Source organism: Cydia fagiglandana, chromosome 7 (assembly GCF_963556715.1).
Source record: "Cydia fagiglandana chromosome 7, ilCydFagi1.1, whole genome shotgun sequence".
Lineage (NCBI taxonomy): Eukaryota > Metazoa > Arthropoda > Insecta > Lepidoptera > Tortricidae > Cydia > Cydia fagiglandana.
In genome coordinates, this window is record NC_085938.1 from 4097012 (window position 1) to 4673727 (window position 576716).

General features: G+C 37.8%; 10 protein-coding genes and 3 long non-coding RNA genes across 18 annotated transcripts in view; 8 read left to right on the plus strand and 5 right to left on the minus strand.

Annotated features, from left to right (window-relative positions):
* Positions 1-11962: 11962 nt before the first annotated feature.
* Positions 11963-261167, minus strand: LOC134665749 (uncharacterized). The gene is made up of 2 exons (XR_010098412.1): positions 261083-261167; positions 11963-12318 (listed from the first exon to the last, which is right to left on the minus strand). It is a non-coding gene; the product is annotated as an uncharacterized LOC134665749 (long non-coding RNA).
* LOC134665734 (ionotropic receptor 40a) lies at positions 74814-104513 on the minus strand. Its single transcript, XM_063522708.1, has 15 exons — positions 103513-104513; positions 102836-102929; positions 102331-102426; positions 100827-100963; positions 95974-96133; positions 95663-95769; positions 94764-94857; positions 92525-92683; positions 89419-89572; positions 85181-85413; positions 82850-83009; positions 81607-81703; positions 78179-78329; positions 77560-77656; positions 74814-76619 (listed from the first exon to the last, which is right to left on the minus strand). The coding sequence occupies exons 1-15, from the start codon at positions 103695-103697 to the stop codon at positions 76429-76431; spliced, it is 2115 nt and encodes a 704-aa protein (XP_063378778.1). The 5' UTR covers positions 103698-104513; the 3' UTR covers positions 74814-76428.
* On the minus strand, positions 78936-81244 carry LOC134666282 (uncharacterized). The gene has a single exon (XM_063523437.1). The coding sequence runs from the start codon at positions 80148-80150 to the stop codon at positions 78936-78938; it is 1215 nt and encodes a 404-aa protein (XP_063379507.1). The 5' UTR covers positions 80151-81244.
* On the plus strand, positions 119049-120329 carry LOC134666283 (uncharacterized). Its single transcript, XR_010098468.1, has 2 exons — positions 119049-119510; positions 119685-120329. It is a non-coding gene; the product is annotated as an uncharacterized LOC134666283 (long non-coding RNA).
* On the minus strand, positions 140527-142499 carry LOC134665697 (uncharacterized). The gene is made up of 2 exons (XM_063522653.1): positions 141150-142499; positions 140527-140629 (listed from the first exon to the last, which is right to left on the minus strand). The coding sequence occupies exons 1-2, from the start codon at positions 142332-142334 to the stop codon at positions 140549-140551; spliced, it is 1266 nt and encodes a 421-aa protein (XP_063378723.1). The 5' UTR covers positions 142335-142499; the 3' UTR covers positions 140527-140548.
* LOC134665745 (uncharacterized) lies at positions 195257-481567 on the plus strand. The gene is made up of 9 exons (XM_063522719.1): positions 195257-195455; positions 245361-245569; positions 273169-273304; positions 389662-389795; positions 402796-402948; positions 407073-407189; positions 408347-408521; positions 480842-480911; positions 481456-481567. The coding sequence occupies exons 1-9, from the start codon at positions 195398-195400 to the stop codon at positions 481466-481468; spliced, it is 1065 nt and encodes a 354-aa protein (XP_063378789.1). The 5' UTR covers positions 195257-195397; the 3' UTR covers positions 481469-481567.
* LOC134666284 (uncharacterized) lies at positions 280590-282696 on the minus strand. Its single transcript, XR_010098469.1, has 3 exons — positions 282199-282696; positions 281573-281701; positions 280590-280690 (listed from the first exon to the last, which is right to left on the minus strand). It is a non-coding gene; the product is annotated as an uncharacterized LOC134666284 (long non-coding RNA).
* A 9963-nt stretch (positions 481568-491530) lies between the features above and the next one.
* Positions 491531-497633, plus strand: LOC134665712 (proton-coupled folate transporter-like). The gene is made up of 7 exons (XM_063522676.1): positions 491531-492406; positions 492826-492985; positions 493334-493435; positions 494619-494756; positions 495871-495954; positions 496629-496785; positions 497517-497633. The coding sequence occupies exons 1-7, from the start codon at positions 491624-491626 to the stop codon at positions 497611-497613; spliced, it is 1521 nt and encodes a 506-aa protein (XP_063378746.1). The 5' UTR covers positions 491531-491623; the 3' UTR covers positions 497614-497633.
* A 4661-nt stretch (positions 497634-502294) lies between these two features.
* On the plus strand, positions 502295-508342 carry LOC134665698 (probable peptidoglycan muropeptide transporter SLC46). Of its 2 annotated transcripts, none has more exons than XM_063522655.1 (7): positions 502295-503356; positions 503575-503713; positions 504866-504967; positions 505462-505599; positions 506136-506219; positions 506980-507136; positions 507958-508342. In XM_063522655.1, exons 1-7 carry the CDS (start codon positions 502571-502573, stop codon positions 508061-508063), a joined length of 1512 nt encoding a protein of 503 aa, XP_063378725.1. In that variant the 5' UTR covers positions 502295-502570; the 3' UTR covers positions 508064-508342. The 2 variants fall into 2 exon arrangements, with proteins under 2 accessions (XP_063378725.1, XP_063378724.1); XM_063522654.1 differs by having other exon boundaries at positions 502298-503356; positions 503572-503713.
* Positions 508343-517635: 9293 nt separating this feature from the next.
* LOC134665709 (proton-coupled folate transporter-like) lies at positions 517636-538516 on the plus strand. Of its 4 annotated transcripts, none has more exons than XM_063522668.1 (8): positions 517636-517745; positions 524841-526049; positions 527630-527783; positions 529563-529664; positions 531311-531448; positions 532321-532404; positions 533009-533165; positions 536045-538516. In XM_063522668.1, exons 2-8 carry the CDS (start codon positions 525243-525245, stop codon positions 536199-536201), a joined length of 1599 nt encoding a protein of 532 aa, XP_063378738.1. In that variant the 5' UTR covers positions 517636-517745; positions 524841-525242; the 3' UTR covers positions 536202-538516. The 4 variants fall into 4 exon arrangements, with proteins under 4 accessions (XP_063378738.1, XP_063378740.1, XP_063378741.1 ...); XM_063522670.1 differs by having other exon boundaries at positions 517644-517749; XM_063522671.1 differs by lacking the exon at positions 517636-517745 and adding an exon at positions 519464-519581.
* A 293-nt stretch (positions 538517-538809) lies between these two features.
* Positions 538810-554351, plus strand: LOC134665710 (lysosomal proton-coupled steroid conjugate and bile acid symporter SLC46A3-like). 2 transcript variants are annotated; one of them, XM_063522673.1, is made up of 7 exons: positions 538810-539817; positions 544518-544677; positions 545209-545310; positions 547449-547586; positions 549424-549507; positions 553289-553445; positions 554134-554351. In XM_063522673.1, the coding sequence occupies exons 1-7, from the start codon at positions 539029-539031 to the stop codon at positions 554255-554257; spliced, it is 1554 nt and encodes a 517-aa protein (XP_063378743.1). In that variant the 5' UTR covers positions 538810-539028; the 3' UTR covers positions 554258-554351. The 2 variants fall into 2 exon arrangements, with proteins under 2 accessions (XP_063378743.1, XP_063378744.1); XM_063522674.1 differs by lacking the exon at positions 538810-539817 and adding an exon at positions 543047-544063.
* Positions 554352-555088: 737 nt separating this feature from the next.
* On the plus strand, positions 555089-572955 carry LOC134666285 (lysosomal proton-coupled steroid conjugate and bile acid symporter SLC46A3-like). Its single transcript, XM_063523438.1, has 7 exons — positions 555089-555994; positions 556671-556830; positions 557877-557978; positions 558514-558651; positions 565210-565293; positions 571634-571790; positions 572655-572955. Exons 1-7 carry the CDS (start codon positions 555200-555202, stop codon positions 572773-572775), a joined length of 1557 nt encoding a protein of 518 aa, XP_063379508.1. The 5' UTR covers positions 555089-555199; the 3' UTR covers positions 572776-572955.
* Positions 572956-576265: 3310 nt separating this feature from the next.
* LOC134665699 (proton-coupled folate transporter-like) overlaps positions 576266-576716 on the plus strand; it is a 5023-nt gene continuing 4572 nt past the window's right edge. Inside the window, exon 1 of the mRNA XM_063522656.1 lies at positions 576266-576716. This exon is cut by the window's right edge and continues 592 nt beyond it. Within this exon, the coding sequence (XP_063378726.1) occupies positions 576460-576716 (257 nt within the window). The 5' untranslated portion in view covers positions 576266-576459.

Here is a 576716-nt window from a genome sequence, read left to right on the forward strand (position 1 = left end):
TCCAAACCTACCTACTTTTCATCTAATAATCTCAAGAATCAGTGCATGATTCAAACTTTACCGGTTGCCGTGGTAAGACCTAGGATTTACCATATCGGTGTTGGTAAAAGCCCGAAGTAAACTAGTAAGATTTAACATTTCGGGCTTTTACCGATCGGCATCGGTAAAACCTAGGTTTTACCGGTAAATCCTAGGTTTTGCCGTACTTCGGGCTTTTACAGTAACATATATATAATAATTGCTCGTTTAAAGGTAAGATAACACAAAGGAGAAACAAAAAGAAATTACCTACTCGCACCAGTCTTGAACCCCAATCCTCTTGCACGTAGTTATTTCCACGAACATACCGTTACGCTATTGCAATGCAACATACTTACGTTGTGTGAAATTGTCTACTACAAGGATCACGGAAACACTGTTTGCATGTGTGAGTAATACTAGGAAAAAGCGTGACAGCAACACTCCGTCGAATTAAAAAGGTGGTTTTTGCACAATGAAGTATTCAATGTTTACTTTAATTGTTCAATATTTATTTAAAGAGTGCGCGAAACATACTTTTAAGTATACAAATACCATGACCATTTCACAAAAAAATAAAACCTGAAATTTTGCAAAAGTGGTGCCATCTAGCGAGAGTTAAGTTTTGAGTAACCTAGGCGAACCACCTTAATAAATGGAGTCTAAGACAACTTTTTCGTAAAGTACAGTATTTTATCATTTACATTTTATTAATACATACAGAACATCTTAGGTCATAAAGACAACAGAACACATAGTTTAGGATTTTTGGTGGACATGACAAAAGCGTATAAAAAAGTATCACACGAAATCTTACTCTGTAAATTGTACGGGATGGGAATACGCGGCACTCTGTATATTTGGTTCAAATCAAATCGTACCTCTGAGACCGTAAACAATGCGTACAAGTAGAACACTTAGATAAGGACCGCGAGGAACTAAAGACCGTGACATCAAAATCGCGTCATATTGTTTATTCCATTATGTCAATATTTCAGGGAAGTGTTTGTGGATGCCTACTATTTCTTGACCTGCCAAAGATACTTAACACAGACACAACCTGCGTTATGTTTGCTGACGAAGCCTTTCTTCAAGATCATGGACTAACACTTTGTAATTCAGTGCAGACTGACATAAAGGAATCAAAAAGTGACACAACATTCAACAAAAACTGAAATCATTACTTCTAGAACACGCTTATTACTCAATTGACGAATCTATATTATCTATGCAAAACGATCGTTGATTCCAACACATCGTATTGAATAGGGTTCTAAGTCCTAACAGTTACCTCCCATTATTAATTACTTATTTACCTACTATAACATTTTCACTTATTATAGTTAATAATAATTTTATTTGTAAAAATCGAATGACATGAAAAATTTACCAATAAAAATCTGTATAACAAAGACATTAGGGTCTGACCCGTCTGACTATGATGGTACACCACCTACATGGTGACTACACTGTTAATGACAACGTGTCATTAACCTAATGGAGCCCTTTATTCATTTCAGAAACCAATCAAAGGCGTTATCATGTATGACTTTACTTATTAGATCATTTAGCTCATACTATTTATTAGAATAGATTAAGATCAGTATTCGAAACTCACGTATATATTTAATATGCATGATGTAAATACTTTCATTTTAACGACAGCAAGTATTTAAACAAAATCTGCATGACAACAGAGCACTTCACACTGTATGTTTCTTCACAATATGGGCTATTTAAATTTAAAACCACTCTGGTAAATGAAATTGTTCCTTTAATGACAATAAACTTACCTACTTGCCTATAACCGTACACGTACAATTATACATGTTTGTATCTTAATTGCTAATGGATTCATTAAATATTTATCCAAATCGTATCCAATTTCACTATAATCGCGATCACGTATCGTATATGCCTATGCTCGGCTAAACATCGATATTACACAAAAAAAAACATACTACTACACTGTACACACTAATCGTAAGTAAGTATTCAAATTCTAAGACAACTTGTAACCACGGTCTTATCTTAAACATGGCTCTTGTAAAAAAAAAAGGTTAACTCGCTCAATACCTGTACCGATTTTGATTACCAGCAGAATTCTAAATTATGTAATAAGTCTGCATTCGTTACTTAAACTTGACCATGATCGCGAATCTACATGTATTCTTAATCAGGTTTTGAGGTTACAAGCATTGCAACTTAAAACTTACTACCATAACGTCTGAGTATATAAAATATGTATATGTATACTAGGTACTCACACGTTCTAGTCCTTTTATGGGCGCCGTTGATCACCGCTTCTGACTTGTGATGAATCAAAGTCCTTCGTACAATCAATTACTTTTATTTTACTCCAACTTCTTACTTCAACACTCTTTGACAATATTTAGTTAACAAGCCGTAACCTTCGTGCTACATGTTACTGGTTCAAGCGCCAAGCGAGAATGATCCCTCCATCCCATGGTAAGTTACATTTTATACTTTTCCCTCATTAGAATTGGCGGGTAGGAGAGAAGGGTCATTTTCGCGACTACCCACAGATTATTAACAAATATTCGGGTAAACACAAATCACATTTTTAATCACTACCCACTGAATGCCATAAGTTTAACATAACTCACGCAAAATAATTATAATTTATTCTTGAAATCTTATGAAATATCACACACGTATCATCATGATACTAAATCAATAATGTGTTGTCACGAAAAAACAAGCTCAAAACATAAAACTAATTCGTATTCCTATCGCACCCCGCGAACTGTTTTATCTCAGACATTCTTTTCTTTAACAAAACAAAGGCGACCCCAAAAAAATGGGCACGTACCTTTTCTAACGAAGATTTAGTTAATTACATCTGTAAATTAAGTAATGAAAGAGCAAAGAACTCGTGATGGGACTGTTAAATAACTTTAATCTTAGATGAATTTAAAGTTTAGACGCGGACTGAATTAAATAGGTGTTAGCCTTTACTGCTGAATCCATTGCGGTCATGTTCGGAATGGTCCAGCACGTTTTAAGCCGTACATTAAGTGAATTGGTGTTCAAATGAAAATAGAATGGGTTTTATAGAGATCTGTAAGATGGTTCCTTATGTACGGGGCGTTATCATATACAGGGTGTTACTGACCATGGGGCTTTAAATCCAGGGCTCGATTCTACTCGCTAAACTGGGCTACTTTTATTATGGCACCAACCCCGAATCCCGAATTTTTTTTTACTTTTTCATACATTTTGGCTGATCAGTGTCGACGTTTTCTATGGAAAAGCCAAAAAAAATTCCCCGATTTTAGGGTTGGTCCCATAGTAAAAGTAGCTCAGTTTAGCGAGTAAAATCAAGCCCTGGAATTAAAGCCCCATGGTCAGACACATACTGTATTTGATATTTATTTATAGTTCGTTTTTTTTTAGCATTAGAAAGAACTTCGCAGAAGTAAGCTTGTGGTTCCAAATCCGGCACTTTTAACGGTAATAAATTGAAGTAAATTATATGTATTGACCGTGCTACATTAGATTATTCAATAATTATTAAGAATTAAAGAGGCTGATAGAAACTGTACGCTTACTTCTGCGGAGTTCTTTCTAATGCTAAAAAAAACGAACTATAGGGATAATTTTACAGCATTACAGCTAGGGGCGCCAATGCGCTGTAAAATTATATATTGTTGTAGAAAAGCTATAGTAATAAAATTATATTATGATGAATATGATAATAATTAACCTATAGTGACTATAATTATGTTGTTTCACAAAAACGTAAAAAATCTTTATAAAGTTTATGTATGTTGGGAAACAAGTCGCAGTCAGTCAATCTTAGAAATTGAAAAGTGTGAAATTTGAGAGTACCTACCGGTGTGCTGTTGTGTGAGAGGTTTCACACAACAGGTGTGGAGGAGGTAGGAGGCGATGGCTGTGACCACGTAAGTAGTTGTCGGGAACAAATAAGGTAGTTAAGTACTTAAATTAATTATAATATAAGATAAATTTTATTGATATTTGATTTAATTTTGTTAAAAGGCTGTAAATGTGTAAAGGGCTCGAATCGTCGGAATTTAAAGCCATAAAGGTCCAACGAGTTAGTAGTTAACATAAATTGTGACTTTCCACGGCAAAAGGTACCTTATGGCGGTTGGCGCTTACCTTGCGCGCCGCAATAATATTGGAGCGGCGTTAATAATAGCGTAAGCGTCAACCGCCATAAGGTACCTTTACCTTTACCCGTGGGACGGAATTATAATATTATTGTATTTCAGTTTATGTTTATCAGGGTGCGTAGCCAACAAGCCAATCGTTAAAGCTCCGCTCCGTAGCAAACGAAACACTGTCTGTTACTGTCGCACTAACATGGATGACTATGCACTCTACGGCCATGTAGCGTTAACTACTGGCACGTTGGCTAAGCACCCAGGACTGTTCATGTTTTATTCCTTATCTATAATTGAATAATTAGGTTGATCTAAGCTTTTAGTGTAAGTAGGCGGTCGTCAGTCGTCACCGACTCCTACATTTTCCGCGAATTATAAGACAAAAAACAAAATCAAACTAACAATATAAATTAAACCTGAGCTTGCGAAATACAGATATTTAAATATTCGTAAAGAACAAACTATTATATCTCTCGCGTCGAATGATAGTTAATTAGGGTTCCGTACCCAAAAGGTAAAACGGGACCCTATTACTAAGACTTCGCTGTCCGTCCGTCTGTCACCAGGCTGTATCTCACGAACCGTGATAGCTAGACAGTTGAAATTTTCACAGATGATGTATTTCTGTTGCCGCTATAACAACATAACAACAAATACTAAAAACAGAATAAAATAAAGATTTAAATGGGGCTCCCATACAACAAACGTGATTTTTGACCAAAGTTAAGCAACGTCGGGAGTGGTCAGTACTTGGATGGGTGACCGTTTTTTTTTTGTTTTTTTTTTGTTTTTTTTTTTGCATTATGGTACGGAACCCTTCGTGCGCGAGTCCGACTCGCACTTGCCCGGTTTTTTTTTATATGGAGTAGCTGTCACGTGTACTTAAACAAAATGTTTCTCTCTTCCGGTTCTAAACGCCATCTTGATAGTCATGCGTCGTGATTAATTCCTTTGTTTTTTGCTCATTAATATTGTTTAAAGGGGCCCACTGATTAACAGTCCGCCGGACGGTATCGGCCTGTTAGTTAGAACAAAATTTTGACAGTTCTGAACAACTGACAGGCCGATAGCGTCCGGCGGACTGTTAATCAGTGGGCCCCTTAAAGTGTAATATCGATAGCTTATTGTACAGTTAACTAATGTGACAGTATGTAGTGAATGGATAATTAATCTTGCTTTACAATAAGAGCTAATAAAATCGCCGTACACTGTCTTGTACTAACCGTACAATTTTAGTTGTCATATTTTAGCTCCTAATACCCTGATACTGTCGAAATAGTCCCACTGGATTGGATTGGATTTTAAAAGAATGAATGAAAATGTTTCTAAAAGCCATTATTTCGTAATAATACTGTTACGAGTAAATATAGAATAAAGGATACTATATTGAATATTTCCTCTCAAACATGTCGCATACTCTTGTAGGTATTATATTAGTTTCACATTTATGCATAGTTTTGTTTTGAATACAATACCCGGTATTGCAAACAACGGATAACAACCGTATAAGTGATATTGGAAAAACAGAGGGGTTACCGTGAAAACCGAAATTCGCAAATTGCGGGGATCTTTTTCCTTCACTCCAATGAAGGCGTAGTTAGAGTGACAGAGAAAAATTCCTGCAATTTGCGAACTTCGATTTTCGCGGTTATAGCCCAGTTTAGAAAGTTTATTCACTAGTGCAAGAATACGCTAAAATAATTAACTGTTATTCTGATTTTGATAAATTTTACCAAATTAATTTACTGTGTGTTTACATAGTTTCTTTAGAATTACCTATTCTTACTATGTACATAAAACATTTTAAATACAAAATAACTTATAAAATAAACTAAAACTACAAACAAATTAAAATTTACCTATTCTTACTAATATATGTATTTTATTTTATCTTTATTGGAATGCCTATTATATGGAATTATGTTCTTAGATAAATTAGATGTGTCAGTGTCAAAAGCGACGTTTTTGTTTGAAGAAATGTAACATTTGACACTGAGATTTATCTAATCCTTATCGTTTCTAGATCTAATCAATGCCTTATTTTAAATTTTGAATCGGGCATTTCCTGCTGCAATGCTGTGCTGCAATGCTGTCGCAATTGAAATGTCTGTTTGACTTTAGTATCCATGAATGCCTAAAAACTTTCAAAACTTAGTTTTTAGGGTGATTTATTGCATTTCATTTTATATAGGTAGGTTCAATAATTTAATAATTTAAAATAAATCGAATAACTCCGTGAGTAAATGAATAATGACATGTCAAGCCTTTCAGGCTCTAAAAGAATTAGACTTTAAATTAATTTGAATTAGAGCTTTGATCTCAATATTAATTCAATTTGCGATACATTTACTTACGTCCTAAATATTTCTTTGTACTCTAACGATTTCCGATACTCTTTGATTCAAATAACAATACGATATTAATTACAGATTGTATGTGGAAACTTCATTTAGCAAATTTAGAATAGATTCTATACTCCGGTTTAAAACTACAATGCATCATGTTGCAACATTAGCTCATCCTATAGTGAGCTTTAATTGGGAGTAATATAGTTTAAAATGGATTAACATGTGTGATCTAATAGGTTGCCATGTTGTGTACTACACGTGGCTCATTGTGGTTGCTTCTATTGACAACCTAAAAGGCTTTTGTATACTATAGTATATGCTGAAGGATAATAATATAGTTAATTAACAATTTACTGAAATTTATACAGCTAATTGCGTCTTAGTTAATAGTGTAATTGTGTTATAGTTGATAGGCTCTGGCTAAATTGGGAGACAAACAAAATGAAAATTGGAAAATTAAATATATAACCTCTTTATCACTCTTGGGTATTCGAGCGATAAAGAGGCAGATAACTGAATTTCGACTTTCGCGTTTCCCGGTAGGCCCTTGTTAACAAACCCCCTTGATGCATCAATGACATATTTTATTGTCTGTGAAAACTTGTCAAAAAACCTAATTACAGCAATGACACAAACTTAAGGTCGTATCAAATCAAGAAAAACTTGTCAAATTCTTAAAACAGAATCAGCCCCATGGTACCTTTGAAATCCCAAGTTGGAATCCTAATCCTTTGTAGAGGAAGCTATTACGTGTAATTGTATGAAGCAACCCCAGGGATATGGAGGGGTGGCGTTGTGTAATACTCTACCTGCTGCAACTAATCATAATTTAAATCGGAACTCATCTTGCGCGGCAAAAATCACAGAATACTCTCGTTAAGATAGTGCAGACCAACACGACAAAACGCTTCAATATCTGACACAACCTTAGACGGTGCAGATTTGTAGAGCCACGAGAGCGTTTTTTTCGGCGATTCATCATCATCATCATTTCAGCCTATATACGTCCCACTGCTGAGCACAGGCCTCCTCTCATGCGCGAGAGGGTTTGGGCTATAGTCCCCACGCTAGCCCAATGCGGATTGGGGACTTCACATACACCTTTGAATTTCTTCGCAGATGTATGCAGGTTTCCTCACGATGTTTTTCTTCACTGAAAAACTAGTGGTAAATATCAAATGATATTTCGTACATAAGTTCCGAAAAACTCATTGGTACGAGCCGGGATTTGAACCCGCGACCTCCGGATTGAAAGTTGGGGGTCATATCCACTCGGCCACCACCGCCTTTTCGGCGATTAGTAAGCTATGATTGAATTATCTATCTGTTCTGAAGACGGTTGCAAAGACTTTGAAGTAGTAGCTAAAACCCATTAAATACCTACTTACAGCTTTTTTCATAATATCTCTCTTGTCTAGCCGCGGCTTCGCCTAAAAAGCAAACGGTATGTCATTTTCCCTTTCAGAAACGTATTTCGTCGCGTCTCAATAGTAGGTATGTTTGAGCCTTGATGTGTGACCCTGAATACGATGCTGGAGGTCCTGGGGTCGAATCTCAGTAAGGGTAATATTTTGTTCTTGAGTTATGGATGTTTTCTATGTATATTATTGTTTTCTATGTATATTATGTAATAGATAATTACATACTTATCCCAGTATGTCATTATCTATTTAAGTACGTATTATTGTTGCCTAGCACACATGCTTAAGAGCCCTTCAACGTGCATACTAGCGCCACAGCTAAATAATCGTGATTATTTAAATTTAACGAAAGATATTGAAAAAAGGGGGCCGCTACGTACTGTATTGTGTATGTAAGTACCTTTTGAATACATCAGACTAGTTTTTATGTTGCTGGATTCGTCAATCTATGCGTCCAAAGTTAAAACGGCCGTTTTTGTTTTGAGTTCCTAGATCGACGAAACCAGCAACACAAAAACTAGTTTGATGTATTCAAAAGGTACTTAAATACACAATACAGTACGTAGCGGCCCCCATTTTTCAATATCTTTCGTTAAATTTAAATAACCACGATTATATAGCTGTGGTGCTAGTGTGCACGTTGAAGGGCTCTTAATTTCGGGCTAGGTTGATCTACGTAAGATTCTCCCTAAAAATATTTATAAATATTTATATTACTCGCAGTTTTTTAGTGAAGTGGTCCCTCTGTGTTCACCTCTGTATACATTGCAGCTAGTGATTACACGCGGGATGTATGAGCTGTCGCTGTGACGTATTGCGCCTGCAGCGTCAGGCGGGCTCTTCCGGGACACGTCAAACTAATAAATAATGACCCGTCTCAGGGGCTGCTAATGATATTTTTATTATAAATTCCGAAAGTGGTAGCCGATTTTTGACCCAATGATCCATAGTTTGGTATGGATTTTTACCAGTATCATACCAAAATTCTGCGTTTTGTATTCTCAGAAAAATACTAGTATAGATGGTCAAGCAAATCTTATCGAAAAAAAAAAATAAAAAAAAAAAAGAAAAAGGCGCGAAATTCAAATTTTCTATGAAACTCAATCCCTTCGCACCTACATTTTTCAAATTTGCCGCCTTTTTCTACTGACAAGATCTGCTTGACCAAGTATAGGTACCTACCAGACATAAATATTTCTGTCTGGTACGTGTGCGTGCTTGCGTGTGAGTGCGTGCGTAGTATGCGTGGTATGTGTGCATATATAATTATGCCACTTGAATATTATTAATTCATGATGTCGTTTTAAAATGAGAGCGTAATTTTAATTGTACGGCGGCGGCTAGGTTTGAGTGACTCTTAAACGACTCAAAAACAGTCAAATAGACATCGGCTCTCTTAGAAGTTGGTTAAAACTGTCTGTCGGCTCCGACTCTCGTCTGTCCTGCCAATTAAAAAGTTACGCCCGCCGACGAAACGTCACCTGATATTTTCCTTATCCTGTCCCAATTGGGGTCAATTTGTCACGCGTGACTCTCCTAATCTGAGATAGAGGATAATAGATAATTCAGATATTCCAGAAAATATTATTACACGATGTAAAGTAAATATTTATTTGTTATTAAATAAATAAAATGCTAGATAATATGATAATACCAAAAAACTTTTTTAATTATTTGGCTGAATGGAACTATCATTGCCATGTTGTCTGTCGTAACCAGAAAAAATGTAAAATTAATAAGTAAAACCGGCGCTTAGTGATTTTCACTCAGAATTTGCACGTATCTAAATAATTCATCTTAAATTGCAACCGTGTGAGAGTTTTTGTATAAAATGAGTTATTGTGATTAATGTTTGTAATGTATTTAGTTATCATTCCTAATCATGATATATGGTGCTGAATTTACAATGTCATTCGGATTCAAGGGAAAATTCGTAACTGTAAGTATGTAAACAATGTCTATCACCCTTCCACCAACTAATTAATGACGTAACAAATGGCTTGCGAGGCGTTTTCGCGCGAGGTTTAAACTAGCTATAAAAAAATCAATTATTTATGTTAAATCTTATGAGTCCAGCTGAAATATTGTGTTTTTCGCAACTAGTACAAGTGTACCGACAATAATAAAAGGGATTTCAAAATTTGTCATCAGGCCAATTGGCCGAATCAAGTTTCAGGCCCAGGAAACTAACGACAAGATTCAATAAAATTACGACGTATTAATAGCACTTGCACTGAGTATATGCTATCAAAATCGTTGCAGACTTTTCTTGAACTAACTCTATAAAAAAAAATGACGGTAACTTGTGAATGCTAAACTCCATTGTCTTAACAGCGCAGAAAGTGGAGTTAATCTTGAGCCAGATATCCCGCAGTTACCCTGATGGGAGTGCTAATGGACCAAGTTCCGGGACTATCTATAAGGTTATTCAGATGGCCAATCGTACGTGATACTAACTCGGAAAACTAGGTGACCAAGTTTAGCAACTTTTGAAGCTAGTGAATACCAAAATGTGCCATTTGGCAACTCTTTTATTATACAATTCATCGCAAAAAATTCTCATTTCCTCCTCTCATCTACTATAAAGATTAACTGGAAGAGATCCCTCAAAGGGATAAGTTTGCCTTTGTTAGCTTTTCCTCGGAACTTACCTTTTCCTTTAGTCCTTCTATTATGTATATACATACATAATTAATGTATTTTGTACTTAAAATTTAATATAGAGTTTACTACTACCTACTATCGGCCTGATTCAAACTTTAAGATACGACAAATATTTGCCCAAGATACGATATGGATTGGATATATCAGTGTATGAAGTTTTTGTATCTTTTTTGACGTATCTTAAAGTTTGAATCAGGCCGATAAATAGTAGTAGTAACCTCTATATCAACTGTTATTGATACAGTCTGTACCTACCAGTGGCGGCGCGTCAAACATATCCATAGGCAAGCCGGGGCTAATTTGGCTTAACTACATATTTCCTTTACAAATCTGCTCAAACGTCCAAAAACAGGCAAGCCGATGGGAATCGGCTTTTATGGACGCGCCGCCACTGCTACCTACTGTACTGTACTGTACTGTTCTATTTCCTAGTCTATTTATACCGCAGCATGTGGGAGGCAAACAAGGGTACTCATGCATATTTGTAACGGCCCGAAGTTTCTAGAAATCCCTCCCACGCAAGCCCTTTTCAAAAGAATTTACCTATAAATATGTACGACGAAAGTTGCCAGATTGTGGTTTCAGAATTATATGTTGTTTATACTAAGTCGGTGACAAACAAGCATACGGCCTGCCTGATGATAAGCAGTTTCCGTAGCATATACGCCTGCAACTCCAGAGGAGCCACATGCGCGTTGCCGACCCTAATTCTTCACAACCGCGTTGAGCTTCAGTTAGATTTTAGTAGGGTTCCGTACCAAAGGGCAGCAGTGGTGCCCGAGTGGATATGACGTCTGACTTTCAATCCGGAGGTCGCGGGTTCAAATCCTGGCTCGTACCAATGAGTTTTTCGGAACTTATGTACGAAATATCATTTGATATTTACCACTAGCTTTTCGGTGAAGGAAAAACATCGTGAGGAAACCTGCATACATCTGCGAAGAAATTCAAAGGTGTATGTCAAGTCCCCAATCCGCATTGGGCTAGCGTGGGGACTATAGCCCAAGCCCTCTCGCGCATGAGAGGAGGCCTGTGCTCAGCAGTGGGACGTATATAGGCTGAAATGATGATGATGATGATGATGACCCAAAGGGTAAAAACGGGACCCAATTACTAAGACTCCACTGTCCGTCTGTCCATCTGCCTGTCTGTTACCAGGCTGTATCTCATGAACCGTGATAGCTAGACAGTTGAAATTTTCACAGATAACCTTCCTTTGTGTTGTGCAGTCGGGTAATTATACACCGTGTTTTTATTGAATTCCGTTAACTTCGGGGTATAGTTAAGTACGTTTAAGAGAACTAAATGCCATAGTTAATTAAAAAAAAAAAAAAAAAAATTTTTTTACAAAAAGATAAGGTATAAAAAGTAATTAAATGTAGCATATAGCATTGTTGTAACACGGACATTACATTTAACTCAACCAAACAATTGAAATCTGTGACATATCAATGTCATTTCGAACATCGATCGACCGAGATTGTACTTAAGTTTAGTAGCAAATGTATGAACTCATTCTAAACACTAATCAATATGTAAACCGGGCCTAAGGCAAGTGTACACGCTTGTAGAGGCCTTATAAGAAAAAAATAAATTATTGATTATCTCCGAAATGGAGTTAATTAGAATATCGATGTCTTTGAGAAAGTTACTTGATTTAAGCTCAGGAATGCACCCTTGCAATTAACGGAAATAAAAAAAAACACGGTGTATAAGCTTTATTCGTTTGTCACTTTTTAAATTTGCCGCCAAATCGAAAATTGTGGGGCGGTCTGCGGAGGACCAAAATATTGTACTCATCGCAAAAAAACACTTGCAGAACTTGCACAGATCGACCTAGCCCCAAATTAAGCAAAGTACTATGGGCACTTTAGGCACCGATATACATTCTTATATTACTTAGGTACAATAAAAATATCCATAACTTTGGAATACAATTAAATGCCCTTACTGGGATTCTAATCCAGGACATCCTGATGGCTCGATTCGGGAAATGAATAAGAGATGCACTAGATATGAAATAGTAAAGATATGTGACGTTCCACGGCAAAGGAACCTTATGGCGGCTGGCGCCGCGATTCGGGAAATTAATTAGAGATTCACTAGATATAAAATAGTAAAGTTATGTGACGTTCCACGACAAAATGTACCTTATGGCGGCTGGCGCTTACGTCGCATAGCGCCGCAATAATATTGGAGCGACGTTAATAATCGTAAGCGCCAACCGCCATAAGGTACCTTTATCCGTGGGACGTCACATTTCTTTACTATATCGTATCTAGTTAATCTCTAATTCACTTTCCGAATGGCGCCGTGATGCTTCGTAGACAAGGCTAAGAGCTAGGCTGTAAAATAATGAAAAATATCCCAATAATCCTAAAAAATATCCAAATCCCTGACATCAGGTAACCCTAAGCCTGTGTCCCGAAGGTGTCGTGCGTTGACAAATCGCCCGCGAAGGCAGATTATTGAGGCGAGGTGCGATCCATCAATCCGGCTGATAAATGTACAGAAAAAACATGTATGTCAACAGGCGGCATCCATCTTGATTTCAACTTCGAACGAGTAATAGTTCGGTCATTGTTCGAGTGGTGTACCTAGCAATGTACAAATTGCAGAAATGTTCTCGGACATTTCAGAGAAATTATATGGAAGAAACTTAGAAAGTTCTCTGTGAGAATGTTCCCATGAGAACTTTAACGTTTTGTGTAATATATAATATTACACGCCACATAACAGTAAAGCGGGCAGGCGAAATATTTAAAATGGCATGTGTCTACGTCGGTCTTGACACGATTAGATTGTTTATTAAATTTAAGTTCCAGAGAATATACTTCATAGAAGTTTCGCAACTTAAGAAACTTCTCCTCGGTGCATTGCTAGGTGTACCGATCCGTTGTCATTAGCTTCGCCATGAATTTCCTGAAATTCATAGCCCATGAAATGATAAAGGAAGAAATATTATTTCATTCCACAAAGCACACACTACTTAAAACCATATACCTGAAACAACAACAGATACCTAATATTAGGTAGGTTACAATATGTCGTTTAGCAATTTGTTTGTTTCTAGATTAGTATATACATTCGGCATCAGATATATTGGAGCGGTCAAGGTGCAATATCTGAACTCGCACTTTAAAGACTTGACAATAGAGATATTCAAATTCAAAAATTCAATTCAAAATTCTTTATTTCATAATAATATATACATCTTTTGTGATACAGGGGATGGAGCCGCCCGGTAAGCTTATGCTTGTGTTGGGAGACACCGCTCGATATATACCGGGTGTCGCCTGTAATATGAGTAAAAAATTAAACTGTAGGGTGTACTCCTCATACTGACCAACATTTGTTCAGCGACTGTTAAAAATAACTTGTTGTTTGATTTTTAATACACTTTAAAGTTTCTTCTAAGACGCAATGTATTGTGAATTTTGTTATGTTTAAGGCATGACAAGCAATGTCATGCACAATGATATGGCGTGGCGATGACGTTCATTGAAGATAATATTTATTTTGTATGGAAAATAAGGAGTCTAAATACTTCATAATTTTTAAAAGTTGTTGAACTAAAGTGTCACCGTTTGAGGAGTACAATCTATATTTTAATTATTTGCTCGTGTTACAGGCCACACATTCGGCATCAGATACATCGGAGCGGCCAAGGTGCAATATCTGAACACGCACTTTAAAGACTTGACAATAGAGATATATAGAACTCTACTAGTAGTACTAGTCCATCAAATGGCGTAGTACATATTACATCGGTAAACCAGACCAAGCTTCATGAAATAAACTTGGGGGCCGTAGCCAAGTTTATTTTTAAAATGAGGCAAACAAGCATACGAATCGCCGGTCACAATTACCGTCGCCGTTTGAAACCTGCAACACCAAAGACCACAAGTGCGTTGCTGAAATTTAAGATGAGAGTACGCTCTTTTCTTGAAAGTTTGAAAATCGTATCGGTACGGAAATACCGCGGGTGACTGATCATTCAATAGTTTAATTTGAACTGAACATAACATAGGTACAACATAATACGAACTTTACAAACTAAATAAAAGCTTTTACAGTTGCTACATTATATAACGACACTCTGTGATATAATAAGCACATTACGTAACTATGTCGAAAATTCTTCGTCGTTTCGTTCGTCGGAATTTCTATAATAAACAAAATCAATTCCCGCCCGTCCTCATAAATACAATCGCAAAGGCAACTGTAAAACAAAAGGGCAAAGCTGTCAGCTGTCAATTGGCCAAATTGGGCGTGGCCCGACACGTACACTTTATTTCGGTAAAGTCGAAATAATACCGCCCGGGCCGTTATTAGGAACGACAGTTACAGGAAAATTTGAAAACCGGGAGCTGAAATGAAATATAAAACTTCCAAATGAAATATAATAGGTAAATCAACTATTTGATATCCTGTAGGTACCGTCAGCGTCAGTCAGGCAAAAAGTCAGGCATATGTTATCCCAACAAAAACATAAATGCGTAATCTGATGAGAGCAAAGTTCAATATTAATTTGTGTCGTTGTGGAATCGCTGACAAAAGTATTGAGATCTATATGAGTGCCAAGTTCGGTGGAACCGATGTTTTTACCTACAAATAACATTTTAGAAAAGTCTCATAGAAAATAATAGCATATAGGTAATAACTAGCCAAGACAATTACTTTATATAATATTTATATCTTTTTGGGTTTTATGGTTTTTCATCTATCAGTCAGTCAGTCAGTCACAAAAAATACAGTTTTAAAAGTTAATTGTCCAATAACTGTTTGAGCTACGTTCATGAAATATTGTAATCTAGACAAGCTATTTAAGGGGTTTGAATAAATATGCCAACTTGCATTTGTGTAGGCTTAAAGGTTTCAAATTGTGAAGAGGTCATAGTTTTATAAACATTTTTAGCAACTTTTCCATTTCAGCTCCCAGCCTACATCTCCCAGTTGGTTTTAGTTAACCATAAAATCCCGTGACTAAAGGTTATCTGTCTGGTAATATGCTTGTTTATAACATAAGGGGATCTGTGCGGCTTCCGAACTTTGTGAATTTATTTTATTCTGATATTTATTATTTGGTAAGTTTTTCTTGTTGTGTTCAGACTCAATTCTTTTTTGTTTAGAAGTACTTAGTTACTTATATCTAAGTAGAACTGTTTGCAACTTAAAGAATAGTTATTGATATTATTGTACGAGTTCAGATCGATCTATAACGTCCTGAATAACGTAATGTAGAAGCTTATACCTATAGAGCTAAATTAAGGGAGTGTGAGTGTACGCGTAGCGCACCCACTACAGTAGAAATCACATTGGTATTATTGTCACTGTGCAAATAATAGGTACCTTACCGACTATTTTTTTTGTGGAGTTCTCTCTAAATACAAGAACATTGCAAGCTAATCTTAAACCCTGCAGATTTCAAAACAAATCGACATCGAATCGCCTGTTGCAAGTTACACAAAGTGAAAAATCGACAAACAATCCCAGTAAGTTCATGGAATTTTAAATTCTCGAAGCAATTGAAAACCGGCGAGGGGTAGTTGCAAACCACAGATCATTTTTCGATTATATTTGAGGAGTGTCTTTTCTAAAGGGTTTATTTCTCTATGAACACCATAAGATAAGATAAGATACGATTTCTTTATTGTCCGTACAAAAGTAAGCCCTTCTTGTAAGGTGTTCATAGAGGCGACACTCCTAATTTAGTAACAAGTGAACCTAAAATGGCCGTTGGCCGCACTTTTATGGCCTACTAGCTTCTGCCCGCGACTTCATCTGCATGGAATATTGATGATGATTGAGAAATACCTACTATCTTAAGGTCAATGCTGGGAAGACCGTTTATCAGGTAAGACCATTTACAAGCTCTTTCTCACGCATACCTCCAGGTTGCAAGAATGTAAGTGTGAGATGCTAGGTACAGTCACCACACGGGATTGTTATGCCATTTAGGGTTCTTGCTAAATTGGAAATTCTGTAGCGTAAGTATTGAACAATCAATTTAGCTAGGACCCTGAGTGATGCAATAATCGCGGAGCGTGATGGTACGTGTGGCAACCACGATTAGGGTTCCGTACCCAAAGGTAAAACGGGACCCTATTACTAAGACTCTGCTGTCCGTCCGTCTGTCACCAGGCTGTATCTCATGAACCGTGATAGCTAGACAGTTGAAATTTTCACAGATGATGTATTTCTGTTGCCGCTATAACAAAAAATACTAAAAACAGAATAAAATAAATATTTAAGTGGGGCTCCCATACAACAAGCGTGATTTTTGACCGAAGTTAAGCAACGTCGGGCGGGGTCAGTACTTGGATGGGTGGCCGTTTTTTTTTTGCCTTTTTTTGCATTATGGTACGGAACCCTTCGTGCGCGAGTCCGACTCGCACTTGCCCGTTTTTTTGCTATAACGCGGAGTACATTATGATGTGGATCAATCCTGGGCTCTGAAACAGCAGATTAATGTCAATTTAAGAGTATGGAGTCTATTGGTGGCAGTCTACATCGAAAACTAATCTAAAGTCCCAGGGACTCGTTCACTTGCATAATCTCATATAATAACTGCCAGAGACATGGAAATAAGTAGACGGATTTGGATGAAATTTCAATTTTCACTAATAAGTTGATTTTTCGGTCTCTGCAAGTTTTGATAATGCTCTAATGATTTATTGGAAATTCTAGACATGTATTCAGCGAAAACGAATCTCGATTGATCATGAGTTATATTCAATCTGATTATAAAATTCAATCTCATTTCATCACATTCGGATTAAAAAAGGGTATGATATTGGTATATATGTTGGGGTAAAATCTAATTATTATTCAATAAATTGTGTAAGACATCTTATTTTTCGTATTTGTTTGGCAACAGATGAACTTTAGGCTTCGAATTTATTTCAATCATACACGAGCGAGATGTAGGTATGTAGATACATTCGCCATCAGATATATCGGAGCGGGCAAGGTGCTCACAAATATCTGAACACATCTGTATTGTCAAGGCGTTAGAATGCGTGTTCAGATATTTTTGAGCACCTTAACCGCTCCTATACATTATACATATCTGATGCCGATTGTATTAATGCCCAGATCGAATCAAATATCAAATCCAATAATATTATTTTTTTTATTTAAGTTAGTATTTTAGGTAGGTATGCCTCAAATATACATAACATTTCGTTCAATAGGGGATGATACTGCAATGTTCTGCCGCCAGAGTGCAGCACTACCGACTCTAGTAAATTCATAGACTAACTTATACATATACATACTGTGCCTTAAAATGTTTTTTGACAACTTTTCACAGACAATAAAATATGACATTCATGCATCAAGGCGGCCGGTAAACGCGAAAATCTAAATTTGGTTATCTGCCTCTTTATCGCTCGAATATGCAAGAGTTAGATAACGAAGAGAGAGGTTAGATAACGAAATTTGGATTTTCTTGTTTCGCGGTAGAACCCCAGATTGTGACAGATAGTGGTAGTGCTGCTACCTACGCAGAGTTTCGCGTAATATTCCCTATTGACAGATTGTTTTTAAGGAACCCGATTCTTTAACAACTTGTGACCTAACCAAGGTGAGACCGAGGTGAGTTGTGACAGAGGAGAGTTGGAACATCGTCGATTTTTTAGAATCTATTAACTAGAAATTAGGTCGCAATTTACGAGCTAACAAACGCACACTGTTGCGACCTAGTTTCTAGTTAATAGCTTCCAAAAAATCGACGATGTCACAACTCTCCTCTGTCACAACTCACCTTGGTCTCCCCTAGGCCCCAAAGTCATTGGCCTACTAAAGCAGACGCTAGCTTATACCTATTTACTTACTTACTTCGCTGGCTCAGCGACCCGAACTGGATCATGGCCTATAACACTAGATTTCGCCATTCGTTCTTATTATCCTGTGCGATCTGACGCCATCCAGCCGCATGGATGTCACACAGGACTTTCTGGACCTCATCGATCTATCGGTATCTAGGCCTCCCGCCCGGACGTCTCACAGAAATAATAGTACTACCGTACGGAAAGGACACTGCCTACAAACCCGAAGTTTGACAGCGGTTCAGGGTCGAATCATGCTATCCCTTTCTAATATAAGGCACTATCCCTTTCGGCTAGTTAGGGTTGTCAAAATTCAAGTGATTATCTTATCTGTGAAGTCAAGTGGTGCCAACCCTAATAATTGCTCGGAGCAATGCTGAGCCGAACGGAGCCGAGCTCGACCGAAGTCAGGAGTGTCTCCCCACTGCCAGTTGGTCGCCTCAGATAACCTCTCTGCTCATAGTTTAAAAATTTTCCCAACACCTACGCACTCAACCCCGACTTAAAATAACTCGATAAATCAGCCGTTCCGCGCATTCCGATAAACCGTCTTGCGCCGGCGAAGAATCCGGCTAATCGAGTGGATTCCTCAATCCGGAATGCGATACGCGCGTAATTAAAACCGACTAGCCGGGGCCGGATCCGGCACTTTTCACTATTTCCGACCGCACTGGCTTGCAGCTAATGAGATAAAAGAATCAAGTTCTTTCAACTAATTCTGAACTATTATAAATATTAAAATATTTAAACTTTAGAGATTTGTAGTAAGTATTGACTTAGGTAGAGATTGTATCAATATTTTTTTCATTTAATAATATATAAAGAAATAGATATATTTTATAAGGTGAAATATAAATAAAATTTATTTGCTATATCTATTGAGAAAAATGCGTAACAAGTCTCATATAAGTTAATCAATTTTGCTTCACTTATTGTTCCTTTACTACTAGGTAGATTAGGTAGGTACTTCGATAAAAATTCACAAATTGGTGGATTATGATTTAATTTTTTTGAATAAGTACTTCTTCGTTTTGTTAAATTTTGAATTATTCTTTCGCAATTGATATAACATTGTAAGTATGTTACGCGGGAGATTAAATTAATATTCGATTATATACATTTAATGTCTTAGAAATTTTAAATGCCAAGTACATCATGTTTGAGTAATTCCAGTTTGCTTTTATTAGGTGCAAATTAAAATGAACAATATTCACCTTTCAAATAAAGATAATTTATTTATTCAATTTTACATATTATGTATGTATGTATAAAACTTAACAAACTAAAACCCGTTCTGAGCCATGCCGGGTCCAAAGGTCCCCATCACACTAGCAGCGTTACCCCGCTGTATGGCGATGGAGACCTGTTGGACAAGCCATGACTCAGAACGGGGGTCATTCCCCTTTTCTCTGAGGCGCTTTCCAAGTTCCCTGAAAAGCTCTCGTGCCTCCCGTCCCCAGGGCCCAGCTGTCTCGACAGCGACGGGCACGAAGTCGTACGTGGCTCCCAGGGCAGAGTATTTCTGTCGCTTATTTTTGGCGGCAGTCTCTGCCGCCGAACCTGCCGACTTGGCGGTGTGTCCTACATGGGATGCAGCAAATGTACTCACACAAGTTGCATCCCATATAAGACACCGCCCTCTCTGCCAGGGAACCAGCGTCAGCCCGTCGGGTCGTTTGCCATCTGTTCGAGACAGCCCCGGTGGTTCGAGGAGGCACGGGACGCCCACCGACAGCATCGCTCGACGGACTATTTCATTCAAAGAATGGTGCCTGGGGAAACGACCGGCGCATCTCTGACAGCTGAGCCCATGGTGGCCGTTCTCTTCTACCATCACTCCACAGATGCAGCGGTGCGCGTTGCACACCTTGCACCCCAACCTTAAGGCCACTGCGATCCTTAGGGAATCGTTGTCTAGCAGTGTGCCTAATTGAGGGGATGGCAAGGCGTGCAACCATGCACCCGACTCAGATTTGGAGGCGGCTTTGAGACACGCCAGATCGGTTATCGAGGCACCAGCCTGTAAATTCGCGTGGCGAAGCCTACAAAGGATGTCATCCCAGCCCCTCTGAACGGCCGGGTTTTCTGGATGCTCATTAGATGGGCACAATGTGGCCCATTTTGATAAGGCATCCGATGCAAAGGGCAAGCAGATATTGGTGCTCTCTATTGTAAGTATGCGACCGACTAGATCAGCTGATCCGTGTATCGAGGCCAAAAACGCTACCAAGCCGATGTCTTGGACTCGACGGATGCCAAGACCGCCATAGCGAACAGGTAAGGACGCCTGACGCCACTGATCTCCGTTCAAACTTACGTTCAATACTGTTTCTAGGATGAGTTTTAATGTGTCGTCGAGGGTTTGTAGGTCCTGTTCGAAAAGCCAAGTCGGAGATGTTCGTAGGGTGTACACGGTACGGGGAAGTGCGAAACAGTTCCGCAAAAGAATGAGGGAAACATGTCCAGACAGATGAACCAGGTGCTCCCGTACACCCGAGAGTGCCTGCCTTTTGCTTTGTAATACAGAGCTGACACCCTCGGAGAATATGGGAGCACCTAGGAGTTGGAAGGAGGATTTATCGATCTGCCTCATTCCCGGCAAAACAGTTAATTTCGAACTTCTCAAGTTCAATTCGAATTCCCGAACACTGGAGCAGGAGTATTCTCGAATTAAAATTTCTCCAGTGCCTTCCTTTAGTCAGCGCCACGGCGAATACTTAGTTCTAGCCAACTAGTTCGGATAAAATTAGGTGCGATCCGATTGACGTCGCTTGTCGGGTGTGTTTAATTAGGACACGCTTTCGTAAGTCGGATGATTTATTTAGACTTCATTGTTGTTTGTAAAAAAAGTATGTTTACATAGTTACGTTTACTTTTTTTTGAAATGTAGTATTTTATTAAAATATAAGTAGGCACATTGACTTCACCAAACTTACAATAAAAAGTAACCTAAAATTAAAACTATCTACAAAACTAAAACTAAACCTAAAAAAAAAATACCTAAAAATCTATATCTAGAGAGGGCGCTGGGCCCCTGGGGCATAGTGCCAAGAATGCTGGCAGCATTTCCTCCCTGCGCTACGCTTATGCGTTGAGCGAGGAAGCTGCCAGCTCTTTTGTCCCCAGAGACCTCAACAAGCCGTTTGGACAAATCTGTGAAAATACTCTGAGCTCCCGGGCCCCACGGAATTTAATAACTAAACTACTGCATGACAAAATCACAAAGCATTCGACTTGGAAAGAATACTCATCATTGGCCTGTGACATCAATAAGATGATGGTTTAAACATCGTCCGGATATTAATTAAGAGTGCGGCACTTCCGCAAAAGAACACTGAGCACAGTGTTATAAGGTGTCTTTTCATTAGGTTTAGGTAATATTCGTCTTGTTAAAGGGTCTACCCGGTAAACACGCAAAAGCGCGTGATAGGTGGGTATCTATACATTTCCTTATCAGAATGTACTTTGAAGCGCGCTAACACCTGCGAAGGATGGGTTATTAAGGAGTATGAAACACATAAAGGAGTTTAAAAACCGAAACTATAACATCATTTATTCACCTGTAAAGCCTCACACGCAAATAGTTACTTATAAGTATATTAATAAATAATAAGATAACGAGTAATCATTAAAAGTTTTTACAGCACGTCTCCGAAACTTTGCAAAGCTGTCAATTTGCAGTAACTTTATATCCAGTTTGGAATACTGTCACAATTCAAACGTTAATTTTAAAACAAACTGAGAGTTTGAAACAGCCTTAAGTAGGTAGACGTTAAGACAAATAGCACTTCAATTGTGCACTCGCTGACTTGCGAAAAGTTGTCTTAAGTCCTGTTTATTGAAGGGTGGAATTTGCTTGTTTTAATTAACAAATTAATGATGTGATTTCAATGCTTATTTTTGTATAGAGCGAAGTTCAATGGAATCTTAAATTAGTACCTAATGTAATATAATAGGCACTAAAACTAGATTGAATCATAAAGTAAATTTTCGTCAAGTAATTATTTCACTACTTAAATATTATTCTATTGTGTTTGTTTTCAACTAATTAGTTGAAAAGATGACGTCTAACGTCTCCAACGATTTTAATGTGGTACCCGGTAAGTTTCAAGGTATACCCAAAATGACAATCGTTAACAGAAAACTTAACTTATAATGTACGGACATATTTTTCGTAGCGTCGTGCATCGGTCATACACATACAGCATTTCTTTTTTTTAGTTAGGCGTTTGTCGTTGTACAGTCGAAAGTTTTAATTTATCACCCATTTTGTACCTTGTCACAGTGTAGTATGAGGTGAGGTGTGGTGGAGGTAGGGTTGCCATATGAAAGAATTAAATGTCCTGATAAAAATGCGGACATCACCCTAAAAATCCGGACATTTCTTGTAGCAGAGATTTGGCGTAGTTTGAACGACGCCCCGGCTCTCTCTGCGGTGTACTGTATCGTGGATCTACTTTTCCCTTTCCCTTCGCCCGATCCCGTAGCGTCATTCCTAAAAATCCGGACACATGCCAAGTCCGGCCGCAATCCGGACAAAGGGTCAAAAATCCGGACATGTCCGGACAAATCCGGACGTATGGCAACCCTAAGTGGAGGCGACTTCATATTGATCATATTGATCGTCACTGTGACAAGGTATGAAATGGGTTATAAAATAAATTAATACTTTCTACCATACGATCGTCGTTTTGCCCCTTGTATCGCGAGGTTTCTGTATGGAGACTATTTTATCACTAACCAAAAAGTAATTGATTGGAAATTGCTGCTGCGTGTTATCGTGAAAACGAAGTATCGCAGGAATTAGGTCGTTAACGTCGTCAGTGCATGATGCACTAAAGTAATGTGATTGCTTTGAACCAACATCAGGTGAGTGTTCCAAACGCTGGCGTGAGTAGGATGATCGCTACGAAATATAAAGAGGCATTAAGTACTTATATTTCATCATTATGGCAGCCAAAAGAACCACTAGACATAGGGCTCTCTCAATGAACTTTAGAAAACCCGTCTTTTTTCTAGGCGGCTTGCTAAGTTCTTTGGTTCGCGGTCGCCATCGCTGGAGTGTGAATTTTCCAATTCATTATCATCATGGACTTGTAACGTCTATGGCAGGTGATTGGTTGCATTGTTCTTGTATACTGTACGCCTAATGTAAATTTCATTCGATAGCGTGACGTGACATAACGTTTTGTATATATATAACACGCTATTCAAAATCCTATACAGTTCAATAGGTAGGTACATTACATCGAAATGTTACAAAGAAGCCCGTCTACATTAGAGCTTCACTGGATCGTGCAAGAACTCGAACTCGCGCGAATAAGCAGAATACAGCCAGCTCTCAGTAAAGCCTGCGCAAGTATGCACTTAGTTTCTGAAAGGGGTTGTAATTCACTAGCTTTCTCCCGTGAGAATACCTTTCACATGAGGTCCCAAGTAGCATGGAAGTGTCGGCAACATCAAAATAGCAGCCAATTAAGAACTTAGAGTGATTTAAGGGACGTATAAGAGTGTCAGAAAAGATTTAAGCTGTATAAAAGGTACTTTACAGACATTATACAGCTCAAGCTGTATAAAATCATTATAAAGGATTCTGCGGAAGCATGGGGTGCTTTATCAGAATATAAAAAATCTACTATAAAACTAAAAGTGTTGTGAGAGACTACAAGCTAATTCTATCGTAAAAGCTGTATACAGGCTGTATTGTAGTAACACTTGGCACTTTTAGCTATACAAAAGTATCTGTCAACTCCGTTTTAAAACATTAAGTGTTGTGAAACACTACAAGCTAATTTTATCGTAAAAGCTGTATACAGGCTGTATTGTAGTATCACTTGGCACTTGTAGCTGTACAAATGTATCTGTCAACCCCGTTTTAAAACTATTTCTTATGGCGTAATCTTACTCTCCTATAAGAATAGTAGTTGTATAACTTCTGTCTGTAAGGGTATTATAAGACCAAATGAATAAATGGCAGCTATAGTACAGCTTTTTTCTGTATTACTGATAGAGTCGCCTATAACAATCTTTTGGCGTAATTTTACACTCGTATAAGTATAGTAGTGTAATGATTTCTGAAAATAAGTGTATTATAAAACTTAAGGAATATATGACAGTTACAGTACAGGTCTTTTATTTGTTATACGGATCTCTAAAGAGAATTATAACTTATGTACGGAGAACCGAAATACAGCCAAACGAATACAAATATTCTATTATAAAGCTGTTTTAATTACAAAAGCTGTAAAAGACACTCCATTTATTACACAGCACAGCTACTAAGATTATAATGCTCTCCAACTATCCTGTAGGCTGTTTAAAAATTGTCGCCATTTTACAATAAAAAAAAACGTATTTGTAAATATAATTAAAGAAATACTTGCAAATATTTAGCAGACTAACGCCGTGTTATAATTACCAGCTAAAATAAATTGTTTAGCCTTAGAATTAATATTTATAAATATTTTTGATACTCTAACCTTAAAAACAAACAGTAACTTTACCGATTTTTGATATTTTCCTTATGGTTTCTCTTTGTTATTTTGTAGGCGCGTAAATATTTTGCCAGAAAAGATACACAGGTTCACAATAAATAATAATCCGCACTTACTAATAATGGTAATATTCCATTCAAGTCCTGTATAATATTTACTTTTACTTTTACCATCCACTATAACACTTTATTGTCGCCATTACTATATTACGAATGAACAAGATTAAGACATTTTAGTTTCTTAAATGATTATTATTCTCTTGTAATTCTTTCTTATAACTCATTTAAAACTTATATTCTTATATCGTACTTATAAGAGATTATCTGTAGTGTTAAGGTTTCCTGTTACACCGAAATATAGCTGTAATGCAGCTATTATGCAGCTTATTTATTGCTTATACAGCTACTCTACAGCTCTAATAACGCCAAAGGCTGTATAATTTGGGCCCTTTTTTTACTTATAAGGGCTGTATAAGCGCTTATACAGCCTTTGTACAGCCTAATTGTACAGCTTATAGTATACAAATAAACTTTAATACAGCTTATATACAGCTTGCAATGCTACTTGGGGTTAGTCCAATGAAAATTTAACTTATTTTATGGATACTGCGCCTTGAGAGACGCCCACTAGATGTGAACCCATGAAAGTGTCAGCGCTGTTTTAAGAGAAAGCTGTGGAGATCCGGAATTTTACCCGTGTCACTTCCTCTTCATCCCCGAATAATGAATTTTCAATCAGCAACGGATATGGAAATATATACGAGGTTATCAATAGATAGGTACATTTTTGACTTCGAGTCGAGCGTTACCATGTTCGACGTTGTCAACATGATGCGTGCAGTGCAGATCGCACGCAGCACTATTTCCGTGGGGTCATTTTCAAGCTTTAATCAGACTTCTATAGTTATTTAAGTTTGTTGTTTTCAAAATAGCGAAGTTTATGTCCATTTACCGTTAAGTAATGTGATTATGACATGACATGATATAATAAAAGTCAAAAATTAGAGTCTTTTAAAAACCTCGGTTGTGTTTTTATTCTATACTAATTAGATTTTTTGTGGAATATGAGGGCCATGCGAGGCTAAGTTAAGAGTTTTAATATTTTATCATCTTAAAATGAGCTATACAAGGTAGGTAAGTACTTCAGGTTGAGTACTGCTTAAAAGTAGACGAATTACTAAACTCAAAACCTTACTTAGGTATACGTAAGCTTACACCCTTTAAGTAAGAGACCTATTCAGGAGCGGTTAAATTAAAATAGAGGCTTAAAACGATCGTTAATTAAGAACATACATCAAACCCCGTCACGCAATTTACTGAGAGTCTATGGAGGCTTTTATACTTTAGTGTGGACGGCACGTTTTACCGTCACGATAAAACAGTGGACATAAGTGTATAAGATTGAATGCAGTCGCTCTTAAATTGATTTTCCGTCACCGGCCACGGTAAGCTAAAAAGAGTAAAATATAATCTTCATTATATTTTACGAGTTTTTAGCTTACCGTGTAATTAATATCAAATTCATACATTTAGGTATCCTGAAAATGCATGTGATTGATTTTTGTAAAATTAATAGGCTTAAGGATAATAACCAACTTTAAAATAAAAGGATAATGCGATTAGGTACTACCCGGGATTTAGTAATAATAGGATGTCGATCCTAATTTTCAAAATTGTTATGCTTTTGATCTGGTTTTGATATGATCTTAAGGATCGAATCTTAACGAAAATAAGATCAAAACTTTAACAATTTGCTGATTTTGAATCGGGCCGGGAATAGGTGTATAAAACGAAATGACCTCCGGTTTAGGGGGAGAACTGTAAGTTTGTTGACTGTATTTTTTATGCTAGCGGTTAAGGTAGGCACAAACATAGTTACACAGATACATTGCAAGTTAATAAAAAGCTTGTAAAATATATGACTGCATACGTCGGACTCCAGCGGGCATTTTCGTGGCATGTCAGAATGATAGGTAAGGTTCGCAAATCAATCAATTCACTTTCGAGTATTTGTACTTAGTATTTGGCTAGATACCAAATATTTATAATGTGAAATTCGAAATATCATAGCAACTAACTGCGTTATTTATAAATGTACTTGAACTACACATAAGTCAAAATGCGAAAAAGTTCGTTTGGCTTTATCCGTCACTCAGACAATTTTATTGCAGCTGTGAGAAAGGAACAAAACAAATGAGTTAACTGGGCATGTCAAGTTCTACGAACACGGCTATGTTACAAATGTATTTGTGTACATTAGGATACTCGTAAGTTAAGATTTTTTTGTAAACCTTACCTTGCCCTCAAACTGCCCCCTATAGTCCGATGTATGTATATGAGTCTCACGGTAATTTTCTACTTAAAAAAGTTACTTTGTTTTAGTGTCCGTACAAATCCGCATTTGTTTGTAACCCGGTGCCCAATAGCGATGCTGTTATTCCTTCTTTCGCAAAAGTTTAACGATTAACCAGGGAGTCGCGTTAAAAACTTCCAGCATAACCGCCAATCTCTGGATAAATAAAATGATATTTATCGTAAACCAGTCACCTGGAACACGATTCAGATATAACAATTTGTTATGGGTTTAACTGGTTTTGATACGACCTTGAAGATCTCTCACATTGATTGATGAATGCGAAATTAAGTGGAAGTCGTGTGTGAGATCCCCACCTCACTCACTAATGGGGCCCTCTGATTAACAGTCCGCCGGACGGTATCGGCCTGTTCAGTTGTTAGGAACTGTCAAAATTTTGTTCTATCTGACAGGCCGGTACCGTCCGGCGGACTGTTAATCCCCTTAACTCGATCGTCAAGTTCATAATATCAAAACCAGTAAAAAAAAACAAATTCTGAAATCCGAATTGAGCTTTAAGTCGAAAAACTTCTGCAGTTCTGTACGTACGTTTTTATACAGCGATAGTGGTGAAAAAATATAACTGCATATTTAATTACACAAACACGTCTACCGCGATATAATTTCATTGTTTTTACCTTTAATTCCGACGTTTCAGCTGAGTTGCACCAGCTGTGGTCATGGAAAGACCACCGGTGTCTTTCCGTGGCCACAAAAATTATAACGCGAAAAAAAAATAAAAAAAAATGAAAATGAATGAGTGAAAATGAATGAATGAATGGTGATGAAATTATATCGCGGTAGACCCGTTTGTGTAATTAAATATGTGTACGAGACGCGAGAGTTTAAAGTGTTAAATATAACTGCAATCCTCCAGATGTTTAGTTTCCAAAATGTAGAGAATATTCCCGGAATTTTTCTCTAGTGAAATATGACAACAAATAACTAGTTATATGACTTTTCGTGCCCGGTACAAAAACGCGTGCCCCACGAAAGAAAATCGAAATTACGAAAACTTTCAGAATGCATGCTTGATTCGTGCAATATAATGACTAAATTTGCTGCGAACGGTGATAAGTCTTTTGGTATTACACCCACAATTCAGAGTTGTAACACTAGCACCCCACTATGACCACAGTTGATCAGTTTCATTACAGTTCATTTTTCCATCGTCATAGATACCTACTTGTATCCAATTTATAAAACCCTTTAAATTGAGCGATTAACCCTTTTTCCCTTTTCCAGGCCACGCCAATCTACATACAAGGTTTTCGTGAAAAATTCCAGTTAATCCAGCTTTGATGATTCATTTCAAGGCAAGGGGTTGTGCACAAATCACGCGAGGTGTTTTCGGCCATTTTTGGACCCCTCCATCCCCCCTGGTGATATTTGGTGAGGTTTTTCGCTACCCCCCCTCCCCCCAGACGACCTCACGTGTATTTTTTTGAAAAATTTTCATCGACCGAATTTTAAGAAAAAAATATAATATTATAGAAAATCTTGTTTATTTTTTTATTTTCGTTAAATAGACTCGCGATTTTGAAGTGCAGAGTGAAGATGTATGTTTAACGAAACCGAGAAAAAGTATCTACTCATATGGTAGGTGTTTTTTTCATAGTTTCGTTCACTGTAGAAAAATACACGTGTATTCATATATCAGGAATACCTCCCCTCCCCAACGTGATCTATCGTGATTTTTTCGTGATCCCCCACCCCCTATCGAAGCTCGCGTGATTTGTGCACAAGCCCCAAGAGACATTTTCCGAAAGTCGATCTAATTTAAATTTAAACCTTAATTCGGAATGCTTAAGTTGAAATTCTATTGGCGCGTATGTGGTCGATAATTCGTACTATGCCAGGAAAAGGGTTAAACGCCATGCCTATCGTATGCGGCGCGACATCGTGAACCTTGTCCACATGCACGAAGGTTGATATTAGACTGCAGCCACGCGCATCAGTTGACGTCGTCGACAGTCAAAGGGTTAACTTTGACTGGCGAAAGTGTAAGTATCTTACAACTTATAAGTCGCATAACCCAGTTAATGTAAGTCTAATGAAGACTGTTAAGTGTTTAATTGCGTCTGACGCTAGAACGCGAACTTCGGAGACTTAGTAAGTTGCATCTCATTATTGGAGCTTTCTTCTACAGTTAGTGTTACTTTCTTGAGGGGCTTGGAATGTTTATGTAGGGCGCTTGTAACACTGTATACAGTAACGAAATAAATATATACTTATAGATGAAGCTCTAAGTATATTTTTGACTTTGAAAAACGGACCACATGCCATTTTTCGTGGATCGCAACACACGTGATGTCTAGAGTAGTGTAGAGTAGCAGTACTAATAATTCCGCTACATGACGCTAGATGTCGACTGTGAAAATAATTGTCGTTTTGGTAACAACACTGATGTATGGAGTGAGCACTCTATGCTTACTTAATGGTAAAACTGAAAATATGCAACATAGTGAAGGCCAAATAAAAACTTGATCAAAAAAAGATAAGATGTAATGTTTTGAAAAGTTGTGTCTCGCCGAGTTTGTTGCCGTTCTCATATTGGGATACCCTCCTCCAATGAGGGGGAGACTTAAATCTTCTCGAGGCAGAGGTGTAGGGTTAGAGCCGGTGTAGCATAAGCGCGTTGCAATATGCCTACTTGTCAGGGTGTATGGCTGTTCAAAATCCGGAGTGAGCTTGCTTATACTGGTTAAACTGCTAATCCTACGCTCGGTGGGTATATAGTAATATAAACTAAGGGAATGTACACGCTATAAATCACCACGTTCTCATTTCAACTCATATTAGTTCCGCCACAATAACGCTTACAAAACCTGGCGCCGTTGAAAATCTCCCGAATACATTCGCGCGGAGCGACGCGCTTTATCAAAAATAATTTGAGCAAGTGCGAGTTGGGCGCGCAACGAGGGTTCCGCACCATCACAATAGGGTGTTTGACTGTGTTTACAATAAATAATTTTACATCATGCAAGAAATAAAGCACCAGAAGATTAATAGAGAAGCGTAGACAGCATTTTAGAAATAATATATAAAGAGTAGGTAATTTGATTGTGACGTCACATGCTAGAGATTCATGTAAATATCATCATAGTAGCAAAATCGTTTTGACAGTTCGAAAATTGGACACCTCGGCCCGAACCTGGTCCAATTTAGCGTGAGTGATCGCGCAGATGATGAGACGAATATATGCCCCAATTTCATCACGGCTACAATTGTCAGTGACATATGTCGAGCGACAATTGTCAAGCGACAGGTGACATATTACAATTTCATAAAAGATTTTCTATAGAAATACTTACAAACATGACAGGCATTTTGCTACAATTAGGATTGTTCATTTTTTTTCAAATGTTCTATTTCGAAAACCATTTCGAGATATAAGGTTTTTAAACAGTTTCCGACATTTGCTGCGATATAATAATTGAGGATTGAAGATATTTCAAGAAATATCCTTATGACCTTAGTTTGACCTTCTCCTGGGCTGAATGTAAAGTCATTGCATAATAAAAGTTATCGAACCATAGTAAATAAATCCGTCACTCACGTATTGTCAAAGTTATCATTGTCATCAATTGTCATAACAAAATTTTTCAGTTAAACCGCTGCGCTTGTTTGTTACAATTTGATTTATAATTAATACCTAAACAGTAGATTTCATTGCTTAATAATATATCAAAAACCTTGTTCCTACGTGTGGGAATGATTCACAAAAATAATAGTTCGAATCCACGAAGACCTACGACGTGAAAGATGGTGCCGTGAATTAAACTTGGAATACCTACCTACTTCACGTGTTACACACAGTATTGCTGTGAGAATCACGTCGATGTAAGTATAAAATAAATATTATTTACTACAATTAAGTATTTAAAAGCTCACTTTATTGGTAGGGTCGTGGTATCTATTTATTTTCTGTGGTAATGTAGCCAGAGTATCTAAAGGCAAATCGGTAAACAGAGATGGTGCCTACTAGAAAGAAGGAATATACAAGAATACATAGCCATACTCAAAATTCAGCCTGAAACTGCTTTAAAAAGATATAATTTCTAATTTCCAGGTACATGTTGCAGTTCAAGCTGCACCTCTAGCACAACTGGCCGCGACAGGCGTGAGAAGTGACAGATCGGCGCGACTTGGCGGCTTGTCGCGTGTTGGCAGCACAACTCACGCGCGAGAGCCGCGACAAACTCGCGATCAGGTGTCACTGTCAGAAAATGACAACGATCGCGACTTTGAACTAAAATCCGTAGCACAACTGCCTATTTTGAGACAAAATATTCTCTCGTCTTTATGTCAATCCGCGAGTCGAAATCTACGCGACTTTATAACGCGACTCGCTCTCGCGGGTAGTTTGCTTGTACTTTTTTAACTAAACTCATGATAATTATAACTGAAAAACAAGTTTCATATATTGTGTAATAATATAATTTGTATAATTACTTATTGCCCTAAGGAATAAGGAAGTATGGAACAATCACTAAACGCGCTTTACGCACTCTTACATCGGTTAGGTTATGCACGGTGATACCTACAAGTACCACAACACACCCATCATGTTTACAACTTTAATTTCAAACAGCTAGCTTGTAGGTACTCAATTAAGTAAATAGGTACATATGTAGGATTATTAAATTTCAATTTAGGTTCGTAAGTTTATAAAAGTAATCCTAAGACTTCCTTACACAAAACTTTCATCAACCTAACAACGGAGCCCGCTTGCTTGTACATAAACGAAGCCGATGAGGTGATGGGTAGGTACAAATGTTCAAAACAAACTATGCAACTTATTAAGTAAGCCATAGTCTTAGTAGTAATATTTAGGATCACGGTTAAATGTCTAATTTCAACAATCACTTACTATTTAGGTACCGTTTGGAACCTTCCTCGACTTCAACAAAACATACCTACATGTGGCCTGTGCCCGCTGCATCATACTGTAACAGAATGATGTAATACGAGGCTATAACAGGATCATGTCCGGCTCAAAATCATGCTTTGTATAAAATATTATCAGTCATCACCCACTAAACCATTCCATCCCATGCCAACACCATACCGTGACGTGACTGGACCGAGCCGACCAACAATATTTTGAAGGGCTCGTTACGCTCATGAGTCATGTCGTAGTCTGCGTAGCATAGGTACGGTTATCATATGGTCTACCATAAACTCATCTAGATCATACCCGTGTTCTAGATGTTTCACTTCATCTTTGACAGGGCCTGATACGATCATGCTATGATAAGTTGCTGTCAGCATTAGGTATGAAGTGGGCCTTGGGGAGCTAATTAAACATGGCTTCTAGGAGTTCTAGGTACCTACCTACTTTATTTTTGTTTCTTTTCAGGTAAAAATACACTGGGAGAAAAAAAAACAATATTTAAATTAATAGTATATTGCTTTGCCTTATATATTCTTGCAATATTCGACTTCTTATCATTAAACCTAATATATATTAACATCTAGAACCACAATAGAGAAATTGTAAGAATCTTCTTTATTACCCTTGAAAAGTATTTTCTCTCTTCCTTTTTCTTCGACATGCGGCGTAGGACAATTAAATATCACCCGAAAGAAAATTGGTTTGTAAACAAAACAATAAAATATGGTCGTGACTTCATCGAGGACTACGAAATAAGCTTTTCATATCAATTTGTCAAATCATAAACAGTTACACAGTACACACACATGCCATCCATTATTGGCACAAGAAAAACCTCATGAAACTTATTTCAGAGTTACTGCGGCAGCTTAGATAGGTACGCCATAACCATTAGGGTTATTATTAATAGTTCTCTTCCTCGGTGGTGTTCTTAAAGCTAAAGCGCTTCTCACATCTTAGTTAATTTAAAAAGGGGACAGCTCCGCGTTTGAAACCTACAAGCTTGCCTAGTGTTTCTTTTCCTGACTCTCCACTTCGGGTCTTGTTAGCACGTTCCTGTTAACAATATTTTCCTTTGGGTGCTGGGATATCAATCGTGTCTAGGATAATGCTGAACTTATTCTGAAAAAAAAAGAACACTATTTACAACAGGAATATGAGAACAAAACCAATAAAATAGCAATTCCATTAATTAATTTTTAAACAATATATATTTTAAGGAATATTATCAATATTAAGTATATAAGGCTCTATTACTTACATTTTTTTCATATTTTTTCCCGTAATTAAATGTTGACAAAATTTGAAAGTTCCTTGACTTTGACAGGAAAAACTTAACCATCGACAAAAAACTAGATTTTTTACCACCAAAGAACGAATGATTTAGCGCATCCCTGGTTTCCGATTCAGTGTTGCCACTTGCAAATATCGATTTGTTTAGACTTTGATTTCGCCGGGTAACACTGACGAGTCGCGCCGCAACTTTGAGTTCTCTACGCGGCTGTTGCAGTCGCGGGTACAAGTTGTGCTACGGAAATCGACAAATTTGACAGCCGCGGGAATGGCGACTCGAGTCGCGGTCTAAGTCGCGGATGCAAGATGTGCTAGAGGTGCTGCTGATATCATGGTGGACAAGACTTAATAAAGAGTTGTGAATAATAAAACATGTTTTTGTTTACCTACTTTTTTATTAATTTGGGAAATATGATATAATATATGTTTCCAAAAAAAATAGTAACTTTACATTAAATGTATGTTTATCATGTTCTGCACGAGCATCTGACAATGATGGCTTCTTGTTGACCATCCAGAAGAGAAGTGTTTGGTTTGTTATTTACTCTGTTCCCAGGCATTATTTACGGTCGTAAAGTATTACGACGATTAATAATTAATATGACGTTCGTTTTCAATACAAAATGCTCAACTTTGTTCTGGGCCCAAGTGCAGTTACATATCTCACAGCTGTATCTAAATAGGAATCACGATGACCTGAAATAATAGGATATAATTAGCAAAATTGGCATGTTCCTAATATAGTAGTATAAGTATGTAGTAGGTACAATATCCAAACAATGGTGACAAGCCGGTAGAAAGCACCCACTGGGTGCTAAGCTACCTTTAGCAATGGACGCTTGAAACGATTTTATGAATCCAATCTTCTTACAATATCGAATCAGTTAAAATATATATGATGCAGGTAACTTACATTTGTATTTTTGCTCCCTTGATTTCAGCCAAGTTATGGTTGGAGTTGGATGCTATATGGATACATACTCCAATAAAACTAAGTTATATTATATAACTTAGGCAGATTTCTGGAATCAGCTTCCTCAAATTTATAGCGTAGGTATTTTGAAATTAATGATTCAAAATAAACGAGTTTTCCATTCCAGACGATATTATTATTTATAGAAACACGTGACACTGACATTGTCGACAGGTGACATTACAATCAATTGACAATGACAACTATTTTTTTAATTCTTGTTGTTGCTTGTGCTTTATCAAACAGCCGACGACATGTAATTTACGAGAAGTCGTATCTCATATTTTCAATAAATTATAAATGTTCAACCGAGCCACGAATTACTAAATCATTCAAATTAGTATCTTAAAGTAACCTATATTTTCCGAAAATAAAATAAAAATGGGGGTCTAAAAAAAATGAACAATCCTAATTGTATGTATTATAATTATTTTGTGAAACAAGAATTATTTTTTCTAGTCGACATATTTGTAAAATTGTCGGTGAATCTTGACAGGAAATGAGTTATATGTCGGAATTTCGTGATAATTGTCGTGTTTATTGTGACAATTGTCATAAACCTAGCAAGACAAATATCTGTTTTTTCCGATATAATAATGTTTTTTTTAATAATACAATGATGGTGACAAACAGGAATACGGCCCGCCCGATGGTAAGCGGTAACCGTAGCCCATGGATGCCTGTGACGTCAGCAACAGTGATGTTTTACAATTGTCGCACCTGTCACCGTGGTGAAATTGTGGACTAGCTAATGAGGTTCCGCACCCCCGGATACGGAACCCCGATAACGCGATAAAATTCAATAAAAGCCCCGGCATAAAGCACGACGTAATGAAAAATATTAAATTCCGGAGACAAAAAATAAACACAATGCGCACAGACGTGGGTAAATAATTTAATTTAAGGCAACTGAAAACTCGCGGATGTTCATGTGATGTGTGTGTTTATTACATTTTTTCTTACAAAGATCTTGAGTTATGGAATTATGTTTCGTATGAGCTCGAGCATGGGCTTTTTTTGTTTAGTATATTAGTTAACCTTGCCTACAGATGTATTGCATAATTGTTTTCCATCAGATTTTCTCGAAAACGCTCGTGTTTGTCATGCTACTTCAGCCAACCTCAGTACTTTTTGTACCGAAACTGACTCACTAGAAAATCTACAGCAGAAAAAAAACTAAACATTATAAAAGTATTTTTTTTTACATGGCCTTTTTAAATCTTTCCAAAACTATTATTTGTAGTCAGTTGTTTTCTCTAGTTGCTACAGTATATGTATTACCACAGAATATATAAAGTACTTATGTACTTACAGAAGACTCCCTCTCTAACAAAACGCGTCTGTCACGATCAGCACAGATATGGCCGCTAGGTGGCGACAGCGCCACGCGCGGCTTATGGCAAACCCCAAAATTGGGGTCTAACGGATGGACTTTTAGCTACTTACCTGTAGCAAAGCGACGAAATCGCGGAGTGAGCCACGCCTGCGTATTACTTAGTTTAACTCCAACCGTAAGAACTATTATTATAATCTGTGCCCCAACGTCATGGTTACCCCAAAAAAAGCACGCCACACATCATACCACCCCAAATGTCCATAATTTGTATCACTCGTCGCTTTATCGCGGGCACGATAGCGCAGAAAGATTAGCCGCATATATCTGCACATATGAAACGGGTTATCGTATATTTCGTCCGTTCTTATTGTATATTTTTTGCGGCGACATCTGGTCGGCGGTCGTCGCATTTTAAACAATTACGGGACTGAACGGATTCGACTGTGCTGGATGGCTCTTGGTTTTGGCGGGAATCAATTTTATAATACAAGCAGTTATTTAATAATGTATGTACAATTGTACATACGCATGTATCTACGTTCTGGTCAAATCTTACAAGCTAAATTATACCCACTTACACATTATTCTTAACTTGAGCTTAAGCTGAGGGTGACAATGCAATATTCTGATACCATCGAGCTGATTTGATGACGGACAAAGGAGGTGGCCATAAAAACTCTGTGATTAAACAAAGCAACAATTGTGTTTGGATTTATTAGAATTGTCTCGACGAGTATCAGTTGCCTGTCAAAAGATAAGTAGTCAGCAGTTCTTTAGCTTCAAAAATTTATTTCTTGACATAAAACTTATTTCACTCAAATTGACCGCAGTTTCGTGTGTGCTAATATTTAAATATTTAAGTGCCTCTTTTCAAATAGGTACCTACTTCGCTCAAACTCAAAGCATATCTTGGCTTGGATATCCGCTTGTTTGCTTTTTCCATACCACTTACCGTAATCTGATGGTAAAATAGATCCTGAAATTACATGCACAGAAACCCGCGAAAACGTGATTGCAGATACTGTCCGTCACCAAAAACAAAACGGGGGCCTCGTTTTTAATAGTTCGGTACCCGAAAGACAAGTAAATAACAAAAACTGGGGGCTTGACTTGTGAGAGTAACAGAGGGCCTACCTCGAATCCTCTGTTGCCTCTCTGTCGCACTTGTAAGTACGTACGTAAGTGTGTCGGGGAGGTAACACGTCGAACGTAACGAACGTTGTTCGCGGTAGAACCTCAGACGACCCCTGCTCGCGACTTCTTTTGCGTGGAATGATGATGATGTCCTTTGACATAGGATAGTTTTTGTGGATTATCATCGCTCGGGGAAGGCCGGGCCTTTTAACTATTTCCATACTTACCAAATTCATCTAAATCGGTTCAGCAGTTTTAGCGTGAAGAGGTAACACGGCACGGTAAGACAGACAGTCTGTGTTAGGTACTTTTGCATTTGGAGCATTTAATAGGGATGGTATCACGCAAAATAGGCGCAGGACATCGAGTTGCGGAAAATTGCCCGTACTACAATACAATACAATACAATAGGGATGGTTGTTACAAGTCTTCATTTTTACTTTTCTGTGGTACCCAGCAAAAACTTTGTAGGCTAAAGAAACGCGTCACGTCTCTTCCAGCGTTGTTGCGCGACAGACAGACATGTTTTTTCAGATTTTCCTATTTCGCAGTCGGGCGGAAATTGCGCCGACCGTTGAAACGTACAAATTGTCCGGGGTTTATCGACGCTCTCATAATTGTTTGTATATTACCAGCGCCGAAGGACTCAATAAAATTGTGAGTGAATTTGATCCAATAAATTCAGGGGAAATAATCATGTTTTCTGTAACGATCGAGGTTTGCTAAGGGGATCGGGGATTTATGAATTGTGGGAATTCATGTGAATTGAAAAAATGCTGTGTTTTAAAAAGATGTATTGTGGCAAACGATTTATTTTTGTTTTCCTGTTTCATTTCTTTAAAAGAGGGCATGTGGGAAGTCCCGTTTGAGATGCACCGACCAATCTGTAATTGAACAAATAATTAGAATCAACGAATGATAACTATGAAAAACTGAGAACAATTGCTCAGAAATCTTCCCAATATATTTGCACACCTCGATCTCTTTTTGTGTACCAGTCACAACACTCACCGCGCTAGTTTTGTGCATGCTCAGTTGTGCATGAACTTCGGCAGAGGGGAAATAGTGCGAATGCAACTCCTTTCCCGGTGTTGCTCGAAAACCTTAGCAATAAGACTTACTTTTTCTTGGTCTGCGGTCTCTATCAGACTCCTGGAACAAAATAAAGGATAGCTTACATATAAACAGCCTATTCTATTGCTCTTAAGCAGGTAAACAACACCTCGACATCCACACCGAATCCCAAATGCGCGAAAGAAATATGATGCAAGAACTTATCTGTCAAACACGTATTAGATTGATGCGCGTCGGAACGTACCCCTCGGGACGTAACTTCAGAGTTTCGTTACCGCTGGAGACTGAACAGCGAAGAACTCCAATAAGAAATGTAGGGAATGTTTACTTTTTGTTTGTAACGCGTAGATGACAGGTTCGACGATTTATTTATGATAGGCCGCGATATAAGAGCGGTTTCACATTGTCTGATCGGATGTCGGAAGGAAGCAAAATGTAAGATATAGATGGTCAAGCAAATCTTGTCAGCAGGCAAAGCTGCGAAATTCATATTTTCTATGACACGATATCCCGTTGCGCCTATATATTTTTTAATTTGCCTTTTTCTACTGACAAGATCTGTTTGACCAGGCGGCGTAGCACGGTCGCGTTTTTATCGCTTGTCACCATGCCTGTCACGTTCTAACATGTATGTAAGTGCAAAAGGGACGCGCAATAGTGATAGGCGATAAAAATGGAACCGTGCTGCGCTCCAGCTTTATATGTGTTTCTCTGTATTTATTTAAGCATTTAATAAATCATTATTACTTAAAACGATAAACAACGCAAAAAAGGTGGACTTAATGCCAATGGCACTCTCCTGCAGCTGTTTTTTGTCATAGGCGCCTTCCGACATCCGATATCGAAAAGGCGCTTCCGATAAATTCCCCCATGTCGGAACCCCGCGTCAGCTGTCGGACCGATAACATTTGTTTGTGCGCGTATGTGTAAGCATAATGCTTGTTGTAGTGTGCGTGACCGCTAAAGACGGCGCCCGAGCGCGTCCCCGCGTGCAGCCTGACTACACAGATGTAGGATCCTATACAATTCCTACATTCTATATCGGATCGGACAATGTGAAAACGCTCTAAGGGGGAAAAGTGGGGGGCGATCTGTTTGGCGGAAGCGTGTATTTTTAGGCACTTAGATATCATCCCTCTTTGATTTCCTTAACAATCGAATAATGCTTATAAGAAGTCACAACGGCACAGAATAAATTGTACTACCGTACAGAAAGGACACTTCCTACAAAACCGGTTTGACAGCGATTCAGGGACCAATCATGCTGTCCTTTTCTAATCTATCTTTTTCGGCTATTTAGGGTTGTCAAAATTAAAGTCATTATCTTATCTGTGGTCGTGCACGCAAAGGGACGTCAAGTTGGGCCAACCCTAATTGCTCGGAGCAATGCTGAGCCGCACGGAGCCGAGGATACCCGAAAAGGGGAGTGTCTCCTTACTGACAGCGGTATCATACCGATTCTCCAGTGTCAGAAATTACGTTTTTTGGTTAAAGAAATGTCACTTCATACAGACAGATCGGTATCGTACCGCTCTGACTTCTTATAATCATTGTTCGGATCGAGCCTCTGATCACTTGATGAGAAATACCTAGGTTGAATTGATAAAACTGACTTCTTTTTCTTTAACAAGCAACATAACTTCAGAATAACATAGTAATACAACACAACTTCTTTGCACTGATACTTATTTTGTTTACGCTACAGCGCTGAATGAAACAGCGCAAAAATAAAAAAAAGGTGACTCGCAATTTGCAGCGCTCAAAAGTCACGATTTTACGATTTTTACGTCAGTCATTGCCAAAGTTTTTCCACGCGAAACAACCTTAAAAACGCAACACTGGAGTGAAATGCAACACAGTTGCTCTGGGAACGTGTAGGAAATGTCAGTGAATATCTTAGTTCCTCAATTGCTGCTAGCGTAACTTACATATACATACATGGTATTTACGTACATACTCGTATGAGACGCTACAGTGTTGCTAATGATTGGTCTATGTACAGTTTGTACAGTGTAAGTACCTTCCAGGAACTCGAAGGATTAAATGTAACATTCTATTTCCAACGACAGCTGCACTACTGTCAATTTTACTATGGAAATTGACAATGACAGCGACGCGTTCAGTAGCGTTGGTGCAGCTGCGGTTAGAAATGGAATGTTACCATAAGGTTAGATTCGGATGTCAACTACAGCTGCATTACTTTTGCGACATTACTGCGAAGGCGTTGATGTCGCCGCCATATTTCGTTCGACATTTGGCGCCGCATTCCTGCCGCGATTATGACGTTCAGACCGTCACTCATTTTATCAAGGAAATTGAAAGAAACAACGGCGACATTAATGCCATAGTATAGTCGAAGTTGATATCCGAATGTCACCTTTATAGTCTATTCCTGATTGATCGTATCTAGAGAATAAAATATCGTATACCCAAATTTTCCCAGCACTGGGTCAAGTTTTAGACTCTTTTCCGAACTTGATCTAAAGTCTTCTATATCTTTTAAACTGATATTCGGATGCCGACGGCATCGGCAGCAGAATTCCTGTTGCTTCGTTACGTTACTTCTCCTGTTGTTGCTTAGTTTTTTTTTTTATGTTTGTTAATTTGCTGTATTCAATCATTGTGCACAATAAAGAATATTATTATTATTATTATTTGTCTGTCTTTCCATATCTCGGGACCATGGGGTCCCGGACCTTTGGGAGGCGTGCGTGGGGCCGAAGCCAACAGCGCAGAGGCCCTTTAAGACAAATTAATCTAAAGGCAAGGGATACACGTGGCGGATACCATCCCCGAACGCACAATGTGATACATCCGGAGATGGTCCCCGCCAGGTGCAAAGACTATTGCAGTGCAGCACTTTTGTGCTGCGATGGGAACTAAGGTCATAGGCTATAGATTTGAAAGTTGGATGGACTAGATATCGGGCTATGGGAGGAGACTAGCGGACACCTGCCGTGACAATCAGTCTCAAAATTGTATAAGACAGGTGGTGACTCGCCAACTCATTTAGTGGGCCCTACAATGGCCGCACGCACAGTGCGACAATAGGGCAACACTTCCGAGCGGCTGTAAGGTTGTCGAGAGGTGAGTCTGCGGTAGCCAGATCCCGGTGATCCGTTCAGCAGGCCGCCGGCGTTATGACATTTTACACTTCCAACCTGGAGCATAGGTCCCGCTCTTGCGACTCCACTCTGGCCAGCCAATCAAGGCAAGCACAGAGGCGAGGGCCAGATGACAGGGCCCTCTGGAATAGGGGTCCGCGGTGTCGCCACTCACCGTCAGCTCGCCACAAGCTGCCCCCGCGGGGTTATTATTATTATTATTACTGTGGCGTTAACGAAGGTGATTGATTGACATAAATATAATGTCCTTGATAAAATGACGAATTGAACGTTATAATAGCTATTAATTTACCGGGTGTGGCCTGTAACACGAGCAAATAATTAAAATAAAACAGATTGTACTCCTCAAACGGTGACACTTTTGTTTAACAACGTTTAAAAATTGTGATGTATTTAGATTCCCTATTTTTCATTCAAAATAAATATTATCTTCAATGGACGCCATTGCCACGCCATATCATTGTGATTGACGTTGCTTGTCACGCCTTAAACATAACAAGATTCGCAATACATTGCGCCTTAGAATAAACTTTAACGTGTATTAAAAATCAAACCACAAGTTATTTTTAAAAGTCGCTGAACAAATGTTGGTCAGTACGAGTACAGCCTACAGTTTAATTTTTTGCTCATATTACAGGCCACACCCGGTATAATAACAAAGTTTTAGTTTCGAGATAATTTGATTAGTGTAGTGTAAGGTAGTGAGTAAATATGCAAGCGTTGTAATTGGCGAAACATGTTAGTTGTCAATTAGTGTCCCGGCCCCGGCGTTAAGGGCGCCTTCCAGAGACGGTCTTGTGTTGCGGGCCATGCAGGCAGCGGTCGGAGAATATATTACATTTCTTGAATATATAGTTACATGAATTTTAACCGCCTCCTAGCCTAGTCGGTGACCTTGCCTACGAAGCAGGAGGTCCCGGGTTCGAATCCTGGTAAGGGTATTTATTTGTGTGTTTATCACAAATATTTGTTCCTGAGTTATTGATGTTTTCTATGTATATAAGTATTTAGATATGTGTTTATATTATATATATCGTCGTCTACAATAGTAACACTGGCGCAGTAACATTTGGGCCCGTAGCCCAGTATTTAGCCCATCGCTTTCATCCAATAGCCAAGGCAGTACATTTTAGATTCTATCACCTCCTAATAGTCCTAACACCATGGCGGGTACTGCTTCTACGAGCGTGACACAGGCAAAGGCAGCATCCGCTCGGTGTACCCCTTACAAGTGTCAAAAGGGCATCTACGTGTTGGTTTCGGCTCCGCGCCTCCTAAATGTCTGGAACACCATTGTTACGTGATAGGTAAGGCAATAATCACTACACAGTATCTACTAAATCAGTAGGTAGGTTGATTATTTTGGTCTAATAAAGCTACGAGATAGAAGCGCTGGAAGCCTAACGGTGAGAGCGTGCGACTTGCAATCTGGAGGTCGCGGGTTCAAACTCCGGCTCGTACCAATGGGATTTTCGGAACTTATGTACGAAATATCATTTGATATTTACCAGTCGCTTTTCGGTGAAGGAAAAACATCGTGAGGAAATCGGACTAATCCTAATAAGGCCTAGTTTACCCTCTGGGTTGGAAGGTCAGATGGCAGTCGCTTTCGTAAAAACTAGTGCCTACGTCAAATCATGGGATTAGTTGTCAAGCGGACCCCAGGCTCTCTTGAGCCGTGGAGAAATGCCGGGATAACGCGAGGAAGAAAAAAAAAGCTACGAGATATAACGCTTGTTTCGTAGCCTTACTGGCCCCTCAGTGTACGCAGTACGCACTTGATTAATTCAGCATCCGTCCCAGCGATAGCGTCCACGACTCCTATGACGATGACGGCCGTTCTTCCCAACTACCGTACAATACAACCAACTTCTGACCTCTTGTATTATACAGGGTGTTTCACCCTGAACCAGAATCTCCCTGTATACATTTTGGGGCATCCCGGCTCAAGTAATATTGGACGATTTTGAGAATAAAGTGGGACCCGCCTGACACTAATTTGTACTTGAAAACTTTAATTTATGAGCTCACATGTAGGTACCAACGAGAATTGTTGTAGTTTGGGCCTTGAGTCTTTGTGTGGGTTAAGATGGGTGACCTTAGGCTTCTTAGAAAAGCTATAAATTTTAGTTTGTCGGTCGTAGGCTAGATAAGATCCTTAAGGGTCATTCAAGAGTCCTAAAATTTGGTTATTTTAATTTTAGCTATATATCTAACTGTTTCGGGCAGAAACGAGATTTCGTAAAAATAAAACATCGGCATAACTGTTTAGTTAGTTAGTTATTTATCCTGGGCATTTTCCGCAAATCGACAACCATTGTGCCTATTTTGCGTGAAAGCGGCATTGCGGCATAACTGTTATCAATCTTGGTAGAAAGCGAGATTATTGATATTATTTTAGCAATTAAACAAACGTGATATTATGTTAGCAATTTAATATAAATAGTGTGTAAGTGGCTTGAAAAACGAATTGTTTATTGAATAAAATAACATGTATCACGCCATTAATCAAATAACCATAATTTGGTTAAATAAAAATAATACAAAATTGTTTACTAACGGAGAACTTTCTTTACAGTTTTTACTGTGACTCTATCACTAAGCTGAGCCTGTCCTGCTGAGTTCACAAAAAAACAAGAAACATGCGCGAGAAAAACCTCGATTACTTATACATAATGTTAGAAAACATATTTAGAGCGGGCGATTAATGAATAAATATTTATATAAAGTACAAATCCGCAGACAGGGGTTTTGATTAATTTCAACCCTTAAACTGCCATTAATATTAGCCGTATCTGGACCTAGCCATCGCCCGTGGGAACGTCAGGACGTATCTAAATAGGCTACATTTTGTTTGAAGTAGTGATCAAAGCGTACGAGTATGTAAGTGTACCTACTTGTACGGGTAGACGAAGATCGAGCGCCGCTGCTAGGATATGAGGGATCGCGGTGCAAGGAGCTACGAAGGATAAATAATCATTAATATAAATATGTTGCTAATAGATTAAAGCAGCGGTCGGCAACCTTTTAGCAGCCAAGGGCCATATTGTAGTTAATTTGTGACTTTACCAGACATTGAGGTTTGTCAATATTACATACAAAATAGCCAGGGAGCCGCGGGCAACCGCGGGCCGCATGTTGCCGACCGCTGGATTAAAGCTTTAGATTTAGGCTTTTAAGCAGCGGTTTTTTTATAATAATAGCGACACGCCCCTGCTCCGCACCGGTTGCACCAAGCATTAACAAATAATACCTTCACCTAAACCGTACCTTAATATACCTACTCGTATATTATTATGTTATAAAAATAAAAAGATACGTTTTAATATCGCTAACTTTCAATGTGTAAAACGGAACTCAATTGCAATACAGTTTGACTCTACTCATCGAGCTATATTACTCATGAGCAAATAATTAAAACATAGATTGTACTCCTCAAACGGTGACACTTTTGTTCAACAACTTTTAAAAATTATGAAGTATTTAGACTCCCTATTTTTCATAAAAAATAAATATTATATTCAATGGACGCTATCGCCACGCCATATCATTGTGATTGACGTTGCTTGTCAAGCCTTAAACATAACAAAATTCGCAATACATTGCGTCTTTGAATAACCTTTAAAGTGTATTAAAAATCAAACTACAAGTTATTTTCAAAAGTATGAGGACTACAGCCTACAGTAAAATTTTGCTCATATTACACGCCACACCCGGTATAAACTGTACATAAGTAATTTTCGTGTATTTTTTCATCATTTGCCGTCCGATCTGCAATAAGGGGTAATAAGTAAGTTGCCAAACTATCAAATCCCACTACTCAAAATGCTGCCTAGTCTGCGGTTTCCAAAGGCTTCGTGGCGACTTCATCTCAAAAGTAGTGTATTCGTAGCTCAATGCTATACGTTCGGTTTGATCCATCGCGTCTCCCGTAGGCTCAATCTGTCCGGCTGACGAGGATCGCCTTAACGTTACAAATTGGACAACTTATACCACCAGAAAAACTGAGCATATGGAAATTTGTTTTGAGGCCGGCATCCTAATTATGTATACGGACCCTTAGGGAAGATGTATCAGTGTTTAGACACACTGTAATGTTACAATGTAATGTGTATGTGAGTATTATGATGGAATATACAGAGTGGACAAAAAAATAAGTGCATTCCCGTTGCCAGGAATGTTTTGGGACTATATTGAGCAACTTCTACTATGGAACCAACACCGAAATCGTGAAAAAACATTGGCTGTTGCTGCATTTTGGCTGGTCCTGTTTCTAAGGCCCACTTGTACCACCCCACTAACCCGCGGTTAAACGGTTAAACCGTTAATCTAGTGTCAAATTGTATGGGTAACTATGGCAACTCCAGGTTTAACCGGTTAACCGAGGGTTAGTGGAATGGTGCAAGTGGGCCTAAGTGAAGTTAATTTTTTACGCGATTTTGGTTTTACTGTGATAAAAAGTGCTCAGTATAATCCCAAAACCTCCCTGGCAACTGGAATGCACTTATTTTCTGGCCACCCAGTATTGTATATTCCAACATCGAACGGGTTTCATGTCCACTTTTTTCACTGTCCAGGCAATATTTTGGGACGTTCTCCCACTCTCTATCAGACAAGCGCAGACCAAATTAACATTCAGGTGCACGTTGCGCAAGTATTTCCTTGACAAACTTTTTTTCTCCGTCAACTTAATGATTCACAATAGACATATAAATATGTATGTATGTTTATTTGTATTAAGTATATGGGTAAGTTTATGAATATAGTTTATATTGTCTTGGTTACAAATTAATTTAGGTACTTACTTTAAAATATACTGCACCTAAACCCCCTTATTCATAAAACTTTACGGGCTTGATTTAGTTAAATTATGTTTTATCGCTTTCTTACAAATACATAAGTCAAAATGACAGATAAAGACAAACGATTCATAGCTAATCAGGCCAGTAACGCGTTTATGAATAACGCCATTAATCTATAAAGATTTCTTTTTCGGTCTAACTCTAATATTGTTGCTTGCGCTTGTCAATAAAAATAAAATAACATTACTTCAAATTGTACCTAACGGCCCGATTCTAACTTTAAGAGCGCTCTTACAAGAAAAGTCGAAAAAATGCAAAATTTATGATACTAGTCGACGAAATTCAGGACTTTGTGCTCATTATTAGAAACAATGAGTACGTGTTCCAGTAAAAGCGTCTTCTTATCTTTTTAAATATCGTTGTAAATATTAGAAAAAGGACTTATTAAATTAGTAATGAATTTTTTTCTGATGGTCGTTTCCGAATAACCCCGTGAAGCACTGAACGGCAAGTTCTTATTTGGAAATGTTGAGAAGTTTACTCTGCTAAACCTGGCTATTTTGTATTACTAATACCCTGTACTTTAGGCATATCAAACGATATTTTTCCTACATACCTTTGAGAAAGAGAAAATCTAAGTAAAACGAACTCAATTTTCTCTCCGAAACAAGTGTCAATTTCTACGAAAATCTACTTAATATCGAAGTCATTTTCATACTCAAGCAATCTGCAACGTTTGCTTATACTGTTGGTATACATTAGTGTTTATGAAATTCTACTATAATTTTTTGGCAATTTTTTGAAAACTACTCTATATTACCGATGACGCGCGCTCGCCAGCTCAGTGCCGCGGCAGAGCTTGTACAGGTAGGACGTGTGTCGGTCGGCTCCGCACATTTTCAACGGCGACGACGAGGTTTTTTATCATTGTGTGCGGCGGGCGCCGTGTAAAACGCTTTACTGTGTGCGTGTAAACCGCAACGAGAGACTTTGATCCTAGCACTGTTTTTATAGTATTATAATTTTTAATGGTACAGTTTAATAAACTACCGGACAGTATTAAAAATATTTGAAACGACCTGACATTCTATATGTATTTATTTGACTCAAGATAGTACTCGGGGTCTGATGATGGAGCCGGAAGGTGGTCACCGGTACCAATCAACCATGCAACTAAACCACTTTGTGTTTAGGCTCGTTTTATTCATCTCAACAAGATCTTTGACACAAGACTGTACTCAGGGTCTGATGATGGAGCCGGAAGGTGGTCACCGGTACCAATCAACCATGCAACTAAACCACTTCGTGTTTGGGCACGTTTGATTCGGCTCAACAAGATCTTTGACTTAAGATAGTACTCAGGGTCTGATGATGGAGCCGGAAGGTGGTCACCAGTACCAAGCAACCATGCAACTAAACCACTTCGTGTTTACGCTCGTTTTATTATTCTCAACAAGATCTTTGACACAAGATAGTACTCAGGGTCTGATGATGGAGCCGGAAGGTGGTCACCGGTACCAATCAACCATGCAACTAAACTACTTCGTGTTTGGGCTCGTTTGATTCGTCTCAACAAGATCTTTGACACAAGATAGTACTCAGGGTCTGATGATGGAGCCGGAAGGTGGTCACCGGTACCAATCAACCATGCAACTAAACCACTTCGTGTTTAGGCTCGTTTTATTCGTCTTAACAAGATCTTTGACACAAAATAGTACTCAGGGTCTGATGATGGAGCCGGAAGGTGGACACCGGTACCAATCAACCATGCAACTAAACCACTTCGTGTTTACGCTCGTTTTATTCGTCTCAACAAGATCTTTGACACAAGATAGTACTCAGGGTCTGATGATGGAGCCGGAAGGTGGTCACCGGTACCAATCAACCATGCAACTAAACTACTTCGTGTTTGGGCTCGTTTGATTCGTCTCAACAAGATCTTTGACACAAGATAGTACTCAGGGTCTGATGATGGAGCCGGAAGGTGGTCACCGGTACCAATCAACCATGCAACTAAACCACTTCGTGTTTAGGCTCGTTTTATTCGTCTTAACAAGATCTTTGACACAAAATAGTACTCAGGGTCTGATGATGGAGCCGGAAGGTGGACACCGGTACCAATCAACCATGCAACTAAACCACTTCGTGTTTACGCTCGTTTTATTCGTCTCAACAAGATCTTTGACACAAGATAGTACTCAGGGTCTGATGATGGAGCCGGAAGGTGGTCACCGGTACCAATCAACCATGCAACTAAACTACTTCGTGTTTGGGCTCGTTTGATTCGTCTCAACAAGATCTTTGACACAAGATAGTACTCAGGGTCTGATGATGGAGCCGGAAGGTGGTCACCGGTACCAATCAACCATGCAACTAAACCACTTCGTGTTTAGGCTCGTTTTATTCGTCTTAACAAGATCTTTGACACAAAATAGTACTCAGGGTCTGATGATGGAGCCGGAAGGTGGTCACCGGTACCAATCAACCACGCAACTAAAACACTTCGTGTTTGGGCTCGTTTGATTCGGCTCAACAAGATCTTTGACTTAAGATAGTACTCAGGGTCTGATGATGGAGCCGGAAGGTGGTCACCAGTACCAATCAACCATGCAACTAAACCACTTCGTGTTTAGGCTCGTTTTATTCGTCTCAACAAGATCTTTGACACAAGATAGTACTCAGGGTCTGATGATGGAGCCGGAATGTGGTCACCGGTACTAATCAACCATGCAACTAAACCATTTCGTGTTTGGGCTCGTTTGATTCGTCTCAACAAGATCTTTGACTTAAGATAGTACTCAGGGTCTGATGATGGAGCTGGAAGGTGGTCACCAGTACCAATCAACCATGCAACTAAACCACTTCGTGTTTAGGCTCGTTTTATTCGTCTCAACAAGATCTTTGACACAAGATAGTACTCAGGGTCTGATGATGGAGCTGGAAGGTGGTCACCGGTACCAATCAACCATGCAACTAAACCACTTCGTGTTTAGGCTCGTTTTATTCGTCTCAACAAGATCTTTGACACAAGATAGTACTCAGGGTCTGATGATGGAGCTGGACTGTGGCCACGGGTACCAGTCTACCATGTTACTGAACCACTTCGTGTTTGGGCTCGTTTGATTCGTCGCAACAAGATCTTTGACACAAGATAGTACTCAGGGTCTGATGATGGAGCTGGAAGGTGGTCACCGGTACCAATCAACCATGCAACTAAACCACTTCGTGTTTAGGCTCGTTTTATTCGTCTCAACAAGATCTTTGACACAAGATAGTACTCAGGGTCTGATGATGGAGCTCGAAGGTGGCGACGGGTACCAGTCTATCACATAACTGAACCACTTCGTGTTTGGGCTTCGTGTTTGGGCTTCGTGTTTGGTTTATCACCTAGTGTCAAAGATCTTGTTGAGACGAATCAAACGAGCCTAAACACGAAGTGGTTTAGTTGCATGGTTGATTGGTACCGGTGACCACCTTCCAGCTCCATCATCAGACTCTGAGTATCACCTAGTGTCAAAGATCTTGTTGGGACTAGTCAAACGAGCCTAAACATGAAGTGGTTTAGTTGCATGGTTGATTGGTACCGGTAACCAACTTTCAGCTCCATCATCAGATTCTGAGTATCACCTAGTGTCAAAGATCTTGTTGAGATGAATACAACGAGCCTAAACACGATGTGGTTTAGTTGTATGGTTGATTGGTAATGGTGACCACCTTCCAGCTCCATCATCAGACCCTGAGTACTATCTTGTGTCAAAGATCTTGTTGCGACGAATCAAACGAGCCCAAACACGAAATTGTTTAGTTACATGAGAGACTGGTACCCGTGGCCTCCTTCCAGCTCCATCATCAGACCCTGTGTATCTTCAGTGTCAAAGATCTTGTTGAGACGAATCAAACGAACCCAAACACGAAGTGGTTTAGTTACATGATAGACTGGTACCCGTGGCCACCTTCCAGCTCCATCATCAGACCCTGTGTATCTTCAGTTTCTTGTAACTTGTTTCTTGTAAATAAGCGAGTACCTATAATTTCTTTCGAGTAATATACGTTCATAAGTACGAGTATGGGGCCATTCATAAATTACGTCGTTTCAAATGGGAGGAGGGGGGGGGGGGGGGTCTGGACATCGGATGATGGTAGCATGACGTAGGAGGAAATAGAGTCATCCGAAGCATGATTTTTGGATGATTTGAGGGATGGGGGGGGGGGGTCAAAAATAGATGACGTAATTTATGAACAGCCCCTATGTACATTTGCACTGCATTTAGTATTTTCGTACTTACCAAATAACAGTTTTAGGACTTTATAAGTTAAGTACAGTTAGTGTTGTTATGGTTGATTTCAATATGCTTCGCGAAGGATCAAGAATGTTTAATCCATCATTGTAGTGCGAGTGTGGCAGAAGGGATCGGAATACTGAGCTCGCACGGCCTGCCGCAGCGCGTAAAATACCTAAACTCGCTCAACCCCGAAATGTAATAGCACTCTTAAGATACGTCAACTAATAGATCTATCAATCAATCAATCTTTGGGTAATATGGCTCCATCGATACTGTCGATGATTTCGCCAACGTCAAAGTGGATCCCACGTGGGATCGAATTAATATTATTTGTAATAAATAAACTTTAGCCAGTGTACGGTATAAAACTATCAAATTATGGCCTCTAGGGCTCTAGCCAGCCACGGTTAGAGGTAGAAATACCAAATGCTCGTAGAGCACGACGTTGTTCGGTATTAGGGTTATGAGCTCTTGTAAGGTGATAGCTGGACTTTACAAGGACCCTCGTGGGCTACCCGGCGTTGACGCCAGAATGGTGGTTAAACGCGTTTCATGATTAATTTTTCATTATCTGCACACTTCCACATTAATTTACTGCATAATACGCTATCAATATTACACTTTAAACAACATTAATGAGCAAAAACAAAGAAATGAATCACGAGGCGATGTTACCAATATGGCGGTCGACGAATAACCTAATAGATCTAGAAACGATATGGATTAGATATGTCAGTGTCAAATGTGACGTTTCTTCAAATAAATACGTCACTTTTGACACTGACTCATCTAATCCATATCGTTTCCAAATCTATTAAATTGACGTATCTTAAAGTTCGAATCTGGCAGTAAGCCTAAAAACCAAGCATCTTAAGAAAATATTAAAATTAGGGTCGGCTAGGTAGCCTCCCTGCAGAAGGTATTTCATGAGCAGAATCTAGCAATCCCTTGGGCAAGGAACAAATTAACCTTAGGCTGTATAACCTTTTGTTATATGTAAAAGCTTATTTTGTTACGCTGCTTGACTAGGTGGGCGTTTGGTAACTAAGGCGGCAGCGTATACTTACTGATTGTTAGCAAATTTTGATTGTTGGTAGGTTATGAATTCATCTGAATTCGCTGTTGTCTCAAAGTTTTAGACGAAGCTTTCAAGCGCCGTGTTCAAATATTTGTACCGTGTTTCGTTCACGAGATATTGTGTATTATGTATACTCACAGCCCCTCTTAATGAATACCTGTTATAATAATGTTTCAATATTCCTTTCGACAAGTTTGAGCGCGACTAGAGATGGGCGCCAGCGGGTAAATACCGGGAAAATACCCAAAACTACCCAATCTACCCGATATTTACCCGTATCTACCCAAATTGTTGGGTATTTAAAATTTGTTCGTATAATTGAAGAAATTCATTATATAACTAAGATATATCAATATTATTATCGTATAAATATGAAAATAAGTTAAAATAAAGTATACAAATCACAATCTCACAACTTTTTTGTACACAATTAATTTTTTTTCGTGAATTTTTTTTATACCTATATACCTATTATTTTTTTATTGTTGTCATATTTTGGTTTTGATATTTCTACATTTTATTTTATTTATCGTTTAATACAGTAATTTTTTCGTTAGGTATATGGCCAAATTTGATTTACTATAACCAGTTTGGATGAAATTTTGTGTGTATCTAAATTGTTTGATCTCAACCATATCCCGAAAATGAGGATTCGAGAGCCACATTAATCCGCCACTTTACCGAAAACATGCCAGAAATCAGCACTGAAGAAATCGAGATGCTCCTCAGGCAGCTTAAAAATGGAAGAGCCCCAGGCGAGGGCGGCGTTACGAGCTTCTGAAAGCGGGAGGTAAACCTGCACTGAAGGAGCTCCAGAACATCTTTAACGCCGTTCTTTTCGATGGGAGAACTCCAGAGGTGTGGAGTAGGAGTGTAGTCGTGCTGTTCTTCAAAAAGGCAAATAAGGCCCTATTGTAGAACTACCGACCCATTTCGCTCCTAAGCCACATCTACAAGCTGTTTTCGAGGGTCATCACGAACCGCCTTGCACGAAGACTCGGCGAATTTCAGCCACCGGAGCAGGCCGGATTTCAAGGAGGATACGGCACCATAGACCACATCTTCATAGTGCGGCAGATTATACAGAAGACTGAAGAGTATAATCGGCCCCTGTGCTTAGCATTTGTGGACTATGAGAAAGCCTTTGACTCCATTGAAGTCTGGGCTGTTCTGGATTCCCTGCAGCGATGCCAAGTCGACTGGTGATATATCCAAGTGTTGAGATGTCTGTACAACGCAGCTACCATGGCCGTCCAAGTCCAAAACCAGCAGACTAAGCCTATCCCCATGCATCGTGGTGTGAGACAAGGGGATGTGATTTCCCCCAAATTGTTCACAAATGCATTGGAGGATATGTTTAAAACGCTCGACTGGAAGGAACATGGTATTAACATTAATGGCGAATACATCTCACACTTGCGATTTGCGGACGACATCGTCACCATGGCTGAGACGTTGCAGGATTTAGAGCATATGCTGACCGGTCTAGCTGATTCTTCTCAACGCATAGGTCTCCGGATGAATTTGGACAAAACAAAAGTTATGTTCAACAAATGTGTTGCTCCGGGACCTATTTCAGTACAAGGGGCTGTTCTCGAGGTTGTTCAGGAATACGTCTACCTCGGGCAAATACTGCAGTTAGGAAGGAACAACTTCGAGAAAGAGTCGAATAGAAGGATACAGCTGGGCTGGGCAGCATATGGGAAGCTGCGTCGAGTCTTCACGTCGTCAATCCCACAGAGTCTGAAGACAAAAGTCTTCAATCAGTGCGTCCTACCCGTGATGACATACGGAGTCGAAACGTGGACACTCACGGTAGGGTCAGTCCATAAATTCAAAGTCGCTCAGCGAGCAATGGAAAGGGCTATGCTCAGAATCTCTCTGAGGGATCGTATTCGAAATGAAGTCATCCGTCAGAGAACTAAAGTCGTCGACATAGCCCACCGGATTAGCAAGCTGAAGTGGCAGTGGGCCGGTCATATTAGCCGTAGAACCGATAACCGTTGGGGTAGACGAGTTCTCGAGTGGAGACCGCGCATCGGCAAACGTAGAGTAGGACGCCCTCAGACTAGATGGAGCGATGACCTTCGCAAGGCGGCTGGCAAGAGCTGGATCAAAGTTGCCGCAAATCGTGCTCAATGGCGTGCAATAGGAGAGGCCTATGTCTAGCAGTGGACGAGAGTAGGCTGATGATGGTGAAAACACAATATGACCCAGTAGGTGGCACTGCTATCGGTATATATATAGCCAATAGTGTTTTCAAACAATCCAGGTACCGGTTGAAATATATACACAAAATTTCATCCAAATCGGTTTCAGTCAGTAATTTAATATTAGGTGATATACCGACAGCAACGCCACCTACCGGGTCCAATAGTTTTTCAAACCATCCAGATACCCGTTGAAATATACATATATAATAGTCATATACACAAAATTTCACCCAAATCGGTTTCAGTAAATCGAATTTGGCTATATACCGATAGCAGCGCCACCTACCGGGTTTAATTGTTTTTCCCAACCCTTCAGGAACCCATTGAAATATACACACAAAATTTTATCGTTATCGTTCCAGCCGTTTAGGAGGAGTAGAGTGACAAACACACGTATTGTAGAACGTATGTTTAAGATATTAAGCATTTGTCAATTTTCTTAGTCAATACAAATATTATACGTTTTATATAACTACATGAGTATCAAAAAAACTGTTATTTGCAATATCTCCATTCAATTTACTACTCCGTTTCCAACTTTTATTTATACCCACTCATTTGGGTAGAAAAGGTGTCCAGGCGGACAATAAGAACTCCAGCAATACTTTTATATATTTATTACTAAAAATTACGAAATTATAAAAATTATAAAAATTGACTCTGAGCGACGTGCGCGTGCTTCAGAGGTGACTCGCCGACTGGTTGGAGCGGCCGATCGGCCGCGCTCTTCTAGCCGTGTGCTGCGTCCCGCACCCCGCAACCCTTCGTGGCCATCAGGTGCTCGTACATCCTCCCGGCGTTGAAAGCCTGGCTTTCAACTAAACAGTTGCAATTCTTTAAGTTGCCTTTCACAGGTCTAGAATGGCGATCTAGTCAACCTTTCGACAACCTGCAACGCGTTTAGCTAGATCCAAAAAATTGCAGAAATTCTTTATGTTGCCTTTCGCGGGTCTAGAATGGAGGTCTAGTCAACCTTTCGACAACCTGCAACCCCATTCTTATAATGTGCATAATGTGCTTGATTGCTTTCGCTTGAAGATGAAAGGTGAAAACAGTAGTTTGTTCTTAAACTGTATCTTCTTTAGGTCGTTTTTGGTAGTGTGACAAAGTCCCTTCTACAGAATTCAGTTTTTGTTGCCCTTAATGGGTAGGTAAACCATTCTTCCCTTCGACAACGTCTGTAGTTGGGATAACACACATCTTGTTGATGGCTCTTCTTATTGTTCCTCGATTTGTGATTACATCAGCGACACGATTGACTCCGTCTACACCAGGATACAGACGACTTATCCGCGCAAGTCGCCATTGTAGAGGAGGTAGCTGATCTTCCTTTAGTATGACGAGGTCCCCGACTCGAAGCTCCTGCTGCCTGGTCTTCCATTTTGTGCGTTGCTGAAGCTCTGCGATGTACTCTCGCCGCCACCGGTCCCAGAAGTGCTGTCTCAGTTGCTCTATGCGCTCGTATCTGTTGGGGTACTTAGTAGTGACGGTTCGGGACGGCACTGAAGTGAGAGGCCGTCCGATTAGAAAGTGCCCAGGAGTGAGAGGAGATGGGTCTGTGGGATCCGACGAGAGAGGGGTTAAAGGACGAGAATTTAAAATTGCTTCAATTTGCGAGAACAGAGATCCTAATTCCTCAAACGTCAGGGAAGCCCTACCGGCAATACGTCGAAGATGATATTTAGCTGATTTAACTCCAGCTTCCCAAATGCCACCAAAGTTGGGAGAGTAGGCTGGACTGAACATGAATTTAATTCCTTCCTCATTAGCAAACTCAGTGACCGACTGACGACTAGACTTAATTAATTTACTCAGTTCATTGTTAGCACCCTTAAAATTTGACCCATTATCACAAAATATTACAGATGGCTTACCTCTGCGAGACACAAACCGTCGCAGGGCTAAAATAAATGCTTCCGTACTAAGGTCGCTTACCAGCTCAAGGTGCACCGCTTTAGACGCTAGGCATACAAATATGCATAAGTAACATTTGGAAGTGCGGCTTCCTTTCCCTTTCTTACTAGCAATCATAAACGGACCTGCCATATCGACACCACATGTATAAAAGGCGTACGGGGAGCTTACTCGTTCAAGTGGTACATTACCCATTATTGGTTGCACAGGGTTTCCTCTAAACCGGATACAGACTACGCACTTTTGCACTATGCTACGGGCCAAGTTCCTGCCTCCTACGGGCCAAAATAATTCCTTAATTGAAGCTAAGAGAAGTTGAGGACCGGCATGAAATAAGCGCAAGTGTTCGTGTCTCATTATCAGTCTGGTCAGTCGATGCTTAGCATCTAATATGATAGGATGTTTTTTATCGTATTCAAATTGCGAGTTTTGGAGTCGACCCCCTACTCGCAGGACTCCATCAGAGTCAATGAACGGATTTAATGACAGCAATTTTGACCTACGATTTACTGACTTATTTTGAGCAATATCTTTGATTTCACTATCAAAGCATTCAGACTGACATGCCTTTACGAGACATTGCAACGAATGGTCTAATTCGGTAATATCTAGCTGTCCAGATAATTTTGGCTTATGAACCTTACAATTATTTATGAAGCGTAAGACATATGCGTAAGTTCGCTTCATTTTGTTAAATTCGGAAAACCTATCAAACTGTATGACCCCATCACTCGTGACTCCTACATGGCACTTTATGTCACTGCTTTCCTTAGAAGGTTTTGTCTCTGGCAAATCGACAGTAAGTATACGTGCATGGGTTTGAATAGGCCAGTCACAAGGGTCGGACTTAAGAAATGGTGGCCCGAACCACCAAAGCGAACAAGAGATTAAGGATTTAGGATCAGTACCTCTGGACGCAATGTCTGCAGAGTTTTTGTCGGTAGGTATATGATTAAAAGTATAGCCTGGCGTCAACTCGTGTATTTCATTTACGCGGTTGCATACAAAGGCCTTTAAGTCTTGAGTATGAGCTTTAAGCCATCCTAACACGACAGTACTATCGGTCCAAATGAACTTCTTTTGTATGTCACAACGTAGTGACTTACAAACCTTGTCACATAGCCTCGCTCCTAAGAGCATTCCACATAATTCAAGCCTCGGGATAGTGACCTGTTTAATTGGGGCCAACCGCGTCTTTGCACACAATAAACTAACGTTAACTTCGTTATTATAATCCACTGAACGCAAATAGACACATGCGGCGTATGCATTCTGAGAAGCGTCAACACAGCAATGCAATTCGATATATTTTGGGTTATCACCTAACACACGCCTAGGTACTTTGATTTGTGACAGAAGAGCAAAATCTTTCACCAGCTTCGACCAACTCTTTGCAAACTCGTCAGAAACAGGCTGGTCCCAATCAAGTTTTTCGCTCCATAGGCGCTGAAGTAGAATCTTAGCAGTGACTATGCATGGACACATCAGTCCCAGCGGATCAAAGATTTTGCTTGTAGTGGAAATAACTGACCTTTTTGTACATACAGCCGCGGGTTCTTGATCCCTTGAAAATTGCAACGTATCCGATACTGGCGAATAGTTAAGACCTAGAACACTAGACTCTTTAGATAAGTCGAGAGACGTTGACGCGTTTTCGTTGCCTTCAAACAATTCTACGCAGTTCGTACGAAATTTACGCAAAGGCAAACAGGCAGAATCTAAGACTTTTACTACGCCGTAAGCAATATGTTTTAGTTCTTCTACAGAATCAGCTCCCGTATTTAGGTCGTCTACATAAAAATCGTTTTTTATCACGTTTGAGACCACGGCGTCTGGACACTCTAATGACAACTGCAAAAGACAGCGTGTACTTAAAAATGGGGCTGACGAAGTCCCATATGTTACTGTATTAAGTTGAAAAACTTGTATTGGTTGATTTTCACTGTCGCGCCATAAAATTAACTGCAAATAACGCTGCGATGGGTCTACTTCAATTTGGCGGTACATTTTCTCTATATCAGCAATTAAAACAAACTTGTGCTGTCGAAAACGCAATAAAAGAGACATCAAATCACTCTGTACGATGGGACCAACACGCTGGATGTCATTTAAAGACTTTCCAGATGACGTTTTGCATGACGCATTATAAACTACCCGCAATTTCGTAGTTTCGCGATTTTCGCGCACCACAGCATGATGTGGTAGGTACACACCGAATTTAGGACGCTCAATTTTAGTTAAATGACCTAAATCACTATATTCTTGCAAAAACTCTTTATATTTTTGTTTTAGGTTAGGCTGTCTAGCAAACTTTTTTTCTAAATTTTCTAAACACTTTTTTGCTGTGTTGAAATTATGCCCTAGCGCCTCCTCAGGCGCCTCCTTCAGAGGAATTTGAACAGAAAACCTCCCATTAGGTAATCGAGAAAAGGTTTCTACAAAATGCTGCTCACAGAGCTGCTCCTCCGGAGAATAGGTTTTTTCAGAAGGTAAATCATCAATTAACCAAAACCTTTCTAGTGAGTCACGAATCTCCTGACTAAAGTTGCAAACAACGTTTGATGTTGTATGATAATTGGGCGTAGATCCCGCAACTAACCACCCTAATTGAGTATTCTGCAAAACCGGTTTATCTTTGCCTAAGTTTATCATCTCAGGTATGACCATGGCCCAATACACTTTCGATCCCAACAGAATGTCTATCTCTGAAGGAGAATAAAATCTCGGGTCCGCAAGCTCAAGGTCACTCGGTATCTCAAATTCAGTTGTGTCTATTGGAAACTCAGGCAATACACTGGTAATATCTGGGATTACCAAACATTTGACATTTATGTCATACGTTCGAACCCGAGAGCTTATTTGAAGCCGACATTCTTCCGAAATACGAGTTACATTTTTGTTTATTCCAGTAATATTTACGAACTTTGTGTCTGTATCTATGCGTAACCGCTTTTTAAACGCATTCGTAATAAACGAAGACTGACTCCCGGGGTCCAAAAATGCACGCGCTGTATATGCTTTACCATTGCAAACTACCTTTACTAAAGCGGTACATAGCAAGGCCTGACCTTCAGATTCCTCAGATACCACCGCCGACAACACCACCGGCGCAGCAGAGGTACTAGGCGTCGATTTCTCTACTTCCACGTTTTGTTTATGTAACAACGTATTATGCTTCTTTTTACAAATGCGACAACAACCTCGCAAGTTACATTGGAATGCATTGTGACCTTTACGAAAACAATTTTTGCATACTCGAAGCTTAGAAACCTCATCAAATCGTTCTTCAATATTCATTTCTTTTAATTTGGGACAGTCATATAACCGATGAGCCTGGCTACACATATCACACGTGAGGTTTGATTTCTCGTCTACTGTAGTCGCAAAACTTTTATATTGAACAGGTTGCCCTTTAGGTTTTTGTTCCCGCGACCCAAATTTATGGTCACCCTTGTCAGAGTGATTATTGTATGATGTTTCTAAAACATCAGCACGGCTCCGCAAAAACGAATAGAATTCATTTAGAGTGGGCAAATCTTTAAGACTACATTTAAGTTCCTCCCATTTTTTACTTGTTGTTACATCCAATTTCACAGATACCATAAATATAATGAGCGCATCCCACTTGTCAGTAGGCTGCCCTAGTGTTTCGAGAGCTCGCAAGTGTTTAGAAAAATGGTCGACAACAAACCTGAGAGCTTTGTAAGACTCCTTTGACATACATTCAAAATTAAATAGTGCCTTTAAATGGTTATTAATTAAAATGTTTTTGTTGTTGTACCGTTCGCATAAAAGATCCCACGCAAGATTGTAGTTATTTGCACTGAACTCGATTGACTTAATAACTGTACTCGCACTCCCTTCCAAGGATGAGCGTAAATAATGAAATTTATTAATCAGCGGAATATTGTTGTTGTTATGTATCATCGACTCAAAACTGTCCTTGAACTCGAGCCACTGCAAATAACTTCCTCCGAAAACCGGTAATTTTATAGTAGGTAACTTAATGCCACCGAATGAATTTGAATGACAGCTGGCCATAGACTGATCATCGTGAACTGATTGCGCCTTGTTACAAAAAGACGAGTGATCCAATATATCCTGCCCGACAGCTAAACACGACATAAATTGATTTTCAATATCATCGCGCTCCTGCACTTGATCAGAAGAATCACTATGCAGTAACTCAATTTGACCTTGAACGTCATCAAATTCACTCAACACAGATTGCAACTTATTTAGCTTCAACTCTAACTCTTTATACTTTGCCGAAGTCGAAATGGCAGGCTTGGATTTCAGCAAATTATTTAAATAATCGTTAAACTTAGTAAGCCGGCCCTTAATACTTCCGCGTTGTTTAATTAATTTAGCTAACTCAACCTCAGGTTTCACTATTCCGTCCGTTGTTGACATATTTGTAAGAATAAATGTATGTAAATTTAAGAGTCAAATTCAAAAACACTGAACAATGAAATAAGCAACAATAAAAGTCTAACCAGTAAGTCCAGTCTCAGCAGTGACCGCCCGAAGAAGAAGGTTGCCCCGGCCGAACACACAGCAGGCCAGCAGGCACGCCGATGACAATGCTGCGCGCCAAGCACAGCAAGCGCTTCACTCGATCTGAGCCCGAGCGAACGCTGAAATAGTCGGCAAATCACTATGAGACACTGTTAATGACTAGGCAAATTCAAACCCTAACGGTTTTTTTTTATATGCGCAACTATGCCGGTATGTATGCAAATAAAAAATTTAAATGCGTAATTATAAATACGTACAGCCAAAATAATTATCAGCCGAATGTGCAATGCGTATTATATTTAACAATGCAAGCTTGATAAGGAAAACAGGCAATTATACCTAAATGATGCTTGAAAATAACTAACTTCGATATTCAAAGAAAAAGAACAATAGAAGTAGATAAGCACAGGTGCGTGCAGCAAATAGTCTTGTTTTTTTTTAGGCAAGCTAGATTAGGAATAAACCTAACGCTTAAGATGCAAGAAAGCCGTCACGCAAATTGAAACAATTTCTTTTTAAATAGGATTGAAACAAAGGAATGGAATTAATTAGGCGTACTTCCCCCGGAATAGACCTGCAGACGCCACGTAGACACCGTAGATAGTCCTTGCAGGCTCCAGCAACGCAACAGCAAACTCCTTTGTTCTCCGAGTCGGTGAGTCGGCGAGTCGTTAAACAACCGTTACATTTAACGGTTAAATGATAGTTTAAATTTGAACGTTCTTGCAAGTTTCTTCCAACGGTCGCCACTATTGTCCAGGCGGACAATAAGAACTCCAGCAATACTTTTATATATTTATTACTAAAAATTACGAAATTATAAAAATTATAAAAATTGACTCTGAGCGACGTGCGCGTGCTTCAGAGGTGACTCGCCGACTGGTTGGAGCGGCCGATCGGCCGCGCTCTTCTAGCCGTGTGCTGCGTCCCGCACCCCGCAACCCTTCGTGGCCATCAGGTGCTCGTACAAAGGTAAATACCGGGTAGATTGGGTAAATACCCGATAAATACCCGATATCTACCCCGGGTATTTACCCGCCGCCCATCTCTAAGCGCGACAGAATACATACAAACGCTATACGAGTACAGTCGACGTCAAAGTTATATTTACAATTTTTACCGTATTACAAAGGAGTAAGGTACAAAAGTGTAAACATTCTTCGACGTTGACTGTACACAGTTTACTACCAAATAAATTCCAGCATACATCCACACTCGAAACATAGCAATCCAACATGGACGTCACTCAGCGCAGTGCAATTCACAAGCAATTTAATTAAACAACCCAAATGAAAATAAAGTGAGAATTTTAGCGCGCGAATTCACTAATGAAAGTTTTAAATGACCGACAAAAGGCAAAAAAACCTCATGACCTCGTTATTTAGTATGGCAATCTCAATTCACACCTCGAATATCGTACACTGAAAGGTTTCGACTCTATAGTTAATGGTTTAAAGGCGATTTTCGCCGCTGTTTCGTTCGCGCGCGTTTTCGAGTGTGGTCAGCGCAAGGGAACTTTTTCAAACTTTTTTTTAAATCCGGATCAAAACAATGGTTTGCGAATTTCATAAAAGGGCCCGGCCGTCGACAACAAGTTTGACAATGGGGCGCGATCTGAACAATAAATCTTCGCGTATCGATCACCGAACTGGTGATTAAAATGTAAGCCCGAATTGTGGGGGATTACTTGGCCTTTTTAGCAACTTGTTTGTAACTTTGCTTGTGTTCTATGCGAGGCAATTGTGGTGTAAAAATCTTACTGTGGCCTTGACGATGTTTACGCTCGAATTCACAAACACCGGTTCTGAAATATATTAACATAAACGATGTTATTGTCAGAATCTTACTGCCGGATTCGAACTTTAAGATACGTCAATTAATAGATCTGCAAACGCGGGCCGTTAGACGCGTGTCAAATATTTTTGGAATGTTGGCTTGTAAAGATGTTTGTGAACTTTGTGACCTCGACTGTACCTTATTGTTTTATGTACTATATATATATATTTATATTGGTTGGTTCTTAAGTACAATTAGACAACTTGGTCTTGCCAAGTGGGTAGTGACTATGCCTGCGAAGCCGATGGTCCTGGGTTCGAATCCCAGTATAAGGGCATTTATTTGTGTGATGAACACAAATATTTGTTTCTGAGTCATGGGTATTTTCTATGTATACATATAAGTATGTATATCGTCGCCTAGCACCCATAGTACAAACTTCCTTTGCTTAGTTTGGGGCTAGGTTGATCTGTGTAAGATGTCCCCCTAATATTTATTTATTTATATTTATTGGTAATGAATGGTGTTCGTTGCCTTAATATCTTAAACCGTTAGCAAGATCCCTCCTATCCTATTCTATCTCCTCGGTGTAGATGTACCTAGCTTACACAATACTACACATACCAATATCAATTTCATTTCGTTTTCCTTGAGTTACGGAACCCTGCGGCCACCTTTTCCTGCTAAAGTGAGCAACTCAACAATAAGATAAAGTAAGAACTTGTAAGTGGTAGCTCCAGTGAGCACGCACGACTAGTGCTGTGCCGCGGGAATGTTCCCGTTCCTGAAATATTCTCCAAGGGAGAGAACGGTGTGTAAATGCCAAAAGATTGGTGTTTACTTACATCTTAAGGTGGTGGTACTGGTGCTCGACGCTGTCCCAGTACATGTCATCTTGAAACTAAAGTCATTGTCAATAGCGGTGACAGCAGGGTGTCATCTATTGGGCATTAGCATGTCGAGCACTAGTACCACCACCTTACGTCAACCGTCTTTCTTGTGAACATCAAAAATAAATGGTCTTTAAAGCTTAACATTCTTGCTGTAGACTAAACCCCTTATTCATAAACGTTTACTAAAGTTGACAAGCCTATAATAATCGTTTGTTCCTTTCCGACGTATTGGTATGATGGAAAGGGACAAACGATTATTATCGGCTTGTCAACTTTAGTAAACGTTTATGAATAAGGAGGTTAGGTATTTCCAAGCTTTGTACTTAAAAGCTGTATCATGGAAGCTTTAGTAGAATGTATAGCAGCATTACCTACTACAAAAAATACACAGCAATATTCATTAGACATATTTTTCACCAAACTGCATGACAGTTTGTTGACGAACGGTACGTAGCATTCAACATTCCTCCTCACCTTCACTCACATGTTGACATTTACGTCAGCAATGCGGTCGGCAGAAATGTCACGCTGTATTATTGCTGCAGTTATGCTGGTGTGAACCGAACCTCGATTATTAGAGCGAGACAGTGCTATGCACACGTACCCATACGGATGTAAGTGAGAACCGCATTTAGTTTGGGGTAGGTACGTTCCCGGGAGTTTTCCCGTCAACAGCACATCACTACGCCCCACGGTCAGCAACTTTTGCCGCAACTCGACTAGTTGCTAAACATGCTGTTGCAGCTTCTTAGTTCAGTTGTTCCCAATTCCAGAACTGGGGGCCTACCGCGAAAACTGAAATTCGGAAATTGCGGAGATTTTTCTCTTTTACTCCAATGAAGGCGTAATTAGAGTGACAGAGAAAGATGCCCGCAATTTGCGAATTTCGATTTCCACGGTTATAGCCCTGGCCAAGTCATCCGCCGATTGGATTCGACCGGGTCGCAGATTGCACGCGGAGGCAACATCCTTCTAACTTTACGCTTTCAAACACGCACAAGTATGCCAGAGTTTCAAAAGTAGGTACAAAGGGTGGGTATCACTGGGCGCAATTTAAGGTCTAAATTATTTTTGTTGTCTTGTTTCTGACCACTCTGTCACGCTTCTATTTTTGTATTTTAGCAAATATAAAAAGTTGAGAGCTATTGCATGTCTTTCTAGCTGTAAAAAAATGTCGAAAAATTAAAAGTGAATTAAACCACATAGCAATAAAAACTAATTTGGGATTAAAAACAAGACAACGAAAAGAACTTTGACCCATAAAATACCTATTATAATATTTAAAACATTCGCGTTTTGAACACGCATTTAAACATATTTTATACCGGGTTAATACCTTTATTTCTGACAAATTCTATAGACGCAGACGGTTAAAAACGATGATGTTGCAAGCTTTTATCAGAATAAAAAAAGGTTCCAAATCTTTCAGTATGCCCCACATCCCAAAAGCCCGAACACTGTTTGCGGGTCTCGGCCAAGTATCCAGGTCTACCTTTATTGTAACCGTCTGTCCGAGGTGCGCGAGATTAAACATTCCAGGGGACAATTACGTCACAAACTTGAGTTTGATTTTAATTCGCACCGGCGAGCGTCAGGCGTCGTGCAACAATGAGGGTTTCCGCGATCGAGTTTTTCACTAGATGGCAGCACCGTGGCGAGAGGTCTAGCTGTCATAATCCACCCATCATGTTTTGCTGTTTTTTTATTGGTGTATTTTGACAGCAGTTGTTAAAAAGACCTCTCGTGAAAATTTCGATCGCGAAAACCCTCATTCTAACGTACATTTTGACATCAAAAAGATATCGTTCGCACGTGCTATTCACTCGTACTTGTCCGTACATGTATTGGCGCGAGCGGGACACACGAGATAGCTAGTCGTAACAAAATGACACATCGTTTTGATGTAAAAATGTAAGTTTAAATTGACATCCGCGGTTCGGTTATAACACTTTATATTATGTTGTTGAAAACTCGCCTCTTCAACCAATGTGTCCTGCCCACCATAACCTACGGTACAGACATGGACGCTCACTATAGTTCGTTTTTTTAGCATTAGAAAGAACTTGAAAGAAGGTAGTCGATCTTGACATGTCTTTTAATTGAAAAATGCTATTTAAAAATCAATAACGATTACTTATGAAAGCAGAAGAATATAAATGATCGTATTAGATTCATAATTGTTACAATATATAATAATATTTGCCGTAACTTATTTTTAAAATGTGTTTTTCTATTAAAAAACACATCAAGATTGTTTACCTTATTTATAATCAAACATATTAGAGCGAGCGAGATGTAGGTATAGGTACAAACTCAAACAAAGTAAGTTACGCAGACGTTAGCGAATATAATTATGTCAGTTTAACACCGCTAAAGCAGTCGTGGTAAGTACGACTACTGAACCCACGGCGCGGCGTTTTAATACAAAATTAATTTAATATACCTACTATGTTTGTCTAATTTAAAGATTCATCTTCCAGCTTTTAGAGGTTACTCTCAAGGTAATATAATAAGGCAGCACATATTTCAGTTTCCTCCCCCTGACCTTGATTATTAGGGGTGCGGGTGTATAATGTTCAATCTTGCAGAGCGCGCCGATAGGCTCCGGCGTTACACCTGCTTTTACCTTAATCACTGAATATTTCACTGTAGCCACAGATTATAACAGCGGGATCAAGACGATAACTGGATTTTTAAATTGCTTATTGATGTAGACCAAGAAAAGCTTGCAGAGATTATGACAGCACACGCAGTGGTAGTGTTATTTAAACGGTATAACTAGAGGGATGGTGCGCGTTGGAGGGTCTGCCATCTTGTGGCTTGGGCTATTAAACCGCGAAAATCGAAGTTCGCAAATATATTAAGTATAATTATAAACATACATGACAAAAAACATACAACTAAGGCTTACAAATAAAAGTTCGCAAATTGCGGGGATTTTTCTGTCACTCTCATTAAGCCTTCTTTGGAGTAAAAGAGAAAGATCCCCGCAATTTGCGAATTTCGGTTTTCGCGGTAGCCGCTCTGAATCGGAAACATATGTGTACATGTACATTGCCAAACCATCTACCGTTCTCGTCGGTACGTTTGATTGTGCATAGTAAGTTCTGCCATCTTGTGGGCTACATCGGAAGCATAAAAACGACACATTTACGACTCGCGCCAAAAATCTGACAGCTCCTATGCTGCCCCCGCATATTCATGCACGGGGCCTATAATTTTATAAATGTTTGACGTTTAAAATCAAAATATTTGTCGGTTTCTCTTGGTTTAACTCTCATAACATTGTACGTAGGACCGATGCGCGATGGCCGATGGGACAGAAAAGTTCTTGAGTGGCGACGGCGAACCAGAAAACGCAGCAGGAAAAGACCCACATGATGGTCCGACGATCTGGTTAACGTCGCGGGGAGCCGATGGATGAGAGCGGCGCAAGATCAGTCGTTGTGGAGATCTCCGGGGGAGGAATAATGGACGTCTTTCGGCTGATATGATGATGAATAAGCAAATAAATGTTCGGGTTCGCATCCCGATAAGACCATTTATTTGTGTTTTTATCACGAATATTTGTTCCTTAGTTATGGATGTTATCATATTTCATATTTATTTATTTCGTAAATGCACGGATACATTACACGTCAAAACATTTTAAAGATAAGATTAGCACTTATTATTAATTACATTTCCATCATTGATAATGGGCAAAAGGAAAACATTCAAATCATACAATGTCAGAATAAATAGAATAATAAATAACAATTTTTTTTTTTACTAAAGTCTGTAAATTCAGATTAAATGTCACAGAATTCGCGAATATCATAAAATGCATTATTAATTAACCATTTCTTTAATTTCCTATAAAATGAGTTATTATTTTCTACGTTTTGTATCTCATTTGGGATGGCATTGTAGATTTTGGGACCGATTACATAGCTGGTTTTGGTGGACTTGGTTAGTCTGCATTTGGTTGTAGCCAGTATGCCCCTTTGTCTCTCTCTCAAACATCGCAGATTGTCGGGCCTTAATGGGAAGTGACCAATGTTAGTCCTTACGAATTTTGCGACATTGAATATATATTGTGACGGAACTGTCATTATGTTTAGAGATATAAACAGCTGTCGAGCCGGTGAGCGGGGAGGGGCGCGAGCTATTGTTCGTACCGCCCGCTTCTGGAGCACGAACGCGCGGCGCCAGTCAGCGGCAAGTCCCCACAACTCGAGACTATAGTTGAGTACCGAGTGGAATAGTGCAAAGTAGCTAAGGCCTGATTCGAATTCAATCTGCCAAATTGAAAACCCTATTAATGGTACTGAAGCTAGCTGAATCAAGATTTGTTTTTCCATAATTTATTGAAAATTTGTTTAAAAATTGTTATTTATAAGTAAATTCATCATTTTCCATTTCTTCCCGCTCCTGTCGTTAGTTTTGTTGTATGCCCTCCATCATACATCCGACAGTGTTTTTTGACAGTTTCTTAGTTTGAGTCCTATCAAGAACAATGTTTATTTTGAAATATTATATTGCATATAGTTTTTGTTGTTTTAACGAACTAATTCCTTGGACACTCCACTCCATACCGTTCAATAGGTCAATACTGTGGGACTTTGTTGAATCAAGTTTTTTGGTCCGATTTCGAGGGTACTGGCTTAAGCATGCTGATTGCCTCATAAACATCGTGGATCATCTCCAAATATTATCAAAGTAATATTGGAAATCCGCATTATTAAACTAAAGCTGCGAACCGTTTCTTTTAGTGATGTTGGTGTCGATTTCTCTGTCGAAAAGTAACCAATGCCCGGTAACTGACACCACATCGACGAAATTCCTGATACGCCAGATATTTGAAGATATGTCTAGATCCTCATTGTTTCATGGATATTGCAATGAAATTACCTTTCAGTATTGGTATAATATTAGGTAACAGGTTATGTTGGAAATTAGTTATGTGCAAGTTTCTTCCATACTTATCAAGTTTTTGACAGCAATTTGGCGCCTAATTAAAAAGACGGCGGCGTTTATTTGATTTTTTTGATCATCTTAGAATTGATAAAAAAAAAATTTTTTGGTATAATAATTTTGTGATTCTGATAATTATAATGTCGTAGTGTATATATAAAGTAAGCTAGAAAATATCCAAGAAAAATCACTCTGAATTTGTCAAATTTGTTTCTAATCAGGCCTTATTTCGTACCTGTGCCTGCGGAAGTATGAGAGACAGACGTTTTAAGGCGAAGCAGACTCCCGACAACTTACTACAAATATTTTCAATTTGTGCATCCCATTTTAAAGCCGAATCTATTGTTACGCCTAAAAACTTAGCGTGTTTTACTTGTGGGAGAACAGTTTCGTTAACTACGATGGCGAGGGGTCTCGGGGGTCGGCCACCTAAGTTAAAGTGGAGAACCTGAGTTTTTGTCATGTTTAAAACAAGCCCGTTGACAGAGAACCAACGAAGTAATTTGTGTACGTCACTAGTAATCAGTTGTTCTAATGTGTCAATATCTTTTGCAATTAGGACGTCACATGCGTCATCAGCAAAAATAAACATATTTCCTTCTACGGCATCAGGTAGGTCGTTGACCTGTAAGAGGAAGCACAGGTTTGCAAGGGACGACCCCTGCGGAACCCCTATATCCATTATACTTACTATATCAAGTATGTTATTATCTATATAAGTAGGTATGTATATTGCTGCTTAATACCTTTAATACACAGCAAGTACTAACTTAAGAACCCTCGTCGCCATACTAGATTTATAGTAAAGCAGGTACTTAAGTTAGGGCACCGACTTTACAAGCTTTGCTTAGTTTGGGGCTAGGTCGATCCGTATAAGATTGTCCTCAAATGTTCATATATAAAGCCTGATCAGTAATATATAGGCTAAGTATAATCATTGTCAAGAGGGTGCTGTTATTTTCATGTATAGGGTGACGGTTCAGTATAGTATGAAAAAATAGCTCCCGTGAAATTCCTCAACATGGCGCGTATTCCTTGTCAGGGTTTAGTAGTTAAGTTACAAGTACTAGTCACGTTCAGTTTACTTTTTTAAGTGTCGCCGCTGTATTTTCACTGCTGGGCCGCATCCTTAGTTGGAAAATCGGGTGATATTCGCATGATATTCACAGAGGTTCATAATTAATGATCCGCAGACAGAAACTACACAAAGTCGGCTTATAATTTATCTGAGTATACCTGTACGAGATTAATTTCACGACTATGAGTCCTCGTTCAAAACTGAACTGCATTCACGTGTTATTCGATTCGAAACGCATCTAAACTCATCTTTAATAATAGTTTTTAAGATCTATTTTGGAGCAAATGATATGGCAGTTTTGATCATTGGAGTTTGATGACATTTTGTTGGTATTTGGAAATATGTCGCACGCGGGTAAAGCGTCGTTTTCGTTGATTTTGCTTTTAATTCATTAATGCAAACGCGAAATATTCGAAATATTTTGAAATGAAATAGGTACCCAATTTAAAAATATGAATAAATATATTTTTGGGGATATTTTTACAAATTATTGCACCATTGTCCTTTTGTCGCATTCAAAGTTTGTAAACCGATTAATAATTATCATTAAAGCATACCTACATATAAATTAAGAACGCATTCTGTTCTATTTAAAAAATATTTGCGTTAACTTTACCATGTACATAATTACTAATCATCATGTGATAATTACGAATGATAACGTGAAATATTTGAGATTTGAGTGGAGCTTAAGAACTGGTCTCTTACACTCGTAGTATTTTGTGCAACAGGTATAATACCTCTCTCTCTGCACCAATTGTAGATGTCTGTTTGGCCCTATGGTTGACTGGTAGAGAATGCCATTTGGCATTAAGTCCGCCATTTGTACATTTTTGTATATACTTTGTGCAATAAAGTTTAAATAAATATATAATAAGGATTCTTAAAATTTAAAAATTCAATCGAGGAATTCGAGGAGCTACGTAGCAGTCCCTAATTTCACCACATACATGAATGTACCTACTGCAAATAATGAAATTAATTTTAAATAGGTATTAATGACGATTCGGTTCTTGGCCGTCAGACATCAAAATGTGGATCAGACTTGGCGACCTACGATTTGGCGTATTTTTTGCGCAAAACTCAGTCTCACTGTGCAGAGGGGGAAAGGCAAGTGTCCTGCAGGCTAATTTAGGTTTTGACTTATTATGATCATTTGTTTAATTTCTGTTTAAGAAATTAAACAAATGACACCTAATTTAATTCCTCATCATCCTCAGTCAATTTTTAGGGTTCCGTACCCAAAGGGTAAAACGGGACCCTATTACTAAGACTTCGCTGTCCGTCCGTCCGTCCGTCCGTCCGTCCGTCTGTCACCAGACTGTATCTCACGAACCGTGATAGCTAGACAGGTGAAATTTTCACAGGTGATGTATTTCTGTTGCCGCTATAACAACAAATACTAAAAACAGAATAAAATAAAGATTTAAATGGGGCTCCCATACAACAAACGTGATTTTTGACCAAAGTTAAGCAACGTCGGGCGGGGTCAATACTTGGATGGGTGACCGTTTCTTTTTTGCTTTTTTTTTGTTTTTTTTTTTTGCATTATGGTACGGAACCCTTCGTGCGCGAGTCCGACTCGCACTTGCCCGGTTTTTTAAATACTAACTCAGGATAATCCCTTTTTACGACTTGTGTTTGATGTAGTAGGTTTGATCCCTAGCGCGCTCTAGAAACAGCTATTATTGTGTTAAAAGACTTCGCTATGTCCCTTCCGATGACCCGAATCCTGAGAGCCTACTGCGAAAATCGAAACTATAATGTTGGTATCTGCCTCTCAATCACTCTTGTCCATTCGAGCGATAGAGAGGCAAATATAGACGAACGAATGTAATAAATGGTTCGCGGTAGCCCCTCTGGTATCACCGTTCTGCGTGAATAACCAAGTTATCCCAACTTTTGATGTATCCTTCAACTAACACAGAAACTCCCCGCGATTTGACGTCGGTAGGGTATTCGCAGATATTATTTTGCGGCCAACCGATAGTTTTTATCAACAAAGTTTCGGGTGTCAACCCTTTTCGTAGAAAGTCCCAATTTAGTATAATGTTACAGTGTCATAGTTCGTTCTGTACACAGCTTTAGGTATTTGAGCAGTTTTCCGAGTGATTCTAGACTTTGACTATTGGAAAACATTGAGTTTATTGTCCCTTTCGGTTGTTTGTAGATCTAATAGAGCTTTGTTAACACTTGCGGCCCGATTCTAACTTTACGATACGTCAGTTAATAGATCTAGAAATTATATGTATTAGATAATATGTCAGTATCAAATGTGACATTCTTCAAACAAAAACGTCAATTTTGACACTGACGTATCTAATCCATAATTGGGTACTTTCCTATAGTTAAAATAAATTATTTCACACCGTGCACCAAATAAACCACCAGATAATTATATAAAAACATAGATAGCAGTTATTTTTAAACATAATTTATAATTAATAAATCGGATGGAAGTATAAAAAGTAGGTGAGTTGACTGTGACGTCACTACACAAGTTTTCATATAAAGTTATTATTAGCAAATCATTTTGACGGTTCTAAAAAAGAAGCTGATTTGACTAGTAGGAAAGTCCAATTATCGTTTCTAGACTTATTAGCTGTCGTATCTTAAAATTCGAATCGGGCAGTTGTGCTAGTGGTGGAACTGAAAGCAAGTTATTTTTCCGTGGACACTGCCGAAGTAAAGTGATTAGCTTAGCTGGCGTAAACAAGTTAGGGATAATTACTATTATGGGTTTGTTTACACTTCGTTTCTTTCCATTAGGTTATTGTCACTATCTTTATCTTAGTCTAAATAACGTCACCTAAGAAATAATCTATGTGTTTTAAGAGAGTCAAGGCGTAGATATAATGTTATTTATCTTATGGAGAAACTATCTGGTTAACAAAGTAACTAAGTAATCCTCTTTATTGAATCAATTTATTAATTTAGTTAAGTATTGACGTAAGTTAGGAAGTTACGAAAATTTTCATTTATTTGAATAAAGTAGGTACCTACTTTAAAAGTGACAACAGAATCTCTACAATCAAATACCTACTGCAGTTTAAAGTCAGAATCTTTTAAATTGTTACTATACATATATGTTTATTATGTATGTACGTATTGTTAACCGGAAAATCAAAACTTGCAACAACACTAGCATCGGTGTCAATCCCTAGCGGTTGACAGCGTGGGAAAGATAGAGATCGCTTGCGCATGTAATGGCGTCGGTAGCGTAACTTGATCGGAATCTCTTAGAAATACGGTTAGTGCTTTCTATTTCTTAATAGTATGTATGTATGTATATATGTATGTATGTATGTAGTATGCCACTTTACTGCACATAAACAGATTTACATAAAACGGACAAAGACAACATAAAAATGTGATGTACAAAGTCGAACTTAACCCTAAAAGGGACCTCTTCCAGCTAACCTTTGAGAAAATGCGAAAGGATCAAACACTATCAGGTTCAGGTGTTTAGTTGTTCACTTTAATTCAATGCTTTCGTGTCATTATGCAATTTATAATATAAGAATTATTTACAAAAAAAAAATATTTAATAATGTCTGAGCGACTCCACAGTTCAGAACAAATGTCAGCATTTGCTGCAGGTTCGAAAAAAATGGCGGGTCGGTGCCCACTGGCGGGAAACTGGAAAGTTAAAAAAGAAAAAGTTAGCTTTGGCGGATTGGAATGCAAGGAGAATTGGATGGGTTTTAACGAAAGTTTGCTTTGATCAGATATTATTATTATGGCTATTATTGGTTAATAAACTCTACATTTTAAAATTAAAAGAAAAATTGCTTTTGCCAGGACTTGAACCTGTGACCTTTGCAACCCGTGCAATCCGTGCCTCACAAACGTGCAACTCTAGTAACTATATAATAACCCCCATACCTATACTCGCGAACCCCCAGGAATCTACGGGCCACAGGTTAAGAAACATTGCTCAAGTTATACGTGGACAAAATCGCGGGCACCTAGTTAGTCAATAAAACAAAAGTCAGATTTGTTTTCACAAGGCCAATTATTAATTTGCCAAACTAAATCGGATTTCGTTCATTAGGGAACTTCGTCTTTAGTAACAGTCGGGCCCTTAATTAAAGTGCTTAGTTCAAACCCGACATTTGACATCATAATTTAATAATTTAGGTATAAATCGTGGTCAAATTAACCTTTCTCTGAAGAAAATCTACAATTTACGTCATAGTTTGAAATTGTTTCCTAACGATTTCTGACATTAAAAATTCCTTTATTCGTTTATAGTCTTAAATTAGGTTATTTATTATATGAATAAGTACTTTTATACTTTTACATTGAAAATTTATTATTATAGTGTTGTTGTTGTTAATTTTCTTTTTTTTTATCGCTGGGGCTCATTTGTAGTCATTCATTATAGATAATGTTAGTCAAAGCCTTATTTAGACGATGCGAGAACTTGTATGCGAGTTTCATTACATTGCGGTTTTTGATTGGTCGGTTGAATCGGACGTAACCAACAGTCCGCAATGCAACTAAAATCAAATGCGAGTTCGCGCGCCGCCTAAATCAGCCATAAGATTACCATGTGAGTATACTGATTTATAAAATTTCGAATTGTAAAATTTATCAGTACGTGCTGACATTGAAATGTGGACAAAGCGTATCGACATACATCGAAATTAGGTTTATTATTTAAGAGCCAACAGGAGTGGTCATTTCTCCATACAAACGTACTCGACTGTTCCCTCCGTGGGTTTTGATGCTAGAGCAATGATTTTATCCCTTCGCTTAGCCTTAGCTCTAGGGATTCAAAATATTTTATAACGATAAGCTCTTTTGGTGAAATAATTGGGTCCCTCTAAAGTTTAATCTCGTTTCGGTAAAAATTTACAAAATCTTCCGTTGGGAGCTTTCCGATTGTGGGTACCTAAATGAAAATTGTTTTTCGACCAACGAACTTGCTGATCTTTCCTGGAATAGGCTGGAGTATTTATTTGTAGCGGAAGGACTTATCGTCATGGAAGTTCCTATGTAGTTATGTCATTTATTTTGCGCGTCTATTTTCAGCACAGATAACATGAATACAATAGAAGATATGTCACTTTCGAGTAGAGATTGAAATTGATGCATGCACACTGTCACGTTAGTTCACTGCATAATTAGCTATCAATATTACAACACTACACCTCCCGGTTTTTCGGGGGAAAATCTATTTTATCAACATTGATTTCTATGTATAGCAGTGGCGGCGCGTCAAACATATCTATAGGCAAGCCGGGGCTAATTTGGCTTACATATTCCCTTTACACAAACGTCTAAAAACAGGTAAGCCGGTGGGAATCGGCTTTTATGGACGCGCCGCCACTGATGTATAGCAAGTTTAACTTCCCTCGCACTTTCACGTCATACGAATTTGACAGTCACGAGCTTTAACTTGGGACCCACCTAAGGTTGAATATCGTGTAGCTGCTAGCTAGTATTCTTTCCTGCTATGTTAGGATTTTAGGTCCTTTGTTTTTCTTTGTGGTACTATTATTTCTTCTGTGCCAAAAGCTCGTGACTGTACCCGTCAAACTGGAGTATCGCAGTGACATATCTACAGTATAAAGTAATCTGCACTGTCAGTTTGTGCATCGCATTTGCATGCGGCTTAGTTTGCGCCCGCCAATTCGGCCGCACAATGTTGGAAAAATGCACGGCAAATATTACACGTGTAACGTTTGCCGGTCTTCTCGGTATTGCCGTTCTGCCTTTTGTGATGGCACATAGTACTCTCACTACTACTACTGCTCACTCATCCATATTTCCAATTCTAAAATTTGGAAAAAAATAGGTACACGAAATAGTTCTTTAAGTACCTTTTAGACGCCAGGAAAACCTATTAGAAATGTGCAGTCAAGCGTGAGTCGGACTTAATTACTTAGTTTTTGATCCGACCCCTGAGTTTTTTAAACAGTGAACGTAACCGTAAACGTGTCAGCGAACGGTCTCACAGCAAAGAGTCTCGACCAACACCTAGAGAGACTCTCGCTAGGTGGTTGGATCAAGGGTCAGATGCAGAACGCGGTAATTTTGGACGTACGTATAGTATGTCGGTTCCTCACTCTGCGGCCCTGACCACCCTAGGTTAGGTTTTTTATGTGTTTATAATGTACTTTTATATTCTTATTATAAATAGTCTAAAAAAGGATAGAATAACAAACACAGCGAGTCTTTATTGATAAAACTATTAAAAGCAGTGTGATAAATATTGAATACCAGCACGTACATAACTTTTTCCATGACGCGAAGGTCTGATCACTTTTAGTTGTGTTATAAACCAAGCGTCGACTTTCTAACTTTCTTATCTTGTTTCAGTTGACACGGGACTAACTTCTTGATACAATAATCTAGTCTCAGCTGTCGGTACTAACATAATAAAAGACGATTAAATAGTTTGTGACTTAACTTAGTAAAATAGATTTCAAAGAATATCTACCGGGTGTGGCCTGTAATATGAGCAAAACATTAAACTGAATACTGTACTCCTCATACTGACCAACATTTGTTCAGCGACTTTTAAAAATAACTTGTGCTTTGATTTTTAATACACTTTAAAGTTTATTTTAAGACGCAATGTATTGCGAATTTTGCTATGTTTAAATGCGTGACAAGCAACGTTAATCACAATGATATGGCGTGGCGATGGCGTCCATTGAAGATAAATAATATTTATTTTGTATGAAAAATTGGGAGTCTAAATACTTCATAATTTTTAAAAGTTGTTGAAGAAAAGTGTCATCGTTTGAGGAGTACAATCTATGTTTTAATTATTTGCTCGTGCTACAGGCCACACCCGGTATACGATAGGAATGCACAATTACTATTGAATAATTTTACGGTTTAGACTCACTTGTTTTTAGTCACTCGCAAACAAGTGAGTCTATTTAAACCGTAAAATTATTCAATGTTAGTATGTCTCACAACAGTTTAAATCCCACAATTGCTTTCATCACACTAAGATAGTTTTAGCTACAGTTGGTACAATATTAAAGTTACAATCTAAAGCAATTTTAAAGACCGTAATTAGTATAATAAGTCGACTTTATTGCTAACGAGATAAAAGCAGCTAACAGTTTTACATATATACGTATAGCTTAATTTAATTATAGTAATCTAGTCTGTGAATATATTTAAACATACAGGTTATTTCTATTTTAAATTAGACGTTTTCTGCTTAGTATAACACAATATATATATATGGTCTTAAACAGCAGGCCCTAAAGTGGTCTGACCCTCAAAATATGGTGTCAGATATTTGACTTTTAAGGTTAACAACACAGTGGCTAACGATGGGCCATGCCAAGCCACTGCAATGGACGTCTGTGTAAACACCACAGGGCACGCTACGCTACGATTCCCATACGATTCCTTTGAAATGTCATAAAAAACGTCAACTTCCCGATTGCGCACCATGATAGGCAACTGATGGCCAGTCGTCCGCCATTGTATACCACTGCCTCCTGTATACAATGGCGATGACTTGTTAGGTATGGCCCATTCTTGACCACTGTGTATAGTTCGTAGCTTTGTAATAGAGCCCGGCGGCTAACTTATTGTCTTTTGTTAAGTAGAACTGCACGTGCTAGGTACTTACCTGCAAAAAAGGGTCATAATTATTCTATATGGCACCTGAGCGCGGGCTAGTCCAACGCTCAAAAAACCAGTGTAGGTGCTCTCTCCGATAACGCGCCTTTATTACGCCTCGATGCCACATTTTAGACTGGTTCTGTAGTGTCCGACTCGCCGGCACTCAGTCGGGCTCTATTAGAAACCTACGAACTATACTAGACCCTTTAAACTGCAGGTCCCAAGGCTCTGTCGAGCTGCCGGTGAGCGGCTGCAGCCAGCCGCCTGAACAGTCTTCTCAGGTACTTGACAGCTTTACTGAGAACGCTCACTCGGATCACCGTTCTTGGTGAATGTTCTATGGTCTCCTTCTTTTTAGAACGACGGTGGAGTTGGATCTCGACGGTTAGGGCTATAGCTGGAAAATGATAGGATACTAAAAGAATTGGCTTAACAAATATTATTCTTTAGAATAAATTTAAAAGTGGAAAAATTACTGCACTGGGTGAGGCTTGAACTCACGGCCTCTGGGTCGGTACTCCAGTGCCCTGCCAACAGAGCCACCAAACGTTGCACAATGTACCTACTATAATTAAGTATTTAGTACTAATTTTGAAATTACTTTAGGTGCTGTAATCCAGTAACTAAACCTTTTTTTGCGTTCCTCTGAATTAGTCCATGAATACATTATAGTCTGATTTGTATGCCTTCGTTTTATAGATAGTATTTCGAAATGAAGCTGTTTGAGCATAGGTTCACATAATATGATCGTACGTTACAACAAATATATTTTCACTACACCAGCTCGGAAAGGCTTACTTTGCACTTCAAAAACTGATAGCAAAGTTGCATTTTATTCACATGTGAGGCAAAGTAATCAAATGCAAATTTAGAGTTGTTTTCTTATGTTTGCTGGTAGAATTGACCTTTAAATGACGATTTTGGATGATAAATATTTAATAACATTCATTTAGATTTGGTTAGATTTTGTTTGATATTTTGCATTTAATATTTGCTCCGGTGTGGGTCGGTTGGCTTTGGTGTGGTGAAAAATTACGTGGGGAAATTTTGTTTAACCCTCGTGCTTTGAAACCCTCGCATCGCTCAAGATTCCATTTTTCGAACCACTCGCTACGTTCGTGGTTCAATTTTGGAATCTTTCGCTTGCTCGGGTATCAATATTAGCACGAGCGGTTAAACAAACTTTGCCCCCTTGTCAAACAAATAACTATTTTCTATTTTGCTACTTTGTCTTATCACGATTGTCAGTACAGTACTGAATTGTAGAGGAGTGTTAAACAAGGACATAACAACAAAACAAAACAACAACAACAAAACATGTGGAATAAAAGTATTACCTGCCAGTAAATGGCCGATCCCCAGCAAACAGAACGCACCTTGAAGCATGCTCAGCGATACGGGGGTGAGGCCCTTCGTCGACTCGACCTGTTGCGCCTACAACCAAAATTACACTTACTACGCCGCGCGCCGCCCCTCTGTCTTACAATGTATAAAAGGCGTATCCAGAATTAAGGTTAAACTGAGAGCAGCTAGTAAAAACTCTCTTTATTCTCCGAAAACTGAGAACGTTTCAGTTTATCCACGAGAGTTGCCAAGTAAAGATGCAAATATTGAGTTGTTCCCATGGTTGGCTGGTAGAATGGACTTTTAAGTGATGATTTTGAATAAATATTTAATAGCGTTCAAGAGTGAGAGTCAATCTACGAAATTTTCGTGCTTAGCGTCCTTACGCTGCGTCTTATGTAAGCGAGCAAATCGCGAACGCGACGTGGCGCGGAGCGGCGGGCCCAAGGCTTTCGCGTTCGCAACGAGATCGCCCACGTCAGACACTTCTATAGGTATCAAAGGATTGATTTACCCCGCGCCGCATCGATTCGCTTTGCGTTCGCGTGTTGTTCGCCTACGTAGTACGCTTCGTTACTTTAGTAGCCGATGGTAGTAAAGCACTGACAATACCTGTGACGTAGTACCAGTGGAGTCCTTGAGTTCCGAACTGTCCTGATCAGTCTCGCTGACCGGGTCGGACCTTCGAGAGTGTTCCGGCAGGTTCTTGTACTCGTCCATGGTCATCTTGGCTATTATACCGGCTTCAAATAGAGACATTAAGCTGAAAGTATCCCTTGTTATTACATTTTGTGCAGCTGAAAATGCTTGGAGTGTTAGCAAGATCGAAATTAACCTATATAGCATTTTTCAAACTCCATGGTTAAGAATGACGCTAGATCGGGCCGAGGCCGGACCGAGACGTCCGACATTTCATTTTCTATGACGGTTGATCGGTTATCACGTGGTGCTGTCCACCTAAACTACAAAACTAAAATTCCAATTAAAGAAGATGGCAGGTAGGTATATACCATTAAAATGGTATCCTACCGAGCGCTAGTAGTATAAACGAACTTTTGAAGGGGACATTTTTTTGTATGGAGTTATCGTTCTTCTCCTAGTGAGTATTATATTCTTTGGTATATACACAGTAAAGCTGAATAAAAGTGTGTAAAAAGGTTATAAAGCGGGTAATAAATTATAACTAAGCAATTAATTTTCATAGTCTTGTTAATTTAATTTTCTGTTGCTTGATCAAAGGAACAAATAAAACTAGAAGAAAACATTATTCAACTTTAATTATAGTGTCTAATACACAACTGCGACGCTTCAAAGACGCGGTACATTATATCGAATTTGTGCAAATACTCAATCATCATTTGACTATCATTTAAACAAAATTTGATATCGGTATAATGATAATTAAATATGTAGTGGAAACGCTTATGAACTTGAGCATCAAAGTGATATCGACAGTGAACACATCGTAAACGTGAAAGCTCAGCGGGCGCGCGTCGATCAGCTGACTGAACGCCTTGGCCTGCGCGCGCGCGTTCGTCGGCAGTTCGTAGTCCATCACCAGCTCATTCACCAGCAATTTCGTGTCCTCCCGCACCGCCAACAAGCCGTCGCAAACCAGCGACAAAGCCAGCAAGTAAAACAACTTGATACCACTCCAACAAATCGACAATATCACGTCAACAATAATCATCTCTTTTTTAAACGAGTACAGGAGCACCCATATAGAAAGCAGTACGTAAACGAACGTACATATTAAAGCTATGAAGATTTGAAAGTTGTAGAGGCTGTTTATCAAGCGGCTCGTCTCTCCGATAACGTCATACACCTGTGAAAGTTCATGCAGTTTTGTTTCCATTTTAACCTGGCGAATCCTCGTAGCGAATACTTTATGCTTATTTTTATTTTCTCTGACAAGTCTATCGAGACTGTTATTGAGTATAACCAGTCGGACTTTAAGCATGTGAACCAAGACACATACAAGTAATATTTCAACGTCATGCAACGTGTATATGCAACCGATAAAATAAACATAAATCAAATCTGTGACGTTTCGACTCAAGGAATACCACACGAAGTATACCGAATTAATGGCAAGTGTTGCAATAATAATGGTGTAATTATAGTTCCTTGTCGTTCTGTAAATCCTTTCCATCACGGTGAGGTTTAATCTTGAGTCTATTTCCGCAAAATTTGAGATAATACGAACGTTGACAGTGTTTCTCAATAACAAATGAATAATTACAATTGCAATATACAATATGAAACATACGACCGAACTAAAATATTCTAATATTCCAATTAATGAAGTTATTGTTGTAATTTTTTCTTTTAATGAAGGCTTCCAGTAGAAAAGAAATGATCCATAAATGCCAGTAAAAATCGTCGCCAAAAATAATCCAATTCCTTTAAGTTTCCAGTCAGTAGAAATTAAATCTCTATTTTTGATTCGAAATCTAAACACTCCAAAAATGTGCTCGAAGATAAACAATGGTCTTAGAGAATAAATCACTTTATGTATTCCATTATTATCTTTTCTTTTATAATTTATCCGGTCTTTTGTATTCACAGTGATATTAGTACTCATATTATGCTTTCTGTTCGATTCCTGTTTTTTTACTATCAAGCCCGTGTAACGGTGTCAAAATATTTTTGAAGTCTGTAATGTATTAGACTTATAATCCAATAATATTTAATGGACTAAAGTGTTGTTATATAGTAATCAATTACTTAACTCCAATGAACTTCAATAACATTTGGAATAATACATCATTGTAATGAAAATGTCTCACTTCTTCATAAGTTTTAATGTATTAAGCATTAAGCATCGGTTAAATTAAATTATTTTTTTATTTTAATAATCAATCTTGTAGCGTACAAAGTTTTACATTAATTTTTACTATGACAGTGACACAGTATCACTTCGAGCAACACGGAAGGGAGGCGGCATTCGCACTATTTCCCTTCTGCCGAGGTACAAGATTAGCGCGTCAATTTAATCTAGCGCGGGTAATAAAACTAGTTGCACTTGGATTTTTCACTAGACCGAGTCCAGACGCGCGCGTGAACACTGCTGCCCAAAAATGCCTGTTTGCTCGGTTTTTTGTTATAAAAAGAGGTCGGGGACATCAAATTTACAAAAAGAAAGTGTTACATTTCACATGTAATATTTTTTTTTACATATCATACGTTAAATTACATTTAAATACAATTATTATATTTTAGTCTCAAGTAATTGTTGGATTTATCGATTTTGCTCGCTCAGTACAAATTGCGGATCGGTCGAGCGACAAATTCGACTTCTCATCTCTCAGAATACAATGACATACTTCAACGAAAATGTGTTAGTGTGCGTGTTGTGACACTAGTCACTCGTCCGTACACAAAAAGAGATCGAGGTTTGCAAGATTTGTCTTTCACGTGTGTCATTTTCTATGTATTTGTGTCGTCATTGGATTGGATTTTGTATGTAAGTGTGTGAGAAATGCGACTGTGTGCACCTTTCCCCCCGCGAGAAATGGCAGAAAGATTTGTACGGCGAGATATCGCTTGGGCCCCTCCCTTCCGACATGTCGGAAGCCGGTGTTGCTCGAAGCAGTATCAGAATTAGAACCAGAAATTTTATATTTGTAAAAACATAGAAACCTACAGTTAAGGTGTTAAATTATGAATTATGGTCAAGTTTTTCTATGTTTTACCTACAAATGCAGGTATACAAATTTTTGATCGCATGCAAAATTTAACTATTGTAGCTTGGTAGCTGTTTTAATAATAAAAACAGCTAAGTACCTCCAACACCTAGACTCTCCCTGGAAGGTTGGATCAAGGGTCAGATGCAGTACGTCGGTTTCAGCTTCAGCTTGTGCCATGCCCCGCTGCCGGTAGGTTTTTATAATGTGTTTATATGTATTTTTATTGTTTTGTAAGTGTTTTTATATTTTAAATTTATATTCATGTTATAAACAACCTAACTTGAGATGAAAAATAAATAAATAAAATATTAAAACAGCTACCAAGTCAAAGAGCAATAATATAATACTCACACATGGTTGAACGTGTCTAGATACGGGCACCCTATCTGCAGCGCGATCGCCGAGTAGCGCGTGTAAAGTTTCTCACTCAGGTGGAAATTGTGGGAGCCTGGAACAAAGTTGCGGCCAAGTTGCTGGCAAGTTGCGGGCAAGTTGCGCGCGAGTTTGGATTGCAGTTTTGACGTTTAGTTCATATTTATTACAACTTGCAATTTGTTGAGCATGTTAACCTATTCTATTTTGATAAGTAAATAAAAATACATACATGAATGAGAAAATACATTGGAATTCGTTCATTTCTAAAGCGGGCTTGAAGTGCTTTAAGAGTTTATCAAATGTTGACAGCAGCTAATGCGACATGCGCATATCAATCGTAAGTTACATTAAAATCACATTCATAAATTGTGTCGCCCCATAAAGTAGGTAGGTACATTTTCAAATTGGCATCATGGCTACACGCTACGCTACACGCTACGCTACACGCTACGCTACACGCTACGCTACACGCTACGCTACACGCTACGCTACACGCTACGCTACACGCTACGCTACACGCTACGCTACACGCTACGCTACACGCTACGCTACACGCTACGCTACACGCTACGCTACACGCTACGCTACACGCTACGCTACACGCTACGCTACACGCTACGCTACACGCTACGCTACACGCTACGCTACACGCTACGCTACACGCTACGCTACACGCTACGCTACACGCTACGCTACACGCTACGCTACACGCTACGCTACACGCTACGCTACACGCTACGCTACACGCTACGCTACACGCTACGCTACACGCTACGCTACACGCTACGCTACACGCTACGCTACACGCTACGCTACACGCTACGCTACACGCTACGCTACACGCTACGCTACACGCTACGCTACACGCTACGCTACACGCTACGCTACACGCTACGCTACACGCTACGCTACACGCTACGCTACAAGCTACGCTACACGCTACGCTACACGCTACGCTACACGCTACGCTACACGCTACGCTACACGCTACACGCGCTACTATAGACGCATCACATGAGCCGTTCGCATACGCCCGTACGTAGCTGCGCTGTCTAGTCAGCGCCATGGAAAACGGTGTCACTGCGCAGTTGCACTAACGTGTTGTCAAGCAGTAGCCATAGAGTTGACTAGACGCCGACTCTCGAAAGACGCCAGTGCGGAGTCTTTCTAGATATAATAATTGCGCCCTCATCTACCCCTGTCTGTAGTGTGTAGTTACCGAAGCGCTCTGTATCGTAGTAAAGCGTCTCTCGGCCACCGAGCACTGCGACGCGTCGGCGCGCCAGTACGAGTCGCACGCCGACCTCAACGCTGCGCACGCGTTGCACGCGCTGCCGACGCATCAGCCGCGCGAGCCGTCCGTATACGCCCGTACCATTCTGAAAAGTTGGAATGTTAATTTTTCGAGTTGAGTGTCTTCAAATAATAGGAGGTTCTCAACTCTTCATGCTTGTTACTCGATTTCGCTAACACGCCTAAATTTTTAGGGTTCCGTAGCCAATGCCTAAAAACGGAACCCTAAAATTTTCGCCGTGTCCGTATGTCACAGCCATTTTACTTGGAAACTATTTGATATAATTTGAAGAAATTTGGAACGTAGGTACGATAGGTACGTGTATTTTGTGAGCCGCTAAGTACTTAGTTAGAAGTTAAAATTTATAAGAATACTAGCTGTTGCCCGCGACTTCGTCCGCGTGGAATCTTATCTTCAACATTTTACATATTTAGTACCTATAATTTTCATATCCAAGCAATGTTGAAATTAAGTACTTTTCTTTTTTAGCAAGTTGTATGAAGTTTTAAGTCAAGTGGATTTTGATGTTGGTTGCTGAAATTACTTTTCTTGTATTCTCATAATAGGTACCTATGCCCTTATACAAAGATTCAAGTTCCGCATACCGCACTCACAAAATATCTGATCTCCATACAAACTTTCAACCCCTTTCTCACCACTTTGGGGGATGATTTTCAAAAATGCTTGAATTAGTTTTCATGTTTTTTAATTTATTACCTTTTTTTCCAAAAAGTTAAAGTTCATAGCTTAAAATTAAATTTACACCCCAAGACGAATTTTCATCCCCTTTTTAGTCCCCTTAGGGATTGAATTTCCAAAAACGTTGCAATTACTTTCTAAGAAGTTTCAAAGCATTTGTAATGGATTTAAACTTTGAAACCCATTTTAACCCTGTTAGGGGATGAATTTTACAAAACGCTGAAATTAATTTTATTGTTTTCTAATAGTATCCTCAAATACAAAGATCCAAGTCCTGCGCTCGAAAAAATGTTTGATATCCATACAAACTTTCAACCCCTTTTTCACCACCTTAGGGGATGAATTTTCAAAAACGCTGAAATGAGTTTTCTTGTATTTTAATTTAAAACGTTTTTACAAAGTTTCAAGTTCCTTGCTTAAAATAAAATTTTCACCCGCAGACGAACTTCCATCCCCTTTTTAACCCCCTTTGGGTTGAATTTCCAAAAACGTTGCAATCACTTTTTTTGCAATCGGCTATTATGCCTTTCTAAGACGTTTCAAAACCATTTGTAATGGATTCAAACTTTCAACCCCTTTTTAACCCTGTTAGGGGATGAATTTTACAAAACGCTGAAATTACTTTTCCTGTCTTCTAATAATATCCCTAAATACAAAGATTCAAGTCCCACACTCGAAAAAATGTTTGATATCCATACAAACTTTCAACCCCGTTTTCACCACCTTAGGGGTGAATTTTCAAAAACGCTGAAATTAGTTTTCTTGTATTTGAATTTGATACTTTTTTACAAAGTTTCAAGTTCCTAGCTTAAAATACAATTTGCACCCGAAGACGAACTTTCATCCCCTTTTTAACCCCCTTAGGGGTTGAATTTCCAAAAACGTTGCAATCACTTTTTTGTAATCGGCTATTATGCCTTTCTACGAAGTTTCAAAGCATTTGTAATGGATTAAAATTTTCAACCCCTTTTTAACCCTGTTAGGGGATGAATTTTACAAAACGCTGAAATTACTTTTCCTGTCTTCTAATAATATCCCTAAATACAAAGATTCAAGTCCACCACTTGAATTTTTTTTTGATATCCATACAAACTTTCAACCCCTTTTTCACCACCTTAGGGGTTGAATTTTCAAAAACGCGGAAATTAGTTTTCTTGTATTTTAATAATATATCTTTTTGCGAAGTTTCAAATTCCTAGCTTAAAAGAAAACTTTAACCCTATACAAACTTTCATCCCCTTTTTAACCCCCTTAGGGGTTGAATTTCTCAAAATCGCTTCTTATCTCTTGTACACTTTATAAATGCAATCTGATGTGCAAATTTCAACTTTCTGACTTTTGTAGTTTCGGCTCTGCGTTGATGAATCAGTCAGTCAGTCAGTCAGGACACTTGCATTTATATATATAGATAGATATTCCAGACGTGTAATTAAAAGTGATCTTTTTTTTTCATACGTGTGGCACATCATTCGATTATGATAAAATGAGGTAAAGTCGCCAGTATTTTAGGCCTGACAGGCCTTTACGAGCTGATACGGTGAAAGTTGATTCACCTACCTGTAAAATAGCTAAAGAAGAGCTATGCCGCTCGACAACCAGCTCGTATCCCTTGTATCTCATCGCATCTTCCAAAGCTTGCAGAGTCCCTATCGGCGCCTCCCGCGCAGGCCTGGCCAGCAGACTCGTCAGGTTAGCTGAGTACATGTCGCCGATGACGTAGGTGGCTCCTAAGGATATCAGGACTGCGACGAGACGAGCCTTGTGGGTGCTGGAAGGCTCTTTGCTTGACGCTGAAAGCAATTGTATTATTATTTTATAGTTATATATAACACTGGAACTTTTTCTTAACGCTAGACTTATAGTAGTGGACCCTATAATGGACGTGGATGGTTCCACGTAATGGGACAAAAAAACATAATTCCTCTAAAATAAGTATCTAAAAGTAGTTTATAAACACTGGCTGTATATTATCATAAATAAGAGTCCTAGAGCTGTTTCAGTTTGAAGTTTTATTAAATTTGGTTGTTTTTTAAGAAATTGGCGTCAACCTAAAAGTTGTCGTGTCACTGAAAAAAAATACCACTACGAATTCTTAACAACTTCGCTAAGAGAGGTGAGTTAATTTATTAAATTTTAATTAATTAATACTTGATGAAAACTAGAATGTGTTTTGTTAATTGCATTTACAATGAGATAAGGTATACAAAACACTATGTTGTGACTCCACAGATGTAAAAAAATAGGGGTATTTGGCCCAATCCCATTATAGGAGCTGTAAAACTGCGTACCTCCTATGATGGGACAAATGACAGAATGATGCTTGCTATGCCATAGTTTCATGTTTAAACAATACAGAAATAAAATGTAGTTAAGAAATATGTCAATCAGGAGGTATTCTCGGACTTCGGATAAATTAATATCGTTTTTCCAAACTTTTATTTAACTTGCCCTGTTAGTTAGTGTGGGTCCAATCTTGGTAGCTGAATTTGAGCCACTTATCGATTTCCGATTCAGTTGAAATTTTGTGTAAGTACGTAATTAAGTATGCAAATCGGATGATAATGCAATATTATGATGACATGGACCTGATCTGATGATGGAGACAGGAGGTGGCCATGGGAACTTTATCGCATTAAACCCTAACTAATTGTGTTAGGGTATATTAGAATTGTCTCGATGGATCTAATACAATAATAATTGGCTGTGGAAAGAAAAATACATTCAGCAATAAAAGCTTATACCAAAAATTGATTTATTTTGCCGTAATTTATTCCCCATTTCAATATTTTATACTGATAGAGCAATGTCCATTATAGGGGGCCCATTACTGGATCCACGTCAATTACCGGGGGCCCATTACTGGAACTTTAGTGTCCATGACTGGAGAAAAAAGCATAGTTTTAATTTGTTAAATATATGGAAACTAATTGCAGTATCTTTGATACAACACGCCTAAAACATGAAAGACGGATAGGACTTTCATCTTTTAACACGCTAAGCGGTAGACCATTTACATGTATAAGGGAAATATCATAAATACTCCAAATTTCCTCTTAAATGTCCCATGACTGGTGCTGTTACTATACAGTTTCCTTAATGAAAATATTTTAACATCATGTTTAATTAATTTCTACAGAGTAAAACAGAGCTATTTGTGCGTACAACAACAAAACAAAAACAGAAAAATTATGAATTTAAAATAGAAGAAGAGTATTATAACAACCATAACAATTGTTTACAAAATGATATACTAAAGAGGTTTATTCAATAATAAATTTTAAAGAAGCAGTAACATCTAATACTGAGTTAGTTGTAGTTATTTTATCATTTCATTTATTTCGTGATAAACTAACATACATACATACATAAGTTAGATTATAAGGAAAATTTATATTTACATAATTAATATTGTTTACCACGAAATGGGCTCGCCTCAGCATAATGCCGACCTGAGAGTCAGCGCTTATTTACAACTAGCTGTTGCCCGCGACTTCGTCCGCGTGGAATTTTATCTTCAACATTTTACATCTTTAGTACCTAAAATTTTCTATAATTGTCATATCCAAGCAATGTCGAAATTAAGTACTACTTTTCTTTTTTAGCAAGTTGTAACTATGAAGTTTTAAGTCAAGTGGATTTTGATGTTGGTTGCTGAAATTACTTTTCTTGTATTCTCATAATGCCCTTATACAAAGATTCAAGTTCCGCACTTACAAATTATCTGATCTCCATAAAAACTTTCAACCCCTTTCTCACCACCTTGGGGGATGATTTTCAAAAATGCTTGAATTAGTTTTCATGTTTTTTAATTTAATACCCTTTTTTTTGCAAAAAGTTAAAGTTCCTAGCTTAAAATTTAATTTACACCCCAAGACGAACTTTCATCCCCTTTTTAACCCCCTTAGGGGTTGAAATTCCAAAAACGTTGCAATTACTTTTTTTGTAATCGGCTATTATGCCTTTCTAAGAAGTTTCAAAACCATTTGTAATGGATTCAAACTTTCAACCCCATTTTAACCCTGTTAGGGGATAAATTTTACAAAACGTTGAAATTACTTTTCCTGTCTCCTAATAATATTTCTAAATACAAAGATTCAAGTCCCACACTCGAAAAAATGTTTGATCCATACAAACTTTCAACCCCTTTTTCACCACCTTAGGGGATGAATTTTCAAAAACGCTGAAATTAGTTTTCTTGTATTTTAATAATATATCTTTTAACGAAGTTTCAAATTCCTAGCTTAAAAGAAAACTTTAACCCCATACAAACTTTCATCCCCTTTTTAACCCTGTTAGGGGATGAATTTTACAAAACGCTAAAATTACTTTTATTGTCTTCTAATAATATCCCCAAATACAAAGATTCAAGTCCCGCACTCGAAAAAAATTTTGATTTCCATACAAACTTTCAACCCCTTTTTCACCACCTTGGGGGATGAATTTTCTAAAACGCTGAAATTAGTTTTCTTATATTTGAATTTGATACTTTTTTACAAAGTTTCAAGTTCCTAGCTTAAAATAAAATTTGCACCAGAAGACGAACTTTCATCCCCTTTTTAACCCCCTTAGGGGTTGAATTTCCAAAAACGTTGCAATTACTTTTTTTTATAATCGGCTATTATGCCTTTCTAAGAAGTTTCAAAGCATTTGTAATGGATTAAAATTTTCAACCCCTTTTTAACCCTGTTAGGGGATGAATTTTACAAAACGCTGAAATTACTTTTCATGCCTTCTAATAATATTCCTAAATACAAAGATAAAAGTCCACCACTCGAAATTTTTTTTGATATCCATACAAACTTTCAACCCCTTTTTCACCACCTTAGGGGATGAATTTTCAAAAACGCTGAAATTAGTTTTCTTGTATTTTAATAATATATCTTTTTACAAAGTTTCAAATTCCTAGCTTAAAAGAAAACTTTCACCCCATACAAACTTTCATCCCCTTTTTAACCCCCTTAGGGGTTAAATTTCTCAAAATCGCTTCTTATCTCTTGTAAACTTTATAAATGCAATCTGGTGTGCAAATTTCAACTTTCTGGCTTTTGTAGTTTCGGCTCTGCGTTGATGAATCAGTCAGTCAGTCAGTCAGGACACTTGCATTTATATATATAGATTAAAAAAAACCGGGCAAGTGCGAGTCTGACTCGCGCACGAAGGGTTCCGTACCATAAAGCAAAAAAAAAAACAAAAAAAAGCAAAAAAAAACGGTCACCCATCCAAGTACTGACCCCTCCCGACGTTGCTTAACTTTGGTCAAAAATCACGTTTGTTGTATGGGAGCCCCATTTAAATCTTTATTTTATTCTATTTTTAGTATTTGTTGTTATAGCGGCAACAGAAATACATCATCTGTGAAAATTTCAACTGTCTAGCTATCACGGTTCGTGAGATACAGCCTGGTGACAGACGGACGGACGGACGGACGGACGGACAGCGAAGTCTTAGTAATAGGGTCCCGTTTTACCCTTTGGGTACGGAACCCTAAAAACAAAACACGGTCGAGACATAACTTTTATTTTCTTCATATTGCCGCCAAAATGGTTAAACTACAAGCTTATAACCTCAGTTGGCAGATGGCAGCACTAGTTTATTCAAATCCTGAAATATAAATCAGCCTATGTACCAATGTAGATTTTGGGCCAGTTGCAACAACCACATTTGACAGACAGATCAACGTCAACCGGCGCGCCCCGGCGCGTTACCTACTATGAAACTTTCCATACATAAACATTTTATCGAACCCTAACGATACGAACAGTTTCGTGCAACCGACCCTTTATCTTGTATCTTACATTGTCTTAGGAACAGAGACGTGGTGAACCAGCAGCAGTTGCTAAACAGCGCCAGTTGGTTCTTCCGGCCGTCCCGCCACAGAGATGGCGCTGCGATCACCGCCCACAACGCTGGTCCCGTCACCAGCAGCGTTGCACACACCAAAGGCCATACCTAGACATATTATGAAATAAGTTTTTGCCAAACATTTCATTCTTGGTACAAGCTTTTGTCGTTGACTGTACTTTTCTTACCACAGGCAGCTAATAGTCATCGAGACAATTCTTAAACCCCCAAACACAATTAGGCTGCGTTGTTTTATCACAAAGTTCCCATGGCCATCTCTTGTCTCCATCATCAGATCAGCTCGATAGTACCATAATATTGCATTGTCACCCGACTTACATGTGTATGCAAATTTTCAGCTCAATCTGAAATCGGGAAGTGTGTCAAATGGGTCCATATTGGGCCGCATTAATAATTGATTGTCCTAATGTAATGTTACGCATAAAACTCATTTCGCATAATTGTTATTGTGCAGGAAATATTAAAATTACTGAAAAATATAATACAAACCTAACCTAACCTATCCTATTCTACACAACCTATGCAAATTATTTTCGAAAATACTTTCTGTTTCAGCTGGAGAAAAAATATGCGAAAAGAGATTTATGCGTAACATTACATTATGACAATCAATTATTATGCGATGAGATAGGATCCCGTGTCAAATTCAGCTTCCAAGATTTGACCCACACTAACTATAATAGGGCAAGTTATATGAAAGCTTGTAAAAATATACAATAAAGTTAAGACTTATATCAGTTGAAGAAATAAAACTCTAACAAATAAACTCCTAATTGTTTCAACTCCCAACAGACGCGAGAAGGTCAATATCAATGTGACATTTCAATTTCGTCTAGCGCATTCAACTGAACTGAAACGTGCATCTAAGCGCGTGCAACTTAATGTCGATACCTGATCGCCTCTACCGCACTTGTAAATTCGTACGTAAGTGTGACAAGGAGGCAACACGTCGAACGTGCTTCGCCGTAGGCGCTGTTGTTGGCAGGTTATTTTAATGGAAAACCACCAAGAGCAAACAAAGGTTGGTTTATTTTCGAAGCAAGACTTAATCTTGGTTTATTTTAGGAAAATACTAGCCTCGCGGGGAAACTGATACAGGCATATTTGATATGTTATATTTAGGATAATATAAATATTTTGCCTGTATATGTCCCACTGCTGGGCACAGGCGTCCTCTCAAGCATGAGAGGGTTTGGGCTATAGTCTGGGTTAAATTTATTAAGGTAAACGTACTAGTGCTCGATATGCTAATTCTCAAATGACACTCTGTTGTCACTTGAATTGACAATGACTTAAGTATTAAGATAACATGTACTGGGACCGTGACGAGCACTAGGGGCTATCCATAAATTACGTCATCGATATTTGACGATTTTTGATCCCCCCCCCCCTAAAATCATTCAAAAATTATGCTTCGAATGACCACGTTTCCTACGTCATGCTACCGTCATCCGATGTCCAGACCCCCCCCCCCCCGCCCTGACAATACGATAAAGTTTTCTTTCCTGGAAATTTGATAGATCACATAGGGGAATTTACAAGCGCAATGACGCCTCGCCTGTCTGTCTGACACGCTTAAACCGCTGAACCGATTTGTATGTGTTATGAAAATAGATTTAGGCCCGAAGAAAAGGAAGAATAATTTTAATCAATCATCATCCCACGCAGACAAAGTCGCGGGCAGATTAAATAATCCATACTAATATTTTAAATGTATTATAAATGCGAAAGTGTGTCTGTCTGTTTGGCTGTCTATCTGTTACCTCTTCACGCTTAAGCCGATGAACCGATTTAGTTGAAATTTGGTGTAGAGATAGTTTGAGTCCCGGGGAAGGACATAGGGTAGTTTTTATGTTGGAAATCATCCCTGAAGAGAGTGCAAAGGGGGGAATTGAAAGAGTTAATGAATTGCCTAATATTTGAAGTAAGCAATGCGCGAATTAAATGATCCAGGCGCTATACGTACTTTAGCTGCTGTCACTAATGACGAAGTCGCTGCCGAAGTCGCGGGAAAAAGCTAGTATCAAATAAATAAAGGTGCGAAAATCGCTCCGAGATATTACGATTAGGTTGCAAGGCGGTGAATCATAAACCCCGAATTCGATTGGACCGTCTTCTCAGAATCGAAATGTAATAGAAATTCATCTAGCCAATTAAAGTTCGTTGTCCGTCTGTGGCCCTGGGATTACCAATTTGATAACCAAATGAATATGAATCAACCAGTGAATCTATTCCAGAATGTACTTTTGATGAATTCAGATTGGATTAGATACCTACGTTTATGATAATTACTTTATTGTTTAGTGAACTGTGTGAAAGTGCATTAGTGATAATAACATTTAATCGATTGCCGCTGAAAGCTGGTCTTATGGCAAGTAATTGGAATCATTTCAATGAAAATTTGGTTTGAATATATTAGGTACTAATTTAAATAGCAAAATTCAACCTTTGTTGTATTGTATTTTATTAATATTACATTTCTGCATAGCATTCATGATTAACAGTCCGCCGGACGATATTGGCCTGTCAGTTGTTCGGAACTGTCAAAATTTTGTTCTAACTGACAGGCCGATACCATCCGACGGATTAAGCAGTGGGCCCCTTTACATACGAGAGTCATCTGAAATAGGTAAAAAAAACGGTTTATTTACAAACGGTGTACATTGGACAACAACTACAAAAACTATACAAGTCAGAATAGAGCTCAAAATGTCATGAATGATATGAGTTAGGATCAGATTAAGAATTACGAATCTTGCCCTATGGTTGAACTGCCATACCTCCCAATGGAAGGGTCTTACTCTGCTTAGCAGATGCTTGGGTAAAGATAGCCCCTGAGTCTGCCAGCGCCAGAAATGGAAGCTTTCTTACTGGCAGACTTTCTCATGATGTTATTTTACCTCCCATTGGAACGGTCTGATGATAGCCAGGGTGTCGCTGAGCTTGGCTAGTGCATGAGTCAGGAAGGCCCCAGAATCTGTCAGGGTCCGTAATGAGAACTTTCCTACTGTAGACCTTCCCATGACGTGGATGCCTTACCTCCCATTGGAATGGTCTGATGATGGCCAGGGTCTCGCTGAGCTTGGCTGGTGCATGAGTCAGGAAGGCCCCAGAGTCTGCCAGGGTCAGGAATGAGAATTCTACGGCTTGCAGACCTTCCCATGTCATTGAGACGTCGCCTAGAAAGAAATCCGCTTTCTGCCAACAAAGATTTTGAAACTTTAAGCCCGCTTTCTGACTTGATTTTTGTACCTAGGTGGTATGAATGTAACTTGTTAATTTAAGGTAATGTGATATACTCGTAAAAAGCAAACGAGCAGACGAATCGCCTCGTCGCATCGCAACTGTCGTCGCATGCAAAATCGCAACACCGCACAACAACACACTGCCGTATTCAAACTTCAAGATATTCACAAGAGACGACACGTACTAGATCCATTTTAGATACCTTATAGTTTAGATATCAACTAGTTCTCTTTTGCAGCGCAATTCGGGCAACCAATGTCACTTTGTAAGATATCTATTAGATGTGAATTGGATCTCTAAGTCATAACCTGTGGAAATCGTTCAAAAGTATCTCCAGAATCGCGCAAATGTCAAATTTGACAGATTAGAACTTAACCATATTGTTATCGTATCTTGGTGATATCTAAAAGATGTCTATTTCAAAATCCGAATAGGGCCCACAAGGTATAACAACGACAATCTGAAGCCAAGATGGTAAACATCTATAGTAATTATTTCCATAGCTTATTAAAATTTGTAGGTAAATATCTCAGAAAAATATCAAAATACCAATTGAGACAGATTTATTTAAACAAAGACAAAACAATACACACAAAATTAAATTATTCTCTTCGAAAACTAAATTACTATTTGCCAAGTAAATGGAAAGGGCACTCAGCTCAATATACTACACAAATCTATCAAATGAAATGAAAATAGTGTTAAAGTACAAAAAATTTAAATATTATATTTTATTTCTTTGTTCAAATTCGTTCGAGCGAATTTGAGTTTAAAACTGTCTCCGAAAAATGTTAATACTTTGTTCATTAAATTGTTGAAAGCTATATTGTTTAAGGTCAAAGGCGTTGGGCAGACTTTGATTATAAAAACCGGCATAGTGCGTGCCGGGCCACACATAATGGAGGTTTCCGTACTTTCATACGATATGAAAAAGCCATAGAAGCAAAAGGTCGTACCTTCGCATCACGTCCTTTAACAAAAAAGAGATTTTTTTTTGTAAAAAAACTCAACTGATTTTGTTCAAAATAATTTCCTTGGAAACTTGGAAAGTATATGAAGCTATATTTTCTTTTTTTTGTACGCCCGGTTCAAAATTTGCGGGGTTTTTGGACTTACGATTAAACGATTATTTACAAAAACATTTAGTTAACATCAATAAACATTTTCAGAAACATTTGATGTGCCTCAATTATTTTTTTGCTTTACATGTAGCTACGGAAAATATGGAGTGCATCCCAAGATATAGGTATTTTTTAAATTTAACTCTAGATATGAAATAGTAAAGATATGTGAAGTTCCACGGCAAAAGATACCGTGTGGCGGTTGGCGCTTACGCTATTATTAACGCCGCTCCAATATTATTGCAGCCGGCACGAGGTACCTTTTGCCGTTGAACGTCACATATCATTACTATTTCATATCTAGTGCATCTCGAATTCATTTTCCGAATCGTGCCGTTAAACTGCAGACAGAGGGACAGACGGGCATGACTTACTCTGGCGTTCCGTTTTTGGCAATTTGGCTACGGAACCTTAAAATATCAGACAAGTCGTGCGCGTTGGACTCGCCTATTGAGGGTTCCGTACAAGTTTTTATTTTTATTTTATACAAATTTATATTTTTCAGGTTTATCCGTGCACAGTGTTACTTGCCAAATTAGGTTTGCTTGCTTGATTGCATAGATTAACAAGAAGTACCCAATATAATAAATTTTGATTCCCTTGAGAGTATCAAAATATACGTTTTTTGCACGGCCGTATTTTATTTAACTTTAAATTAGAAGTTTCAATTTTTCACAGCTTCAAGGAACGATACGAGTAGGTATAGGCCTAAGTAGGTACTTATATGGTTTTAATTGGAAAGACTAATTAAAATAATAAATTATAATATAATAATTAAAATAGAATTGTGATCAAATTTTCCTAGTCTTTTGTGTGTCTCTTTTGTACTAGTGTATGTGATCACCTTATCAGATGATTGAATGTAAATCAAGTAAGAATACTAGTAATTTGAAGGACCCCTTGAATCTTACCCTCTTCCAGATCAGACCGAGCGTGCCTTTAAGTGTCCCGTTCCCAGAAATCCCTGTTCCCTGGCTTCTTTCGGGCGGGTCGTAGTACTTGTACCTAAACAAGTAGAATGTTGATTTGAGAAAAAAACATCGGACAAGTGTTTCGTAAAAAACCGACTCATCATCATCATCATCTCAACCATAAGACATCCACTGCTGAACATAGGCCTCCCCCTTGGATCTCCACCGACTGTTCCGTACTTTTTAGTATTTGTTGTTATAGCGGCAACGGAAATATACCATGTGTGAAAATTTCAACTGTCTAGCTGTCATGGTTCATGAGATACAGTCTGGTGACAGTGGTGACAGACAGACAGACGGACAGAGGACAGTGGAGTCTTAGTAAAAGGGTCCCGTTCAGACTTTGGGTACGGAACCCTAAAAATGTAAATTTACTTCGATTTTTTTCGGGTTAATTTTTTTTTGAAGGCGAGTAATGTGTCTTATCCTCCTGTACTTTAGCTTAGACCAATAAAGGAGACTAAAATTAAACTTTTATTACCCACAGCGCTAATCATGACATTGTCGTTACGCCACTACGAAGGATTTTCGTTACAATACCGGCAAAACTGAGTATGTTATAGGCTACGAAGAAACATAAGCAGCATCTTAGTAGAGTATACACTTATTTAAATTTTATATTTATAAAGAATTCTCGCAAAGAGGACTGTGTTAACATTATTCATAGCAGCATCGCACGACTTTTGTCTTCGAAACTTTTGGCTGTACACATTGCAGTGTATGTTATATGTATGTAAATATCCGTAAATTTTATTTCGCAATAGATATATTATGTCCACTTCTTTTCAAACAAAGAAAATTAAAATGGATGGGTCGCAACTAGTACGAAGATTATTTACCGAAAGTTTAGTTTCTTGGCGAGCAGAGAAAGTAGCTTTTCGTCCCGTCCCCCCGTGACGTTGACGGTCGAATCGTTGTTGTACTTCACGAAGTGCCAGGGCGGGGCCTGCAAATATGGAATTCCAATCCATTGTGTATTAAGGGCGGTATACATTAATTAATTTTTTTATTAAAACAATACTCGTGTTAATTAAGCCCTCGCCTTTGGCTTCGGGCTTCAATTCACACTCGTTCGTAATTCCTTTACCACCCGTGGCTCACATAATGTTTTCCATCACACTTGCATAAATAATAGTAGATAACTACTCACGTGCAACACGGGTACTCTGAACACTCTCCCCTTGAAGTCATGGTACACCCTGTCAGCCGGCGGCAGCACTGGTGACTTGTACAATGTCCCTGACCACCAGTTGACTAAAGAAAGATGGTGAATTTGGTGGGGAGTAGCCTGGTTGTAGTAAATACGAAATCTGTAGAAAAAATCATTTTGGGTATTTGATTTTTTATTTGTATGTTAGGTAAACGTACTAGTGCTCGACATGCTAATGCCCAATAGGTGACACCTTGCTGTCACCCGTATTGACAATTATTTTAGTTTCAAGATGACAAGTACTGATGGGACCGCGTCGAGCACCAGTACATTTACCTTACGGAGGCACGGTTCTCTCCGCAGTTTAGGTACGTTAGGCCTTAAGAGCGTGTCATATAGGCGTTTTTTTAAAACTAACCTGAAATACAATGTAATTCGCAAAAAGAACCGACCTCTAAAGTCATTAAAATATAAGTAAGAATGTTTTTTTGTTTTTGATAAGAGCTCTGGTACTTAGTTAATAAATGTTGAAACATTTTTTTATCGGACGAAGTTCCACCTAGCCACTCAAAAATTAAGCCTGTCTGGCCCCAAGCAATCACGAAATCCAATAACCCACGGCATCAATAGTGAAAAAAACTTCCAAACCAATAAGTCGTATTTTCCTTGGCACTCATAAAACATGTTTCGAAGTCCTAACCGGACGGCCAATCAAATTACTAAGTACGTGGCCGCTAGGCTCGTATTCTGTGCAACTTCGTGAAAGACGAAGGTATATAAAGATTGATCACTAGATGAATATTGAAAGTACTTGAACGCATCCATCAATTAAATTATAATTAGGTTTCTTTTGCAGGGTTTACCCTTGAATTGCCGACAGACATTTCATCGAATGTTATTTCGAAGACAACGTTTCAAGTATTTTCATTTCATCGACAAGTCATTGCGTCGAAGAATTGATACTAGTAAATTTAAATCTAGGACTTTTAATTGGCACTCGAGTTATTTCGTATATAGTTTATATCGTGGTATTTCTTTACGGGTTTTCTTATTTCATTTTGGATTGCATTTAATACAATTTATTACGCATAAAATTATTTCAAAATGTAATATTTGACTTTGATAGCCGTGCGTTTGTGTGTGGGGTCGCAGTTCTAACCTAACCTAAACCTACTTTTAAAGACGTTCGTTTCTGTGTGGGGTCGCAGTTCTAACCTAACCTAAACCTACTTTGATAGCCGTTCGTGTCTGTGTGGAGTCGCAGTTTTAACCTAACCTAAACCTACTTTAAAAGCCGTTCGTTTTTGTGTGGGGTCGCAGTTCTAACCTAACATAAACCTACTTTGAAAGCCGTTCGTTTTTGTGTGGGGTCGCAGTTCTAACCTAACCTAAACCCACTTTGAAGCCGTTCGTTTCTGTGTGGGGTCGCAGTTCTAACCTAACCTAAACCCACTTTGAAAGCCGTTCGTTTCTGTGTGGGGTCGCAGTTCTAACCTAACCTAAACCACAAAACAGGTACAGAAATCAATCTACATACAAAGCGCGCTCGAGCAACGCACACATAGACACTGCTCACGGACACGATATCTCGGACCAGTTGGGACCAGTGCGAGCGCGAGTGCCATCCGCTTGAGACACGCGTCTGTGAACTTTTTTGAAACAAAACAAAAAGTTATTATATATAACTGTACAGTGGACGTTTGTTTAAATTCAACATTAAACGGTGAATTGTCGTTTTTTAAGTTACCAGTGGTTTCAGAGAGAATGCGTATGCTAACCTAACCTAAACCCACTTTGAAAGCCGTTCGTTTCTGTGTGGGGTCGCAGTTCTAACCTAACCTAAACCTACTTTTAAAGCCGTTCGTTTCTGTGTGGGGTTGCAGTTCTAACCTAACCTAAACCGACTTAGATAGCCGTTCGTTTCTGTGTGGGGTCGCATTTCTAACCTAACCTAAACCTAAAATTGTTACACCAGAAAAATGTATAAATGAGTAGTACGACATATAAAAATGTATTAAAGCAATACGTCGAACAAATGAATTGCAATGTTTAGTAGTTGTGCCAATTAAAATAATTTGAAACGAATCAGCGATCAAGTAATATTCGTTGAATAGTATTTCTACGCAGTAAGAAAAATTGAAATAAATAGTATATGAAACAAAATAACGCTAAACAATATTACTAGTACTAACCTTTCGATGAATCGTTGTCGATGAAATAATATTCGATGAAAAGTTTGTCGGCAAAACAAGGGTACACCCTTTTGCAGACTAAGTAATATAATATACAGTTTGATTTAGAACTGTATACTTATTTAGAAACTGATAATTATTTCGTCTTCTAAGAAGTGGCATACTTTCTTAGCTGGATAATTACTTAAAAATAACTGGAATGTTTATATGAAAATAAAAATCAAGTAAATATGAAGGATCAAGAATCATAGGACGACATCTTCATACTATTTGACAGCTGTCAACTGTCAGATAAATTGTTCCATACCCGCGAGCGTGGCGTCCCAATTATGCATGAATCATGCAGTGAATAACATCCACCGTTTGCTTTACTTCAGAGGTTTCCCGATTATATTCAGATTCAGATTCAAATCGTTTATTACGGTGTAAAAGTACATGTCAAAAACATAAAAATAAAAACACACACACACCTAAAACTAATTAAATTTAAAAACTATACATATACACAATTACACAAGTAAAAGAGTGTGACATCTTTCACTGTTTCGACTCTGACTTATTGAACTCTGGACAAAATGTAATTTTAAGAAATACGGCAAGAGCGGCCGACTATCGGGCGTTGTTTGGCCTCTTCTCGGAAAATGGGAGAAAATCAAGAATCCCTTTGAATTATCGAACTGTAAATATTTTATTTTGCTTCATAATTGATGAATTGAGAGAGCAACCGGAGATGAAATAATTGGATTTCGATCAAAGACTGAGGCTGTAAAAACGTTTATTCAGTTCATCTTTATTCGCAAAGGTCTTCGTTGTAAACTGACACAATTTCATAAGTAGGTACCTACTTATTATAAAAAAAAAACATGGGCACGCTGCGCCTCGTCAGCTACCTCTTGTTCTAATTATTATTAAGTTCTTTATATATCTTTTAGAGACATTTCAATCTTAGGGTCAATTGCACCAAACCGTCTTTTACCGTTTTAGCGTTTGGTAAATTTCGTGTAAAATGTGCGATAAAGATATTTCGTTTCCGCGAGTTCCGCCAAGTACCAAAGTGCCCTAATATCGGCTGTAATATGACTTATGAGATTAGTAAATATATCATAGAAAGTTTATAATATGTGTGTAAATAAAGCAGTGTATGTAAACTGTACATAATTAGGCATTAAAACACTCGTGTGATTATATTATAAAACTCACTTCGTTCGTTTCATAAACCCAAACTCAAGTTTTAATGCCTTTCATTATGTAGCAGTCACATAAACTACTATCAAAGTCATTTCCATCTAAGTATGTAAAAAAATATAGCGGCATCACTGACCTTATAAAGTAAACATATAATCGTAGTCCCAAGTGATATAGTTAATATGAATGGGGAAAATTACCTATTACATACTCCATTCATTTATTATTTACTAATTAGTGGTAATTGGATGGCGTCTATTTTGTTCCCGAGGGAGATAAATGAATTATTAGCGTCCCGAATAGGGGTGATGTTTGGTTTCGGTGCGGCCACGGAAAAATGATTTAGCTGTTCCATGTTGATTTATTATTGTTCAGGTGAAGAGAACACTGTCATGAGTAAATATGTATCTTATTGTAACATTTGTAACACATTAAAGGTACTGTTCGATCCAGACTGTATCAGCAGCAACTGCTGCTGGAAACTTTAAAAAGGTAATTAATTCTATGAGATATTAATATAATTTGAGGTTTGCTGCAGAATGCAGTCATAAACATTTTTACAGGACGTATGGTCCAATTTTCCCGCACTAGTGTGTAAAATAGCAGTTTTCGTGCGATGTCAAAAGTTTAAAGGGCCATATGTACTGTAAAACGTTGTACGATACACGTGCGAATAGGTAATTCGAAACGAGTGGCGATTAATTAAAACACGCCCAAAGGGAGTGTTTTAAATCGACACGAGTTCCTACGTTCCTCTTTTCCGCACTTGCATCGTAAATAACTATTTTCACATACATTATAGCACCGCTTTTTCTTTTTTCTGTTAAATAAACAATTGTACTCACACACCAGGCCGGGGGTTGGTGACTACAGCTACCCTCATGGCTTCCGAGAGGGTGAAGAGGAACCGCTCGCTGATGGCCCCGTACGACCAGTAGAACAGGTACAGGATCGTGCGGTGGATCAGATCGTTCCGTCAACTAACAACAACATAAATGTACTCACACACCAGGCCGGGGGTTGGTGACGACAGCTACCCTCATGGCTTCCGAGAGGGTGAGCAGGAACCGCTCGCTGACGGGCCCGTACGACCAGTAGAACAGGTACAGGATCGTGCGGTGGATCAGGTTGTTCCGTGAACTAACAACATAAATGTACTCACACACCAGGCCGGGGGTTGGTGACGACAGCTACCCTCATGGCTTCCGAGAGGGTGAGCAGGAACCGCTCGCTGACGGGCCCGTACGACCAGTAGAACAGGTACAGGATCGTGCGGTGGATCAGGTTGTTCCGTGAACTAACAACATAAATGTACTCACACACCAGGCCGGGGGTTGGTGACGACAGCTACCCTCATGGCTTCTGAGAGGGTGAGCAGGAAACGCTCGCTGACGGGTTCGTACGACCAGTAGAACAGGTACAGGATCGTGCGGTGGATCAGGTTGTTCCGTGAACTAACAACATAAATGTACTCACACACCAGGCCGGGGGTTGGTGACGACAGCTACCCTCATGGCTTCTGAGAGGGTGAGCAGGAAACGCTCGCTGACGGGCCCGTACGACCAGTAGAACAGGTACAGGATCGTGCGGTGGATCAGATTGTTTTCCGTCAACTAAACACATAACAATATAAATTAACCAATGTTTGATTTCCAGGGTAATTATGCTATTTAAAAAAAAATTGTTTTTAGTAGGTACCTAATTTCAGTTCTAATGAAATATATCAAAACTACTCACGTATTTATTTTAGTCCAAGATTGCTCGGCATGTTTTGCTCCATAGATACACACACACAGGGCTTCACAGTTCAGAAGAGGAGAACGCAGTTTGCGACATTTGAGCAACGCGTGCTCCCGTTGAAGCTTCTCGTAATGGAGCGAAATATATCGAGCAAGCTTCGACTTAAAAATACGTGAGGAACCCATTTTAATATATTCAATAGAAGGAGAAAGGAATAAACCATAAATTAATTAAACTTGCGTTACCGAAAGACCTAGGTAACTAAGTATCTGTTTCTTGGAAACGATATTAATAATTTATGATACAGTCTACGTAGGGAGGTAAACCTACTTTTAGATTTTATGCGAACGAAGTTGTGCGTAATAGCTAATATTATTCATACTTTTTGGAAGATTACCACCACAGTCTCTTTTAACCGACTTCAATAAATGAGATTTTCAGTTCGCCGTTATCTTTATTAGTATTTTGAAAATTCGATTACCTACTCTAAAAGCTCGTTCTTACATACATATGAAAATATTCAATTTCACAATACAATCACTTTAACAATAATTTTTATTTTGTTATATTTCTTTTTACAAAAAGACGTTTATAATATCCGACCATGAACACAATTCAGCTGTAACGCCCACCTATATAATTTTATTTTTATGCTATTGTGTTTCGAACATTTCTCTGAGGACGGGTATTTTTATTTCCTTCTTTGTTTTATTGTTGCTAGCCTTACTTTTTGGCAATTTGTCTTAATCTAAAACTGTGGTACCTACGTTAATTTGGTGAATTTGCAATATGGTTAACGAATCGTCTGTCTCGTAATGCTATGGACGATGTACCTACACAGAAACGACGAGAGGAACATAGAATTAAGAGTCACATGAACCCGCCGCCGCCGCCAAAAAGCCACTTCCATACAATCGAAGTAAAGCTCTCATTTTAAATCGCTATGCTTAAATTACAAAAAAACTTGGCCTATGAACAAGAGCATTTACGTAACATCACATCTGTATCTTTAGGTATTTCAATAAAAGTAAACAAACAATTTGTACATTTTCGGGTAGTTATAAAATTTATTAGTTATCCAACCAATATTTGATCATGTAATGTTTTCATCTACACTCAACTGGTTTAAGGAGCCATTTGAGGATAGAATTTATTTACTTTTATTTAAATACCTATAGATACAGAGTACCTATAGGTTCTCGTCATTCTTACGTGAATACAACGATACGTGAATACAAACCTCTGATAGAATTGCCTCGCATTCATATGGCTCGCAGAGTATGAGACTCGTTCTTTCATCAGAGACGTCCAGAGCTTCTTTCACGAAAGCGTAATACTGTGAAGAATAGTATTATGTGTATAATAGTCATTTGTTACACAACTAGCATGTCATGTCGAGCTATGCTTAGTTCAAAAGTTAGAGAAAAAGGCACAATTTTGTCCTTCGGAGCGAATTTTTCCGAACATATTCTGTTTATCAAAAAACCCTAGTAGTTTTTAAATACCTATTCAACGACACTCTACTTAAAAAATTGATGTGAAAAAACCGTCCTTAATTTGTTGGCGTGACTAATTTATATAATACTTACATAATAATTACAAATTACAGCTTTCTAGGACAATCACGGAGCAAAACCGCGAATGGATAGACAGACGGACAATGGCGAAACTATAAACTATAAGGTAGTTGAATACGGTACCCAAAAAAAGAGTTTTATCTTTTAATGGATCATTAAATGTATTACCTTTTCTTTGTTCTCCTTTGTCTTGATGTCTAAGTTAATAACTTGGACCGAGTGCGCGCTCAGCAAGCAGAAAAGTTCGTACGTATCTTCGGCACTATAACATTAAAAATGTATTTATTTGGACAGAACTTCTTCTTTTAAGTCATTAACATAGTTACGTCTTCTAAGTCACTTTTTAAACTAATGCTTTTATTTTAAAACGAAGTGCTTTAGTTACATGAATCTTGTATGAATATTTACGTAACATGTATCTATGTCTATAATTAGTTTTCGTTACAAAAAATTGTAATAAAATATAGAGCGAGTAGAAATTATGTACTTATGTAAAAACAATGATTAGCTCAAATTGCGAATCTGACCGACATATGACAAAATTCATTCATAATGTGTCCATACAATTTTACAGCTCGCTCTAAATAATCTTTATTTAAATCAAGCTAAGTATACTGCGACTGGACAGGAAAGAGGCGTCCGACACATCAGTTTTCTATAGAAATCATCCTGATGACCATCCGTCATAGAAAACGAAGTATTGAAGATGATCATCCGTCATAGAAAATGAAGTATTGGAAGTCTCGGCCTAGACGCAGACCGTTTAGCGTATCCTTAACACAGCAAGTTAAATGAAAGCTTCTAAAACAACCAATACCCAAAATGATCGCAACCCAATTATTTACCTTAAATTCGTCGAGTTCCCCCGGACAACGGTCATCGTTTTCGCGGGCAGACCCTCCGCGATGTCCTTAATGGCCGCCGCAAAGTCCCCGGGGAGACGGTTCATAGTGCCCGACATTATATCTCGTATGTCGAAGAAACAGTGGCCCAAACAGAAAGTTAGGAATAAGACGAATGCGCGCTTCATTTTCGCTTGTTTGCGAGAATTAACGGGGAAAGTTTTAGAGCAGAATGATTGGAGTTATTTTTGGATTTAGTTGAGTTTTTGTTTAACAACACTTGTTTTAGTTTTGGCAAATGTTTTTTTACTAATTAATTGAGTTGAAGTCCTAATTTGAGATATATAAAATGAAAATTGATTAATTTTGTTAAGTAAAATATATGAACATATTAGCAATTGTGATGCTCCTAGCATTATAAGCAACCATAGGAAACTTACAGTAGGTAACCTCTTACTTTCTTGTTTGATAACGAAGTGTTATAAAAAACATAGAATAGAGATATTTCTATTCGTAAATACAAATGAAACAAAATGCTTATAAGAAATATTTTTCAGAAAAAAGTGCCACGCAATTTAATGGCCTAATCTCAACATGTTGATGGCTGGAGAATTCCAGCGTAGATCTCCCGATGAGACCATCAAGTGAGAAGAATCTCGGTAGATAACAAAGCAACGAGCCAAAACTATCAATATAAAAAAATAAATCAGGTACTTATGTATTATAATATTAACTACTTGAATTTCAAAGAGTAAAATTTCCAGCACGAATTAGCAACACTAGAAATAATCTAAACTATGTTGCGCAAAAAATATGTCGTTTGATAAAATGTTTCTCATTATCTGAAAGCTAAAGAAATATTGTTAGTTAGGAGCGAAATTGTTGAGATAAACGATGTCACGATAACGAGAGCAACTTTTTGTTGGGAACTTGCGTACGGTCGGAGTTATTATGAAGTAGTTGCGACTATCGCTTTTATACTACACTGTGTTACTGAATTATATAAGTCGTTATGTAGATTAGATAACACGTCAGAAAGTATATTTCAAACATGTGTTTCTGCCTAAAGGATGACCGCTAGACCGGGCCGGCCCGGAGCTTCTAGCGCTTCGTCTTCTATGGAAGGAACCACGTGATCAACGGTCTGTTGTCATAAAAAATGACATGTCGGGCGCCCCGGCCCGGGCACGGCCCGATCTAGTGTGAGTCATCCTTAATATGTAGGTCCCTTCTATGTATTATAATAATAACTAGCTTCTGATTGCGACCTCGTATACAGTCATGTTATGATGATGATTGATAAAAACTATTACACAGTGTGGAAAGATAAGTCAGTCAGTATTTAGTAGGTACTCAAGATTTTTTAAGACAAGCCAAATTGAAGAAAAAAAGAAAAGTCTTTAAATGCAGTTTTGTTTCTTTTTAAAAATAAAGGAATGTCTCCTTTAAGTAAAATGAGCCAGCTTAAGGATTTAAGGTAGTTTCCCTCCAGGACCCGACTTATCTTTCCACACTGCAATGTTCTTCCTCGGGCCTCCAACTACTAAGTACTATTTTCCACCTGTAATTTAATCCGCGCAGAAGTTGTAAATAGTAATTTGTTTTACAAGAAGCCAAAGTTTTGTTTAACCTTTTGTGCTAATATTGATACTCGAGCAAGCGAAAGATTCCAAAATTTTAACCACGAGTATTGCGAGGATTTCAAGGCACGAGCGTTTAACAAACTTTGCTCCTGAGTGAAACACAAAAAATTTCACCACGCTAACGCGGCTAACGCGAGGAAAATATTAACTGTAAAATATTACAAATCAAATTCAAATTGACATTAAATATCTTGTGTACCGACGGTCGGTGCCCCAACTTAAGTACCCAAGTTGCCAAACTAATTGTATAGAAAAGTGGACACTTATGTTAGCGAACCGACTGTTAAGTGTTTACATACATACATTTATGCAACTTGCAAAATATTGTGTTTTTACAAACGTACTGTGAATCAAACCTACAGCTAGCTATTTTTAGGGTCTCTACTGTCCAGTCTATACTAACCGCCCTGGGTGCGATGACGTGTGACGCGGTAATGGCAGTCTAAAGGTCTCACTTGACTGACTTGAGAGCTTTGCCATGTAACACCCTGCCGAATGCCTCAAGGGTCGGCTGTGGGCCCTTTTTACCATCGAATATGATCAATTTGAGCGATTTGATTTGGGTGCCTTTGGTTTATGTACAGTTGTATCCGGGTTTAGAGTAGCCTCATGTTTATCAAATGGGGTTGGCAACTGTCAAGGGTTTGTGTAAACTATGTAAACAGCATATATTTTAGCTGTCTCTTGTTTGGTTCTATGAGATTTGGCTTAGAGGGTCAGGCCATAAAAAAAGAAAAAGAACATTTTTAGGGTTCCGTACCTCAAAAGGAAAAAACGGAACCCTTATAGGATCACTCGTGCGTCTGTCTGTCTGTCCGTCTGTCACAGCCTATTTTCTCGGAAACTACTTGACCAATTAAATTGAAATTTGGTACACATATGTAAATTAGTGACCCAAAGATGGACATGTTTTTTTTATAATTTTAAAATACATAGGTTCGAAGTTATTTAAAAAAATATCCAAAAAATGACAATTACCTTTATCTCCGAAACTGATGGGTCTAAAATATTGAAAAAAAATACACAAAATAGTTCTATACCTATAGATGACAGGAAAACCTATTAGAAATGTGTAGTCAAGCGTGAGTCGGACTTATGTACTGAACCCGAGAAACGCGAGTCCGACTCGCACTTGGCCGATTTTTTTTTCTTAGAACTCACAGGTAATGTCGCTCAAAGGTTATTAATGACAGTTTTGAATGATTCACGGTTATTTCACTAGACCAGTTACCTGTGAACAAGATGCATGTAACTGCGTCGAAATATCGGGAGCTCGGAAACAATACAAATGGTAATCACCATACCCCGGCCGGCGAGAGCAAAAATGCGTCTGCTCCTAGTGCTTAATTAAATATCGACTATTCTATCGACATATGGATGTCGATAGATTAGTCGACTTTTAATTAAGCACAATTTTTTTATTAAACTGAGCCATTAGTATTTGTTATTTCTTTCAACTTGATACCTCCACGCGTTTCTAAGAATAACCCTAAAAGAATTTTCTATCAACATAAAATTATTATTATTATAAAGTTCTTCACAATAAGTATCAGAATGTGTTGAAGAAGAACAGTGGGCATTTTAACTTTAAACAATTTAAATAAATTGATATCTGGCAGAGAAGTGGAACTACCTAATACAGAACAAATTCATAATCACTATGAATTATTTCGTTTTGCTCCGATTACTACAGTAGATTTAGAACGGTCCTTTAGTTGGATGAAATGGATTTTATCGGCAAGGCGAAGGAGTTTAAAATCAGAAAATTTAGAAAAAATGCTAATTGTATATTACGAAAATTACATAAAATACTGAATAAATACAAACACTTGGTTTTAATTTTGTTTACAACAATAATTAATACTTCTGCATATAACGGTGGTCCAGTACATCGTGTTGTTTTTATCGACATCGACCAAAGTGTGTGTCCTCGCACTATTAAGCTGTCAACGCATTTTTGCTCTCGCCGGCCGGGGTATGAGGTTCATATCCCGGTCGATACAAATCAAGGTCATTATGTATGTATGTATAAACTCTTTATTGTACAAAACACAAATTTATGGCACAGGATAGGCAGTACAAAGGCGAACTTATCCCTTTCTTCCAGTTAACCTTTAATTAATGTCATTATCGTATCGTTGTTTAAATTAAGAAAATACTGAAACGGATTATGAAATATGTTGTTGTTTGCTAGGTATTGTATACAGTACACACATCTTGACGTTTCAGATTGTTATACGGACAACAATAGGACTTCCCCATAGCGAAACACTGGAATAGCCTACATGTATTGATTCGATGGAATTTTTGCCATTATTAATATAAATTTTGTAATTGTTTAATCTGTCTTTTTATTTGTTACATGACTGAATTTTTTATTAAATTTTTATATATATCTATTTATTGTTATTTTAACTGTGTTCGTGATTTCAATGTAATATGGATCTTTTATCTGTAATAAAGATGACATGAATTGAATTGAATAGCTATTGAGTTAAAGAAAATAAAACAAGTTGATATAAAAATATTAAAAGCGCTGCACAGCCCTGAATAGCAAACGGGGTTTTGACTTGAAAGCTGTCAGTCGCTCCAATCCGCCGAGAATTATTAATATCATGTCGAAATATAACGAGAAAGGAAATATAGCAGGTGTAGGGCTGACCCTCGCCGCTCGATTCTGAAAATGTATTAGATCTCTACTAGACCTCAGCAAGTTACGATATGGATAATTTAAAGATATTTGTAAGATAGATATGTCAAATTTGACGCTTCCGCGATTCTGGAGGTCCTCTTGAACGATTTCGACAAGATAAATATGTCAAATTTGACGTTTCCGCGATTCTGGAGGTCCTCTTGAACGATTTCGACAAGTTATGACTTAGATATCCAAGTCACATCTAGTCGATATCTAATGTAAATCTAGTTGATCTCTATATCGTTTCTAGATCTTGTGATTATCTCGTTTCCCGAATACGCGTGTCGATCGTGTAGGACCCGGCCGCGTAGCCAAGACGCCGATCGCTTACGCTCCGTAGCGATCGAAACGCAACAGTAGGCCTAGCCAAGGTTACAATCGCTATCGCTTCGACAGCGAAAAGCTTTATGTCTCTCTATCACTCTTCCATATTAGTGCGACAGTGACAGTTGCGTTTCGATCGCTACGGAGCGTGAGCGATTGGCATCTTGGCTACGCGGCCTGTCACTGTCGCACTAATCGTTATCGAAGCGATAGCTATTGTAACCTTGGCTAGGTCGGCCGGCATGGGTGTAACCTGTAATATGAGCAAAAAGTTAAACTGTAGACTGTACCTAATCCTCATACTGACCAACATTTTATTCAGCGACTTTTAAAAATAACTTGTGGTTTGATTTTTAATACACTTTAAAGTTTATTCTAAGACGCAATGTTTTGCGAATTTTGTTATGTTTAAGGCGTGACAAGCAACGTCAATACAATGATATGGCGTGGCGATGGCGTCCATTGAAGATAATATTTATTTTGTATGAAAAATAGGGAGTCTATAAATACTTCATAATTTTTAAAAGTTGTTGAACAAAAGTGTCACCGTTTGAGGAGTACAATTTGTGTTTTAAGTATTTGCTCGTGTTACAGGCCACACCCGGTATATCCCACTTATACTATATGAAAGCTTAGATAGAGAAAGCCAATATTAAGGATGACTCACGCTAGACCGGGCCGGAGCTGCCGGCGCTTCGTTTTCTATGGAATGCACCACGTGATCACCGATCAGCCGTCACAGAAAATGACATGTCGGACGCCTCGGCCCGGGCCCGGCCCGGTCTAGCGTAAGTCATCCTTTATGGACGTGTCATAATAAAACCCAACGGTGTTTTATTTGAGTTCAACGGGGTTTTGCAACATTAATTGTTAGCGACCAATCAATGTTGTAATTTATTGAAAATAAGGGTTGGGAAAACGTTCGGCTATAAGGGTAGATAGGCGGAGAGACGGACAGAGCAGTCTAAGCCTGCCTGCCTCTCTGGCCTATGTAGACACTCGGAGCGGAGCGTTCGGCGGGGCGTGCAGCGTGGCGTCGGGCTCACAAGTGATTTGAGCAGCGTGCACTAAGGCCGCTCCTATACGTTTGCATTTGTTTAACATGCACGCCGCACGCCCCGCCCCGCTGCACGACTGCCTTACACTAAGTAATAGGGTCCCGTTTTGTATACGGAACCCTAAAAATGACTGAAAATGTCGATTACATAACGGTCAAATGCTCCCAAAACATTCCTGAACATTTTATTAATTGTTTGACGACTGCAGTTTCCATTTGAAAAAACCTATAACCAAATAAAGATAGTCCCAAACCACACATAGCCCAATAAAGGCAATAAACTGTTTTACAAAGGATTCGCTTGTACAAACAAAACGAACGGTTGCGTCGAAATGAACGGAGTTATTATTGCTAGCTCACTGTATTTTAACTAGTAACATGGATTAATAAAAACAAAAAGACAGACACAATGGGCCCGATTCGGATTTTGAAATAGACATCTATTAGACATCACCAAGATACGATAACGATATGTTTAAGATATAACCTGTCAAATTTGACATTTACGCGATTCTGGAGATACTCTTGAACGATTTCCACAGGATATGACTTAGGGCCCGATTTGGATTTTGAAATAGACATCTATTAGACATCTTTTAGACATCACCAAGATACGATAACGATATGTTTAAGATCTAACCCGTCAAATTTGACATTTGCGCGATTCTGGAGATACTCTTGAACGATTTCCACAGGATATGACTTAGGGCCCGATTCGGATTTTGAAATAGACATCTATTAGATATCTTTTAGATATCACCAAGATACGATAACGATATGTTTAAGATCTAACCTGTCAAATTTGATATTTGCGCGATTCTGGAGATACTCTTGAACGATTTCCACAGGATATGACTTAGGGCCCGATTCGGATTTTGAAATAGACATCTCGTCGCTGTGCCTACAAAAGTCGCCATGTGTTTTTAACCTACTTTACAGGAGACACAAAAAACTGTTTATTTCGATAACTATTGAACATATTCAAATCATATTTTTTATGATAAAAGTATTTGCACTTTAACATATATTACGGAATTACCTGAAATGATATTTTAGTTTCAATAGTGTGAAAAATTTTTTTTTTTATAAATATGTTACATAGCGATTTTTGTTTTAGTCGTTAAAACCGCTAAGTGTCTTAACCAGTTCATAGGTAGATTTAAATAAAATGATGTGGTGTTCAATAAAACAGAAAAAAAAAACTTTTAAGTCGATATAATGGAAATTTAATTATGATTGAATAGTCTACGTACTTTTTTATTATAACTAGATATTACTACATATTAATATTTCCTTGTTTGTAGGCAACACAAGGGTCACTGCGGTATTTGCGTGGCTTGTAAATTGAAATTTTGTTGTCTTCTAATATTTCTTTAAACTTCTTTCTCCCAACACAGCATACGAAAAAATAATTCAATCGACTCTTTTACATATATCCTGGTACTTATTATTTTCCTTTGAAAAGACATGAATAATTAATAATGTATTTGTCTGATGTTTACTGCTTTTTTTTTCATTTATTATCTAAGTTTGTGTTACAATATTAAACACGACACGATATTGCCTAGCTGAGTTGAAAAGAAACCATTTGTATTTAAGATATTGTATTTAAGACCCTGCCTGTGAAGGCGATGGCCCTGGGTTCGAATCGGGTCCATATTGGGTCGCATAATAATTGATTGTCCTAATGTAATGTTACGCATAAAACTCATTTCGCATTATTGTTAGGTATTGTGCTGGAAATATTAACATTTCTGAAAAATTATAACACAAACCATTTGCAATGCAAAATATTTTCGAAAATACTTTCTGTTTCAGTTGGAGAAAAAATTTGCGAAAAGAGATTTATGCGTAACATTACATTATGACAATCAATTATTATGCGATGAGACCTTAATAGGACCCCGTTCGAATCCCAGTAAGGGCATTTATTTGTGTGATGACACAAATAATATTTGTTTCTGAGTCATGGCTTCGTCATGGTTGTATTTAAATATTTATATATTATATATATCGTTGTCTGAGTACTCACAACACAAGCCTTCTTGAGCTTACTGTTGGACTTAGTCAATCTGTGTAAGAATGTCCTATAAAATAACATGATTTTTTTTTTCTTTAAGTAATGCATAAATGCACTACATGTTCATGTTATAAAGTACATTGCGCTAACTTTATTATTTTTTTTTATCAGAGATAAATCAAAATTACATAATTTTTTGATCCAAAAGCATCGGTAAACCAGAATGGTTTGTCTCGATACTCCATTCCGCAGTACTTAAATAAGTAAATATACAATAGGCAAAACATATTTCTATTTTTTATGTAATTTTTCATTCACTTGTTACCTTTATAACTGCCAACAACTTGTAACGAAAACTCACAAAACTCAATTATTTGTACACACACGTAATAACATACGGTAGACTGGATACTGGATTGTTATAAGAAAATTCCACCATGTGTCGTAACAGACACGGTCTGGGAACATAGCATCGACTCCAACTTGTACAAAAATTATCGCTATGTGCGAGGAACTACATATCGGGCGCAAGCGCATCTAATCATTTTTCAATAAACTAGTAGAAAATATCGCTATGTGTCAAGAATGACATAGCGAGCGCACGTCTGTAATTGCTGTTGAAGTAAGCTAATGTAGTTATGTGATTTATTCCAGTTAGCGATTATAGGAAGAGCATTCATTGTATGGGCATCACATACCTACATTTGTTAAATCCTTAAATAGTGAAATAAGCTCAACGCTGTTTTTGGAGCATATGCGTATGGAAATAAGGTTCAAAATGGCATTAAAACCTAAAAATCGACAAAAATCACATAGCGACTTTTGTAGGCACAGCGACGATCTATTAGATATCTTTTAGATATCACCAAGATACGATAACGATATGTTTAAGATCTAACCTGTCAAATTTGACATTTGCGCGATTCTGGAGATACTCTTGAACGATTTCCATAGGATATGACTTAGAGATCCAATTCAAATCTAATAGATATCTTACTCTATCTAACGTAAAAGTGACATTGGTTGCCCGAATTGCGCTGCAAAAGAGAACTAGTTGATATCTAAACTATAACGCATCTAGAATGGATCTAGTACGTGTCGTCTCTTGTGAATATCTTGAAGTTCGAATGCGGCAGAATGTTGCTGTCCGGAAATTCGACATTTGCGGCAGCAATGCAGTATGCAGTGATTTCGCGCTGTAATACCGCTGCAGTAATGCTATGGGGCTAAGATGGTCGATTTTTTACCATCTGTCGTCACATTCTAATAAGTATGTAAGTGCGAAAGTGCCGCATGACATGACAAGTGATAAAAATGCGATTATGATACCGCCGCTGCGCTGGTGTTATGTAGTCTGAATCCGAATGTCACATGTTACCTTTAAAAACAAGTCAGTTTTTAATTTTCTTTTTATTTTTAATCAGGCGACGACAAACGATTATATACTAGAGTCAAACCAAGAAAAGTCTACAACGGATTTAATAGCCCTCGCAGTGCAAGTGTTATTTTAAACGTCAAACTTCTATGAAATTATGACGTATAAAATAACACTTGCACTGCGTGGGCTATCAAATCCGCTGCAGACTTTTCTTGGTCCGCCTCTACCCAAACATCAAGGTTTAAAGTAAGCAGTAACTCTACGTATTAAGAGAAAATTTACCAATAAAATTGTATGAAATTCGCATAAGGAGAACCACCTTAAAACCAAATAGTAGTTTCAATTTACACGGAAGCGGTTCGGGCTCATCACAGTGTGGCATATCGCGACACTATGCATTCTTAATCATCATCATCATCATTTCAGCCTATATACGTCCCACTGCTGAGCACAGGCCTCCTCTCATGCGCGAGAGGGCTTGGGCTATATAGTCCCCACGCTAGCCCACTGCGGATTGGGGACTTCACATACACCTTTGAATTTCTTCGCAGATGTATGCAGGTTTCCTCGCGATGTTTTCCTTCACCGAAAAGCTAGTGGTAAATATCTAATGATATTTCGTATATAGGTTCCGAAAAACTCATTGGTACGAGCCACGATTTGAACCCCCGACCTCCGGATTGAAAGTCAGACGTCATATCCACTCGGCTACCACTGCTTCGCATTCTTAATATATGTATCTATCTATAACCTGACATCAAACAAATGTAAAATTACAGTTACAGAAAAACTGAAATCCTTAACCTATGAAGAAATAGAATCCCTTATTTCTTTTGCAGTATAGATGTATTAATAGTAGAATCATACTCACACACACACACACACACACACACACACACACACACACACGCACACACACACACGCACACACTTAATAATAATAAAAATGTATATTTTAGCTTAAGTTAGTGTAAGGTAGTTTCTAGATTAGATTACACTAAACTAAATCAAATTTTAAATGTATAACGAATAAATTGTTAGAACAAAAATGTTAGCTGGGAAGAGCGGGGTCTCCTGTCACAGGTATAATTATACTTACTAGGAGACTCCATTAACTGTATTGTTAAAACGAAACCTTTACCTAAATATATAATTTTTCATTTTCATTTTCATTTTTCATTTTCAATATTACCTATTAAAGCGAAGCTTTCTGCAAGCGAAACAGAGACACTTTAGTTCGCGGCATCAAATAACTGGTTACCTTCGATAGTGTTGAAAGCCACAACAGACTGGCGGATGGAAGTTGACAGTTTGAGCGTTTGCCGCAAGTCATACGCTTTTAACATTTTAATGTCCTGCGGGCGCAGCACGGTTCCATTTTTATCGCCTTTCACTATGCGCGTCCTTTTCGCACTTACATACTTGTTAGAACGTGACAGGCATGGTGACAAGGGATAAAAAAGCGACCGTACTACGCCGCCTGGACGACATATTTCCATTTGTGTTGCAGAAGAAACGAAGAAATATTGATTGCCACGCGCAGTTAGGTACATGTCATCTTGAAACTTAAATCAGTGTCAATAGAGGTGACAGCAAGGTGTCATCTGTTGAGCATTAGCATGTCGAGCACTAGTACGTTTGCCTTATCAGATGATCGTCTTTTGTGCTTCCATTAAGGTGACAGTCCATTTCCAACGACAGCTGCATTACTGTTGATTTTACTATGGAAATTGACAATGACAGCGACGCGTTCAGTACCGGTAGTGCAGCTGCGGTTAGAAATGGAATGTTACCATTAGTTGTCTCAGGTCACCGACAATTATGATTGAGAGCTAATCGCTATATCTAGTCGTTTGAGCTACCACTCAAGATATGAGCGGCCGGGTGACACCTTGGGGAGCACGATTGGATTTCCTACTACACGGGGTCTAATGGAACGCGTACTATTTGTGCATAGCTTGTAGACAAACTTTGGAATTCAGAACTCCTGCAGCGGTATCATGGTCGCGTTTTATCACCTGTCGTGTCATGCGTCACTTTCGCACTTAGTTGATAGAACGTGACAGGCATGGTGACAAATAATAAAGAGCCGGCCATCTTATGGCTCCTCTACACGATGGACCAACGTCGGTCACTCCAAGGGACGCAGCCATGCGGTATAATGAGATAGCAATATTACTTGCTCCCTCTAACGCATAAATGCGTCCCTTGGAGTGGTCGGCGTTGGCCCATCGTGTAGAGGAGCCATTAGCCCTTCTGCGCGGATATGATGGTCGTTCTTGTCTACGTGACGCCGTGATAAAACGACGTCCCTCACTTTCAATCGCCTAGTGTTATAAAGTGACGGATATTTTATTACGTGGATAAGGTCATCCATAATACGCTTGCAGGTCGTTTTAACGATTATGCCAAAAGGATTGTCTAAAATACCAAATAAAATGAGTAAAAATTCTCATTATATTAAGGTCTGGTCCATTATTTGCTAAATTAAAATTTCTGACAACTTTTCCTTACTTTCCTTTCCTTCTTTCTTCCTTCCTTTCCTTTCCTTCTTCTTCTTCTTTTCCTTTTTTTCTTTTTTTTCTTTTTTTCTTCTTTTCCTTTTTTCCTTTTTTTTATTTTTCCTGTTTTCTTTTCCTTTTTTTCTTTTTTTTTACTTCCTTTTATTTATTTTTTTGATATTTGGTAACTTCGGGAATTTGTACAATGCTATGCACACATAACAAAAAGTTCCTAGTGCTCGACATGCTAATTAATGCTTAACACGCTGCTGCCACCTTTTTGGATAACTAGCGACCTGCCCCGGCTTCGCAAGGGGTAACAAATGATATAACTAAACCTTTCTAGAATCACTCAATTGATAGGTGAAAACCGCATGAAAATCAGTTCAGTAGTTTTTGAGTTTATCGCAAACATACATACACACAAACAGACAGCGGCGGGGGACTTGGTGAAGTGATAACGCAAGATTAATCAAATTGTCACGTAGTGGAAAAGTGACGAGTATTCTGATGTTTTACCTTATTGTGATAGCTGGCTCAAGAAAATAAGCCAAATTTCCGAGTGACTTTTCCGCCAGTAATCCAAGTTAACCCCCTTCACTCATGAGGGCCTACCGCGAACCACGTTCGACGTGTTGCCTCACTGTCACACTTACGTACGTATTTACAAGTGCGACAGAGAGTCAAGACGTCGAACGTGGTTCGCGGTAGGCCCTCTGTTTCTAAGTATAAGTACGCAATGATTTACCGAGGAACGATAAATCAGCAATGAAATATCGCTTGCAAGTATTTGTTAATTAGATTCCGGATATTTACAGGGAATTTGAGTTATTCCATTCATTGTTTTACGTGCTTTTTGGAAAGGGGATCATCGATTTTCGGCCGACTTAGTACCATCGCCACACACACATCACATGTTAACTACTTCGGTGGACCTTATGCCTTTTGTAATAACTTAATAATAATATGGTCCACCGATGTACAGTTAGAAGTGTTGCTGTTTGTACAATCGCGTTTATGTTCATAGGTACTATTCTATTAATTAAATAGGCATTTTATTACGCGAAACAGTTTTAATATTGGGGGTAATTGCAAAGAGAATTAGAAATACAGAATAAAAAGACAACTATTTCATTTATTGTAGTATAAACACACAATAAAAGTAACTTAATAGGTATAATTGGGAAAACCTAAGTATAAAGGCGAACTTATCCCTCAGAGGGACCTGTTTATCATAAATGATTGATTCTGAACCATGACCCACAAATGACGATAATAAAGCCAACATTCAGACTCAATTAAAGTCCACTGCGGTAACATAATGACTCGATCGTTCGGTTAATGCGCGCTCATTTGACGAGATCGCTCCGCCCGGTATAATTAAAGATGAATTTATTATTGCTCGTAATTAGAAGGTTTTGTCTTTTGTTCGACTCGTAATACGCCCCTAATTCGTTAAGCACTCTTATGAATAATTATAGGGATTGTCGAGTTGTTAAAATCATCGCTTAAGCCAGAATTATTTTAAGTCGCATTAAAATAAGAAAAACGATTACAAACTTTTTGACTGCGGTTTTTTCGAACAGAAGTATAAGTATCTTGGGGATTTAATAAAAATGTTACCTGGAACGTCTCCATTGGACAAATTTTTTTATCTTAGTTACTCATGACGCTATACGGTTCAGATCATAGTTTGGTATAAATGAAGGAATCCCACAAAGGGGTACCAAAGCTTCACTTCGCAATTGTGTTCTATTTATTGGCAAACCGTAAGATTCTTTAAAACGTGTGCTTTTGATGCTTTTTGAGACGAGCGTGAGTGAGGACGTATGGTATTACGAGCCAGGCAATCCTAACGAAATCACGTATTCTTAGAACCAAGGTAAGTATTAGGTATATAGGTACAGGATATTTCTATTAGGTCAATGCCTGTAAAATCTTCGCTGGTCTCAGGTGTTGTAAAGGCGGTGAAATAATAAGTGGACTGTAGTATAACGCTGGTTTACTCTCAAAATTACAAAAATACAAAAAGTGGCAAAGTGGATTGTCGTTGGGATTCAAGAGATGACAAAGTAAGTTTTTGAAAGCTCTATAACTGTCAAAGCTTTGAATATAAAATTGCCATAGTAAAATTTGAAACATAGAGATTTGAATGATGATTGAATTTGTACGTTTAATTGCATATTTTAATTAAAAAATAGACAATTTGAATAATATTAATTGTAAGAACATATTAATTGATACATAAAATTAAATTATATTAAAAACTGTGAAGTTGATTTTTATTGCCGACATTAAAATTGAGCTTAAGAAAAAGGATCAAAAATGTATCCATTTTTGAACGTTTCTGAACATGCTCCCGGCCTTGAAGTCTAGATCTTCAATTATTTGTCGACAGGGAGAGAGCAGATGTTGTTGTAGGCTCGTCGGATGACCCTTCTCTTTGTCTGCATGTTTTTGTTCCGCTTGCGACGCCGTCGCTGCCACGAATGCCTCGGACGACTCGACCGGTTGACAGAAGAGAAAAGGTGGCAGTTTTGTCCTTCACGCCAATCAGAACGCCTTCCTGGAGTTCCTGTTGATGAGTGCCACGAACGTTGAATTGACGAAGTCCTGGAGGCAGTAGTCTGTGGGTGTGGCACGAAATTTGTGGATCGTCCTATAAGGAAGTGGGAAGGAGTTAAGGAACCGAAGTTACTTTGGTCGTCTGACATTAAAGTCAGCGGTCTTGAGATTGAAATTGCCCTAATTTGAATCAGTAGTGCAGACATCCCTTCGTATGTTATGTGCAAATGCCGTGTTAAAGAAAACTGAATGCGTTCGTATACCTCCAATGACGTCGATGCATTACCAGACATTATTGTCTGCGTTTTACCCTGGCGCGCAATGAATTGGCGCAAGGCTGCAATGAACGCATGTTTATTTAAATGTGAATCTAGCTCGAGTTGCACTGCTCCCATGGCAAGGCACACAAACTCACAAATAATCCCGTTTTGGGTGAATATCAAGATTGGATCAGAATAATTGACTCCAGTCTCAAGAAATGAATGTTGTGACTCAATGTCACTGAATATTGAACTGAGCAACACTGGATGTTTGAGGTCGTAATCGTAACTGGAGTTGCTCAGTCTTCCCCCCTCACGGACGAGATTGCCATCGCCGAGAAGCGGACAAAGAGACCGTGAAGGAATTGGGTCTCCTTGAGCCTTACGCGAAAGTAAGTTATTGGAATGCCCGCGCTCTTTGTGTATAATATAGCCTATTTGTTCGGCTTCTGAGCGACGCTCCACTGAAAGACACGTAGCTGAAGCATGCTGACATGAATGCCCCAGGACTGCAGGCGACTCCTTCAACTGCATGGATACTTTGAATTGCCTGTCAGGATCAGTTTTTGTAAACTGCTCCTCACAAGCGTTTTGTTCTGGCGTCAAGCTGTGCCTAGGAACAATTGAATGTAACTCCCGAAATAGCGGGACGTGAATATTTGAATCTGGTGGTATTTCATGTGAATTGATGAAGTCTGAGTTGTGCGCCTTGACAACGGTATTAGCAGCGCTTACCTCCGACTCATTGACGACAGAATTACGCCGCGAATCCTTTTGGATCAGCACTTGCGCAGACGACATGCTCGCGAAGTAGGTATCTTCGAAGAGAGCCCACTCCTCTCTGATATCCCCTTCGCTTGTAGACGCAGACAACAACTCGATATCCGTCTGTAATGCATCGAATTCATCGTATATAGGCACTGTATTGTCGAATCTTAATTGTAACTCGGCAAGCTGCAAATCACTTAATTGCGGTTTGGCTGCTAGATTCGAAACGAACTTTTGAAATGTAATAAGTTTGCCTTTAATAACCCCGCACTTGTAATTTAGTTTCCTTAAATCTTGTTCATTAGACATTGTGAATAAAGGTATAAAGTAACAACCCTACTCAAATAAAATAGCAATAATATGAATTTAAACAAAATTTGCTCTGCGAAATTGCCAGGCGTTTAATCTTAATGCAATATGGATCGGAGGTGCAATAAAATTATGTAATCACTTAATTACCTTGTTTACTTCCTCCCGGCACAATGCAGTTTGCTATAGAAATCGATTGACTAACGTGTTCACGTGCGGTTATTTTAGTTTTAAATTGAAATTAAGCTAGTGAAATGTTTAATTAATTACTATTTTGATTAATGTACAGTTAGGTATCAAGTTTGAAGTGAAATTGTGAAATTAAATCTTATGTATTACTATGAACTGTGTTATGAGGTTATATCTGCCTACAATTATGAATACCGTTAATGAATACTATTGAATTGAATATCTACTTGCTAAACTGAATCAAATAATGGCAATGAAGACTATGAATCTACTTTCTGCACTAGATGGAAAAGTAGTGAATATATTTGAATATGTTTGAAATGAATGGATGGTGCAGCTACAAAGGAAAACAAAGGAAATGTAAATGGAATAAAAGGAAAAGGAACGATCTCACTTTTTCGTGCTTGTCCTAGTTCTCCTTCTGGATTGACTGCTCCTGGATTCTGAATCTGGATTTTGGTTGAAGTTGATCCCCACTGGATGCTCCTGGACTGGTCTGGTTGGTGCTGGATGGGCTGAATTCCGTAACTGACTCCTGGTTACGGCTGGATTCCCTCTGAAATGGGATGCTCCGTGTGTCCGTCGCTGCTTTGTCCTGACTGATGGGACGCAATGAATATCAGCTCTGGAACTTGCACGTAGCTGGATGTGCCCTGCGCCAACCTGGATGACCCACGGCTTCACTGGAGAAGGTCCGTTGAATAGATGGAGCTCGACTCGATGCCACAATCTTGCCTTCTCGCAATTCAGAGGCTTCGTAAGGACCATGTAAAATCTTCGCTGGTCTCAGGTGTTGTAAAGGCGGTGAAATAATAAGTGGACTGTAGTATAACGCTGGTTTACTCTCAAAATTACAAAAATACAAAAAGTGGCAAAGTGGATTGTCGTTGGGATTCAAGAGATGACAAAGTAAGTTTTTGAAAGCTCTATAACTGTCAAAGCTTTGAATATAAAATTGCCATAGTACAATTTGAAACATAGAGATTTGAATGATGATTGAATTTGTACGTTTAATTGCATATTTTAATTAAAAAATAGACAATTTGAATAATATTAATTGTAAGAACATATTAATTGATACATAAAATTAAATTATATTAAAAACTGTGAAGTTGATTTTTATTGCCGACATTAAAATTGAGCTTAAGAAAAAGGATCAAAAATGTATCCATTTTTGAACGTTTCTGAACAATGCCCTTATTACATTAAATATGCCCTTATTACATTAAATAATCTTTCAAATAGACCCATCAAAGGTTTAGCATCGCTTAAATGAATTACCATCAGAGAACAAAGCCTTGTGATTGTCACCGTCCATTTTAATTTTAATACGTCTTAGGAAAGGCGGTCTAATTACGCGCTCGAGATTTTCCCTATAAAAAACCTCATTTGAGCGTTCTTGCATTTTTTATTTTGCTAAGCTCCTTTTAGGCAGTGACCTGTTGTTTTAATTGATGCTACCATAGATAAATAGAATACTCTTTATTGGCACACCTCAGTAAAAAGATAAAAAAAACAATCGATTAAATGTAGAGGCAGACAACAGGCGGTCTTGTCGCTAAAGAGCGATCTCTTCCAGACAACCTTTGGGTAGCGGAAACAGAGAAATAATCGAAGAAGTAGGTGTTGCAAAACCATGTGACTGCGCTTGCTACATTTGAGAGGGAATTTAGGAGGCGTACATTTTGATTCTGATCCTGAGTAAGAGGTCCAGAGGAATGAAGAGGTCCTGAGCATGATAGGAGAAAAGCGATGCTTGTTAAATGCAAAGGCATGATGTTAGGACATACGATTGGCGATTACTCCACCAGGAAGAGCAAAGCTGTTAAGTTAAGATGATAATGATGATGACATTCTGATTGTAATAATAGATTAATAACACGTATCTGTCATGCTACTTCAGCCAACCTCAGCACTTTTTGTACCGGGACTGACTGAAATAGCAAGACATGTTCGTACGTTTCCGTGAAAATACGTTGGAAAATAATTTTGAACTACATCTGTATGTATATCGAATTTGTGCTGCAGTTTGTGTAATTTAAAAACAAACTATAAAGTAATTAGTCGAATGCTTTTATTGCTATTGTTTATTCAATTAATAATAGCGCTTTGAAAATCTATTAAAATGTTTTTTAGTTATTAGGCATGATTCAATTTAGCCACTGAAACTCTGCGAACGAGTTGACATTTTAAAAACTCTGCCAAGTCGGAATTTCTTTTTCGTTTCGCTATTTATCCTGAGACTCAATCGTGTCTATTCCTATATATGTCTAAATTTTTAATCATATAAAATATTTTGTCAGTTTATTTACCGTTATGAATAAACTATAAAAAGCAGTGGTGGCCGAGTGGATATGACGCCTGACTTTCAATCCGGAGGTCGCGGGTTCAAATCCTGGCTCGTACCAATGAGTTTTTCGGAACTTATGTACGAAATATCATTTGATATTTACCACTAGCTTTTCGGTGAAGGAAAACATCGTGAGGAAACCTGCATACATCTGCGGAGAAATTCAAAGGTGTCTGTGAAGTCCCCAATCCGCATTGGGCTAGCGTGGGGACTATAGCCCAAGCCCTCTTGTGCATGAGAGGAGGCCTGTGCTCAGCAGTGGGACGTATATAGGCTGAAATGATGATGATGATGAATAAACTATAATAAAAAATCGGGTGGAAAGTTTATCGATCACACAGACAAAATTAAAATCTACCATAAATAAAAGGTAATTCAAAAAATTTGATTTCTAATATTCTCTTTTCTTGAAGGTTTGAATGTCGTACCGCTTCGGAAATACCGAGGGCGACAGTTTATCTGTGCAAGGCAGGTAGTTGTCATTTTTCGTTTGTCATGAGCCAAAAAGTCCGTTTTTTGTACTTATTATTTGTTAATATCATATACTATTCGTACCGCATACAATAAGACGGGTCATGCGCCAGTTAGTAAGTTAGCAACCGTTGCGGTCAGCGCGTCATCAAAACACATTTTTCCAAATTACCTACCCACGTCACGTTTGTATAACGATGGCCACCCTAACCTAAAAGTTGTCATACCCCTTCGCCGAAAGCTTTTAAGAGATAAGCCGAGTCAATTTATTGTGCCGTTACCCGGTTCGCCGGGCAAGACCGTCCGCGGGCATAAATTGTGTTGTGGATATTGACTGACCTGGATGTTGGGTTCATCTCTAATCGCTAAATGGGTTACAAAAAAGTAAAAAAATAAGAATATTGGAGCAAACACATACACAATGGAGGATTTCGTTCGTTTCCTAGAAAAGCGAAATCGAACCACATAAATAGAAACAGAATAAGGAGTACACTGAGAGAAAAATCATCACCAGGAATTAAAAAACAGTTCTGTACTGGGGGAAAAAATGAATTTTTAGTAATAATTATGGACGTTTCACTATTTCTGTAAAGTTTATTTATTTCTACAAACAGCTCAGTAATTGAACAAACAGATAATAGAAATCTCAAGAACTAATAGAAATTGCAAAAGTCAATTTGTTCCTATTACTTAGTTAACTCTCCTTGTCCCGGATTAAGTTTATTTTTGTAATTCTAAGTGTACTTTTGTTGTACTTTTCTCTCAGTGTATGTATATAATGTATATTATAATATATAATATAGTCATTGCACATGGCTAAGTTCTTTCACTATATTTAGACGGCAATTTTCTATAACTCAAAAACTCTATAACTATATACTCGTATTGTACCTTAGGGCTGGAGGTACCTACTTAGAAACAAACTAGTGTTTTTTGCATTCGCAGCAAACGCCATATTTAAACAACGCCATAATAGTAATTGGTTTCATCAAAGCGTAGGGCACTGGAGGCCTTGTTAAACAAAAAAATACACACAAAATTTTATCAGTAGGTACCGTAAAATGGGGTGAGTAGGGTCAAAACTGAAATTAAAACCTCGATAACATTTTATTTTTATATATGAACACTGAATGGTGTATATAATATGTGTTCCGGACGTTTGTATGTTAGTTTTTATTTTATTTTGGGTAGTTCCATTTCATAACTTTGACGATAAAGAGGAAAACCCACCTCACCCCGTAGTGCCTCGTATTTGGGGTGAGAGGGGTTTTCATACAAAGGTGATTTTGGAAGATTGTTGGATTGATTTTTTTTTATTATGCGTATTACTATAGCTCCATTTTAAATTGGAATACATTATTTTTGTAGCAGTAGCCTTAAAACCCCTTCTCACCCCCCTCTCAAACCTTCTCTCCCCATTCATAACCCACCTCTCCCCGCGAAACCTACTCACCCCGTTTTACGGTACCAGTTTATAATTATCAACTAATTAGGTTTCTTACTGAGGCATAAATTTACTTTACTATGAATCCTTGACTCTTGAGTGAGTTTTCAGTACAAAAGTTTAACTGTATTCTCCAACATGAATTAATGAATATCGTAAGTTTGTATGTATTTGCGTGGACTTGTGTCATTTTGGAATAAAAGTTTAGGTTTCTCCGGAGGCAGGTGCTAAAACAGAGTGAGATGGCGGATATCGCGTATTTGAAGTACAGTTGAGAACGCGCTGAATTTGAGGAGGGTTTATTTTACAAACTCCCAGCCATACCGTCTTGGCTATTAACTAAAAATGTAGAGAGTCAAATAAGGTAGGTTGCTTGACATAAATGGCTTTTGTCAGTCAGTCTATATAAGTCTTTGTCATTTTTCTTTGTAAATAGTTATATTTCGATGCAAGCTTTTATAATAGAGTTAAACCAAGAAAAGTCTGCAACGATTATGACAGCACAGGCTGTGCAAGTGTTAGTTTAAACGTCAAACTTCTATGAAATTATGACGTATAATAACACTTGCACTGCGTGAGCTACCAAAATCGTTGCAGACTTTTCATGGTGTAACTCTATACGACTGTACTTTTCTTAAAAAAAGTATTCTGATAGTAATCGAGGCTATTTTTATGAGGTAACGTTGGTTTATTACAAAGTATAAATAAATGGAAATAATTATTTTGGAAATAAACAGTTTTGATCCCTATAGATAGATATGAGAATTTACAGTACATATGGTGCTACTTTACCACCCTAGGGTGGGATTAAGGACAATACGTGCTTATGTCAAAAATGTAAAGGGCCATAAGTCCTGTAAAATGTTTGTACATTTCACGTGCGAAAAGGTAATTCGCAACTCGTGTCGATTTTAAAACGCTCCCTTCGGTCGTGTTTCAATTTATCGCAAGTCGTTGCGGATTTCCTTATTTTCGCACTTGGATCGTAATGTACCTACCTACCTGTACCTACCTTGTACCTACCTTGTTACTACTATTCTGCTACTTTTCCAATTTTCAAAACTCCGACGGCACATCAGTGAGTAGAGTTCAGTAATACGCGGCCGGTAGTGGCGACGACGTGACGCTCACCTCACTTCCGTCTCAGCCCGGTATTCCTACACTTTAGATACCTAAACTCCGGTATTTGTACGTTAGGTACCGGTATTTGTGAGCTAGACCGGTACGTGCTTTTAGGTTCGAGCTGACCAAGATTAACTCTTGGTAGGTTATTTATTTTATGGAACGGATGGACCACTTCCAGTTTACCGTTAAGGATGTCGTGTTTTTAAGTTTGTTTTCTCTTTATTTAAATTTGAAGCGGTGGTGGCCGAGTGGATAAGACGTCAGACTTTCTATCCTTTCACACGTGATACAAACTGCCGTATTCGAACTTCAAGATATTCACAAGAGACGACACGTACTAGATCCATTCTAGATACGTTATAGTTTAGATATCAACTAGTTCTCTTTTGCAGCGCAATTCGGGCAACCAATTTCACTTTTACGTTAGATAGAGTAAGACATCTATTAGACGTGAATTAGACCTCTAAGTCATATCCCGTGGAAATCGTTCAAGTGTGTCTCCAGAATCGCGCAAATGTCAAATTTGACAGGTTAGATCTTAAACATATCGTTATCGTATCTTGGTGATGTCTAAAAGATATCTAATAGATGTCTATTTCAAAATCCGAATCGGGCCCAAAGCATTACTTTTGCCTGTGCAAAATACTTGTATGTTTAGATCTGTATCTATACAGTTGAGCACTTTCATAAAGTATGCTAATATAGAAATAGCTGTAATATTAAAATAGGCGCAATAATCTAAAAACTTTCTATTTGAAGAAGATTTTCAGACGCAAATACAAACAAAATTATGTTCTCATTGCAGCAAGTTGAATTAGTTTTCTAATTGCGTAGATTCGTTAATCGAACACTACCATGATGAACCGACAAAAACACAATAAATACTCGTAGTTGGGAATATGTGAAATGTTCGAAGTTTTTAATTTGTGGTTATTTTAAATCTAAAATACAGAATGTTTCAAGTCTCAATCCTACAAGTGCCATCATCAAAATTCTTACAGACGAATTAAACATTACGAATGGGCGAAAAGCAAGGAAGCAAAATATATGTTATACGGCGCGTCGTGTGAAATTTGCGACGGAAGATATAGCCGTCGCGCGGAAGTTCACCTTTTATCTCAATTACTCAGTTTACTGTGTATACTTCTGTTTAAATTTTTGCACGTCAGGTCCCTTGGCTATTAACAGAAGCACTTCATACTTTATTAACACTCCTGCGCCGCTTATCAAGGCTTCTTGCATACCGTTGCTGTAGTGTACTCGTAGTAGAAAGTGGTTCTAGTTTAGTCAACCCACCAAAAACATAAATGTAAAAAAGGATAGCCAAGTTCAATCCAAAAATTATGCTTGGCTGTGGGCTTCGCCGCAAAAATAATGGAGATGTAAATGAGTGCCAAGTTCTATGCAAAATCCAAATATGTATTTATAGGAACAAAATAACGTTATGATACTTATAACAATAATTGCTGTTATTAAAAAAAATGTGAGATCTTAAAGTAGGTTAGATTTGACTTGGCCAGTTTTCATTACATCAGTCATTTTATAAAGTTACAAATAAATATTTGCTATTTTCAAAATTACGCCGCTTTCGAAGTTAACGCAATGCACCTTTGGCACCCAATTGGACTTATCGACCAAAATTACTTTCTATTTTTTTACAAGCTTTTATTTTGTTTCACCTGACCGTTGTCTGTCTGTCTGTGTGTAATCAATCTTGCAAGTTAAATTTGATCCACTTCCCGGTTTCCGATTGAGCGGAAATTTTGCATACATACGTAAGTCGGGTGACAATGCAATATTATGGTGTCATCGAGCTGATCTGATGATGGAGACCGGAGGTGGCCATGTGATAAAACAACGAATCCTAATTGTGTTTGGGGTTTTTAGAATTGTCTCGATGAGCATTTGTTGCCTGTGGAAAGAAAATTAGCGTTAAAAGCTTGTGCCAAAAATGAAATTTTTGCCAAAAACTTTTATGAATATAATTTGAAGTGGTTGTCGCGTTATCCCTTGCAATACACAAACAAATAATGACTTACGGTTCTTTGTTATCAACAAATACATTAAACACCATTAAACACCTATTTTATATTCGACGTAATGGGGTTGGCAACTGTCAAAGGTTTGCATAGATGGCGCCATCATAGCTTGCCCCTTTTTATGAGTTTTGGCTTAAAGGGCATACAGGGCATAAAATTCCATTAAAAAAACTAAAATACACAATTTCAGGAATTGACGGGGCAAACTATGCTGGCGCCATCTGTTAAATACTTCGACCGGCCGACCCCATTGAAGGAATGACGTATCTAAAGCTTAGTTGTTTCGTTTGTCAAACTAATAAATGTCCGAGTGAATGCTCGAAAACAAGCTTATACAGTCAGCAGCAGAAGTTGCTAAGCGGGCGAGGAGTTCAAAATGAGCTTGACGCGACTTTATTGTTAAGAGAATAAGAGCGAGTCAAGGTAATTCTGAACACCTCGTCCGCTTAGTAACTTCTGCTGCTGACTGTAAACCGACTTTGACTTTGAAATGCTGACTTTTAGTTCGCATTCAAAACAATCTATTCGAGTACATTATTTTAATACCACGAGGCTATCGAACAATATTATCACGGCCCACTTGTTGTCATTTTTAGGGTTCCGTACCCAAAGGGTAAAACGGGACCCTATTACTAAGACTTCGCTGTCCGTCCGTCCGTCCGTCTGTCACCAGGCTGTATCTCACGAACCGTGATAGCTAGACAGTTGAAATTTTCACAGATGATGTATTTCTGTTGCCGCTATAACAACAAATACTAAAAACAGAATAAAATAAAGATTTAAATGGGGCTCCCATACAACAAACGTGATTTTTGATCAAAGTTAAGCAACGTCGGGAGGGGTCAGTACTTGGATGGGTGACCGTTTTTTTATGCTTTTTTTTTTGCATTATGGTACGGAACCCTTCGTGCGCGAGTCCGACTCGCACTTGCCCGGTTTTATATTTCTGAGTTGTCATATTGCCAACTCTTTATTCGTGAAGGCATGTTATTTTTTATTGATTTATTATGATGCCGATTGATAGATGAGACTAGAGGTACAAACAAGGTATTAAATAACCGAAAGACTAAAGTGGCAAAAATATGAATACATTAAGGTGTGTACATTATTTTTGGATTCCGAGGGAGAGGGAGGGAGAAAGCGAGGGAGAGGGGGACACACAATTAAATATCAAAGATATATATAAAGATATATATATAGATAGAGATATATAAAGATAAAGAACTGCTGAATTTGTATTATGATTACCAAAAGAGATATAATATGATTATTGATAAACACTGAAAATAACTATCGTCTTAGGGCCTAATCATACAAGGCCATACAAAAAAGGAATTGAAGGACATGTAGGAAATTTAGTTCAATTTGTTTTGTATAAAAATTTAACGTTTATCGAACTTAATAATAAGTACTATAAGTAGGACCGGAGGTTCGTTGAGACCATCGGACTCAATCTCACACAACTTCAAATGATGTTATTAAATTGAATTTAATTTAAAAGTAAAAAAAATGAAATTTTATCGCGTTAGACCCGCTAATGACATTAATTAGGTAATTTAAAAGTGATCCTCAAAGCAAACCATCAATTATAAACCTGTCAAATACAGTTTATTAGCGTTTATTTTTAACAAATTTTACTACCAAATTTTTTTGGCTTAATTATTTGGTTTTAGCAAATATAATTTCTAGGTTGGGTTGATCAAAGGAATTTAGAAACAGGAACCATTTGATTTTGGAGTTTTATTTAATAAGGGTATTATTAACTACTATGAAATTAAATAATATTTAATGAACCTAAATGATTAACTACCAATAAATTAATCATTTCCAGGACACAACATTCGAGATACAGTCAGCAGCAATAGTTGCTAAGCGGGCGAAGTGTTCAAAATGATCTTGACGTGACTTTATTGTTAAGAGAATAAGAGCGCGTCAAGGTAATTTTGAACACCTCGACCGCTTAGCAACTTCTGCTGCTGACTGTACATTAAAATCCGTCACAACATGTGTTCTGTTATTATTTATTTATTTATTATAACCAAAAATATTTATAATTACAATTTAATTTAATTAAATTTAGTATTAGTTTTTAGTTTTATTTTATATAGGTATAAGTTAGTTTATTTTTATTTTTAATATGTGTATCTACCTTATAAATAAAAATAAATATTACAAAGATATGTATTCAAAAATATTACTCTCTTTGTCAGCCTCTCAGCTGTGGGAAAGCCCGACAGGCTATATCAACTATGATATTTATTTATTACACATATGTATATATAAATAGCTGGGAGACCGAGCTTTGTTCGGAAAACATAAAAACTCAAATATGCGCGTTTTATCGATATCGATATTTCGTACCAAAAAACTTTCATATAGCAAATTTCATCGATATCCTTAGAGCGGTTTCTGAAATCCCCAAAACATATTATAAATAGGTGTATATACAAGAATTGTTCGTTTATCGGTATAAGATTTAAAATTTCTCGGACCCCCGGGCCTGTTCCCAGCTGAGGGGGAAATAGGCCCACTTTCGAAAATCTTAACAATAACACTGTTCCTCTCAAACTCCCCGTCAGTTTCCTACTCAACATCCAAAATCACAATTAAACTGCCAGCGAACGTCGCTTAATATAATTAAATTAATTAAGAAGCAACACTCCCATTATCTTACTTTCAAATCGAATTGTTTTAGAATATGATAATTGCTACAAGCTACCGACGCAGAGAAGTTCTTAACAGACATTCCACTTGCTGTTGCTTCTTTTGGTATTTCTTTGAGTTGCAATGTTAAAATGTATTGTAGCTTTTACTGTGCCTCTATGGAAACGCAAGGTACAACGTAATATTTTAATATTTTTGGTGTATAGCAATAAAATTTAATTAGATGAATATACAATAGCAAACACCGACCGACCGGTCTGGCCTAGTGGGTAGTGACTCTGCCTGCGAAGCCGATGGTCCTGGGTTCGAATCCCAGTAAGGGCATTTATTTGTATGATGATACAGATATTTGTTCCTGAGTCATGGTTGTTTTCTATGTATTTAAGTATTTATATCTTATATATATCGTTGTCTGAGTACCCAAAACACAAGCCTTCTTGAGCTTACCGTGGGGCTTAGTCAATTTGTGTAAAAATGTCCTATAATATTTATTTGGACTCGTAATGAACAGGGCCAAAACCCAGTTAATGACCAACGGCGCGAAACATACGGTCAGCGTTGATGGGCAGGATATCCAATATGTCGATGAATACATCTATTTGGGCCAGATAGCATCCTTCGATAACAGGCAGTCTAAAGAGATCGATCGACGCATCGAAAACGCCTGGAAGAGCTTCTGGTCCATGAAGGCGCTAATGAAGGGCAACCTTCCACTGACACTAAAACGCAAACTCATCGACATGTGTATCCTGCCTATCCTAACTTACGGCGCCCAAACTTGGTCATTAACGGAAGCCCAGAAGTCCCGACTCAAGATTTGCCAGCGAGCAATGGAGCGCAGCATATTAGGAGTTCGCAGAACCGATCGGGTTAGGAACACCGATCTGCGCTCCAGAACTGGTATAGTAGATGTGGGTGTTAAGGCCGCTAAGCTTAAGTGGGATTGGGCGGGACACGTCTGCCGTATGCACCCGGATCGGTGGGCCAAAGTGGCTACCGAATGGACACCGCAGATTAGCCGGGGCAGAGGTAGACCAAAAAAGAGATGGCGGGATGACCTTGACGCTTTTTGCAGCGACTGGCGGGAACATGCACAAAACCGTGACGAGTGGCGGAAGAAGGGGGAGGCCTTTGCCCAGCAGTGGGACACAAACTAGGCTATTAAAAAAAAAAAAATATTTATTTATTTATTTATTGTAGCTTTTAATGTGTCTCTATGAAAACGCAAGGTTCAACATAATATTTTAATATTTTTGGTGTATAGCAATAAAATTTAACTAGACGAATAAAAAGTAGAACACAATTTACCTAAAATGTTTGAGTGTTTATTACCTAATGGAAAAATTGCATGTGAGGGATTGCAGCACAAGACAAGAAGTATTTTAAATGTTGTACTTGATAGATTCCAATTTAACAATGTTATGGTTTATACCTGGTTTTGATATACCCTTGACCGCGCATTTCAAGCATTACTTTCATCGGGTAGCCGGTAGTCAAGGCCGCAAAAAGAAAGAGAGAGAGGGAGAGGGAGAGAGAGGAACCGACGGATTACCCCCGTCGTATCCAAACGACCACCTTCTGCATCTTGTTCCAGCCTCCTAGCGTGAGTGAGAGACTGCGAGAGAGGTGCGAGAGTCTCAAATATTATTACCTACCTAATTATTAATTTAACGCAATTTTCACGAGTATAAATTGAGTCCCAGATTTGTTTATAAAATAATTTTATACTTAGAACAATTTTCATCGACATGTTCTACGGGCGGCGCGCGAGACAGACTGCAATTATAAATGGCGTGTCGCTGATCCCCGACTAATTAAGGAGACACGTCACAATCAGTTTGTTTCTCGCCTTGTGCCGACCGTTTGCCGACTTCGGAATCTTAGGCTTCCGTAGTTGCCTATAAATAGGTTTTCACTGATTAGCTATCAGCTGAAGTAAATATGTTTTTGGCTAAAATTTCATTTTTGGTACAAGCTTTTATCGCTGACTGTACTTTTCTTACGACAGACAACTAATACTCATCAAGACAATTCTAAAAACCCCTAACACAATTAGGTTGCGTTGTTTCATCACAGAGTTCCTATGACCACCTCCTGTCTCCATCGTCAGATCAGCTGGATGGTACCATAATATTGCATTGTCATCCGATTTATACATGCATGCAAAATTTCAGCTCAATCAAAAACCGGGAAGTGGATCAAATTTAACTTGCAAGATTTGATTAGGTATAGACCAACAGGCAGACAGACAACGGGACAGGTGAAACTAAATAAAAGCTTGTAAAAAATGCGTTAACACATTCACTCCCCGTAAGGGAGCTCTCTGTTCGTACGCGCTTTTCGCTAGATGCGGTTTTTCCCGTATTGTCGGTTAAGGAGCCCACAGATCACCGGTTCGCTGGACGATATCAGCCTGTCAGCTAATTACAAAAGGTGATAGTTCCGAACAACTGACAGGCTGATATGGTCCATCGAACTGGTAATCTGTGGGCTCCTTTACGCTCGCAGCACGTAGCTTGCGCCGGCAATGAATTTGTTTTTTTTTCTTTTACGTGTTGCATTTCGGTGAAAGAAAATATCGTGAAGATGTGTGTGGTATTTAAACCTGCGCAGTGGGCTCAAGATGGTCGCGGATGGTTTCTAAAAACATGTACCTACCTAACTGAGAACACATAACTTAGTATCTCACGAGTATGAAAGGACACATGACACGATACATGATAGAACTGACCGTTATCTCCATACACAATTTTAGCTATATAAAACTGATTGACTACTTACCTATATTATATAATTTGTAATTAGTATCACGCCATTTTAACCATTTGCGTGTTTTACAAAAATCGAAGTCCATTAAAACAGTGCAAATAGTTGCTCTCATCGGCGCTAATGAAATCAATTAATACGACGCAAACAACTGCTCTGTTTGCACTCGCCCTTACCGACGTTCGCAGAGCTTTTTTGACCAACCCATGTACTGAGACCTCTAGGAGTCTAAGGGCCACTTGCATTATTCCACTAACCCGGGGTTAACCCGATATCCAATTGTACTGGTGATCATGGTAATTCCAGGTTTAACCAGTTAACCCCGGGTTAGTAAGCTAAGCGGGACCGTAAATGCGGAGGCCCAAAGCAAACTGTTTGACATAAATTATCGTCTTGAAGTGTTCACTGACAACGTACCATGGGCCAGTGGAAGATTTTATAAACATGACGAGTGCAGCCTTTACATATTTGAAAAAAAAAATAGCTTTAGATTGTAATTTTTTAAGAAAAGCATGTACCATTAGCTGAAGTATTGTTCAATTTTGCATTGACTGTACAGTGTATTGTGATCGCCATACGATAAAATAATTCCAATAAAAAATGTGTATTACTTTTCGATTAGCATTGTAGATAAACGATTTTTATCTCTACTATAACTCCTCCTGTGACGTATTCTGCTGCTCTACTATTGTAAAGAGTTTATTTAGGTTTTATATTTGAATATCATTTAACTTATTTTAGAACCTTGTCACTGTAAATAATTGAATACCCACGGGTTACCATCTTCTTCGTTATACTCTTGACAGAGTGGTCGTGGCCATTATGTAGACTTTTGAGCAACTTGTTTAAAGAAACGTCGCCATTCCTCCCGTAGAGCTGCTTTCCGTGAGCATTCGCTTACTGTGGCCGACACACTGGCTTTCATTTGGTCGGTCCATCTCATTGGCGATCTTCCTCTAGGCCTGTCACCTCCCACTCTTCCTTGCACAACTAGGCGTTCTATGGATGTTCCACCTCGCCGAGACGTTACCATAACAGTCTTAAAAAGATCGTCATCACACCAAGACCTATTATTGTAAATTTTATCTGTAAATGTAACGAGTATATAGTGCTGCGTTTAACAATCGTTTCGGTGAATAGCGTGACCATCATACCTCCTCTTCCTAGATGACGAGATTATAATCGTGTCTTCCTAAATGGCGAGTCCAATAGCATCTCATTGGCGGTGCGCACTGTAAGCGTTAGGAATAACAGATGAAATGGCCCCGCGATCGCCAGGAACCGATGGAATTACACTTTGCAAACTTCCAAGGGGTAGACTGGGAGTAAAAATAAACTCGGTCAAGTGCGATAGCCACTCTGATACTTTTGCTTTTCCAACGTATTTGTTTCAATGAAAATACTACAACGTATGTAGGTAACGCTAAACTCACTATTATCATGTTTCTAACACCACAAAATAATAGGGCTAACTTAAACAGTGGGGAGACACTTCTCCTTTCGGGCAAACTCGGCTGCATTCGGCTCAGCATTGCTCCGAGCAATTAGGGTTGGCACCACTTGACGTACTTTTGTGTGCACGACCACAGATAACTTGCATTTTGACAACCCTAAATAGCCGAAAGACATACATTAGAAAGGGATAGCATAATTCATCCCTGAACCGCTGTCAAAATTCGGTTTTGTAGGAAGTGTCTGTACCGTAGTACTATTATTTATTCTGTGCTTTAAGTCCGGTTCAGATTTGATGATTTGCTATAATTTGATCTGGTTTTGATACGACCTTGACGATTGTCTTGGCGATTGGGGCTATTCTTTTATTTAGCGCGACGCGGGATATTTTTCGCCTAGTGTATCCCTGGCTTTACTCTTCGACTAAAGCTAGCCCGTACAAACCCCTCGCTATAGACCTATATCCAAACTTTTCGTCCCTTACTGTTAAACAATTCAACTTTGACCTTTAGTCAGAAGTTTGCAAGATAACAATGACCTTGATCGATACTCAGACTATACATTTACGTCAATGTCTGTCGTAATGTACGTATGTGTTACGTGTATATCTGCTTCTTACATGTAGGCTGATTCTGATTCAACAATTTGATATGATTTTTTATTATTTTGATACGACCTTATTGTATCGTGATTCGACGAGCGTCACCAGCTTACACAGGTTTAACTTTTTTTTATCAAGCAGATACGTATGCAAGTTACTCGTATACTAAAAAATGCACTAAATATGATATTTTCTGCATTTTGCCCGAATTGAAACTTTTTTTTTCATTTCTCTTATTTTATGCTGATGAGTAATGTAATCAGGAATCATCTCGATAGTTATCTCGCTCGTAATTATTGGTGCGAGCGAAAACGACTTGATTTGCATCTTGAGTACATTAATAAACCTCAAGATGTACGAGTAAGAAAGTCTAAGAGACGACACGTACTAGATCCATTCTAGATACGTTATAGTTTAGATATCAACTAGTTCTCTTTTGCAGCGCAATTCGGGCAACCAATGTCACTTTATGTTAGATAGAGTAAGATATCTATTAGATGTGAATTGGATCTCTAAGTCATATCCTGTGGAAATCGTTCAAGAGTAGGTATCTCCAGAATCGCGCAAATGTCGAATTTGACAGGTTAGATCTGAAACATATCGTTATCGTATCTTGGTGATGTCTAAAAGATATCTAATATATGTCTATTTCAAAATCCGAATCGGGCCCCTAGTCTGTAAACTAGATCCTTATAATACCTTTCTATGTAGAAAATCACCTCGCAACTTCTTTACCAAACGCCTGAGATATTAAAGTCGTATTGCTATAGTTCGTGAGGCGTATTCTTATTGTAATAACAGGTTATGATTTCGATCTGGATTTGATCTATCATTGACAAAAGTGAGGGTTCTGGTTGAAGATGTGTTATTTTTTACAAAATTACAATCAGAATACGCCTCTGTATCATACGCCTTGTCTCTTCAGGAAGCAAACCTACAATGGTCGAAGTTTTCCGAGAGAAAATACAAGGGTCGATGGAAAACACATTAGAGTTTTAGAGGTGTTTGCGTGGTGTTAGCAAGCCCTTTGACTAGTTTGACTAGTGTTAATATCTTCCTTTACCGCGTTTTTAGGGTTCCGTAGCCGACAACCCACTATTATACTTACGTCGGTGGTTCGTTTGGTTGTTAGAATAATGTTTTCAATAGTCGTTAGAATCGCTATAGATGAATACGTATAAATTATTTTATAACTAAAGGCTTAAGTGGAGTACCGCAAGGGTGTAATATGGGACCTAGAATTTTGCTTGAATTTTAGAAGAACATAAGTTATTTTAATTTTAATATTAATTGTGGTTCTTTGAAAGTGATTTGTTTGGGACTTAACGCACAATTAGATTAGTTGATGAAGGTTTTAATTTGTCTCTTTAGATACCATTGGTAAAATGCTCAAAATTTTAATACGGACTATAAACTAGAACGGAGTTATTAAATCATCCTGTGAGTCTGATACTCCAACTTTTTTTGCCGTCGGATTATTTATAATGTTGACATAATTATGGTTATAGCCATTTTCTCAAAAAATGTGTTTTTTATTTACCTGCGCTGCTGTCAATTAAAATTTAAGTCGAATATCTTTTAAAACCATGAATCAACTGTTTATTTTGTAAACAACAGTCTATTTTGTAAGCTGACGCCAAACCAATTTCAAACGATAACCTAATTTCGATTTCACAATACTCCTTAAAGTTATAGTTCACCATAGTCTTGTAAGTAAGTTAGACTCAAGCTCAGCCAAGCATCAGTAATCAGATAAATTAACCAGTTAAATCATTTATCGAGTTAAGTGTCATCATTTAGTCCAATTCAGTGTATTTTGAATTACCGTTTTCGTAGCTGCGCGCGCCGTAGACCCGCGTAGCCGTGCTACGCGCTCAGTTGAACCGCGCCGGCCGCCTGAGTGCTACGACCGCTCGGCGCTACGATCGGGGACGAAAACGGTGACAGTTTTGCAGTGCGTTTAGTGTTGTGCTGTGTTTTGTGAACGGAGTAATTATTGACGAGGTGAGTTTAAAAAAAAAATAACATTACTTTTTTTTTGCGACAATGGTGCGTAAAAAATGTGAATTTATAAGATTATAAACCCATTAATTTCCTTAAATTCAATAAACAACGATTTTTTAATAAAACTTACATTACGATTGTTCGATCGCGGATGTTGAAATTTTTTCCATTAGGGAATTATCACTTAACAGGATTCTGCGGTTGTTTTTTTTTTGTATAAATAACCGTCCTCACATATTTTTTTACCTCACACGAAATTATACTATACATTATAGTATAAAAAGCATGGTATTAAAAATACAAACTCACATAGCTTCGTGACAAAAATGTTAATATTTATAAACAGTATTTATAAAAACGTAGTTACGTTAATAAGGTAAGCTAAAACAATAAAACTTACGTAAGTATGTAAATTAAGGCTAAACCGTAAAGAAAAACATGCTATTATGGCAATAGCAATTTAGTTAAACTGGATTTTACCCTGTTAGTGGCAATAAACACAGGCTTCCGACTGCCGGCACGATATGTTAACGTTATGGTTAATGGCCCTTCAAATTAAACATCGTTAATGTGGCTATTCATAATTATAATAATATTCTACAGCTTTAGAAACAAACTAAGGTTTACTCGGGTAATTCCGAATGTCGAAAACTGTCGGATAATTCCGAAATGAGACTTTTATTATGATGGAATTAAGGGTAATTTTCATCTGAATTTCGGAATTATCCGACATTCGGTATTACCCGAATACACCTTAAACAATTTTATCAAATATTTTGATTTATAAATCTAGACACGCGGCAGCGTGTCAAGCCAAGTTCAAGCAAAGGAACTGGCTAGCCAGCGCCAAGTGTAATATTACACGGACCACTTGGTGCCACTTTTGACCCTTCTATAACTCAAAACATCTTTAACGTAAACACATAAAACTACGTGTGTTTAATTATATCCATAAGGACATCTAGAAGCCCAAATTTCATGAAGCTAGCTCAAACGGTTATAAAGATATGAAGGTCAAAAAGTCGTAAATTTTAAGACTGACTGACATACCTATAGTACCTAAACCTAACCTACTTCCAGATGACCTAGAAGGATGAAATTTGGAATCCAGCTCAGTTATTGTGTGAAAGCGTAGGAAAAAATCTAAAAATTAAAAAAAGTTATAAAATAGGGGGGGTCCCCATACAAAAAAACCATTTTTTATTGTGACTGACATATAAGTACCTAAACCTAACCTACTTCCAGATGACCTAGAAGGATGAAATTTGGAATCCAGCTCGGTTATTGTGTGTAAGCGTAGGAAAAAATCTAAAAACAAAAAAAAGTTAATAAATAGGGGGGTTCCCATACAAATTTCTTTTTTATTGTGACTGACATATAGTACCTAAACCTAACCTACTTCCAGATGACCTAGAAGGATGAAATTTGGAATCCAGCTCGGTAATTGTGTGTAAGTGTCTACGTCACAAGGCGGTTAGCCCGGACTCCCGTGGTCGCGTTCCGATACTTCTCTTTCCTTTGGTGCTCGTTGCTGGTGAGGAGCGCCTCCACCGCTCCGGTGTGACGCCTCGCGTGGTCCGGTAGGAGCTAGGCCTTCCAAAGCCTGCTGTGATGCCGCTGAGGACCCTGGCCGCTCCGGCCTGGGTGGCTCGGGTAGGTGTGGCGATGAAAAGAAACTCAATGTTTCACATGCACGTATATTTTACGTTAATCTACACTTATTCGTTCGTACACTGACGCCTGATGCGTGACAATCGTGACACGACAACTACTATTCTTAGAAAATAACTATACTGAAAACACACGCGGCGTGGTCAATGGCTGCGGCCAAGTCTAGCTTCAAACCCGGCAGGAATGCAACCTACGTGCGTTCGCTACAACGCTCCGAATCGTCCTGGTCCGGAAATAGAATCCATCGATATGAAGTTTTACCATAATGAATGTAGTGACATACCATTTAAGTTACGCTTGAGCCTCTAGGAAATTGGCCTACGATTATTGCACACGGCACATGTGAAAGGTGCTTGCACTTGGCGTAAACATTCCTGCGGGGGGGAGGCCAGAGTTGAGCTGATACCTTGAAGCACAATGGATTAGCTAGTCTAACTTACAGCACTATCAAACATTGACCACAGCAAAGTGGTGACATGAAAGAACAAGTAACCAACTAAATACTTATAAAGAAACAGTACCTAGTACAGTTGCAATTAGAAATCAGTGAGTCATCTTGATATAAATAAATTCAATTTAAACAGTAGGTACCATAAGTTGTTAACATGTGACAATACCAAAACATAACTTATAAATTAATACAGTTAAGTACACTCTACTGGTAATTTACACAATTTGACAACGGGCCGGATTAAGTCGCCGCCCTGAGTTTTTAATTTAACTGATCGTACAATATCATCTGCACCTTTAAATAATTGAATCACTCTACCTCTACGCCAGTGGAGAGGGGGTGCAGTTTCATCCTTGATTAATACTAAATCATTTAAAGCCATGTTAGGAACATGATTGTACCATTTGAGTCTGGTTTGCAAATTATTAAGGTAAGTAATATGCCATTTAGCCCAAAAGTTTTGTGAAATCCTTTGTAAAGACTGGAAATGTGATAAACATGCTACATTAGTGTCTTTCCACGGGTACTCAGGTACCGATAGCAATGGTTGCCCTATAAGAAAGTGGCCCGGAGTGAGTACTTCCAAGTCACATGGGTCCTCGGATAAAGGAACCAGAGGCCGTGAGTTAAGCACCGATTCTACTTTGGTAAATACGGTTGAAAGACCCTCGAAGGTCAGTATGCGGTCCCCTAACTCACGCTTGAGTAGGTTCTTACTACTTTTGACTGCGGCTTCTACCAAGCCTGACATGTGAGGGGCACCAGGAGGATTGAACTCCCAGCGGACACCTTGGCGACGAAATTCCTCCTGGAGGACAATTTCGTTGTCAAGTAAGAACTGACTAACCTCCTTGAGGTATGAGCTAGCACCTTTGAAATTTGTACCTTGATCGCTCCTGACTAAGGCGGGCAGCCCTCGTCGACTGACAAACCGTGTGAACGCCGCAATGAAGGCCTCGGTGCTCAGCGACGAGACGAGTTCAAGATGTACGGCTTTCGTTCCTAAACATACGAAAACACACAGATAAGCTTTGAGTGATTTAGCATTTCTGAGGTGACTACTTTTGACCCAGTAGGGACCGGCAAAATCGGTTGCTACTCCTGAAAAGGCACGAGCCGCCGTGACTCGGTCCGCTGGCAAATCTGCCATAAACGGGGCCTGCGTCGAAGCGTTGAATCTGAAACACGACATACAGCTATTGATTACGCGGGATACCACACGTCGCGCCGACGGGATCCAGTAACGTTGCCGGAGTATATTGATGAGTGCGCTCGTTGAAGCGTGACAATAGGTACGGTGATAATGCTGCATCAACATTTGAGTCCATTTATGGTCTTTAGGTAGAAGGTATGGGTGCTTAGCATCGTAACGTAAGCATGAATGCCGCAGTCGCCCTCCGACGCGAATGAAGTGATTCTCATCTACGAAAACGCTGAGTTTTTGAAGTGACTTGCAAACAATCTTGCCTCCTTTCAATAACACGATTTCATCTCTGTAAGCATCCAGTTGAACGTACTTAATCCAGTGGTTCATTGCCTCACGATTTTCGTCGATCGTTAGCGTAGGGCGAACGTTCCGTTGCGCTTTCGGCAAACGAACGTTCTTACAAAATCGCAATAGGTATGACGTCACATTGATAAGCTTGTTGAACGAACTGACTCGTGATAACAGAAACTCCTCCCATGACTTCTCGGCCGGCGTAATGTGATGTAACTGTTTGAATCCGGGTAAATCTGGTGACATGGTGACCGGCATCGTCGGCCACTGTGACTCATTCGTCATTAACCATTCTGGGTTCCACCAAAGATGAAACCCGATGAGGTCCTTCGCCGTAGCCCCCCGCGATGCGACATCGGCAGGGTTCGACTCCGATCTGACATACCTCCATGTCATAGGTCGGGTTGACTGTTGAATATCTTGAACACGGTTACCTTCAAAAGTCTGTAGCACATGAGGCTTTGTGTTCAACCAACATAGCACAATTCTGGAATCTGACCAAGCATTTATGCTGTCAATCTGAACTGATTCCTCGTATGCCGCTGCGACGTGGTTTAATAACTTATAAACCAGGTGAGCTGCATTTAACTCGTTCTTCGGAATGGTTTGTTTGACTCTCCTTGACGCTACGCGAGTCTTAGCTATCACTAACCGTACTAGTACATTCCCTGACGCGTCCTCAGTCCGGAGGTACACGCAGGCTCCGTAGCCGAGCTCCGACGCATCTCCAAAGCCGTGGAGGGAGTGTGACACCGCACCGGGCAGAGTGACGCACCGCGGAATCTGTAGCTGACTCAAGTGATGTAGATCTTGAATGAGTTCATTCCATTGAAGGTCTTGAGTATGGGACAGTGGCTCATCCCACTGTAATCCATCTGTGAACAGTGATTGTAAAAACAGTTTGAATCTAAATATGATTGGTGCGCAATAGCCACACGGGTCATACAGTCTAGCTATGGTACTCAATATGCTACGTTTCGTCGTTGGTTGGCCCAACGGTATGTTGAGTTGATACGACATGGAATCTGACATGGGGTTCCACTGTATCCCTAATACCTTTATGAAACTCTTGTCGTCAGTGTCAAACTGACGAGGCATCTCACAATGCTCCTGCGGAAGATCCTGTAATAATTCTCTGCGGTTAGACGACCATTTGCGTAACTCATATCCAGCGCTCCGCATGAGTTCTATGAGTTCTGATTTGAGTTCTTGGGCCTCGGTGAGTGAATCAGCCCCAGTGAGGATGTCGTCAACATATACATCTCTGCGCATGATATGAGCAGCCGGTGAGTCTGGATGCTGGGCTTCCCAGTCATCAGCTAATCGAAGTAAGGTCCTTATCGCGATGAAAGGACTGGAGCGTAGTCCGTATGTATTGGTATTTAACTCATATACCTGTACATCCTGCGACGGATCCTCGCGCCACAGAATCAGCTGATAGCGCCTATCGCTGGGGTGTATCCACGTTTGCCGGAACATCATTCTGATGTCGGTCGTGAAGACAACTTGATGACGTCTGAAATTTAACAATATTTGAGTGATATCATTTTGAAGCGGTTTGCCTGAGTGAAGGCATTGATTGAGCGATACTCCGGTGCTTGAGTTAGCTGCAGCGTTATATACGACGCGGATCTTTTCGGATCCCTTTTTGAAAATTCCGTGGTGGGGTATTACATAGTGTTCGCTCTCGAAATTAAAGTCTGATTTGGACATATGACCAAGTGCCTCATAGTCCCTCATGAATTCCTTATATTTTTCAGCAAATACTGGATTTTTGGCCAGCCTGGCCTCCAACGAAATCAGTCTACGCATGGCTAGAGCCCTAGACTCGCCCAGCTTGGGTCGGTCTGCCCGCAGCGGCAACCGCACCATGAATTGGCCATTATCTAAACGTTGAGTAGTGGAGGTATACAACCTTTCACATTCGAGGTGTTCTGGGTGTTGCGGCCGCTCCTCGGGGGGCTGCTCCACTCTCCAAAACCTTTCTAGGACGTCCTCGAGCCGAGTAGCATGGATGCCGTAGTCCTCTACTGATGTCCCGGCGGTCGGTGTTGTTAATGATGATGGGTAATTCCAAGTTGCCCCCATCAGCACGTGACCGAAGCAGGTGCCGTACGCCTCAACACCTGGAATGTTAGTGAGTATCTTTGAACCAGTGTATATATAATTGAGCACATCCGTTCCTAGAATGATGTCCACATCCTGCGATTTATCCAAGGCAGGGTCAGCTAATTCAAGTTTTGATGAATCCAAATGAGTCCTGATCTCAGTATCATAATAAGGTATGTTTCCCGTAACCCTGTACATGACTGTAGCTACTACACTGATGATAGGCACTGTTTTCCCGCGTGGTTTGAATACAAGCTTAGCAATCGTGCCTGGCACATTTACCTTTATGTCACCTACTCCAAAAATATTATTCCCAGTAAACTGTTGGTGTACTTTGAATCTTTCTACAAATGATTTCTTCACTACGGAGCACCCCGCTCCCGAGTCAAGCAAAGCCCTAGCTTTAACATAAGACCCATTGCCTGATCTGACCATGATCACAGCTGTAGGAGAGACACGAATTGGCGCCATTCGTAGTCTTTCCTCCGGTGCACCAACAGTGGCCTGATCTCATTGTTCAGGCTCAGGACTGCTCCGAGTCCCGAAGCGCAATGAGTGGAATGACTGCTGCGCCGCTTGAACACGCGCGCCTACCTTAGCCCTCGGTATATGACCGGTGGGAATCAGCTGAGCCGGCTGAAGCGCACTATTAGGTGACCCTGTCTCCCTCCTTTGGGGTTGGTCTGGTACTGACGGCTTGGGAGACTGCGGCTTCGCAGCCCTCGGCGGAGATGTAGTCCGTCGCTGGGGAGACGGCCACCGCTCCGGCAGCGTGACTGCTCTCGACGTGCTTGGCGTGGCAAGCGGCATGACCCTTACCCGATGGACAGCTGCTTCAACTGCCATGGGTGGGGCTCTCCCCGCTGCACCACCATCGCACAGCAGTGAGTTGTGTGCGGACGACTCACACTGTGCGCACCAGTTGCGCTGCATGCACTCGCGTGCATAGTGACTGCGCAGGCATCTGAAGCATGCGCCTGACTTCCTAGCCCAGGTCTTCCGCTCCGAAATCGCCAGGTTAAGGAACTTCGGGCATTTGTACAAGCTGTGCTGGTCACTCGAGCAGTATGAGCAAAGAACAGGGGGTGAATTCACCTGATTGGTCTCTTGTTCGATGGCGAAGACCCTCGCTGGCGGTCCCGGTTTCCTGGTAGCTTGACCCGACGGCCCCGCTCTTCCTCGTGCAGGTGCGGAACCACGCTGCGCAGTTGGTTGCTCCACCGCTGCTGGCGAGACCGCTTGCTGAACCCGGCACTGCTCCTCCAACAGCGCCAGTAGCTGCGTGAGAGTGGGCAACACCTCCGGATTGCCACCGTACCTCTCCTCGTATAAGGTCTTGATTCTGTTCGGTAGTTTCTGCAAAATTATAAAAACCAATAAGTATGACCACTCCGTGATTGGCTGCTTGAGCTTCTCAAGCGCCTGGACTGACTCCCGGAGCGGGTCATAGAAAGCTGAGCGTGACCCTGCACTCCAGTGCGCCACTGAAGGCAGGTTCATGATTCGGCTAATGAATGTATCCAACAGCAGCCTGTTATTCTGATACCGAGCCCGCAATAACTGTAAAGCTACCGCGTAGTTGGGTCCGTCCATCGGAAGGTGCTGTATAATGGACAGCGCCTCCCCTTGCAACGACGACCGAAGATAGTAATGTTTCTCCGCGTCGGAGATGTCCCTACTATTGACTAACGACATAAAGAGATCATAGAAGGAGAGCCACTCTGGCAGGTTGCCACTGAAGGTGGGCAGCTGCACAGAGGGCAATTTGACTTTACCTGCCTGTCCACGGGGTGTGTGTGACTGGCCAGCCTCTCCAGCCGACGCCTCGTCTAGCTGGATCAGCAGCCGGTTAACCTCGCTGAAGCACTCCTGGTATTGAAGTCGTTCCTCCTCCTCGAGCTCACCTTCGTAGGCCAGCAGTGACTCGTGGGCCTTGACGTACTCAGTATAAATAAGATCAAAGTGCCGCTTCGCCACCGACGCGGCCATGCTGTCAGGTCGTGATGTGACCGTGCCAGCATAGTCGGTCAACATTTGGTACTTGGTGCGCAGCTGCACCTTGATTGACTTTAACGACATGACGTGAATTTACTTTACGATTAATGGAAGACACTAATTTGTGACACTATTCGACTAACAGTTTACAAGTTAGGTGGCTTTGGCTTTACCTTAAAGTTGGATTTTATATTGACGATAACCTAATTAATCTATTGGCGACACTTGACGTTGACAGATAATTCTAACCTAAATGTCCCAAACTGACGTTTGCCGCGAACCGGAAATGTCCTTATGCTAAAGATGGCCGCACTCCGCACTGTACGGTCCCCGTCCGTTGCCTACGCAAGAAAATGGCGGCCGACGCCTTCCCTTTTATTACGATTTGATTTGATTTTTTCGCACTATGCCCAACCGCACCGGGCTCCGTTTCCACTGAATTTAACGGCAAAAATGAATAATGCTGACACGATGAGTACTTGAAGCGATGATTACGCTACCAATGCGATGTACCGCTGCGGTGCTCGCGTTGATGACGATGGCTTTCAATAATATCGTGCTGTAATTCCTCCCCTCTGATGGGAACACCAAAAATGTCTACGTCACAAGGCGGTTAGCCCGGACTCCCGTGGTCGCGTTCCGATACTTCTCTTTCCTTTGGTGCTCGTTGCTGGTGAGGAGCGCCTCCACCGCTCCGGTGTGACGCCTCGCGTGGTCCGGTAGGAGCTAGGCCTTCCAAAGCCTGCTGTGATGCCGCTGAGGACCCTGGCCGCTCCGGCCTGGGTGGCTCGGGTAGGTGTGGCGATGAAAAGAAACTCAATGTTTCACATGCACGTATATTTTACGTTAATCTACACTTATTCGTTCGTACACTGACGCCTGATGCGTGACAATCGTGACACGACAACTACTATTCTTAGAAAATAACTATACTGAAAACACACGCGGCGTGGTCAATGGCTGCGGCCAAGTCTAGCTTCAAACCCGGCAGGAATGCAACCTACGTGCGTTCGCTACAACGCTCCGAATCGTCCTGGTCCGGAAATAGAATCCATCGATATGAAGTTTTACCATAATGAATGTAGTGACATACCATTTAAGTTACGCTTGAGCCTCTAGGAAATTGGCCTACGATTATTGCACACGGCACATGTGAAAGGTGCTTGCACTTGGCGTAAACAGTAAGCGTAGGAAAAAATCTAAAAATAAAAAAACTTAAAAAATAGGGGGGGTCCCCATACAAAAAACCTGTAATACGCGCTAAACAACCGGCCCACGGTGTGTCGTTGGCGGCGCGTGGCACCACATAATTAATACAAAGAACAGAAGTAAAAAACATGCAGCGGAAACACAAGAAAAAACATTAAATCTCAATACCTGCCTAGTTTTCTTTACAAAAAGTATTGATATCCCATCAAAAACATAAATGTAAAAAAGGAGAGCCAAGTTCAATATATATTTACAATACATATTTGGATTTTGCATAGAACTTGGCACTCATTTAAATCTCCATTCTTTTTGCGGCGAACCCCACAGCCAAGCATAATTTTTGTATTGAACTTGGCTCTCCTTTTTTACATTTATGTTTTTGATGGGATTGTTTATACGACAACGGTTTCACTCACTTGAATTTTAAGTCGCTATTGGCGACATGTTTCGGGCCCGCAAAATAGCGACAAAAAATTCAAGTGAGTGAAACCGTTGTCGTATAAACAATTTAAAATATGTCTCCCGAAAGTTTAATATCGATTATTTTGATTTATGTTTATTAAGTAGTCATACTTAAATAAATTATAGACTGATATGATACATATTTCAGTTAATAGGTAATGTTTGTGTAAAATTTTCACTTTGTTTCACCTTCTTGGGGCCTATTGCGTAATAAAATACAAGCTAATACTATAAATAAATAAAATAAATACAAACGAGTAAAAAAAGCTAATACTATTCGTTATTATGTACTTATGTAAAACATTACCTTTTTTTTCTATGTTATCTGGCCCTGCTGAAGCCTACGGAGTAAGAGATCTCTGGTTGAAATCCTGGTAAGAGCAGTTTGTGTGTTTATCACGAATTTTTGCTGATGAGATCTATGAGGAATTGGGGGAACTTCTCAAATTCAACAGGCTAACATATACGTACTATTTTTGTATTATTAATAATAATAACAAATCAAGCATTTGCATAGGATAAAATGCCATTCACCTATTTAAAAGGGCGGTTCGGAGGGCAGGGAGCTGTTTGTCGTTTTCAATTTATTGTTATAATTTTTTTTATAAGTTTTAATTGTAATTTATATATTTTTTTATTTTATCAAATAAACCAATTTCAAAATATGTTATACAACATTTCATTTCTTTTCTGTTAAAGATTATTGTAAAACCTTTTTATCGATCGGCTAACTAAACCAAATTCAATTAGCTTTAAATATTGGCTTCATCGAGGCCGCTCGCTACTCAAAGTATACTATAAAATAGCACTGAGTTAGTTCACCGTCAATATTACATTTTATTGAATTGGAATAACATTTAATTTCCAATGACAGCTGTATTTCCGTGCAGAGTGTGTGAAATGTCATTGTCAATGTCTTTGATAAATGACATTTACCCAGTCGCAATTGAAAATTATTCATTACTACTGACCCGCCCGGGCTTAGCACGGGTTAAAAATTATATACTAAGCGCCACTTGCACCATTCCACTAACCCGGGGTTAACCGGCTAAACCTGGAGTTACCATGGTTACCAGTACAATTTGATACTTGGTTGACGGTTAAACTGCTTAACCCCGGGTTAGTGGGATGGTGCAAGTGGCCCTAAACCTTCTTCAAGAACCACTCTAGTAATAGGTGAAAAACCGCATGAAAATCCGTTCAGTAGTTTTTTTAGTTTATCGCGAACATACAAACACACAAACAGACAGACGCGGCGGGGGACTTTGTTTTATAAGATGTAGTGACGAGAAAAACGTTCAACTACCACAAATCAGGGCCCGATTCGGATTTTCAAATATATATCTTTTAGAAATCACCAAGATACGATAACGATATGTTTAAGATCTAACCTGTCAAATTTGACATTTGCGCGATTCTGGAGATACTCTTGAACGATATCCACAGGATATGACTTAGAGATCCAATTCACATCTAATAGATATCTTACTATATCTAACGTAATAGTGACATTGGTTGCCCGAATTGCGCTGCAAAAGAGAACTAGTTGATATCTAAAATATAACGTATCTAGAATGGATCTAGTACGTGTCGTTTCTTGTGAATATCTTGAAGTTCGAATACAGTCATCTGCGAAACATTTTGATTCCTTAATAACACGATAATAATCAATGTTGCAAACTTCTTAATAAACACAATTAGGACCCAAATGGCTCTGCAAATTGGTTCGTAAATATAACTTCGGGTGTTTGTTTATTAATTAAATGTAAGTTTGTGTAACTTTGACACTTAGCTGTGGAACTATGAAACGAAATAACTCGTACGCTCTTAGATAACGTAATTTATTTGTTGTACAACTTGCCCTCTGGGCACTTTGGACATTCGGTAAATTGCAAAAATGATTTATACAAGTTTGACAAATCATCTACAAGTTTGATGTATACTTTACTCTAGGCACTTTGGACATTCGGTAAATTGCAAAAATGACTTATACAAGTTTGACAAATTATCTACAAGTTTGATGTATAATTTACTCTAGGCACTTTGGACATTCGGTAAATTGCAAAAATGATTTATACAAGTTTGATGTATACTTTACTCGAGGCACTTTGGACATTCGGTAAATTGCAAAATTAATGATTTATACAAGTTTGACAAATCATCTACAAATTTGATGTATACATTATTGCTGGCTTCAATAAAGTGTTTAGTTTATATATTTAACTACATGAACTGGTCTACCGCGATATTATAATTTCATTGTTTTTACCTTAAATTCCGACGTTTCAGCTGAGTTGCACCAACTGTGGTCACGAAAAATTTTTGTGGATTTGTGTGATTAAATATGTGTATGTATAAAACTCGATTTTTTTTCAGATTTTTTTATATACTTAGGTGTTTAGTTTGTTGGGATATTTACCATTTATTTATTTATTTATTTTGATAAAATCTGAAGCCATTTACAAAGTCGCCAGCCTGTCGGTATTCTACAGGTTGCACTTCGGGGAGTGTGCCCAAGAGCTACACGAGCTCATTCCACCGTCCCCATTCTACCATCGGACTTTTAGACGCACGGCCGGTTTCCATCCTTACTTGGTAGATATTCCACCAATTCGCACGAAGCGCTTTGCTTCTACTTTCCTTATGCGCATTGCCAAGGAATGGAATTCCTTGCCGGCGTCTATATTTCCGTGTTCTTATAACCCGGCAACCTTCAAATCAAGAGTGAACAGGCACCTTCTGGGCGAGCTCGCTCCATCGTAGGCCACGTCTACGCCTCGGCTAGTCTGTGGCCATGAGTAAGCCCATTCATAATAATAAAAAAAAAAATTGGGATTTAAACAAAAACCCCGTAATGTAATACTTCTACCTTTGTTGATTTATGTGTATAGGATTACCTTGGATAAAAACCGAAACAAAGTTATTTAGCTCAAAATGTAATATGATCCTGAGCTGAAATAAAATGTCGTGAAAAAAGTGAGCTTCAAACAAAGGGACTCAAATAAATAACTAAACGGATATTTTTTGCTTCATTTAGAACACAAAAAATCTATTTTATTTTCAGTAAAAACTTTGTACAAGATATAAAAATGTCTAGCGCCACTTTGCACCATCCCACTAACCCGGGGTAGACCAGTTAAACCTGGAGTTACCATGGCTACCAGTACAATTAAACACTGGGTTAACAGTTTAACCGGTTAACACTGGGTTAGTGGGATGGGGCCAGTGGCCCTGCAAGTGGCGCTTATTAGGGCCATTTACACCATTTACTAACCCAGGGTAAACCGGTTAAACCGCTAACCCAGTGTCAAATTGTATTGTCCAACAATTAATAATCACAGTTTCCAAAAAGTACACATACAATATTGTGTGTTATGGTTCTAAAAATAAGATCGTTTTTCCCCTTGTAGTATGTGAGCGCGAAAATTACGTATAAAACGATATAAAGTAAAAGCGCAGGCGTCATATCCGCGCTTGAATAAATAATGTTCGGGTGAAGTGGACATTTCGTGAGAAAAAAATTTCAAAAAGCTTCCTCAAAAGGTAACCTTAGATGGGAATGAAGAACAACCCTCAATTTATTTCTCTTTCTGGTTCATTTTAAAAAAAGTCTAAACATCATCGCTTGACACATCCGCGACGAATCGTGATCGAATTACAAATTATAAAACAAAGAGGGAGAAACAACAAAACATTTGGAAAACAAAGATTAATGAGATTTGTTCTCGAAGCGAGTATCCAGGGCTCTTAAACATGACCCTTACCGAGCATTCGCCTCAGAAAACTACCTAAGTTGAACTTAAGAGACTTAATATTTAGTTTCAATCAAGGATCATGCTTATAATGGTTTTTCTTAAAAACGGTTGGTCAGCTATTGTATGAACCGTCCAGGTATTTTGTAGATTCAACAATTAATCATCTGTGTCGCCTAAGTAAGCAAAAAACAAAGTTTTTATATGAGACAGGACCCGCAGCTAAACGAGGGTTGGGTTGGCCGTGTAGTGTTGATGTTTTGGTTATAAGTAAACAATTTTCTCTAAGGTCAGTACTGTAGGTAAGGTAACTTCGAATGCGGGACAATTTGGAAAATTTCAAATAGCAACACTTACGCTACTGCAACGCTTACTAAGACACCTTGATTACGGTTGGTAAGAACCGAAGCTAGGGTCCGAACCTGCGACCGTCAGTTTGAAAATCGCCTTAACGATAGGCTATAGCGTAAAGACCGAAAATTAGAAGGAAACAAAAGATATGGCGCGCCGCGCTAAATTTGTGAAGATATAGCATCTCAATATCTCGTTCAAAATGTTGCTCGTCAGTCTCGTCACATCCTTCGGCTATATTACTAGCTATTTTATATTAAACTTATACTGCTATGGTATGCAGGGTAACGACATGCAACTGAAGTTTTCGTGATTTTTTTCCATCGAGCCACTTTTTAAGGTTTTGGTTGGAGTTTGCCCTTTCAAACATAGTTTAGTTTTTGCCTAATTTATTTCATGCCATTTGCCGTTGATTAAAATTAGCAAAAATTCAACACAAAATTACAATATTGCGTTAGCCCCACTTAAATCGAAAACAGCGCTAAATTAGTAAAATGATTTATAATTTATAAATACATATTAAATATTTTAACATAGCAAAAGCCTCTCCTGGGAGAGGTCGTTGCTAATTAAAATATTGTTTCAGTGTTTCATACTTGAGATAACTTGCCAAGTCTACATATTACTTACACACCAAAAATTTCTTTACGTAGGAAAGGTAGCGTGAAGAGACCTAGCCTGGAGGCACCTAAGGGAGACTCTTCCCGTAAATTAATAAGTCAAAGTATTTACAATATCTGAATAAGCAAATAAAAATTAAATAAATATTAGGGGACATCTTACACAGATCAACTTAGCCCTAAACTCATCATCATCATCATCATCATATCAGCCCTTTATCGCCCACTGCTGAGCATAGGCCTCTCTTCTAGTACGCCACTTGTCCCGGTCCTGAGCTAATCTCATCCAACAGTGACCCGCAATTTTCCGGATGTCGTCCACCCAACGAGCCAACGGACGCCAGGCGCTTCTTTCATTTGAAAGCGGCCACCATTCTGTTAACATTTTAGTCCACCTGCCATCACTCTGCCTAGCAACATGTCCTGCCCAATTCCATTTTAGTTTGGTAATGACGAAACCCACGTCATGCACCTTGGTGCGGCGACGGATCTCGACATTCCTTACTCGATCTTGAAGCTTGATACCGAGCATGGCGCGCTCCATGGCTCCCTAAACTCAGCAAAGCTTATACTATGGGTGCTAGGCGACGATATACATACTTATATACTTAGATAAATACATACTTATATACTTTCATAGAAAATACCCATGACTCAGTAACAAATATTAGTGTTCATCACACAACGATGCCGCAATTCCGGTGGTGACATGGGGTTACTAAATACATAATAGAAAACATATAAAATGTGTATAGACACAACAATGTATGTAATTGTACATAATTAGGCATTAAAACACCGGTGTGATCCTATTTTGAAACTCGGTTCGCTCGTTTCATAAAGCCCCCCACTCATAGTTTAATGCCTTTCATTATGTAGCAGGTACATTTTAGGGGAATAAATCATTCCATCCTTAGGATAAAGTCCTCATAGTTAAAACGCGTATTAACATAGAAAACAAAGAATGCAACAAAAAATAAGTTGAATAACGCATACAAACAAAATATACGAAGAGAGAGTAAAACTGAATAAAAGCATTTAAATATCAAATATTTCTGATTCGTCATTTCGAACAGCTCAATCATTAAAAAAGGTAACGGACTAAAAAGCCAGATCTGTTCATTTCTGGCTACTTCTATTGTAAAGTATTGTGCAAAAAATTGGAAGTAAAAACAGCGCGTTCACTGGAACAAAGCGTAAAAAACGCCATTCAAAACGTGAGTGACAGCTCTGCACACATTGTCCTTTGCGTCCATCCAGTGTCATTTCAATTTGCATGCAGAGTTCGGGCGAGACTAACGTTTAGACAAGCATTATAAAGAGTGTAGGCTCGAGTATTAGGATTAATTTTGTTTTGAACAAAAACATCAGCAAACCCGTTGCAAAGTAATACCGTTTCACACAACAGAATACGTTTTTCTACAATGCCTGCCTAAGAGTTACCTTATTAAGAAGTGTAATAGTCATACGATAGATGTCGCTGGGCGCTGGTCAATATGGCGGGCAATATGGGGGTCGCTGTCAACGGGTAAGTCTTAGCGCCACTTGCATCATCCCACACCCTGGTTTAACTGGTTAAACCATTAACCCAGTATCAAATTGCACTGGTACCCATGGTAACTATAGGCTTAACCAGTTGACCCTGGTTTAGTAAATGGTGCAAATGGTACCCCGAAGTCGCTAGCTCGAGTTTCGCCCGAGACTATGGGTTTTCCACTTTTCCGTTATTTATAAACATCGAGTATTTGGAGCCCCTAGCTTAAAAACTAATACTACATTTAGTCTAAGCTGCTTATAATAAACTGTGAGTCGAGTCCTTAGATTGAGGACTGTAAAGTCAGGATTCTACTAGACTTACTATAATGGGCCAAATTCGACATGTACAACTGTCAGATTTCGCATCCACGTCAAATCAACAGTTGATTTTATTGCATACTGAGTGTTGATTCCATCAACGGTGGATAATATCATTGGGTACAATCAAAACTCAACCCTAAACTAAGGTTGGTTCGGTTTGGTTTGCTTGTCACCCTAACTGTGGATTGTTAATGTCAAATTTTTACATTGTACGTATTCGAGAACTTATGATTTTTCCCACATCAACGGGAGATCAACACGATACGTCAAACGTCCCTTGTCGAATAGGGGTCAATGTCTGTCTAAACTTTTGACTGCAGTTTTATCTTTGACTGGAGTAGAGTGGCTATAAGTCACAGACACAAGTCATTATAGACATAAGACCGATTCAGACTTACAAATGGATGTCAATTACATCTAATTGACGTCAATTTACAGATAGAGCAACTCTATTCCTTATGTCAATGACAATATGGGATGCTATTTTGACACGATTTGCTAAAAAAGGAAAGTAAGAGTAAGTACTATCATAACAAATGAGATCGCTTTAACACATTCATTGCTACTAAGTGCTACGGGTTACGCTCTTAGCGCGTGGCCACGGTTTCGCCCTATGGAGCGCGTAGTCGCTATACGAACAGTGTTCCCGACAGTCGGGTTCTTGGCCCTGAATGTGTTAATACTGGTTTCGCCAAAATTTTGACTCGCCATCCTCAAACAACCATTGAAAACACACGAACATTGTTGTTTGTTTCACGTCCTACGCTACGCACTCGACTGGATGGCGTTATAGTGCTAGCGGTTGACCAAAATCAGCTGCAAATGGTGTTAAAGGTATGAAAATCGGCACGATTCATCTTTAGGCCATTTGAATCAATTTGACCCGTAGCACCAAAAAAAAAAACAAACGGAAAGGAGTTATGACGTAATCTTTTTTTTGTATGGAAAAAGAAAAAAAATTGTTCAGAAACCTAATGTGTGTGGTATTAAATGAAAGGGGATTTTGAGCCGGTTCTAAAAATATATCACATTATTATATTTCCGTCACTTGCATTCAATTAAAATAAAAATAATTTTCAAAACATACCAAGTTTGGGCTCCTCCAGATACGAAACCGTTGAATTATTTTTTGTAAAATATACCTCAAGTAATACCCAATATCCTCATATCTAACCCCAAGAAATTGATTTCAAAAATATTTAGTTTTAGTATATTTTTTTTTTTATTATTGCCCTTATGCCCTTACCAGAGCTTGTATATATGTGTATATGGGCATTTATTTGTGTGATGATGATGATGAACATACAAATAAATGCCCTTACCAGGATTCCAACCTGGGACCTCCTGCTTCATAGGCAGGGTCACTATCGACTAGGCTAGGAGGCCGTTTCATTGATAGATTGATAGATCACAATTTTAGTAATAATAAAATTAAAAAAAAATACTAACCCTAAATATTTTCGAAATTAATTTCTTGGGGTTAGATATGAGGATATTGGGTATTACTTGAGGTATATTTTACAAAAAATAATTCAATAGTTTCGTATGTGGAGGAGCCCAAACTTGGTATGTTTTGAAAATTCTTTTTATTTCAATTGAATGTAAGTGACGGAAATATAATAATGTGATATATTTTTAGAACCGGCTCAAAATGCCCTTTCATTTAATACCACACACGATAGGTTTCTGAACAATTTTTTTTCTTTTTCCATACAAAAAAAAGATGACGTCATAACTCCTTTCCGTTTGTTTTTTGTTTTTGGTGCTACGGGTCAAATTGATTCAAATGGTCTAAAGATTAATCGTGCCGATTTTCATACCTCTAACACCATTTGCAGCTGATTCCCGAATTTCACGGTGTACCGCTATTACTATTATTATGCGAAATACAGAATTTGCTTTGATAATTAAGTTTGGTGTTATTCATTATGTGTCCAAGTGTTAATTGTTCCAACTTATTATATTTAAAATCTGATGACCAATTCCGACGTACACTTTAACGTCAAAGTATTATCATTCATTCATTTCATTCATTCATTCATTTAAATTATGTAATTTAGTCATCATTAGAGTGGGCATTTTCCTCGTATTTGGCCGTACAAATATTGACGCAAGCGAGACGTACGAGCGAATAAGAACAAAATTACATTTAGACTTAGATAGATACAGAGAGAGATATATAGATTTAGACGTCAAAATTAAGTTTTAATTAACCTCCTGAACTTACTTTGATCTCTTGATAGATATTTATAGGACATATATAAAGTAAGAGCTGTACGTGTCTGTACTAATCAGATTATTATTTCCCCTACTTTACTAAATACCTTTGTGTGCATAACGAGAAACTGTCAAATGTTTTTACAGTTTAAAACGATGCCGATATAATAAAAATATAGATTATCGATAATAAACTTTTAGTTCTAAATTTTCCATAATAAATATATTTTCGTTAACAACATTTTGCATGACGTCGTCCATTATTCTCCTGTGGGACCCAGTTAGAATATGGGTACCAATCTGTTATTCTATTTGCTAGTTGATAGCTAAAACTTCTATTTCAGTGGAAAAAAAAAACAATTTTTACGAGACCATATTTTTTTTAATCTAGTCCTGTATTTTCTTTTTTTTGTGCGGATTTATTTTTCATTTAAGTATTACTATTACGTCTAATGTCTGTCAAATCTATTTAAATTTGAAAAAGGTACAAAAATACAGAATATTTTGCCACACAAAGGCATGTTTAGGTTTATTATTGCTTCGAATGCTAAGAGTATATTAATGGATAATGGCTACTCCATATAAACGTACTTTGTATTTCCATCACTGAATATTTTTACACGGTTCCATAATTTATGATAAGGTCAATATTATACAAGTAGCAAAATCCATAACATTGATAACAAACTGATATAAAAATATGTATGAATGATATCAGTTGACCTCTTTGTTTGACTTTTTTCAATATAATTAGTCTTAAGAACCTTTTTATCATAATCGCGGTAGTAATGGCGGCGAACATTTACTCATTTTATCAGAAAATGGACATAACTGCAGTAATGACGCCATGTTACAGTTGACATCTAAATGTCACCTTTCACGTGACGTTGGCAACGACGACGCTGCAACAGTAATGTAGCTGCAGTGGACATCCAAACGTCACCTTAAAAGTGACATTCCATTTCCAACTGCAGCTGCAATACTGTTCATTTTACTATGGAAACGCGTCGCTGTCATTGTCAATTTCCATAGTAAAATGAACAGTATTGCAGCTGCAGTTGGAAATGGAATGTCACTCTAATGCGACACGCATTACAGCCGTTACAGTTAAGGTGACAGTCCATTTCCGACGACAGCAGCACTACCATTCATTTTACTGTGGAAATTGACAATAACACCGACGCGTTCGTACTAGTAGTGCAGCTGCGGTGAGAAATGGAATGTTACCCTTAAGGTGACAGTCCATTTCCAACGACAGCAGCACTACCATTCATTTTACTATGAAAATTGACAATAACACCGACGCGTTCGTACTTGTAGTGCAGCTGCGGTCAGAAATGGAATATTAACCCTTAATGGTTAAACAATTGACTGTTTATTCCAAAGACTGGGCAGTAAGATGAATGCGTAGTAGTTATCTTTTAACATAACACGGAAAGTAAGCTTTTCATGCATAAAATCTTTTTATTCCAATTAAAACTCTCATCAAAGTATTTTAAAAATAACCGTTGCTGTAATTAAATTGCAAAGTTAATCCAGTCCTTTTATCTAGGTGACCTGAGGAATAAAAGTTTTTCCAGGCCAGCCTAATGAGTCTACTTAATGTGCAAAGTCCTTGTAAACTACTATTTATATAATAAGCCGTGTTTATCTAGACAGTAAAGCAGGTTTTTCCCTCTAGAGTAATTAAAGATAATTATGTAGGCTAGAAAACTTAGTTGACATTGCGATTATAATTAAAATTGAGGCTTGAGTCAACGGAACGAAAATGAAAACTCTCCTTTGCAGAGTCACTATGAAAGGATTTTTTGAAATTCAATCCCGGGGGGTGAAACTGATGTTGTTTTTTAATAGCTGCGCGCGTGAAGTCACGAGAGGCAGGTCTATGGTTGGCAATTTTTTACTTTGCAATATTTAAGATTTAGTTCACTGGTATGGTTTTGGAAATATTGCGTCTTTTGCAGATTTAGATTTTGTTCGCCTTGTTGTTCGAGGAAAAATGAAAATATTTAAGAGCTATAATAATATTACTATATGGAGGTAGTTTAATATCGTTTTGTTCATTCATCTAAATAAGATTATTTAGAAATTTAGAGGTTTACACTTATCTATTTATTTTTGATATTGATTGTAACTAATGTCAAATCAACATTGATTCCCGTTGTAACTTTATATAAAGTTCAATGCGGCTTCTAAAAAGTTTAAATATAAAGAAAATAATTAAATAACTTAAGAAGCCTGGGTAAATATGATAGTTATTAAGTTCTGACATCTAAAACAAGCAGCTCAGCATTGTTTTACTTTTGGTACTAAAAGTACTTTTGCACATTTGGCAGCCTCATCATATTCTTTAGAAAGCTGTGTAGTCACTCAAAATAATTGAATGCTTACTCGACATGAAAACGAACTTCATTGTTTTGGGCTCGTTACAAAAAGATTTGTAAAAAGTGCGGATTGGGAAATCGGGATCCTATTTTGTAGGTATTGTAGATTTCTTAAACACGGCTAGACCAATTTCGGAAATAATTTCTTCATTAAATACGATAATTTGGTTTATATGGCATACATATAATTGTACACGTACGTGCAGTGTGCTTTTCAACTCTGATTCATACTCTGCAAGTGAATAGGTAAAAGGTACCTATTAAACAATTGTTTAACTTCAAAGTAAAAAAAAAAACGTTTTATACAGGGTGTGTCTGACCATGGGGCTTTAAATCCAGGGCTGGATTCTACTCGCTGAACTAAGCTACTTTTATTATGGCACCAACCCCGAAATCCCGAAAAAAATATTCCCTTTTTCATACATTTTGGGTGATCAGATGTCGACGTTTTCTATGGAAAAGCCAAAAATGTTTCCCCGATTTTAGGGTTGGTCCCATAGTAAAAGTAGCTCAGTTTAGGGAGTAAAATCAAGCCCTGGATTTAAAGCCCCGTGGTCAGACACAGACTGTATTAGAGTAGCTATAAAATTAACCTTCACTCCCTCATTTTGAAGATTCTAAATGTAACTTTGTAAGTATTTTAATAGACATCTGCAATTTCGATATTAACCCCATTTCCCGCGTCAAAAAATCTGATAATCTTTCGCACAGACTTCTGTCCACAGAGCATTGGGCTCAGATAAAAGCGGGCCACAAAGGTTCTGCGCAACACAAAAGGACTAGCTGTCTTTGTGACGTCTGTGCTCGATAGTGTCAACAAAATGAAGTTTTAGAACACACTGCTTACTTTACAAACGGTCGTATTGACCATTCACACACTAAAAAGATAAGACTTTTTGAAAATATTGCGGATTCGATTGATTTCGATTTGAGTTGCATGCTGCCAGAACTTCGTGGCTTGCAATGAAACGATCTGGGGCCATTTTACGAACTTGTAATGCAAGCGAGAATCTCGGTCGTTCTAACCAAAGGATTCTAGAGTCAGACCGTGAAAAGTCTGCAGCGATTTTGATAGCCCACGCAGTGCAAGTGTCATTTTAAGCGTCAAATTTATATGAAATTATGACGTATAGGTAAATAACACACACTGCTTGGGCTATCAAATCTGCTGCAGACTTTTCTCGGTGCGACTATAAAAGGAGTTTCTGCTTTATTTAAAACGCACGTAAGTACATACTCATATAACTCATTTAAATTTTTAACTAAATAATAACTCTTATGTATTTATTGTCTTATTCTACGACTCAAATGACTTAACGAATTAACAAGCCGACTGCGTTTTAATATTATGTTCATAGATTTTTTTCAACATAATTTGTAGGTTATTATATCGTATTTTTATCATTTACGTTCCTTTTAAAACACAATATGTTATATTTATTTTATAGGATGTGGTATTTAATGTATTGTTTATCTTAATGCGAATAAAGTTACTCCTTTACTTTCAAACTATTTTATTCAACAAATGAGATGTCCAAACCATTTGCAACATTTTCAACGAACGAAGTTTAGCCTTTGTGCCCGCGTTTGTCGTTATACTGAATGGTAATAGTTTCGTGTTTTTCATTGTTAAGTTTTTAATTAAATGTGTTTAGAGGTGTTGGATTGTTCGAGTTTGCAGTAAACGCGCATATTTATTGCATACCATTTAAATTAAACACTTAGAGTCTTAGAACAAACTTCCATCGTTAAATATACCTACGCAAATTTAACCCAATTTTTTGGTAAGCGTCATGCAGACATGCAATTTTTTTCTGTAAGCCAAGCACATGATTGGAGCGGCAGTATATACCCGTCTTTTTCTAACTGTATATTAATTAAAGAGGGACGGGTAGACTATCTCGTCGCAAGATACTGTCGCGCCAATCATGTGCTAGCCCGCCCGGCTGAAATGGTAAACATACAAAAAATGCTAAACGTGGCGGCGTAAATACTGAACAATTTTTACTACGGGCTGTGCTAAAAGTAAATAACATCTATTATTTTTTTTTGTTACAACATTACCTAAATCACCACAAAAAATTTAAACATCACTAAAATGATTAGTAACATAAGTACATAAATGGTAAAGTTGTGAAAAAAAAATACTTAACTAAAATTAGAAACTAAGCATACTTGTCTATTCCTCTCGTAATATCATATTTTTCTTCTTAAATGACCATCAAATTACCACCATTTATGATGTAAGCCATGACACTGCTGTAAACGATGTAACCTCAGGTTATGATTCACTGAAGACTAGGGGCCCGATTCGGATTATGAAATAGACTTCTATTAGACAACACCAAGATACGATAACGATATGTTTAAGATCTAACCTGTCAAATTTGACATTTGCGCGATTCTGGAGATACTCTTGAACGATTTCCACAGGATATGACTTAGAGATCCAATTCACATCTAATAGATATCTTACTCTATCTAACGTAAAAGTGACCTTGGTTGCCCGAATTGCGCTGCAAAAGAGAACTAGTTGATATCTAAACTATAACATATCTAGAATGGATCTAGTACGTGTCGTCTCTTCTGAATATCTTGAAGTTCGAATACGGCAGTAGTAATGTGACGTAACGATGTAGCGGCCTCTTGACTCAGTTCCGTAACGACCCGGCCGCTCGTCTCGAGAGGCAGACCTAGTCTTTTAATAGTACATTACAAGTACTGGCATAGCTCGGGCAAATACGTACTAAAATACGTACATTGAAAATTTTGTGTTTTTTAAGTTGCAGCCAAAACGCGCTCAGGGAGAACCATAGTGTCGTAATATAAATCATCTGTGCTTTTAAAATTCAATTCTAACATCGAAAAACGTCATTTAAAAATCACCAGTTACGTCTCTGGTTGACACAACTGGTAAAGATAAAGATTTTTTATTTGCAAGAATACTTATTCTAGAATACAAAGGTGATGTTTTGTTATGTGGTATGTACAGTATTCAGTCACACACAACGACATGCAAATTTTACAAAAAATATTTATATATTTACTAATTACTACTAAATATTGTAACCGATTAAAATTCAAATATTAAAATGTCATAGTAATTAATTAGTTAATAATAAAAATTGTTTATATTAAATACTTTCATGCAAATTATATTCTAAATACTCCTTCACGCTATAGAACCGACCGATGGTGACCGAAGAGCTGGCGGTTAACTCGCACAACGTATCAGCATTCCGATACAGTGAGGAAATGCCGCCAGCATCCTTGGTACAATGCCTCAAGGGCCTATTTTAGACTTAAGCTAGTTATTAACTTTTTTTAGTAATACCACTGTATATATCTTGTTTGTAGACATAAATTATTGTTTTTTTAATGGTTTTTATTTTTATATAGTGCTATAATTAATGCCACTAAAACTTGTCTAATTTATAGCACATATTATAAAATTAAGCTCGTTCTTTAAAATAATTTGCTTTAATTTGGCAACTTTATCCCATGTTTTTTTACATCCTTAAATAGGTATCTTAAATCTCTTAAACTAGAACCATACACCTTAGCTATGAACTGAACTGTGTTCTGCACATAAATACAGAAAACTGTAAATGGGATTTGACCCTTTTCCTTCACCAACACATTTTTAAAAACACATCCTTCAATTTCTACAATCATAATCAGATCTTCGCCTATCTTAAATCACATCATTGCAAAGTTTAATTAAGGTTATGACCGAAAATCCGCTCCGCTTCAAAGTCAAACCGGAAGATATTAATTAAACCTTAGCCCTGAACTGTAATGCCTTCTGAACATACATACGAGAAACTAGGTAAGGTGGTGGTACTAGTGCTCGACATGCTAATGCCCAATAGATGACAATTCAATTCAATTCAATTTCAATTTCTTTATTCATAACGTAAGTTACATGTCAGTTTTATTATACATATTTACATCTTATGTCCACCCTGCTGTCCTCTCTATTGACAATAAGTTTCAAATTTACATATGTAATGGGCCCGCGTCGAGCACCAGTACCACCATCTTAGTCATTAAGCTTTGACTCTTTTCCTTTCAAATTTTGTTAATAACCAAATCCAACATTCACGTCGATCTTGACTCAGACCGTCCTCGTCTTAAAAGATGACTCACGCTAGACCTGGCCGTGCCCGGGTATAGTCGCGGGCGGTCTAGAATGCAAAATGACTATTGTAATATTTGGCCTATATCCCTTTTAGTCCACATCGCGAACGGACTAGAACGCAAAATGACCACTTTCTTATATCACTAGGGTAGGTTAGGTTCGTCAGTTATCTTCAAATGGCCCCGCGACAGCGGGGCTCCTTAGACAACGCTAACGTAAAGATAAAACGACGAAAATGATGTAGGCATTTTGCGTTCTGAACCGTTCGCGATGTAGACTAAAAGTGATATAGGCAAAATATTACACTAGTTATTTTGCGTTCTAGACCATCCGCGAATAACCCCGTGTCCGGGGCAAGGCTATGACGACATTGACGACTGATTGGTAATAATGAAACACCGGAAACTCCGGCCCGGCCCCGGCCCGGTCTAGCGTGAGTCATCCTTAAGTCATGTGCAAAGTTTAATTAAGGCCCAATAAAATCCAAAATCCGCTCCGCTTCAAAATCAAACCGGAAGCGATTAATTGTCGAACCTTAGCCACGAACTGAACACCCTACCGCCGCGAACGATTACCCACATCATTACGCGGGCTCATTATTAATTACTGCCTATCTACGCCGGAGCCATTGTTGCCAATTTTACATGACAAAATAGATTGATGATTTTGTTTTGTTGTTTAAATTATTAAAATTGCCAGATATAGATAAAATTTGGGGGATTGATAGATTAGATTACATATATTTATTTCTTAAAGAAAAAGACACAGTATTTTACACAAAAGGATAAAACAAAGGCTTTCACTAAAAGATCGTCAACTTAACATTAACATTAAAACAGAAAATTAAAACATAAAAGAATATAAAATTCATAAATAAAACAATGTCACAAAAAAAGAAAATGTCACTGTAAGTATACTTAGCTAGGGTGAACCTAGATATTGTCGAAATATCAAAACAAGAAAACCAAAAAACTATATTTACAAAAAATACCTACTAAGTTATTTATAACTTAATCAGATTTTCATATCAAAAATAAAATTAAAATATATTAAATGTCAACGATCTTAATAGTCTTAATAGCTAAAAATATTAATGGCAATGTCAGAATTCATATCAAATTCAATGTCACAATAATAAAATAGGAGGTAGGTAGATATAATTTCCTATTCTTTTCGCGCTCATAGAGCACAATTTTACCATAGGTATGTCCTAAAAAATCTTTCTCCGAGTTACGAAAACGTTTGGTATTTTCTTTTCACAACATCGCGAAATGAAAATTTACCCTTCCATAGAAAACCGACCAGCCAAAATGTATGAAACGGCCAAATTTTTTTCGCGAAAAGTAAATTTACCCTACCATAGAAAATGGACCAGCCAAAATGTATGAAACAGCCAACTTTTTTTTTCGCGATGTCGGGGTTGGTCCCATAGTAAAAGTTGCTCAGTATAATCCCAAAACTTCCCTGGTATACAGATTGGCTGTATAAGTTGTATATTTACGGTTGTCCTGAATACCAAAAAAAAAAAATTGATAGAAACAGCGATGGTGTTGACGCTCTCGCTGTAATATAGAATAGAATAGAATAGAATAGAATGTTTTTATTCGTGACAAAACTTATAGATAAAACAACAGGTAATACTATCATGGTCACGAAATGGTCCCGACTCAGCAGGTGCTATCTCAACAGTAAAGCAGCTGCGGGAGACATTCCAATGTCACTTTAAGAAAAAACAGAAGGTTCAAAGGTAATCTTCAAAAGGAAATATTTCTTAAAACATTAGACATAAATTATTTTAATAACAAAGAAAATTAGTGGTTAATGGACAAATAACGTTATTGCTCTGTTAATTGCGTTGTTCTAACGGGTAAAGGAATCCCAACTTCGCCGCGAAATGGAAATTACCTCTTAGTGCTCTCGGTTCTTATTTTCTGTTTCCTTTGCTTTAAACGGTCACAGATTGAAACAGCTTGATCACTTTGTGATGCTAGATTGCGCTTGCCAGTTTCAATTATTTTTTTCACGCCATTAGTTTCACTTTATGTACAGTGTTCTTCTATGCTCTATTGTTATGATTTATTTGAGTTGAAATTTAGCATATTTCCTTAACTGTGACGAGAATGGAGTATAATTATACATGGAGCTCACTCAATTGAAGGAAGAATATAAAAAAGAGAGGCAGGGGAAGACCGAGATGTGCATTTGTGGACCGAGCCAAAGAGATAATCAACGTACCTAGTGACGTATCATGAGCTCATAATAGTAGCAGAGAGAAGAGCAGTATAGCGGTTACTCCACTGACAAGAGCCAGGCTCTTAGAATTATGATAATGATCGCATTTTTCTTTCTCCGTGTTCCATGTTATTTCCTTGTTATTTTTGTCTGTATGTTCTCATTACTGTTAGTCTTAAGTAAGGTCCCTACCGAAAATCAGCGCTACGGCATTACGCTGAGCGGGGGTCCTTTTTCCGTCCGTTCTTTTTATAACCTGTCTTATCTTACCAGCCATCATGAGATGGAAGTAAATTTACTCTATTCTATTCTAAATAATGAGGAATGGCGACGTGTCGTTAAACAAGTCGCTCAAAAGTCTACATAATGGCTCTGTCAAGAGTGTAACGAAGAAGAAGAAGATTCTAAATAATTAAAGTGAATGCCTAGGCTGTTTTAAGGCCGCTGTGGTAGTTCTCGTACCTCCTATAAAAAGTTGTTTGCTTTCATAGTGAATGAACAATTGTGCGGATCTTTCTGCTTTTGATATTTTTTACCGCTCGTTGTTTTACCGTTTAAAGCGATTTATACACAATAAGCTATTGAAATGGCTAAGCATGAAAAAAGTCGATACTGAGATTGTTAAATTAGGTTTTCTCACACATGAGAGAATATGATTGTGGTTAAGTTCCTTATAACATACTCCGATTTATTATTATAGGGCGCGGTGCAATAGCATGATGCAATATGGATGCAATAGTATGTAGGCAATACAAATATTTACTATTAGGGTCTATAATATACAATAATATAAATCATTTTCGATCCACTGGAAAAAACTCACTTCTACTCAATGAGCAGAAGAGTCTGGAACCTCAAGGAGTTCACATAAATTAGTTGTTCAGTGCTTCTACCATCAGTTGGCAGAGTATTTTTCACTTACTATCAATGAATAAACGTGCCGTGTGTCACGTTTTACGTTTCTTTACGGTCTTATGTACCTAACTTCACTCCACTCCAAACGATGCTGTCCCTTTCTAAGTATACTAAAAAACAGAGCAAGAGTTATATCGGAGTTTTATACAGCGCCTCTAGGACTCACTTAAAGAACTAAATAACAAAATTGACACAATTTCTCACGTCTACGTAATTTACTATCTATGCATCTCGCTCTCGTATTTTACTATCAGTGCAAGTGAGATGCACAGAAAGTAATGTTACATATACTGATGGTAGCCGTGCAGGCCCCGTAGCCAACGTGCCAATCGTTTACGCTCCGTAGCGAACGAAACGCAACTGTCACTGTCGCACTCATATGGAAGAGTGATAGAGAGACACAACGCGTTGTCGTAGCGCAAGCGATTGCCACCTTAGCTAGTCACCCTGGGCGTTATATATGGGGTAACCATATAACAAAAAAGTGATATCCGCAATTATGAATAACATTGTAGATATAAATAATTATAAATAATCAAGTCAAATTATTTTCGTAGAATTTCGGATAAAACTTTATTTAGCATCATTCTCGAGTGTTCCGTCCGTAGCGGAAGCAGTTATAAAGTTGACCCAAAAATTTTTTATTAAGCTATGAGCTTCATCACATATGTTCCTTGAGTAATTCTAAGCATTTCAAGCCTGGGAGGCAATAAGAAATGTGTGTCTACTCGGATTTGTAATGGATTCAAACTTTCAACCCCTTTTTAACCCTGTTAGGGGATGAATTTTACAAAACGCTGAAATTACTTTTCCTGTCTTTTAATAATATCTCCAAATACAAAGATTCAAGTCCCGCGTTCGAAAATTTTTTTGATATTCATACAAACTTTCAACTCCTTTTTCACCACCTTAGGGGATGAATTTTCAAAAACGCTGAAATTAGTTTTCTTGTATTTTAATAATATATCGTTTTACGAAGTTTCAAATTCCTAGCTTAAAATAAAACTTGAACCCCATACAAACTTTCATCCCCTTTTTAACCCCCTTAGGGGTTGAATTTCTCAAAATCGCTTCTTATCTCTTGTACACTTTATAAATGTAATCTAGTGTGCAAATTTCAACTTTCTATCTTTTGTAGTTTCGGCTCCGCGTAGCAAAAATCTCCAACCAAATTTTTCACCTTTTTACGTTTTTCTTGTAAAATTACTATGAAATTGAAAAAACAAATATAAGCAATGAATTCTACGTCTTTGGTTTATACGAAAATGATACCAAACTTGCCCTAGTACCCACCAGGATCAGAGTAGATTTTTTTTAAAGATGACGGATGGCGGCCGTCTTTGTACCCCACCCTCCCCCCCCACTTCAGGCTAGAAATGCTTAGAATTACTCAAATATCAGATGTGATGAAGCTCATAGCTTAATAAAATTTTTTTGGGTCATGTATGGCAGCGTTACATAACTGACTCCAGTATTAGTTTTGAATAGCGGCTCGATTCGTAAAATGAATTAGATTTCTACTAGACTTCAACAAGGTACGATATGGATAATTTAAAGATATATTTTGTAAGATAGATAGGTATGTCAAATTTGACGTTTCCGCAATTCTGGAGGTCCTCTTGAACAATTTCGACAAGTTATGACTTTGATATCCAAGTCACATCTAGTCGATATCTAATGCAGATCTAGTTGATCTCTAAATCGTCTCTATATCTTGTGATTATCTCGAAATCCGAATAGGCCTGTGAGGCTGTGCAAAAACATCCCGAGCTCTATGTTTTGCAACTGAAAACATTACAATTAAGTAACTTTCCCCCAATAGCCACCATCGACCGACAGACCATTCCCGGCCAAACAATGACTCCATCGGCATAAAGACTTAGGTTAGGATTGGTACACACGAACGCACGCACACAGCTTTATGCGACTTTGGATTAGAGATGCAACGGATAGTTTTATGGCCAGATACCAGATACCGGATGTTCGGCCTGACCATCGGCCGAATATTCGGCCGGCGGAACTATACCTACAATTCGGTTTTTCAGGTGCGCATTGTGCAGGTTTTGACCTGTTTCGTTAGTGATCTTTCAGGCGAATTCATTTCTAGGTTCGAAATGAGTGCGCGTGGATTTTTTAAAATGGTTTTAAAATAATAAACGAGTACGATTATGACATGATCGTGACTGTTTCTTAAATCCAATTTGTTTACTCCAAAATCAAGCAAAGTTACTATCCGGTATCCGACCGGATAGTAAGGCACTATCCGGTATTCGTCTGGATATTAAAATACGGGCCGGATAGGCCGGATACCGGATAGTAACCCAATATCCGGTGCAACTCTACTTAGGATTGCGTCTCTGCCACGATCTATTGAATTGTTGCTGTCCCGTTTGTGACACTGTACGTCGACGACAAATATTTGTTTACATTTTTCGCCTTATTACAAAGGAGTAAGGTGCAAAAGTGTACACATATCTTTGACGTCGACTGTTAGTACAGTGTGCTACGTAGTCGTAGCATACGGCGTTAACTGGCGACCAATGCTAATGTCCTTTGAAACGTTAGACTCTGTGAAATCGTGTGTTTGTGTGCAATGTGTACAAGTTACAACAAATTAAATCGGTTGAAGGGGTATAAAAACACACGTGTATCAGGCTTTACGTAAAGTAAATCTCTTTGTCGAATTTAGACCGAATTTACCCTTCAGCTGAACATTTATATTGCGTACCGTTTGGGAACTCTATTATATTTTTTTATGGTTAACTAGTAATGATCTCCGCACCTGATTCGATCGGGCAATTGAATCAGATTGGCGAAAAACTGACCAATCTGGATACGCCTTACGTGTTGTAACAACAAAATTTTAATTCTTCATTTTGTTTTTCAATATTGAACAGTATGTGACCCTGACCCATATTCGTTTGATACCCTTAACGCCATCTAGCGAGCTCAGTCGATAACAACATGGTCCGGGTTGCTAGATTAAAAATAATTTCGGTGCCTTCCTACATTTTTGGTTTTTTTAATCGCAGGTCGTGGTAAATTAAAATTGCCTTCAAATATTTTTTTTTATTCGTCGGCGCGTTGTATTCAATATTATTCTAAGCAAACTAAATAGGAAAGAAAGCGTTTTTTTTGTCAAGTCATGTGGTGTTCGGCCGAGCCCCGTTCGGACTCTGGTAACCCCGTCGTTTGATCTGTCACCGATGGCTCGCCACGTAGCTAGCCGTTCTTTTTGGATTTGGAAGAGATCGTAGCAAGGTGGTTCGTTTCCTTTGCCCAGCGGCCTGGTGCTGTCTGATGGCTTCTACCTATATCGCGGTTTAAGCCGCCTAATCGTAAGTAGCTAGTCGATTCCTTAATTGTTTTGGATGGATTTGTTAGTGCAGTGCTGATTGTTTTTATATTATTGCAGCTCGTTGGATGTGAATCGTCCTGGAAATTGAAGCCCCGGGTGCATTGAAATTATGCAAGTCCTTTCCTACGCCCGCTTATTGTCTGCCCCGGGTAAGCAGCGACCTACTCGCAGTCCAGTATATTTATTCGATTCTGTGAATGTCTGTTCCGTTACTTAGTAGTTTTATAAATTTCAGGGTTTCAAGATTTACCGTCTTTATTACAAGTTTACGGGGTGGCCTCAAGATGCCAGCTTCTACAAGCCGAGCTACCCGTGGCAAGGAGCTGTGCCAGGCATTTCCATACTTCCACGCAGAGGTTCCTGGCCAACGTGGCGGTTGTATTGTTTACGGTCTTTCGAAGTTTTGGAGGTTAGATCGACCCTTTATTTAATATTTATTACTGAACCAGAGATGCTGGTTCTGGCGCCCTCATACCCTTAGTAACTTTGAAGTTTGTCCGTCAGTAGGCCGCTTCTACCAAAACATTTAAAAAAAAGAGTTCGCTATACCCATAACTGTTCCCTCAACACTTAAATAAGAGTCTGATGCTCATGTAATTTAGATAAGAGCTAGTTTACCTTAAGTTCCTGTCATTAAGGCCCTTAAGGCTCTCCGGGTTAATTTTGAAATTATTTAAATAAATGTTTTAATCATATTGTCTAGTTTCCTTAATTAATTAAGAAAATATTCCATATTAATACCCCAAAATAATAGTTGTTTCAGTGTGTTCTAGGCCTAAAAACTCACTACCAACCAAGTCGAGAAGTGCAATTACATGAAAAATTGCCCCCGCAAGAGGACAATGGTGTAAAATATAGCCCGACCAGGACTACATTGTTTTCTTACCCGGGAAACTTGTCAATAGCGGTACTTTAGTCTCATTTTGGTAACGATGTTTGAGAGTTTCTGTGGAATTGAGTGAATTAGAATTGTTAAAGAGAAAAAAGAGGGCGTTAATCAAATTGAATCGACAAGGGGAAAATTTTGTGTTAACATTTGTTACCAAATTTTTAAGTAAAAGGAATAGTCGTGACGGAAAATTTATGTTTATATTTTTAATCTAGATATATTTCTTAGGTTATAAATGTGAATCGAATCAGATTCATTCGCGCGAGTTTTTAATTTTTCTCATAATTACTCTATTTAAAAATTTGCTCAGTCAAATCTCTTGGCTTGGCTGCACTATATTATGTTGATCTATTATGATTGAAAACTAAGGCACTGGTCCCACCGCGAGCTAGTAAGCTATGAGCTATCGGCTATAAACACGAATAAAAGATAAGCACTCCCGTGTAAATAAAAGAGACACGGCGATATTTATAGTTACTCGCCCAGCGGTGAGCTATAAATATCGCCGTGTCTCTTTTATTTACACGGGAGTGCTTATCTTTTGTTCGTGTTTATAGCCGATAGCTCATAGCTTACTAGCTCGCGGTGGGACCAGTGCCTTAGTTCCTTTACTTACTTAGGAAGTAATATAATAAATACCTATGTAGTAATAATATAAGTTAACGTTAAGTATAAGTCTATTTACTATACTGTACTAAATATTTAGTAAATGTATTTAGTTTTAAGGATAATTGCCATACCCTATCAGGGTGCCATGCGACCCTTTTCCATTGTCATCTATTGTATTACCATGGTTTGCAATAAACGATACTATACTATACTGTAGGTAGCTATATTATACTTACTAAAAATATATTGCTACAGCTTGGCAAAAAAGAGTAGAAATTAAAAAGTGGCAACACTGTAGTGTCGTCTCGTTTTCTTATATCTATTGGTTTGAAAGGCACAACACTACAGTGTTGCCACTTTATAATTTCTACGCTTTTTTGCCAAGCTGTATGGTGAAGTGTAACAATGTACATACAACTGAAAATGACTCATGTTCTGACAATGTATAAACCTTATTGCAAAGGCTTAAGATCCACCGATGGTTTGCGATAAGAGCAGCTCTTATTTAACATTTGTGTTGAATCTCACCTATTCAAAGTTTATAGTTCAACTAATGTAAGACGTCTAAATATAGTGGTCACGACTAACCACTAGATACTGCATATCTAAGACCACTTCACATATGTGTGTGTGTGAGCGTGTATGAGTGTGTGTGTGTGTGTGTTCGTGCAGAACTGCAGATGTACAAGGTTCTCATTAATGTGGCGGTTTCTCAATGATATTGTTCAAGCACTTGCATACCTGCATCATCATCATCATCTCAGCCATAAGACGTCTACTGCTCGACCTCGACCCGCATCCAGCGTCTTCCGGCGGCCTTAACAAGGTCGACCGTCCATCTTGTGGGTGGACGTCCTACGCTGCGCTTGCTAGTCCGTGGTCTCCACTCGAACACTTTTCGACCCCATCGGCCATCTTCTCTGCGCGCAATGTGGACCTGCATATTAAATTGTAATTAATTTTATTTACCTTTACCATTTTCCATACCCTTCGTATGACAGTCATGGAACGGAATGTTCGAAAACTGTATGGAAAATTTTGAACATTTTTTGCTCTTACTAGGATCGCAAGAGCTCATAATTCTGAGCAGAAAAAACAAGAAATCCCAAATTTGTAAGATAAGTGTTATATATACACTTATCTTACAAATTTGAGTAAAATGGCTTGTAAGAATTGTGTGTTTGTATGTAGAATCTAGTAGTAGCACCAGACTTTGTTATTAGTATATGCAGTATATTTTATTATGTACATATACTAACAACTAAGTCTGGTGGCGAGTAGGGTATAACTTCGCATAGCCTCGGGCTGCAGTAGCTTGCTTTGACGTTGTGACGGAAAACGGCTGATACGTGACAGGTTTCATCAAACTACTGAAACCATACCTAGCACATAACCCTTAAGTTTCATGTTATGTTAGTCTGTGAAATGTATTAGAGATTAACTAGATACGATATAGTAAAGATATCGTCCCATGCAAAAAGGTACCTTATGGCGGTTGGCGCTTACGCTATTATTAACGCCGCTCCAAAATTATTGCGGCGCTATGCGACGTAAACGCCGGCCGCCATAAGGTACCTTTTTCCGTGGAACGTCACATATCTTCACTATTTCATATCTAGTGAATCTTTAATTCATTTCCCGAATCGAGCCGTGTGTTATTGTCGTTATTGGATGACTCCCGCTAGATCGGGCCGCGGCCGGGCCGGGCCGGAGCTTCCGGCGCTTCGTTTTCTATGGAAAGCAGCAGTAATTGAAAATTACATGTCGGACGCCTCGGTTCGGGCCCGGGCCTGTCTAGCGTGAATCATGCTTTATAAGCTAAGTAACTATTTTTCCAAATTTGAATTATATCTGCTGAGCCATTTTGCGTGACTTAAATTTTTTACAATAAATTCAATTAGAGAAATCCAAACATATTTCGTTCGTTATGACTAGCAATGCACGCACGAGAACTTTCCAAAGTTGCGAAACTTTCCACATGAGAATTTCTCGGTAACTTCTGAGAATGTTCTCGAGAACGATAATTTATTTATATATCGTAGTTTATACCATGAATATTCACGATAGTTTAGGTGTAGTCCTTACCCCCAGAAAATTCCGACTTTTGGTCGTCCGCTTCCGGACAGAAAAATGTATGACGGCCCGGCCAAACGGTCAGACTTAGGTGGGGGGTGCTCGACCAAATGTCATAGAGGGACCCTGGCAGTTTTTGACGCCTCCATTTTTTTTCAATATGGCCGATTTTTTTTTTAAACTTTTTTAATTTTGTCCTAGCGCGCTGAAATTTTGGTCACGGAATCTCGGGGTCCCCTAGATACCTATGAAAAATTTTTTTTTTGAAAAATGCTAGAATTGCGTGAAAACTGGCCACTTTTATTTTGTATGGCAACTTTTAAACAGTGCGTGATAGGTGGGGGTGCTCGAGCAAATGTCATAGAGGGCCCCGAGACAAAACAAACTGCATTAAAAAAAAATCAAAATGGCCGACTTTTTTTTTTCAAGTTTGTCCGAGCGCGCTGAGATTTGGCATGGCGGGAGATAGAGGCCTCTAGATTCCAATGAAAAAAAAATTTTTTTTGGAAAAAATTGTCGAAAGTCGAAATGTTCTCTGAAATACATCACTGTATTTCAGAGAACATTCTGCAATACATCACTGTATTTCAGAGAACATTTCGACTTTCGACAATTTAAGCAATTTATTGGTAAACTTATCACATCAACAAAATAGCTAACTGTAATAGACAATAATATATGCATAATAACATTTAGTTTTAAGTTACCTATGCCTTTTTTTTAACTTTATTTCAAGTATATTCTCTTGTTGAAACAATAATTTCCATGTTGCAGGAATGTTCTGAGAACATTCTCGAGAACGTTTCCGCTTTTTGGGAATGTTCTGCAATTTGTACATTGCTAGTTATGACTTAGTGGAGATACAAGAAATAAATCTATACAATATTTTGTATATTTCTATTTGTAAAATTATTTATATTTTTATCAATAGATATCTCAATCTCTATCTCAATTATCAAGTGCCTAACACATTAAATATAAGATTACCAGTTGAAACAAACACACAGAAAACACACAAACAGGATGTATGTATGCATTCTTATTAACACGATGACCCAGTTTTAAAGTTAATTATACATTACGTATTAATTGCAATCGTAATGAACTTTGTCAGAACGGAATGACATCCGATCGCGAGCTTGTTTATATATCGTACACAGATCAGTTCTTGACTAGATATAGCATTTGATACAGATGTGAAAGTTGTGGAAGTTTGCAAAACGTTGGACAGTTTCACGGAAATATCAGGAAAATTTACAGGAAATAAAGGAAACTTTCATTTTGGAAATGAAAATTTTAGATTCCCATAGAATTTGATAAATTGAGAAGGTTTAGAATTTTTTCCATGTTTAGATTTCGCAATATTTGAAACTTTCTGACAGAAGTACTTTCTTAGTAAGCATTTTATGTTTGCTGTACAAGTGTACAACCGTGCGCAAATATGCGCTCTCATATTAATAAATTTTGAATTGTGATAGCTCAGTTTAGTTGAATTAATGCAACTGACGTATACTGAATGAATATTAAGCTTGTATCACATATATTATATTGTTTAGGGATTAACATTATTGAAAATATTTTTACACAGTTTGATGTATATTACTACCGCTTTGCCCCTTCGTTTGTTTTTTTTTTCGAATTTTTACATATGGTAAGAGTCAGGGGCATTTCATTAGGGCAATTTTTCTTCGCTCCTAATTCTTATAATAATCAAAAATCTAAAAAAGTCACACGAAGGGTCATAGCTATGGTTCATATACATCGAATTGTGCTAACATATTTTCCATAATGTCAATATCGAGATAGGAAAACGGGGATTACGTTTGTATGGAGAAGCGGTCCTCTTAAACGTTTCATAATGCGGAATCCAATTGCGGTGATCTATGAGCTGTGTTACATTGTGTACAACAAATGAAAGATAGTCGAAACAAATCACCGAAGTAATGGCGTCGAATTGTCAGTGAAGTGTCAAATTAAACTCTTCTTGGTGAAAATGTGAGTCGTTCGCAAATAAAATAACATTATTTTACATTATTTTATTTGCGATAAGATTACAAGTAGGCAATTGAATGATACATTTTCAGTTTATTATTTTGTTTATGCAGAAAATTATAAGGTTTGAGTATTTGAGGTTTAAATTATATTTTTTAAAAAATTGTAACTATGTCACGTTAAATAACAAACGGAAGAGTTAGAAAAAAAATATTTTAATAATTTTAAGTTAAATAGTTTAGAAATTATTTTAAAAACAGGCAAAAAAATTTTTCTTTCGCCTAATCTCTAAACCACTTGGCCTAAAATTTTGGAAAAAACAAAACATTGATCTTTACTTAGAGGTAACACAAATATACAGTAAAGCATGAGTAGGCAATTCATGGAACGCGAGCCCGACCGGTCGGTTTTTTACTTCAAAATACCTCGGCTGAAATCAGTGCTTTTCATCCCTTGGTTAGCGATCTATTTACTATTTAAATTTTGAACGCAGCTCTCAGATCATTGTAGGTCCTAAATATGTAATTATCTGTTCGACTGTTCCATCGACGCCTATACGATCATTTCAATATCAGAACTCGTAAAACCCGCTTTTATTATAACCCGTTGAAACGAACCATTCAAAGGTGAAGTTTCATTAGCCATCAAGATGCTATCTTCATTCCATTCCCTTCCAAATCTTACACACTGTCAATACCGAATGTCGCTCATCCTTTAAATACAGCCCAAAATAAGGAAACAAGGGCTACCCAGATCACATCTGCGATATCGAACCTTCTCAATGAAACTACCGTAAGACTTCTCTATTTACTTCCAAGCCAAAACCAGTCTTATCAAGATTGGGATAAAGTTTTACTTCCCTTGAGGCTCCCGACTTTTACATCAGAGATAAGTTTGGATAGAGAGCTTTAGGTCAAAGGAGGACTATGTATTATCGTATATTGCGTTTCGGAGGCGCCCTGTTTTAAGACTTTAGCGAGAATTGGTTATTGAGATATTGGGAATTCTTAATGAGGTTAATGAAACTTGCTGATGGACTTGTTGAAAGAGTTAAAGATGCTCTGAAGTATAATGCGGATTAGTGCTTATGGTTAAGGTCAAACATGACTAACATGAGCTAACATTAAAGGAGCCTACGGATTACGGTCCAGTTTATTAAAAAATATGGCATCATCAAACTTCTCATAAAGTAGGTATTATTTGCTAATAGGAATTTAGCCAAATTTACCCAAAACATTTGGTTGGATTTAAGTTTAGTGTTTTGGTTTAGTTCGCTCTCGTACAGCAATATTTAACACTTTAATCTCTCGCGTTTTGTACACATATTTAATTATACACACACATATTGCAATTTTTATAACGAATTGAATATCCTCTGGTGTCCCATATTGTATTATATTAATAGATAGATAGGTAGTATACTCTTTATTGGCACGCCTCAGTAAAAGATGCAGCTTATAAAAAAACAATCGATTAAATATAGAGGCAGACAACAGGCGGTCTTTTCGATAAAGAGCGATCTCTTTCAGATAACCAGAATATACTGGAACAAGATAAGATAATGAAGAGATGAATAAGGTTTATGATGATGATGAATAAGTGCAGATGACGTAACTGCTAGCGTAAGCTCTAGTAAGTAAAGCTTCTTACTTATGTTGCTGTCATATTTTTAGTTATATCCCGGTTATTTTATATATATATATATGTTTATGTATGTCTATTTGTATTTCGTATATGTGTATGTTTATTCAATGTGATTGTGTGTGTGAACGTAGGCTCCATAATGTTCTCTTTGCAACACCTACTTTTCGATTACTTCTCTGTTTCCGATACCCAAAGGTTGTCTGGAAGAGATCGCTCTTTAGCGATAAGACCGCCTGTTGTCTGCCTCTACATTTAATCAATTGTACTTTTCTTTTGTATCTTTTTACTGAGGTGTGCCAATAAAGAGTATTCTATCTATCTATCTATCTTCTTAAATCTTTTTCTTATTCTAGCTCGTTGCCGCATACAGAAAATCTTCTATTGCTACCAGGAATACTCGACTTTGTGACGAGCTAGAAAACTTAGATTGGCCAAAGCAAACTTGCTTCGGATGAAGGAATGTTTTAATTTTAATATGAACGCGTCTAAATTAAAAGTTTAACCATTCTGCTGAATAATTTCAAGTTATTAAAACTTCAGTTGCGCGGGTTAGTTGAGAGACTATCAATAGGTATATTAGCAAGATAAGGCCACTACCACTTTTAATATAAATCATCTCTTTTTGGATCATCCTGTAATATTGAAGAAAATAACCTTTATCCACAAGGGCGTTCCTGTTTATTCAATCTATATTGGAAGGAAAAGGTCATTGAAACGGTTCAAACAGACTGAGGTCATGTTTTGCGACTGTCAACTTTCGATAGAAATTATTTTAAAATAGCAAGAGATTGATATACCTACTACCTATAAATTCAAATGAGGGTACATGAAAACATTACATGATATGAAAATATATAAATTGTTTGTATACAATGTTTACTTTTATTTTGCATTGTATTTTGACTAAGCGAAAAGGAAACAATAAAGTAAGGTAAGTGCGATAATATTAAGTCTAAAACGAAAAAATGGACAACACAAAGGTAGCGCTCTAAAGCGACTATGCAGGCAGTGGGCACAGTTTGACCACAGGCCGTTTGTACAACCCTATGGCCGTGCGCACAGTGACCACACGACAGATCCCGTCGGATCCGGGGTGTGTGTCGATGATGCGACCCAGGGGCCACTTCATTGGGCTCGTCTGCTCATTCACAACGAGCACTAGTGCACCAATTTGGACGTTGGGTTGCCTATCGTGCCACTTCATCCGCTGGTGGAGGGTATGCATATACTCCTTGGACCATTTGTTCCAGAAGTCCTGGTGCATCTTCTGAAGCAGCTTCCAGCGTTGGAGAGGGCTAACCCGAACGTCTGATAGGTCTTCCTCGGGCACGACAGATAAGGGCTCCGTTGTGAGAAAATGGCCCGGAGTAAGGGCCGATAAGTCGTTAGGATCGGTACTGAGAGGAGTAAGGGGTCTCGAATTAAGAAGAGCCTCGACCTGGGTCAAGATGGTTAGAAACTCTTCGTACGTCAACCTCTGACTACCGATGACTCGAGCCAAATGTGTTTTAACAGCCTTGATACCGGCCTCAGCGAGACCCGAGAAGTGAGGGCTGCCTGGCGGATTGAACTCGAATTTAATCTCGCTATGCGTCGCAGCATCTCCTACAATACGTTGCAAAATATTGCTCGCGCCGACAAAATTCTTCCCCTGGTCGGATACCAACCGGTTACACCGACCACGACGCGCGACGAAGCGGCGAAGCGCGGCAAGAAACGCGTCTGAGGACAGCTCAGTGACGAGCTCCGTGTGTACAGCCTTTGTCGAGGTGCACACGAAAACGCAAATGTAACCCTTGTAGGTCTTGTTACCTCGCCCGCGACCCAGAGCTATGTCAAAAGGTCCCCCGAAATCGACAGCAGCACTCAGGAAAGCTTTGAGCTGGGCTACCCGATAAGACGGCAAGTCGCCCATGAACGGCGCAGGAGCACCGAGTGGTCGAACACGGAAGCATTTCATGCATTTTGACGTGACAGCGTGGATAGCTCGCTTTGGGGACAGTATCCAGAAATGCTGCGCCAGCAAATTATGAAGCGTCTGGACGCCTGGGTGCATGAAACGCTTATGGTACTCGTCGATCAAGAGGGAGGTAAGACGATCGTCGCGAGGTAGCAACAGGGGATGTTTAACATCGAATTCGAGAGAAGCTCGCGACAGGCGTCCGCCCACCCTCAAGAGACCCGCGTCATCGAGGAATGGAGACAATTTCTTAAATGCTTTCGGGAGAAAGTTCGAAAGATTGTTTTTCACTTTCTCGATCTCCGAAGCAAAGTGGTGTTGTTGAACAGAACGCACGAGGAACATAAGCGCCTGTTTAATCTCCAGGGGTGTTAGAGGATCGTCCAACAAGTTGTTGGGCGTCTTCCGATTTCTTACGTTGTGCACGAAACGAAGACAATAGGCGAGGACACGTTGGAGTGTCCTCAGTGCCGAGAACTTATTCATTAGGTTGTCTGTCCACGTCTCCTGCACAGAGACAGTAAGGACAGTCACCTTGCGCTCTTCGTGTAGGACATCCACGTCGACTGATAACGTTGACTTAGGCCAGTCAGACTTGTCCAGCACGAGCCAAGATGGACCCTTCCACCAGTTACTATGGTGGACCAGGTCGTCCGGCAAGAGGCCCCGCGACCCACAGTCGGCAGGGTTGTCGCCAGTCCTCACGTGTTGCCAGCAATCAGGAGCAATAATCTCCTGGATGTGGCTCACGCGGTTAGCCACGAAAGTTTTCCACTTGGAAGGGCAAGACTTTATCCAAGTCAACGCAACGCTAGAGTCAGACCACGCGTACACCTTGTCGATTTTGTGGAGAGGCTCCAGAGCCGTTGCGACCGACTCCACTAGGTCTGCAAGTAGTACCGCGGCCAGCAACTCGAGACGTGGTATAGACAATTTACGCAGGGGTGCCACTCTCGATTTACCACAGACCAACTGGACGTACTGCGTTCCGTCCTCGCCTGACGTTCGAACGTAGACCACCGCGCAAAACCCTCGCTCTGAGGCGTCGCAGAACCCGTGAACTTCGAGCGAGACGAAATCGTTGACCATACGACGCGGGACAGACACGGACCTCAACGAAGGCAGCTGCGCTTTGAACTCTCGCCATTCGGATACAAGGTTCTCTGGCGCGTCGTCATCCCACGAGACACCTGAGACCCACAGCAACTGCATGAGATATTTCGCTAAGAACGTCACAGGTGAGAGAAGGCCTAGAGGGTCAAAGATCCGAGCAATCTCCGAGAGGATGGTACGTTTAGTGCACCGACGATCTTCGACAGCCACTCGAAAGGTGAAGTCGTCTGCCTGAGGTGACCACGAGAGGCCAAGAATTTTTAGTGAGATATCCCCAATGGAGTTGAACTCCCGAAAGTCTTCAGAATACAAGTCTGAGGAGGGGACACCGTCGAAGAACTCCTGGTGGTTCGACGTCCATTTCCGCAAATGGAAACCGCCAGAAGCTAATATCGTCGACAACTCCGAACGAAGCTTCCGTGCTTCTTCGATAGAATGAGCTCCAGACACCACGTCGTCGACATAGATGTCGCGGTCTAGAACTGCCGAACCGGAAGGGTATTCTTCTCCCGATTGCCTTGCCAACTGAGCAATAGTTCGGAGAGCTTGGTAAGGAGCGGACGAAACGTCGTAAGTAACGGTCAGCAGCCGATAGTCCCGGACAGGCTCATTGACAGACGGACGCCATAGGATACGCTGATATTCAGCATCTTCCGGGGACACTAAAATTTGTCTATACATTTGCTTGACGTCGGCCGTGAAAACAACATTATGCCACCGAAAACGAAGGAGCAAGTGGAAAATGTTATTTTGCAGCTTCTGCCCTGGCAGTAGCGCATCATTTAGCGAGATGCCTCGGCTGTCCTTGGCACTGGCGTCAAAGACGACCCGGAGAAGAGTACTGGTTGACGAGGGCCTCAATACTCCATGGTGGGGGATGTAGAAGAACTTCCCCTCATCCACCCTTGGAGGGTCACACTCCTCAAGGTGGCGACAGCTTTCGTAATCCTTCATAAAGGCTACATAGTTTTTGTAGAAGTCGGAGTTACTGAGTAACTTTCGCTCCAGCGACGAAAATCTCCTAAGAGCAATGGCTCGAGAGCCCGAGAAGGTGGGTTTATTGGAAGTGTCAGCGAAAGGTAGAGGAACGACAAATCTACCTTCCTCTGTGCGACGAAAGTTAGCGAGAAAATATTCCTCGCACAGCTGATCCTCCTTCGACAAAATGACGGTGTTCGGAGAGCGGACATCTTCCAACTCCCAGAACCTCTTAATAGAGTCGTCAATTGATAACCTGCCCACGACCAGTTGACAACTGTTACCACGGAACCGAGAACGACAGATGTCCGTTGCACAGTCGCCTGCGTCACCCATCAAAATCCACCCGAAGATGGTGTTGAGGGCAGTCGCCTGGCCAGGGGCCCCATGGGTTAAACCAGGGCGCAACGAAGAAGCGAGAATGTTGACGTTCAGGAGCAAGTCAACAGGTCCTGGAATATGCCAATGAGGGTCAGCTAACTCTAAGCCCCTGATATGTCGCCATGATGAGACATCAACATGATCCGTTGGCATTTCCGGACAAATTTTTGGTAACAAATAAGCCTCTACTGTAATAGCAGTATCAGACTTCCCGAGCCTGGACGAGACAGTACATGACAATGTGCCACCGGGCCTAGAAACCACATCACCAATGCCAGTCACGGCATGCTTCCCATATTCTGCCCGGAGACCAAGCTTCTTTGCACATTCCTCGCTTATAAAGTTGCAAGCACTGGCACAGTCAAGCAAAGCCCTTACCGCTACCAAGTCGCCTTGGGCATTCTTCACCAAAACCTTGGCAGTTGCAAACAAAGAAGAGGCCGCCACATTACTTGCCACCATTGCCAGCGGATTCGATGTGTCAGACGGATGCTTCGAGCTATTTACATCCACAGCCGGGGAGGCAGGCACATTTGCATTATTAAAATGTAACAGCGTATGGTGGGAGAAACGACACTGCTCACACCGCTGTTTTGACTTGCAGGACTTGACAGAATGAGACCCCGACAGACATAGAATACATAACTTATTTTCTTTCACACATTTGAACCGATCAGCGGGGTCATATTTTAAAAAAGTTGGACAAGATACAAGACTATGAGCCAGCTTACAGACTACACACGTTGGAGCAGTGACCACCAAGGCCATTTTTGGCTTACTAGAAGGCTTACTACTGCTAGGCTGAGGGGTACTAGCAACGAAGCCCATTGACCCTGCAGCATCTAGTGCTCGGTATCTTTTCTCAACAAAATTCTGCAATTTACTAAACTCCGGGATATCATCGGAGTTGTGTTCTAGCTCAAACTGCTCCTTCGTGCTCCTATCCAGCTTCGACCACAGTAACTGAATAAGTAAAAAGTTTTTATCCGGCAAGCTGAAACCTTTCAATATTGACAAGTTTTCAGTAAAGACCCTATGAACCCGCTGTAGGTCACTAGGCCGAGACACTTTTACAGGTTCACACTGAGTAAGCTTATCATAATAAGTTGTAGCAATTAATTTAATTTTATTATATTGCTTGTACAGCGCCTCATATGCTACCTTATAATTGTCATCGGTGACAGGATAATTTTTTATAAGGTCATATGCTTCATTTTGCACGCTCGACAGTAAATAGTGTAATTTTTCAACAGGGGCAATATCTGTTCGCTTATGTACTAAAGAATTGAACAACTGTATGAATGTTACCCAGTTTTCAATTTTCCCATCGAAAGCTTTAATTTGTAACTTCGGCAACTTCGGCAAGACCGGCTGCGGCGTCCCCGATACCCCGGAAGCCCCAGCAAAGGCCTGCTTCCTATTCTGCAAACGCGATCTCACTGCCCTAACCTTCGAGTCGAACATCGCGGTATGGGAACAAATTTCGCGGTGCTCGCTTCGCGGAGCAGCACTTAAAAGTTTTATTTGAGCTTCATGAAAGTTTTTCGCAATTGCACACAATTCACTCTCGTCACACAAAGCTAATTCAGCATCCGACAACATTTGCAAATACTCTATTCTCATTACCTGATAATCACGAGCAATCATCACCGTGTCTACGCCAGCATCATCTTTCTCGCCAGACTTATCACTGCCTCCCATATTAATAAACACAAAACTACACAAAATTGCAGTAATTACACAAAAAATGTTCAAAACAAACTGCAATTCACCTTCCACAACTTCAATGACAGACAGCTGACAGTTGACACTTGACAATTATGAAAAATGTTGCCAGCGTAATTAAATAAGTGACCGAATGATTTTATTAAAGCACCACTACACGACCACCAACTTTCTTGCTTACCCTCGACTTTTTTTATAAGTCTACCCTAAATTTAGAATTAAGCAGATGATATGACGAAACGAATTTGAATAAGCAACAGACAACGACAAACGAAAAACTTCACTCACTCACTCACTTCTCAAATTACACTCACTCACTCACTCACTCACTCACTCACTCACTTCAAACTATCCGCCACTTCACTCACGTCACTTTTCAAATTATCCGGTTCGAAGACCAAAATGTTCACTGGCGAAAGAGTGGACTGTAAAAAATGGGACGATAGGGGAATACTTTAGGGCCGGTTGAGCAAGAAAGTTGTTGTATGCCAAATTAACTTATGGAATTAAATTTAAGTGCGAGATAGTGTGAGACGATGTTACCTTTGCAATCCGGTGGTTGTGGGTTGAACCGTTGGTTTCTGTTGTGGACTGCTGGTGGTGGTCCGGGCTGCCCTTGTCGCAAGCTAGAGGTAAGCTCAGAACCGTTACCTTCAGCCTGAACATATTTAAATAGCTAAAGATCATTATCTCATGGCATTTAGTTGCTGGTAGTATACTTGTACTCTATACCTACCATTTGTTTTCCGTCTGACGCTTACAGTATTATAATTTGAACGAATAAAAAGACTCAGACACCTTACTAATTGAAAATTTGTTGTTACTTATTTTCTTGTTCCTTAGATTTCAATCAAAATCAAACGTACTTATTACAAGGTAATATACATACATATATTTTTTGTAGGTAAGTATATTTTATAGTTTGTATTTTTATTTTATTTCTAGTTTTAACTTTAGTTTTAATATTGTTTTCGTTATATGTTTTTTCTTCACTTAAATAAACATAAATAATATACATACGTAATGTCAGTAATAATAGTGTACCACACTTAACATTTAATTAAGTTGTCAAAAGGGTCCGTTTTTTGGCTTTGGCTCCGCGTACGTCTTCCAAATATCCGGGATACTACTATCCCGGATCAAAGTAATAATTGTCAATGAAAGAGTTCCCAGATAAAATAAAATCTCGTACAAAGATTGCATTTAACACGCTCCATCGTCACAAATCCATCTCCAATTGATCAGATACATTTAAAAGCTCCAAAAATCGTTGATCAGATCTGATAAGCGTAATCAGCTTATCTGACTGGCTAATGGAGTGCGAAGCGGACTGGGAAAGCAGGGCTTTAAGCTCTGGTTACTTTCATACCTGCAATACTACGGCGCCAAAATTGTTTAATGATATCCGGAATAGGAAAAGTAAGTAAAGTAATATTATTTTACACAGATCGACTTGTGCCACAGATGCTTAGTGCTCATTAAGTCTTGTTGGCAAATATATATAATATATATATTAGGATGTTTTCTGTAACATGTACATCTGTGCAAATACCTACCGAGAATACCGATATTTTTCGAATTCAACTAGCAACCTCAGCTCCTCTTGTTGTTCGCATCCGGAATCCCAAATGTTTTCGCAGTACGGTATCCCGAATCAATTCATTAAGACTTAGAAATTTGGTAAGCGCCGCGGCAATATATAAGGCGGGCTAATTGTGCCAAGCGCGATAATTGGAAGTTATGGCTGCACGACTGAGGGCTTTTAGCTAATTCATTAAGGTTCGGCAATTGTTTTGTTACTTTCGACGCTGGGTTTAGAGTTTTTCATTAGTTTTTTCATTTGGAAAACGAAGAGTATAAAGCATGGTAGTTTTTGGGCAGTTTTGCAGTGCAATGGAATATTTCAACTAATATGATTACCTACGACGGGTGTAGAACCATTAGAATAAAAAGCGGCCAAGTGCGAGTCGGACTCGCCCACTGAGGGTTCCGCACAAATTTAACTATTAATTTATTTTAGAAATTTCTAGTACCTACGGTCCAACTAACAAAGTTTCTATTAGGCCCTGTTTTATCGTACAAAAATGTAGGTATTGAGATATTAAGTCTGTCAATTACGTATTTGTTTTTTTGTAAAATAAATATTCGTCAATCAAGCTTAAATAAAATTTTCTGAACACTTACAAAATTAACGAGTTGAAAACTTGTTTCAAGAGAGTGTTAAGTTTTTGTTGCCGCAAAGTTCTTATTTTGAAGAACTTAGTTTAATTTTGAACACTGTATTGTTCAAAATAATTAAGTATGTTCGTAACTTTGAAAAGACTTCTACGTAGTAAAATTAGTATTTCATATTATTAGTTTAAATGACTGTTACATAATGCCTAATTATGTAAAGTTACATACTCGAAAGATGCTAAAAATCTTTCTTGATATATATTGTATGTAGTTGTAGAAAAACTAAATTATACTGTAAAGGTATATATACAGTCACCACAATAATATTATTATTTTACATGTGGATGCTTGAAAAAATATTTTTAATTTACTAATATAACGTAAACAATTAGCTTGTGTAGTATTTAAATCTACATGTACTTAAATAATAGCAAAAGCCTAATTTGTGAAAGCTTGCAACCTTTCATACAAACTCTGGGATCTGGGGCCCGTTCCTCAAAACCTTGTAACTTGTGTCACTTATTGACAGCTTTTGTCAGAAAGGGACTTCCACTTGTATTACAAGCTTTTGAGAAACGGCCCCCTGTTTTACTTCTATTACCGCTATTTATTATTTAGTTGCGGAATAAATCTTTCAATGGCGACAATTACATCTTAAAGTCCCCACTAGTATCAGAGCAAAGTTTAAAGCGACGCATTAGAAAACGACACAATGTCGGAAGATTCGCCGTCAAGGGGCCATTATTCATCTGCCGTCTCCGAACGAAGTCGGTCGGCGCCGACCTAAGTGGCCGGCTCCTGAGATGATCTTCTAGTTGCTTATCCAGAAATAGTTGCGCTAACCAGACTAAATAGATCTAGAAATTTATAACAACTTATAGTTAGAAGAGGACCAAGCATTTTTAGTATACTTTAAACCTTCTGTTGTTTAACACTAGAGACCCGCCCCGGCTTCGCACGGGTTAGCAAATTATACACGTAAACTTTTCTCAAGTATCATTCTATCTATAGGTAAGTAAAAACCGCATGAAACTCCGTTAAGGAGTTTTTGACTTTCGCTATAAATAAAGTCAAAAACTACTGAAAGAATTTTCATATGCGTACAAACAAACAGACGAGGCGGGGTACTTTGTTTCATAAGGTAGTAATAATTCAAACAATATATTATTTTAGCATGGCTCCATAAGCAAAACCTGCTTAATATGTAGAATAAGGCGTCATGGTGTCTCAACGCATATTATGTAAAATTTTAGGACGTCTGGGATACTTATATTTAGATCTATGTACATATACTTATTTCTATATAGAGCATCTAAGAGATACATTATCTTACGCCCACAAAGTGTTCAAACTTATGAATGATTTCGAAAAGTCATCATCATTATCTCAGCCATAAGACGTCCACTGCTGAACATAGGCCTCCTTCGAAAAGTGATTTACGAATATTTTACAGTTACTACTTCACAAGAACCATGTGGGAATAACAGAGTTCATACTTATAAATAACAGTTCGAGGCAAAAGCTCGTCTACACTCCGTAAGATGAAGTTATCCCACTCAAGCGAGCTATCGCCTCGAACAAAACTGTACTGTACGGATACGATGGTCGTTCTTGTCTACATGACAGCGTGATAAAACGGTGTCCGTCACATTCTATCCCACGGTGTTAAAAAGTGACAGTTATTTTATCACGTGGATGAAGACGGATAAAGCCTTCCATAATACGCCGGCTGGTTTTGTTAACTAGTTCAATTATCTAGTACCCACAATAGTTCCAGATCGTGATATACCTACTGATACAGATTTCGCGAAGCGTCTAGTAGGATAGCAGTGGAAATAACACCGTTGCCTGGCTAAGTGCCTCACTTTATAATAACTTTAATGTTCTGTTGTTTTCCTTTGTTTTTTCGCATTCTAAGTGCCCACTGTCACTTGTTTGTCTCTACTTAAATACTTTTGGTTCTTGATTATTGTTCTCTATAAGTTCTCGAGTTGAAGTTATGTATTTTATTTCGTCACTAAAAAGCCATTCGTATTTTCAGTAACGTATTTAAATTCCAATATAATTTTGAGTGTTCTGACCTCCTAACAATAAGCGCAATAACTCATATTAAATTATCCATTAAATAATATACCTTGTTCTCATACAATATGTCACACAAGCGACTGAGATTTCAAAATTAGTTATTGCACTTATCGTTAGGAGAATTATTAACATGGAGTAGTAGGATGAATCGGTTATTGTCTGATTTCATTTTAATATTATTAAAACAAATTTCACTTTCACCTATAGTGTTGTTCACCAATTTAAAATATTTAAATATTTTAGCGTAATTTTATTGTTAATTATTTCTGGAAGCTTGGAACATTTATTTGTTCAGCTTTAATTTCGATATAGAGATAAAATTATACGTTTGTTTTAATACAAACATGTTGCGCAACCTAACCTTTCCTTTACTTCGATTCTTGCCAGTCCTAAATAACCGCAAAGCAAAATAGCACGTCAACAGACCAGATAAGGCTTCACGAGTTCAAATCTCGAAATAGCACGAGAGATTTATTGTCTCCTCCCAAAACCCGCGAATAAACCCTATCACTTTACAATAAGACACAAATCCGTTTGCGGGGGATTCGCATGCACGCAACGCCACCACGTACGTTGATACAATTTGTCAAATTCTCCGTAAGCCACTTTAGGAATTTAAGAAATGCAATATTGTTACGTCTCCTGCGTTTTGACGTGTAACAAGCTGTTTTCGGGATGGGTTCGGACAGTGCTTTATTAAGTTAGCTCATGAATATGTAGCTTCGCCGTTTTTAGTTTGGGGTATTCTGTCCAGCTCATGCTGGGACTGCCCAGTGCAAAGATCCATGTTTCTTTTTCCCAATGTAGTTGAATTTTATAAGTTTTAATAGGACAAAAATGTAGCCTTATTTTTCGTAAATCAAGTACATACCGTAAAATGGGGTGAGTAGGGTCAAAACTGAAATTCAAACCTCGATAACTTTTTATTTTTACATATATGAAAACTGAATGGTGTATATAATAAGTGTTCTGGACGTTTGTATTTTAGTTTTTATTTTATTTTGGGTAGTTCCATTTCATAACTTTGACGATAAAGAGGAAAACCCACCTCACCCCGTGGTGCCTCGTATTTGGGGTGAGAGGGGTTTTCATACAAAGGTGATGGTGACTTTATTATGCGTATTACTATAGCTCCATTTTAAATTGGAATACATTATTTTTGTAGCAGTAGCCTTAAAATCCTGTCTCACCCCCATCTCAAACCTTCTCTCCCCATTCATAACCCACCTCTCCCCGCGAAACCTACTCACCCCGTTTTACGGTAATTATTACTGATGTGTGAATATCTGTAATTGGGCCACAGATGTGTTGATGAAAGGCTGTTTAGTGCTTACGACTTTATTATGTTTTGTGATTTTATAATTAATGTATCTTCATTTGAGGCTCTAGACTCAGCATTCTTAATTAAAATTTAACATTCATAAAACTTAACAACCTCGTACAACCTTCAGTTAATTTTGTCTCTTTCTAACCAACAGAAATGTCAAAATGACGGATATTGGAAAAACGATTACCCACGTTTTGTAACTTTTGACAAACGTTTATTGTATCGCTAGAAATTGGCGCTGAAAATTACCAAAAAATTGCAAACAGTTAAGTAATCGGTTCATGGAAATCAATAAAATTATTGTAGTTAGTGTTTAAGTAGTTATTAAGTCACATCGCAGAATAGAATTTTCAAACTTGTCTTGACAAAACAAAACACTTTGTGTATTCACCTGAACATTTAGATAAGGTTTATTATAAAAGGAATAATTTGGAATATTGTGCCAAAGATAACAACGTAGCGACAACACTAAGAGCTATGCTCAAGCAATATTGACTCAATAATTATCATTTTATTCAGCTTCCAAGATTACACCTACTTCAGGAAGGCTGTTTGATAAAGTGTCTGCCGCAGCCATAATGGGTACTTAGTGAGGATGCCTAAGTATCTCAAAGGAGGTTATGAGGGAATTGTCGCCTGCTGTAGCACGGTGCTCGTTTAGGTAACAAATTACATGAGCTACACCTGTTTTGTACTTTACCATCTTATGTAAAGCTGACATATTAGTAAGTCATCCTTTTAGTTAGAAAATTACTTATTTTAATTCTAAAAAGTGACTTCGTGGAATGATATTGTTGAAGAGTTTCTCAAAATTTCTAACTCATTTTACTGGGTTTTCGCAAAAAATATAGACAACTACTTACAAAAAACCTGTGATACGAGTACTTCCTCCAGATCAGTTCGAAAAAGCTTTATAAGGAACACTTTTTACGTTAAAAATCCGTTAATATTGAAAGTCAAACAAGAATAAATAAATTGTAATTTTCGCTCCGTTTCGCCGATTTAATTTATCAGCGTGTCAACGAATAAATGTAAAACTTTTAGAACGAGGCACTATCAAATCAAGATAAATCGATTCATATTTTAATCTGAATGACAGTGTAGCACTTTATTTGAGTAAATATTCTTTATTAATTATGCTTTCACGATTTTTACACATTATTAAATTGTACGGGGCTTAATCGCCTGTGAGCATTTACTGGAGTCAGGACCAAACTACTGGATTGAGCTGCATAACCCTAAAATTCTTTCCACGAATCGCGAATTCTACAGTAGAAAAGTACGGGGTAGCCATTGAAAGAAAAGAAAACATTGCAATTTCAATCGGGACGAGGGTTTTAGGATCTCATCCACATGGAATACGGTCATTAGTAAATGTAAGCGGAAACGAAAATCGACAGTCGATAAATCGATAATTGTTAGTGTTGCGTGTCGACAGAGTAACATCTCTAGTCCGCAAAACGTTCAAGTTAATAAACAAGACCAAGTGCGGGTAGTTCGAAAAACCCGTGCGGCTAGATGTTGATGTCAACTTTAGTCAGTCTTCTCCGAGACCACGGGGACAACGCCGTCTTCGGAATGTCGGAGGTAAATCTTAAAACATGAATATGCGATTTTAGTCCTGTTGTACAATTTGATAATGAGTAAAAATTTTTACCTGGCTAAGGGTAAAGTCAAACGAGCGATTTTTTTTGAGTTGTGAGCTGGCAGAGTTGCACAAATTTAGCTGCAGAAATTCTAACCTAATGTATATCGGCAGATAACTCATTTTGCGTCATAGTATGAATTGTGAACCAAACAGGAGTTTTGTATGAAACCGAATGCAGCAGAAATTGAACAACCGAAATCACGCGACTCACAATTCTAAAAATTACTCTCTTCTGGCAATGGCACACTAACCCATATATGCCCATTGGGTCGTTTTCGACCCACTGAATAAAACTGGCTCTCATTAAATTTTGTAGCGGAATGAACTTGTGAGTACCCTCAAGGAGTTCAGAGCTTAAACAAGTTTTGGGCATATATGAGCTATGCACGCTTCGAACGTACGCATCATTGGGACTAAGTAATGCTCGTTATTGGGTAAAACTAATTTATGGGGGTCGGTGTAAGCGTCGATCGTAAAGGATGCCCCACGCTAGACCGAGCCGGGACCAGAGCGGCTACCGCGAAAACCGAAATTCGGAAATTGCTGGGTACTTTCTCTTTTACTCCAACGAAGGCGTAATTACAGTGACAGAGAAAAATCCACGCAATTTGCGAACTTCGATTTTCGCGGTTATAGCCCTGGCTGGAGCTTCTGGCGCTTCGTTTTTTATGGAAAGCACCACGTGATCACCGATCAACCGTCATAGAAAATGACGGGTCAGACGCCTCGGCCAGTACGGTTACCATCAGTTTGTCACGCCGTCGAGAACGTAATTTACTTTCTATACATCTCGCTCGCACTCGCATATTAGTGCAAACGGGATGTATAGAAAGTAAATTACGTTCTCGACGGCGTTTATGTCAGTGACAAACTGATGGTAACCGTACTGGGCACGGGCCAGTCTAGTGTGGTCATTATTAAACGCTCGGAGCGTGGGTTTCGTGACCCAGGCACTAAGTGCTACGGGTTACACTCGTAGCGCGTAGCCACGTGTTTGCCGTATGTAGCGCGTAGTCGCTACGAACAGTGTACCCGACAGTCGGGTTCTTGGCCCTAAATGTGTTACTGCCGTATTCGAAGAGACGACACGTACTAGATCCATTCTAGATACGTTATAGTTAAGATATCAACTAGTTCTCTTTTGCAGCGCAATTAGGGCAACCAATGTCACTTTTACGTTATATAGAGTTAGATATCTATTAGATGTGAATTGGATCTCTAAGTCATATCCTGTGGAAATCGTTCAAGACTATCTCCAGAATCGCGCAAATGTCAAATTTGACAGGTTAGATCTTAAACATATCGTTATCTCGGTGTCGTATCTTGGTGATGTCTAAAAGATATCTAATAGATGTCTATTTCAAAATCCGAATCGGGCCCCGAGTTTAGCAAACTTTCTCTTTATTCGTCGCCGTGCCCTAAATATTGACATCATAAAGTCAGCTCACACCCACGTCGATTTTCCATTCCGATTACCCAAATCGATACACTTCAGACCTATTTTCAGGTTGGATGCACATAACAAGTCTAGACGAGTAGGCTATTGGGTTGTGACGCGATTAGTGCTAATATAGGTTGTGTGGAGGTGACTTAACCTTTGTTTCGTATTCAGAATTTTATTTGGGGTCCATTTAAAGGCACACAGGGCCCGATTCGGATTATGAAATAGACATCTATTAGACATCTTTTAGACATCACCAAGATACGATAACGATATGTTTAAGATCTAACCTGTCAAATTTGATATTTGCGCGATTCTGGAGATACTCTTGAACGATTTCTACAGGATATGACTTAGAGGTCTTAGAGATCCAATTCATATGACTGTAATAGATATCTTACTCTATCTAACGTAAAAGTGACCTTGGTTGCCCGAATTGCGCTGCAAAGTTGTTGAAACTAGTTGATACATACATACATAATCACGCCTATTTCCCGGAGGGGTAGGCAGAGACCACGGATTTCCACTTGCTACGATCTACGAGTTGATATCTAAACTATAACGTATCTAGAATGGATCTAGTACGTGTCGTCTCTTGTGAATATCTTGAAGTTCGAATACGGCAGTAAGTAACATGTTGGTGTCGGTAGATTCCATCATTCCAAGAAAATGCCTGTTCCAGACATGAAAAGAAAAAAATATGTCACAACACACAAAAGTTACACGTTACAGTCAGAAAAGAATTCCCACTAATCTGTGACTTAAACAAAGGCACCGTATCTTTTGTTATACTGCTCGAGCAGGTAATTTAAAGCGTCGCGTCCTATAATGCCTGTATTACACAATGCTGTACCAAAAATATTTAAAAATTTACAAACAACATTTATCACGGCACAAAAGCAGAATTTACACAAAACACTATGATAACGTCGTGCTATTCTGTTATTGTTGCGACAGAACGGAATAATTCGCTGCATTTTAACCTGCATCTGATACGTCAGCTTCGGGCTACGCGGAAAATTAAACAAACTCGTATGTGGCGATATGAAATAAAGCTGGAATTCCTTTGACGTGAATAAAGCGATAATATCTACTTGCGCCGCGTATCTGACGATTCATTGTTTTGGGAAAGCGATCTTTACCTCGTGTTACACAAGGTTGCTTTTGAATCGTAGAACAAAATAAGATAACACTTTAATGTGTGTAAAAGGTTGATTGTGGTTTTAAAGATGATGTACTCCTTTTTTAAAACGAGGACAATGTTATCGAGTTTTTATTTATTTTTATAGTAAGATTTGGTTTTTTCTTTTTTGTATTACCTATAACTGTCTGAAAGAGAGGCAGGGACAGACCATAACGTAGCTACGTAGACTAAATAAAAGAAAAAGCTGGTGTCGTGTCAACTCGTGTCGGTTATAAATAAGTCTGGTCAATGCCGTATTGTTCATTTTAATTAAAACCATAATAAATAAATAAATAAATATTATAGGATTTTTTTTTACACAAATTGACTAAGCCCCACGGTAAGCTCAAGAAAGCTTGTGTTGTGGGTACTCAGACAACGATATATATAATACATAGGTATATATAAATATTTAAATAGATAGAAAACAACCATGACTCAGGAACAAATATCTGTATCATCATACAAATAAATGCCCTTACCAGGATTCGAACCCGGGGCCATCGGCTTCATAGGCAGTGTCACTACCCACTAGGCCAGACCGGTCGTCGGTCGATAATAAATAACTAAAATAAAATGAGTCTCAACTCCACGCAATAAATGTAAGAAAATGACAATAATATGACAAACGTTCTTCCGTCTCAATTCAATTTATCAATCATTCTTTCTAACAATGGACCAGCATCCAGTCGATTATCATTATAAACCACGGTACTCGAAGGTTACAAGCATCCAGTGTAAGTGCGCTCTACGATTACAAAGTAATTATGTGAATCGAGAGATCAGGATACGGTGGTTGGTTTAAAATCCAGATAATAGACCAGCAACCCGCAGCGATTGACCGAGAATCGTTGAATAAAAGCTGGGCAATCCATTAATATACTCGTAGAAAATATGAAGTGACTCGGCTTCTTTTGAAATATGACAGATAATACTTTTTTCCGGGTTGAACTGAAATGAACAACTTTCATTGGACAGATTAAAAGCTTTAGAAAACGATTGACCGACCGGGGGCTGAAGATAAGATGAAAATGGTATGTCGAAACTAAAAATGTATTGGGTGAAAATGCAATGGCTCCTCTACACGATGGGCCAGCGCCGGCCACTCCATGGGACGCAGCCATGCGGTAAAATGAGATAGCAATATCACTTGCTCCGTCTTACGCATAAATGCGTCCCTTGGAGTGGCCGACCTTGGCCCATCGTGTAGAGGAGCCCTATGATGCAACGAATATTGACGTGAATTTTCCACATATTATGTATCTACAGATGTAGTGCATACTTTGTAGTGTAGGTCTACAGATGTAGTGTTCGTATTTGTCATGCTACTTCAGTCAACTCAGTACTTTTTGTACCGAGACTGACTGATATAGCAAGACACATTCATACAGTAAAGGGCCAAAAAGAATGCACATCGGCAATCATCGCATTTCCGAATACAAACGAATGCTCATTTCCATGTACATCAATTATTAGGTTAGTCGTTTATCAGAATTTGAATTTAGAACTAAATACTTTATTGTTGTTTTGTTTTGATTTCACGTGAAATATATAGAGCTGTAAAACACGATGTAACTATTTTTAATTATTGCTATATTCTTCTTAGGGAAAAATAATCTTCATAAATATATATTTTATATAAGATCGACAAAAAGTGTAATATTGTAATGACAAATCTCTGTTGAACCTTCTTAAAATAATTACTTACATTAACATCCTCAAGTTTTTTTAAATTGGTTGGCTTCAGATAAAAAATATTTATAAACATTGTGGATAATTTCGCGTGACTGGTAGAGTAACGGCTTACCTTTTTTCCCTATAGATGCCATAGTACAAATTTAATTTTATAGGGGTTTTAGCAGCTCTATATATATATATTGACTTAGATAGGCGACTGCACTCTCTCGCATTTGAACCATGACTGACAAAACAAACGTCATGGTGTGTGCGACACAGATATCGCTATACGAAGTCGAAATTAGCCGATTGCCTCTTTCTAAAGCTCGATGTGCATTCTTTTTGGCCCTTTACTGTACGTTTACGTGAATACCTACATCACGAAGGAAAACAATGATGCACTACCTCTGCACGCTTTGTTTGGTGATTTCTACAAACTGCTGTCACTTGGCTATATTTACAGCGAATTTTAGTTTTTCATGCAAACATTTTCATACTAAAAACAAAATAAAATATATTTAAAAAGTGGGGCTCCCATAGAATAAACCGATTTTTGTCGTTTTTTGCGTAATGGTACCTTTCCTGCGAGTCCAACTCGCACTTGGCCATTTTTTTATTATACACATTAAAAAAGTATTTCTGATTTATCTAAAAAAATAAGACCGATTACCACATTATTTCATTGAACTTCATAAGGCTGACATAGATTGATAAAGGCAAAAAGATCCGCTTACGGCCCTTCTCAAGTCTCAAGGTACTTTGTCTTTGTAAGGGCTCTTGGTACAAAGCAAATATGACTTTGTTCTGTCCGACAAAGGAACGAATTAGGAAAAATATAATTCAATTACTCACAGAAAGGATTATAAAAGATCTGGTGTAAGAGTGTAACATGATGTTTAATTTTGTTGTCTTTTAAACCGATTCTCAATAACGGTGATCGATTTGACAATATTTCTATTATTTTTTGTATAACTTAGTAGTATTTATCAACGGAAAAAACAGTTTGGCAGCAGACGTGCTTTAAAGAACTATTCAGATTGAAAATAATCTGACTAGTTAAAATAGTGAATAGTTAAAGGTGGTTACCATGCCATGTACACGTGCATGCAAGAATTTTTGCACAGTGCTCCTGCTAGCTCCCAATGGCTACGGTGGCCGCTCACCATCACTCTGATCAAACACTCGTTTGCTACTATAGTGAACGCTATCGTCGATTAAATTCGGATCAAACTCAAACTAAACAACTAATATTTAAGATTCAGTGTCCATAGTTGGTCCCAGAAATGGTTATTTGCGATCTGGAGCCAGATTAATATTATAATATCCTCGCTTTTCTAGACAACACCCAATCTCCCGAATAATATCGGCTGCGCGGGGACAAAAGCTACGTTTCTCCACAATAAGTTAACCAAAATTGTTCAACACAATACCCGGTTACTTTGACCCGGGTAAAACCTTTGGCTACGGGGTGTACTTATTACTTAGTTATTTATCGAACTCGATTCCCATAGGCTTTTAAAATATATTCAAACGGGGCACTCACGTATATAAACTAATAATAATATACCTATTTAATAAATCAGTATCTCGCGGAAGTTTCCCATCTATCACTCTTGCAATATTTGAGTGACAGGGACGCAGACAATTTTCAATTTTCTGTATGCGCCTCGCCACGGCTATCGTTTAATAATATATCATTTAGTTGCTTAACTTTAGTTAGAACTTGTTTGATATAATTCTGTGGCATTTAGTTGCTTAACTTTAGTTAGAACTTGTTTGATATAATTCTGTGGCATATAATATTCAGTAAGCACTAGGTATTCGATCCCAAATCTAGACATCATCAAATGTCTAAACTCAGATTAATATATAGGTATCCTTGCTATCCGAGTTAACTCAATCAACCGAATAATATCGACTGACTCGTGACAAAGGCTCGTTCGAACATCGACAATAAGGCAACCGATATTGACTTCACACAATACCCGGGTATTTCAACCCGGGTATAAACTGCCCGGGCATTAAACCGGTATAAACTGCCCGTGGAGGTTAATTAAAGGGATTGCTTTACAACTGCGAGTCGGACATTTTTCAATTGATTTGTCGATGCCCGAGTGACGGCGGGGACAAAAGGCAACCTATACCCGTACCACGACTCACTCACAGTGTCAACACTGACATATATGCTAACGTCTACGTAATTTATTTTCTATACGTCTCGCTTACACTAATATGTCAGTACGAGAGAGATGCATAGAAAGTAAGTTACATAGACGTTAGGAGTTAGTATTTTATTTTTGGGCAACATCTATCATCATTTACTCATAAGTAAACAAGGAAATGATTCATATGTAAACATTCTTTCACCTTAATCCATTGAAATAGGATGAAAGTCGTATACATATTTATGGACCTGACTGTTCATCATTATTGTCACCCGGCACGGCGACGCGGCATCCATCATTCATGGGCAATGGCTTCACACATTCACTTAGGCCCCGGAAAACGGCCCGGTTAAAAACTCAGTGTGGAAAAATGGCCCGGTCAAAAATTCTGTTCTAAGAATTTGACATTTTTTACATTGGAAGATGCTTGAAAATATATTGCCGCTGCTTTTGCATGTTATGGAAAAGTAAATTATAAAGTCATTCTATTTTTTTGACGAGCGACGACAAAATATTTGAAAAAGTTTATAAATATATATTTAGTTTGTTGTTTTTGTCATGCTGTTTATGAAAATTAAAAGTGTGTAGACTGCAAAAATTTTCAAAAATGAAATTGTTATATTTTGTTTCTTAGTACAATGTGAAATTTTCCCTGAAATATTGCTATTCTTGGAACCTTCCGTTAATCTGTAGTTACAACATTTTATTATACTTAATTAAATTAGGTTTAACTAACAAAAACCAATTTTCAACTTCAATCCAGAGTGAATCACATTCGGCCATCGAATTGAATTTATCAAGTGTATTAAAATGTTTGTTTTTTGTTACAGATAACGCCAGTCATGCGTGTGGCGATCAACAATGAACAACGCAATAAAAGTTAAAATATTGTGTAAACGTGATTAAAAAATACCAGTATGTGTATGAAAAGTGCGAAGAGCTCACGAGAATTTAAATATAAGTAAACTTGTAATAAATGTTGAAAATGGGTGTGTGTCAGCTGATGCTGGTGTTACTTCTGGTCTGGATAGCGGGTAAGTATATAAAAATATTTGAATCTTAATAATGGTTCATTAAAAATTTCAGCTACTTCAAACTTTAATTGTGTATCGCACAGTAGAAATATTACTGTTATAGTTTGTCAAAGGACTGTCTCATTCCAATCATAGACAGAGAGAATCATAATATATTTGTCTTACTAGCACCCAAAAGATGAGTAAGTATAGTTTTCCTGGTTCTTACTGACTGACAAATTGGTTTGACCAACTATAATAAATATATTGGACAACAATAGACACCGGGAAGTGGTTCAAATTTAAGTTACAAGATTTGAAGCATATACAGAAATAAATGTATAAACATATATACGCAGTGAAGCTAAATAAAAGTGTAAAAACATTAATAAATCAGGAACAAATGTCATTTTTACTACGAGCGTAAACCTTAAATCACTTAGGACGGGGTTTCAGTGGATTATCATACTGAGGATTGAATCAACCGACACACAAATAAATAAACAGTAACTCTTTCAAGCCTCCACAAAACAAACAACAAACACATTTAAAAAACATTTTCCACATTGTTTAGCCGGCATGAAAACACAAAGTAAACATGGGCGAAGTGAAAAGAGAAGAGTAATGCGTCGCTGAATAATGAACGTATAGCGGTCAAATAAACAAAAGTTTGACAAAGAACAGGGATTTGTGTGCAAACTGCAATAATACTTAAAAGGGCAAACACTTCCAAACCTGCACGAAAAAAAATTTTGCTGTTTCATAAATTTTGGAGGGTTCATTGTCTAAGGAAGGGTAATTTTTTTTCGCGTTTTCAAAGTTGTTCCTATAATAAAAGTTACTCAATGTAATCCTAAAACCTCCCAGGAAACAGTGGTAACGGGAATGCAGTTATTTTTTAGCCACCGTGTATAATAGTGTTAATACCCAACATTTAGCCCCCTCTTATTCCTGCTTTGTGAGTTCTTTGGCCACAGAATAATTAATAGTATGCTTTGGCTAAAACGTACACTTACTTATCTGCATTCACTATAACAAAGCTGTACAAAAACACAAGTCTCCGAGCTAAGAGACGCTGTTTAAACATAGATTAACTCTAATTGTTTTATTCAGGATTTATGCCTTGGACCGGCTCCAGGGGGTTGAAAAATTAATCAGCTAAAAGCCTTTTTACTTCAAGGATTAAGAAACGAGTTAATTTATAGCAGATTGAAGTGCTTTGAGGTAGTTTTAATGCGGTTATAGGAATGCAACTTGCTTAATAAATAAATAAGTCTGATTGATGTGCCTTTAAAGACTGTTAAGGTATTTAGAAATTGGAAATACATCTGGGATAGCTAGAATCTGGAGGAATTATATTAGATTATTTATTTCATGAAATAAATTACAGTACAACTTTGCCTTAGCCAAAATTATAAGAATTTACATCACAATCGTCAAAAGCTAAAATCCGGCCAAGTGCGAGTCGGACTCGCAAACGAAGGGTTCCGTACCATTATCTATAAAAACGGTCACCCATCCAAGTACTGACCCCGCCCGACGTTGCTTAACTTCGGTCAAAAATCACGTTTGTTGTATGGGAGCATTGCGAGCCCCACTTAAATCATTATTTTATTCTGTTTTTAGTATTTGTTGTTATAGCTGCAACAGAAATAAATCATCTGTGAAAATTTCAACTGTCTCGCTATCACGATTCGCGAGATACAGCCTGGTGACAGACGGACGGACGGACGGACGGACGGACGGACGGACGGACAGCGGAGTCTTAGTAATAGGGTCCCATTTTACCCTTTGGGTACGGAACCCTAAAAACTAACATGCAAGAATTCTATAAACCATTATATAATATTGCCATTGCTAAATATAGTAATGTATGCCTGCTACATAATGACACTTGTGTAATCCTATTGTAAAACTCGCTTTGCTCATTTCATTAACCCACACTCGTATTTTAGGACCTAATGATGTACTGTTATATTAGGTGTGTATTACACTGCTTTATCTAATATAACCTCTCTAGGATGTGTTCAGCAACCGTATGTTACGACACCGCCATTGCGGAATTGACTTCAGTGTTTACGATTGTCATTTTTTCCTAATCTAATATATCTTGACTGATATTAGGATTATGATCAAATCAAATTCCTTTGTTTTTTTAGAGATGTTGAAATTTGAATGGCATTAAAAAATCGAATTATAAGATATACGATAAGAAATTCGTTCTAACAAAACAGGTGTACCCATGGTACACCTCTATGCTGGCCGGAATTTCCGGTTTTAAAACGCTTATGATAGTTATACAGTATGTGTCTGACCATGGGGCTTTAATTCCAGGGCTTGATTTTACTCGCTAAACTTAGCTACTTTTACTATGGGACCAACCCTAAAATCGGGGAAAATTTTTGGCTTTTCCATAGAAAACGTCGACATCCTGATCAGCCAAAATGTATGAAAAAGTAAAAAAAAAATCGGGATATTGGGGTTGGAGCCATAATAAAAGTAGCTCAGTTTAGCGAGTAGAATCGAGCCCTGGATTTAAAGCCCGATGGTCAGTAACACCCTGTATGTGTGTAAATAAAAATAATGAAACTTTAAACACTACCTCTTACACATAAGAATATACCTTTCTATTTGATTATTATGTGCTCGGCAAGCATGTAACATTAGAGCGAGTGTAGGGTTTCACATGCGATACTCCGACCTATTTAGATACCGCGCGTGCAGGCCACGTCCGATAATTCCAAGAGCCATGTAGGTAGGTTAGGAATATACATTATATATCTTATAACAGTCTTATATAATAAGAAGCCTCACTATATTGAAAGGGACGGTAATGTAATAAGATGATAGGATTTTATAGCGGGATGCCAATAATGATGGCGGTACCGTGAAATGATTTCACCTTTTTCTTATCACGACGCTTTCCAATAAAAGGTTTCATTGCTGGGTTCTATAATAGGTACGTTTTATTAATTACTTACTTGACCGATGTTTGTTTTTATTTGCGTTACAATTAAAATAACTTTGATTGTATGGCAGCGTTGTCCCGCTCGCTGGGTAAGTAAGGTAAGCGCCAGAGGGCCTAACGCGAACCACGTTCGACGATCCCTGTCACACTTACGTACGAATTTTTGTAAATTCGTACGACACGTGTGACAGGGAGGAAACTCGTCGAACGTGGTTCGCGGTAGGCCCTCAGCTCTATGGTCTCTCGAGGCGTGGACCAGCCGTGTCGACAAGCCCCTCATGAAGAATTTCTTATCCGCCGACCAGGGACCCATTGTCTCTACTGCAAATGCCGCAAACTGCAGTACAGATCAGTCTTTGCAATGAGTAGTTTAACTTAATTTTCACCGAGGAAAATTAACGGAGTTAAAAAAAAAACAGGGTGTATTAATTTTATCCATAAAACATAAATAATCACGTTCGCTTCTAGATTCTAACAACAATCACGAGTACTAATAACAAATTTCCGACCCTAATGAACCCAAATTAAGGTCATTCATTATTATTCTAGACAAAATGCAAACCTTCCAAAAAATATATCTCCAATATCAGATATTCTTGGCCGTCTTCAAATCTAATAATTCGTTATATTGAAGAAAGTTTGTTGCCAGAGTTCCGGAATGACTTTCCCTGACCCGACGTTATTAGTATTATCAGAAATACAGTTTTCGACAGAATTCTGTGATATTTCATATTTTTTTTGTATAAAATCAACTGTAAGCCCTCGGGATTAAGGTTAAATTTGGAACGGAACGTTTACGAGTTGACGAAGGGAGCGGAATTTAAATTTCGAGTTGACATGTCGACGATTACCTTTTTTTACGGATAAGGATTGACGTTTTAATTTATTTGGCGTTAGAAATTTGGACTGTGAAATATGTAGATTGACATTTCAAAGACCGGATGGAATGGATTAGAATCGTTTGGTAAAATCGATTTATGAATAAATAAAACGAATAGCAGTAATATATCATTCTAAGCGTGGTATTTTGTCATATAAAAAAAAATACTTATTTATGTTTTAAAAGCTAGCAATTCTTTAGAAAACCACATTTTGGTATGTGAACGGTAATGTCAAGTGTAAGGATTTACATTAAAATACGAGCGAAGAAAGTTTCATAATAGGATCACACAAATGTTTTAATGCCTAATTATATGTAAGTATACAGTTACATACACTGTTTTATCTAAACACATATAAGCTCAAGTAAACATCATGACCTGAACTGCTTATGATGATAGATAATGTAAATGTCTACAAAGAATTTGAAGTCGACATCCCGTTTTAAGCTAGCGTTGGGACTATTAGGATCCTTCTCATGTGTGCGAGGCCTCTTTTCCTTTTCACCCCGGCCCGAGGTCTTACCGCGAACCACGTTCGAGGTGTTGCCTCTATGTCGCACTTGGGAATTCATACGTAAGTGTGATAGGACAGCAACACGTCGAACGTGGTTCGCGGTAGGCCCTCTGAGTCCATATTCAATTTGTCCTCCTTATATTTCCACCGCTCAACGTCAGCGTCGGACGACATTCAGTGACAGTTTACTAATCTCGTTGGTTGCCTAAAATTGTAACTTACTGACTAAACAACATTTTAAATTTGTACTTTTACACAATATGTCAAGACAACAAACAACATCAAATACATATGTAACTTCGTATAAGATGAATAAAGTCTAAGAAAAAAACCTGCCTCGGAAATCAAGGAAATAGATGGCGCACACACCTTTGGCCTATTCTCGGCTAGATGGCGTGACGACACCGTTTCATATTTAACAATTTAACACATACTTAGATATCAGTGAATGAACATGGGTCAAAATGATATAAAAATAATAAAAATCATTTATCCATATATATTATTTTTTTTATAATTTTATACGTGTTTCTTATGAGTTATAGTCGTGTATCGATAGAAGGCAGTAAATTTACAGTGACTACAACGTTTACTATGACAGGACCCCTCTATACTATCTATTCTTTTTGAACAACACTCGTTATCAGTACGAATTCTGTTTTTATTTACCTAAAATCCTTATTATTGTTATGCTGCTCGTAATTTGCGGTTTTTGAACGCATAAGTAAGTAGTGTGTAGATAAAATTATTGATTACCAATCTCTATAATTACTCCTACTCATTTTGATGTTCAGTTAACATCAATAGCAGCGTATGAAACAACGCATCAAAGATACTTACCTACCACCCTGAAATTATTTTCTAAATAAAATCTGTACAGTATGCATTCAAAAGTATCTACAGAGACTTTTGATGCTGAGTGTACCTATCGTTTTAACAAATAAAGTAATAGACGTGAAAAGCACTTAAAGTTACAAGAACTGAAAGTTACAAAAAATACAATAGAAAAACATTATAGGTAGGGACGCCTTAATAGTTTTGAAGAATTTTTGGTGTGGGTAATCAGAAAACATTAATACCGTCAACTTCACAAACGATATATCAATATCACACAAATCTAACGAACTAAGATGCCAAACTAGTCCCCGATAGGGACAGTTCGTTTCTTTGAGGTCGAGAATAAATTTTGACATCAAAGCATCCCCAATAAAGAGGCTAGGCCGATAACAGGAGCCAGATTCGAACTGAGGAATTCATGGAAACTTGATCGTATTTTGCTACCATCCGCCTGCGCTTCTTGTTGGTACGTGCGAGCGAGATGCGTTGCTAATAATGAAATATCAAAAACAGATTTTTATGTTCGAACGCTGCTCTAAGGAGTATTGTTATGTAGATGGTTCGTTACCATTTTTATCTCCTTTCAGGCTTATTATTGGCCTCCTTTTGAGTAAAAACCGAGGTAAACAGAATTTGTTTTTTACGGTTGGCAGGGATACGGACATTGTCCTTAAGGTTTTATTGTTATGTAGGGGAACTATTAAAACTCAGTGCGGCATCAAAGTTCTAACTGTCGTTGAATTTGATGGCAGTTTTTTCAAGTTGCCGTAATAAAGCGGGAGGTATAACACCCATCTGCTTACATGCTTGGGAGTGGTGATAACACTTCAGTAACGTTTTAAAGCCGGATTATAAAATTTACTTTTTTAACACTTGCTCGTAAAGAGTGTTTACCAAACATATAGGGAACAATAGTCGTTACTTCTAAGGGAGGAGTCAGCTTTTTTGTATTAAGTTGCAAGCCATAATATTCCTGTTTTTACCAAAACTAAGACTGGTTCTACATTTTATTCGTTGGAACATTTAAATACGCGGCTTGGCACGACGCGATAGAAATAAAATGACTTTAATGTACCTAGTTAAGTACTCGTAATTAATTTAATCTTTATTTCAGAAAAAAAAATACATAGATATACCTAGTACACAAAACTTGCGACGACGGAAATGGCTATCGTGTGGGTTTACCTTTTAACTGACGTGCTCTGAAAATATATACTTTTGTTTAAAAAAAATCTTGTCCGATCTCTCGGCAATATCAGTAGCTATTTCGTACTACAATTTTACTTCCTATGGTATGTAGGGTAACGATATAGAACTGTAAATAATTTAAAACTACGCATTTTGGTTAAAGTCTGCCCTTGCAATTGTTTGCATTGCATTTGTCCTCGGTTTAAAATGAGTGAAAAGTCAAAGGTACTAATGAAAAGTTTGCGTTAGCCAGTCTTTTATATCATCCTTACTTAACTTCTTGTAAAGTAACTACCATGATTAGACGATAAGAAAGCAACCATCTTAAGCCCGTTCGGTCATGCCACCTTTTTATCGACTTTTTGTTGATGTATCGGTAAGCGGGTACTTTTTATAAGGAGGTGAAATGGGGGGACGGATTACTTACGGGGGGAGATGATATTACTTTCAGTAATAACAAAGAGAAGTCAGTATTATGGTATTTATGCGGAAATTGATGCTTTTTTATTTAAGTACATCGACTGTATCGACTTACGATATTTTTATTATCAAGTAGCGTACGACACTATTTTGGATCGTGACTTTACGTCAAATAGTTTTCAGTGTTGTGTTGTTGCATTGTTTTAGTTATTTCAAGTGGTTCAATGGTGTATTTTTTACCGTAAGAACCCGCTTTAAGTAAATATGCATTATCTCTAGTTAAAACTAGTTTTCCATATCGCCTTTAAAACGCATTTTTACTATTTAGTTAAAACTACTTTTCGGTAAGGCATCAGTGATAAATAGTTTTGACTGGGATTTTTTAGCCAAAACTAGTTTTCTTAAAGTACCTACATTGGTGAAAACGTATGGACTCACCGACTGGAGGATACAACATAAGTAACGAAAAAAGTTTATTAAAAAAGTATCCTATAGGACATTTTTTATTTAAAAAAATAGCCCACGTAAAGTTTGTTTATAATAGTACTTGACAAATTACCTCGGCCCGCCCACAATTAAGGGCTTTCCAAACAGCCCGATATATCAGAGGGTACAAACACACTGAACGACATAGATGTAATAAATCGGAACGGAATTGCTTCCGAGTGCCGTGCCGCTGATATAGTACCAGCTGATCCTCCGACGTAAGGATCGTATTCGACATTTACGAATATAACTTGTAACATGCCTCAATTTATAAAAGAGATTGACAGTGACATCGCCCTCGTCAAGAATGTAACAGGAAATATCCACTGCACCTGCAACACTGAAGCGACATTACTGCGGCGGCATTGATGCCTTTGATGCATACCAGTTTTGTTGATAAAATGAGTGACGTTTGTCGCCGCATTATTGTCGCGCCTATAATGGTAACATTCCATTTCTAACCGCAGCTGCACTACCGGTACTGAACGCGTCGCTGTCATTGTCAAATTCCATAGTAAAATGAACAGTAATGCAGCTGTCGTTGGAAATGGACTGTCACATTAATGTTTAATCCGTCACTCATATTGTCAAGGAAATTAGCAGATACAGTGGCGGCATCAACAGCGCCGCAGTAATGTCACTCTTTGAACATTCATTCCGTTAACATTTTATCATGGAAATAGAAGTGACAGCGTCCGCATGAATATTACAGCAGTAACGCTGCAACAGTGGTGATGATGCAGATCTGCAGTTGATGTGTTGACATCCAAATTACACTTTTACGCTACTATGCAGTCAAAATCTAATGGCCTGGCCACGAAATTGGGCGACTGGCTTCAGCCAGGCGTGGCTCACTCCGCGATTTCGTCGCTTTGCAACAGGTAACTACAAGTACATCCGTTCCACACCATTTTTGGTGGCTAGCCTTAAGCCGCGCGTGGCGCTGTCGCCACCTAGCGGCCATATCTGTCCTGATCGTAACAGACGCGTTTTGTTAGAGAGTGAGTCTTCTGTGCCTAGTACTATTATTTATTCTGTGCTTCGGCTAAGGCGAAAACCGTAGTTGGGAATGAAAGATCCGATCGCCGTGTCTCGCTCTAACCTATGGTTGTCGCCCTAGCCGAAGCCAGTCGCACAATATCGCGACTAGGCCGTAAATGTCACCTTAACGCAACAATTTTATATATCCCGATATACCTTAGATTAAATTAGGCCTATATTTTTTACATTCTATGGCCCGTAACACAACACGTAACGATTTTAAGGGAACATTGTTGCTCACGTCAATGTCGTTAATAAAATTTGTCACACTTTTCCTTAAACGTGTCGCGCGTGTACGAAATTTGAAGTAACCCGTGTGTTCGGCACTCAAGCGTGTCAGTGGGGATGTAATGCGAATCAAGAACTTTTTGTATTACTATTCAAATCGGGAAATGTGGCGTAAATGTCACATTGCTTGACGTAAACCCATTGTGGGCGATATTAATCTAAATTTCATAGCAATTATGACGCATAGAGTGGTTATTAGTGGAACATTAATCTTTTTAACAAGCTTTTATTAGGTCGACCTGTATGTAACTAACTATGTAATGGAATCTAAGGTAACTAATTTAACTATCTTCCAAGGATCGTAGCGTCACGAAAATGGGCTGTATGTAGTTCTGATGACAATACAATAATATGGTACTGGCGAACTGATCTGATGATGGAGACAGGAGGTGGCCATAGGAACTCTGTGATGAAACAACGCAACCTAATTGTGTTAGGGGTTTTTAGAATTGTCTCGATGAGTATTAGTTGTCTGTGGTAAGAAAAGTACAGTCAGCGATAAAAGCTTGTACCAAAAATGAAATTTTTGCCAAAAACTTATTTCTCAAACTGTTTATACCTTACTGTCCATTATTCAAACTTTATCGTGAACCAAGAGCAACTAAGAGCATGCCACTCTCCAAAAGTCGTACGTACAGTCAGCAGCAGAAGTTGCTAAGCGGGCGAGGTGTTCAAAATGAGCTTGACGCGACTTTATTGTTAAGAGAATAAGAGCTTGTCAAGGTAATTTAGAACACCTCGCCCGCGCAATGCATCATCTGCTGCTGACTGTACGATAACCTATAGATGTTTTTGTCGCTTTAAGGATGTCTAGACCGGGCTGGGGCCACTCCGGAGCTTTCGGCGCTTCGTTTTCTATGAAAACCACCACGTGATCACCGACATCATAGAAAATGACATGACGTCTGCCTCGGCCCGGTCTAGTTTTCTGTGAGTGTGAGTTATCCTTTAAGTAATATCCGCATCTGCGCGTAAAATAAATGCATCCTTTAAACGGAGATAACTGAAGAGAATATTTTCATATCATAAATTACTCAAAGCGGAGATAACGGAGCGCAATGCCAGAACGCTTTGCCAACTATTACTGTTATGCAAAGACTCCGAAAATTGGGAGGTTTAGAAAACAGTCCTAATCCGTGGAAATAGACAAGTGAAATAATAAATAAAAAATATATTAGGGGATATCTTACACAGATCAACTTAGCCTGAAACTAAGCAAAACTTGTACTATGGGTGCTCTAGGTGATGATTGGGAAAAGAGTGGTGGAAACCGTCGCGAGAGTGAACGCTGGGGCCAATTGCACAAAGTTAAAGTCAAAAATTTATTCTTCAATTCAGGCACACTACAATGCGCTTATGATTCGTTAAGGAAGAAAAACTACCACCGTTTCTAAAGTTACTGTACGGTTACCATCAGTTTGTCACTGACATAAACGCCGTCGAGAACGTAATTTACTTTCTATACTCGCACTCGCATATTAGTGCAAACGGGATGTATAGAAAGTAAATTACGTTCTCGACGGCGTTTATGTCAGTGACAAACTGATGGTAACCGTACTGGTCCTTCATCGTATACAGATGTTGTGCATAATTATTTTCCATCGTATTTTCACGGAAACGTACGAACGTTACTTGCTATTTCAGACGGTCTCGGTACAAAAAGTACTGAGATTGACTGAAGCAGCATGACAAATACGAAAGTTTCCGAGAAAATGCGATGGAAAACAATTTGCACTACATCTGTACCTGCTTTGATTGATATACAATTTTTTTCCCTATTTGTAGTTGATGAAGTTTCTTGGATCACTTTTGAAAAGTACCTGTGTCATGAGAATGTATCTATAATAAAAGGGGTATGTACAAAAAAAAGGTAACATTATATTATAGTGTGTAGCTTTCAAATAGAGCTCGACGGCTAATCCTATTGTCTATTGTTAAGTAAAACCGCACGTGCTACTTACGTGCAAAAAAGGATCTGAATTATTCTATTTGGCACCTGAGCGCGGGCTAGTCCAACGCTCAAAAAACCAGTGTAGGTGCGCTCTCCGATAACGCGCCTTTGTTACGCATCTCGATGACACATTTTAGACTGGTTCTGTAGCGTTCGGCTCGCCGGCACCCAGTAACCGAAGTACGTATTTTTTATGCAGGTGGTTGTGGCACGTGGCACGAGCGGTTTTACTTAACAATAGACTAGGATTAGCCGTCGAGCTCTATTTGAAAGCTACACACCTTTTTTATACTTATTTGAATATTATACTCAGTATAAAACCTAATTTATAAGACTCAGTTACATTTTATTACTTTCGCAGATGAAATCCTTTATCCACAATGAATTACCAAAATTTCAATAAAACTATGAAAGTTTAAATTGGTCCCCAATCCCAACAAACCTTTAATTTGATACATTTACCCCCGTATTCATAAAACTTTACGGGCCAGATTTAGTTAAATTATGTTTTATCCCTTTCTTACAAACATAAGTCATAATGACAGATAAGCGTTTATGAATAAAGGGGATAACCCCTACCAACCTAACGATTAGCACATAATTTCAACGGAATATCTAAATTAAGCCCTCTATAAGTCAACATGGCCAGTGTGGGGATGAAATAATCGTAGTGATATTGTTCGCAATATTGTTGGCGATAGCGTATAATTGTCATCGAGAGAACTAAGGGCTGATTTAGACGATGCGAGAACTCGCATGCGAGTTTCATACCATTACGGGTTTTGATCGGTCGGTTGAATTGGACGTAACCAATCAGTCCGCAATGTAACTGAAATCGCATTCGAGTTCGCGTGCCGTCTAAATCAACCATGTGCGCCTCGTTTCTGATATGTGGTGTATATGCATGGGGGGTAAGCAAATAAACTGCAGTATCTAAGTCTGTTGTTTGACTTGGCGAAGTCGGTAGGTTTGAACATTAAGATGGATGGCTTACATCCAATAGAAATGTACGAGGTAGTACCTACATATATGGAGGCCAATTCTGATTTAATGATTTGTGATTTGAATATTGCATTGCGCGTGCACCAATCTGCGCGAGCAATCAGAGTCGTGTCATTCTCACTAGACGTTTCGCCCGAACTTATTGGTGCGCATGAGTTGCCCTATGATTGATATGATTTATGACTCGCACCCAAATCAAACGTACAATGGTATATAAAATGATAACATGTACCTAATAACTGACGTCATTAAATTATCGTGCATTTCGTTCACAAAAGTGTGTTAAGGGTACCGTAGTTAATATATGAGCAGTATGTGATATTCGCCAAAATCAAAAAATGAATTCATATGAAAGAAACCTACCCAAATGATGACATTTAGAAATGAAATGAATTGTCAAACCACTAAACAAAGTTACAGGAAAATAGATCCGCCAAAGAGTTCAATTTCAAAGCTCAAAACCAATTTCAATTTCCTGTTCCAAAATAACATGAATTTTCTTTTGTTCTGTATTAGAATTGCTTAAAACACAACTCACGTTTCCTCTTAAAAAGCTTTTAAAAACAAACGCCGAATATCATTAATCGTCCGCACCACATAAAGCATTCACTATTCCATTTACTTTCAACGTTAGTTTAAACGTATCAAAAGAATAGCCAGCCAAAGGACAATAGGTTCGTGTACGAAACAATTGCCTACGTAATTTATGGGACCGCAACATCCCAGCAAATGGGACCATAGCCTATTTGCATGTATCATTTTCTGTTTTAGTCAGCTACCAAGCGTATAGGGGCGGGAGAATTTGCTCTTATATTGGTATAAATATTATGATAAGCGGAATACGGGTTAGCGAAGTTATTCTGATATTTTAGAGGCTGTTGTGTAACTTTTCTGTGAGTAATATAAATAAAAAAACAAAGGTAAATTAGTGAAAACCAACTGAAATGTAAGTTTTTACTAAAAATAAAATGCCATTATAAAATTAAATTTAACACACTTTTAAACACAGGTAGACTGTACCCTAAAATTAGACTAAGAAAAAATGAAATGTAACGAAGAATAATCGTTGCTCGATTTTAACAAATCAGAATTGTTAATATCGTTTTAAACGAGTAATGTCGTGATCAAAAGTGAATGATATAATTGATAAATAACCTTCCTTAACCTTTTATAATTCGTACAAAATTAAGTAATATTAAAATATAAAATCTTTGAATAATACGTCGTGGATTCTAGAAATATAATACTATTTCGCATTTTATCCCTCGAGGCAGCAAAGATCAAAGCATTTTTTTGTCTGAGTACAGTCGCCATCAGATATATCGGAGCGGCCAAAGTGTTCACAAATATCTGAACACGCCTCTATTGTCAAGGCGTTAGAGTGCGTGTTCAGATATTTTTGAGCACCTCGGCCGCTCCGATATATCTGATGGCGACTGTACAAGTTGAGCGACTGGATGACACTTAATTTAATAGAACATCGCATGGGTTGAGGACTAATCCCAGATCGGTTAGCCAAGAGAATTCAGAATTATCATAATAAATTTTATGAAAACTTTCGTATCTGAGACATCTTTTTAGGACCAAACTTTCTTCGAATAAGTCTTAACTCAATTGCGTTGGAGTGCTAGATATTATACTACTTCTTTTTTAACTTTCAGGCTTCAAAGTCATCGCTATAAGGTAGAAGTACTAGTGCTCGACGCTGCACTAGTATTCGACATAGGCACTTTATGTCAAAGTAATATAGGGTAAATGAACGGCGAAGATTATTCAAATATAATCCTTGTCACTTTGACATAAAGTGTCGAATACTGGTGCAGCGTCGAGCACTAGTACTTCTACCTTACATACATTGTAAAACTGCGAGCACGGATCAGGTGAGGGTGCAAAAACAATAATGTGTCTTAATAACTTAGTAACTGTATTCTTAATAACTTAGTAACTGTATTCTTAATAACTTAGTAATTGTGTTCTTATTACATCGTAGTTTTTCATCATGTATCTGATGGGTGCTTAAAAATACCAAGTCAGTTTTCTTTGCTATATGATTATGCGGATTCATTTCCATTATGAGCTTAGGTTGACCACTAGACCGCAAGGTAGAAAAGCGGAAACGTAGGTAGAAAAAATCAACGATGGGACTGCGAACAGAACCGCATACAACAAACTACCTCGCATTAAGAATGACTCACATTAACCTCATACAACAAATGACCTCGCAGTATGACTCACATTAAAAGGTCCGGGTCCAGGACAAGGCGTCCAATACTTCGTTTTGTATAAGGAGCATATCGTCATCATCACAGAATACGAAGTGTCGAACGCCTCGGACCCGGCCCAATCTAGCACGAGTCATCCATAACTATACATATCTATTATGGCGGGCAGCAAAATACTTTTTTTTTTTATGAATGGGCTTACTCATTGCCACAGACTAGCCGAGGCGTAGACGTGGCCTACGATGGAGCGAGCTCGCCCAGAAGGTGCCTGCTCACTCTTGATTTGAAGGTTGCCGGGTTATAAGAACACGGAAATATAGACGCCGGCAAGGAATAATATAATCAGCGCGTGTCGAATAAATTAGTCTAACGCTACGTCTTACGTAGGCGAACAACGCGCGAACGCGGCGCGGCGCGGCGCGGCGAAATCAATCCTTTGATGCCCATAGAAGTGTCCTACGTAAGCGATCTCGTTGCGAACGCGGTGCGGCGCGATTTGCACGCGAATGTCAGGCGGCGCGGCGCGGCGCGGCGCGGCGGCGGCCGCTTTCGCCGCGCCGCGCCGCGCCGCGTTCGCGCGTTGTTCGCCTACGTAAGACGTAGCGTAAGATTACCAGTCAACGGAGTCTTTTACTCACTCTACCCAGTCCCTCTAAATCTATGTATAATATTTGCTGGCACAAATAATGGGTTTCACGTTTACTGTGTTACCTAAAATTGCGAATTTACAATTTCATGAAAGATAAATGAATAATAATTTAATATTCCATTAACCGCAGAGCAAACGCTGGTAACCGACTAATTATCTGTCAGCTAATTAAGCTGTAGTTTAGCTTACTGTGGCCACCTATTCTGTGACTTCATATTCGTTGGTATAATAATTGCAGAATTTTGGAGCAAATTAGGCACATTTTAGTCTAATATGACTTTTACGTTTGACTTTTTACGATTAGTTGATTGGAGCAAATAACCGATTTCATACAAGTTTTTAAATGCTCCTAAGGGCTCATTTAGACGGTGCGAGAACTCGCACGCGAGTTTCATTACATTGCAGTTTTTGATTTGCCGGTTGAATTGGACGTATTCAACAGTCCGCAATATAACTAAAATCGCATGCGAGTTCGCGCGCCGCTAAATCAGCCCTAAGGGTTTATTTAGACGGTGCGAGAACTCGCATGCGAGTTTCATTGGGTACATTGCGTCATTTGATCGGTCGGCTAGTTTGATGTAACCCCAATGATCCGCAATGTAATGCAGCATGCGAGTTCGCGCGCCGTCTAATGGTAACATTCCATTTCTAACCGCAGCTGCACTACCGGTACTGAACGCGTCGCTGTCATTGTCAATTTCCATAGTAAGCTGAACAGTAGTTCAGCTGTTGTTGGAAATGGACTGCCACCTTAATTGAGCCCTAACTGTGGCATGGCATAGCTGTGGTTGAGATACAACAAAATTGTGTCAAAATATTTTCAATAATATTAATATCCAAAGAGGAAAATGAGGACTACGTTTTTATGAAAAGGCGTATGTTTTAATTCACTTATTTTCGTATCTCGAGGTGATAGCGCTCGCTGACACGCTGGTAATATTTAGGTAGGTACCCTAGACTGACACACGCTTTACAATGCATGGATAGACCTATTGTGATTCCAGTATACGGTATATTATTTTTGTTTTCCCAGTATTATGCTGTCAACAATGAATAGTCCTGTCCCTTACAAAGGAATGCCTGCTCCGTATTAGCATAGGGACTGCTAAGTCGACCAGAAAGTGAGTTGGGGAGAAAACAAGTAGGTATCATATCCCGAAGCTGAAAAATTATAAACCTTACTGCCATAATAATAAGGTCGACCGGTTAAGAATGATTTTGTGTACGTATGGGTAGTTTGTTTGTGAGGAATGTGACATGTTTGCTTATTCAGTTTGTACTTAGACTTTATTAGGGAAAATTGGTGCATTTATCTTTTTTTCGGGGTTTTTATTAAGTTACTAAATTCGGTATTAAAAGAAAATTGTAATTTGAGGTCAATCAGGGTAAGTACACTTACCCGTACTGACCTCATAGGTTTGCTTTTAAAATCAGGTAGTTGGTATAGTAGTTGTGCGGTAAATTTCTACAAAAGTAGCTTAGTTTTGTCCATACTTTACCATGAAAACGATGTAAGAAATTAGCTCAAATATATTATGTTCTTAGGGCACTTTTTTGCTTTACGACAGCAAGGTAGTCTGCAACAATGTTATGCTCATACCTCGTAATCGAGTCTGCAAAACCGTAGCAAATGACAGTTGAATGTAAAGGTTAGCGTTCATATGTCATAAATCATCATCAACACTCATGATAACATAGCCACTATTTTTTAAATTTTAAAGTTAAATTTGTGTCTCTGGAAAGTAAAATTATTAAATTACTTCTTTAAATTTTTGTTTATTTGATCACAATTTGTTTACTCTTAGTTTGAAGTCCAAAATAAATTCTACCTACTTATAACGTAATGATGTGTGTATAGCATTAATGATGTAAATGCCTTATTTAGCGTAATCACACGCAAACAGATCTTAAATAATTAATTTAAAACATAGTTTTTGTATTTGACTTAGTAAATACGTATGTAAGCTTCAACCTTAATGTGCAACTGTTACGGTTTTGCGGATTCAATTGCGAGGTATAGTCATGCTGCAATACTGCAGCAATAGGTAACTTTAGACCCTTTAAATAAACTTTACCCCGTTTCTGACCCTAAAGTCTGTTTGGCCCTAAGTATACTTGGCCACCAGACTTTAGGGCAACTATACACTTGCTCAGTACCCTCACGTTCCGCGGTATGTTGAAGATCGAAACGTCAGTTGCAAATTGTTTCTCAAACTATCGTGACTATTACTGAATACTAAACAGAATGTGTCACAGATATTTTACACAGTAGATTACCCGACTATAGATACTAATATCACTAGTGAAGTAGCTAACTACTCCCGTAGTGTTTACAAATAAGATCCAGACTCGCCACTCCAGGATACCAGCTCATTGCTCATACCAACTGAGCTGCCAAGACTTACCCGATGGCTGCGAATATAAATTTTTACCATTACATTATTCTTCATGTAGCCTTAGTAGACATAGTAAACGTAGTAAATAGTAAGTTTTTCCGTCTTTCCTTTATTTGTAAAAATTAAGGTATAGTTTGCAGACGTTTCTGCTTAATACAAAATTAATTTACTTCCGTAGTGTTCCATAAAACTCTACTCATCGTCAGTTTTAACACATTCAGGTCTTCCAAGCAAGTATGAGTAGGTATGACTTATTTTTGAAAGGATGAAGGCAAAATAAATTATTTAATAAACACTACTTCACATAATGATTTTGTTTTTATCACCATCGGAGACCAGAAGGCTGGCTGGCACCTTTCTCATGCAGCGTATCAGTATTGCCATATAAAGTTGTAATGCTGCGTCATTTTTCATTGCAACATTTTTTTAAATCTTTATAACTCTGCAATTCTACCGATCGTCAAATTAATCTCCCTGTCAAGTTACTAATTCGGATGAGTCTTGTCGACCCACTCACGGAAAGCGGATTATGCCCGCAATTGGCTTCATGCATGAAGTTTAAATTTCATTCAAATATTTTTTATTCGGATGATTGTTACTATTATATCATGTTACAAATGCATTTCCGTTATTAAATTATCATTGAATTGTTTAAAATAATAAATAAAAAGTACAAAAATTTGCCCGCGAAAAGCTAGTGAACGAAACGCAACGCCATTGGTCGAAACGTCACGTGACGTCACTCGTTGAGTTTAGTGTCATTTTATTTACGCATTAAGCATGTGACCCCATATTAGATCCAATACACTGCATGTGATATTTCTGAAAACATGAATAATAAAGATATCTTTTATTTATAATTTTTATAACCATGAAACTTTGTAAGTATCTGAACGGTTAGTGCTGTCTAATATGTCATTGTCATGCGCACGGGATACTCAAAGCGCGCTATTTCAATTTTATCAATGCAAAATATCCAAACAACAAAGCGGTGGAAATTTAAGTGAAATAGAAAATATAAGTATTTATCAAATAAAACGACGCCACCGAGACGATGACGGACAGCGGGTTTGTCAAAGCGCAATCGGATAATCTACAACACATATGTAGATGCTTTCATGATGTCTGCATATTTCGCCAACAATAAAAATTTCGTTTCCGCTGAGATGAAAGGAAAGAAAGCTGAAAGGTAAATATAATAATATAATGAATTTTACTATGTGTGTGTGTAACGCTCAAAGTGATAGCAAATGTATAGTTACCATAATAAATAACCTATAAACTGTGTATGTATATTTTACTTTGAAAACGCAAAGGACGAGTAACGTTTTATGACCATGTATGTATCAACATTGTTGTAATTTTACAACAATAAATTACAACAATGAAAAGTAGTTTTGGGGTTTAGTTTTCCTCTTTTCATAAGTTTACACCATCGTTTGCGTACTTTCGCATCTCTTGGCACGTCAAAAAATGTTTTCTCGGGTGCATTCATGGTAGTGTTTCTACACATTGGTACTAAACAATACCTATTAGAAGTATAAAATGTTTTTTTAGGTTTTTCCATGTTATTAACAACAATACAACGAATAAACACAGAAAGAGCGGAGTTGCTTGCATAAGTTTCATAGAACAGTAAATAATAACAAACGTCAGTTAGTTCACGATCCAACGCGTGACGTCATCGCGTCATCAAGAATTCGCGCCAAAAATTATGAGCGTTTCAACCGCTCAAAATTTTTCAACATTTTAAATATTTTTTAATAAAATAATGGGAAACTTTATAAAAGAATTTTTATATTTGCCGGTGTTCAAACGATGTAAATAATGATTTGAAAAATTAAAATGAAATGGAAGTCGGTTAATAAAATCACGCATGGGGCTAATTCCTTCACCATTCATCAGCCCTATGAGACATTGTAAAATCAGTTGGAATCTGGACTTTATTGCAGAAAAATACGATACACAATTGAATGGGTTTCCAATAACTGTTACAGCTGATATGCATGGCGAAGCAGAGTTTCCCTGATTGAAAACATTTAATTATCTCATACATGCTATTATAGTCTGTGAAGCAAAGTATGCCAGTAGCGATGTACAGCAAAGTGAAGTATTTAGGGCAATACTCAAAGAGCAATATTGGCGCTAAGAAAAGCAGCAATGTACATCGAACCAAAACATGTAATTATCATAACCTCAAATACTTACTATCAACGAGCATGATTGTACACACTTTGACTTTGCTTAAAGTTCATACACAGTCTTACTTAACATATTGGTATTTAATGGTAACAGCAGAAATTTCTTGAAATAGCAACGATTCAGGCCGCGTAGCCAAGATGCCAATCGCTTACGCAACTGTCACTGTCGCGCTAATATGGAAGAGGGATAGAGAGACAAATTTCGTTGTCCAAGGGATAGCGATTGTAACCTTGGCTAGGCCGACTGAACATAATCAGATTCTCTTCTTCCTGGCGTTATCCCGGCATTTTGCCACGGCTCATGGGAGCCTGGGGTCCGCTTGACAACTAATCCCATGATTTGACCTAGGCACTAGTTTTTACGAAAGCGACTGCCATCTGACCTTCCAACCCAGAGGGGAAACTAGGTCTTATTGGGATTAGTCCGGTTTCCTCACGATGTTTTCCTTCACCGAAAAGCGACTGGCAAATATCAAATGATAATTCGTACATAAGTTCCGAAAAACTCATTGGTACGAGCCGGGGTTTGAACCCGCGACCTCCGGATTGAAAGTCGCGCGCTCTTACCGCTAGGCCACCAGCGCTTATCAGAATCAGATTCTCTATTGGTATTTAATTACGGATACCTACGTACTATCAGGCGTGTCTCACTCCGCGATTTTGTCGCTTTGCTACAGGTAGCTAAAAGTACATCCGTTCGGCCCCAATTTTGGGGTTTGCCATAAGCCGCGCGTGGCGCTGTCGCCACCTAGCGGCCATATCTGTGCTGATCGTGACAGGCGCGTTTTGTTAGAGAGTGAGTCTTCTGTATTTAGTAGGTACTATTATTTATTCTGTGGTACTATAGGCAAAGTCATTTATAAATGCAGAGTAACTTATAAATGCCAAAAATACCGAGAAGGAAATCAATCACTATCCCGTATAGTAAAAAGGTATTTTAAACAAAAAATTTCAACACGAAACAGTTGGAAAAGGGCCCTCAAAATGGACGCGGATATCAGGCTAAACTTTCCTCTTAAAAGCGACACAACGACTAACTGGAAAACGGGAGGTAGCTGGAAAAACAAACAAAGTTCATAGTTCAGAGACAAAGGTCGTACAGTGCTATTCCACTGTTACCCGAGCCGATTTAACCATTTAACGAACCAATATAGTCGTTCTTTAATCCCTGTAACAACTTAATGTATTTACAGGTCTTCCTTAGAATAGTCGTTGATGTTACATACCGACGCGCTTGCTATGCGGTTTGGTGCAATAATAACTCAGCTAACCACGATGTAATGTATGGGAACAGCGTAGCATCTTATTTACTGGCTCACTCATAGCTTTATTTTTCATACTGAGCACAGTAGATCTGAGAATAATCATGTTACTTGTGTTTTTTGCTGTATATTTCTGTGGAAAATGGATGCTATGTGATATGATTTGTGTAATGTTTACACGGATAGTCGCGATAGTAATTTTCTCTGTCTGTGTGTGTCTGTGTGTGTTTCTCAAGGACAAGGATTAACTGGAAATGCTCCTTAATTTGCTGTAAAATGTTAGGTTTATAATCGTATGTTGTTTTAAATCTTGTTTTTATTTTAATATTTATAACTCTTGGAGATCTTGTAAAAAAATCCTGCAATCTTACCTCGCGAGTATAGCCCAAAAGGTATTGAGAACAGCGCGCCAAGCGAGACGTTTTGAAATATTCAAAATCCCACACAAAATGACAATTAACGAAAACGCGTACGTCACATCACGCTATCGAATGAAATTTACACTAGCGGTACAATATGCTCTAACGGCTATCCTTTCTTCTGGTTCTATAACAGTTCATCCGTGCAAACTTACGGGCTCTTTTAGAGTTTACGAACCAGAAAACAAAGCGCGGAAGAAAATATCTATCAAACAAAATCTTTCATATCATCGGATCGTATGCAGATTCCATACGGATCGCATCGCCTAATGTACAGGGTGCTCTAAATTCCGAGCATAAAGGCGGGCATTGATCGGCCCGTTATAAATCACCCGGCACGTTTACACGTCGGGCGTGTGGCGCATATCATAAGTGTGAAGACGTGGGATGGGTTATTTTTCAGTCTCATATTACTTGGTGATATTAGGTCAGGAAATCTAAGCACTTTAAGATTTTATAGCAAAATGGCAAAAAAACTTTAGTAGTTTTGAAATGCTGTCGTATATGTCAATCGTACATATATATCACCACCACCGTCTGGCCTAGTGGGTAGTGACTCTGCCTGTGAAGCCGATGGTCCTGGGTTCGAATCCCAGTAAGGGCATTTATTTGTGTGATGACACAGATATTTGTTTTCTATGTATTTAAGTACATATTTATATATTATATATCGTTGTCTGAGTACCCACAATACATGCCTTCTTGAGCTTACTGTGGGACTTAGTCAATCTGTGTAAGAATGTCCTATAATATTTATTTATTTATTATTTATATCAGGTACATTTGTTGGACTTCAAAAATATAAGTAGGTACATTTATTTATAAGGTGTATTCGGGTAATACCGAATGTCGGATACTTCCGAAATTCAGATGAAAATCACCCTTAATTCCATCATAATAAAAGTCTCTTTTCGGAATTATCCGACAGTTTTCGACATTCGGAATTACCCGAGTAAACCTTAAGGCATTTTTACACAGTCTCCTACTAATCAGTTACTACTAATACGACTACGAGTAAAACCAGTGTTTTTTTCTCTCATAGTTTTGCCATATTCCACAGGATAACTACATACTGAATAACTTTAGGTACAGTAGGACCAATCCAGAAATTTCAAAAAAATATGGTTTCATTAAAAAATTACCCAGGCCAAAACCTAAACCCAATTCAACATATGGCTAAACGTTAAAACATCCTGTAGGGCTAAGATGGTCGGCTCTTTATCATTTGTCACCATGCCTGTCACGTTCTAACAAATATGTAAGTGCGAAAGTGACGCATGGCATGACAGGTGATAAAAATGCGACCATGATACCGCTTCTGTAGCTATAAAAAGTCGGCGTTTCATTTGTCGCCACCAAGTGTTTTACTTTGTCGCTTATTCCTTGCGCCATTTTTTCAAAAAGTTACTGACGTACTGGCAGAGATATATTGCATGCGTTCAATATTTCACATTATTATAATATCTGTATAATAAATGTATCGTCAGCTATTGCAAATTCAATAAAATTCGTATGTACTTAAAGTATAATGAAATTTTACATGATTCGACCTAGTTCTATGTACCTCTACAATAAGCTCAAAGGTGACGTTTGGATGTCAACTGGATGTTAATTTCCTTAATAAAATGAGTAACATCCGAACGTCACTTAACAGCAGGTGTTAGTAATAACTAAAAATAAGTGATATTATTCTTAGGTGAAGAAAAAACACATTCCCTTGTTAAAGTTGACGAAATGACGTGAACCGATCTTGTTCACACTTGTTCTTAATCGGCTCACTTTATATTTCGTCAACCTTCTGCGATAAGATTTTGAACAACGAATCTCACAATGTAACTAATAATTTTCTCAGAGGCATAAAAGCATATCACACAGATGTGGATTTTTAATGTGTAAGCTATCATTGAAGGCGTTTACATAATTATTATCGAAAATAAATATCCATTACAATTGAAGATACTATTAATTATGTAAAACGACGAATTGACTATAACATTTAAGCCCAAAATTAATAAAACACCATCGTAAGCTATTAATTCCAAATGTATTACAATAGTGTGTGAATAACGAGTAATTTATGTAGGTCAGCCTACAAATTGCAAATATTATCCATTTATTGAACTATCTCGCTTAAATTAACACATTGGATGATTTATTCATGCTGCGGTGGAGAATTTTTGTTAGGTTATTTTATGGTTTTCGAATTTATTATTCGGGATAAATGAATGGTTTGAAACAATATTTTAACTTGCACAATTTAATAATCTCAATTAATCATTGTAGTTTTATCGGTGTTTTATGGCAAAAACTTGTGTGGCGCGATGACAGTGATAATTTATTTTATTGTGTTAGAAAACAGTATGAGTATTCGGCTTTGTTAATGCAATTTCTCTGAAGAGTGAGCTTGGTCCAACTCAACATCATTACATGCGAGATTCTACCTCAATGCTGACTTCTATTTTTTGTGAATGAAAGCTCCAGTATTCTCCAGGCCGCTCCGTCCGAATCAATGCCCGCTTAGCATGACAAAGCCAACATTGCCAACTTGCCAAGTGCAAGCGTCGATAAAAGACATATTGTCTAAGCGACATGCGCCATGCTGGTCCGGCCGACTTTGAATTGTGATTTGCTCTGTTGTATCCGTATCTAAAACTTGAGTTAATATTAATACTTTTTCTTGGGGGGTACTTATCCTTTACCGGGTCTCTATTGTTTCCCAATAAGTTTTAAGTCATAATGTATTGTTTGTGAGAATTTTCGTTAGTCATAATTTGTTTTTCTCAGAAACGCGTAAGTTTAACGCGTACAACAAGCCTAACCTAACCTATATACATATAGGATCCTGAATAGTTAACGGTTTGAGTTTTAGGATTATAGTTCGTTTTTTTAGCATTAGAAATAAGGTAAACAATCTTGATGTGTCTTTTAATTGAAAAACACATTTTAATAATAAGTCACGGCAAATATGTAACAATTATTAATCTAATACGATCATTTATATTCTTCTGCTTTCATAAGTAATAGTTTTTTGATTTTTAAAAAGCGTTTTTGAATTAAAAGACATGTCAAGATCGCTTATCTTCTTGCAAGTTCTTTCTTATGCTATAAAAAACGAACTATAATGATAATATGACAAAAAACACATGTCATTAAGTATGACTTAAGACTTTATGGGAAACAAACTTCTTTCCCTCTATGAATAATAAATAAGCGATATTTATACCTAATAAAGCTATACTAGTTATAATGTACTAATTTACTTATTTTAGCTTTATTGCACAAACCATAAAAATAAATGTGCAAATGGCGGACTTTATGCCTTATGTAGCTATAAAAGTGATTACCTACTAACATTGTCGTTAAGAACAATAAAAGTTATTAATATAACTTTCTGTTTTCTGTTACACGTATCTATAAATTGCAATATATGTCATAATTATAATAAAGAAAAAGTTCCCAGGCCTGGAATCAAACCGGAGTCTTCTTCAAATTTTTCGTCTTCAATTTTAATGTGTGTTTTTATTAGGGGACATCTTACACAGATCAACCTAGCCCCAAACTTAGCGAAGCTTGCACTATGGGTGCTAGGCAACGATTAACATACTTACATGTACATAGGAAACACCCATGACTCAGGAACAAATATTTGTGTTCATCGCACAAATAAATCCCCTTACCGGGATTCGAACCCAGGACCATCGGCTTCACAGGCGGGGTCACTACCCACTATGCTAGACCGGTCATCATTTATAAAGGAAGATGCACCAATTAATGACTCTTGTTCAAAACTGTCAACAATTTCTATACTTCACAATAAAACTACAGTTACCACATTCCTTTTACTAACGAACGAACTTATTTCAAATGGAGAAGCTAACTGCAGCAAAAGTCACAACTCCAATACCAAGTTGCACGCGTGACTAAAATAAAAGTACAATCCCACAAACTTATACTTGCTGTTCCATACGGCACCACTCTGGAACATATCCGATAAATTTGTACGAGAATCGACTGACTCCTAACATCTGTTCAACTGCAGCAATAAGTTTGCACAGTACGGTCAGAAAATGAAGATAATAATCGCGAGTTGTCGGAATCTAATAGAAGGGAAAATTGGACATCCAAGTTTATCATTTTGTGGGATGTTTTGCCAAAAAATAATCTGATAAGATTTGGAGGAACATACTGCATTTTGTCGGGTGGCAATACGTTTGAACCATACCCCACTTCGTATGAAGGAGAGCGAAAAGCAAAAAAAAATTTTGGAAATATTGAACTTATTTTATTTAGGCACATATGTTTTCTATTTATAGTACCATACAGATATTGTGAATATAGTGGTAATCATGAAATAAAAGCATTTAAATTATTGGAATATCCGTTTTTGATGAGTAAATATACAGGCCAATTTGAACGTACACTTATATCAGAATGGCATCTAACTGATGTCAGTGATGTCTTTCAGCTATCGTGCATTTTGCTCGTACTCGGTACATGTATGGACTGAAATGACATCAGAAGGATATTTGATGATTCAAAATCTGAAATGACTGCACAATGATAATTAAAATTTGATGATTCAAATATCATTCTGATATCAGTGTACGTTCAAATAAGCCTAAGAGTTGAAAGCTTGACTTAGCACGTCAGATAAAATTAAAAACGGAATCACCTGCCATCTACATTTCATAGCCAATCCCACCGTCTCAGACATTTAAATTAGGGAAAGTTTTTATCTGTGTTCGGTTGGATGAATCCTTTTTATAATTTTCGCTGGGGCCCGCTGAAAGGCTCGCTTTATTTCAGTCACGCGTCTGTTAATCAAAATAAAAGAAGTTTCATGCATGGGTTACTGGATGGTATAACTTGCTAGGTTGCAAGAAAAATACGGATAACTTGTTGATGACTGCTTTTATTAATGTTTCTTTTCTTTGCTTTTTAGAGCACCGTACAAAAATTTGTTCACGGTGCTCTTGTGGGATCACTTCGATCTTACAAATCGGTTAAATGCGTTTTTCTCAAAGACCGTTTGATGTAGGTACCAGAATTTTGGAATAGTTATTTTTTAAGGTAAACAATTTAAAAAAAACAGTCAGGTAACGATAGTATCATGGAAACCCTCGAAGAAGATTTATGTTGGACAAATGAGTTGATCGAAACAGATAGAAAGAATACTCTTTATTGGCACACCTTAGTAAAAGATACAGCTTAAAGAGAAACAATTGAAACAGTTAATTAGTCTAGATTTTTATTATGTCAAAACTAACAAAACTTTGATCAAAAAAGAGGATATGAAAAGCTAAACTGCCTAATAAGCATTTTTTAAAGTTGTTAGTAAGTTATACTAGATTATTAAAATCGAAATGGGTATTCTAGTATGGCTATATCAATGTCTCTGTTTAGTATTCCGTCCGTTCTCTTAACCCCGTCACTACGGCATGACATATAATCGCGCTTGACTTGTACGAGTAGGCTATATAAATATAGCTTATGCTATATAAATATAGCAATGTATTAACTTATAAGGTATATTCTAATAGGTACTTAATATTTATTATTAAAAACTTTATTGCACATCAAAAGGCTACAAAAGGCAATCTTAATGCCACGTGGCATTCTCAGAAAACTACCTTCAATTACAATGCATTTTTTTCGATAGATATTGTATAACCTCTACAATGTTAACTTTCCAGTCAATCTTCGGTGCGCTTTTTTTATCTTTACTCAACTGTAATGATATAAAGTAGATAGGTAATAAGAAATATGTTTATCATCGGCACTAAAGTTTCGTGGTGGTACCAAATATCCCAATAGCAATACGTATAGTTCGTTTTTTTTAGCATTAGAAAGAACTTGCAAGAAGGTAAGCGATCTTGACATGTCTTTTAATTGAAAAACGCTTTTTAAAAACCAGAAACTATTACTTATGAAATCAGAAGAATATAAATGATCGTATTAGATTCATAATTGTTACATATTTGGCGTAACTTATTTTTAAAACGTGTTTTTCAATTAAAAGACACATCAAGTAGGCCAAGAAATAAGAAGTTATAGAGGGAAATGCTAGGAACACAATTTTTGACTCCGTAACTTTGTTTGGACTAGTTAGGAGGTGAACATATCAAAAGTCCCCGACGGTAGCCCCGGTGCTGGGGGGGAGAGGGGGGAAAGAAGGTCTCATTTTTCGGTTTTTCACTAATATCTTGGAAACTTTGCGTCTTAGCGACATGACTACTGAGACAAACCAAAAGCTGATAAAATTTGTTACAAGTTTTATTCAGTCAAGTTTTTCGATATCTTGAATAGTTTTTGAGATATCCGCTCTTGAAAGTTTATTTAGGGCTTTCAATTTTATCTTGATATCTACATTAGTGAAGCTGCTAGGCCGTGTTTGGTATCATTTTCGTATAAATCGGGGGTGCTGAATTCATTTTTGGTATCACATTGACACCATTCCTTAGAAAAAACATATAAACTTTAAACAAATACCTTTTTTTTTTAAATTCCTCTTCACGCTTAAACCGCTCAACCAATTTAATTGTAATTTGGTATACAGATATTTCGAGTCCCAAGACAGGACATAAGATACTTTTTATCTCAATAATCATCCTTTAAAGTTGTGAAATAGAGTATGGGGGGAATTCAACTTCGTCGACGAAACTGAATTCCTGAGGTAAATACTGCTTAAGGTAAAGTTTGAAGTCATGTTAGGTATCATTTTCATCTAAATCACAGATGTATACCATCCTAAATTTCATCTAAACCGGTTCAGCGGTTATTGACTCCTCATACAAACTTCCACCCCACTTTTCACATCCTCAAAAGATGCTTTTGGTTATAAAAACCATCCTATATCCTGTGTCGAGACTGAAACTATTTCTATACAAAATTTCAACGAAATTGGTTCAGCGGCTTAAGCGTGAAGAGAGATTTTTAAAAATATTTTTTTTTTAATTTTGGTTTTACTTCGGAATAGTGTCAATGTGATACCATAAATGAATTCACCACCCCCGATTTATACGAAAATGATACCAAACATGGCCTAACAGCATCACTGATGTAGATATTAAGATAAAATTAAAATCCCTAAATAAACTTTCAAGAGCGGATATCTCAAAAACTATTCAAGATATCGAAAAACTTGACTAGATAAAACTTGTAACTAATTTTATGAGCTTTTGGTAGTCATGTCGCTAAGATGCAAAGTTTCCAAGATATCAATGAAAAACCGAAAAATTCGACCTTCTTACCCCCCTCTACCCCGCAGCACCGGGGCTACAGCCGGGGACTTTTGATATGTTCACCTCCTAACTAGTCTAAACAAAGTTATGGAGTCAAAAATTGTGTTCCTAGCATTTCCCTCTACAACGTTTTTTGAGCATTAATTTACTGACCTAAAGATTGTTTACCTTTTTTCTAATGCTAAAAAAAACGAGGTATAGGTAGGCATAAAACGATAAATTCCAAACCGCAATTATTCAGGGAACCCCCGCGGTAAGCAGAGCTTTAATTCAAAATGTTTGCACTCGCACCCTCCATCGTTCAACGAGTACCTACTTATGTCGATTTCAACAAAAAAGGGTTATAAAAATAACGTCTGCTTATGTTTGCCCGGATCTTGGTTTATTTTTTTAGGGTTCCGTACCCAAAGGGTAAAACGGGACCCTATTACTAAGACTTCGCTGTCCGTCCGTCCGTCCGTCCGTCCGTCTGTCACCAGGCTGTATCTCACGAACCGTGATAGCTAGACAGTTGAAATTTTCACAGATGATGTATTTCTGTTGCCGCTATAACAACAAATACTAAAAACAGAATAAAATAAAGATTTAAATGGGGCTCCCATACAACAAACGTGATTTTTGACCAAAGTTAAGCAACGTCGGGAGGGGTCAGTACTTGGATGGGTGACCGTTTTTTTTTTGCTTTTTTTTGTTTTTTTTTTTTTGCATTGTGGTACGGAACCCTTCGTGCGCGAGTCCGACTCGCACTTGCCCGGTTTTTCGTTGTATTTACATGGGGATGGGGGGGTTGGGGGTTATAGTTGAGTAGGAAATAAAAATTACATTATAAGTTTTCACTGTAGTCCGTTTTTTTAGCATTAGAAAGAACTTCGCAAAATTTCGCTTATGGTTCTAAATCTGGCACTTTTAGCGGTAACAATTTGAAGTAAATTATATGTATTGACTATGCTACATTAGATAATTCAATAATTATTAACAATTAATGAGCCTGATAAAAACTGCACGCTTGCTTCTGCGGAGTTCTTTCTAATGCTAAAAAAAACGAACTATAGTTAGACAATACACATATTAACATGTATTATGTTATTAACGTGTCTTTTTTGTTTTATTTGATTTCATACGAGTAACAAAGGAAATACAACCACATTTCCTGCAGTATTGGTTTCAACATTACAACATTACACAACATTCAACTGTCATTGTTTAATAAATAGGTATATTGGGTCTTAGGGGGTTACGGCCAAAAAAAGTACATATACTTATATCAATCTAATCAAAAATTAATTATATTACAATCTTCATAAACGAATTTAACAGCAATACTAGATGCTCCATTTCCAGTAATTCCAATACCTTAACATAAATCGTATTTATTCAATACAAAATCGAAAAAAATATCGACAAATATTAAGACAAGGATCACTTATTGCGACCATTACACTTATAAAACTATCGTTAATAGCGTCCTTGACCAAAACAAAACCAATTACGTTTCATATAAATCACCGAAAATACGCCGTGGCCAGTTTTCTGCAAAACTATCAACTTCCCAATAAGAAACCTAAGTCCTAAGCCGCTAAGTTGAAAATAGATTGCCGGCTGATTCTGCGGTCAGTTCAATTCGATCAAATAAAACATTCAATTTCCGATCGTAACCTGTAGAGCATTAGGTACAAATTGTATCGAGCTGTGTGTGGATTTTCTTAGAACGCTTATTGTTCTTTTGGTATCGTTTAGACATCTGCTCTGTAAATACAGGCGAAATCAATTCGATTAGGGCTGAGATAAAGTATTTTGTGTGACATTCGGATCCTCGAAAATCTGGTTACTGCTCGTACCGCAATTTATCTTAAGCCTTGTTAACATCTACACAAGTCCACATGTGACATTAATATGTACACATGTATAGTTTAGTGTCTGTAGAAAATGGAGGTATGTAATTCTAAAGGTAGCATTCAGATTCAGAGTGCACCAGCGTTATACTGTGTGTATCGCGGTCAAAGGGGGGCCCACTGATTAACAGTCCGCCGGACGGTATCGGCCTGTCAGTTGTTCGGAACTGTCAAAATTTTGTTCTAACTGACAGGCCGATACCGTCTGGCGGACTGTTAATCAGTGGGCCTCTCAACACACCTAAGTTGCGTTCGCGCGTGAGACCATTCTTGAAGTCGCGCTTGATGTATGGAGTCGCGCGTGAGAACGCAACCCATGCTAGCAGGTCTGTTGGTCTAGCATGAGGTCACACGCGATCCATACATCTAGCGCGACTTCAAGACAAGTATGGACTCGCGCGCGAGAACGCAACTCATGCTAGACCGCCTGGTGCAGTCTGAACCGGTATGTTACCCTTACCTTTCCAGGTCTACTGCTGGATATAAGCTACATTCAAAGATTTTCACAATATGTATAAAATGCTCTTTAAGCTGAGTTATCTTAGTCACAGAGACTGAAGATCTAGTCAAAATCCATATACAGTGAAACCTGGTTAAGTGGGACCTGAATAAGTGAGAAACCTCTATAGCTGGGACTCATGGTGCGGTCCCGACACTTTAGCACTGAATTACCTCTGTTACTGAGAAAAAACGAACCTCTATAACTGGGATTTGTATCACATCCAGAATCCTTCTAGCTACCTATGATACACCTATGCCTTTGTACATTTCGAACACCGTCTGCCCAGATACAAACGTTGCCTTGTCAGTGTGGTAAATCGAATGTGACCTACGACACAATCAGGCATTGGAGGATCAAACAATGTGAGGTGACCAGTTCATCTTGGCCTCTCTTCCTTGGTATATTTAATGATGAGAAGGGTTTATGTAAACTGGTGTTTAAAGAGAACCTTGGTTATTCAGGTGATTTTGGTAAAGTGCCTGTCTTAGGTCCGTGTTACAATCGTATCTAGAATTAGGTAGAGTAAACTGATACTTTATGTGTAGGTATTTCTAGTGGGATAAGTAAGTGCAGTGAGTAAGCGCTTTTGCACCAGGTAGTGCGACTTGGCACGAATTGTTCCTTAGATCATAAGTACTGAGTATACTCCTATCCCTCAAAAAGGGAGGGAGGGAAGGCGGTTCCGGCGGTCCAGTTTGCGGTCTGTTTCTAGGTATCTTGTAACATCTAAATAAAATAATTCACCCCGTATTAAAACGGTTCAGTCACGTTATTCAATCAAAAATTGCTTGATAATCGTATTGGTCGATAATTGGGTGTTGAGTTTTGTGTGCAAACCATCATTTGAAATAATACCGAACATGAAATAAAAAATGACGTGGGTAGTTTCTCGCATCTCGCGGATAGTCGGTCGCTGAGAGTTACTTTCTGTGTCGGTCAGCCAACGCGCGCTCCAGTTGAAACTGCTCGAGCGAAACATGTCACGGAAATATTGACTTAACACATGTCAGTGACCCGTATTAAATACCTATATCAACCTATTAACTGCCGTAGTCTGATATATTATAAGACAAAATTGGCGGTGGCATGAGCACGCTCTATAAAAAATTCTAAGCGGTTAAAGATTAAAAATTGCTAATCTAAGGAACAAATACAATCTAAGCTAATAAATATAAGTAATGGGCTTGTGAACGTGTACCCTGGTATGTGGTATACCCTGTTCGTGTCTGGTGTTACACGTTGTCCTTTGTTACACGACCTTCCTCGATTGTCCCTTGTCCGGCAAATTGAAAGAAACAACGTCTTGAGGGCACACCGCAAAAGCATTTGTGTGAATTCATAGGTACTCGTAACTGGACAAAAGGGTAATTTATCTTGATTAGTTTTCTATGGAATAAGTACACAAAATAAATCAGTCGGCAGTACGCGTCGCCTACATGTAAAAACACCTTTTACGATACAAGTGCGAAAAGTAGGAAATTTGTAACGAGTGGCGATAAATTGCAACACGGTCGAAGGGAGTGTTTTAAATCGACACAAGTTACGAATTACCTTTTCGCCGGTGTATTGTACTGTACCTACAACCTTTTACAGAAGGTATATAAAAATTTTCAACATAGGCACGTATTGTGCTAATTAGCGCACTAGGGCGATAATGTAGCACCATATGTGCTGTAAATCATTTTAATTTTGTGTATAGCTTGTAATTTGTATAATTTAACTTCTTTGGATGTTTTAGGTACATAATTCTTTATTTTGCTAAATATCACAAAAATACTCTATGAAATCTAATAAACATTATCTGATTAACGAAACAGTCAGTCAGTCAGGTATTGCTAACAGCTTCATGAAATAATGATACATTGTAGGTAATGAAATAACTTAGATTCCTAAGAAGATTACATCACAAAAAGTTTCTAGGCAATCTATCAGAAATGCCAAGGTATTCTCGTAAGAGCCATAATTTTATAGTTTATTTGTGTCAGTTTGTTTCTTTTTTTGAGGGGTTTTCGTGCGGTTGAATGTTATTTTTTACAACTTCAATGCTTGTTACCTCAAAATTCCTTCATTTCTAAATCACTATTTTGCAAATCTACTTCCAGATTGCTTCATTCGTAAAAAAATATGATTTTGAGGTCTATGAAAAATGAAAGTGTTTACCCAAATCTCAATAGCATACCCAAAGAAATGCAAGTTTCGATATTTTATCGAGAATTAAATAAATATGTCGGAGCCGGTAGCTCTACGAAGGCATCAGGGGACCATCAGGCATCGGCTCCATGGTGGGCGGAAATAGTGGGCATATCTCGTACACAAGTACAATACAATGTAGATGCAATAAACTCACTGACACTAGTAAATACGTAATAGATACGTACAGCAATTAATTAATTACAATGACAATTAATTAAGTTTCAAATCACAAAGAAATCACACCAAGTTAATCAAAGCTTTTACACCACAAAGTTATCAAGAAACGGAAACGAATCCGTGGGTCAAGTGGTACAAGTAGGTACTTAAAGCACACACGAAATCGCACGGCGCGGTACGGGCTTACGGGACAACACGCGTCCCAACTCAACCATGGCCGAAATCTTAATGCCCGCCCGGCATTCAAAGCCAAGCTCAGAACAAAGAACTAATATCAAATTTCATTCAAATACCAGACCCACGGCTACGTTCGGCAGTGTTTACAATAACTGCCCCGCTTCAAGAAACAACGACGTACTCTGTGACAATCACGCCTAATGCTGTTAATGTAAACATTTGACCAGGAATGCGGGCCACCTTCGTGGGCCCCAGCCACTATAAGTTTACAGGTGCCATGCGCCGACAAGTATATAAATATTGGGGACAACCTAGCCCCAAACGATGGATACTAGGCGACAATATAAACATTTATTTATTTATTTATTTATTTATTAGTCAAATAAGTAACACAGCATTACAGTAAAACCAAGGCACTGTGAAACTACAAAATAAAATACAATAAGTACAAAGAAACTACAAATAAAAACCAAAGACAAATTAAACATTAGATTTGGGTTTGGGCGACGACGTAACAGCGTGGCTCCGTTGCGTCGTCTGACTTGGTGTAGGATTCGGCAGGTTGCCCCGGTACCGCCGAAACACCACACCCTTCGGCCAGAAGTCTGCGCTTGCGATGGTGTCCTGCAGCGGTCGCGGCACGCGCACCACAAATGAACTGAAGTGCACATAGTGACGCGACTGTAGCTGGTGCACCCTCAGCGTGCAGCCAGTTTTCCGGCGGACGTACTCCACCACCTCGTCGGCAACGGCGGAGTAATGCAGGCGAGACACGTAGAGCGCCTTACTCGGGGTCGCAATTCGTAAACCAGAATTAACCGGTTCCGCACTGCCACACAGAGTCTTACGGGGCGCCCTGCGCGCCTTGCTCTTCCTTTCCACCAGTGTGAATCCCTCCTTATCCACATTGGTGCGGGAGGACTTTTCCAAAAGGGGAGCCCGTGATTCACACGCCTTAGAAGGCGCATTGACCCGGTTAGTTGCGACAGGCTGACCGGCGACGTCAGCATATGCACGCTGACGTGACTTCGAGGGGACAGGAGGCGGTCGCGCGCGCGGGGGGTGCGCGGGCGATGCAACGGCGCGTGCGGCACATTTTACAGTGTCAGCAACACGTAAACTAACCGACTCGACTCCAGTGTCAGGTCGATAATCGCTCTTGAAATTTGAAACCGCCGACCGAGTTGGAGCATTCCGCAAACATGTGATTTCGTCGCGTAACTCGGCGATAGTGACTAGGCTAGCTTCAAACTTCATAATAACTTCGCCTAATCTTGTATTAAGGGCCGCGATTTCCTTAAACAAGAGATGAACGTCGATATTGTCCGGGGCACACGACGGCAGGATTGGGGCATCCGTCGCCACAAACTCCGGAATTCGATCCTCGTTTTCCCTTAGGATTTTCATTATATCCTCAAGGGACTTCTTCCCGGCTTCATCTCCTCTCCGGTGAGGTACATAGGTGCCGACGATGCCGAGGGACTGGCACAGCACTTTCTTCGCTTCGCAGATGTCTTCGACGGTGAAACTCGACGCACGTGAATTCATCTGGACAGCAGTCACCGCATCCATCGCTCCTTCCTGCACCAGCTTATTTTTTAGCTGCAGAAAGGCGAGGAACTCATTCACGATGGGTTGATTCTGTTCGGAGCCACTCATCGCGTCGATCTACCAGCGGCAGCCGAGCCGCGCTGATTTCGCAATTAAATTATAATTTAATTACACATGCGTCTATGTCGCTGCGCGCATTGTACACGACTAACATACAAACATACTTATATACCTATAGATAAACCAATATAGGTACTTATATACATAGTAAACACCCATGAATCAGGAACAAATGTCGGTGTGCATCACACAAATAAATGCCCTTACCGGGATTCGAACCCAGAACCAGTAATTTCTAAAACTAAATATTATGTTTTAATTATCAGTATACATGTATCTAGTATATAAGTAGGCATCAATTTACTTAGACTTTTTGTCAATTTGACAGTTTTTTAAGCTAGCTTTTGAAACGCAGCCATCAACCATACCTTAGCCGAAAACGTTCCCTATATTTCAAACCACAGACTCAACTGTCCATCGTGACAATACAAATCGGACGTTCGCCAAAGTCTCTGTCCGCGTTCTACATTGCAAATGGACGCGTTTACCAACTCAAACGAGATTCGAGAGGTGATGGCGAGTTTCAACGTCAGTGAGGCCATTCGAACTTATGTTTCGATATCAAAATGATTATTGGTCGCGCGTGGACTTCGCTTATACTTGTTTATACATGTTGTATTATTCTTTAATAAAACAATATCTGAGGTCTTCAATGGTAGTTTATTTTATAAGAATACCACTTTATATTTAGTTAACATTTCAGTTACAGAGATAGATCCTATCTTAGCTGTCAATAGTAGCAGAGGGCGGGGCTAGATGTCATAGGTAGCAGGCTACACGCGTATTCGGGAAACGAGATAATCACAAGATCTAGAAACGATATAGAGATCAACTAGATTTACATTAGATATCGACTAGATGTGACTTGGATATCTAAGTCATAACTTGTCGAAATCGTTCAAGAGGACCTCCAGAATCGCGGAAACGTCAAATTTGACATATCTATCTTACAAATATCTTTAAATTATCCATATCGTAACTTGTTGAGGTCTAGTAGAGATCTAATTCATTTTCAGAATCGAGCCGCTAGTCTTGTTAAGGTAGCGTTACACATATCACTGTTAAGGTTATTTTGCACTCTACTACACATGTATTGCCGCTAGCGAGAGGCATGGGCGAATTTTAGCAAAATGGCATCATTTTGACGTTATAATGTAAGTCAGGATTGGCCTCAGTGACTGTCTGACTAACGACGGATCCTCAGTTCTAAATGATTTAGAGACCATAATCGTTTCATCATCATCATCATCTCAGCCATAAGACGTCCACTGCCGAACATAGGCCTCCCCCTTAGCATGATGGGGGGTGAATGCCATAATCACCACGCTTGGCGACGGGTTGGCGATCGCAGTCGAGTACCTACACCGAATTTGAGGGACGCTGCTGTCCGTCCACCGGTGGTCTTGGACGTAGTTTAAGAACATACCCGGGTCCATAATCGTTTAATTATCAGTAACTACTAGAGACAGCTAGAGTTGGCATTCTGGTTTTTCCTCTCCACATTGCACGGTCTTTTGAATCCCTATTTGTGAGAACATTGGCACGTACTATGTTTGTCCTTCCTAGCCATTATTCTTCTTATACCGTTTGGTGATAAATATAAATATATATTTACTAACATGTTAATGACACTGTAATAATAATAAATAATAGATCGATCGCAGCGCCGGGCCGTGCTCGTCGACGTCACCATCCCCCATGATGAGAATCTCGTGAAGGCCGAGAAGGACAAGTCCAGCAAGTACCTAGACTTAGCTCACGAGATAACCGCCATGTGGGATGTTGACTCGACGATCATTGTTCCTATAGTCGTGTCAGCGAACGGTCTCATAGCGAAGAGTCTCGACCAACACCTAGAGAGACTCTCGCTAGGTGGTTGGATCAAGGGTCAGATGCAGAAGGCGGTAATTTTGGACACGGCGCGTATAGTACGTCGATTCCTCACTCTGCGGCCCTGACCACCGGCAGCTTGGGCCCTGCCCCGCTGCCGACGGCACCCTAGGTTAGGTTTTTTATAATGTGTTTATAATTTTTTTTTATTGTTTGTAAGTGTTTTTATATTTTACTTTTATATCCATATTATAATTAACCTAACTTAAGAAGAAAAATAAATAAAGAAAATAAATAATAATAAAATTTTTATTCAGAAAAACATAGTTATACATTTAACATTAGGTTAATAATATCTTATCAAGTAAGGCTTTTTAATGACTTCTACCTGAACTAGGAAAATTCTGTATCTCAGGTTGAAAAAATAAAAATACTTAAATAAATAATAAATAACATAACGGCAAACTTATGAGTTAAATTTGTGTTCATTTAGGTAGGTATCAGTTTGATATGTTTACATTCTAGAAATAAGATGTAAGATTGTGAATTGTGAACAACTTAGTTTACAATCTAACGTAGGTTAGGTTAGGTCAAATTGCAATCTCCCTACCGTCACTTTATAATCTAACTAGCGATATTGTAAACTGACAAGTGTTTACAATTTTTCGCTGACATTAACATTGTTAACATATCTGTTTAAATATTATTTTCTTAGACAATATCGCAAAAGTGCAAACTCCAACCGAATAACATCGCTTAGCCGTAGTTTCCACTGTCGCGATCAGTCAACTCGACTATCACATTGTTCGGAAGTAGGCCGAGGCGCGATAATGCTCTTCAATATTCAAAGCTTAACTATTTGTGACGTCACGATCAGTTGCAACTTGCCAGTGAAACTAGGATCGAAGCATTCTACGCAAAACAGACATGCCACTGTTGGAAAAATAACAACATTCATTTAAAAGATTTAAGGATTGAATAATTTTACGGTTTAGACTCACTTGTTTTCCGAAACATGTCGCGCGAGTGAATAAAAACAAGTGAGTCTATACCGTAAAATTATTCAATGTTATCATGTCTCACAACAGTTTAAAGGATGACTCACGGGCCGGGTCCGGGCCGGAGCTTCCAACGCTTACTTTTCTATGACAGATGACCGGCGATCATGTGATGCTTTCCATAGAAAACGAAACTCTGGAAGCTCCGGCCCGGACCCGGCCTGGTCTAACATGAGTCATCCTTTACCATCATGCATGGCCCAATTTTATCAAGTAGGTGGTAAATATTAAGTATTTTACAGGAAATGCATCGATAATTGAGTATATCAATATAATAATATAACTATCCAACATGTCATTAAATTTTGCCCTCTAAATTCGTAGGACGTAGGTCTTATATTAACAATCGATTATGTTATATAAAAAAGGCATAAGTTAAGTGCACATACATATAAAATATAATTTATTCCATAGTACAGTCATAAAGCCCAACCGAGTCCCGATACTAAAGAGCACCCTCCATAACGAAACCGTGAAAGTAAATGTACTAAATACTCGTAAAACCCCCTTCGGAAAGAGCTTGTAACAAAAATATTAACACTATTTCTATAAAAAAACGTAATAAGCCTTATCGGAGGCTAGCAGCTGTGGTAGGGTCACCCGAATAAATATGGATTAACCGGCGAAAATATGAGCTGAACATCTAACCTTCTAACTTGCGAATTTACCCAATTCTGAACTTTAGTCTGCTGAATATAAGGCGGTATTTAATTGGAAATTTCGTTGCCAAAGGTACAGTGTTCTGCCATTATTTTTATACGTAATTATGTGATATAGATATAAATGGTTTTCTTTTACCTAGACAGTATTGTGAGAGGGATTTGGGAGTAAATTATGGGATGTAAAAGGGTTTTTTAATGTTAGATTGTATGTGACAGAGGTACACCAAGGATACTGAAGTTAGTATCAAATAAACATTAAAAATCCCAAAAGTAAAAGTTAAATTAACATAAAACCGTTTTGGAATTCTTTAAATTTACTTGTTAAAAAACTAGATAAGTACATAGGTTTTTTTATATATAAAAAAATTACAGCAGACCAATAAAAATGGATCAAATTTGCCCTTGAGCTTTAACTATATAATTATATAACTACACGTACATTTGGTTTGAATTGACTACAATATTTGATGAAAACAGCATTTAAATTCGTCTATGTTCGTTCTAAATAACAACACCTATTAGCAGATAAAAGTAAAAAAAACAGTATTAATTGCACTGGCATTCCAAACTGTTCCGCTGTTTTAAAAACCTAAACCCAAATTGAGTTTGAAGTTTAGTTGCACACCGCCCACGCATGCCGACTTAAAAACAGGATTCAATTTACATTTTAATGTCATAGTGGCGATGGAGCGGTGACAGCATCGGGCCAGGCGGACGGAAAACTGACCAAAATAACACTGACCTATCTTCCAAATAGCACTTTTTCTTCAAACAGAGCAAAGTCAAAGAGCACACAGGTCAAGATACAATGGTCGGCAAATTGGAAGTTTTTCTGAACTATTTTCTAGAAATTTCGAATATGAATGGAAGCTCAAGTCAAGCCTTTGTTAGGCGGTCGTGTTGGTGAACAATGAAGGCTTTTTTGTTTGTGACGTGTGAGGAAGCAATTTAAAACGTATGCTTGGGTGTAAGTGTAAGATTTTTCTAAATATATTTCGCTAACAGATGTTGGGCGCCAAAATAGTTTTCTCAAAATTGGACGGCAAAGTCGACTTTGCCGTCTAAAAATGGGTTGCGAAGGGCGTAGTTTATGGTCAGTCAAAAATTAAAAAGTTAAAAACATCGCAGTCTCGATTTTGGGACTGCAATGTTGCATACAAATTCCATTATTGTCGAGTTCCAAACTTTTTAAAAGTTGAAATGGCCATATCAAATGAAAGCACAGACCCATTAAACAGCCAAACAGATGATTAGTACCGCGACTATTTAGCTGTCTCAAATAGGTCGGCGCATTTTCGGCAGAAAAATACACTTCTATTTTTTTATTAAAAAAATAAATATGTGGCAAACCCTTTTTTCTGTATTATACGTAAGAACGTTGCTTTTGTAAAATATTTCTATGATATTTATATTTCTTGCACTATCTATGAGAAAAGCACTATATATGACTCTGCTGGAAGGCTACTTGCTGGCTTCGGATTCAATTAAACTCCCAAGGTCGTCCGTTTAAAACGATCCTCAGCCTGCAAGTAGCTACTTCCGAGCCTCGACAATAATGTACTATTGATACAATGAGGAAACAACTCAAAATTGCGATTGGATTACTTTCCATATTTTGTGGATAAAACGCAACTATACGATCAGTTTTTGAAGTATTAAGAGAACCTTTCTAAAGTGGTGTAGAGTTAGACCAAGGAAAGGGTGCAGAGCAAGTGTTACTTTAAACGGCAAGCCTCTATGATATTATGACATATAAATAAGACTTGCACTGCGTGGGCTATCAAAACCGCTGCAAACTTTTCTTGGTCTAACTGTACTGAAAAGTTATTTAATATCCTGCGACATAATCCGTATGAGATTTCCCGTGACACTTCCGCATTGGTGTCGTTTTCATACTCGCGCTGGTGCCATTTTAGCCAGGACAAGGTTTAACGAAGCTAGGAGCGCGATTCACATTTAATCACGGTACGATATACGTATAACAACCTGTTACGGTTTTCAGCTGGCTTTGACATGGTTCTACATCGTACTAATCACCACTAATCAGCTTCACTAACACACACACACACACACACCACAGATTATGCTTGTACTAATCTGGTGGTATCAAAATAAGATCAAAACCTTAACAAAATGTGCAATATGAATAGGGCTTTGGGACAACGTTTAAGATAGTATTGCCCTTTGTAAGGCGCTTACACATCCTTATGTAAGCTGATGCCAGGACCTCGTTTACTCTCCGCTATCTTTAGCTTTTGAGGAAACGGTCACGTTGTATACCTAACTTATATAGTTCAGTTATATATTCTAGTACAAATAGCGACTTTTAAATGTAGCTATCTTTAGCTTTTAAGGAAACGGTCACGTGGTGTAACTTATATATGTAGTTCTGTTATAATTGTATTATATTCTAGTATAAATAACGAATTGTAAGTGTAGTTGTAAACTTGAAAAGTAAGCTTAAGTTCCGAGTCGAGTCCTTTATTGAATCTTTTTTAACCGTAACCAGGCGTGGCTCACTCCGCGATTTTGTCGCTTTGCTAAAGGTAGCTAAAAGTACATGCGTTCGACTCCAATTCTGGGGAAAGCCATAAGCCGCGCGTGGCGCTGTCGCCACCTAGCGGCCATATCGTGCTGATCGTAACAGACGCGTGAGTCTTCTGTACCTAGTACTATTATATCTGTGCCCCTAACTCAAAAAGTCTCGACCCTCCGAATAAAGACTCCGTCAACAACTTCATAGGTGTATTTTTATCTAAATAACAGTGAAGAAAATATGCATTTTTGTATGATTTTACGTATTTATTTTTAATCCATGAATTTTACATACAGTAGACATCGCATTTCGACATTTAAAAAAAAATATGGGTCTGGTGTTTTTGTGGGTGAGTCTCTAACAAATTGAAAATAGCTCGAGTTTCGAATTAATTATATGAGAGAGTGAAAACTGAGTAAAGTATTTAGGCAGAGTACTCAAAGAGCTCTAGTACCAACACTTTGTATTCTAAGCTAGGTGTTCAAAATTCGAATAATAGTTACACGCCACTATGACGCGCCTGGGCTATAACCGCCAAAATCGAAGTTCGCAAATTGCGGGGATTTTTCTCTGTCACTCTAATTACGTCTTCGTTGGAGTAAAAGAGAAAGATCCCCGCAATTTGCAAATTCGGTTTTCGCGGTAGCCGCTCTGAAGTCTCATGAGCTACGATTTTCATTTCTACAATCCTCCCATTAACCAACGGTTAAACCGTTTTCCGGTGAATATTCTTTGTTAGCCGAAAACCTAGTCGATTATTCCGTAACTAGTTAACTCATAATTTACCGGTCAAAATTCCCAGTTACACTGACAATTTTCCCATTTCCATGAAAATTATCCCCCACGTGAGTTTAGCTGGCTGAATTGATGATAATTCAATTATTTGCCCGCATCAGATTTACCCGGACACATTGAAAATAAGCGTCTATTTTTGGAATGGTTTATATAGGTAAGCTTCGTGAAACATTTTATTTCATTAATTTTATACGTACCTAAAACACCTTTTATTCGACGAAAACATTTTCCTGGTAATTATATTGACTTGAATAACGAGGATTATATGGAATTTCTGATTATTGCATATCCACAATACCAGGGGTTTATTGCTATTGGAATTAACGCTAAATATTTCAATTAGTGACTTTAGATAATACATATTTCTATATTAATTATTATTTATCTATGCAAGGTGTAACAAAAATAACGGGGATCCGAATAATGGTAACATTCCATTTCTAACCGCAGCTGCACTACCGGTACTGAAGTTACTGAACACGTCGCTGTCATTGTCAATTTGCATAGTAAAATGAACAATAATGCAGCTGTCGTTGAAAATGGACTGTCACCGAGGCATATTCGGTATCGTTTAATGCTTAACACATTCAATACCACTAAGTGCTACGGGTTACGCTCGTAGCGCGTAGCCACGGTTTCGTCGTATGTAGCGCGTAGTCGCTACGAACAGTGTACCCGACAGTCGGGTTCTTGGTGTTGAATGTGTTAAGAAAAAGTAGAACACAGACAATATTGACGAATATTTTTTTTTAATTGTCGATTAATAGCACGGGCAGGTAGTCCAAGTCGGTCAAAGACCAAAAGCCTTTTGTACAGCCAGGACAAAGGTGAATATTTAAATTTTTCCTGTTATATAAATAATGCAAAAAAAGGAAAAAAAAAACGGTCACCCATCCAAGTACTGATCCCACCCGACATTTTATTCTGTTTTTAGTATTTGTTGTTATACCGGCAACAGAAATAAATCATTTGTCAAAATTTCAACTGTCTATCTATCACGGTTCGTGAGATACAGCCTGGTGACAGACGGACGGACGGACAGCAGAGTCTTAGTAATAGAGTCCCGTTTTACCCTTTGGGTACGGAACTCTCAAAATGGCAGTATCGTTCGCAGACGTATCTGATTGATAAAAAATTGGTTTTATGTTACCTGTTTACATTTTAATAACATTATTTATTTTGAATACCAAAAACACGAAAATAACCACACTTACCCTCTAAATGTAATGAATATCCATATGTTTGAAAGATAATGAAAATCCCCTTAAATAACGGTATAACCGCTACGGGTGCACATAATACGCTCCTGCAGCTTCGGTGTGAAGCATGTTAAATAAACCAGTTAATACGCAGAATTTGCAGGTAATCTGAAGTAAGTCTAATTAATCAAGCTGGCAATTAAAGCGCTGCGCAATTATTCTAAGCGGGCTCGCGTAACATTACTTTTTGATTGAGTGCCGCCAGCTCGGAGCCCGACGGAGTTACAGCTTGTTTATTCTACAGGGTGTAGCTATTGCGCTAAGTAATTTACAAAATGCTTAAGTAAACCTTAAGGCCTGTGCACACCGGCTTGCGTGTGCGTGACGTGCACGTGCGCGTGCGCTAAAATGTTGGAGCTGCACACGCACACGTCACGCAACCGGTGTGCCGTCTCTCATAAGGATCTGTGTACTACAACGCCGCACGCACACGTGCACACGCAGCCAGTGTGCACAGGCCTTTAAACTTACAGTTCTTGTTTAATGCTTAGTACGAGTAAACACCGGGATTGATTGTTGTAGGATATTTATTTTAATATCTATAGTTCGTATTTTTAGCATTATAAAGAACTTGAAAGAAGGTAAGCGATCCTGACATGTCTTTTAATTGAAAAACGTTTTTTAAAAATCAGTAATTATTACTTATAAAAGCAGAAGAATATAAATCGTATCGATCGTATTAGATTCATAATTGTTACATATTTGCCGTAACTTATTTTTAGATCAAACGTGTTTTTCAATCAAAAGACACATCAAGATTGTTTACCTTATTTCTAACGCTAAAAAAAACTATATTTTCTAAAAAGCGTTGATGATCTACAAAAAACGTGAATGTAAGTAGGTACCAGTGTCTACAAAACTAAGTCGAATTTTAAAGGTGCCTCCTAAAATAATGTACTGTAGTTACTATCAATAGTAATGGAATTGTTATTGAAATCTCCATGTATGTATATGATACAGTAAAGTTGTAGTGCAAAATTATTTTCCATCGTATATTTGAGAAATTGTCAGATAGATCACATTTTAGATTTTGTCCCTATTCACCCCAGCCATCCCTATTCACCCCATCTGACGGTACTAAATAAATAAACTAGGCTACCAAATTGTGTAGTGGCGATTTGCGGTATGCTTGGTCAAACATTAAATGTAACTGCAGCTTTTGCCGACGACGACATACTGTAATTGGTGGCCAGAAAATTGGATTTGTTAGTGATTTCAGCTAATAGCACATTTATGCTTAGGTGATGATTAGAGCCTAGGGGCGGATTCTACTTTAGAGTTTTGTGAACGGTTTCATCTTGTTATGATACGACCTTAACACGACGCAGTGTATTTCACGCGCAAAAAAGCGCGAGCGAGTTGTTTAATGACACGACTACCACCGCATGCGTGCATGAGGGATTGTCAAACTAGTACCAAAACAAGATAAAAACAGTAGCAAATTACCTAATCGGACTGATTTAGACATATAAGACATAGACATAGAACAATTTTATTCAACATCACATGAAATGACAGAGCGAACAGATTTGTTAGTCATTTAGGCTAGTAGAACATTACAGGCTCGCGTGATGATGATTGGGGTCTGATAAACCTTGACGACCGGTCTGGCCTAGTGGGTAGTGACCCTGCCTGCGAAGCCGATGGTCCTGGGTTCGAATCCCAGTAAGGGCATTTATTTGTATGATGATACAGATATTTGTTCCTGAGTCATGGGTGTTTTCTATGTATTTAAGTATTTGTTTATTATATATATCGTTGTCTGAGTACCCACAACACAAGCTTTCTTGAGCTTACTGTGGGACTTAGTCAATGTGTGTAAGAATGTCCCATAATATTTATTGATTTTATTAAATTACTTTTTCTTTAAATAACAAAAAATTAGAAATATAAACCAAAATCACAATATTATAATATTTTATTTAGCACATTTGTTTTACTTCAGTTGGTTCGCTAAGCATACCAATACAATATTCGTCGCAGGCACTGTTTTTTTACGAAAACGACTAACTTTTGACTAAGCATGCCTAGCATTAATACATATACGGTAAAATAATATTTATTGACAAAATTGTGTAAAAAGTTGCTATTAAATTTCATTTACCGACGAGCTGCCTGATAAATTTAAATTGATATTTCGTACATCCATTTATGTTTCGGCAAATCCAATATTCCAAAATCTGGATAAACCCACCACTTTGTAAACCGCACACCATATTATTTAGTTTCGCTCACAGTGCTTTCAATGAATGTACACGCAAGTTTTGTATATAATGTGCTTCAAAACAGCTCTATTACTTTATAATTTAACTGTATAAATATTCCCATTATTCCCCGTATATATTATCATACTACGTACCAGTGCCTAAAGGTTCCAACAGTCCAAATAGCGTGGCAATCCAAAATCGGTCCGTGAATGTCAAAAACGTACAATGTTTAATATTAGGATGCCGTCCATTTGGATGAATCCATTGTAACGGAATCCATTTGGAAGTCTCGTCAATGCTTTAGTGTGTAAATCCAATACTGGCGATTAAACGGCCGGAAATTATACCAGATATACAATTTATCCGTGTAATCATTAATTAGGAAGTTTTTTGAGCATAAAATTGCTAGTGATATATCTGATGAGTAAAATTTTAAACAAAAAAAAATATAAGAAAGTTAGGTCAACGCCTCCGAGAAAAAAGCGGCGAGGTCTGGCGCATATTTAGTCCAGTATATTTCGCTGGCTGTTCAAAGAGGCAACGCCAGCAGCGTGCTATAGTTCGTTTTTTTAGCATTAGAAAGAACTTGAAAGAAGGTACGCGATCTTGACATGTCTTTAAATTGAATATTATGTGTAGAGTTAAGGTGACTCAGCTCAGGTAAAAAGCACATCAAATTGTATGAAAGCATCTCATAACAATCTGTCAGATTCATATAATATGTATTCTCATTTCTTTTATTGATTTTATTTCTTTTCCTTTTGTAAGAATTTGATATGTTTTCTGACAGAGCTACGTATTTGTATAAAGTTATGTACTCACTGAGTATAATTGCATGAATTCTATAGTAATTTAAATTGTATTTTTCTTAATTACTCGTAATGCATGTTAATTATAAGATGTAATAATGTTTTGAAAAGATGTGTCCCGCCGAGTTTGTTGCCGGTCCCATATTGGGATACCCTCCTCCAATTGAGCGGGGATTTAAATCTTCTCGGGGCAGAGGTGTACGGTTGGAGCCGGTAAAGGTTTATTTGACGTTCATAAGCGCATTGTAATATGCCTACTTGAATAAACAATTTTTTATCTCTTATCTTTTATCTTATCTGAAAAACGCCTTTTAAAAATCAGTAACTGAGTAACTATTACGTATGAAAGCAGAAGAATATAAATGATCGTATTAGATTCATAATTGCTACATATTTATCGTAACTTATTTTTAAAATGTGTTTTTCAATTAAAAGACACATCAAGATTGTTTACCTTATTTCTAATGCTAAAAAAACGAACTATAGGCACAAACCCGGGTACCTATCGACCCTAGTCTGTAAAATTCTATAATATTACTTTTTATTTTTGTTATATAAATAAATATTGCTTTATTTTCAGCCTACCTTCATCATCATCTCAGCCTATATACGTCCCACTGCTGGGCACAGGCCTCCTCTCGAGCGCGAGAGGGCTTGGGCTATAGTCCCCACGCTAGCCCAATGCGGATTGGGGACTTCACATACACCTTTGAATTTCTTCGCAGATGTATGCAGGTTTCCTCACGATGTTTACCTTATTGAAACCTTAACCTTATTGATGTGTCCTACCTTATTGAGATAAAAAAATCCACGCGACGATCGTATCTTCCGTCGCAAGCTTCACCCGGTGCGCCATATCCTCTATTTCATCCTAATTTACTTACCTACTATAAGCCCCTTCTTAACTGTGTATTCCCCGTAGGCCCGTATACATTATCATAACAGTGCCCACTTAGTGGGCTTAAGCGAATTTGCGTAGGATAGCCTTCGAATTGTATGTTTATCTTAGCGTCGTGCCAAATCAACTCAATTTACTACGACTGTTAGATAAATAGCCCTGTCTATGAATATTGGTTTGTGGATTGTCGTTTTATATAATAATAGCTTTACTCATTTACCTATATTTTGATTAAAGCTTTTTTTATGTCGGTACCTAGATACACACTACTATATGTACAGTGCCGGAGACCGGAGTTTCAATTTAATTACATTTAAATATTTATTTTGGGAGTCAATTGCTTAAAAACTTGGAAAATTAATAATAAATAAATAAATAAATATTATAGGACATATTTACACAAATTGACTAAGCCCCACGGTAAGCTCAAGAAGGTTTGTGTTGTGGGTACTCAGACAACGATATATATAATATATGAATACTTAAATACATAGGAAACAACCATGACTCAGCAACAAATATCTGTATCATCATACAAATAAATGCCCTTACCAGGATTCGAACCCGGGACCATCGGCTTCATAGGTAGGGTCACTACCCACTAGGCCAGACCGGTCGTCATAATATCCTTCAATTAAATAAATCCGCCTGTATTTCTTAATAGTTCATAGAAATAATATAGAAAGGAAACCCTCTTTAGTTGTGTCTACAAACTTTCTAGATTTTCATTTCCCGGATAAGATAGTACGTCGACGTCAAAAATATGTTTACACTTTTGCACCTTACTCCTTTTGTAATAAGGCGAAAATTGTAAACATATCTTTGACGTCGACTGTACAACCATCTCGCTCCGGCTTACTCTCAGTGAAAGTGAGAGAAGAACCTGAACCCACGGGGCCTTACTACAAGCACTGTGCAAAGCACCGTAACAATTGAATTAAGCCGTCCTCAATGAAATTACCCGCCACCGCCGCCGCTTGTTAAATGATCGATTACTGTTCCACGTATTATAGCCGGCTCTAGAGTGGGGGGTAGCCAAATTGATTATGAAGTATAAATTGATTATAAATAATATTTTGGGACATATTGTTTCTCCTATTATTTAGGATCGAAATAGACTCGTGATTCTCATTGGAAATAACATACAACAACAAATATTTATCCAAATATGATAAAAGTGAATGTACAACATTAAATTAAACTTCATACACGCACGAAATAATAGAAGTAAAATCACAAAACCCAGACTTAGCAAAGAAAAGTACTTACACAGTGAAAACTTGAAAGAAATTATAAATAGGTACGTATGGACAGACACTAACTTAAATACAGGCGCGTTACCAAGTGCTGCAACAATTACATTAAAACCCCCTCAATGCAATGCAATATATTATTATTACGCTCCGCCAATTGCTGCATGCATGTTAACCGATCGGTTACTGTCACGCGTGTTTTCAATGACTGTCAATTAGTACATTAATTCTGCCCTACTGAGCCTAATAGCGCTATCTCAAAAGAAAATTCCTTGCTCACTGTAAGTACTTCAGTTTCTATAGATGATAATTCCATTTTCATAATCATTTGTTATTGATTAAACAAAGTTTACACGAAACATGATAGACACTTACATACATATGTAAATATACATTTGATATCTATGTGTCTTCACTGAAAGGTTTGAATAACATTTGCTATGTCGAATACTAACCTTTGATTGATTTTTATTACATGGTCTATGTAAGCCGGGCGGCCATTTTAAAAATAGTAATTAAACTTTCATTTCAATTTCTCCAGAGTGTAGAAGCGTTTTCTATTGTAAATAGCAACAGTAACCAAGATAACATTGTAAGCGTTGCAGTACCGTGAGTGTTGCTATTTTCAAAAGTATTCCGCGTTCGAACTTATCCCAACGCACCTTATTGCGTTATTTTTATTTATTTTTAACTGTAGGAAAAAAAGTATAGCCTTGGTTTTATTTCTCTTTCTTCTATCACTGTCCGGGCTTTATGCCATATATGGGAGCCTGGGTTTTTCTATTATATCTATTTTCTTGCTCTTTTACCACCTCTTTATCAAATATTATATTAATACAAAATCCAACGACCCAATTACATTAAACTATCCTTAATGCAATTGCCACAGCCGCCATTGCCGCACGTTAACCGATCGGCTAATGTCACACGAAGGTGTAATAATTACCAGCCAATTATTGTATTATGAACACTTGCTGATAATGAGTTTTCAGACGTTAGCAATTTTACTCTCCCCCTCCGCCTTTTTCAAAGCATTTGCAACAATGGACAGCGGCGATCTCGCTATCGAAATCACCTCGACGCGACGTCTTTCACAGAAACCGGTGGTGGGAGACAGGTCAAGACCGGAATACCTACTTGGAAATGGAGGAGGGGGGAGCTTTTGTCCAGGATTGGCAAGTCCTAGGCTCATATAAATAAAAAACATATTAGTTTAATTTTTTTTTGTCATTATTATTTAGTTTTATGTTTAGATTATGTAGTATGTTTATAATATGGAAATCAATACTTACCATACGCAGTTATTGGCATGGAAAAAGAAAGAAAAAACACCTCCGTTTCAGCTTGAATGGTTAAAAATGCTTTCATTAGACCGATTTGTCTGGCTGACAATTCTCTTATACTTACAGATCTCATTTTTCACCCGATCGTCTCGGTTTTTTTTATTCAGCTATTATGTTTGCAGTTCCAAAGCTCACAGTACCACTAGTTATTAATAGCCGGTCAAACAACTTTGTTCGTAGAAAAAGGCGGGAAATTAAAATTTTCTATGGGAAGATTATCCTTTGCGGAAATTGCTTGGGAGACTATTATATTCATTATTATATTCATTAAGCAACAGTTGAATGTAATGGATGTGGTTGCCTGTTAAACCATGTTGACATCAAAGCTTCAACTATTTTCTTTTTATCTGAAAACGCGCAAAATTCATAAATAACAGTCGTTGAAGAAAAGTCGCTGGTCACTCATTGATTGAATTACTCTTTTCATTGCTCTTAAGTGTAATAGTAGAACATTCAACTAATAGTTATTTGTTTTACAAGGGGGCAAAGTTGTTGTTTAACCGCTCGTGCTAATATTGATACCCGAGCAAGCGAATGATTCCAAAATTGAACCAAGAGCGTAGCGAGTGGTTCAAAAAATGGAATCTTGAGCGTTGTGAGGGTTTCAAGGCACGAGGGTTAAACAAAATTTGTCCCCAAGTGAAACGCAAAATTTTTCACCACCATAATTATTGTGAAAATGTATCTCCTTGTTCCAGACACAAAGGCCCTAAAAGACGTCCAGCTAATAGCGCCATCTGCCGTCCGCCTCGGAGACGAGGTGCAGTTGGGCTGCAAGTGGACGCTGGAAGGGAACGAGACCCTTTACAGCGTGAAGTGGTATCGGGGCAGGCAGGAGTTCTTCAGCTATCTGCCCAAGGAGTATCCTTTTACGAGGATATTTCCCCAGCCGGGGATTGATGTTGATGTAAGTATTTTACTTTACGGTGCTAAATAAGTTCTAGGTTTACCGGTGCAAAAGAAAATTTTATAATGATTTGATTTAGTACTTTGATTTGTCCTACTTGAAAGAAAAAACAACTTGATAAATCATAAACTATTAAAGTGCTTCGTAAAATTAGTAAAATATTCTTTAAGACCAGTCGAGACGGGACCAAATCAAACCACCGATTATTTGATTGATTGATTGGGGATGATCAAATCGACCGATTTGATAAGAAAAGAAATTGGCGTTCTCCAATTTAATCATCAATTTTAGATTTATGGTGATATTTGAGCGCTCTAAATAAAAACTAATGCCCCCATACGCGAACACTAGCTTCACAAATTGGTATTCGTGCGTCCGCACTTCCACTTTATCAGTAATATTGGTCATAATCGACGGTCTAAATAGGCGAGCAAAATTGGCGTTTGCGTCCACACCACCTGCTTTGATCAGACAATTTAATTAGATTAGCGAAAAATTGTTCCCGTTTTTATTACTGGCCTTTAATCTTTAATACCATACACGTGTACGTTCCCAATTTGCTCGATCATCCATAAATTTACCTCAAGTATTACAAAAACGCTTATCCTTATTGGTTCCACAAAAATTATACGTGCGTTCAATTTACATTATATAATTTCTTACTTAAATGATAATATCTAAAACCCTGAAGAGGATCCCAGAATATTTCATTAAAAATATTGGTAAACTTGTAAAAGGAACTTTTGAAGATTTAATTAATCGTTAGGGCAAATGACTTTAGTTTGCCTTTGTTCTTTGAGGCATAGATCGTAACAAGTTAAAGCGTGTTTTGTTTTCTTTAGAGGTATGAGAGGCTCAGGAAATAACTTCAAGGAGGGACTTCAAAGATTGAGATAACGCTAGTTTAATCTAGCAAACAATGAGTTTAATCACGATCCGAATAAAATGCCTAAAATTATCAGATATAGCTTTAAAGTGGCTTGTACAGTCTGCAGCAGAAGTTCTTGACTCGACTTTTTTATGACATGACTACTGACTACGTTTGGTGAACGATGAACATTTATTCAAGCGTGAACGTCGTATGCAGAGCTCAAGAAAATACCGTGTCGTTTTAACAAAATACACGCGTCACCAAGCAAATGTATTCAATAAACTAAAACGATAGGGTTTTAACTCTTGTTGGGCTCACTGAATACACTCTGCTCAGAATATAGTGTGCGAATCATTGTTGCATTAAGTACATATTTTTATTTTCTTTATTGGAGAAACAACAGAAGTAAGCGTAAATCCATTATAATTGATGACGTCACTAACATTATCAGTTGTATTTCGTTTATCATGTTGCAGAAATAAAATCACGGTGCCCGTTACGTATATTATGTCAATGTCTGGTGGAAATCAGGTACTAATCTGCCTAATCTGCTGACATGACAGCTCTCTGGCACGTACAGGCACCTGCAATAGTAGTAATACATATGTATGTCGGCGGCCGATCGTAAGATCAGGCATATCGTGAAGTTCCTAGGCATATCGTGAAACGTGAAAATCTTTGACTCGTTCCCTGAGCCGACGGAGCCCCGCTACGCGGGGCTACTATTTCTGGGCAGTTTGCCCTTCGGACATCTGAAGCAACCTAATGAACCTATCCTACCTATATCTTGGATTAATGTGACTATCGTCAAAACATTACACAGGAACATTACGATCTGCCTGATCTTACGATCGGCCGCTGACATGTACACAACGTAGGCCGCAAAAATATCTTTCAAGATTTTATTTATATAGCATATTTTCGCGGCCTTCGAAGAGTATTATACTTGCAAGTGACTTTACGAACTGGACGTAACGTATATGCCTCTTGTTATTTGTAATAGAAGGTTCATGGCATGTACCTACTCCACTCATTTTACGGACCGGATATAAGAATTGAAAATAAATAAATAAATAAAATATTTGAAAGAAATAATTATATCTGTAAATAGTATCTTACCGTAGCTTTACCTAACTTGGCTAATATGATATGCGAAAAGCGGCTTTAAGAGTAAACTCGTTCAAACTGCATTTCAAAATCCATAAATCTAGTGTTTTATAGAAAAACAAGCCGAGTCATGCTCCTTCAACCGAGAAACTATGAATAATCGATAGCGGAGCATTCCCGCTGACCGTCCACTTTGCTAGTTATTAATGAATCCAACTTTTATAGTTTACATCGCTTTAAACTTGTTCAGGATAAAAATTATACAAGATTTTCCGAGTTTAAATTTTATTCTTGTTTTCGTTATGATACTTACTTAGCTAGTTTGTTTTTGGTTTTTGCAATAACTTAAAGATTATTTATTTAATTGGGCAATTTGGTGCAATGCGATTTGGTTTAATTTAATCTATTGCAACAGAGTAAGTATATACCTGCAAAGAGTCTGCATCAAGTAAGATAAATATTAAATAAACAGGCCTACGTACTTGCACCATCGCACTAACTCTGGGTTAACCGATTAAATCGTTAACCCAGTGTCTAATTATACTGTTAACCACAGAAACTCCAGGTTAACCTCGGATTAGCAAATGGTGCAAGTGGCCTTATAGTTCGTTTTTTTTAGCATTAGAAAAAAGGTAAACAATCTTGATGTGTCTTTTAATTGAAAAACACGTTTTAAAAAATAAGTGTAACAATTATGAATCCAATACGATCATTTATATTCTTCTGGTTTCATAAGTTACTGATTTTTTTAAAAAACGTTTTGCGATTAAAAGACATGTCTAGATCGCTTATCTTCTTTCTAATGCTAAAAATACGAACTAAATCTGATTTCAACACAAGTCAGCGCTCAATTCGGTTGAGCTACGGCAATAAACTAGGTTATATAGGCCGTTAACGCACTTTTCATGTTTTATTGTTGTCGTCGTTATAATCCCTTTACGGCCCACACTAAAATCTCACCGGGAATACGCATAAACAGTTAACTGATATTCGGCCCGATTAGAACTTTAAGATACGTCAAATATTACGATACGATAGGAATTAGATATGTCAGTGTCAAAAAAGACGTTTTTGTTTGAAGAAACATTACTGTTGACACTGACATAGCTGGTATGTATCCTCCCGCGTGTGTCTATGCTCGTTCGATTACGTTGACAATGTCATGAGATGAAAAATATATTTCTTTTGATCCTGTAAAGAATCTAGTTTTATTAATGTTTATTAGCGGATAATTCCCATACGCGGAGTCAGTTATGAAGTTGACCCAAAAAAATTTTATTAAGCTATGAGCTTCATCACATATGATCTTTGAGTAATTCTAAGCATTTCAAGCCTGGGAGGCCATAAGGGGTGGGGGGTACAAAGATGGCCGTCACCCGTCATCATTCAAAAAAATCTGTTCTGGTCCTGGTGGCTACTAGGGCAAGTTTGGTATCATTTTCGTATAAACCGGAGACGTAGAATGCATTGCTGATATTTGTTTTTTTCAGCTTCATAGTAATTTTACAAGAAAAACGTAAAAAGATGAAAATTTAGGATGGAGGTTTTTGCTTTGAGAGCTAATAACTTTTGTATAGTGGCCAAAAATATCATATAAAAAATACTATAATAAAGCGTAATTCATGCAGATTCTAAACATATACAGGTTGAGTAATATCCTACTGCAAAAAGATGGTGAAAAAATTATTAAATGACCGCAGCGCGGGTAGTTGGACTTTCGTTTATCTTGCGGACCGTCGTTTATCTTACAAAATTATCGAGTACGAGTATCTACGTAGGTATGCTTACTTTGCTAGATTTTATGATGACGAATAAAATACTTTCATCCAGACATAATTCATCATACAGACATAATTTTATGCACTTTAATTTTAATGCACTTGCAACGATTTGAGTGGGGCCTAGTGTTATTTGACCGGTGTGTTCTGTAAGGTGGAGGTAAGTACGTACTTCCCCAGTTGGGCTCTGCTCGGATAGATCTGGAATGACATCCGCTGTGCTGTGCCCTACCACACAAAGCGAGATGACATTCACAGTGCCCATACCTCTCTTTTGAACGTGGTTTAAGGATATACCCGGGTCCAAAATTGGGTCCGAGAAATAACTATTATAAATGAAATTATTCTAATAAAATAGCGCTCTTATTTTTGCTGATAATATTAAAACACTATTTATGAGAGAAATTGTACTACTTAGGAAGAGGCAAACTATTTATTTTCACGATAATTTTCATGCTATAACTCACTTTAAGTAATTTTATAGGTACTTACTTGTTGTTTTTAATAAATAACTTCAACCTGCATGCACATAACATTCATTTGGATTTGATTTGGTTTGATTTTGTTTGATATTTTACATTTAATATTTGCTTCAGGTTGGTGTGGTGAAAATTCTATATTTCACTCGGCGGCCCTCGTTCTTTGAAACCCTTACAACACTCACTACGCTCGTGGTTCAATTTTGAAATCTTTTGCTTGATCGGGTATTAATATTAGCACGAGCGGTTAAACAACAACTTTGCCCCCTTGTAAAACAAATAACTGTTATGCTGAGAGCTTACATTTAGAAATCATAACAGCTATGTATATTTGTCATACTAATATAGGTTATTCAAGTATGACTTGGTGACAAACCAACGAAGCCCCGCCTCGCGGGGCTTCTGTTTTCTGCTCTGAGGGATAAAAGGTAACTAACGAACCTAACCTAACCCAATCGAAATTGCGGTTGTACATGATCTTATTTGTTAAGCGAGCCGCCCTCCTCTTTAGACATGGGGATACCTGTGTGTTTTTTTTTAACCTATACCAGAATTATGTCTGTGTACTGGAAACTGCGGACATTAAATATACAGAAAGCATTTTATTCGTCATCATTAAAACTAGCAAAGTAAGCATAGTTACCTACGTAGATACTCGTACTCGACCATTTTGTAAGATAAACGCCGCCTAGCGAGAGTCCAACTACCCGCGCTGCGGTCATTTAATAATTTTTTCACCATCTTTTTGCAGCAGGATATTACTAAACATGTATATGTTTAGAAGCTGCATGAATTGCGCTTTATTATAGTATTTTTTGTATGATACTTTTGGCCACTATACAAAAGTTATTAGCTCTCAAAGCAAAAACCTCCATCCCAAATTTTTATCTTTTTACGTTTTTCTTGCAAAATTACTATGAAACTGAAAAAAACAAATATCAGCAATGAATTCCACGTCTTCGGTTTATACGAAAATGATACCAAACTTGCCCTAGTAGCCACCAAGACCAGAACAGATTTTTTTGAATGATGACGGGAGGCGGCCATCTTTGTACTCCGCCCTCCTCGACTAGACGCACGCTTCTTATCGCCTCCGAGGCTAGAAATGCTTAGAATTTCTCAGAGATCATATGTGATGAAGCTCATAGCTTAATAAAAAATTTTTGGGTCATATATGGCAGCGATCTGTAACTGACTCCAGTATTAATTTATATCTAGACGTGGGCATTTTCACTTAATTGAACACCTTTAACGGCCGGTTAGCAATCGTTACAAAACTGACGGTCAATGTCAAATCCCATACATTTTGTCTGGAATGTAACGGTTAAACGTTACTGAAACACGACTTAAGTCGCGCTTAACTTGTACAAGTTAAATGAAGATGCCCACGTACCTAATATTTGACGTATTTTGGCCGCCCAGAGACCTATAAAAAGGTCTCTTGTTCCATTCTAATTTGAACATTATGTTGACAAACTCACAATTTAATTTTGGTTGGCAAAGTTTGACGTATGGGCGGCTACTAGGGTTTGCAATCCGGATCCAAAATGTATGAAATTATCCGGATCTGGATCCGGATCCGCAGATCTTCCCATACATTTCGGATCCGCCGTGCAAACCCTAGCGGCTACAGATTAAAGTTCGAATTGGGCCGAGTATTGATAGCTACTGTGGGACGCTTTGAGTGGATAAATGTGACGTTCGGATATCAACTTCAAGTGCATTAGGTGCCATCACCGACACTGTTAACTGTACGTCGGTGGACCTTGTGCCTTTCGTAATAAGGTCCACCTATGTACATTTAGAAGTGTTGCTGTTTGTATACTGTTGCGGCGTCGTTGTTGCCGCTGCTGTATCTTTTTCAATCCAATCCTTTTACACTTTTTTTTTCATCTATCGCATGTATAACTGGGAGCGCTCTGAAGAATTGTTCGGATTTATCCCTGCCGCTTCTTTCTGCTATCGCTCTACCCACGTCAGATGTCAACTTTAGCCAGTCTTTCCCCTTTCCCCAAGACCACGGGGACAATGCCGTCCTCAAAGCGTCGGATGTAAATTTTAAAGTTCAGTCCTTAAACTGGCCTCACGCTTTTTTTACTTTTGAATATTGATGTCGCTGTTATCGAAATAGCGTTAAGGTGAGGTATGCCCGGGGAAAATTTTCAGATTCTGTCAAATTACCCCATTTCACACACAAGCACACGTCACGCACACTACCTCACTTTACCGGGACAGGTCAGTGACCCATCCTGTTTTTTTTAAGTTTCGTCTTAACCACTAGCCTCCTTTGAGGAAGAGAAACTCTAAAAAAGTTCCATTGAAAGAAGGAAGACAAAACAATATATTTTATCTTGCTCTCCTTGTCTGTTCATGTCACATGTGACGTACTTAAATATAAATTAACTAAATAATCGAATTCATTAGATACTCGAACTAAATAAACCGAATAAATACAGAAGTCGTCAAATGAAAAACGTTATTTAGCTACTACTCTAATCAATAGGGCTTTCGATAAGGCACAAATCAATTCAATGACAATTTCATTAAAATCATATGTGTATTCCGATGATGTTATTATTATATAACTTACCTTAGCTTAGCTTCAATTTGTATATATTTAGTTATACTACCTAGCTACTAAGCAAAATTTGCATGCTTCTTCAAGTGAAATGTAGGGGAGAGCGGGGAAAAAGGTAACTGCGGGTGGAAAGTAACTATTGCTCTGTAGGTTTATCTAATAGACAAAATACCACTCCGCTGCTATTAAGTGATAGACAGTAGTGCCCTCCTCACTCAGTCAGCACATTCAGTCGAAACGCCACCACGCCGTGGCGCCACGTGCTATTAGGTTGTGTGAGAGGACGCAACGTGATTTTTCGAATCAAAAGTCCGTTTTTTGACTTTTAGTTATTTGATGTTTATGTTGTATTAAAATTCATACATTTTCTGAATATTTGCATATCCCCTAGAGTGGCATTGTCTGGCTAGGTCTCTATGGTGGCGGGGAGCCGGGAGACGGACAGATATAACAAGCCGTTGAATGGCGGCGCCTCAGATTTAACGGTGGCTTGAGGTTGAGTGGTGCGGCCAATTTAGAAAAATATACGTCAAGTGGCGGGGCCTCCATGGGTGGTCATCGCGAATTTGGCGTGTGTTAGAAATATGACCATTTCTCAAAAAATATGTATGAATGATATTAACTATGTATCATTGAATTCAGCATAAAATAGCTTATTTGATTGTATACCAATGAATTTCATTATATTTATTTGAATTATGCTGGACTTGATCAAATTCTATAATTTTTTTTTCTTTCATGTATAAAAATATGTATAATTAGGAAATAAAACAATTGATTGAAAAAAAAGCAGTATTTATGACAAAACATTACATTTAACACGATTCACACAGTTATTTCACTTTTTATCACTGCGTATTCCATTTGTATACCTTTGTAAGGACAATGTTTTTTAGCAAATAAATTTCTGGTTTCTGAATGTTCGCGGCTCGACGGTCGGCGCGTAATGGACGAGGTCTGGTGGGGCGTGAACATCACGCCATTTCTAAAAAACATTATTTTACGCGGGAATTCAACCGTTAAGGAATACCATCCTTGTTTAATGAGGAATGCATCTTGCAAAAGTGAGCAAGCAAGGCATAGTTTTAACGCTTTTATTTTAGGCGCAAAATACGGCGTCACACAGAGGCCTGTCACACACGGGCTTGTTGTGACGGAACCGTCTCCCGGTTCACCGCTAATTGGAGAGTGTCTGGCTACCGGCCTCTGCCCCGCAGGGGCATGTTTAAAAAATGGCCGCGCCATTTTTCCTACCGTTCAACCGGAGGCCCTGCCACCCAAAGAGATATTGATTAGATTGATTGCAATTTATTGTTCTCGCACACGTTGCGTTTCAAATTCAAAGATATCTTTCATGTTTTCAGAAAAATGCGGTCGGGTACAAAAGTAACAAAGCCATACAAAAGTAACATTTACATCCCATACAATATACCTATTGGATCTATGCCATATTAGTAAACGATGTATGCCATATTTGTAAGTGAAAAAACTCTGACCCTGAATTATCTGATTAGAAAACATGTTTATAAGACAATAAATTGATCTCATCACTTGAAATAAAAACAATTTCTAACGAGGAATTAATATTGATTTGTTTTCTTAAAATACTAATGTTTATGTAGTTGAAATGCAAATATTAAAGTGTGTTATCAATAATAATTTACATGATTAGTAGGTACTTTTAGGGTTCCGTAACTCAAAAAGAAAAAACAGAACCCTTATAGGATCACTCGTGTGTCTGTCTATCCGTCTGTCACAGCCAATTTGCTCCAAAACTACTGGACCAATTAAGTTGAAATTTGGTACACATATGGAAGTCTGCTACCCAAAGACGGACATCTAATATAAACAAATGAATTTTAAGTATAGGGGGCTATTTTAAGGGGAATATGAGAAAATTAGAAAACCAAGTTTTGCAAACCATGTCGTGTTACATATTAAAAGGGCTTATTATGAGGATCTCAAATATATTTTCTTTTTATAATTTTATATGAAACAGTTTAGAAATTATTTAAGAAAATAGGCAAAAAATGACCGCCCCCCCCTATCTCCGATAATATTAGGTCTAAAATTTTGAAAAAAAAAATACAAAACCTTCTACCTCTAGATGACAGGAAAACCTATTAGAAATCTAGAGTCAAGCGTGAGTCGGACTTAAGAAAAAAAACGCGGTTGGGCTGTTTTAGGGACACAACCGTAATGGTTTACGTGAAAGTAGCTGTGGACAGCTTTTTCGAAAGCCGATGGCCGAGCTACGCGTAGGGCCGTAGGCCCAAGCATCCCTTAAAGGCTTTTTAAAACGCACGGCCAAAGGCCGAGTTGCGGGAGGTTAGTGCTCAAACACAGAACAATTATAGTTCAATTGTCTGAATGCGAAGGTCGAAAGCCCTGAAGGCCCGGAGCCTCAAACAAGTGCATGCTCCCCTGAAAGGAGATTGTCGATTTTGTTCTATCGAGATTATGTCTCTCGTCTCGTCTCGTCTATCTTTTGCTAAGCGATTGGGCCCAATACCTACAGATTACTGGAAAAACGCGTAAGAAGTCTGCAACTAAGCGTGAGCCGGTCTTGATAATAAAAATTGTGGATAAGCTCTGTCAGGGCCACAACCGCAATTGTTTACGTGAAACGTGGTGCGGACAGCTAGTGCGAAGGTTGATGGCCAAGCTCTGCGTTGGGCCGAAGGCCTGACGCATCCGAGAGAGGTGCACCTCCACGCAAGGTCGAAGCATGACCTTTAGGAGGTTAGTGCTCAAACAGAACAAATAATTGTTTTAAGTACGAGTAGCTAAGTGAGAAGGCTGAACTGCCGTATATCGCGACCATCGAATTTCGCAAATTGCGGGGATTTTTCTTTTACACCAATGAAACCGTAGGTAATTAGAGTGACAGAGAGAAATGCCAGTGCAACTTCGAGCTTCGATTTCCGCGGTTATAGCCCTGTTATCTTGAATTAACAGAGATACGCCTAACAATGAAAAAAATGTAGGCACTATGCTTAACATAATACTTGAACAAAAAAAAATGGGTGACTAACTATCCTAAGATAGCCAGCTGTGTGTGGACAAATTGAATAAACAGTTGAATGTACTTAAGAACTTCGCTTTGCTCGCTCGTTCAAAAATGTGTGCAGTACGGAACCCTTGGGACGCGAGTTCGACTCGCACTTGACCGGTTTTTGTTTTGATTTGATAATTTTGATATGTCATATTATATTAAATTACAGCCTACTGTGTCTTGTTACTTTTGACCCACAACGTGTTACTTTCTGCACGCCAACGGGGTCATTAGTAACAAAAGACGGTTTTTTTAAAACAAAATACACAATTAGATCTTTTTGTGAAATTCTTAGTATTAAATTTGATCTGTATAATAATCCAATATTACTATGGAATAATATTAACTTCAATAAATTGCTCTGATAATTAGCTTAAGATAATATATTATTATGTAAAACGTTCATAAGTGCTTGTTACTAGGCCTACATGAATAAAGTATTTTTGACTTTGACTTTGACTTTGACTATAATGTTAGTCAAGACGTTAATGTACAGAACATGCACTGACGTTATATATGACTACATTAACTCATCAAAATAATAAGGGTTAACCAGAAACTAAGGTCAAAGTACAAAGTGTTACGTTTCTCCCCACTCTACCCTACGCATCCAAAATTACTGTCCACCTATGTTCATCACTATATTTTTTGCAAATAAATATATGGTTATCTTTATCAATAAATTAAGTCCTGGCAGGGTGGAAATTTCATTTTGGCGGATTCTATCTATCTGCATCTGACTGTACCTACAGCTATTACGGCAATTTTTTGGTAAACTTACAGTTATATGTTCAGACTCTGAATCTCTATAGTTATTTAAGACGAAAATATTTAAGATATATGGACATACCTCTGGTCCTTGAACTACGTCCAAAGAGAGGTATGGGAATGGGAACTGAGAATGACATCTCGCTTTGTATGGTAGGGCACAGCACAGCGGATGTCATTCCAGATCTAGAGCAGAGCTCAACCTTACAGAAATCTGCAGCCAAATAACACTAGCACTAGACCCTACTCATAGTGACCTTTCTGCCGGTGAGTATGATTGGCAGTTATCAACGAGGGGTGCGGAGTGTTAGACTCGGCAACGCGCATGGAGTCGCAGGCGTCCAAAGGCTTCGAAGATTGCTTATCATCAGACGGGCCGTATGTTTGTTTGTCAGCGACGAGGTATAAAAAATAAAATTAAATATGCACAGAATATCATTGAATTAAAAACTTTGTTTTATTTTATAGTAAATTAGTATAACACTCGATACATAGGCAATCACAATCCGCCGCAGCGGTTTTGGGCTGTAAGCCTCGTAGGCCAGTAGGTATATCTCGGCCTCACAAGCCGCAAAAACTCGCTAGGACTGAGGCTAGACCATAGCCGTTTATTTATTCTTGATTTCATGAAGGTTTGCAGAACAGCACGTAACCGCATTATACATCTATCTTAGACGGACCTCACAGCGACAAAATAGGTGTGCACTGCACGATTTTCAAGTAGTACATGAAATATTTACATAATGTTCCGTATTAATAGGTAATATTTGAAGATCAAAAGTTCTCTAACATAAATACAAGATCACAACATTGTCATCACAGTTCATTGACGTTGACGTACAAAAGTACGTCAAATAGGTTTGCAATATTAATACCAGCATAATGAAAATTAATTCCAATCAGTAAGTATGAGTCTTCAAACTTTTTTCATTCTAAACCGGGTTTCAAGGAGCAAATTACTTAAATGATATTGGAATCGTATTGTTTTAAGATAGTTTACTGCGTTTTTCAACCATTATGCCCCAACAAATCAAATCTAAGATGAGACTCGAGCTCCATGTGATGATAATTATTTACCCTGTTTTTTTAAATACTATTTGTCTACTGGTATACTTTTTCGTATATGTATATGATTTAATGTCAAAATAAATGCCAAAACCAACTGTCATTTTAATTAAATTCGCGATACGTGTGCTTTGATCCGAGCCCAGCGGGCATCTGATCAAAGAAGTTGCGTGCACGGAACCGCTGATATCATATTTTCGACCTTATTTATTGAATGTGAAATTAAAAAAAAACGTAATCCTGGTAGTCGCTCAAGCATACAATTGCGCGTCATTAGAAGCAGTTTTCATATTTTTATCTTTTGTGCATAAATTGTTACGAATCTTTAAAGTCCGTTTTAGACCTATGTTCGTGATCGATTTCTATCGAGCAAAAGTCAAAAATTTAGGATTCTAATCCCTGTAGTCACTAGAAAAAGCCCTCAAGTTTGCTAATTGAACGTATGGCAGCCGTATTGTGATCCAAAAAACAGCTACGGCTTTTAAAAAACTCCGTTTTCTGAACTCACTGCACCTTAATAGAAAACTAATTTCTTCTTTTATTTTTATTATCAATATTTAAAGAAAAATCATGTAGTCACTGCCCGTTACCAGCGGTCCTACCGTTGTGCATACGTAGCCACTATCTTACTAGCCATAAGTACATACAAGTTTTAAGAGAACAAGATACAAGTATATTTAACCATGTAACCTTTCATGAAACCTTTACCATAACTATGGCAGCTTTGGACCGAAACCCGAATCGGATTTCGTTCTGCTAAGGCAGCGGTCGGCAACAAGCGGCCCGCGAACCTCTCACTTGCGGCCCGCGAGCCTCCCTGGCTATTTTGTATGTAATATTGATGAACAATAATGTCTGATAAAGTCATAAATATTGACAAAGTGCGACCCGATACTAGTTGTTTGGCCCTTGGCTGCTTGAAGTTTGGCAACCGCTGCTAAGGGAATCTTAATCCTTCATCAAATCAGGCAAGATGCAAGCGTTCATAAACTAGTACACACTTTCATACTTTTAAACCACGAGCCAGCGAAGTATCTTAATAAACTTCATCGTAGCTGAGCTCAATTTAGAAACTGGCTCCGAAAATACCTCATAATCTTTTACGAGCTGATTATTTTTCATCGCATTATTCCGACGTACCTACGTGCGAATCACAACGTTATTATAAGAAAATACTTTATTATTCTGAGCTCGTATTTCTTTGATAATATCATTAAGCTATTCATGACGGAATTTTCCAAATAGACCTCGATGTCGTTTCTGTTTAGGTCACTGGTCTCCCTTGTGATTCAACCGGGTTATAATCATTATGGCATCTTTACGTAATTTTAGGTCAATGCATTTGTTATTGTGAAAGATAAATAAGACAAGGGAACAATTTTATTGTGCATTTTAGGTTTATAGAACTTTATTTTTTCCCAAAGAAATTATACATTTCACTTAGTTATGAGAAACTTAACTACAACAGAACTAAATATAAATAATTATATTTTAGACCTATGTTCGTAATTTTTTTTCTATTGAGCGAAAGTAAAAAACTCAGGATGCGAATTCCTCAAGAAAGGTCTCACGATTGCCAATTGCACAAAAAAGGAAAATAAATCAATTTGTGGCTACAAAAAGGGCTATGATTTTTTTTAAACTCGGTTTTCTTAACCTACTGCACCTAAAGTATTTTTCACCACACCAGCTCGGAAAGACTTACTTTGCACTTTAAAAACTGATAGCAAAGTTGCATTTTATTCACATGGGAGACAAAGTAATCAAATGCAAATTTTGAGTTGGTTTCTTATGTTTGCTGGTAGAAATGACTTTTAAATGATTTTGGATGATAAATATTTAATAACATTCATTTGGATTTGATTTGGTTTGATTTTGTTTGATATTTTACATTTAATATTTGCTTCAGGTTGGTGTGGTGAAAAGTATTTTAGTTAATTAAAAGCTGACTTAGGATAAATCCTTGAACCTTCATCTCTAAACCTCTACTTAGGTACAACTAAGTTTGCGGCAGAGACTGATGATTTCGAAACCAAAACGACTTATCTCAATATCAGTGTGATATTAATTTGGCCTTTTAACTTTGCGGCTGTAGCGATAAGCGTTACGCAAGTCTTAGCTCTAACAAAAACAGTCGTTTATAAGGTCATCTATTTACAGAAATGAGATTGAGATTAAATTAATAAGACAATGCGGTCTCGCTTGGGGCGTTCCTGATTATTTTTCATATCCATCCCCGGACATTTTCGAGGTCTTTTTAAAATGTCATGCAGTTTTTTGCGGTTTAAAGTACTGGAGGCCAATTCTGATTAAATAATTTGTGTTAACTATGTTTTGATATTAGACTTTCTTGGATGTACGGCCGAATTCACGCGGATATGGGACGTACCTACCTAAATCGGCTCCGGTGATGGACTCAATAGATAAGGGACCTACGTACCTAAATCGACAACTGGTAATGGACTCAATATACGATTTACCTACCTAAATCGGTTACTAGTGATGATTATAATGTTAGTAACATAATAAATTAATATAATTATAATAAAATCTAAAAACTCAAAGTCACTCAACGAGCTATGCTATGGAGAGGGCTATGCTGGGAGTTTCTCTGCGTGATCGAATCAGAAATGAGGAGATCCGTAGATGAAGTAAAGTCACCGACATAGCCCACCGGATTAGCAAGCTGAAGTGGCAAAGGGCAGGCCACATTGCGCGCAGAGAAGATGGCTGATGGGGTCGAAAAGTGCTCGAGTGGAGACCACGGACTAGCAAAGGATGCGGGTCGCTTCCAACCGGTACGAATGGAGGTCCAAGGGGGAGGCCTATGTTCAGCAGTGGACGTCTTATGGCTGAGATGATGATGATGATAATAAAATCTCTAGGCACGCTAGTATCGGCAAACATCCCAGAGGCGCTACAGGGTCGAGTAAGCCCAAACAGCATTCTGAAAATGTTATTATAGTGGATACGCAGGGTAAGGTTAGACCATCGAAAAATGGGAAATAAAAAATACCAAAGTCGAATTTAAAAGCAATCCCCGTGAAGCCCATTATTGCCAGATGGTTACCGCATAATAGCTTAATTCGACGCTTGCAAACGTTTTTCCATTAAATCTATCGTATTGCGAATAACACGGCCGTTACGGCCCAAATCTAATAAACACGCAATAACGCTGAGCGCCAATGAAGGTGTTGCACGGATTACTTGCTGCTAGATGGAGCACATCGACTCGTGTTCACGAGGTGTCACTCGCAACCAGAGACCGGAATTGTCGTGCTAACAACATATGCAGTAATCGCAGTTGAAAAGTCATGGAATTGTTTATCTTGTTCTCTTTGAATAAGTTCTTTATTTAAACGATGTTTTTCATGCAAGTACTGCATGTACGATAAGCAGGGCAGAATTATCGAGGCACTTTAGAGTTTATAGAGAAAGTAATGGAACATTTGTTAGCACTATAACAGACTTTAAACATGAATATATAAAAAAACTGAAACTCATTAAATGTGAAATTGTTTACTATTAACATTTCAGTTTTTTTTTTGCATGTCTTATATTTCAACTACTCAAAATATATATGGAAAAGCTCGCTCATTAGTAATAAGACAGCCCGTTGTTTACCACTTCTTTTTATCTTCTTTAATAATGTTGTGTTGTGTTGTGTTCTGTATTGTATCGATATATGTATATCGGAAGTTGAGTAACGAGAAGTCACTATGACAATTCAAAAGTGCCACGAAAGTTCAGGTCTCTTATTTATTTATTATGTACATATTTATTTAAACTTGATTGCACAAAATATATACAACAATGTACAAATGGCGGACTTAATGCCAAATGGCATTCTCTACCAGTCAACCATAGGGCCAAACAGAGATACCTACAATTGGTGCAGGAAAATTGGTCTCTTGTCACAATAAATTTCCGCAATACTTTACGGAAACTTTCCGCAACTTGCACATCTGTTTTGCGGAGTCTATAAGATGTAGTCGACATGTTGCGGTAATCGTTTCAATCGTATTGGCATCGATCCTGGACCGTTGTAATATTGGATTCTCGAATAGGTTTGCGGGTTAAGAAAATATATTCTATCCAAATTCGGGTTCAAATTACCTGTAGCGACTATGATTGTCCGTTTTTACCACTGAAATGGAGACGGTGTGTGCTATGGAGTGCTCCCGGTACTGGTTTTCTATACAAATACAGTACCGGAATCGGGAATTCCCGGTTCTAGCCATACAAACTCAGTACCGGGAGCATTCCCTATGTGCGTTTGTGGTGAGAGGCTGTTTGTTTGTGTGTTTGTTTGTAAGGTTCATTGGGATAATTTCGGAAGCAGTATAATTTTGAATATGGCAAATATTGAAGTAGAAGCACTTTCTACTGTAGCAACCATAAAGGGGCCCACTGATTAACAGTCCGCCGGACACTATCGGCCTATCACTTGTTCAGAACTGTCAAAATTTTGTTCTTAGGTATAGGTACTGAGAGGCCGATACCATCCGGCGGACTGTTAATCAGTGGGCCCCTTAAGTAAGTCTTGGTACTCGTAAGCGTTGCAGTAGTTACGTGTTGCTAAAGCATGAAGTGTTTTTATATTATATTTGATATTTGTCTCTTTCAAAACTACCCCGATTTCGAAGTTACCCTAATGCACCTTACATCGATTTAGCTGCGGGTTTCTGCAAAGTATTAGGTAATACGCCATCGATGATTCTCAAACTGGTTTTTAATTAAACAAAAGTTATTATAATATTTTTGTAGAGCTTTGCATTTTAAATTTGGAATTTAAAATTTAAGTTAAGATCTCAGAGGATCTAAAGTGGGAAGAGCACATCTCTACAATGGTAAAGAAAGCCAGAAGCCTGATTTACCTCATTAGAAAAGCTTTCAAAACCTTGACACCAGAAATGATGTTAAAAATTTACAAAACCTATGTCAGACCCATACTGGAATATGCTTTTCAAGCCTGGAGTCCTTACTTTGCCAAGGACATAGATATGCTGGAGAAGGTTCAACGGAGTTTCGCAAAACTACCAAGGCAACTTAAGAACAAGCCGTATGAGGAGAGACTGAAGGAACTGAAGCTCACTACTCTTAAGCACCGCAGAGAACGTGGAGACCTAATAGAAACATACAAAATACTGTCTGGGCACTATGACCTCAAGGATTTTCATGAGATGTTCAAGCGCAACAACAACACCCGTCTGAGAGGTCATCACTTAAAGTTAGAAAGGCATAGGTCCCACAGTAACCCATACAAACACTTTCTGAGCAACCGAGTAGTGAGGGCTTGGAACAAACTCCCCGAAGATGTGGTTTCAGCACAAAATGTGAACCAATTTAAAAATAAATTAGACAGACACATCAATACATCTACTTGTCATCGATAACTATTAATGATTACTGGATACAGGCAATATCAGTTGTCACAACTGCCTGCCTGCTTACACAATAATAATAATAATAAAATGTATTGATTAGAACTTTTTGGACACTTTACCCATGGGATGAATTTAAACAAAATATAAATACCTAATATTGTTTTCGGTTACCGCGATAGTTCAGTCAGATTTCTATTAGTTAATCTAGTTCTTTGTTCGTAGATCAACCAGTTAAACTGCCCATATGACCCGTGCTTTTGAATCGCAGACACAATTTGGTTGTCATTGCCCATCGGACCCACAAAAAGTCCCCATAACACTTAGGGACACCATAGCCATAGCCGACCTTATTTGTAACGGACTGCCGTAAATGTGGGATCCTAAATTACCTTGATTGTGTCAATTTTGTAAGGTCGTGGTCCCCTGATTGATGTCATCGCTGTGTGTAGCGTTATACGGCCCCGACACTATCATGGATACTGACATTACTTTGACGGAATGACGTTTTTAGTGATAGTGTAGGGAGTGTCATGAAGGAATGACGGCAAGTAATGAAGCTTATTTTAATAATTTCCGTCAGTATTGGAGTTATGTCAAAGTAATGATACTAGAAATGACATTATACTGACAGTGAATTGGTTAGAATGATGGAATCAGAAATGACAGAAAGAATGATGGACGATAATGAAGTTATTAAACATTTTTAATATTTTTGAAGAAATGTCAAAATAATGACATTATACTGATAGTGAGTGGAGCGCATCACTCTAATCCCTCATTCCGTCATTTAAAGTACTTTAGAAGAAGGTTTTATACTAACAAGAGTCATTACTGGCATTTAAATCAATAAGTGAAGTATACCTACTCTATTATCATTGCTCTAAAGTTTATTTTCACTTGACTCTTAAGAAAAAAGGAAAACATGCAGAATACGATGCACAAAGAAAATCTCTGTCCCTTTCTAAAAGTTTCCATACAAAAAAATAAAAATTAAAAACCTTTTATTTTATGTTGTTTACAACAATTTAATTATATTTTTACCGGGAAACGCGAAAATCTAAATTTAGTTATCTGCCTCTTTATCGTTCGAATATGCAAAAGTGAGGATGATGATGATGAAAAGTGATAGAGAGGTTAGATAACGAAATTTCGTGTTTCGCGGTAGACCCCAGATTGTGATGGATTGTGGTAGCGGCGCCCCCTACGCAGAGTTTCGAGTAATATTCCCTATTCAGGGAAATATCTAGACACGCGGCAGCGTGTCAAGCCAAGTTCAAGCAAAGGAACTGGCTAGCCAGCGCCGAGTGTAATATTACACGAACCACTTGGTGCCACTTTTGACCCTTCTATAACTCAAAACATCTTTGACGTAAACACATAAAACTACGTGTGTTTAATTATATCCATAAGGATATCTAGAAGCCCAAATTTCATGAAGCTAGCTCAAACGGTTATAAAGGTATGAAGGTCAAAAAGTCGTAAATTTTAAGACTGACTTATGACTTATAGTACCTAAACCTAACCTACTTCCAGATGACCTAGAAGGATGAAATTTGGAATCCAGCTTGGTTATTGTGTGTAACCGTAGGAAAAAATCTAAAAATAAAATAAAGTTAAAAAATAGAGGGGGTCCCCATACAAAAAAACCACTTTTTATTGGGACTGACATATAAGTACCTAAACCTAACCTACTTCCAGATGACCTAGAAGGATGAAATTTGGAATCCAGCTCGGTTATTGTGTGTAACCATAGGAAAAAATCTAAAAATAAAATAAAGTTTAAAAATAGGGGGGGTCCCCATACAAAAAATACATTTTTTATTGGGACTGACATATAAGTACCTAAACCTAACCTACTTCCAGATGACCTAGAAGGATGAAATTTGGAATCCAGCTCGGTTATTGTATGTAAGCGTAGGAAAAAATCTAAAAATAAAAAAAAGTTAAAAAATAGGGGGGGTCCCCATACAAAAAAATATTTAATTACAAGCAGATATTTGAAACTACCCCAATATATGTATTATTATATTTGCTATATTAAAATAAAGTTTAGTTAGTCAAAAAATAAGTGGTGTCCCCATACAAAAAACTTGTAATACGCTCTAAACAACCGGCCAACGGTGTGTCGTCGGCGGCGCGCGGCACCACATAATTATACAAAGAACAGAAGTAAAAACCATACAGCGGAAACACAAGAAAAAACATTAAATCTCAATACCTGCCTAGTTTTCTTTACAAAAAGTATTGATATCCCACCAAAAACATAAATGTAAAAAAGGAGAGCCAAGTTCAATACAAAAATTATGCTTGGCTGTGGGGCTCGCCGCAAAAAGAATGGAGATCTAAATGAGTGCCACTGCCAAGTTCTATGCAAAATCCAAATATGTATTTATAGGAACAAAATAACATTATAAACAAGTATTAAACTCTATTTCTTTGCTTTATTGGATACCTATAACAATTGCTGTTATTTAAAAAAAATGTGTGATCTTAAAGTAGGTTAGATTTGGCTAGGCCAGGTTTTATCAGAATTACAATATATATAAAATGATTGATATAATGAAAACTGGCCAAGTCAAATCTAACCTACTTTAAGATCACACATTTTTTTAAATAACAGCAATTGTTATAGGTATCCAATAAAGCAAAGAAATAGAGTTTAATACTTGTTTATAATGTTATTTTGTTCCTATAAATACATATTTGGATTTTGCATAGAACTTGGCAGTGGCACTCATTTAGATCTCCATTCTTTTTGCGGCGAGCCCCACAGCCAAGCATAATTTTTGTATTGAACTTGGCTCTCCTTTTTTACATTTATGTTTTTGGTGGGATAATAATATTACGCAATACTCTGCGTAGGCGGCGCCTCTAGCACATACTGAGGGCTTACCGCGTAATTTCGTTTTCTGCCTCTTTATCACTCTTGCGTATTCGAGCGTTAGAGACTGATAACGAAATTTCGATTTTCGCATTTCGAAGTGACCCTCTGAATTTGCTAGTGGACCCTACGCCGACTTTTGCGTAATATTCCCTTTTGCGTTTTATTTCGTGCATAGAGTTCAATATATTTTTTAAAATATGGTCAACATCCCTATTTTGTATATTCTGTATATGGCCTTATATAATAACATGTTGTAAGTATGCATCTATCTTATAAGTAAACTCTCTGGTTTATGGCATTATTTATAAACGCGTTACTGACCTGAATTAGCTATGAATAGTTTTGATCTTCTCGTTTTGGTCTTTATCTCTCATTTTGACTTATGTATTTGTAAGAAGGATAAAACATATTAACTAAATCAGGCCTGTAAAGCTTAAAAAGTTTTATGACTAATTGAGAATGAATAGTTAGTGTTTATGGTTGAATGTTCCATATAAGACTATCCCGTTCGAACTTGCTTTATGACTCTTTTTTTATACCTCCTTACTTCGAACCTCCACAGATATTGTTTTTACTAAACGTCAGGTCAACCGCAGAAACCCCGACTAGTTTTAATCAGCAAAATCCTAACCACTTTTTTAATAATTAATATAATTATGTACAAGTATTAGTATTTCGGATACCCCAAAAACCTGTGTCTTAAAGTGGGCTGTAATGGTTTGTACAAAATAAAATGAAAGAACATGTACATTAAATTACAATGAAACTACACAATAAATTGAATATAAACCAATCCAGTACTTACGGTGCACGGAAATCTCAACGCTACGACTACACATATTTCGTCGGCTAGAAGACTGGCGTCAACTAACAAACAAGTTGTTGTGTTGCTGTTTGCGAGCGAGAAAATTCGAATATTGGCGAGAACTTTTAAATTTTAGCAGTGTTTTAAGCTGTTATTTTATATTTTAGCGCTTTGATTCACTTTACCGGATCCGAGACCGGATCCGGTGAATTTTGCCGGATCCGGTATCTTGAAAAATGTTCCAGATCCGGCCGGATTACCGGATCCGCCGGACCGGATTGCAATCCCTACATATCAGGTACCTTTTTTCTTAACCAAATTATACATTCTTACATAACAGAAGAATCCAGTAGGTACAGTCAGCGTCGTATAGTAGGTAGCATCCAAAGTATTCAAATAGTTCGGTACACCATATAATAGGTATGTATGGCGTACCGAACTATTTGAATAGGTACTTTGGATGCTACCTACTATATGATGCTGATTGTACTTTAAGAATAGTTTGATTCCCGGTTCGTGGTAAGAATAAAAAAAAATATTTGGATACATTTTTTAACTACCAATCTTTCACACAGTCATGGCGCACGCACGCACGAAAAGGTTGAAACAAATAAATATTCTTTTTAATTAACTATTTCTTTTTCTGCATTTTTCTGGCGCATCGGGCATAGAGTTGCCACAGTACATAGTATAATTACGGTACAGGTTAGAAATATTTGAATCGATGATTGAATAATGTCTTGGTTTTGTGTTCTTCAAAACGTACACTACGACATAACTAAGAACGGTTAGGAAAATAATAACTTAAAATTCCCCGTGAAAGGTAATGATGAAAATACTGATAGAAATACTGATAAGTGTGTGGGGAGATTTAGGAATGTCATGACCTGACTGGACCAAACGCTGGAGCGTTATGAAATTTCATGTCATTGCTAATGATAGTGTCGGGGCCGTATTAGGGTAACATTCCATTTCCAACGACAGCTGCATTACCATTCATTTTGCTATGGAAATTGACAATAACATCGATGCGTTCGTACTAGTAGTGCAGCTGCAGTCAGAAATGGAATGTTACCCTAAAGGTGACAGTCCATTTCCAACGACAGCTGCATTACCATTCATTTTACTATGGAAATGTCAATAACACCGACGCGTTCGTACTAGGAGTGCAGCTGCGCTCAGAAATGGAATGTTACCCTAAAGGTGACAGTCCATTTCCAACGACAGCAGCACTACCATTCATTTTACTATGGAAATTGGCAATAACACCGACGCGTTTCGTACTAGTAGTGCAGCTATACGGTCAGAAATGGAATGTTACCCTTAGATACATTGTATATAGCGTACCTAGGTACATAGGTCTCGTATAAGACATCAAAAACTGCAGACAGGTAGTACAATTTCGAAGAGAGATAACATTGAATGTGACTTTCTAAGTAATCAAGTAAAATCCTGTCATCACTTGAACCTTTGTAGGCTACTATATAGTCGCACCAATAAAAGTCTGCAGCGGATTTGATAGTCCACGAGTGGAAGTGTTATTTATACGTCATAATTTCATAAAAGTTTGACGTTTAAAATGACACTTGCACTTTGGGCTATCAAAATCGCTGCAGACTTTTTACGGTCTAACTCTACAAACTAAGCCTCTCAGGTTGTCATATGACCCATGCACGAATCGTACCCAGTATTTGCTTGTCATAGCCCATTCGACCCGCAAAACGTCCCAATAACACTTAGGGACAGGATTACACGAAACCGACCTTATTTGTGACGGACTCCCGTAACTGTGGGATAGTGGATCCTAATTTACCTAAGTTGTGACAATTTTGTAAGACATTATTGTAAGTACGCCATTTTATATCACGTCGGTAGCAAACAAGAATACCTACTGCCTGCCTTATAAGCGTGTGCGGGCTTTGTAGCCTATGGACGCCAGCTCATGGGGTCCTGTACAGTCCTTTCTCTCTCTCAGACACAGTCTCAGAAAACCTCGGCTGGGAGCTCATTCGGCAATCGGGGCGTCCGCGAAAGGAAATTCCTCTTAAACCGCGCAGCAGTGTGCGACCATTTAGGTTCTAGGGTGTGAGGATGAACACCCTGCCGACGGCGAGCGGTGCGGTGATAGAAAGCGGCTGTTGGCAACATGTCAAACAATTCTTTAGAGCACAGCCCATTGTACAAGCGGTAGTACAGTCGCCATCAGATATATCGGAGCGGCCAAGGTGTTCACAATATCTGAGCACGCGCTCTAACTCCCTGACAATAGAGGCGTGTTCAGATATTTGTGAGCACCTTGGCCGCTCCGATATATCTGATGGCGACTGTACCTACACACATTAAGGAGGCAGTCTCCCCTTAGACTTAAATATTATCAGTTCAAATTTTAATATGGTAAACGAAAAAAGTATTCTCAGGCAATAAAATAAACAGACCTTACAAACATAAATAATATTACCTATAAATAAAACAGAATTAAATAACTTACATATAAAGCATAAAAACTAGATATATTTAAAATTAAATAAAACTACTTAGTCTCAAAATAAATAACTGAAAACTATTCCCTTGCGGCATGGTGCCGTAGATACTGTCAGCATTTCCTCGCTGTCGCAATACTTTATATATAAATATTACATTTACGAATTGTGATTTGCTTTATTAATTCTCAGGGGAAGTTCCCTCGTCCATCCACACTGTAAATATTCTTGGCAGCATTATTATGCGCACATCGCTACCCTACACCACAGATTAACGTAGAATTATATTTATTTTCTTTACTCTGCACGCTAGTCAGTAGATTTGCTTTGAATGAGCCACACTAGGGTTCGTTGGTTGCCAAATCACCGCGCTATAGTAGTTTCGAATAGTTTATATAGTTTGTCGGAGTAAAAATGGCGTCTGAGCACGTAAATCGGGATTGTAAAATAGTCCTTAGGGTTTATTTTTATTTGGGAAAGGATTTTAGTAGACGTTTGTGGCAAATAATGTGACTCATATCCAAGACGCATCAAAATAAACGAGTCTTAAGCCAGTTCAGCACCCCTAGTGTAAGTTTCATTCTATAGCGTGACGAGCGTTCTCGTGTTTATTTTTCATTCTATAGGGTTTTTGGACCCGGGTATGTCCTTAAACTACGTCCAAACCAGCGGTGGTAGGTCCCGCAAGGGGCCGCCTGGTTTGCTACCACCCTCCCGCCGGAGTCAGGCGCCAAGCAGCCTTGCTGCGTTTCGTCTATGTGCGGGAGTACCAGTGCCTTTGGGGGATGATTGGCTGTCAGTTGTGTTGCATAATGCCGGTTTTTGGATTCTTGAGTGACGTCGGGCCGAGCGGCTCACGCTGGAGGGTAGCGGGATCCGAGGCACGGTCTTGCCGGTGGCCGACCGCAGGAAGTTGGGGGCCCAATTGTACGACAGCCACGTACGAGAGGCTGCCCCGCCACCTAGCGAAAAATCCTGGAATAGCTCCACCGTGCCAGATGGCGACTGGACGGGAGGACCCGGTGGGTTATTTCAGGGGGGCTCGGGCGTCCCCGCAGTCTCCAAGTGAGCTCCTCATTGTCCGGATTAGCTCAAGTGATCCAATTGGTAAACACAACACCTCGACAGGCATTTTTTTCACACATCCCACACTCCACAAACATGAAGTCGAAAAGGAAAAAGAATAGGGTTAAACACCGGCTGCACTTCCTCCCATTGAAAGTGCACCTCACCAACATCAGGGGGTTGCACTCAAATATCGATCCGGTCCACCACCATCTTGAAACCGAAAAACCGCACCTATTCTTTTTGACGGAGACGCAAATCAAAACCCCAGCGGACGCGTCGTACCTCAACTACCCAGGCTACTCACTGGAACATAAGTTCAGAGCACGTGCTGGGGTCTGTGTGTACGTCCGCGATGACATTTGCTGCAAGCGTCTCCGTTGCTTTGAGGCTGCCGGGTTTTCCATTTTGTGGATTATGGTTGACTCGGGCTCAGAGAAAACTCTGTATGCCTGTGTCTACCGATCGCACAGCGGAAACCAGGAGACAACTAGGCTCTTTGACCACCTTACTGAGATGGCAGATAAAGCCCAACAGCGGTACCCTGCGGCTCAACTCGTATTCCTTGGGGACTTTAACGCCCACCACGAGGAGTGGCTGTTCCCGTTCAAGAATACCTGCCACGCTGGGAGGGAAGCGCGCAAATTTGCTGTATCCCTAAACCTTACCCAGCTGGTAAATGTTGCGACGCGGATACCGGATGTTACTGACCATACACCCAATTGCCTTGACCTTCTGCTGACAACTGATCCAGACAGGCACTCGGTTTCGGTCTCAGCTCCGCTAGGATCGTCCGATCACTGTCTAGTGAAATCCGTGTCGATCCACTCTCCTCCTGATCTCTGCCCTAGGGGCACGAGGAGAGTATGGCGATACGAGTCAGCGGACTGGGATGAGATGCGGCATTTCTTTGCGTCTTTCCCCTGGCAGCAGGTCTGTTTTTCTTCGGGTGACCCCTCTTGTTCTGCTGAGGCTGTTGCTGATGTGATTCGGCAGGGAATGGAATATTTCATTCCGTTCTCCGACCTATCGCTCGATCACAAGACCCGAGCATGGTACAATTCGGACTGTGCTAGAGCCGAGGCCCTTAAGCAGTCTGCATACCAGGCTTGGGTATTAGCCCGCGATACCAAAGCTGGAGCACAGAGGGTTCGCGCGAGGAAAAAAGCCTTTAACTCAGCTGCCAAGTCCTGCAAACGGGTGCTTCAAAAGGCTCGATTCGACCACGTCAGTCGAATAGGGGCCAAACTCGCCTCCTACCCTCCTGGTAGCAAGCGGTTCTGGTCCCTGTCGAAAGCGGTCGAATCCAACTTCTGCCGACCCACATTGCCACCTCTGCAGAAACCTGATGGGACACTGGCCCACTCCGCGACAGAGAAAGCTAACTTGTTTGCTTCTCTGTTTGCGAGCAATTCACGTCTAGATGCAGGCTCAAAACTTCCACCTACGCTACCTCAATGCAGTTCCTCTATGCAGAGAATTGCTATACATCAAAAAGAGGTACGCCGAGCTCTGCAGAATCTTGACGTGAATAAGGCCAATGGACCAGACGGTATACCTGCACGTGTACTAAAGCAGTGTGCGCCTGAGTTGTCTCCTGTACTGACACGCCTGTACCGCCTCTCTCTCCAAACAAGAACGGTGCCGAAATCCTGGAAGCTTGCAAACGTGCAGCCAGTACCCAAGAAGGGTAGTCGTGCTGATCCCTGCAATTACCGACCAATCGCCATTACCTCCATGCTCTGTAAAGTCATGGAAAGGGTACTTAACGGCAAGCTGCTGGCATACCTCGAAGCAAATGATCTGCTCAGTGACCGTCAGTATGGCTTTCGCCGAGGTCGGTCTACTGGAGATCTTTTAGCGTATGTCACGCACTGCTGCGGCGAGGCCATCGAGAGGAACGGTGAAGCGTCGCAAATATAACAATATCTTCTAAGCGATCCTAAACTTAGACTCCCCTTCTTTCAAATTTGAACTTTAATGGAACGGCTTAACAGCTAGTTTTCTACGAATTGGTGGGCCAAGATACGATGTGGTGACAGTTGCTGGTGTAGAAATTAAAATGAGACGACGGGTCAGTGTAAACAAGGGGCGATGGCAGCGTTATTTTCCAATGTTAGATCAATACGGCGAAATGGGACACAGGATATTGCTTGACGCTTCTGGGAAGAGATTTTTTAACCACTAGCCGCCTAGACGTCAAAATGTGCCAAGTCAAATGCAATTTTGGTTTGACAAAATAAAGATTCAAATTGGAATAGAACGGAAGACTTTTTATAGGCCTCTGGGCGGCTAGAGGTAGTCTCCATAATTTTAATACAGGCTTTTGCCTTCTGCAAAACGACAGCGTAGGATTATTGATAGAGCCCTTCTAAGTTAACTTTGCACTGAATGGAACAAAGTGATATTGTTATTGTAAACGTCATAGTTTCATAGAAACTTGACATTAATGATGACGTTGCCACACTGTCATTGCAATGAATGCAGAGTTGGCTTGGTCTGGCCTCGAGTATGCCTTTCGGGTCATAACGCCACCTCAGTTCCTTAATTCAAACACGATTTCTAAATGTTTCCAAAATCATGCAACCTAAGAACGTACATTAAACCAGACATATACCTAAACTAGCAGACAACCAGTTAACTTTGGTCTGAAAGCGATCAGTACAAGAATTCCTTCCCTCTCTGAATGACATGAATACTTAAGCTCGTACTAATTGAATAGTATCTAATTACGTTCTTTAATGAGTTCTTGGGATCCAGTCTTGCAAGTGGTTGAATGCTACCTATACAGACGGACTGCAACCTCATTGCACCTTGTATGGGAACTGCACGCCGAACAATGAAGATCCCTATGATAGTTCCTTCAAGTCTCTTATGCTGGTTGGGCTTTATTAAAAAAATATATTGAAGAAATATGTTTTACAGTATTTTGAGTACCTACATATATGATGCAATCCTAAATAAATTACTTTGCTATAACTTCCAGCAAATGTCTCATCATATCATCATCATATCAGCCTTTTATCGCCCACTGCTGAGCATGGGCCTCTCTACTAGTACGCCACTTGTCCCGGTCCTTTCGCCATCTTGGTCGCACTTATGTCATATGATTGATTGACATCAATCTCTACTCGCTCTTGAACAATATAGCTTACAGATCCACTGAGCGAAATGAGTGATACGAGTACATATCACCGCGACCGAAAGATATGAATCAGTCTTTTCAACTGAGTGAAGCGTTTTGCGCATTTCTACTGAACAACCATTTTGTTTGCAGGTGTCGAAGTCGACGTCACAGCAGGTCGCGTTGCGTGAGGCGACGCGCGCGCTCGCCGGCCGGTTCCGTTGCGAAGTGTCAGCGGACGCACCTTCCTTCCACACGCAAGTGCGGTCCGCGTTCATCCACGTCGTAGGTGAGTTTAGAGTTTAGACATACACGGAGCACGATTCAGATTTAACCTTTTGACCGTCAACTGACGCTCGCGGCTATACAGCCCAATATCAACCTTCGTGCATTTCAGCAAGGTTCACGAGGGCACGGCGCGCACGATACGCGCGGCGATCAAAGGGTAAACAACTTATTACGATTTTAATCTTATTTTAATATGCCCTTGAAGTTCGCCCACGCTGAATGGTGCGTGCGAAATGAAGTGAAGTCGTGCGTACAGTTTATATTTGGATGTCAACTGAAATGAAATGGAAAGAATTTATTTGACACAACAATTTTAAGATTAACAGATATTAAAAGCCTACATGACATAGGTAGTTTTGTAACTTGATGTCTCAAAGAGCATGCTGCTAGCCTGCTACATTCACTGGAATAAGTTTTTGGCAAAAATTTCATTTTTGGTACAAGCTTTTATCGCTGACTGTACTTTTCTTACGACCGACAACTAATACTCATCGAGACCATTCTAACAACCCCAAACACAATTAGGTTTCGTTGTTTTATCACAGAGTTCTTATGACCTCCTCCTGTCTCCGTCAGATCAGCTCGATGGTACCATAATATTGCATTGTCACCCGACTTACATATGTATGCAAATTTTCAGCTTCATTGGAAGTCGGAAAATGGGTCAAATTTAGCTTGCTAGATTTGACCCGTACAAACATAGTTACATATTTACATAGGTACATTGCAAGTTAAATAAAAGCTTGTAAAAAATATGATCTACCTATTTTATATTATATTTCTATTAATGTGATTTCATTATGATTAACTGCTACATATATACAATATCAACTAATGAACGTACGTAGGTACAATGTACATACGTAACGTAGTAACGTAGTAAAGAAAGCGGTAACATTTTTTTTAAACGCTCCACGATTCCAGCGTCGGATTCAAGCAAATTTACTCGTGGCGTTATTTCCGTAGCCGAGAGGCTTTTTCTTCACTAGCGCTTGGAGCCGCCGTTACTACGTCGGTGAGCTTTCCAAATGCGGTAGCTTTTACCGCTACACATAGTTCAATACACATTTCCACATTTATTTTATGCAGCGTGACTTAATTAATAATTACTTTGAATAAGGTTTACTGCAAAAACTTCAAGCTTTTTAATTTAATTTAATTTATTGATAAAAATGTTTACCTGACATTACAGTAATACCCAATGCGTCACAATACTTTAGACTAATACCAATAATAATACTTATAACAACTCGAGTAATAGCAGACAAATTATGTATATTGAAACAGATGAGCACCTAGCATCCATCGCCTCACTGACTCTCAAGCAGTCACTACATACACACTCTGCCATCCATTGCCACGCTAATAAGTCGCACTCATTACTATATTAAATTAAACCCATCATGAATTTAATTTATTCGCATTTTGATCACTAAAAAGAACCGATAACTACGTGAGTATCGCTAATAATTGTCCTCAAGTACCCGTATTACATTCCGGTTTCTGTTCCATCCACGATGTTTCCGTCTACGGTATCAAAATGCAGATTTCAGTTAGTTTTTTCCGGTACAAAACTATCTTATATTCATTTCAGATTCACCCTCATGAACTATGCGCATGCAAATTGTTGTTTCAATATCGTTCGAAGAGTTGAAACGTACAAGAGCGAGTATAGTAACCCACTTATAATATTACGAAAGATTCATCTAGTTTTACTAAGGTACTACACATAAAGAAAGGCACGGCTTCCATAAATATAAACTTCTTATGTAGGCTGGTTTTACGCACTTTCAAGATAGCTATAGAATGGCCTTACATGATTGCTTTGGGAGAAAATATATGGAAACTCGAACAGAAATTGTCGGGTATAACATAAGTAACATAACAAAATGACGTTGATTTAAAATAAGTCAACAGACGGAGGTACCAGCTATTAATATTGGTCAAACAAGTTTATCAGTACAAAAAGGCGCGTAATTCAAATTTTCTAAGGCACGATAATCCTTCGCACGTACATTTTTTTTTAATTTGCCGCTCTTTTCTAATTTTATCCTGTAATCAAGCCGGTATATATGACTATATACTATTCTGATTTCACTGAAAAGCAGCACTAGATAAGTTTGAATTCAAACTGTCGCGTCGCATTCAGTTCTTAGCTTGCGCAAATACGACCATGTATTTAATTTCCGTACGCAAGCGGCACTCTCTATCCGTTATCGTGGTGGAAGTTGGGTTCCACGTTTTCACTCTTTTTTATAGTGTTTTTTAGGATTCCATACCCAAAGGGTAAAAACGTGACCCTATTACTAACACTCCGCTGTCCGTTTGTCTGTCTGTCACCAGGCTGCATCTCATGAACCGTTAAAGAAATTTTTACACATGATGATTTGACCTTATATATTAATATAACTCTCCTATGAACAGTCGGGTAAAAAAAATGCCGCATTCACTTATACGTTCTCATTAAATAAACAGACTACCTACTTAAAGATATTTTATGGTCCTGTCTCAAAACAACTAAAAGTAATTCCTTTCCACATGAATCCTGATTCCACACAGTAAGCAATCTACATGTCCGTCCATCGATTCCCGGATCCGCTGGCTCATCAACTAGTCCCTCATACTCGTATCCTGCCTACGTCCGATATGTGGGGTAATTTGATGCAAGCTCCATGTAAATATGTGGGGTTGCAGAATAAAGTGATTGGGAACAAGAATGTAGCGCTTTTAACGCTTACGACGGGGATCTTGTTTATTTTGTGGATTAAGAGATTTTTTTTTAAATAGCGATGTTGGTTGGAATGGACACATGATAAATCCGTTTTTAGGGCTCCGTACTCAAAAAAATGGGACCTTATTAGTAAAACTCCACTGTCCGTCTGTCTGTCTGCCACCAGGCTGTAACTCATGAACCTGAAATTTTCACAGAAGATGTATTTCTGTTGCCGCTATAACAACAAAGTTTAAGTGGGGCTCCCAATCCCATACAACAAACGTGCCGTTTTTTGCGAAATGGTACGGAATCCTTCGTGCGCGAGTCCAAATCGCTCTTGGCCAGTTTTATTAAATAAAAGCGTTGTTGTAGACAACTATTTAACAAAAGTGTTTATCATAATTTGAGTCAGTACACTGCTTATGCTTAGTTAAGTTAAAAATTAACCTTTTACATTTTTAAAATTGGGTCACTTCATAAATGGGTATACAGTCCCGCTGGATAAATACTTAAAAAATTACGCTAAATAATAAACTCAATTATTTTATGTCCAAAGTTAACTAACCGTAGGAAAATGTCAAGTAACAAAAAGGCGAGTCAATGCGACGTACAATTTAAATTCACAAGAATCACCCAAAGATTTCAGTATCACCCAGATTTTCTACCCATTCTTAATATACACAGCGTCAGAAATATATGCGCCTAATAAAACTCCGAGGTCCGCAAGTTACGCTTTAGATCACCCCGATGTAATGAGCAAATTTATTTCATCCGTCTGTAACACAATTTTTCGGTCAGCCTTTTTGTGCGCCGGATTTTTTCGATGGGTCTTATTGCGGATCGCGAATTGAAACATCCCATTTCTTTGAATATACCTAATTTAGTGCCCTCGCCTACAAGGAAAACTTTTAGTGATACACTTTCGCAAGTTTTGCAAGTTCGCCGCCATCTTGAATTACAAAACTTTCCATTTGTTATGATAATAATTAACAATATATACCGCGAAATTTGGAAAGGAATTTTTCATTTAGAAATTTATGCGCGCTTTGTAGCTCTAAATAAAAGGTATGCCGTAAATTCTGTACCAAAAGTCATTAAAAGCCGGGGCACTCTAAAATTTTATATTCCGTTTTGAACGGGAAAGATTGTACCAAATTTATTCCGTCTACGAAACCTAATGAAAATAAATTTAAAGGAATGATTTTGTTTAATTACAGCAGGGGGCATTTTGAATTTCGATCGCTTAATTTCGTCATTCAAAAATCGGTGGAAAAAAGCGAAATGCAAATTTTTGAATTACGCGCGGTAGAAATTGAGAATCGAGTGGTATATTATTTACCGCTTGTTTTCAATTCTATTAGAGAATTTAAATGCCTAGTAGTCGAAATATTATAGAAAGAAATACACGAACGCGAACGGTTTAAAAATTCAAAAATCAGCCCGAACCGAAATTGATTATCTTTTCAGAGAAAGTTAAATAAGATAAAGGAAAATAAAAGAAAAGTAACCGCTTCTGGTGAAAAATGAACTCGCAGCTTTTGGATACCTACTGTCCTTACGGCCCGGCCACGACTTTGCGCTACCGACGATGGCGGCGGCAACCATAGGTGAGAACGAAACGTGTCTCACTCCAACCTGTGGTTGCCGCTGCTGCCGTTGCCACTGTTGCCAGTCCTGTAATGTCGTGGCCGAGCCGGTTCGTAAGGGTTTTACCTTAGACTCTTTAAGCGGGTGATCGACGTACGAGTTATTATACCGCGGTTTTACAGCGACTGTTTTACTCGCGACTCGTCAGCGCTGACCGACTAGCGAACAAAACAGTCGTGTGATCGCGGTCGGTTCAATATGTCGTGCTCAAAATATGAAGTTTTGTGTTACCTCGCTATGACCATGATAAAACACTTTGTACCTATTTTATTTAGGTAAATATTTGAACTTTTATGCCTGTTTGCAGGTAGGTAGTAGTTATTTCTGTGCACAGTTTGCGGTTTTCCTAGGTGTTGCTGTTGTTTCCATCGTATTAGATAGTTTCTTTGGTAGCCGGACTTCAGGAACGAAGTTTGTGGTCTCGGGCCCCGCGGGGGTAAATAGTTCTGATTAGCTCGCTCGAGCGCGGGAAGTTGAAGCTGTATTAAAAATTATTATCCCCGAAGACCGGGGAACGTTAGAAGTTACGTAACGTTTAGGTACGCCAACGTGATTCTGGTTCCAAGTATCTATCAGCCAATAAGAATATTGATATTGCGTCTAGGTTTTCGAGGAGAAGGCGAGTCCTTATTTCAATTTTTTCCGGCTCAAATATGATATATTATGTCTTAGTTATAATTGAGCTTTTTAAGAACACCTTTACGGAATTTGCACACTTTTTAAACGTCAAACCAAGTTGACGGCTAAAAGTTCATATATATGTCGGCGGCCGATCGTAAGATTAGGAAGATCGTAATGTTCCTGTGTAATGTTTTAACGAAAGTCACATTAAACCAATATATAGGTAGGATAGGTTCATTAGGTTGCTTCATACTTATGCCCGAAGGGCAAACTGCCCAGAAATAGCGCTACGCTGGGCTCCGCTGACTCAGAGATTGAGTCAAAGATTTTCACGTTTCACGATATGCCTAGGAATTTCACGATATGCCTGATCTTACGATCGGCCGCCGACATATACAAGACCGTTTCATAAGAATATTATGAAGTTAATCGCCCTCCAGAAAAATAGTTCAAACCGGATGTCGCGTCCGAATTCGGCTTGTTATAAAGTCATTACCCTGCTTCTAAAATAAAAAAAATCTATCTGTCAACTCTGCAGTTGTTGACTACTATGTACTAAGTATTTTAATTAGTACAAAATGATACACGTCTGTAACCTGTGACACATTTAAAATTAAATGTTTAAGTAGATGTTCCAGGAATATTATCAGCCGTATTCATAAAAAATCCTTAAATGAGGAATGATCAGCTTATTAGCTAATCCGCTGTTTAGGCTTAATAAGCCGTTGATAAGAACCATGATTTATAAACGTTTATTAGGGGCTTCTTAACTAATAAGCAGATTAGACGCGTTATGTTGGCATCTTGGCGCATCATAGACTAAAATATGGCTGAACATTAAATTAAAAAAAAAGTTTGACAGCAGCACTAGCGGCCAATCGTAATATCATGAAGAAGTTGATTTACTATTTTGACTAATTTTCGGAATTATCTCTTATTAAAATAGCTTCTGTGCCACAAAAATAATTAAAGATTGCTGCATGGCCGGAAATTTTATAAAACTTGGTGAGTAACTACGTTTACAGACAAGTATCTTATACAGCAACAAGTAATAATATGAGTTCACTGCAATGTTGATATACCTATATCTTATTGCTTTTAGTTTCAATATTATGTGGAATGGAGTCGAAAGAAGTGGGGTTCTTTCAAACTAACCGAGAAGTGCATAATTAGCGAAGAGAAGAAGTCGAAGCCAGATACCGTACCAGACCCCACTCGCCTCCGCAAGAAGAACCATTGAATAATGGTTCATGAGTTCACACTAATTTATTCTGGTTGCGGCAGAAATTCACAACGGGTCAACAAAACGAAGTCCATTCAGACTCACTTAATCAGGTATGAACAATGTCCTATACTTTCTTGTTTACCTTACATACCTGCAGTGTTTAGAGTTAGACAAAGAAAAGTCTGCAGCGATTTTGATGATAACTCTAGGTACAGTTCAAATTTTGGGCATGACCATCTATTTATAATATATTATAGACATAGGTATGTAACATAAAATGTAGTATCTGAACATGTTAAGATTGACACTTGCATTGACGGCTTTGACATTATTTAAAGGTTATAACACTTATAAATTTGGTAAATTTATCCGTGCTTTGTGGAGCTTGGTGTATTTGTTTAAAATTATGCATAGGTACCTACCTATTATAGGTATTATATTTCTTAACCATACAATGGAACCAAATGATAATTATATGTACAAGTGATGTTTTATTGTAACAAGCCGTTGTGTCGCGAGTTTACTTCTTGTCATCGTGTCATTAGTAATAATTTTGTAATGGTATTTATTTTATGCATGGAACAATGCGATGGTTATTATACTCGATCACCTAGCCAACCTACTTACTACGAGGAAGGATGGTTCACAAATTAGGCAGTATTTAAATACCAGTGTACAGGTGTGTGTATAGATACTGTGTACCTGCTGATTAAAAATAAGATGTTTTCTGCGTACAGTTGGTTATAATTAAGTTGGCTAATCTATATCTCATCAGACAGTTTGGACATCTATTCCAGAGAGTTTGCAAGGTCAATGTACAATGATATCATATTATAGTACCTAATAGGTAATGAATAATAAATGAAGTCATATTGATCTCTGTCTATAGCTTAAAATGATACTTAGTTACCATAACTATATTGAATCATGTGACCCTAACTTAAGTACATCCATTATATCATAAGCTAAAAATTAAAGAAAATTGTTGAATACAAAAATACTTTTATTCAAATTATTGCATCTTTTCAGATCCAGAAAGTACCATCATTAGCCACTGTTATTGTTGAATAACTCCAGGCTTTGGAAGAAAAGCTGTGGCCTGTGAACAACTGTGAATATTGGTCAGAGAAGTGTAACTGACTCCGTACACTGCAAGTCCCAGCAGGAAATCAGCAAGAAACCTAAAAGAAAAAAAACATCAAAATGAAAACCTAGCTTGATTTAGGTTGAAGTAATAAAATTGTTCTAATTTAATTGGTGTTTTATTTTACTAATTAAATATATTTTTTGACTTGTTAAGGTTTGTACAATTTTTATTAATGATGTACAGTCACCTGCAATAATATGTTACACAACAAAGGCCCATAAGAGCATTGCACATTTTTGCAGCCTTCGAAGAGTAACATATTATTGCAGGCGACTGTACCCATATTGAAATACTCAAAATTCCATTTTTCTAATTACAATGCAATAAAATCTTAAATGTATCTAGCAGTCTAATAGGGATGTTTCCTGTACTTAAAATAAATTATGTCACACCATACCATGTATAAAATAAAGCACCAGATTATTATTAGAAAATAAATTTTCATATAAATACCATAATAGCAAATCATTTTGAGAGTTCTAAAAAGGAAAGTAGGACCCTATTTTCCACATATTTATGATATTCATGTGTTTGCAATATTGTTCTGATGAAAGTGTACAATTTATATAAAGTAAAGTAGATATTCATAGGTAAGTTCATGCTATGTACCTAGTTCAAAGAAGTTCAAAAATAATATTGGTAATTAATGGTTCTTATGTAGAATAAAATTAAAAGGTATTTTTGAATACCAGACAATGACAAGGACAAGTTTAGTGCTGCCCATCTGATATTAAGCACTGCAGCCTACAGGCAACTAGCGGAGTTACAAATAGCCGACAGTGCATTTTTGGGAGCACTGGAAACCTTAGCGTCAAGAACAGGTAGGTATAGAATCCAACCTGGATGACTATACTGAATAATTAGTTGACATAAATGAAACTTTCATTCTATAAAGTTCAGCTTGCAATATTTTTACCTGGAGGCCAAATTGTTATGCTCAAAGCCAATATTGAGCAAACTGCCTATGCAATGACTGCATATACCCGTGACTTTTTCAGATTTTTCATCACTTTACCAGACTGACAAGAGTGCACACTTCTTTTACCTGTAAATAAGTTGATACTTTTAAGTAGTGCCTACTTACCTGTGATATTTTTTATTAAACACAGTCGGTTAAATATGTCTATAAAACAAGCTAACTTATGGTAAATATTATAATCTCATTAGGTATAATGGTTAGTTATTCAATTGCAAACTATGAACGAGATTGATGTACTCTTACAGGGTCTATAATATTATATAGGTAGGTATAATGTGCGCAAGAAATGCAATTAAATTTAAGTTTGCGAAATGCGAACACCCTGATCTTAAATTAAAAACAACGTTTCTGGCAAGTGGTAATAATGAATAACTAAAGGGTTTACGCACAAATATAAGTAAGTCCTCGCCGTGTCCGACGATGGCGACTCCTCCAAATATTTTTAATTAGGAACATGGAACGCTCTAATATTACTTGCCAAGCCAAACTTGGTTTCGAAAATGCGATTGTATGGCGAGCAATGAAGCTGGCCCGCATAGATTTAAGTGAATCTGGCGGTTTACCTATTTCTCCAAACGCCTAATAGCTGTGAGGGAGGAACTCGCTCCGTTTATGATGCATTTTTCCGACTACGCGATCATAGAATTCTGTTGCCTTCTTCGATATTTTGGTTAAACGAAAATCACCATACACAAAATCACATAAACAACTTATAAAAAGCGGGATATTTAGGTTTCGCGCCATTTTCGCACTATATCCAGGTATGTAATACGTAATTGCACATATTAAAGTTGTTTTCCATTCACATTTGGGATTTTAACCAAAACGTACTATTTGTCGTAAACGTCTTGCTCTTGTCACTCTTGCCAAAATCAGCTGTTTCGTGACCGCCATCTTGTAAAATAGCAGATAATAAACAGATAAAGAAGGGTCCTCGGCTCCGTAACTTTCCGAGGATTTAATAAAGAGATGATCAACTGTTTAGCGCTAAAAAGTGTTTATGAATCACGTTTTGTGACATCCGGTTATCAGCAACTGATGATCAATGCTCTAACTGTTTATGAATACGGCTGTATATGTCTAACACTTTAAACTCTCGCGTTTTGTACACATATTCAATTACACAAACGGGTCTCCCGCGATATAATTTCGTTGTTTTTACCTTTAAAGAATTAAAGGTAAAAACAATGAAATTATATCAAAAATAAATTAAAAATAAATAAATTATTAATTATATTATTTAAAGAATTAAAGGTAAAAACAATGAAATTATATCGCGGTAGACCCGTTTGTGTAATTAAATATATTATATGTCTGCCAACATTTATTAATTATTCCACTTCCTTAACATAATTCGAATATTAATTATCAAAAACGTCAAGAAATGTAATAAATACAAACATCAAACGCCTTTTACACACAAAAAGTCCGAATTTCTCTTTAAGGGAAGGTCAATAGTAATTTATTATTTTCCCTCGCGGTAGCGAAATAAAGAATAAACGCCGGGAGTCAGGACCGAAACATAACATTTTACTAGATCATTCGCCCAGTGGTGTTGTAAAAAATTTTTATGCTAGAAGTCTTCCTTTACGACAGCTGTATGGTACACAATCGGGTGAATAGTGCACTATAAACTATAAGTGAAAGCGTTATTGTGTTTAGAAGAGCAATTGATGTAAGAATTGTATGGTCCGATTTGGCGTCAGCTTCACTTCGTTACTACAATTGAAGTTTTATATTGTAGTTTTTAGCTCTGGTTATTCGAAAGCTATATATGTCGGCGGCTGATCGTAATGTTCCTATATATTGTTTTGAGGATAGTCACATTAAACCAATATATAGGAAAGATAGGTTCGTTAGGTTGCTTCAGATGCCCGAAGAGCAAACTGCCCAGAAATAGGAGCCCCGCGTAGTGGGGCTCTGTCGACTCAGGGAACAAGTCAACGATTCACAATATGCCTAGGAATTTCACGATATGCCTGATCTTACGATCGGCCGCTGACGTATACATTAGTTTACTTAGTGTAATAAAGACAATACAGGGTGTCCAGTAATTAATGGACAATCTTTCTAACCATCGACAGGGGCACCTTAGGCTGGGCCAGAAAATGCACTTATAATTACACACACGTAAAAGTTTCGTGGTTTTCGAGATAATCGAACTTTTCTAATTTAGGTTCCTTGTTTCACTGTAATGATCGCTTAGGCCACAAATGAAAAGATTTTTACTTTCTGTTTTTTGAAAAATATTCTCAAATAGGCCTGCTAATGTCGATGTCGATGATTAGAAGGTTGTCCATTAATTACTGGACATCCTGTATACTTAGTAATCTTAAGCAATTACGTAGTGTATGGCTATCTTGACCGCTGCTTGTACACTAGGAGACCTCCGAAATATGTCGAGTGACTAAAAATAGGTAGGTTACTTAAACCGTAAAATTAGCTTAATGTTAGTATGACACACGACAGTTTAAATTCAAATAGGTAATCTACCTAACACACAAAATAAACTTGTATTGTTTATCGTTTATTTGACAAGATTTGTGTCTATAAAAATGATCGTTAAAGACCCGATTTCTTGTAAATACAACTAATTTATTGGTCCATTTTGGAGTTTGTTATTGCTTAAAACGTGTAATTTTCGTGAAAATGATAAATGATTCGCTTTAAAATTTGGTGTCTTGGCAAGATTGTAAATTAGAGGCTGCGGGAGAATTTATAGAGAGAACATTAGAAGGATTGATTAGTGGTCTAGATTGTGGTTTTGGTGATATTTTAGTAAACAAACTTGAGAATTATGTACTTATTATTAATTTGATCATCACTATAAATAGAATAAACTGACTTTATAAAAAATAAACCAATTTTAATGAAACCAAAATATGTATTTGTCTAAACAGTCCATTTCCAACGACAGCTGCATTACTGTTCATTTTACTATGGAAATTGACAATAACAGCGTCGCATTCAGTACCTACTAGTAGTGCAGCTGCAGTCAGAAATGGAATGTTACCATTAAACACACACTGTCACTCGAATCTATCCGCCCGCCATACAAAAGAAGTGATGCTCTCATTTTAATACGAAATTCTGAAATGACATGAAAATTGACTTAAACATTCACGTAGGTAACATAATACCTATGTCGGGCGGTCTAGCATAAGTTGCGTTCTCGCGCGCCCGTCCATCACCGATCAGCCGTCATAGAACATGTCATGTCTCGCTTCGGCCCGGTCTAGCGTGAGTCATCCTTAAGACGAAACAGGAGCTAAGTTTTAAATATTTTAGGTAAATATACCCGTCTCGCTAACGGAAGCGGCACCTAAAAGTAGTGCGATAAGGACAAGGCGAAAAATCCTGCGTAAAAATCTCAAAAATCGAGGTTTCGTACTCCTCTGTTTCCTCCTCCAAAACTTAACCAATCGTAACTAAATTTGGAAATCTAAATGATTATGAAATTATCTGTGTCGGACCGTTTTGCTTTTTTGGCTAATTGATATCAGTTTTGAATGCCACGCCTCTCATTGCGGGATAGTCCATTAGGCCATTTTGGCCATTTTTGAAGGGCTCTAGCGCCTTTAAAACAAAAATGTCAAAAAAAGCAAAACGGTCCGACACAGATATTGATCTGTGTTGAAAAAATCATTGCTCTAGCTTCAAAAACCACGGAGGAAAACGAGGAGTACGTTTGTATGGAGAAATGACCACTCCTGTTGGCTCTTAAGCAACCAACATGCAATTTCATATACCTTTATCTTTTCCCTTCACTTTGATACCCCAAACTACTTACAAACTCTTACTTTTCCTTCTTAATTTAAGTTGGATTTAATACTTGCACAACGATGAGCAGAAAAAATATAAGCTAAAAACAGAAGAAACATCTTAAAGTGAGCAAAATAAGCCGACTATACCGAGCGAGGAATCGAGCTTTGTTTGCTAGTTGCGGACGGCTTGTGGTATTCATCGGTTATTCGGCCGCCTAGGAATCTACATCAGGCGTGGCTCACTCCGCGATTTCGTCGCGTCGCTACAAGTACATGCGGCCCACACCAATTTTGGTGTCTGGCCATAGTAGTTGTCGCTCACCGCTACGGAATTGACGCCTGCGCGCGCTTGCGCTGCCAGCGGTCATATATCTGTCGGAATAGACGCGTTTTGTTAAGCAGGCCACTGACGAGTCTTCCAAATGGATGCCGTTACAATGGATTCATCCAAATGGACGGCATCCTAATATTAAACATTGTACGTTTATGACATTCACGGACCGATTTTAGATTGCAGCCACGCTATTTCAACTGTTAGAAGGCTCATCAGTGGCCACCTTAGATCACCTTCTGTACTTAGTACTAAATATAATTTATTCTCGCTTTTATTTACGAATAAGAATATTTATAATTTAACTGAATTTATCTGTTCTTTTTCTGTATTCTTTTTCATTATGTGGTGCACAATAAAGAATATATTATTATTATTATTATTTGTATGTCTTTGCCATATCTCGGGACCATGGGATCCCGGACCTTTGGGAGGCGTACGTGGGGCCGAAGCCAACAGCGCAGAGGCCCTTTAAGACACTTTAATCTAAAAGCAAGGGATACACGTGGCGGATACCATCCCCGAACGCACAATGTGATACATCCGGAGATGGTCCCCGCCAGGTGCAAAGACTATTGCAGTGCAGCACTTTTGTGCTGCGATGGGAACTAAGGTCATGGGCTATAGATTTGAAAGTTGGATGGACTGGATAATGGGCTATGGGAGAGACTAGCGGACACCTGCCGTGACAATCAGTCTTAAAATTGTAAATGACAGGTGGTGACTCGCCAACTCATTGAGTGGGCCCCGCAATGGCCGCACGCACAGTGCGACAACAGGGCAACACTTTGGAGTGGCTGTAAGGTTGTCGAGAGGTGAGTCTGCGGTAGCCAGATCCCGGTATTCCGTTCAGCAGGCCGCCGGCGTTATGACATTTTACACTTCCAACCTGGAGCATAGGTCCCGCTCTTGCGACTCCACTCTGGCCGGCCAATCAAGGCAAGCACAGAGGCGAGGGCCAGATGAAAGTGCCCTCTGGAATAGGGGTCCGCGGTGTCGCCACTCACCGTCAGCTCGCCACAAGCTGCCCCCGCGGGGTTATTATTATTATTATTATAATTCTAAATCAAGGCTTTAAAGTATATTTATTTCATAATTTTTACTAGAAAGAAGCATAGTATAATTTTTACTAGAAAGAAGCAAAGGATGACTCACGCTAGACCGGACCGGGCCGGGCCGGAGCTTCCGGCGCTTCGTTTTCCTTGGAAATCACCGTGCCCGGCCCGGTCTATCGTAAGTCATCCTTAACACTGACGCATACTAAAATTGTTCACCATCAAAAATACGACCATAATCTTAAGAATTTAATACCTATAGCACATGAACAGGAGTATACACAACTTTTTTAGTTTACTTCTTACGGTACCTAATAAACATTTTACGGACAATCCCGACGTAAAGGAACCCTCATTGCTATTCTATCAGCTGAAAACAAAAATGGCGTCGCATCAACACGTTTATTATGAACCTTTATGAGTCTGAGAACCCCATTCACCACAGACATTCATGTATATAGACAACGCAAACGCAGTTTATTTGCCAGTTTACTAAAACACATTGTACGATTATATGTATTCATACACTAGCGACCCGCCCCGCGGCTTCGCACGTGTTAACAAATTATACACCTAAACCTTCCTCAAGAATTACTCTACTGACAGGTGAAAGGAGTTTTTGAGTTTATCGCGATTATACAATCAAACACACATACAGACAGACGCGGCGGGGGACTTCGTTTTATAAGGTGTAATGTATTCGGATTTAATTTTACTTAACGTTTACTTTAAGCTAGGGACCCAAGTGATTATTTCTGCGAAATTGGTGGTCATGGGTGCTTATCTCATTTAGGGCATTCGTTTGATAAGCTGATCTTTGTATTTATTAATACTGTTCTTTTTACCCGTAAACACACGGTCTAAGAGTTGTTGTTGCCCAACCACTGTTACACCCACCGCTGAACAGCTGCCAGGCCCCCGAATTAATTAATAATCATAGTATGGCACACTAATAGCTAGAGGGATTTCGTTGCTCCATAAATTGCAAACCTATTTCCGTAGCTAGCTCTCCGTCTAACAGATGTGTGTATTAATTAATGTTTAATGACAATAATGACTTTGTATGAGCATTTACCCATTTTTTACAAAGTAAATGTTCAGCTAAATTGTTCCCACCCCATTAATAAATTATATCTAGTTTTTTTAAGACATTGAAGTCTAGTTTGTGTACAAAAGGGGGGGTACAAGTAAAGTTACGAAATAAATTAGACTAACTATTAATAACGATGAAGTTGTAACAAATCAATTAGACTAATTGCTTTGTTCAAACAACTTTGTTCAAACTTAAAAATATAGTAAGGTTAGGTGGGGTAAGAGAAACTAATGAGGGGGCAAGGACAAGGGGCATTTGCAGGGAAAATTTAACAGAGACACTGAAAATTATACAAAAACATGTCTTTTTGTTTTTTTTGTTTTTTTTTGTGGACCTTAAAATTACAGTTAGTCAGTCTATTTTAAAATATATGTCCGCACCATGCGCGCTATCTACGTCACTAAAGCCGCGTGAAGTTAAAAAGACTCATGAATTAAATATATCACGTCAGCTACTGACCACACCGCGTCCGGCGACCATCTTTTCACTCTCGCTTTATTTTATTTTGCATTCTCGCTTGGTTCCACAATCCGATTTGCGTCTTGAGAGTTTGAACCGGTGCATTTCCGTTTGGAACGAATCGAGATGCAAGTTGGGATTACGGATATTTTGTAGGCGTTCCTTTTTTAGGGTTCCGTATCATCATCATCATCATTTCAGCATATTTACGTCCCACTGCTGAGCATAGGCCTCCTCTCATGCGCGAGAGGGCTTGGGCTATAGTCCCCACGCTAGCCCAATGCGGATTGGGGACTTCACATACACCTATGAATTTCTTCGCAGATGTATGCAGGTTTGTTCACGATGTTTTCCTTCACCGAAAAGCCAGTGGTAAATATCAAATGATATTTCGTACATAAGTTCCGAAAAACTCAATGTACTGGAGTCAGTTATGTAACGCTGCCATACATGACCCAAAAAATTTTTATTAAGCTATGAGCTTCATCACATCTGATATTTGAGTAATTCTAAGCATTTCTAGCGTGAAGTGGGGGGGAGGGTGGGGTACAAAGACGGCCTCCATCCGTCATCTTTAAAAAAAATCTACTCTGATCCTGGTGGGTACTAGGGCAAGTTTGGTATCATTTTCGTATAAACCAAAGACGTAGAATTCATTGCTGATATTTGTTTTTTCAATTTCATAGTAATTTTACAAGAAAAACGTAAAAAGGTGAAAAATTTGGTTGGAGAGCCGAAACTACAAAAGATAGAAAGTTGAAATTTGCACACTAGATTACATTTATAAAGTGTACAAGAGATAAGAAGCGATTTTGAGAAATTCAACCCCTAAGGGGGTTAAAAAGGGGATGAAAGTTTGTATGGGGTTCAAGTTTTATTTTAAGCTAGGAATTTGAAACTTCGTAAAACGATATATTATTAAAATACAAGAAAACTAATTTCAGCGTTTTTGAAAATTCATCCCCTAAGGTGGTGAAAAAGGAGTTGAAAGTTTGTATGGATATCAAAAAAATTTTCGAACGCGGGACTTGAATCTTTGTATTTGGGGATATTATTAAAAGACAGGAAAAGTAATTTCAGCGTTTTGTAAAATTCATCCCCTAACAGGGTTAAAAAGGGGTTGAAAGTTTGAATCCATTACAAATCCGAGTAGACACACATTTCTTATTGCCTCCCAGGCTTGAAATGCTTAGAATTACTCAAGGAACATATGTGATGAACCTCATAGCTTAATAAAAATTTTTTGGGTCAACTTTATAACTGCTTCCGCTAATGGTACGAGCCAGGATTTGAACCCGCGACCTCCGGATTGAAAGTCAGACGTCATATCCACTCGGCCACCACTGCTTGCACCTTGAATTGGTTCCGTATCTAAAGGGTAAAAATGGGACCCTATTACTAAGACTTTGCTGTCCGTCTGTCTGTCTGTCTGTCTGTGGGTCTCTCACCAGACCGTATCTCATGAACCGTGATTGCTAGGTAGTTGAAATTTTCACAGATGATGTATTTCTGTTGCTGCTATAACAACAAAATATCTAGGAGACCGAGTTTTGCTCGGAAAATAAATGAAAACTAAAAAATGCGCGTTTTCCCAGAGATAAGACCTATAAGTTAGATCGATTTTTCGCCTCCGAAAACCCCTATATAGCAAATTTAAAAAAAAAGTCAATATTTAAGTTCCCATACGACAAATGTGATTATTTTGCCGTTTATTGCATAATTTTACGGAACCCTTCGTGCGCGAGTCCGACTCGCACTTGGCCGGTGTTTTGTGGCCAATGCCTGGAAAAGGTGCTCGTAAAGCAAACATTACACTATTGTACCTAGTTGTGGGACTGTGTGTTCGTTCAAAGAAGGATGAAGACGGTTGTACGGGGATTTATGTTTCTGTTATTTATTTAGTTTAGATAAGCTCTATAGTAAAAAGCTTTTTGTGTTTTCGTTGAAGATAAAAGTTATAATTCTTTATCATACATTTTTAGGGTTCCGTACCCAAAGGGTAAAACGGGACCCTATTACTAAGACTTCGCTGTCCGTCCGTCCGTCCGTCTGTCACCAGGCTGTATCTCACGAACCGTGATAGCTAGACAGTTGAAATTTTCACAGATGATGTATTTCTGTTGCCGCTATAACAACAAATACTAAAAACAGAATAAAATAAAGATTTAAATGGGGCTCCCATACAACAAACGTGATTTTTGACCAAAGTTAAGCAACGTCGGGAGTGGTCAGTACTTGGATGGGTGACCGTTTTTTTTTGCTTTTTTTTTGTTTTTTTTTTTGCTTAATGGTACGGAACCCTTCGTGCGCGAGTCCGACTCGCACTTGCCCGGTTTTTCTACAATCTTTTTCAATATTGAATTTTTCGGTCGTTATATAAATTTGAGAAATAGATAAGTAGCTGAGTAATACGCGCGGTCAAAACAAAAGCTTTGAGAATTATATGACATGTATTTTTATGTAGGTACCTATTTAGTCAGTGTCCATATATTATATGGGCTGCTATTTAACTGATCACCAGATTTAGTAAAATTTAATACCAAAAAAATATATTTTACCACCCTAAAATAATGAATGATCACCAAAATTATAACACCATTTTAATGTGAAATGATTACCAATTTTATTACATTTTACTATCCTTTTAAAGGAAATGACACCAAACTAATCATTATTAACCCAAAAATAGTAAACGATTACCAAATTTCAAACCCCATTTTAATGTGAAATGATAACCAAATTTTTACATCTTGCTATCCTATTAAAGAAAATGATACCAAAATAATCATTGTAAACCCAAAAATAGTAAATGACCACCAAAATTAGAACTCCATTTTAATGTAAAATTATAACCAAATTTTTAAATCTTGCTATCCTATTAAAGCAAATAACTCCAAAATAATCATTGTAAACCCAAAAATATAATTTAAAATGTGCAAATATTTAATATACCGTTATCCTATTAAATTAATTAATCCACTTGGTCACCTTTTTCTTGTAGCATTTTATTTCTGTAACAGTCGCAGTTCTAACCTAACCTAACCCCCACTTTTCTAGTAGCATTTCGTTTCTGTAAGGGTCGCAGTTCAAACCTAACCTAACCCACTTTTCTAGTGGCATTTCTTTTCTGCAAGGGTCGCAGTTCAAACCTAACCTAACCCACTTTTCTGGTAGCATTTCGTTTCTGCATGGGTCGCAGTTCAAACCTAACCTAACCCACTTTTCTAGTAGCATTTCTTTTCTGTAAGGGTCGCAGTTCAAACCTAACCTAACCTACTTTTCTAGTAGCATTTCTTTTCTGCAAGGGTCGCAGTTCAAACCTAACCTAACCCACTTTTCTTGTAGCATTTCGTTTCTGTAAAGGTCGCAGTTCAAACCTAACCTAACCCACTTTTCTAGTAGCATTTCGTTTCGTATTAGGTTAGGTAGGTATGCGGTGCGGGCTACGGGGGTATGAGCGAGAGGGGCTAGTAATTTTGGCATCAGTTTACTTTATTTGGTAATATGTATACATTTTTTTGTAATCATAGTAGTTTATTTAGGTGAAAATATCGCATTAATTTGGTCTTCAAGATTTGGTGATCATTAATGATTTTTGGTGATCATTCAATATATTTGGTATTTGAATACAATTTGAAGTGCAGTCGTAATTAAAATGGTGGTGCTTTTGTATTTTTAGGCCGTATTTTTTTGGTGATCAATAATGTTTTTTGGTAAGCATGTTTTTTTTATTTAGGGTACCAAAGTATTTTTTGGTGGTCATTATATTTGTAGCCTATTTATATGTAGGTACTACTCTTTGCTAGTCAGCCAGTCATTTTCTATCTCAATATAGTATACAGTATTAGGCAAAAGGGCAGGTCTCTTTCAAAAACTAAAACCTCACACAACGTTCTTTGTGCCATTGCAAATGAGCTTTAGAATAACTCCTTTCAAAGAATAAGTCAAATTACCAATCACTGTGCATTTATAAAAAAAAATCTTTAGAACTTAATACTTTAAGGTATAAAAACGGGGCCTAAAACCAAACGAATTTAACTCGATATAATGTTTTGAAAATACCCATGTTACTGTGAATAGAAAAAAACGATTCAATTGGTTTTAAAAGTAAATTGCTCTATGTCGGTCCCGTGGGGTACCTCCGTGGGCTTTTCCAATTATACTGCGTCTGTGCCTTCCGTGATCCTTTCTAATCCTTAAATTCAGAGCGAAGATGGTATTGCTATCGCTTTTGAAGCTCGCTTTGATAAACCAATGTAATTTGGTCTTATAACCCGTTTTCTTAGGGTTAGAATTTTTCTAACCTCAATAGTAGTGGTAATTAACTTTTGCTTCAGAAATGTTACGGTTCCTACGATATTAAATATTGCAATACAACAATCATCATCATCATCATCATCTCAGCCTATATACGCCCACTGCTGGGCACAGGCCTCCTCTCGAGCGGGAGAGGGCTTGGGCTATAGTCCCCACGCTAGCCCAATGCGGATTGGGGACTTCACATACACCTTTGAATTTCTTCGCAGATGTATGCAGGTTTCCTCACGATGTACACAGATGAAGATGTTTCGGTGAAGGAATACAACAATAAATAAATATAAATATTGGGGGATATCTTATTTAGGAATTGAGGAAAACCAAGGATAAGGTGGATGGACTGTGTGAGAGATGATATGAAACAAACGCAAGTGAATGATGAGACGGGCGAGAGAGAGGTATGGAAGAAAAAGACATGCTGCGCTGACTCTAAATGATTGGGATAAGGGCAAGCGAATTATGATTGGGGGACATCTTACACAAATAAAGACTGAGACTTTAACAGAGGTTACAAAGTTTTATGAATAAGGGGGTTAGTATGAGGGTTTCTCAAGTTAAGAGTTCTCATATCTTGGTCTCTGTAAGATTAAGGAATATAGGACCAGCTTACAATGCCCCGTGGGTTCGCCTGTCCATTATTGGCGGGGTGATTGAATTTTTGGTTTGTTGGGACCTATTTGCTACCGTTTAGTCCCCGAAAGGGTTTACGAAGGACCTTATGGGGAAATTAAGCCGTTTACGTTACCAATCATGATGCGAAAGCAATTAAAGGGTGCAGTCGGTCTGTCATAGTGAAATTACTTTTAGGGAAATTGTTTCCTAAGAGCGCAATACAAGAAGCAGAGCAGCACTTTTAATTATGCAGGTGTTAATTGAAATATATATGTATGTATGATATACTCGTACAGTAGGTCGAATGTTTTGTCGAATTTTAACCACTTAGGTCCTAGCTCAAAAACGGTTAGAAATATTAACGTGATTAATAACTGAACAATAAAGTACGTAATAATTCTACGTTTGCATAATAGTCCCTCATTCTGTTCCACCCAATAATATAATACAGTTTATATCAAAAATACTAGTTATACAGGGTGTCCCAGAATTCGACGTCAAGCCGTAAACGGATGATAGACCAAGTCATAACAGTTATCATAAAAATACAAAAAAAAATCCAACTCATGTTCTTTAAAAATTATGGTCACTTTAAAAATTCACTTAAAAATCCACACCCTGTAATTATTCAAGATTACACAATAATAATAAAAATAGAATAAATTATGGAATTTGTAGTAACAAGAGTTAAAGAACCATTACAGGTTGTGGATTTTTTTGTGAATTTTTAAAGTGACCATAATTTTAAAAAAAAACATGAGTTGGACTTCTTTTTTGTATTTTTATGATAACTGTTATGACTTGGTCTATCATTCGTTTACGGCTTGACGTCGATTTCTGGGACACCCTGTACGTATGTATTTGTTACATTCTGTATAGAAAACATTCCATAGTTAAAAAGACAATAGAAATACAAATTTTAAACTACAACAATTCTTCAAAGCTGAATTACGAGCTGAAGAAATGGAGTGTTAAATCACCCGCTTTCTCACCTACATTGGATTTATTTGATTCCTTTGTGATTTATTTTTCTATCGCTACTGTGCCGATCACAATACTGCCCCTAAATCACTGAGATCGGAACTAACTCTTGGAAGTACAACATCTTAACACTCTTAGGTCTGCACTTTCCCACTAACCCAGGCTTAGGCAGTTAACCCAGTGTCAAATTGTACTGGTAACCATGGTAGTAAGCAGTGTTGGCCGAGTGGATATGACGTCTGACTTTCAATCCGGAGGTCGCGGGTTCAAATCCTGGCTCGTACCAATGAGTTTTTCGGAACTTATGTACGAAATATCATTTGATATTTACCACTAGCTTTTCGGTGAAGGAAAACATCGTGAGGAAACCTACATACATCTGCGAAGAAATTCAAAGTTGTATGTGAAGTCTATAGCCCAAGCCCTCTCACGCATGAGAGGAGGCCTGTGCTCATGCTCAGCAGTGGGACGTATATAGGCTGAAATGATGATGATGATGATGAACCATTACCATTTAGTTTAGGTTTAGGTTAGGTTTAACCGGTTAACCCAGGGTTAGTAGAATGGTGCAAGTGGTGCTGAGATAACTACTAAGGTACGATTCAGAGGACCGCCGTGGTCGTATGCCACGATTATAAACTTTAAGGTAAAGTGGCATACGACCACGGCTATCCTCTGAACCTCTGTAAATACATATATAAAAAAATAGTAAATTATATTACGTTGTATTTATTTATTGAAAAAATGGTAACATTTATAATATTCCCTGTTCGATAATTTTTAGATAAGAATTCTATCTTGTTTCATACTTTTTACAGCGCGATTTACAGTAGTCGGGTTTTAGTTTTTAAACTTATTTTTTATTTAATTAATTTTGGGGTCATGATTTCGTTACTAACTATTTGAAGTCACTTGATATTACTTTTGCGAGGGCGTCCGCAGTACAGAAATGCATGCAGAGAGCCGCATATATCGGGCTACGCCCGACTCCTTTGGTATGAGGGCGCCGAAGGCTCCCGTCTTTGGAACGCGTACGTCGGGCTACGCCCGACTCTTTTAGTATGAGGGCGCCGAAGGCGCCCTGCCTTGGAACGAGTACAGCGAGCCTAGTATGTCGAGCTGCGCCCGACATTTTTAGTATGAGGGCGCCTTCGGCGCCCGGCTTTGGAACGCGTACGTCGGGCTACGCCCGACTCTTTTAGTATGAGGGCGCCGAAAGCGCCCGACTTTGGAACGCGTACAGCGAGCCTCGTACGTCGGGCTGCGCCCGACTCTTTTAGTATGAGGGCGCCTTCGGCGCCCGGCTTTGGAACGCGTACATCGAGCCTCGTACGTTGGGCTACGCCCGACACTTTTAGTGTGAGGGCGCCGAAGGCGCCCGGCTTTGGAACGCATACAGTGGGCCTCGTACGTCAGGCTGCGCCCGACTCTTTTAGTATGAGGGCGCCTTCGGCGCCCGGCTTTGGAACGCGTACCTACCCGATAAATTAATGTTTTATCGGGTTCATGTAAGCAAAGCCGGGTGCAAAAGCTAACAATATGTATATATTTGAAATGTGCTAATTGAGCTCTTTCAAATGATATACAACACGCCATCATTACTTATTTTTATTTTTTTGGTTCGTCCCTTTATGACCTCTAGAGGGCGCCGTGTTCCTTTTTGTGACGTCATATAGCCTATAACCAGCGGACGCTTAACGATTCCAATGACATATCGTTTGTCAAATTATAATGCGTACTTTAGGAGTTCTGAGGGAACAAATGAACATACATACATACATACCCACATACATACCGGTCAAAATCATAACCCTCCTTTTGCGTTGCCGTAGTCGGGTAAAAATAAAACAAAGGCCCCCGCCGCGTCTGTCTGTTTGTGTGTTTGTTCCCGATTCAAAAACTACTGAACGGATTTTCATGCGGTTTTTACCTATCAATAGAGTGATTCTTGAGAAATGTTTAAGTGCATAATTTGTTAACCCTTGCGAAGCCGGGGGGGCAGGTTGCTAATGTTATGTATAAAGCTGACGCTGCCTCTTTTAAAAGTCGTAAGTATTAGCAGCTACAGCTTAAACAAAGACGGGAACCAACTAAAATCAAGAATAAATGTAATAATGACAATTCTACACGGATCGTAATAATTCATTTTATTACCACAAAAGACCAAAATATATAAAATAACAGATGCTCGCTCCTGGAGGCCAATTCGAACTTACCTTTTGATATCAAGATGATGCCATTTTGACGGGCGAATGACAACAAAAATACATAATTTTGTCATCAAATGTACGTCCGAATTGGCTTCCTGGCCGTAACTAGAGTTTGTTCGGAAAGAGAAGAGTCGTGGAATGTATTGCGCCCCATACATTCCACGACTCTTCTCTTTCCGCACAGACTCTAAATATATTATTCCCAATAGTAAACATGATATTTATATCATTGATTGAATAAGAAATGAGCAATACTCGGCGTGATTCGGGAAATGAATTAGAGATTCACTAGATATGAAATAGTAAAGATATGTGACGTTCCACGGCAAAAGGTACCTTATGGCGGCTAGCACCGCGATTCGGGAAATGAATTAGAGAGTCACTAGATATGAAATAGTGAAGATATGTGACGTTCCACGGCAAAAGGTACCTTGTGGCGGCTGGCGCTTATACTATTATTAACGCCGCTCCAATATGCAGCCGGAGCAATGTTACCTTTTGCCGTGGAACGTCACATATCTTTATTATTTCATATCTAGTGAATCCCTAATTCATTACCCGAATCGCGCCGACAGTCAACAAAATGTCAACTCAGGGAGAATAGACAATAGTCGAAAGCCTCCACATTAATTTACAAATGCGAGTATATTACAACGTTATTACTGTGAGTTGTATTTTTCTCGCACAGGATCGGATTAACCTCTGACATGATCATTTATTTGATCGCTGGATAAGAAAAGTTTCTCGAATTATTTGCTTCGTTATAATAAAAGAATACAGCTTTATGGATAGGATTTGGTTGTCTAGAACGTTTGTTTTCTTAGATAGTAACATAAAAGAGAAATCATCGATTTAGATATTACCTACTATTACTAAATATATGGTAAAATTACTACATATGTGATAATAAAATTTACAATAACTTAGGTACTTATTGTAAATTTTATTACGATACAAGTGCGAAAATAATGAATTTCACAACGAGTGGCGATATATTAAAACACGGCCGAAGGGAGTGTTTTAAATCGACACGAGTTGCGAATTACCTATTCGCACGTGTATTGTACATTGTTTTCAGTGGCGGATTTCCCATAAGGCACAGTAGGCCCGGGCCTAGGGCGGCAAAATATTAGGGGCGGCAAATTGTATTGTGACAAAAAAATTCGCTGATGATAACAAAAAATAACTCAAAATTAGGCCAGGCAACGAATTCTCAAAAAAAGGTACCTATATATAGAGGGAAATGCATGAAACACAATTTTAATTTGACTTCGTACCTAACTTTATTTGGACTATCTAGGAGGTGAACATATCAAAAGTCCCCGGCCGTAGTCCTTGAGCCGGGGGAAGAAAGGGGTTTTTCGCTTATACATATCTCGAAAACTATGCGTTCTAATGACATGCTCATTATACAAAATGAAAGCGGGTAAACTTTGCTACAAGCTACAAGTTTTTTGATATCTTGAGGGCCCCGTTTTTAGGGTTCCGTACCTCAAAAGGAAAAAAACAGAACCATTATAGGATCACTCGTGCGTCTGGCTGTCCGTCTGTCAGAGCCTATTTTCTCCGAAACTACTGGACCAATTAAGTTGAAATTTGGCACACATAACTATGTATGTTTGGTTTGTGACCCAAAGATGGACGTGTAACGTAAATAAATGAATTTTAAATATGGAGGCCATTTTTGGGGGGTAAATGAGAAAATTAAAAATTAAAGTTTTTCAAACTATATCGTGTTACATATCAAATCAAGGAGCTCATTGTAAGAATCTCAAATATATATTTTTTTTCATAATTTTAGGATAAATAGTTTAGCAGTTATTCAAGAAAATAGGCAAAAAATGACCATTCCCCTCCCCTCTTTATCTCTGAAAGTACTGGGTCTAAAGACCTACTAACTTGTCCTTTAAACTTCTCTGGAATTCGCTGGAGGCCAAAAGAAGGGAAAATAAATTTATATGAGTTTTTATAGGTATAGCAAAAAAAATGTTTTTTTTGTTTCTTTTTTAGATTTTTTGAATGTTTTGTAGGTACATTAAAAGTCAATGCTATTGGTAAAACTGTCACTTAAAATGAATAGGTAAGTATTTGCTTATTTTTTCGCAAAACCTATGTTCCCATGATTATATCACAAGGACGTATAGTTTCTGAGATATACCTAATAAGCGGAAAACTGAAAAATGTGACCTTCAAACCAAACTCCCCTACCCCCGCTCAAGGGGACTTTTGATATGTTCACCTCCTAAAGAGTTCAAATAAAGTTACTAAATTAAAAATCCCACCAAAAACATAAATGTAAAAAAGGAGAGCCAAGTTCAATACAAAAATTATGCTTGGCTGTGGGGCTCGCCGCAAAAAGAATGGAGATCTAAATGACTGCCACTGCCAAGTTCTATGCAAAATCCAAATATGTATTTATAGGAACAAAATAACATTATAAACAAGTATTAAACTCTATTTCTTTGCTTTATTGGATACCTATAACAATTGCTGTTATTTAAAAAAATGTGAGATCTTAAAGTAGGTTAGATTTGACTTGGCCAGTTTTCATTATATCAATCATTTTATATATATTGTAATTCTGATAAAACCTGGCCAAGCCAAATCTAACCTACTTTAAGATCTCACATTTTTTTAAATAACAGCAATTGTTATAGGTATCCAATAAAGCAAAGAAATAGAGTTTAATACTTGTTTATAATGTTATTTTGTTCCTATAAATACATATTTGGATTTTGCATAGAACTTGGCAGTGGCAGTCATTTAGATCTCCATTCTTTTTGCGGCGAGCCCCACAGCCAAGCATAATTTTTGTATTGAACTTGGCTCTCCTTTTTTACATTTATGTTTTTGGTGGGATATCAATACTTTTTGTAAAGAAAACTAGGCAGGTATTGAGATTTAATGTTTTTTCTTGTGTTTCCGCTGTATGGTTTTTACTTCTGTTCTTTGTATAATTGGACGTAGTTTAGGGTAAAAGATCCAATCCACAAAAATCTGTCAGTAAAATGTAGCGATGCTACGTATTTGCCTAGGATAAATACATGTTTTTCCATACAAGATAACCGGTACAACATGACTGTCGCATTTCCAACAAAATAACATACACCAGAGTATGACACTTAGGTAAAACTATAATGTACCTTCTCAGCTGTAGGTTGGTTGGCATATCCTGCCTCCTGGTTAGCTGGTTTCGAAGAAACAAGTCTAAAGAGTATGCCACTTGAACGGAACTTGTCACCCAAATTGCGCGGAGGTTGTTGAACCAAACCTGGCTTCATGCATATCAAAATGATCCCCCTGGTCTACCCCAACTGCTCAAATAGGTCACTTCCTAATTTAATTAGTACTTTAGAATCATTTTCGGAATTTTTATGAAACATAAATAGTGAATATGAAGGTGTGAAAAGGTTGAAATTTTGACAGGAGAACTGTCAGAGAGTAGACTATGCGTTTAGTTACCGCATCGGAAAGAAGGTATTCTGAATGAAACAAGGTAGGAAACGTACGATAGAAATATAATTATTAGTAATTATTATTAACCACTTAAAATATTACAAGTATTAATGAGCATTGATATTTTTTCGAGAGTCATATGATCTGGAAAAGGTTTAAGTTGGTTTGACGTTTGATGCGTCGATATGGATCGAAACGGAGGGCTGGGGATTTTTCTAGAATCGACGATGGATGAGTCAGTTGGTACTGGGGCACGCTAGCATTTATACAGTTCCTAATTGAATATCGAATTAAACCGCCTCGCCCCCTTCCGCCGCCTGCCCTGGCCGGTGGAAGATTGGGATATATGTAAAGTGCGCCGTGTGTGTGTGTGTTGTGCGCGAAAAGGGCGTAGCCCACCGAGTGCTTTCCGTGCCGCCGGCGAGCGCAAGCATGGCCGACGGTCGTGTTGCTCCGAGCGCCGTTGCGCGCTCCCTGATGTGCTGAGCGTCGTGGGGACGCTGGTTTTCACCGCAGGGCGCAGTTTCCAGGGCCTGTGGACTGCGTGCCGCCTGGCGATCCCGAGGTGCTTCACACAGGCCTCCCCTTCACTTGCGTGGCCTGTCGACTCCGAGGCGCGACACGTTGGCGCCACCATCAAGCCGTAGGGCACGGCCTTGACCCGCGAGCCGTGTGTCGGACAGCCTTGCCGCGGTCCGACGACCCCAAGGTCTCATCGCGCGGGTCCTTCTTGTGGAACTCCTGAGCGCCGCGGGTTGTTCTCGCCCGGGCTTGCCAAAGCCGGAGCTTGAGGAACGCCCGTCGCCCACCGTCAGCGATCCGCCTGCTGCGTTAAATACCAGCGGGCCTGTGGATGATAGCTACGTTCGGTACCCGTGAGTGCACTAGACTTTTATCCCAGGTTTTGGCCAAGACCCCGCGTCTCGTTCATCTCGCGATCGTAGATTAAGGTTTACTATAGTGTCACCCCACAACCGCCGACAGTTTAGAGAAACCGATTGTATTCTGAGCAGCGCCCGCCCTAAAGCGGAGTGCATTGTAGTAGTTAGCGAATTGTATTAAATTGCATGTCATATATTTGGTTTTATCTTTTCAATATCCTATCAAGTTCCCATTAACCAGGTTAGAGTAACAAGAGGACCCTTGCACTCCAAAGGTGAAATGTTTTACTGCGGATCTTATCCGAGGCATCACTTCCATTAATTATTTAAACATTTTAAGAACCTTATTATTTCTTATACAACAATATTATTTTTTATATACGACAATGGCGCCCGAAAAAAAGTTTTAAATATCAACCTGGTTGCTGTGAGCTTGGGAGAGCGATAAGATAAATGTATAAAATTAGTATCAGTTAAAAAAAAAAGAATTAAATGCAATTATTGGTCTTAAAAAAATACAATACCATTTAATTTGTAACTTTACTTGTGACAGAGTAGCAAATTTATTATTTATTGTAATTATTATTAGGCTACACTATGAATAGTTAGCATAGCGCTTAGCCACAAATTATTTTTTCTACCACGCTCCAGTCGAGAGCATAGTGGTAGTTTACTTCAATACTTCATATATCTACCGAAGTGTTATTAGCTTATAATACTTAGGTGCACACCCTGACACAAGTAAAGCAGCAATCTTACCGACATGTCGGAGGAGGAAGGGGACGAATTCCATGACACAGGTGCGAGGGAAGTCAAACCCCCCACCACTACTCGTGAATTAACAGGATTCAATCCTTCGTATGTCAATACACGACCGCGGGGTGCTGCTGCAGACGCCCACCTACCCGGCCCATCCACGCCAAAACCACTAGAGTCTATTTTACCATATTTGGGGGCTCCGGGCCTTGTCCGTCAAACCAACTCAACCTTAACAGGGGCAGTCACTACAACCCCTACGACGGGGACTACAGGCAGTACAGAACGCATCGTGCATGTATTGCGCGAGGACCATTTGCGGTCGTGGAATTTGAAATTTTCAGGTGACTCAGATGTCACCGACTTCTTCCTTAGGATTGATGACTACAGACGTAGCCGAGACACTCCGGAGCGCAAAGTGCTTAAATGTTTTGCAGATTTACTAAGCGGTAAAGCCTTAGATTACTATAGGCACATACGCGACGGAGTCTCCTCGTTGTCGGAATTGCAAGATCTTTTCAGATCGTTTTTTACATCAATAGACAATGATTATAGTTTAGAAAAAACTATTCGAGAACACCGACAATCACCAGGCCAATCATTACATTTTTACATATTGGAGATGCAAACTATGAATGCGCGGCTGACAACAAAATTATCGGAAACAACCTTACTGCAGATAATTAAACATAACATTTTGCCATCATATGGGCACCTGTTGGCTGTCGACGACTCGAATAGCATCCAAAATCTTATTGCTATAGGCAAACGTTTTGAAGCTTATTCAGGCTTACCTGGGTCTACAAATAATTCCAAAACAACAAAACAAATAAAACAAATTAACGAAATTAAAACTTATAATCAGAGAAATTTCAAGGGCAATAATACACAAAGACAGGTAAATAATAAAAACAACCAACTTACTTGTAAAAAATGTAAAAAATCGGGACATTCATACCAACAATGCCGCACTATTCCAGGCATTGTTTGCTTTCAGTGCGGTCAGAAAAATGTGCTTACAAGCACTTGCCACAAATGTAATCCTGCCAAAGGCAGACCAGCGCCGGAAGCAGACAATGTCCAAAAAAACTAGATAGACCAGGAGCCATCAAAACAATATCAAACACACTATATTTAGGTGCGGTGACTCCTGGTGTAAAGGCGGTTGAAGGAGATAACCGAATTTACATTGATTTTGAGGTACGAGAACGAATATATACAGGTCTAATGGACTCAGGAGCAAATTTAAGTATAATTGGGAACAATTACCATAAACATTTCTTAAATTTAGGATTTAATTTAATAAATTACACTACAACTGCGACTTGTGCAAACCGTTCTGTCGTTGAGGTCATAGGTAAAATCCTATTACCAATCAATTTCAGAGGGATGCTTTATAATATCATGTTTATGGTAATCCCAGAAGTATCTGATGACTTCATTTTTGGCATGGATTCTATATTAACACTAGAATTAATAGATATTTTTAAATTAAAAGATATTCACCTTCTAAAAAGGAAAACATCACTTAGGCCGGAGTCACTAAAAACATTATGTGCCATAGTGCCAAAACATGATCTCTCCCCTCTCGAATCAATTCAACTGGACAAAGTAATAAATGAATTTAAGTCAATCAGTACAGAGGAGCGAGGTCTGGGTAAAACATCTCTAGTAGAGCACAAGATCACAACAACGGGGCCACCAATAAAACAACGATATTATCCGCTTTCACCGGTTAAACTGAAGGCTTTAAATGACGAAGTAGACCGGATGCTTCAGCTGGGCGTGATAGCACCATCTAAATCACCATGGTCTAACCCCGTTGTTATGACCCCAAAAAAAGACGGTTCCTGGAGATTTTGTTTAGACGCCAGAAAACTTAACGACGTCACAGTCAAGGACTCATATCCTGTACCATACATTAATTCAATTTTAGATAATTTACGTGGCACACGTTATTTAAGCTCAATCGACTTGTCGGCGGCTTACTGGCAAATTTCTTTATGTGACTCCGACAACGTCGACGGCTCCGGCACGTCATGTCAAAAATGTGCATTTGTGGTACCAAACCGCGGACTATTTGAATTTAAACGCGTCCCGTTCGGTATCTCGAACGCGGGCTGTGAATTACAACGTTTGGTTGACTCTCTTTTTCACCATAAATATGGCGAGAAGATATTTGCATATTGTGACGACCTTCTCATAGCCACCAATTCGTTTGAAGAGCATATCGTTATTTTAAATGACGTTTTTCAAGCTTTAAGCAAGGCAGGTCTAACTATAAATTTTAGTAAGTGCGAATTTTGTAAATCAGAGCTTAGGTACCTTGGATACATAGTCGGTTCACAAGGTCTACTAACAGATCCACAAAAGCTAGATAGCATTAAAAATTTCCCGCGCCCAACAACCGCTAAGCAACTACGCGCATTTATAGGGCTCTGTTCTTATTACCGACGATTCGTGGCAAATTTTTCAACTATCATAGCCCCGATGACAGCTTTAATTGGCAAGAAGAAGGGTAGAGACACCGTAGACTGGACAGTGGAAGCAGAGAGGTCATTCCTAGCGCTTAAAGAAGCCCTCACCCAGGCTCCGGTGCTCGCCTGCCCTGATTTTTCCAAACCATTCCAGATCCATTCAGATGCATCAAGCGTCGGCATCGGGAGCGTACTTATTCAGGAATTGAGCGGTATAGAACACCCTGTAGCTTTTTATTCTAGGTTGCTTACGAAAACCGAACGAAATTACAGCACAACCGAACGTGAACTCCTAGCATTAGTGGACTCAATAAATCATTTTAGACCGTACATAGAAGGTAGCCGCTTTGTGGTGGTCACCGACCATATGTCGCTAAAATGGCTCAAAACGCTAAACAACCCTTCAGGTCGTTTGGCGCGATGGGCAATGCAGTTATCTTGTTTTGACTTTGAAATTAGACATAAAAAAGGCTCCATGCACGTAGTACCAGACGTTTTGTCACGTATCGAGGCAGTAATATTCGAAGGAGGTTGCAGTTCTAAAGATAATTGGTATAATAAATTATTTAAAAATGTAGAAACAAACCCAGTATTTCATAAAAACTATCAAATAAAAAATAAAGTACTATTTAGATATTCAAAACCAATATCAAATTTACAAACCGAAAATAATTGGAAAATAGTTTTGCCTAGAGAATTAATACCAGAATGCATTAAAGAAAATCATGAAAAACTAACAGTACATCCTGGCACATTTAAAACTTTATCAAAAATTAAAGAAAACTATTTTTGGAAAGGCATGTATGCAGACGTGAAAAATTATGTGGCCACGTGTGAGAAGTGTAAAGCATACAAACACTCAAATCAGCCTCCACATGGGCACATGACAAACCAGAAAAAGGTTAATAAACCTATACACACTCTATCTATCGACCTAATAGGTCCTTTAGTACAATCATATTCTGGTCACGTCTACATACTATCTATAGTTGATGTATTTACAAAATATTGTTGGATTCACCCACTTAGAACTGCAACAACTAAAACAGTAACTACATTTATAGAATCAGAAATATTAAATAAAGAGGGAATCCCATGTGTTTTAATCTGCGACAACGCAACAATATTCCAAAGTAAACAATTTAAAGATTTTTGTGCCACACACTCAATACCAAGGATATTTTATAACGCATATTACGCACCTCAATCTAATACAGTAGAACGCTTTAATCAAACTATTGAGACCTGCCTAGCTATTTTAGTAGGACAAGACCAAAGGAACTGGTCCAAGTACCTACCGCAAATCCAGCTATCTTTGAATAGCACTATTAATATTGTAACGGGGCATACACCATTCTTGTTGGCAAAGGGGCGAGAGATGATGACGGATGGCATGCTGCATTCCATTAGGGGCGGTATTCCAAATTCGTTAGACGACCTCCAAATTTCCAACCGGTCCGACAGAGCAACTGCTCTCAACGAGATGGCAGATATTTTCCAGCGCGTCACTGATGCTTTGACCAAAGCGTACAAACAAAACGCGGTACGATATAACCTGCGCCGTAAGGAACTGCGGCTAAGCGTAGGCGATATCGTATGGAGGCGTAATTTTGTACAGTCAAATGCAGCACACTTCTTCTCCGCAAAATTGGCACCGCGCTTCCTGAAATGCAAAGTCATTAAGAAGCATTCGGATGTCGTATATGATCTTCAGGAGATAGACACGGGTAAAATTGGAAAGTATCATGTCAAGGACATAATTAAAGTCCCACAAGGTGTATGTCACACGTAACAATTTATTTTATATTATTAGGGCATACTAAGATTTAGCCCATTCTTTTTTTTCAAGCATACATGCTTTTTTGACCCAACTGGTCAACATTTGTTCCAAGCATTTCCTAGGAAATCAAATTTTATAAGTAACTACATACCCTAAGGGCCCAGGGTGACTCAATTATGGTGGATATAATACACTAAGTAGGACATGGAAAAGAAAACCAAGTTTTTTCTTTTTCAATTAATGCAAGCCCATTGGCTGCATATTGGAGTTTGATTTAAGTGCGGGTTACAAGTAGCTTCCACTATTGCTAGTATAAGTAATAAATAAAAACTACCAACTAGTAACCACATTATATTAGGGTACTAGTGGCTTTGTATTTGTAGGAATATAGGCATAGCAGAGCATGCTATAGTAAAACATAACTATTAGTATATCAATAGGTAGCATTACATTAGGAATAGAAATACATGTAATATACTAATTAATTAGAATAAATTAGCCTAATCAAAGATAACTAATATTTTTGTTAGCATTAAAAGATATCAATTAGCCTCAAAATGAGAGTTAGCTCACTATTAACTATAGCGACTACATTATACAACTTAAGACTATTTCAAAGGAAATCTAGGTTATATTTTTTAGTTGAGTAGCAGAAACCACAGTGTGGTGGCCACACGCTGTGATTTCTAATGTGAAACATGTGATAGTCATGATCTGACCACAGCATAGTGTTAAGAGGTATACGTCTACGTTATAGTTCTAGAACATAATATAGGTAAATTAAAGATAAATATTAAGTAGCATACGAAACAAATAAATATAGGTTTAGTGTCAAACGATAATAAATATGGAGCGCATGTATATGTCCGCATGTATAGTTAACGTCCTACTGGACCAGATGATTTTTTGGGAAAAGATTTTTTTTTCTCCGGTTACCCCGGCTGCCTCGGTTAAGCGGCGCTTAACCTCTTTGCCGAGAGAGGGGATATTGTAGCGATGCTACGTATTTGCCTAGGATAAATACATGTTTTTCCATACAAGATAACCGGTACAACATGACTGTCGCATTTCCAACAAAATAACATACACCAGAGTATGACACTTAGGTAAAACTATAATGTACCTTCTCAGCTGTAGGTTGGTTGGCATATCCTGCCTCCTGGTTAGCTGGTTTCGAAGAAACAAGTCTAAAGAGTATGCCACTTGAACGGAACTTGTCACCCAAATTGCGCGGAGGTTGTTGAACCAAACCTGGCTTCATGCATATCAAAATGATCCCCCTGGTCTACCCCAACTGCTCAAATAGGTCACTTCCTAATTTAATTAGTATTTTAGAATCATTTTCGGAATTTTTATGAAACATAAATAGTGAATATGAAGGTGTGAAAAGGTTGAAATTTTGACAGGAGAACTGTCAGAGAGTAGACTATGCGTTTAGTTACCGCATCGGAAAGAAGGTATTCTGAATGAAACAAGGTAGGAAACGTACGATAGAAATATAATTATTAGTAATTATTATTAACCACTTAAAATATTACAAGTATTAATGAGCATTGATATTTTTTCGAGAGTCATATGATCTGGAAAAGGTTTAAGTTGGTTTGACGTTTGATGCGTCGATATGGATCGAAACGGAGGGCTGGGGATTTTTCTAGAATCGACGATGGATGAGTCAGTTGGTACTGGGGCACGCTAGCATTTATACAGTTCCTAATTGAATATCGAAATAAACCGCCTCGCCCCCTTCCGCCGCCTGCCCTGGCCGGTGGAAGATTGGGATATATGTAAAGTGCGCCGTGTGTGTGTGTGTTGTGCGCGAAAAGGGCGTAGCCCACCGAGTGCTTTCCGTGCCGCCGGCGAGCGCAAGCATGGCCGACGGTCGTGTTGCTCCGAGCGCCGTTGCGCGCTCCCTGATGTGCTGAGCGTCGTGGGGACGCTGGTTTTCACCGCAGGGCGCAGTTTCCAGGGCCTGTGGACTGCGTGCCGCCTGGCGATCCCGAGGTGCTTCACACAGGCCTCCCCTTCACTTGCGTGGCCTGTCGACTCCGAGGCGCGACACGTTGGCGCCACCATCAAGCCGTAGGGCACGGCCTTGACCCGCGAGCCGTGTGTCGGACAGCCTTGCCGCGGTCCGACGACCCCAAGGTCTCATCGCGCGGGTCCTTCTTGTGGAACTCCTGAGCGCCGCGGGTTGTTCTCGCCCGGGCTTGCCAAAGCCGGAGCTTGAGGAACGCCCGTCGCCCACCGTCAGCGATCCGCCTGCTGCGTTAAATACCAGCGGGCCTGTGGATGATAGCTACGTTCGGTACCCGTGAGTGCACTAGACTTTTATCCCAGGTTTTGGCCAAGACCCCGCGTCTCGTTCATCTCGCGATCGTAGATTAAGGTTTACTATAGTGTCACCCCACAACCGCCGACAGTTTAGAGAAACCGATTGTATTCTGAGCAGCGCCCGCCCTAAAGCGGAGTGCATTGTAGTAGTTAGCGAATTGTATTAAATTGCATGTCATATATTTGGTTTTATCTTTTCAATATCCTATCAAGTTCCCATTAACCAGGTTAGAGTAACAAGAGGACCCTTGCACTCCAAAGGTGAAATGTTTTACTGCGGATCTTATCCGAGGCATCACTTCCATTAATTATTTAAACATTTTAAGAACCTTATTATTTCTTATACAACAATAATATTATTTTTTATATACGACAAAAATTTGAACTTTCTGTCAAACGGAAAAGTCATTCATTTAAATGACAAATTTTAGAGGATGGATCTTTTACGCTAAACTACGTCCAATTATGTGGTACCGCGCGCCGCCGACGACACACCGTTGGCCGGTTGTTTAGAGCGTATTAAAAGTTTTTTGTATGGGGCACCACTTATTTTTTGACTTAACTTTATTTTAATATAGAAAATATAATAATACATATATTGGGGTAGTTTCAAATATCTGCTTGTAACGGTTCCAACGCTACAATAAAAAAATATTTTTTTGTATGGGGACCCCCCCTATTTTTTAACTTTTTTTTATTTTTAGATTTTTTCCTACGCTTACACACAATAACCGAGCTGGATTCCAAATTTCATCCTTCTAGGTCATCTGGAAGTAGGTTAGGTTTAGGTACTTATATCAGTCCCAATAAAAAATGGATTTTTGTATGGGGACCCCCCCTATTTTTAAACTTTATTTTATTTTTAGATTTTTTCCTACGGTTACACACAATAACCGAGCTGGATTCCAAATTTCATCCTTCTAGGTCATCTGGAAGTAGGTTAGGTTTAGGTACTTATATGTCAGTCCCAATAAAAAATGTTTTTTTTGTATGGCGACCCCCCCTATTTTTAAACTTTATTTTATTTTTAGATTTTTTCCTACGGTTACACACAATAACCGAGCTGGATTCCAAATTTCATCCTTCTAGGTCATCTGGAAGTAGGTTAGGTTTAGGTACTTATATGTCAGTCCCAATAAAAAGTGGTTTTTTTGTATGGGGACCCCCCCTATTTTTTAACTTTATTTTATTTTTAGATTTTTTCCTACGGTTACACACAATAACCAAGCTGGATTCCAAATTTCATCCTTCTAGGTCATCTGGAAGTAGGTTAGGTTTAGGTACTATAAGTCATAAGTCAGTCTTAAAATTTACGACTTTTTGACCTTCATACCTTTATAACCGTTTGAGCTAGCTTCATGAAATTTGGGCTTCTAGATATCCTTATGGATATAATTAAACACACGTAGTTTTATGTGTTTACGTCAAAGATGTTTTGAGTTATAGAAGGGTCAAAAGTGGCACCAAGTGGTTCGTGTAATATTACACTCGGCGCTGGCTAGCCAGTTCCTTTGCTTGAACTTGGCTTGACACGCTGCCGCGTGTCTAGATGTGTCCCAAGCATTGCCCTCTATACTTTTTCGTTGCCTGACCTAAATGTAGTCAATATGATGGGTGATGCTGAGAAAGGGGCGGCTACAAGGCCTGGGGCCTAGGGCGGCAAAGACTGCAAATCCGCCACTGATTGTTTTACAGTACATATGGTCCTTTACATTTTTGATATAGGCACGTATTGTCCTTAATCCCGCCCTAGGGAGGTAAAGTAGGTATATGTAGGTACAGTCACCTGCAATAATATGTTACTCTTCAAAGGCTGCAAAAATATGTGACAAGCTCTTATAGCTCTACAAATAAGATCTTGTCAGATATTTTTGCGGCCTTCGTTGTGTAACATATTCTTGCAGGTGACTGTACCTACTTACTGTAAATATCATTTTCGAGCATATGAGGGGTGTATTTAATTTTTCAAAAGGGCTTATTTTTTATGGTTTTCATAGATAAATAAGTCCCTTTCCTCTTAAAAGTCCACACCACAGAGTAGCAGCAGTAGTTGCTAAGCAGGCGAGGTGTTCAAAATTAACTTGACGTGCTCTTATTCTCTTAACAATAAAGTCGCGTCAAGATTATTTTGGACACCTCGCCCGTTTAGCAACTATTGCTGCTGACTGTACTTAAGAAAGTAATTATAAAGTCATTATTCCGGTAATCAAACCGCACAACCATATCTGTCCCCGGTTTAATATCCATTATTTAAATATCACTCGGAGCGGATCTCATCGAGACCCCTCCGGGCTTATCATTTTGACATCGACTGAGTGCTCAATCCGATTTATTGCTCGACAATACAGAATTCCCACAATTTTCATGTTTACTTAACGTCATTTTCGTGAAGCCACGGATAACACGTTAACGTAAAACCCCAGTTTTAGTAAAAACTTGTTTTCCATAGCTCAAACTAGTTTTCCATAGTTAAAACTAGTTTTCGGAAACGCCTTGGTGAAAAAAAAATTTCTTTATTTGACTATACTAGACCAGATACCGAAAAAGATGTGTTGTATGTGTTGTTTATGACTCTATGACATGAAGGATACGTAGATTAGTTTAAATTATCCCGCAGAAAAAAAAAACAGCCTTTATACGTCCCACTGCTGGGCACAGGCCTCCTCTCATGCGCGAGAGGGCTTGGGCTATAGTCCCCACGCTAGCCCAATGCGGCAATATAATATAATATAAAGTAAGAGCGTAATTTCGATTGTATAGGATATAGGAGCGGCATTTGGCGGCAGGTTCTTAATTGTGACCTTAAAGAATTATGCACAGTGTAGTAAAACTCCATGGTTTGCTAAAACTTGCAAATTCAGCTTTACAAAGAAATACCAGTACGTTTCTTTACTTCGCAAGGAAGAAAATTACAAGCGAAATAAATGACACGTGCTACAGGATGTTGCGCAAACAGATGTAAGCGGTTTATTGCACACAGCGAGAGCAAAACAACGCGCAATTTAGTTAATCGCACAAAAGTAACACCCCTTACGTGACATCACAGCTTGTACTTCTCTATATTTAACGTTATAAAGTCGTATCTTGGTATTGGTTGATTATGAAAATGAACTTTATGCTGTTTATAATACAGTTGGTATTTGGTATTTTTGTAAAAAGCAAAATATTTGCTGAAGATTTAAAATGCACGTTGCTTTAATTTTCATTAAAAGTAGAATTATTTGCACTATTTCATAACTTAAATTAAATTTTATGTAAAATATTACTTTAAATAATTATATTTTGTTGCTTAAGTTTGTATATTAAAAAAGTACGGTTCACTATGTAACATGATGTTCGTTATGCGAGTTTAAATAAAGGTTGGAATTTATTTTTGTTTAATTAAATAATGCAACGGGAGTTGTAGAAATCAAGGGGAGAGGCCTTTGCCCAGCAGTGGGACGCTATAACGGGCAAAAAAATACGTTGACAAGCTCATAATACTTAGGGTATACTGAAAATTTCTGGAACTGGCCACTTAGAAAAAATACTTCGTCTCTTATATTAGAATCCAGAAATTTTCAGTATGGCCCACGTGCGGTGTAACTCCCGTATTTTAGTCACTCACGCAACATGTTTCAGAGAGCCTAGGTCTCCATTTTCAAGTACTAACAGTGCATGAGTAGCGTTCACTAAGGCCGCACGCCGCGTACTGCGTGCATAGTATAATAATATACTCCGCCTGGTACTCTCTTCCCGTCTTTTCTAGGTCACCTGACTGACACAAGCCTACGTCATCATGCGACAGCGCTATATGATAATATGCGATAGCGCTATATATAGCGGCCATGTTATTGTGACGTAGGCTTGTGTCACTCTGGGAAGAGAAGACCATGTTTTATTAGAATGACTGCGTGAAATGAATCGTGTTATATTAGTAGGTATATGAGAAGTAGACGAGGGAGTTGGAAGGGGTTAGGGTTGCCATACGTCCGGATTTGTCCGGACCTGTCCGGATTTTGACCCTTTGTCCGGATTGCGGCCAGACTTGGCAAGTGTCCGGATTTTTAGGAATGATCTTATAAAAAATATGTTTACGTGATATACTGCGTAACGAATGCGATGCAGGTCGGGCGGAGGGAAAGGGAAAGGTAGATCCACGATACAACACAGCAGAAAGCAGCGCGCCACCGCCGGGGCGTCGTTAAAGCTACGCCAAATCTCTGTTACAAGAAATGTCCGGCTTTTTAGGGTGATGTCCGGATTTTTATCAGGACATTTAATTCTTTCATATGGCAACCCTAGAAGGGGTAGACCTCGGCGGACTTTCTATGATCAGATCGGGGAAATCCGGAACAAAGGCCAGGTCAAGAGCATCCTAAACCGGCGAGCGTGTATGAGGAATGTTATGAAAGTGAAGGAGGCGAAAGAGGTATGTTAGGATCGTAGCAAGTGGAAATCCGTGGTCTCTGCCTACCCCTCCGGGAAATAGGCGTGATTATGTATGTATGTATGTATCTTATTATTATTATCCCTGCTTTTAGAAACACCAAATCCTCCTAACACGTATACAGTTATTTTTCCAACCACAGAAACCTTATCGCTGTGTGTATAGCAATAAATAAACGCGGTAAATCAAGTAAATGATCCAGTAAATGAATTTTAATAAGCCTCTGGTAATCCGTTAACGGCCGACATAACTTAAACCCAGTGCAAAGAATTATTGGCTAACACGTACCGCGCTTAGTGACGTGGTAATGTTAGCGTTCCCGGTAATATTGCGGGTTTTGGGAAAATGGAAGTGCGAATATGCCAAAGTTCCTGGTAGTTATTTACTATCGATGATTTTGGGAGTTTAAAAGTGTTTCAAAATTTCTCTTTAAAAGTGGAAAATATTCCATGAACTGCGCATTTTCCATTTTTTTTATTCAAATCAAAATTCGGGATAGGTACCGATAATGTTACGAGAAGAAAGGTAATGCGAAAATATCATGCGAAAAATAATATTTCGGTTTGTTAGGATAACCTTTAAATTGAAATAAGTATATCTGACGTTTTTAAATTACTTACGCGTTGACCCACGGAAAACCAATAATACGACACAAGAGCAGCCGACGCAACGGAGCCACGCCGTTTTGTCGTCTAAATAGTGTTTAGTTTTAAGTTTATAAAATACATATGTATGTTAGTCTGTAAGGTATTTGTAATATGGGCCTTGTTGCCTGAATTAAATATCTAAATAAATAAAAATACCCAATTTTTATTTTATCAGGGAATAACACAAGATTTTTCCCTTTACGTATTGTTTTTTTTTGGTCTAGAGAAATAAGCCGGAAACGCTAACGGCCCATCACTATAAATAGCCCGCTAAACATAATAATAATTATAACACTGAATTTTCTCTTAATATGCATAATGAGAAAGGTTTTAATACCCGCAGATATTTTTACTAGGTAGGTATTAGGTATTAGTAGAGATTTTGATTTGGGCCTCAATCCAAGTTTTAGTCACTCAGCGAAAACGAATGCTCTAAAATTAGAGTGGAAGTGAAAAGATATAAATTAAACCTATTCACAAACCAACTCATCAATGAAACTTCAAAAACTCCAACGCAATTAAATCTTAGTTGACCAAAAAAGTTTCTAACTACGTACCATCGCCTACACTGTTAACTGTACATCGGTGGTCCTTATGCCTTTTGTAATAAGGTCCACCGTTGTACAGTTAGAAGTGTTGTTTGTACAAAACAATCGTGTTAGAGGACAAAGTGTGAAGCCCGCAAACCGGCGCGGGACTGCGGCGGATGTGGGCGAACGGGCGGTTTCCGGTCCCCGTGGTGGTGGAATTAAAAACAAAATCGTGTTTCTGAGGTCTAAAGGCTTTAGGTAAGAATAGGTACAAGGGTGAATCAATTACTTTATCTCACTCGTTGTCATGGTTACGCTTATCGCCCTGTTCTTATAGCATTTATTGAGGTTCATATCAAAAGCAAGGTTTCGTGCTGGCCGCTTTACTTACGTACTATGGTTAGAATAACATTGACGTGTTCTATATTTTACTTACTAATTTTCATTTACTGACATGTGTACTGCTTTTCTTTGATATTAATAAAAATTGTATTTGTTAACGCGATAATCTATTATTTACGTGCAACCTAAACGCTGGACCCCTTTGCGCTGCTCTGCCGTAACCCGGACAATGGTTATCGGCCCAGGGGTAGGTTGCAAAAAGTGATTAAGTGACGACGATTTTAAATTTTATTACGACTACTAGAAGTGTAATAAAATGAGCACACATGTACGTATTGATGCTTTATCCAAGGAGAACTACGACAGTTGGAAGCTGCAAGCAGAAGCCGTTCTCATAAAAAATGACTTGTGGAAGTACACTAACGGTAAGGTAACTAAACCAGCCGCACCTGCAGCGGACGCGAACGCTTCGGAAGCCGCAACTAAAGCGGACGCTCTAGAAAAGTGGTTAACAGAAGACGCCAAAGCAAAATCTGACTTAATATTATGTATTAGTTCATCAGAACTACGCCACGTCAGAGACTGCAAAACATCGAGGGAGGTATGGTTACGACTAGAATCTATTTACGCCTCTCGTGGGCCCGCTAGGAAAGCAATGTTGTTAAAACGACTATTGTTACATAAAATTAATGAATCCGGAGATTTTCGCGAAGAAATTGGCACATTTTTTGACGCTGTGGACAAATTGGAGGCAATGGAGGTGAAGATTCACGATGATCTTTTATCTATCATGTTATTATATACCTTGCCATCTAGTTTTACAAATTTTCGCTGTGCCATTGAAAGCAGAGATGAATTACCGAAACCAGAGGTTCTCAAGGTAAAGATTTTAGAGGAATATGAGTCTAGGAAAGTAAATACAGCCGAAAGTGATGTAATGTATGTACGTGAAAAAAGGAGAACTTGGAATAATCGGAAAGTTAATACTAAAGGAGAGCAAGGGACATCACGACCACAGGACCACTCGGGGAATGACAAAAACGATGGATATGAAAGAAGAGTAATGAATTGCTATCGTTGTAATCGAGTCGGCCATAAAGCCGCGGATTGTCGGGAAACAAACCCAAAACCTAGACAATATAGTAATGTTGTGGATGAGGGACTAATGTCTTTAAACGTTTCAGGTATACAGGAATGCAACATTGTTGATGACCTTAAACAACAGTGGGTGCTTGATTCCGGGTGCACGTCCCATCTTTGCAATGCCGTTCACTTATTTGGAGCTACACTTAAACAATACAATGGTAAACTAAAGTTGGCTACTAACACGAGCGCGGAGGTTCAAGGTAAGGGCTTAGTTAGACTATCGGCATTGACAGAGAGTTCAGCACAACCTATTGAATTTAAAGACACCTTGTATGTGCCAGATTTGAGAACTAACTTAATGTCGGTGGCAAAAGTTACGGATAATGGCTATGATGTATATTTCACACGTGATATAGCCAAGGTATTGGACAAAAGTGGCAATGTTAGGTTGATTGCTAACCGTAGAGGTAACTTATATTGTCTACAAGAATGTGAATCTGCAAACGCAGTTGCGGATTGCAAGATAGATCTTCGACTTTGGCATGAACGCTTAGGACATCTAAATGCCAAAGATGTTACTAAATTGTTGCAGAAAACTGGTCATGAGGTGAGTCAAAGTTTGATTCATATGAATGTACTACGTGATTGTGATATTTGTGCAAGAGGTAAGTTGTCTGCATTACCGTTTTCTGACTCAAGCGGTCCATGTGATGAGAGACTGCACATTGTTTATTCTGACATAGTAGGGCCCATGAGATGTGAAGCGAAATCTGGTGCTAAATATTTTATCACTTTCATCGACGACTGCTCACGTTGGTGCGAAGTATATTTTTTAAAGAATAAAAGCAAAGCTTTGGAAGCCTTTAAACTCTACAAAAGTTATGCTGAAAACTATACGGCATTGAAGATCAAATATTTTCAATCAGATAACGGCCTTGAGTATTGTAATTTGGAATTCAATGATTATTTAAAGCAAGAAGGGATACAGAGGAGGCTAACTGTGCCACGTACGCCACAACAAAATGGAATAGCGGAAAAAATGAATCGTACTCTGATTGAGATGGCCAGATGTATGCTCTTAAATAGCGAGTTGTCCACAGGTTTTTGGGCCGAAGCTATCGATACGGCATGTTATATTAGGAATCGCTGCCCGACATCTAGTCTAGGAGGTGACATACCATATGAGAAATGGACTCAGAAACCGGTAAAGATCCACTATCTACGGAAGTTTGGGGAGAAGGTTTATTTTCTGAATAAAAACCCTAATAAAGACAAATTTGATGCCCGCGGGATACCTGGAGTATTCACTGGCTATCCAAAGACCAATAAAGGCTTCAGAGTATGGGTGCCACAAGAAAGAAAATTTGTTGTTTCAAGGGACATCAAATTCAATGAAAATGTGCTCACTGGGAGCATGTTGTTAAGAGATGAGAAAGACATTCTTGAAATTGACGCTTTTCTTCCTACAGATGCTGTAAAGACTCAAGATGCAAACAATATAGATGAAAAACAAGGAAAAGTTGAAATTGCCCTCTCTAAAGACACAGAAGATGTGAACATGCCGATTACGACAAATAATGTGGAAAGAGAACAAGAACTTGAAACTGATGCACAAGATATTATAGAGTCAGATGAGGATTCGCCACCTGTGGCAGAAACTGTTGAGAGAGAACAGGAAGAGGAACAGGAGAGATCGGATGAAGTGCGCAAAGTTACATTGAAAAGAGGACCTGGTAGACCAAAATTCTTGCACACCGGACAACCAGGACGACCAAGAAAAATCTACAATTATATTGAAGTAGAGGAATGTAATAGGGAATTTGAGGAAGAGAACACTACTGAAGAATACAGGGACTGCATGGTAGATGAAAAGGATGTAGCAGAAGAATACAGTGACTGCATGGTCGACGAAAAGGATGTTACTGAAGAATACAGAGATTGTATTGAGTTTACAGGTGTAGCAATGGGAATATCTTTAGATAATGCCCTGCGTAGTGAAGAACGATTCGAATGGGAGCACGCAATACTCTCTGAAATAAGAAGTCTCGTACATAAAGGGACCTGGACTATCGTCAAAAGGCCACCAAATACAAATGTCGTTGGATGCAAATATGTATTGACCACTAAAGTTAATGTAGATAAGACTAGCAAGAAGAAAGCCAGACTAGTGGCGCAAGGATTTAGTCAACGGTTTGGAGTAGATTACGATAAAACTTTTGCACCCGTTGCCAGACTAGAAACAGTACGACTTATGATGGCCCTAGCTGCAGAAATGGACCTAGAGATTCACCAACTGGATATAAACACTGCTTATTTGAACGGTTACCTTGAAGAGGAAATATATATGCGTATTCCTCGATTGTTAAAAGAATGTTTGCTAAAACTAGTGTATGATAATAATGAAGATCCTATGGTGGTGAAGAACGCGAAACAAATGCTTCAAGATTTGGAAGCAGGTGGCGACGCATGTCTATTACAGAAATCTTTATATGGATTAAAGCAAGCAGGCCGACAATGGAATAAACGATTTGACAAGAAGTTAAAAGACATGGGATTATTACAAAGCCTCAACGAACCGTGTCTTTATATGAGGAAGCACGAAGGCGAACATTTATTTGTCCTAGTTTTTGTTGACGACGTACTGATCGCATCAGAAAATGAAAACCACATTATACAATTTAAGAATGAGTTGAGAAATGAGTTCGACCTTAAAGACTATGGCCAGGTTAAATACTTTTTGGGAATTGACATTAGGAGACATAACAATGGCATTGTGTTGTCACAAGAAGACTATGTCAAGACTTTGTTGGAAAAATTCAATTTATCTAATTGTAATGCTTGCAAAACTCCAAGCGAGTTATCTATAAGTATGCCTAACAAGGTAATTGAGGGCGAAGTTAAAGAAAAATGGCCGTACCGCGAGCTTATAGGATCACTCATGTATTTATCGGTAGCGACTAGGCCCGATATTACGAATACGGTGATTAAGCTTGCTCAGTTCGTAAATAATCCCGATTCGAGCCACTGGAAGGCTGCTAAAAGAGTTTTACGATACCTTAAGGGAACGGCAAACTATGGTCTTATTTACCACAAGACCGGTAAGTCAATTCAGGCATACTGCGATGCAGATTGGGGAAGTTGCCCAATAGATAGGAAATCTTATTCAGGGTACTCTTTCATTCTAGGAGGGGCTAGCATTTCTTGGTCTTCAAAAAAGCAGAGAACAGTAGCGACTTCAAGCTGTGAAGCTGAATATGTTAGCCTCGCGGAGGCTCTAAAAGAAGGTCTATATCTCCAAAGTTTACTGACTGAGCTCGGTTTACCAAGGTATGCTGATATCTCTATAAATACCGATAGTCGATCTGCTATGTTTCTTGCCCAAGATCCTGTGTTTCATGGTAGAAGCAAACATATTGATATAAAGTACCATTTCATATGGGGGACTTTAAAAGATAACAAAAGTATCGTTCTGGGACATGTACCTACGGAATCAATGCTCGCAGATGTGTTGACAAAAGCACTACCCAGCATAAAGCATAACAAATGTATTATTGGTCTGGGTCTCAAACCCTTTTAACAGATATTGTACATTTGGTTAGAATTCTCATTTATTTTTGTTTGATCTTAACGTATTACGTTTTATATTATCTCACTAATATATCTTATGAATATTGGCCATATGTTAAACAACTAACTTTGCTTTTGAGGAGGTGTATTGAGGTTCATATCAAAAGCAAGGTTTCGTGCTGGCCGCTTTACTTACGTACTATGGTTAGAATAACATTGACGTGTTCTATATTTTACTTACTAATTTTCATTCACTGACATGTGTACTGCTTTTCTTTGATATTAATAAAAATTGTATTTGTTAACGCGATAATCTATTATTTACGTGCAACCTAAACGCTGGACCCCTTTGCGCTGCTCTGCCGTAACCCGGACAGCATTTCATTCACACACATAGTCTGGCAAAAAAGAGTAGAAATTAAAAACCGGGCAAGTGCGAGTCGGACTCGCGCACGAAGGGTTCCGTACCATAATGCAAAACAAAAACAACAAGAAACGGTCACCCATCCAAGTACTGACCACTCCCGACGTTGCTTAACTTTGGTCAAAAATCACGTTTGTTGTATGGGAGCCCCATTTAAATCTTTATTTTATTCTGTTTTTAGTATTTGTTGTTATAGCGGCAACAGAAATACATCATCTGTGAAAATTTCAACTGTCTAGCTATCACGGTTCGTGAGATACAGCCTGGTGACAGACGGACGGACGGACGGACGGACAGCGAAGTCTTAGTAATAGGGTCCCGTTTTACCCTTTGGGTACGGAACCCTAAAAAGAAAACCTCAAGTAAATAGGTATATATTATAAGCTTATAATAATTATTTATTTATTTGGTTTTATTTCACAAATATAGTAGAGCTGGCTCTAAACGTAAATTTGCATTAACCGTAACAATCCAAACAATTGCGTTACACCAAAGCGGAACGGAATCGGTGACTAAGATTACCAGGGAAATTGGCCAATTAGTGTTTCGGTGGGGCAGTTCCGAGTCAAGACAAACGATATTGTCTGGCCACCTGCCCGCCCGTTCTTTAACCTTTACTCGTTGGAGAACTAACTACCTATTATAATTTGAGCCCTAGAAAAGCAAGTAAGTATATTTTCTTTGTCAAGTAAGTAGTATTATATCAGAAATGAGGAGATCCGTAGACGAACTAAAGTCACCGACATAGCCCACCGGATTAGCAAGCTGAAGTGGCAATGGGCAGACCACATTACACGCAGAGAAGATGGCCGATGGGGTCGAAAAGTGCTCGAGTGGAGACCACGGACTAGCAAGCGCAGCGTAGGACGTCCACCCACAAGATGGACAGACGACCTTGTTACGTGTTCGCCGGAAGACGCTGGATGCGGTTCGCTTCCAACCGGCACGTATGGAGATCCAAGGGGGAGGCCTATGTTCAGCAGTGGACGTCTTGTGGCTGAGATGATGATGATATTTTCTTTAGTGTGCATCATGCAATTAAAAATACACAGAACATTTGCGTCAAGTCCGCCATTTGCACTTAGATACCTACTGTTAATTTGTTCAATAAAGTTTAAATAAATCAAGTCAAAAGTTAGGTAACATCAACAACAGGTGGTCTTATCGCTAAGAAGCGACACAATCTTGCTTGCTTGAGTAACAGATATAAAAACCAATATTATTTTTTATCAAGCAAATAAGCAGGTACGTCTGCAAGCGACACTACTAATTTAATGAAAATATAAAGACCTATAATTAATATTTGTCTTCCATTACTACTGTTCTATATCAGTACCAATGCCTACTCTAAGCTACGCTTGTAGCGCTGCATTATAGCGTAGCTGATGATATTATGTAGCTAAGGAAGTTTTACGATATTATTTATGGCGAACATGCTCCGTAGAGGCGAAACGACCAATGTCGTGATTATGGCTGAATTTGTTAATACATTTACGAGAGGTATTAGTATACAATACTGTATATTGATTTTTTGTCTATTTGTTACAAAATATCGTGTAGGTATTTCATATAAGCGCACAAAACACTGGACAATAGTGCAGCTGTGTACCATTTTGTGAATTACCGTTCCACTCTGTTCCCTAGTGCTGCGCCTAATTTGACTAGCTGGGCTTGCTGGCCATAAAGTCTATAAGCTTACAGACAAAATTAGGCAGACATTCGAAATGAACCGCCGGACGAGGTTTGGTACAAAGCGGAGCGTTTTATTGGACATAGCAATCTTGGGCTAAACTATTTTGGGCTTTCTCTGTTCAAATACAGAAAAGTAGAATGTGGACATACAATAGTGTGTGATGTGAAATTGACCGATTTCTAAGAAAAAACCTTGTGAGATGTATAATTATTTTACACGAACGTCGAGTTTCTCATTCAATACCGATTAAGTTTTTTTTGTCAGTACACGTAAGGGCCTAATTTATCACTGTACATATTAGGGTTCTGTACTTGCAGTGTGTATAATTTCATAGTCCAGCCCAAAAATCAACGTTCTACCTACCTACTCGATCCGGCTAAGGCCCAACGGTGTATTTATCTAATGTTATTGCAGTCACTGAATATAATTAAAGAGCAATAAAATAAAATCAAAGCTTAGTATCAGGAGCAAAGCAAAGATTTAGTATCAGGAGAACCAGGCCAACGAAGTATAAACTTAAACTTGATTAATTTCCGGTTCCGCTTTGACCCAGAGTTTTAAAAGGCTAGGACTAAGAAGCAAAGTCTTTCATTAATTTCTAACACTCGTCAAATAAGCATATTCTATTTTCACCTTTCATATCTCATTTCAATTGAACGTAATAGATCTTAAGCTAAGATTTGTGAACGCCAATCCGATATACTCACACGACGATACGGCAACTCGCAACAAAACTCAATTTTGGTAACGCATCCGATACTTTCCGCACTTTGGTAAGTCTCACAAGACAGATTAAAAACAGTAGGCCCTCAGTCAGCATCGGGAAGTAAACGCCATTGCGAAAATCTCTATCTCTATCTATCTCTAAAATCTCTTGCCGCCTAAAGGCCTATAAAAAGGTATTTCATTGTACTTTGAATTTTATTTTTTGATAATTAAAATTGCATTTGTTTTGGCAAGTTTTAAGTTGTGGCCGGCTAGATGGTATTTTTTAATATATACGACTTCCGTCAAACTTGACGCCGTACGCTACGGAAAGTCACATATTTTGGGAGGGCTGAAACTTTTCTATATACAAAGTGGCCCAAAAACACAGTGAAAAAGATTTTCACAAACTTTTGCGATTGGCTGTGATCAAAGGAGAATATTTCGAAGACTTTTTTTTATTTAAACGATTGTAGTTAAGAAAGAAAAATATTGTCAAAAAAATATCTCCTTTTTTTATCCGTGGTTGTCATTGTAATTTATAACAAAATGTAAGAAAATATAACGCTAGCATTCGCAGAAATTGCTTGAGATTTCAAAATGAATTTACAAATAACACAAAAAGAAACGCAAAATTACGTCGATATGTACGCGTATGGGAGGTGAGTGCTTGAGTGGCAAGCGTATCAAATCTCAATAAATACTAATCAATGTGTGAATATGCCCCAACTTCCACAATTACCCGTATTGACCTTACGTATTGTTTTCACTACGTGTGCTATGTAATAGCTTTCTGTAACCAACGTTTTTTCCACTCAGCCGTGCGAAGGAGACAAAAAGCGGGTCATTTAGGTTAATATCCTCCCGGAGAATGTATTGTCTAATTACAGAAAATACTTTGCTTTTTACCGTTTTCCTCACAACACTTTCTTTTGCTTCCACTATAACACCTTTTCTTTCACTTAGCCTTTGTGTAAGAGAGAGGAAAAACTCTGATGGGCTGACTGCCGCTTTTCGTCACTTTTTTTTTGATTAGTATTAATGTTGTCATATTTCTTTGGCGGTATACACGGAAAGTTACTCTATTATGGTACAAGGTAATAATTTCTTTGGATATAAAAAGAAAATATGAAAATGTAGGATGCTATGTTTACATTTTCATAATTCCAAAGAATTCAAAAAATAAAACCAAGTAATTTAATAATGTACTGCCGTATTAGAACTTCAAGATTTTCACAAGAGACGACACGTACTAGATCCATTCTAGATACGTTATAGTTTAGATATCATCTAGTTCTCTTTTGCAGCGCAATTCCGGCAACCAATGTCACTTTTACGTTAGATAGAGTAAGATATCCTGTGGAAATCGTTCAAGATTATCTCCAGAATCGCTCAAATGTCAAATTTGACAGGTTAGATCTTAAACATATCGTTATCGTATCTTGGTGATGTCTATAATATATCTAATAGATGTCTATTTCAAAATCTGAATCGGGCCCTCAGTCTGGAAATTGAGATATTTCGCGAGACGTCGGAAAATCAGTTATCCGCCGAAATGGCGAATTAGAGCGTCCTTTCATAAGTTAAATTGACTAAGCTGGTCGTAGAATTGGCGGGTTTTAGGAGTCTCGGTCTTGGCAGGCCCTGGCTTGTTAGGCGATCGCCTGGCGCGTGGCCAAGTGACAGTTAACCTGACCGTTGCCGTTATGCCGCGGTTGAGGCACATTGCAAACTCGGTCAAGTTTTCGAGCGTGGTAAGTTAACTTGGGTCTCTTGCCATAAAAAATATCGAATAATAAATCCTACAGATTATCGACGCCGAAATGAGACCGGAGCGGCGTCATGACATTAAAGACGGAACTTCAAAGGATGACGTTGACGTGCTGGAGAACCTTAAGCGGAAATGTATCGTCGTGCTCTACCACACTGAGAGAAAAGTACAACAAAAACACACTTAGAATTACAAAAATAAACTTAATCCGGGGACAAGGAGAGTTAACTAATAGGAACAAATTGACTTTTGCAATTTCTATTAGTTCTTGCAATTTCTATTATCTGTTTGTTCAAAATTATATTTGGGATTACTGAGCTGTTTGTAGAAATACTTAAATAAACTTTACAGAAATAGTGAAACGTCCATAATTATTACTAAAACTTAATTTTTTCCCCCAGTACAGAACTGTTTTTTAATTCCTGGTGATGATTTTTCTCTCAGTGCACCTCCTGCGGACTCGCGTTTTGTGTGCGATCGATGTGGCAAGAAATGCCGCGGTGCTATAGGACTTTATAGCCATCAACGGCGGTACGGGGCCCCATAAACCCACAAGCGTCGCAACAAGCATCTACAACAGATGATGTGGCCAATGATGATGATGAATTAAGAATATACATCATACTCACATAGTCCAGTCTATTACTCGTAATAAAATGGTATTCGACCATTATTCAACTATGACATTCACTTAATAACGACACGGCTTTATAATACCCACTGGACTCGAAACTCAAAAGAACGTTACAGTGTCATTCCAGTTTCTGCCACTCGATATTCGCGCAGCGCCCGCTTTGACATCTCGGAATCGGGCCAAAATTTATAGTTGGACGTTCTGAGTAATGTGCTCGGCGGAATCAAGCCATTGTCACTTTATTTTATACAGAAATGTTACGAACTGTTTGACTGTTCATGTGTGAACGCGCCGAATAGTGGACGACAGTTAAGGTGAAATTTTTAGAGTGAATAATTTGATATAGAGTCAGACCAAGGATAGTCTGCAGCCGATTTGATAGCCCACGCAGATAAACGTCAAACTTCTATGAAATTATGACGTATAAATGACACTTGCATTGCGTGGGCTATCAAATCCACAGCAGACTTTTTTTGGTCAGACTCTACCTATCTGGTATTAGTAACTTGGTATTTGCCTAACTTTTGATTTGAATTGTCGCACGCGACTCTAAATTATGTACAAGATTGCCTGACAAATATCGAAATTGCCACCAAAATCGGAATGAATGATGTGAAGTGTCACTGTAAGTACAGTCACCTGCAATAATAACTATGTTACACAACGAATGCCGCAAAAATATCTGACACGATCATACTTAAAGAGACATACTTACTCGTATCAGATTTTTGTATTTTCCAGTCCGCTAATCTTACGGTTAGAAGTGGCCACTAGCGGCCGTTATGAAGCTCAAAGGTCGTTATGTCCCCCGGTTTGAAGTTGAACGGTTAAAATTTGCTTAGGTTAGAATAACAGTGAGCTGTTTGATAAAAACCCCCTTTTTAGGGTTCCGTACCTCAAAAGGAAAAAACGGAATCCTTATAAGATCACTCGTGCGTTTGTCTGTCTGTCAGACCATCCCCCCCACCCTTTATCTCCGAAACTACTCGATCTAAAATTTTGAAAAAAATACACAAAATAGTTCTTTACCTATAGATGACAGGAAAACCTATTAGAAATGTGGAGTCAAGCGTGAGTCCGACTTAATTACTTAGTTTTTGATCTGACCCCTACGGGTTTTTTAAAGACATTTCATTCACGTTCCACATAAAAAAATACATTATTAAAAATTCGGTAATGTACGGAGCCCTTAATGGTAACATTTCATTTCTAACCGCAGCTGCACTACCGGTACTGAACGCGTCGCTGTCATTGTCAATTTCCATAGCAAAATGAACAGTAGTGCAGCTGTTGTTGGAAATGGACTGTCACCTTAAAACGCGAATCCGACTCGCACTTGGCCGGTTTTTAAAGCCAGGCCTTGTTTGGCCTTTCACCTACCTCTACTTAAAGTTTGGGACAAAATAGTCACTAATTTACCAATTAAACCTATCCCGTCCAAGTCAGAGTGGGAATGTCCCTGTAATTATCTTTCAAGTCGGCCGTTTGAGTTGGGTTATGCGGGCAGTAAGTCCACTTTACAGATCACTGAGCTAACGACCTTTAGTGCATTTCGACTTTCATAATCTGATCTTGATTTGATAACTATTAATCTAAGTTTATCTCTCTCGCTAAACTCAGATTAATTGATATTTGGTTGAGTGCGCTTAATGCGCTGCAAATACCTAACTAAGTAATTTAAGATGTCTTTTTTTTAAGTTGGAGTTCACCTTAAATTCTATTAATTGTAGGTATAGTAACGTTACTAAAAGAATGTGAAATGCTAACGCACACCAGTTTTCAAAGTTGGGTAGTTAAATATAGCCTTAAAACATATAACATCCGGTCTAATAAAACAAAAAGATGCCATAAATGTGGTCAATAGGATTTGACAGTACTACAAAATATACTGAACAATAATAGTATTGTAATGTACAAGTTACCTTTTTTTTCTAGCCTAATTGAGTGTGCCACTGCTGGGCAAAGGCCTCTCACCTTGATTGCCACGACTTCCGATTTGGTGTTTCCTCCGGTCAGTTGTTCAGGAATCTGTTCAGTAGATCTATCAGTGTTATCCACGTGATAAAATAACTGTCACTTTTTAACGCCCCAGGATAGAAAGTGACGGACACAGTTTTATCACGCTGTCACGTAGACAAAAACGACCATCATTATCCGTACCGGTCATCCCGCCATCTCTGTTTAGGTCTCCCGTCCACGATACAAAAAATTATAAATATATTTTTGCTTTGCAGCTAGTCCGCCTTTGATAAAAAAATCACACTGGTACGATTTCACCGACAAAGACCGCACTTAAATGGACATGCGCTGCCAAATGTGCACCAAAATCCTAAATCGTTCCTAATTTGGCAATTACGTGCAACGTATAATGCGCGAGGCTTATTCAGATCTTTAAAATATGATATTGATTTTAAAAGGTACTTCTGAATAGGAATAGGACAGGTGAACACTCCACCAGACCAAGCCGAAACGTTCACCTGCAATGGTCGCCTTTTTATCATCAGTCACCATGCCTGTGCGAAATTGACGCATGACATGACAAGTGATAAAAATGCGACCGTGATATCCGTGCTGATATAAAGTCTACTGTAACAGAAACTGAGATCGAATTACAAGCAGGCTGAAAAATTGCTGGACATATTAAGAATAAAATCAGAAGCATATTTTAAGGGCTGTGCACGTAGTTTTTGATATTAGCACGTAATTTCAATTATTTACCTTTAAAAACATCAAAAAAGGAAGATCTAAGGACTTAATATGAACGTTTCTCAAACATTTGCTTTAGATGTAAGACTATCCGATTTCCGTAGTCAGCAAGCATGCACAAAGACAGCGGAAACAAAAGACGACTTGTGCACTTGTAGGTACAGTCTACATCTGATATATCAGAGCAGCCGAGGTCCTCAAAAATATCTGTACATGCACTCTAGTAGCTTGACAATAGAGGCTAGTTCAGATGTATGTCAGCACATCGGCCGCTTTGATATATCTTATAATTTTACATAGTACAGTTACGAGTGTACCTGGTAGGATAATATTACTTCTCTCTCTTCCTGAGAGGTCCTGTTACATGCTAGTTGTACAGCATAATGGGGTAAACTATGTTAATACATTTGGAATCATTTGTTTTAAAAATATGTATATGTCAAAATGATGCAATTGGTTAAGAGACCTGACCCGGACTGAAATGGGATAAGTGGGTAAGGGCCAGGGTTTTTTCTGAGGATAATACGAAAGTTAACGTGTTAGGTAGATTTTACTGAGACAGTTTCGAATGACTCACGGTTAGTTTCACTAGACTTATATCGACCGGTCGATATAAGTCTAGATTTTAACAGCTTTTAATAACTTGAAGTTTCGAATATGCTTATAAGGGTCTGGCAAGAAAATTTGCCTTTAAACTTCAAATATTTTATGATGTCCACAGGAAAGTTGCGTAACTTTTTAAGTCATACTTACCTACTAAAAAAGTTTTTGACCCAAGACGAGGACCACGGAGAGAGGATGAGCCCTTCTCCATACAATAGCAATATCCATTTTCCTCACTAGAAATATTCTGAAAAATATTTTTCACATTTGATGCATATTAAACCTGGCTAGCTGACAAAGAAAAGTAAACAAGACATGAAAGCTGAAAACTCTTATTTCTTTTACTTTCAAAACGAATTTTTCGATTTATCTTATTCAACATTAATGTATTGAATATTATAACCTTTACGTGGTTTTTGTATAAGACAACCATGAAGCATGCAAGCAATGCACTAACAACGTAGCTGCTCGCTTGATGCAGCCGAGTGCAGGCAAATACTTCTGTCTAGATCAAATGTATTATTCAAAGACTTCTGACAATTGTAACCGAATGTCCTACAAGTTAGTAAAATACCTATTAAACTTATTAAAAAAAAGCCATTTGGAATTCTAGTACAAACCAATTTAAAGTTGGTTAAAGTGACGTTAAAGGAATGATATGAGATCCCTAGCGGCTTTCGAATTTAGGAGCAGCAGAAGGATGCTTAAAGTTTCTTTTGGTGAATATACTTAGATACCCTATAGGTACGTATACCTTATGAATATTTCTGTGGCCCTAGTGAATAAGGGTACAAGTCTCAGGCAGCGCAGGAGCAAACGGGTGTAAGTTCCACGTAACACTTATGCCCTTTTACACCTAATCTGTGCGAGACTTGTACCCTTTTTCACTAGGGCCACAAATTTGTCACTTCGTATATACGGAATTCATAAAAAATATACTGTCCTATTGCTATCGCTCTCAAGTGCGTAGCTGCTCTTACGCATGCGATCACGGAATGTATATAAGGAAAATGACAATACGCTTATTGTTCCGTTTATCACGTAAATCAATATACGGTAATTCGTTTATCTGATTTATAATGGGTGTGCGGGTGTGTGAAGAAAGGCCAGGTCATGAGCACCCCAAATTGGCGAGAGTATAATATATGAGGTATGTTATGAAAGTGAAGGAAGCGAAAGAGGTATGTCAGGATCATAAGCAAGTGGAAATCCGTGGTGTCTGCCTACCCCTCCGGGAAATGGGCGTGATTATATGTATGTATGTATGTGCGGCAAACGCATCGCGTTAAACGCATAAACAACCTCGCGCTTAAATTTTTATTTAAATAGCTATCTCTAATCGCACGCCATTTTCCTCCTGTTAAATAGCTAAAGGAAACAATTCAACAAGCCTGTTAACTCTCTATGTAAATATTGTAACTTCACCCTTTACCGAATTGGAGTGCTTTAACTACATTTTACGGAGTTGTGAGCATAAATACAATTCTGAATTTGGCGTATTATCGACCCTGCATTGTTTTACTTTTCAAGAAAATCAGGACTTTCTTTTATAAAGTAGGCAGGTACTTTCGGTTTTCTTTTTTGTATTACATCCCTTAAATTAAACTGACGGATACCATTCATCAAGTCTTAGGTGACTAAGTACCTACATAAACTTAAGAGTGCCAAAATATAATGGTTTTCACTAATAACATACTAAAAAACGAATTCTTTTATATTGAATTTTTATACGTTTAATCAAGGGCAAATACCATGAAAAAGTTCGCACGAAAGCAGCACGCAGTAATTTTTCCACTTTTAAATTTATTCTTAGCCTTAAACTAATAACGCATAGACAGATAGTCCCCATACGGCTAACCTGCCAAAAGTGAAGCCGAAACACGATCGATGTGTGCGTGGAACGCTCGTGTTTTACGCTCAACACACACATATATACAAAATATGTTGCCAGTATTCAATTACTTCTCTCAAAGTAGGGGAATTTTAACAACATCCACACTCGGTTATTAATAATTTGGAAGTGTGTAGATTCGATTTTGTAGCAAAAGCTTTTTGTTTATTTTGGGATTTCTTGCATTTCTGTACTTTGTGAAATAGGACAGCTGATAAGTTTTAACTTTTTAACAAATGTGCATAAAATAATAAGAATAAATTTAAATAGGACAGAGCATATTCGGCTGTGTTTAGTCGGTTTCCAATGTTTCCATATTGCGTCATTCCGATTTACTTAGTCTAATTTTTTCCTTCCATCTCGCAGACAGAAGCAGATCAGTCAGAAAACTGAAACGAACATTACACAAAATAAAAATAAGAAAAAAACTAAATACCTAAATAATTAACTTAATTATTATTTTCTATAATTAAACAATGAAATTTAATTGAGCGTCTTTATTTTAGAATGTAGACGTCATGTCCCATTTGGAGGAAAAAATATTCACTACACTTGCAACATTTATTAGAAATGGCGGCTGTAGAAAATTCGGATTTTTGTATTTACGATTATGTAAAAATATCACATTAAACTCGATACTTTCGCGTGAAATGTAATATCAGGCGGTTTGTTTTTATTATATGATGTGTTGTGACACCCATTCACTGTACAAACAACCATCTTTCCTGTAGTTTTTGATTTTTAAACGGGAGGTGTACACAGACCGATTTGACTTTGAGTACTGCGAGGGCCGTTCGAATACGATGATACGAGTGTGACGTGACGTCGCACTTGAAATGGATTCACTGTGGGTGTACGGACTTGGTATCTATGCCTTATAAATCTATGTTCTTAGCTTAATAGCATCGTTCGCAGACGTTTCTGTTAAAAATTAAAATTAGACTAAACTTATTTGCTAGGGCAGACTCCCTCCCTTCAAATTTACTGGCTCTTAAAGTATCTGGGATATAGAAAAAAGGTGGATAACGGCAATACAATTATCCACAAAAACCACCGTGTGTTGACATTAAAAAATATATGCAAAAATACCCGTCCTAAGTTATAAAATAAGCGCTTAGCAAACGTCAACCCTCAACATTCGCACACGACATAAGTCAGTCGACGTCAAAGATATGTTCACATTTTTCGCCTTATTACAAAGGAGTAAGGTGCAAAAGTGTAAACATATTTTCGACGTCGACTGTACGTGACATTAACACTTTAATAACCAAGATGTCACCGACAGCGGTCGGCATTTTCATAATCGGGCCCCGATATGCGCCGCACGCCTAAACTCACTTGAAATAAATTAAAATTCCTTTAACATACAGCTGGAATCGTGGGGAAACTGTGCTCGTGTCACTTTTGTTTTAATTATTTCGAGTAACGTTGAGGTAATACTGCTGTTTCAATTGTTTTTGTTAAGCTTTAGTGTTGTTAGGTATCTTACTGTCAAGACGGGAAATGTTTTTCTGATTGGTACGGCTACCGCTAGTTTGACACTGACATATTCGCTAGAGTGTGCGTAACTTACTTTCTATGCATCTCGTTCGTACTCGCAGATTAGTGCAAGCGAGATGTATATGTCGGCGGCCGATCGTAAGATCAGGCAGATCGTAATGTTCCTGTGTAATGATTTGACGATAGTCACATTAAACCAATATATAGGTAGGATAGGTTCGTTAGGTTGCTTCAGATGCCCGAAGGGCAAACTGCCCAGTAATAGGAGCCCCACGTAGCGGGGCTCCGTTGACTCAGGGAATATCGTGAAACGTGAACACACGTTTCACGATATGCCTGATCTTACGATCGGCCGCTGACATATAGATGGTAAATAACGCAGACGTTATAGAATATGTCAATTTGACATAGCTAAAGCAATCGTGGTAAGACTGGTAAGGTACTAATGAACTCACTTATAAATATAACTTAAAGGGTCGCCAATTATTTCCCTACCCAAAGTTTGCTTTTTGGTAATGCCAGCCTGTTGTCTACCTCTTTTTGAGTTGCTGTATTCATTGTATTTGTTGTCTGTGTGCAGTAAAGTATTTGTATTGTATATTATCGCTACAAGCTAGCTGATTTTAATCTTGAAGCTTGCTTTGCTAGTGCACGCGTTCACCATCATTTATACGTGTTTTTTAGCGCTATGGCCACAATCACTCAAGATGTATTAAATGTTCAAGGCATTCAAAGGGATAAAATACCTACAGTTAGTAAATAGATTTAACAAAAACGTATTTTCTTTTTATTATATAGTTGTTCACGGTTAATTGTTAAATTATTACCGTTTGTAAAGAATTTTCGTATACTAACGATATGTAAATAATATATTTTCAAGTGATTTTTTGATAAACAGGATGGAATAGAAGCCAATAAAGGGGCCCACTGATTAACAGTCCGCAGGACGGTATCGGCCTGTCAGTTGAACTGTCAAAATTTTGTTCTAACTGACAGGCCGATACCGGTCGCCTCTAACAATCTTATTTACGTTAGCGCGATGCATAAATCGCTATGCTCAAGAAATTAGGTCAAATATACATACATATAGTCGCGAGCAGTGCCAACTATCACAAAATCAGATCAGAAGGTATGTAAATTTATAATCTCACAAACGTGCACCTACATAATGGCGTCTCTCAGCAATACTGTGGCGAATTAAAGCTACAGGGACTCGTTCGTGGAAATTAACTTGATCATGCTAATTGACCGCATTAATCCAGTTATAAGCGGTAATAAGCGGTTCAAACCGGGCCGGTTGTCGCTTCGCGGCCGTGTTTTATTCATTAATGTTTGGTTTGAGTTTCGATGACGCCGCGTGGCGTGAATTTGAAACGAGGCTGAAATATTGAATGTTTATTTTTCCGATTAGAGTGGGTTTTAGTTGTTTTTGGCAAACAACACTAGTATGGTTTCGTTTTGAAAGTATCAAATGTAAGCTTTTGCATGCAATTTGTTCAATTTACAATCGTATTCAAATATATTTAGTAAGTACCCTGGCTTTTCTTAGAATTTGAATTCCGGAATACCTACTATTATCATACGTGCCATCGTAATATCTACTGGGGTGGCATTGTGAATTTAGATTACATATCAAGATAACATTTCTAAAATCACGATGTTGCTGCTAATTATCTAAAACTTATTACCTATGTAACTTTACATTATAATAGTTGCAACTAACTGATACTCTGCTAAAAACTTTAATAACTCTATATTTTTAGCATGTTTTTGAGTTGTTGACTACATTTTTAACTGGATAGTCACTTTTTTTAAATATTAAATTCCCCAGTTGATATACACCTTCAAAACCCACGTGTACTGTGTAAAAAACATGAACGAGCTAACGTTGATTTTTACGCGCGAAGACCCCCGAAAAGGGACGGAATTGGCACCGTCACGACGCCAATAATTTACGTGCCAACGAAAAAAGGATGTTTTTGACAACAATTCTAATAGCTTTTCAGATCTACGGGCGATGTTACATACTTAAATAACGTAATTTGAGAATGAAACTTCGATTTTGTGCTGATGTTTTATAAATATATATAGATGCAATGTACCTAGAATTTGATAACAGTTTTAACGAATAGGTACTTGTGGTTTTATTATCACGCTACATTAAATAAACCATACCTCTGTGGGTAAGTACTTACTGAATCCCCAATAATAAAGATAAGATAAAAGATAAAAAATAGTTTATTCAAGTAGGCATATTACAATGCGCTTATGAACGTCAAATAAACCTTTACCGGCTCCAACCGTACACCTCTGCCCCGAGAAGATTTAAATCCCCCCTCAATTGGAGGAGGGTATCCCAATATGGGACCGGCAACAAACTCGGCGGGACACATCTTTTCAAAACATTATTACATCTTATAGTTAACATGCATTACAAGTAATTAAGAAAAATACAATTTAAATGACTATAATGACATTTATCTCCTAAAACGACGATCAAAATTTTAATAAAGAAAAGTAGAAGATTTGCATCGAATAGTTCAACTGGGTATTTGAATTTTTCCAAACTCGTCTGACTAAGTATTACCGTCCAACAGTATTTCTTTTTACGTCTTAAAAATAACTTAGCCGGTGTTAAAGAATATTATAATTTACAATCTGCCAAACTTATTCGCACCCGCGTGAACTTTCCTCATGAAAACTTGCGATGTTCGCGAAAGAATCGTAGTTGTAAAGTGATTTTCAGGGAAATTCCAAGCATCTTTGGAATTTTTAAGAAAAGTACGCTCTCCGTTAAAGTTTTGCGTTCTCTGTGTTCTTTTCGAGAATCCATGCATTCAATCAATGGAGTTTGGCAAATATACTTTAAGTTTATAATGCATACAAGTTTTACACATCCCGATAATAATTATGTAAGATGTTACTCACATATTGGGATAAAACGTAAAATATAACCGAAAAGTTTTACTTTAGGTTTTACTATATATACGAGTACGTGTATCGTGTATGCGATCTCTGGAAACTTATAGAAGGAAGCTGATAAAATAACTAACAGAACTCGTGTATATAATGTATTTGTTTGATATGTATATGTGGCTATAAATGATTACCTACTAGTGTAAGTATAATAGTGCTGTCAGTCAGTTTTTTTTTCAAGATCAAAGTGTATTGTGGATATGTAAGGTAAAATTGAAATGCTTACTCTAAAATATCCTTATACGGCCCCGACACTATCATTAGCAATGACATGAAATTTCATGACGTTCCAGCGTTTGGTCCAGTCAGGTCACACTCTCTCACAATCTCCCCACACACTTATCAGTATTTCTATCAGTATTTTCTTCATTACTTGTCACGGGGAATTTTAAGTTATTATTTTCCTAACCGTTCTTAGTTATGTTGTAGTGTACGTTTTGAAGAACACAAAACCAAGACATTATTCAAGCATCGATTCAAATATTTCTAATCTGTCGTAACTATACTATGTACTGTGGCAACTCTATACCCGATGAGCCAGAAAAATACAGAAAAAGAAATAAGTAACTAAAAAGAATATGTATTTATTTCAACCTTTTCGTGCGTGCGTGCGTCATGACTGTGTGAAAGATTGGTAGTTAAAAAATGTATACAAATATTTTTTTTTATTCTTACCACGAACCGGGAATCAAACTATTCTTAAAGTACGATCAGCATCATATAGTAGGTAGCATCCAAAGTACCTATCCAAATAGTTCGGTACGCCATACATACCTATTATTATATGGTGGACCGAACTATTTGAATACTTTGGATGCTACCTACTATACGACGCTGACTGTACCTACTGGATTCTTCTTTTATGTAAGAATGTATACGTTTTTGGTTAAGAAAAACAGAAATACATCATCTGTGAAAATTACAACTGTCTAGCTATCACGGTTCGTGAGATACAGCCTGGTGACAGACAGACGGACAGACGGACGGACGGACGGACGGACGGACAGCGAAGTCTTAGTAATAGGGTCCAGTTTTACCCTTTGGGTACGGAACCCTAAAAAGGTACCTGATATGTAACCTAGTTAACTTACCTATAATAAAAATACTTTGTTTTTATTTGGTTAGTAAAATAAAAACGGCTATGGCAGAAATTTAATTGATGTTTTGAAGAAAACTGAATGCAATTTATTTCGTCTTAAAGATCTATATTGTGTTCCTTCGAACTTTATCTGAGTATCTCTTTTCGTTTCAGATCCTTATGAAAAAGTCTTTAGTACCGCATTTTTCTGTCGCATTCTATATATTATGCTGAGGGAAGGACCTTTAAGACACAGGTTTTTGGGGTATCCGAAATACTAATACTTGTACATAATTATTAAAAAAGTGGTTAGGATTTTGCTGATTAAAAATAGTCGGGGTATCTGCGGTTGACCTGACGTTTAGTAAAAACAAAATCTGTGGAGGTTCGAAGTAAGGAGGTATAAAAAAAGAGTCCGTCATAAAGCAAGTTCGAACGGGATAGTCTTATATGGACCATTCAACCATAAACACTAACTATTCATCCTCAATTAGTCATAAAACTTTTTAAGCTTTAGGCTTTAGGCCTGATTTAGTTAATATGTTTTATCCCTTTCTTACAAATACATAAGTCAAAATGAGAGATAAAGACCAAAACGAGAAGATCAAAATTATTCATAGCTAATTCAGGCCAGTAACGCGTTTATGAATAATGCCATAAACCAGAGAGTTTACTTATAGGATAGGTGCATACTTACAACATGTTATTATATAAGGCCATATACAGAATATACGAAATAGGGATGTTGACCATATTTTAAAAAATATATTGAACTCCATGCACGAAATAAAACGCAAAAGGGAATATTACGCAAAAGTCGGCGTAGGGTCCACTAGCAAATTCAGAGGGTCTACTTCGAAATGCGAAAATCTAAATTTCGTTATCAGTCTCTAACGCTCGAATACGCAAGAGTGATAAAGAGGCAGAAAACGAAATTACGCGGTAAGCCCTCAGTATGTGCTAGAGCAGCGTATTGCGTAATATTATTATATTTCCCTGAATAGGGAATATTACTCGAAACTCTGCGTAGGGGGCGCCACTACCACAATCCATCACAATCTGGGGGTCTACCGCGAAACACGTAATTTCGTTATCTAACCTCTCTATCACTTTTCATCATCATCATCCTCACTTTTGCATATTCGAACGATAAAGAAGCAGATAACTAAATTTCGATTATCGCGTTTCCCGGTAAAAATATAATTAAATTGTTGTAAACAACTTAAAATAAAAGGTTTTTAATTTTTATTTCATGTATGGAAAATTTTTAGAAAGGGACAGAGATTTTCTTTATGCATCGTATTCTGCATGTTTTCCTTTTTTCTTGAGAGTCAAGTGAAAATAAACTTTAGAGCAATGATAATAGAGTAGGTATACTTTACTTATTGATTTAAATGCCAGTAATGACTCTTGTTAGTATAAAACCTTCTTCTAAAGTACTTTAAATGACGGAATGAGGGATTAGAGTGATGCGCTCCACTCACTATCAGTATAATGTCATTATTTTGACATTTCTTCAAAAATATTAAAAATGTTTAATAACTTCATTATCGTCCATCATTCTTTCTGTCATTTCTGATTCCATCATTCTAACCAATTCACTGTCAGTATAATGTCATTTCTAGTATCATTACTTTGACATAACTCCAATACTGACGGAAATTATTAAAATAAACTTCATTACTTGCCGTCATTCCTTCATGACACTCCCTACACTATCACTAAAAACGTCATTCCGTCAAAGTAATGTCAGTATCCATGATAGTCTCGGGGCCGTATTAGGTTTAATTCAAAACTTCTGTATCTATTAGAATTTACAATGACTATCGCTCGGTGTTTAACTTTGGCCTGCTTTCGCGGTTTACCACCATTGTGAATTCGAGCGGACCCCAAGTTAAAGACTTGCGTTTGCTAGCACGATAAACCCCAATTTTGAACTCTTTGGCATTTTAATCCATATGACAAAATCTACCTTTAAAATATAACCGTTTGATACGTTTCAAAACTGCTTTAAAGTCTATACAACGGAAAATTTGAGTTTGCATTTTGGCTGTCGACTAGGTACTCAATGAAATGAGGTCAGTTCCAATATTTGCCTCAGGTACAATTTAGCATCTGATATCGGTGAATTTTAATCCAATTCATCCAATTTAACCAGCAAGGGTTGCCAGAGGCTAGCTTTAAGTAAATTTCATTACGGTCTACCAATCTCTAGCTAGTTTATTCTAGGATTTAGGAGCACCCTTGTTTTAATTCATTCAATTTGTCAAAGGGTCAGTCGGCCCAGTCGAGACCTATCAAACCAAATTAAGAGCGAATTCTCAAGTCCCAAATGCGACTTAACTCCCAATTTTATTTCGACTCGAATAGCTAATGGCGTCCGCTGCGAACAAAAACGCTTGATTAAAATCGTTTGTCGTAATAAAAGGAGCACTAAAAAGTTACAACCGATCGGAACCGGTAGGCGCGTAAAATCGATCAATTCGACGACAAAAATTTAACGTCGCTCGAGCTTAGGGAGGTTTAATTTAGTGTTGGAAATTAAACGCGAAATATTAAATTGGAACCAGACCTCTAGCCGGCACGGCCGTCTTCTGCCAAATGAGCCGTGAGCTGCGCCGAGTATATTTTATTAGCCCCCCCTCCTGACGTGTTCCCCCCCACCCTATTTACATTCACGACAGAACCAACGGCGTGTGAAATTTTATTTCTTCGACAATCTGAGATGAGATTAGGTGTAAATTGAGTTTATGATGGAATCAAATATGCATGCTCCCGGGCTGCGTTCATGGCTGATCGCATCCATAAATTCTGTATTTGCCTTTCTCACTAGTCTCGTCGGGAGCGTCCTGGATGCGAATGAAATATTATTCGAAACGCTTCATGGTCTCGATAATTTTCTAGTAAAGGTTTTATTTCCCACGTGTCTTGTTTTTACAGTTGTATGTTCTCACGCATTTAGGCGGGTGTCCGACTGGACCGATGACGTGATTTTTTTCAATAAAGCGTTTCCAATTTGTGGGCATTAAATCATAATCCGTTGTTTGTTTGGTTTTGATATACCTACAGAAAGATTTGCCAATCTATATGGGATAGATATGAGCGCCGCATATATGTGGCGTGGGACTAGGTCAATCTGTGTGAAATTTATTTGCCGCTTTTTAGTGATGGCAGTGATGGCAAGAATTTTAGGAATATATAGATACGTACTTCTGTGGATGAAACCTATTTACATCCGGCCTTCTTAAATATTGAATTATATCGCACTACAAAGCTCTTAAAATATCTAACAAAATTTTAAGGAATATTTTAAATTCAATCAATAGTACTGGGAGAATACGAGTATATCGGTGGAAGGCAAAACGGTCTTATTATTATTTGCATTTTACCGTAGGACATAGCGAGCGTAATCTCTCTCTACCTATCACTCTTCCATATAAAATTAAATTAAAATTAAAAAAATAAGTTTATTATATAAGTGCGACATAGAGTCATAATCGTTTTGCTCGCTGTGGCGTAAACCATTGGCATCTTGGCTAGGCACCCAGATTTGCTCGACTTAACATTGACAGCTTATATTGTATTTTGATATTGTGTGTCATCCCTTCCGCTCTAAATTTTTTTTTTTCGTTTTCAGGTATGTAAGCGTTTTACGGATACGAGTACCTATAGGTACACTGTTATATTAATGTAAGTATTTTTTTAACAGAGTGCCTACCTATATTTTCATAGTAATTGAGAAACCTACCATATGTTAAAAACTCGCGGGAGGCCTAAGTCTTCCGTCGCAAGTTTCGCGTGTCGCGCTATATCTTTTGTTCCCTTCTAATTTCCTAGATTACTTACGCTCCCTATTCAGCAATAAAATTATTCTCTAACGCATTTCCGTGCTCATAAACTTAGCAAGAGAAATATCTGTTTTTTTTTCGATTTATAGTTTTTTTAAATAATACAATGATGGTGGCAAACAGGAATACGGCCCGCCAAATGGTAAGCGGTAACCGTAGCCCATGGATGCCTGTGACGTCAGCAAAAGTGATGTTTTACAAATGTGAAATTGGAGCCTCGTAATTATGAGCGCTACTGCAATTTTATTACCGGTCGCGCTCCCAAATGAAATGTGTACGGGAGCGCTTATGTGTTGTGGTCTCTTATGTAGGTATATGGACCCGATTCGGATTTTGAAATAGACATCTATTAGATATCTTTTAGATATCACCAAGATACGATACCGCTATGTTTAAGATCTAACCTGTCAAATTTGACATTTGCGCGATTCTGGAGATACTCTTGAACGATTTGCACAGGATATGACTTAGAGATCCAATTCACATCTAATAAATATCTTACTCTATCTAACGTAAAAGTGACATTGGTTGCCCGAATTGCGCTGCAAAAGAGAACTAGTTGATATCTAAACTATAACGTATCTAGAATGGATCTAGTACGTGTCGTCTCTTGTAAATAATATATCTTGAAGTTCGAACACGGCAGTATGTGTTGTGATCTCTTATGTAGGTATGTCTTGTAGTTGAGGTGGTCTGTATCCCCGGTATTCACGGGTTGACTATGTTGCATGCAACGTGCACATGTCTCGGCTGAGCTAGCCGGCTATCCCAACAATTTACCTGCTGCAGTGTTGCATTTGATGCCACTGTATTGCTGCTGCAATTATTTTCTGGAAGAGACACGTGTATTTATAATACATTTTGGTAACACTGTATAGGTATATTATCATCATCTTCCTCGCGTTGTCTCGGGACCACCTTAGTTTTGTTTTCTAAATTTTTTCGTATTTTTGGATCTCCCTTAAAAATTCAGAGAGAGACGAGATTTATTTACTACCGGAGTGACTTTATCTTTTACCTAAACATGAATTATTTAGTTAATCAATAAACTTTTCATAGATCCCCATGTTGCTAAAATACAAAATTTTTAATATCAAATAATGTCTACTCGTAAATGTCTGAATTTTATAAAGTTATTTAGAAAAATTACCTAAGGAGTTCGAGTAAGGAGGGCGGAATTCATACAGTGAACGCACAAAAAAGTTTTTTTGGGAGTTTATGAATTAAATGGCTCACAATACACGTCCACTTTTCAAAATGTATTTATATAATGTAGATAAAATAGCTGAATCGATAAAATAGGAATGGACGTCATATTCGTAGGAAATAGGATGAAATTATAAATTCCAGTTTTGTGAAACTGTGAAACTTCATAAATGGCAACTCCAGTTGCCAAACTACATCCGTGTATATTATTCCGGATGACTCCACTAATGGCTTCTGAGTCTGAAACTGTGATTTAGAATGAGCTTTAAAGTGTAGATATATCAACTTAGTATATTGATTGCATCTTCTAGGTAAACTTTGAGGCAAGATTGGAAATTAAGTAAAATTATATTTGTCTTAAAATGTCAAAATGGCAAAGAGGTTTTCAGCAAAAAATCTCTACTTGTGATTTCATGAGTGCTAAATCGTGTAACATTAATTTTAATAGTTCTTGCTCTTCGGTCTTTCAAATTAGGGCACTCGGTAGCATTTACAAGCATAACTATGTAACACAAAGTAGGTACTTACTATAAAAGCACTGCCCGTATTCTGACTACTTAGGTATTTACGAGTATATTCATTTTACGTCACGTTAGATTACGTCAGATACGTAAATTGCAATCACCGCTTGAACTAGATTTGCTGATAATGACATCGTTGTTGTATCCCCTTTATATGAAAGCTAATTAGTTGTTCAATAGCAATATTGCCGCACTAGGGAACTAACGATCAGATTTCTGACTTATGGTTATTTTTACTTAAAATCACCATAAAATAAAGGCAGATTTCGAAGTAAGAAAAAGTTATGATATAAATACATAGAGTTAGACAAAGAAAAGATTGGGCGTGCTATCAAAATCGCTGCAGACTTTTCTTGGTCTAACTCTAGTAACACATTACGTGCATAACACACACCGACTCAAAAGCAGAACGTCCGTCGTCCGTCACTCATTTTGCCATGGAGATTGTCAGCGGCAAAGCCCGTTGCCCGCTACTGTAATTCTGGGCATTTATTCTTTTGAAAATGGAATGTAACCTTTTCATTACTATTTTGTAAGTACGCAGAGTTGTCTAAAGTTGTTAAGGATGCATTGAGGATCGTGAACTCATGTTCGCAAGATGTTGGTGGCGAGGGACTTATAGGTATTTGTTCTTTAATCTAAATCATAACCTAGCACATAGTTGAGAACCATAGATAATACATAGAGGAGGAAAGACATAGATCGATTGCTTTATAAAAAGTTTTTATTATTTACTATTTTTGGACCAAGTCTTTCTTAGCCTAGTTCTGCCATTATACAAATTATTATAAAAAAGCCTGATTAACAACAGTATCAATTCCCTCTTCCTAATCAAGATATTACTTTGTAATAGGGGAGGGTGAGCTCTGGGTAAGTGGTCCAGAACCCCCAAGATCTACCTACTTAAAAATTCAAAAATGCTTACGGCTAACTACGAGCATAGATAGGGTCATGGTTTCTGCCACTATGGAGTGAGAATAGATATCCAAATATTTAAAGTAGGACGCCAGGATACTATACTCATCAAACGTATGACATATCCAAATGAAAATACAAATTTATTTACTAAATACTTTTATTCACTTTACATCACAATAAGACCTGCTGCGGCCTCGAGACTTAACATTTAAATTACGTACCGTAACTATTACTAATTAAATTTAACTTAAGTACATCTCAGGCATATTTGGGCCTGTAATACACACAAAATCCTACATAGGAATTGCAGGTTTCATATTAATAATAGAATTTACCATGTAGAAAGTTCACGTTAAAAAGAAATTCAGACTTAAATATTGTTTATCCTTTCCAGCAAAGGAACACAGTCACTAATGTAAATATAAGTTTTTAACTCACAGTTTTATCGTATAAACACTTCACCTCGAGTCCAACAATTAAGTGGAGAAGACGGCTTCTCAACTAGCATGGTGCGACACCACCCTAGATCTTCCAAAAGCCATAGGGCCAAGAGCCAAGAAGGCAAGCCAAGGGCCAAGCCAAGGCTAGAAGTAGGCCTAGCCAAAGGACAGGCCTAGCCAAAAGACAGGCCTAGCCAAAGGCTTGCCTTCTTGGCTCTTGGCCCTATGGCTTTTGGAAGATCTAGGGTGGTGTCGCACCATGCTAGTTGAGAAGCCGTCTTCTCCACTTAATTGTTGGACTCGAGGTGAAGTGTTTATACGATAAAACTGTGAGTTAAAAACTTATATTTACATTAGTGACTGTGTTCCTTTGCTGGAAAGGATAAACAATATTTAAGTCTGAATTTCTTTTTAACGTGAACTTTCTACATGGTAAATTCTATTATTAATATGAAACCTGCAATTCCTATGTAGGATTTTGTGTGTATTACAGGCCCAAATATGCCTGAGATGTACTTAAGTTAAATTTAATTAGTAATAGTTACGGTACGTAATTTAAATGTTAAGTCTCGAGGCCGCAGCAGGTCTTATTGTGATGTAAAGTGAATAAAAGTATTTAGTAAATAAATTTGTATTTTCATTTGGATATGTCATACGTTTGATGAGTATAGTATCCTGGCGTCCTACTTTAAATATTTGGATATCTATTCTCACTCCATAGTGGCAGAAACCACGACCCTATCTATGCTCGTAGTTAGCCGTAAGCATTTTTGAATTTTTAAGTAGGTAGATCTTGGGGGTTCTGGACCACTTACCCAGAGCTCACCCTCCCCTATTACAGTGGCGCCCCACGTTGGGCGCCACTGTAATAGGGGAGGGTGAGCTCTGGGTAAGTGGTCCAGAACCCCCAAGATCTACCTACTTAAAAATTCAAAAATGCTTACGGCTAACTACGAGCATAGATAGGGTCGTGGTTTCTGCCACTATGGAGTGAGAATAGATATCCAAATATTTAAAGTAGGACGCCAGGATACTATACTCATCAAACGTATGACTGATTGTTTGTGCCAAACCACAGACAACAAACCGACCGACATTGACAGACGTCAATGTTTACTGCGACAGTAATAAACAACACTGATTCAACCCGTTTTACCAAGTTAAAGCTATTTCCACGTAGTATTTCCATGTTACAATATATTTCAATTGTGAAATGTGTAAACTCCAAAGAAAACAAGGTATTTATGTCCCAGCACAATGCAGGAACGAACAATGGATGCGCTAAATGCGACGATTTATAGATGATTGATGACCCACCATTCCGGTAAGTTTTATCCTCTAAATATAGCCAAAAGCGTATATGTGAAGATTAAAAACAACATTTCTGGTCTCCGACCTTGACCTATCTACTCTAATACCCGTGTAGAACGTATATTAACCACCAAATTCTTATCAAACAAACATCTACTTTTCTAACCTATAAAGTATCTATCTACAATAACATTCAGACGTTTATAACACTGGGTGGCTACCCTAAAGTGTTACAACTTGTAACTTGTCAATAATGTCATAGACATGGCTTGAGTACTTCTGACGTAATCTATAAACGAAATCAATGAGCATAGTCTGTCAACTGGAAATCGGCGATATCTACGCACCCCTCCGAGATACAGGCTTGGATAGGTATATGTATATTTCAAAACTCATCAGTGCCGTAAAGTGTAACTTTGCCTGCCCGGTTTTCCACTAGACTAACCTTTGATTGGGCACATCGCGCTGGTTATTTGCAATATCTTTATCCCCCCTAAAAAGTAAGTTGCTCGGAGGCTTCTATCAAGATTAGGTGGGGTTAGGGAATTATTTGAAAAGCGTTCGTTAACTTTTGGAGTTTGATCGTAGATTATATAGATTTATTGCTGATAGGTATTATAATAAATCCCTCGCTCTCCTACTTAATAACTAATTTGTTTTTTTACATTATTATAAGTTTGCTTAAGTAATACTAGAGTCGTACCAAGCTAACTTTTCATGGTATTCGCTAGGGAGTGCTCCCGGTACTGGTTTTCTATACAAACACAGTACCGGAACCGGGAATTCCAGGTTCTCGCCATACAAACTCAGCAGGCCTACCGCGAACCACGTTCGACGTGTTGCCTCTCTGTCACACTTGTAAATTTGTACGTAAGTGTGACAGGAAGGCAACACTTCGAACGTGTTTCGCGGTAGGTACTCAGTACCGGGAGCATTCCTTAGTATTCGCAATGACAAGGTGTGGCAAGGTGTGACATTTTTTCATGATAATATACCTAACGTTTATAATGACTCACTTTCCTACATATAGGTACTATCCTTATGTTCAGTTCAAGTAGATGCAAAATTAGCTTAGACAGACTTTAACAAAATGGTATAATTTTGTACTTTATCAAATAAGATAACTATTAAAATCACTACGCATATCATCCGTACTTATTAGCCATTGAACATAAATAGTGGAGCAGAATATACAGACGTACATACATGTTTGTGATAATACATAAATCTATACATATAGGATATTCACAGTCATGTATAGGCATAACAAATTATCTAAGCATTATTAAGAAGACAATTTTCGTGAAACAACATGACCAAAGATTTAGGAAATGAATTGTCTTTATATATATACAAACTTTGTCCAAATTTCACTCCGCATACGTTAACAAAGATACAGACGGAAATCACGAAATTGCGAATAGGAATGACTTTTTAACCCTCTATATGTCCCTGTCTTACATCGTCGGAACGACATTGCCATTACGAAGCAACGATACACGAAATTTCAATAAACGCCAATAGAAGGGGGATCCAGAATTGGTACCAGCGAATCCTGGGGTTGAATGGTGTTTGATAATGTTAGCTTGTGTCAGATTATAATTTGTTTGGATAAACGATTTAGAGTAACTACAACATAAACACAAACGTAATGCCCATTTTACTCTCTAAATATTAAAATTATAGAAATTATTCGTTGTACGAGTATATAAACCAAAGATGTTTTATTATCTTTTTTTACCTTGCCAGTTTGGATCTTTTAAAAATTTATTTTCAACCTAAATAGTTGTTTTACGGTAAAAAAATCGAAATAAGTCAAACGATATAGAGCTGCTTATAGGGTATTTGACTGTATTTAAAATAAATTATTTTACACCATGCATAGAATAAAGCACCGGAAGATTAATAGAGAAACATAGACTGAAGTTATTTCTAGACTCAATTTCTATTTTAAAACTCATATAAAACTATAAAGAGTAGGTACCTAATTTGATCGTGACGTCACATGCTAGTGTTTCATAGAAATTTCATAGTAGCAAAATCGTTTTGACAATTCGAAAAAAGAAACTGAATTACCTAGTAATCAAATACCCTATTGGAATTGGAAATATACAATAAAATGTATAATATCCAATTATCCAGGGAGGAATATGAGGACTACGTTTGTATGGAGAAGCGGTTATCCGCTATCCTCTTAAAGTAGGTATCAGTCGTTAGAATCTATTTTTGCATTATTGTCCCACTATTGCACTACGATTGATGTAAAAATAAGATCAAATGAACTAGACCTCTACCTATTTTATTTACTTCTTTTTATGATTAGGCTAAATAATAACAACAAGCTAGCTATCACAGTTTGCTCAATTTGTTGTGTATGTACACTTTGTAATAAAATCCAAGCCTTTTAACAAAACATTTTCACTTTAAAGTTACGCGAGCTTTGAGCGAAAAAATATGGCCGTATATTTCAAAAGATAATTCAATACCCCTTGACCATAACTCAAAACAACACCGCTTTGCAAAAAATACCCAAATATTGCCGAATAAATATTCCTTATGCGCGATATTTAAAATTCTTTTTCAGAATGCTGAAATTATTTAGCACTGGGCTTTTAATGAAATCAAATATTCCGCATATTCGTTTAAAAATTTGAGGTAACGTCACAGCTTGTTGCTTGTCAGGTATTTTTATGTAACTAATAAAGGAAATTTGTTTTAATTGGTAACTCTTATTATCTGATTTTAATTGGGGATGTAATTGGAAATTCACGACAATAAACTAGTAAGAAATGTTAAATCGAATTGAAATAAAACAGTAAAAATTATGTTTTAATATTTAGGTATGTCTTATAAACATTTCATAAGCAATTTTTATATAAGTAAGTGCCTAATAGCCTAAGTCACTCCCACAACTGATACGAATGTATTGATACCTATCTCAATTATACTGTACAGGTGTGGTGCATAATTATTTTCCATCATAAGTATTTTCATATAAACGTAGGAGCGTATCTTGATTTTTCAGCCAGTTTCGACACAGAATAAATAATAGTACTAGGTAAGTACAGAAGACTCACTCTCTAACAAAACGCGTCTGTCACGATCGGCACACTTATGGCAAACCCCAAAATTAGGGTCGAACGGGTGGACTTTTAGCTACCTGTAGCAAAGCGACGAAGTCGCGGAGTGAGCAACACCTGGTTTCGGTACAAAAAGATCTCACTCAGGTTACCTACCTGAAGTAGCATGACAAAAGACACTTCCGAGAAAATACAATGGAAAAAAAAATTATACATCTGTAATCCGTCAAACGGTGAAGACGGTGTAAGCTGTGCCAAATAAATTTGACAAATATTTGGTTGATAGGTACATACACTCGAAAGCAACCATTCTTCGAAAGTCGGGTAAATACAGTAGTACTACACTACCAACACACTAAAAATATACAGTATGTAAACTTACTAAAACCATTTACTCAACCCCGTTAATGAATAGGTCACACTGAGCAACTTTTACTATGGCACCATCCCCGAAATCGCAAAAAAGAAATTGATTCTCCCATAGAAAAATTCAATGCTAGACCAGCAAAATGTATGAAACAATCAAATTTTTTTTCGCGATTTCGGGGTCGGTGCCCTAATAAAAGTTGCTCAGTGTGATCTACACATTAACGGGTTTGAGTAAATGGTTTTAGTAAGTTTACATACTGTATTTTCCTCAAAGCAAGGATCCCCAAAAATAAATAAGAGTAAGTCAGATATTCTTTACACATCACCGTCCCCTGTCCGAGCCTTCATAATTCTGTCCAATGTCCAGCCTACGAAGCGTGGTTCCGGGATAAGAATATATTTACAAAAGGACAGAAGGATTCGTTGGTTTCGTGACCATAAATCATTTCGGTCGCACGGTGCAAGAAATATGTAGCGCCTGAATGTATTTATGGTTTGGATCGCAAAAGAAAACAGAATGCCGCGTTTGACAACTACGGGATTTAGTGCAACGCGAATTTTAGTTGGCTTTGCAGGTATTTAAATGACTATTTGCTATGTCGCTTTCCTCTTTACATTATATTTTGGCTGATTCCCTTATTATTATACATAAAATGTTATATTATATGTCAATATCGGCCTCAGCCCATGTCATCTCAAATAAAATCCGTTGGCATTAACACAAGTTACACAAGTGCCAAAATGTCATCACTACAAAGGGCTATTTGCTTATCAAACACACGTAATTCTATACATAAAGTACCTTTACATTTACTGCATATGATTTCACGACCTATAAAAAAATAATATGAAACTGCAGTAGCGTAGCGTGACTCGGTCTTTACGTCTAAGTCTCTTAAATTACGATGCAAATGTTTTTATGTGAAGTCTCCGTGACACAGCGCAGTTTCGTGACTGTATTATTACATATCGAATTATAAATCCGCAAGCTGGTATTGCAATGATTTTATTTTTCTAAATACAACCTTATTGTCTGTGAATAAAGGTGAATATTTAATGCAGGAGCGTAAGCGAGTTTGGGTTGAATATTGAGGATTTGCTGATTCTGTACACAAAACATACGAAAACTTGCCAAAGCCGTTTTTGATGCATTGTTTATAGTAGTGTAATGTTTTTATTCGATATCTTCTCGAATTCGATTCTGTATATTCGTTTTTCTTGTACCTTTTAACTTGTTGTTACATTGTTAATATTCGTTATTTGTAACGAAACGAGACAATTGCGTAAACACTCCCCATCCGCGGTATTTCCGGACCGGTACGATCTTCAAACCTTCAAGAAAAGAGCGTATTTACTTCCGTCTCAAAGGCCGGAAATTCCTCCCAACTTGAAATCCCTCTTGTGTTACAGGTGTCCATGGCCGATGGCAATTGCTTACCATCAGCGATTCGTCGGCTCGTTTGTCTTAAAAGAATATCGCAAAGGTTCTTGAAGGGTGGGTATAAATATACTTACGTAAACACTAGATTTTTATTCTGTTTAATATATTATTATTTTTAAAAATTTCATAATTCATGATTCGAAGAAACATAAGAAAAAAGTATGGAAGAGGAGGAAGTACCTAGGTACAGTACATTTTACCGCGCGGCGGTTGTAAATAAATGCCTCCTATCAGTTTTTCTTCCTAGATAATAGTTTTTGTCTAACTTCCTATGCAGGGTCTTTGCATGCCAATTTATTTATTTAAGATTAAAAATAAATACCTAACTGAATACTAGTCACTAATTTCATTAGGTACCTATCTCATTGACTGCTATTTTATTTCACACAGCTGTTAATTCGATTGATTACAGACGTGTATTCCAAAAACGACATTCCATTATTCTACGAAAGCACTTTCCCTAACTCATAACGCTAGGGCGTTAGAAATTGCAACAATAAGTGGGTACTAAAACACTTAGTGGGCGAATTTTGTTTGTAATTTATTCACCGCGGGCAGCGGAGATAATGGAAAAATTTCCCATACATATTCATAAGGGGATGACTTCTTTGACTTCCCCTAGAGATGTTAATGACCTCGGTATGTTGGTATGTTTGTTGAAACTAAAATAAAATAATTATACATAATACTGACTTATGTAAGAGTGCTGGTGGCCTAGCGGTAAGAGCGTGTGACTTGCAATCCGGAGGTCGCGGGTTCAAACCCCGGCTCGTACAATGAGTTTTTCGGAACTTATGTACGAAATATCATTTGATATTTACCAGTCGCTTTTAGGTGAAGAAAAACATCGTGAAGAAACCTGCATACCTACATATGCGAAGAAATTCAAAGGTGTATGTACTGTATGTGAAGTCCCCAATCTGCATTGGGCTAGCGTGGGGACTATAGCCCAAGCCCTCTCGAGAGGAGGCCTGTGCCCAGCAGTGGGACGTATACAGGCTGAATTATTATTATTATTTACTGACTAATGTGAGCAAAGGATGACTCACGCTAAACCGGGCCGGGGCCGGAACGGAGCTTTCGGCGCTTCGTTTTCCATGGAAAGTAAGACGTGGTCACTGATCAGTATCATAGAGAATGACATTTCGGACGCCTCGGCCCGGGCACGGCCCGGTCAATCGTGAGTCATCTTTAAGTCCTGAATTTTATCGGATTAATAACCGACTTTAATGCAGGAGATTTTCAATTCGTTAAGATCTTGTTTTTTTTCATAGGGGTCCCGTAGGTATGGTAAGAAGGAACCCTTAAGGTGCCTGACCGTCTATTACCTGTTGAAGCAGTCGCAACTCATGGTGAGGGTACTGGCCTAGGCGCTCATTCACTAGTTTAGTAAAAAACCTTTTTATTCTTACTTACCCTAACTAAAGTAAGGCTTTAAATGTTATATTTTAATAACATCAGCATCAAAAAGGGCAAGTTTACCATTTCCTGCGGCTTCGCGCGGATAAGGAAGTTTGCTTAGGTTTCGTGTTAAACAGTTACTTATCTGTATTTAGATGATCCCAAAAATCCTCTATTTATACAAGACAAAGGGTACGACCACGAAGTTTGCATTAGAACACTCCAAGAAATGTTCCGCTCCAACTTGTTTAAAAGTAGACCTTGTTATCGGCTAATAAGGTTTAAGTTTGAATATGAAATGAAGCTAGATGCGAGGCTGTACGATTTGTTGACGGTCTTCTCCATCGCAGAACTACGCCATTCTATATATAGTCTAATAATGTTATTGCAAATTAATCTTTACTCCGTGCCCATAAAGTTAAAGATCGAACAGAGCGTTCAAGTTAATACGACCTTGTGAAAGTAATGTCTGATAGTTTCGAAGTTTGCCGGTTCAGTTTCCAAGGGTCCGAAGTTTGGTTGTTTTATTAATATGTTTACTGTAAGATTTAGGGCCAATTCTGTTTATGATGACGTAATGGGTTAATAAACGTATCAAACTCAATTCGCCATACTGTAGGGTTCTAATTTATCCTCTCTATTATGTAAAGCAAGTTAACGGATATTTTGAATATGTTGAATTATACTTCGTTTAATCGGGGAGATGACCTAAAAAGAGCATTTAGTCTACTTATAAGAATTGAAACATTTGTTTACCTACAGTATAGGCCTTGAAGTGCAAGTGAACTTCGAAAACGGTAATTTTGTAAATCACTAAAATGTAGTAAACCAAACGTTCTCCCATCAATTCCTATCAAAGGCGTCAAGATCAGAAAATCTTCAAATGAGTATTATTTTATAATAAGAACTAGCAAACCGCATGAAAATCCGTTCAGTAGGGAGTACAAACACACAAACAGACAGACGCGGCGCGGGACTTTGTTTTATAAGGTGTAGTGATTTAGTCAAAAATAAAATTGTTTACACGAAACTGACATAACATCTCATTGCTAAGCAAAACAAATCACTCATTTAATCTCAAAAATAGCCACATTAGCCGACCAAAACGCTCCCCTAACGCTCGGAGAGGAAATTATTATAAATCTTCATGATATTACCATAGAGCAACTTAGGAACTTTGCTCTTTCGCGAGTCGAAAGTGGACGGTAACTCATCGGGCCTACCGGTTACGAGTAGTTTGCGAGAGCTTCTCGCTTTACGAGTGCTTGCGAGTTTGTGGAGTAGCGCAGCGTTTCTTATGCTTCGCTTGGCGTGGGATTTTTGCAGCGTAAAAAGCCAACGAAGAACTTGTGTACTAAGAAATACTGTTACGTTATTTGAAGTATTTCGGTACTCTAAAAGACTACATTATCTTTAGTACTTTTATGTAGTACACGCGTTGCTCGGTTCAGGCTAGGGAGAATTATTGGATCGAGAATTGATTTGATTTGTGTAATAATACTTTTATATAAAGCTGTATCTTTCGTCTAGACCAGCGGTCGGCAACCCGCCTTCGCTTGCGGCCCGCGAGCCTCCCTGGCTATATTGTATGTAATACTGACGAACGACAATGTCTACTAAAGTCACAAATATTAACTACTATGTGGCCCTTGGCTGCTAAAAGGTTGGCGACCGCTGGTCTAGACTGACTCGCGTTTTGTAAGAAAACTGATGTATGGCGTTTCCACTTTCTTGACTTATATTTTTGTATTATTATATCCAAAACTATTTTTTTTAACATAAACACAACCCTAGTAAGGGTTTTATGAGTAACGTACGTCACCAACTATTTCCGTCGCGTGAAAAATAGCGCAATCCAACCCTTATAGGGGGTTCAGGTGAGGGATGACATACTGACTCGCCCGCACATGACTTGTGCGCCCGAAATTGGATGAGGTAGGAATGAGGTAGCATTAGCTGGGTCCTTTTTTATACTTTTACATATTTTTACATATTTGGAGGCGGCAGAACTCTTTGATAACTTTGAGCGAAACAAAACCCAAACACGATTAGGTGACGTTGATTTATTACAAAGTTTCTAAGGTCATCTTCTTGCTCAATTATCAATTCAGCTCCGCGGCAGTACACGGCGCGCGGTTATCGTGAACGTTACTTTAGTCGCACCAAACAAAGTCTGCAGCGGATTTGATAGCCCACGCAGTGTAAGTGTTATGTGTACGTCATAATTTCATAGAAGTTTGACATTTAAAATGACACTTGCACTGCGCGGGCTATCAAAATCGCTGCATACTTTTTACGGTCTGACTATAGTAGTAGTATAGGGTATAGCAGTAGTACCTACCTCCTCACAATACCTTCTTTAGCCCCCGCAACTATCATCTGCAAAGATGCTGTGGCCCATGATGATACTCATGCACTGTTAGTGCTTGAAACTGGAGACCTAGGCTCTCCGAAACATGCCGCGCGAGTAACTAAATAAAAATATAAGAGCTAAACTGTAAAATTAGTAAGGTTATTAAGAGTGACATTCCATTTCCAACTGCAGCTGCAATACTGTTCATTTTACTATATATGGAAACGCGTCGCTGTCATTGTCAATTTCCATAGAAAATGAACAGTATTGCAGCTGCAGTTGGAAATGGAATGTCACTTTAAGACTCACGCAAGTAGCGTCAATGGAAACTTATGACGTATACTACAGAAGAGAACATCAATCGCTACTGTACGAAATAAATCTCAAATACAAGGAAACTGGTCCTTAGCAAAATAAACCCCCGCCTTAAAGCCAAAGTCGGCATTACACTCTTTTGTCGAAACAAATCCAATACAAAACGCGGGAAACACATGACATGGATGGCAAGCGCGAATAGCGTAATAAATGTTAGTTCTGCAGCGTATTATGATTATTAACTTTGTATTTCAGATAAATTTTAACGATAGAATTGTTAGTTTGGCTTATGACTACGTTAGTTACGCCACTTATGTTAGTATAGTGAAGTTACATTTGGATGGCGTCTGCAGCTGCATTACTGTTGCGGCGTCGTTGTTGCCGCCGCTGTATTTGTCAATTTGTTTGATAAAATGAGTAACTGAATAAATGACATGTGTGTGTGTAATGGCAGTAATGTGCGGCGGAAGTCACTCATTTTATCAAGGAAGTTGACAACAGCTTAGTAATGCAGCTACTGTTGACATCAATACGTCACCGTAAAAGTGACATTCCATTTCCAACTGCAGCTGCAAAACTGTTCATTTTCTATGGAAATTGACAGTGACAGCGACGCGTTTCCATAGTAAAATGAACAAACAGTATTGCAGCTGCAGTTGGAAATGGAATGTCACTTTAAGGTTACGTAGGGGTAACATTCCATTGCTGACCGCATTTGCAGTATTTGCACTACTAGTACGAACGCGTCGGTGTCATTGTCAATTTCCATATTAAAATGAATGGTAGTGCTGCTGTCGTTGGAAATGGACTGTCACCTTAAGTGACAGTGACAGTTTTGCAGCGTTGACTCAGACCATATCAGGGTCAAACACAAAACTGTGTTCACTTCTTTACTGTAGATAGACATACACAAAAGTTCATCATCATCATACGTCGGACTCCAGCGGGCATTTTCGTGGCATGTCAGAATGATAGGTAAGGTTCGCAAATCAATCAATTCACTTTCGAGTATTTGTACTTAGTATAGTAGTGGTACCTAGTATTTATAATGTAACAAATAAAGCAAATCTTTCTATTGATTAGACGGCACTCTACCAACAAATATAAGTATGAACAACAGTCATAATAACGCATGTCAGCTATTTATTTGTTTTTTAAGTGGCCACTTCAGTGGGCTATCAATCATCACTTCAAAGAGTATTTACACATTAAAGATGAATAAATGATAACGGGTAACTAATTTAATTAACTATGTTACAAATACTAGGTACATTATAATACTCGTAAGTTAAGATTTTTTTGTAAACCTTACCTTGCCCTCAAACTGCCCCCTATAGTCCGACGTTTGATCATCATCATCATCATTCTAGCTTTCAGTCGCCCACTGCTGAGCCTCTCTTCGTGTACGCCACTTATCCCGATCCTGGGCTAGTCTCATCCAAAAGTGCCTCGCAATTTTCCGAATGTCATCCACCCAACGAGCTAAACACACAAAACACACACACACACACAAAAGTTAAGGGCTATAAAGGTTAATTTTCTTTTCATGAAAAGGTAAACCTTTTATTTGGATTCGCGCGAACACACAAGAAAATTAACCTTAATAGCGTTTAACTTTTGTGGATGTCTACAGAAAAGATGCGAACACAGTTTTGTGTTTGACCCATCACTGTCAATATCCAGCGGTAATAACGGCATTCGTTTGTTATTCAGACAAACATCAAAAGCCTAATTTTGCGGAACTCAATGACGCTGACATTTAATGAAACTCTACTGCCAGTCAGCGCAATAAACGAAACAAAAAGGTCCGCGTCAAACGGTACCCTAAAAATAAACATTTCTCGATCAAAAAAGTGAACGAAGCGTTGACAGAACTAGGAAAATATTGTTCGTGAATCGGCGCTTTTACCCTTTGTGGGGGCTTTTTTGTGCGAAAAGGCGTATTGGCCGTTATTTGGTGCGAAGTTAGGTTCTTTTGGGAGTAGCTAAGCTGGTTTCGGAATGGAAGCGAGGCTGGGTATCGGCAAACACGTACAAGTGGGTTATTTTATTAGTAGAGTTATTCCGATTCAATGATCAGCGAGTGAGTTGGAGATTATTATGTCTATTTATTTTCGGTTGTAGTGACGCTTAACGCACCTCTTCGAGTTCCTGCTTATATATTATGTCCCACTACTGGGAAAAGCTCTCTTCTCCTTATTCAATACAGGACCCTCCTAATATTTATAAAGCTCACGAAGCCCTCAATATATTTTTGACTTCGGAAACGGTCGAAAAACTGAATCTTATCTGTAAGATATCAGGGAAACTTATCCCTTCTCCATAAATATACCCCATCCGCGACTTTGGATAAAAATTACCCAATACACAATTTACCACTATAAGAAAATATTTGTAGAGTTAGACGAAGAAAAGTCAGCAGCGATTTTGATAGCCCACGCAGTGCAAGTGTTATTATAAACGTAAAACTTCTATGAAATTATGACGTATAAATAACATTAGCACTGCGTAGGCTATCAATTCCGCTGCAGACTTTTATTGGTGCGACTATATAGTAGCCTACAAAGGTTCAAGTGATGACAGGATTTTACTTGATTAAGTACTTAGAAAGTCACATTCAATGTTATCTCTCTTCGAAATTGTAGTACCTGTTGTTGACTGTACAAGGAGAATTTATCTCTTAGAGGGATATCTTCCAGTTATTAAAAAATAGCACTAAAACGAGTTTTTTTCGTTTGATTTAAAATCACTAAATCGAGTTTTTTTTTTCGTTTGATTTAAAATAATATTTTTACATTAAAATTAAATATACCTAATATCCATAAATAAATAAACATTTTGATGAGCAGACAGTATTGCTAAATAACAAAAAAGTTAAGATAGTTATTAAAAAACCTGAAATTCTGAGAAAGCCTAGTCGTCAGAAAAGTTGTAGAATGGAAAATTTTGTGACCTTTTTATGTCCAACATCTTAAGATGCGATAAAAGTGCTGTAAATTTAATACTTCTGAAACCTTTTTGGTGCTCTTTCTTTCACGGCAACTGCGCTACATTACTGTTTCCCTGCAAGCAACAGAACCTTGAAAAATAACCGTCTGTGGAGAGTACTTTATTTAAACTACCATTCCTTACCGCCAAGCGACTAAGCTACTAGAAAATTCTTCAAGTTGTAACTCTTACCTTCTACCATACGCTTTTCCTTCCACTTCAACTTTAAACCGTGCCACCTTCACCACAAGGTTGATTTTCCAAATACATATACAACTAAGATAATAGCTTACAAAGGTTGCCAATCTGGATCCATTCCAATGTACAACTTTTGCAAGATCTTATGTTATCTTCTAGCTGTTCAAAATGGGACTTTATTATGTTAGCACAAGGTTAAATTTGCTAGGACGGGTAGGTGAGGTAAGTGTCCGTGTAGGTAACCATCATGTGGTATTAAAGCGAACCGCGCGAGATAAATTCCGCCGTTCCATTAACGCCACTGTTGACAGTCCGCCATCGCTCAGCATTGCAATACACGCCAGTGTGCGCGTACCCTAATATTTTCGCTAGCTGTTTCTGGTCGTCTTGATTAAGGACCCTTCGTCTTGGCTAGCCGAGTCTTAAAGCGTCCGTATAACTTATTTTGTAGACTAGTAACACATTTTTAAAGTATAACTCTAGGGAAATTTAAGCGAAATTATCTAAATGCGATGCTTCTAAGTTACGAAACAAGCTTAAAGTGGACGTCAATCAAACAAAGTTTTCATCATAGGGAATTGCTATTAGTCCTACTTGTAGTTCGTCAAGCATTTCCTTTTGCAGGATTGGTCCCTAGGACCCAGAGATGGATTTAGGAAGTAGACGCGCAAGATTTTTTATGAAATTTTTAGAGGGGGGCTCTCAACTTTATGTTGATTATCTATATCATGTACGCTACTAGGTAAAGTTTGGTATCGTTTTAGTAAAAATGGGGGATGCCGAATTCATTTATGGTATCATATTGAAAACATTCCGAAGTAAAATACATATAAAATCTTTTTTTTTTCCTTTTCACGCTTAAACCGCTGAACCAATTTAGATTAAATTTGGTATAGAGATTATTTGAGTCCCGGGAAAGAACATGGGATATATTTTATCTCATAAATCATCTCTTAAGGGAAATTTGATAGAGATAGTTTGAGTCCCCGGGGAAGAACGTAGGATGGTTTTTATCCCAAAAAAAAATCCCTTAAAAGTGAATGAAGTTTAGGTTTGTACGGGGAAACAATAACAGCTGAACCGATTGAAGTGAAATCTCTTTTATTTAAAAAAAAACTGATTTACGATTGGAAACGTCGTAAATAATTCTATTATTGAGTTGAAATTTATACCAAAGGAAAGAGTACTTTTTTTTTGTAAGGGACGAAACTTCATAGACACAATGTTAAAGCGACGACTTAGGGTAAAAACGGGACCCTATTGCTAAGACTCCACTGTCCGTCTGTCTGTCACCAGGCTTTATCTCATGAACCATGTTAATAGACACTTGAAATTTTCACAGATGATGTAATTCTGTTGCCGCTATAACAACAAATACTAAAAAGTACGGAACCCTCGGTGGGTGAGTCCGACTCGCACTTACGCGGTTTTTACAGTAGCTATATGAACGGAAAAAATTTCTAGGTCTATTTGAACACGATCTTAAAATTGGAAGCGTCAGTACCTATAGTCTGTATCTTTAGGTATTGAAATAAAATTAACAAACAATTTGTACATTTTCGGGTAGTTATAACATTTATTGCTTAACCAACCAATTACAAAACCGCCTGGATCCGTCGCTGAACGACCTGACTTCAACCTACATTATTTAATCGTGTAATGTTTTCTTCTACCCTCAACTGGCTTAAGCAGCCATTTGTGGGTAGATTCTGTTTACTTTTATTTAAATACCTAAAGATACACAGTATAAAGCAGCGGGTCTGGCATTGACTGATCAGTCGCAAGCTTTCTAGGACGTGGACTGAGCGGCTATTACACTACCTCTTTGTTTTCACTGATATTACTCCAAGACCTTACAGTTATAAAACTTACATAATGGTCAAGCGCAACTTATGCTAGAGTAACTTGAGTAAATAATTTCTAAAGATAGGTTACTATAGCTGGTCAAACCAAATTTGTCAGTAAATAACAACAATAAAACTATACTCATCCTTTTCTTTTGGGTGCTAGTACTATTTAGCATAAGACAAAGATAATGATTCTCTCTGTATATGTTTGAAATGAGACAGTCCTTTGACAAAGTATAACAGTTATGGTTTAAGTGTAATGGGAGGCACTATGGGCCCGATTCAGATTTTGAAATAGACATCTATTAGATATGTTTTAGACATCACCATAGATACGATAACGATATGTTTAAGATCTAACCTGTCAAATTTGACATTTGCGCGATTCTGGAGATACTCTTGAACGATTTCCACAGCATATGACTTAGACATCCAATTCACATCTAATAGATATCTTACTCTATCTAACGTAAAAGTGACATTGGTTGCCCGAATTGCGCTGCAAAAGAGAAGTAGTTGATATCTAAACTATAACGTATCTAGAATGGATCTAGTACGTGTCGTCTCTTGTGAATATCTTGAAGTTCGAATACGGCACTATCACCAAAGCCTCATGCAATCAAACAAACCAAGTATTCGGACACAAACCAACTAGGGGCCGATACAGACGGACTGACCAGACAAATAATCTAGAGACACAAATCCTGGCAGACATTAAATACCTTTATTAACTGATACTGTAACTGTGTTAACCATTTGTAATAATAAAAAATAAGTTTAAAAACTAAAACCCGACAACTGCAAATCGCGCTCTAAAAAGTATGAAACAAGATAGAATTCTTATCTAAAATTATCAAGCAGGAAATATTATAAAATTAAAATTACACCGTTGTCGTATGCCACATTACTTTTAAGTTTATAATCGTGGCATACGACCACGGCGATCCTCTGAATCTCTGTAAATATATAAAAAATTCAGTAAATTATATTACGTTATATTTTTATTAATGACTCCGACTCTTTTAGTATGAGGGCGCCAAAGGCGCCCGGCTTTGGAACGCGTATGTCGGGCTACGCCCGACTCTTTTAGTATGAGGGCGCCGAAGGCGCCCGGCTTTGGAACGCGTACGTCGGGCTGCGCCCGACACTTTCAGTATGAGGGCGCCGAAGGCGCCCGGCTTTGCAACGCGTACGTCGGGCTCCGCCCGACTCTTTACTCTTTTAGTATGAGGGTGCCGAAGGCGCCCGGCTTTGGAACGCGTATGTCGGGCTACGCCCGACTCTTTTAGTATGAGGGCGCTGAAGGCGCCCGGCTTTGGAACGCGTACGTCGGGCTACGCCCGACACTTTTAGTATGAGGGCGCCGAAGGCACCCGGCTTTGCAACGCGTACGTCGGGCTCCGCCCGACTCTTTTAGTATGGGGGCGCCCGGCTTCGGAACGCGTAGGTATCTTGTAAAAAAATTGACTGTTTCATACATTTTGGCTGATCAGGACTTCTATACCTATTCACGTTATAAAATGTTGCAGGACATTAAAAAACACCATGTATAGCGGCCAAACAAATTTCTTTTGCAAAAACCTTCTTGTATCGCCGTAGTCGCGTAACACGCGGATAGAAACCAGAGCGCTTGTAGCTAACCGAAAATTTAATGTTTTATCTGGCGCATGCAAGCAAAGCCGGGTGCAAACGCTAACAATATTTATATATTTGAAGTGTGCTAATTGAGCTCTTTCCAATGATGTATAACACATCATCATTACTTAATTTTGGTTTTTTGATTCGTGACTTTATGACCTCTAGAGGGCGCAGTGTTCATTTTTTTGGGACGCCATATAGCCTATAACCAGCGGACGATTAAGACGATTCGAATGACATATCGTTTGTTAAATTATAATAAGTACTTTAGAAGTTATGAGGGAACAGATGAACATACATACATACATACATACATACATACATACCCACATACATACCGGTCAAAATCATAACCCTCCTTTTGCGTTGCCGTAGTCGGGTAAAAAAACACAAATTGGAAATGCACTATTTTAATGTTGGTGCCGGGGTTTTTAACTTTACATATCGCAATACTAATTCAACTTTTTCTGTTTAAAATGCATGGAGTTTTGTTGTTTGTTTAGAATGAACGCTTTTGCTTCTCTTTTCAATCGTTTTAAAAGTTTAGACTTGTTGTTTTTTAACAATTACAACTCAATATGCAGGGCGTAGGTAGCGATGAAAATTACATGAAAGATACATGTATCTTTCTAAGGCCCCTGTATTTTTCAATGAAATACAGTATCTTTCCTTGCGGATCTTCGGTTGAATCTTTCGCAAGTTTTAGTTTTTTACGTGTAAAATACATTGTATTTTTCGCATTATTATATTATATTATGAATAGTGACTCGGAACGTATTGGCTCTCATATAAACAGGTGACTTTTCATTCCGCTCAGACTATAATTCGATATCAGTTAACTAAAGAGGTTGAAATTATCAATTATGACGAAATACTTATAAATTGGAATCGTTAATCTATAATCTATATGTGTTCATCTCTAGGCGTAGGGTAATTGCGTCAGTTCACCGTCCAGAGGGGTTACCGCGAAAACCGAAATTCGCAAATTGCGGGGATCTTTCTCTATTACTCCATTGAAGGCGTAATTAGAGTGACAGAGAAAAATGCCCGCAATTTTCGGACTTCAATTTTTGCGGTTATAGCCCAGTGCCTGTTTCCGTCCACAGTTGCTACAGAAATGCGTATAATTTGAATATATTGCCTTAATATATACAACTTTATTTTAATCAAAAGGTACCTTACGGAAATTGCATAGTTATTTAAAGCTCTTTTTCATAGCTACAGCCACATATACCGGTTTTTAATAACGTACCTACTAACTGAATAATTATTAGGATAGAATGTAAATCCCTCTTTCCGGCTTGTTTCTATAATTAAGGCCTAAACTTCAATGCCCAAAAGACATCCTAAAACTCGTAAACAAAATAACTAACCCAATACCTAAATTGAATTCAGAAGGTCAAAAGATCCCAAGAGTGGAAATATTTTAGGATGATTACTAAATTGACCTAGTGAAATATTTTAGGATGATTACTAAATTGACCTGTTGAAAACTAAGTTGACCGTACTTATTTATTTTTAGTAAAAACAAAGAGAATTCAAATTGAAGTTAGAGCTGTATATTGTGACGGTGGCGCCATCTGTTGTCGTCAACGGTAATGGCGGCAGTCGTAGATCTCACTTTACCGACACTTCTACGGCGATGCTTTTATGGGTTTCATGAATCTAGCAAGTCCATTGCACTGTTTAGAATGTTCTGGGCTAGGTGTAAATAGAAAACTTTTAGATTACAGATTCAATTCAGAGTAAAGATGGTATAATAACTGATAAATAATAAAAAAAACATACAGGCCAATTCGAACGTACACTGACATCTAAATGATATTTGAATCGTGTTATTTAGTTATCGTGCATTTCGTTCGTACTTGTACGGACAAGTCCCGCGCCAATACATACCGGACGACCAATAACTTAATAATGATTGAAATATCATTCTGATGTCAGTGTTCGACTGTACGTTCGTATTGGCCAGTCTAATCATGTCTCGAAATTATATTATGCGCATGAAATGAAAGTATTTGTTAATATACAAAAAAATATTAGGTACTTACGGCTCGATTCTGAAAATGTATTAGATCTCTACTAGACCTCAACAAGTTACGATATGGATAATTTATAGATATTTGTAAGATAGATATGGCAAATTTGACGTTTCCGCGATTCTGGAGGCCCTCTTGAACGATTTCGACAAGTTATGACTTAGATATCCAAGTCACAACTAGTCGATATCTAATGTAAATCTAGTTGATCTCTATATCGTTTCTAGATCTTGTGATTATCTCGTTTCCCGAATACGCGTGTTAGTAAAAGATTATGGAAAAAGTTTTTAATTTTTTTCACTTTGATATCTCGTCTTAAAACTAACTTCTTACATCCATGACGAATTCCAAAATACATACCTATAGGTAACACAGTTTAAAACGAAGGGGATCAATCATACCTATTACAAAAATAACAAAATCAATCGCACTCCGGCCTACGTCTTAAATTCGGATGACAAGGAAAGATGAGAAATCAAATCTCCGAGCAATGGACCGCAAGAACCGACGACACCTCATTTTTCAATAATCCGTCTTAATTCCCGTTCCGCGGATAACGGCATAACTCCACAAAGGTCGGGAATTCCCATTGAGATTGCGATGTGAAAAATGTCCCTTTGCACAAAATTATGTTAAAGTGAGAGACGTAATCTGGGACACTCCCAATTCTATCGTAAAAAAATTATAATAAGTAGATATGTTTTTTTTTCCATTTCGTTGCATATTTACCTACCTATGCGTCCTATGCGTCCTTTGTTGGTCTTAAATAAAATTACTTACTCACTTACTCCTCTGGCGCAGCGACCCAAAGTGTGTCTTGGCCTCCAACACGACTGCTCGCCACTGATCCCGGTCCTGTGCCGTGTCTCGCCAGTTCTCAACCCGGAGCTCGCGCAGATCAGCGTCCACCACATCCGCCCATCGATACCTAGGTCGACCGACCTAAATAAATAAAATTAAAATAATAATGAATGAAATAAAATTATTTTACTTTTTTATTTATTTATGTCATGGCCACCTATTTTCGAATTGATGATGTGGCAATCACTTCACGCAATGATTTCGCGAATAACATCATTAACTTAACGTTACCTAAGATCTAAGATCTGGCCATTACATATTATAGTAACTGGAATCAGAACTTAAAGGACCTCTCCGGTTATTCTAAGATTAATGCAGGCACTCGTATCCGGACAGCTGTCAGGCTATCCAACTCAGCAGAAAAGCTAGACCTCGCAGGATTTATTCCCATTTTCTTAACATATACATGACAATTTATGACCATTACTGAATAAATGATATGATATATACATAAACTTAAGGGAAACTGTCAATATTCTAGGATAATTTCACCTAAATCTTCTTCCTCGCATTATCCCGGCATTTTTGTCACGGCTCACGAGAGTCTGGGGTCCGCTTGGCAAATCCCAAGAATTGGCGTAGGAACTAGATTTTACGAAAGCGACTGCCATCTAATCTTGCAACTAAGAGTGTAAAGTAGGCCTTATCGGATTTAGTCCGGTTTTCTCACGATGTTTTCCTTCACCGAAAAGCGAATGGTAAATATCAAATGATATTCCGATAAGTTCCGATAAACTCATTGGTACCTATGAGCCGGGGTTTGAACCCGCGACCTACGGTTTGAAAATCGCACGCTTTTACCGCTAGGCCACCAGCGCTTCTTCGATTTAACACACACTTTTTTTAATTTCTGAAATTTCAAACAAATCAAAAGGGCGTAATTGTCATTTGGATGCTGATAACCTATCACGTGACATCCTCCAAGAAATAAATAAAAGGGGCTTTAATGCCACATTTTAGAAAAGGGGCGGGAAAAAAGAGGAGTCACCCTATACCGTCAAAGCGGAAGTTTCGATCGCGTCTAATCCTCCCGGTGATTTTATTTGATTACGAACGCGGAGCGTTTTGACGGAAATCCGCCCGAAGCTGATAATTTATTTAAATTTATAAAGATTATTTTTAAAGAAGAAATTTAAGGAAATGACGTCTTTGGCAGCCTTTTGCGTGACAAAAGAATAGACGCGAATATATTCGGGTCAACAATCAAGAAAAGACTTTCTAAATACATCTTATACTTACATACAAACGAGAAATTCTTATATTATGTATTTACATAATTTATATATACCTAATTATATTTCGAGGATTTCGGAAAGGGCTCTAACGATTTCGGTGATATTTGCTAATATAGGGGTTTTCGGGGGCGAAAAATCGACCTAGCTAGGTCTTATCTCTGGAAAAACGCGCATTTTTGAGTTGTTATTTATGTTTTCCGAGCAAATCTCGGTTTCCCAGATATTGTAGGTACCTACCTATTATATATCAGAAGAAAATAGTAAAGAAAAATATGATAATTATTATTTTATGCTAAAATAATAAACTTAATTTTTATTTCGAGGCTTTGAAAACAACATAGGTCTTAAAGATATTTTTATATGATCCCCTTCAGAGAACTAAAAATGAAATTATCGTAAAAACTTAAAAAAAAACATGGCTCTATATCTAAGCTCTCGCAAATCCAGATTAAAAAAACCGGGCAAGTGCGAGTCGGACTCGCGCACGAAGGGTTCCGTTTCCGTACCATAATCCAAAAAAAGGCAAAAAAAAACCGTCACCCATCCAAGTACTAACCCCGCCCGACGTTGCTTAACTTCGGTCGAAAATCACGTTTGTTGTATGGGAGCCCCACTTAAATCTTTATTTTATTCTGTTTTTAGTATTTGTTGTTATAGCGGCAACAGAAATACATCATCTGTGAAAATTTCATCTGTCTAGCTATCACGGTTCGTGAGATACAGCCTGGTGACAGACGGACGGACGGACGGACAGCAGTCTTAGTAATAGGGTCCCGTTTTACCCTTTGGGTACGGAACCCTAAAAAGGACTTACGAACCTCCCAAAACCTTTAATATCAGATATCACATTTCATATTAAACTTACCAGCGCCACAACCGTGTACCTAACATGAGAGAGAATTCTTTCTCACATGTGTCCCGGCATTTGCATTGCTAATGGCAGGGTGCCGCGGTGTTTTGCGGTGTCACATGCCACGTGATAACTGTGTTTTATAGCTGAGAGAATATAATCAACTGTTCTACGAATATTTCTATTTCAAATAATTCTTGGGTCGCGTGCGCGGTTATTAAGTTGGTGTGTGTAACGTTTGAGGTTGTGTAATTGTGTTTATGATAGTTTGTGTTAGTAGGTACGAGATATCAGGTGAATTAATTGGTTTAACTTGGAAAATAAGTAATAGTAATAGGTTTTTCTATATTTTGTGAACACATAGGTAGACACTCTCAAGACTTACTCGAAATAATTATACGTATATTTTCAAGTTTTTTTTTTTTACAGCTTCAAAGGGCCTTAGACCTGAGTATATGGTTTTAATTTTAACTCGATACGAACCTTTACGCGTTCCCGAGATAATGAGTCTTGACAGACAGGCGGGCGGACGGACGGGAAGACAAACGGACAACAAACTGATCCTATAAGGGTTCCGTTTTTCCTTTTGAGGTACGGAACCCTAAAATTTATATAAATTTTAGTACATTTTACTTGCACTTCATGTGTTTTATGCATTAGGTGATTAGGTCGTCAAATCTTTATCAAATTATTGTATAATTTAATCTAAATGCGAATACTAATGGACCCGGGTATGTCCTTAAACTACGTCCAGGACCCGGGTATGTCCTTAAACCACGTCCAAGACCACCGGTGGACGGACAGCAGCGTCCCTCAAATTCGGTTTACCTACTCGACTGCGATCGCCAACCCACCTGCCAAGCGTGGCGATTATGGCATTCACCCTCCAAAAAAGGGGGAGGCCTATGTTCAGCGGTTGACGTCTTATGGCTGAGATGATGATGATGATGGTGAATCTAAATGCTACGCGTGTACGGCGTGGTTCGGCGTATAAACAGGGAAGCATTTAACGACCTCCACAATTTCTGCTGACTTTATGCACATTAAGCACTTAAACGCTACAAAAAGCTCATCTGTCACACACTGAAACAATCACTCTAAACGACGACATCACATGACATTGATTGCATATCACGCCCAACCAAAATCCAACTTTAACCCCCACTGACAAGATCCATTTTCGAAAAGCGGTTTTTTTGTAACAAAACATTTGTCGGAGGCCAATCTGTCTGTCACTGCGTGCGAGACGCAAAGTCGGTGATTCTTCTTTGTAATACTGATTGACGCGTTCTGATAAGCTAAATTCGATGTTGATCCTTCGGCTTAGAGTGCACAGTCGGGTGATTGATGTGCAGTAGTTAGCAGATTAGAAACGTCAAGTAATTGAAACCGGTTTTAGTTTGCAAATCCTGCAGATTAAAATTTATCATATTAGTGTAGGTATATTTTGAAGTAATGGTAGGGGTGGGAGAGAACCAATTCCTTTAATTTAGCTCAAAGATTTGCCCGACCAGTAAGTACATTGCTTATCGTCATTTCTCGAGAGCAAACCATATACCGGTATTTATATGGTATTATATGATATTCATGCATCTATGCATATTATTCACAGACAATGTATTCTAAAGACATTCATAGGATACATTGTCTGTACAGTCATCTAAATACAGGGTGACCAGCAGTAGATTTCCGATACGCGGGAGGAGGGGTGCTTTAGTTTCGTGAGTATTGCGGATTGATTAGTAAGTATTTAGCTACAAAGGCTCGCTGGCCAGGCAGAGCATCGTGCATATGATATTCTATTACCTACCAAAGGATTTTCACTCAATGTAATGTATTAATTTCGGTATATGTGGAAGGTTGAAGGTGTGCGTACGTACCGGGAGGCGCAGCGTGGGTAGACCCCCCACAAGGTGGACTGATGACTTGGTAAAGGTCGTGGGAGTCCGCTGGATGTCAGGTGGCGCAAGGCCGGTCATTGTGGCACTCTTTGAGAGGCTTATCTCTAGCAGTGGACATCCTCTGGCTGATATGATGATGATGAAGGAGTGCGTACACAACGAACGTCGACATTTCGAGAATGTGGTTTTCAAAAAAATCTGCAGTCATCTTCTTTTCTTACAAATAAGTATCCTTTATTATGACTGATATGGTACTTTGCGTAAAAAAATACTCACCATATACCATCTCTTAAATGCTGAATTATATTGTTCAAGCAATAGTCGGCATACCATAATATAGCATACTTTATCATTATTAACTATTATAAAGTACATTAAACGATTATTTAAGTATTCTGAAAGCGAACGCTATATAAAAACCAATAAAAGTAACCACGAAATCATATTAACGCATCATCATTGGCTCATTAAACCGTTTAAATATTTCACACAATCGACTCTTCACGGAACCGATAAATTCAGCGGCCATTACCCAGTAAAGGCAGAATTAAAAAATATTGGAAAGAACTTGTCAGAAATTCATATCACGCAAAGTTGCATTGGGGGCAATAGTCACGGGCGGCCAGGGTTGCCGCATCCGGTGGTGGGTAACCGGATTTCGGGGCGGATAACCGGGTAACCGCGGAGCGTGGAGTGATTGAAGCGTTTGGTCGGCTGTGTTTCGTTTGTGGGTGCACGTTACGTTGTTTAGTCAAAATCACTTTATCGAATTATTGTGGCTGTAGAATGAATTCTGGTTGATTTTAGAACGCAGAATTATGTCAGGCAGGAAATATCACGATATTTCCCGCCTGACATAATTCTGCGTTAAAAAATACACGTATTTTTTTCGTTCTGTCGTGTAAACTCTCAGTGTAAACGAATCTTTGTTGTAGTTCTTTATCTTTGGTAATACTATTTAGGGATACTTATTTTGAAATAAAAGGAATGTAGTGATGTTGAAATTGGTTTTACTTCCATTTTGGTTTCTTTTTGCCTAGCTTTAATAACGTAAAATAAAATTATTATGCTCGTTTTAACTATGTATAAAAAATCATAAAATCTCAGGTCTCTCGTTCTTTACTGAACGAGACAAGTAAAACCAGAACAACACGTCATATAGAACAAGGGATAAAGTGTAATATTTCCATTTCTATTTATATCTATCGTAGGTACATCGATGGTCCACTAGAAGCATTTAAAATAACAGTGTGCGGAGTGCTTAAAAAAAGGTCACCTATATAAGGAAATAATTATAAACTATCTATTTGGCGTAAAACATTTTACATGGAAACAAGAATCAACAAAGTAATTAATTACAGATACCTACACCAAATATGGTGCCGCTCAGCATGGGTGTGTCTATATGACACGACACTTGGTTTCCAGAGTTAAAATTTAAGTGTCACAGAGAAGGATGGTTGCTCTATTGAATATCCGGGTTCGCAGCCCTAGGCTAGACCGGTAATAAAGGTGCAGCATGATATCGATTATCCGGCCCGGCCGGGCGGGACGATCGCATCGGTATAAATCATCCGGATCATATAAAATCGAATGACGGATGACTGAGATCTTTTAAGGAATATTTTTGAACTTAGTTTTTACTAGGGATGTACCGACTAGTCGCCGACTAGTCGGGAAAGCCGACTATCCGGCCATATTTGTAGTCGGCGATTAGTCGGCGACTAGTCGGCAAAAATGGCCGATTAGTCGGCACTTTATAAGTGAAAGAAAAGTAGAAAAAAAGAAACCAACAGTCAATATTTACCATATGTTTTATGTCTATTTTACCAAAATACCTATTCAGGGTGTGAAAATTGTTGTTCATATCATTGACCGTTTGGTCGTTATCGTATCACGGTGGGCTGGTGTATTCCTCTACAGGTCGATCTCAACTGATTCTCGTGTAATTTTATGGCCAAGTTTTATACTTAAAGGATTTTATTATAATTCAGTTTTTGTTTTTTTTAATGGTGGAGCCATGGTGGTGGTGGTTAATGTAATTGCAAAATTTAGAGACTTATAAACAGGGCACGTTGCTCATAAAGACGCTGACCACAGGGGATAGGTTCTTAACTGGCAACTACGTACGAGAAATAGAGCCTTGGAAATACCTCCTACAAGTTGTACCTACTGACGGTCTGCTCAGGATCGCAAAATAAAAGAAAGACAGAAATTGAACGAGGATTCTTGTGATAGGTCTTTGAACCTGTCGAGAACACCTTTTAGCCAAGCTAATATATGAATAGCGCAACCAAAAGAGCAAAACTATTGTTTTTCGCCTGAACTTATACGAAACTAATGATCTGGCCGACTAGCCGACTAGTCGGCCGACTAATCGGCCATTCGAGCGCCGATTAGTCGGCTAGTCGGCCAAATCAATAGTCGGTACATCACTAGTTTTTACACTTTGTACTTAGTAAAACTTAAGGTCTATTTTAGATAAGTATTTTCTGGAAATTTACCTTCACGGTCGTATAAAATTCTACTGTATCTTTTATTGATTACGTAGGTTTTGAATGTTTCGCATATCCGTCTATCAGTCAGCGTGCTTGTACTTTCTTGAACTGATAGTTAGTACCTACATAATTTGTTAAGGTGAAGTGGATTCAGCCAACAGATTTTTCGAAAAATCGAAGCGCTTTTTTGGATTATAATAAGGTTGCCGTAAAATATTACAGCAATCTTGAGACCTTTCTGTAGTAACTTCATTGATTCCAAACCCGAATTTAAAACTCGGTAGAAAAAAAAATCACGAACATGGGACTGAAACGCACCATTAGGTATTTTTTTACCATTTTTGCACGAAAGCTTTTAGCATGAAAATTGCTTCTAAAAATGCGATATGTTAATTTTGGTCAAACTAAAATTACTTTTTTTGTTTAAAAATAACTAAAAATCAATAGCAATGACATCCACGATCCCGGGCACGCACGGCCGTCCACTCAGTGCTCAATTAAGGGGCCCACTGATTAACAGTCCGCCGGACGGTATCGGCCTGTCAGTTGTTCGGATCTGTCAAAATTTTGTACTACTACTAACTGACAGGCGGATACCGTCCGGCGGACTGTTAATCAGTGGGCCCCTTTAGCTGCATTTGGGTTCGGAGAAGGACCTAAACTCACTGCGCCTTAAGGTTGTCGCCCTCACGAATGCTTGCCCTCATCAGTACGACTACCTAAAGTATTATAGAAAATACAATTTCGAGAAAATTACCCCCCTATTCAATCTTCTAAATTGACAACTCAGCTAAATCGTCACGCCGTTCTCTTGAATTTAACCGAATATATCTTTGAAAGAGTCCAATTTTTAAATGCTAATTCAAATCTTCTTATAAATATGTTTGCAAATAAGTTTATTTACATAATGCTTTTGGCGCTGATTATAGAAGCCAATGAAATTAGATTTGTAGTAGAAGTTAATCAAAGGTTTCAGTAGTTTTTTCGTAATTTCTGTGATTTAAACATTTATATGCTGGATAAATTGGATAAAGCGCGATGTTTCTACAACGACAGTAATCAAATCCAATTAATTCGGACCAACAATCGTGAATACGGATTTCTAAGGACCTAACGCGTACACCGAATTTCAATTTGGCCCTTACCAGTTTGTCCATATAATTATTGAGTGCCCGCAAAGTTAATAAAATACTGCCTTTGATCGGTGCAGTTTGCTTGAACATTGCAATTTTTGAATCGTTTTAATTTGTTTAAAAAATTACTTTTACAATATTATTCAACATTTTATTTTTGCTGAAAATATTTCATTCCGAGTTATTTTATCACAAACAGTAAAAAAGTAAACACGCGCCCAACCATCAGTTAAATGTGATATGCAATGAAAAATTCTATATTTACGCCCAAAACCTTACGTATAAGTCACAATATTAAAACCAAGGCCGGACTTACAAAGCACAGTAGGCGGTAACCACTTTAGCGTAGTAACCTCATATTTCGAATTTTGCGAGCGATAGAGGTAACGTCAAAGGTAGCGCCGCGAAAAGGCGGGTTGACTTTGTAATTCAAATCCGGACCGACGCTACCGCGTTAAGGCGATGCGATATTTAAATTTGGAATATTAGATTGGCGAAAATATAAAACATTAATATTCAGTTGGAACGGGAATGTAGTGCTTTCTGAGCTGGGGAGGAAAAGGCGAGATTACTGCATTGTTTTTATATTAATTCTACTTGCGTTAGAAACTCAAATGTTTATTATATTTACCGAATTTAATAAAAAAGAAACTCTCTTATATCTTACCGTTGATGCCGGTCGAATGATAAATTACTGTTAGGTATTATAATCAGATTAGCTAAAAAATTAGTCTTATATGTGTAAAATCGGCAAAAAATCAATAAATCACATATTAACTCAATTCACAATAAAACTGGTAACAGTTCAACAATATTTGTAAACTCTGTTAGTATCTAAATACGTAAGGTAGGTACAAAATTATTGTAACATACCTTTTAATAATGTTTGGCATCATCTACGAAGATACATTAATGTTTAGTATACCTCTATTGAAAACTTACAGTTTACACAACCACATGCCCTCAAGTATTTTGTACGCCATTCTTGATATTTGATAGTTGAACTAAAATAGACATTCTATACAAATTGTTGCTCCAACGTTCAAAGTTGGAATAACTCTTACAAAACAGAAAGCATTCAAGTTTAAGCCTAAGTCGTGCTTGACATAATCAAAGGGGATGGAACCCTAAAGCGTTACTTAAGTTAGTTCATCCCTTGTTTACCCGAAGATCCCCCCAATTAGCCTGCTCCATGTATCTTTACGATGTACAATACTCGTAAAAGCACGATCACATATTGTCCTTAGGTTTTGTATTGTATTGATTTGTATAATACATAATTTGTTTTGAATTGGAAATATAATTACCTATTCGCTTTTTTAATTTACTGTTAAGGCACCTGTGCCAAAGAAGGCGCATAGTTTTTTTTTTTTCTCTTGGTGGTATGTCTTTTTATAACGTATGGTTTGAACCTCCATACCCATATCATATGAAACTCTCCATTATGCGTGGCCCGACACTCACTGGGCCAGTTTTTTAAATGTAAATAAAGGTCCTATTTAAAGAACGCGTGACCTTGAGAAATGAAAGGAGTTTTGGGGCTCACCGGATAACACAACATGTGTTTCGTTACATTAAGGTTGTCAATAGATTTACAGCCGTATTCAAACAATGAGATACGTCAAATACTAGATATTAAAACGATATGGATTGGATGTGTCAGTGTCAAACAAGTGTCAAAATTTACGTTTCTTCAAACAAAAACGTCACTTATGACACTGACATATCCAATCCATATCGTTTTAATATCTAGTATTTGACGTATCTCATTGTTCGAATACGGCTGTTATTCTTAAATAAGTTACGAAACAGAATGCTGCGTAAAACAACTGATGAACAGCAGAATCAAAAGCGAATCCATTTATGTAAACGAATTCTAAAACACCTTTCCGACCACAACCACCCATAACATATCACGCACGAAAACTCCACGATCCTGTATTACCTTAACTCCGGTTTTACAGCCAAACCTTTCTCGAATGTAAAATAGGTGAAATATCCGAAGTGGGTACAAGAAAAACACATTTGTGGGTGAAAGTTTCGCTAGATGGGCCGGCCGCGTGGCGTTTTACGAGTGAGTTTCATGGCGTGATTTGAGACGTTATTGAATCCGGCCCTGCTTTAATTGAATTCGGAAGTTGACGGAATTTATGATGGCCGCCGGTTTGACGGTTATATTTTTATTTGTATTAAGCAATTGGTTTAGTTTATTTCACAAATTCAAGTTTTTAATTTAATAGATTTTGTGTTGAGAAACATTGCATATTGAACGAAAAAAAAACAATATTTTGTGTGATTTGACACGTTGATTAATTAATCCGGCCCTGCTTTGTTTGAATTCGGAAACTGACGGAAAATAATGATGGCGGCTGGTTGACAAATACTTAATATTTTTCGCAATTGTATCGTAATAGGTACCTACTATTTTTAACAGTTTTTAGGTTATTTTACACTTTCGGTTTTTGTATATTTTTATACAAAAACTCGTTTCCAGCTAGCAAAAACCTAATAATCTTTCTTTCTTTTTTAACTTTCTTAAAACACACTACAGCCATAAGGCACTGGTCCCACCGCGAGCTAGTAAGCTATGAGCTATCGGCTATAAACACGAACAAAAGATAAGCACTCCCGTGTAAATAAAAGAAACACGGCGATATTTATATTATAGCTCACCGCTGGGCGAGTAACTATAAATATCGCCTCATAGCTTACTAGCTCGCGGTGGGACCAGTGCCTAATAGTCAATACAGTTATGTACGTAGGATGTATTTATTGGGATTTATTTTGTATTGTATCATTGTTCTGCATTTATTAATAATATTGTATTGTAATAAATAAATTTATTGTATACCTTATAATGTAATATAATATAATTTATTGGTATACTGTGTAACAATAAAATTTTAACTCTGCATTTTTTCAATACTGTTTAGTACGTGACCCGTCTTCGTTCGATACCCTTAACGCCATCTAGCGAGCCCAGTCGATAACAACATGGTCCGGGTTGCTAGATTAAAAATAATTTCGGTGCCTTCCTACATTTTGTTTATTTTTTTAATCGAAAGGGGTTTGTAAATTAAAATTGTCTTCAAATATTGTTTTTTCTTTCTATTTAATATTAGTCCAAATAAGTAAAGAAGATAGGTAATGTTTTCTTTTCAAAATCACCTAGGATTGCACGAATCCAGTTCGGGCTGTGGCAACTCTGCCATTTGGTCTGTCATTATTCTTCCTGTCAAAATGAAGATCGTGGACCGTTTTCTTTTGCGGTGTTTCGCCGTATGAAAGCTGTTTATAGCTATAATAATTCCCATCGGGAGACATCTTCTTTTTAAGTGAGTATTTTGGTGATTTCTGCAGTGGGTTTTGTGCATAAGATTCCATTTAATAGCGTGGTGAATTTTATTTCACAGTCCCGGATTTTTATCCTATATGGAAGTCCTGTGAGACGATGGTGTGTTGGTGGAGGCCTCATCGAGTCGACATGCTGGTCAATCCCGGCCACGTATGCCGCTTCTCCTCGATGGGTAAGTTAATTACTTGTTTTTGAATTCGTAATCCTTACGCCCATGCGGGGGTCCGCTCTTTAAATCATGAACCGATTTTTCTCCTTTATTTAGGTTCCAGCTTGTCAAAAGTCTGTGAACCCTGTCTTACTACCTGTAACTCGTTACAGGGCCTACCACTTAGTCTACAGTTTGGCTGTAAGGCAGCCCCCAGCCAGCTTGGTGTACCGGCGGTCGGGGCCTGTTCGCTATTACTACAACTACCATGGATGCAGAGGCACTGCGACATGAGTCTCCATTAGTGTGTCGGCAGTGGTACCTTCCTTCTAATGTCACTACTTAAAAGGTCAGAGACAACCAATTTATTATATTCTCCAAGGCGCCCAACTTACTTTAAACAATTTTCCTTATTTTTTATACCACATACCCAGAGTGCCCAACCATAAAAAATGTAGCCGCCAAACCCACATTTGCTCTCATATTTTTAGTTAAGTCTGTAGAAGCTAGCCGAGGCTATTTAATATATTATAATGTCATGAGTTAACATTTGACACTTCTAAACTTAGATATTTGTCGTTTAGTCAAATAAATGTATTATAAGTAATGTACTAGTTTCCTTTATTCCATTTTAATTAGCCCCCTAAAGTAATAATGGTATCAGTGTCACCCATCGCGGGGCTTTTCTTTTGGCGAGCACCCTTTAGTCACATATAAGTTAGCTAAAGGAACTTATGGTTGGACATCCTGTTTGCTTTATTGTACCTACTTTTGTTTACTGCAATATTCAAAATAATTACTATTTAATTGTGGTTAGGACAGCCACATGTTGTCAATTATCTACTTATATACTTATGTTGTACTGTAAAGGAGTTGTAGTCTAATTACTTATTCATTTGCTGGTATTTAAACTCCAGATGTTATTAACTTAAAGCAATTTTAGACAATTGTCATAAACACAATTTATTTTATAGATGTATTTCCTTAGTATCTCTTAATGTTAAAAGTTTTACTTCATAAAAGACGTTGTAGTTTACCGGATAGCAGACACACTATGTTTTGACTATTGTATTTTTTTGTGATTTATATCATGTTTTACCGGAGAGTCACTCACAAAAGATTAAACCCTTACCGGGTAGTGAGGTACTTAAGTGGTTAAACTTTAATTTACTTTTTACTTTCAATTTTTTTTTGGTGACTTGTTTTCAAACAAAAGTTTATGATTTGCTGGAGGGTTAGTAGTAGTGTTAAAAATGTAATACCTAATTTCCATTGTTTTTTTTTATATACTTGATGTGAGGATTAGTTACTGGTAATTGTACTACTATGGTAATCTTGTTTGAAAGGATGGACCGTATTATAAATTTATTACATAATGTAAAGGGAGCAAATTTGGAGGTTATAGTGAAGTACAGTCAGCAGGAGTTTACATTTATTAAGTTTATTACGGGATGTTTGGAGTTGAAGTTTAAAATAAATAAAATTAATATTAAATAGTTTCTTGACGTGGTTGGGTACAGTCAGTCACAATTATTGTTGTTGACTTACGTTTTTTTTTTAAATAACTTACCGATATTCAAATAGCGGTTTACCTTTAAGGTCGAATCTTATTGTAGTGGTTTTTGAAAGTGGTTTCGTACGGGAGTTATGTTTATTACCTACTTTTCCTTATCTATTGTCTCGACTTAAATCGAGTTTTTTCCTTATTGTTGCTACTTTCAGTGAAGTAAATACTTACTTATTAGTTTAATATCGGTGATCGTGCAGTTTTTTTTTGTTGTTGATGTTTCGGTAGGAGTTTTTTTTTATGTGTTGCGTGCAGGAGTTTTGTTTACGTATTACTTTCTTTCGATCGTGTCTGAGCAAACGTAACTCAGTCACGTGGTTTGTTTGTTGTTGGTGGGCGGAGAGGACGATTTAAAGACTCTTCGCGTGTTTTACCGGGGTGCTGGCGCTTTAAACCAGCATTCCAATCGGCACTGGCTGGTCGGGTTCTGGCGGACTTTAAACCGTCAGGCTCTTAATAGCAGTGCCATCTTCCTTGTTAACGCTTTGCGGTATGACTTAAATCATATGCGTGAACGTTAATGTTGATGTTAGGGGGTTGTTATGCGGTACACGCCTTAAAGCGTCGTCCGCAAACATCGGATTTTTGTGTGTCAGACTGACAGACTTGCATTGCCTGAAATGGAGCCTGTACAGTCGACTTCCTTGTGTGTCTCGTGTTGTTTCGAACGTTACCGTCTGCCTGTCGTTCAGACACAGCTGGTCAACGTATCGTTGTGTTGCGTTTTGTCTCGTTTCCGCGTTCAGACCTGTGTCGACTTAAGGCACGGCCTGATAAATGCGCGTTACTTGAATGGTGTAAAATAGCAGTCACCGATCTTAGTTAGTTAAATTTTACCTGGCTATAGGCCGTCTATCCACAGTGAGTGTTGGCAGTGCAGGGCGAAATCCCTGATTTCGCACTGCAGGGCCAGTGTTCCTGTGAGGAGTGTCGACTGGTAGCTCAGTGGCTCTTTAGCCGAGCTATCGGACACTGCCCTTAACTCATATGGGTAATTGACTGTACTCAGTCATTACCACAGATTATTGATTAATCTGTTACCTTACGCACATTCCGCCATATAATTTGGACGTGCAGCCCGCGACCCAGGTCGCTCGCTGCGCCGCCAAGATATACAGCGATGCAGTGCGTAGGTAGGGAGCTTTGCAGCTTCGCTTATTAGCGTTAGTTTCGTTAGGTTAATATACGCTTAGGGTATCATAGTGTATATTACAGTACAGTAATATTATAGTTTGTAGGTGGTAACTTGTGCACAGCTCGGCTGTGCTTATTTTTTTTATTATAGTTTAATGCGTGGGTTCGAATTGGGTGGTCGTTGCTTTCCTTTATGCCTTTAGTGTCGATTTTTTTTTTGGGACTTCGTCTAGAAAATGAGAGGGTGGTTTTGCGAGCTGGGGGCCAGCTCAAAATTTTGCCGTTGTCAAAATTTTCTTCGGGTAGGGGAGCACTGTAACAATAAAATTTTAACTCTGCATTTTTTCAATACTGTTTAGTACGTGACCCGTCTTCGTTCGATACCCTTAACGCCATCTAGCGAGCCCAGTCGATAACAACATGGTCCGGGTTGCTAGATTAAAAATAATTTCGGTGCCTTCCTACATTTTGTTTATTTTTTTAATCGAAAGGGGTTTGTAAATTAAAATTGTCTTCAAATATTGTTTTTTCTTTCTATTTAATATTAGTCCAAATAAGTAAAGAAGATAGGTAATGTTTTCTTTTCAAAATCACCTAGGATTGCACGAATCCAGTTCGGGCTGTGGCAACTCTGCCATTTGGTCTGTCATTATTCTTCCTGTCAAAATGAAGATCGTGGACCGTTTTCTTTTGCGGTGTTTCGCCGTATGAAAGCTGTTTATAGCTATAATAATTCCCATCGGGAGACATCTTCTTTTTAAGTGAGTATTTTGGTGATTTCTGCAGTGGGTTTTGTGCATAAGATTCCATTTAATAGCGTGGTGAATTTTATTTCACAGTCCCGGATTTTTATCCTATATGGAAGTCCTGTGAGACGATGGTGTGTTGGTGGAGGCCTCATCGAGTCGACATGCTGGTCAATCCCGGCCACGTATGCCGCTTCTCCTCGATGGGTAAGTTAATTACTTGTTTTTGAATTCGTAATCCTTACGCCCATGCGGGGGTCCGCTCTTTAAATCATGAACCGATTTTTCTCCTTTATTTAGGTTCCAGCTTGTCAAAAGTCTGTGAACCCTGTCTTACTACCTGTAACTCGTTACAGGGCCTACCACTTAGTCTACAGTTTGGCTGTAAGGCAGCCCCCAGCCAGCTTGGTGTACCGGCGGTCGGGGCCTGTTCGCTATTACTACAACTACCATGGATGCAGAGGCACTGCGACATGAGTCTCCATTAGTGTGTCGGCAGTGGTACCTTCCTTCTAATGTCACTACTTAAAAGGTCAGAGACAACCAATTTATTATATTCTCCAAGGCGCCCAACTTACTTTAAACAATTTTCCTTATTTTTTATACCACATACCCAGAGTGCCCAACCATAAAAAATGTAGCCGCCAAACCCACATTTGCTCTCATATTTTTAGTTAAGTCTGTAGAAGCTAGCCGAGGCTATTTAATATATTATAATGTCATGAGTTAACATTTGACACTTCTAAACTTAGATATTTGTCGTTTAGTCAAATAAATGTATTATAAGTAATGTACTAGTTTCCTTTATTCCATTTTAATTAGCCCCCTAAAATAATAAGGGTAACAACTGCTAGATATTATTTATATTATAAATACTTAGGTACGTCAATAAAATTTAGATATGATATTATTGACTTACTACTGTTGATATTTATCATTCACTACTTATCGTAAAAAAAAGGAAAGTAAAGGTCAAAACATATCACTTTCAACCCGCTTCATAGGTAAACAATACGCCACTATCAGAGTAGAGTCGGACCAAAAAAGTCTGCAGCGGATTTGATAGCCCACGCAGTGAGTGTTATTTTAAACGTCAAACTTCTATGAAATTATGACGTATAAATGACACTTGCACTGCGTGGGCTATCAAATCCGCTGCAGACTTTTTTTGGTCCGACTCTATAACAAATGAAACGGTATAAAATCGCAGGCAGGCAGTTCTAAGGATTTATTAAAATCTAGCGTCAGCTTTAAACGTATATACCTAAAATATACTAAAATTAAAATGTTGAATAGCAAACCGAAAAAACTTTATCAACCCACTCTCATATTTATGTCAAAAAGGCATAAAAACAAGCACTCTAGTACGTTAATTCGAGAGCAGACTCGACCACTTAGAATCGGCCGGCGTGCATAGCAAAGCCAAATTGAGGACGCTCGCTGGCCGGCTGGCGCGATATTTGAATTTCAGTCCTTGTGCCTGCGTGAGTTATGAGATGATAGCGGAATTTTACCATCGAAATTATCATCAATCTTCACTATGGACCCGATTCGGATTTTTAAATGGACATCTATTAACTATCTCGATACCTTTTAGACATCACCAAGACACGATAACGATATGCTTAACGATATGTTAAATTTGACATTTGCGCGATTCTGGAGATACTCTTGAACGGTTTCCACAGGATATGACTTAGAGATGCCATTCACATCTAATAGATATCTTACTCTATCTAACGTAAAAGTGACATTGGTTGCCCGAATTGCGCTGCAAAAGAGAACTAGTTGTATAAGTATCTAGAATGGATCTAGTACGTGTCGTCTCTTATGAATATCTTGAAGTTCGAATACGGCAGTATCACTACTTATAAAACAAAGTCCCCCGCCGCGTCTGTTTGTATGTTTGTTCACGATGAGATCAAGAACTACTGAACGGATTTTCATGCGGAGTGATTCTTGAGGAAGGTTTCATCATCATCATAACAAGAACTTGTCTCTTGTCGGTTCAGTAATCGCTAATAATTTCTTTCTAATGCCAGTCTTTTAATTTCCTCATACGACACATTATTTTTTATTTGGCTGAGATAATACTAGGTTTCCCGTTTTCTCTTGTCTATTCAATTCTGCGTCTCTGATCCGCTACTTTTGACGCTGACTTTACAATACACATCAATACAGTATATCGAAGACAGCTAAGCACGCCCAAACATTCAGGTTCCACCATGCCTTACCATGAAAATAATTTGAGCCATATACCAACCTAATTTATACTGACCTTATATAGACCTGCCTGACCGGGCCGGCCATGTCTGCCGTCTGCCGCATGCACCCACAAAGATGGGCCAAAATTACCACGGAATGGGTGCCGCAAGACGGGCGAGGATCTGGTAAGCCCAGACGGAGTTGGCGGGATGACCTGCAGCCATATTCGAACAATGAGATACGTCAAATACTAGATATGAAATGATATTGAATAGATATGTCAGTGTCAAACAAGTGTCAAAAGTGACGTTTTTGTTTGAAGAAATGTCAATTTTGAAACTTGTTTAACACTGACATATCTAATCCATATCGTTTCAATGTCTAGTATTTGACGTATCTCATTGTTCGAATACGGCTGCTGGACGCATATATAGGAATAGACGACTGGCCGGAGATTGCTCAAAGCCGAGACGAATGGAAATCGACGGGCCTTTTGCCCAGCACTGTTTCACAGATTAATTAATAGTTAAGGGCCTACCGCGAACCACGTTCGACGTGTTATCTCTCTGTCGCACTTGTAAATTCGTACGTAAGTGTGACAGGGAGGCAACACGTCGAACATGGTTCGCGGTAGGCCCTCTGACTGTATAGGCTTATAATAATAATATCTACCTTACTTCCCTCTTCATCTCACAACGTGCACCAACCGTCCTTTCCTTATTCCAACACTGGCTAACCGGTTACAGATCTCCTACATATATTCATCGTAAGTCCCCTTATCCGCCTGAATTTGTTTCGGGAGACTCAGAGCCTCACGGGTTTAACATTCCCTAATACCCTGCTTTATTTTTGAATTTTCTTACAAACGGTTTCAGTTATCGTGAATTTTTGGGGCTATGTACAAGTAAACTTAAGCCCCTGTTGCGGTAAAAACGTCTAAGAAAACCGGTGTATTTATATTTCTTATTTTTTAGGATTTCGTACCCAAAGGGTGTCAACGGGGAACTGCCTATGTAAACTGAGCTTTTGGTGTCTGTATGTAAAGTAGGTACCTACTCCTACATCTGATTTCTTCGGATAAGTTTAGTTATTAAGTAGCCTATCGCCAACTGTAGGTCGTCAGAAAAATTGTTCTTTGTTCAAATTACTGGTTTAACCCATTGCTTGACTGGTAGAGAATGCCTTATGCCCTTAAGTCCGCCATTTGTACCTTCATGTATTGTGCAATAACGATTAAAATAAATAAATAAAAAGTTCCTAAGTAATAAATACTTTATTTAACAAAACAACTAATAATAAAGTACAGATGTATAGTGCATAATTTGTTTTCATCGTATTTTCACAGAAACGTACGAACGGGTCTTGCTATTTCAGTCAGTCTTAGTACATAAAGTACTGAGGTTGACTGAAGTAGCATGACAAATACGAACGTACCCGAGAAAATACGATGGAAAATAACTATACACTACATCTGTAGCAGAGAGTAGAGATACCTACATTGAACGAATACAAAGAGAGTTACACAAACAGAGAGTTGGTAAACAAACATTAATTCTCGTTTAAGTTTAAATAAAGACGATTCTTCCGTTTTATCTGAGGGATGTCTTCAAGTGATCTTCGAAATTGTCACAGACCCATTTTTTGTCAAAGTAAGATTATTTCTTAAAGTTTAAAATTTTAATAGGCTTCTTGGCAACTCTGTGAAGTCAACGACCTTGCGGAACTCCTCATTTCTAATTTGTTCTCTCAGTGCAATCTAGGAAACCATTCACAACTACAGTTTAAATAGCTATATTCAATATAGGTATTAAAACGGGCTACGTATATAAAGTCACAGAATAAATAATAGTACTAGGTACAGAAGACTCACTCTTTAACAAAACGCGTCTGTTACGATCAGGACAGATATGGCCGCTAGGTGGCGACAGCGCTACGCGCGGCTTATGGCTAGCCACTAAAATTGGTGTGGAACGTATGTTCTTGTAGCTTCCTGTAGCAAAGCGACGAAATCGCGGAGTGACCCACGCCTGATAAAGTCGAAAATTGCTCGACATGTTTACTGACCCGTTTTAATGTATTTAATAATATGTCTGGGTTTCACTGAAGTTTTGTTTTAAATGGTACTCAATATTCTCACCCACATAATCCAGTTTCCATCCACCCGCAAATAATCACGTAGTTCCCGGCGCGCACGTTATAAAAACATCATTTGAAGAAAATTCACAACTGGTTCAGAATCAATATAAGTATGAGCTCTAATGACCCATGTTTCTTACGAGCGTTAAGTTCAAGTTGTGCTAGACGTGATTGGCTTAATGTTTTGTGAATTAGGTTAATGCAGAGACAGGCAGATGTTGTAGACAACATAAAATATAAAAAGAGAAATATATAAAGAGGTTAATTGGAACAGATCATGAGAACATCAAGAGATCATGTGCCATATTTGTGTTTTTGTGTGTTAATTTGTACAATAAAGAGTTAATTACATTACATACAATACTATACCACAAACGTTGTAAAGGGAATGAAACGTCGGGTTGTATTATATTTTCACTATACGTGATATAAACCGCGTTCATAGTTTTATTATATTAGTAACTAACGCCGGTAACTTTGGTTACCAAAGACAATATTATTCGTCTTAACGTACATGCCGACAAGCGGTTTAGTTCCGTCTGTTACAAAAACTTTAAACGAGTCCAAATTCTCACTAAACATTCTCCCGTGATAGCATTGTCACTACAAACTTCCTTACCCCCTTATTCAGCAACCTATTACCTGGTTTAAGCGTTGTATGTTTCTAACAAAAAGAAATGTCACAGTGACAGATAGGGACAAACGATTATCAACGGTTTATTAGATTGGACAGACGTTTACAAATAACACTATTAACATGTAGTTTACAGTCTTAATTTCTTTAGTCTCTGTAGCTATTCACATTATTATTCGTTTGTGAGGGGGAACCGGGATAATGTATCTGTTTTCGTGCATATTATGACGTCATAAATAACTCAGGTTGGCGACGCACGTCACGCGGTATGAGATCTTAATTCGGTTCATGAGTTATGGTGTTCTTTGGGCTGATAAATCTTGAGGCTTTGTTAGGTATGGAGAATTAAGATTGGGTGCCATTTTGGTGTTTTTAGGGTTCCGTACCTCAAAAGGAAAAAACGGAACGCTTATAGGATCACTCGTAAGTCTGTCTGTCTGTCCGTCTGTCACAGCCTATTTTTTTTAAAACTACTGGACCAACTATGTTGAAATTTGGCACACGTATATAAAATAGTGATCCAAAAATGGACATGTTTTTTTTTTAAATTGTGAAGTACATAGGTTCGAAATTATTTAAGAAAATAGCCAAAAAATTACCCCCCCCCCCCTTATCTCCAAAACTACTGGGTCTAAAATAATAAAAAAATAGTTTTTTACCTATAGATGACAGCAAAACCTATTAGAAATGTGAAGTCAAGCATGAGTCGTACTTATGTACGGAACCCTAGAAACGCGAGTCCGACTCGCACTTTTCAGAATGTCAAATGTCTTTGTGTTGGTATCTTAGCCTAGTGAACGGCCCACTAGCTAAGTTGGAAGCGATTGACCTACGAACCAGCCGGCCTAGCCAAGGTTACAATCGCTATCGCTTCGACAACGAAAAGCGTTATGTCTCTCTATCACTCTTCCATATTAGTGTGACAGTGACAGTTGCGTTTCGATCGCTACGGAGCGTAAGCGATTGGCATTTTGGCTACGCGGCCTGGAGATTCTTGGTTCGAATCCCGGTAAGGCATCACGAATATTTATTAGGTCTCGCCTCAATTGGCGATGGCGAGACGTGCTAGATTCCTTTTTAAATGAATGGCCAGAGACAGCACAGGATCGAGAAAACTGGAAATAGTGGGGGGAGGCCTTTGCCCAGCAGTGGGACACTATAGGCTCCCAATATTAAAGCTACGTGTTGGATCTATATCCCCATGAAAGCCTATCAAAAGACCGGGATTTATAGACCTGTGAAATCCAAAATGGAGTCACAAATAATAATCATTTATTTGGTACTTTTTATGCGTTCCGGTGTACAGACTTAAATCAAATTTAAATGTAAGAAAGATGTACGTTAAATGAACCACTTAAGTATGTGCTTTTATTCCTATTTCGTTAAAGCACTGCGGAATTTGTAAGCTCTGGAATCAATACATCTGTTACATTACCTTTCATTATATTGTACGCGTTGGGGCTGGAAGAGGGAAATCCAAGTCGATTTCCCCATAATTATGTTACGCTCTCCTTATTCGTAACTAAAGCGTGGTCTACACTGGAGCGGCAAACGTGACAACAAAACGTTACACACAATACCGTAAGCTCGAGTAACTTTGGCCCACAACTTACAACTATGGCCCAAATAAACTGTGGAATGAACTGTCGCTTGTGGGATTTCCGGACCGATACGACCTTCAAACCTTCAAGAAAATTGTGTACTCTGGTGTTGCAGGTGTCCATGGGTGGCGGTAATCGGTTACCATCAGAATGATCCATCTGTTGGTATGCCTCATATCATTAAAAAATAAATAAACGACGTGTAAAATGTATGCATATTTTTAAATTACGTTGAGTTTGTGATGTAGAAATAAGTAGCAAATTGATAACCAAGGGATTTGTTAACCACTACGTTCGAGTGGCATACTACCTGAATTAAAATACAATATTTTTTAACCTTTTCGTTGCCACGTCAATGAAGTAATAAAGTGCCATAATGGCCAAGCAACAAACCGTATAACATATCAAGTCGTGGCGTGTGAGGCCCAAATGTATTGACTTTATTTATCAAGTCAATGGCGGCGAAAAGTGTAATGGCGCCATCTAGTGTTATTTTTTATTTTTTAACCGTCCCTAAAAGCTCACTCTAGTACAGTCGCATATACCTATATAGGTATCTTGTATTACCTAAAAAACCTCTATCTACTTAGTATACTTAAATCGCCAGTCTGAACGCTGTACAAGCTCTAAGAGGGTCCCCTAAACCTTACAACATAAATTAACTTCCAAATAATCTCGGATCGAGAGGCTGTAGCTTTTATTGAGATCGACCGAGACATTTTTTTACGTGTCTGGGGAATTAGGAGCAATTTTGGGCGCTGTAATTTATTTTTTTCGTAAATTTTTGATAAACCCTCAAACAAATAGGTAATCATTTTTATTTACAATAATCCATGGAACAATGGTGAATTGTTTCCTTGTTTTGATTTGCTGGCTTTCTTATGTTATTTATTGAACTTTTTATGGTACAATACAACTGATTTAATTTTATTTTAATAAAGGTAATTTTATTTGTCAAACATGAGTAAAGTAATATAGAGATGTTGTACTGTACAAAATTGTCCCCCATGCTTCGCCTCTCGGCTTACTAAATATAGTACCTGAGGTGAATGCGGCCAATTCCGTCATACGGCAAATTCCGTCAACAAGCGTTTTTGCTGAAACAGTACATAATTAGTAATTTCCTGAAACTAGAAGCTATCGCTGCTTTGTCGAGGAAATTACCAATTTTGTACAGTTTCAGAGAAAAATGCTTGTTGACGAAATTGGCCGCATTGTCCTCATTAACCTATCTATAAAACAGTTTTATAGCAGTGTTTACTTATTTTAATCCATTAAGTGTTTTATGTTACGGTTTCCTCGTTGGACATGAAATTGTTTCTAATTTTACATGGATATTTATTCCAACTGTTGTAAGGAAACTTGTTACTTTATTTTCGTGTTTGTATTCGTTTTCCAGGTGAAGAAATTGTTTAGTATCCATATAGACACTGTTTCCAGCACATTCAAAATAACGACACACCCCCTGAGACGTTTAATATTTGCCATGGCTCTCTCTGATTGGCTCGTTACTGCAGTTGTGTGTTTGCGTTGCCGGTTCGTTGGCTCCGGGGTGTTTTTTCAGGAGCTAACGATGGATAAAGTTATTGGAAGACGTGTCGCCTTGGAAAAACACCTTTGAAATGGCAGCGGCCTATTTTGTTGGCGGAAACTTGCGATTGCGATACACGTTCCGTGTAAACAGGGATTGATTAAAAGTTTAAGGATTGAAAAGGGACTTTTATGGAAATGGAAATACAAATTTATTAAGAATAATCTACCTACTTACATATTTTATAAATAACATATCTGCAGCGCAGGATTTGTCAAGTTACAAAATTCAATTAGGAACAGGGCTGATGGCTAACCAAATTAGGAACAAAAATTGAATTTTAAAAGGTGGATGGACCGTGTAAGAATTGATATAAAACAAACGCAAGTGAATGATGAGATGAAGGGTGTTAAAGAAGTACTTGTTTATACAAGAAAAATATGCTGCGCTAAGCCCAAGTAAATGGGATAAAGGCAAGTGAATTATGATTATGAATTTTTCTCAATATGTACTAAGCCCCGCTACCGCTAATAAATAGAAAGACCGAAGCCAGCGAAATTCTAATTCAAATCATTCGCAAATTAGATATTTAATATGGTTAAACCAGTAACGTCATGGCATAACTTATTTAATAAGCAACAGAAACAAAGCATTTACAAGCCAGCATTCAATAAACAAGTTATCATAACTCAAATTGGGAACTTCTGGAAATCTCACAAATTAAATTGGCAGTTAAAAACTGGCGTTCGAAATACAATGCAAAGTAAAGTTTTGTTGCGAACAAGCTCCTCAAAGGGCGCTTTCTCTATGCCTAGGGTTGGCAACTGGAAGTTTGAGAAAAAACATGTTTTTCATGTCAATAAACAACTTACTTTTAGAAACGGCTCAGTAATTAAATACTTTTATTGATAGGTACCTTTTTTATTAGATTTTGGAAGGAGAACTAGAACTTTTTAGGTCCCTTCCTTCTCCGAATTAATAGGTTTTGCTAAAAATAATCTAAAATGTATATGGAAATTTTAGTTTACAACTACATGTAGAACAATTCTTTCATGGTTGGACCAGAAATACTCTAGGCTAACAATCTTAATGAGGTAAACTCTAAAAGCTAGCCGATTTAAATTTTTTTGCACTAGTAATCTGGAACAGTTCTGTTTAAGTCACTTGTAACATTCATAATTTTCTTACCTAGAACGTTAAGGAATATATATAAAAACATCAAAATTAAGTCTTCGACAACCCTAACTATAGTATGTATTCCACATAATTTTCCTCGGTTCCTTTCGGGACGTGTTCAAACATTTCCTTCGATTTACCTTTGTTTTTGATAAACACACAGGACTGTTTCTGAAATCGTTGATTACAGTCTACCGTACGAGGACAAATAACCTTTCAGATCTATCCTCAGAGATCTATTGTTAGAATCACATGAGAGATCAAAGTGGTCAATATGTTGTGGGTATGGTATAGGTTTTTGCGTATGTTGTGACGTAGCGGCACGGAGGAGGATATTATGTACTTACAGTAAAGTGTAAAAATATAGGTTCACTCATCACAGACATCGTATATTTTATAGCATTTTCGGTGCAGCGGAATGGTGTGAACGGAATTGGTACAAAAAATTCCAACCCTAATGATTATTTAGCGTCAATTACGTTACTATTACCCTTAATTTACCATTTCAGTTGCAATTATCTAAACCAATTCCGTTAACACCACTCTGCTGCACCAAAAATGCTATAACATTTACGATGTCTGCTCATCAATCTCATCATACTCAAAAATAGTCCCATAGCTCCTATGTCGGCGAATTAAGAACTATGGAACATTAGTTTTGAGTAGGGGATGTAGGGTACCATTGCCCGTATGCCTGAGCCTCCCGACTACCCAATGGTCCCCTATTACCTAAGTTGTATGCACCCATATTTTTATACTGGACTGTATATGTCAAAGGGAAATACCTACTCTGAAGAACTTTTTGAATTTGTGCGAGACCGCTTAGATCACCGCCCCTCCCGAAAAAGGAGCAAAGCTTATGCCCATTTCTTAGATACATGGCACACACAAGCAAAACCACGGACACAGCTAGCTTTATTACATTATCATCATCATCAGCCTACTCTCGTCCACTGCTGGACATAGGCCTCTCCTATTGCACGTCATTGAGCACGATTTGAGGCAACTCTGATCCAGCTCTTGCGAGCCGCCTTTCGAAGGTCATCAGCACTACATCTAGTCTGAGGGCGTCCTACGCTGCGTTTGCCGATGCGCGGTCTCCACTCGAGAACTTGTCAGAACGGTTATCGGTTCTACGGCTAATATGACCGGCCCACTGCCACTTCAGTTATTACATTGATGTTTTAGAATATAATAGGATAGAATAGAATGAACTGAAATCTATCAGTACCGCGACAAAGTGGCCCGGTATATGGATTGCAAACTCATTAACGCAAATTCATCGGCCTTTCGTCGGAGCACGTAATGGTGATGGGTGCCGCTAAGCTCCTCGCTTATTCTGATTGGTTAAGTGTTTCTAGAAACCGGTATATTGTGACCCCCGGGCGTATAATTTCACTCGCTTTTCAGTATTTGCCTCTTACGTATATGTAAATACTTAATAATTTGACGATGGAAAGCTTCCAAAATTCACATTTTTATACGTATAATGTAATTTGTCTATTTCCACAATATTAACTGTTTTAAAATTTTCGAGAACTTTTTTATACATTTTGGTATCTTTCCAAAACTTACTAAAATTATATTAAATAAATAAAACATTTATAATATATAAAACTTTCGCGTTTTGAACACATATTAACTCACATTTATAGACCGGTCTAACGCGAATTCCGACGTTTCGACACAGGTTTCACTGGTCGTGGTTGCGGCTGACTGATGTCCCAGCAAAATGTCTAATCAGAGATTTGTGCAACTGCCCGACGAAAAGTGTATGGAAAAGTTTGGGGGTAGACTTTATAGTAATTGAATAAAATTCGCGTTAGACCCATCTATAAATGTGAGTTAATAAATAAAACATTTATTTATACCCAGTAATATACATTTTCTCCAATATGCTCGGAAATGTTCACCTTACTGTAGCAAAAATAGTACGGGAAGTTCTTCGTTAATGTCAAACTCTAACTAAAAAACATCAAACTATCGCTGTCCTGTTCTAGCGGACGGGAAGTAAAAAAACACTACAGTAATAACTTATTACTGTAGTGTTTTTTACTTTTTAATAATAATAAACGCAAACAGCCAATTATTATTGCCGCGAGCCGCTTCTACACGACCCGATCAGCTATCATTTCACGTGTATGATCGTGCGAATACTGCTTAATAAAATCAAAGATTATTTTTATATTTTTTTTAAATCTCATCCGTGTTCATAAAGCTTACATAGTTTGTCAAAGGACTTTCTCATTTCAAACATAGACAAAGAGAATCATACTATCTTTGTCTTACACTAGTACTAGCACCCAAAAGAAAAGGATGGGTGTAGTTTTCCTGGTTCTTACTGACTGAAAAGTTGGTTTGACAAACTATATTGCGCAATTATATTGAATGAACGAATATTGAATGGTACTGAATGGCAGAATAAGTTTGTGCTTTTAACTTTTAAAAATTAATTAAAGAGGGAAATTGTTTTTGACATTTTGGATGTGAAGGTTTGATTTGAGTGATGCTTGATGCTTAAATAATGATTATTTTAGCTTATTTCCTCGCATGTTTGGAGAAAAGCACTATATATGCCTCGGCAGGAATAGCAATTCGTGGATTCGTCTTCTTTGTCGGACGACGCGAAGCGGAAGCAAAATCGAAACTCATCCACGAATTGCCCTTTCCCGGCCTCTGCAATAATGTACTATTATCTAATAAACTTTCAACTTAGAAGGTACGTATTTACAAGTAAAAATATTACCACTTATACAGACAATTTTTTAAACATATTTTGTCTGCAATTGTTTCACCTCCGAAATAAGTAGTGATCTTAGATTGAAGCGAACACTGCCAACATTGGCCCAAAGCCTCCCAACTGCTGTTAACATTAGCCCAAAGCCTTCCAACTACTGCCAACATTGGCCCAAAGTCTTCACGAACCAAGTAGAGTAATCTCATAGGTGCTGAAATTACTGCCACGGTGTAATCCTCGAGATTATTCTAAGAACGGCCTTGGGACGCTGCATACATTAAACTATCCCACTATCACACTTTATATGCATACAGTATGTAAACTAACTCTCTGTCGTTGGAGGGAACTGAGAGAATCATAATATTTATTTATTTTCTTTGCTAGTTTGATCGCCCCATCTAAGTGCTACGAGATCACGTGTTGAGTACAAAAATAGTCTAAGGAGACCGCCCGTATATAAATCTCCCGTAAAATAAATAATTTTATTTACACACATATCATAAACTGTCTATGATGCCTTCGAAATTCGTAAATAATGGCCCACATTACGATAAACTGTTTTGTTACAGCAAATTTCTTATCTGTGAAAATGTGGTAATAGCTTCATTACTATATCAAAATCGATTTGGTAATACATTTCAAATTTCGAACATCTCTGAAAAAAAAGCAATTTGATTTGACCCCTATTCTAATATCAGTTGAGATGACGTTTTATTCGAAATCAAATGACAATTGCATACAATATTGACAAATCTCGCATGTAAGTTGGTATCGGACGATATGGTAATCGACCCCGACTCTAATTTGTCTCTGAATTTAAAAAAAACTACGAATGCGTGACGTGCGTGAAAAAAGTTTTCATTTGCCGCCATTTGACGTACAGTTTATCTTTTAATTATTTTATAAGTAAAAAATAATTTGTTTTGTTGTTTTTAAAGGAACTATAACAAAAGTTTCGTATAGATAAAGCAGTGTATGTAACTGTACATAATTAGGCATTAAAACACTCGTGTGATACTATTATGAAACTCATTTCATTCGTTTCATAAACCCACACTCGTATTTTAATGCCTTTCATTATGTAGCAGTCACATAAACTACTAATACGTATAATAAAATGTAATACTTATTAAAGAATGTTACCTACATATGCTACATAGTTTTTATGTAGGCACTGACGAGTTTACGTATTGAATGAAAACTATATAAGTAGTTGCGCCTTAATTTTATTAAACTTTTTATATACGAAAGTCTACTACCTACCTGACAGTCTTAACACCACATAAAATGTGTTCTACATTAAGTCCCGTTACGAGTATATGATATGGCTATCAGCCGGCCTAGCCAAGGTTACAATCGCTATCGCTTCGACAACGAAAACCATTATGTATCTCTATCACTCTTCCATATTAGCGCGACAGTAACAGTTGCGTTTCGATCGCTACGGAGCGTAAGCGATTGGCATCTTGGCTACGCGGCCTGGTCTGAAAAACCAGCTGACTCTTCTTCGGATTCTTTATCCGCATCCGCAGCCTACATACTTAAGCCCTATATTTACTCGAAATTTCACTTGTCCACAGAACTACCTCCAGACAAGCCAACGATAAAGGCGGAAAAGGGATGGTACGCATCGGGCGATTCGCTTCGTGCACAATGCTCATCCCCGCCTGCCGATCCCCCGGCGAATCTCACGTGGCTACTAAATGGACGGGACGTAAGTAAAATGCCACAGATTTCGTTATATAATCTAAAGTATGCATCAGAATCGTCATTAATCATTCTCATATTCATAAATGCATGGTGTGCATAATATGTGCAACGACAGCGCAATAGCACACCCAGCCGGTTATCTCAACGCGCGCCCATCGCGCTGCGCGGCGAGCGACAGTACGCGGCGCGCAGCTATCGCAACTCGTGACTGCTGCCCTATTAGTGCTTGTGCTGCCCAGTATCATATATGCGTAAACGTATTACTTAAATAGCACATATATGACATATATTCTGCGTAACACTTTGCTTAGAAGTTTGAACTTATTATTGAAATAGTTCAAGTTGACCTACTAACAATATTAAAACTATTTGGCATCGTTCATAAGACTTGTCTCATCCATTAGTTTTTAAACTAAGTAATCCTTGTATTAAAATACAACTTCACACGGACTAAAACTTCATGTACAGAAATCGAGATTGATTCTTTGTTTGCCATTCAGAGCAATGCTATTTCGGTTGCATTTTTCTTGGTTGGTTGGTTATTTATGCTACTTTGGTATTTTAATTATACTTATTCATAATGTTATATGTATACCATGCTGTCACCTTGGTTGAACAAGTGCGCCTTCAAGTGAAAAATCTACACTTCTTCTTCTTCTTCCTCGCGTATCCCGGCATTTCGCCACGGCTCATGAGAGCCTGGGGTCCGCTTGACAACTAATCCCATGATTTGACGTAGGCACTAGTGTTTACGAAAGCGACTGCCATCTGACCTTCCATTCCAACCCAGAGGGTAAACTAGACCCTATTGGGATTAGTCCGGTTTCCTCACGATGTTTTCCTTCACCGAAAAGCGACTGGTAAATTAAGTTCCGAAAAACTCATTGGTACGAGCCGGGGTTTGAACACGCGACCTCCAGATTGCAAGTCGCACGCTCTCACCGCTAGGCCACTAGAGCTTCTAAGTGAAAAATCTACACACTTATTAAAAATCGGCAATGCGCAAATAGCAGGAATTTCATTTTACGTAAGTTGTTCACTTGACACCACACGATCCGCGCGCTGGTTCAAAAATACAACATCCAGCGCAACAACGATCGCTATTTACTAAATTTTCTCAATTGCATTTACCAATAGGTATTTTATTCAGTACTTTTACAGAGTAAAGTGAATTTTATAAAATGGAGCGGGTTTTTCACCATTTCCACACAATGCCCCGTTCATGTTTGAACAAATTGGATTGAACTGAACTGAACAAATGTTCACTGCATTGAATCTTTCCCTGGCAAAAATTGTATTATACTTGTATTATCGAAAACTGGAAATAAAAGTAGGTATATACGTGCAAAGTTCTGGTTGCCTAGCGCTAAGAGCATGCGATTTGCAATCCGGAGGTCGCGGGAGCAGACCCCGGCTCATACTAACGACTTTTTCGGAACTTATGTATGAAATATCATTAGATATTTACCAATCGCTTTATGAAGGAAATCGTGAAGAAACCAGACTAATCCCAATAAGCCCTAGTTTCGCTTTTGTTAAGAACTAGTGCCTAAGCCAATTCTTGGGATTAGTTGCCAAGCGGACGCCAGGCTCCCATGAGCCGTGGCAAAATGAAGATAAAGATGTTGATATACGTACTAAGTTCAGCGAGTATACAAAATTTAAAAGTAACTTGATTATTTACGTACTTAACTATTTTTTTCCAACGATCATGATTACTTATGTTTTTTTGTAAAGTTTATTTTCGTAGTCGTGTGATGTTTTAAATAAATTAGTCAACTTTTTAAGCCATGTTTTCGTTTCAACATAAATTACAGCTGTTATTCGCGAAATACGACTGCGATTTATCCTGAAACTCAATCGAGAGCTAAGCTTGTTTTCGCCCAGTAGAGTATCAAGTTTTAAGGGTTACCACATGTATTCGATTGTATAGCAATAGCAGATGCACTGTTTTTTATTAGAACTAAATATATATATATAGATATAAAAACCGCTTCGTTTGAGATGACTGAGCAGTACGGATATGATGGTCGTTTTTATCTACGTCACAGCGCGATAAAAAGGTGTTCGTCACTTTCTTTCCCGCGGAGTTAAAACGTGACAGTTATTTTATCACGTGGATAAATGTGGATAAAGCGATCCATAATATACCTGCAGCTCTGTGAAACCAGCCACCCCTCCCCTTTGTCAACTGAACTATCGTAGGCTAACACGATTTCGGCGAATATTGGGCTTCATGATAGATAAATTAAATTAAAATTTCTTTATTAAAGACAACATATGGCCCATACATTTGTTAGTTATTGCTTATAATTTATGTTAGTAACATCAGTAACCTAATAAAATATTTAATAATTTATAAAAAAAGTGACTTTGTCCGCTGATCCATTGCCCATAACAGCGGACAATCTAGCTAATTAGCTATCATGTTTAGAATAATTTATAAAAGTAAATAGCTTGGTTGGTCAAATTTTGTCGTACCGTTTTTTTCTAATAGTTTATAAATTTAAGCTATTCCCTTTCGATTAATTTGGAAACAGCTTAGACTATAAGTCTTGCAATACTCAAAAATGTATTAAAACGCATCAATGACGTCAAATTCATGTGAAATCACTCGATATTTTTTGATCCGTTTCGAGGATAGTCAGAAAATTTAAAATTTAAACATCAACACTATTCACTAAGACAATGTTGTTTAAATATAGGTACTGTGTACTTGTGTAGATATTTACTTTGATGAAAGTGCTATACAAATAATAATAATATAACAATTCAGCCTATATACTGCTGGCACAGGCCTCCTCTCATGCACAAAAGGGCGCGGCCTAGTCTATTGGGGACTACATATACCTCTAGACCTTTGAATTTGTTGGCAAATATATGCAGGTTACCTCACGATGCTTTCCTTCAACAAAAAGCTAATTAGAACAGTATCAAATGATATTCCGTACATAAGTTCCAAAAAACTGATAGGTATAATATACGAGCCATGATTGGATTTGACCTCAGATTGAAAGTGGGACGTCAAATCCACTCTCAGCCACCGCTTCCCCAATCTACTAAGTTTTTTTTTTTCTATTATTGTTGGAGCAATTTTAATGAGTTATTTTTAAAGTGATCCCCTGGTAACGCTATAAACGCGGTCACTTTACCCATTTCGAGCGTTCAGTTGAAAACTTTTAAAACTTAATACAACGCCCGGTTATTTTTAACTCTTACGAACAGCTGACTGTAATATATCTCTTAACTTTTAAGAACTTTTAAAAGCTGACCTTGCAAAAGAAAATTAAGGATAAGTACCTTAGTAGAATTCAAGTTTTAAGTGCTGCTTGTAAACTTATACCTGCGTCGTTATTATTTTATGCATTGCTTTTATATATCTTACTTACATATTACGTTAGTATACATATAGCTCCGCAGTGTCCTCATAGATTGCTGGGCTCATCGGTTTTTAATAAATACTACATTAGACAGAACTACTTAGATTAGAAACATGTTTTTACCACGCCAATGCGATAAAAACAAATTACTGTAAAACATTAAAAATCAAATCAAAACGAACGATCTTAAAATATTTATAATTAAAAATCATCACACAAAAGTGAGTTATAGCAGCCAAAATAAAAACCACTTTAAAGCATGACATTACTTTGCCTTTCTTGTGGATAAAATGCAGCTTTCTCATCAGATTTTGAAGAATAAAGAGAGCCTTTATTTTATTTATTTATTTATTAACATAAAAGTATACAGCTTATACAGATACAATGTCCCACAAAACAGTTTACACGGTTTGACTGTGGGATCGTGCAGTCTCTACTCTCTTATATTACAAGTATTTAAAAGCTGTTGTGAAAACCTGCTACAAAAACGGGTTGTTTTATTACGTCTGGTAACACTGTTCGATTACCTAATGAAATTCCTCCGTTTGACAATTAACGCGCGCCGTGTTGCTCTAGTCTAGTTGGATACGTTCCTTTGACGGGTCGCAGTCAAATAGTAACGATAAAATTTAGTCCTTTGTCTGTGAAGCTGAAACGAGTTACAGCTTCGTTTATCTTATCGCTAGCGCCCTCAAACTAAAAAGTAAAAAAAAACTGCACTAAATTAGCTCTCTTGAAAGCACAAGCAAAGTGTAAGCTATTACTGGACCTTAAGACTTCATTTTAGTCTCTGTCGTCATTTAAAATCAGGGTCAATGATTGGTCAGACAGTATAGGTCCCTAATGATCATAGGTACTATATATATTATTATATTATATTAAGTAATCTCTTTATTTATCTTTCTTCTTAGGCTAGGTCATTTATAATATGAATATAAAAGTAAAATTTAAAAACACTTACAAAAAAATAAAAAATACATATAAACACATTATAAAAAACCTAACCTAGGGTGCCGCCGGCAGCGGGGCAGGGCCCAAGCTGCCGGTGGTCAGGGCCGCAGAGTGAGGAACCGACGTACTATACGCGCCGTGTCCAAAATTACCGCCTTCTGCATCTGACCCTTGATCCAGCCACCCAGCGAGAGTCTCTCTAGGTGTTGGTCGAGACTCTTCGCTATGAGACCGTTCGCCGACACGACTATCGGAACAATGATCGTCGAGTCAACATCCCACATGGCGGTAATCTCATGAGCTAAGTCTAGGTACTTGCTGGACTTAAGTAATTATTATTATCATGGCGTTCCTTAGTGTCAGAGGCCAAGATCCACTTCGGGTCGATGCGCCACGGCAGTAAGTAAGTAAGGTATATAATACATAATATAAATACGGTAGTAACTCTGTCTGCCTGTCTGTCTGTTACCTTTTCACGCTTAAACCTGATCCTGAAACGCTGAATCGGATTAGATGTGGTATGGAGACAGTTTGATGGACATAGGATAGTTTTTATCGATCAGTTTTATTTTATTTTTTAATTATTCCACGCAGACAAAATCGCGGGCAGACGCAAGAAAAAAATAAAAATAAAAACGCAAATATGCGCAAAAAGTCGAATAATTATGTACCTTTTTAAAGACTCCATTAATCTTTAAAATACAATTTTTGCTAAAAATCGTTATTAAAGTAAAACGATCGAACCCTCTCATGCGACAATTATTTTGGGTCGAGCTGAGAGCTCTTGTAAAAAGAGATGTGTTCCGCTAAGTGTTGGGTACACACGTTGTTTGATGTTTGAGGACTTTGTTGAACTTCCGCAATATGTGAATTTTGTTCGATTAATGATTTTGTTATATGTGACCGTACTTTGAGTTGAAGGATCACGCTAGACCGGGCCGCGGCCGGGCCGGAGCTTTCGTCGCTTCGTTTTCTACGGAAAGCTCCACGCGATCAGCGCTCATAGAAAATGACATGTCGGGCGCCTCGGCCCGGGCACGGTCCGGTCTAGCGTGAGTCATCCATAATATGCAGCTCAGTCTTCAGGGGTCCGGTTCTTAAAATAAAATGACATTGTGGTTTCTGCCGTTTCCCCTTGAGTTTTTTAAATAAGCAAAAAAAAAAAATAGGTAAATTTTGTGACCCCTGATGTAGATCATACTGAACAACTTTTACTATGGAGCCAATTACAACATCGCGACAAAATAATCTGCTGTTCCTTCGAAAATATTAACATTATGATTTGTCGAAGTGTATTAAGACAGCATAATTGTCTTTGCGATTTCAGGGTTGGCCCTATAGTAAAAGTTGTTCAGTAAGATGCATATATAACTGACCCCCCCTCCCCCTCCAATGTTTGCATTATGATTATTTATTTTGGCAGGATTTCAAATAAAGATATAAAGAAGATCGATAAAGAGTTTATACAACATTAACTTATTGATCGAGACTTGCAACAAATAGTATTTGCGTTTGACGCAACCCACCTTATGTGATAACAATTCCAATTACTGCAATAATTCCTAGATCTAATTCAACACGTCAACGCGCACGTCACCGCCCGTCACACGTCACCGCACGTCAGCCATCACACGTCACTTGCCGCGTACCGTTTGTCACGAACACTGTTGCGTCCGGTTGTGAAGGCTTTTTTTGCTCCTTATCCGTTTAGTTGTTGGTTTAAGAAATGTGGTCCTGTTGGACAAATAATTTGCGGACTGGGAAGTTTCATAAACGTATAGCTTGGATATACTGGCGCAACACTCTTAATAGGGCTGATTTAAGGTGACAGTCCATTTCCAACGACAGCTGCACTAGTGTTCATTTTACTATGGAAATTGACAATGACAGCGACGCGTTCAGTACCGGTAGTGCAGCTGCGGTTAGAAATGGAATGTTACCATTAGACGGCGCGCGGACTCGCATGAGATTTTAGGTACATTTAGGAACTGTTGGTTGGTTGGTTGTAGGTACGTCCAATTCGACTGACCGATCAAAACCCGCAATGTAATTAAACTCGCATGCGAGTTCTCGCATCGTCTAAAGGAGCCCTTAGCAAAGTAAACTTAGTAGAGAAGTGGATTGTCAAAGTAATTGTAACCACAGTAAATTTATGTATAGTGCCATCTTTTCGAGCGATGGCGCCATACCTTTAGCCTTTACTCCAGTAGATGGCAACACTTTTTCACATTTAATTTTAACACATATCAGTGAAAGAACAAAGTCAAATGGCGTTCTAAAAGTTTTGGCAGGCAAGCGAACGATGGCAGTAAATTTTATTAGAAGAACCCTAGTCTTACATAATTACATATGCAACCTCCAATAAATTTACTGTGGTTACAAAAATTACTTTGAAACTTCGATATACCTGCACTACAACAACAAAAAATCTTTCATTGTGTAACAGACTGTTTCAAAAATTTTCTCCTCACACTACTGAAACGAAAACTAAAATTTTCTAACTATTATCCATCGTGCGAAAACTACATCTACTTAATCACATCAGTGCGTCATCGTCCATCGATATCCACTCGTTTCACATCACTAGAGATCGGTTTATCGGCGAGATGGATGTCGCCGATTTATCATGTTACCTACTTCATTTTCTTTTTTATCGCGCCATGAACCAGTAAACCTATTTCTAATAAAAAGTTGCGAACGTTCCAGTGATCTCTCAATTTGTTTCCTCTGGTAACATATCTATTGGGGCTGCAGCATAATATATGTATTATATTACTAGCGACCCGCCCTGGCTTCGCGCGGGTTGACAAATTATACACATAAACGTTCCTCAAGAATCACTCTATTGATAGGTGAGAACCGCATGAAAATTCGTTCAGTAGTTTTTGAGTTTATCGCGAACAAACCTACTTCAAACACACAAACAGACAGAAGCGGCGGGGGACTTTGTTTTATAAGGTGTAGCTATAGTGATATACTTTGACGCAGCTCTCAGTATTTTACACATTAAAATGTATGTTACAAAATTTGACATGAAGTATACATATAAACGGTAAAACATTTCTTCTTCTTGCCTAATTTCTGTCAAAAAATGTATTTGAAATACTTAGGTCAGATCTTGTCGGTGACACGCGCGGAGTCACGTTGCGAGTTGTCGTGACAGCGCGTGTCCGCGAAATAGGGTCTTTCAGGGTTGTATATTGCATTATTTCTTCTTTCCGTCCTGGGCTATAACCGCGAAAATCGAAGTTCGCAAATTGCGGGCATTTTTCTCTGTCACTCTAATTACGCCTTCATTGGAGTAAAAGAGAAAGATCCCCGCAATTTGCGAATTTCGGATTTCGCGGTAACCCCTCTGGTGCCTATTGTGGTGTAGGGCTCGAATTGTATTCTTTCACTGACTCCGGTTCTGGGCGGCCTGTCCAGTCAAATCAAACCATTCAATAAAAGTTGTTTAAAAAAACTTTAAATATTAAACTAGCTTATTTTTTAAATTAAAGACGGTTAAAATTTTAAATACATATATATTCATTGACTTCGTTCGCCAAGTTATCACCGAATAAACTATAAAGATCGTATGTAATTATAGGTATGTACTTAATTAGGTAGGTACCTATTAAACGAGTAGGTTTCGTAGATATTGTGACATTCATATTTGACAAGTATTAGCATTTAACACACAAAGCAAATGACATTTTCAATAATTATGTTTCCTAGTTTATGACAGAATTGTACTCATACGTTAATTAGTACATACTAATAGCATTTCAGTTACAAAACCAACTAGACAAAATAACGAGACACGGCGCGATTCGGGAAATGAATTAGAGCTTCACTAGATAAGAAATAGTAAAGATATGTGACGTTCCACGGCAAAAGGTACCATTGCCCCAGCTGAATATTGAAGCGGCGTTAATAATAGCGTAAGTGCCAGCCACCATAAGGTACCTTTTGCCTTGGAACGTGACATATCTTTACTATTTCATATCTAGTGAAGCTCTAATTCATTTCCCGAATCGCGCTGACAGGCATTTGTGGTAAGATAATCATTGGCAATGGTACAATTTAATGTCGGATCGTGTGCAAGTGACAGCCCTAGCCGTGACCGCGTGACGTCACGTCCATCGTGGACCTTTTGACTTATCTGCGATATACATCAAGCGATATGAGGTTTTGTGACAATGTGATAGTAACTTTGGCCCATGCAAAATATTATTGTTAGGTACATACCTTGGCATCAACAGTATATAGTGTGTAAATTGTAAAACGGGCAAATCTTTAAACGGTTTAATATAGGAACTAAGAAGTGTATTGAGATAACTTCTGCTTAGATATACAATGAAAATACTAACCATACAAATAATTCGACCCGCAATGTAAATCAACAAGTTACGAGCTTTTTATATCATGTCATCGCTTGTTGCCAGTTAGTTTAAAAAGCTCGTATTTGCAATAATGCTTATAAAACTTAAGAAACTAAATAAGATAAAATTAATGAAAAATTGTTTAGCTCTCATTCAAAACCTGGTTTGTTAACGGCATTTGGGAGTTTAAGGGCTCATTTCGACGATGCGAGAACTCGCTTGCGAGTTTCATTACATTGCGCGTATTGGTCGGTCGGTTGAATTGGACGTAACCAACAGTTCGCAATGTAACTAAAATCGCATGCGAGTTCGTACGTCGTCTAAACCAGCCCTTAACGTTGATTTTAATATTATAGACGCAAGTTAAAGCGGTTTAAACACTAAAATATTGTTGTAGAAAATTATTAGGTATCCTTGTCAACTTTACTTCGAAAAACGAAACTTTCAAGTGACATTATTTAAAAATTACCACTTTTTCACAATCTTTAACCACTACTTGTTGGTATCAGACTAAGCCGGAAATTGGAAAGCTTTATGAAAAACTGGTGACAATTTATTAAGATGACACCGAGCTGACGGAGACCGGAGATGGCCATAGGATTTAGGTGATAAAACAACATCACCTCATTGAGTTTAGGTTGCTTAAAATAATTGTCTCGGTGAATGCTTTACTAAAGAGGCCCACTGATTAACAGTCCGGACGGTATCGGCCTGTCAAATAGAACAAAATTTTGACAGTTCCGAACAACTGACAGGCCGATAACGTCCGGCGGACTGTTAATCAGCCCCTTAACAGTCCTGATGCAAAACACTTATTTCGTATAAATTCATTTTGACACTCGGAGAACCTTTACACCTCCAAATTAAAGGTATTATTTACAATAGAGACTTACTTCCGCATTGGGCTAGCGTGGGAACTATTGCCCAAGCCGTCTCGCACATGAGAGGAGGCCTATGCTCAGCAGTGGGACGTATATAGGCTGAAATGATGATGATGAGAGACTTATATATACGTAAACTGGCAAAAATGACGGAAGATCGTAAGTTAAATTAAAACCGCCTCGGCGTTCAACAGTATCATGATTCAATCATTATGATTTTGTTCAAGAAAAAAATTCAAAATAGAGGGTATACAATTTTGTACAGTAGATATTTTGGACACCGCGAAATTAAGGGATAACTTGTATTTGATGTGAAAGTCACTTGATTTACAGTATGTGTCTGACCCTGGGGCTTTAATTCCAGGGCTTGATTTTACTCGCTAAACTCAGCTACTTTTACTATGGGACCAACCCTAAAATCGGGGAAATTTTTTGGCTTTTCCATAGAAAACGTCGACATCTGATCAGCCAAAATGTATGAAAAAGTAAAAAAAAAGTTTCGGGATTTCGGGGTTGGTGTCATAATAAAAGTAGCTCAGTTTAGCGAGTAGAATCGTGCCCTGGATTTAAAGCCCGATGTTCAGTAACACCCTGTATACTACCATACACTTGTACTTATTGATAATTTTTCGTGTGTTTAGCCAGCTGGGTTTGTTAGGACTCATTCTACCTTATTGAATGTTTTTGTTCCTCCGCAGGCAATATATTGCGAGTTTTGTTCAACGCGCCGTGAAGCTGCTGTTTTAACAAATATTACGATATGCCAAGAAAACTTTTGCGAGAGAAGTGTCATTGAAAAATAAGACGTATGATTTCATTTCTAATTTCTTAACACTTTTCTTCTTGTTTGTAAAAGTTTGTCAAAAGTGACATTACTTCAAACAAAAACACAGCATATAATGTTTTACTCCATATAAAATAAAACTTAAACAGTGAACTCAACTTTAAATAAATTACAATAGTTGAGATCAAATGTTGAGTTCTAGGTATGAACATAGAATGCATCTCAATCCTCCCTCCTCCTTGCATCGGTTTTCTCATCATTGAGGTTCGTGGCTACTTCTAGGGAGCAGACGGCCTAGCCAAGGTTACAATCACTATCGCTTCAACAACGAAAAGCTTTATGTCTCTCTATCACTTTTCTATATTAGTGCGACAGTAGCGTTTCGACCGCTACGGAGCGTAAGCGATTGGCATCTTGGCTACGCGGCCAGCTCCTCTTTGACAATTTGCCGCCACCTCTTTCTGTCTGCCGCCTAATGCAAGTGATTAGTGATGATCGCGCTGTACAGTCGAAGTCAATGATTATGTTAACTTTTTTTGCCGTATTTCAAAGGAGTAAGGTGCAAAAGTGTAAACATATCTTTGACGTCGACTGTAGGTAGCATTTCGTCCCTACTTTAAGAAATCTCGTATCTCGCACTGCCACTCAACGTTAAAACGCAGTAACTCTGTAATCTGTATGCATCCCATACATAGTTACTACACTTTATTTGATTGACAGAATAAGATACGAGATTTTTTCAAAGTACCTAGTCACGATTTGTGCTCCGATCTCGCGCTCTTTGCAAACGCTTCATATTTTACAAGCTTTTATTTAGTTTCACCTGACCGTTGTCTGTCTGTGTGTTATCAAATCCACTTCCCGGTTTCTGATTGAGCTGAAATTTTGCATACATACGTAAGTCGGGTGACAATGCAATATTATGGTGCCATCGAGCTGATCTGATGATAGACCGGAGGTGGCCATAGGAACTATGTGATAACGAAACCTAATTGTGTTTGGGGTTTTTAGAATTGTCTCGATGAGTAGGTATTAGTTGTCCGTCGTAAGAAAATGAAATTTTTGCCAAAAACTTATTTAGTTTCATTCACCTGACCGTTGTCTGTCAAATCAAATCTTGCAAGTTAAATTTGATCCACTTCCTGGTTTCTGATTGAGCTGAAATTTTATATACATACGTAAGTCGGGTTAGGTACAATGCAATATTATGGTGTGTATTGAGCTGAGCTGATGGAGACCGGAGGTGGCCATAGGAACTATGTGATAAAACAACGAAACCTAATTGTGTTTGGGGTTTTTAGAATTGTCTCGATGAGCATTAGTTGCCTGTGGAAAGAAAAGTACAGTCAGCGATAAAAGCTTGTACCAAAAATGAAATTTTTGTCAAAAACTTATTGTTACTTATTTTTATTCTATGATCTGAGCTTATTTAAAGTCAGTGGCTTCTGTAATGGCGCCAACGTGTATCTTTGAAACACGTTTCTCCATTTCCCTATTATAATACACCTTCATTTTATCAAACATGTTTTGCGGGTTCAAGCAAAATAGCTACCTAATTTACTTGTTCGACTCGTGAAACGGACAGATTGATTGATGGCTTCCAATTTCATTTCCAGATGCTTTGACATGTGTGTCAAATAAATACCAGATACGTATGATATTACTGGGAAAAGTTGCCTATGTATATTTTATATCTCGCTTGTTGAGGCCTGTAGGGCTAAGATGGTCGGCTCTTTATCATTTGTCACCATGCCTGTCGCGCTCTAATAAATATGTAAGTGCGAAAGTGACGCATGGCATGACAAATGATAAAAATGTGACCATGATACCGCCCCTGGTAGCGTATTCAGATTTAAAGAATTGGATCCTGTGATGGATTATCCTGTGTTTGGAGTTGCTCTCACTCCGATATTGTTTTTACTATAGTAGTTACTCAGATTATGACGTAGATTGTAGTTTTACTTGTGAAGTTATTGTTTTTAATAATATCTTTATTTATTATTTTCTTAAATATCGCGTGAACAGCACCTTTTGAAAATAACATTCATATTTTTTAATAAATAAATACATCACCATAATTTTTTTAAGAGCTGGCCACACTGCATTGTCCCGCTGGTTAGCAATGCAGGGCGATATACCTACGGCTAATGAATTAGAGATGCACTAGATAAGATATAGTAAAGATATGTGATGTTCCACGGCGAAAGGTACCATTACCCCGACTGAATATTGGAGCGGCGTTAATAATAAGCGTAAACGCCAGCTGCCATAAGGTACCTTTTGCCGTGGAACGTCACATATCTTTACTATATCATATCTAGTGAATGTCTAACGGCGCGATATCTTAAAGTTCGAATCGCGCCGCTAGTGTTTTACCCATTTGGTAGCCAAAAGCAATAAAGCGCGTTGATACGACGAGGGGAGACTTGAACTAGGGTTTCAATCGCAAACTCAGTAAACGTGTTCTTACTTACTTACTGCTGTGGCGTGACGACCCGCATTAGATCTTGGCCTCCGACACCAAAGACCGCCATGCTACTCTGCCAAAGCCGTTTCTGTCCAGTCGACGGCGCCGAGTTCGCTTAGGTCTCTAACGTTAAGGCCGTAAACGTGAAAGTAATATTCAAATATTTATTTTTTTCAGATCCAGGGGAAGCCAGTGATCCAGCAGCGCATCCTGCCCAGCCCCGCCGTGTCCATAGACTCGCCGTACCGCAGCTCTCCGCCCGGAGACGAGAACAACAACATCATATTCAGCCCGTGGAAGGCTTTCGGCCCTTTTGTGGACACTGTTCAGGTACGAATTTATTACTCTGTCCGATCCAGCGAAGCCAGTAATTCAGCAGCGCATCCTGCCCAGCCTCGCCGTGTCCATAGACTCGCCGTACTGCAGCTCTCCGGCCGGAGACGAGAACAACAACATCATATTCAGCCCGTGGAAGGCTTTCGGTCCTTTTGTGGACACTGTATAGGTATGAATTTATCATATTACTTATGTCAGATCCAGGGGTAGCCAGTAATCCAGCAGCGCATCCTGCCCAGCCCCGCCGTGTCCATAGGCTCGCCGTACCGCAGCTCTCCGGCCGGAGACGAAAACAACAACATCATATTCAGCCCGTGGAAGGCTTTCAGTCCTTTTGTGGACACTGTACAGGTATGAATTTATCATATTACTTATGTCAGATCCAGGGGTAGCCAGTAAGCCAGCAGCCCATCCTGCCCAGCCCCGCCGTGTCCATAGACTCGCCGTACCGCAGCTCTCCGCCCGGAGACGAGAACAACAACATCATATTCAGCCCGTGGAAGGCTTTCGGCCCTTTTGTGGACACTGTTCAGGTACGAATTTATTACTCCGTCCGATCCAGCGAAGCCAGTAATTCAGCAGCGCATCCTGCCCAGCCTCGCCGTGTCCATAGACTCGCCGTACTGCAGCTCTCCGGCCGGAGACGAGAACAACATCATATTCAGCCCGTGGAAGGCTTTCGGTAATTTTGTGGACACTGTTCAAGTACGAATTTATCATATTACTTATGTCAAATCCAGCAGCGCATCCTGCCCAGCCCCGCCGTGTCCATAGACTCGCCGTACCGCAGCTCTCCGCCCGGCGACGAGAACAACAACATCATATTCAGCCTTTCGGCCCTTTTATGGACACATTGGACACTGTACAGGGACAAATTAATTATTTCACTCTGCAGTAAATAATATGAACCACCGCTTCCATAAGTATTTGACAAACCAACAAATGCTATCTGCCTAAAATTCCCAGATATCCTGTGTGATTGGAAAAACAATCCTGTTAACCGTTTCCAAATTCGTTTATCTGTCACGTTTCTCTGTAAAATTTACGGGCACTTAGTAGAATTAAAACCGTTCACAGCCTCCTTTTGACGACCAGCTACAACAAAGTGAATGGATAGGAGTAGTTTATTTTTGGGACCGATTTTGTCCTGTGTGACTAAAATATTATGAATGCGTATTCGTACAAAAACAATTATATGTTACGGGTAATGTTAGAAGGTTAATTAAACTCAAGTTTACCCTGGTGTAACTTATTACCAAAGCCTTTTGGGTAAAGTTCTAAAATTTAAACAATATTAGGTTATCTGTATTTGGCGTTTATCCAAAAGGCTTGGGAAATACTAGGTATACCCAGGTAAACTTTTTAAGTTTACCTTGCAACAGCAATTCTATTGCTGTTTAAGAACCCATCAACCTGCACACTAGCGCCACTGCTAAATAATCATGATTATTTAAATTCAACGACAGGTATTTAAAAAAGGGAGCCGCTACGTACTGCAGTGTGTATTTAAGTACCTTTTGAATACATCAAACTAGTTTTTATGTTGCTGGATTCGTCAATCTATGCGTCCAAAGTTAAAACGGCCGTTTTTGTTTTTAATTCCTAGATCGACAAATCCAGCAACATAAAAACTAGTAATAAAGTAATTTATTCACAAACAAGATACCGTATAATGGGGTGAGTTGGGTGAAATTTGACTTTCAAACATCGATAAAATTTTATTTTTACATGTGAAAACTGAATGGTGTATATAATAAGTGGTTCGGACGTTTGTATTTTACTTTATATTTTATTTTGGGTAGTTCCATTTCATAACGTTGACGATAAAGAGGAAAACCCACATCACCCCGTAGTGCCTCGTATTTGGGGTGAGAGGGTTTTTTATACAAAGGTGATTTTGGAAGATTGTTGGATCGTTTTTTTTTTATTATGCGTATTACTATAGCCCCATTTTAAATTGGAATACATTAGATATTTTTGTAGCAGTAGCCTTAAAATCCCTTCTCACCCCCCTCTCAAACCTTCTCTCCACATTCATAACCCAACCCTCCCCGCGAAACCTACTCACCCCGTTTTACGGTAATATATATACAGTCGTATTACGAAAAGAAATTATAAACTAGCTAAAATCTAGATACACAATACAGTACGTAGCGGTTTTTAAATAGCTGTCATTAAATTTAAATAATCACGATTATTAATAATAATAAATTAGAAGCACTGGTGGCCTAGCGGTGAGAGCGCGCGACTTGCAATCTGGAGGTCGCGGGTTCAAACCCCGGCTCGTACCAATGAGTTTTTCGGAACTTACGTACGAAATATCATTTGATATTTACCAGTCGCTTTTCGGTGAAGGAAAACATCGTGAGGAAACCGGACTAATCCCAATAAGGCCTAGTTTACCCTCTGGGTTGGAAGGTCAGATGGCAGTCGCTTTCGTAAAAGCTAGTGCCTACGTCAAATCATGGGATTAGTTGTCAAGCGGACCCCAGACTCTCATGAGCCGTGGCGAAATGCCGGGATAACGCGAGGAAGAAGAAGAATCACGATTATTTAGCAGTGGGGCTAGGGTGCACGTTGGTGTCGTTGGTGGGCCCTTAAATCGCTAAGTAATCGAAATCGAATCGAAAATCGTTAAATTTTCCTTTCCATATATTACGTTTATTTTATCTCAGAAGTGACTACTCGTTTCACTCTGCCACTAGCGCACCTGTAAAACCGACCCGGTCTAATTTGTATCAGCAAACACTCTACCTTCGGCTCGGGGTTTAGTTTGGCAAGTACATTTCCTATCGTATTTATTTAGCGCTTTACGGATTCGGTCATTTATAGCGTTGATTGAAATAGGTAAGTTGTTTATATAAATGTTTAAAAGTTATTCTGACAAATAACTCCGTCAATTGATGTTGACATAGTGCGACGTCACGACGGACCTCGAAGGAGATGGCGGCATGATCTTGATGTTTTTCAGAAAGATTGGCGATAAAATTACCAAATATCGCCAAGGGGGAGGAGGGGGTCAAAAATAGGCTAAATATAATCACATGATTTCTGGACGACCCCCTACTAGATGACCCGGCGAACTTCGTTTCACCTACCTATCTATTAGTTTTTAGGGTTCCGTACCCAAAGGGTAAAAAGGGGCCCTATTACTAAAACTCCGCTGTCCGTCCGTCCGTCCGTCCGTCCGTCTGTCTGTCACCAGGCTGTATCTCACGAACCGTGATAGTAGATGTATTTCTGTTGCCGCTATAACAACAAATACTAAAAAGTACGGAACCCTCGGTGGGCGAGTCCGACTCGCACTTGCCCGGTCTTTTTTCCTTTCTTATATTTTTCTTTTATAAGAACCTTCTCCTGACAATAACAAACACAACACAAAAAGAATCACCGAAATTGGTCCAGCCGTTCGTTCACGCGTGATGCCGTGACCAAAGGAAATAGGGATTTATTTTTATATCGGGTGGAACAGAACAAAGAACTTTAATGCAAATATTTAGGTAAGAAAAATAGTCATCAATGGTCAAAAAATGTAATAATTGCAATGGGCTTTCTTTGGTCCAGGTACTAATGTATTTTATTAAGTACTTACTTATTTCCTTACTGCTATGGCGCACACACCCCGAAGTGGATCTTGACCGCCGACACCAAAGAGCGCCATGCTACTCTGTCCAAAGCCGTTTCTGTCCAGTCAACGGCGCCGAGTTCGCTAAGGTTTAGTTTTAGGTTCTAGGTATAAAATACCTAGAACCTAAAATTAACCTTATTAATAAGCTTTTATTTAGTTTCACCTGACCGTTGTCTGTAATCAAATCTTGTAAGTTAAATTTGATCCACTTCCCAGGTTCCGATTGAGCTGAAATTTTGCATACATACGTAAGTCGGGTGACAATACAATATTATGGTATCATCGAGCTGATCTGATGATGGAGACCAGAGGTGGCCATAGGAACTCTGTGATAAAACAACGAAACCTAATTGTGTTTGGGGTTTTTAAAAAGGTCTCGATGAATATTAATTGCACGTGGAAAGAAAAGTACAGTCAGCGATAAAAGCTTGTACCAAAAATGACATTTTTGCCAAAAACTTCTTAATTAAATACATTTGTTTGTCCGCAGGAAGGTGAATTGCTCCCAAGCCAAGACACAGTGGTATTGCCGACGCCGAGACAGCCTGATCTGTCCCTAGACGAGGACGCCACGGACCCGATACCCACGAGAATCACGTCCAACAAGGTGATAAAATTCGCCACAGAATAATTTGATAGACCGACCGCTTAAATGCCGTACGCCTGCCGCCCGCACCTTCCCCGCCGCCCTTAGTCGTCCTACCCTGTCGCCCCCGTACCGCGCAGGCGAGGACTCATTTAAGAGGTCGGTCTATAGTACCCAAAGATTCCCAAGCCTGACACAGTGGTATTGCCGACGCCGAGACAGCCTGATCTGTCCCTAGACGAGGACGCCACGGACCCGATACCCACGAGAATCACGTCCAACAAGGTGATATATGTTCGCCACAGAATTAGCAAGAAACAGACTATCCTCAATTAAATGCAAACATGCATGATCTCCTTTATGTTATTAGTAATTTTATGCACGTTAATAATACATAGGGCAGAGTGGCGCTCTCTTGTGTCAGAGGTCAAAATCCTTTTTGGGTCATTGAGCCAGTGATGTAGGTATGTAATAATACAAAATGATATAGGTACATATTTTATCGTGAACAGTACAGAAGATACCCACTCTCTCCTATTGCTGAAGCACTCAAATTCTTCGTATGTGTTTTAAGTGAAACTGTGTATTGTGTGTAATTATTGTAGAAGATATAATGCGCAGCGCGTCATGCATAGCTGTCGGGCACGCTGAACTAAGTTATTACTTTGTCTTCGAAATATTTAAGATACCTACAGTGCAACGCTAACTACTCTCTTGCGTCTTATATTTGACATTTGAATTCCCTCATTATATAAACATTGAGGACGCATAGCTACATGTTGACTAATTACGGAATTTTGATACCTAAATATTTTGAAATAAAAAGTAGGTACTCGTACTTTGCCGTAGGCCAGGGTTTCTTAAACTTTTTGCTTTCACGGACCATTTTCACAATTAAACAATTCCACGGACCCCGGTTAAAAATAATCTAGATCTCGTCAAGTTTACTACCAGTTTTCCTAACGCCTAAGTACGTTTACAGTAGGTAACTGACCTACTGTGGACCCGTGATAAACATGCTACGGATCCCTAAGTGTTCCATGGACCCCACTTTAAGAAACCCTGCCAAAAGGGACGTAGTTATGATCTGATTGACCTTAGGTAGAGAGTAAAATGAAGTGAATAATTAGTTATTTTGTGGTAATGAAAACATTTTTTATTCAACAATTTTTCTCCAGGTGGCATCAGTAAGCCAGCTGTCCTTCATGGTGCGTCCAGACAGCTTCGAGCGCGGCCAGCTGCGTCTGACATGCATCTCATCTGTGCACTCGGTGTACAGCGAGCGAGCAGAACTAGTCATCAACGAGGAGCGACCGCAGATCGCTTCGGTGCTGGGCACTAGAGACCGAGCAGGTAGGAGTGTAGTATAATACCAGTCTATAAAGCAATACAGTCATTCGAAGAAGCCGTCTAGACAGGGCAATCTTGCGGGGTGCGAGAAGTGGGTCGCGCACGACATTGTTAGTAGCTTGGTTCTACTTACAAGCCTAGCCTGTCTTATTTGAAATGTGCAGTTTTTTGGGCAGTTGTGTAAAAGTCTGTGACAACCCTACTGTGCTCTTGTACGGTGTCGGCATTTACGCAAACATCGCGTGGGTCCACTGTTACTTTTTACACTGTAATACTATTCCTTTGTTGGTAGCTCGGTACTACCTACTTACAAGGCTAGCCTGTCTTACATGAAATGTGCAGTTTTTTGGGCAGTTGTGTAAAAGTCTGTGACAACCCTACTGTGTTATTGTGCGGTGTCGGCATTTACGCAAATATCGCGTCGGTCCACTGTTACTTTTTACACTGTGATAATACTTTTCCTTTGTTGGTAGCTCGGTACTACCTACTTACAGGGCTAGCCTGTCTTATTTGAAATGTGCAGCTTTTGGGGCAGTTGTGTAAAAGTTCGTGACAACCCTATTGTGTTCTTGTGTGGTGTCGGCATTTACGCAAATATCAAAGGAGTCTGTCCACTGTTAATTTTTACACTGCCAGAGATGTGAGAGGATACGTTTGTTGAGAACCAATAGAATCACTCCATACCGCGTGCAGTGATTCTATTGGGTCATAAAAACTCATCCCTCGCAACGCACCCTCGCTCATCTATGGTCGAAACACAGCATAAATAGGACTACATTAAATACCGTAAAATGGGGTGAGTTGGGTGAAATTTGACTTTCAAACCTCGATAAAATTTTATTTTTACATGTGAAAACTGAATGGTGTATATAATAAGTGGTTCGGACGTTTGTATTTCATATTAGGTAGTTCCATTTCATAACTTTGACGATAAAGAGGAAAACCCACCTCACCCCGTAGTGCCTCGTATTTGGGGTGAGAGGGTTTTTGGAAGATTGTTGGATTTGTAGCAGTAGCCTTAAAATTTCTTCTCACCCCCCTCTCAAACCTTCTCTCCCCATTCATAACCCACCTCTCCCCGCGAAACCTACTCACCCCGTTTTATGGTACTAGAATAAAATTAAATTACTTACATGTCTACTTATATAAACAGTATAAAAGGTAAAAAATGATTAACATAAGCAGTAGGTACCCATGAATTGTTTTGTCTTCTCAGAAAAATAGATATCCATGTTTTCAAAACGACGAATAAATTAAAGCCAGCATAAACATTTCCGCGAATCTTCGTATGCGTAAATGGAACGCACAAATCCTAGCTACAAAATCACGTTCGGAAACCTTACTGAAACGGTGTAAACTCGGAATGCTGCGCCAGCCCCTAAATCCTGAACGGGCAGTCAATGTAGGGATTTCTGCCGAAGTGGCCGGGCATTTGCAATAAAACATCGATATTGCACAACCCATGGCGTGGCTAAAGGTGACTGTTCACGTATGCACTTAGGCAATGGACAACGTTCGTAATTTGTATATTTCACACTATGTTGTCGTTGCTTCACTTATACTCGTAACTTATAGTACTACCTGCACATAGCTATCACACGCATACGCACGCATGTAGTAGCTAGTTGTAGCTTTACTTTCATAAATGAGATTGCCATTCTATTTGTTTCTGAATCCCACATTTAATTTTTGCACGCATAAGGAACAACTTTACTGTAAGCGCATCGTTGCTCCGGCGATAGCTTCAGGCAACTATTTATCTTATGAACCAACCTAAAAGGTTGCTCGCGCGAAATTTAAAACATAATAAAACATTATGAGCCTATTAAGAACAAGGGAAATGTTATAAACGCGTGTGTCACTTGTTTTGTGTTGAAACCTCAATAGTATATATTATATGTTATTTCTCTCCGGCCAGTCTGCCACGTGGTCTGACAGCCTTGTCCGATATATCGGGGTTAACCAGTTAAACCTGGATTTACCATGGTTACCAGTACAATTTGACACTAGGTTAACAGTTTAACCGCTTAGGCCCACATGCACCATCCCACTAACACGAGGTTAAGCGGTTAAACTGTCAAATTGGCCAATTGTCAAATTGTACTGGTAACCATGGTAACTCCAGGTTTAAGCAGTAAGCCCCGGGTTAGTGAAACGGTGCAAGTGGCGCTTAATGGGTTAGTCGGATGGTGCAAGTGGACCCTCGTAATATGACCAACGAACCACAAGGAATTCTAAAAATCCACTCAGTTCGACCATCGAACCACGATGAATTCTAAAATTGCACCTAGTTCAAACATGAAACAACTGAGAGATAGCCTTAAATCGCTACTGCACCGCAACCACACAAATAGACCTGCTTGAATGCTCTGCGCAGCTATCAGTCAAATATTTGCCGCCGGCGGCTGTTTCGCTGTTTGTTCTGTATATAGTGTATGTCCCAGCAGCGGAGGTAATATTTAGTGTATGACGATATTGACGATACATCGTGTTGACTTGGCGATTCTATCAAACATGCGACTGTGGGATAGACATTTTGTCAACCCATACGAAAATAGATGAATGTACACACAACAATTCCCAAATATTTTTTTTTTTTACTTTTGGCCATTTTATGAGTTGTTATTTGGAGGTCTGAGCGATGCGAGTACCGTAAAACGGGGTGAGTTGGCTCGAAATCCAAGTTCAAACCTGGATAAAAGTTTATTTTTATATGTGGCACATTTATTTATATACAAAAAAAGTGTTCCGGAGGTATGAATTTTAGTTTGTCAATGATAGTTTGTTGCTTCATTGCATAGTTTCAATGAAAAATTCATAATATGTAGTAGGCAAAGCCAGATCACCCCGTAGTTGGGGTTATAAGGCCTAGCAATGGGGTGAGATGGAAAAATTGCTAGGGTTGACACTTTCGGATCAAGACAATAGCTCGACTTGTCAAGAGATTTTTTTATTAATGTAGCAAAATCATGTGTTATTTATGCTCCTACTTAAACCGGTTTAATGTTTTCTGTAAGTAGTGATCCTGATTTTTATGACGTATAAATAGTTTTTCAGATCAATTTATAAAAATATATTTTGATCTATATGGAATTAGTAAGGTGAATCCCATCAAAAACATTAATATTAAATTAATGACCTGCATGACACACTATGACACGTCGACAGACAGAAAGACAGAAACGTCTATCGCCGTAGTGTCACAAAAGTGTGCAAACACATGACTAGCATGACACTGCGTTGTCAGAAGGGACGTCTTTCGACGTAGTGTCGTATTTAGGTATGCAAATGCATGATCAGCACAGCACATTGCACATTGACATTTAATCATGGTCAATTTATTTAATTCCTCCGCTACTTCAATATATTTTTTAATAATATTTACCATTTTATCATAATGTAAGACACTTTTGACTACTTATGTAAATCGCCGATGGTCAGGCCGAATATCCGGTATCCGGCCAAACAACTATCCGTTGCATCTCTAATCAAAACTTTATCAGATTTAAAACTTAGAATTGGCCTCCTGATTACAAGTCAACACGTCCGACATGTCTCGACACGTGTCCAAGAGCCGCCGGGACGTGTCTACACGCGTGTAATCAACCGCATATTGTCTCATTTCACGGTTTACCCGCATAATTATGGCACGACCAGTCAGCATCAATAGTAGACTACCGTAGAATATTTTTCCAAATAGATTCTACAATCTGTATATTTCACGTTTAATAACTGATATACTAGTAGTCGCTGCTCTATTTTATTTCTTTCTACATATACCTTAATGGATAACCTTCTAACCATCGACACCTTAGGCTGGTAAAGAAAATGCACGTATACTTAGGGGTCATCCATTAATTACGTCACACCAATTTCTAGGTTTTTTTACCCCCCCCCCCCTTGTCACACTTGGTCACATTTGGCAAACCCCTCCCCCCCTAGTGTGACGTCACATTTTTTCTACGAAATCGCCAAATCGAATTAAGTAAGTACCTAAGTATTATTAATATTTTATCAAAATATTTTTGACGATATAAATATTAGTAATTTTATAACCCAAAACTGCTTAGGAAAGAAAATTAAACGATTAAAAACTATTTTCGTTTTAAAAACTTGTTATTTAAATGTACAGCGAACTAAATAATTTAAATAAATTTTCGGTTACTGATGAAGTTAAAGTGACGTCACAAAGTTTGTGTCTCCCCCCTCCCCCATGTCACAATATGTCACATTTTCTTGACCCCCTCCCTCCCCCTAAACGTGTGACGTAATTAATGGATGACCCCTTAGGTCTAGTAAAAATTTCGTGGTTTTCGAGATACTGCCCAACTCGAACTTTAAGATACGTCAATTAATTGATCTAGAAACGATATGGATTAGATATGTCAGAGTTTACTGTGACGTTTCTTCAAACAAAAATATTGACATATCTAATCCATATCGTTTCTAGATCTATTAATTGACGTATCTTATAGGTAGCTCGAATCGGGCAGATAATCGAACCTTTTTTAGGGTTCCGTACCCAAAGGGTAAAACGGGACCCTATTACTAAGACTTCGCTGTCCGTCCGTCCGTCCGTCTGTCACCAGGCTGTATCTCTCGAACCGTGATAGCTAGATAGTTGAAATTTTCACAGATGATGTATTTTTGTTGCCGCTATAACAACAAATACTAAAAACAGAATAAAATAAAGATTTAAATGGGGCTCCCATACAACAAACGTGATTTTTGACCAAAGTTAAGCAACGTCGGGAGTGGTCGGTACTTGGATGGGTGACCGTTTTTTTTTGCTTTTTTTTGTTTTTTTTGCATTATGGTACGGAACCCTTCGTGCGCGAGTCCGACTCGCACTTGCCCGGTTTTTTCTTTTACGTGTCACGCACGCGTCGATACATATTTTGACTGGCCGCTAATCATTGCCATGATAGACATATTCACCGAAAACTTCAATATTATTTGCTTGGTTACCGAGATGCAGTCCCATTTCAACTGAAAGTTCCGAGGCGAATTGCAGCGCAAGTCGTTTGCGGCAAATATTTGAATTGTAGAGTGGAATTGGTTCGCTTTCTGCGTATTCTGTGAGTGTTTACAACGAGAAATAAAAATTCCCCGCTGTGGTTCTAAACACCCCATTGAGTTGGTACACGGGTACCTACTATTAGGTACGAGACACCTACATATACGGCTCGATTCAGGAAATGAATAAGAGATGCACAATATGAATATATATAGAATATATATATAGATATGAAATAGTAAAGATATGTGACGTTCCACGGCAAAAGGTACCTTTTGGCGGCTGGCGCCGCGATTCGGGAAATTGATTAGAGATTCACTAGATATGAAATAGTAAAGTTATGTGATGTTCCACGACAAAAGGTACCTTATGGCGGCTGGCGCTTACGTCGCATAGCGCCGCAATAATAGTGGAGCGACGTTAATAATCGTAAGCGCCAACCGCCATAAGGTACCTTTATCCGTGGGACGTCACATATCTTTAATATATATTATCATTCACGGTTAATCTCTAATTCACTTTCCGAATCGTGCCGATAAAGTCCTTGACTTACTTGTGTTTTTAAATAGATATAAGTACTTACACTTAAATATGCAATATGTGTGAATGTTTAGTATTTATAAATATGTATATATTATATATATCGTTGTCTAAGTACCCACAACACAAGCTTTATTGAGCTTACTGTGGGACTTAGTCAATTTGTGCAATAATGTCCTATAATATTTATTTATTAAATAAATAAAAAATCCTCGAATAGAATACCAAAATCGGCCCAAACACACCGCGCCTTAAGCTCGATTCATTTATATAATGTTTGTGCCATTTCAAAGGAAAAGCAATATTTAATGAAGTTAAGGTGCAAACAAAGTGCAAAACGGCAAAGTTTCGAAGTTGGACCTCGGATTTGCGATTTAAATGTAGTTGAGCACCTTTACTCGAGTTTATCTGTCTGCTTCATTCTATACATACTTTATGTTAATACAAGCAATGTTTGTATAGGAAAAGGCTCTATTTCTATGGCATCTAAAATAGGAGTATATATTTAAAAAAAAAAATATATAACAAAACGCGTCTATTACGACAGATATGACCGCGCTAGCTCTACCATCAGTTGGCAGAGTATTTTTCACTTACTTTCAGTGAATAAACGTGCCGTGAGTCACGTTTTACGTTTCTTTACGGTCTTATGTACCTAACTTCACTCCACTCCAAACGATGCTGTCCCTTTCTAAGTATACTAAAAAACAGAGCAAGAGTTATATCGGAGTTTTATACAGCGCCTCTAGGATTCACCTAAAGAACTAAATAACAAAATTGACACATTTTCTCACGTCTACGTAATTTACTATCTATGCATCTCGCTCTCGCATATTAGTGCAAGTGAGATGCACAGAAAGTAATGTTACATATACTGATGGTAGCCGTGAATATGGAGGGTAGAGGTAAGGAGAATCCTTTAAGACTTTATGAGAAAACTCCTTTATGGGAGAATATTTGCAAAAACTGGGCACGCTGTCAGCTATTATAATTTTTCTAAATCTCTCCAGAATAGCGAAAAAAAGAAAACCCATAAACCTAGTTTTTCATTGTATCAATACCGTACTAAAAATCATGGAGAATGGAAGATACTCGTATTTATATACAAGTGGAAAAACGTTTTCTCTTTTTGTATGGACGATTACGTAGTATACTTCCCTCTTAAGGTTTTTGACGGACACTTTTTCATTATTAATTACATGGAGATTGTATTCCTTACCTCTACCATCCACTAAGAGCATTTAGAAGGGAGATGTCATCGCTGTCATTTTCTTTACAAAACAGTCTGCCGATTTTTGCGGGGGAGGGGACGTCAAATGTATTGCTATTTCTACATGATTTGTACGTAACGTACAAATAGCCATGTCGGTCCATACAAAAGTTTGCACAATTAGCCCCATGCGTGATTTTATTTTAATTTTTCAAATCATTATTTACATCGTTTGAACACCGGAAAATATAAAAATTCTTTTATAAAGTTTCCCATTATTTTATAAAAAAATATTTAAAATGTTGAAAAATTTTGAGCGGTTGAAACGCTCATAATTTTTGGCGCGAATTCTTGATGACGCGATGACGTCACGCGTTGGATCGTGAACTAACTGACGTTTGTTATTATTTACTGTTCTATGAAACTTATGCAAGCAACTCCGCTCTTTCTGTGTTTATTCGTTGTATTGTTGTTAATAACATGGAAAAACCTAAAAAAACATTTTATACTTCTAATAGGTATTATTATAGTACCAATGTGTAGAAACACTACCATGAATGCACCCGAGAAAACATTTTTTGACGTGCCAAGAGATGCGAAAGTACGCAAACGATGGTGTAAACTTATGAAAAGAGGAAAACTAAACCCCAAAACTACTTTTCATTGTTGTAAAATTACAACAATGTTGATACATACATGGTCATAAAACGTTACTCGTCCTTTGCGTTTTCAAAGTAAAATATACATACACAGTTTATAGGTTATTTATTATGGTAACTATACATTTGATATCACTTTGAGCTTTACACACACACATAGTAAAATTCATTATATTATTATATTTACCTTTCAGCTTTCTTTCCTTTCATCTCAGCGGAAACGAAATTTTTATTGTTGGCGAAATATGCAGACATCATGAAAGCATCTACATATGTGTTGTAGATTGTCCGATTGCGCTTTGACAAACCCGCTGTCCGTCATCGTCTCGGTGGCGTCGTTTTATTTGATAAATACTTATATTTTCTATTTCACTTAAATTTCCACCGCTTTGTTGTTTGGATATTTTGCATTGATAAAATTGAAAAAGCGCGCTTTGAGTATCCCGTGCGCATGACAATGACAAATTAGATTACAGCACTAACCGTTCAGATACTTACAAAGTTTCATGGTTATAAAAAATATAAATAAAAGATATCTTTATTATTCATGTATTCAGAAATATCACATGCAGTGTATTGGATCTAATATGGGGTCACATGCTTAATGCGTAAATAAAATGACACTAAACTCAACGAGTGACGTCACGTGACGTTTCGACCAATGGCGTTGCGTTTCGTTCACTAGCTTTTCGCGGGCAAATTTTTGTACTTTTTATTTATTATTTTAAACAATTCAATGATAATTTAATAACGGAAATGCATTTGTAACATGATATAATAGTAACAATCATCCGAATAAAAAATATTTGAATGAAATTTAAACTTCATGCATGAAGCCAATTGTGCAAGTTTTTCGGCAGCGGGGTAAGTAATAATGTCAACAAAAAAATAAAGAGGATACCTACGAGACTACTACGACTATGATATTTGATTTATTCGGTTGTCAATATAAAACAAACGTAGGTGTTCCTTCTTCTCGTATGAGACGCCATTACTATGTAGTTTTGCTTGAGATTAATAAACATTACCTATATGGTGTTAAAACAAGCTTTTCTTTCCTGCTTCGAACCCTAATCCTAAATCCTAACAGTAAGCACTCAATGGCCACTCCAGTTATTAAATGCTCTAAGACCAATTTTGTCACTTTGTTACTGACTCAACCTTCATTCTACAATTTTTTAAAGATTTGACGTTGCCATAGTTACGAAAATAATAAACACATCAATGTTAGTAAACAATGTATAAATTAAAATATATTGTATTCAAGACAAAAATTGCAAAATATGATAATTACGTAAACATCATTAATAATCGAGTTAAAATTATGACTTTGCGTGTTAAAAAATAGGAAGCAAAGTAGGGTAAGTGCGTCAGTTTTCCGTCCGGTGTCAGTTTCCGTCCACTTGACGGATTGGTAAATAACACATTTGATTTATAATTTGCTACTTGCGAAATATAATTTTTATGTGGATAGTTAAATTGTTTAGATATTAAGGGTGCAATAAGTCCAAATTTGTGCAGCAATGAAGTATTATACTCAAATTTCGTCAAGTGGACGGAAACTGACACCGGACGAAAACCAGCACAATGACCCTATACGGCGCGATTATACAGGCTACTTTTGACTACATATTTATTAAGTTTGATGAAAATACACACACATGAGAAGAAATTTTAAAATATTAAAATAGGTAGGTATTATAATGGTCCGCTTCAGTCCGCACCGCCTACTGCTAAGTAACATTATCTAATAGAGTGTGCGGAAAGAGAAGAGTCGTGAAATTTAGGGGAGCCCATACATTATACCTACGACTCTTCTCTTTCCGCACAGACCCTACGTATGACCTTAGTAGCGATCTTAATTTTATAGTACCTATTATGATCTCGAGTATATTTCAGTGCCAAGCGCCCCATTTCCAATACAAAATGAACCCACGCAGCGGGTTTTTGGCAATAAATGTGTTTAAATCTTATCTAAATTTTCAGATTCTGAACCACCAGCAAAAGTTTTTGAAGAAAGTTTTATATTTCCTGTTACCAAGTTGACATGAAAAACGATTACCTAGGTACAAACACAATAATTTGAACAACGGAAAATAAAATAATACTTAGTAAAGAAAAATAAATAAACTCACAGAACACTTGTATGTTTTATTTTATTTAAGATAATAATGCTTAATAAAATACGTCGCAATTCTTGTGTAAATATTATAATAGGTCTTGCGGTATGTTCTTACTATGTGTTATGTGCACCCAGCAACAAAAACAGCAACATGTCTATGTACTGCTCCTTGTATTGAGCCTTAATTCTTAATACATATGTAACTTCTACATGCATACGCATGCATACATGATGCAATCCGGGTTTTCATGGAAATGTTGTTTTCAATCAGCTTCTTGCCTAAAACCAAAAACTGCTCGTAAGCAATGTGATTTTCGCAAATGTAGCAGTAGAAATAGGAAAATATGATGTCAAGTATAACTCATTACCTTTGTACTAAATCAGCCTTTTATCGAACTATTCCTTGATTTATCCCTTAAAGTTTTGCTTGAAGTTCACATACTGTTATAAATTTATACATATTACGTTGAAAATTGCATTAATATTCGTGAAAAATCTGCGTATTTGTTATGTTTACAAGTTGACAGAAATGTCACGTTGGAAACGCACGTATTTTTCCATAACATCTGTCACGTTTACTCGCGTAAAGTATTTACGCAGAATAATTCTGGCTCAGTTTTCATTATATAATTAGAAAGAGAGCGTTTTAGGTGTGAAGTTAGGCAAGTATGGAAAACTCGCGTCAAAACGTTTGTAACTCATGGTACAAATTGAAATTTTTAGTTCTTTACGTGACCGGTAGAGGCACTGTACAAATACTCCATACATTTTCCTTAACTTTCTCACTATCGACTGTCATTCACGGAACTCATAGTAGAGCTATAGGTGGCGCAAGCGCGAGAAGGCGTCTGTTCCGTTACGGTACGCGGCAACTACTGCTAGACACCAAAATTGGCGTGGGCCGCATGTACTTGTAGAGACGCGACGAAATCGCGGAGCGAGCCACGCCTGATTAAGGCGGAAATAAAGTTAAAATTAGTAAATTTTTGTGTTACGAGTAGATTAAAAGAAATACTTGTAAATATTATTTAAATTCAACTGAAATGTATATAAAGCTTGAACACGCCAAAACGTGGGCACACATTTTTGCTTATAAATTTTGTAAAGAGTGGTTAAATTTTATTTCTTTACTTAAATTAAAATCGCTATAGTATGAGGAACATATGATACCACAATAGTTGTCAATTGTATGATTCGTTTTCATGATAACGAGCTTTAAACAATAACGGAGCGAAATCACTTTGCACCAATAGCATTGGAAAAGTCGATTAGGCTAAGGAAACTTGTGAAAATGTTAATATATCGAGGATCGATTAGTTTTTGTGTTTTTGAAATGTTGCGGAGACGTCAATGAATGGAAAGACAACCAGAAAGCAGAAAAACACGAGATACAAATGAGAAAAAAAAAGAAACTAGGAACATACAGCGTTCTTACATAAAGACCGAAACCTAATTTTTCTTATGTTACAAAAAACGGACAAATATCTCAAATTTATGTACAAAAAGAGAAGTCAAGTTAGATTAAGAGCTAGCAAGAGCTTATCTGCTCCCAAAATAGTGGTGCTAAATGAAATTTGTATGCAAAATGTAGGATATTAAAACGTTTGATCATTTTTAACGTATTTGAGCGTGTTAGGTGTTAGACGATGGTTCTATAGAAATACATACTTCAAGCAATACACAAAATAAAAAGTTTGACTTCTATGAGTTGCTAATACATTCCCGAAGATTGCAAGATAAAAATAATGCTAAGTATCCCCATTATTTATGGTTGAGCCAGCTACTTGTGATTGCATCAAGCGATGCCGTTAATTGATTCGCATAAGGGACATTGACTATAGAAATATATGCAAGAAACATTTGCGAAAATGACCTAAACCTATTTTAAAGAAGCCACAGCTCACAGTTACTATTTTGGTAGCATTCATCGTGTTATCATTACACTATAACAGTGACGAAAGGGTATTAACATGATGGACATGCTGACAATGCCAAAAGGGTACTTTTGGGGGGATGGTAATAAATGAAGGCGGATGGCAATGGACTGGGCCCATATCAATGAATATTTGAAAAAGACACCTGTTAAAGTTATATTATCAACTTATCCGCAAATAACTCTGGCTTGGACTACTTAAACATACAGTAATCATGTCGTGCAAAGTGCCTGTGTCCTGGTCATCACGAAGTCTGTGACATGTCAAATCCTGAGGCTGAAATGATAGTCTAGTATATTAGCATGATAAACTATAATATTTTCAATTATATTCAATATATATTTCGCTCCATTAGACCTTTATTTTCTATTTATTTGTAATTTTATGTGCCCACGTTTTGGCGTGTTCAAGCTTTAAAAGACCAACATTTAACATAAGTAACCTTCCAAGAACTCATTAATAAAGAAAAACGCTTTCATTGAGCGGAAACGTCTGAGTTTATAACAATGATCGAATTCCGGAAAACAGAAATTCGTAGAACCTAATAACACATTCAATTACATATACAATGAACATAACCAAGCAGAAAATATATGTAAGTAAATTTTATGATACTCAGAAAATTCTGTATTACTGCATAAATGATTGTAACAAACAATTTTGTAGGTATCAGATCTTGGAACATAGCCTTAACACATTCACTGCCCCCAACGCACATGTGCGTTCAGCGTCATACAAGTTTGTTCCTAGGCCACGCCCCCTGGCAGTGAATGCGTTAAGTAGAGACCAGCTAGCTAAGTATTGATTAAGCTCTTGAGTGATTCCGTATTGAGAAACTGTGTATTTAAAACAAACTAAAATATTACCTATCTTTAATAGTGAAAACTGTTTACTTAGTGTTCAGTACACTGTACAGTCGACGTCAAAGATATGTTTACATTTTTCGCCTTATTACAAACGAGTAAGGTGCAAAAGTGTAAACATGTCTTGTCGACTGTACCTACTAAAACTTTTGAAATTAGTATTATTCGTTCTTCATCGTATTTATTTCGATAAAAAAAGTAAATTTACGTGTCCACTAAGTTACTGCTTCAGAATTGGTATTTAGTCTTATAATATTATACTGATACACAGTATTTATATACCTACGTTTTTTTTCACATTAGAAAAGGGCAAATGCTTTGGCGATCATAATATTATCCATTCCTTTCGAAGAAATATTCCCTTAATTCTTATAAAAAAACATTAATCGGGAGTTGAAAATAATACTAACTCACTATGTCACCACTTGCACATCCAAGCGTGGCAATAAAATGTATTAAAATCTATAAGAAGGCCATGCAATGCCATGCTTAGGTAATGACGTGCCTTTTTTGGATACTTTCATACCTAAATATTTTTAAGGGAATCGAAATTTTCCATTTCTCTAATTAAAGTTTTCCTTGTTTCCTGTGTTTTTTTTTATTATCGTAGAACTTTTTTGAAATTTTCCGCAACTCGAACATTGTATTTAGTAATGCCACAAAATAATCAAATTTACTTTTTTACGCTCGACGATTCTAGCATCAGCGTGGAGCGGATCGCCAGAAACGTTTTTTTCTGAAATAACATGTCATATTTTGGAGTAATAGATCTGGTCCAAGACAACGGGCCAGGGGTGCAAAGGCCTTTGATGATTTATTAAACTACTGTTGACAGTGGAATGGCCACATTGTATTAATACATCTTAAATGTAATAAACCTGTCAGCAACATTGTCAGCTATCTTGAATGGACCTATGTTAGTTTATGGCTTGAAGGCTAATGTTAGCTTGATATTTGGGGACTGTCTGACGGCAATCGATATTAGTCTATATAACTTTAAGATACGTCCAATATTACGGCTAGATACGATATGGATTAGATATGTCAATGTCAAATGTAATGTTTCTTCAAACAAAAACCTCATATTTGACACTGACATATCTAATCCATAATATTTGACGTATCTTAAAGTTCGAATAGGGCAGTCTGTATTAATAAAGCTTGGAAGATCTATGAGAACTTTTCGCCAATGATATTAGGTACACACCCTTATAAATAGAGACGTGACACCAAAATCGAACTAAAAAACCGGGCAAGTGCGAGTCGGACTCGCGCACGAAGGGTTCCGTACCATAAAGCAAAAAAAACGGAAAAAAATGCAAAAAGAAAACGGTCACCCATCCAAGTACTGACCACGCCCGACGTTGCTTAACTTTGGTCAAAAATCACGTTTGCTGTATGGGAGCCCCACTTAAATCTTTATTTTATTCTGTTTTTAGTATTTGTTGTTATAGCGGCAATAGAAATACATCATCTGTGAAAATTTCAACTGTCTAGCTATCACGGTTCGTGAGATACAGCCTGGTGACAGACAGACGGACAGACGGACGGACAGCGAAGTAATAGGGTCCCGTTTTACCCTTTGGGTACGGAACCCTAAAAAACTAAAACAAAACTATCAGAAGAAAACTGATTTATCGATTATTTGAATCCGTTTTTAGTTTATTATCCACCAATTTTTGTAAATCGTCCGACAATCGATTATGTTCAGTTTTTCACTACGAAAATTTAATAAATTCAGTGTTCTCATACTACGAGTAAAAATTACTAACTGAAACTGGTTTCTCAATGGCTGTTACGACCTTACGACTATTGTTTACCTACACGTGGTAGGGCCAGGGCCAGGGCCAGGCCCTGCCAGGGCAGTATAATTGTGAATTGTAATAAAAAGTGTGTCAAAAATTCAGACAGCAACATCGATTTTTATTTTCATTATATATCGCTCTTGCCCAAAAACTTAAAAGTCTCAAAAGAAAATTTTGGTGCTTCTTCTTTGAAATAGCTTTGGCTCTTGACTGTAGGTTGAAAACATCAAACCAAGAATTAATCACTCTTGCCTAAAAACTTAAAAGTCTCAAAGGAAAATTTTGGTGCTTCTTCTTTGGAATTTGGTAATATTTTTGGTTTGATGAAGAGTTACTCAAGCTAAAACCGTTTATTAAGAGCGTGCAATATCTCTTGCCAAGACTTTTTTTATTGCGGAATAATTAATATCTTAACTTAAGTAACTAAAACTAGCTTTAAAAATGTGTAAACATAAAACTAAACAATTTTTATTCTCCTTTGAAAAATGATGATAGTTTTAACTCAAGGCATATTTGTTGGACTAAGCAATTTATTATTTTCTCTAAGCAACCGTGCGCAAGAGTTTTTCGTTTTGAATTAAGATATATTTTTTATCTGTGTACGGTAGCAATACTGTCGGCAGTAATATCGCGATGCAATACTGGTGTAGTCTGAATCCAAACGGTACCTTTCTTACCGAATATATACTTATTTACAAACCAGCACCACCAGCCAGACCACCTGCGGCAATACAATATAATTACTCAAATGGTGTGCTCACATGCCCGCAATGTTCGCGAACTTTTAGTAACAAGATCGGCTACGTCAGCCACTTGCGAGCCCACCAGAGACAGCAACGGAGTTGATAGCAGTCGCCGTGGCCGAATCGGCCGTGGAGTTAGTAGTATAATATAGTATTTACAAAGTTTCCAAACGGCTAATTTAAGTAAGTACGTTGAATTCACCTTGCGAGACTTCATTAAAATTGTTTGTTTGATACAAGTATATGGTCCGGTTATGTAGTAGAAATCTTGAATAGCATCTAAGTTAGTAGCCGCATGGATGCAGTAACTTCACATCAAACTATTGCGAACAGTTGAAAACAATTTAATTAATCTTACCCCCTTTACTACCCCTATAGAACTTGACTTGCATTCGGCGGAGTCTGTAGACTACCCCCTCTAGACATTATTAATTATAAATATAAATTTAAACCCATTTTAATTTAACAAATTTTAAGTGAGTTTTCGCAATATTGAACATTCTAAACTAAATGTATACAAGAGGCATTTTCGTATTAAAGTCGAAAAGGTATATTGTAGGTCAAAATATATTTTGGCAAATGAACATTTATTCTTTGAAGAAGCTTCTTTATATTTTTTCACCATCGTGGCTCCTCGATTGGATATACGAAACGTATTGAAACAAATAAAATTCAAAAGTAAGCCAATTGGATGAACAATTTATACTAATTATAGTATTAGTAAGTTAATACTTACTAATATAATAAATGCGAATGTAACTTTGTCGGTTTGTCAAAGTTTTTGATTCCGTTCATGCTAATTTGGCATCCACGTGACAATACGAGAGCGGGGCGTAAAATTGGGATTCGAATTAAGTATATAATTCGATTCCCAATTTTACGCGAATAAGTAAGCAATCTATTTTTTTTTACGTTCAACAAATAACCGCTCTTCGTGAATATTTGTTTTAATAGCCTATAGTGTGTCCCACTGCTGAGCAAAGGCCTCCCCTGTCTTTCGCCACTCGTCACCGCTTTGTGCATGCTCCTGCCAGTCGCCACAGAATGAGTTCAGGTCGTTTCGCCATCTCATTTTTGGTCTGCCTCTGCCTTAAACTGCCTTAAAACTACTTAGAAGCAAAGCCACAAATATTCACATACACCCTAAGCTATTTTATGCTTTAACGATTTGTTTCAAATTAGAACTCAACTTGTGATGGTCATAATTTAGTGCACACTATTTGAGGATATCCAAAGTGTGGTGAAATGACCGCGAGCTATCTTCTATGCTTAATCTTATGGACAAGTGATCTGAGGCGTGGCTATTAAGTTTGATACGTATACGGAACTCTGAACATAATTAGAGTGTGAGCAACCCACATAAGATCAAATCGGCAACTATAATATATCTCAATTTAAGCCCGAGGGAAATCGGCAAAATTTAACAGTGTAGATATCCTCGTGCCGTTGCTATTCATAGAATCCGAGGTCTGCTTGGCAACCTAACCCCAAGAATTGGAGTAAGGAGTATTCCGTATACTTATCGAACAAAAGAGTATTCTTGTGTTTAAATCAGGTGCCAGTGTGCTCTAGTTTTTTGTTTACAAAATAGTATATATTTTTTAATTTTAATAAATAATTATTTAATGAAAATATATAGTAGATTTACGTTTATTAGGATTTCTCATCCGCCATTTTATATTGCTGTTTATAAGTTTTGTATTATACATTTTATCATTATCACGGTTACCTAATAAGCTTCGCGCTTGTTGGCGACTGAGTGACACGCGGCCTCCTTCGAACATGTTGTTTGCGAAACCATTTAATTTGTGTTTGACAGTCAGTCTGCCTGTCACCGCCTATCTATTAAGATCTCGTTTTTCTGTCTTAAATAAATTATTTATAATATTTGTATAATATCTAATTTGTATAGTGCTAAAAGATATGATTGAGTGCAAAGTGTCCGAAAACGACGTCGAGGATAGGGCGAAGTGGAAGCAAATAACACGGAAAGCTGACCCCATCACCATGTGGGATATATAGCTCGGAAGAGAGAGAGAGAGAGAGAGAGAGAGAGAAAGAGAGAGAGTATAATATCTGCGTGTTTGCATTATATCACCAATTCAATCATACAGTCCATTTCATTAGCTATCAGCGCTTAAGATGCATCGTTGATGTGATCCCTTCAGAATCTTTTTAAGCATTTACACTAAATAGGTATTCGATCTTTTTTTACTTTCTACATTGTACCAGCACACCTAGCCTCTCTGCCCGATTCGAACTTTAAGATACGTCAATTAATAAATCTAGAAACGATATGGATTTAGATATGTCAGTGTCAAAAGGTACGTTTTTGTTTGAAGAAACATCACTTTTGACACTGACATATCTAATCCATATCGTTTCTAGATCTATTAATTGACGTATCTTAAAGTTCGAATCGTGATGCCGTCTATCTAACGGGGTTTGTACGGGCGGCCAGAGGGGTTACCGCGAAAACCGAAATTCGCAAATTGCGGGGATCTTTCTCTGTTACTCTAATGAAGGCGTAATTAGAGTGACATAGAAAAATGCCCGCAATTTGCGAACTTCGATGTTCGCGGTTATAGGTCAGGTTTTGCGATTCATAATTAAACGTGAAAGTCCGAAATTTTCATAGATTGGCTATGTGCTACAATATATTTGACTGGACCAAGCTCCGCTCAACACAAAAGCCTTCTAAATTGTTTTCCGATCTAACACAGCTCAGCATTATGGCCTGCTATTGAAAACAAAACCGCATATTTACGATGTACGCAGATCGCGGGTCGCGTTTTAACTTGAAAAAATTCAACTTGATTTGATATTGATTCACACAAAAAAAGCTAGAAACAAGGAATATTATTTGTTTCAAGATCTTTTCGAACTTCGGTATAAGGGAACTAGAAAATATCTTCATGCTCGAATGAAATAATAATTATGTCTTATATAGATTTTGGGCCAAAAACTACTTTGAATGAAGTAATTTATTTATTTTATTTATTTAATCCAAACAAAAAATACAGTGTAATTATTGCAATATATTATTAGATATATTATTATTGGATATTATTAGTGTAATAAATTCATTATCAAACAAAAAACGTTAGTTTTGATTCAATATGTACCTTATCTTGGGACAAGTAGTAAAATTATTGTCTTTGGACTTTCAATCTTGAATTTTAAGAATTTAATATTATTGACCCGTAAGTGAGATTATCTTTAAGGTATATAATAAAATGGACAGGATACAAAGGAGTGATCCTAGCGTAGTATTCTACAAGAGAAAAAGCTTTATGCTTATAATGGTTAATTTATTAGCTTTGGGAATTGGACTCTAATTGATCGACATAAGGTCGAGATTTCAATGGCTTAAGTTTATCTATATCGCTAGTCGAAAGCCATGGCATTATTCAGCAGCTATCTCAATGGCTCGCTGGACCAGCGGTACGACGACGAGACTTGAATGCAAGAGGTCGTGCGTTCGATCCCCGTCCGGGTTGTGTCTTTTTCTATTTATTTATTTTGAAGTTGCTATTCCATTCTGCAGTTTAGATTGATGAGTTTAAAATAACAACCATCTCGGGTCGGAGGCGCATTCCCGCTCATCTCTTGGATGTGTTCACACCGATGTAAAGACTGCGATGTCATGTGTTAAGTTTACCCTCCAAAATGGAGATGAAATTACAATGGTATAAATGACATGCAAATTCGAGCATAAGTGAAATGTAAAACCTGTGTAATTAATAGACATTTTGCAATTTGTTAGTGTTTTATACGGCGAAGGGGTAAGTGCTAAGATTAAGCTAAAAACAGAATCTGTAATTAAGCACTATAGGCATTACAGTAAAATTAAATTAGTGCAATTGTTTTAGCCTCAGGACATGCCCTTCAAGTTCCGGGTTACAATTTGGACCGAGGACTAGTTATTCCGAGTTCACTTTACGTAGCTAGCCGGTGGCAACTGGATAGGCAGGGTTCCAGAAATCATCTAGAAAATCCCTCCTGGCGCCTAACAAAACTTAGATTAAGATAATTAGACCTAAGTTTTTCATCAGTTAATTTGTATCTTCTCAGTATAACATTAGTTTTTAATTAAATTTATACAAACGTAAATAGTTGGTTGTCATTCTTACCTCTAGAGCCCGTAACAAATAGCGCCCAACATAAAAACAAGATACGGGTTGAGGTTACGTTATTGTTCGATATTGTGTTCTTATCATAGTGCTTAAAAGGTTATTTCTAATTGTATTTTAGAAATTTTGTTTTGGGTTGCAAATAACATACGTGAATAAGTTTAAAAATAGTTTTGTAAGTTATTGAACGTTTATATGTAAGTATATATGTATTATAATTTATAAGAGCATAGTGCGTAGTGTTGTAAAACTCGTAGTGCGGTAACGCTTCTGTTTTTTTTTATCGATATTTTTTTTCCTTGTTTTTCTGATTAGACAATAAGGACGAGTTGTAGTTTGTGGAAATAAATAACTTTAAGATATTTAGTGAATATGGATCCGAACTTTTTACTAAAAGATGAGCTGGAATTCGAACTTGCGTGCCGTGGGGTTACCATTAAAAGTACTGTACCGGTATTGAAGAAGCTTCTTAAAGAACTCATATTAGGTGATACGTCGGGGGTATCCGGGTCAGGTAATAAGACGGTGTTAGGGGTCAGTGACAAAGTGACCGCCGAATTACAGACATGTGCATCGAAGTTAACAGTTTTGAGCAATTATATAACAGAAGTCATAGGGAAGCCTGACCGAAATTTATTTAAAAGGTTGGTGTCCAGATTATATCATGTCATTAACAGGTTAAGTCTCGTGTCGTCTGGTTCAGAAGCTGAAAATGCGAGGCAGGCAGAATTAACACAAAAAGCATACTCCCTCTTAAGTAAGTTGGAGGAACAGGATGATTTGTCAGAAAATGAAGACTTAACGGAAGAGGACAAGAAAGTGCTGCAGGAGACATTAGGAGAAGTAGGGCAGCAGATAATAGCAAAGTTAGAGAGCGAAAAGGGAGGTACATCTAAGCCAAAGGAGGCAGGCCCAGCTAAACAGGCGGAAGATGAGGCACGGGTTAATAGAAGTACAGATATTAGAGTAGGTCAGTTGGGGAAGGCGGGGAGTAGCAGAGATAGACTCATACGAACATCTACCCTCGATGAAGACTTTTCTACACGTAAGCTTGTGCCAATCGCAAAATGGGGAATAAAGTTTTCAGGGAGCAATACCTCGAGTGTAAACGCCTTTATTGAGCGGGTCAGTGAACTTAAGGAAGCAAGAAATGCGTCTGATGAGGATTTGTGGAGGTGTGCGATAGATTTCTTTGAGGGTGACGCGTTGATATGGTATAGGGCCAACAAGGAGTATGCCACTAGTTGGGAAGAGTTGGTGATCCTTCTCAAACGCACATTTCAGCCACCGTTTTATCAAGAGGAGTTGCTGACGGAAATTAAAGCGAGAACTCAGGGTAGGGATGAATCGGTGGTGATTTACATTTCAATTATGCAAAATATGTTTAACAGACTACCTACAAAGATCACGGAAAAAGAAAAAATCATGATAATACTACGTAACATTCAACCCTACTACCAGCGAGCGGTTTGTAGAGATGATTTTTCGTCGCTTATGGATTTATTTAATGTATTGCGGGTGGTAGAGCGAACCAAGATACATTGCGACAATTTTAAGGAACCTCAGGCACCTAAAAACTTGCTTGAACCAGACTTAGCTTATAAACTACCACAGGTAGCTTCTGGGGCTACGGAAGTCAGTGAGCTGATTCATATGTCAAAAACAAAGGTGGAACCGGTGGCTCAACGGAGGTGCTGGAACTGCCGTGAGGCTGGACATTTGTTCAGAGATTGCACTATACCAAGACAACGCTTGTTTTGTTATCGTTGCGGGCGTTTCGGTACTTCCTCGAAAGATTGCAAATGCACAAAGGGAAACGCTCCGGGGGAAGTTTCAAAACCTGCCCAGTAAACTTACCCCATGATAAAGATAAAGAGTGGCAGGATTGGTTGTTGGTAATAAGGAATTTTTTTTCGCAGGGAGATAGGGAACTGTGTCCGGTGTTAGTCAACAAGGAAAATGATAATAGGACCTATGTATACGTAGATGTTATGCAGGTGCAGTTGATTGGCATGCTAGATTGCGGGGCAAGTCGGACAGTAGTTAATGAGACATATGCAGAAATTTTAAGTTCCCTAGGATTGAGGCCCATTAAAGTTAACAGTGTGCAGGCTTCCACAGCGGGAGGAGAAAATCACGATATCACCCAGATATTCCATGTTCCATGCAAGTTTGATAACCAGTACAAAGTCATCCCGATTTTAGTCATGCCAACTTTAAAACAAAATCTGATATTAGGTAGAGATTTTTTTATTCAATTTGGAATTGCAATAAAGTTTAGAAGCGAACTTATGTTAGATCAAACTGCAATAGACTCTTTCACACTAAGGGATAGTGCGGTGATTTCCAGAGAATGCTTAGAAGCACATCAGCAAGCACAATTAGCGGATATTATAGAAGAGATGAAAAGAACAATTGGGACAGGTAATCTTGGAAGAACGGATATGTTAAATCACACAATAGATACAGGGGAGGTAAAGCCGATCCACCAAAAGCAGTACAATTTTTCTCCAGTGATAAAAAAAGAAATCGAGAGAGAATTGGATGACATGCTTTCTAAAGATGTGGTTGAGCCCTCGGTGAGTGCATGGTGCTCGCCTGTACTCATAGTTAAAAAACCCAACGGGGAGAACAGGTTGTGCTTAGATAGCAGGCAATTAAATAAGGTAACAAAGAGGGACACATATCCACTGCCACGAGTGACTAATATCCTAGATAGCCTTCGAAATGCGAAGTATCTGAGTACTATTGATTTGAAGTCAGCTTTCTGGCAAATACCCCTGTCAGAAGGTAGTAAAGAGAAAACGGCGTTTGCGATAGCCGGCAGAGGCCTATTTCAATTCAAAGTGATGCCATTTGGCCTGGTGAATGCTTCTCAGACCCAGCAACGACTAATGGATATTCTTTTTTGCTCTAATGAAGATAAGGTGTGGTCTTACTTGGATGACATAGTGATATGCTCAGCAGATTTTGAGGAACATTTGACTTTGTTGAAGAAGGTAATGAACACTTTACAAAGGGCCAAGTTAACAATTAATGTTGAAAAATGTCAATTTGCTCGGTCTAGTTTACGATTTCTAGGCTATGTCATAGACAAGGAGGGGTTAAGGACAGATCCTGAGAAGGTATCGGCGATATTGAACTTCCAAAGACCTAAGACCTTTAGAGAACTAAAGCGTTTTATTGGGCTAGCGAGTTGGTACAGGCGCTTTGTACAAAATTTTTCAACGATAGCAGCGCCACTTCACGACTTAACAAAAGGCAATAAGAAAAAGCTCCTAGACTGGAATAAAGAGGCCGAAGCAGCATTTATCAGGTTGAAAACCTTACTTACGACAACGCCAGTAATGACATGCCCAGACTATTCTAAACCATTTATTATACAGTGTGACGCCTCAAACACGGGCGTAGGAGCGGTATTGTGTCAAAAGGAGGGCGATGTAGAGCAACCAGTGGCGTATTTGAGCAGGAAACTTACGGACCAAGAATGTCGGTATTCTACGTCTGAAAGGGAGTTGCTGAGTGTGGTGTATGCGGTCGAGAAATTTAGGCCATATATCGACGGTACACATTTTACGGTCATAACAGATCATAGTGCTTTGCAGTGGTTGCACAAAATGAAGGACCCTCACGGTAGACTAGCCCGATGGGCGATGAAGCTTCAACAGTTTAGTTTCGACATCATTCACAAACCAGGTAAAAGTCACACAGTACCAGACGCGTTATCAAGATCCAAGGTAATTTCTGAAATAAATAATATAGAAATACTAGATCATCATAAAGATCAATGGTATAGAGATAAGGTGAAACAGGTTAGTGACAAAACGGAAGCATCAGATTGGAAGGTGTCTGGGGGGCGATTATTTAAGAAAATGAGCTTGAAGTTGTACCCAAAGTCAAGTGCTTGGAAATTAGTGGTGCCAGAAGTCTTACGGAAAGAAGTATTTAACGAATGTCACGACAAGCCCACTGCAGGTCATCTGGGAGTTCGTAAAACATATTTTAAAATTAAACAGAAATATTTCTGGCCGAATATGTTACAAGACGTTAAAACATATGTAAGTAACTGTGAGACATGCGCAAAATATAAAGTGTCTCAACAGGTTCCCTATGGTCTAATGGGCCAGCATAGAGACGCTACAGGACCTTGGCAAATAGTGTCATTAGATCTGATGGGACCATTTCCAAAAAGTAAGAAATGTAACACGATGCTATTGGTTATTACGTGTTGGTTCAGTAAATTTACACTTCTTTTCCCTTTGAGAACCGGAAAGGTTGAAAAAATATGTGACATCCTGGAGGAACAATTCCTGTTATTTGGAGCACCCCAAGCCTTAATCTGTGATAATGGTAAGCAATTTGTTTCTCATTTATTTAAGGATCTGGCGGTTAAATATAATTCGAAGATATGGTACACTCCGAACTATCATCCTCAAGCGAATCCCACAGAACGCGTAAATAGAGTAATAGGGACTATGATAGCATCATATACTACGGCAAAAAAGCACAACGAGTGGGATGTACATTTACAGGAATTTGGTAATGCCATTAGGACGGCTAGGCATGAAACTACGACATATACACCATCTTACCTATTCTATGGTCGCGAAACGGCAGTTCCTAACCCACACCCGGTCGACTTTGGAAATGAACTAGATGCAGAGAATATGTCGCCACATCCAGATGTAACGAATTACATACATGAACTGGAACACAGGCGCAAGGTATTCGCCGCGGTGCGGGAACGCTTAAAAAAGGCACATGAAAGCAGTACAGGATATTACAACAAAACTAGAAGGCAGTGTGACTTTCATGTGGGAGATGTGGTATTACGTAGGACAAAATTTTTGTCAAACGCTCAAAAAAAGTTCAAGGCGAAATTAGCTCCCAAATTTGAAAAGGCCGTTATTACAGCAAAATTATCAGAAAACGTTTATCGTCTTAATAATGCATATGGCAAAGATATTGGAGTATGGCATGCAAAAGACTTGAAGATGTAAAAAAAAAAGAGGTTTTTTTTTAAAGAGGGAGAGGGCATATATAATGGTTAATTTATTAGCTTTGGGAATTGGACTCTAATTGATCGACATAAGGTCGAGATTTCAATGGCTTAAGTTTATCTATATCGCTAGTCGAAAGCCATGGCATTATTCAGCAGCTATCTCAATGGCTCGCTGGACCAGCGGTACGACGACGAGACTTGAATGCAAGAGGTCGTGCGTTCGATCCCCGTCCGGGTTGTGTCTTTTTCTATTTATTTATTTTGAAGTTGCTATTCCATTCTGCAGTTTAGATTGATGAGTTTAAAATAACAACCATCTCGGGTCGGAGGCGCATTCCCGCTCATCTCTTGGATGTGTTCACACCGATGTAAAGACTGCGATGTCATGTGTTAAGTTTACCCTCCAAAATGGAGATGAAATTACAATGGTATAAATGACATGCAAATTCGAGCATAAGTGAAATGTAAAACCTGTGTAATTAATAGACATTTTGCAATTTGTTAGTGTTTTATACGGCGAAGGGGTAAGTGCTAAGATTAAGCTAAAAACAGAATCTGTAATTAAGCACTATAGGCATTACAGTAAAATTAAATTAGTGCAATTGTTTTAGCCTCAGGACATGCCCTTCAAGTTCCGGGTTACAATTTGGACCGAGGACTAGTTATTCCGAGTTCACTTTACGTAGCTAGCCGGTGGCAACTGGATAGGCAGGGTTCCAGAAATCATCTAGAAAATCCCTCCTGGCGCCTAACAAAACTTAGATTAAGATAATTAGACCTAAGTTTTTCATCAGTTAATTTGTATCTTCTCAGTATAACATTAGTTTTTAATTAAATTTATACAAACGTAAATAGTTGGTTGTCATTCTTACCTCTAGAGCCCGTAACATGCTAACACAATAATAGCTCTATACCGGGTGTGGCCTGTAATATGAGCAAAAAATTAAACAGTAAGCTGTACTCCTTATACTGACCAACATTTGTTCAGCAACTTTTAAAATAACTTGTGGTTCCATTTTTAATACACTTTAAAGTTTATTCTAAGACGCAATGTATTGCCAATTTTGTTATGTTTAAGGCGTGACAAGCAACGTCAATCACAATGATATGGCGTGCCGATGGTGTCCATTGAAAATAATATTTATTTTGTATGAAAAATAGGGAGTCTAAATACTTCATAATTTTTAAAAGTTGTAGAACAAAAGTGTCGCCGTTTGAGGAGTACAATCTATGTTTTAATTATTTGCTCGTGTTACAGGCCACACCCGGTATAAAAATTTTCCTCTCAATATAGCGCTCAGCGCCAATATCTGACCCCACCAATAAAGGGTCTAAAATAAAGCTCTTATCAATATTGCTTTAAAAAAGGGGGCTTTTTCTTCATTAACGCTATTAGGCTAATGATTCCCTCGAAACGATTTTAATCACGAAACAAAGCGTTATAATAAACATTTTCTTCCCTCCCATTTTCCTGGTCTGTGCGTGCGATTCCATTGGTTACACGAGTGTGGGCGAGTCGAGTTCTTGAAGTAACCATTGTACGTAGATTAGACCAAGAGGGAGCGAGTGGCTACATCGTAGCGTCTCGCTCTCACAAGAAAAGTCTGCAGTGATTTTGAATATTTTGATAGCCTACGCAGTGAAAGCTACGTTTAAAATAACACTTGCACTGCGTGGGCTATCAAAATCTCTGCACACTTTTGTTGGTCTAACTCTGACTACAATGCGTGAGAGCGAGACGCTACGATGCTGCCACTCGCTCCCTCTTAAGGCAATTCGCTACTAGCCACTGCCGCTTTCTAGCGTGTTATGAACAGCGAGCGTCATTTTGAGCGACTTGGAGGCGTATTCTGTTTGTTATAACGGGTCATGAATTTGATCTGAATTTGTAATGAATATGATCTATCAGTGTTAAAATAGAAATAACTTCTTTATTTACTAGGCTCTGCTAGCCTACATTTTTTAAATCTTCTGACATGACACTTTGATAGGGGATAGGCGAAATATAGCGCGACAACCGAAATAAAAATAAAAGTGACCTAGGGGACCGTTACACTGGCAACGAGTGTCTAAAAAAGTGTATACTTATTTTTGAGTAAAATCCATTCATAAACGCGTTACTGGCCTGAATTAGCTATGAATCTTTCATTTCTATCTGTCATTTTGACTGATGTATTTGTAAGAAAGGGATAAAAAGAAATTTAACTAAATCAGGCCCGTCAAGTTTTATGAATAAGGGAGTTATTCTGTTTCTGACTCCTCTACTCGCTTATATAATAAGCAACTAGAATGCGACCTCCGTTTTTTACCTTCCAATTGTTTTTGCCGCCGTGATTGGCTGATTTAAACGGCTACAACGATTTCGGCTTGTTTTTTGCGTGGGCGGTTTTCCACAGGGTTATAATTAGTCCCAGGAAGCAGACACAATGAAGGGAAGTCACTACGAAGATTAATTTTATTTGCGAATATTTTTATCACAGCAAATAGAAAGTCTGTTTGAAGAGAGGTTTACCTGGGTATACCTAGTATTACCCAAAACCAAAGACATATGTAGCTTCGTATAAGATGAATAAAGTCTATGGAAATAACGTGCCTCGGAAATCAAGAAAAAGTCATTCTTGGATAGATGGCGTGACGATACCGTTTCATATTTAACAATTTTAACACATAGATACTCGTATGAGTATGTGAATTTTATACGTTTTCATTTTGAGTTTTAGTCGTGTGTCGATAGATGGCAGTAAATTTACTGTGACTACAAAATTCACAATGACAGGACCCCTCTATACTATCTATTCTTTTTGCCCAAAACTTTTACACCATCACCCAGCCAGTGTTGGGCAGACCTAGGTATGTACGGGTAAACCCCGAATACGGATTAATGTTATACGGACTTTATACCCAAAAGGCTTGGGTAATACTAATTATACCCGGGTAAACTTAAGTTCAATCCACCTTCTAACATTAGGTACTCGTAACATCTATAGTGTAACGGTTCGGGGAGCCCTATAGTGGTATAAAATAAAAATAATAAAGAAATTTGTATTAACAAGTATATTTACCATTCCGACAAGAAATTTAAGTGGTAATATTATAATAATAACTAGCTCAGTCGTAACTTAAATAAATAGGTATTCATTTTAGAGCACAGGGGGTGAGTCTGTGTTTCAATAGGCTGGAAGACCTTGGTAACTAGGGGTAAAAATATTTAAATATTGGGCGCCTTTATAAAATTAAAAAAAAAACAGTCTGACCTCCAGTTAGATAAAGTATGTGAAACGATCCCTGCAGCTTCGTGGTGGTGAGCTCAACCACCCCGGTGCCGCAGCCGCCGCCTCCGAACGCCCATGCTATATAGTTAAGCCGCCAAGGAAGCACCAGCTCAGCGCGGCCTGGAGCACATCCTCGCCCATGCCGACGCCCTTGACTAACTAGGGGACTGAAGGGGTAAACGAAAACCTCATCTTGAAAGACCTCTTCTTAAAAAAACCTCTTTCTGAAATACCCTTTCTTGAAAGCCCCAATGCAGAAAAGAAGCCGGCTTGTAAGTCCGTGCTTTCATGTCGATGCATGGGGTCTTCAGAGGTTATGGTACGAGGAACATAATATTCTCCGATTAAGCGGTTTAAGCCGCGATTTAAAAACAATGTGGCTCACTGGCCTTTGAAGAAAACGAATCGAACTACACCATCTCATCCGAATTGAAAATGACCGCTGACAGATCAAACCGAAGATACTTCCACTGCTGCGCTGCGTTTCGTTGCGCGCACGATGTAGATACAGCTTCCAAAACTCGTTTCACTAAGAAAAGATACTTAATAATAATTTCCAAAAAGGAAAGAAAGTTGTAAAATATTTAATTAGGTTTTAATTTCTGTAAATTAATAAAAGTAAACCTTTTATTGAAGAAAAAACGAATAGCGAGCTACTCACGCCCTCTGTCGATCCTTTCTGCAACTAATTAGCCATTAGACCGACGTCGATTCGATCAATGCAAGTATTAAAACAAGTCTTACCATTGCTTAACACTAGATGGCCTTTATATTAGAAACTAAATATTATAATACACATGAGGCTTAAAAAAAAATGTTGTTACAATAGTAAATGACTATGTTAGCTTCAAATGGGAAATTATAATATATTACAATTTAATTGTATTACGCTACTAGAAAATAAAAAAGCCGCCAAGTGCGAGTCGGACTCGTCTATGAAGGGTTCCGTAGCAGCAAGTAACATTATAAAATTGCGGTTTACGATTTATGACGTATTAAAAAAAAACTACTTACTAGATCTCGTTCAAACCAATCTTCGGTGGCAGTTTGCATGGTAATGTACCTACAGGCATTGTTGCCTTGAGGCCTATTTTAGATTTAAGCTAGTTATTAATTTCTTTTAGTAATACCACTGTATATAACTTGTATACCCAAACGCGTACGTCATGCTATCGAATTAAATTTACACAAGGGGTGCAGATCAACGGAAAGTCGTTTTTTGAAAGTTGATTTATTTTACAAACGTCGAATTTGTGAGTGACGTGGGTAATGTGATCAGAGAGAGCAAAATGATTATCTTTTTCGACAGCAAACAATTTTCATTTCGCCATGACGGAATTCATTTGTTTCAGGTAGATATCCAAATATACCTATAGCGTGTCTTATTGTGTCGTAGATTTGAGCATTTTATTTTAGATAAGAGTGTGAACTGAAGTGTATTACTTAAGTCACTAAAGTTACTGTTATATATCATCATCATCATTTTTTTCTGATAGATCAATGATTTTTACATGATACTCATGAAGAAAATAAACAGTTTTTTTCATAAAGTTTGTAATATTATTATTTTAACCAAAATTCGCTACATAGCGACTTAAATTTGGTTCACTTAAAATCGTCATGTGTGAAATTTGTACACGTAGCGATCTGTTCCAAAGTAACATAATATGAGAGATGATGCATAGCGGATTTTAGGGTAATCCATTCTACAATAAATCGCCATGTGCAACATTATCGCCATCACCCTCGACGGGAAACAAGGCATTTAATTTCGTTGTGTTAAAAAATCACATAGCAATTTTTTTGTTATAGTTCTGTTTTCTTTCTGTACAAATGTTGTTTTGTGTTCACATAGCGGAATCGTTATTTTCAAAACTAATAAAGATATAACAAAAATATTTATGTGGGTCGACGGGAAATAGAAAAAGAAATCCATTATGTCACAATCAAAAAATCTTTAAAAAACACAATATAGCGGTTTTTTTATTCACACCGACGCATTCCGATTGCCACCTGCCATGGATTTTGTTTATTTCCCTTTGTCTGTTATGGCAGAAATATTTGTTTCATCTCAACCAAAAATATAAATTAACATTGTTTCCAAGCATTCCTGAGCTCCAGAAATGAACATTCCTTAATAAAAATAAAATAATTTCCTTCTTCGTTATTACTTATTATTGAGTTTCTTTTATGTCAGTTTCAAATTTGATAACTGATTACGTTTGGTATTTTAGTAATTTATGGACTATTAAGGTAAGGTAATACTAACATAGTTTATTTTTCTCGGGGCAAATATCTATAGTTATAATACAGTTGTAAAAACTGGCGAGAAACGACACAGTACCGGGATCAGTGGCGAGCAGTCGTATTGGAGGCCAAGACACACTTTGGGTCGCTGCGCAAGAGGAGTAGTAGTAAAATATCGTTGTCAACACCGAAAGCAGTAGGGGAAGGCGGGTTAATTACGCACATCTAAAGGAGTTTTAAAATAAATCGAAAGATAACATTTGTAGGTTAACTTTAATAGCTTCTTCCGAAAGTTACATTATCGTACTTTAAACTACTGTAATCGTCATTTACGGCTCGATTCAGGAAATGAATTAGAGATTCGCTAGATACGAAATAGCAAAGATATGTGACGTTCCACGGCAAAAGGTACCTTATGGCGGCTTGCGCCGCGATTCGGGAAATGAATAAGAGATTCACTAGATATGAAATAGTAAAATTATGTGACGTTCCACGGCAAAAGGTACCTTATGGCGGCTGACGCTTACGTCGTATAGCACCGCAATAATATTGGAGCGACGTTAATAATAGCGTAAGCGCCAACCGCGATAAGGTACCTTTACTCGCGGACGTCACATATCTTTACTATATCGTATCTAGTTAATCTCTGATTCATTTCCCGAATCGCGCCGTTAGTTTATATATAATTTATCAATTTTTAAAACAAAAAGAAGCCTCTAGTGTCGTTTTAACAGTAGGTAAAAACGCAGCTGTAGTTTCCATACGTCTGTCATTTTAAAATAGGTAATAATCGTAATCGATTAAACGGACATTATCACTCGTATTCACATTCCCAAATTCGATAATTGAAAATCGATCGTTCAAACGATTAGCATAAACAGTTTATTAGTCTAATAAAAGTTACACATGCACATTTAAATGATACGTTAGCAAAGCGGCACTCGTGGACGATTTACTTCGTATAGGTCGTATGTGTTGCTGAAATATTTGTAGACTTACGATGTTTTAAAATGGCATGAATGGGGAATAATCGGGCAAATGATTCGAGCAGTGCATTGCGTCAACAAGTACAATAAAATTAAATACAGTAGGGTAATAGTCAGTGATCGGGGATTTGGTTGGAAATGCCGCGGGATCTAGTAGAATTTTTTGTATGGCTACGAGAGTAAGCACGAAATATGGATTAAATTTTTCACAAAAACACTGTTAATATTTTTTTAAGATAAGATAAGATAAGATAAAAAATAGTTTATTCAAGTAGGCATATTACAATGCGCTTATGAACGTCAAATAAACCTTTACCGGCTCCAACCGTACACCTCTGCCCCGAGAAGATTTAAATCCCCCCTCAATTGGAGGGATTTTATACAATTACCTACTAAAACATTGCAAAAAAAAACATTATTGACCCCTAGTAGCAACCAAGTTCCCGATCACTGGTATAGTTATGTTTAAGTGGAAGGGCGCATTAGGTACGCGATCCGTAACTAGTTGAAGAATAGATGAAAAAAAAAATGATTCGGCCCAGCCGAAGAATTAGGGGAGTATATTTATAGTAAGAAAGTTTTTGGAGTTGGTTTTAAAAGACACATTGAGTACCCACACAACTGGATTCAATTCAGTTCAAAATCTTCTAAGTCAAAAACCACATGAAAATTTTATAATAACAATAAAATTATATCAAATACAAATAACTAAAAAGCGAGTATACAGTACAATCACATACTTATTAAAATTATAAGGACATGGAGTAGGTAACTACCTTAGGTAGTTACTCCATGTCAAAACTCTAATCAAAAATACAAAACTAAAAACGTAAATGTTTGATATGGATTATGTGCAATAAATAGCAAGATACATTTTCCCGTCATCGCATCAGTCACAAAATATCAAGTAAAAAAAATATTTTACCCAGGATCGCATCTGCCAGAAAATTCAAAGTAAAAGACAGTTAGTGGTACCAGCATTGACGATTAAAATATGTTACATAATGAACCGACCTTTAAAAAACTTATGGAAATTCAAATGTAAAAGTACGTTATGACACCTTTGTGTCATTGGAGGCCTTACTTTGTCTTTGTAAAGACAAAGTAAGGCCATACATTGAACCTCCAATTAGGTACGTATTTAATGACAGAAATGTATCACCCGATGCGTAGGACAAATTTGCACGCCGCCGCTCGTCCGTACGGGGAATATCGACGCAAATGATCTGCAGGGGCGGTGCATTACGTCAACAGTGTCGCAATATCGATGCATGCAGAAGGAACACGTAGTATTTAACAAATGTATTTGGCCGGCATACAAGACCTAGATTGTTGGGCCCTCTAGATAGACTAATGTCATATTGACTTGCATAACTAAATAATAATAAATTAATTTTTGAATTCAAATATAAGTATAACTAAATAGGTTAGGTACTAATTAAATCACCAAAAGATTTTATACTTTTTTACTTGTAGTTTTCTTTGTAAAATATATACATTAAAAACTATTAACTCTTAGATTTTAGCATACTTTTTAATTATTATTATAACTTTGAATGTCTCATGTTGACAAATACTACATAGAGACGTAGGTAACGATGTGGCGTTTGAATGATTGATTGAACTTTAGTTTAAATAGCTTCGATAGTAACCGATAAAGCAACGCGTCAAAAATATCTGCTGTCCTGGAATAGCTAACGTAAATTTAAAGTCATGAAATTCACTCATAATTTTATTTGGAATACTTTTCCAAAAAGACATCTTTATAAGACGAAATATAATTTTTTTTATTGGTAGTTATTCTGAATAATTTTAAAATGTTATCGGTCTGCAATATTCTTTTTAAAATATTAACAGCGCAAAGTTTCAGTTGTATCAATGTAATACGAAATAATAGTTTTTTTTTCCATTAACTCAGTTTGACTGACATCACGGTGACACATCAGATTTAGAATATAATCTTTTGTTTAATTATTAGAGAATAGATAGTTTTGACGCGTATTTATAGCCACTACTTTTGACGCTGCCTGTACCAGCATTCGTTTTAAAAAAAGTTCTTGCTCCAATTTATACATAAATGCTGTGAGCTGAAAAAAGACGCACCAATTTACTGATTTAATTGGTTTCCAATACCTTCTGTCTTCTCTATACTGTGTCATCGGAAATTAATTCTCGCGGGATGTGGCACCACCGGGTTATTGCGCGCGGCGAACGTTGCGTTATTGCCGTTTGAGTGGCCTCGCTGTTACGTTTGTCTGTGCCGGTTTACATACACATCGAGCTGTTCCAGTGGCCCCGCTGTTGCGTTTGTTTGTGTACGTTTTATCAACCACTGCTACAAGCTAGGGAGTGGTTAGACCAGTGCCTTTTGAACCAGCTGTTGTGTGTTAGTATCATTATTTTTGGTTGGCATTATGTTCATAAAAATAATAAAGCTGAATAAAATGTTACTGCAAAAGCACTTCGGTGGAGTCAAAACTCAATCAATTTGCGCAATGCAATTGCAATTTAAATGCGGCAATGTAGGGTGATTTTCTCATGCATGATCTTAATCTGAGGAGAGGAAATAATTTTTAATATAGGATAAACTCAATCAAATCTGTTATTAGAAAACTTCAACATAAATATGATTTACCGAAGTGTATGAGACCCTTTAGACAGCTAATTATTTTTCGCATTTAGCGGCGGCGGCGGCCGTTTTAAAATATGTTCAGGACTTACGACTCGCATATATTCATGTCTGGGTATGGCTGGATATAACACAACCTCTATAAATTTGAATAGGTACCTACTTATTATAAATTTGTAATAAAACCTCCATAATACAAGTACAAAAAATCTATTTTCAGAACATTTAGTTATTCTACTTTGTGCTTTTCAAATCTCTGCTGGAGCTCAATTTCTAACTTACTGAATGACTTCATCTAACTGATGTTTGTTTGTTAGGTATCATTCCACCGTATGTCTTGCTCATTCAAAAACATTACAAGCAAATTGCACGCGCAACTGATATCATTTAGATGTCGCAATGTAACTTTGAATTGGCCTCATATTCCATTACTAAATGGTTCTAAACGATACGGCATCTAACCGTCCAAATCCGCAAAACAAACCCAATAACCCCCGAATCTCACGCGCGATACCGCCAGAATTAACGGGCAAAAATACATTTTTTATTTTTTATTTCGGCCCATGTAAACACTTGGGCATTATTGCCGCGCCGCCATGAAAAACGCGCCGCGAACGCGTCCGCCTGTTAGGTTATTACTTCCGTTTTCGCTCGCGAGAAATAAAAATGTACAGTCTACGCTTGTTAATAATGCTCATATATTTCCTGTAACTATTGTTCGTGTGTTTTTAATGTGAGCAATTTTGATTGCGTTTATTAGTAAAACGTTTTATTGCTTTTAGGATGTTCAATTGATGTCGTAGTTATTTTAAAGTTGGAATCGTCATTTTGTGACTTGAAAACCTAGTTCAAATTTTAGATGGCTGGTAATTTGTGAAAATTTTTATTATTGCTTTTAAGAATAAGATTTCTTAGGCTTGTTTCATTTCAAAGTAAAATGCGTGTAGCTATTACTTATGTAGTACATAAAGCTCTTTTCAGAACTGTTAGGTAATAAGTTTAAATAGGTATCATAACTGCGGTTTATACCTTTGGAAAACCAACTTGGACTGCTGTTTTACTGCCCAAGAATTTAATAAGTTAAGAACTTAATGAGTTTTGAATGTAACATACGGTTGTTACGCCTGATTGGTAGTACAAATCGGCACTGTATCTAAATTATCTTCTTTTAGTCCAGTAAACTATGATTTTTTCACACTATTTTATTTTTGAAGAAGCAGATTTTTCGTACTAAACTTAAGCTTTCCTAGTCCCTTTTTTACATTTAGATGGAGAATTTGTGTTTTTCTGATTCGCACCTATTCGGTATCAAAGTCGAGTCGTCAAGTGTTGGACCAGAATAGTAAAAAGGTTGCCTGTGCCCTGTGATTTCGTTTGATTGGAAAAGGGAAGTCGAATGTTCATTTTTGGTTGTGGAATTTGAATTTTAGCCTATCTGTATTCTGTAGAAGGCAAGCGTCCTATAGATATACATATTAAATTAAAATTCACTATAATTATTTAAAAAGACTACAAAAATTATATTTTTTATACAACTTCAACAATGATACGCTTATTTTTTTTCATACTTATGTCGACTATAATTTTAACTTAAGTCTGACACCGACCATACTTTTTCTCTCATTTTTAGCTCTATGCCATTTCTGGTCTGATTAATTGGGCATAATAACACTTACGAGTAAACTAGGTACGATTTAACCGGCGGTACAATATAGCCGACTCTCCTCTACGTCTCGCAGATAATAAATTGTCTAACCTTTAGTTGTATCTATTACTTGTAACAAATTAGGTCTACAATTTGATCCTCATTTTCAACAAAATCAAAGCCCCTCCAATCCGCAAATTACTTAAAATTATTCTTCATTAAATTCAATTGCGCTTCAAACTTCAACTAATTAGAGGTACAAAGTTGGAGTAAAAAGTTGGCAAAAACCTGCATCGCAGGAACGGGGAACGAATAAAAATGGCTACTTTTGACTAGTGACGTGCTAATTTTATTTTTGGTAGAAACGTCCGCCTCATTCCGGGCGCTGTCTCGGCATTTTGCCACAGTTTCGGCAACCTAACCCCATGTATTAACAAAGACACTAATTAAAAACTAGTGTCTTTGTTTATTCATGACACTAGTTTATACATGACTGCCATCTGATCCAGAGGAGAAACTGGGCCATTTTATGTATTTACAGTTGTACACTACACTTTTATACAGATTTTAATTTTTTAATACAGAATTTACGAGCTTTTCGTTCCTTATAAGAGAAAAAGTGTGTTGCGAAACTGTTCAAAAATAAAAAAAAATATTTTTTTTATGACAAGAGCATTAATGGTACGTCGAAAATCAAGAAGATATTGAATAAACAATCAATGTCATTGCTTATAAAAAATATATGACAAGTAGGTACCTATACACTGTATGGTCTTAGTATTATAATCTATGATTTTAGCTCTAAAATTTTTACAAGATCGGTAGGTAGTTTTAGGTGCGTTCCGTTACAAATGTTCCTCTCGATGGCACATCAGTACATTTGACGTACAGCATAAGAATTGGAATTAGACAAATTCCGCCTTTAAATTAAGGCGATTTCGGTCCCGGAATTCGATTTGGGGTAAATCTCCCGAGGCAGAGTTCCCGCAACCGCGCTTCCAAACTTAAACGCCTTGCAAGTGATTGGTAAAAATAGAAAGTGGATTTACTTCTAATTTGGTTTTAAATTGGATACAAATGGATGGTGATTTTTTAACGTAATCCTACCAAGTGCGGCTGGGTAAATTATTCAGCTTAGGCCGGGGCGAAAATTGAATCAATTGATTGAAACAATATTAAAATTTCAGAAGGTTGTGCGGGTTACGGTCTAACTCTGCTTTTAGTCGGATTATTGGTAATTTTGCTTAATGCTTGTTTCTGACTTCCATTTCCAATATTGGCCGGCCTCTCGAAATTTTCAGTTTGTTAGTTGCGAGTTAGTTTAAAGTTGTTTTGTGTCACGTGACCCTAAATGAAGGGTTCTAATCTGTCCTGTATGTATATGAAATTTGTGATGGGTATGTGACATGTGTGAAAAGGGTATTTCGTTAATAGTTGTAAGGTATCGCTCTCTAAAGGTGATTCCAGTAAAAATCATTAACACAGAAGATTAAAACTGTTAGAACGCCGTTTGAATTTGATCATCATCATATCACACTAGGCCGAAAGTATGGTGCGATGTTTTCAAGCGATGGCGCCATAACCTTCAGCGACTGAGAAATGAATGCATGCATAACAACTTGCTTCATTTACTACACTACTACGCTCGAGTAGATGGCATTAATATTTAACAAGTTAACCCATATCAGTGAAAGAATAAGGATCAAAATCAAATGGCGTTCTAACAGTGTTAATCTTCTGTCGAAAGATATCAGTAAATTTACAGTGGCTACATAATTTACTTTAACAATCCGCCTCTATCCACTCTATTTTCTTTGATAATAGTTAGGACGATTCATATTAAAGTAACGTTTGGACGGCAATGGGGTTGGCCGGTTAAAGTATTAAGCAGATGGCGCCATTATAGTTTGCCCCGTCAATCCCTAGAATTGTGTCAATTTTTTGTTTTTTTAATGCTTTGGATGCCAGCTCTTTAAGCCAAATCTCATAGAAAAAGGGGCAAGCTATGATGGCGCCATCTATGCAAACCTTTGACAGTTGCCAACCCCATTGCAGCTGCATTACTGTTGTGACATTACAGCTGCGACCTTGACGCTGTCACTGTCAATTCCATATACAAAATGAGTGATAAAGTGACATTCCATTTCCAACTGCAGCTGTAATACTGTTCATTTTACTATGGAAACGCGTCGCTGTCATTGTCAATTTCCATAGTAAAATTAATAGTATTGCAGCTGCAGTTGGAAATGGAATGTCACTTATAGATTGCACGTAACATTCTAACTTGTTTTCCGAACTATCCTACCTACACCTACCGCTAAAAACCTTAATCTTAATACTTCGCTCGTACCTAGCGAGTCTAGTATAGAGTCTTGGATAGACTCCAACGCAACACAGTTTCATCCGACGGCTATGAATTAAACGCGTTCGTAAACATGCTCCGGGCCGTAGTTGAAAAACTTTTATAATATTGCGAATTTGCTGTAATTTAATATGATGTTAGTTATGTCCTTATGTTCAGCAGTTTAATTATAGTCGTGTTGGTCACACATGACATGATATAAATATAATAAAAATATTATATTACATCAGAAGACGCAGCGTGGGAAGGTCGACGGTTGAGGGCAGCGAATGACCGTTCGCTATGAAGATTTTTGGGGGAGGCCTTTATCCAGCAGTGGACGTCTTTTGGCTGAGATGATGATGATTATAGGACATTATAACTCAAATTGACTAAGTCCCACGGTAAGCTCAATAAAAGGCTTGTGTTGTGGGTACTTAGACAACGATATATATAATATATACATACTCGTATTTATAAATATTTAAATACATAGAAAACACCCATGACCCAGAAACAAATATTTGTGTCAATCACACAAGTAAATGCCCTTACCGGGATTCGAACCCAGGACCATCGGCCTCACATGCAGGGCCACTACCCAATAGGCCAGACCGGTCGTCATATAGAATATATTAATGTTACTTTCTGGCAGATTTTGACCATACTACGCCTGCTCAGATCATATTGCGTGGTGCCATAATTTAATTCAATATACTTCCCAACCATTAAGTATGAGTATGAGTAACTATGTACCTACAGTCACCTGCAATAATATGTTACTCTTCGAAGGCCGCAAAAATATGTGACATGCTCTTTTAGCTCTATAAATAATATCGTGTCAGATATTTTTGCGGCCTTGGTTGTGTAACATATTATTGCAGGTGACTGTATAACGCCGATAGGAGCCTCATGACACCCTAAACCGCTAGATTAATGCAGTATATTTTTAAATAGAACACAAGAAATAAATTACCCTTTTCACATATTAATAGTACATGCAAAAAAACCCCTGTCCACCATTTTGTGATATATTGCCGAAATCGTAGAACAAACGTGACGCGATGAAAGGCCGCTAATGCCTTATAAAATATCGTAGCTAGTAATAAATCGCTATCAGCCCGTAGTCCGTCAATCTTATTGTCATTCAATTTGAATTCTCGCTCTGGGTCGGTTTTTGCGATGCCTTGGTGTGCGGCTATAAAAAGTGCTTTCAAATATAAATTTCAAATGGAGGATTAAATTTTTTACCTTTTGTTGCCTCGGTTACGTTCTCCTGGGTCATTGTTAAAACAGTTATGGAAACTTAGCAAAAGACAACTCCAAATTGTAACAGGAGTGTTCACTGGTCATTACGGGGTCAAAGGAGTTTTTGTCAACATGGGACACTCTGACAACACCGTTTGTTGTATGAGTGACTAAGAGAATGAAACAGTAAAGCACCTAAAGTTGCTCAGTAGGTATGACTTGTATATTCAGCCCGTAAATTATTGCAGGTGACTAAATAAACACCCTTAAACATGATAAAAACTGTTGTTTTTGGTTACCGCGATAGTTACTCATGAAATAACTATGGAGACGGATTATATCGCGTAATTATGTTATAGTATTTTATGCAACCGTTGTTTAAGAGAGGTCAAAAAAGGCGAGTCACGTGAGTAACAATTTGAGGCGAAGCCGAAAATTGTTAATGAAGACGCCACGAGTATTTTTTGACTCAGTTAAACAACGTTGCATTCAATACTTTTTCTACGACAAATCACTAACTTTGAAATAAAATTTAACGAATATTTTTCATTCAAGAAATAGCAAAGAATGAAAGGGTACGGGCGGGAAAAGAATGAATGAAATAAAAAAACCATGTGTATGGTTCACTCATCTGTCAAAGATGACAATTAAAATTAGGTTGGCAACAATGTATTTCATACAATATTTTTTAAGTGGTGATTACACGAAGTATCGTAAAAGTGCCAAAAAGATACTGCGTGTATGCACAAATACTTTTTTTTGGAATAGACTAAAGACTTGTCTTGACAACTATAAAATAGGGGTTTAAAGGTGTGTGCACATCCCTTTAAATGACAAATAAAAGTACGGGAGTAGAAAAATATAATAGTAAACTTCTTGACTCCCGCTCGTTCTATGGCCCAGCACGCTGCCACCGTCGGTCGAGAGAAACGTTACATTTGTCACTGCATCGGAATCTGTTGAATTAGGCGCTCGAAGGGTTCCCAGAGATGGGGAATCGAACGATTTTTGTTTTCTCTTCTCTCCAAACGTGCCTCGATTCCTTGGAGGAAATGTAATTTAGGATTCGAATTGTTAATTAACTGATTTCAACGCATTACCGTTTCTTTTTTGTTTTAACGTCCAATTTTCTTAGTAATCCGTTTGAAGTTTTACCTAATTGACTGTTACTAATCTTGATTTTTATTTTTGATAAAGAAACAATGTTTTCGGTATTTGTAGACATTCTTATTTAGAAATTTGTATTTTATTCCTTTCATTAATTTTACATATAATAAATTTTGTTTATGGTTCCGTGTTATGATTTCAAAACGATTTATTGTGTAGTGATTTTAAGGTGCAATACGTTCAGCCATTCAGCCATGGAACTCTCGCTTTCTCAAGTCAAATAGGCATAAAGTTCATAGCAAAATTTGTAAGTATAATAATCCTTACTAATATTATAAATTCGAAAATAACTGTGTATGTCTGCTTGTACCAACTTAGATGAGATTTGGTGAAGAGATAGTTTGAGGCCCGAGGAAGGACATTTTTATCAATCATGATTCATGAATATCGGACGAAGTCGCGGGCTAAATTTCTGTCTGTTCGTGTGTTTGTTTGTATGTTCGCGTTAAACTCAAAAGCTACTGAACGGATTTTCGTGCGGTTTTCACCTATCAATAGAGTGATTCTTGAGGAAGGTTTAGATGTATAATTTCTTAACCCGTGCGAAGCCGGGGCGGGTCGCTAGTAATAAAATAATGTAAAAATGTCAGCAAGTCTTATAAATTAATTTGTTCTTAATGACACAGAATAAATAATAGTATCTAGATACAGAAGACTCACTCTCTAACAAAACGCGTCTGTCACGATCAGCACAGATATGGCCGCTAGGTGGCGACAGCGCCACGCGCGGCTTATGGCAAACCCCAAAATTGGGGTCGAACGGATGTACTTTTAGCTACCTGTAGCAAAGCGACGAAATCGCGGAGTGCGAGCCACGCCTGTTAATGATTGGAAAATAAATAAATAAATAGAACGAACAACTCAACAGCCTACCACTTAACCTCAACAGTTACAAATTGAAACCTATATAAAATATTTACTTTCTTTCAATGATGTAGGTAATAACTAATAACAAACCGAACGCAATTTCCCCCAAACAAATACTCAAGCTGCTTATAAATTAATTGAATATGTTACCAGTGCTTGCACTCAATTCCATTTGAGCATTAATCATATTAAACATTAACGGGAGCGGAAACAGGGTTTTCCTCAATAATTTGATTGCATTACTTTTATGCTTACACGGAAATTTATGATACACTCCATCAATCTTGCCTAATTACGGCAACGAAACTTCAAGTCAGCGTAAACGTGATCACAAACACGAAGTTTGGTGAAATATTCGCATGGAGCGGGCGCGGCATAATTAGCATTCAGCTATCAAAAGTTCAGCCGGGATTGAATCGCTATGGAAATTTGGATGAGCAAGTTTGAATACGGCTGTGCTGTGACTCTGGTAGTTATCTGGTGTTTCTGGGTTGGCCTGGGATTATTACCTTAGAACTTAGAATCGCCTTTTAATTAGAGCTAATTTGTGATTTTCTGACAAATACCGTAAAATGGGGTGAGTAGGTTTCGCGGGGAGAGTTGGGTTATGAAAATGAATGGGGAGAGAAGGTTTTTAGGGGGGTGAGAAGGGATTTTAAGGCTACTGCTACAAAAATAATGTATTTTGCCTGATTCGAACTTTAATATACCTACCTCAAATATTAAATAGGTATAGATATTGACGTATGCCTATTAAAGTGCGAATCAAACCGTAAGATTTTTCTGTGGAGTATTCTGGCAAAACGCGCTTTTTTGAGTTTTTATATGTTTTTCGAGCAAAACTCGATCTCCCAGATATTGTGCGGATAGCAGTGAGTTACATCTTCAACATTTCGGGTACACACGCATCATATAAACGAGTCAATATTCAACTCATTCACCAAAACCGGCTCATTAGTTTCGACACTACACAGTACAACTACATACACATGGAGTCTCTCGCTATCCTTCAGCGAATTTAAAAACAAATTAATAATAATAAATCAATGGTACCTATCAAAAATAAATAATGTATAAGTGTAATAACATAAGTATAAAATAATAAATATTAGCTTTTAATCTTATGTTGAACATAAGCATCAAAATGCGTTTAAATATTTTTATTTTAATTATGTACACATGTGCCTGCACTGTACGTCCTAGTTATAGTTTAGTTTTAAGAAACATTTGCTGTGCCCTAACAGGGTTCATGTGTGAACTTACCCTAATGTAACATCTGTCTTGTACCACATGATTATTATGCAATAAATTATGAAATTATGAAATTATGAAATGAAAGAGACACCATCAGGAAATCACAAATATTCGATGAATTCCAATATATGTGGCCGCGCCCTATGCAAATACACCTAAATAGCTAAAATTATAATCCTTCCTATACTTTGGTAAAACTAAAAAGCAACCATCCGATGATAAAGTTAAAGGTTAATATCAGATTAACCTTAAACCTTTACCAACATTTAGGACTTGGCTTTGCTCAAACTTTGCTAACATTTAGAGGATTTAGTAGGTACGGTCAGCACCAAAGGTAACGTCAACAAACTATGCGTCAAAAGAATCTACCATTATCTAATAGCTTAACTAAAAGAGATATATTATGTCTCTTATATCTGGGAGACCGAGCTTTGCTACGAAAACATATAAAAACTCAAAAAAGCGCGTTTTCCCTGAGAGATAAGACCTAGCTAGATCGAATTTCTGCCCCCGAAAACCCCCATATAGCAAATTCATTCGAAATCGTTAGACCCGTTTCCGAGATCCCCGGAATATATAGTTGGTCAAGCAAATCTTGTCAGTAGAAAAGGGCGGCAAATTTAAAAATTGTAGGCGCGAAGGGTTATCGTCCCATAGATAATTTGAATTTCGCGCCTTTTTTGTACTGACAAGACTTGCTTGACCAAGTATATAAATAAATAAATAAATAAATAGTATTACAAAAATTGGTCGTTTAAAGGTATAATATGTATTTATGTAGAGCAATTAGGCTGTCAGATACATTCGAACGCAAATTGTAACGATATACAGGGTGGAAAGGCACGACGATCCTTTCCGCAAAAGGGGGATTGTTTAGCCTAAGCTCTATATTTTCTCCATAGAAACTATGTTAATATGGGCAAGCGTTTCTAAATTATGGCCTTTTAAACATCCATGCAAAAAACTACTTTGTTCCAACCCTAACAGATGACAGGGTCAATGAACTTACTTGTAAACAATCAGTATACGACAGGAAATTATGCTAATTTGTTCTAACCATTCTTAGGTCTGCTTACAACACGGTAAGAATCGTTGCAGAATTTTCGTTTTCTTAGTGGTTCCACTTGTTCAATACTTAAATGAAGTAGTTATGTTATTCCTTAATATTAATAATACTAACCACAACATTGTTCACAACGACAGTTCAAATTGTGACATTGACAACCACTCAAAAGTACGCAATCGTCTTATAAATATCTCTGGTTTTCTTGACTGATAAAAAGGTTTTAGTTTCACAAAAGTAACACGTTTCACAAAATTATTTTCGAATAATTGGAAACTATCTAAAATAATAAAAAAATACAAGTTAGGCTGTGTTTCACGCACCAAATGAACTTGCAAAAATGAAATACTAAGAATAAATCAAGATTAAATACTTCTTAAATACCTACCTAACAAATCTTCTTGCGTGGTAGGAAATAGACAAGACGTCTGATGTTTGAAATGAGATTGTCATTGAACTTTACATAGCTAATGTCATATTCTTCAAATAAAAATGCCGTTGTTAGATGCTCGTGGTTATTTAAATTTGTGGCGCTGTGTAAAAGATATGGTGTACCAAACGGAATGTGAAACTGCGGACGAAATGAGACATTAAAGGCTAATTGCTGCTTTTGACAATCTGCGGAGGAAAAATGACGAAGAGCATACACTACTGCATGGGCAATGTGCGCAGGCTCGGGTGCGGGCTGCGGCGTACATTATAAGACACGGAGGTACATTTGAACACCGTATGTGAAGAGAAAATAGTGTTAAATATTGGCAAAAAGCAATTATCTAAGAAAGTAATAAAATTGTTTGTAATATTTTTGCATCCATTTGATTTATTTGTCATTTATGCGTCATTGCGATTCTGTCAACGATCGGAAAAAAGCGTAAAGTCCCGAGCTTTCCCGACGGAGATCCTTAATCTAGCCGTCATGTGCACATGCTATAGGGTTATCACCACAGTTAAAAAGTAGAAAATTTGGTATTTTTATTTTTTACTCAATTAACGATTCTTACCATTACCAATCTGCTCTGTATCACTTAAACGACCTAATACTTCCGGGAAGGATCGTCGTGCCTTTCCACCCTGTATAACTATTTGAAAAGTATGTCAGATGCGATGGCAGATACTTTTGGCGTGTTGTTTTATCTGCTACTTTTCACGCTGACTGTACATACGTAACAACAGACAAAATTTTATTTAATTGTATTTTTTTTTATTATAAATTAAAATTTTAGTTATTAACATTTTGTTAATGTATTTTGAATGTACTCGTTTTTGTATTTCATTATATAATTAATATACATGGAAATAATAACATGATATTTTTCTTTTTTACCCAAAGGCAACTTAATTATTGATGCTTTATCGTACAAGACACACAATGAGAATATTATGGACTTTGAACTATCAAAGTCAATTACCAAAGTTAATTATTATGGGTTTTAACTATAAAAGAGAGAATTAATAAAGCCGAAGCCGCAGGCTAAAAGACTTATTGGAAAAAAGGATAAAGATTTAAATGACAAAGATTTTCTTTGCCGCTAGCATATCTCTAAAACTAGTTTAATATCAAAATACCAGAGAAAATAATATCCTCCGTATATGAAGGATATATGTATAATTATGTCAACTTGGTAGGATTGGAACGCGAACAATATAACGATATTAAGGAAACCCGGATTGGATTACAAAATATCCTTATCCGGGTCTTATTAACGGAATCGGAATCTTTGGGGTCATGGGAATGAAGATGTTGCAGGGAAATATTGCAAAATGTATTGTGCGTACATTGGTGGTTTGTTGTTATTTATGAAAACCCTACCAGAGATATATATAACTCCGTATAAGAGTGACATTCCATTTCCAACTGCAGCTGCAATACTGTTCATTTTACTATGGAAATTGACAATGACAGCGACGCGTTTCCATAGTAAAATGAACAGTATTGCAGCTGCAGTTGGAAATGGAATGTCACTCTAAGATAAATAAAGTCTAAGAAAAAAACGTGCCTCGGAAATCAAGAAACAGTCATTCTCGAATAGATGGCGCACACACCTTTGACCTATTCTCGGCTAGATGGCGTTGACGACACCGTTTGATATTTAACAATTTTAACACATATCAGTGAAAGAACATGGGTCAGTATGGAACAATAAAAATTAAAAATCATTTATCCGTAAACATATTTTGATTAATTTATACATTTTCAATTTTATTTTAAGTTTTAATCGTGTGTCGATAGATGACAGTAAATGTACCGTGACTACAAAATTTACTTTGGCAATAGCCCTCTATACTATCTATTCTCTGTGACCCTACTAATATTATAAATGCGAAGGTAACCCGCGATTAGCTGAAAGCTATATTGACTACATACTATATCCCGACGTTTCGAACCCTTTACAGCGTTCGTGGTCAACGGGTGACTGAGGTAAAACTGTACTGTGCAAATACTACCCACTTACAAAATAATGAACCATCATAAAAACTATAAATTTTAAGGCCAGTTATGCATTTTTTTTTCTTTTTTAATTGCATTTACCATGAACCATGAGATAAAGTTTACAACACACTATGTTGTGACTTCACAGATGTAAAAAAATAGTGGTATTTGGCCCAATCCCATTATAGGAGCTGTAAAACTGCATACCTCCTATGATGGGACAATTTACAGTTAGGTATACATGCAAAATTGGTAATAGTTTTATTTCATGAGTAACTATTTATCGCAGTAACCGAAGGCTATAGTAATTGTTTTTATTTACTTCATTAGCCATATAAATGATGTTGATTGCTCTACCTTCGAGTAACACCGGGAAGGGAGACGGCATTCGTACTATTTCCCCTCTACCGAAGCATAGGTACATCTGAGCCTCTACCATCAGTTGGCAGAGTATTTTTCACTTACTTTCAGTGAATAAACGTGCCGTATGTCACGTTTTACGTTTCTTTACGGTCTTATGTGCCTAACTTCACTCCAATCCAAACGATACTGTCCCTTTCTAACTATACTAGAAATAAGAGCAAGAATTATTATTTAATTAGTACGAGTAAACGGTAAATTGCCCATCGAAAGTAAATTATGTTCACGATAGCGTTTATATCAATGCCAAACTGATGGTAGCCGCGCTGTGTACCTATGGCGATGCGTGTGTAGTGAAAAGATCGATTTGTCTTTGACGTGTGTCATTCTCAAGGTATTTATAGTTACATGCGGTTTTCACCTATCAATAGAGTGATTCTTTCAGGTTTAGGCATATTATTTGCTAACCGGTGCGAAGCCGGGGCGGGTAGCAAGTCATATTTAATTTTAACGTTTCTAATTTTAGATTCGCGAAACCGACCGACGTCCGACAAGGTCCCGCAATCACCCAGTTTGTCGTAACTCAACGAAACTCGGAGACGTCAGCTAATAAAGTAAAAAGTAAATTTGACCATTAGCAAGTTGGCGAGTAAATCAGGGAGGCAGTTGCCGGCACCTGACCCCACCGCCCGTTGAATTATTACATCGCCATTTTTTGGTTAGAACTAGAGTATGTTAGGGTGCAATGCAGATTGCCCGATGCGGTATGCCCGCGCGCATGGCAATTTTTAGATTGTGCGCTTACTAGAGGGCCAGGAAACGCCCGCTCCGCGCGTGCACGCTTGGCTAAGCGTATGCTGATGGCTCCTCTACACGATGGGCCGACGCCGGCCACTCCAAGGGACGCAGCCATGCGGTAGAATGAAATAGCAATATCACTTGCACCCTCTAACGCATAAATGCGTCCCTTGGAGTGGCCGGCCTTGGCCCATCGTGTAGAGGAGTCATAAAACGCAGTTCCACGCAGCGCAGGGCACAGCAGATTTTGTAAAGTATGGAACGTCCTTGCGATGCCACGTGCGTAGCTATATAGAAGGATGTTCTGTAAATTCTGTATATGCTCTGTGCTACGCTGCGTTAACTGCGTCGCTTGCGTCTCAGCATACGCTTAGCCTAACGCTCACTCCTGCTTCGTAGGCAGGGTCACTGCTTAGAAAAGGAGGCCTTTAATTATCAATATCTTGTTACTCAGAGATAGTAAGTAAATATTTCGCATACACTGTTAGCACTATGGCCACACAGTCCTTCGTGGGCTGTATTTTTTTTATTTATTTAGAAATTTAAATATTACAAATACCTTACAGACTAACATACATATGTATTTTATAAGCTTAAAACTAAACACTATTAATTACTCGACAAAACGGCGTGGCTCCGTTGCGTCGGCTGCCCTTGTGTCGGATTCGGCAGTTTGCCCCGGAACCTCCGAAACACGACACGTTTCGGTCAGAAGTCGGCACACTCGATGGTCTCCTGCAGCGGTCGCGGCACGCGCACCACAAAAGAAAGAGTTGAAGTGCACGTAGTGCCGCGATCGAAGCTGGAACACCCTCAGCGTGTAGCCGGTCTTCTGGTGTACAGATTCCACCACTTCAGCAGCCGTGTCAGTATTATGCAGGCGCGATACGTATACAGCGCCTTATTCGGTGTAGCAATCCGCAAGCCAGAATTAGCCGGTTCGGCGGTACCACACTGAGTTTTACGAGGCGCTGTGCGCGCCTTCTTCTTTCTTGATACCAGTGTGAAATCCTCCTCATCCACACTGGCAACAGGGAGCTTCTCCTTTGGAGCCGCTCGATCCTTAGTACCCTTTACAGGTACACTAACCCGGTTCGATGCGACTTTCGGACCGGCGACGACATCCGCGTAAACACGATGACTTACAACTAAACATATTTGCTTCCAATGCCACGGTCAAATAACTGCTACACTAGATATATTTGAACTGCGTCCAAGTAGTACGAGTGGCAACAATTCCGGTGCAGATGAATTGTTATTTTGACGCGGTAATCTCTCAGTTTTAAGTTTCGCTCCGAGCTCCGTTGCATTTTATAGCGGCAATCTGTTTGCAGTAATGGCGGTGGTATACAATTTTATCAGTGAAATTGGAATAAGAGTTTTCCCCTCTTTATTTAACCTAGTTTTAGAAACAGAAGTAGCGGTAGTGAAACCTGAGCACGCACGCTTCATATTTAGAACTTTTTGTGTGTGTGTTACGGCTACAGGTTTTTCTCGTAGAAATTTCCATTTTTGTAAGCCGGTGAACTACTCGTACAACTTACGATTTATTTTGTAAAGCCAATATATTCTACGCCCTGATGTAACATCGGTGAGTTTATGAATACAAGCATACATAGACTTTAATGTAAAATGATATGTATGTATCAGGGAATGCAAATCAGTTATTTTTTGTATGGAAATAACCGCGGTTTCGGTTAGTAACCGATTATTTCCATACAAAAAATAACCGAAAATAACCGATTTGCATTCCCTAGTATGTATGCTTTTAAATAAACAACTTTTATGAAATCACAAAGAAATTATAATTTAAGAGTCACATGAACCCGGCGCCTTAAAGCCGCTACCATAGAACAGAAGTTACATTCTCATTTTAAAACGGCATACTTGGTACATGAAATATGACATGAACATTTACGTTGCTAAAAATAGTTATACAAAGAAAAAAAAGCGAAGTGAAGAAGTTTCGTATATAAAACTTCTCCCTCTAATTTATTCATATTACAATTTTAGCAACGAAAACTAAATAGTACCAGACATAGACATATGTTACTTGTTAATGTTTATGTCATTTCATAATGTCGTTTTAAACTGATAGCGTAATATCGATTGTATGGAGGCGGCTAGGTTCACGTGAATCTTAATTTCACAGTCAGCCAGCAAAAAAGTTTTCTGAAACACAATTCCCATTAATCATTAGTTATTAAATTCCTCTCGTATTGCAAAACATCATTCCAAAACAAATACCGTAAGAACAATAACCTCATTTTCTTCAAATACTTAGATATTCCTATTGTGAAGTCATCTTCAAAGATATGTATACAATTCTCCTCTTTAATACAACTGGATAAGGAGTAAATTGTTGCTATATATTTTTTTATATTTAGTTACGCTCTTTTTGGATACTATCGAGAAAATTGAGGAAAATCCGTGACCGGAATGTATTGGTAACGTTAGGGTAATTCTAATTATTGTTATATGCTTCCTGTACGTGAGAATTGTAGTGGTTGTATGGCAATTATCCTTGAGCACTTGTGGTTAAACACTTGAATACAAGTAGCTTCACTTTAGCAGAAGCCGAGTATAAAGGCAAGGTAAAGACTTGAGATGTGAAATGATGGTTTAATTTTTAGGGTTCCGTACCCAAAGGGTAAAACGGGACCCTATTAGTAAGACTGCTGTCCGTCCGTCCGTCCGTCCGTCTGTCACCAGGCTGTATCTCACGAACCGTGATAGCTAGACAGTTGAAATTTTCACAGATGATGTATTTCTGTTGCCGCTATAACAACAAATACTAAAAACAGAATATAATAAAGATTTAAGTTGGGGCTCCCATACAACAAACGTGATTTTTGACCGAAGTTAATAAGCAACGTCGGGCGAGGTCAGTACTTGGATGGGTGACCGTTTTTCTTTTTGCCTTTTTTGCATTATGGTACGGAACCCTTCGTGCGCGAGTCCGACTCGCACTTGCCCGGTTTTTTACCTTTATATATTGGTGTCACCGTTTAGAATGATTTTTACAAATAGGTTTATGCCAAAAATTTCATTTTTGGTACAAGTTTTTATCGCTGACTGTACTTTTCTTTCCACAGGCAAAGCTCATCAGACAATTCTAAAAAGGAACCCCAAACACAATTAGGTTTCGTTGTTTTCACATATTTCCTATGGCCACCTTCGGTCTCCATCATCAGATCAGCTCGATAACACCATAATATTGCATTGTCACCCGACTTACGTATATATGCAAAATTTCAGCTCAATCGGAAACCGGGAAGTGGATCAAATTTAACTTGCAAGATTTGATTACACACAGACAGACAACGGTCAGGTGAAACTAAATAAAAGCTTGTAAAAACTACAACTTATATTGTGAAATGTTGAATTTACGAGAAAGCAACTTTGGAAGCAGATTGTACAAACATTTTGTAGATAAGGGCACCAAACTGAAAGTTGTAGACTATTTTTTTAAACTAAAATAATGCTGGCCCCTTCCATTCGTAAACTTGCTTTACGTAGAGAGTAAACAGTATAACCCTAACTGTACATCAGTGGACCTTATTACAAAAGGCGTAAGGTCCACCGATGTACAGTTAAAAGTGTAGGCGATGGTACATATTTTTATATTATATATATGTATAATACAATACTTATTGCATAAAGGCGCTCTATGAAACTGAAGAATTATAACTACTTAACCACGAAACTCAGCAAACACAGCAATGTTTAATACAATAATGTTTCTTAAAACAATTACCAAGTCTTTGTGTTGGATCTACGACTCATATTAAATTTTGAGTACGGTGAACTAGAAATTGTTCTTGTAAGACGATGCCAAAACCGCCTGGTATTATTTATTAAAATTGCTCAGTACGTAAGTGCTCACTAAAATGAGACATTTTAATATATGGCTTAACGCTGGCTTACCAGCTAAAAGGTTTTTATTTTTACTAACAGGGTCTTTCATTGAAAAATATGCGAAGTGTAATATAGCAAAAAAATGAAATCTTGGCTATACGAAGAATTTCATTACAGTCATATTATATTCATTTGATTTTATTTCGGCTTTACTGTAATTTTTGTCTGCTTTGCTCTCCACTGAGTAATAGATAGGTACATAAATAATTTATTGCCACAGCAAGGGTTTTAAATTACACTTATTTTATTTTATTATGGTCCAACAGTTTATATAGTTACTTACAGGAAAATTATACCATAGTTAGGGCTACTTCCACCATTCCACCAACCCGGGGTTAACCGGTTAAACCTGGAGTTACCACGGTTACCAGTACAGTTTGACACTAGGTTAATGGTTTAACCGCTTAACCGCGGGTTAGTGGGATGGTGCAAGTGGCCCTTAATAAACTAGTACTTACGTCAATTCTTTGGATTAGTTGTCAAGCGGACCCGGAGCGGATGAGCCGTGGCAAAATGCCGGGATAACGCAAAGAAGATAAGGAAAATTATTCCACAATGTGTTACAAAACTTAAATTAAATTACGAAGTCTGGAGCCAATTTTGGAGCAAAGCAGGTAGATTTCCGTTTTGCGTCACGGCAAATTGACGACCATTACAAATGTAACTTTTAAGTATTAGAACTTTTGTTCGTTTTCCTAGTCCTTTTTAGCATTTTCACAGTTACGGCTACAATTTGCCTCAGCCCGTCAGATCACATGGACTCGTAAAAAAACATTTAGCGTCCAAACGAGTCCAAAAAAAGGGGCCAAGACAAAAAGGAAACAAGCAAGCCTAATGGGCCAAGTTCGAGAAACACTTTGGCTAAACATTCCCTAATGGAAATGGAAGGCAGCCAGTAACCGTGCTCCGCATATTCTGATACCAAACCAAGTTAAAGTTAGGTAAATGAAGCAAACCAGCGTATCTTTGAACTCCACTATAACAACGTTGAGTAACCAATTACCGTACGAATTACTAGTATCCTTCATCATCATCTTATCAGCCAGAGGACGTCCAACTGCTGGACATAGGCCTCCCCCAAAGAGTGGCACAATGACCGGTCTTACGCCGCCCGCATCCAGCGGACTCCCGCGACCTTCACCAAGTCATCAGTCCACCTTGTGGGGGGTCTACCCACGTTGCCCCTGCTACTAGAATCCTTACCACGTGTCAAACTAACATATTTGTAACTTACATTCACACTAATATGCGAGTACGAGCGAGATGCATAGAAAGTAAGTTACAGATGCAGTGCGTAATTGTTTTTTTTCGTATTTTTTCGGAAACGTTCGTATTTGTCATGCTACTTCAGTCAACCTCACTACTTTCGTACGTTTCCGTGAAAATACGCTAGTAAATAATAGGTCAGTGTCAAACTGGTGGTATAGTAGTAATAGTAGCCGTATAGCTCTGTGAGCTTCTGGTAAGATGCGTTAGGAATATCGCCACAGTGGTTGTTTTTTATACACGTTTCCCAGTTGCCAAAATGTGGCTGCGCTTTTTGTTGCTTGGAGCTAACGTATGAGTAAGTTATGCTGTTCGCGAAGTGAGAGTAGAGCGGTTTGGGAGCGATATTATTGCAGTGATCTACTTTCAATTGTTTAATGTTTTCCGTCTGCTACGGTTATTTACGACTGCAGACTAGTTAGAGGGCCTACCGCGAGCCACGTTCGACGTGTTGCTTCTCTGTCGCACTTGTAAATTAGCACGTAAGTGTGACAGGGAGGCAACACGTCGAAAGTAGTTCGCGATAGGCCCTCAGTTGATTGAGAATAAAATAGATACGATCTTGCTAACGTAACTATAGCGCTGGATTAAATATTACATACTTGGAAATTCCCTTTAGACTTTAGGTCACACTTAGTGGACCACCAACACTCTAAATAATGTCTTAGAAGCAATTTAAACACAAAATATTATATGTATAAGAGTACCTTTCTTTTGTTTACTAGTTTATGTCAAAAAAATATATCAATCGTAGGTAAGTAGGTACTTAATAGTAAGCTCGATTTTAGAGAAAAATATTGTAACATATTTTAATTATAAAAATATTTCAACCGAAAGATAAATTAAGCAACACAATACACGCCAAATAAATGGTGTCACGTAAGAACGTAGCGTTTAGTTAGACACATCTGTAATTCTATAAGAAAGAACACTTTATTATATAAGCTACGCCATTGAATTATTTATGGTAAAAGAAATGTTTTGATAATATTTATGGTTAGCTTTATACAGTGTAATCTTAGTTTACCTATCTAAGGATACCTACAACTCTTTATCGCGATTTTGATCGTTCATCTTTCAAACCGACGTTCAAACGACGAATCGCAGAGGCATTCTGTCGATCAACATCTTATGATAAATTATTTTTCATCTCTCCTGTTCGGAAAGTTCACCTTTCATAGACTGATAACCGGGTGGAAAATTTCATTTCCCACCCTAGGGTGGAAAGTATTTTTTTTTTAATTTTTACTTCAAGCAGCAGCATATTATTTAGTTAAAAGCTCTCATATTAGCTTCCGCATGACTGAAATTGGCGCCATTTACATTTTGATCCAAAAAAAGTCGAAAACCATAGACAATCCGATCTTAAATTGGGATGTATCTGAAACGGCCTTAATGTATACGCGCCTTAAAATAAGTAAAACTGAATGAATGAATGTAATGTAATGATAATACTCAAGTACCAATAATCAACCTACATTTCTTGTGTTTGACTTTCCTCATAGTCAAAATGAAAAGTAGAGTGTTTAACTCGGGTAAAAGTAACCATCTCACCCTCGAACTATTGGCGCTCTCTCTTCGTTCGAGCGCCAAAATATCTCGGCTGAAATGGTTCACTTTCCACCCTTGGTTAACAATCTACTATTATATCGCATTAACTATCCGTCGCACAATCGTTCATCGCACGTTTGTAATTCCTAGTTCAAAGATGCACTTTATACAAAATCAATTTATAGGACTACAATTTTATTGCCTCCTGCTGTTTTCTACCACTGTATAAATGATTATTCTACTTATGAGACTACGATATGATATTCTTAACGCATTCTCTGCCAGGGGGCGTGGCCTAGGAACAAACTTGTATGACGGTGAACGCACATGTGCGTCGGGGGCAGTGAATGTGTTAAAAGGAAATTTTAAAATATCGGGAATGTGCATTATACCCCTAGCAAGGGTACATAATCATTACCCATTTAGGTGTGCTAAATGCAACACAACAACAACCACAACAACAGCAAAAACAACAAAAACAACAACTACATCAACAACAACAACAACAACAGAAAACCGCCGTGCCGCCGAAATATTTTTAGCTTGTAAGATTTTTACTATTGTATGTATGTTAGTTTGCGAGATATATATGCGCCTTAGTTGCCTGATAATAAATTATATTTAATTTAAGTTATTTAATTTAATAAAAAAGAAGCGTTGGTGGCCGAGTGGATATGACGCCCGACTTTCAATCCGGAGCTCGCGAGTTCAAATACTGACTCGTACCAATGAGTTTTTCGGAACTTAGAAATATCATTTGATATTTACCACTAGCTTTCCGGTGAAGGAAAACATCGTGAGGAAACCTGCATACATCTGCGAAGAAATTCAAAGGTGTATGTGAAGTCCCCAATCCGCATTGGGCTAGCGTGGGGACTATAGCCCAAACCCTCTCGTGCTTGAGAGGAGGCCTGTGCCCAGCAGTAGGACGTATATAGGCTAAATTATTATCAATAATTAATATATATAAAAAAAAGGTTTGTAACCGACGCGATCAAAAACATAGTCGAATGGATTAGCTTCTCCTCAGTAAGTTGCGGCCAAGGAAGCAATAACAGTGGCATGCCGCAGTTGCCGCCGGGTTGTTATTGCACTGAATTATTTATGTGCAGGTCATTGACCTCTCATGAGATACGTGATAACGATGTAGGGTAACGCAATGTCGTATTCAGGTGCAGTGTTATCTATGAGTGATAAATTAAATAGTTTGAAGTTTTAAGATAATTTGAATGTACTTATAGTATAGGGTGTTCGCAAGCTAAATATGTAAGGTCTTATTTATAGTTGTTTATCCCTCGTGCTAAAATCTGTGATTGAATGATTCCAAAATTTAACCACGAGCGCAGTGAGTGATTCAAAAACTGAAATCTTGAGCGCTTCAGGGCACGGGAGGTGAACAAACTTTGCTGCGGAGTGAAACACAATAATTGCTGCCGAACACGCGTATTCGGGAAACGAGTTAATCACAAGATCTAGAAACGGTATAGAGATCAACTAGATTTACATTAGATATCGACTAGATGTGACTTGGATATCTAAGTCATAACTTGTAGAAATCGTTCAAGAGGGCCTCCAGAATCGCGGAAACGTCAAATTTGACATATCTATCTTACAAATATCTATAAATTATCCATATCGTAACTTGTTGAGGTCTAGTAGAGATCTAATACATTTTCAGAATCGAGCCGGAAGAAAGTTAATGCTTTTAAGTACCTATATAATAATTATATTGTTTAAAATCATCGTTTAAAAGGCCAACCTGCTTACCAGCTAACAAATCAAAATTTGCATCAAATCACTTTGTCTTTTATAAAATGCAACGTTGCACACTGTTTTCAAACAGTAAAAAGAGCCTTTCTGCGCGAGTGTGGCGAAAAAACGTATAATATGTACACTTATGTGCATCATTAACTAACAAACCATTAAACACAAAAATATTACTCCAAAACTATTGGATCAAATACGAATTCGATCTCATATTATAATTTTCTCTTTATTTTTCAAAAGTAAACTCTCTTTTTTGTATACTATTTGTATAAAGAATGAAGTTAACCTGCCTCAAAACGGGGGTAAAGGGAAAAATACACTTTGCAATTTAAAAGTTTTCACTTGTTTTCGTAGAAGGATAATTTGGTTCATTTCATAAAGAACCTTAATACCTTCGCTGGTAGCTTGGAAACCCGGCATTTATTTAGCACAGCGTATTTTGCTTAAGCCGTGTGTAAACAGTAGAGTTGGGCGAAATCGAGTCCCACACTGAGAGAAAAATCATCACCAGGAATTAAAAAACAGTACTGTACTGGGGGAAAAAATGAAGTTTTATTAATAATTATGGACATTTCACTATTTCTTTAAAGTTTATTTATTTCTACAAACTGCTCAGTAATCCCAAATATAATTTCAACAAACAGATAATAGAAATTGCAAGAACTAATAGAAATTACAAAAGTCAATTTGTTCCTATTAGTTAACTCTCCTTGTCCCCGGATTAAGTTTATTTTTGTAATTCTAAGTGTATTTTTGTTGTACTTTTCTCTCAGTGCAGTACTCGACTCAGAGCGGCTACCGCGAAAACAGAAATTCGCAAATTGCGGGTATCTTTCTCTTTTACTCCAATGAAGGCGTAATTAGAACGACAAAGAAAAATCCCCGCAATTTGCGAACTTCGGTTTTCGCGGTTATAGCCCAGTTTTAGATTGTATAGTCGGCAATACTATCTGACGACCGGTCTGGCCTAGTGCGTAGTGACCCTGCCTGTGAAACCGATGGTCCTGGTTTCAAATCCCGGTAAGGGCATTTATTTGTGTGATGAACGCAGACATTTGTTACGGACTCATGGATGTTGTCTATGTATTTGTATTTTAAGTATTACATTATTTCTTTTCTGGGTACCGACAACACAGTCAAACCATATTGAGCTTCCCGTGGGACTTACTTAATTAGTGTAAGATTATCCCTATAATATTTATTTATCTATTTCGCTTAGCAACTTTGCATGCAAACTTCTATGTACCTTTTCTCTGCAGCTGACTGTATTAAATAATTTCTTAATTGAGAGCCGTGAGTTTTTGGAACATGAGACATACAACAAAAAGACTCGAATCCTATAATAAAGACACTGTGATCTTCAAAGTTATAATATTTTAGACTCGTAAAATAGTCGCAATTTTTTTATTTTATTTAAGTTAAAAATTTATTACCACGACTCTACTTAAAACTTCTCACTAAGGAGAGAACATGTTAAGCAAATTTCACCGTAAAAACGTGATTGACTCGTTTTTATGCATCTGAGACTTCAAGTCTGAGTCGAGTCCTATGAGAACTCCAAATAACATGGCAACACTAGTAAGCAGTTCATATCTCTATTACGAGTCAAACATTAAGCCTACCAATATAACCATAACATCAAGACCTTAAAGAGCTGTACGTGGTCGCAGACCAAGTTATACTGGTCAGATAAAGCTTGTCCGCTTAACACTTTAGAAATGATCGCACGTTTATTTTCAAAGAGAAAATAAGCGGTGGTTGAAAAAAATATGTTGCTTTATATAACCATGCTTTTGTAATTTTAGCTTCATAATATTTTGGTTGGATTTGTACTTTAGTTTAAAGTCGTATTTGTTTGAAGTAAACGTTTGCGAGAGCGAATTTATTTTATTACTACTGTGACGTGATTTAAGTGCACACTGTGATTGGCGTGATTTACAAAGATACTCAAATATGTAAGTGAATATGTAAAAAAATCTTAATGCGGTTCACAGAATACATCTACTTACCAAGATTCAACAGTATAGTTCTTATAGTTTCGGAAAAAAGTGGCTGTGACATACTTGGACAGACAGACAGACGGACAGACATGACGAATCCATAAGGGTTCCGTTTTTTGCCATATGGCTATGCCATTCAATGTGGGACGAACTATGGGTGCAAAAAGTCGTACTTTCTCTGCTTATATGAATCATCCCTAAGCCTATTTTTCACTCTTGTATCCAACTTTGTATAATCATTCAGCAACGCGCATGTGACACCAAAGTGTTGCCAGTATTCATATAGGACAGGTATACTAGTGTTATTTGAATCACAGACAAAACCGATATCAAGCGTCTCAAATCAGAAACGAAAAATACATTTGTAGGTACAAGAAAGTTTACTTTTCATGATGTCGAGTAAGGAACCTTAATAAGAAAATAAGGCGATCTTGAATTCCTTGCGGCCCAGCCCTTAGATATAATTATTATGTCGGAGCCGGCCCTTTGTCGCAGGTCTTGAAAAAACCGGGCAAGTGCGAGTCGGACTCGCGCACGAAGGGTTCCGTACCATAATGCAAAAAAAAAAACAAAAAAAAGCAAAAAGAAAACGGTCACCCATCCAAGTACTGACCCCTCCCGACATTGCTTAACTTTGGTCAAAAATCAAGTTTGTTGTATGGGAGCCCCATTTAAATCTTTATTTTATTCTGTTTTTAGTATTTGTTGTTATAGCGGCAACAGAAATACATCATCTGTGAAAATTTCAACTGTCTAGCTATCACGGTTCGTGAGATACAGCCTGGTGACAGACGGACGGACGGACGGACGGACGGACGGACGGACGGACGGACGGACGGACGGACGGACGGACGGACAGCGAAGTCTTAGTAATAGGGTCCCGTTTTACCCTTTGGGTACGGAACCCTAAAAACAGCGATGTCAGTAAAAACTCGTTGACATGATACGACGTTTGTGAAAGATTTCTTAAAACCATAATTGTATTATTCTGAATTAAGATAAAGTATTTATTGTTTGTCGTGAGAAGTTTTTCAAATCGTAGTGTCCTAGTGTCCATTGCCTACTAAATAAATATAAATAAATTTTCTTTTCCATAACATTGAGAGACGATTATGAATAACCCCATAAAATATGTGGTGTGGCCATCATTTCAACTGATCAGCTCAATACACTGATGAATAAATAAATGAATAATAAATGAATAAATATTATAGGACAATTTTACACAAATCGACCCAGTCCCACAGTAACCTCGATAAAAGCCAAACCAAAGTCAAATAGACGGCGATATATACAAAATATATCAAACATCTATAACTCAGAAAAAAATTTTCGTAAGAAAAACACAAATTATTGCCCGTACCAGGATCGGAACCCAGCACCTCCTGCTTGGTAGTCAGGGTCACTAGCAACTAAAATAGGAGGTCTTCAATGAATCAAATAACTTTACTAACAATGCATGTGCGTCAAAAAGCAAAACCACCGTGCTATTTTAAGTTACACCGATCCCAGAGGGCCTACCGCGAACCACGTTAGGATGTGTTACCTCCCTGTCACACTAACGTACGAATTTACAAGTGCGACATAGGGCCCGATTCCGATTTTGAAATAGACATCTATTAGATATCTTTTAGACATCACCAAGATACGATAACGATATGTTTAAAGGTCTAACCTGTCTAATTTGTCATTTACGCGATTCGGGAGACACTCTTGAACGATTTCCACAGGATATGACTTAGAGATCCAATTCACATCTAATAGATATCTTATACTGGAGTCAGTTACGGATCGCTGCCATATATGACCCAAAATTTTTTTATTAAGCTATGAGCTTCATCACATATGATCTCTGAGTAATTCTAAGTATTTCTAGCCTCGGAGGCGATAAGAAGCGTGCGTCTAGTCGAGGAGGGCGGAGTACAAAGATGGCCGCCACCCGTCATCATTCAAAAAAATCTGTTCTGGTCTTGGTGGCTACTAGGGCAAGATTGGTATCATTTTGGTATAAACCGAAGACGTGGAATTCATTACTGATATTTGTTTTTTTCAGTTTCATAGTAATTTTGCAAGAAAAACGTAAAAAGATAAAAATTTGGGATGGAGGTTTTTGCTTTGAGAGCTAATAACTTTTGTATAGTGGCCAAAAGTATCATAAAAAAATACTATAATAAAGCGCAATTTATGCAGCTTCTAAACATATACATGTTTAGTAATATCCTACTGCAAAAAGATGGTGAAAAAATTATTAAATGACCGCAGCGCGGGTAGTTGGACTCTCGCTAGGCGGCGTTTATCTTACAAAATGGTCGAGTACGAGTATCTACGTAGGTAACTATGCTTACTTTGCTAGATTTTATGATGACGAATAAAATGCTTTCTGTATATTTAATGTCCGCAGTTTCCAGTACACAGACATAATTCTGGTATAGGTTAAAAAATACACACAGGTATCCCCATGTCTAAAGAGGAAGGCGGCTCGCTTAACAAATAAGATCATGTACAACCGCAATTTCAGGTTGGGTTAGGTTAGGTTCGTTAGTTACCTTTTATCCCTCAGAGCAGAAAATAGAAGCCCCGCGAGGCGGGGCTTCGTTGGTTTGTCACCAAGTCATACTTGCATAACCTATATTAGTATGACAAATATACATAGCTGTTATGATTTCTAAATGTAAGCTCTCCGCATAATAGTTATTTGTTTTACAAGGGGGCAAAGTTGTTGTTTAACCGCTCGTGCTAATATTGATACCCGATCAAGCGAAAGATTTCAAAATTGAACCACGAGCGTAGTGAGTGGTTCGAAAAATGGAATCTTGAGCGTTGTAAGGGTTTCAAAGAACGAGGGTTAAACAAAATTTGCCGCCGAGTGAAACACAGAATTTTTCACCACACCAACCTGAAGCAAACATTAAATGTAAAATATCAAACAAAATCAAACCAAATCAAATCCAAATGAATGTTATGTGCAGGTTGAAGTTATTTATTAAAAACAACAAGTAAGTACCTATAAAATTACTTAAAGTGAGTTATAGCATGAAAATTATCGTGAAAATAAATATTTTGCCTCTTCCTAAGTAGTACAATTTCTCTCATAAATAGTGTTTTAATATTATCAGCAAAAATAAGAACGCTATTTTATTAGAATAATTTTATTTATAATAGTTATTTCTCGGACCCAATTTTGGACCCGGGTATATCCTTAAACTACGTTCAAAAGAGAGGAATGGGCACTGTCATCTCGCTTTGTGTGGTAGGGCACAGCACAGCGGATGTCATTCCAGATCTATCCGAGCAGAGCCCAACTGGGAAAGTACGTACTTACCTCCATCTTACAGAAAACACCGGTCAAATAACACTAGGCCCCACTCAAATCGTTGCAAGTGCATTAAAATTAAAGTGCATAAAATTATGTCTGTATGATGAATTATGTCTGGATGAAAGTATTTTATTCGTCACCATAAAATCTAGCAAAGTAAGCATACCTACGTAGATACTCGTACTCGATCATTTTGTAAGATAAACGACGGTCCGCAAGATAAAAGAAAGTCCAACTACCCGCGCTGCGGTCATTTAATAATTTTTTCACCATCTTTTTGCAGTAGGATATTACTCAACGTGTATATGTTTAGAATCTGCATGAATTACGCTATATTATAGTATTTTTATATGATATTTTTGGCCACTATACAAAAGTTATTAGCTTTCAAAGCAAAAACCTCCATCCTAAATTTTCATCTTTTTACGTTTTTCTTGTAAAATTACTATGAAGCTGAAAAAAACAAATATCAGCAATGAATTCTACGTCTCCGGTTTATACGAAAATGATACCAAACTTGCCCTAGTAGCCACCAGGACCAGAACAGATTTTTTTGAATGATGACGGGTGGCGGCCATCTTTGTACCCCCCTCCCCTTATTGCCTCCCAGGCTTGAAATGCTTAGAATTACTCAAAGATCATATGTGATGAAGCTCATAGCTTAATAAAATTTTTTTGGGTCAACTTCATAACTGACTCCGCTATTACTCTATCTAACGTAAAAGTGACATTGGATGCCCGAATTGCGCTGCAAAAGAGAACTAGTTGATATCTAAACTATAACGTATCTAGAATGGATCTAGTACGTGTCGTCTCTTGTGAATATCTTGAAGTTCGAATACGGCAGTTAGAGGCAACACGTCGAACGTGGTTCGCGGTAGGCCCTCAGGGCTATAACCGCGAAAGTCGAAGTTCGCAAATTGCGGGCATTTTTCTCTGTCACACTTATTACGCCTTCATTAGAGTAAAAGAGAAAGATCCCCGCAATTTACGAATTTCGGTTTTCGCGGTAGCCCCCCAGACCTCCCGCTCTCCAATTCCGCCATTATGTTACACGGTCTACACGCAATTTTATGGTAATTACATTTTTATCGCCGTATCTTTATTCTATTAAAGCTAAGGGATGTGAATTGTCAGTTCCGGACTTATTAAATTCGTTAAAAAGAGGCGAAAAATTATGATTGCAATTTTGTCGGCAGATTACCGGGAAATGTGCTCGAATAACATGACTGACCGTGTATTCTTAGAGCTTTGCGAGCGATTGCTTCCCCTATAGCACAGAATAAATAATAGTACTGCCGTACAGAAAGGCAACTTCCTACAAAATCGAAGTTTGACAGCGGTTCAGGGTCGAATCTTGCTATTCCTTTCTAATATATGGCACTATTCCTTTCGGCTATTTAGGGTTGTCAAAATTCAAGTGATTATCTTATCTGTGGTCGTGCACGCAAAAGGAAGTCAAGTGGTGCCAACCCTAATAATTGCTCGGAGCAATGCTGAGCCGAACGGAGCCGAGTTTGGCCGATCTCAGAAGTTTCGCACCCCTACCTATAGATCGGTTTTTTAGCATTAGAAAAAAGGTAAGCGATCTTGATATGTCTCTTAATTGAAAAACGCTTTTCAAAAATCAGTAACTATCACTTCTGAAAGCAGAAGAATATAAATGATCGTATTAGATTCATAATTGTTAATACATATTTGCCTTGACTTATTTTTACAAAGTGTTTTTCAATTAAAAGACATGTCAAGATTGTTTACTTTTTTTTTGCTAAAAAACGAACTATACCAGTATGCAAGATTTGTGATTGCTATCATCATACAAATACAAATTAAAATACTAATTTGAAACGTTTAGCCATATTTTTGCCAAGTCAATACCTAATAAAAAAGCGAAAAAATTGCGCCCTGTCAAAATATGTTGTATTTTAACTGATTTAGATTTTAATTGTTTTTTATTTTTAATTTAATTTTAATTTAATTTATTGATTTTATAATGTATGTACTCAACTAACATATTTTAAGCACCGTGTATACTAACAGAATATGGGTCGACAGACCTGAAATAAAGATTTTCAATTTCAATTTCAAAAACAGGGCAGTCATATCAACCCTACTATAGTCGAATTTTAAGTTGTGATTACTTTTGTTTTTTGTTACGTAAATTGGAAAAAATCTCAACAAAGTCATGTTTTTACAAATGGAACAATGGTGTTCGGGGCATTGGGGAAGCGTGCGCGGAGCCGAAGCCGACACGCAGATTCCCTTTTGAGACATTATGAGATGTAAGGGGTAGGTATATCTATTTTATTTATTTATTAGGTTCGCCAACAGGTGCAATACAAAAAATACTTATAAATAACAAGTTGTAAAATAATATTGCTAGAGTATTCACCCAATTACAGGCAAACACGGCATGCTTGTAACAGATATTGCTTACATATGTGTTTTTATCCTAAGTACTAAACTAGTAAACTGCATTTAACGATATCAAAATAATATTCCGCACATAAGTTCCGAAAAACAATTTACGTACTAGTCTGGATTGGAGATTTTATACAGTGTCCATTTTTAATGGTTTGCTTCAGTTAAACGCTCAACTCAGAGCACAAAGCGATGGGATTAGCAACCCTAGAGGGGCACGATGGTAAAAATTGATGGGTTTTTTAATGACTTAACAAGTGAGCGGAGCGTTATGAGTTTCATTAAAGCGGTAATGGTCGCAGGTATCGAGTTTTAGGTCAGGTGGCGCAATTCTGGACGGTTATTCGATAACTGGTGACATCAAACTTCCTCTGGCTTACTTTCACGCGTATTCGGGAAACGAGATAATCACAAGCTCTAGAAACGATATAGAGATCAACTAGATTTACATTAGATATCGACTAGATGTGACTTGGATATCTAAGTCATAACTTGTCGAAATCGTTCAAGAGGGCCTCCAGAATCGCGGAAACGTCAAATTTGACATATCTATTTTACAAATATCTTTAAATTATCCATATGGTAACTTGTTGAGGTCTAGTAGAGATCTAATACATTTTCAGAATCGAGCCGTTTGGCTTCCGACTTTTATAACGGCCTTCTGTCCGACCCTTTCCAGTGCAGCGACCTACTGCCTACGAAGCTGATGGATCCTGGGTTCGAAACTTCTAGATGCATATTTCACGGTGAAAATGTGTTTTAGATACCTAAATGGGTGGGCCATTTGAATACCTATCAAAAATTTCATACACGTGCGTAATTGCACTTCAGTCAATCTAACCCTTTTCCTTATGTAATGCCCTCCATAACCTTTTTAAATTAAACATAGACCTCACCCTGTCAACGTATAAAATATTGAAATTTCCATATTCATCAACCTTAGGTACAATAAGCTGACGAATCAAAGCAAAAAGTCCCAAAAGTCGGCAGCATTTCGGTGGATAATATCTTAAAAGTCTTTATTTTAATCTCGGATTTATATTTGGAAGACAGGGTTGGCACACGCACATTTGATTAGCCTAATTAACGCCTCATTATGCGCTTGCACACGATCTAATTACGCAGCCCTACGCGTTCCACTTGGGGCCTACTTACTGCGACCTTGTTCGAGCAAATTTTAATGGTCTTATGTATCTGGGACACCAAAGTTAAGGTTAAGTAAGATCTGTCAGATATACTTAAGCCAACTTAAGACATAATAATTATCATAATAGGTACTAAATATGGAAATGTGACGTCCCACGGGTAAAGGTACCTTATGGCGGGTGGGGCTTACGCTATTATTAACGCCGCTCCAATAATATCGCGGCGCTAGGCGACGTAAGCGCCAGCCGCCATAAGGTATCTTTTGACTTGGAACGTCACATTAATATGGATGAAGGGTATCAAGTTACATTTAAACTTTGAACGAATGACAGTGTAATGTTCCTAAAAGATGGTGAGGTTCAGTTGACCAGGTGACGATCAGTTTTATGAAACGCATTTTCGGAGGCATACAAGCAGTAACACTCTTAACTGTACATCAGTGGACCAATTACAAAAGGCATAAGGGCCACCGATGTACAGTCACCATCAGATATATCGGAGCGTCCAAGGTGTGCACAATATCTGAACACGCACTCTAACGCCTTGACAATAGAGGCGTGCTCAGATATTTGTGAGCGCCTTAGCCGCTCCGATATATATGATGGCGACTGTACTTCTATATTCGGTAATAGGTTAGTGTTTGTATATATGGTATACGTTTTATCATTACCTCGCAGCCATAACGACCTAATTCAATTGTCTTCGGGAGCGTTCATCGCATGGCAATCAAGTGAATTTCAGCTCTTGGCTGTTTAATTAAAGTTGAGGTTTGCTTGGCAATATGACGAGATATAGGTATAAGGGTAATTAACATTGGTAAAATTACAGTTGTCATGTGTTTATAAAAAAATTTGTACTATCGTAGTTTGTACGACTTGTAGGTAGATTTTTAAGGTTCCGAAGCGCATTTGACAAACGTGAACCTTAATTTCGTCATGTTATACAATAAAGTTATTTATGGATCCTGGCCGACTTTTTAGTCATCTTTTTGCATTATTTCCGAAAACCGTTTTATCTGCTTTATACAGCACAACCGAGGTAACCAACGATTTTTGATCACCATACAAGAGATTTTATATAAGGTGTGTTTTTTTGTACCTACGCGTATTATATCACAAAAAACCGAGCAACCGATCGATGTGATTTTTGCATAAAGATAGTTTGCGGGTCTAAGGGTAAAGTGGCCACTTTATGGTAGAAATAGGCGGTTCCCAAGGGATTCACGAAATACTCGTAGAGTCAGACCGAAAATAGTTTTAAACGTCAAACTTCCATGAAATTATGACGTAAATAACACTAGCACTGCGTGGGTTATCAATATTGCTGCAGACTTTTCTTGGTCTAACTCTATCAAGTGACGGAAGCAAAATTAGGCCAAGCAATAAGAAGGTATAGAGGGAAAAACAAGATATCAATGAAAAACCGAAAAATTCGACCTTCTTACCCCCCTCTACCCCCCAGCACCGGGGCTACAGCCGGGGACTTTTGATATGTTCACCTCCTAACTAGTCCAAACAAAGTTACGGAGTCAAAAATTCTGTTCCTAGCATTTCCCTCTACAATGTTTTTTGAGCATTCATTTCCTGACCATACGATATGATATTACGTTTTAGTTTCAATACCTAAACGTCAATCAATCATTGATACAAAAATCTAAATGTCATACATCATTTTGACACTCATACATTAAAGCAATAATCAGCCAAAGGTTCGCATTCGTATGCACTAAGTCATTTAAAGATCAAAGAAAAGAAATATGTTCGCCTTATTGACATAAATTAGGTACCTAAATGTAACTATACAAGTATAAGTTAGGATCAAGGAGGGAACAGTGGCTCAGTAGAAAAAATCCGGGTACAGTGGCTCACTTAACCTTGTTTCAACACGAGAGAGGCGATATTTGGGGACTGAGCCACTGTTCAAGCTGAGCCACTGTTTCCGCCTTGACACTACTTTACTTTTTATGGCCTTACCTATATATTGACTACTATATATGACTTACGGCTCCGAAACGTGGTCTTTCACTATCGGCCTCATCTCAAAATTCAAAGTCGCTCAACGAGCTATGGAGAGGGCTATGCTCGGAGTTTCCCTGCGTGATCGAATCAGAAATGAGGAGATCCGTAGACGAACTAAAGTCACCGACATAGCCCACCGGATTAGCAAACTGAAGTGGCAATGGGCAGGCCACATTGCGCGCAGAGAAGATGGCCGATGGGGTCGAAAAGTGCTCGAGTGGAGACCACGGACTAGCAAGCGCAGCGTAGGACGTCCACCCACAAGATGGACGGACGACCTTGTTAAGGCCGCCGGAAGACGCTGAATGCGGGTCGCTTCCAACCGGTACGAATGGAGGTCCAAGGGGGAGGCCTATATTCAGCAGTGGACGTCTTAAGGCTGACATGATGATGATGATGATGACCTATATATTTATTTTGTTTCCAAATAAGGCGCTATAACTGAAATTAAAAAGCATGATGAAATTGGCATAATTACGAGCGAGAAAACAAATAAAAACCCACCGCTTAAAGAGCAGGTATAGTCCCAAGAGGAGCGCGCCAGTCTTAAACCGCGATTAACCGTCGTTTAGCGCGACACGTGTCCCGCCATCTTAATCGCGAGTCTCGGGTTTATGAGCTCTCGCGATTATGACTGATTTACGTACAGTTCAACCCGCCCCGTGACTTAGTCGGAGTCTTAGCTAATCCAGTAAACGTGTCGCTTTTAGGTTAAATTTAGAATCTAGTACCTAAGAGTTACTTATTACCTATAGGTACCTACTAAGAAAATATACTTATGTTTCGGCTGCGTTTCAAACAGGCGGGCGACTTTTAGGGTTCCGTACAATAACGGAACCCTATTACTAAGACTCTGCTGTCCGTCCGTCCGTCCGTCTGTCTGTCACCAGGCTATATCTCATGAATCGTGAAATTTTCACAGATGATTTATTTCTGTTGCCGCTATAAAAACAAATTCTAAAAACAGATTAAAATAAATATTGAAGTGGGGCTCCCGTACAACAAACTTGATTTTTTTGCCGTTTTTGCGTAATGGTACTACAAAAACCGGCCCCCATAGATATACGAATATCAGGCAATATATACCGGGTGTGGCCTGTAATATGAGCAAAAAATTTTACTGTAGGCTGTACTCCTCATACTACACATTTTGTGTACCTACATTTGTTCAGCGACTTTTAAAAATAACTTGTGGTTTGATTTTTAATACACTTTAAAGTTTATTCTAAGACGCAATGGCGATGGCGTCCATTGAAGATAATATTTATATAGTATGAAAAATAAGGACGCTAAATACTTCATAATTTTTAAAATTTGTTGAACAAAATTGTCACCGTTTGAGGAGTACAATCTATGTTTTAATTATTTGCTCGTGTTACGGGCCACACCCGGTATGTTTACATAAAAACCTCTTAAGAATGTACATTGGACCACAGCACTATATATATAAATAACCCCAACGTCAGAATCAATCGCCGTCTAATAACAACACAAGCCTTATTTATATTTATTTATTTATATATTATTACAAAATAATAGGGAACAGAACTTGAGCAATATTTGTAATGGTTACTGTATTGACAATACTCTATAAATGTAACGTTTACTCAAAGATACTGTTGACAGTAGAAAGTATCTCAATCATGGAGGGCACTAAGGATAATACAGTGGCGGACAAAGTAAGGGGATCATTTGTATATTTTATTTATCCAACCCGAACGTATTTCTTCCTTTTTTTGCTTGTGAAGGAACTTTAGAGACGTCTAAAAATCATGTGAAAATTATTTTTATTCATATTTTAAAGATTTCGTTTTTAAATCTTTTGTGTGGTGTAATATTGTGGATGTAGCAATATAAAATAAAAATAAAGAGAACGTTTTGGACAATCAATCATTAAGACAAAAAAAAGATTAATTTATATTATTGTTTTATAATTTGCAACATGTTGTGAAAACCATAGAGAGTAGACATTCTGAAAGTTTTTTTTTTTAATTTGATGACTATATTCCTTTTCTAAAATATTTTATTACGAAAAGACGTCATCGGCACTAAAAATTGGAGCCCATGCCTAGTACAGCGACTTCCTCTGTCACTCTAATTACGCCTTAATTGGAGTATAAGAGAAAGATACACGCAATTTGCGAACTTCGATGTCGACGGTAGGCCCTCTGGTGATAGTGATCTGAAATTGAATGAGACTGTCTGAATTGTCAATTTTCATGGCCAACATCACACGCTTCTTGTACCCGCGATTGTTTGTTTATCTGCTCTTGTCTAGTGGATAAAAGAGAGATAAAGAGTATTTATAGCGTGTTCTGACCACAGAAATAAAATGGCGTGATGTGTACTTGATTCGATGGCACATAGGATTTTTTGGAAAGAAGAAGATCCACTCTCTTGTTTGCGTTTATTATAAAAGTAGGTAGGAGTTTGTTTATTCAATCCTTGGCTGTTATTCCCATTGCTTAAGGCGAGTATTCCTTGGCAGATTTTGTATTTTTGGTCCGATTTTCTTTTGAACGTTATTTATATCCTTATTCCCACTGGATATATTAGGTAATAATAACGTGGGTCACGCGGGTCTCACTGCCCGATTCGAACTTTAAGATACATCAAAAATACGGCTAGATACGATATGGATTAGATATGTCAGTGTCAAAAGTGACATTTTTGTTTGAAGAAACGTCTCATGTGACACTGACATATCTAATCCATATCGTAATCTTGCCGAAATATTTCACGTATCTTAAACTTCGAATCGGGCCATAAATTTGCCTATATTATATTATTTATGTATGTTCAAATTGTAAATTGTAGGTACTATCTTTACATAATATAAAGCATGAGGCCAATTCTAACGTACACGTTGACAAAATGATGTGACCATTCGTGTGCATTTCGCTCGTACTTGTCCGTACATGTATTAACATCGTTAAGATATCATTTTGATGTCAAAATGTAAGCTTGAACCTCTATACATATAAATCTTCTACAACCTCATCCGGTGAAGAAATGGAGTGAAATGCACAATGATAGGAAGCAGACCAATTTAAATTCCAAGTCTGGCTTTGGAGAAATATGTGGGGCTCTCCATCTAACTCTTGCCAAATCGTGCTATTAAGTAGGCATTACATTGGCTTTTAGGATTTAATGTTAGTCTGTAGGTACCGAGAGGTCGGAAATGTGAAATGTGATAGCTTTTTGATTTCAATTGTAGTGGGTGCATTAAGCTTTGACATTATTCTGGAGGCCATTGAATAATATTTATAACACTAAGAATGGTGCTAGTTCAGCGGTGTCACTCACGAATTCGGAGCCAATCGTGCAGTCTAACGTAACTCGTTGCGAGTGTTGCGACCAATCGCGCGCGGTACCTAATGGGAAGCAGAGGGGCTACCGCAATTCGCAAATTGCGGGGATCTTTCTCTTTTACTCCAATGAAGGCGTAATTAGAGTGACAGAGAAAAATACCCGCAATTTATAAACTTCGATTTTCGCGGTTAGGCCAGACTCATTCAAACAAATAGATTTTTCTGAAAAACGGCTTCAGAGATACATCAAAAGGATTCCAATGAATTCCTTTTTCAACTCTGGTACCATTTAAAATGTGTTACATTTTTATAAAAAAATTATAGGAAGCCAGTTCTGTCATCCTAACTGCTAGTACAGTCAGCAACAGAAGTTGCTAAGCGGGCAAGATGTTCAAAATTACCTTGACGCGCCCTTATTCTCTTAACAATAAAGTCGCGTCAAGATCATTTTGAACACCTCGCCCGCTTAGCAACTATTGCTGCTGACTATACGAATATGAATCCAATAACATAAGATCCCTCATTTCGTTGGAACAAATGGAAACACTATATTTCGGTACAGCAATATCGTACAGTCTAATATCTTTCTTGCTCTGACCGAATGTATTGTTCATTTGATCGACTTTATTAAATAAGGATCCGCGTGGCAACATTTGGTCCGGTCTCGTGTAAGCGAGCATACAGGGTGTTTTTGACGAGGCGATCAAGATTTTTTTCCTGGATTATTTTTTTTTATATTTTTTGAATCATGGACGTATTCAATACAAGGAAACAAAAACCATAAAGAGTTCGTTTACAAATAAGAATTACCTACTTAATGTATTCGAGAAAATTGTAAGGTTTTAATTTTGTTGTTGGATTGTTTTTGGTCAGTTTTCAATTCAATTTGATAGAATTCTCTATCCTGTACATTGTACAATGTAAGCGCAATTTCACTGTTAGTCGTATAAACCTCCTCTGAGTTATGAAAACGTATGGTATTTTTGTAGTATCATTTTAGTACGGTTTAAGACCTTTACGGCTACAATCAGTTTATCATTGACATAAACGCTATCATGAACGTAATTTACTTTCTATATATCTCTTTCGCACTAATTTGTCAGTACGAGCGAGATACATAGACAGTAAATTACGTTCACGATAGCGTTTAACTATGTCAATGCCAAGCTGATGGTATCCGTACTTAGAACTCAATATTTTATCGGTATAACAAATCTCAAGGCACAAATAAAATTGAATGCACTGCACCTACATATAAAAAGCTATTTCTGCCTATAGAGACCGCTCACCATGTATAACATATACAAAAATAATACACGAATCATACTGTAACCTTTCTTGTAACAGAATGAACTATATTTTTTCTACGTATTTTTCCAGCGGTTAGTTTTCGTTTCATTACTGTATGCCGCGGGTTTGTGGGTTATTTCTGACGTCATACGAGTAGTAATGTACTGCTGTTTCTACTAATATACCCCAGAAATTTCCGAGAACTTTTCACCATAAAAAAATCGTTCATAGTGTCCGCAACGAAGACCTATGCGAAGTTAACAGGAAGCAAAAACCAAAAATACTTCAACAAAAAATGATTAAGATATTTTTTACAAATTTGGTTACTATACAACCTTTTATGACCGTAACTAAACGGACAAAAAAATCATGAACTTTTCAGGATACTTTTTTTAGTATCGACAGAGCTCGTGATTCTGCGTGGAAATAATATAAAAATTCGATAATCTAAAATGCAAGTTGCGGGTACAACTTTAAATAAATAGGAATAGTACACTATATCTTCTCCCTTGCCAGGCAAAATTTATAGATAAGTATATAACGTTAATAATTAATTAGGCGTCAATATTATGTAAGTAATCTAAACTAACGCAACTAAGCGACTCCAAAATTTTTACACAAGTGTTACAATTTCATACAATGCATTCCGTTACCACCAAACATAATGGGATTAGATACTAAGTAATCTAATGATGGTAAAAATACCACATTAAATAACAAATCTGCTGCGATAACTAAGCACATTCATAAGCCTGTTATAATAACATCAAATTGGTCGTCAATACTATACATACGGCGGGATTCGGGAAATGAATTAGAGATTAACTAGATACGATATAGTAAAGATATTTATCTTCAATAATTCATATCTAGTGAATCTCCCATTCATTTTCCGAATCGCGGCGCCATCCGCACCGGCGCATCCACCTTTTGCAGTGAAATGTCACTTATCTTCACTATTTCATATCTAGTGAGTCTCCAATTCATTTCCCGAATCGAGCCGATAGTATTACATTCTAAACTAACGCAGCCGAAATGCTGATTGGTTAGATACGCTCTATAACGGCTGAATAGGGGCGAAGCACCACAATCGTTATCGCAACAACGGTAGCTATTATGCGTTTCAATTACAAATATTTCTCTCGAAATATCTGATAGTATACCTACAACGAAATTACTAATGAATTTATATTGAAGGTTTTCTGATAAGGTAAACGTACTGGTGTTCGACGCGGTCCCAGTACATCTTGAAACTTAAGTCATTGTCAATAGAGGTGACAGCAAGGTGTCATGTATTGGCCATCAGCATGTCCAGCACTACCTGTTACCTTAAATGGAGTAGGTACGTTTACTTGATATTAAGTTATATAACAAGTAACATAATTATGTGTGTACATATGTTGGTCAAAAATCGTGGGTTCGAACCTTGATTGTGTCGTGTAGTGGACACAAATGAATGAATTCGGTCAGCATTCGATCAGTCAGACAAAAAGTTAATGACATTCTCTTGGTAGTTATTACGACTCAGAGGTTTATTTATGTAATAACATATTGCCTGGAGAAAAGTTTTATTTTTGCATACTAGTGAATCTAGTGATAACATTATTAAATTTCGAACGGTGCATTTAAATATGCCTGAATTGAAATTATATAACGTATTTCCGTGAAATATTATTATTATACTGCTGGGCAAAGGCTCGACTCGACTTCCATTCGTCTCGGTTTTGAGCAATCTCCGGCCAGTCGTTAAGATATGCGTCCAGGTCATCCCGCCATCACCGTCTGGGCCTACCAGATCCTCGCCCGTCTCGCGGCACCCATACCGTGATTATTTTGGCCCACCTCTGCGGCAGACATGTATTTCAGCTTGGCGGTCTTAGTTCCAACATCAGTAATGTGAAATGTTATGCTCATTAATATATGTGATGTTTTTTGGAAATGAAATAGACTTTTTGTAATAGTAGACCTTTTACTTGTACACAGGTGCGGTCGGGTCATCGTTGGCGCTTACGCTGTTTTGTACATCGCTAACTATTTACGAGATAATAATCAGGTAAGTTTAGGAATCATTATCATCTACATCATATAAATAATTGTACAATTATTGATCACCTCAATAAAAACGAAAAAAAAAACACTACTTTAAAGTGTCTGGCCGCAATCCTATAGTGAAACTGCCCCTGGCTAAAATAATAAACCAATAAACTCACCTAAGAAAGGTATACATTTCTTAGGTGCGTTTATTGGTCTTATTATAAGATATCGCTTTACCAAATTCCAAGCCTAGAATCCGGCTTGTCTAAAAAAAAATGCGCAATGGATGACACCCTGATGTCACCTCTATTGACAATGACTTCAGTTTCAAGATTACATGTACTGGGACCACGTCGAGCACCAGTACGTTTACCTTATATACTTGCAAGAAAAGTAATGTACTTAATCGTGACTACTTAGATCTAGCAATCTAAAAGTGAATAAAACAGTGTTCTTTCTCCACTAAACCCCGCAAAATAAAGGAAAGTGTTGGAGCTCGAACATTCCCTCGTTCCATTTTCCCAGTGTTTCCGCATTTCTCATCTTTTATTTTAATATTTCAGAGTCCTCCGATGATGTCAGGCCCCGGGCGGCTGGACCTTCGCAGTTTGTACATAAAAGAATTTTAATAAGAACTACCATTATAGGAATCGGTTGTATTATAACTACTCTGCTTTAAGTTTAGGGATGATTTAATATAGCCAGACATAAGGATTTTTGAGGGAAAAATTAAATGACAGGTAGGGATTTCCTATCATCAATTTTAACTTCCTCATTTTAAAAGGTTTTTTGAAACTTCACTCATAATTTTTGCGTTTTTCTTCAAGTATGTCTTTTACTTATATTAACCATTCTATTATGCTATTGCTTTGCATTTGCTTTCGCTTTTTATTTTAAATTGATAAATTAATAACTATTTTATGATGCAATCTGGCGTAAATTTAAAATTATGCTTTGTGTAACCTACTTTATCATGGTCTCCGAAATATGTAATACAAAATACACTTCCAAACAAAGCTACATAGCTGGGAGCGATTAACATACTAGATTATGGGAGTAGCATCGATAATTAAGTTTATCGATAAGGGAATTATCTACTTGTTTTTTAATTTTTCCCCCAAAACTCCCACGTCTGAACGTAGCATAAATAATTATAGCCACGCGATCTTCCTTTGTCTTTTAAAGTATTATGATTATGAACCCGATATAATAATACCGGGTACCATTACGGATAGGTACCATACCAATAGGTATGGCCACGCAGAAAGCGGCCGAGTATACTCGGAGACTTATTGACACTGTTCAGTTTAAATTGAGAATTCTCACCTGCATTGTTTTATACTTCTGTGTATAATTCTTTAGCTGCTTGCTAAGTGGCGATATACATATGACGGCGGCCGATCGTAAGATTAGGCAGATCGTAATGTTCCTGTGTGATGTTTTGACGATAGTCACATTAAACCAATATATAGGTAAGATAGGTTCGTTAGGTTGCTTCAGATGTCCGACGGGCAAACTGCCCCGAAATAGGCCCCTGCCCCGTCGACTCAGGGAACGAGTCAAAGATTTTCACGTTTCACGATATGCCTAGGAATTTCACGATATGCCTGATCTTACAATCGGCCGCCGACACATGCACTAATTAATAATTACGGACTTGTCATTTCTTTTCAATGCTGTATCTGTGCTCTATGCAATGTAACTAATACTTTGTAAAATCTGAAAAGAATTCTTATGGTATCCATTTTGAGTACCTAATTCAGCTACATAATTGTGCAATTTAAATTCAATATAAGAACTATTGGTTTCAATAGTACTGACCCTTACTTTCGGCCTAAAACGAGTGTATAATTGAATATATGTATTGTATAAGTAAAAATGTGTATCGACTTAAATTATTTGGATTTACATTGATTGGAATTTGCTCCTGTTTAGTCTTCCATTCTGTTTTAACTTTCTGATAGAGAAACTATATTATAGGTACTATAAATATATTTTGGGATATTTTTATTTATCATGTGTTTTTCCTAATTTTCACGTGCCTAAATTAATGTTTTACAATTTTCACTTTTTTTTTTGGCAGATGGAATAACGATCTCTCTATTCGTTTGAGATGCTTAAAGATTCCTAGCATTCAAAGGGTTCGCTTTCGAGAACTTATTTAGGGTATATTTGACCCTAGTACTATTTTAATGACCCTCTTAAGATTTACGGGTAAATAACAACGAAATAAAATTAAACAAAGTTTTCTTTTTTATTCTAGGTACTTTTATATTTACTGTTCCTGCCCATTTGTGTATAAATATGTACTCATCGCAATTTGTATATGTACTAAGTATTGTATATAATAATTATCCTTATTATTATATAAGTAAATTAAATAGGACCATGGTGGTCATGATTGTTATGATTAAATATTAGATGAATATTATTAATTATATAATAAATATGTAAAATATTATAAATGTTCTCGTAAGTAATGTGTGATCTGTAGGTTTTATTTAGTAGATGGACTAGTTGAGTAATACAATTTATTAATTGTAATTAAACAATTAAAACAACATTACTATTGTGCCATTACTTCAACTTTGTAAGGCTCCATGATTTTTAAAATGATGAATTTAAGTAACGACCTGGCCCCCATTTCACCAACGTGACAGGTGCGACAATTCGACAAGTCTCAGTGTTGCTGACGTCACAGGCATCCATGGGCTACGGTTATCGCTTACCATCGGGCGGGCCGTATAACTGTTTGTCACCAACATTGTATTATTTAAAAAAACTTTATTATATCGGCAAAAAACAGTTATTTCTCTTGTGATATTTATGATGATAATGATGACAATTGTCACAAGATTTCAAAGAACTTTCGGTAATTCTTGACAGCAAATGAGTTCTGTGTCGGAATTTCGTGACAATTGTCGTATTTCTTGTGACAATTGTCATTAGCTTCGCAAAATAAGTACTTATTTACTGGCGATATAGTGGAGTTTTTTTTTATTAACATGTTGGTGGCAAACAACCACACCGCCCGGTTACCGCCTACCATCGTACGTACCCTATGTAGCCTATGGAGGCCTGTGACGTCAGTAACAGTGATGTCGACAAATGCGACATTTGTCACGTTGGTGAAATAGGGCCCTGGAGTCCTGAAAATAGGACAACTGATAATAAACAATCGGGCTAAAAAAGGACTGTATTTTAGATTTGATCATTGGCCGTTATTTACAGTTTGTCGTCATCATAAACGAACAATTGGCCTTAAGAGTATAATTTTATTTTTAAAATTATAATGAATTTACAACTTACTTACTCCCAAAATAGCGAAATACTCTGTCACCGATTTGGATAAAATGCCCATAGTTTCTTATTCAAAAGTTCTACAGAATCTGTCCCCAAAGTGTTAAAACCATATTACTAAATATATATAAAACTGGGATGTTAGCGCCCTAGTTGGAAAACCTACTACCTACCTACTATTGTATACAAATCTATTCACATTGCACGGGGGACTTATATTAAATACGTATCTCAGCTCATTCAAATTCCTTGTTTATTGCCACTGCAACTTGTATTTCCGGGGTGAGGGCCTGGAGATCTGTAATACAGGTCCAACCTAGTTCGGACTCCAGTCCCTCACAAAGGTTATTGTAAAAATAATATGAAACAAAAAATTTGTTGTAAAATTATCCTTTGTGAGGCGAAAAAAAAAAATTAATTTATTTATTTATTGTAAATTGTACGCAGAAATTCATAGAATTGAAATGCAGGAGCTCAGCGTTCCGCGTACGTGTAGAGATTTCTAGGAACTCGTAATTACGAATCCGTAGTTATATCATTTTCGGCTTTCTTGAAAACTCACTGTAACTTCCGGTAACATTAATTTTGAGTGTTCTCGATAATAAACTAAAGAGTCATTTGAGACTCTAATATTCTGAATAACGAAGAATAAACTGATGTAAGAGTGTGTTTTTATATTTTACAGTTGTAAAATATAACTTAAAAAAGTTACAGAGGACCGTGCAAAAACTAGACATTTCTTTATCTGCCTTTGTCACTGGAATATGTAAGAGCGATAGAGAGGCAGATAACGTTTTATGATTTGATTCGATGTTGGCAGCAGGCCATCATACTCGTGGCCCTAGTATGAGTTACGTATCGACACACGTCTATCGTCTATACGCTCTAATAAGCGCTTACAAAAACAAGCGTATACGCGTTTATTAAACGCTTGTCTGTACTAAGGTTAGGTTACTTTAGAATGAATGAATAACAAAGATTATAAAATCAATTTACTTGACTGTGTGTACATGTATAAAAACCTCATATTAATAATAAAATATATTATAACTATGAAAAAACTTGACTTGTAGATAATAACTGTATGTAATTAGTTAAATGAAGTAGACAATATTTCTATAAGAATCTATTGGGATTAACGAAAACTGTTGTTAGAATTATATTATTAAATATTGATTTTGTGAATCGTTTTATTATTAAATACTATTAGAATAGTTTTTTTGTTGTTGATTATATGAATACATTTTATACGACATTTCATGTTCTGCAATGATTTGCTCAAACATGGCAACTTTTTTTAAAAAGTGTGTTGAATAAATTATTTAAATTAATGGCTGTATTATTTTATAAAACGGGAAAATTCTCCTTTTCCTTATAATACAATTTTCTTTTTAAGTCAAATATACAATTGCATTTTAAAATTGAATGGAGACTTCCCGTTTGTTATAGCTTTTAAATATATAAATGAGCGAAAAAAAAACGATTGATTCAGTCTTGTTGCAGTGAGCATTAGGCACTGGTCCCACCGCGAGCTAGTAAGCTATGAGCTATCGGCTATAAACACGAACAAAAGATAAGCACTCCCGTGTAAATAAAAGAGACACGGCGATATTTATAGTTACTCGCCCAGCGGTGAGCTATAAATATCGCCGTGTCTCTTTTATTTACACGGGAGTGCTTATCTTTTGTAGCCGTATTTATAGCCGATAGCTCAAAGCTTACTAGCTCGCGGTGGGACCAGTGCCTCAAAAGTAGCGAATCAGGGTATCGTCTTGGGTCGTCCCATTCGTTTTTCGTCAAGTTCTTAAATTAGCCCTATTCTGCTTTCGTCACTCATTCTACGTTGAAAGCCACCGACGATTGTGATGAATGTAGAATGAGTGACGAAAGCAGAATAGGACTAATTTAAGAACTTGACGAAAAACGAATGAGACGACCCAAGACGATACCCGAATCAGACTACCGGCCTGATTCGAACTTAAAGGGGCGTACAGATTAACAGTTCGCCGGACGATATCAGCCTGTCAGTTAAACGCAAAAGGTGACAGTTGTGAACTGAGAGGCTGATATCGTCCGACGAACTGGTAAGCAGTGGGCCCCCTAACATACGTCAAAAAGGTAGAGATTGCTAAAGATAGGACATGAATCGGATATGTTAGTGTCAAAAGTGACAATTTTAAAAGGTCACCTGACACTGACTCCTTCCTCTGTTAGTATTTTCAACACAGGAACTTAATTCAGCAACCACCATTTTAAATTCTCACACCGAGTTGCCAGTGTATAGGTGCCCGGTATATACCTACGTAACCCTAGAGCATTTTATAACTGGAGTCGCCTTTAAGAGCTTACCCCTCTGCCGAAAAACTTGCACAATTGTGCAAGCTTTCGTATGGATTGACATGGCTATTTTTACGTTACGTACAAATCATGTAGAAATAGCAATACATTTGACGTCCCCTGCAAAAATCGGCAGATTGTTTCGTACAGAAAATGACAGCCATGACTTCTCCAGTTACTAAATGCTCTAAGTACGCAACACCCAGTTATCCCCCGTAATACTTGTAATTACGCCGTAATTCCTGTAATTCGGCGTAATACCTGCAATTTTGCCGCGCAATATTTGTGAGCGGGCGACTAAGAGCGCGTAAGATTTTAAAGGCCCGCTATCTGCTGCGTAAAACTGGCCCGATATTCGCAAAGCTTATTGTGGACAAACGAGCGTTTGCCTCAATGTACAGTCGAAGTCAAAAATATGTTTACACTTTTGCACCTTACTCCTTTGTAATAAGGCGAACATTGTAAACATATCTTTGACGTCGACTGTACATTCGAGATCTCAAACATCTTTACTAGCAAATATTCCAAAAACATTTTTATTACATGTCTAAATATATTTTCCGATGGCTCGGGCACGTAGTCCGGATGGGGGAAGATCATGCAGTCTGGAGGACGTACAAAATGGCCGAAGACCGTCTGGTCACCCTAGGTACCGCTGGAGAGACGAAGTGCAGAAAGACTTTAGCGAACTTGGCGTCGTCGAATGGACAGAAACGTTGGCTTGACTAAGGTGGCTAAAACCGGGGCAGGCGTCTGCTCTATAGTGTTTTTTTTCGGCGAAACTTTGCCATCTAAGCATCCCCCAATGGTTACTCGAGGGTATCAAAAACTGGCCGTCCATCATAATTTATAAGCCAATGCTCGCCTACGCCTGATAATAAATGTGAAGTAACTGTGGAAAGATAATCTCTTTAGGCCTCTCCCTAAATTCTTACTTAATTCTAAAAGGTAGTATAGACATGTAAGTACCTTTTATACTGTTTTTTTTAGAATTTCTATACTGCGAAACGTAATTCAAGATCAAAAAAAGTAAAAAATGTTGCCTCTTTTTACTAGCACGTCTTGTATTTATGTAAAAATAAGTATATAAAAGTACTTTGTCAAATCATAGGAGTAGAATTACTAATAAATAAATTATCTTAGCGTGATTATTTATCAAAAGGAATTTACTATTTTACAAACAAATTATTGCAGTGGCAACATTGTCTTACTTTTATTGGTCTTGAATTACGTTTTTCAGTATATATAAGTGGACCGTGGTATATAAGATATTTCAGTAGGTACCTATTACTTAGAGAATAAACATAATGTTACGAATTTATTAAACAATATCCGGAATAACTGTTAACTGGCAACTCAATTTTATTATACTGTTCATAATTATAAACGTACGTCTATATGCAGCGCTTTTTTTCTATTGGACTAAAAAGCATTAACAATACCGACATCGGTAAAATCAAAGGAAGTGAAGTAAAACTAAATCGAACACAGCATCAACAAAGGTAGAAATCACAAAATATCTACATTCAATGAAATGGATTTATAAAATAGAAGTCAGCCGTGCTTGCCCAACTACTCTATTTATTCTTCTTTCACCAAATCCTCAACCTTATAACTTAGTCAATAAAGGTTTAGCCAAATGCAAAACTGTTTTGGTAGACACGTAATAAGCTCCTTTGAGTGGATTTAGTCACGTAACAAATGACAGAATAAGGAAATATGCACGTATTTCTCGCGTTCCATGTTCCCGGGTGACAGCAAAGGTAAGAGACGTGAAGACTTCATACTTGTGACTATCGATTTTTAATATCAGTAGTTACTTACTCAAAGTTGCCTACAGTTGCAAGGGAGCCTTTTCACGAAGAAGTCACTGACACAGAATCGAAATTAAGTTGTAATTTTAAAATCATGAACATTCAAAGTAAGGAAGCGCTGGTGGCCTAGCGGTAAGAGCGTGCGACTTGCAATCTGGAGGTCGCGGGTTCAAACCCCGGCTCGTACTAATGAGTTTTTTTCGGAACTTATGTACGAAATATCATTTGATATTTGCCAGTCGCTTTTCGGTGAAGGAAAACATCGTGAGGAAACCGGACTAATCCCAATAATGCCTAGTTTACCCTCTGGGTTGGAAGGTCAGATGGCAGTCGCTTTCGTAAAACTAGTGCCTACGTCAAATCATGGGATTAGTTGTCAAGCGGACCCCAGGCTCCCATGAGCCGTGGCAGAATGCTGGGATAACGCGAGGAAGAAGAAGAAGATTCAAAGTAAGATATCGACAATTCGACATCTATGTCTGATACTAATTTTCATTCGTTTCGTGTAGTCAACATCGAAAGGTACCATTATATCTTAACAAACAAGGATACTTATATAAAATTCTCTAATAACTGAACAAATACAGACTATATATAGAACAATTAAACTGTTGTAGACACAGAACAACAAAACAAAGATACCTTTGAACGCAAACTTTTGAGATATATATCTAATCGAAAAAGCAATCTAGGGTACTTTTGGTGCGTAGTTTCATACGCTACTATTGATAACTATATTTACGTATTTATCACTTCCGAAATGGAGGCATACAGTGAGGACAAATGTGGAAGCCTTGGAGCATAGGCCAGTGGAATTTGTCACGAAGACTGACGACTTACTGCCGTATTCGAACTTCAAGATATTCACAAGAGACGCCACGTACTAGATACGTTATAGTTTATATATCAACTATAGTTCTCTTTTGCAGCGCAATTCGGGCAACCAATGTCACTTTTACGTTAGATAGAGCAAGATATCTATTGGACATCTAAGTCATATCCTGTGGAAATCGTTCAAGAGTATCTCCAGAATCGCGCAAATGTCAAATTTGACAGGTTAGATCTTAAACATATCGTTATCGTATCTTGGTGATGTGTAAAAGATATCTAATAGATGTCTATTTCAAAATCCGAATCGAGCCCTCCTACTATTCACCTCATACCATTATATCGGTTCTGCGGTTAAGCATGAAGAGGTAACAGACAAACAAGAGTTACATTCGCATTTATAGTATTAGTGAGGATGTCAGTAGCATTATTTGCGTTTGCCTATCAAATGCAGTTTGTTAACATAACCTTCATTTGTCCTTTGTCGACAGGAGGCTCACAGGCAAGCATGTTTCTAATGCATTCTTCTATTAGTTTTGTTTGGCATTTTCAGTTAAAAGTGTACCATTTCCTTTTTTTTAATTCAACAACTTTTGGGTTATTTTTACTCAAAATCACGCGGACTATCGATTTAAAAAGAAAAAAAGGTATCCCAAAGAAAATTCAGTTTTGTAACGCATTTTCACATAAGTAGGTACATTTTGTATGGACCGTTACAAAACTGACATCCAAAATTTTTATGAAAAAATGGGGACACTTTTTTTTCTTTGTCTCATTCAATAGTACTCGTGATTCTGAGTTTAATTAACCCAAAAGTGAAAGGTTTTTCGAAAAAAGACTGGCCAGATGTAGCTCAAAACCGAGACGAGTTTCAGGAAAGAGGGGAGGCGTTTGTCCTGCGTTTTGGTTGGGGCACAATAAATAATTTAATAAAACAAAATGCTCACATTAAAAATAATTTATACTAGTGGCACTGTGACTTCGTTAATTTAAAAAAAATCGACAGCTCACAAAATTTCATGAATATCGTTTAAAATTGCGGCTTGTGTAGGCGAGACATGCGAAAGAATTTTTGCCCAAGCCAAAACGAAGACCTTCGCTTTCGCTCGGTAAACACTAGGTATATCGTAACAAAGTATCGTAAAGCGCTGGGTTATTGACGTTAGTATGTAATTCAATTATTTGAGTAGGGAGGCCCCTAACAATGGTTTGGGTAAAAATGTTTTTAAACCTTGGTGCCTAAACCGTACGAACTACTGAACGAATGAAACAGTGACAGAGACAGACACACAAGAGATAATCATGTGTTGATTTGATGTGGACTGGATATAATATGTCTATTAAAAACATGTCTATGTAAAGTCTAAAGGATGACTCACGTTAGACCGGGCCGTGTCCAGGCTGGGACTTCCGGAGCTTCGTTTTCTTTAGAAAACATCACGTGATCACCTGCCATCTGTCATACCGCCGTATTCGAACTTCAAGATATTCACAAGAGACGACACGTACTAGATCCATTCTAGATACGTTATAGTTTAGATATCAACTAGTCACTTTTACGTTAGATAGAGTAAGATATCTATTAGATGTGAATTGGATCGTAAGTCATATCCTGTGGAAATCGTTCAAGAGTATCTCCAAAATTGCGCAAATGTCAAAGACAGGTTAGATCTTAAATATATCGTTATCGTATCTTGGTGATTTCTAAAAGATATCTAATAGATATCTATTCCAAAATCCAAATCGGGCCCATAGAAAAGTAAGCTCCGGCCAAGACACGGCTCCTTCGAGCAACACCGGCTTCCGACACATCGGAACACGGCCCGGTCGGTTCGATGTAAGTGAGTCATCCTTAATCCCCTGCAGGTACAATTGCTGGTTTATACCGCGTTAATTTCTCAACGAACCCCACAAGGAATAAAAGTGATTCTCTTATTTATAAAGTGTATTTAAAAATATTGTGCAGTGCATTTCATAATTTCAACGGGAATTTCAAACCAATTACCAGAAAGCCCGCGGCAAGTCTTTTGTGCAGCAAATCTTATTCGCATTTAAATTTAATTTAAATATAAAAACTGTATTAACATATACCTACATTGCTAGCCTTTATGCCTCTACTTATGTTTTTATACCTAACTCGTAAGGTAACCTATATATGCAGTTGAAGTATTTCAAAGTTAAAACTAATAAGTAATTGTTTAAACAATATAGGTACTAGATCTAATGCAATTACATTAATACTCATTTTTCTTATCACTAACAGAACACCCTCTATTCCTGATAAACAGTATTACTCTGTTAAGTAGAATAAGACGCTCTAGAATGATAGGACAGTTACAAAGAGTTATAACTTATCATACAACGCGTACCAATATTTGATCGCGTTGCACGTGTCTTGAAAATTTCCACTAGTTGTAGAACAAAATAGCTTATTCTTAAACCCACAGTTACTATGGATTCACCCGAAGAAGCACCTTTGAAAGCAAACTACAATGCAAACCAGAAGGAAAGGAAAACTTTGAAAGAGAAAATAAAATATGTGAAAGATAATATTACTGTGGAACCTGTAGTAGCTTGTTTTGTAGTTCCCGGAGTTTTAGCCCGACTGGCAACGCAAAATCTCAATTTAGATAAAGCATGTCGGGTTAACTTGGGGTACGGGGATGCTGTGTGTGACTCCTTGCTGGCTAGAGAAAGCAACAAGTATCTAAAAGAAGAGTTGGCCGTACAGGAACTAGTGGCGTCAATGGAAGTTTGGAAGAACTTGATCGTGACAGCTATACCAAGCTTTTTAATATTATTCTTAGGCGCATGGAGTGACAGGACTAGAAAAAGAAAAATATGCATCCTATTGCCAGTAATTGGAGATCTTCTCATGTGCCTAAGTAATATTTTGAGTGTGTATTTCTTTTATGAAATACCAGTACAGTTAACAATGTTTCTAGAGGTAATTTTTCCAGCGATAACTGGAGGATGGATCACATCTTACATGGGTATATTTAGCTACATAAGTGATATATCAAGTGTTGAGACGAGGACTTTTAGGATTGGGGTGACAAATCTGTGTACAACCGCGGGAGGACCAATAGCCTCCGCTTTAAGTGGTATTCTGCTGCATAATATAGGTTATTACGGTGTTTTTACAGTAAGCGGTTTACTGTTTTTATTCAGCATTTGCTACGGCTTCATCTTTATCCAAGACCCTGAACGACCGGTCTCTGAAAAGGAAATTGAGGTAAATAAATTTTATGATAATCCAAATCGGTTTAACGTTTAAAGTAATAAACAATTCGAAGACGTATTTTTTTCTAAACGGTTTAACAAGGTTATGGTTTTATACGATTTTCGGTATATATTTTTAAAAAGACTTTATTACGAGTACACTTTTTCAAGTAAGTCTATAGATTTGGCTGACAGTAGACAGTAGACACAATACCCGTAAAAGCCAGGCAAAACTTGACCAAAATAATACTAGTTGAAAAGGCCTTCTTATTTACTCAGCTGTCAATAATAATTGTACTTACCTAAATCTAGTATTCGCTTTTTCAAGGAAAACAATTTCCACCTACATTCTCATAAAACCCATTTTCCTTAAAGGATTTTTACGTGGCCTCCCTTTAGCACAACCACAATTAATCTGAGATACAATTACAGGATAAGTCAGCCAACGTATGGGGCTCCCTCAAATCCTTTTTCGACACGAAACACGTGAAAGATACGTTGGCTGTGGCATTCAAAAAGGGACCTAATCACAGGCAGACTAAGTCCATTTTAATACTGACTTGCATCGTTCTTATACACGGACCGTGGTATGGTATGATACTTTATTATTATTTTGTTGCTTAATATGGGGTTGTTGCAAAATTCATTACGTACATGTTTCATTGTGAAATGCATGCGTATTTATAAATAGGTTTAGTCAAAATATACATTTAAACTCAAGCTTAGAGTAATTGTATTGCATGGGCTGATTTCTGGACAGAAAACATTGACATTTCGGCGATTCCGTGTTATATCTGCTGCATTAGATGATTCAATAGAAAACTGTTGTGACGCCAAAATGATTTTAAGTTTTTAAGATTTATTATATGTACTTATATGTTAGTTTTTAAGATATCTAAATGCCACTATTCTCTAAAAAAATAATTTTGTGTATTTTCAGGGGAATACTCAGTACGTTATCTGTTCACAAGATATCGGTTTAATTGGGACGCGCTTAAGTACAGTTTTTATAACACTTTCTACATCGTGGTGCATGCTTTAGGTATGTTTCTGATAAATTTACTATCTTGTCTGAAGTGGAGATTTCTTCCATATTTCATCATCATCATCATCTCAGCCATAAGACGTCCACTGCTGAACATAGGTCTCCCCCATATGGGGGGTGAATGCCATAATCGCCACGCTTGGCAGGCGAGTTGGCGATCGCAGTCGAGTACACCGAATTTGAGGGACGCTGCTGCCCGTCCACCGGTGGCCTTGGACGTAGTTTAAGGACATACCCGGGTCCATATTTACTAACTACTTCAATTAATAAAGTAGGTATAATTTGTTAAGGTTTTCTATTACCCGTGGGTCGCTAGTTTTTATGATATTTATTTGTACTATTTTTAACCAACTTAAAAAAAAGGAGGAGGTTATCAATTCGACCGTATTTTTTTGTATGTATGTTACTTCATAACTCTGTCATTGATGAACCGATTTGGAAAATATTTTTTTTGTTTGAAAGTATATAGTTGCAAGTTATTAGGGGCCCGATTCGGATTTTGAAATAGACATCTATTAGATATCTTCTAGACATCCCCAAGATACGATAACGATATGTTTAAGAGCCCTTCAACGTGCACACTAGCGCCACAGCTAAATAATCGTAATTATTTAAATTTAACGAAAGATATTGAAAAAAGGGGGCCGCTACATACTGTATTGTGTATTTAAGTACCTTTTGAATTCATCAAACTAGTTTTTATGTTGCTAGATTCGTCAATCTATGCGTCTAAAATTAAAACGGCCGTTTTTGTTTTGAGTTCCTAGATCGACGAAACCAGCAACATAAAAACTGGTTTGATGAATTCAAAAGGTACTCAAATACACAATACAGTACGTAGCGGCCCCCTTTTTTCAATATCTTTCGTTAAATTTAAATAATTACGATTATTTAGCTGTGGCGCTAGTGTGCACGTTGAAGGGCTCTTAAGATCTAACCTGTCAAATTTGACATTTGCGCGATTCAGGAGATACTCTTGAACGATTTCCACAGGATATGACTTAGAGATCCAATTCACATCTAATAGATATCTTGCTCTATCTAACGTAAAAGTGACATCGGTTACCCGAATTGCGCTGCAAAAGAGAACTAGTTGATATCTAAACTAGAATGGATCTAGTACTTGTCGTCTCTTGTGAATATCTTGAAGTTCGAATACGGCAGTATTACTATGTTGCAGGTGCGTTGGTCTCAATAAGCCTGTTCAGTCGCTACCTAAAGTGGCACGATTCAGTTCTGGGCATCATCTCGACTTGCAGCAAGTTTGTGGGCGGAATAGCCGTGGCCCGGGCCACGACCTCATTAGATATGTATATTGGTACGTATACTATGTTGCATATGTAGGTAAGTACTGCCATAGACAAAACTTACATTATTTTTGGTACTGCTAATAAAGTAAAAATATGTAAATAAGTTTTTGGAAAAAAAATATTTTTGGTACAAGCTTTTATCGTTGACTGTACTTTTCTTACGACAGACAACCAATACTCGTCGAGACAATTCTAAAAACCCCTAACATAATTAGGTTGCGTTGTTTCATCACAGTGTTCCTATGGCCACCTCCTGTCTCCATCATCAGATCAGCTCGATGGTACCATAATATTGCAATGTCATCCGATTTATACATGCATGCAAAATTTCAGCTCAATCGGAAACCGGGAAGTGGATCAAATTTAACTTGCAAGGTTTGATTACAGACAGACAGACAGACAACGGTCAGGTGAAAGTAAATAAAAGCTTGTAAATAACTAAACAAAACTAAACTGGAACTACCTAAAAAGTAGTTAAAATTAAAAAAATTGGCTACAAATAAAAAAATTGGCCCGGGATCTGTGCCGTCCGGTAACCGGTACCCAGAACGCTGGCATTGCGCTGGCGCTGGACTAGTATGATTATTTATAAAAATCTAAGCAAATGTTTCGAAACTAATCTATTTAAGTACGGTTTTTTTCCCGACTATGACTATTGGTGAATTAAGTATGTATGTACAGTACCTGCAATAATAAATATGTTACTTTTCGTAAAAATATATGACACGCTCTTATGGCTCTACAAAAAAGATCATGTCAAATATTTTAGCGGCCTTCGTTGTGTAATATATTATTGCAAGTGACTGTACCGACACGTTCTTAGTCACAGACAAAACAACCTCCAGACTTAGCATAGTGGCGCTACCTCCTCTGCCACGCATACGGTAATTTTACTCCATGTTCGAGTCGAAAGTGTCTTTGTGTGACGTCCGTGTCTTTGAACGGACCAATCACGGCACGGGACTTCGCTCACCTCGTCCCGCGCACCCCCGCATTTTTTGGCATCATCGTGCATCGGTTGCATGAAATAATTGCTCTAAACTCGGTCTAGAGGATTCCTAGTCTATGTTCTTACAATTAGTATTTTTGAGTAGGTACCCAATAATTTATCTTTATTTACAGCGGTGCTCCTGGAGACATTCAACGCAACATCCTTCACAGCAATGAGATCCATCTCGTCTAAACTAGTCGCTAGTGATGAATTAGGTAACTCGTAATTTTTTTGATCTTCAAAAATACACATAAATACATTTAGTGCCAACGTAAAACAAGTTAAAAATAAAAATATTTGTATAAAATATATTCTCACATAAACTTTTAAAATTAATTTTTGCCTAAAGGTTGACTAAGGTTGAAACCTGTAACTTTATGTATTATTTTATATAAACATTGTATCATTTGATCCAATATTATACATATATTATGAAAATGAATTGGTTTCAGAAGTTCGAATCTAAGAAAATATTGCTATAGTATGCTAATCAAACGTACCTAAGTTAGCAAAAAAAAACCAAAATTTTGCCATTTTCTTAATTGGACAGAAAGTTCAAATTTTACTTAGGTACAGACCTTTTGTATGTTGGATCGTTTTCCCTAAATTTCATCCTATTTTGATTTTTTTTTCTGCGGGCTATATAATTAGCAGATATCGTAAATTTTATAGCATTTTCGATGCAGTGGAGTGGTGTTAACGGAATTGATATAAACAATTTCAACCCATTAGGATAATTAATCATTAGATGAATTCACGTTAATTACGTTAATATTAGCCTTAATTTATTTCAGTTGGAATTATCTACACCAATTCCGTTAACACCACTCCACTGCACCAAAAATGCTATAAAATTTTCGATGTCTGATAATTATTTGTAAAATTACAGGTAAAATGACATCAGTATTCAACTTAACCGAGATACTAGCCAACATGTTGTTTGGACCAGTATACTCCTGGCTCTATCGGGAGACCCTGTCGGTGGACCCTGGGATCATATACTACCTCAGTGCTGGTTTCACTGTACCTCCAATTATCATTTTTCTGTAAGTATCAAAGAGCTATAGCTAAATTTATATCATAATTTTAAACGAAATACGGGACTTAATCATGTAAACTTACGTACGTCTTTTTTATGGTTTCGTAGCCATAAAAAAAAGTCGTCACCTAGAAACCCTTATAGTTTCGCCAGGTCTGTCTGTCTGTCTGTCTGTCCGAGGCTTTGCTCCGTGATCGTTAGTGCTAGAAAGCTGCAATTTGGCATGGATACATAAATCATGCATTGCGACTGAACGGTAAAATAAAAAGGACAAGAAAATATTTTTAGAGTATTTATATTTGGCCTGACGTTTCGAACGTGGCGTCTTAAATCGATAAAGTTAATATTTCTTGTGAACATTCCGACTATATATATTATATAAGTACGTAACATTTTATACATATTTTCTCGTCTGTCTTTGTTTGTGTCAAAACACAATCTAATTATCAAGGTTTACACATTGGATGCGATGCAGATTCGCACATTGGTTGGGTGTGCGAACGGGATATCGCTGTATTATGTACATAGCGCTGTTACGCTCATGCACCGGGGCGACGTGCGAATTCGCATCAATGTGATACTCGTGATAATCTGATGATTTTTGAATACGATGTTTTCGTATAATTATATCCGAATTGAACTACACGTAGGTCGATTTATGTAATAGTGTTTTAAGAGTTTTATTTTATTTATTTAACTACCGACTTTTGATACATCTACGATGTTTATTTTTTCCAGGTGGGTTTTCATTCAGCACAAAAAGGATATCCGTAAAGAAATAAAAAAGAAAAATGCAACTACAAATGTAGATCCCGGCTTAGAAATACAAAACTAGAAAATAAAATTTAAATAAAATTTGTTTGTTTTATTTTATACATATTTTACTTAATTCATTTTTAAACGTATTTTTTTTAATAAACTGTAATACCTACACATTTGTGAATTCAGAAAATATATATTATTAATAAAATACGTGCATGTTAACCGAAGACTATTTATTGTGTGACAGAACGACATGACAGCGATTCATATCAAAAACATATTTGGAACACCACAGTTCCATATTTAAATCAACACTGTAGACGGCGCTGCTGGATATCATAAAACTACACCCCCACTATATCTAAGCATAGCCATCAGCATCATCAGCATTAAAAAAACAGCTTTAAAAAAAACTACACATCCTACTACTTAGGCACAAGTCCTAACTTCTCAAGAAATCTAAAGTGCTTGACAAACCCTAGACTCTTCGTTAATAAGTCAGCTGGCATCTCAGCTGTTGCTAAGTATTTTGCTTCTACCACACCTTTAGCAATTATATCCCTACTAAAGTGGTAACGAATGTCAACGTGCTTCGACCTATTGTGAAACACAGGGTTGGCCAATAACTTCAGGACACTTTGGTTGTCATTATAAATTGTAATTAATGACATCTTATTTGTAATTTCATGGTACAATGACCTTAAGTACATAGCTTCTTTAATACATTCAGAAATGCAATATACATCTATAAAATAATAACATATCTACCTAACTAATACTTCTCGTAATAAAATTATGGAAAAATAAAATCGATATTAATATAATCTAAACATCGGTTTTATTTGAAATGATTTTATTTATATAATATTTAATAAAACATTTCTTTTTATAGGAAATAAACATATGTAGGTACAGTCAGCAGCAAAATATGCTAAGCGGGCGAGGTCTCCAAAATTACCTTGACACGCTCTTATTCTCTTAACAGTAAAGTCGCGTCAAGATCATTTTGAACACCCGGCCCGCTTAGCAACTTCTGCTGCTGACTGTACATAATTCCCTATCGCGGAACCATGGAGTTACGAACATCTGAAGTTATGATAATTAACCAATGTTTCTGCCTGCCTGTTTACTTGGGGTCGGCCTCTCTAGTCATGCGGCGCCAGCCCGGTCAAACCTGATTTTAAAGCCACATCTAATTAGTCTGCACATAAAAGACAATGAGTACTAATACTAAGGTCACAGAAAAAGTAATACGGTACGGTACGGTAGTACCCGTACAGAAAAGACACTTCCTACAAAACCGAAGTTTGACAGAGATTCAGGGTCGAATCATGATATCCATTTCTAACTTATGGCACAATCCCGTTCGACTATTTAAATTTAATTTAAAGGGTTGTCGAAATTCGAGTAATTATCTTATATGTGGTCGTGCACGCAAAGGGACGTCAAGTTGTACCAACCCTAATAATTGCTCGGAGCAATGCTGAGCCAAACGGAGCCGAGTTTGCACGAAGTCAGGAGTGTCTGCTAAGATTCACAACTTATTAATTTCACTAGACGATCACATGGCCAAATTTATCTTTTTTCCTTATTTATAAACAATACCGGTCAAGTTTTATCAAAGTAGTTTAGTTAGTAGGAGGTTAAGGTACAAACGGTAGTGGACGTGTATTGATTATGGAGTGTTTACCGCCGGACACTTTTACATTTGTGAGCGAAGTGCACGGTTGCCGCCGGTGGCTAGATCACTGTATACTAACAAAAGCGGCAAAATTAACGGTTTCAAGTGTATATGTGTTACATCACTGGTGTTACACGACACTTATTGGTCTGATCACTACCCTGCCATATTGTGAGAGTGTGACGTAGATTTAGGGCTCATTTAGACTATGCTAGAACTCGCATGCGAGTTTCATTACATTGCAGTTTTTGATCGGTCGATTGAATTGAACGTAACCGACGGTCCGCAATTTAACTAAAATCGCATGCGAGTTTGCGCGCCGTCTTAATCAGCCCTTAGTATAGTTCGTTTTTTTTAGCATTAGAAATAAAGTAAACAATCTTGATGTGTCTTTTAATTGAAAAACACATTTTAAAAATAAGTTACGGCAAATCTATTACGATCATTTATATTCTTCCGCTTTCATAAGTAATAGTTTGCGCGGGTTCGTACCTGGTGCAAAGGCTGGCCATCGCTATCCAACGTGGTAACGCGGCAAGTATCATGGGCACCTTTGCACCCGGTACAGCCCGCGGAGGTCTTTTAGATTAAAATATTTCGATATTTAGATATATTTAAGTTACTTTTGTATGTTTATTTATGTACCATTAACCTTTTGTATAAGTAATAATTTTTGATTTTTAATTTAAAAAGCGTTCTTGCAAGTTCTTTCTAATGCTATAAAAACGAACTATAACACCAAAAATCGTACCGAGGGACACCTTGCGGCAAAATACAGTAAAATAGGGTGAACTCGACCAAACTCAGATTGATAGGTATCATGACTATTGTAACGATAAGTTAAGAGCGCTCGATTTTAACCAAATTTTTGCGACTGCGCAGATAAATTGTGTATAGATATGAGTCATTGTTTACTAGAGTCAGACCAAGAAAAGTCTGCAGCGGATTTGATAGCCCACGCAGTGCAAGTATTATTTTTTACGTCAAACTTCTATGAAATTATGATGTATAAATAACACTGGCACTGCGAGGGCTATCAAAATCGCTGCAGACTTTTCGTGGCTTAACTCTACAGGATGGCTTGTACAAGGAAATTATCGCTACGCTCTCAATGGGCGCTGTGCTAAGGTGTGTCAATAAGGGTGATTCTTAAAATGTGTCCAAAAAGTTTCTTTTCATAATAGTTTTTATTTTTCACATAATTTTGATTACTTAATTGTTACATATATCAAAAGTTTATTCAAAAAGCATGTTTTGATGCATATGGTCAAGCTTAGTACCCTAAATAAAATGAGTACATAAACACGGTTGTGGCAAAGTGCCCCTCAGTCGTAACATTTCGGCATTTTGGCGACCAGCTCCACTATTTTGAATAACTGGGTCTAAAATTTTGAATTTTTTTTCAAACACAATAAAAAAAATATAAAAAAACATATAGCCGAATTGATAACCTCCTTCTTTGAGATTTGGAAGTCGGTTAAAAATACTACTTTACCTATAGATGACTGGAAAACCTATTAGAAATGTGCAGTCAGGCGTGAGTCGGACTAATGTACGGAACCCTTGGAACGCGAGCCCGACTCGCACTTGACCGGTTTTTTCCATGTAATTACGACTTCAACGTGATCTACATCAATTACTGAGTTAGAAAAAAATGTTCCTTATCACCGATTAAAAATCATCGTGTATAGCTTGTCTTTATTGGTCATATATGCCAATTTGCCCACCCTCCTTTAACCAATCAAACATCAAACATCAACATTTATTCAGCAAATAGGCCACAAGGGCACTTTTACACGTCAACATTGAATTTACATAAAAGCAAAAATAATAACATCAACAATTTTATAAAATAAAACTAACAATTCAATCTAACGTATTACAATTACTAAGAGATGTATATGGTCTCTTAATGTCGAATTACATACAAAATACAGATAAAAAAAAACACAAAAAAATCTATAATATTTAGAGGTGTAAATGTCTCTAGGTGTCAGAACTATAAGATTATATAGTTTCTCAAGTTATCCTTAGAGATGTATAGGGTCTCCAAGAGTCCGTATAATTAATACATTCATTAAGAGAAAAGAAACAATAGTAGCCAAGATACTGTATTCTTATATGCAGATTCAAACACATATTATATAACTGCTTCATTATCAAAATTTCAACGTTTAAGTAAAACTGGCAGTCTAGCATGACTTGCGTTCTGGAGCGTGAGGCCATACTTGAAGTCGCGCTAGATGTATGAAGTCAGCGAGAACACAACTCATGCTAGACCGGCTGGTACGATATAACCGATTGTCCTCTAAAAATAAATACAAGTAGCAAATCCCGCATAATATACGATGTTTGAATAATCTGGTTCCATATTGAGTGTATTAACTTCTACGACAAGGTGCCGTACAAACACTTCTAGTAAACATCATTATTTAACTATCATATAAATTGATAACGCCTCACTTACAGTGTGCATCAATTATGTGACGAGCATAATGAATAACTGTGTATGAACGATAGAGACATATAAATAAGAAAGACTGAGTCTTCGTTACTTCGACTCTGCTGGCTTGGCTTCCCAGCCAAGATGACAATCGTACAATGCAAAGAGAATTTAGACTACAGGAATATTGTTAAAGTTATATAGTCAGTACATTTACTGCCATCTTTCGGCACAAATGATTACAACTTTTAGAACACCATTTGACTTTGATCCTTATTCTTTCACTGATATGTGTTAAATTTGTTACATGTCAAAAAGTATCGCCATCTACTCGAGAGTAGGGCAAAGGTATGGCGCTATCACTTGAAAAGATGGCGACATACTTTTGGCCTATCTGGCCTATCCTAATTAGTACATCTTTTACTACTTTTAAAGAAGCTTTTCGATTAACTCTGAACTCTTTTTTAAATACATTTGTGGCAAAGGGAAATCACAACAAAAAAAAACGTATAAAAAAATAAATCTAAAAAGAGCTGCTTTATGATTGACAGCCTATTCTGTACTTGTTAGTAATGGACACTAATAACACACATTGGGTCTGTTTGTAAACGTCTGTATTCAACGACAGAGTCATGTGGCATTAACAAAGCCATAGTCTGTGACATTCAAGTTGTGAATAGCAACGCACATTCGTTACTAAAACGAATAATCTCGAAATAAACATGAAAACTCCACCCAACCATTTTCGAAGAATATTTTGCACTGATTACTTTAAGGTTGCTCAGTAAAATATATAATGGAACACGCTATATACTAAAACAAATTAGGAGTTATCTATGTACAAATAAACTTTTAAAACGTCAGTTAAGCGAAAGTGTTACATCAACAGACAGCATCGACAGTAATATGAGTGATCAGAAAACAGATGTGGAAGAAAAACCTTTAAAAGATAATAAAAATGAATTCAAAACCAAAACGCTGTATGAGAAAATATGTTATATCAAATGTAACGTGACGGTTGAACCAATATTTGCTGGACTAGTTATAGGATCTATGCTTTCTAGAATAGCAATACAAAATCTTAATTTGGACAAAACGTGCAGAGTGAAAAAAGATTATGGGGATGTTATTTGCGATGCGCTTATTGAAAGAAAAGGTAATCATACTGAAGAAGAAGGAGAAATACAGAAGATTATATCCCAAATTGAAACGTGGAGGAGCATAATACAGACTGCAGTGCCTACCTTGCTTGTGATTTTCATGGGTGCTTGGAGTGATAGAACAGGAAATAGGAAGATTTGCATTCTCTTACCAGTGATAGGAGAGATCTTGGTTTGCGCAAGCAATATTCTGAGCACTTATTTTTTCGATGAGATTCCTGTAGAAGTGACGATGTTCCTAGAATCTATATTCCCTGCTATTACTGGTGGATGGGTCATGATGTATCTTGGAGTCTTCAGCTACATAAGTGACATTACGACGGCAGAATGCAGGACTTTCAGGGTTGGCTTAGTTAATCTTTGCATGACGTGCGGTATTCTCGTTGGCACCTCCTTAAGTGGATTCCTCTTAAGGTTTGGAGGATATTATGGAGTATTTTTCACGACAGGAATCATACAATTAGCTATTGCTGCATATGGATGCATATATTTGAAGAAAAATACTAAACCTGATCAAGATTCAAATGAGAAGGTATATTTTTTTAAATTGTCTATATTTTATTTATTTAAATCCCTGAAAGGGATAAGTTCGCCTTTGTAGAAATGATGTGTGTTATTTTCCTGTTTGATGTTTCTTTTTTTGTACATTAACGTGTTTTACTACTACTACATACTACTAATATTATGCAGTTCTGCAGAAAGATATTTTTTTCGTCCAACTGTTAGATCCTTTGTTTTTATTTGCAGAAGGACCCTATAACAGCCAAATACCTTATAACGGTGCAGAAAGAGACAGCTTCAGTTGTAACCAGAAAACGAGAGGGCAATATCAGAATGAAGATCATATTAACACTCATAGTTGTAGCGATGGCTTATGGCCCAAACCATGGTAAGATTAACCCTTTACGTACGGGTGTCAACCAGAGTTGCCAGTAAGGCAACACCGCTGCAGTACGGGTGTCAACTATAGTTGATCGAAGTAATGGTAGTGTTCAACATTTTTTTTAAACAAAACGAGACCTTGTGGCTTAGTAATAGCGGTCACATTATGCACTGTGATTAGTATAGATACAAAGAAAAAAATATCATAATATTTCGGTAGATGGCTCTGACATAAACATAATTTTAAAATTACCGCTTTTTTGCTGGCAACTGGAGTTGACACCCGTACTGCAGAGATGCTAATAATTGAATTTAATATGGCGGACAATAGTGTTGTTTTCACATTTCATCGACTTTTTGTCGATTTGAGAGTACGGCGTGGGATTGTTTGGAGTGTTATTTTTAGTGTTTTTTACCGTTTTTGGTTTAAATATTGTAATTTAGGTAGTATTGTACCTAATAATAATTTCACCACAATCATAACTTGTTAAATTTCAGTTTTACATTTACTAGGTTATCGATATATCGACAAATGTATCGATAGATGCACATCACTATTTTCCATAAGTGGCAAATTATTTTAGTGCAACGTTTTTGGTGATTGATATTTATGCATTATTTTCATAATTATCGTTATTTAAGTGTTTATTCGTGTTAAATAAATTATAAAATAATGTTTTTAAACGTAAACTTGTGAAATCCGCGAGTAGTAACTTAAAAATCTTCAATTTCTTATTGACTGGTATATTGCTTGATAGCAGAAAAAATAGTGAATATTATCACTCTAAGTAATTATTTATTGATTAAACACATTATACTTATTGTGTGTGTGAAGTTTCAAGTATGTAGCTGTAATACTTCAAAAGTTACAAGTAAGTGAAATAATGCCTAACCGCTGACTCTCGCCAAAACATGCCCATATTGGGCGGTGACGGAGCGATTCAATAGCCCGTAGGTAAAGGGTTAAGGTTACTTTAATATTACAGCGTTAACTAACAACTGATTATAGATACATCCATAACGATTTTGATCATATCAATCAATTAGTCTTTGACCTAATACTCTTAAAATACTATTTAGAATACCTAGTATCAGACTATACTTTCAGTCTATTCTATAAGTAGATCGCAGCCTAATCTTTTGCTTTAACTACTTACAGGAGAATCTAAGGTGTTATATTTGTTTCTGCGCTACCGTCTCAATTGGGATGCCGTAAAGTACAGCATTTATTCTACGTGCAACATCATCACGCATTCCATAGGTAAGCAGGATTCATTTACAACTTAAGTAGATCACATCAAACTCAGAGCTCTATAAATTGCACACCTTCAATTGATTTTACAACCCTTTGTTACCCATCCACTCCCGCACCCACCGCTGAACAGCTGCCAGGCGCCCGGATTAATTAATATTGATAGTATGGCACACTAACAAGAGCATAAATTGCATACTACCTATTGCCGTGGCTAGCTCTCCGGCTATGAGTTTAACCTACATTATTTGATCATGTAATGTTTTCATCTACCCTCAACTGGCTTAAGGAGGCATTTGAGGGCAGATTTTGTTGGGCAGAGGGCAGGATCTTTTATTTAAATACCTAAAGATACAGAGTATAGTGACAACCGACCATATACATAACATACAAATACAATAAACGCTAGTATTATGATATAACAAAAAAGAGCATAGCCGAAAGACGATGTAAAGTCAATTGGTTCTTCAAATAATGCTATTGACATAAATTCTTTTTTCCAGGAGCTCTGTTCTCCATCAGCGTGTTCAGCAAGCGGTGGGGCTGGGACGACTCCGTGCTCTGCCTCATATCCATCGTCAGCAAGATGGTCGGCTCCGTCTTCATTGCATTTGTCGCCACTGATTTCCAAATGTTTATGGGTAAGTTTGTTATCACTTCATAATGAAAATTATTTACTTTTGTTGTTTGAAATAGACTTTTATTTTTGGGGTAGGTCATAACATAAGGCAATCGCTGGATTAAGAAACCAGCATTTGCTTAAACAGTCGAGTCAATTATAACTTATTATTCAAAACGGCACAATGGTGTTTTATGTATAATCCACTTATTTTTATGATTAGAGGGTGTATTCTGATTGTAATAACACGTTATAAATTTGATCTGGATTAGACAATTTCTTCAACCAACGTTACTTCTGACACTGACAGCTCACGTCCATAAAAAAACCCAGATCAGACTGACAACCTATTATTACAATTAGAATACGCCTCTAATTCGATTGTTAAATAAGTATTGTTGTACCTACTTTTATTTGTTTGTACATGATGATGATGATGATGAAGTATCCATTCCCTATTTTTAAAAATGAAATGTACCATGCTATATACTTTATAATATAAAGAATTGTATTGAATTTAGAAAACTATATTTCTTAGTTCTTACTCTTGTGTTACAGTTCCTCTGGTTGAAATACTAAACGCCACTACGTTTACATCATTAAGATCAATGGCTTCAAAATTAGTACCCAGTCAAGAAATGGGTAAGGTTTTTTGAAAATAATAATAGGATTTAAGTAAATATCTAAAGTCTTAAATCGTTAGTATCTTTGTAGACAAAAATGCTCCGTTCAAACTTTCTTCACCATACATATTCATGTAACGTATATAAGGAAATAATGTATAACAGAATATTGAATTATCTCACAAAGGATACATTTTACAAAATGTACAAAACTTATGAAACTAAAACCCGTTATGAGAACATTTTATATAAATATAAAAATGTTATATTAATGCAAGGAAAAAATACTTCATAATCTAGACGGGGTCATACACGGTCCGAAAAACAAATGTATGTTTTCCTGCTAAGGGGCTATTCATAAATTACGTCACTTCAAATTAAGGGGGGGGGGGTCTGGACATCGGATGATGGTAGCATGACGTAGGAGGAAACACGTAGGAGCAGGGTGTCGAAAAACTCATTTATTGTAAAATAAGTGTTATAAAATAAGGAGGAAACGATTTTGGATTTTTGGATGATTTTAGGGGAGGGGTGTCGAAAATCGTCAAAAATCGATGACGTAATTTATGGACAGCCCCTAATTTACAAATCGTGCTTTATTTTCGCCATAACAGTTTTGAATAATTCACGGTAAGTTTCACTAGACATATCGAACGGGATATGGACCGTGAAATTACCTTTTGTATTGTTTTCGAGCTCCCGATACTTCAACGGATTATATCTAGGAGCACTACCTGGAACTGGAATACCTTACTAATAATGTCACTGGCCATTTCCAGGAAAAATGAATTCTCTCTTCAGTCTTGTGGAAACGCTGGCGGCGCTAGCGTTCGACCCCACCTACACGACGTTGTACGGGGCTACCATGAAGACATTCACAGGCGCCGTGTTCCTTTACAGCGCGTGCAACACCTTACCGGCTATATCAATATTAATGTGAGTTTAAAAAGGCTTGAGGCTAATGGTAACATTTCATTTCTAACTGCAGCTGCACTACCGGTACTGAACGCGTCGCTGTCATTATCAATTTCCATAGTAAAATGAACAGTAGTGCAGCTGTCGTTGGAAATGGACTGTCACCTTAATTCAAACTAAAAAAAAACAGATTCACATTGTCTCATCAAAATTATCTATTTAAAGGATGTCAGTAGCTCGTGCATATCGCTCGTACTTGTCCGTACATGTATTGGTAAGAGCGACTGAATGACACATGGCTGACTGATATCATTTAGATATAATATTGATGTCACAATGTGAGTTTGAATGGTCCTCCTTGTAAGTTCCTCATAATAAGACTCCATGATTATTGGCTGCAGTTTTATTTGGATTGGATTCAATTGATTTTATACTCGTAAATAAGTATTAGGTACTCAGTAGCTTTAGATGGACGGTCACTGTTAAGGATAGGAATACATTTTAATGTTTGAAATTCAGGAGCCAGGGAATTGTGGTTTATTAACACTCGTTACTTACCTATACATACCGGTTATCAGCTAATAATTATTGTATCTAATTAAATGATTTGCAGAGAAAACTGCACCCTGAGGCATTAAAAACCAAAACTAGGCTTTCCGAGAAAATCCTGTACATAGGTAGCCTGTCAATGAGACTGGTGTGGCAAACCCGATCAAAGGCCTTTCAAAGGTCATCTCAAAAGCATAACAGGTGTTATGTATGAGTAGGTAAAACTAATTTTAAATTAAAATAAGATTTAGTTCTAATGTTATTTAAGGTATATTTTTTTTAATTATTTACAGATGGTTCTTCAGGCAACATCGCCAAAAAGTAAAGGAGAAAAAATCTGAAATAATAAGCCAGAAACTTGACGTCATTTGTGCTCCTGTTCCCGAGAAATCAGTCTAAAATAAGTAGTTATTCTAGAGTTAGACCCAGAAAAGACTGCAACGATTTTGATAGCCCACGCAGTGCAAGTGTTATTTTAAACGTCAAATTTCTATGAAATTATGACGTAGGTATAAATAATACTTGTTCTGCGTGTGCTATCAAAATCGCTGCAGAGTTTTCTTGGACTAACTCTATTAGTGAGGCGAAGCCATACCATCGATAACGAATGAACATTTTTCGTCAATATCATGAAACTTCTCGCTCCACATCACAATGATTAAAGCATTAGTTCTGGGATGTGTTGTATTTTATTAATCCAGGGAATTACTTAATTTTCTTTCGACTGTAAGCTCACTTCGACTCATGTAATCAAATATCTTTTTAGGTCCTTCATATCCCTCACAGATTTGCTTGTGGTCCTGTTAAAGCAAGATTCAGCTTTCTGCTAGAGTGAGACAGTAACATAATAAGGTTTTACTATATCATTCTAGCAGACAGCTCTGCTGCTTTTCACTCAGACTACATAGGTACTAGCCCCAAGGATTCTCAATGAAAGCCGTGCGGCCTAACGCGCCTATGTTACGCATCTCGATGACACATTTTAGACTGGTTCTGTAGCGTTCGACTCGCCGGCACTCAGTAACCGAAGTACGTATTTTTTATGTAGGTGGTTGTGGCACGTAGCAAGAGCAGTTTTACTCAACAATAGACAATAGAATTAGCCGTCGGGCTCTATTAGAAACCTACAAACTATACCTCTGGGGTGCCTGAGAACAACAACAACCTTGTCATACATGACCATACCAAGGGTTGGAAGTTGATGTTATTGAAACACTTCATTGTCGGCTATAGTTTGTAAGAGTGATAATAATGTGCACTTTAGTATGATAATAACATTACCAAAGCCTATAAAGTAATTTTAAAGAATTTGGTAAAACAATCACGATTAAAAAATTTAATTGTACCTAATAGTAAATAGTCATAGAATTTCAAACCCATTGCGTATAATACTTAAGTGGCATACAGGGCAAAAAACCGAATCTCCGAGGCAAATTGCCCGGACTACAAAACAATACAACAATACTCGTAAGTCGCAAACAAATGAAATGCACAGTGTGAAAGAAATATTTTTAAAGATATAAATATAAAATATAAAAAAATACCACAATGCAAAAAAAAAGAAAAAAGAAAAAAAACGGTCACCCATCCAAGTAACCACTCCCGACGTTGCTTAACTTTGGTCAAAAATCACGTTTGTTGTATGGGAGCCCCATTTAAATCTTTATTTTATTCTGTTTTTAGTATTTGTTGTTATAGCGGCAACAGAAATACATCATCTGTGAAAATTTCAACTGTCTAGCTATCACGGTTCGTGAGATACAGCCTGGTGACAGACGGACGGACGGACGGACGGACAGCAAAGTCTTAGTAACAGGGTCCCGTTTTACCCTTTGGGTACGGAACCCTAAAAATTAACGTCCTGTGCCTCCTGCCTTAGTGTAAAGGATGACCCACGTTATAACGGGCCGTATCTGGGCCGGAGCTTCGGCGCATCGTTTTCTGTGGAAAGCATCACGTGATCGCCTGTCATGTCGTAGAAAAGCTCCGGAAACTCCGGCCCGGACACAGCCCGGTCTAACGTGAGTCATCCTTAAGTTTACAGTGGAAATGCTGTGCAAATTGTAAACGATCATATTATTTCAAAAACATCCATTCATGTCGTTTCAAATCATAATGACTGCAATTTCAAACAGTTATACACAGGACGTTTAGTTTGCCGGCAATTTCTAAAAACGACTCGCATTTCCCTGCTATGATGTACGAATAAAAAACACGCATGAATTTATAAGCTTTGTGCTAAAAACCCGAATTTGCATCTAAAAGCCATCAACGAATTATTTTCGAATAACGAATTCTAACAAAATTGGACGGGCAGTGCATGCCATCTCTGGGGATATAACGAATATACGTTTTAATAAACATTATGTGCTTTCGTAATAATGTCAAAAGATTACGGAAAAATAGATAAAAATCTAAATTAATATACTAACTACAACTACAGAACAAATCAAATTATTTTGAATTAATATTTTGATTCGTGTTAAATTATAAACTAAATTAGATGCCATATACTAAAGAAAAAACCTACCCTTTTAAAGGCTGCATTTTTTAATGCTGGGCCTTGCTACCCGCCGGGCATTATAGTATGCCTCACCTACCTTACTCGAAAATTTGGACTTGGTGGCCTAGGGGTCAGGGCGTTACCGCGTGATCTGAAGATTCCGGTTCGATTCCGGCCTCGGCCAATTAGTCACTTTGTCTGTAGTATTTCAATTAATAGTAAAATTAGTGTTTGATTTCAAAATCAGTACAGTCGCGATCAGATATAACGGACCAGCCGAGGTGCTCAAAAATATCAAGCACTCTAATGTGAATCACATGTAAACCTAAGAATTAAATCGGCAGAGCTCGGAACCGGTATTGAAATACCTGTTAATATCGTTCCAGAACCGTTGTATTATTTCGTTAATTAAATAATTTGGCCAAGCCCGAGATAGCTCGAGGCATTTAGTGTTCCGTACGGCTACCATCAGTTTGGCAGTGACATAAACGTGACGTGAAACGTGGTGTTGACAGCTAATGCGAAAGCCGAAGCTCGATCTCCACGTAGGGCCGGAGGCCCGAAGCGTCCAGGATGTCTGTGCTTAAACACAGAACAATAGTACAAGTGTCTAAGTGCGAAGGCCGAAGGCCGAGCTTTAGCATAATGTCAGTGCTTTAGCACACAGCAATAGTACGTGTCTAAATATGAAGGCCAAAGTCCGAGCTCCGCGTAGCCCGAAGGCCCGAAGCGTCCAGGATGTTAGTACTTAAACACAGAACAATAGTATGTGTCTAAATGCGAAGGCCGATGGCCGAGCTCCGCGGCGTCCAGGCTGTCAGTTCGGTGTTTAATCACTGATATCTTGCAGGCTTCGGGCCTTCGGCCCTACGCGGAGCTCGGCCTTCGGCCTTCGCATTTAGACACTTGTATTAATAACCTGTGTTTAGAACTGACCTCCTGGATGCTTCGGGCTTTCGGCCCAATGCGACTTCAGCCTTTGGATCTTGCGATTTAGACACTTGTACTGTAAAATACTTGGAAAAGTTACGGGAGGCGCGCGTCTGTCGGACGCTTCGGATCTTCGAATCGGTCCTACGCAGAGCTCAGCCTTCGGCCTTCGCATTTACTATTACTATTGCTTTGTGTTTGAATACCGAAGTCGAGCATCTCGCGAATGCTTGATGTATTATAATAATTTAGAGTAAGGCCAAGCGCGCACCACGATTTTTTGTCGTGCGATAATTTTGTCGCAGAAATGCAACGTATGTGTTTATATGTCAGTGCGCGCATAAGCGACAAAAAAATCGCAGCGATTTTAAAATTGTGATTTGTCACATTTTTCCGCGATTGCTCGCGACGCGATTATCGCAAAGTGAATTGCTAGCTTGCGGAGTTGTATGGCCCGCGCGCACTGCGGTAATAAAATCGCACCCCGGCCGGACCTCAGTCGGCATTTCGCACTCCAAGCCTCAACATCTCGGCACCTGCATCTCCAATGGAGTCTCAAAATGAGACGCTAGATGTTGACCATTTAATTGACCACCTTTGTGTTATAAATGCTCAAAGTCAAAGCAATCGCATATTAAAGACAGGTTTCATGACAAGCGACTGGTACGAAATCCATGTTGACAATGAACAAACCGTCGACTTTTTCATCGGAGTGCGCGCAGTAAATTTTCTGCGATATATTACAGCGCGATTCTAAAATCGTGGTGCGCGCTTGGCCTATAATATCTTAAATGTATACTTCTTCAATTTGAATTTAGAACTCAATTTTTTTTTATTTGATTTTGTTTCTAGTTCCATGCCATTTATATAGACTTTAATATTATTTAGAACTGCTAAAAAATGTAGAGTAGAGGAGAGTGTAAGACTGAGATAAACGTCATATTTTCATAGAAAATTGACATTAATCATGACACAGTTACACTTTGTCAATGCAAATTCCATACAGAGTTAGCTTGGTCCGATTCTATCAATAATTGGACTTAGTTTAGGGAAAAGGGTACCTATACCTAATCCACGATAATCTGGTAATAAAATTCAAAAACAAAAGCCATTAATTTAAATGACGTAGTTTATGGATGAATTATTTTCGCTTAACTACGTTCAATCATACTTCTACGAAATGATGACGTATAAATAACACTTGCACTGCGTGGGCTACCAAAATCGAATCGCTGCAGACTTTTCTTGGTCTAACTTAAAGTTTTTATAATGTAAGTACTTCTAATGCAATATAAACCGCATTAATAGGTTATTTAGTGTTATTACTCTACTTAAGCTGACAAAAAATTTATATGAATATGAGTCAGTTATTAATATTTTCTGCACGTCTTGAATTTTGGCCGAGGAAATATGTTTTTCAAAGAATTTAAAAAAGAAAATCTTTGCGATTACAGTATTTAAAAGAAAAAATATTTTAGTAGAACTGGGATTCATGAGTACCAAATCTTAACTGACATTTTGGCTCTGCGCTGGCTGTAAGGTTGACGGAAATATCTCTCAAACAAGTTTGAACAAAATCGGCTTACTTTAAATATTTCGTAAATTTTACCTTTCTTTCCAAAAACTGTGATATTTAACTGTCATATATAGCTGGTCAAGCAAATCTTGTCAGTAAAAAAAGGCGCGAAATTCAAATTTTCTATGGGAGGATATCCCTTCGCGCCTACATTTTTCAAATTTGCCGCCTTTTTCTACTGACAAGATCTGCTTGACCAGCTATACTATTAATTTCTTCCAAAATTATTTTCTCGTAACAGGACTGAGGGGCTACCGCGAAAACCGAAATTCGCAATTTTTACTCCAATGAAGGCATAATTAGAGTGATAGAGAAAAATGCCCGCAATTTGCGAACTTCTATTTTCGCGGTTATAGTCCTGGATCTTGTTGCTCACCGATCCGTTCAAAAATATACATAAGTACTGAATATAATTAATATAGTTGCACCAAACAAAGTCTGCAGCACCACTGCGTGGGCTATCAAAATCGCTGCAGACCTTTTACGGTCTGACTATATACATATATATTATATACAATTAATACATAAATGTAATGGTACTTAATGAAAAGGAATATTGTGTATATTGTTTCGACGAATCAGATACTCTCAATAAAATCTGTAGATGAGGCCATAGCTGTTAATAAATATAAAATAACTTTATTATCTCTATACGCCTTACTAACTCTCTGTGTCCTATTGTGAAATAAAAAAAACACAACGACAGTGAAGAACGGAATTCTTAATTTGAATTTTTCAGATTTTTGAGATACCTAGTCCATTGGTTGGAAAGCCCGTTCGAAATTTAAACTTATTTACAATATAATAAGGTTGTATTTTGTAGATCTCTCTCATACTTATAGTAGGCTATTCAGATAAAATTAAATATCCCACAAAAATAAGCAAGCAGAATTAAACTTTGTGTCAAAGTCATAAGTCATAAATTTAAATGCCAAAATTTTAACTAAGGATGTTTTTCTAAGGAACTACTGCGTAATATGAAATGACCAGTGTAAGCATCAGTTAGCTAGCCCTAAGCAACCAAAGACCAGGCTGCAGTTGAAAAACTAATAAAGATAGAGTTAAGCTGATAATTTTCCCGCCGTCTCCATGCTTCTTTAAGTTGGGTATTGACTGGTCAGCTGCCTGTTAGCTATAGTTTTCGCGAAAATCGCCAGGACAGAGGTGAAAATTTTTGTATGAAAACTTGCAACTTTAAATGCATTTTTTGACGAAACTATTGCAGTCTAAAATGAAGTCAAAATCAGTCCATCGACTAAATTTTTTGCAAGCTTTCTAATGATACCCCACACGATTCTTACAAATGAAAAAAATTTCAGCCTACCCCTCTCAACCCCCTAAATTTCCCCCTTAAATAAGAAATAAGCAGTTTTGACTTATTTACAATATGAGTGGTGGTAATTGCTATAACTGTTCCAAATTTTAGGTATCTACGTCAAACGGTTTCTGAGAAAAACGCATTTAACTGATTTGCAAGACCGAAGTGATCCCATAAGTGTTCCGTAAACAAAGTTTTGTACGGAACACTAAAAATCGGTCAATTGATGGAACGCGAACTAAAAAATTCTCGTTCTTTCTTGCTTCGATATTTTCAATTTATCCGGTTAAATTCCTTCCACAAAAAAGGAAGGTGAAATGGGCATAAATCCGTATACAGAACAGTTCTTTAACGGGTGACCGCAAACGGAAACGAAATCCTTTTCGTACCCGGGTGAATGAACGAAACCGGTTTGAAAAATAAAACGCATACATGTGATAATACTGCTGATACATGATGAGAAGAATGCTACAATGACATCATTGACATCCATTCCAGTACCGTTTTAGGACAAGTAAGTAAACTATTATAGGTAAGTATATATATCGGGTGTGACCTGTAATATAAGCAAAAAATTAAACTGTAGGCTGTACTCCTCATACTGACCAACGTTTGTCCAGCGACTTTTAAAAATAACTTGTGGTTTGATTTTAAATACACTTTAAAGTTTATTCTAAGACGCAATGTATTGCGAATTTTGTTATATTTAAGGCGTGACAAGCAACGTCAATCACAATTATATGGCGTGGCGATGGCGTCCATTGAAGAGAATATTTATTTTGTATGAAATTAGGGAGTCTAAATACTTCATAATTTTTAAAAGTTGTAGAACAAAAGTGTCACCGTTTGAGGAGTACAATCGATGTTTTAATTATTTGCTCGTGTTGCAGGCCACACCTGGTATTATGTATATCAATCAGGACAAGGTTGTGGTAGGACAAGGAAAACCGGAATACGTGAAGATCCGATGGAGAGTCCTTTATCTAATAATGGCAGAGAAAAACCGGCCAAGTGCGAGTTGGACTGGCGTTGCAAGGGTTCCCTACATTACCCAATTTTCAACAATGTATTTTTTATATGTGAAACGCGAGTGAATTGATTTTAACAAACCCATAGGGGTCGGATCAAAAACTAAGTAAATAGTCCGACTCACGCTTGACTGCATATTTCTAATAGGTTTTCCTGTCAGTTATAGGTACAGAACTATTATGTATATTTTTTTCAAAATTTTAGACCCAGTAGTTTCGGAGATAAAGGGAGGGGATGGTCATTATTTGGCAATTTTCTTAATTAACTTCTAAACTATTTATTTTAAAATAACAAATAAAACATATTTGAGATCCTCAAAATGAGCTCTTTCATTTGATATGTAACATGATAAAGTTTAAAAAACATTATTTTTTAATTTTCTCATTTACCCCCGAAAAGTGGCCTCCATGTTTAAAATAACGTACCAAATTTCAACTTAATTGGTCCAGTACTTTTGGAGAAAATGGGCTGTGACAGACGGACAGACAGACGCACGAGTGAACATCTGATCATATAAGGGTTCCGTTTTATCCTTTTGAGGTACGGAACCCTAAAAAAGGAAAAACACAAAACTACTTACCTGGTTACTATATAATTAAGTTCCCCACTGAGGGTCATTTTCAATTAATTCATATGCAGTGAGAAAACGAATGTCTTTATTTCATTCAATATCCCGCCACTAGCTATCTAGACACGCGGCAGCGTGTCAAGCCAAGTTCAAGCAAAGGAACTGGCTAGCCAGCGCCGAGTGTAATATTACACGAACCACTTGGTGCCACTTTTGACCCTTCTATAACTCAAAACATCTTTGACGTAAACACATAAAACTACGTGTGTTTAATTATATCCATAAGGGTATCTAAAAGCCCAAATTTTATGAAGCTAGCTCAAACGGTTATAAAGGTATGAAGGTCAAAAAGTCGTAAATTTTAAGACTGACTTATGACTTATAGTACCTAAACCTAACCTACTTCCAGATGACCTAGAAGGATGAAATTTGGAATCCAGCTTGGTTATTGTGTGTAACCGTAGGAAAAAATCTAAAAATAAAATAAAGTTAAAAAATAGGGGGGGTACCCATACAAAAAAACCACTTTTTATTGGGACTGACATATAAGTACCTAAACCTAACCTACTTCCAGATGACCTAGAAGGATGAAATTTGGAATCCAGCTTGGTTATTGTGTGTAACCGTAGGAAAAAATCTAAAAATAAAATAAAGTTTAAAAATAGGGGGGGTCCCCATACAAAAAAACCATTTTTTATTGGGACTGATATAAGTACCTAAACCTAACCTACTTCCAGATGACCTAGAAGGATGAAATTTGGAATCCAGCTCGGTAATTGTGTGTAAGCGTAGGAAAAATCTAAAAATAAAAAAAGTTAAAAATAGGGGGGGTTTTCATACAAAAAATCTGTAATACGCGCTAACCAACCGGCCAACGGTGTGTCGTTGGCGGCGCGCGGCACCACATAATTAATACAAAGAACAGAAGTAAAAAACATGCAGCGGAAACACAAGAAAAGACATAAAATCTCAATACCTGCCTAGTTTTCTTTACAAAAAGTATTGATATCCCATCAAAAACATAAATGTAAAAAAGGAGAGCCAAGTTCAATATAAAAATTATGCTTGGCTGTGGGGTTCGCCGCAAAAAGAATGGAGATCTAAATGAGTGCCAATAAGTTCTATGCAAAATCCAAATATGTATTTATAGGAACAAAATAACATTATAAACAAGTATTAAACTCTATTTCTTTGCTTTATTGGATACCTATAACAATTGCTGTTATTTAAAAAAAATGTGAGTACTTAAAGTAGGTTAGATTTGGCTTGGCCAGTTTTTATCAGAATTACAAAATCTATATGTTGAATAACTTTATAAAATGACTGATGTAATGAAAACTGGCCAAGTCAAATCTAACCTGCTTTAAGATCTCGCATTTTTTTTAAATTTTTTAAATTTTTCAATTCAGATTATTTTCTAATACCTACTTTTACATAAGCCTCTCACGGATCTGCAATTGGCGACATCAATTATAATCCAAATCAACTGTTAGCCTGACCACAGTAAAAACAGAACAGTAGTTATTTTCCAAGCAACATTTTATATGGTTAATTAATTTGACTCATTTAGATTATACACTAGAAATATGTGATATTAAGAATAATTTCCTATTGAAATAAAAGTGTATAATTTTTTATAAGCTATTTTATAGGTATTTATTTTTTACTTTACTTTGATTATTTTTATTTTATTTTTGTTAATAATAACCCTAAACCTTGCGAGAGCATCGAAATGTGCACCAAAAACGGAGCATTAATGGGCTTATCTTGAGTTTGCGTTGTCTTGAAGTTTGATTTTTTCACTACTCCAAGGGGTATTCATTATTATTTCAGCTTGATACCCCACGAGTCCATGCGTTCCTGAGAAAAAGAGTCTTGACAGACGGATAGATGAACAAAGTGATCATATGTGGGACATTTGGGTTCAATTATTTTCCTTTTACGGAACCTTAAAAAATAACCATTGCTATGACGACGTGGCGTCGCATTCAGGCTTGTATTTTTAATTTGAAAACCTACTTTTCTATTTCCACTGTGTCTGCGTCAAACCTGTTTGAAACATCAAACGTTACACAACCACCAGTCGCCGTCGATACGGCTTAGTGCAACGTACGCCATTTTAGTGTCATAAGAACTCAGTATTCGAAATGTAAAAATGTAAGTAAGTAAAGTATTCTATTTTTTTGGCGCACGTGGGGAGAAATAAACCAGCTGTACGATGGGCTTTTCAGTAAACAAAATTCTATAATATGCATGAATGCTCCGATTTTGTTAGGTACTGCATGAAAGTAGCTAATAGCTCAGTAAAGATACAGTTTTGCAAAAAAATTAATTATAATTATATGATTTTTATTTATTTCGTTCTTATTCGATGTTTTTAGATGATAATTGCAAGAATCCTACAAACTTTTCAACCGGAACTTTCAGTCTATAGGGTATTTTTTGCACAAAGTTTATGGTGGCTTTATATTGGTTGGGGTTTAGGATATCCATCAAGATGTTCTTAGTTGCTTGAAACGAATAGTAATAAGTAGCTTTTCGATAAGATTATCGTTCAAATACTAAAAAGTGGTATTTTATTAAAAACTCTTCCAATAAAATGTTTTACCTACTCGTAATACGAGTATACATGTAGGTACACACTTATACCCGTAAACACAGAACAATATTTTGTTAGATTCTGTTTCGTACGTTACACTGCAATCAATACGTATGGAGTATACTAAATGATTTAGCTATGACAAATTATTTACATTCAGTATAAGCGGTATAAAGTGACCAGTATAAGATTCGGATCGCATTCCCAAAAAATATTTTGTTCATAATCATATTATTATCTTGAAAAGTGTTTTAGACTTTAATCACGCGAACCGAAGTGGTTATTAGACTTGCTCAGTCTGAGTCAATGAATTGTTTTTTATTTATTTCTAGGATATTTTATCTATGGCGATAATACATCCTTATCGGTCGGTCACAAAATTAGTAAACACCTAAATATTGCAAGTCATTATTAGTTATATTAGCTTACCTACTGTAATTATTATTAGGGTAAAGAATAATAGGGCCGGCTTTTTCCAGCCGCTCTATTTTCCATGTCAAGAGAAAACTGTAACTATAAAAAATGTGACGAATTGAACTTTTTCCTATGATGTATTTCACAGATGATGTATTTCTGTTGCCGCTATAACAACAAATACTAAAAACAGAATAAAATAAAGATTTAAGTGGGGTTCCCATACAACAAACGTGATTTTTGACCGAAGTTAAGCAACGTTGGGCGGGGTCAGTACTTGGAAGGGTGACCGTTTTTTTTTTGCCTTTTTTTGCATTATGGTACGGAACCCTTCGTGCGCGAGTCCGACTCGCACTTGCCCGGTTTTGTTTTTGTATTTATAGTTTTAGCGGCAATAGTAAAACACACTGAAAAATTTTCAGTTGTGTATCTACAGCAGTTCTTGATATAGATTTGACAGACAGACGGAGGGATCCTACAGTTTCAGATCACTAAAAATCAATTTTGTAAAATTAAATTTCTATTAATTCGCTAGTCGGGTAAGCCCAGCCGCAGAATTTCGTGGCCACTTTATGAATGAAATCATCCATTATGTATTCATGCAATTTTGCAGCTAGCTGTACAAATACTTTCTTGAACAGTTGCCATCAGATATATCGGAGCGGCCAAGGTGTTCACAATATCTGAACACGCACTCTAACGCCCTGACAATAGAGGCGTGTTCAGATATTTGTGAGCGCCTTCGATGCTCCGATATATATGACATAAGCATATCCGTCGCCTACAAGATACTGCCAAGATAGGAAATTGCCCAACGCACGGTCAAGTAGTTAATCGATTGAATGTGTATTCAGACATTGTGTAGACACTCTATACAACAGGCACCTGCACTGTGAGTGATAACGGCCAGACAAGTGGTTGTGAGTGCGGTAAATAAGGACGATAAACCTCTTGAAACAAGTGCATTATGTGAGGAGAAGGTAATGTCCTTAATAATAAATAATAGTAATAGGTACCTAAGTTTTCATCCAATAATATTAATATTTATAAACGTGTATAAACATTGTTATGGCAGTGTCCGGACCTCGCAGCAGTAGCCCAATCTTTTGACCAGCCAAACTTCAACACCATAACCGGCACTTTTCTCGCGTGTATTTACAATGTAAATGTATGGGATTTGACATTGACCGTCAATTTTGTGACGATTGCTAACCGGCCGTTAATGATACACAGTTAAGTGAAAATGCCCGTCTTTACGTCCTGGGTGCTGTTACTCTGAAATGTCCGAAACTCAATTGTCCCATATGACCCGTATACGGGAAAGACGCACAATAATTTTTAAAATCTATGTTTTTTGACAATATTCGAGTCCCGAATGAACTCAAACACCTGAACTCATTAGCACCTTTGAAAGTTTAACGCATCACATATTTCATAATTAATTACGAACTGTACTATTGTATACCTACTTGTATCTATGTATAGACAAGAATGCAAACAAAGAATTGTACACTTCAACACATCCCGTAAAAATGGCGCTGGCATTCTCTAATTAGCAATATACCAGTTGCTAGGAATCTATACCGGGTGTGGCCTGTAACATGAGCAAATAATTAAAACAGAATCTATGTTTTAATTATTTGCTCTCTCTCTCTCTCTGTACTCCTCAAACGGTGACACTTTTGTTCAACAACTTTTAAAATTTATGAAGTAGGTATTTAGACTCCCCATTTTTCATACAAAATAAATATTATCTTCAATGGACGCCATCGCCACGACATATCATTGTGATTGACGTTGCTTGTCACGCCTTAAACATAACAGAATTCGCAATACATTGCGTCTTAGAATAAATTTTAAAGTGTATTAAAAATTAAACCGCAAGTTATTTTTAGAAATCGCTGACAAATGTTGGAGTACAGCCTACAGTTTAATTTTTTGCTCATATTATATTAGGCCACACCCGGTATACATTGTTTACATACGCCATACATTGGTTAAAACAAATGTATGGCGGTCAGCATGAGCGTCAAGCGTGCACGCTCGCGCTCGTAGCGTGCGCGCGTTCTGTGGCCCCACGGTGCACGGGTTAACGCTACGTCTTACGTAGGCGAACAACGCGCGAACGCGGCGCGGCGCGGCGCGGCGAAAGCGGCCGCCGCCGCGCCGCGCCGCGCCGCGCCGCCTGACATTCGCGTGCAAATCGCGCCGCACCGCGTTCGCAACGAGATCGCTTACGTAGGACACTTCTATGGGCATCAAAGGATTGATTTCGCCGCGCCGCGCCGCGCCGCGTTCGCGCGTTGTTCGCCTACGTAAGACGTAGCGTAAGTTGTCAGCTCGCTAGCGGTTAAAATAGGTGATAATGCGTAACCTTTCGGGCACAGCACAGAAACCTTTGGCTTTTTCATTGATGCGAAGTGCAGGCTCCAACGAGCGTGCGTGACCCGTAGGGGGCAGCGCCTGCTTTGTTACCGTAAAATACAATGGTTTACGGGGTCCGTAGACAAGATGCCAATTACCAATCGTTCAAGTAGCGTAGTTATCTCTCTCTATCACCTGCGAGGCTGTCGGTACCCACCGATTATATTTCATTAACGTGTCCATGCATTTTTGCAGCTCACTGTAGGTACATAATTAAAAATTTTAATTCATGCTCAGTTATAATAATACTATAATTTGATGGTAATTTAGCGTACCTACATCGAAATTATTCCGTAATAGTCAAATCGTATTATTTGAAAACCTATGTACAATAGCTTCCCTTCACGCATTTGAATTTCGAATTTGTTCTCCAAATATACAGTTTAAAATTGAATGTATTTTCCAATGGTGGTTACGACCGTTACCTATTGGGTGATGGGGCAGAATAAAAACATCAGATTAGAATACAGTTTATGCACTATTAACACGAATTTTGCACACCTTCATATTAAATATGGCGTATTTCGTCTGAAAATTGTCAAAATTACAGTAATAATGAAGCAATGACAATGGGGCATTTTCCACGCCTGCTAATAATTTCTTTAAAGTATATAGTAGTAGTAGTAGTATTTCTAATAGATGTAAATTTTGCACAAACCGGATATGAAACGGCGAAAAAAAGAAAATTACATATTTTAGAAGTTTTTTTTTATGTCGCAAGCGGAAGTATGCGGTTTTCGCTATTAGTGATAAATACCATCTAAATGCCAGTTCAAAGTGTGTTATTATTGCAATCACCGCGCACCTACAAATTAAGTGTGCGCGTGATCCATAACGATGTCAAATCATGAACAAATTTAATGTTTAAGGCTCACTGCTACTGCGTATTATAATAGGTATTTAACAACAAAATTTAACCTCCAAACCAAACCAAAACCCAAACCAAATGGACCAGCCAGAATTTTTTTTTATAGATTTTGGGGTTGGTCCCATAGTAAAAGTTGCTCGGTATAATCCCGAAACCTCCCTAGCAACGGGATTGCCAGTATTGTACCCTAGAATTTTCCAAATTGCAAAGAATATGATCACCTTATAAAGCTGCAATGAAAAATGAAGACTCATGGGCAACCTTCAGTTGTCAAACATGAATTTTGTTAGACAGTTCTATTTCTGTATGAAGTGTCTGCTTTTATCTATTTTATGGCCTTGGCCAATAATAGTAACAGACGCGAACGCGTAATAAATGCATAGAAACGTGCAAACAGCTAAAGATTACAGGTATCATGTAATCATACAATGTCATTTACTGGTGTAATTTACGCAATAATGTATTATAAAGTCATAAAATAATTAAAGCGTCTACAGATCCCTATCAATTCAGACGCAACACTATTGTAAATACAATTCTGATATTATTTACAGTGGTTACAGATGGTTTTCATATAATATTTCGTATTTCTCCCTTGCTGCACCAAGCATCATTAGATACAAATCGGTGGCATATTATAAATATTGAATTTATGTTATTTGTATTAGGGTAGAAAATTAATAATACGTATTACCAAATTTTTTTTAGCAACAAAAATAACTGCGTCTGCGTTTTGTAATAATTTTCGGTGCTTTATTTCGTACATAGTGGTACATTTATTTATTTAAATATACCTACCTAATAGTCGACATCGCTAATTTCTCTTATAAAAATAAGCAAATGAATAAAATGTATTTCCAGACAACAAACGAAAACAGTCATAAAGGTTACACATCCGGATGGCATGGCAGCTGCATTACTGTTGCGGTGATAGTTACTGAGGGCCTACCGCGAACCACGTTCGACGTGTTGCCTCCCTGTCACACTTACGTACGAATTTACAAGAGCGACAGAGCGGAAATACCTAAAATCAGTTCACTGCCGCATTACTGCCGCGGTTAAAACGTTCAATACCGCAATCATTTTATCAAGGAAATTGACAGTGATAGCGCCCACGTCAATGCTGCAAATTCTCCAAAAGTTATGCAGATGTAGTTGCCATCACACACTTACATACTCATACTCATAAGATACCTACATGTTATACATGTTTATTTCTAGAATAGCTGCCACGAGACACGTTCTATTGACCGAGACCTATAATGGTACAACGAGTTGATTTCGCATACAAAAGGTCCCACACAAAGGACTAGATTATATTTGACTGCTTTACGACAATTGAACCAACCATCGCGTATTACAAACCACACAATCAGTGAGAATGACATTGCCATTGACAGTGTAGGGATTGGTATGAAATAAAATTTTCAAATGACATTTCAAGTGGAGCAGGGACAGAATGGACAAAGCTCTTAGTACGATTTTGACTTCAAAAAACGGTCCACATGATAAACATTTTTTATCACTGATAGTTATCTCTTCTCCATATATATAACCTACCCCGCCCGCAGCTTTCGATATACGTATTAACAAACACATTTCCCGCTGTTAAAAAAGTTGGATTGGCTCATGCATCGGTCAAATCAATAGGTATACATATTATAATTTGTTAGTCTGTAAGGTATTTGTAATATGGGCCGTATTAACTGATTTAAATATCTAAATAAATAAATAAATAAAAAATATTCCAAATGTTCTAATGTCGTTAATTATACCAATATATTAAATTATTTTTGCGGTGGGAGGGGAACATTAATTGCATGTAAGAATACGGAAATAAGTATAACGGGTTAGCGCTGATTGACTAGCACGTTATCTTTTCGGGGATTTGCAAAGTAGTTGGTATAAATTAATACGGATTTCTGCAAAGTAACGCCTGATTCTATTCATATTTCTAATGCAGTTCCTGACCGTTCGGTAGGCTTGCGCTTTGTTACCAATTACAGCATTGGTACAGGCCATGATACGAACGTTTTAGTTGGATGCACAGTTTAATGATATGAAATGAGACAGCAACGGTCAGGAATGCAGTCGCAACTGGCATGCGCAGTTACACGGTTGAGAAACTTGTCATTACAGTGAGTAACGTAGAAATCTAACAAAAAATATATGTCGCAAAACAGTCTAACTAACCATCGTTTTATTTACTTCCTAAATAGTTACAGAGTAAAGAGGAGGCAGCATCGAATTTTAACTCTTCTTTTTTTGTGATAGAACCTAAATAAACACCCCTGTATCGAAACGAGTAACGAATTAACAGCAATCGTGAGACGTAAACCTCGAATCCTTTAAAATAAGTAGTGTCGGACCAAGAAAAGTCTGTAGCGGATTTGACAGTGACGTATAAATAACACTTGCACTGCGTGGGCTATCAAATCCGCTGCAGACTTAACTTGGTCTGAATCTATTAAACATCCGTTCTTAAACACTGGCAACATTTTACCATCATCAAGAGTCAGTATCTTTAAATAAACATGTCGAAAATATAAAATCCGAACAGGCGTTGACAAGAGACGAGAAGTACAAAGAATTGATGCCGTTATCATTAGTCTGACGAAGTCACGGAAACATACCTTGTTGTCTTATAGGGACCATGTCATTACCTAATTGGGCAGCAGTTTCCAGCCCTTAATAACAAAAATACTTTTAATCGCTTATTTTTGGCCTAATTATTGAAAATGTACCTACTTAATTAAGAACAACGTGAATTTTGTAAACAACTTACTAGGTACATACAAACAGCAACAGTCTTTACTGTAAATCGGTGGACCTTATGCCTTTTGTAATAAGGTCCACCGATGGACAAGTAACAGTGTGGGCGATGGTACTCGTATAGAATTTGTGTGCGATTAGATTAGCGTTATTAATTTGTCTTTTTTTGTTTCAGATAATAATATAATATTGACATGTAGTTAATCCTACCTACTAGGAAAGCGAATATTATAATAACAAAACAAACAATACTTCACTAATTGGCAAATACTAATTAACACGTGTTTTCATTATCTAATGAAAGAAAAGGTTGCAATGTATTGTTAAATAGTAGAAAGGATAACAACATTATCAACAGAAAGGTACATCGCAATAAAGCGTACATAATTATCATTAGTGAGAAGCGTACGAGCATTTGTAAAACAAATCTTGCTATCAAAGAGAGATCTATAATTATCTCCGACTTTGAGTAAGTAATTGATATCGAACTAGCTAATCAGTCAATAATGTGCCGGCTCACAATACAACACTCGAAAGAGTAGTGATAGATAAGCAGTTCATAACATACCACATCACGATGGCAGAAGAAAAGAAAAAATCTACAGAAAAATTAGAAGATGATCCATTACGTGATCAAAAAAATGAACAGTTCAAAGAAAAAACATTCCAAGAAAAGCTTGCATATATCAAAGATAACATAACAGTTGAACCTATGCTAGCAGGACTTATTATACCAAGCGTGATCTCCAGATTTGCAATGGGAAATTTTAATTTAGACAAAGCTTGCAGAGTCAACAAAGGGTTCGGTGACGAAATCTGTGACGCTCTGATAAAGAAAACCAGCAATAACTACACATTTTACGAACAAGAGGTACAGAAACTGATCTCGTCTATCGACATTTGGAGAGGACTGGTGCAGACAGCGATTCCGTGTATGATCATAATATTTTTAGGAGCGTGGAGTGACAGAACAGGAAAACGGAAAATATGTATATTGCTCCCCATTCTCGGAGAAATACTGACGTCTATCAGCAACCTAATCAATGTATACTTCTTCTACGAAATCCCGGTTGAAATTACTGTGTTGATGGAGACTATATTCCCTGCATTTACCGGCAGTTGGGTGACTATGTTTCTTGGCGTATTCAGTTATATCAGTGACATCACTTCAGTGGAAACGAGGACTTTTCGAGTGGGTCTTGTGAACTTCTGTATGACAGCTGGTCTCCCTCTTGGGATCGGTATAAGTGGATATCTATTGAAGAACATGGGATACTACGGTATTTTCAGTGTGACTTTGGTGGCGTTCATTGTTATTCTTGCATACGGATGTTTTTGCTTAAAAGAGCCCGAACAGTGGTTACGAGACAAAGGCCTTCCTGTGGTAAGTGATTTTATACCTATATATATGTACCTTACCTATATTCATTATCTACATGATAACCTAAAATATGTTGACAAATATTTTATAAAGATAGGAAGGTCTTTCCTCACAAAATTTTATTATACTCCCTAAAAATCAATTTAATATTAATCAGCTTTTTACCCACTAGTATCTTCACCTGCCGTTATTTAAGTACCTAAACATAATACAGGCGCATTATGTCCGAATTTAAAAAGGGTTTAGTAATGATATCTTTAACAATTGAAGGTATTAAGCGTAATTAAATTAAATTACTTATTATCAATAACCTATACCTACGATAATGACGTCTAGAGGACACTACATGTATGACAGATTTTTATTGTTTCCTTAAAAACAATAGAAATAATTTGATGAGGTGACAGTTTTTTACTTGGGGATATGTTTTGGAAATTTCTTCTTCACATTGACTTATTTGCCATATGTTTGAATGACATGGTTATTCGGCCAAAGCACAAGATTTTACAACATTGGAACTATTTAATTGCCTGAATGTCTAAATCGCGTTGTTTTTAACCGACTTCTAAAAAAAGGAGTAGGATACTAGGATATCGATTCGACCATATTCCAATACTGACCAATTAGGAAAATTATTTTTTTAATTAAAAGTATAGAATTCCAGATTGTTGCTAACGAATATTAAAGAGATAGTATGTTATTTTATATTTTTGTTCAAGTTCTTTTAAGCACCATATGGGCTATATCTACCTAGTTAGGAGTAAACTTAACAGTTTCAAAGCTAATTTGAGGAAATAAACAATTGTCATAATTATTTACATTAGATAGCTTTAGTTACATTTGCCTGTGACGCCAGCACGTGTGCACGTGTGTGGCGTGCACGACTGCACGTGTGTTGTTTAATGACATTAAATTTGATTGATAATTTTGTTTATTATTTCCTACTACAATATAAATGCATATTATTGGCGCCTTTTGATTCATAACGTATTCGAAAAAAAACTAGTCTGATTTTAGTCAAATATAGAAAAAAAATGTCACAAGTATATTTTAAGAGTTATAGGAATAACGAGGCAGAATCCTATGCAATAAGTATATTGACACGAGTTGGGAAGTTAGGGGCCTATTGATCAGTCAGAAGGTCCCGATTTACTGATGTTTTTAAATTATACTGATTTACAAGGGAGCGCCCGAGCCTCCCGACTGCTCAATGGTCCCCTCACTCCCCTGCTTGGTAAATGTTAGGGTTAATTAAAGGTGACAGTCCATTTCCAAAAACAGCTGCATTACCTACTGTTCATTTTACTATGGAAATTGACAATGACAGCGACGCGTTCAGTTCCGGTAGTGCAGCTGCGGTTAGAAATGGAATGTTACCATTAGATGGCGCGTGAACTCCCATGCGATTTTAGTTTCATTGTGGACTGTTGGTTACGTCCAATTCGATCGACCTATCAAAAACCGCAATGTAATGAAACTCGCATGCGAGTACTCGCATCGCCTAAAGGAGCCCTTAGTTAAGTAAAAATCTACATATCTAACATGGTAACTTGTTTTAAACTCCATTTTTTTATTTTCAACAGATAGAACGAGAGAAGCAAGGACACGTGTCCTTCTTCGATGTAACGCATGTATCAGATACAGTGGTTGTGGCCTATCGGCAACGGGAAAGCAACGGAAGAACAAAAGTACTACTCACTCTGTTCTGCGTATTCATACTTTACGGGCCTAGCATGTGTAAGTAAACTTACTTACTTACTTTGTTGGCGCGGTGACCCAAAATGAGTCTTGGTATGTGTAAGTAAAATTATAAAAAATATTTATTTACGATACAAGTGCGGAAAAGAGGAAATTCGAAACGAGTGGTGATATAGTACATTTCGATGCTAGTGCGGAAGGTATGTCATTACTTCACGAGTACCGAGATATCTTGCCACGAGCCGCAGGCGAGTGGCAAGACTCGGGACGAGTGAAGAATGACATTTCCGCACGTGTATCGAACGACGTTTTTTAATACAGTTGCGAAAAAATAAGAAAAACATTGTTAATCGTACACTAAACAAAAGTGGTAACAGTGACAGCTCGGTTAGACGTCGTCTTTAAGTATATTATATCTATGGGCGTTTGGCAGCTATTCCGTTCCATTCAGTCAACTTATTAAGAACGGAATTTTCAATATTGAATATTAAAAAATAAACGTGTTATAATGATGAAGAGGTAAGTAATTAAATATGAAATATGTAATATTTTTCGTATTCTTACATTAACGGTAGGTTTTTATGCTGATTACGACGTTTAAAGGAAACTAATATTAACACTCATCAATAAGTAGTCGTGAATTGGAACAAGTATAAATTTAAAAAAATTGGAAAAGTAAAAAGCACTAGTTCGAGATAACCAACTTTCCGCACGCTAAACAGCTACGTAAAGTAGCACTTTTTGAGCAACTGTATTAAAAAATTAACATTATATGCACGTGCGAATCACCTATTCGCACGTTATCGTACAACGTTTTACAGTAGGTACATATGGCCTTTTAAACTTTTGACATAGGCACGGAAAGTGGGACCATAAGTATTTGTACTGTAAAAAAATTCTGTGATGGAGTTCATAAGTTGAGCGAATGTAATTTATGTGCGCTGTATTCTTAGTTAGTCTCAATAAATTTATTGTTATTCTTATTCTTCTTATGTGAATTCAAGAATATTCTTAATTTTCAAGCCACTCAATCTACGAATCCCTCATAGCTGAACTGATACGGTAAAACCTCCAGAACCATGAGCCTGATTTTGATTTAACAATTTGATACAGTTGCGATCCTGTTTTGATACGACGAAGATCGCTTACACTGATTGGTGCAAGCAAAATGGAGTGAATGAATGAAAGTAAGAAGCGCACCAATCACGAAGACGATCGTCAAGGTCGAAAACAATAACAAATTGATAAGTCAGAAAGGGCATGTAGGTCTACTGCCATTTTGACAATAAAAGGAGGATATTCTCAATGAGGTTGGCAACTGTCAAAGGTTTGCATAGATGGCGCCATCATAGCTTGCCCCTTTTTCTATGAGATTTGGCTTAAAGAGCTGGCATTCAGGGTGTTAAAAAAACAAAAAAATTACACAATTCTGGGGATTGACAGGGCAAGCTATGATGGCGCCATCTGCTAAAAACTTCCACCGGCCAACCCCATTCGTCAAAATCTTTTGTTTTTATTAACATCAACAAGAAGTTTGCGAATAGTGTTCCAACTCGTTTGGCGGTATCAACTCTTTCTTCGTCGGTATCACTCTTGACAGAGTGGTCGTGGTCATCACTTCAGGTGTTGGTGGCAAGCTTCACAACACGTCGCCACTCTTATCTAATAGCCTATAATTTGGTATCAACTCTACTTAGTTACATATTTATGAATAAAGAATTATAATAAAAAATTTAAAGCAGTATGGCTAGTTAGAATGAACGTTTGTTTAACTATTTGTTTTATTGAAACTAATGATGATACATTTCTTGTTTTCAGCGGAACACTCGGTATTTTACCTGTACTTGAGAAACCAACTCAACTGGGACATGGTAAAATACGGGGTCTTCACCAGCTACTCCATCGTGTTGCATTCTATTGGTTAGTATAATCTCACTCGGTACAATGCCACAGAATAAATAATAGTAATAATAATCGTTTGTTACGATCAGGACAGATATGGCCGCTAGGTGGCGACAGCAGCCCCACTCACGGCTTATGGCTAGCCACCAAAATTGGTGTGTAACGGATGTAGCTAACTGTTGCAAAGCGACGAAATCGCGGAATGAGCCACGCCTAACAATACTTCAATTAAGGAGCACAACAAAATGTTATCAAAACATTAGTGGCTTTCCATCAGAGAAGGATCCTTATGCTCCATGTGCACCCTTTCCTTATGGAAAGGTTCCTTATTGTGCTGCCGTGTCACGCGCATCTCATGTAACTTTAAAAGTTGAGTTTGAGATAATTACGTTAAAAGTTTTAAAGATTCAAATGCTGTTATCGTTGACGGTTCGACGTAATTATTTTATTTTTTCTTATCTACATGTAGGAAATATGGTCACAGATTGGGCCCTTTAATTTTTTTTTCGCATAATTGAATAGTTTTCATTTTATTCGAATTAAATGATTTCGCATGATCAACTCTTCCATACTATAGTGGTCACACGAAGTCATGTAAGTCAAGTTACATGACATACGCGTGATCAAATGTGACACGTATTACTATGCCAATATTGTTGTCGTATAAATCAAGCGCTCGGCCAGTCATGCCTAACTCCGGTAACTTAAGAAACGATGTTGATATTTTGGTTGTGTCAGTCATACAACTCAAGTTAACTGAGTTGTGCCTGACGCCATCGGCAAAAAAAATGAAGTTACATGAGTTAGTCATATGGTTTTCTCAGTAAATAATGAAGATTTTCAAAATTTTCTTTTAGAAGATATATATTTAATGGTTTTTAAGACGATTTAGACTGGTTATCCGTAACTCATGTAACTCGAGTTAACGGAGTTTGGCGTGACACGGCAGTGTGGTATTCCACCTGTCCGATTTCTTCGTCCAATATCAGTGCGTCTCACTCTCTCATTAAAGCAAAATGTGAGACGCAATACACATTGGACAAATAAATTGGATAGGCGGAATACCACCCTTATCCACACAAAGCTTAAGAATCCTACTCTGATGGAAAGCCACAAATAAAATTAGAAATAAAATTACCGATGGCTCAGGAACAAATATCTGTGCTAACTACACAAATAAATGCCCTCACCAGGATTTGAAACCGGGCCCATCGGCTTCATAGGCGTCGTCATTAATAAAGAAATATTATGGGTCGATCTTACACAAATCGATCTAGTATGAGTACCTAAGCTCACTAAGGCTATCTGAAGATCGCTGGTTGAAACCCTGGCTAGAACCAATAAGTTTTTCGGAACTTATTTACGAAATTTGATAATTACCAGTTGCTTTTCGGTGAAGGAAAACATCGTGAGGAAACGGGACTAATCCCAATAACTAGCCTAGTCCCCTTCCCCTCTGGGTTGCAAGGTCAGACGGTAGTCGCTTTCGCAAAAACTAGCGCCTACGTAAATTCTTCAAATTAGTTGTCAAGCAGACCCCAGGCTCTCATGAGGAAGATAACGCGAGGAAGAAGAAGAAGTAAACTTGACTCCAAAGGCAGATTTGAATCATAAGTATACGTGACTCGTATAGATATAAACTTGTATCTGTTTATTGTTCCCAGGTGCAATGTTCACAATAACAGTACTCAGCAAGAAGCTACAGGTCGAAGACTCGTTGCTCTGCACCATCTCCATCATGAGCAAGTTCGTCGGCTCCATTTGGATTGCTTTCGTCACTACTGATATCGAGATGTATCTGGGTAAATAAAATAAAGCTTTTTTTTAAATGATACACGAGGCCAAAGAGCAGACGACGGCTTGTTGGTAAACAATTACTGTCGCCTATGGTTACCTGCAAGACCATAAAGGTTATAAGTGCTATGCCTTTGAGATTGGAAGGGCGTATCGGTCCTGAAATACCCCGTTAATCCATCAATAGGTGTGCGAGAGAAGTTTCTGGAGAAACGCACAGGGTTAGGGACTGTCAATCATTTAAGTGGTGGATTTGGAAATACGGAGTTACTGTAGAAAGTCATACGACATACGATATGTGATATTTTAGGGCGAAGTAGCACGTCATAATCATCATCATCGTCGATTTAAACACTCTTGTCAGTGGAGTATTTTCTAATGTAAGTATGCTAAAATTACGTAGCCTAGATCTTTAAATATAAGTCGATTCTATGTTTTATCTTTGTCACACGATGTAACATGATTAATATTTCCTTTGACATGATTAATATTTTTCTCACTTGAAAACAGTTTTCGCGACCTCCTAACTCTCTTTTGCATAACAGTTTGCGTGTATTTTTTTTATCCTTTGCCGCCTTGTCAACAAATTGAAAAAAAACCCGTTGTAAAGTTTTGAAACCGTACCTTCTCTGTCATTTATTTGTTTCCAATTATGAAATTCTGATAATCTGCAATCGGCATAGGGCCAGTTGCACCAAATCATCTGTCACCGTTAAAGCGCTCGCAAAAATTTACTGCATGGGAAATTTCATACTTTAGTGTTGTTTGACGTTAATCGGTCTGTTAAATGAGGTTAGTGCAACTGGGGCCTGGGCCATAATGTACTATATTTTCAGCGATTTCTTTTATATTTTAAATTTGATGTTTAATTTTGTTACAGTTCCTGTCGTCGAGTTTTTCAACGCGAGTACCTTCACATCGCTGCGATCCATTATTTCGAAATTGGTGGAAAAAGATGAGACAGGTATACATACAATACAAATGTTCATACCATAGTCCTACATATAGCGGGAGCAGCAACCTCGTTCTTTCGATAAACTGAGCTTATTCTAGTTTATGAAGCCTTGGCTCTTTTCCCAGGTTACAAATTACATTTCATTTTGAGGGCAAAGTAATGGTTTTAGTCGCGAAATATCTTTTGTTTTTGTTTCCATACTACACTCGGTCTGGGATTAAGGTTAGCACAAGGATCCATAGCGCAAAGTGGCATCGCCTGATACAAAATTACAAGATGTACCTGTGGTGACCTACCTGTGGGTACAGCAATTATTTTTAAACAGTTATCAAACAATTAATAGAATCAGGCGTTACTTTGCGGAAATCTCCCAAAGTAACGCTTTGTTCTAAAATACCTACTGTCATGTTCTATGTAGATGCGTGAAGGCCTATGCAATTTGAAAAACCGAACTTCTTTGTTATTCATATACGAACCTTACACAACTCGCAGGGCATCTCGCACCAACCAACAAGCTCAATCGACTTCATGTTTATTTACTAAATGCTGAGAAGGAGCAAGGAATTACTGTTTATACTTTGCTATTGTCCTAAAAACTTATTTTATCTTCCAGCAAAAGTAAACTCGCTGTTCTCCCTCACGGAGACAGTAGCCGCGCTGGTGTTCCAGCCGCTCTACACGTGGATCTACATGCGGACTCTGAACGTGTTCCCTGGAACCGTCTTCATCATGAGTGCTGCGTTCATCATACCAGCCGTTATCGTGCTGCTGTAAGTGTTTTGTTCCATCTTTCTAGTCGTCTGTATTCCACGTGGATCTACATGCGGACCACCACATGTTACTAGGAACCGTCTTCATCATGAGTACGCCGTTTATCATACCAGCCGTTAACGTGCTGCTGTAAGTATTTTGTTCCATTTTCTAATGGAGTCGTCTGTAAGAGTATTCCAAATGAATCTGCATGCGGACCTTCAACATGTTCCTAGCAACAGTCTTCATCATGAGTGCTGCGTTCATCATACCAGCCGTTATCGTGCTGCTGTAAGTGCTTTGTTCCATTTTCTACTACAGTCGTATGTAAGAGGTGTATAGTGGTATGTAGGACATGGATGACGTGGATGTTCTTGCGGACTCTGAATATGTTTCCAGAAACCGTCTTCGTCATATCCGCCGTTATCGTGCTGTAAGTTTAATTTTTATTCAATTTTTCACAGTTCAGTTCGGTTTTGCAGTTCCTGCGGGACAATGTAGGCAACTATTTGCTAGATGTTTTTTGAATAAACTAGATAATAAGCTACTTTTATGACAAGTATAAATATATTGTTATCGTGCGCGCCTTGCGGGCTAAATATAAGTAATAATTCAGGTTATCAAGGTAGTGACAGGCCTTGATCTAATCATTATTTTTTATCTATGGATAATTTAAATTCATTATCAGTATGTCACTCTATAATTATCAATTTTACGTTAGACAAATAAAAACAAACTATTAACGGCTACATTTGGATGTCAATTGGGTACTTTCCTCTACTTAAAATTATTATTAGAAAAACATAGATAGCAGTTATTTTTCACTACAACTTCTATTCAATAATATTAACTCACATTATAGACGGGTCTAACGCGAATTATATTCAATTACCTTTATTTACCGAAAATATTATATTCTATTCAATAAATCGGATTGAAATATAAAAAGTAGGCGAGTTGACCGTGACGTCACAATACACGTTTTCATATTATTGCGGAGCTATGGCAAATCGTTTTGACAGTTCTAAAGAAGCTCATTTGACTAAACAGTAGAAAATAGCCAATTGCATTACAGTTGCGGCGTCGTTACTGCCGCTGTCAAATTCTTTGATAAAATGAGTGACGGAATGAACGTCATAATCGCGGCAGTAATGCAGCGGTGAATGTCATTTAATTTATCAAGGAAATTGACTGCTGCGGCAGCGGCAACAACGAACTGCAGCCTTAATTATATCGATGATAAAAAATACTGCAAATTATCTTCAAAATAATTCAACTGTTAAGGGGCTACCCGAGGTTTTCATCGATTTTTGACAAGTTTTGAATCGTATCTTTTTTTTTGCACTATAGATAGAATTATAAAACAAACGGTTATCGGTTCTTCAATCTTTTATCTCCGGTTATGTTCACCGGATTTTGAAAAAAATGAATTCTTATTTTTTTTATGAATTTATTAAACATTGTCTAAAAATACACTTTTTTCGTATCTAGTTTGCAGTAAAGGATCTTACATGTACGAAATCTACATATTTGGGTTCGTCTTTGAAGTCTCGACAATCGTGTAAAAGGTTTTAATTTTAAACTAGTTAACACGCCACGCAAAAGTTATGGCCAGAAAACCAGTTTTTTAGCCTAAAATTTTCCAACTTTGATGCCAAATATCTCGAAGATAATGAACTTTAAAGTAAATATGGGATACTAATATATTGCTTAAAACCGTTGCTGTTAATATGATAAGCTACAAAAAACATTAGAAAACTAAGGGATTCAGATCGAAGGTCATTGGCGTGGGGCAGCCCCTTAACAAATTGTATCCAAAATTAGAGTGTGATCTAACGCAAACATAAGCGTGCTTAAATTAAAATTATCGTGTAAAAATATTTATGAATTGAAATGAGTTGTGTTTTTCCTTGTACTAGTCCTCAGTTATATCACGTATGAGATTACATAGACAATTTAATCGTCAACACTTAAACTTCGCCACTTTCAGCAAAAGTGGCTAGTAGGGACAGTATCTTGAACGAGAAGGTCGGCTTAAAATAGCTCCAGCGGAAAAGGTAATAATGACTAAATTGGCTTACTAATGATGAAATTGGTTGGAAGACTACTTGACTCCTTTACCGTAGTAGCGCGTAAGTAGCTTGCTAATAAAATATCAATAGTTGATCAATATGTCTATTTAAAGTTATTCTCCAATCTTGCATTTTAGATTTTGGATTTTTTTATTATATACGAGAAAAAAAGTGTCCCCAAAATTTCATAAAATAATGTTGTCCGTTTTGTTACGGTCATAGAAGATTGTATTGAAAACTGGAACCAAACGGACCAAAAATTTTGGGGGCACTTTCTTTCTCAGTTAAAATAGAAAAAGCTCGCGATTCAGAGTAAAAATAATATATGTAAAAATCCCACTAAATGTTTGGGTAAGATCGGATCATGTCAAAATTGGGTAGTTCAAATAAATATCAAACTAGACGTAATTCTCATTGATAACGACAAACTTTTCCATGCAAACTTTAAAACTAAAAGCAAAATTTAAAAGCAAATGAGCAGGTGAAATTATTTAATAACACGAAGCCGATACATGTTCCTATATGAACAAATACATGCAAAATGAACTGAATGACATCATTTAAATGATAGCTGATTTCGTATTAGCTAATCGCATGTATAACGAACGCAACGATTTAGAAGAATCGTTGCAAGAGCAAAGCAAAAAAATAAACACGGACTTCAACTCATACCCCGAAAAAACATTTCGTTACATGAATGTTAAAACATCGACTTTGAGGTCATATTTAGATTTAGGCCAAAACGGACATCAAAATATGAGAACACTAATTTAAGTATATGTTTAAACTCGTCGGGAAACTTACATTAATATTATTTTTATTTTCAGAATGTTCTATGTCAAGATCAAAATGGAATCTAAGAGTGCAAGAAAAATCGCTTTCGAAGCACAAGAGAAAAGAGATGCTGAAGAAAAAAAAGCAGAGCCTCTGGACTTTTTGAGGTCCAATATAGAACCAATTGAAAATGCAGAAGTCATAAAGTAACTTTGGGTTTATCTCACACATTTTGAGAAGTGATTGAGCACAGGATAGTTTTGTTTGAATAGCTCTTAAGTATTGATTCTAAACATGTTACTCGAGATGCAAATGTTAAACTGTCAAGAACATTTTAAATTTGAACATGACGAACGTTCAGGACGCCAAATCCTACAAAATGTGTTCAACCCCGAAAAAGTCAAGGGTTTCTCAAAAATTACCTAAGTACACACTGTATAAAAATATGGCGTTAAGATATCAGTTCAGTTTAGGGCTTATCAAAAACATTTTCTATAAGACATTTATTTCACTTTAATTTAAATCAGTATTATATAAGAATTTGTAGGTACAAAACAATTCATTAGCTCTACCATTGTTAACTAGAGCATCTGCTAGTCTGCTGTCAAATTTATTTACCAATATTTGAAATATTTAGGGACCTATCGACGAATTGAAACAAGAAGTAATTACCATATAAGAACCTTTATAATTAAGCCAAATTATTCATTCATCCATTTATTCATACTTACCTGTAGCCATGGTGATTTTAAACAAAAATAACTTAACCATGTGGCTTGATTAGTGAAGGAAGCTTCAAGTAACGTAAAACGTCTTTGTTACCATAGAAATAAGGATGTGTGCAGATATATATATGACCCTCTTGGCCGTCACTATGTTATTGATGTTGACTGCAATATGAAAAGTGAAAATATAATTTATATGTAGGTATTATAAGAATAAAAATGTGAGAATATTATTATGTAAGAATATTCTTAATACTTCATTTTTAATCTCGGCCTGAATGTTAAGTAGAAGAGTTGGCTTCAACTATTTCGAAGACTGATACAAAGAGCATATAATCACTACGTTTTAAGAGTCGGCACTCTCGAACAATCCTCGAACCGAATTATGAACGTACATATCCCAACACACCAAATACAGGCTTAAAGATCTCGCATCCAGGCCATAATTGTTAAAAAAAGAAAAACCACACAATACTACCAACACAAAAAAAACAACGCTAGGGCTCGACACTTCCAGTACCTACTGTTTATCGATATCGATAAATGTGCGATACGTGCTGCTGTATTTACCTACTGTACTACCTATTAATAAAATAAAAGAACATTATATATATATAAACAATTTTATTTTACATGATAAAAATAACATAGTTTATTATTCAAGTAGGCATATTACAATATGCTGAATTCGCGCGCATTCTTTTTTAATCTGGTCCCTTTTTATTGAAGGCACTGGATGGAGAATGATTTCCACAAATGAACTTGTTTCCATTCAGCTTTTGAATAGGTAAATAAATACGCCAAATCCTCATTTCCTTTTCCTCAGCTTTGCCCATAATCGACATCTGAAATAAAGAGATTATCGATAAAATTGGTCGTACACTATTCGTGTCATAGGTTACTTAGTTTTTTACTTAAAAATACTTTATTCACAAAATATTTTCGTTTTAATCATGGATTGTACACGACTAAAACTAATTAAATTAGTAACTGTTAACGACTCAAAGTAAAAAATGAAAATATTGCATACAAACATCAGTTTACCGACCTGTTCGGATCAAGTTGGAAATTTGGCCAAAAATGCGTCAGTAGTTAGTCTTCTTACACACCCACTACAAACTTCACATTTCCTTAAAGATTTGGCCCCCATTTAAATAACAGCTAAAGTTATTTTACCAATTACAATAAAAAATAACCACGTATTTCCACGTTCACGACAATTCAAATGACGTTTGACGTTTTACTACCAATCATACCAACCTAAAGAAAAGTAAGTATAATACGTCTATGTTAAAAGCAAGTATGGTATGTGCCACCAAAATGCAACAGCAGTCATTTTAATTCGATAAGATTATTTCTATGCCTCAATGTTGGTAACAAGGGCTTTCATAATTTATCAAAGTATGGGGTGTCGATGGGCTGGACTGATATTGAGAGTATTCAAAAGTATTTCCTTTTTTTTTATTGGTTGAATAGATCATTAGAATATGGATTACAACCGTCTCACTTTTGCGGACTAATAATTTTGTTTGGTTTTTAGTACCCTGTACTTCTGGCAGAAAACCAGAGATGCCAGCAAAATTATTGTGTTTTTTAATAATAATTACCAAATAGTTTCCACAAAAATAAGGTGGTTAAAGTTGAAAATGTTCATATTACCATTGAGAGTATGATCATATTTCAAGATTTGTCACAAAAATGTATGTTATTATGTTATTGTCATAAGTTAGAAATTAAATGTTTGAGAGACCTTTTTTTAAGTTATCATGTCAATGACCGAAAATACTTCAGTGTCATGAAGTTTCGTTTTATTTTGCCATATTATCCCAGAAATACAAAGTATCATAACTAGTTATTCGTACTATCCTACTATTTATAATATGTAGATTTTAAGTGATTTGCTGCACTTTTGTCCTATTGTATTCGTAAAAATAAAGTTATGGCGAATCGGTGCAAACGTACATTCCACAGCGATTATTTTAATCTCCTCGGTAAGTTTTGTATGTAATTGATATATTTTACCTACATAAAAAAAAACAATCGATAATTTACGCCATCTAAGTAGGCGCCATAATGTCACAACTAGGACATCAGTTTAATACTCGTGTCTATTATTGCTGATACGTACATTTAACAACGGTCATGTCAATGAAAAGATAGTCACCGATTAGACTTAATCTCATGATAATTCCTGCGCATGATTCAAAATACGATGCTACTTAGTGATAAATAGAACGCGTAGTTCGAAACACCGATGAAATCGTTTAACCAATAATCAATGACGGACAATTAAAAATAAGAACAAAAATACCATGGCTGATCCCAGTGCCCAGGAATCTGAACCTTTAAACACTGGAAAGCAAGTAAAAACGCGCGATAGTGGTTACAAACGTATCCATAATTTCTTCAAAGTATTCAAACACATTACGGTTGAACCTACTGGTGCCATCTTTCTTTGCGCCTGTATCTTTGTGGCGACCAGCTCTCAAACACTTCAGTTGGAGAAAACCTGTCGAGTAAACCTAAAACTTGGAGATGAAATATGTACTTCACTCAGAAACCAAGACTCGGCTAACAACAGTATGTACGAGAAGCAAGTACAGCAATACGTAGCTCGGAGACTGGCATGGAAGAGTATTCTCCAGTCTGTGTTACCATGTATTACGCTTGTGTTCATCGGAGCTTGGAGTGACAAAACTGGAAAAAGAATCATTATAATAGCAATTCCTATGATTGGAGAAGTTTTACACTGCATAAGTAATATCGTAAACGTTTTCTTTTTCTACGAACTACCTGTGGAAGTCCAAATTTTTTCGGACGTTATTTTAGTAGGCTTGGCTGGAGGCTGGGCCACCTTATTTCTAGGCCTATTTAGTTACATAGGAGACATCACTACGGTAGAGAACAGAACTCATCGCTTGGGATTTGTGCAGTTTTTCACGTTTATCGGCATGCCCATAGGCCTGGGATTATCCGGAGTTGTATTGAAGAGATTCGGTTACTATGCAGTGTATATCATTGCATTGATTATGCATAGTTGCAATATGGTCTATGTTACTTTCAAACTCAAGGATCCAAAACGAACAGATGAACAAAAAAAGGTAAGTGAATAATGTACAAATACTGTATAATAATCTAAATTTACACGAAGATAAATATTTAAATTAAATTAAATAGCATTATAATTACTACTTCGGAATGTTATAAACAGTTGTTGTTGTCATAATTACCTGAATAAGAACTCGAGGAGACCACAATAAACTTAATTATTATGATTCAACAAATATGATGATAGGGAAAACATCAACTCCCTTTATAAGCTACCAGAAAACAAGGAGTATAGGTAAAAGTCTAAATGAAATAAAAAACATTGTCGATATTAGGAGAGATTTATCAAGTAATACATTGCGACAGCATTTCTCGAACGGCAATAAAATTTCTTAATTAAATAGATAGTGACATATCCTATTTCTAGCTGCAGCAACGTCGCACCAGCAATGCTGCGGCAGTATCACTGCTAAAGTTGCGATCTAATAGTGACCTTTATTTTGCATACCTAACATGCTTTTCCTCGCTTGTTGTTCAACAATGATAACTAATTACAATATAATGTACTTAATTCCATTACATGTGACGCCTCTGGCGTTGTTCGGAGTGTTGTGTAACATACCGCAAACCGACATATTTAGGGTACCTATTACCTATATTAGGTTGGTAGCTATATTACTTAATACCTATACCTAATATCTTTGCTGGTGCCATATTTTGATAGAATGACTCGTATTTATAAAACCCATGAACCGGTGAACTGACTTAAATCCAGAACCTACTCGGCTTTTGAATTTACGAGAATTCCTTTTTAACCGACTTCCATTTCATAGAAGGAGGAGGTTCTGTATTCGGTTGTGGCTATTTTTTTTTTCTATAATGTACGTTCACCGATTACTCCGACATCCGTAGTCCGATTTGAGTAATTAAGTAATTATTTAATTATATTAATTTTTTTGTTTGAAAGGAGCTACCTCCGAGTTGGTCCCATTTTAATTTGGTTCTGTTCTGATGATGGGATCCATGAGGAATTGAGGGAACTCCTCAATTTTTAAAGGCACATGCATGGTGATTTGGGTGTTTTCTTAAGCAACTCGAGCATTTTCTCCCGAAAACCACCACTTTGATGAAGTAGACCTGATGATGATGATTGTTTTGTTGATAATGATGATGATTTTTTAAATGTAGTATGTTCAGCGATTACTCCGGCACCTGTGATCCGATTTGAATAAATCTTTTTTTGTTTGGAAGGAGTTGCCTCCAAGGTATTTTCGTATTATTTTTGGTTCTGGTCTGATGATGGAATCCATGAGGAATTGAGGGAACTCCTCAGTTTTTAAAGGCACGTTTAAAGTGATTTCGGTGTTTTCTAAAGTAACTCGAGCATTTGCTTCCTAACACCGCCAATTTGATGTAGTGCAAGTGTAGCCTTACCACGAGTTTGACATTGACATATTCGCTAAATTAGCGACACTAACGTCTTCGTAACATACTTGTTATGCATCTCGCTCGCACTAATATGCCAGTATGAGCGAGATGCAAAGAAAGTAAGTTAAACACACGCTAGCGAATAAATCAATGTCAAACTCTTGGTAAGCTGGTAAGGCTACTGATCGGGGGTTAGCGTTAGGAGTTAAGGGGTCGGGGATTACATGGGGGGTAAGTACATGGATCAGGGGTTGATGCGCTGTGAGGTAGAGTGATCGGGGGGTTGAGGGATTGGGTCAGTGGCGGGGCGGAGGATGGATTTAGTGTAGTGACAGGAATTATAATTTCCCAGACGGACGGCTCGATTCGAGAAATGAATTAGACACTCACTAGATATGAAATAGTAAAGATATGTGTCATTCCACTGCAAAAGGTACCTTATTGTGGCTGGCGCCGCGATTCGGGAAATGAATTAGAGAGTCACTAGATATGAAATAGTGAAGATATGTGACGTTCCACGGAAAAAGGTACCTTATGGTGGCCGGCGCATACGTCGCATAGCGCCGCAATAATATTGGAGCGGCGTTAATAATAGCGCCAGTGCCATCCGCCATAAGGTACCTTTACCCCTGGGACGACACCATATCTTTACTATATCGTACCTAGTTAATTTCTAATTCATTTCCAGAATCGCGCCGCGACTCGAGAAAATTCCTGATTACATATTTATTAAAGTAGGTACACGAATTTAGTGTTAATCATGATGTTGTTCTTCATTCATGCGTCGCGCTCTTAACAATGCGTTAAAACTAAAAATGGAAAAATAAAAACTTTTTACAAAAAAAAGAAAACCGACTTCAAAAAGGTTGAAATAAAATATTATCCTTTTTAAGTCTATGCGTTACCAACTGATATGTTTGAAGTCGGTGCCAAGCCAAGTAGTAACAATACCCGTTAAAAATAATCATTAGCTTTATGACTATAAATCCCATTAGAACTGTACTAATAACTATTATAAATGTGTAAGTAATTCTGTATGCCACTTTGTCGCCTTTTCATGGCTAAACAACGGAACCGCTTTAGGTGAAATTTGGCAAGAAAGTAAATTCCTTGAATTGTTTTATATTTTGAAATGTAGTCCTCTGAATAAGGGACGGGAAATAACTTCAGTCCCAATCCCACGCTTGCGTGCCGACAAATATGATACGGACTGTGCCAAGAAGGTTTGATCGTGTGTTCTGAGGTGTCTTCTTAGGAACAGTCGACGTCAAAGATATGTTTACACTTTTGTACCTTACTCCTTTGTAATAAGACGAAAAGTGTAAACATACTTTTAACGTCGACTGTACCTACAGAAAGTACGTTCATTATCATCGTGAAGGCAATCCAACGTACATCCTTATCGAATTGCACCAAAATTATGGTATGCTTCAAAAGTTGGCTTGGCACCGACTTCAAACATATCAGTTGGTAACGCATAGACTTAAAAAGGATAATATTTTATTTCAACCTTTTTGAAGTCGGTTTTCTTTTTTTTGTAAAAAGTTTTTTATTGTTTTTATTTTGACTTTGACTTTGTCGTGCATGTTGAAACGGCTTCATTACATTGTGATCAGATGATTTTTTTACAAGTTCCTACTTTATTTATTGTACTTTCTAAATAATTTTGTTATTGAACAATGTGTGTTAATATTCGAATTATCTGGTTTAAAGATTAATAGATAGTACAGTCAACAGCAGAAGTTGCTAAGCGGGCTAGGTGTTCAAAATTACCTTGACACGCTCTTATTCTCTTAACAATAAAGTCGCGTCAAGATCATTTTGAACATCTCGCCCGCTTAGCAACTTCTGCTGCTGACTGTACCTACGTACTTACAATCTACACGAGTAGCATCAAAATGAATGAATAGAAATGATTACGGTTCCTATCTATAATGATGATTCTGATCTACCTCTAGATACGTTGATTAAATTGAGTGTTATATCTCTTATAATTATATACCTATTATTTACAATACAAATAAAGCGAACCGTCAGTAGTATGTAGGCAACGTATATTAGAACACTTATTAGTAGTAAAATTTTGCATTTAATGTCGCGATGGCCGAAACGACTGCTACTGAAATAGAACCTTTTAAAGCACAAGCTCGAGAAAAAAAATTAAACAATGGTTTCAAAAATACACTCAAAAACATAACAGTTGAACCAACTGGTACAATTTATATCACAGCTGCAGTGCTTGCGATGATCACCAACCAAACACTCCAGTTAGAAAAAGCTTGTCGTGTTAATCTAAATCTTGGAGATGAAATTTGCACTTCGCTCAGAAACCAAGACATGAACAGCAGCCGCGTGTATGAGAAACAAGTACAACAGTATGTGGCCCAGAGGCTGGCGTTGAAATACATTCTATACTCTTTACTACCGTGTACGATTCTTCTATTTGTTGGAGCATGGAGCGACAAAACGGGAAGAAGGGTCATTTTGATGAGAGTACCCATGTTTGCAGATATAATGGCAACCGTAAGCACCATACTGAATGTCGTATTCTTCTACGCGTTACCTGTAGAAGTTCAAATCTTTGCGGACTGTCTTATAATTGGTCTCGGTGGTGGCTGGGCTTCGTTCTTTCTCGGAATGTTCAGTTTCATCGGAGACATCACCTCAGAAGAAAACAGAACGCATCGCTTGGGTTTTGTGCAATATTCCGCATTCGTCGGAATACCCATAGGCTTGAGTCTGTCTGGGGTGATTTTAAAAAGATACGGTTATTATGCTGTATACTTCACTTCACTAACCATGCAGATTTTGAATACAATCTATTTTATTAACAAAATTAAAGATCCAGAACGAACGGAGCAACAGAAAAAGGTACATTAAGATGCTTATAACAGATACCAAAAAGTCGTTTTAGTAGATACGAACAGAGGTTACTTACTACTAAGCATTACTTTAATAAGATTTTTTTAAATGCCTATGATAATACCTTGCCAAGGTTTTTGCCAGATTATTTTAGAGACAGTATTCTTATTACACACCGGATGTGTATTATATGAGAATATTTAAATACTTACACATTATTCTAATATGTCACAGTAACAGAAAAAAGAATTTAATGAATACGTGTAATTGGAAACTACTCCCCATATCTTAAAAAAAATATTAATTGTTAAACAGAATCAGTACTTTTAGATTTCTTACCCTTTACTACTATTCCTGTTACCGGTACTCATTATAAATTATGTAGGTACAGCAACTTTTACCTTATCACAGACCAAAAGCTGCATCTATTCATTATCAAAACTAAAACTTAAAACTTTTACAGCACGATGGACGAGGTTTCTTCTACTTCCTTCGCCTCTTCTTCGACTTCACGAACATCAAGGAGACGATGCGCGTCGTGTTCAAGAACGGACCGAACAATCGACGCATGCGCATCTGCATCCTGCTGGGCACTGTGAGCATCCTGTTTGGACCTATGTATGGTGAGTCTAGGATAGTTTGATTATCAATACTTTGTCCTTAATCTGTTAAATTGCTCAATGACCAAGCAAGCCCGAAGCGTCTCCGTTCCGGCTCTGATAACAATTCTTTCGTTGGTGGGCCTGCCACCTGATCATTTTAAGTATTAAGTGCTGCTTCCTACATTTCACGCACACTTTATAGCGCATTTTGTAGGGTTTTCCATTGGTAGAGTCAGGGTAGACCATCTATTAATAGTGGAATATTTTAAATGGAAAAGTTAAAAATGACATTAAACTTCGTGCCTATAAACAGGGGTGCTGGTGCTGCCCTACAGTTCATTTACGCTCCATATATGTCTTGTGTCTTTCCTGTTGACATCTCAAAGTTAAACGAATGTACTTTCTTTAACTACACCCATGTACGCGAGATTCCTTTTTTCATTGGCCCATTCTAGTGACCGTGGATACAAATATGCTAAACCAATACACATTTAAAAACATGTTGTTTTCGTTGTACTATTTTATTTTAAACGGCCCTTATGTTAATTCCAGGTGAAATAGCCGTAATGTACATGTCAACGAGGTACCGGTTCGGTTGGGATGAGCTGCAGTTCAGCATCTATCAGACGTACAACTTTGTCACTCACACCATTGGTGAGTACTCACTGTTGCATACACAGCTTCGTCCTATACAGGTGGCTAAAAATAACTTCATTCCCCTTGCCAAAGAGGTTTGGGATTATACTGATCAACTTTTACTATGGAACCAACACAGAAGTCGCGAAAAAAAAATTTCGCTGTTTTTATATATTTTGGTTGGTTCATTTTCTATGGGTGGGTAAATTCTTAACCTCGCTGTCAACGGGAATGCAGTTATTTTTTAGCCGCCGCCGTGTATATAGGTAATGTACATGCTAAAAAGTAGGTACATAAAATAAAAACCGGCCAAGTGCGAGTCGGACTCGCATTCCAAGGGTTCCGTACATTACTCAATTTTTAACAATGTATTTTTTATATGTGAAACACGAGTGAATTTGCCTTTAAAAACCCGTAGGGGTCGGATCAAAAACTAAGTAATTAGTCCGACTCACGCTTGACTGCATATTTCTAATAGGTTTTTCTGTCATCTATGGGTAAACGACCTATTTTATGTCTTTTTTTTAATTTTAGACCCTGTAATTTCGGAGATAAAGGGGGGGGAATGGTCATTTTTTGCCTATTTTCTTGAATTACTTCTAAACTGTTTATTTAAAAATTATAAAAAAATATATATTTGATATTCTTATAATGAGCTCTTTCATTTGATATGTAACACGATATAGTTTAAAAAACTTTATTTTTTAATTTTCACATTTACCCCCCAAAAGTGGCCCCTATATTTAAAATTCACTTGTTTACGTTACATGTCCGTCTTCGGGTCACAATCTTACATATGTGTACCAAATTTCAACTTAATTGGTCTATTAGTTTCGGAGAAAATAGGCTGTGACAGACGGACAGACAGACAGACAGACAGACAGACAGACGCACGAGTGATCCTATAAGGGTTCCGTTTTTTTCCTTTTGAGGTACGGAACCCTAAAAAGGCATAATTTATTTTAGAAGAAGCATAATAATTAAACAGGTATGAAGTCCAAACTCCTTTAGCCGATAATTTTCCTAGTCATCAAACATTGCAAAATGATAATCTACTACGAATAATAATCATTCACACGTTTTAATAGATATCACGTTATCAGTACTCAATAGGTAACGCCTTTTAATTTCTATTTTGTAATGATTTTGCTTTGCAATTTTCCATTAATTACAAACTTTTATTAAGTTTCATCTGTCCCGTTGTCTGTGCGTCTGTTCTGTAGTCAAATCTAGCACGTTAAAGAACGTCTGTCTGAGCGTCCCAGATAAAGACCTGTCCACCCTCGTAATACCCAACTGGCGCGATGTGGCGCAGAATAGGGCAGAGTGGCGCTCCCTTGTGTCAGAAGCCAAGATCCTTTTTGGGTCCCTTTGCCAGTAAAGTAAATAAGTATGTAAGTCGGGTGACAATGTAATATTATGATACCATCAACCTAATCTGATGATGGAGACAGGAAGTGGGTATAGGAACTCTGTGAAAAAACAACGCAACCGGGATTTTTAGAATTGTGTCGATAAAGAAAAGTATGTTGCCTGTGTAAAGAAAAGTGATAAAAGCGTATGCCAAAATATAAAATTTTGACAATTTTTCTGGCCGAAGGGTGTGTGTTTCGGTGGTTCCGTGGGAATCTGCCAAATCCTACACAGAAACATGCGACACAACTGAAAACCGCCGCTGCCGTGTCACCAAAATATTTTTTAGCTTGTAAGATTTTTACTATTGTATACGTATGTTCGTTTGTAAGGTATGTATCTATGGGCCTTAGTTGCCTGATAATAAATGATATTTAATTTATTTAAAAACATAACATAGTGACTTATGCTCGTCATTACCAAACTAAAATGGAATTGGGCAGGACATGTTGCTAGGCAGAGTGATGGCAGGTGGACTAAAATGTTAACAGAATGGTGGCCGCTTTCAAATGAAAGAAGCGCCTGGCGTCCGTTGGCTCGTTGGGTGGACGACATCCGGAAAATTGCGTGTCACTTCTGGATGAGATTAGCTCAGGACCGGGACAAGTGGCGTACTAGAAGAGAGGCCTATGCTCAGCAGTGGGCGATAAAGGGCTGATATGATGATGATTAGTGACTTATGCTAGTATTAGGGTGGGGGTTTAATAAACATGTGTCAGCAATCCAACAATTATTTATTCCAGGTACGGTGTTTTCTCTCATCGTATTCAGCAAGATATTGAAATGGCATGATTCTATGCTGGGCATAATTTCCACGACCAGCAAGGTCTTTGGCTCCTTTATCTACTGTTTTGCGGCCACGGCGACGATATTCTACATCGGTTCGTAAATTATTCTTCATTATATCATATTTTAATTCATAAGGCCTCTGTGATATGACGCAAAACAGCCGTAACAGGAATGGAAAGGAAAACTTAGGGCTCATTTAGACGATGCGAGAACTCGCATGCGAATTTCATTACATTGCGGTTTTTGATCGGTGTTGAATTGGACGTAACCAACAGTCCGCAATGTAACTAAAATCGTATGCGAGTTCGCGTGCCGTCTTAATCAGCCCTTATACCGGGTGTGGCCTGTAACACGAGCAAAAAGTTAAAACATAGATTGTACTCCTCAAACGGTGACACTTTTGTTTAACAAGTTTTAAAAATTATGAAGTATTTTGATTCCCTATTTATCATATAAAATAAATATTATCTTCGATGGACGCCGTTGCCACGCCATTATCATTGTGATTGACGTTGCTTGTCACGCCTTAAACACAACAAAATTTGCAATACATTGCGTCTTAGAATAAACTTTAAAGTTTATTAAAAATCAAACCACAAGTTATTTTTAAAAGTAGCTGAACAAATGTTGGTCAGTATGAGGAGTACAGCCTACAGTTTAATTTTTTGCTCATACTACAGGCCACACCCGGTATATGTAAGTTTAAGCGTGGTAGAGCAGGCTCTTCAAAGTGTTTGTCAAATGGAACGATTGATAATTATTTATTATGGTGTTCTGTGATGTTCTGGTGATTAAACACTTGAGAAACCCACTGAACTCTTTAATTTCTTAGTAGGAATGTATCTAAACTACGATTACTTACTGTACGCGGAAACGCATGAACAAGAAAATTATACAAATACGTTTAATCTCCATACTTATGATTGTTGTTCCTAGATGTCTATATTTAATTTGTTTGCATTTTAGTTTTGCAAGTATGAAAAGGCAGTGTTATATAGAAATGAAATTGAAGAAGTATTGCTAGACATTTTTTTTACCAGTGGCTGATCGTTTATAAATATTATAGAACATTTTTACACAAATTGACTAAGCCCCACGGTAAGCTCAAGAAGGCTTGTGTTGTGGGTACTCAGACAACGATATATATAATATATAAATACTTAAATACATAGAAAACAACCATGACTCAGGAACAAATATCTGTATCATAATACAAATAAATGCCCTTACCAGGATTCGAACCCGGGACCATCGGCTTCATAGGCAGGGTCACTACCCACTAGGCCAGACCGGTCGTCGTTTATATAACTCGACTCCCACCAGCTTGCCTATTTTTATTACATCTCAACAAGAATAAGGCCAAATTATCTTCGATTTCCTTTCGTTTATTTTTGATGCGCCACCACTGATATTTACATAAGAATTAGGTACTTATTCAATTCAGTTGTGTGCTTCCACTATCTCACCAACCACAGATCCATCTGTATTTACTTTTTTCCACGTGCCAAGTCACATTATATTTATTTATAATTATTTTATGTAATGTGGTGTAATGTCTCCTTACCTACTTATACCTTTATTTTCGTGGAGGAGTGTGAATGTGAACGCATACATACGAGTAGAAATGACCCACCGCACTTCACTCTTCGGATAACAGTAAATGGCCAAATATCCAAAAAAAAGGTCCCGTTTTCTACCAAGTATTAATTTCATTGATTAAAATTATTAGACTTTTAATAATTAAAATCGCCATTAAAAAATGAAGATAGATTACTATTAATTCAGTCAGGATTTTTATCATAGGGAGACAAAATTTAGAACAAAATTAGACAAAAAGAAGTTATGTGAAGTTAGCAGAGAAGATTTCGAAGATGCCGTCTAGTCATAAAAAGGTGTCTAATTTTTAATAAAAAATATCTTATTTCACAGCTCCTTTGGTGGAAATATTGAATGGAACGTCTCTTCTAGCGACGAGATCCATCATGTCAAAACTAGTGGCTCCTGACGAATTGGGTGAGTAATCACTAAAACCAGGCCAGTGCGAGTCGGACTCGCGCACGTAGGGTTCCGTACCATAATGCAAAAAAAGGCAAAAAAAACGGTCACCCATCCAAGTACTGACCCCGCCCGACGTTGCTTAACTTCGGTCAAAAATCACGTTTGTTGTATGGGAGCCCCACTTAAAACTTTATTTTATTCTGTTTTTAGTATTTGTTGTTATAGCGGCAACAGAAATACATCATATGTGAAAATTTCAACTGTCTAGCTATCACGGTTCGTGAGATACAGCCTGGTGACAGACGAACGGACGGACGGACGGACGGACGGGCGGACAGCAGAGTCTTAGTAATAGGGTCCCGTTTTACCCTTTGGGTACGGAACCCTCAAAATTAGTAGCATGGGTTTCTTAGCTTTTAATTTTGTTTTTACCTATCCTGTCCGTGGTTTTATTAGCTTATAATTTGGCACGGATGAAGCTTAATGTACAAACAATGTAAAGTGGAAATACTCACAAGTATCAAGATCATTTAATCCATTGTCAACGGTGTTGTCACATACTAATTTATAATAACTACTTTTTATCGAGCGGTGCAGACATTTCTTGGTCTTGCTCTAATCGCGTTGCTAATAACCTGTCAATCTGTCGAAATTATTCCACTTCTAGACATTTTATAACGAATATTTTTACTTATTCTGAAGTGTAGATCTCAACTACATAAACTACAATACTTAGTAAGGAAAGAGATCCGACGCCACACTAATAAGCTGCGAGACGTCATTATTAAGTTCAAACTGTAATTGTGTTTCACTCGGTAGCAAAGTTTGTTAATCCTCGATTTCTCGTGCCTTGAACGCTTGAACCTCACAACGCTCAAGATTCCCCCTTTCGATTGCTTGGGTATCAACAGGCACGAGGAGTTAAGGATGACTCACGCTAGAACGGCCCGGGCCAGGGCCAACAACGTTGCCGTTATAAAACAAATGACTATTAAGGTTTTCTTTGGATAGGGTAAGACCACCAGTGAATGAACACTTAAGCAATTATCCAAGTTTGAAAAATCATTGCTCAGCATTCATTAATAATTGGAATAATTAATTGCAATCTAATCAGTCCTCATTTAATAAATAAGAAAGTAATTTCTGCGATTTTTAATTACTTTCATAGTTTTTGAGTTATACCAGAATTTACCAAAAACTATCCAAAAACCTAATGAATGAACATAAAAACTAGTGAACGAACACCGAAAAACCCAGTGAATGAACATTATTTAACTCTTTTTAACTAGCATAATAAAATCATTTTTATCACAAACACCGTTTCAGGCTCTATTTTAATAGGTAAAGCGATAGCTTTTATATCTTTTTATCCTTCCATATTGACTTCGAATCGATTAGAATGTAATAAAATGATGGTTATTCACCAATAACATAGAAACCCGTTACATATTAAAAGGAAAAAATAAAATCAACCATTAAAACAAGAACCAACGTGCATATTTTGATAAAAAGGAGTCATGCTCACCAAATAATGCTTAAAATAATAAACTTGTCACTGCATTGTTCGTGGTTACACTGTTCATACATAGAATTAGTAGAAATCCAATAAATGAACAAGCCAAATTTTGTATTGTTCATACATAGGCATGACAAATGTAGTTTTTTATTTTATTTTTTTATTTATCGCAAAAAAAATTTACATGATATTGACATATTTATATTCCGCCAAACTGAGGACAGTTTGTTGGCGGATAAAGCGCTCTCAATCCGTTTGTGTTCTACCCACTTAACTTACATACCTAATACATTACTTAACTAGAGTTATGCCATACAAACAATATACTATTATTACTCACTACTATTATCATCCAATATCATATCATACAATATCACCACAGTAGCACAAAGAGCCATGGAGCGCACCATGCTCGGCATTAAACTGCAAGACCGAGTGAGGAATGTCGAAATCCGACGCCGCACCAAGGTGCGAGACGTGGGTGACGTCATCTCCAAGCTTAAATGGAGTTGGGCGGGACATGTTGCTAGGCAGAATGATGGCAGGTGGACCAAAAGGTTGACGGATTGGTGGCCGCTTTCGGATGAAAGAAGCGCCTGGCGTCCGTTAGCTCGTTGGGTGGATGACATTCGGAAAATTGCGGGGCACTTTTGGGTGAGACTAGCCCAGGACCGGGATAAGTGGCGTACACGAAGAGAGGCCTATGCTTAGCAGTGGGCGACTGAAGGCTAGAATGATGACTATTATCATACAAATCTAAAAGTTTTGCTTGCAGCCTTTTCTTAAATATTTGCTTACTGCTACACTTATCTACTGTTGGACTTAATTGGTTAAGTATTTTAGGAATCATATGTTTGCGCGTTCTTTGGCCATAGTAGTTATTCGCTTTATGTTCTACGTATGTTTGTTGCGTGTTTGCTCTGAGATTACGTAACGGTAGTCTACGCGTTTTGAATTTGTCTTGACCATAATCATCCATACAAACTAAATGCCTAACCTTCTCATGCACTGGTAAGATTTTTAGTATCTTATACAATCGTTTGTAATTATTATTGCATTCGTTTTTAGTTTTTTTATCTACTAGTACACTTTTTACTATTCTTATCTGGAGATTACAAATTTTATCAAGGTAACTCTTAAACGTACGTCCATATGCAATTAACCCATAACTAATTACCGACTCGGCTAGCGAGTTATACAGGATGTGCATTAATTTTCTACTTACTACGTTTTTTAAGCTAATTAATTTTGCCAGAATTGAGCGGAGTTTATTACATAATATTTCTATATGGATACCCCAATTAAATTTAGTGTCTATAGTTAAGCCTAAATATTTATATCTATCTACGACTTGTATACTACTACAGTTACAGTCTTCCTGGTTTTTATTATTATGTAGACAGTCATATGTATGCCCCAATATAAAAACATTTTCACATGGTTCCTGTAGGTATGGTGACTTAATTATCATACATTTGGTCTTTTCTATATTAAGGATTATACCCTCGTCGTGCGACCATTTTATTATGCTTGTAAAATCTGTCTGTATGTTTTTAACCACAGTTTTAATATCCCTATCAGCATACAATAGACATGTATCATCGGCATACATATAAGTTGAGCAGGACTAGTAAATGGACTATAGAAATTTCGTTTGTTCCAATACTGGCTAAATGAATCAGAATCGTTTTCTATGCAGAATCACAAAAACAAGCTCAATGCGATTGCGTTTACATATACATTTGGGAAAAAAATTAAATCAAAGCGACACCAATAAATGAACACACTGTTCATTTACTAGTTTCAGAACATTTGATGAGCCAGTAATGGAACTATAAAAAATAAAGACTTAATCGCATAATACGCCGACAAAGTGTTCATAAATAGAAGTTTTAACTCTTAATCTAACCAAATAACTAAACTCTGTACTGGTAAAGATTAAATAAGCACTTCATATGTTGCTCCAAACGTACACTGTTCTTATCTGGGATCTAATATTTCCATACAAAACTTCAAATCCAGAAACACGTAAACTTCAAACGCCAGTCACATCCTAACTGGTCGAAAATAAATTTATTACGGGTTGTCATTGCATAGGAAATAGAGTTGTTAATAAGAAAAAAAAATAAGGCAAGTGGAAGAAATTGCTATATTTCTTATTTTAGACAAAAAACGTGATTTTGTTCATTCACTGGGGGGTGTTCATTCACTGGAGGGTTTACCCTATAAAGGTGTACGATAAATCAGCCAGGTTTTTGAACAGCCGATCTTTTTCTGCAGGTAAAGTGAACTCCATATTTGGGCTGACAGAGAACCTGATGCCTTTGATCTATGTGCCACTATACACCACCGTGTATACCCGCACCATGGAGGTACTGCCAGGCGCTGTGTTCCTCATGGGTGCTTGCATGTCCATACCGGCGATCGCTGTCTTCTCGTAAGTATCGTTCCAAAAATATATTTACACGACCTTATTGACCTATTAGAGGCGTGAAAATATATTTTTGGAATGCTGGCTTGTAAAGATGTTTATGAACTCGACTGTACCCAGTGGCGGATTTGCCCTAAGGCCCAGTGGGTCCGAACCTAGGGCGTCAAAAAATTAGGGGCGGCAAATTGTGACAAAAAATTCGCTGACGATAACAAGAAACAACTTAAAATGTAGTCAATATGATGGGTGCTGCAAAAGGGGCGCCTATAGGGCCTGGGGCCTAGGGCGGCAACATAGAAGTACAATAATATAGAGATGACACGGGGGAGGGGTCAAACGACCGAACGAGATGAACTTATGAAACTTTCAGTAGGAGTAGCAGAGAAAGCCGTATTATTGCTTGTCTTTGTCACAGTCTCACTCTTTGTTCCCCACCATAAATTTAGTATGGTTTATGGTGGGCAACAAATAACCCGACCGAATTACGTAGATTGTTTTTGATATGTTGTCAGGAATGTTGAAAACGTGTTTTTAATATTGTCGCATTGCGTATGTTTTGTCCCTCACGGAGGCACGCGTATACCACTTCTATAGGATGCTACCTTCTATATGGGCGGCAATGACTGCAAATCCGCCTGACTGACTGACTGACTGATACCTATATATTTCAAAAAAATATATTCATTTTTTTCAGCTGGCTATTATATGAACACAGAAAAGGAGTGCGTCGGATAAAGAAAGAAGAAAATGGGGTTACGGAGCCTCTTAATGGTACCGTAGAAATCCCTTTAAATAAAGTTAATAATGGAGCTAGTTAGCTAAGTGCCATAGGTATAGAATAATATTTTTGGATTGATATTTGAATGAAAGTACATAAGTTTTAATACGAATAAATATTTATGAAAATAAAAAGTTGTTTATGAGTTGGCTATTGTGCGCGATGAAAAACCTGCCCTGATATGTAACCAGTGGAAACACCTAACAACAAGACAATAATAGGTTTTATGTAAATAAACTAATAAGTTCAGATGTAACAATTATATTTATTATAATTATATTATTTATTTATTTATTCTTTTTATAATTATAATTTTTGATTGAAGTGAATAAATGAAATGAAATTTACGTTAATTTAAACGAAAGTAGGGGCAAGATTCACTACGAGGTGATTTAGTTGGTTATAGCCACTTGTTGCGAATTACCTATTTGCACATGTATAGTAAAACGTTTTACAGTAGGTACATAATACCGGGTGTGGCCTGTAACATGAGCAAATAATTAAAACATAGATTGTACTCCTCAAACGGTGACACTTTTGTTCAACAACTTTTAAAAATTATGAAGTAACTATTTAGACTCCCTATTTTTCATACAAAATAAATATTATATTCAATGGATGCCATCGCCACGCCATATGATTGTGATTGACGTTGCTTGTCAAGCCTTAAACATAACAAAATTCGCAATAAATTGCGTCTTTGAATAACCTTTAAAGTGTTTTAAAAATCAAACTACAAGTTGTATTCAAAAGTCGCTGAACAAATGTGATCAGTATGAGGAGTAAAGCCTACAGTTAAATTTTTTGCTCATATTACAGGCCACACCCGGTATATGTCTTTTTAAATTTTCTACTATACTCTCTGTTATATTATAGTGTTAGTTACCGCGCTAAGGCTGTAACAAATCAGCACGGCACGATCAAGTGTGTTGAAAAATATTTTATTGCCAGTACTGTTTGTGCAAGTGTAAAGTGAACATACATGGCGGAAAATCTTGTAAAACCATACCATAATGAGCCGGATAATTCAGAAAATTGTCGACTTAAAAAGAAAAAAAAATATGAAATCAAAAAATTTCGATGGAATTTGAAGACTGCGACATACGAGCCTGTGGTATTTATATATCAAGTGTGTTACATGATAATAATAGGAACTTCCCAAAATGTGATGTTAGAGAAAGCATGCAGAGTTAACTTGGACCTTGGTGACGATATTTGCACCTCTCTCAGACTTCAAAACCAAAGTGAAAACCTTAAACATCACGAAGAAATTCTGCAGAAATACGTAGCACCCAGTGTGACCCTGCGCACGTATACGATCCTTAGTGTACCATGTATCCTGCTGCTTTTGACAGGTTTCTTCAGTGATAACACTGGATATAGAAAGATTATACCAATGATCCAAATAGTGGCACAGATGCTCATATGCGTGAATAATTTGGTGCAAGTATATTTTATGAAGGAAACTGGCCTGTATCTCTTCGTGGCGGCTGAAGCTTTGTTGGAAGGCTTGGGAGGAGGCTACGCTTGTGTGCTGATGACAGCATTTTCTTACATGGCAAAAGTGACGAGCGTAGAAGACAGAACGTTTAGGATCGGTCTGTTATACTTTTCTCACTCAGTAGCTATTCCAGTGGGTCTGGCGATCGGTGGCCCCTTGCTGAAGCATTGCGGTTATTATTGGTGCTACAGTTTGTCTGGATGTTTGAGTCTCATCAATTTTATGTACAACTTGTATTGGATCAAAGAAGCGAAAAGAAGTATTGAACAAAAACAGGTAACATTCTAAACAAGGTAGTAGTTTACTACGGGTCATCATCATCATCATGTCCTGGCCGGTTTCGGCCACGGCAACTGGGTTTGTACTAGCTATTGAGAGCAACGATCGTACGCTCTCAGGTGGCTGATGTTGCCTATTTTTGCACTCACCGCGAGTCAGCATCTCTCCAACAAATTGTAGTTGATGACTGCAACTCTGAGTAAAAGATGCGGTTAGCAAATCTGTCATTCGACAAACGGGAGACACGACTACACCACGTGTATAGTTTATTCCACCCATCATGTAATAAATTCGATAGGTACACATTAATTGCGTAAACGTGACACACGTGCCACCAGCTGAGATTACGACTCAAAAATATACAAACAATAAGAATACTTTTACATGAAATGGTATCGGTTTCCATCCTTACATGGTAGATATTCCACCAATTGGCATGAAGCGCTTTGCTTCTACTTTCATTATGCACACTGCCAAGGAATGGAATTCCCTGCCGGCGTCTATATTTCCGTGTTTTTATAACCCGGCAACCTTCAAATCAAGAGTGAACAGGCACCTTCTGGGCGAGCTCGCTCCATCGTAGGCCACGTCTACGCCTCGGCTAGTCTGTGGCCATGAGTAAGCCCATTCATAATTAAAAAAAAAAAGTTTAACGTAACCAAACTGGTTTTAGCACGACGGGAGAGGATTTCTCTACTTCCTCCGCCTCTTCTTTGACTTCACTAATATCAGGGAAACGGTGCGCGTCGTGTTTAAGAAGGGGCCGAGTAATCGGCGCGTACGCATCTGCATCATGCTGGCCATAGTAGGCGTTCTGTTTGGACCTGCGTATGGTGAGCCTATGTTCAGTCAGCAGCAAAAGTTGATAGGCGGACCAGGTGTTCAAAATTATCTTGACGCGACATTATTGTAAAGAGAATAAGAGCGTGTCAAGGTAATTTTGAACACCTCGCCCGCTTAGCAACTTCTGCTGCTGACTGTTCTTTACACTCAATTGTCTCAGAAACAATTGTCATAGATTCCTTATCTGCTTTGCCTAAAAGTTGACTGGTAGAGAATGCCCTGTGGCATTAAGTTTGCCTTTTGTACAGAATAAATTATAATATGTAAAGAAATTACTATAGTCCAATTATTTTTCATTTTATGTGCAATTAAACACAATCTAGACATAATTATCGACTGGATTTGAACGGTGATTACCTTTTGTACTGTTTCGAGCTCCCGATATTTCGAAGCAGTTACATGCATCTTGTTCAGGGGTAACTGAATACAAAAGGTAATCACGGTTCATATCGTTATAAGTCTAGTGAAATTAACTGTGAATCATTCAAAACACAGTTCAAAACTGTAATTACACAATCGTTGAAACGCCAATCGAAACTTATAATATACATACCGGGTGTGGCCTATAACATGAGCAAAAAATTTTCTGTAGGCTGTACATACTGATCAACATTTGTTCAGCGACTTTGAAAAATAACTTGTGAGTTGATTTTTAATACACTTTAAAGTTTATTCTAAGATGCAATGTATTGCGAATTTTGTTACGTTTAAGGCGTGACAAGCAACGTCAATCACAATGATATGGCGTGGCGATGGCGTCCATTGAAGATAATATTTATTTTGTATGAAAAATAGGGAGTCTAAATACTTCATAATTTTTAAAAGTTGTTGAACAAAAGTGTCACCGTTTGAGGAGTACAATCTATGTTTTAATTAGGTATTTGCTCGTGTTACAGCCCGCCCGCCACACCCGGTATATGGAAATAGTCATGTGACATTTCGTAGTATCTATCATCGTCACCCCGATATTTTTTTTGCCATCTTGACTTGGCCCCCTGGCTGACAATAGAAATAACATGTTGTGTATTAATTACAGGGGAACTAGCCGTAATATACATGTCAACGAGGTACCGGTTCGGTTGGGATGAGCTGCAGTTCAGCATCTACCAGACATACAATTTCGTTATTCATACCCTTGGTAAGTAAGACATCGGTTACATGCTAATTCTGGCGTCAGGTCAATCCATCATTCCATTCAAGTTTTGACTGATGCCAGAATGATGGAAAATGGACACGGTTAGACGATCAGTCCAGATTGACATCGGACATTGATTTCGGCTTCGCCACAAATTTTTACTCACGCCACTCGCCTTTTTTGAACTCTCTTAAACAACGGTTGCATAAAATACTATACTCGTATCTGTACTTTCTTTTGTTGGCTTAAATGTCTTTTTGGAATTTTATTTATTGACATGTCCCGCTGTTATTTTATAATTTTAATTATGTGCATGTATTAGTTTGTATGATATTGTGTAAGATTTTTCTAACACTATATCATATTGTTATAGAAATAAATAAAAGAAATGAAAAAAAAATTAAACTACTTAATTTGTTCACACTCCCCGACCACTGCTATATCTGTTATTGACGCGAGCGAGACGGACAGTCGAATGATATTTAACACAAAGACAAAATGTAAGTTTGAATTGTACTGCAACTCAAAACTGTTTCAGGTACGGTGTTCTCTCTCATAGTATTCAGCAAGATATTAAAATGGCACGATTCCTTGCTGGGCATCATTTCTACGATCAGCAAGATCGTTGGCTCCTTCGTATACTGCTTTGCGGCCACGGCGACGATTTTCTACATGGGTGTGTAATAGTAGATTGTGTCTTAAGGGAGCAAAATGACATATTTACGGCGTGGGCGTACATTGAATCCTGAGTATACATTGATTCAAGTGTTAACGCCCAAGGTGAGAATAATTTTGCCACCATGTGACAAATACAGGTTTTCACAACACCTATGATGAGGAACTTAAGTACTATGTTTCATAATATTATTTAAGCTATAAAAATGATAAATAGATCTTTAGTTGGTATCTGCAACTATGTTTACTTGCAAATTATATTTCGTCTATGTAGTACCAGGAACAAGAAATTATTCAAATAATTTTAATCTCCACACAATACAATCATAAACATTAAGAATGACTCACGTTAGGCTGGCCCGTGTCCGACCCGGAGCTTCCGGCGCATCGTTTTTATGGAAAGCATCACGTGGTCGTCTGTCATGTCATAGAAAAGTAAGCGCCGGAAGCTTCGGCCCGGACACGGCCGGGTCTAACGTGAGTCATCCTTTATTTGTCTTTCCTACTAAATTCCACTTAAGATAGCTTTATTTTTATATTTAGTACCTAAGTTGTTTGCAGCTTAGCTTTGTAAATAAGAAAAACCAGCCCTCGCATAATGAAGGATTCCATACTTTCATATACCTAATACAAAAAGTCATGTAGGTACTACATCTACAAACAAAAATTTATAAAGAAGGCGTATCTTCGGGGCACTTTCGTCGTTTTAATTATAAGATATTTAAGTTTTTTCGGGTAAAACCCATTTATGGCTCATCCGATCATATTTAGACGATCAAATCGTTCTTAGCAACCTAAAAGTTATTTTTAAAGACCTAAATATATATTGATGTGCCACACGTTAATTTCACTTGATTTTTTTTTCACTTCTAATCGCTGTGAATTAAGGACAGAGAAAACAGATCTTCTTATTAAAAAGATATAATTTGATATTAACCACTAGCTTTTCGGTGAAGGAAACCATTGTGAGGAAATCTGCGTACCTACACCTGCGAAAAAATTCAAAGGTGTATGTGTACAGTCAGCAGCAGAAGTCGCTATACACTCCAGGTGCTCAAAGAGAGGTAAACGTTTAAACTGTCAAAAAGTTGTTGACTGTTCTACCATAACAGTCAACGTGTCAAATATATCTGAACAATATGGAAAAGTAGACGTTTAAAGCATACATGTATGGTCGTATATTGAATGAATAATAGCTATGCTAATTTCAGGTAGAGTCTGTGCGGAAAGAGAAGAGTCGTGGGATTTGAGGGCGCGCCAGTGCTATTTTATGGTTTTTGCTATGCTGACAACACTGGTCACGTGATTATAGTACGACACTAAAGGTCATGATACTTGAATCCCTTTTGTTCCGTTTTTTTACCATGGCTTACGAAACGGAGCCTGGTGGTGGTGTCGGCTCGTCAACTCAATCCTATGATTTAGCGCAGGCACTGTGATGTATGTACTTATGTAGGTAGGTATAAAAATGAGTATATGTACCCACACACACTATCTATAATAAAACAGTCTTGCATGAACGCCATTGTGTTTCGTTTAATACATTCTAGCACTAGTTTTCTTTTTAAAATACACTTGTTTTTATATCTCAGATACTAAAAAGTGACTGCGATTGACAAAACTGCTAAAACTATTTAAGAATCTGCCCAATACAACTGTAATTTTAGTACCAAACAAGATACGAGTCTCATTTATGTACTGCCTAATCTGTGCAGTCCAACAGTTATTAAAACCGGGTAGATCGGGTAGAAATTGGGCAATAGAACTGTAATTTTATCTGGGATATATTTCACCCATTGTAAACTTGACTTGTAATGTATGTGTACATTATTAATAATAAATATGAATATGAATAAAAATAGTGCATAAGTAGGTAGGCCTTATTGGGGATATGTCCGGTTCTCTCATCTCACGATATTTTGCTTCGCCGAAAAGTCACTGCTAAATATGAAATATAATTTCATAACTAACAGAACCTACAAATAAATAAATATTTTATTAGAAAAAGTTTTATTCTTTGTAATCGAAGTCTGAATTAAAATATTCAATGTCACTTATGTTTGAGCTAGCTTCAAAACAACCAGGGACACTCATAGAACTATCTTCATCTGAACTGGATGTGCTTGAATCCGGCACGTAGATTACGAATTCTTGTATATCACCTACTTAGCGGTCTTTTATTCGAGATACCGTAGGTACGTTTACACAATCCTGAAAAAAAAATTACATATAAATATGCATAAAATGGCAAGTATCAAGACTATTTGTCAGTTATTTTAAAGATCATGAATGACCTGCATATTTATGAAAATTAATATATTTTGAATGAATATACTTACCGATTATGTACCGGAGACAAGTTACTTAGGGGGCTTATTAAATAGGTAATTATTTAATATTAAATACAACATCAATACCCGCGAATAGCGGAAACACGTTCCGCGACTTTTTGTAAGTCGATAGTCGGCTTTTAGCCGTTTTCTTCCCGCTGACAAAACCGAACAATGTTAAATATAATTTTCCTTGTGGTTTTATGTACGGCTTTATCGTGTTTTGAAAATATTTTATACATAAAACTTGCGGTTTTTGTTAATAAAAATGTACATTGACAGAAGTTTGTTTACTTTTTACAAGACAGGTGTCAAAGGTTTGATTGCCATATAAAATTTAAAATGTTAGTTCCCGTTTCTGCCACGACTCTTCTCTTTCCGCACAGACTCTAAAGCGTTTTGACAATCATCGAAAGCAGTACAGTCTTGTCATCACATACATCTATCTCACGTTTTGCCCTTCAACCATTGACAGGGGCCTGTCAGTCAACTTACTGCAAACTATTTCTTTTATTGAATAGAATCATCAAAACGAATGAGTGACACATAGCGAAAGCTAACTGAAGCCGAATTTAGAACCAATTGTCAAGGCACGTTGTGGTCTTGTTACTAAGGCGTTTGCTTTTCAAAGCAGAGACCGCGGGATCAAATCTCAGTCGGACGCACCTAGAGATTACAGCCTTTTTTTGGGTTTCATTTCTATTATTAATTTGTAGTTTTATATTAATTTCGCATTATACGTTTATATGTTTTTTGAAGGTATGTCACATGTAGCGTATGTACGACTTTCTAACAGGACGTTGTAGGTTTGAAACCGCAGTGGGCGTTCCTTAGATTACTCCTGTCCGGAATGCCAATAACAACAATAAATTCAAAGATATACAGAACGAAAGGCCAAGAAAGAGACCCATTAATGTTTAGGTCATACTGAACAACTTTTACTATGGGACCAACCCCGAAAACGCGGAAAAATAATTGGAAGTTTCATATATTTTGCTGGTCTGATGTTGAAATTTTCTATGGGAGAGTAAATTTTTTTCCGGGGTTTCGGGGTTGGTCCCATAGTAAAAGTTGCTCAGTATGACCTAAACATTAATGGGTCTCTTTCTTGGCCTTTCCTTCTGATACATACTGTATATAACTCCGTATACTCTATCCTCTCTGCTAAGTTGTAAAAACAAAATTCGTCATTCCTATGGTCAACAGTTAGCATAATTATTACGTAGGTAGGTAGTATGCATGGCAGTGATGGTTTTATCGCATAGGTACATCTATAGAAGAGGAGGCACCGTTCTTGTGGATCATGAGTCCAACCAACATAATTTTTAAGAAAAAAAACCGACTTCCATGGGGGCCGATGAAAGATTACTGTAGATGGTACACTATGTAGAAAAGGAGGTAAAACCACCCACTTTTCTACTAGCATTTCGCTTCTGTATAATGGCTCCTCTACAGGATGGGCCAACGCCGGCCACTCCAAGGGACGCAGCCATGCGGTAGAATGAGATAGCAATATCACTTGCTCCCTCTAACGCATAAATGCGTCCCTTGGAGTGGCCGGCGTTGGCCCATCGTGAAGAGGAGCCATGAGGGTCGTAGTTCTAGCCTAACCTAACCCACTCCTCAGATAGCAGTTCGGTTCTGTGCGGATCGCAGTTCGCACCTAATCAAACCTACTTTTCAAGTAGCATTTCGTTTCTGTAAGGCTCGCAGTTCTAACCTAACCTAATCCTTGTTCGGTTCTGTGAGGATCGCAGTTCAAACCTAACCTAACCCACTTAATGGCGCATGCCGTGCGGTGTACGGGGGTTTAAGCGGGAGGGGCTAGTAAGATTGGCATCATCGTACTTTATACCTACATTAATTTTATGGTAGGTAATCATAGTTGTTTATTTAGTTAAGGTATCATAGTGGTTTTCTGGATCAAGGTCCGGGTCCGAGTCCGGGTCCGAGTCCGGGTCCGAGTCCGGGTCCGGGTCCGTGTCCGGGTCCGAGACCGGGTCCGAGTCCGGGTCCGAGTCCGGGTCCGAGTCCGGTTCCGAGTCCGAGTCCGAATCCGGGTCCGAGTCCAGGTCCGGGTCCAAACCGGATCCGGGTCCGAACCGGATCCGGGTATGAGTCCGAGTCCGGGTCCCAGTCCAAGTCAAAATCGAAATTCGTAATCACCAAACGTGTACCATGCGTCATTGAAGAGTTCTGTTCTGGTCATCATCAGCAGTTCCACTTCATCAAATGCGACAGTTTTTAATGTAAATGCTTGATTTTATGATGAAAATACAAAAAAATCTATACGTATGCCTTTAATATTTGAGGAGTTCCCTCGATTCCTTATGGATCCCATCATCAGAACTCGAGCTTGACAAAAATGTGGCTTAAAAACTTAACTTGCTTAACGAACATAACGAAAAGGAAAAATCGCCAAACGTGAACTATGCGTCGTTTAAGAGTTCTGTTCTGATCATCATCAGCAGTTCCACTTCATCAAATGCAACAGTTTTTAATGAAAATGCTTGATTTTCTAATGTAAATACAAAAATCTCTATACGCATGCCTTTAAGATTTGAGGAGTTCCCTTGATTCCTCATGGATCCCATCATCAGAACTCGAGCTTGACAAAAATGTGGCTTAAAAACTTAACTTGCTTAACAAACATAATGACGAGGACAAATCGCCAACCGTGAACTATGCGTCGTTGAAGAGTTCTGTTCTGATCATCATCAGCAATTCCACTTCATCAAATGCAACAGTTTTTAATGAATATGCTTGATTTTCTGATGTAAATACAAAAATATCTATACGCATGCCTTTAAGATTTGAGGAGTTCCCTTGATTCCTCATGGATCCCATCATCAGAACTCGAGCTTGACAAAAATGTGGATTTAAAACTAACTTAACTTGCTTAACAAACATAACGAAGAGGACAAATCGCCAACCGTGAACTATGCGTCGTTAAAGAGTTCCGTTCTGATCATCATCAGCAGTTCCACTTCATCAAATGTCACTTTTTTGGATGTATATGCTTGATTTGTTGATAAAAACCCAAAAATCACTATATGTATGCCTTTAAGATTTGAGGAGTTCCCTCGATTCCTCATGGATCCCATCATCAGAACTGGGTTTTGACAAAAACGGGACCAATCTGTATGCATATACATTCAATCAAAAAAAGAATTTTCAAAATCGATCTAGTAATGACGGAGATATGGAGTAACAAACATAAAAAAAAATAAAAATAAAAAATAAAAAAAATAAAAAAAAAACATACAACCGAATTGATAACCTCCTTCTTTGAGATTTGGAAGTCGGTTAAAAATAAAGAGAGGAGTCATAGTTGGATATGCTTAACACCTTTACTGCCCGTGCTCCTCACGTGGGGCCACGGCTAGCCTCTATTACAAAGCCATAAGGTTTACATGTTAGATTGGGACAGTGAACGTGTAAAGTTTCAATTCTATTATTTTCTCCTTCGTTCTTTGATCGATTCGGAGCATCATATTTTAGTACTATATAGTATATTTTAGTACAATAAGCGGGCTAAATAAATATATTAACATATAATAATTATTATGCTCTACGGTTTGGAAGAACGGCCGCCTAATAGTTAAAATAAAAAAACCGATCATTCTCGTAGAACCTAAGTACTTATTTATTGTCTAAGTTTGACACTTGACGATAAAGTACTTCTTTAAGAAAGGAGGTGTCAATTCGTAGTTGCTACAGTATTTATTAAAAAGTTAAACAGATAAAATGTTGATGCTTAGTTACCATTGAAATAATAACTGCTTAGCAACTGATGGCACCCTGGCTGCTGACTTACGTGATTGGCAGTGCGTGTAGGTATTAATGACAGCAGCTTGAATTTGACTGCTTAGTTACCACTGACTTTGTAACCGTTATTGTCATTGTGATTAAATAAGGGTGTATGTCTTAAAGAAAAACTCAGAAGTTAAGATATATGTGACGAACTGAAAGCCTACGCTAAAATGACAAATTAGATGTCCTTATTTTTGTGACGATTGAAGTGTATATGTTTTCTTGGACACCTTGCCCGCTCAGGTATATCTGCTGCTGACTGTACTATGTGTAGTTCACAACCCACTTGGGCCCGCGTGGGGACGTAAGTATAACCCAAGCTCTCTTGCTCATGGGAGGAGGCCTGTGCCCAGCTGTAGGGCGTATGTAGGATGAATCATTATAATTATTTTTAATAAAATGATTTTATTTCACAGCTCCTTTGGTGGAAATATTGAATGGGACGTCTCTTCTAGCGATAAGATCCATCATGTCAAAACTAGTGGCTCCTGACGAATTGGGTGAGTACTAATTTTATTAGAATGGGGTTCTAAGCTATTATATCTGTTGTTTTACTAATTTAGCACGATTCTCATACAAGATATAAAAAATAAGGTGGAAACAAGCAATTGAATTTCTTTTCATTGTCTGGATACTGCCCCTAATAGAATAAGATATGAACAAATCGTTTGACGTCTTGTTTTGACTTTAATTATAGGTACGTACTTCAAATGTATTTATTTAAACTTTAATAACAAAACTTCCGTGAGACACAGACATATTTAAATTAAAAACGGGTCACTCACGTATTTTAAGTCGAAAAACGCTCCTGATGACACCCCTCGGTACGGAGTGAAACATGTCAAGCATTTTTCGACTTAAAATACGTGAGTGACCCGTTTTTAATATATTTAATTTTTAAACTTTATTGCACAAATTTATACAAAAGCAAAAAAAAACGGAAAAAAAATGCAAAAAGAAAACGGTCACCCATCCAAGTACTGACCACGCCCGACGTTGCTTACCTTTGGTCAAAAATCACGTTTGCTGTAGGGGAGCCCCACTTAAATCTTTATTTTATTCTGTTTTTAGTATTTGTTGTTATAGCGGCAACAGAAATACATCTTCTGTGAAAATTTCAACTGTCTAGCTATCACGGTTCGTGACATACAGCCTGGTGACAGACAGACGGACGGACGGACAGCGAAGTCTTAGTAATAGGGTCCCGTTTTACCCTTTGGGTACGGAACCCTAAAAAAAGAGTACAAATGGCGAACTTAACGCCTTGACGCATTTTCTACCAGTCAACCATTACCATACCAATTTTGCTTAGTTAATAATAATATAATTGTTACATCGCATCGCATCGCATTCAACGTTCGAGTAATAAAAAGTTTATACTTTTTTAGTAAATAAATAAAATGTATGCGGAACAAAAACTAGCTACTGAAACTGTCTCATTCTTTATATCTAGACCAGGGACCGTATAACCGGTTTTATTAAATACCTGTATATAAACTGTCAAACGAATACCGGTTAAAATGTTATACCTATATTCGAATTAGAGGTATTGCTGTCATTCCGTTTTTGTCTTTATCGCTAAACTACACTAATTGACATAATGAAATACCGGTATTCATTAATACCTCAATAATAACAGGTATTCAGTATACCGGTAATGGTTATCGTATTTAATACCGGTATTCATTGCACTTGATCAAAGAGTAACCAAAAACTTTGCGACAAGAGGTTAAAGTTGTTGTTAAGTCCTCATGCTAATATTGATCGCAGTACAAGCGAAATATTTCATAATTTAACCACGAGCGTAGCAAGTGGTTCGAAATTGCGACCGTTTCAAAGCACGAGGTTAATGAATGAATTAATGAAAAGAATTAACCCCAGAAAACATTTCCATATGAAATATGAGCGCCGCGCCGGCGCGCCGCCGCCGCCATCAAAATTTTCGCGCCGCCGCCGCCGCCAAAATTTTCGCGTCGCCGCTGCCGACACTGCGCTATCGCCGTGGCATCGGCGTGACCTTGTTAGATACTAGAGTCTGTCTAAGCTAACTTTGCACCGATTTGAACAGAACAAAGTGAGGGAGTGTTATTATAATATAAACGTCATATTTTCATAGAAATTTGACATTAACGATGATATTTACACACGTTGTCGTTGCAAATGCTATGCAGATTAGTTTGATCGGGAATTTATTGCTTTTATATAAGGTGCTAACAAATTACAGCTTGGCAAAAAAGAGTAGAAATTAAAAAGTGGCAACACTGTAGTGTCGTCCCGTTTTCTTATATAAATTGGTTTGAAAGGGACGACACTACAATGTTGCCACTTTTTGATTTCTACTCTTTTTTGCCAAGCTGTAGGTACCGATATTTTAAGAGATGGTACTTTATATAAAAACAGTTAACTTTAAATAGAAATCAAGAAAACTTTTCATATCATATTTTTGTTTTATTTACCGAACAAAAAAATAAATTATAATTATATTAAAAAAAATAATTAAAAATAATCATTACGTGCATTTAACCACATAAAGAAAAAATACATAGAGTGCTCATGCTCACTCCATACATCAGTTTTGGTACCAAAAATACTATTCTTTTCGTAGTCAACATCTAGTATCGAGTAACGGAATTATCAGTACTGCTACTTGACAATAGATGTTGCACCGACCGAAAAGTCTAATGCTCAACAACTTTCAGCGAATATTAAACAAGGATTAACTGGAACTTATTTTCAACTCCTTCTGCTTTAATATTAGTTGTAAATAGTTGTTCAATACAATTTTCGTGAGTCGCGACATTTGAGACATCTAGTATCAAGTAGCGGTACTGATAATTCCGCTACTCGATGCTAAATGTCAACTACGAAAATAATAGTCTTTTTGGTACCAAAACTGATGTGTATGGAGTGAGCACTCTATGCTTACTATATTTGTCTATGATTTAACTGACAAGATGTTTAACACTTTCTGTTTTGCCAACAATTGTTTGTGTTAAATGTCATTATCATCAACGTGTCATTTCATTTATCAACGTGAAGTGGCCAGTTAAAAAGAGGTCTCATTTAATTATCTCATTAACAGGGTGTTTTTACGTAGCAAATTTGTTTTCCAATTTTCTCAAACATCATAAAACCTAAATGTTTCATACTTAAATATACTCCAGGAGTCGAGTATTATCAGCTGTAAAAATATTGGTAGCTAATTTGTTAGCACCTTATATTAAGTTCGGATATATAACTTTTTTGGCTAATATGTATTAGACTGCATGCTTTCTCTTGTCTATGCTTAAGCTAAACATGTGGCAGTAGTTAGCGATTCGGTGGCCAGGCAATGTCAATGAATAAGAAATAGGTGATATGGAGTCTAACCTAATACGTCTATTCCAGAACATATCCTCAACAATTGAATGTAAAGGTATGAGCACGATAGTTGAAGTCACGCACACAACAACAAAATCATGTAATGACAGTGAGATTTTGAAATTAATATTCTTTTTAATACAGTTGCTCAAAAAGTGCTACTTTACGTAGCTGTTTAGCGTGCGGAAAGTTGGTTATCTCGAACTAGTGCTTTTTACTTTCCAATGTTTTTAAATTTATACTTGTTCCAATTCACGACTACTTATTGATGAGTGTTAATATTAGTTTCCTTTAAACGTCGTAATCAGCATAAAAACCTACCGTTAATGTAAGAATACGAAAAATATTACATATTTCATATTTAATTACTTACCTCTTCATCATTATAACACGTTTATTTTTTAATATTCAATATTGAAAATTCCGTTCTTAATAAGTTGACTGAATGGAACGGAATAGCTGTCAAACGCCCATAGATATAATATACTTAAAGACGACGTCTAACCGAGCTGTCACTGTTACCACTTTTGTTTAGTGTACGATTAACAATGTTTTTCTTATTTTTTCGCAACTGTATTAAAAAACGTCGTTCGATACACGTGCGGAAATGTCATTCTTCACTCGTCCCGAGTCTTGCCACTCGCCTGCGGCTCGTGGCAAGATATCTCGGTACTCGTGAAGTAATGACATACCTTCCGCACTAGCATCGAAATGTACTATTTTAGGCTTCCGTATTTCGTACCAATATCAAGTTGATATCAACTGTATAAAAGTTTCTTGAAGGTTTTTTTTATAGGCTTTTAATATCGTACGTTTAAGTCGCATTCACTCATTGATTCATTCATACTATTTTTGCGATTAGTAGGTACTCTGTGCGAGCAGTGTGTGTAATCATTCACCTCTCCTGGCGATACGTACATATAATAACTATTATATTTGACTATAGCTACCCGCACTGACTTCGCACGGATAGCACAAAACCTTAACAAATTGTACACCTAAACTAAAGCTTCCTCAAAAATCTTTCTATTGATAGCTGAAATCCGCATGAAAATCAGTTGACGCCGCCGATTCGCCGCCACCGCCAACCAATTTTGACCGGCGAACCTTCGCCGGCTAAATGCCTATCGGGCGGCGCTAGACGTGCGCGCCGATCGAAAATAATTGGGCAACGGCGCGCCACCAAAAAATCCACGGCGGCGGCGTGGAATTTTTTTAACTTTTCAATATTAAGACGTATAATGAAAAGTCATGCTTAACCCTTAAATCGACAAGGGAAAAAAATCTTAAAATACTGTGTTAGTATCATTTTTTTGGTGTTATTATCTTATTAGGTATGTTGTTGTTTATTGTAGAAAAATCATGAAAAAAATCTATTTATAATAGTTTCGAAAAAAACATAGGTATGACAAATATGTTGGATGTTGCCAGGTTCGGTGTAAATAAAAAGATACGCTGCATAATGAAAAGACGTCTAGTATTTTGGACGTTGCCGAATATACAGTACTTTATATGCATAAGGTTTTTTTTTGTCAATATAAAGTTTTTTTTAAAATTAATATAGAATAATTGCTTTTAATTACAAATACACTTACTGATAATGTTAAATACACTTAATGATAACTTATGTTATGAACTAAAGTAAAACCTATTATTTTTATATTTTTCCAAAAAGTTTATAGCTCGTAGGTGGTAAAATTTTACCAGTCATTGGCGTCATTTTATTAACATTAAATCAAACTTAGCGGGGTATCGTAGGATGCAGCAACATCTGAACAATGGTATACAATAATGCATGTAGTTGTAATAAGACAAATAATGACTTAGTGTGGTGTTGGTGCGACATAAAATAGTAGAAATTCAATTATATAACCAGAAAAATTCCGTAAGTACGTAATTATTGCCATTTTTAAGTAAGTATTTTACGTCAAGATCACATTTTTATGTAAGTATTTTAGGAAGTGGCGCCCGCAATAATTTTCAACTATTTCTTATCGGACTATAACCTATTACATATTTTAACGCTGCATAATACTGTCTTATAAAAAAATATTCGGCGCGAATTTTAAACTACCGGCGGCGGCGGCGGCGGCGGCGCGCGGTCTCCTTATGGCGGCGGCGCGCACGTCTAATCGGCGCTCATATCTTTGAGATTATAAACTACATACATAATAAAATACAATTAAATCAACAATAAAAAAACAATTAAAAGAATCAAATGAACGCTATTCAATATTTATTCGTCAAAATCATCACCTAACAGCTAATTTCACCAGCAACATGAAAACGGGCATTCTAAGATCCGAATCTTAAGTATTTACAACTTTACAAGCGGGCCGAACAACGTCCTTGACGAGTAGCGAAGGAACGAATCGTGGTACTACTACAACCGGTATTGGCACTTACTTATTACCGGTAATAGCTTTAGGAGTAAACTATCAAATAGTGGTATTTGTTGTCAATTGGCTAAACCGATAACACTATTGAATACCGGTATTCGAATACCTCTATTCGGAGCTTAAGTGATATAAATACCCAAATTCAAATTACACCGGTTATACCTCAATAATAACCTGTAGTCAGAATACCGGTAACGGTCCCTGATCTAGACTGAGAATAAATATTATACATGAATAACAAAAGATAACCTAAAATAGCATCACAATGGCAATCCCCATCATTAGTTGTTCGCTGTTTATCTTAATCTAGCAATAAATTATGTAGCACCTAGATGGTGACGTCACTGCAGAAGCAAAACAACTGAATGTCATAACTCAGCACTTGTTATTTGTTAACATGCTAACCTATTTTAACATTAGGTTATGTAATGTGTAAATGCCTGAAAAGGTAAGATTTTAGTTATATAAGTTATTAATGTACTTAATTTGCTGTAAACACTTAAGCTTTAATCTATTACACAATTAATTACAATTACAACATTTCTTTTTTTGTTACCTGCACGTGAGTTCCGCAAAAAGAAAAAAATGTATGTTTGATATACCTAAACACATATTCTATGAGTAGTGTTAGAGTATAAAATAGCAGACAACAATTGAAAACCATAATATGAATTAATTAAATAGAAACAAAATATGTGTAGAAATCTTCTTATAGTCGCACCAAACAAAGTCTGCAGCGGATTTGATAGCCCACGCAGTGTAAGTGTTATGTATAGGTACCTACGTCATAATTTCATAGAACTTAGATGTTTAAAATGACACTTGCACTGCGTCTATCAAAATCGCTGCAGACTTTTTACAGTCTGACTATAGAGTTTACCGTCGACGGCGACATACCTACAGACAAATTAAAAAAGAGTGAACTATAGTTCGTTTTTCTTTAACATTAGAAAGAAAGTAAACAATCTTGACTAATCTGCTCAAGAAACTGAAAACGGTGAAAAATAGAGATACTACTCACATTATACACATGAATCGGTGAACGGTGTTGCCGTCCTTTAATATTATTTAATTTCTCCAGGTAAAGTGAACTCCATATTTGGGTTAACGGAAAACATGATGCCTTTAATATACGTGCCTCTATATACCACCGTGTATACACACACCATGGAAGTACTGCCAGGCGCTGTGTTCCTCGTGGGAGCCAGCCTGTCTCTACCAGCAGTCGCTGTTTTCTTGTAAGTGAATAGGAGCGGGTCGAGCGCAACCAAAAATCTAGTTATTGTCTTAATATAATACCATGGTATGTAAATACCAGTTTTCCGAAATGAAAGTGGGTCACTTGGAAAGTAACTTACCGTGTATTGCAACCTGTTTCTATTATTTATTCCATAACATTTTTCGTGTACAAATCATTAAGCATATTAGGTACAAATTTCCACACTATTCACCCGGTTTGAGAACATATATAAGACGAAAACTTTAATAGGTTGCGTTGTTTCATCACAAAGTTCCTATAACCACCTCCTGTCTCCATCATCAGATCAGCTCGATCATCATCATCATCATCTCAGCCATAAGACGTCCACTGCTGAACATAGGCCTCCCCCTTCAGATCAGCTCGATGGTATCATAATATTGCATTGTCATCCGATTTATACATGCAGGCAAACCTTCCTGTATTTTATTAATCTATTCACATTATTATTCACATGAAATCTTGAAATTCGTCAAATGTCTTTTCAATTTGTCCAGCGTATTGACACAAATGTAATTTCACTGTATGCATATGTAATATGTATACCTTGTTACTAATACATAATCAACATATTAACATAAAAATCTTTACCAAAATTAAACTAACATTTTGGTAAAGATTTTTATGGTTAGTTATATTACAGTAGTAAACTATTTAACCTACTCGTAATATAACTAACCATAGAGGTCCGGCCAGCGAACGAAAAGATTATCTCTCATGTCGTCTCGGATATGGGTGAATATGGTAATGACACACAGTAAAGACTATATCACACACAATTTTAAGTAAAACCTGATCCGTGAGAATTACATAAATTACTAATACTTGAACTCTCTGTTTTCAGCTGGCTATTTTATGAACACAGAATAGAAGTACGTCGGTTAAAAAAAGAAGAAATTGGGGTCACAGAGCTACTGAATGGTGCCGTAGAACCTTTAAATAAAGATAATCATGAAGCTATTTGATAAATTAATTGCTATATAGATTAAATACTATAATATTTTAGAAATGTTATTTGGAAGTCAGTAAGTCAGTAAAATTTTCATTATGTAAATAGTATAATTTAATAATACATTGAAATGAATTTTTTTATAATTTTAAATCTAATTAAATAATAAAAATAATTAATAATCACACAAAAACAAATGAACACAAAATAATAATTGAAAACTTAAAAATATTTTAGTAATACATACTTGTTAAATAGTAATTACGAATAAAAATACAGTTACTTTGGCTTTGGTAATGTTGTTATTATATATACCTACCATTATACCTACACGTAAAAATCTACAACCCAATTTTTGTTGAGAGTACCTAAGAATTTTATTAAGAATACCTAACCGATCGAGTAAATCAAAAAGTTTTAGCTGAAGAGCACAGTTTAAATCCCGTCAGAAACTGTCCGACTTCTACTCAACCCAGGGAGATTAGCGCTGTTAGTTATGCGACATTTAGGACCACAGTCCACTACGCCACTATTATAATTATAACACACGTCGGACACCATACTACAAAAACATACATACATATAATCACGCCTATTTCCCGGAGGGGTAGGCAGAGACCACGGATTTCCACTTGCTACGATCCTGACATACCTCTTTCGCTTCCTTCACATTCATAACATTCCTCATACACGCTCGCCGGTTTAGGGTGCTCTTGACCTGGCCTTTCTTCAGGATTTCCCCGATCTGATCAGAGAAAGTCCGCCGAGGTCTGCCCCTTCCAACTCCCACTTCCACTTTTCCTTCATACACTCTTTTTGTCAGCCTTCTTTCACTCATTCTTTCCACATGTCCAAACCATTTCAACATACCTTTCTCAATTTTTGTCACTACATCTACATTCAGTCCACACTTTTCCCTTATCACACTGTTCCTAATTCTATCTTGCAATCTCACACCACACACACTTCTCAACGCTCTCATTTCCACTGCATTCACTTGGCTCTGATGCTTCTTCTGCCATACCCAACTTTCGCTACCATACATAAGTGTAGGCACCATCCCACTAACCCGGGGTTAAGCGGTTAAACCGTTAACCCAGTATGAAATTGTACTGGTAACCATGGTAACTCCAGGTTTAACCGATTAACCCAGGGTTAGTGGAATGGTGCTAGTGGCTTAGGCCCACTAGCTCCATTCATTCGTATTATTAACTTCTAGTGGCCCACAGTATTTATATTAGAATATAGGATTGAATTGCTTATCTTTCATTCTAAACATTAGATATCTACCTAACTAAAACAGTGTAACAAATTTATTTCATTGAAAAAGACAGTAAAATAAAAGACAAATAAATAACTTGAATTGAATTTGTTTTAAAATTGAATGAAATATAAATAGCAACTTTATTTCATTTAATACTCTTAGTGATTTATATTTCATTAGAAGTAGGGAGCTACACTACACGCGTATTCGGGAAACGAGATAATCACAAGATCTAGAAACGATATAGAGATATACTAGATTTACATTAGATGTCGACTAGATGTGACTTGGATATCTGTCATAACTTGTCGAAATCGTTCAAGAGGACCTCCAGAATCGCGGAATCGTCAAATTTGACATATCTATCTTACAAATATCTTTAAATTATCCATATACTTGTTGAGGTCTAGTAGAGATCTATAGTCCGTTTTTTTAGCATTAGAAAGAACTTCGCAGAAGTAAGCTTGTGGTTCCAAATCCGACACTTTTAGCGGTAATCATTTGAAGTAAATTAGATGTATTGACCATGCTACATTAGATAATTCAATAATTATTAACAATTAAAGAGCCTGATAAAAACTGCACGCTTGCTTCTGTGGAGTTCTTTCTAATGCTAAAAAAAACGAACTATAATTCATTTTCGGAATCGTGCCGCTAGACTATACCAAGGTACGCATTACGCATGCATGTATGTGTGTGTAACAATGCCATGTGTGTATAAAAATTACTTAACGTAATTGAATTATTTGGTTCCTGAAAACAGATGGAGACGTATAAAGTCCATGTAATTTAATGTTTCTTATTTCAAAACATAATAAATACACGTCCCCATAAAATTTGTCACCAAAACTTTAGCGTTTAAAGGGATTTTGAAGCTATAAATGTCAGTATATAATGGATAGCGGACCTTATACCTAAGCTAAGCTCACTTGCCGAAAACATTAAGTCCCAACTCGGAACTTTAGCGCAGTTGCACTTAAGTTATGGATATCTTATGGTTTAATTTTGGACATGAATTAGAGTTAAATTTGGACAAAGTTAAGTGTTTATTAGTCTCGAATTTGGAGCAACCTGACGGAGAAGTTTTGTAGATACAAGTTTTCAATTAATCAATGTTTGAGTATTATGATTCTATGGATGCTGTTGATGATTTCTCCATGTCAAAATGAAAGTGGGATCCACATCGCGGGATCGAGGCAAATATAAGTAGTAATAAATAGGTTAAGAAATCAGTGCTAGCCAGTGTACAGTAACAATACTCGTATGATTATAAGAATTTTACATTATTAATCAAAGTTAATTTGAAGAAAAAATTAGTTCTAACCAGAAGGAAATTAAAAGTGGAAAAATTACTGTCTCGAGCGAGTCTCGAACTCGTGACTCCTCAAGTGAAGTATCGGCAGGTCAGTTGGCAGAACGATGAACTAATCATCCTGATTCTCGATTTTGATTCTCTTCCGTGACAGTGGATTTTTCCACTTTTCATTTCTTTCTAAGCTTTATGGAATCATTTGCAGACGTTTTAATTTTGTATTGTGTCGATGGCGAATGTGATTTTAAAGTAATAAATTAATAATGGTATGGTTAATGGTTATGTGCCATACGATGTTCGCTGATGGATTCGAAATAGTTAGTAATCTCAGATTTTTACACATAATTATGACTATATTTCTTAACGTTTTTTAATTTTTTTAATATTATTTCTATAATTGTTCTAAAGGTTTTCTTATTAAACTTAAAGGAAGAATGCCATAATAAAACAACTATAGTTAAAAAAAAAACAATTAAAAACTACATAAAACTACAACTAACTACAACGTAAACTAAAATAACCTATAAATAAAAAACTGGCTCCAGTTCTGTGCCTTGGGGCAGGGTGCCAAGAAGGCTGGCGGCATTGCCGCGCTGGACGGCACTACCAATGTGTTGCGCAAGGTATGAGCCATCCCTCTTGTCACCCGTCGCCTCCACGAGGCGCTTCGCCAGCTCGGCGAATATGCCGTGGGCGCCCCACGGCCCGAGGGTTTCCACCCCAAACGGCTCAAACATTATGTAGTAGAATAAATAAAATATAAATATAGTTACATTTTATCGTAAAAACATAATAAAGACGATATCAATGTTTGTTTGTTCACCTTGATATTTATTTACAAGGGAATTGCATACCACTCGACAAAGAGCAGTTATCATCTGAGTGAGACAAGGGACTTGAACAATTAAATAATACCGTCCTATAACTGTTCGTACACAAATACTAAGAAATCTCTTATCTCGCCATACACGACGATATTATGTCAATATTGAACTAGACTGACATTAATAGGTATTACAGATTAATATTATACAAATAAAGATAATTGAGGAAAATTTAATTATTTCATTTAGTCGAGATTGTTCGCAATAGTGACAAACACATAATACTTAACAAAATCCAAAATGGATAAAAAAATAAAAGAAATAGAAGAACATAATAACGAAATTGGTAATAAAAATGAAGCTAACGAAAGATCACCACTTAAACTTGAATCAGAAGATAAAAGTAAAAATGAATCCAAAACAAAAGAAAAACTAACGTTTCGAGAAAGGCTAAAATTAATAAAAGACAACACAACAGTTGAACCAGTGATGGCCTGCTATGTAATGCCAAGTGTATTAGCTTCATTAGCAACACAGAATTTAAATTTAGAGAAAGC

Coding starts and splice junctions, on each gene's coding strand:
- LOC134666282 (XM_063523437.1), bottom strand. CDS start 80,150: ATGAGTACTAATATCACTGTGAATACAAAAGACCGGATAAATTATAAA.
- LOC134665734 (XM_063522708.1), bottom strand. CDS start 103,697: ATGAAGCGCGCATTCGTCTTATTCCTAACTTTCTGTTTGGGCCACTGT. Junction 92,684..94,763: donor TCGGTCTGATCTGGAAGAGG/GTAAGATTCAAG, acceptor CTTTGTTGGCAG/AAAGCGGATTTCTTTCTAGG. Junction 78,330..81,606: donor CTAGACACGTTCAACCATGT/GTGAGTATTATA, acceptor GGATACTTTCAG/CTTAATGTCTCTATTTGAAG.
- LOC134665697 (XM_063522653.1), bottom strand. CDS start 142,334: ATGGCGCCAATTCGTGTCTCTCCTACAGCTGTGATCATGGTCAGATCA. Junction 140,630..141,149: donor ATCCGTCGCAGGATGTACAG/GTATATGAGTTA, acceptor CACTGTTCACAG/ATGGATTACAGTGGGATGAG.
- LOC134665745 (XM_063522719.1), top strand. CDS start 195,398: ATGTTGAAAATGGGTGTGTGTCAGCTGATGCTGGTGTTACTTCTGGTC. Junction 245,570..273,168: donor AGCCGGGGATTGATGTTGAT/GTAAGTATTTTA, acceptor TTTTGTTTGCAG/GTGTCGAAGTCGACGTCACA. Junction 407,190..408,346: donor CGAGAATCACGTCCAACAAG/GTGATAAAATTC, acceptor ATTTTTCTCCAG/GTGGCATCAGTAAGCCAGCT.
- LOC134665712 (XM_063522676.1), top strand. CDS start 491,624: ATGGATTCACCCGAAGAAGCACCTTTGAAAGCAAACTACAATGCAAAC. Junction 492,407..492,825: donor TCTCTGAAAAGGAAATTGAG/GTAAATAAATTT, acceptor ATACAATTACAG/GATAAGTCAGCCAACGTATG. Junction 496,786..497,516: donor CCTCCAATTATCATTTTTCT/GTAAGTATCAAA, acceptor TATTTTTTCCAG/GTGGGTTTTCATTCAGCACA.
- LOC134665698 (XM_063522654.1), top strand. CDS start 502,571: ATGAGTGATCAGAAAACAGATGTGGAAGAAAAACCTTTAAAAGATAAT. Junction 503,357..503,571: donor ATCAAGATTCAAATGAGAAG/GTATATTTTTTT, acceptor TTTTATTTGCAG/AAGGACCCTATAACAGCCAA. Junction 504,968..505,461: donor CATCATCACGCATTCCATAG/GTAAGCAGGATT, acceptor TCTTTTTTCCAG/GAGCTCTGTTCTCCATCAGC.
- LOC134665709 (XM_063522668.1), top strand. CDS start 525,243: ATGGCAGAAGAAAAGAAAAAATCTACAGAAAAATTAGAAGATGATCCA. Junction 526,050..527,629: donor GAGACAAAGGCCTTCCTGTG/GTAAGTGATTTT, acceptor TATTTTCAACAG/ATAGAACGAGAGAAGCAAGG. Junction 532,405..533,008: donor GGTGGAAAAAGATGAGACAG/GTATACATACAA, acceptor TTTATCTTCCAG/CAAAAGTAAACTCGCTGTTC.
- LOC134665710 (XM_063522673.1), top strand. CDS start 539,029: ATGGCTGATCCCAGTGCCCAGGAATCTGAACCTTTAAACACTGGAAAG. Junction 549,508..553,288: donor AGTGGCTCCTGACGAATTGG/GTGAGTAATCAC, acceptor CTTTTTCTGCAG/GTAAAGTGAACTCCATATTT. Junction 553,446..554,133: donor CCGGCGATCGCTGTCTTCTC/GTAAGTATCGTT, acceptor CATTTTTTTCAG/CTGGCTATTATATGAACACA.
- LOC134666285 (XM_063523438.1), top strand. CDS start 555,200: ATGGCGGAAAATCTTGTAAAACCATACCATAATGAGCCGGATAATTCA. Junction 558,652..565,209: donor GGCGACGATTTTCTACATGG/GTGTGTAATAGT, acceptor TTTATTTCACAG/CTCCTTTGGTGGAAATATTG. Junction 571,791..572,654: donor CCAGCAGTCGCTGTTTTCTT/GTAAGTGAATAG, acceptor CTCTGTTTTCAG/CTGGCTATTTTATGAACACA.